General features: G+C 41.7%; 4 protein-coding genes, 3 long non-coding RNA genes, 1 other non-coding gene and 2 pseudogenes across 13 annotated transcripts; 4 read left to right on the forward strand and 6 right to left on the reverse strand.

The window, feature by feature from the left end:
• Positions 1-25,574: 25,574 nt before the first annotated feature.
• On the reverse strand, positions 25,575-33,354 carry LOC137205651 (uncharacterized). Its single transcript, XR_010934235.1, has 3 exons — positions 32,705-33,354; positions 31,004-31,075; positions 25,575-28,936 (listed from the first exon to the last, which is right to left on the reverse strand). It is a non-coding gene; the product is annotated as an uncharacterized lncRNA (long non-coding RNA).
• Positions 33,355-187,597: 154,243 nt separating this feature from the next.
• Positions 187,598-218,351, reverse strand: B3GNT2 (UDP-GlcNAc:betaGal beta-1,3-N-acetylglucosaminyltransferase 2). Of its 2 annotated transcripts, none has more exons than XM_067704937.1 (2): positions 218,087-218,351; positions 187,598-190,104 (listed from the first exon to the last, which is right to left on the reverse strand). In XM_067704937.1, exon 2 carries the CDS (start codon positions 190,093-190,095, stop codon positions 188,902-188,904), a length of 1,194 nt encoding a protein of 397 aa, XP_067561038.1. In that variant the 5' UTR covers positions 190,096-190,104; positions 218,087-218,351; the 3' UTR covers positions 187,598-188,901. The 2 variants fall into 2 exon arrangements, with proteins under 2 accessions (XP_067561038.1, XP_067561039.1); XM_067704938.1 differs by lacking the exon at positions 218,087-218,351 and adding an exon at positions 196,566-196,717.
• Positions 217,816-293,264, forward strand: LOC137206201 (uncharacterized). Its single transcript, XR_010934523.1, has 3 exons — positions 217,816-217,844; positions 218,705-219,309; positions 293,154-293,264. It is a non-coding gene; the product is annotated as an uncharacterized lncRNA (long non-coding RNA).
• Positions 239,856-240,248, reverse strand: LOC137205652 (phosphatidylinositol N-acetylglucosaminyltransferase subunit P pseudogene; annotated as a pseudogene).
• Positions 279,759-440,617, reverse strand: COMMD1 (copper metabolism domain containing 1). 4 transcript variants are annotated; one of them, XM_067704942.1, is made up of 5 exons: positions 440,389-440,527; positions 365,482-365,624; positions 364,313-364,594; positions 293,986-294,131; positions 279,759-279,981 (listed from the first exon to the last, which is right to left on the reverse strand). In XM_067704942.1, exons 3-5 carry the CDS (start codon positions 364,574-364,576, stop codon positions 279,927-279,929), a joined length of 465 nt encoding a protein of 154 aa, XP_067561043.1. In that variant the 5' UTR covers positions 364,577-364,594; positions 365,482-365,624; positions 440,389-440,527; the 3' UTR covers positions 279,759-279,926. The 4 variants fall into 4 exon arrangements, with proteins under 4 accessions (XP_067561043.1, XP_067561042.1, XP_067561040.1 ...); XM_067704941.1 differs by lacking the exons at positions 365,482-365,624; positions 440,389-440,527 and adding an exon at positions 440,537-440,617; XM_067704939.1 differs by lacking the exons at positions 365,482-365,624; positions 440,389-440,527 and adding an exon at positions 428,474-428,667.
• CCT4 (chaperonin containing TCP1 subunit 4) lies at positions 440,609-454,530 on the forward strand. The gene is made up of 14 exons (XM_067704934.1): positions 440,609-440,865; positions 444,481-444,533; positions 445,010-445,099; positions 446,033-446,141; positions 446,803-446,945; positions 448,238-448,359; positions 448,709-448,841; positions 449,847-449,986; positions 451,010-451,106; positions 451,189-451,299; positions 451,392-451,522; positions 451,664-451,898; positions 453,972-454,085; positions 454,319-454,530. The coding sequence occupies exons 1-14, from the start codon at positions 440,739-440,741 to the stop codon at positions 454,331-454,333; spliced, it is 1,620 nt and encodes a 539-aa protein (XP_067561035.1). The 5' UTR covers positions 440,609-440,738; the 3' UTR covers positions 454,334-454,530.
• An 11,172-nt stretch (positions 454,531-465,702) lies between these two features.
• LOC137205534 (serine/arginine repetitive matrix protein 1-like) lies at positions 465,703-466,196 on the reverse strand (annotated as a pseudogene).
• A 2,248-nt stretch (positions 466,197-468,444) lies between these two features.
• Positions 468,445-472,737, reverse strand: LOC137206203 (uncharacterized). Its single transcript, XR_010934524.1, has 4 exons — positions 472,641-472,737; positions 471,933-472,170; positions 471,359-471,450; positions 468,445-470,802 (listed from the first exon to the last, which is right to left on the reverse strand). It is a non-coding gene; the product is annotated as an uncharacterized lncRNA (long non-coding RNA).
• Positions 472,262-502,321, forward strand: FAM161A (FAM161 centrosomal protein A). Of its 2 annotated transcripts, XM_067704943.1 has the most exons (7): positions 472,262-472,735; positions 489,166-489,404; positions 491,659-492,825; positions 493,167-493,334; positions 494,972-495,071; positions 500,974-501,128; positions 501,591-502,321. In XM_067704943.1, exons 1-7 carry the CDS (start codon positions 472,547-472,549, stop codon positions 501,724-501,726), a joined length of 2,154 nt encoding a protein of 717 aa, XP_067561044.1. In that variant the 5' UTR covers positions 472,262-472,546; the 3' UTR covers positions 501,727-502,321. The 2 variants fall into 2 exon arrangements, with proteins under 2 accessions (XP_067561044.1, XP_067561045.1); XM_067704944.1 differs by lacking the exon at positions 493,167-493,334 and having other exon boundaries at positions 472,266-472,735.
• Positions 476,659-476,765, forward strand: LOC137206253 (U6 spliceosomal RNA). The gene has a single exon (XR_010934569.1). It is a non-coding gene; the product is annotated as a U6 spliceosomal RNA (small nuclear RNA).
• Positions 502,322-524,108: the final 21,787 nt, after the last annotated feature.

The following is a 524,108-nucleotide window of genomic DNA, read 5'->3' on the forward strand; positions in this document are numbered from 1 at the left end:
ATTTGTAGTAATTTGTTATGTAGCCATAGGAAATTAATGCAATTATTAAAATATTTGAACTTCCAAGGACTGAAATAAATAATCAATGGATTATAAGAGCTGAGTGAAATACAGTGAGTTGTTCCCCAGTGTCTGCCTGGTAGGTCACCAAACACTAGTAAGATCTCAGGGCTGGCAGGAACACACAGCCAACCAGGAGTGGTTAAGCCCTGACTGGAGCTGTCCCCAGGATACCCTGAGTAGGGGCATGTGCTAAAAATGACAAGAGTTTGATATCCTTCCCCACTGTTAGGTGGGAACACCCTTTCCCATCTGCACCCCCCGCCTACCAACCCTGCTGTCACCAAGGTGTGGGCAGGTGATCCCCCTCTTGCTTGTTGTCCCTCCACTGGAGCTGCAACCACTTTGTCTCTCTCTTTCGGTCCCCCCACTATGCTTTTCAGTCCCTTCCAGACTGCTCTCATTTCCCAGGCAGCAGGAGTCGGAGCTCTGTGATCCTCCCTGGGGCCAAATCCCCAGGGACACCTCTGCCATCAGGTTCCAGATTCAGGAAGGGGGCAGAGTAACTGAGCAACTTCATCCTTACTCTATTCTTTTTTTTTTCTTACATCTTTATTGGAGTATAATTGCTTTACAATGTTACGTTAGTTTCTGCTGTATAACGAAGTGAATCAGCCATACGTATACATATATCCCCATATCTCCTCCCTCCCACCCTCCCTATCCCACCCCTCTAGGCGGTCACAAAGCACCAAGCTGATCTCCCTGTGCTATGCGGCTGCTTCTCACTAGCTATTTTACATTTGGTAGTATATATATGTCAATGCTGCTCTCTCACATCATCCCAGCTTCCCTGTCCCCCCGCCCCACCGTGTCCTCAAGTCCATTCTCTACGTCTGCATCTTTATTCCTGGCCTGCCCCAGGTTCATCAAAACCATTTTTTTTTTTTTTTAGATTCCCTACGTATGTGTTAGCATACGGTATTTGTTTTTCTCTTTCTGACTTACTTCACTCTGTATGACAGACTCTAGGTCCATCCACCTCTACCTCAAGAAACAAGAAAAATCTCAAACAACCTAACCTTACATCTAAAGCAACCAGAGAAAGAAGAACAAAAAAACCCCCAAAGTTAGCAGAAGGAAAGAAATCATAAAGATCAGAGCAGAAATAAATGAACAAGAAATGAAGGAAACAATAGCAAAGATCAATAAAACTAAAAGCTGGTTCTTTGAGAAGATAAACAAAATTGATAAACCATTAGCCAGACTCATCAAGAAAAAAAGGGAGACGACTCAAATCAGCAGAATTAGAAATGAAAAAGGAGAAGTAACAAGTGACACTGCAGAAATACAAAGGATCATGAGAGATTACTATAAGCAACTCTATGCCAATAAAATGGACAACCTGGAAGAAATGAACAAATTCTTAGAAAAGTACAATCTTCCAAGACTGAACTAGGAAGAAATAGAAAATATGAACAGACCAATCTCAAGCACTGAAATTGAAACTGTGATTAAAAATCTTGCAACAGGCGACATGGTTTCGTGCCCCGGTGTGGGAAGATCCCACATGCTGTGGAGCGGCTAGGCCCATGAGCCATGGCCGCTGAGCCTGCGCGTCCGGAGCCTGTGCTCCACAACGGGAGAGGCCACAACAGTGAGAGGCCTGCGTACCGCAAAAAAAAAAAAAAAAAAAAAAAAAAAAAAAATCTTGCAACAAACAAAAGCCCAGGACCAGATGGCTTCACAGGCGAATTCTACCAAACATTCAGAGAAGAGCTAACACCTATTCTTCTCAAACTCTTCCAAAATATAGCAGAGGGAGGAACACACCCAAACTCATTCTACGAGGCCACCATCATCCTGATACCAAAACCAGACAAAGATGTCATAAAAAAAGAAAACTACAGGCCAATATCACTGATGAACACAGTGATGCAAAAATCCTCAACAAAATACTAGCTTACTCTATTCTTGTTGGAAGATCACACCTGCTTCACATACATCTCATCAGAGGGCCTCCAGGGACAGAGGCAGAGCAAATGTCAGATTTGAAAATTATTTTCCTCCAGCTTTGCATTAATATTTTATTCCAATCTTGCCCCAAAGTCCGCTCAAGATGAAAAGCTTGAGGGGGTTCCAAAGGCGGATCAGAGCCAAACTGATTTCTGTCCATGTCTCCAGCCGCACCCGACCCCACCACCAGTAGCCTTATCATTAAAATGACAATCCTGCCCCGAAGAGTCCTCTATTCCTGCAGATTTACACACACCCGGCACCCCAGCCAGGCTTCTGAGGCTCTTTCCTGGTCAGTCCAGCTTCCACAGGAGCGTCCACTCTGACCCACATTCCTGGAACCGTTTCTTTTGCAAATCAGCAGGTTTTAAGCAAACAAGGGCACATTTCAGGACATGGAACTGCGCAATTAGCTGAGAGTAAATCTGGCAAAGCATCTGGTCTGCTCACCAAAATAGAAATACAAAAAAAAAGCAGCTTTTAAAATTAAACATTAACTGTGTAAGGTTAATTCTGTGCAAGTCTACTTGAAATGGAACAGAGTGGCACTGGCTCTGTACAGGGGGTGGAGGGCCTGGGGTTCCTGGGCCTGCTCAGGAGAATCATCGTTTGATTGGGGCAGATGCTGAACACAGAGACAAATATAATTCAGCAGTGCAAGAAAATGACAGTACATAGCTGGTCATCTGTTGCCATCTCCTAAAATCAGCTTTCAGTAGGTTTTAGCACTTTACTAACTGTAAAATTAGAATTGTGCATTAGAATTGCTAAAAGGACACACTGGATTAATCAAATTAAAGAAACACTCCCTGATCTCTTGGATCTTAGAACACATATCCTATGTAAAATCCTTGTAGCACTCTTCTCTTGCATAATGCAAGGTCAAAAGCGCAGGTCAGTGGAACAATAATAGGGCAATGAAGAGAAGAAAGTGGTGGCAAACATATTCACCATAAGACCCTTGGAGCTGAGAGACCCTTCCATTTCATGAATATTTTTCTTGAAGTTTTGTAACCTCCCCCCTCTGAGAATCAGAAAGACCAGTTTCACATACTATTTGCAAACATTAGAGTAAAATAACACAGGTAAAAAGCAAAAAGATCAGGCAAGGTTTTCAGGGGAAGAAGCAGGGAAGCATGGAAGTCAATATTGTCTTTTCCCCACTTCTGCAGCAATAGGAAGCCCCTATAATAGAAATTATGAAACAGGAAAGTCATGACTGCTCTTCTCCTATCCCTCATTCTGCTCATCTGAGGAATTCTTATATAATTATCCACCAGCTGACTTTACAGTATGACCATCCTTTTGGGTCAAGGCCAAACTATTCCAAACAATATGAGAAACAGGTAGAAACAGATTTCAGTAGAGATAAATACAGACTTGGTGACATGAAAAAATATCAAAGCACTCAAATGGAAGCTGGAAACTAAAAGGTCACACAGAGTAGAGGGTCCTAATGGACCACAAGCTGAACAAAAGTCAGCAGGTCTTTAAAGAACAAGGATAATACTCGGGAGGCCAGAAACAAGATCAGAACATGTATGTGCTATATACAATGGGGCGAGTTAGCTACATGTGGCTTTTTAAATTCAAATAAATTAAAACTAAATAAAATTTGAAATTCAGTTCTCCAGTCAGCCTAGCCACATTTCAAGTGCTCAATAGCCTCACATGACCAGAGGCTACTTATTGGACAACACAGATCTAGAACATTCCCATTAATGCAGAAAGTCCTATTGGATGCTGCTACCCTAGAGACAGAGGAGCCTAGAAATAGTCTGGACAAGTACCACCAAGGTCATTGAAAAATAGAACCTTTGAAAGAGGCATTAAGACTAAATTAAGTTTCTTAAACTTTGAAAGGAAAAAGGTGAGGATTGACTGTGGGCTTTAAAACTATGTTAACTGCTGAGCAAAGCCCAGACATTTTCCACTTGTTTGAAGAGCTCCAACAGGAAGCTTGCAAATTAGTCATAAAGAACCTCTAATTGTGAGGTGACTGGACACTGGAAGTGAATAGGAAGGAACACAGTCAAATTTGTATCCAGGGAAAGATTTAAAAATAGAGTAGCAACACGACATCTGGATTGACTAGAATGAACTTTGTCTTAATCACCAATTTGATCAGTTCAAGTCCAGGACACAGAACACTCAAGTGACAGGCATAGAGGTGGGTGGCTGCATGAATCCAGGAAGCTTTGGTTTTGTTTTGATCCCTTGTACATATGGGGACTGCAATCCCAAATCATGGCCTTAGATCTTGACCTCAAAGTCTGGCTACCTTTGTTTCACCCTACAGACTCCCTTTGTCTCCAAAGGGAATTAGAAAAGCTCAACTCGTGGTTCAAGGGTACAGCAAACTTTAGACAGTTGAATGTAGAGACTCAAATGATATTTCTCTCCATCCTCAGATAAGCTTGTTCTATATGGTAAGATGACTACCAGAAGCCAAGCCCCACACTTAATCTAACAAACCCCCAAGAGAAAAAGATCACATCTTCCCTAATAGAAAATTCCAAAGAAAGGTTCTGATTGGTCCATTCTGGGCCAATGCCCATTTATGGGTCAGTCACTGCCCAAGAGGATGGGGCTCTCTGATTGATCAGTTCTGGGTCACATGCTCGTCCCTTTGCCTAAGGGTGGATTGTAAACCCAAACCCAAACTGCACAGGATGAGTTCCTCACAGGAAAGAAGAGTCTTGTGCACTGTATGGTCCATAAAAATGTGCTCACTGCAACTTCTCAGACGTGGTTTCCTCGTCTGTGAAAAGGGGATAGAAAATCTGTCAGCTTGGCCAGTCTGAACTACATCTTCCAGAATTCCCTTTCCTGGGTGTCTCTGGTTAGACTGAGCTGCAAGAGAGATTCACAAGGTAGAAATGAGGTAGCAGCCATTTTGTAGCTCACACACATTGTCACTTAATCTGCTGGCTCACTTTGTCAGGCCTACAACAGTTCCACCTTCCCCTGGAACCTTCGTCAGCTTCTCTGACTCTTGGGCCAGGTGTGTGTTTGGTTCTGAGACAAAGGGCACCATCCTCTCCTGCAGGATACTCATACCGCCAAGTCAGAGGCAGTGAGGACTGACATGGGTTTCAATCCTTCTTGGGCTCCACCTCATGCTTGTGGGTTTCAGCTTGTCCTTGTTTTCTACTTCACACCCACCTTCCCTTCCCAACTATCTTCTCTGAAGACCAAACTCAAGCATTAGACATGAAAAAAAATAGCCTTACAGAAACTCTTTAACCAGCCGCATACTGTATAAGGTCAAATTCTCACTCTCTCTCTCTCTCTCTCTCTCTCTCTCTCACACACACACACACACACACACACACACACACACACACACACACACACATCTCTAAGTGGTTCTGCCCCTCTTATTGGACCCTGATCGATGATAGCAGAACCTATTTTTTTATAAACTCCCCATAATGTCCATTTGGGGCTTAAAGGAAAGAAGAATCTTTAGAAATTGTTTCAAAAGAAGCACAAATTAGGATAAAACTAGAGCTAACCGTTAAGGTAAACTTCAAAATACTAGTTAAAAAAAGAGAGAGAGCTAGGAAAAAAAAACTACCATAGCACCAACCACATTCTGACCCCCCCCCCACCCCTCCAGATGTACAGTAAATGAAATAAATGGGACCAGCACCCTTTGTTATTGATCCTGCATTGGCTCGTACTTGCTCGAGGTCAGTCGCAAAGCCCATGCAAGAGGCAATGGAGTGTAGGGCCAAGGGGATGAGTTCGATTACTTAAATCAAGCGGGAATTCTCTTCAGTCTACAGTTACATATAAGCTTAAGACCAATGAATGCGGGTATCCATGACACCCGTGTATATGCACCATGGGAATTTCTTGCCATGTACCTTTCTGTACTTGGAGACTTGGCTGGGTCCCCAGTGGCAGCTGCCAGGACAGTGTTCTCTGGACTTCCTCATCCCTGCTCTCTCTATACAGGAAGCAACAAAGTAGTACATGCTGCTCCCTTCTCTGCTCTGCAGGGAACTCATAACAGGCAACACAGGCTAAGAAAGGAAGTATTCCCATCCCGTCACATGAACCCCTGAGGTGGATTTAGGAAAAAATGATGTCACTTTGGATCTCCATCAAGGCATCTCTCAGGATAGGGAAGCTCATTGGCTTCTCAACGTTCCTCCCAACTCTGTCTTCAAATCTCTTTTGTTTAGATGCACCCACCTGAAATTTACCACTAGTGTCATTTAGCGTGGACCCAAGTCACACCATATGAGAGAGCTTAATCATCTTTTTGCCTTGTAACAGTAAGTAGAGATGTTTCCAGCCAGGAGTGGGGAGGTTTAATGGCAGCTGATGGGCCTTTGCAGGGTGAGGATATAGGGTCCAGGCAGTAGGGCACGGGAGCTCTGAGACAGGGGGCGATGAGAGGGAGTTCCAGGAGCTGCCACAGCACAAATGCCTTGCACTGCTCCGGTGGTGTGCGGGGCTGTCAGTCAGGGGGCCCATCAAGGTGGGAGAGGGCACATTAAGGAATGTAGAAGGGCCCTGAGCTTCCCTCTGCCACAGCATGGCTTAAAGCCACATATCCTTCCTGCTTTGCATCTCAGTCATTTCATGGGTTATGTCAGGGGCGTGGCCCATGTCTCCTGTGATGGTAGGTCAGATGCCTCTGGCTTCCTGACCCCAGTCCTTGACCTCATCTCTGATTCTAACCACAGTCTGTGCTGGCCTCACCCTGATAGCATCTTGTCTCAAGAGCAGGCCCGTGTCTCTTGCTTCCTCTATTTGAGGATTTCTGTGACGCTGCGGACACTAGTGGGAGCCCCCTTGAACCGTATACGCACAGCCTTGACACGCAGGGGAGCTAATGCCTCCAAAAGAACCCTCAAACAACGGGCAACGGGAGCTGATGATGAATGCCTCTCTGGCTGATCATCAGGTGGACCATCCTGAGAGACAATCCCAGGTGGGATTAAGCTCCACTTACAGAGCAATGACCTTGATAACACACCTATATTGGCTTTTTTCCCCCTTCCCTCCCTTTCCCCAGTGCCTCGCTTCTGCTCCCTGGGATCACGTCCCATATAAACTACCTGCACACACAATCTCTTATCTTGGGCTCAGCCTTCTAGAGGGAGGGACCCAGGAGAGGAAACATAACATTTCTGTGTAATCTCAACAAACCCCAGGGCCACAAGAGGCTCAGTCTTGGCAGGAAGTCCAGCAAACAATAATGGCATCATGCAATAAAAGGGATTTGAACCTTCAGTATTTATAAAGATACATCAAAGAGGAGTCAGCACTTTCTAAATTCCCCCTGTCCGGGCCCCAAATCATCTCACAGCTACTCCAGACCCCTTTGCATGCCATTCTTGCTCTTCTTTTCCATCTCTTTTACTGCATGAATGCATTTAGCTTCTCTGGCTTAAATCTCTCTCTCTCTCTCTCTCTCTCTCTCTCTGTCTCTCTCTCACTCACTCACACTCACACACACACACACACACACACACACACACTGTAGTCCGATCTGCTGTCCTCCTGACTCAGTTTCCCTGAAGAGCCAGCAGCAATCTTTTTCACTGGTGGTGGCAGCATGGGGGACTCTTGCTCCCTCCCAATGTCCTCCTCCTTTGGTTCTGGGATAAAAGTTAGACTGCAAACTTCTAGGGCACAAACACAGAGCCTGGCTTGCATAATCGCTACAGCAAACCTGCAAGGAGACCTTTTTCCTGTCACGACACACATAGAAACAGGCATTTTTGTACCACAGACTCACGTAAATAGCTAAAACTGCCATCCCAAGGGCCAAGGGGCTCCCTATCCTGCTTAGCAGAGTGTCCCTGTTTGCTGCACCCCGGCGTGTCAGACCACCCCAGTTGGGAAGGCGGGGGGACGTGCAGGCAGGGACTAGGGCTCCCACGCTGTGGTAGGTCCTGAGAACACGTGGACAGCTGGCTCTCTCTCGGCTCCTAATGAACACGAGCCCCGCTTGACATTTTCCTGCACGTTTTTATATTTCCCAGCTGCCTCCCTGCCCCCATCCACACGTTCCCCGACACGGCAATTAATTGTTCTCTGCTGTTCGGCGGTGCTGGTGTACACAGCCAGGCCTGCAGTCTTGCTTTGTTCCCAGTTTAATCAGTGGCGGTCCCTGGCTGTCCCTCAAAAAGCAGACAAAACCAGCCAGCTGCAGACCCAGCTGTCAGCGAACCCCGACACTGGCATTCAAGTGGCCACAAGAGAGCCTACAGAGCGCCCGGACAGGGCCCGTTCTTCACCTTTCTCTTCCTCACAACCGACAGGCCCTGAGGACGGGAATGTGCGCGCTGGGGCTTGGCAGTGGGCAGGAGGCTCTTGTTCACAGCTTGCCTTCCTGTTTACACGGGGTCTGGCAAAACTGTTAATTTCTTTCACGGAGGTGACAAATGGGAAAACCAGAAAGCCAGGGAGTAGCGGCCTGGAAAACAGCCTCAGAACGACTTCTTGAATCAAAGCAGGAGGCGGTGGGTCAGGGGGAGGACCACCTTGGGTTCCCAGGCCTGCCAAAGAGGACCTGGTGTGCTTAGCTGTCTCTCCAAGAAGACGCAGTGAGCCCCACCGTGCGGGCATGCCTCTCCTGCTGTTCTACTTCCCACCAAAGTGGCCCACGACAGAAACTGTAAAGTCCCTGTGGAGTGAGCATCTGCATTAGGACCTGCGGAGTCTGTCCCCATCGTCCACGAGTAACCCCTGATCTGGGTCTGAAGCTGAAACCACTCCAGGAAATATATCAGGGTTTGGTGGCCCCTGCCCACTGCTTGCCTCTGGCATCCTAAATCCTGGACAGCGTTCCTCACCCTAGCTATACATTGAAAGCACCTGGGGAGAGTCTGATTTATTATTCTGGGGAGAGACCTGGGTGCTGATCTGTTTTAAAAGCTCCTCAAGGGATTCTAATGAGCAGCCAAGGTTGAGAATGTCAGGGAGGAAAAACGTCTCCTCTACCCTCTTAGGTTCTGTATTGAGGGGCTGCAAATTTAACTGACAAATACTGATTAGCGGGAGAAAAGGCATACAAACTTAATATTTTGCATGCACGGGAGCTCACATAAAAGAAGTGACACTTAAAGCAGTAGTTAGATTTGGGAGTTTATATGCCCTTCCTAACAAAGGAAAGAGGGTTTGGGCTTCAAGGGACAATAAATTATGGGGAAGTGACAAGGAAATATATGTGGAAAACCAGTGGAAGATAAGGGTAATTTTAGTAAGGTCTGCTTATGCAGACTCATCTCACTGAGGACTCTTGGCGATAAGAGTTGCTCTTCTCTTCCTGGTATGGGAACGGGTATCTCTTCAAAAGAGAAATTTATGCCCCACTTTTAGGTAGATATGGAGAGGGCAGAGAACTCTTCTTGCAACTATTGCTTCTCAATTGCCTTCAACTTAAAATAATCCTTATTCCAAAATGGCATCTTTGGGGGTGGCATATCCTGATCGCCTTCAGGAACTACTAGTAAAGGATAAATTATTGTTGTTTTCATTATCAATTATTATTATTATGTTAAGTGCAATGGTAGCTTCTCTCAAAAGGCTGTTTGTAGAGGTGAGGATGGAGGCAAGGAATGAGTTGAGGAGGAAGTGAATTCCAATAGTCACAGCCCCCCGCTAGGGTGAACCACAGCCCTATTCGAGTGGGGTTGGGGCGTGGGGTTTCCTGGTATATGGGACTTTGGGTGCTAAAACTGGAAAAGTCAGTCCGCACCCCACTAACTCTGAGGGTGCCATGGGCTGTCTTTTACCATGTGGGTTCCCTGGGCCCCTGAGCCTCTTGAAGAAAGGAGTGGAGTTATTCATGCCTGTATTTCCCAGCATCTGCCATGCAGTAGGCGCTCAGTATCCAGTTCCCAAATTTGCTGCCTCCTGTTTAATTCAACTAAGGTCCCTAATATTTTATGTAGAAATGTTACCATGCTTTCATGGCCTGGAGAGAGACACAGTGTTGTTTGTTCTAGAGAGGGAAGCAGCTTCAGAGTGGGTGGGCAAGCAGGCTGTAGGCTGAGCTTTGGGAGAGCATTTGCAAGCCTGTGGATACAGAACACCATGGCTGCAAGCATCACAGAGGAATGGAGCTATTCTCACCACAGATATAGAGCTCATTTAAATATCCCTGTGCACACAATTCCTATCAAAGGAGCTGGGTTGCAAAAAGTAGCTATTTTGGAAGTTTTGTCTCTTATGGAAGGAAAATCAAAATTTTTTCTCTCTCTCTCTCTCTGCTTCAGTTTTACATGGAGAGAGTGAATGAGGATTTGTGGAGAGCACTGCAGCTCTCTACTTGGGCTCTTGGAGGACTCTCAAAGCCTGACAGGGAGGCCCTCCCAAAGCTGACAATGAAGGTCTCCCCATACCCCCACACTGCCCCCTCCTATCCCCAGTGTGGCCACCCCAGGTCCCTGCACAGCCCTGGGCACCTGCCAGGATCCTGCCCATCACTTGTCTGGGAGGCTCCTACCCTGCCTCCTTACTTCTACTCCTTCTGCAATGGTCAACTCAAGCCTATGCTCCTCCAGCAAGTCCTACCTGCCTCTCTCTCTTCTGGAAGTTTCCAAGGGAAGCAGAGTCCATATCACACCGCCCAGCATCCCTTTGTAATCCCTCCTGGAAGTAACCAGGTAATTCGTTCTGCCAACATTTTCTTTGCTGACATATTCTCTGCCCTGCCTCCACTACTCCCCATCCCCGACCATGAGTCCCGGTATTCCTGGAACTCTGTGAAAACCTGGGTGGCAATGGTGTGCCAACCTGTTCACCATGATGTATAATCAGTAAGAAAGAAGTTGGGGGTGAGGGCGGGGGAGCATCGTGCTGGCTCTGCTGCTGTGAGGCCCTGGGTGTGAGGTCTCTGTGTTGGGCATCCCTCCAGAATGTCCAGGGCCACAGGCTATCTACCACCTCTGCTGCCATCCCACTATGTTCTCAACTCCCAAATCTTGGCCAGATCCTCAGCTCAGCCCCACAGGAAGCAGCAGAGCACATGATCAAGAGCCAGACTCTGGAGTCAGCTACCCAAGTTCTGGCCATGTGGCTAGCTCCTCCCAACGCCTTAAGTTTCCTCATCTATAAAATAGGGATAATAACAGTACCCACTTCACTCCATTATTGGGAGGATCAAGTGACCTACTTTTGTTAAAGCAGAATGGTGTCTGAGACATAAGAAATGCTGGTTATTATTATTTAACATTCTTTGAATAGTAGGGAGAGAGGCCACCTGATTTGTATGAGTCCTGTTCCCTGAACTTTTCCCATCTCTGGGTTTGGTTCTTCTTCTTTTTTTTTTTTTTTGCAGTATGTGGGCCTTTCACTGTTGTGGCCTCTCCCGTTGCGGAGCACAGGCTCCGGACACGCAGGCTCAGCAGCCATGGCTCACGGCCCAGCCACTCCGCGGCACGTGGGATCCTCCCGGACCGGGGCACGAACCCACGTCCCCCGCATCGGCAGGCGCACTCCCAACCACTGCGCCTCCAGGGAAGCCCTGGGTTTGGCTCTTATTGTTAAGGCAGTTCTGACCTCCCTAGGAACTTTTTACCCTAGCTGCTCCCGGGTTTCCTTCTGTATCGTACTTTGCCTCCCCAAGAGGCCAGCCAGGGCCAAGTTCTAAAAGGTTGTCTTTAACTGCCACCCTGATATAGTCTATTTGTAATTGCTTTGAATGTGTTAGTCTTGATCTCCTAAACCTCTGTGTGCTTTCTTGAGGGAAGCAATTCCGTCGTGTGCATTTTCTTTATCTCCCAACTATGCCTAACATAGTTCTAGGCACTGGCTGAGGGACACGTTAGCACCTGGGAGAACCCAAAAGCAATCTTCCACCCCACACTGCCTAACGTCCATAATACCAGAAGTAACACTGGAGGGACCCCCTTGACTTTGGCCATCTGGGTCTGGAACAGGCGGATTGGCAAATACACCTGCCTTGGATTTGGTAAGTTGGGGTTACCAAATAACCCATAGGACATACAGCCATAGCCTCTGTCCACTTCCTGAGGTTTGGAGTCAGCTCGAATACCTTTATTGGGAGGCAGACAGGGGAGACGCCAGCCAGAGGCAATAGATATCCTCTCTCCCTCGGCTTGATTTCCTCAGCAGTGTACCGAAATAATGCTGAGCCTAAAGCCTGCAGTAACAAAATAGACACAGGCAATGAAGGAGCTATAATTCCAGGCTATAGGGAAAGCTCCCTGGCTCTGCTGTGGTTCTCCATGGCCACCCTTATTTTACTGGAAAGGAAGCTGTTTGTGGCATCTCTAGGGTCCTTCTGGCATTTTAGAGCCTTTGCTGGAAAATGCTTTTAGATCAGCATTAAGTCTGTGTTGCAAGACTGGCTGAGTAATAAGTGAGCTAACCTATCCTATTTTCCATAAAGAACTCCAAATTCCTCCTACTTCTCTGAACAAAATATCTGTATTCCCACCCACACTCTCAGCTACCTGCTGCGGAGGATGAAACCCCACCAAGTTCTATTTTAGCATTGCCGCTCCTGGGGCTGCGGGCCGGTCCTCCCTTCCAGCCAGGGTCCTCCACTCTGTGTCTGAGTTCTTGCTCTGCTCCAGTAGGGATAAAGGCATGTTAATGGGGCCAAGAGTCCCTCTGCCAGATGGGCTGAAACACCACAGCCTTACTGCAGTCAGCAGCCCTTGGAGAAGAGTCCAGACGTGAAATGCTTTGCTGTGCAGAAATTGTCAGCAAACAGCAAGATGGGCCCCCACCTGCCATGCACACCATATTCCTGCCTGGGCAGCCGGGCTCAGCCTGTCCCTTGCCTAAAAGGCCCTCTATTCTCCTAGGCACCTGTCAATCCTACTATCTTTCAACACTCAGCCCTAGCTCCTTCCTCTCTTGTACCTATTCTTTCAGAATGCATTTATTGAGAACCTGCTGAACTCCAGGGAGTGGACTAGGGATGAGGATACAAAGATGAAACTCACAGGCCCTACCTGCAAGGAGCTTCCAATCTAGGAAGGCTTCTCTGACCACTGAAGCCCACTGCCTTTTTTGAACTCCTTTGAACATCACCTGGTTGGTCCAGCCTTGGCTTTCGTTAATATTATCCCCAACTTACAGATGAGGTAACTGAGCCCCTGAGAGGTTAAGAGCATTGTCCATGGTCACTCAGTCAGTTGGTAGCCCTTAAGTGCTCAATAAGTTGGTCTTATTTCCCCAACTCATCTCTAAGCTTCCTGGGAGGGGACCAGACACTTCAGCTCCTCTACCCACAGCTTTCCAGCCACTCCTTTGCAGACATTAAGTCCCCAGTAAACGCTGATAACTTGCTGATTGCTCTTGGGCTGGCCCAAGGTCAGGGGGTTGCTCCCCTTGGGACCCCAGGCCATCCCTGCATCTTGAGAGGCTGAGTTTCTTCCCCAGTGCTCTGGCCTCACACTCACCTCAGTGTGGCCTCCTCTTGAGAAGCAGCAGCTTTCAGCCTCCAGAAGGAGACATACCCCTCCCTGTGGCAACTAGACTTTGCTTGCTCCAAAGGCCCTATTCTCAGGACAGGCCCAGGTGAGAAGCCCTTAGGGTGGGAGACCCTTACTTAAATAGGGGTCTTGGTTGCAGTCTTCTTCCTCAAAGAAAATCAGGTTGCCCTGATTTCTTTTTTTTCCCCATGAACCATTTGTGGGGAACAGGAGATAATAAAGAAAGCCGACTTTTCCTCCAGAAGAAATTTCTCAGGCTGCTTCTTACGAATGACTGTGGTCTTGTCAGGAGGATGCAGTGTGAGGGGGGAGCCGGTAGAACTGTGCTGGGAGCTCAAGCGGACCCAGCCCCCAACGGTGATCTGGCCACAGGGAAGTCACCAAGGACCCTGGGTGCCTAGGCCTCTGGCCAAGAAGGTCAGGCCTGGTTGTCAGCCAGCCAAAAGCTTCTGTGCCCGTGAAAGAGTTCATCCATAGACACAGCCTCACCTGAAATGCCACAGTCCGAAGTCTACCTGTGGGTGTTTGTTCTGTAAGGACAGATGTACCAGGCAGGGGAATTTAGGAAGCAGGAAGTGAGGACTCTGCATGGGAACGTTTAGATCTCAGGATTCAAGTCAGAACCTCATTGAGGATTTGTTTGCTGTCTCTGCGGCAATTTAAATGTCCATTTAAATCTCTCTCCAGAGCTGGCTGCAGTATCTGGTGAGTTGGGAGAGAAGCCTCAGGGCCTTGGAATTCAATCCTGGGGGTGGAGGAGCAGGGAGGGAAGGGCTCAGAATAGAGAGAGAAAAGGTGCCCCCCAACACACACAGAGACACACAGACAGGCAGAGGTGGTCAGCACCCTGGGGGAAGCTGACTAATGAGGCCTAATCATGCCAAAGGGAAACCAGCCAACTGTCGGGCTATCTTCCCAGAGCTTGAAGACCTGAAGGAAGGAGCAGCTCGCTGGCCTCAGAGGTGACCTTGCTTTCAGGGGCCAGGGAAAGGAGAGGACACCCTCTGGAGGAGTATTCAAGGCCAGGAGGACGTCAGGATACGAAGGTGGAGGTCCTATGACTAGGGTGGGGATGGGCTTCCTCAAGGGCAGGGGAAGGGAGAGAGACAGGACAACTTAAGACAAACTGGCAGCCAGTCCGCAGGACCCAGGCTGGCCGGGCGGTGACGGCCAGGAGACGGCCTGCTTCTGGGGCACCAGACACAGCCTCTTCCCGAACACCACAAAGCTCCAGCCAACAGAAGAGCCACCTGGGCCTCCTTGCACACTTTCCTGCTCAGGAGCCAGGAATGTGCTGCCTCCTTCCCTGACCTCACAGACTGTACTCGGCAAAACAGCCGGATGTTCTCCAGATGCTATTTGCCTGCCATCACCTGGCAGCAGGCAACAGGCAGAAGGAGTAACTCTCACTCTTATTTTCATTTCTGTTTTCTTGAAATAAAATTCCTTAGAAAGAACTCTGAAAGCGAGGAGAAGAAATCCTAACTTGGTAACACCATCGAATGTTTCCATTTTTCAGGGCAAACCAATGGATTTTTGATTTTTAATTTTAATTTTTTTAATTAAAAAAATAAAAATTTTATTTTTAATTTATTTATTTTTGGCTTCGTGGCATGCAAAATCTTAGTTCCCCGACCAGAGATTGAACCCGCACCCCCTGCAGTCAAAGCAGGGAGTCTTAGCCACTGGACCGCCAGGGAAGTCCCCCTCTGGATTTTTAATTTAAAAAACAAAAAAAAGCGGGGGGGGGGGGATAAAAAGAATTAACTAAGGAAACTATAAACAAAATGAAAAGATAACCTACAGAATGGGAGAAAATATTTGCAAACGATGTGATCAACAAGGGCTTAATTTCCAAAAAGCTCATACAATTCAACAACAAAAAAAACAAACAGCTCAATCGAAAAATGGGCAGAACAGACATTTCTCCAAATAAGAAATACAAATGGCCAACAGGCACACGAAAAGATGCTCAGTATTGTTAATTATTAGAGAAATGCAAATCAAAACTACAATGAGGTACCACCTCACACCAGTCAGAATGGCCATCATTAAAAAGTCTACAAATAACAAATGCTGGAGAGGGTGTGGAGAAAAGGGAACCCTCTTGCACTGCTGGTGGGAATGTAAATTGATACAGCCACTATGGAGAACAGTATGGAGGTTCCTCAGAAAACTAAAAATAGAATTACCATATGATCCAGCAATGCCACTCCTGGGCATATATCCAGAAAAAATTCTAATTCAAAACAATACATACACCCCTATGTTCATAGCAGCACTCTTCACAATAGCCAAGCCATGGAAACAACCTAAGTGTCCATTGACAGATGAATGGATAAATAAGACGTGATACATATATACAATGGAATACTACTCAGCCATAAAAAAGAATGAAATAATGCCATTTGCAGCAACATGGATGCAACTAGAGATTATCATATTAAGTGAAGTAAGCCAGAAAGATGTACCATATGATATCACTTATACGTGGAATCTAAAATATGACACAAATGAACTTATCTATGAAACAAAAACAGACTCACAGACATAAAGAACAGACTTGTGGTTGCCAAGGGGGAGGGGGTTGGGGGAGGGAGAGAGTGGGAGGTTGGGGTTAGTGGATGTAAGCTATTGTATATAGAATGGACAAACAACAAGGTCCTACCATACAGCACAAACAACTATATTCAATATCCAAGCATAAGCCATAATGGAAAAGAATATTTTAAAAAAAGAATGTATATACGTGTTATGACTCAATCACTTTGCTATACAGCAGAAATTAACATAACACTGTAAATCAATTGTACTTCAATTTAAAAAAAAAAAAAAGAATTAACTGAAAACGACAGTGGCAAGAAGCTAAATTAGCCCATACAGTTTGAAAATGAAGATAAAGGTCTTAGTGAAGTTTGTACTTCCCCCAGACGACACATGGGACAGGGCCAGGTGACCTCCCAGCCTTGCTCACCACATCACACCACCCTGGGCCCGTTTTGAGGGAAGAGCTTAGCCCAACCACTCCTACCAGGTCTAACCTGAGGCTGGAATATGCCACTAGCCATTTTAGGGAAGTACATTCATGTATACTAAGAGTTGCATAGATAGCATATAAATTTATACAAAATAAAAATTACATGTGTGCCTGAAATAACATAAAGTGCATTTGCACATTTTCTGGAAAAATAAAGGTGGTGTTCAGCTTGGCCCTCTGGGGACGCCCTGACAGAAGGTAAAAGAGGTGGCTGCCTGCCATGGCTGGGCCTGACGTGACGTAGAACTGAGCTGACCCCATCGTGCTCATTCGGTGATGGGGTGTGGGGCTCATAGGTTACCCTCCCCGTTCCAAAGACAACACTCAGCTCTGTCAAGCTCTCCTCACTGCCTCTAGCGAGTCTCCCCACAACCCCTGAAGGCTCCTTTACTCACTTCTGCAGCAGAGATACTCCGTGAACACCCGTCTTTGAGGTCAGACCTGCTGCCACACAGAATCCAAGCATCTTCGGGGCTCTCCCATGTGCCTGCTCTGCTCTATTAGCTGGACCATATGGTCCTGGCAGTGAGGGGTCTTACTCTCCCTCTCGCCCGTGTTTCAGAGGTGTGTCTGTGATGAAGACCCAGTTTCCACTCTGACAGCCCCACTCCCCGCCAACACCCGCTAGTTCTCTCCAGCGGTCTGGAGATTCCAGGCGCAGGTGATGAACACAGGAACAGCTCGAGTCAGGGCCCCAGTTGTAACTCGCCTGGCAGCTACTGCTTTTTTAAGGTGAGGAATATGACTGTCCCTAGGACTTCAGGCTAAACATCAGATGAAGATGGGGAGTCCCTGATCCTTTCATTCTGGGGTGTGGGCCAGTGAAGCAGTGTGCTGACATACCCCTCACCTCCTCGCCCCACGCACAGCCCTGGTCCCACAGTAGACTCTCTGGTAGAGCAGGAAGGAGGTAGTGCTGGCTGCTTCCACAGAGTGGTGTGGAAGACCGCCAGGATTAGGGCCCACCCCAGCCGGGGATGAAACGGAAGGGAACTGTAAAAGCAGGAGAGGAAACAACTCCAGCCTCTGCACATTGACCACAGCCGCTCCAAGCCCGGGCTCCCCCCAGCTCCGGGGCTGCCATACCACTGGGGACCCCCAGCCTTAGGATCCAGACCCACGTGACCATCACACTGAGGGTGTCGAGGATTCAACAGCACCTGTTGCATGGTGAGGACCCGCACTCTGACTAGAAAAGAAAGCAGACAGACATGGTGTGTGAGAGGCCAGCAGGCAAGCCCCTGGGGAAGCTCACCCACCGATGGGACCTGCCACCTGGCCCTCAGAGAGCGGGAACCTCTGTAAGCATTTGCCTCCATGCCTCTGGAGCTTGGAGGAGCCCCACAGACCACAGACTCCTGGCTGTCCCAGCCCTGAGTCATCACAGCCCCAGCTGGTCCTGCAGCCAGAAAACCAAACCACTGAATTTCAACCAAAGGGCCTGAGAGCTTGAGAGGATTCAAACAGGGCCACTAGTGGGCGGTCCTGCAACGAGCCTAAGCAGAACAAAGCAGGATAGAGCTTTGCCAGGAACCAGAAGAAAAGAAACCCTCCACTGGCACCTGGGCTGAGGCCCACTCTGCCTCCAGAGACCTTGGCTTGGCACCAGGGTGAGGCTTCCCAGAAGTGCTTGACAAAGGTACTCCGGAAGTCTCTATGGTGCTTCCAAGTTCATAGAATGTTAAAATAAGAAGGGACATTTTGTGGGATTTTCACAACTCCTTTCTCTTCTCTGAGCCACAGTTTGCATATCTGTGTGAAGAAGAGATTGCACCAGATCTGCAGACCTCAACCGTGTCTGTACATGGGAACTGCCTGTGGATGCCCCAGTCCACAGGTGAGCATCACGAGCTCCTGATCTTCAAAGTAATCCAGGGGGCAGGTGTGGGGAGCTGTGGAGGAAGTGCTGCCACCAGACTGGCCAAGAGTTGAAAATTGTTTAAGTAGGATGATGGGCAAATGGACCGGGGGAGGAAGTATTGTTCTGTTCACTCTTGTTTTTTAGAATAAAAAGTTAAGAAACCAAAACTACTGATACTCTAAAACTAGCTGTGCCTGGGTGTCACCTGGAACCTATTAAACTGGAACGTCTAGGGGCAGGGGCCCTGGCACTGAGGTTTTCACAGAGGAGTCCCCAGGTGATCCTGCTGTGCAGCCAGGATTGAGAACCCTGGGCTAGACACTCTCCCTGGTCCCCACACGCACCTGAGCGGCTGGGCCGCCTGCACCTTCCACCAGACACAGCAAGTCACACTCTGGTCCCATTTGCTCTAACTTCCTGCTGCAGGAGCCCTTCCTCTCAGAGGGGAATGATGGGAGCTGCACTTGGAGCAGGGGGTCCCTGCCAGGCCTTCACCCGGGTCCTCTAGTCAGTCCAGTCTGCCCCACCCCCTGGTTATGGTGGCCCCTCAAATTGGCTGCTCCCCAAGGCCTCCAGGGGAGGGAGCTCAGCACAAGCTCAGGGAGGGTGCAGGCTGCTCCTCCAGGTGCATCAGGAAGCTCAGGGCAGGACCATTCCCTCTCACCCACACAGTGAACCTGAACTTGTGCCTCAATTTCAGTCTCCTCACGTGGCCAGGTGCTGTCAGGCCTCCCACCTCTCAGAACACAGTGAGTCACATTCCTATTGCATTTGGGTTGACCTCCCAGCAGACACTGAACGTTCCTGGACTGCTTCCCAGCATCCTTTTCCCAGTTGCATTTCAGCGTCTGGGACCAGGAAGGAGCAAACAGGCTCAGTTTGGATTTCCACACAGGATGCTCAGCTTGCTGGGCCCCCTGAGAGTTTCCACCTGCTTTCCCTGCCCCCTCAGCCCAGAACACCAACTGCTGCAGCACGTCCCCAACTGCAACATCACCCTCCGCGATCCTCGATATTGATACATGCCGGATTTCCCTGCTGTCTCCCCGACACTGGTGCAGCCGTTTGCATTCCACGCTCCTGGCAAACTTCTCAGAACGTTCCCTCCCCATCCAACCCTTTGTCCTTTGTCAGTAACTAACCAGCTCTGCAAGGCAGTGTGGACCTTTCGGAAATTAAGGAACTACTTAGGTGATGTTGCCACTTTCTCACATAGGTACTTCCTACTGCCTTTCTGGAGCTGAAGTTGGTTCTCCAGTTTGGCATTGGAGGCCTTTCCTGTCTCATTTCCCATTACTTCCCTATTAAAAACAAAAACAGGGACTTCCCTGGTGGCGCAGTGGTTAAAAATCCACCTGCCAATGCAGGGGACACGGGTTTGTGCCCCAGTCCAGGAGGATCCCACATGCCGCAGAGCAGTTGGGCCCGTGAGCCATGGCCACCGGGCCTGCGCGTCCGGAGCCTGTGCTCCGCAATGGGAGAGGCCACAACAGTGAGAGGCCCTCATACCGCAAAAAACAGAAACAAAAACAAGCCTTCTGCTTTAGTCAGTCTGGTCTGCTTATATCCCCACAATGTACCTTGAGGTCTCTGCTCAGGCTAATTCTCCTGCTTCGAAGAATGGATTGCCCTTCTCTCTACCTGCCATCCTCAGGATCTGTCAGACCACTTTAACAACACTAGTAGAGGGTAAACCTTCTTGAGCACTTACTGTGCCAGCAGTGCTAAGCGCCTCATTTGCATCATCTCATTTACTCCCCACAAAACCCTAAGTCACTTAAAAAAAAAAAAAAAAGGACAACACTTTAGGTTTAGGTTACAGAGAAGTTGCAAAAACAGTACAGAGAGGTCTGTGTACCTCTCACCCTGCTTCCCCTAATGTTAACATCTTATACAACCACAGGACAATTATCTTTTTCTCTCAAATGTCCTTTTTCTGGTCAAGGATCCCACATTTGAGTTGTTGTGTCTCCTTATTCTCCTCCAGTCTGTGAACAGTTCTTTTGTCTTTCATGATTTTGACTCTTTTGATGAGTGCTGACGAGTTGCTTTGTAGAAAGTCTCTCAATCTGCGTTTGTCTGACGTTTTTCTCATGATTAGATTGAGATTATGTACTTTTGGCAAGAAGACCACCGAAGAGATGTGATGCCCTTCTCAGTGCATCGTACCAGGAGCACATGATGTTAATTTGTCCTATTTTTGTAAATTTGTCATGTTAACCTTGATCACTTAAGATAGAGTCTGCCAGGTTTCCCCACAGTAAAGTTACTTTTTCTCTTCATAATTTGTAAGTACCTTGGGGGAGACACTTTGAGATTCTACAATATCCTGTTTCCCTTCCAACTTCGGCCCACTGAGTTTGGAACCATCCATGGATCTTGCCTGCAGTAGTTATTACTGCGATACAGGCCTAAAGGTGATTTTGTATTTCACGAGGGTCCCTGTTTTCCCCACTTTATAGACGAGGACACTGTGTCTCAAATCTGTGATGTAGCCCAAGGTCCTAATGCTAGTAAGTTAGAACTCGGGCACCAAAGCACTGCCTCTGATGCTAAGCTCTTTATTCTCCTCCTCAGGGAGTGAACCACATGCTGGTGGGTGGCACCTCTTGTAGTCACCTGATCTTCCACATGGTCTCCTCCCCCAGACACACAGTTGGTTTCTGGAGGGCAGGAACTGGATCTCCTATCTAATTGCCCCAGATGCTCAGGGCAGGGCCTGGTGTCCAGCATTTGTGGACTGAGTGGTCCTGGAGGATTGAAGAGGCCACGCATGACAAGGGGAGAGGGTGGAACCAAAAGAAAGTCCAGCTTCTTTCCTTTCCGCCAGCCCACAAGGTATTATGGCCACAGATACACCCAAGTCTGTGAACCAGGGGAGAATGGTGGGAAGGGGACTCAGAAGAGCAGACACCAGCAGGGGTGTGTGAGCCAGAGGCTGACCAGTGGGTGGAGGTGGGAGAAAGTTCGAAAGAAAAGGCAGAGGCAGGAAAAGGGACCATCTTACCCAGCCCATCATTTTGCAGATGACATGGCCAAAGCCATTGTTTCAGGGCATTATTGATTATAATCAGATCCTCAAGAGCAAAGCGGGGCTTATTGAAAGGATTCAGAGGAGGAGTTTACTGAACTCATTGGCAGGAAGTACAGCCTGGAGGAGGCTTTTCTACTGAAGTTCTCCCACTGATTACTAGCATCTCTGCGCCTCTACATTCACATGTACCTGTAGTTCCACCAATACTTATTGAGCACCTTTATGTGGCAGTAGCGTGCTGACTATGGGGAAGAAAACTGTGAGCAAAACCAGGGGTCCCCTTGGCACATTGGAGAGAGGTTGGTTTTGTCTGACTTGTCTTCTCAGGTCGTGGGTGGGGTGATCTAAGCCAGAAGGAAAAGCCAAAGTGACAAACATACTGAGTGACATCCTGCATGGGCCAGCAAGGGCTGGTGATGTGCTCAAGGTGGCACGGGGCTGCAACTTGGGTCCTTCAATGCTGATTTCAGGGCACATTCCTATTTGCTCACTTTCTGATGCAGGGGGCACACAGTGGAGGGGCTTGAGTGTGATGTGGGGGTTTATGAAGATGTGCATGCATGTAGGACCAGGGCTGAGGGCAGGTAGCTGGGCGTGTGGGAGGACTGGGGGCTGGACAGAGGAGGGGACTGTTCATAAGGAAACCACAGGCTGAAAACACCGAGAATCAGCCTTCGGGGGCCAGTTTCAGGCTTCAGTTTCCGGCTCCTGGCTTCTCTGCTCCTACGGCAACCATCAGCCCTCTGATCTGGCAGCCAAGGCTGAACGCTCAGGACCTGAACTCCAGGTTTGCCCAGCGAGAGGAAGGTGGAAGTGAAGAACAGGCGTGCTGAGTGTGGTGACCAGCACTGGACTAGACGCGGCCTTGGGCTCTCGTCCTAGTACTCAGGACAAATCCCTTCGCCCATCAGACCCCAGTCCACTCACTGGATGCAAAATGAGGGCTGGCTCAGAGGTTTACAGTCTGAATCACCCGGAGACCTTGTGACCTGGTAGATCCCAGACCCACCCCAGAGATGGGGTGCTGGGGGCCTGGAAGGAGATTCAGGGACATGCCTGGCTAACCGGTGCTCTCAGGTGGCCCTGGGCCATCCTCAATCCTGGACCACACTTTGACCAACAGTGGACTTGGTCATCTCTGGGGTCCTTCACAGCATTTCCCTGAAAAAGCCAAGTTTCTTTGGGCTACATAGAGGGAAGGCCACTATCTTCCAGATGCCCCTGCCTATTGGTGTGGGGTGGCCCAGCAGAAGTGGCCAAGCAAGATGCCTGCCTACAGGGAGCCAGCAGTCACGCTTGGGGGAGCTGAAGTGGAGCCACGGAACCTCCATGCTGTCTGCTCAGGACCCTGAGGTCACGCTGGCCTCCATCCCCCATTCCCGGGGCTGGCCTAGCCACTTCAGATCCTTATCAGGCCAAAGCTCATTTGAACATATTTGTATGCCAGAGAGCAGAGTTCAGGGCCCAGTCCTGGAAGCACTTTGTGTTTTCCCAAATTCCGGGAGATCAACATGTTGATGAGACCTAACAGGAGCCCAAGGGGCTGGCCGGAGACCCCAGGATCCAGTTCCTCAGTGGAAAATCCACACTCACCAGTTTATACCTTTGAATCTCAATTTGCCCACTCTGTATGCATCATCAAAAGCTCCATCTTCAAAGCTTCCTTATGCCATAAAGCTGTCCCCAGCCCCCCAGCCAAAATTACCTGCTTTTTCTTCTACAACTTTGTTAACCATTTTAATGCTCATCTCCTACCCCAGTTGAAAGTAGGCATTGTCCCATTTTTGTTTTCCTGGGAGTCTGGCACATAGCAGGGGTTCATCAAAGTGAAAATAGAATTGAATGAGACAAGGGGGTTAGTCTTCCAGTTCAAAAAATGAAGAAATTACTGTGGTTTGTTATTATATTAGATCAATCATTGATCTAACGTTATAGGTGACAGAGTTTATTAAAATAACCATTTTGCAAAGAATATGCTACATTTCCTGGCAATAATAACAATTCATAATTTATATTAGGGGTATCTACAGGAGCCCCAAAGATGAACTGCACAAAGTAGGAATGGCAAGTGACAATACTTAGCATCTATTTTTTTTTCTGAGCTTCACATTGAGTGAATGGTATTCTACCTTATAAAACCAAAAAGGACGATAAACGGGGAAGGAATTTTTCCCAGGAAGACACACAAGCCCACAAGAACTGCACGCACAGCTAGCAATTATGTTGGAAGCATGGTCTAAGAATGAGAGAGTTCCTCTTGACTCATATGTATCCCACAAAAGACACGGAGACAGGATCCTTGGTGCAGGAATACTGGTGGAAGGGCAAAACCTATTTCACATCTGGGTCTGAGGTGGCCCCGGTAAGGGAGGTTTGGGACACCAAGTTCTCCAGGTTAATGGTAGTGCCTGGAGTCAACAGGGCTGTGGAGAAGGCATCTGCAGCTCATACTGAAAGAACTATTTCTCCTCAGAGAAAGCACTATTCACGGAAATAACTGAAAAAAAAAAAATGCAACCTTTGAGGGCTTCCCTGGTGGCGCAGTGGTTGAGAGTCCGCCTGCCGATGCAGGGGACACAGGTTCATGCCCTGGTTTGGGAAGATCCCACGTGCCACGGAGCGGCTGGGCCCGTGAGCCATGGCCGCTGAGCCTGCGCGTCCGGAGCCTGTGCTCCGCAACGGGAGAGGCCACAACAGTGAGAGGCCCGCGTACAGCAAAAAAAAAAAAAAAAAAAAAAAAATGCAACCTTTGGGACAATAGTTGCTTTGGGGTCTGTCTGATAGGCTCTGAGCAACTACTTCTGTGGAAAGTGGATGAAAATGAAAGAAGATGCTGATGTGGTCTAGGACTCAGGTGGGATACCCAGGCCTGATAACCAACTTCCAGAAGAGGGGATGTGAAGGTGAAATCTCTTATTTTTTTAAAAAAAAGTAGGGTAAGGGGTTTGTAAGAGTAACCAATGGCCCAGAGACATTTATGACAAAAATGTGGGAACAGTGTGGCAGAAAGAAACGCTGAAGCTCAATGACTGAGTCACACTCCGGGGGCATCCTGCCCGATGGTTCCCCATGATCAGCTCAACCACTAAATTGCAGCAAAGGGAGGAAGGACAGCTAGTCTACTTCATGGAGCCTCAATTTTGTCACATGTGTACAACAATCATTTCTACCCACAGGTTTGTTTACAAGGATTAAATAAGATCACAATAGGACTAGCAGATGCTTTTCCTGAGACCAGAGCCAATAGTACCTTGGCCTGGCTAAATAACGTGTAATGGTTTGCATTCTAGTATAGAAAACACATGTGCTCTGCAGCTATTCCTGTAACTGAATGGGACGTGAGCTCCATGCCCCCGCCTATTTTTAGCATTTTTTTGGTTTTATGATTTGTCCTCATTGCTTGCTTACTTAAGGAAACCCATTTCATCACGGCCTGAGAAAAATGTAGTACTCAAAAATGTTTATGGCAATACAATACTTTTTATAATGCTACGATGACATTTGGGCTGATTGTGAATGTCCTCTTTTCCCCTCTGGTTAGGAACACATGAAAAGTCAATTAAGCAGCACAGTTTGTTCTGTAAGTTAAGTTAGTGTGTAAGGCAGTTTGGGCACTGTTTATGGAAATGAAAAGTCTTCGCCCGGTTTTGACTCCTTTACAGAAGTCTCTTGCTGTGACAGGCTGGAAAATGAACTAGAGGAGAATGTGGGGGCTCCACGTAGGGACTTGGTCAAGAAACTTGGCCAGGAAGCAGAAACATGGCACTCCATAAGCGCCATGTGCCTGGGGCCGGGGGCCAGCCTTCAGTAGAAGGTCTCTTAATTCTGAGTGACTTTGCCTTGAACCAAGCTGACAATAAAGAAATTCCAAAGAAACAGCCCCTTAACCCCAAATGAATGCAGATTTCAGTGACATACAAGAATGGACCACTGAGGGACCAGGCCAAGGCCCTTCCTCTCTGCAGCTTCAGTAGAAGCCCTAAAAGCAGGTATGCCCTGGCTTCCCTGAGACAGCGCAGAAGGCAACATCCCGGCTGCCCCTGGCAAGCGCATGCGCACACACACGCACAGTGCACGCACGCACATGCACGTGCGCACACACATGCTGCTTGTTATTCACAAAAACAACCCACTGACTCCCGATAATATCTGTGGTATTCTCGCTGTCACATCTGATTGAAATCTCTCCCACGAGGGCAGCAATTCTCCAACTATCTCACAATTTTCAATCAGAAGTTCTACAAGCACAGAAACCACATGACCCCCAAATCGTACTTCTAAATATTCGCCCAAGAGAAGTGAAGTTGTACATGAACGTTCATAGCAGCTTTATTCATAACAGATTGTAAATCCTCTTTAAAAACTGAAGTTAATTTACTTCAAAACCAGAATTAAGTTTTTCTTTGAACTGTCTATGGGAATACATATTGGCAGAGTGTCTGAAGGTGCTTCTGGGGTCAGCTGTCATGCTCACAAATGTCCAGGAACCCTAAAGCACTGCCCTGGCCTGGGTTTGCTGTAGAAACAAGCAAGTGGACGAGCAGTTGCAAGAGCCTCTCCAGAAGGCCCAACTTCTCTTTGGTTTTCTACTCAAAATATTCTTCTGTCTTTAGTATCAAAATCCATGTGTTCACCATCTGGGTCCTCAGTGCCAGGTTGCTGAGGGGCAGGTGCCCAGCTCAGCAGCATCACGTGCATTACCTCTTGATCTTTGTGATGTAACGAGACAGTGGGTTATGTTATACGGATTTTGCGGATGAGAAAACCAATCCCCACAAAGGAGAAGTAACTAGCACAAGCCCACACAGCTGGTGAGTCTTGGGCTGGGATTGAACCCACGTGGTCCAATTTCCGTAGTTGCTACAGTTGCCGCCTCACAGGCGGAATGAACCACTGAGGATGATCTCCGAGCTGCACCGAAGGGGAGCATGAAGGCCTCCTCCCAAGAGGGTATACACTGCAGAGTACTGCTCTGCCAGCTTGGCCAGGCTGTATTTCCTGCCCTGCAGTGTGTGTGTCACCCGGCCTCCACACACAGGAACGGCCTCACCCATCAGCTGGCCTTAGTGCCCTCCTGGGATGCCCACACCAAGAGACGGGGTTTTAAAAGCCTGGAGCTCTAACCTTTACAAGTACTGGGTAATTCCTCATAATAGCCCTATGTAGTAGGTTCTGTTAGCAGCCCTCACGTAACAGGCAAGAAGATGGAGACATAAAGGGGTAAAGAAACTTCCCCATCATCTCCAGCTAGTAAGGGGCAAAATCAGATCTAACATCCAGACCTTTTTCTGACACCAGAGCTAAGCTCTAATCTCTTTCTTCTCAGAAGTTAGAGAAATAGCCATGGGGGAAATGCTGGTGCAAGAAAATAAGGTCTTAGCTCCTTTGCAGTAGAATAGCCACTTCCGGGTTCAGTGGCGAAGCAGTGGTGGGACCAGAGGCTGCTGGCAGCAACCCCTCAGGTCAGGCCACAAACAAGAGGGGGAGCAGCCAATTGGAGGAAGGCTTTAATCACAGTCCTGGCTCCGAGCCTATAGCAAAGCCAGCAGCAGGTCCCTACTCTGCCCCAGGGCTAAGGAATTCCCACTGGGCTAGCCCAGCCCTCTGCATCCCGGCAGCACATCTCCACCCCCATCTTCTGGAGATGGGCACTCTCCCACTGGGAAGCATGGGGACTTCCTAATCAGATTAATTTTGGTCAATAATCTGGTTGGGAAGCTCTGATGAGCTTAGAGAGAAACTCATTCCAAATCTAATACAGATCTTCCTCCACTTACGATGGGGTTAGGTCCTGATAAACCCGTCCTAAGCTGAAAATATCTTAAGTGGAAAATGCATTTAATACACCTAACCTACCCAACATCACAGCTTAGCCTAGACTACCTTGCCTTACACTTACATTAGCCTGCAGTTGGCCAAAATCATCTACTATGAAGCCTATTTTATAACAAAATGTTAATTATCTCATGTAATTTACTGAATATTGTATTAAAGGTGAAAAGCAAATGGTTATCCGGGTCCAGAATGATTTGTAAAACTGATGGGTTGTTCACCCTCCATGATGGGGCAGCTGACAGCGAGCTGGGGCTGCACTGCCCGTGCCCAGCATCACAAAGGAATACCGGCACATCCCTAGTCCGGGGAAAAGGCCCAAAGTCAAAATGCAAGGTCCAGTTTCTACTGAATGAATATCACTTCTGCACCATCATAAGGTCAAAACATCCTAAGTTGCACCACCCTACATCAGTTAGAACCATCTGCGGTTCATTGCTGAAAGAAGTCCTCCCCTGCGCTTTCAGCGCACAGAGAAACTGCTGCCTCCCATCCTTGCGCGCATTATTCCTCACAGCACGACCACACCCAGCACACACTCCTTCCTCTTGCCTTTGGGGACAAGGCCGCTTTTCCTCCAGGCCCAGGGGAGGAGGAAGCCCCCTCCCCCCAGCCCTCCACCAGCTCACTCACTGGCTGCTGTCTGATGAGACAACCAGGTGGTTGTCTGCCTGGTCTAGCGTGAGAGGCCGAGCGGACCGGGAGAGGCCCGTTAGGGTAATAAATTAAAAAGACGCAAAAAAAAAAAAAAAAAAAAAAAAAAGACGCAAAAAGCCTTCTGGCTAAGACGGTGACGCAGCAACAGAAACAAAACTGACGGCGGCTAGAAGAAAGGCGGCGAAGAGTCCCACCCCTCGGAGGCAGCCTTTTGCGCGGAGGATGCTGACCCCTGCTGGCCGCGAGCGGGGACGCAGCGTGGCTGCCGCCGAGACTATAACAGTGAGTCACCTCGGGAGGTGCTGAGCGGGGGAGAACCCTGCCTGGGGGCAGGGGGCCTGGAGGGGAGGGGAGGGGAGGGAAAGGCAGGGACGCGGGCAGAGGCCCTGAGTTCTAGTCCTGCCCCCCACACCATCGTCCAGTAACAGGGCTGGCAGCCCCTCCCAGCTCTCAGATGCCATCAACTCCTCGTGTTTCAGGATATAAGCAAGGAGGAAAAGGTAAGAGATATGCAGTATAAATGACGCTAGTAACCCTCCGGGGCCTACCTGTGCCTCCAAAAGGCGTCCCGCGTTAGGGTCTTCCCCGGACCAGCCAATTCCAAGTCCAGAGCGAGTGAAGCCGCGTTGGCTTAACGGATGGTTACTGACTGGTGGGCTGCATAATGGCTGCCAAAGCTAATCAGGTCCTAATCCCTGGAACCTGTGAATGTTACCTTATAAAGCAAAAGGGACTTGACAGGTGTGATTACGTTAAGGTTGTTGAGATGGGGAGAGTACCCTGGATTCCTCAGGTGGGTCTTAAATGTTATCACAAGCATCCTTTAAGGAGGGAGAAGGAGATTTTACGACAGCAGAGAAAGAAAACCATATTACAAAGGAAGCAGAGAGAGAGATTTAAGATGGTACTCAGCTCATTTTGAAGATGGAGTCATGGACCACAGAATGCAAAAAAGGCAGCTCTAAAAACTGGAAAAGACAAGGAAATGGATTCTCCCCCGGAGGCTCTGCTGACACTTCGATTTTGGCTCCATGAAACTGATGGCAGATTTCTGGTCTCCAGAACTGTAAGAGAATAAATGTGTGTTGTTCTTAAGCCACGGAGTTTGTGGTAATTGGTTACAGCAGCCATCAGAAACGAACACATGACCTTCTCCTCTCAAACTCTTGTGCTGGGTGCTTGGGATAAAGCAGTTAATGAGCAGGACAGAGAATCCACTTCCACCCCTAGAAATGTTTATAATCTCCCTCTCTTGGGATTTGAAAAAGCAACAGCCAAAAAGTCATTAATCTTCTGTGGTGCAATATATAACCAATAAGCACATGGAAGATGCTCAAGATCATTAGCATTAGGGAGGGCAGGGATCATTAAAACCATGGTGAGATACCACTGCTATGATGGTAGGAGAGCTATGATGGGAGACACAGATAATAATAAGCTTTGGCAAGGATGTGGAAAAACTGGAATCCTCATGTGTTACTGATGGGATTGTAAAATGGTGTAACCACTTTGGAAGATAGCTTGCCAGTTTCTTAAAAAGTTAGACATAAATTACCAGTTGACCCAGCAATTCCACTCCCAGAAATCTGCCCAGGAAAAATGAACATTCATATCCAAAGACATGGGCATGAATGTTCACAGCTGCATTACTGATAATAGCCAAAACCTGGAAATAACTGAGAAGTTCAACAGTGAATGAAAATGTGGTATACACGATGAACTATTATTCTGTAAGTGCCAACCAACTCTGTTGACACATCTGCTCCGTCACCACAGAGCTCCAGGCCAGTTTTACACTTGTTCACATCAAAAACCAGGAGAAATAGACTGTTCTGGTTAGCCTCACTATCTAGTCCCTTTTGCCACACTATCTTCCAGACTATTCCAATGACTCTTCCTCTGTCCTTCCCTCTCTTGCTGGTCTCCATGCTGCTCTCTGAACGCATCAAGCACAACCCTGCCTCAGGACCTCAATGCCATCTGGAATCCTCTTACCCCGATGGCTAGCTTCATGGCTCACTCCTCTCAATGAGGCTTTCCCTTACCACCTTTTAAAGACCATAATAACACCACCCCTTTTCTATCCTCCTTTCCCTGATTTTTCTCCACGGAACTTATCAATTTATAAACTCCATAGTTTTGTCTGTCTCCTGGCTAGACCGTAAAGTCCGTAAGGAAAGGGATTAGTCTTTTAGGTTCACTACTGAATCCCCAGGACCCAGGACAATGCCTGATCCACAGAGGGAATGCGATAAAATATATGACATAAATGGATGAATTCATAGCCAACTCTTCCTTGGGCTTGGGTACAAGCATAACTTTTCCATGATGAAGACTGAGAGGGGGTCTGCTCTCCACAGTAAATGACATAGACTAGCACTAGGGACTTGCAGTTCACTTGATTCTGGCTGAAGCACGCCTAATCCTCCAAGCACAGTAAGTACCGACGGCCACCAATAGCCAAAAGACCCATCCACACCTTTGAGGAAGGGCCATCTTTTCTCTGCCTCGTGGGTTCCTAGAGCATCCTGGATGAGGGTCCTTAGCTGGTAAGACAGGAAATTAGTCACACCTACCGTCTGAGACTGTAAGTGTCGCCAGAAAACCTATGTGACATTCACAGCATCTCTTCTAGGAATATTTTAGAAGGGAGAAAAAGAAAACACAACCTAAATACCTCTTGGTAGAGAAATGTTAGCTTTTAAAGAGTCTAAGGCTAAACAATTTAGTTATGAAACTATATTATAGACTGTTGAATTCATTTAGTTTCTTATTTAAACTCACATCTTTTCCATCAAGTAAGAAGTCTTGGTTCATGTCTGTATGAAAATCCCTCTCTCTCATGAAAATTTAGCACAAGGAGGTGGTTTTTAACCACACTCTTCCTGGGACATTAGTGATATCAGTGGTTCTGGCCATAGTTCATTGTGTTTTACCAGGTTGTTCTCCCGTTTACGACAAGGGAAGGGAAAGCTTCGTGAAGATCTCGGTTGACACTCTGGTTTTAACCCTTGATGGGGTTTTTCCCTTTAATTTGGGCACTTGGACATAATAGAAATGAATTAGGCTTTTTCCCTTGCAAATAGAGTAACCACACATTAACATATCTTGAATAAAACAACTACACTTACAGAACATGTACTGTTCCATTCCAGTCAGCCTGCCTTCATTTGGGGCTGAATAGAGTCTTTTCTTCCTAAGAGCTGTAAACAAAAGTAGAGATTGTGTGAGACCACCTTTGCTCTTTATTACAGCTGGTCAAGACTCAACACATTCCTATGATTATGGAGGCTGCCTTCAGCCCCGGAACATAAGGGAATGATGCCCCCAAAAATGACCCGGTGCACCGCAGCATTAGATAGATAGCTGTTGCTTATCTCTAACAGGATTGTCCTTTTCTGAACAAATTTTCTTCAAAAATAAAAATGAAAGGCAACTAGTTTCAGGAAGAACTGCTAAGTGACAATTATCATTGAAGTCAAGTCTTCCTGAAAAAAAGTAAAAAAAACTCATTGTCTTCTGTTCCCACTTTTGGTTTGATTTGACTATCTTTAGCATGTGCTGCAGATCTCCTCTTTAGTTATGAAAGAAAAAAGGAAAACTCACAAGGCCACGGCCCACACCCTCCTGTGTGCGCACCCATTTTTCACATGGAGTGTTCATCACTATACTTATGTGCACACAGGTTTGTAGATTGTTTTTAACTTGTATTGCTATAGTCTTTTAGCAGCTATAAAGGAGTCCATCATGTACAGGGTACCATGATTTATTTGACCCATATGATTTCAACATTCATATTTCTAACTTTTATTATAATAATCCTGTGAGAAATATATTGGTATATGAGTTTAACAAGTAATATCTTTCTGAGATTTCTAGAAGTTGGATATGTGGGTTTGAGAGCCATTTGTTTTGGGTTCTTGATATGTCTGTTACCCTGTTTTCCAGAAGGTACATGGCAATTTATAGCCCTATAAGTAATGTCTTATAACCACTAACACTCTGTAACATGTATTACATGCCATGCCCTGTTCTAAGCTCTTCATAGAAACTCATTTAATCTTTATAACAATCTTATGAGGTAGGTGCTATTATTGTTCCCATTTTATAGAAGAGGAAACTGAGGCACAGCAGTTATGCCAGATCTTTTAACAAGAGGAAAATTCGTTTGAGGAAGCATAAGTTTTGTCAACTGAAGGTGAACAATGAGGGGCACCAGAGTTGCCACAATCACTGATGTCTGTTACAGCAAAAGACTGTATCACCTGAACTGTGAGGAGATAAGGAGTGTGGGATGGTTGGCGGGGGGGTGGTCCTTTGTACCGTTTAAGTAGCTATGGTCCTTCCCCAAACCAGCTCAGAGATTTGGCAATAATGCAGGTAGTAGTAGTATTCCTAGTCAATTAGGTCTCAGCAAGTGAGTAACATTTAGAACTAGAACCTTTGTTAAACTCACATGTGGATTTTACAGAGCTAAGAAAGCAGATTTGGAATGGACACTTTGTCCAAAAACCTAGGAGGGACTCATCTGGGACTAGAGCCTAATCACCTAAATGGTCTGACTCCTCCCCGTCATGCCTGGTGCCCCTCAGTTGTGTTCCCTGATCCCAGCCAGAAGGTGGGCCAGCAAGTCAGGATGTAGGAGAAGGTTTCCCACCTGGGTAACAGCCAAAAGCCAGGAGTAGGGGAGAAGGAGGGGAGTAAAGGCGGGGGGAGGGGGAGAAAATGAGAATGTGCAGGGGGTGGAGATTCCTACCAGGGACTGTTGACCTTGTCACCAGAACAAGAAGGGTCGACGGGCACACAGCCACTTAGTTCAATCCTCAGCTTACCTCCGGCTTAATTTCTCTCCCCACAGATTTTAATACGTTGGAAGAGTCCCCACTCAAAGGCTCTTTCAGGTGCTCTGACTTAACCATCACCTTAACCAAGACATCTGCCTGAGTGGGGAGGGAGGGAACATATCAACAAAACACACCGACAATGCTTCAACCTCACAAGCCCCTTTGGGACTTTTACCCCCCGAACTGACATAAAGCACATTCTCATTGCTTGCATTGATGTTTGAGTTTACACTAGACTTGGGAATGGATTCTGAGACAATGGCCCTGGGTGATGTTGCTATTCAGGTTAAGCCTGTTAAACAAAACCTTAGACATTATGCTAAATATACTAAATATATTTAAAATATATATATTATAAATACTAAAATATACTTTAAAAAAATGTATTGTTTAGGGGCTTCCCTGGTGGCGCAGTGGTTGAGAGTCTGCCTGCCAATGCAGGGGATGCGGGTTCGTGCCCCGGTCCGGGAAGATCCCACATGCCGCGGAGTGGCTAGGCCCGTGAGCCATGGCCGCTGAGCCTGTGCGTCCAGAGCTTGTGCTCCGCAGCAGGAGAGGCCCCAATAGTGAGAGGCCCGCGTACCGCAAACAAAAAAAATAGCCACACCTGTGATACCAGATCTCATCTTCTAATCCCAATTACCTTCCATCCTCCAAAGCTGCCTCTTCATACTGACTACAAAGCGGCATGAAAATAAACACCGTGATAGCTCTCAAGGCCAGAGCAGGAGAACAAGGCCCTGAGACCAAGTTTTTGTGGCCCTCAAGCCCACTAAATGGTTAAAACAATCTGGATTCAAAGTCTTGGAGCTCCGCAGTGTGAACCATTCCGAAGCCTGAAAGGCCAACTCAGTCAACTCCCGTTACTGACTTTGGGGCGGCTCCCTGTTTCCAGCTCTTCCCCCTCCAGACACTGTAGGATTATCCTTCCTGACCCTCTTGTTTTGGGGCATGCTTGTGTGACTACTCCCAGCCTATGAGTTCACTGCTGGGCCACAGCATTCAACTGCCAGTGCAAAGACAGACCCTGCGGAGCTCTTCCCCTCTGGCGAGGCAACCAAAGACCACCAGCTGGGTACCCCAGGGCCTCCTGTGAGCAGAGCCCACCTGCCAAATGGGATGGACTGTAGCCTGAGAGAGAAAAAAAAAGTCTTCCTTTGTTTCTAAGCCACTGGGATGGTGGTGGCGTTTGTTACCGCAGTGTAACATCGTGTACTCTGATACAACTCCATTATTAAATTCCTGAAAAGAATGGAGTTTCCCCCTCAACATTTCCTAGATCCTTCTCACACCACCTGGCATTGCCTAAGAGCTGACACCATCCCAACCCTTTTTCTTCCCTCTTTTTTTCTGATTGGGCTTAACAGCTTTATTTGAAATGAAAATGCCATAGAAGCCCAGCAGTTACTGAGAAACCAGCAAGAAGACCTCCTCCCGAGGTCTTAGACAACAGCTATTCCAGCAGCTGTAGCAAGAATCCAGTCTATGACTACCCTCAGTGAGCCACTGCCCTCTACCTTCAGAGGTGCAGGGGGCCACCCGCCCCGTGAGCCCAGAGCGGGAAAGAGCAGTTGAAGGGAGGGAGAAAGATATCATCAAGAACAAACTGAGATTTTTGTGCAGCCCTGTAGTTCAGTTCAATGTCTCCCTAGGAACGGCCCTCTGCTTGGTGAAACTGGTTCATTCCAGGCAGAGCAGACGCGGGGAATGAAATTCCGTAAACAGCCTCCTGGAACAAGCACCTCTAGCTACAGATGTGCAGTCACTGTTCCCGACAGGTCCCGACGGGAAATGAACGGTGCTGTCTTACCTTAAAGGTTAACAAGTTGCTGCAATTTTGTTTTTTGCTCTGTGAGTCATGGGGAAGTGACACTCTGCAGAGCACCCAGCAGATCCTGAATGTCTAAGTCATAGGGCTGTCGGGCAGTTGCCAGGCTTCCTTTCCATATGCTACACAATCACTTCACTGGAGGGAACCCGCCTATGCCCCTGTACTCGGGGGGCCCCAGGGTACCCAGCACTTGCTCTTTTAGAGTAGAATCAGCTTCCCGGGCTCAGCACCAGGAACCCACCAACTTCAGACCGTGGGCTTTGGGGGAAGTAACTTAAATCTGATAGGATTCTAAAACCTAACGATTTGGAAGAGTTGGGTAGAGGGGATTCAAAAGATGGAATAAATACCATCTATTTTCCTGTAAGGTATTTGAGAAGGAATAACTGGTACTCATTCAACTCACTGGATCCCCACTGATGTAAATAAACAAGGCCCCCCAGAACTGAGAAAATGCCTCTAGAGCATTCATTAAGACCCTTCCCCTCACTCAAAGCCCTCCCTCATTAGGATTCCATAAAGTCTAAAAGCATTGAGTTTATCATTGTATTTCCTGAGGTTCCTAAACAGATACTGAAAGGAGAGGTAGCATTCATCCACCAGTTACAAGCTATGTGCCAAGAGCTTGCTGGGCCCTGGGGATACACGAGTGAACAAGTCAGGGGACGTGCCTTCGTGACACTGGCATTCCAGTGAGAGAGGCAGACGGTGCACAAGAAAACTGCCGACAGCAATAAGTGCTCTGAAAGAACTGAATGGGGTGACGTGACAGTAACTGTTGATGGCATCTGAGCTGAGACCTAGAGGATGAAAAGGAGTTGGACAAGTAAGGAGCTATAGCCAGTGACAGAAGGCAGGTGATCTGGGAAGCTGGACTTGGTGAGGGACAGAGGACAGGTAAGTTTTGACCAACAGGACGAACCTCAGGCCCAGTTCTCTTAGGCCTGCCTCGCTGCAGGACGGCGCTTAAAACCACCCCACAGCTCGAGGTGTTGGTCCCCGGGTCACCCTCCCACGTGTATGTGCACAGGATGCCAGCCCCTTGTGGCCCGTCCTCCCCACCGGCCTCTGTCCACACCCAAGGTTGAGATGGACAAGCCATCGATGGTCGAGTTCTTCACCCTGGCAGGGGAGGAAGCCTGTGGGTTTGTGCCTTGTGTCCTGGCTTTTGTGGAGCTCTGGGTGGGACAAGGGTATGGTCTCCAGCAGTACCTGCTGAGCGATTAGCCGTGAACCTACTGAGCAGGCCGCGGCCAGGTGACAACCTTGTGTTCTGCACTCTTGCCCTTCAAACCCGAAGGCTTGGACAGCAGGGGCTATTGAGAACATGAAATGTGGCTCGTGTGACTGAGGAACTAAATTTCTAACTTCACATTTTAATTAACTTTAATTTAGGTAGCCACACATGGCTAGCAGTTACCATATTAGATAATGCAACATAGATTAAGATCAAGTACTTTTAGCAAAAGACAACAAAAGCCAATTGACACCCAAAGAATTACTGGAATTGTCAGATAAGCATAGTTGTGTGGGAAAATGGTAAAAGAAATAACATAATCAAAGCAAAAAGACACTATTAGGAATAAATGGGCAGATTAGAAAATAAGCGAACTTCTAGAAATGAAGAATTGAAATAAAACTCCATGGCTACTGATACATTTCAAGTAAATTGCAGATATCAAAAAATAAGATGGGACTTCCCTGGTGGCGCAGTGGTTGTGAGTCCGCCTGCCGATGCAGGGGACACGGGTTCGTGCCCCGGTCCGGGAAGATCCCACATGCCGTGGAGCGGCTGGGCCCGTGAGCCATGGCCGCTGAGCCTGTGCGTTCGGAGCCTGTGCTCTGCAACAGGAGAGGCCACAACAGTGAGAAGCCCGAGTACTGCAAAAAAAATAAAATAAAAATAAGATGGATAGACAAACAGATATGATAAACTGAATAAAATGTCACGAGTAGAATATTAAAAAAAGAGTAGAATATAGGTAGTAGGTATATGGACATTTATTGTAAAGGTCTTTTAACTTGGTCATGTTTGAATATTTATAATAAATGTCAGAAGAAAAAAAAACCTTCATGAACCAAATAAATGCCCCATGAATGCAGCACAGAGACAAGGAGATGAAACTATGAGAGAAGAGATTTGGAGGATTGAATAAGAAAGTCTTAGCTTTATAATTGGAGTCCCAGAAGAAATGAGTGGAAAATTGAGTTAAAGAAATACCTGAGGAAGAAATGCCTGCAAGTTTTCTCAAACGGATAAAAAACATGCATCCACAAGTCCAAGATGCACAAAGTAGTAATTAAAGGTGGCCATAAAAACTCTGCTACTCCACCCACTGAAAGGGAAAGTCTTGCTCGTCTCCCTTGAGTCTGCACTGGCTTGATCCATAGGCCACAGCAGAAGTCACACTGCATGACACCCGAGGCACCGTCAAGACCATTCAGCTTCTATCTTGGTTTCTTGGAAAGTTGTTCCGGGGAAATCCAGCCACCTTGTAGAAATGTGACTAAAGAGTTCTCAAAACTATATAAAGAGGGACACACAGTGCCCAGCCTTCCAGCTGTCCCCAACAACATTCGTATTATGAACGCCTATGAGCAAAGCCATCCTGGACCCTCCAGACCAGCCCAAGTTTCAGCTAAATACCGGCAAGAAACTCCAGTCAATCCCACGTGGAATGGGAGAATCACTCTGCTGAGACCTGCCTAAATTTCTGACCCACAAAAGAGAGATGAAAAAATGGCTGTTTCTTTAAGCCACTAAGTTTTGGAGCAGTTTGCCATGCAACAAAACCAGGAAATTAACTCAGAAGCAAAAGGACACACAGCACCATCTAGTGTTCTTCCTTTAAGCAGTCCTGCTACTTCTGTGCTCTCTCTTCGAGGGTGTAGTTGGAAGCAAGTTCCCACTCCTCAAATAGTGAGGATAAGCCATTGCCCCACTAGGAGCTGCTTCCTTGGGCTCAGGCCATGGAAGCACTCACTAAAGTTCTAGATGCCATCTCTGCTCAGGCCAGACTTGCAGAGGGAACTGGAAAAACCAGTGAGCTCTGCAGAAGGAAAGCGTTAATCACAGAAAGCTTGAATTGCAGCTCCCAGGGAGCACAGCAGAGAGGCCAGCAGCCACTGTGTTCTTTCCTTGACTGGACAAGCCCTGGGGCATGGCTGGCCTTAGGGAGCTGAGGGGGAGGTATCACTGTCTGAGACCTGCCCTCCAGTCTCAGACAGGGCATCCGAAGGCAACTGTAAACCTGACACCAGCCGTGAAGGGGGTGTAGACGTCCCTGTGGCCCCCTCTGGTATCCCAGGACCTCTGTGGTAGGCGAGGGCGGGAATACCAGTGAGGGTTGGGGAGCATACTCAGGGGCAGCGGTGGCTGAGGAACTCAGTGGGAGGCCACTGTCAGCGTCACTCTGGCCAGGCTCCCCCGTGGCTCTGTGGCCAGCCCCTCTGGACTCCAGGAAGTGTATATATTGGGTCTCTTTCTGGAAGATGCCCATGATACCATGAGGAGACGCACTCAGAGGTCACACTCCGGGGCAGGCTCTCTGTCCTGGCTCTGGAAGTGCTGAGGACAAGCCCATCCAAGGGACAAGCTATGCCTCTGCCTTGGAGGGAGCCACTTGAAGGCCACGGAGAGAGTAGGTGGTGACAACACTTCACCACCCAGAGGTGCAGCCACCACGGTGACCCCTGCCTCACTGGAGATGAGCCCAGTGCTTAGCCAAGCAAACCCTCGATGCAGAAGTTAGGGTGTCCGCAGGAGCAGCAAGAATTCCCCAAAGAGAGCTCTCAGCCTGGGACACAAGGAAAAAGGACTTGGAGATGTGAGAAAGCTGTGTGATGACAGGGAAAGGATACAGCCTGCCCTCCAGGGACAGCTGGGCCTCAGTGGCCAAGCCTGCCCTTCATCCCATAGCAGCATGGTGTTTCACCAGGCAAGACTCTTGTCTGGACAGGCGTTTGCTGGCCTCCTCCAGGAATGCTCTCCACCACCTGAGAAGGAATGAGAGAAAGCAGCTCGCCTTCCTGGGGTGCAGTCCTTTCCCATAATCCCAAATCTGAGCGGTTGGCTGACCTCAGCGAGTCCACAGGGGTGGGCCTCGTGGCTGGCACATCCTCTAAAGTGCCCTCCAGCCTTCCCCATTCTACAGGCGGGGACCAAGCTGCCGGTGAATGGCTGCCGCAGAGCTTGTTACAGGAATCACAGCGCTGGAAGGGGCTTCTCCACTGGCTGAGGGCACGGCAAAGATACTTTTTTCTGGGATCTCTGGCCACCTGGGATCAGAGACTGCTGTTCCCCTGGGGCTGGAGAAGAGGCTATTTTTCAAAGATCCTTCCCACTTATTTCTGGATTTAGTGGCCAGGCTGCCGTCTGCTGCAGGCTTGGTGAGGAACGTGAGGAAGCCTGGCTGAACCAGTTGGGGTATAGAAGTTCCAGAGACCCCAAGTTTCTTCTCTGCTTGAGTCTTTGGCCCAGTGGTGCTAGCAGTGCGTTTGGAGAAAGGTCTTTGAAATTAGATGGGAGCCTGTGTAACCTGGGGCTTCATGATCTTTTCTCCTGAATCTGCTCTGGGATCTCAGAAGACATAACACTTCCCCCTGAAAGGCCTGTATCTCCCACCTTGAGCATAGTTCTGAGATAGCAGGACCACTTGCACAGCCAGAGCTTGGGTGGCATAAACATGCACCCTTTCCTTTCAATAGGCATGGACCATACTGCTTTCTGCCAGAGGGGAGACCCCCTGGAACACAGTCTTGTCAGGGTTTGGCCCACAGTCATCATTTCCTATGACCTTAAACACACTGACATAGACAACAGCATGGTTTTGGGGGCCAGCCCAGATGGTCCAGCTGCACCAGAAGTTCTGAGGAAACTGACTTTGCATCATCGGGATGGAGAATTCACCCATCTTGCCTTTCAGGATGACACGGCGTTTCATGAGGATGTAGATTTCTGTCCAAGAAGGTCTGAGTCCTGCAGGAGAAGAAGAACCGGGTAGAGGCTTTGGGAAGAAACCCTGTTCAGATGAGGGCTCTAAAGAGCAAAGCTCATATTTTTTTTTTCACGCCTTTCCTGTGCCTGGCCCAGGAGACTAGCGCCTTCAAGCTGTTGAGGGGAAGGTGTGGGGAGAGCTTGTTTAAGAAATAAGAGCAAAAAAACATCACATCCAACTTGTAGGAGATGGTGTTCCCCTCAGCTGGCATTTAAGACTGATTTCCTCAAAGGGGAGGGACGTGGGGAGACGAGGGATGAAGTCACTCACAGAGGAAAAGCATCTTCATAGAAGACATTGCAAAGGCAGCTCTGGCACCTGCTGAGACTAGATGGGTGGGGACAGGGGACAGTGATGCTCAACATGAAGACGACCTGAGAAGTTGTAAGGCCTACACCTAGCTCAGCCATTTGCCACCTGTGATACTGTGATTTATAATTGTATATTTGGTTTTTGCCGCTCCTGGCAGAGCTCCTAAAACCCTGGAATTTCCTAAGTGAGGAGACTGATACATGCTGATACATGTGTCTTTTATGTTAATGAGGTGGCTTTTGGAAAGCACCTAGTTCACCTAAGGATGTTTCTAGGGGAAACAACCAGGTGATTAGAAGGTTGGAAATTTCAGTCCCTCCACAGGACCTCTGGGGAGGAAAAAGGGGGCTGGAAATTGAGTTCAGTCACCAATGGCCAGTGACTGAATCATTCATGCCTATGTAAAGAAGCACTCAGAAGGACGGGATGCAGAGAGCTTCCAGGTGGGGAACACATGGAGGTGCTGGGAGAGTGGTACCCTCAGAGCTGCAAGCTCTGTGCCCCTTCCCCATACCTTGCCCTGTGCATGTCTCCCTTCTGGCTGTTCCTGAGTTACCTATAACCAGCAATCTAATAAGTAAACTGTTCTTCTGAGTTCTGAAAGTCACTCCAGCAAATTAATCAAACCTGAGGAGGGGGTCATGGGAACCTCCGGTTTACAGCCGGTGAGTCAGAGGCACAAGTAACAACCTGGACTTGTGACCGGCATCTGAAGTGAGGGCAGACCTGTGGGACTGAGCCCTTAACCAGTGGAATCTGATGCTATCTCTAGGTAGTTTCAGAACTGAGTTGAATTGTAGGACACCTAGCTGGTGTTGGATAATTGCTTGGTGGTGGTGAGAAAACACACACACACATACACACACACACGACCATCCAAACCTCCCTAGCAGGAAGGAAGCTCTCTTAATGGGTAGCTGTTATCAGCCTAGTAGCTTTACTCCCTGAAGCTCAGTTTTCTTGTCTTTAAGACTGCCATTTCTACTTCAAAGGGTTCTAGCCAACGTTTAATCCATAGCGTGCTTTTCTATGTTCTCACAACTGGTTTTATTCTACTGGGAATGGATGGGGTGGGGAGATTCAGGGAAGCTTAGCTATAGCCCTTGAGAACACAGTTCAGTTATGGGAAAAGAATGACATTTATAAGGAGAAAAAAGCTTACGAGGCAGCCTCCGATGGCCAGTGCAGAGTTTAGAGGAAGGGAGAGATCCTCTGAATGCCTCCAGGTTGCCCCCATCCCTCCTGCGGGTGTAGGACTGTGGGAAGACAGAGGCCTTTATTTTGTTAATAGGATTTTATTTTATTTAGTTACTTTTTGGGGCCACACCACGTGTCTTGTGGGATCTTAGTTTCCTGACCAGGAAACAAATCTGGGCCCATCGCAGTGAAAGCGCAGAGTCCTAACCACTGGACCGCCAGGGAAATCCTCAGGGGCCTTTAGACCAGAGAAAAAGGCAGGTCCAGTCGCCTAAACCCAGAAGCCACTGTCCAGTCTTCTCTGCCCCAAAGGAATGCATCCGCATGGACTTAGGGCTCCTCCTTCAAAACACCTAGACTCCAACGACTTTTCATTCCCATCTCTATACCACATCTCTCACTTGGATTATTCTAGCCTTCCTAACTCACCTCCCTGCTTCTACTCTTATGGAATGGTCCATTCTTCAGCGTGAGTTTTGTTCAGAGAGATACCACATCATTCACACCCTCAACACCCTCCAGTAGCCTGCCCTCGCTTACAGGGAAGTCACCTGAACAGGATCACTAAGTTTCTTTCGTGATCTAGCCATTGCCTCCCAGGCCTGTCTCTCTCCACCTTGTACTGACTTCCTCTCTCATCTTAGAACATTCTGTTCCTACCTCAGGGACTCGACACTTCTGTTCCCCGTGCCTGGGCACTCTCCCTCAAATTCATGTGGTTTCTCCCTCATTTCAACCAGGTTTCTGCTCAAATATCACCTCAGATAAATATTCTCTAACCACAGTTGAGAAAACACCCCTCCCCGTCACTTATATTTTTCTTCTCCAAATCTAGAACTTATAGATATTTTTATGTTTAATTGATGGATCATCCCCTGACTAGAACATAAGCTGCATGGAAGAACACACTTTGATTTGTGCACTGTTGCATTCCCAGGGCTTAGCATAGAATAGCACCTAGCAAATGGCATCTGTTCCATAAAGGCTGGCTGAGTTATGTGAATAAGAGTCTGTCGACTATTTGACTCTGTGTCACTCGGACAGGACAAAAGGTCAGTAATAATATGACCATCGACCAGTGGGAGGGCAGTGACATATCCCAGAATAAACAGGTCCCTTTTCTCTGACAATAATAACCAGAGTCCACTTAGCAGATAAGGGTGCAGAGTAGGACAGGGGCCTTCAAACAAATGAGCTTCAGGAGGGCTTGGAAAGGGAGAGATTATTGGACCCCACCTCCAGAGTCTGATTCAGTAGGTTGGGGCCTGAGAGTTTACAGATCTAATAAGCTCTCAGGTGATGCTAATGATTCTGGTCTGGGGATCTCATTTTGAGAACTATAAAAAAAAAAGAAAATCTTTTTCATTTCTGACCAAAGAATCCCAGGGTGAGACTTATTTGAAGAAAGCCAACCTGCTTGCCCCTCCTTATACCACATGGATCCTAATAGCTGATCTTTGTTTATAATTTTGTCATCTCCTCTTTCAACATCTTCACTCACCTTTGCTAAAAGTTCCCCTCCCCTGATCCTCATAACTAAGTTCTTCCAGACTCCAGTCTCACCTCCTCTGCGGAGCCTTCCGTGACTGCACGGGTCCCCGATGCCCTCCCCCTTCTTCATACCTGTGGAACTGCTCCCACAGTTTAGACTCTAGATCATCCTTCTAATCACTAGTTTTCCTAGTCACTCCACAGGCTTGTTTCACCTCATCTCAGACCAGAAGAAGAAGAGCAAGTCCAAGTTGTGAGTATCCACTTTAAGGGCTCAAAACTATGGCAGGAACAAGAGTCCACAGAGCCCGCCATGTGCCCCTACCACCTGGAGATGACCCCCAGCCTCGGGAACTCACCACCCACTGGGCGATCTTTAGGGGTATCTAGTGACCACCAGGACATGACCTCATCCTGGGTCATTAAGACCCCCCGATACAGCTGGAGACAGAAGAAGGCAGCAGAAAATTCATTCTTCACCCAAAGCTTCTAAATTCTGGCCTGCCAGAAATACACCACCCAGAAACATACCAAGAGCAGCATTCTCCTTTGTCCTTTCTCCTCGGACCAACACAACAAACGTCAAAGACAGAGCCTGCACCAGAAGCCGTGCGGATGGGCTTCAGCCCCGACAGAGACGCCGGTTGGCCAGCCAGGTGTTAACGTGGCTCTCAGTGCTGATGGCGGCATATTAGAGTCACCTGGCCCAACTCAAAACCAACTTAGAATCTCTGGGGGTGGGACCTGGGTCTTGATATTTTTTAAGCTGCCCAGGTAATTCCCATATTTCAGCCAAAACTGAGAAAAGCTGCTGTACTCTCTCCTAAGTCAGGAATGTCAGTGCCGACGTGGCGAGTTCTCTGTTTTACTTGGATCGTTCACTTGGGCCCTCTCATGGCCCTGGTGCTTGGCAGTCCCGTGTTGCTCAGCTCTGAGAAATGACTCCATACAGGGACAAGGAACACTTAAGCAGGGGTCAAATACCAGAGGCCAATGGGCTTCTCCCAGGCCTGACCTCAGGATTTTACTGCTATACCAAATGGTGTCAGCTTTGAGTTCCTAAGGTCACGAGCCATCCCGCGGCCCTAACTCTAAAGCCAGTGTTTGGTTACAGGCAACACTGTGTAGAGGCTGGTGGGAGCTCCTTCAGGGAAGGATCAACCAGCATCAGCTGCTTGCGGGCAGACTTGGCCCCAGGGCTGACTCTGATCTTATTTCCTCTTGATTTTCTGGAGTTTGGGAGTAAAGATAGAGGCAGATACCAGAAAAAAAGAATTCATCCTGGTCTTAAGGGTCACGATTTGATGGCCACCTCGCTCATTTCCTCGAAGACCAAAGTTCCCAAATGTTGATGATGAAGGAGACTTTATACCCATTCTGGGAACCTACCTGACTTGTGTCATCCACCTCTTCTATGAGAGTTTTTCCACCTGGCTCACTATTGTTTCTCTGCCTGAGGTGATGGCCTAGCCTCCCTCACAGATGACAGGTGTCCTGAGGTCAGCAGCTAAGCCTTACCGTGCAGGGTCGTAACCATGCAGGGTCTCTGAGGCATTGATGTTTTGGCAGAAATGTTGGAAGAGGAAGGGTGTTCTTCCCCCCTGCAGGGCTCTTTCAAGACTTCAACATGATTAAAGGCACAGGGGCAGCCTGCAGCAACAGCAGGCAGTAGATGTCACAAGTGTCACTCTCTACCATCCAGGGGCCTGAATCCAGCAGGAGATGTGCTTCCTGGTAGGAACAGGAAGCACCTGTTTTCCAGAGGCCTTTCTCACCCCCTTACTTCCTCCTCACCTTCCCCGCTTATTCATCTAGCAAATGGCCCCAGGAACCTAACCCCCTGCTTCATTTCCTTGTCCGGGGGCCCCCGAAGGGCTCTGAAAAAGATGCTGGTGTGCAATGTGTGGGGATGAGGCCGGCCCCATCCCCACAGGGGTACAGCCATGTGCCACCCACTCCTGGGTGGACCCCTCAACCTGGGGCTCCCTGACAGCAAGAGGGTGGCAGGCCCGGTTCTCCCTGCACGAGGAGCTGGACAGTCCCTCCACACTCACCACCTCGTCCCAGGGCCTGGGAGCCAGGCCAGACGTGGAGTTGGACCTGAGACCTGATTGTGGACAAGGGCTGGGGCCTGGCCTCTGAGGAGCTTCTATTCCAGCCATCAAGCAAGAGAGGGAGGCCAAGAGGAAGAAAGGCCGTGTGGAGGCCCATTCCGACCGGGGCTGCCTTCCCTTTCCAAGTAGCAGAGGTCTGAGGCCAGACAAAGCCTCCACTGATGCCTCCTTTAGGGCAGCCCTGGCCTGAGGGCTGATTCACCAATAAGGCACCTGTTCTGCAGCATCCAATGAAGGGCAGGATGCCTCAGCACAGCTGGGATGTGATCAATACTGGGAGAATGGAAATCAAGAACTCCTGAGGAGAACAGGCATTCTTTCCAAAGAAGACATACAGATGGCTAACAGGCACATGAAGAGATGCTCATCAGGAAAGTGCAAACCCAAACCACAATGAGCCATGACCTCACACCTGTCAGAATGGCTAGCATCAAAAATATAACCAAGTGTTGTCAAGGTCATGGAGAAACGAGAACTCTCACGCACTGTTGGTGGGAAGACAGCATGGAGGTTTCGCAAAAAACTAAAAATAGAACTACCATATGACCTGGCAATGCCACTCTTTGGGTTTTTTTTTTTTTGCGGTACGTGGGCCTCTCACCGTTGTGGCCTCTCCCGTTGCGGAGCACAGGCTCTGGTCGCACAGGCTCAGTGACCATGACTCACGGGCCCAGCCGCTCCACGGCATGTGGGATCTTCCCGGACCGGGGCATGAACTCATGTCCCCTGCATCGGCAGGCGGACTCTCAACCACTGCGCCACCAGGGAAGCCCTACTCCTTGGTTTTTATCTGAAGAAAACGAAAACACTGATTTGAAAATATCTGTGCACTCCTATGTTCATTGCATTGTTTATCCATTCATCTGTTAAAAATCTTCCTTTAGCTTTTAAGTTCTTAAAATATTTTTCCCTATTTATAAATTTAGTAAACAAAACTATAACAAACATCTTTAAGGATTTCTTTGGCTAGTAGTTACTTGGTTAATATTTGGTCCACTTTATAAGCATCATTAATTTAACACATTCAAACATTTATAAATTTAACATATGCAATTTTTTCTTAAGTTCCTCAATTGTCTGCGCAAACAAAATCTTACCAAGACCTTTTGAAAAACATATAAATCTAGTAAGTTAAATGGATAAATATGGTAACAATTTAGGTTTTCCTAACTTTCAACACCACACATAAATTTATTAAACTTTCAACTCAAAATCGTAAGTCTAACTCATTTACTCAATTACACTTTAAAATCTGAATTATAAGTCTCACCCTTCCCCTAACAGAGCAAATTCTCTTCGACATTACAAGTACTTAAAATGCCAAATATGCATAGGGTATTCTTAGAACAAAAGAATCAATACTATAGGTTTACCTTTAAATCATTTCTATTCTTGGTTATAAATCTTCCTGGGCCGAAAGAAGTTTTCCCAGACGGTGGGATTTTCCAGACTTCCCAGAAAATGAGAACCATGTGGGGCATTTCTTAAATATACAGATTCCTAGGCTCCAACCCAGATCCAATGAATCTGCATTTCCATGGAGAAGACTAGGTAATCTGCATGATCATAAAAGCCCCAGGTTTGTCTTAGAAGTTTGGAAACAACTTTACTTAGGGAAAAATTGCTTCTCAGACATCTATAGACCAGATTTCGGCCAGGCTCTGACTAGAGTCTTGTGAGTAACTGAAAGGACACCTCAACCCTATGTATCTTCCTCTGCAGGGTCACTGTAAGCTAGGAGAGGTGGCCTTCCTGCCTTAGAGGTGTGTCACCGCTGCTTAGGATTTCAAGTTAGATTACAGCCAGTGGGCTTTGTCACTGGATTGGACTTTGCATTTCCCTGGCTCTCTAGATAGTATAAATGTCTTCTCCTATCTCTAGAACTTTGAGTGTCATTCTTAACATATTTCTCCAGGTTCTCAGGACCATACATCCTTATAGACACTAAAATGCTGCCCCATTGAACCCTGGTGTCTCCCTCAGCTTTGTCTGACTTGTCAGTCATGACTTCAAGGTCATTTTCCGGACAGGTTCCTAACTGGTGCCCTGATTCCAGCCCTAACCCCTCCACACAGCAACTAGATGATCTTCCCAAGATGCAGGACCAGGGCACACGCTGCTAAACCCTCCCTTGGCGTGGCGTGAAAGGCCTGGCTCACGAACACCTGCCTGCCTCTCCGTGGGTCCATCTCAGGCTGCTCCCAGCAGGCCCCAGGCCCACAGAACGCCCCCCGCAGGGCTAGTCAAGCTCCCCTGATTCTGGCTGGCACAGGGGCCAGTGTTTGCCAAAGGAGTGGCCAAAGATAGTCTGCATCAGAATTGCTGGGCAGAGAGAGGCATGTTTACTAACATGCAGATTCCTGGGCCCCACCCCAGACAATCGGGCTCTGAACCTCTAGGGAACGGGGTCCAGAAATACTCCTCGTTAACAAGCTCCCATCCCCACCCCCAGGTAATTCTTGTGCTCGCTAACATTTGCAAAGCATGGCCTGCCTAGTCCAAGAGCAGTAAAAGCAAGCTTCACTTTCCTAAAATAGGAAGGAAAACATATTTCTGTTGCCAGAGTCCAGACTTCAGCAAAGTAAAAGAGCCACAGTCATTAAACCCCCTCCACGTGAGCGTCATGGCTGTGTATTTGTCACAAAGGCACAAAAACCCTGTGCGTGGGTGCACATGCCTGGGTGTGTGGTGGGGATAGTCTTTGCACTTGAAGGAGGTTACGGTGGAAGGTGGCAAGGAGGAAGCAAGAGGAGCATAATTAGAAAGAAAGGGGGGTCTCCAACGGGACTACCGGGCAAAGACAAACCCAAAGCCCACGGCCCTTCAGGCTGCAGGGTCACGGGAAAGATGAAGGCTAAGGAGGGACTGCCTGAGAGGTAAGACGACACACCACAGCAGGGCTGCATACCAAAAACACAATACTGAGGGAAAAGAAAGCATCACAGAAGGAGAATACAGTGCATTCCATTTACATGAATTTTTTACAACTAGCAAAAGCAAATAGCATGTTGTATAGGCACGCATACTAAGGTGGTAACACTGTAAAGAAAACCGAAGAATGACGCACTGAAATTCAAGACTGTGATCCCCGGGGCTACCTCTGGGAGAGAGGGGACCACAGGGGACTTCAAAGGTACCAGTAAGTTTCCTAAGAGGTCGGGGGGTGGGGCTGGGCATGGGTATTCAAGCGTGGTTATATATACGTAACACGTATCATTTTGCATGTATGATATATTAAGGTTTTTAAACATATATATGAAATAGTGAACAGCATGAATAAAATAAACCACTTGCTCATCAAATTCTGAAATACTAGGAAAAGGCGTCACCTTCTGGAATTTGTGGCAGGTATGGCTTGAGCAAATAAAATGAAGCCCCACTGACCAAGTGGATCATGAATGTTCAGCACTTGTGCTGGCTGACCGAGCCTCCGGGACAGCGAAGGGCAGGTGAAGAAGGCCTGGGGGCCCGACTCGGAGAGGAAGTACCGCGTCCCATGTCCAGGGCTGAGGCAGTGTCCTGTGGAGCGTGTGAGCCCAGCTTGGCACCCACCTGCACGGAGTCCTATCTGTTCCAGAAAGGGAGGTGGTTTTGGACCCACTAACAAAGAAAAACAAAATGCTGTTTCCATTTACAGATGCCTTCTTCACTGCAGCCTTTACTAAGGGTCTGGCGTTTCCTTAAAAGTTCCTTTAAAGCAAACAGGGAAGGACTTTATCTAAGAGAGAATCCTCTGCAACTCCCCACCGTGAGCGTGCTTCAGTGAACAGTCCAGAATGGGCAAGACTGCAAACACGCGCCCCTGGGTGGGGCTGGAAAACCTCCCCATGAGCCGTGCCCATCACGTCTCTTCTGTCCCTTGGTGCCAGAATGGGATTTGCCAGCACACACCAGCAGAACCACCTGGCAGTTTCCACTCACTTGAAAAGGGTTTCCTTTCAAGTCTGGTTTCCTTGCTTAGTCCCAGAGTTCTCCCTCTCTGGACCCCTAGTACTTGTTGCTCTTGCCTGATTTTGTGCAATTCACTGTGCCCTGCTGTAGGACAATTCCCAGGCTGCTGGCCCTTTGGGTTATCTAGTTATATCCCTTGCATTATTATTTTCTACTAATAACAAAACAACAGCCAGCTGTGCCTATGGGCACCTCCTGCAGATTTTTTGTAGGAAGAAGACTGTGCCAGGCCTCCTCCTAGCTCCTCCTTGGATGGCTGTTGGGTTAAATTACAAGGAGAGATTTCTAATCCTTTCTTCTAAAATGACTTTTATTATCATCATCTCTTTTTTTCTGACTAAAAGAGAAATTTGTTTTATTAAAATCCTATTGCTGCTGTAACCAACTTCCACAAACCTAGCAGATTAAAACAACACAAGTTTATCACCTTAAAGTTTTGGGTGTCAGAAGTCCAAAATGAGACTCACTGGGCTCAAAGCGAGGTGTTAGCAGGGCCAAGTTCCTTTTCTGGAGGCTCTAGGAGAGAACCGGTTCTCTTGCCTTTTCCAGCTTCTAGGGGTCACCGGCTTTTCTGGGCTTCTGGCTCCCTCCCGTCTTCAATAGCTGGTGGAGACTTTCTCCCAGGGCATCAATGTTCTGCCTCCCTCTTCCACATGTAAAGACCCCTGTGATGACATTGGGCCCACCTGGGTTATCCCAGCTGCTCTCACCTTCTCCAGGTCAGCTGATTAGCAGTGACAGTTCCATATGCAAACTTAATTCCCTTTTGTCATGTAACCTAACATAGTCACAGGCTCCGAGCATTAGGATGTAGACATCTCTGGTCATTATTCTGCTACAACATATATGCTCATTGTAGAAAATTTAGAAGCACAGGAAAAGCATAAGGGAGAATATAGAAGCCACTTCTAACCCCACTTCCCAGACATAACCACCACCAATTTATTGTGTATTCATCCAGTCCTTATTTTATTTTTTAACATCATTATTGGAGTATAATTGCTTTACAGTGTTGTGTATCCAGTCCTTTTAAGTGCATATGTTTCCTTTTCTTTGTAAACTAGGTTTGAATAATACCATATATGTTTATATAGACATATATATAGTGTTTAGTAATTTTCCTTAATAGTACGCATGTATTTCTATGATATTTACTATTTTGTTACATTTCATTTTTTAATGGCTACCTAGCATTCCACTATGTGGATGTACTATAATTTATTTAACTAATTTAGTTAATCCTTTATTGTAGGATTATTGTAGATACACAATGTATCTCTAACTTTTCTTCGTGCCTAGTAGCCCTGTGATAAACATCTCTGGAAGCTACATCTTTGTACACATTCTTAGGATACATTCCCCAAAGGTACCCCAAATATTGGGTGGCCACATCATTTATCCCCCAAAGCAGGACATTTTTAAGAATGAAAAAGGGTAATCTTAAAATTTAACAGTAACTGATAACTAACAATAAGCCAGGACGGACCTGGGCACGATACGTTCGGCAAACTGGCCTCGTGAAATGTTGCTGTGGTTTAGTCCTGTGGGCAGCACCCAAGAATCCTGCTGCAAGTCCTTGTCAAAATTGTCAGGCCTCCCCGTGCCCCCAGCTCCCAAACTCCATCTTCCTAAAACTGAAAACCACACAGAGGCAAATGTCACCCTCACTCTCACTGGAGAGGTAGCAACGGCAGGCCTGTTTCTTGTGGCAGGGAGAAGACAGCTAAGTCCTGCTTTGCCCTGGTAGCCAGTGATTTTACTCTAAGTGAGTCTATTATAGCTTCTGATCCAGGTAAGGCTGGGTTAGCTTCGAGGCAGCAGTGACCAACCTGCCTTCCCTACACACAGGCCGAGGTACAGGCTCAGAGAGGAAGCATCTCCCGGGGCCTTTCCCCAGACCCAGTCAGGTGCCCCCTGGGTAGCCCTGTAACAAGACAGTATTACCTGAACAAACTTACCTGCCAAACTTACCTGAGCAGAAGACACTGACCCTGAAGAGCCCAGAGCAAGAGCTTGGAGCTGCAGTCAGCCCAAGTTCCCTAACATGGGGAATGTTACAAGGAACAACTTACACTTTCTCGTCAGAGGACTTCCACTTGGATAGAACCCTCTGAAACCATCAACCATCAAGAACATACCCAAATAAAGCAGTCGCCAAAACCACAAAAATGAAAAGACTAGATTCACTGTTTTGTAACATTCCCGTGGGTCTTGTTTTGTTTTGTTTTTTTATTTTGGTAGCAGTCATTTGACCTGGCCACCCAGGCTACTGAATGCTCTCAGGGAAAAGACTGGGGCCCCTGCACAGGATTGTGAATGCAAACACTGAAAAAAAGCTATCAAGTCCTAGGGTTTCTTGTTGCGGGCATTTCTGACCTTCTGAGTCAAGTAACCTGACGAAACAGTCACCTCATCTACCCAGAGGCCACTCAGGAAGCATCTGACTCATTCTTGTTGACTCATATGCTGGAAAAGCAAAACCAAATGGGCTCTGATAGCAATCTAGTTTGGAGCAGTTTTACTTGTAAGCAACTGGCTCCCTGCCTACAGAGAATATAAACCTACAGAAATAAAGAAAAAAGCTTAGCAACCCACACCCTACCCCCAAATAATATTCCAGGTGATATTTTGTAAGCACAGCTGCAAACTTGCTCTATTAACCTGGAAATGGAGCAAAACACACCTGGACACTGTGCACCATTTGTGAAATGAGCAAGGGGCAGAGCAGGCCAGCCCGGAACACGAACTGGCCAGTAGGCAAGTCTCGAACACTTGGGCCTTCTCTCTCTCAGAAAGAGCTGCTCTTCTTTTATTTCACCTTTGCGTTCTTAGTGGACATGTCATTCAGCTGGAGATCTGGGCTGTTTGATATAAGCAAAGGCAGAGTCGTGGGATCACCATTGGCCACATAAGGGAGTCCAACAATTTGGGGAAAGAAAACACTGGCCCAGACAGTGAAGCGTGTTGGATTTCTCACATCAAAAGTCAGCTTCTCAAATAGGGGAAGACTAGACGTGCTTGCTCTGGAGAAAGGGGCTGGGAGGTAGAAAGGATGCTCTTTTTTATTATGAACATCGTAATACTATTGACTTTTAAACTATGAATATATATTACTTTGTTTTTAAAAACTTAAATGTTTCTTAAAAAAAAGGAAGCAGAACTGAAGCCCTAAGAAATGGGGTCAGTTCCATTTTTATGGAGTTTTAGGGGCATCTTTTATTTGAGGCTCTAGAAATTGTAATTTTCTTGTTGTATGTTAATTAAGCTTCTCCATCTGGCGGGAGAAAGTCAGCTTCTGGATTTGGAAGGATGGGAGCCAGAAAAGATCCTGACTGTGGACCTAGAGCATGGCCACCCCACGTGCTCTGTGGGCCCTGGGCAGGTGGATTTCTCTAAAGGTATCTTTGGATGCTGACAACAGGGCTGGCCAGAGAAGGGATACATGTCAGATCTATTCTTAGTCCCTAGACTCTAGACCCCTACATCATTTCGTGCGTCATCTCCTAGAGCTGCTTCTGCTAGAACCACAGCCCTGAGGAGATCCACACATAAGCTTCAGGCCTTTGCATCCTTTACACTTGGCGATTCCTTCTTCCCTCGGATATGCACTCGGCCTGCTCCGTCGCCCCCTTCAGGCCTCTGAGCAAATGTCAGCCGCTTAATAACAGTTGTGCCTGGTCAATTACTACCTGAAATGGCCTTACAATTCTCCTGCTAGATTTCTCTTCCTTACACGTATTAGTACTTCCCATTATGTGATCTATTTATGTACCCAGTAGAGAGAGACAGAGGTGGGGGGGGGATAAAGGGATGGAGGGAAGGAGGGAGGGAGGGATGCGGGGGGAGGGAGAGAGAGACTGGTTGTAATTCCTCCTCATGACCACAAGATGGCACCATTGCTCAGAGTCTTTACTCTGAAAAGCAAATCAGGTAAGCAAAATCTACCTGGCATTTTGCTTTGGAATTTGGGATTCCCGGCTTTGGGATTCCGGGCTTCCCTCCCTCCCTGTCTGTCCGTCTATCTGTTTCAGTCTTTCTTCTTCCTCCACTCCCCCTCCCTCTGCCCCACCCCCCTTCTTCAATACCAGCTTACAGACCTTCTGGTGGGGTTGGGCAATATGATAGCAGAGGCCCTTTTGTGACGCTCAGAGCAACACAGATTCCTGAGACTGATGTTTGTCTACACAAAGTGCAGTGGTTGGCTCATGGGGTACGACTGGAAAGGCTCAGTCCACCTGCTTTTTCTTCTCTTTGGACCCTGCTGGTACTGCCCTGGCCCTTGGCAGCTTCAGGGACAATCTGTTCTCTCACCCTTCCTCTTACCACGTTCGCCCCACCTCCCAGCATGCACATCTTGGAAGCTTTTGCCCCGAGATCCGGTTCTAGGGGGTCATCGGAATGACTCTAGAGAAACTATAAACACGTACAAAATGTCTCCTGGTGGCGGTTCTGAGGTCTCCTTTGTATTTTAGCCTGAGGAAAAAGCAGCCAGTGGCTTGGGGATGCTGGGTGGAGCTTGCAGTATTTTTCTAAGATTTTTGTAGCTGGGGAATAAATCTCCAGGGATGGGCAGGGCTGCAGGCTAATTCCAGTACAGCAGGATCAGGGCTATGAAAACATGCACACAAAGGAAACTTCAAAGCTCTTCCTTGAATCTGAATGGGCAGGGGCCTGCGGAAGGTCGTGTTAACTTTGCACCAAACGACCTCTTGCTTTCAGATGGCCCTGGAGCTCTGCACACACTTCTGGTCCAACCCTCTCAGTGGGGTCAGGGTTCAACAGGGCCCTGAAGGCACAGAAGAAGGCAGAGCCCAGAAGCTGGGGTCTGGGTCGAACTGTTCTCTGGCCTGAAGAGCTGAGGCTGATTTCCTCTTTGCAAACTGAGCCCAGTCACCACAGGAACTCTCCCCACTTCGGTCCGGCCTCTTCCCCAACCCTGGTCAAACCCCGACACAGCTACTTTGCAGGGAGTGGTGAGAATTACTACTGCTGGAAGGTCACTTAAGGTAATAATTAGAACGATCATTAATTTCTGAGGCCTAAGTGACTCATTTATCTCTGATAGGCACAGGGATCAAAGGATGGCATTTACGGCTTAGAAAGAAGCTTCCCATTCTTTCCCCTGCTACAGTAACTAATAAAGAGCTCCCAAGCCTGGCTTCTTCGCCCATCTCTTCCCGGTGGGTTTTCTGTCTTTATCGTCCCTGTACAAAACAAACCCGCCTCTGCCTTCTCTCCACTCCTCCCTCTTTAAGAACCATGGCAGGTCAAGCTGCTCTCTGCCCAGCTCGGAGAGTCTTGGTTGCAGCTGTGCAGTGGAGTGGTGCTGGATCCCTCCGTCCCAGGGGAGGGCACCAAACCCCTGACCTCCGGCAGGCCCAGGGTGGGCATCAGGCAGGCTCTCCCTGGAAACTTGCTATCTTTACTTTGCCTGGGTATGTACATCGTGCCATCGGTCTGCATGGGTCAGCTGGAAACCTGGCCCTGTCACCTATTAGCTGTGTGACCTTGGGTGAGTTCCTTAACCTTTTTCAGCCTCAGTTTCCCAATCTTTGAAATAGGGATAATAATAGCATCTAAGACTGGTTTATGAAGATTTCCTAAATTCAAATATGTGAAATGCTTACTTAGCACAGAGCCTGATACAAAAGAACATCAGCTACATTTGCCTCAAAATTCTTATCTCCAAAAACTTGTAGCTGCAGCGCAAACTGAGTCTTTCATGTTCTGAGGTGGCCTCTAAGAGATGCTGAGGTGAGGATGCATGTTGCCCCCACCCCCAGGACCCTGGACCACCACTGTAACAGAAATCAGATCGTGTGTGTGTATGTGTGTGTGGTGGAGGGTCCTCAGCCTCAAGGAGGCTGTGAGATGGGCCCCGGTCAGTTTCTCAACCTCGGCATTGCTGACCTTTTGGACCAGGTAATCCCTTTGTTGTGAGGCCTCATCCTGTGCATTTCAGAACGTTTAGCACCATTTTTGGCCTCTACTTACTAGGTGCCAGTAGCAGCCTTCTGGTCACAACAATCAAAAATGTCTCTAGACATCACCACATGTCCTTCGGGGGGCAAAATTGCTCTTGGTTGAGAACCACTGGTGTAGGCAGACGGGAAGTGTGAGGGTCTCTCCGCAGGTGCCTGGCTGAGCTAAGGGGAGAAGACAAGAATGAGCGTGGTCAGAGAGGATATCCTCCTGCCCCAGGCACGCCTCAGGCAGACCCTCAGGACTGAGTACAGAGGTTGACCTCAGAAGGTACACCCCTGTGGTTTTCCCTAGTAAGGATGTAGCCTGGCTTCCTCAGGAGGCCATGCCCAGCTGGGATGTGGACCTCTGGATTCCCTATAGCCAGAACTCAAACACATAACCCTGTCCAGCCCCAGGAGCCCTGGCCGAGAAACAGTGCCCCAGTGGCACAGAATGATCACCAAATGGACAATTCTTACCTCAGGACAGAGTGCACAGCCAGGCTGCCCATGTGCGAATTCCTATGCTGCTACTACTCGCTGTGTGACCTTGAGCAAATTGCTTAACCTCTCTGTGCCTTAGGATTCTTATCTGTAAAATGAAGGCAATAGCATTGACCTCATAGGGTTGTTATGAGGATTAAATGACTTAATGTATTTAAAACAGAGCCTAGCACAGAACAAGCACTAAGTGTTTGCTAAATAAGCCAAAATCTGAAAAGAAGCTGCTACAGACCAGGAGATGCAGCTTCTGTAAGTCAGAGTTTGCCCTTGCCGTGACCTCAGGTCCAGCAGTTGTGTTTCTGGGGGCCCCTGGCCACCTCTGCTGGGGTGTGGGGTTGAGACTCCCTGGGGCAGCTGCCCTGCAGAGGTGGCTGTTCTTAAGGAAAGTTCACATGACCAGAGAGCAAACTCAGTGCAAAGGGCTCCAGAACTTCCCAGCTGATAGCCCCTGGGGATTCCTTTGATTAGAGAGTATCCGGAGGAAAAACTTTTTTCTCTACCAATTTAGGTTCGAGGGTTGGGGGTAGGGGCTAGATTAACAGGAGAAAAGACAAAGTTTATGCACACACTGAGTGCAGGAGCACTGTGTAATGAGTAACTCACTGAGGAACCAGAGGCAAAGGTTCATATACCAACTTAACAAAAGCGGGCGGGGGAGGGGGAGGGCTTCAAAGGATGGAAGGCTCTGATGAGGCTTGTTTACACAATTTCTTTGGGAATGTCCTGGTGCCCAAGGTCGGTGCCTCCCTGACTGGAGACCAGCTGGAGGGTGGAGGTGGGGGGGTGGCTGCTGATTCTCCATGCTCTGTGCCAGGCAGATAAGGAAAGTTCAGAGGAGAGTTCTTCTGCATCTGCTGCTGGGCTATTGGTCCCATCAAGGGAAGCACCTGTGGAAGGAAGGAACGGGGTGAGTGGCTGTGACCTTTGGGAGCCCTCATATTTCTGCTGTCAGAGGAGGCAAAACCCCAGCCAGGAAACCCCCAAACCCATAGCAGGAAAAGCCACACAGTATTGCCGAGTGCTTTGTGTTAGTTATCTACCACTATGTAACAAATTACCCCAAACTTCATGACTTAAATGATAAACACTTACCATCTCTAACAGTCTAAGAGTCAGGAATTTGGAAGCACCTGAGCTGGGTTGTTCTGGCTCAAGGTCTCAAGATGTTGAACGGGGCTGCTGTCATCTGAAGGCTTGATTGGAGCTGGGGGTCCACATGCAAGATGGCTCCTCTCATGGCTGTTGGCAGGAGGCCTCGGTTCTATACCACATGGACCTTTGATAGGGCTGCTTGTGTGTCCTGACAACATGGCAGCTGGCTTCTTCCAGAGTGAGCAGTCCAAGACAGAAACTAATGCAGAAGTCATAGTGTCTTTTATTGAGCTAGCCTCAAAGGCATATGCCATCAATCTGCTGTATTTTGTTGGTCATACCCATCAATCCTGACACAATGTGGGAGGAGACTGCACAAGACCATGAAAACCGGGAGGTGGGGCTCACTGGGCACCATCTGAGAGGCTGAATACCAGGGCTTTCAGGTCTCCCTCTGAGAAGAACATTCACCTGGGCATTGGCCCAGATGACAGCCCGGTCAGACATATCCCTACAGAAGCCTCTCAGGTTGAAAACCCAACGCACTATGTGGGATTTGGTGCTGCTACCCACCGCCTCAGTCTGCTTCCCCACTGAACAGTACACCCACTCGGAACTGGGTGAGCCACCCTCTCGGTGGGGTAAAGGCTGGATGCAAGGCACTGGGTGGGAGAAACCCTGGGCTTGTGGGCCCCTCTCCAAGTTGAGACTGGGAAACAAAACCTTCACACTCACTCACACACACACACACACACACACACACACACACACACACACACCATAACAGTAGGGGAATATGCAATTATAAAAGGTTGATCCAAGATTTCAGAAGAGGGGGATCTGGCAGGACTGGGGCAGTTCTGCAGGCTTCAGGGAGGAGATAGAACATGAGCGAAGTCCTAGCACCCAAGGCTCTTCCGGAGCCCCAAATCCAGACATGATGAACTGCTGACAGCTCCCTCTGTGTCCTGCTGTTTCATGCCTCCCAGCCATTGCAATAGAATACCTTTCCCCCATTATTCCCCTTCTTGTTACCTCTATTTACCCTTTCAGACTCAGCTCAAGGAGGACCACCTCCAAGAAGCCTCCCATGTGATATAGCTGCCCGCCTCTGTGGTCTCATAGCTCCCTTGCCCCTCACAAATCCCTACCATGCTTGACCACACTCACCGCTTGCTCCCCCCCGGACTTGACTTTCCTTGAGGGCAGGGGGCAATGCCAGATTCACTGGGGGCTGCCACGTGCCTTGTGCACACTCAGCACTGAATATGTTTCTAAGGAAAGGAGGGAGGGGAAGAGGAAGAGAGAGAAGGATGGATTAGGGAGACAGCAAATAGCTCCTCGTCTCTCTTTCTCCCCCTCGCTCCCCAAGAGTGGGGCTTCAAGGGGAAACAGAGCTGCTGGCCAGAACCGCTCACCTCTGTCCTCCACGCCCCAAGCAAAAAAAGCCGGACCTCATATAACACTCCGAGAAAGTTTTGGGTACTGAAGGCGCATTAAAAAGGAGGCTTCAGGGGCTGGAGGGTACTTGTTCCCAGGATATCCTGACTTTGCTGGAGGAACTCGAGGCTAATACAGGTTGAAAATACCCCATGGTGACGATCTCTGTGGGAAAATCTCGTGATCCAACAGTTTTCCTGAGAGCAGTCAGCGGTGCTGGGAGGCTGAAAGTCTGTGGATAAAAGCAACTCAAGGCCAAGCTATGGAGTGACCCCAGCAGGAGATCAGTTGGAGTGAATCACAGGGACTGCAGGACTGCTCGGTCACCTCTGGGCACTCATCAGACCTCTGGTTATTCACAGAGTTCTCTTTCCACAGGCATCAGGTTAATATTTTAAACATTAACTGATGTTTTGTTTTGCTGTAGTTTTCTGTTTGCCGAGACCTCCTTTGCTCAGGATCAATTAGCCACATGCATACCATCTTTATTAGCATACGCAGGGCTCACTTTTATTTTACTTTATTTTCTTGACCCCTTCACCTCATCCCCAATCTCATTTTTCTCCTCTTACGTCCTTGTGATTCTTTGTGTCTGGCCAATCTATATTTCTATGTGTATCTAGGCCCAATATTGGTATCATTTTGTGCATATTTTTAAAAATATGCTTAAGTAGTCTTTGGTAAACATGTCATTCTTTTCTCACTTTTTTCCAGTCAAGACTATGAGATTTTGAGATGGCTCCAAGTTAATATAAGTAAATATGGACCAGAGCATTCCTTTTACCTGCTGAATGGTACTCAGCATTTTCATATAACCTTTTATGTAACTACTTTCCTATGAATAAACTTCTAGGTGTTTCCAAATCTTCATTATTACAAACAATTCTACAAGAACAAATCCACACATGTTTCTTTGGGGGCCTGGGCAAGAATGTCTCTGGGCTCAGCGTCCCCAAGTACTGGGTTGTAGGAGTGGCCCATATTCCACATCACTTAACACTTTCAATCTGCTTCCCAGAAAGATTAGTTAACATTCCTATGAGATATTCTGCTTTCCTTCACCTTTTGTGGCACTTGATATCATCCAACGTTTTAATAGTTGCAAATCTGATATGTCTAAGACCCATATCTCCTTCTTAACCAAATTTCCCCCCTGGTTTCCTTCCCATCCTGGTCTGCTGTTTCCCCTTTTAAAGCCTCAGGCTGTTCTTTCGCACTCCCTCAGGGAAGGGATGTGATATGAAGCACTGCCCCGGAGGGGATGGAGGAGGGAGAAGTGTCTCCTTCTGGCTTTTGAGTTTCAAAATCCTCCACTCTTGGGGGACCACAAAGGTTTCAGAGCACAGAAAAACGATTTGGTAGAAAAACATCATGAAAAGGAAGGGAAAGTCAAGCACCCACTTTGGCCCAGCCCGACCTGACCCGTGATGGCTGGGCCCAGTGAAGGAGAGTGAAGGCCCAGAAGGAAGGAAAGGAAAGTTCTTATGGATTGCAAACCAGAGGCTGATGTTGAGGCTGAAGCACCGATACAGGAAGTGGGCTTTAAGGGCACCAGGGAGTGGTGGGGTCTGTGGTTCCCTGGACGGCATGTTCCTGTAACACTTCTCAATTCCGCTGGTTGTTACACGATGGAGGTCTGGGCTAGTGTTAACAGGTATTTCCATTTTTCCAAAAGAATCCAAAATCAGAATTTTTATGTGGAAGGTCTCCTTCAAAAAAAAGAAAAAGAAAAAAGAAAGTCACTACGGCAAATTTCAAAACATATGCAAAATTAGGCAAACTAGTATAATGAACTTCCTTGTACCCATGACTGAGTTTCAACAATTGTCAACTCATGGCTAATTTCGTTTCTTCTATAACCCCACCCTTTCCCAGTCCTGAATGATTTTGAAGTAAATCCCAGACTCATCATTTTCTCTGTAAAGATAAGAACTCATGTTTTTTTAAACCATAACACAATATCATCACTAAATAAACGCCAATAACTTCCGATCAAATAGCCTGTCAGTGTTAAAATTTACAGTTTTCTCGTGGTGGTCATAAGTGTTTACTTTATATTATTTTATTTTTATAGTTTGTTTGAAATAGGACCCAAAGTCCACACAGTGCAAGTGATTGATGTTTTTAAGTTTCCTTTCATCTCTAGGTTTGCTCCCCACCCTTGGGACTCTTGCGATGTATCTGTTAATGAAGCCAGGTCCTTTATCATGTAGAGTGTTCCACAGTCTGGATTTTGTTGGTGTCATTTAACATACTTCCTCTGTCTTCTGCATTTCCTGTAATTGGTAGCTGGATCTAAAAGCCAAAACTCTCATTTTAAAAGATGTTCATAATCTTTTCAAAAGAATCTTTAAATACTGTCTGAGCCAGATAAAAACCTCCTGAACTGGATCTAGACTGTTTGCTACCCCCATCTTAGATGTTAGTGGATCATGGACAAGAGGGTTCGGGGACCTGTGTCCTGAGCAGAGCCCCAGGGAGAGAGCAAAATCCTGAATGAACATGTAGGATCTGAGACCAGGGGGCCTGTGCCTCATTTTCCACATAGAATCCCATTCAGAGAGGTGCCAAGACCCCATAGAAGGGAGGGGGTGTGCAGTGTGTCAAGGCAGACAGAGCCTGGCATGCACTCAAGAGCAGCACAGCAGTGGAGGGGTGCCCAGTCCCCAGGGACCCTGCATCCCCATAGCAACCAAGGAGCACCTGCTGTGCCATCCTCATGCCACAGGAAGTCCTCCAGAACTAGACACCCGGAGGAAAAGGGGGTGGACCGTATATGGCTGGGATGAATCGGGACACCTTGATGGCCTGGCAGACTATACTAGAAGTTCAGCTGCATCAAGGAAAACAGAGAAGCTTCTGTTTCTTCTTCACTTGAGTTGGTGGACTGAGGTTTGTACCCACTACAAGGGGAGCCTCCAGGGACCCCTGACAGCACACCTTAGAGCCGAGGCATTTGGGGGCAGTGGCCCCCTCTCCGTGGGAGAACCGGATTGAGGAGATGAGGGGCCCTCAGAGGCCACTCATGATTCTAGAAACCCTCCTTTCCCTTCTTTCTGTTTGATTTTGATAGAAATAGTCATCTAACTTTCCAGGTTTTTTCTTTTAAAAAAACCTTTGAGTGTACCTCATAATTTACTAACGGATTTTGTTTTTCGATCTGAACTGGGGTGCTTTGTATGCAGTAGAAGAATTTTGACTGTATTCACTTACTCTCATGTTTAGTCATTTCCTGGGTTCATATTTTATTTTAATTTTTATATTTCCTTATCTCTTTTCCATTATGTCTTTTGCTTATTTGTATCTTGCAAGTAAGTACGTGTGGTAAGTCATTTTTTTTTTTTAGCAGTAATGGGCAATTAACTTAAAACAAACAATAAACATTTCCTTTTCTACATTTGGTCCTAACTAACGACAATCAGAACTTTTAACTCTCTTCTATGAGAAAAATTTTTTTTGCTTTTCACTGCCTACCAAATAAAAGGAAAAAGTATTCAAAAGAATGAAAAGATCATCATATAATAGAAAAGACATATTTAATAATAAAATATTAAGAACATTGAATATATATGAACCTAAAATATAGTTATAAAATGCAGAAAGCAAAAATGGGCATAAATACAAGAAAATTTCATTTTAGAAAAACAATTATAGTAAGAAATTTTACTGTCCTATCCTCAGTGAGGCTTGAATTCAACTGCATAATAATAGAAATGCAAATATGGCAGATTAATCAAATGGAGTATTTTTCCTAAGTAAGGTAAAGTCTGGCAGGCCTCCAGGGCCAGTGCAGAGGTTGTGGAAGTTAACAAGTGTTCCGGCTCCTCCTAACTTCAGGCTCTCCTACAGTGTGCTGTTCTTGACCTTGAAGGGTAGCAGAAAATGCCACCCCAAAATATGCCAGAGAGATCCACCGCTCACTCTTTATCTCCTCTTTGACATCTTTGCTTGTCTACTGTTGGACCTGCCTCACTGTGCATGTGACACCTTATTATTTCTCCACCTCTCTGGCCTGTCGTACCAGCTATTCTCTTAACTATTCCCCCTCTATTTCAGCAACACACTCCTAGGCTACTTGAGTGGTGCCCTTCCCAGCTCAGCCTGGAACCAGAGTCCCCCTGCTAATACAGTTTTAGATATTCCTCAACTCTCACTTTAGTTCCTGAGACTGTCCCAGCCCTTGAGAAAAAAACCTCTTAGAGATAGAATTAATGGATATCTTGTACTATGTATAATTTCCAACTGTCCATGGCAATTGCCCATATGGTGTCATACACCACATGCTAGACCACAGACATAATCTCTACTAGTTCAAAAAGAACAGAAATGAAATGTGCTATGTTCTCTGGCCAAAATAGAATGAAATATAAAGTAACAACCAAAACAAATAAAAATAAACCAACTACTTGGAAATGTAAAAATACTTACTGAGTCAACAGTTGAATTGGAAAGGAAATAAAGAACACAAAAGGAGTTTATTCAGAAAACAATGCTGGTTAAAACATGCCACAGTAATCTCTGTGGAATGTAGTCAAAGCAGTACTTTTAGGAAATTTTATGATTTAAAATTTTCTCTTTTTTGATGGTTGATAAAAGGGAATATTTTAGAAAGAATTCAATTGACAATATGAGAAAAGGAAGGAAAAGACAAGCCAGACTAAAGAGGAAGAAGAAAATACAACCATAAAAGCAGAAGGAAATCATTTTGAAAGTAAAAAATAATTTCTCTGGACGCAGTAAATAAAACCCAAAGCTAAGTATTTGAAAAGTAAAGGCATTTCAATAAAATCTGAATTGAGAAAGGAGATACCAACCAATATATAAAATTTAAAAATAAGAATAGAACACAAAAGCATTTGCTAATAAGATTTGAACATATGAGTGAAAAGAACAATTTTTTTCTTTTTTTTTTTTTACAATATGGAAGTCCATACTTAACCTAGTAAATATTAAACCAATAACTTGGAGGGAGAAAGAAATTTAGAAAGCTACTCAACAAGAAGTGTCCAGGTATATAGATATAGATCGATCGTATATATATATATATATATATATACACACACACACACACACATATATACACACACACACACACATATATGGCAACAGTGTTCTGTTGCTGCATAACAAATTACCACAAATCCAGCAGCTTAAAATAATACGTATTTATTATCTTACAGTTTCGCTGGCTTAGAAGTCCAGGTACAGCTTAGCTGGGTTCCTGGCTCAGAGTTTCACAGGTGGTAATCAAGGTGTTAACTGTACAGTGTTCTTATCTGGTACCTTGATGGGAAAAATCTGCTTCCAAGCTTATTGGCTGTTGGCAGAATCCATTTCCTTATGGCTGTTTGCCTAAGGCCCCAGCTTCTTACTAACTGTTGGCTATCCTCAGGTCCTAAGGCTACCTGCTGCTCCTTGCCACGTGACCCTCCCCATAGGCAGTTCACAACATGGCATTTTGCTTCTTCAAGGTCAACAGGAGAATCTCTCCAGTCTGTCTGTCTGTCTAGCTAGCTAGCTAGCTATATCTGTATCTATCATATGTAATTAAGGAGTGACACCCCATCACCTTTGCCATGATACACTAGTTAGAAGCAAGTCACAAGGTTCCACTTACATCTAACGGGAGGGGATTATTATACAGGAGTGTTATTTATTGGAGGTCACCTTAGGGTGTGTCCACCACAATATGGGTGAATACTAAATCCTCCCAAACTTTCCCAGACTAATCACCTCCCTTGAAAAATGGAAATCAAGGAGTTCTAGCCCTTTAAGACAGGACTGAAGCTATAAAAGAGGCATGTGCTACAGGCAATATAAGCCTTTGAGAACAGAGCCTGGGGCTCTCACCCTTGTGTACTTTAATACCTATTGCAACATCCCAATCTACAGCTCAGCTGGTGACTCCAACCTCTGCCCTCCACTTCTTCTCTCTGGGTTCAAACCCAGCTACTGTACTGTCAATCCTTGGCTTCACTTCTTGGCTTTACAAGCAGCTGCCCCAATGGAGTCTTGTTCTCCATGGCTGCCATGTTCTCCTGCTAAGCAATGCATACAGCTTTAGGGGTCTAATGACATTCTAGGCCCTCACCCCCTGGTTTCCTCTCCTGTCCTATAACCTGTCTTATCCACTAAGTATTGCAAATACTCTGATCCACATGCTGAAGGGCCTGAGATTGATGCTGTGAAGAAAAGAGCTTGTGGGCTACAATTTACAAAGTCTTGCTTGGCAAAGTCTCTCTAGGAACGGACTGAACTGGAATTGGAAGGCCCTGGGGCTGACTTTGTTAGTGATGACAAAGATCAAGTGTATTTCTTGGTCTGTTTTTATTAGGATGGTCAGAGAGGAGCTGATGAATAAGACTTGGTCTTTACTTAAAGCAGCTCTTACTATTCCATACATTGTTTCTGAACCTTGAAAAATGTGACCTATTGCATAGTTCATTCCAAGATGGGAAGATACACAGCGCTTGATCCTGAAATCTAATAAAGGTAATGTACAAACAAAGAATACTATAGGCCATGTATTCACAATGGGGTGACAGCTCCATGCATTCCAATGGAGCAATTTGGTTCTTGAAGGGGCTAAAGAATCTTACTCTCTATTATGTAGGAAGTGCAGATATACAAACAGTACAAATACAGATAGATAGTGTATCTGTGGAATTAAAATTACATGGGGGACAATTAAGGAAAAAAATTCTTATTAGGGGGATAATAGTGATAAAAAGAGTAAGAAGCACGGTCTAGGGAATCTTCACCTATAGATCAAAGCCACCCACAAATCTCACATTAAAATATACATAAATTTCATTAATATTTATTTATGGCCAAAGAGGCTCCCAAGAATGACTGAAGGATTTGACACAAAGGCAACTATTATTAATGATAACAATAAAATATCATCCAATTCACTGGATTAAATAATGAAAATGTGATGATTTCAACAGATGCTGAAACAGCACTTGATAAAATTCAATAGTCACTTTTCATTTTAAAAAAGAGGAATAGAAATATATTACAATAACATAATACAGAGCTATTTAAAGCAGAGCTTGTTTTATCTTTAATGCAAAGCAGACATTGTTATTAAAAATAGTAGCAAAACAGGAAGCCCTATGAGTCCCACCTTCACCCCAGCCACCTAAAATGATCGTCTGGCCACTGTAGCCATGCGGAGGCTTTATATGAATTAATAAAACAGTTGAGTAAAGTGGATGAATATAAGATTCAGTGTATATTCAAAACACAGCTTAATTCCTTTGAACTGATTAGAAATATTAATTAAAAATGAGATCCTATTCACAATAATAACAAAGAAGAAAATACCGAATTTAGAATTTCAGTCGTATTCAGTATAATCTAATTCATGTTTTCAAAAATCATGTATGTTCCATGTGTTTATAAATGTACGTAAGTGAATAACAGAGAGAGGCCTGAAGTCTAAGACAAGTGCTTTTCCCAAGAGAGGGGAAGAGGATGGAGAGAGTAAGGAGGGGCTCTCTGCTTCCTTTGAATTTCTTCCATTGATAATGTATTAACACAGAACTTTTAAAATCTTAAAACTTTACAAAACAGCATTTATGACCTCATTTTGTCAAATTACAGAAACATTTATGTACACTTAGAAAATGTCTCAAAAGATGACTACACAAATTTTATAGTAGTTATGTACAGATGGTGGGATTTTAGGTGATTTTCACTGTGATTTTTCTTTTTACACTTGATCTTAGCCAAAAGGCCGAGAAGCGATGATTTTTCTTTTTAGTATTGTTTAATATTTTTACAATGAGCATGTGCTATTTTTTAAATAAAAAGTCATACAGATATCTTCATTTTGAAAACAAACAAAGAGAATCTAAGGAGTGCTATTCATGATATAAACAAGGACACTTTTAAAACTAAGATAGCAGACGAATATAAACAAATGGAAAAATAGATCATGTTCCTATTTATAATATATTCACATATAGATATAATACAGATAAATCTTCCCAAGCTATAGATTCTATTATCAATTAGCATTTCAAGACCAGAAGTTTCCTGTAAAATATTTATTCCACTCTCCTCTTATGAAACCAAATGAACAAAGCAAAAGAAATGAAAAATAAAGGGAGGAGACCTCTGTTTTCAATGAGACAAGGAAGGACCAAAACTGTCAATGAAAAACCATGAGTAAACCTGCTGATTACTGTGGGATCAGAATTGGAATAGGGAAGAGAGATGCCAGGTGCCTCCTTGGACCCATGGTAGGACCCATATCTTTCCAAAGGTCCGTGGTGGAAGGTTGGCTGATGACATCTTTATTCCATCTTTGAGATGTGGTAGCACAGGCTGCCTCCAGAGACTGGGGAATGTCCTGTAGAGAGTGGGATTCATCCTGCAGAGTGGCAGGGGAGGTAGGCTGCAGGAATCACCTTGCTGACCTCGCCTCCAGAGAGAGAGACGTGTGACAACAGTGCGTGGGGTGATGCAAGGGGATGGCGCAAGTGAGGCAGGGACCACTGGATTGCACCACAGGAAGCTTATGAGACTAAGTCACATCGCTTTCCAGAACACTAAAAGCTAAGAGGAGATGGTCCCCAAGGAAAAGGAAATAACTGAAAGGGTGTGTGAGACAATAAGACCTGTTAAAGTTGAAGGACTTTAATTCCTCCACCAACTTCTCTACTTGTCATACTATTATTCAGCCAGTAGTAGACCTCATTCAATGACAAGTAATAATCAAAAAGAAACCATAATGGGATTTACACACAGAAATTGTAGAGAAAGGGAATATACACAAAAGCTGCTTTAAAAATAAATATCACAAGGAGAATTACCCAAGGAAACAGAAAAGATGTTCAGATAAATTTTCTATATTCTCAAAGAAATTTCAGATAACACTATCTTTCTAGAAAAAGACCCTAAAGAAAAGACATAAGAATTCAAAGAAGTGATTTTAAAAATGAAAGAAAAAGATAAAAAGCAAGCTAGTATATTCAGGATAAAAATGGAAGAGTAAACCTTAATAAAGATGGAATCTACATTAGATGCAACAGAAAATAGGATACAAATAACTGACTGTAGTTTGAACCATAGTGGAAAGAATCTGGGAAATCACACAAAATGAACAGCAACAACAAAACCAAGATTTGTTAATGTTTCTAGAGAAAACTGCCATTGTTATTATAGAAGACCAATGGGATCCTTGGCATATGCCAAGGATCATATGCATTTCTGAAGAAGAAGAATACAAGGAATTAAGTATAAATTATTTTCAAAAATAAAATTGAAGAGAACTTTCTTAAAACAAAGATGACTTGAACCTACAAATCACAAAGGACATATACATTCCAAGAAAAACTGATATAGACTCTTCAATGTCAGAATATATCCTACTGAAGTTATAAAACATCAAGGATAAAGAAAATCGCACATGGATAGTCAGATAGTTAATAAACCATATAAAGAGAGAAAAATCAAGTTTCTTCAGGCTTCTTCTCAATGCCAAAAGACAGAGGACCAACATCTAAAAAGGTCTGAAGGAAAGTAAATTCAAGGGTTGTGTACATGCCAAGTTATCCTTCAAGTATAAAGACAAACATTCTCAGGCATGCACAACCTTAGGGAATAAAGCATCCAGGAGGCTTATCAAAAAGCAACTTTTGAATGAAATCTATCCAACCAAGGAAGGAGTCAAAATAAATTCTAGAATAGAGAACCTAGGTGCATTAGTTTCCTAGGGCTGCCATAACAAAGCACCACAAATTGGATGGCTTAGAAAAATATTGTATCACAGTTCTGGAGTCTAGAATTCTGAAATCAAGGTGAGGGCAAGCCCATGCTCCCTCTGAAGGAGCTAAGGAAGGATCCTTCCTTGCCTCTTCCAGCTTTTGTAGCCCCAGACGTTCTTTGGTTTGTGGCAGCATAACTCCAATCTTCACCTGGTGGTCTCCCTATGTCTCTATATATGGTCTTCCCTCTGTGCATATCTGTGTCCAAATTTCCCCTTTTATAAGAACACCAGTCATACTGGATTAGGGCCCACTCTAATGATGTCATTTTAACTTGATCACCCTTGTAAACACTCTATTTTCAAATAAGGCCATGCTGAGGTACCTGGGAATTAGAACTCCAGCATACCTTTTTTGGGGAGAATACAATTGAACCTGTAACACTGAGGTAACTTGAAGGGGTGAGCATTGATTTCATTAAATACAGAGCTAAAACTAAACAACAGGAAGAAGTACAGTCAGAGAACAAAATGAAGTGAGAGAAACAGTAACAGTGGAATATAATAAAAGTCAAGAGACAGAGTTGGGCATGGGATAAAATGTAAGAGTGGCTAATTCCTCATCATTTACAGCAGAAGATCAATAAATATTACTTAAAATTGAAAATTGTCTTTTTTTTAAAGCATAGAAAATTCAATCTTCTAATGTTTTTCGTTTTTTTTTAATTCTAAAAGACTCTTTTAAGAACTTGTGGTGAAGAAACAACCAATTTAGGGCTTTCCTGGTGGCGCAGCGGTTGGGGGTCCGCTTGCTGATGCAGCGGACACGGGTTCGTGCCCCGGTCCGGGAAGATCCCACATGCCGCAGAGCGGCTGGGCCCGTGAGCCATGGCCGCTGAGCCTGCGCGTCCGGAGCATGTGCTCCGCAACGGGAGAGGCCACAACAGTGAGAGGCCCGCGTACCGCAAAAAAAAAAAAAAAAAAAAAAAAAGAAAGAAACAACCAATTTAGTCATTTCTAAGTTTTGCTTCAATTCTTCTGACATTAAATTCAAGTAAAACAATATTAAATTTTTTTTCATCTAAAATGGTGTGCAGAGTATAATCCTATTTTTATAAAATTTTTTCATTATATTTATTCACATACCAACAGAGTCTCTAATGATGCTTTATAAATGTTGGGAATGTTTGTCTCTGGGCAGTAGGATTCATAGTGAGTTGTTTTTTTTACTCTTTTTACTGTACTTTTCTATATTACTTGAACTTTTATAATAAATATGTTATTTTAACAAAAACAATAAAATCATTGTTTCACATTATTTTCCCAAAAACTTTCTTGGTAGGCATTAGGGGTGGGGCTCCACTTCAGGTCCCAGGAGGTGGTGGGTCTAGAAGGCAGGAGATAGGATCTCAGGGTCCTGTGACAGCCGACACAAGGTGACCGGGTTGTTAGGAGGCCCCTTCCCAACTGGGGGTCTGGTTTCACAGCCACTGTGGCAGAAAACTCCTCAACGGCAAATGCCACTACAGGCATTAAGGACTTTCCACAGTCAGACCCAGTCCCCAAAGAAGCCACATGGCTTTAAGTTCAGCAAAGTGAGTCAGGCCTGCCTTCTAATTTTTGACAAAGTCCAACATTTGCTTTATTGTGACATCAAAGAAGCCAACGCTCCCAGAAGTCAACCCGGAGGCTGGCTCTGTTCTTCTGGACCCCCAAGCAAGAGAGCTGCCCCTGGGACTGTCCTGCGCTCACAGCTGTGTGACCAAGTTCCCCACTCCACCCTCCAAGCTGGACTTTTTCGACAGGAAGGGCATCTGGGAGCATAACGGTCGTCATCATTTTCATATTTTATTGTTCCTCTCCTTATACCTGGTTGTCACCAAATGTTCGACAGGAAAATTTTCTTTGATTACTTCCCTTCTTGTATTTTAATGGAGGTGGTGGAGCTTTCTGTGGATACAGCAGGCAGTCAGCTGAGGTTTTGTGAGGCTGAGCACATCACAAAAAAGTTGCGGGCTTCCAGCCTTACTTCCTGCAAGTTGGTGTTGGCCCTCACATTCGATCTTTCTAGCCTGCATAACACAGCTGGTGTCCCAACAGGAGACACCAGCTCAGGAGCAGCAGTGGGTGCAGGAACAAGCTTGGGAGCAGCGGCAGGGGGGTCTGCAGTAAGAACAGGGTCCTGACGTAGGCCAGCGAGTCCTGTGGGGCCTGAGGCCCCAGGAATGTTACCTAAACCTGAACGCAGGCCGAGAGTGTGGCCCGGAGGACCTGCAGACTGGGCTCTGCCAAAGGGCTGGGGATCACATGCAACCGGTGTCTCCAAGGGACAGAACCACTGGACACGTTGTCATAGTAACACAGTCACAGAGGGAGGGATAGGCCTTCAGGGAACACAGAGAAACACAGCAAGAGTTTCTGCTGTGTAGGGTAGCAGCCCCTACCAGCGGTCTGGGAAAACTTCTTAGAAAATGTTGTCTGTACTCAATTTTTAAAACAGAAAGATTATAAAATTATTGATATTTGTTAAAGCACACAGAAAATCAATGTATTTGAAATAAAATAATACTACAAGTCTCATGTTCTCTGTGTTCTGAATCTAAGTCCTAGGATTGTCTGTTGCAATTTGTTCATCTCCTCTTTGCTCTCTAGATCATCTAAGACCAGGGCTGATTATTCAGAGGCCAAGTGTCTCAGAGGTTATTGCATTTAGACAAGGCAGCAGAGACCATCTTATCTCCCTCCCTGACCTATGGATTACTTGCACCTCCCTCACCACATTTTACCCTTTAGTTCTTTGATTCCTGATCAGCTTCTTGTGTGTCACCGTGCCTGGCAAGACTTTTTTCTTCTGATAGTTCTAATTTGGGCGGATGGCTTTTGCTCACTTAGCTGCATCTTCTCCATACCAAAGTTTATATCTGTAGAGAGTTCCCTCAGTTTATTAAAGATATGATTTTATTCATTCAGCGAAAGTAGGTTATGAACAAACAGCAAAGTGAGTATGGTCGTTTCGCCACAGCCTTCCAGCTGCCTCTTACACTCCTGCCCACGATATGGTTGAGAGAAGTCTCTACCTCATCTGGTTTCAAATCTTGGGTGACTCTGTTTAGCCATATACCCGTGAGCCACTTCCTCAGCTCATTCACTCCTCAGCCTGCTCGAATTGGCTTCTGTCTCCTCTATGCCACTGATATATGCTCTTTCCAAGACCATCAGTGAACCTTACTCATGCTAAATACAATTGACATGCTTCAACTGTCACTTCCCTAATCCATCTGCTCACATTTGAAACTACTTTCTCTCCATCTTTAAACTCCCTTGGCCATTGATTTCTCTCACATCCTTCTCTCTCTTAGTTCTTCTCACCAGCTTCCTGACCATTCCTCCCACACTTCAATGGGCTTCTCTTCCTCCTCTACCCACAAGCTTTCAGGGTTCCATTCTCTGCAAGCAAGCTCTTTTATCCTCATGTTTTAACTACCCAAAATCTCCCAACCCAGACCTCTCCAGAATTCCAGTCACATATATCCAACCCCTATAGGATGTCTTAATTTGCCCCAAATTAACACACCATAGTGCCCCCAAAGCTCTCTCTCTCTCTCTTCCCGGGTTACATTTCCTGCATTGCATTACATACATTTCTGCAGCCCAGAGAAACCGGGGAGTGCCCATGAATAGAACTGAAAACCATGCTGGGTCCCTAAAGCAGAAGTAACTCAGAGCCGCAATTACTGTTTGATCAGAAATCATGGCCTCCAGGGATTCAGGAGATACTGACCTCAGAGAGGAAGTTTCATTGCTTTTCCTCCTGTGTCTGTGTCCCTTTTGACATCTTTATCTTCCCAAGTAGAAAATGGAGAGGAATAACTATGCTTCTCCTTTGCACCAGTGATGTCAGCCTGGAGATGGGTATATGTGAAAACATAGTCTGGGGGGCTCAAGTGGATGAAAAGAGAGCTCAGTAGGATTTCCCCCAAAGCGCCAATGTTTCCCGAGAATACAAACCAGGCCAACTCATTTAGCTCTGAACTCTGGAGCTTTAATCTTTCAAGAACATACTTCCTTCCTGTATTTCTAGTAATTACTGTTTGACTTTTCTGGAAGTCCCACGAGTTACCCTCTCTCTTCCAAAAGAATGAAGTCACAAAAATAGAACCATGAGAAAAGTGAGTTTGACCCCTTTGCTCTTTGAAATGTGCTGGGTGGAAAGAGCCTGGGGGAACTGGGTGGGGGCGAGGGGTAGAGGTGTGGGGCAGGGAGAGTTCTTCTTTAACAGATTCTTCTATCTCAAAGAAAAATAAACTGAGGGAAAGAATTTTTTAAAAATGCTTTAAATTAGTCATCCACAGGAAAAGGATTCTGTGGGAAACAATTTATACTTGGACTATTCTAGTTTTAGAGAAGGCATTTTAAACCTGAGATCCATGAATGGGCTTTATCAGAATACATGATCCTCGAGAAACTGTAAGCTACATGTTTTTGTGTCTGTGCATTTTTCTAAGAGGGTTCATAGCTCTTATGGGATTCTTAAAGGGGTTCCTGATACTTCACCACATGTTAAGAACTGCTTAGAGGTTAACTTAGTTGCATTGGTTATCTATTGGTGTATAACAAATTACCCCAAACTTAGCAGTGTAATACAGCTGACATTTATTATCTCACAGGTTGAATGGGTAAGGAATTGAGCAGTGGTTTAGCCAAGTGACTTGGCTCAGGGTCTCTTGTGACATTGCAGTCAAGAAGTCAGCTGGGCAGAGGGAGGAAACTCATTCTATGAGGCCACCATCACCCTGATACCAAAACCAGACAAGGATGTCACAAAAAAAAGAAAACTACAGGCCAATATCACTGATGAACATAGATGCAAAAATCCTCAACAAAATACTAGCAAACAGAATCCAACAGCACATTAAAAGGATCATACACCACGATCAAGTGGGGTTTATTTCGGGAATGCAAGGATTCTTCAATATATGCAAATCAATCAATGTGATAGAGCATATTAACAGACTGAAGGAAAAAAACCATATGGTCATCTCAATAGATGCAGAGAAAGCTTTCAACAAAATTCAACACCCATTTATGATAAAAATCCTCCAGAAAGTAGGCATAGAGGGAACTTTCCTCAACATAATAAAGCCCATATATGACAAACCCACAGCCAACATCGTCCTCAATGGTGAAAAACTGAAACTATTTCCACTAAGATCAGGAACAAGACAAGGTTGCCTACTCTCACCACTCTTATTCAACATAGTTTTGGAAGTTTTAGCCACAGCAATCAGAGAAGAAAAGGAAATAAAAGGAATCCAAATTGGAAAAGAAGAAGTAAAGCTCTCACTGTTTGCAGATGACATGATACTATACATAGAGAATCCTAAAGGTGCTACCAGAAAATTGCTAGAGCTAATCAATGAATTTGGTAAAGTAGCAGGATACAAAATTAATGCACAATCTCTGGCATTCCTATACACTAATGATGAAAAATCTGAAAGTGAAATCAAGAAAACACTCCCATTTACCACTGCAACAAAAAGAATAAAATATCTAGGAATAAACCTACCTAAGGAGACAAAAGACCTATATGCAGAAAATTATAAGACACTGATGAAAGAAATTAAAGATGATACAAATAGATGGAGAGATATACCATGTTCTTGGATTGGAAGAATCAACATTGTGAGAATGACTCTACTACCCAAAGCAATCTACAGATTCAATGCAATCCCTATCAAACTACCACTGGGATTTTTCACGGAACTAGAACAAAAAATTTCACAATTTGTATGGAAACACAAAAGACCCCGAATAGCCAAAGCAATCTTGAGAATGAAAAATGGAGCTAGAGGAATCAGGCTCCCTGACTTCAGACTATACTACAAAGCTACAGTAATCAAGACAGTATGGTAGTGGCACAAAAACAGAAAGATAGATCAATGGAACAGGATAGAAAGCCCAGAGTTAAACCCATGCACATATGGTCACCTTATCTTTGATAAAGGAGGCAGGAATGTACAGTGGAGAAAGGACAGACTCTTCAATAAGTGGTGCTGGGAAAACTGGAAGGTACATGTAAAAGTATGACATTAGATCACTCCCTAACACCATACACAAGAATAAGCTCAAAATGGATTAAAGACCTAAATGTAAGGCCAGAAACTATCAAACTCTTAGAGGAAAACATAGGCAGAACACTCTATGACATAAATCACAGCAAGTTCCTTTTTGACCCACCTCCTAGAGAAATGGAAATAAAAACAAAAATAAACAAATGGGACCTAATGAAACTTCAAAGCTTTTGCACAGCAAAGGAAACCATAAACAAGACTAAAAGACAACCCTCAGAATGGGAGAAAATATTTGCAAATGAAGCAACTGACAGAGGATTAATCTCCAAAATTCATAAGCAGCTCATGCAGCTCAATAACAAAAAAACAAACAACCCAATCCAAAAATGGGCAGAAGACCTAAATAGACATGTCTCCAAAGAAGATATACAGACTGCCAACAAACACATGAAAGAATGCTCAACATCATTAATCATTAGAGAAATACAAATCAAAACTACAATGAGATCTCATCTCACACCAGTCAGAATAGCCATCATCAAAAAATTTAGAAACAATAAATGCTGGAGCGGGTGTGGAGAAAAGGGAACCCTCTTGCACTGCTGGTGGGAATGTGAATTGGTACAGCCACTATGGAGAACAGTATGGAGGATCCTTAAGAAACTACAAATAGGGCTTCCCTGGTGGCATAGTGGTTGAGAGTCCGCCTGCTGATGCAGGGGACACGGGTTTGTGCCCCGGTCCGGGAAGATCCCACATGCCGCGGAGCGGCTAGGCCCGTGAGCCATGGCTGCTGAGCCTGCGTGTCTGGAGCCTGTGCTCCGCAACGGGAGAGGCCACAACAGTGAGAGGCCTGCATACCACCAAAAAAACAAAACAAAAAACAAAAAAACTATAAATAGAACTATCATATGACCCAGCAATCTCACTACTGGGCATATACCCTGAGAAAACCATAATTCAAAAAGAGTCATGTACCAAAATGTTCATTGCAGCTCTATTTACAATAGCCAGGAGATGGAAACAACCTAAGTGTCCATCATCGGATGAATGGATAAAGAAGATGTGGCACATACATACAATGGAATATTACTCAGCCATAAAAAGGAACGAAATTGAGCTATTTGTAATGAGGTGGATGGACCTAGAGTCTGTCATACAGAGTGAAGTAAGTCAGAAAGAGAAAGACAAATACTGTACGCTAACACATATATATGGAACTTAAGAAGGAAAAAAAAAATGTCATGAAGAACCTAGGGGTAAGACAGGAATAAAGACTCAGACCTACTAGAGAATGGACTTGAGGATATGGGGAGGGGGAAGGGTAAGCTGTGACAAAGTGAGAGAGTGGCATGGACATATATACACTACCAAATGTAAAACAGATAGCTAGTGGGAAGCAGCCACATAGCAGAGGGAGATCAGCTGGGTGCTTTGTGACCACCTAGAGGGGTGGGATAGGGAGGGTGGGAGGGAGGGAGACGCAAGAGGGAAGAGATATGGGAACATATGTATATGTATAACTGATTGACTTTGTTACAAAGCAGAAACTAACACACCATTGTAAAGCAATTATACTCCAATAAAGATGTAAAAAAAAAAAAAAGAGAGAGAGAAAAGCCTGTAAATAAATTTTAAACTCCAGCTAAAAAAAAAAGAGAAGTCAGCTGGGGTTGCTATCATCTGAAGGGTCGACTAGGGCTGGAGAATCTGCTTCCAAGATGGTTTGCTCACATGGCTGTTGGCAGAAGGCCTCAGCTCCTTCTTGGCTGTTGGCAGGAGGCCTCCATTCCTTGCTACATGGACCTCTCCACTGGGCTGCTTGAGTGAGTATCCTCACAACATGGCAGTTGGCTTCGCCCCGAGTGAGTGACCAGGATAGAAAGCAAGGAGGAAGCCACAGTGCCTTTTATAACCTAGTCTCAGGAGTCAAACATTGTTACTCCTGCCACATGCTATCCTATAACAAGCCAGCCCACACTCAAGGGGAGGTAATTCGGCTCCAATTCTTGAAGGGAGAATTATCAAAGAATTTGTGAATATATGTTTGAACTACCAAAATAGCTAAGAGGCCTTACTTGATAGTCTTGCTGAAAAGCAAATCCGCGCCCCCATACAACTCTTCCCCTTCATCTACCAGATCATTCTGCAGTGTTTGGGACTCCCCTCAGTTAGGGCTCCCCCATGACCTTGGACAAATTACTGAACTTTATGGTGTTGCAATTTTTTCATTGGTTACTGGGGATAATAATAGTACCTACTTCATAGGATTGTTCCATGATGATGAAGTGAAATGCTAGATTAATAGATGTTAAAAAATGTTAGTTATAATAATGGTGCCTACCACTCAAATCTAGAGCTTTCCATTTCCATTACTTAGAACTGTACACTTATGGATTATCAGTCTTCCAGATGGGGTAAGAAGTGATTGTTTTCTGAGGATTTATCTGTAGAGTAGGTGCTATAAGGCAGGGAGATACAAAAGAAGCTAAAAATAGACGCTGTCCTTGAGAGGTCTAAAATGAAGTTGGGGAGAAAAGATATCTATACATGAAGCAGAGGAATGCTTTGGAAATCCATTGACACTCATCTCTGTTGAGAACAGGGGAGAGTCCCTGCTTTGAGTGTAATTTTGAAGGTTAATATTCAGGCCAGAGGGACTTCCCTGGTGGTCCAGTGGATAAGACTCTGCAGTCCCAGTGCCGGGGGCCTGGGTTCTAGATGCTGCATGCCACAACTAAGAGTTCGCATGTCACAAATAAGAAGCTTGCATGCCACAATTGAGACCCAGCACAGCCAAAATCAATCAATAAGTATTTTTTTTAATGATTAAAAAAAAAAAGATTCATGCCAGGGAATGTGAGTAAAACTTTAAGGAACAATGGATGCTGAAGTTTGAAGGGGGACCACAGAAAGCTTTTTAGGGACCATAGCAGGCAAAAATAAAGGGGACAAGAGAAAGGTTTGTGAAGTCAAGATTCCACAAAGAAAGGAATGGACTTAAAGAAAAGGGAAACCCACAGGGGTTTCTTCGAGGGAAGAACTAGTTTGTGCTGTGGTAATCCCTGAAGGAGAGCTTTATTATATTTATCAATTTATTTATTGAAACAGAAAGATATCCTGTTAATCTTTTAAGGGCAAGGAACATGTCTGTAGGTTTCTGTAATCTAGCACAATGTGGAGGATACTTTCCAAAAATACACACACTGAAAAACTACTTCTTTGACTAATTCCGAATTTAGATTAAAATGTTTGCTGGCGAGCATTCCACTGGGCTGGTTCTCTGCAGCCCAGCTTTTCTGTGTGTTTCCTATTGTGGGAGGGACCAGACTTACAGGAGCTGCCTGATTCTGCTGGGCACGTGCACATTTTCAGACCTCACAAGCAACCTCCAAGGCTGGAGGAGGGAAGAGAAGAGAGGAGTCTCGAGTCTGGTCTCAAAGGCGCATCTGCAGCGTGGAGGGCACGGGAAGCGAGGATGATGGCGTGCAGACTCCTGAGGCCTGCAGTTACCACCTCTCATTTTCTTGTGGTTGGGAACTGGCCTAAGATCATTTTCGTCTATAAGTAGCCCAAACATTTTGAAGTGGGTGAGAGTCAGCTGCTCACTCACCACCTGGCTATTAAGTTATAATGAAAGTAAATCTCAGACCAAAATGTTCCCCCTATATAGACATTTTTTTTTTTTTGGCCACACCATGTAGCATGCAGGATCTTAATTCCCTGACCAGGGATCGAACCCACGCACCCTGCAATGGAAGCATGGAGTCTTAACCACTGGACCGCCGGGGAAGTCCCCCCTATATAGACATTTTTTTAAAATTAGTTATCTATTTTATACATATTAGTGCATATATGTCAATCCCAATCTCCCAATTCATCCCACTACCACCACCCACCCCCACTTTCCCCCCTTGGTGTCCATATGTTTGTTCTCCACATCTGTCTCTTTTTCTGCCCTGCAAACCGGTTCAGCTGTAACATTTTTCTAGATTCCACATATATGCATTAATAGATGATATTTGTTTTTCTCTTTGTGACTTACTTCACTCTGTATGACAGTCTCTAGGTCCATCCACATATATAGACATTTTTTAAACAAATATTAACGAGCAATTAGGCACAGAACATTTCATGCAACTGGCTCCATAGGTTCCATGAAGTCCCAGCTCTTGTCCTTTTAAGGGATCCAACCACTACCTGGCATGAACAGTCCACTGGAGGCATAACCAACAGCATTTCAGAGGCAGGATTTCATTATCCTTGTGGTAGCAACATCAGACAACCAGAACCCTCCTAAAGCTACGTCTGGAGACAGGAGTGGCTCAGGATCAAGTGTCTGGCACCGTCCTCACAGGTTCATGCTAAAGGTCTTGCTAGGCTCTGATACTCTGTCCAAACAAACAGGAGGAGTGCCTCTACAATATTTTAGCCTATTCACATACTTGACTACCTTTAACTTTGTCAGTGAGAACCCTTTTCTATCATTCCTCATGCTAATTACCAAGCCACTAATTCCATCACATACAGTCCGTTTAGGATATTCATTGTGCTGATTGGCAGTGTCTGCTGTGGATCAAAATATAAATTAATTTATATGACTTTCTTTCTGATACAATGCTAGCTGATGCCCTGGGGTGTAGACTGCTCCTAGAATTGAAGCTTAATCTAACTAGCAAGCACGCAGCATTACACCATCTATGCTGCAGTATTTTCAAGTAAATTACTGACATCAAGACACTTGCTTTGACCTGGGAGGAAAAAAACAATCATTTTCGTAAGTTTCAGTAAAAAGCTAGTCAATACCAGGACCACCAGTCCCAGGTTCTATGACTATTTCATCAGTTGTAATTTCTGTCTGGTTAGAAGATGATGAATACAAGATATGACTGAAGTCTGTGAGACTGTATTGGGGACTCCAAATTCCTAAGCATTATAATACAGGAAGATACTTGTTATTTCAAAGAGGTTATTTTAGTGCAAGTAGAAGGAAATATTATTTCATATGATTCTTATGAAACTGGTTACTCCCAAAGGTAGTTCAGACTGTAAACAAATAATTTATTCTGGGCTAAATCAAAGGTCTTAGAGTGGCAGCCCACAAAAATGTTTTATTTGTTCCGAGCAATATTGTAAAAGTATTGAATTTGATAGCCAGTACTTAAAAATTAGTTGCCATTCCCATAAAAATCTAGATTTCCAGGGCTTCCCTGGTGGCGCAGTGGTTGAGAGTCTGCCTGTCAATGCAGGGGACGCGGGTTCGCGCCCTGGTCTGGGAAGATCCCACATGCCGCAGAGCAACTGGGCCCGTGAGCCACAATTACTGAGCCTGCGCGTCTGGAGCCTATGCTCCGCAACAAGAGAGGTCGCGATAGTGAGAGGCCCATGCACCGCGATGAAGAGTGGCCCCCGCTTGCCACAACTAGAGAAAGCCCTCGCACAGAAACAAAGACCCAACACAGCCATAAATTAATTAATTAAAAAAATCTAGATTTCCAGGTTTTCTTGGGGAAAAAAAAATCTGGCAACACTTGATCTGCATTCCCTGCTGACATCAGGAAGCTGGAATTGATGACCCATGTAACAGGCATTTTCTCTCCAGCTTGCTACAGTCCTCACTGTGCCCTAATATTTCACAACACCATTTGCCACTTATACTCTCACCTGCACTGCCGTGTTTCTTATCATAGAGTTAAGAGAAACATGAACTATTTCTTATACCCTGAGCAGCATTTAGCACCATAGTTAAGAATATGGGCCCTAAAGGCAGACAGCCCTAAGGTTCTTTTGAATCTTGGTTCTTTTACTTTCTAGTTATGTGACTTTGGGCAAGCTGCTTAACTTCTCCAAGACTAAAATTTCCTTATCTGTAAGATGAGCTTAATTCTGGAATCTACTTCATAGATTAAACCGCTTAGGGCAGCCTCAAATAAGTGCCTCTGAGAGGGCTACACATCCTACCCAGCCTACTTTAATCTTTTATGTCACCCACCTGGCCCCCTGCAGGCGTTGAGTTCGTAACCTCTGGTTTGAATAAATATGTGTGTATCATTTCATAATGAATTATGTTAATAATTCAGAGCATGTCCGGAAGATTCTCTTCACCTTTGAAAATTATTTTATGGAGCACCCCTTAATGATCTGCACCAGCTGAGCCTTGAAACTAAGTAATAGACCGGGATCCTAAGGGGATTGTGGAACTTAATTTCTGCTCAAATGCTGCCTTGGAGTAAGATGATATCCCTGCCTCAATAGACAGAATGTCTTCATGAAAAGCAAACCACAAAGTGTGAGAAGATATTTACAACATATGTTGCTGCAGAGGATTTAGTATCCAAAATAATAATAAGGAATTTCTATGTACTAATACTAAAAAGCTCTATAGAAACATGGGCGAAAAGATGAACAGGCAATTCACAGAGGAAGAAACAGGGCCGATCTATAAACATAGGAAAAGATACTCAATTCCATAAGAATCCAGAAAATAAATGTTAAAACCAGAAATAAAATAACATTTTATACTCATCATATCAGCAAAAATTTTACAGTCTACCAATACTACCATCACTACCAAGTCTATGCATTGCCAGTTGAGTATAGATTGGCCTGGCCTCTTTGAAGAGCATTTGGAACTCTCTGGAAAATCCATTTATCTAAGATCCCAGGGGTTTCACTCCTAGGAATCAACCCTAGAGAAATCCTTGCAGAGGCGCACCAAAAGGCAGGCACAAAAATGTTTACAGCTCCATTGTTTGCAATAGCCAAAATTGATAACAACTTAAATGTTTATCAGCAGAATAAATTATGACATATTTATACAACAGGGTAATATGCAGTCACTACATCCATCAACAAAAATGATTCTCAAACCATGTTAGATACAAAAAGTTGCATAAGAATACATACATTATGATGTCATGTATATGAAACAGCATGCAAACCAGTACTACATAGTGGTTGGGGACACAGGTATAAAAATGTATGGGAATAGGGACTTCCCTGGTGGCGCAGTGGTTAAGAATCTGCCTGCCAATGCAGGGGACATGGGTTCAAGCCCTGGTCCAGGAAGATCCCACATGCCATGGAGCCACTAAGCCTGTGCGCCACAACTACTGAGCCTGTGCTCTAGAGCCTGCGATCCACAACTACTGAAGCCCTTGCGCCTATAGCCCATGCTCCGCAACAAGAGAAGCCACCGCAATGAGAAGCCCGTGCACCGCAACGAAGAGTAGCTCCCACTCGCCACAACTAGAGAAAGCCCGTGCATGGCAACGAAGACCCAACACAGCCAAAAGTAAATAAATAAATAAATTTTTTAAAAAAATGTACGGGAATAATAAATACCAAATTTAGGATATTGATTACCTCTGGAAAGAAGAGAGGGAAATGAGATCCGGGGTGGGTCTGCAAGGGGCTTCAGCTGTATGAGAACTGCTTGATTTCTTGAGTCAGGTGAGTACATCTGGCTGTGTGTTGAATTCATCTTTGTACCTTTTTGTATATGTTAAATATTATAAAACAAATTTTTAAATAAATGACATTTCTTAATTTCTATAGTGCAGTTTTCCTTTTTTATTTCAGAATTAATTAAAACTTTTTCCAGGCTGTATTAGTTTCCTGTTGCTGTTCTAACAAATCACTAGAAATTTAGTGGCGCATGCATTCATTATTTTAGAGCAATGGCCCCTTCCTCCATCTTCAAGGCCAGCAGCATAGCCCCTTCAGATCTCTTTCTGGCCTCTGTCTCTGTTACCACATGTCTGAATCTGACTCTCTTGCTCCCTTTTTAAGGACCCTTAAATTACACTGGTCCACTCAGATAATCCAGGATAATCCTCCCATTACAAGTGCCTTACCTTGATCACATCTGCAAAACCCCTTTTGCCATGTACAGTGACATATTCACAGGTTTGGGAGTTAGAACACAAACACCTCTGGGGACATTTTCTGTCCGCCACACGGGCCTTAAACATTTTATAAGCTCTAGTGCAGGGCCTATTGTGCCCAGTGGAAAGCACCTGGCCTGCTCAGCATCTAAATATCTGAATTGGTTTCCTTGCCCTGGTAGAGACCCTGATAGCCACAAAGCAATTAAAGGTAAGCCCCCAAGGCAAGGAATCACAGAGGCTGGAAATTCCCAAGCTGGAGAATGAATGGGTCCAGAACTACCTTCCTAGGAGCAGCCCAAGCGATCACTTTAAAACATAAACTTGATCATGTCCTTCTCCCACGCGAAACCCCATCATGGCTTCCCCTCGGCTTTAGAATAAGGAACAAAGCCCTTAAAGTGGGGTCCCACACAAAGGTTTCTCAACCTCAGCACGACTGACATTTGGGGCTGGGTCATTCTTTGTTGCTGGGGCCGGGCGTCCTGGGCACTGTGGTTTGTTTAGCAGCATCCGGGCCTCCACCCCCTAGATGCTAGAGGCTCCCCCACCCTGGGCCCCTGCCACACACACTTGTGATAAGCAAGTTGTGACAACCGTGTTAAATGTCCCTGGGGCACAAAGTCGCCCTGTCCCCCACTCCTGTCCAAAGAGATCCTATAGGATCTGGGCCCTGCCCCTCTCCCCACCCTGGTCTCTCTTCTTTAGCCACCTAAAGGGCATCTCCCAGCTGAACACAGCAGGGTCCAGCTTTCTGCATACACTGTTCCCTCTTCCTGGATCGCCCCTTCCCACATCTCCTCACCTGGCAAGCTCTGTCTATATGTCTCAGTCTAACCGTCTCCTGCTCAGACACCCCTGCATCCCCTTCTCAAATGACTGCTGAGTTCCACGGCAGCCCACCGCCTCTCCTGCAAACCCTCTTCACACCTGCCATCATTCGCCTGCCTTCTCCAACAGACTGCCACCTTCAGGAGGGCAGGGCCTGTGACTGTCTGGTCCCACTGACTACAGTGCTTATTGATTAGTGGCCACATGGTCTGTCCCATAATCAGAGGCCCAGGAATCAGACCCTGAAGCCAGATAAATCCTCAAGGAAGATCTGGGATTAATTACCTGCTCTGGGTTGTGTCTGGACTCTGCTGACCCCATTAAAGATTAAACAGTAACTCGGGGTGTGATCTGGAAAAGAGCCTTTTCCTAAGGGCAGTGAACTGAGGATTCAGAGGGCTACACATCAGGAATCCTTTGCCCCAGGGGCTCCTGTTAAATTATGCCCCCACCCACCACCGGGGAAGGGCCAGCACCGTGAACTGGCACCAGCTGCCAGGACTCTTTGGGAAGAGAGCCAGACAGCGGTCACCTGCAGACGGGGAACAGCCCAGCAGGGAGAAAGCTGTCACTTGTCAGCTCTGGCACAACAGACCTCTGAAAGAACAGCACTCTCAAATAAGAGATACCTAGACCCCAGCCAGGTTCCCTTTGTGCGCCCCAACCTGGGGCATGTAAATCAGGCAAGGCAAAGATCTAACACACCACAGAAACTTGGCCACATCTCGCCAAAGGATCCATGTTTTACCTGATTCAAAACGTGTAACTGAGACTCTAAAACAGAATCGGCTGAACAATGCTGAAGGGACAAAGCCCAGTCTCTGGGCAGTAGGTGCCTGAATTTCCCACGACGGGAAAGCTGTCCTTGCCCTTTGCCTGGGTTCAGCCTGCTCTTCCCCCTTCCTCAGTCTCCCAGAGGCAGCCCTACCCCTGGCTGTCAACTATGTCACCAAAGCCATAGTCCTTGTGTTATTCTATACTTAATATGTTCCTTTAAACATACTTCATGTAAACATACATCCTCTCTCCTTAACAAAAATAGTTATTTTCTGATTATGTAAATAACGTATGCTCATTGTAAAAAAAAAAAAGCAAACAACACAACAAAATATAAGGAAGACAAAAAACCATGAGATCACCACCATCAACATACCTCTCTTTATCCAAATGCACACATAAATGTGATTTTACATACATAAAGTGAACTTCTTTGCTCAAATATCAAAAAGGGAACTTCCTATTAGCATCACTAACAGCAAACTGCCATCACTTGCCAGAATAGAAGGCAACTCCCCCAAAATAAATACAGCGAAAGCAAAACAATGTGATTGACTATCTAGTCAGATACCATAGCTCCCAAGGGCGCAAAGCCTGAGGTCCAATCTCTAGGAGTTAAAAGAGGGGATTAGCAAGTGTTAGACAAGTCAGACCAAAGGGAGACTCTCTCCCAGATACAATTAGAAGGATTGAAAGAGAATTAAAAGAAAAAAAACCTTACCCTACTCTGTTATCTGTTCCAAGTCTATGCAGTAGCTTAAACTTCTGGGGTGCCCTCAAGACCTCCCACATTCTGTGGAGAAGGCAGGGGCAGAACCCACCAGTACCAGACCCTGCAGGGTTTGCGCAAGGCCTCATGGAGGGGAAAGGCCCCCTAGGCACCAGCCACTTGCCCCCAGAAGCCTCAGAAAATAGCACTTCAGGGGCACCAGTCCCAGTGCCCTTCTCCCCCGACCCAGTCCCAGGCACCCCTCCTTCCCTAGCCCAAGCCGGGGCTGACAGGAGATTCCAGGCTTCCTTTTCCTTCTTCTTCACAAAGATTCTTCTGTCTCGGGAACCAACATTGCTGGGCAGGAGACCCAAAGTCCATGTGTGTCGTTTATCAGGACAAGCCTTCCTGCCACAGTCTGGGTCCCCTGAAGGGAAGGAGACAGTGAGCTCAGGGCCCAAATAGGATGAGGCAAGCAAGGCACCCAGGGCGCAAAATTAAAGAAAGCGCTCACTCTCTGCTGCAGACCCTCATGCCCCGGAGAGTGGGCACCTCGCTTATCTCACCCTCTCCTGGGCCCTGGGCACCAGAGCCGAGCCTTGAACCACTCAATATGTGGTGCTGGGACAATTGGGTATCCGTGTGAAAAAGATAAAATCAGAGCCAATCTGATCCTTCCTTATCCTACACCATACCCAAAAATAAATTCAGTGTGCAAAGGCCTAAAGATGAAAAAGAAAACATGAAAACTTTTAGACAATATAGGAGAAATCAAACATACCTTGATGATTTGAGAGCAAGAAGAATTTCTTAAAGAGATATCAAAGAACAAACCATAAGTTAAAATGTTGATAAATTCAACTATGTTAACGATTATCTGATTGCTTTTCTAAAGCCACCATTAACAAAGTTAAAAGACCAACTACAAGCTGGGAAAATACATGTGTACTGCATGTAACTGACAAAAGATTAGTAACCAGAATCTATGGGTTATTTAATTTTTTTAACAACATAAGAAAAAATAGACGAAAGACTGAACAGCAAACTCACAGAAGAGGGAACATCCAATAAATATACAAAGAGATGTTCAACCACACTACTAACCAGGGAAATGCAAGTTAAAATTGCAGTGAGGGCTTCCCTGGTGGTGCAGTGGTTGAGAGTCTGCCTGCTGATGCAGGGGACACGGGTTCGTGCCCCGGTCCAGGATGGTCCCACATGCCGCAGAGCGGCTAGGCCCGTGAGCCATGGCCGCTGAGCCTGCGCGTCCGGAGCCTGTGCTCCGCAACGGGAGAGGCCACAACAGTGAGAGGCCCGCGTACTGCAAAAAAAAAAAAAAAAAAAAAAAATTGCAGTGAAATGCCAATTCACACCCATTTGGTTGGCAAAAATGCAGACATCTGATAATGCCAAGTAATAGTGAGATAATGAGGAAACAAGAACTCAGCCTGCTGGTGGGCATGTGAATTAGAACCATCCTTAGGAAGGCAGTGGTGCTGTCCTGTAAGGGCAAAGATGTGTGTGCGTAGCCCCTTAACTGGCTTCTTTTGTCCTCAGTTCTTCTGAAACTTGGCATCCTACTTCACCTTTCTAGGGTCCAGCTCTGAACATAACCCTTTCCTCTTGAGATGCCTTCGGTGGTCCCCCATGGCCTACAAACAAGCATCAAATTCTTTTTTTTTTAAATAAATTTATTTATTTTATTTATTTATTATTTTTGGCTGTGTTGGGTCTTCGTTGCAGCACGTGAGCTTTCTCTAGTTGCAGCGAGCAGGGGCTACTCTTTGTTGCAGTGCGCGGGCTTCTCGTTGCGGTGGCCTCTCCCATTGCAGAGCACAGGCTCTAGGCACGCGAGCTTTAGTAGTTGTGGTGCGCAGGCTCTAGAGCGCAGGCTCAGTAGTTGTGGCACACAGGCTTAGTTGCTCCGTGGCATGTGGGATCTTCCTGGACCAGGGCTCGAACCCGTGTCCTCTGCATTGGCAGACGGATTCTTAACCACTGCGCCACCAGGGAAGCCCAAATTCTTTAATGACATTTTTGTGATGTAACCAACTCACCATCCGGTTTATATCCCACTCTGCCCTACGTTCTTAATGCTCCTCCTGTAAAACTAACTGCACAGGCTGAAATATCTCTTAATCCTTAATCATATGAATCATATGAAATGTATAAATATGGGAGAGGTGGAGCTGGGAGATAATCTCATTGAATACCTTTACGTTACAGATGGGAACACTGAGGCCAGGCAGGCTGAATGTCTACCCAAGGCCACCCCGTGAGACAGAGAATCAGAAGAGACCCCAGCTTTTCCGAGTCCCTGATCAGGCGTCTTATCACTGTACATCTCCTCCCGGGCTGACACATCGCAGGCCTGGCTATGGGGGTACGAGGATCCCAATCCCCTTGGCTCCCTCCACATCACCCTACTTGACACAGCCGAGCAGTGACAGCCACCATTTGTCACGAAGTAAAAATATGCCAGAGAGCTGGACAGGCAAGTACTTTCTGTGCTGGCAGCTTGCCGGTCCTGAAGCATTATATCTCTGAACTGAGATGCCCTTGTGTTCCCTTTGTCAGCAGGGAGCAGCCAGATTTCTCTTTTGCTGTAACTGGGTTAGTCTTGTGGGTTTGCCCTCCTCTCAGCTGTCAAAAGAGATTATACAGAAAGGTACTGCTGCATCGACCACAGTTCAGGTGCTGGCTGAGGCTGAAGCAGGAGGAAATTTCCAAACGCATTCATTAATCACCCTAAGTACCCGGTGGCTGCTGGCTGCACTGCTTTCTTCCAGCTGCAATCACTTTTGCTCCAGCCAGAGCTCAGAGGTCTCCCTGTCAGCTGCAGCGCCCTCAGCAGGGGCCTGGGCACAACCTCAGGAAGGTGGGGATTGGGGCAGAACCCCAGAAGCCTGTGAGGGTCTGTACTCACCCCGCAAGTATCCCCTGCCTGAGAGAGCGTAACATTCAATAGCAAATTTTAAAGCAACAAGACATGAGGGAGGCCACAGAGAAAAGAAAAAGGCTCTCCTCCTGCTTTTTGAACAAGGCGCCCTGCATTTTCATTTGGCACTGGGTGGCCCTGCTCCTAGCCCAGCAGTATCTTAGTCCATTCAGGCTGCTATAACAAAATAGCACACAGTGGGCTGCTTAAGAACAATAGAAATTTATATCTCACAGTTCTGGAAGCTGGAAGCCAGAGATCAGGGTACCGGCATGGGCGGGTGAGGGTCACAGACTTCTCATTGTAGCTTCTCCAGGTGAAGAGGGCAGGGACCTCTCCGGAGCCTCTTGTAACCACTAATCTAACTCACGAGGGCTCCACCCTCAAGATTTAAGCAGTTCCCCAAAGCCCCACCTCCTAATACCATCACGTTGGAGGGGTTAGGATTTCAACATACAGATTTGGGGAGACACAAACATTCAGACCATAACAAGCAGTTTCTAAACTCTAACAGGTAGAATCGGAACATCTGATTCCTCCAAACCCCATCAGTGCCTACACAAGTGGAGCTGCTCTGGTGAGGCCCAGCCCTTAGGCCTCCTGCATCAGTACCTGGGAGGGGGTCTGTGGAGCCAGGTCTGTGAAGACCTCTGGCAGTCCACACCGGTGATCCTCAAACTTCAGTGGGCAAAAAATCACCTAGAGGATGTGTTAGAAAGGCAAATTCTCAGGCCCCAGACCCAGAGATTCTGACTCAGTAGGTCTGGGGCGGGGCCTGAGATTTTGCCCTTCAAACAGGCTCCAGGTGATGCCGAGGCTGCAGCCCCCGTGGTCCACACTTGGAGGGACACCGGTAACCGCTCCACTTCACAGAGGAAGCAGCAGGGACTGGGTGTCTTGCCCGACAGCACACTCGTTAAGGGCAGGCACCTCGGAACCCAGATATCCACACTCCCGACACCTCTTCGTGGCTCTCGCAGTTTGAGGAAGGAGGGCATAACTTAGGACCAGACTGAAAGTTTCCCTCAATGCTTGTTAAGCAAATGAGTATTTTAGCAATTGTATGAACAGCTCCTCACTTCTCCCTCGATCTATCTATGAGACAAGGCAAGTAGCACTGGGGAGCAGAGAGATCACCCTTCATCTGCTCTAAGCCTCAGTTTCCTTAGTGATAGCCAGTATTCATGAAGCACTTCCCAGGCATTTTACATACGTTGATCCTCTCCAAGAACCTAGGGAGTAGGTGCCATTATTGCCTCCATTTTACAGGTGACGGAACTGGTACTCAGGAATGTGGTAATTTGATTAAAGTCACACAACCAGGGTGCACAGGCAGGATTTTAACAGATGCACTCTGACTCCATAGCCCAAACTTCTCACCACCCTGCCCTAAAGAAACTACCTTGTTGGGAACCCACAACTCAGTGCTGGCTGCCTTGCTGGAGGCCTTCCCATTTCCCTGCTCTCTAAGCCCTCCCACCTTTAGGGTCCAGCTCAACCCACAGCTTGCTTTGAAGACTGTGCTCAGATGTGGGGCAGCTCTGCTCATTTACGCTCCTCGGGCAGCTCTCTGGGTCTGATCCAATCCACCTGGCCCTCAACCAGCACTTCTCATGAGGGCAGTGCTGGCCTTAGAGTGGGTGAGAGGAGTCCCTGGCCTTGGCCCTCTGCTTTGGAGGGCCTTGCTCTGCCCCTTCTCTAGCCATGTCCTTTCCAGTGGGGTGGGAGTCGAGAGGGAGGGGGCAAGGACTTGAATCCCCTCTTCTAAAATGTTCTGAGTACCCGGGACCCTGGAATTCCCTGCATGAATGGCCGTGAAATCATCCCCTAGCCCACTCTTCCAAGGGCAGCATTGTTCTTAAGCTGGTTACACCAGCTTAAGATGTGCCCCCTCTAGGCCTGAAGGGCATCTAGGAGTAGGGAGTGGGGGACGCAGAACTGACATGGAAGCTGGGGTGTCTATAAAGATGAGCATGAAGCCCCTCAAGATTCCAGATGAAGAGGGGTTCAGAACAGAAAGTGAGTAGCTAACTGGGGGCCGTGACTGAAGTACAACTCTTCCAGCAGTGCCATTATATTAGTTTCCTATTGTTGTGTAACGAATTACTGCAAACTTAACGACTTAAAACAACACATATTTATTGTCTCACAGTTTCTGTGAGTTAGGAATCTAGGCAGGGAATAGCTGGGTCCTCTGTTTCGTGGCCTCTCACAAGGTGTTGTCCAGGGCTGAGGTCTCACCTGAAGGCTTGTTTGGGGAAGCATCTGCTTCTAAACTCATGTAGCTATTGGCAGAATTTCAGTTCCTCAAGGGTCATTGGACTGCAGGGCTCAGTTCCTTGCTGGGTGTTGGACAGAGACCACCCTCATGTACTTGCCACAGAGGCCTCTCCAACGTGGCAACTTGCTTCATCAAAACCAGGCAGGGAAGGAGTTGGCTAGCGAGAGAGAAATCACTATCCTGTATAACCTAGACATAGATGTGACATCCCAACCCATTTAACACATTCTACTGGTTAGAAGCAAGTCATGGAAAACAACTATACTTAAATTTAAAAAGAAAGAAAGAAAGACGCAAGTTGTGGGTCACGTCCACACTCAAGAGGAGAGGATTCCACAAGAGTATAAGAGGTGGAGATCAGTGGACACCATCTTAGAAGCTGCCTGACACAGCCTTACCCAAGCAGAGAACTCCAAAGAATCACAGAGGGAATTCTACATTCAAACCTGGCCTTCTCTGGTGCTTTAAAGTTATATTTATTAAGGGAGGAAAATAAATATTTTAGTCAACAGTATGTTAGCTTGAGTTACAGCTTTTAAGTATTTGACATATGGGATGTAGGCCGCTTTTGATACTCTCATCCTGGTCCCATAAATATTAGGACAGTCCTGCTTCTGTGCATTTGTCCTGGCTGCCACTTCAGACAGGCAAGGCCTTGTTGGAAGGGTCCTGTCTCCTGATTGTTTGCCCTACACACAGCCTAGCATGCCGTCATGTGAGAAGCAATCAGTAAAGTCTGCCTGGCCATATGCTGGCAGCTGCCCGGCTCCAGTGGTGGCCCTCTTCCAGCCGCTGCCATGAGGCAGCTGTGCTGATTTGAAACCTCAGTAGTTTGGTTTCCTCATGAGCAAGAAAAGAGGATCCCACATGGTACAGAAAGAAAATGAGAGGAGCAAAATCTACCACATCAGCAAGGCAAAGATGACTCCTGGGCTTCCCTGGTGGCACAGTGGTTGAGAGTCCGCCTGACGATGCAGGGGATGTGGGTTCGTGCCCTGGTCCGGGAGGATCCCACATGCCATGGAGCGGCTGGGCCTGTGAGCCATGGCCGCTGGGCATGTGCGTCCGGAGCCCATGCTCTGCAACAGGAGAGGCCACAACAGTGAGAGGCACGTGTACCGCTAAAAAAAAAAAAAAAAAAAAAAAGACTCCTTCCAGGGGAGCAAAACTCTGCCTCTAGATAGGGTTTCCCTGGTGACTCAGTAGTTAAGAATCCGCCTACCAAAAAAAAAAAAGAATCCGCCTACCAATGCAGGGGACACGGGTTCAAGCCCTGGTCCGGGAAGATCCCACATGCCACAGAGCAACTAAGCCCATGAACCACAACTACTGAGCCTGCGCTCTAGAGCCCGTGAGCCACAACTACTGAGCCTGTGCCACAACTACTGAAGCCCGTGCGCCTAGAGCCCATGCTCCACAATAAGAGAAGACACCACAATGAGAAGCCCGCAACAAAGAGTAGCCCCCACTTGCCACAACTAGAGAAAGCCCGCATGAAGCAACGAAGACCCAACATAGCCAAAAAAAACTCTGCCTTTAGATGAAAACATAATTATTAGGTTTCTTTCTATTTTTTATTTTATATTTATTATAAAAATAATGAATATGGTTTATTTTTTTCATCTATAGGAAACAAAAGAGCTACAGTTTCACCATTGAACTCCCTTTGTCATGTGTGTGTGTACACAGCATATACATATATGTACATGTATACTCATATATACTTATATATGTATTTTAATTTTGTAATGTAATATGTTACATTAACTTAATTTTGTATGTAGTATACTTTAAATTTCCTTCCCCAGAAAATGTTTTTTATGCATAGTTGCTGCTGGTGGTATTGTTGTTAAATTTGTGTGATTTGGGGGCTTTAAAAAAAATAAAAGATCATACTGTCTATTCAGTTATATATCTACTTTTTCAGGACAGTGAATATTTTTTCTAGATTAAAGAGGTAGAATTTAAAAATAACTTAAAAATAGATGATAGATTCACAAAGTCAAAAAAGTACTCAGTGAAAAGTCTCCCTCCCTATCCCCAGTTCACATCCCCGGCAGTAACCAATGTTAACAGATCCTTCTATGTTCTTCCAAAAATAATTTTATATACATAAGCAAATATATAAATAACTTCTCTTCTTTTCCACCTTCTACATAGTGGTAGTATCTTATGCACACCATTCTGCACTCAATATATCTTGGAGATAGTTCCATATCTTTATATACCAATGGTTCTCCATCTTGGCTGAATATTAGAATTATCTGAGTAGCTTTAAAAAATTCTGGATGCCCAAGCCACACCCCAAACCAATTAAATTAGAATCTACGGGGGTGGGAGGCACACACATCAGGATTTTTTAACCTCCTTTAGGTACAGCCAAGGTTGTGTACTACTTATATAAAGAGCTTCCTGAGAAAGGAAATGAAAGGAAGAGGAAATATGATACTTCCATTATTGCTTATAAAAGAAAATTAGGGTGACCAACTGTCCTGGTTTTCCAGGCACTGAGGGGTTTCCAAGGAAAGGTGAGCTGCTTACCTTACAGAGAAAATTTGTAAAACTTCAATTTAATGTAGTACTAGATGTCTTTAACCAGAGCAATTAGTCAAGAAAAAGAAATAAAATGAATTCAAACCAAATTGGAAAAAAGGAAGTAAAGTTATCTCTGATTACAGATGACATGATCTTATATATAGAAAAGGCTGGTGAGGGGTATGGTAAATAAGACTCTTTTGTACCCTGGTGGTGCAGTGGTTGAGAGTCCGCCTGCCGACGCAGGGGACGCCGGTTCGTGCCCCGGTCCGGGAAGATCCCACATGCCGTGGAGCGGCTGGGCCCGTGAGCCATGGCCGCTGAGCCTGCGCGTCCGGAGCCTGTGCTCTGCCACGGAAGAGGCCACAACGGTGAGAAAAAAAAAGACTCTTTTGTTATGTGGTCAAGCGTCTCTCAGGTGATAAGCATTGTCTCCAAAGTAGCTCTCTTCTTGGTATGGAGACATCTTTGCAAATGGAAATTTCCTTCATAAATGTAAATTTCCTTTACAAAAGGGGAAATCCTTTATTTTTAGACAAGTGGAGAAGGTAAAGAGCTTTTCCTGAGTCTTCTGGTCCTCAATTGCCTTTAAATTAGCTCAAAATAATCCGTATGTGCCAAAGTGGCATATTTTGGGGTGATATTCTGGTACCCTCCATAATTCTTCAATAAGAATTTATTTATAAATTCCAAAAAGACTATAGATACCATTCTCTAATCATAATGTAACAAAACTAGAAATTGATTATAGAACCAGAAAATAAAAAGACCTTACTGCTTGGATAGCTATAACCATCCCTCAACCCAAAAGCCCAAAACCCTCTTTCCTTTGTGTATATATTTGTGTACATCTGTGTAAATTCCTAAAATGGAATATGAGCCTCATCATCTGGCCTCCTTCTTGAGTCTCATATCTTTGTGAAACGCCTCCTGCATATAGAACCTAGGAGGGTAAAAGAAAAAGGTTTGTTTTTCTACTACAATTACCCTACTTTTGAGTTCACTGAAGTTTTTTTGGTGAACTAATTACTGTAAAGTCAATTTAATTTCATGTAACCAGAGATACATGAAAATAAAATAAATATTTAGTTTTCAGATTATGTTTAATATATATCAAGCAGCTCTATTTAAAAAATTATATTATTTAGGTCTTACCTTAGCATGGCCTAAAAGAGAGGTAAATGATCTCCCTTACTGATGTTTCTATTTTTCCTTGTATTTCCTCTAGCTTTTGCTTTATTAATGTGTATTATTTGTTACATAGATGTTAAATGTTATATATCACGTAGATTAAAAAGAGTTATATCACGAATTTCACAACTTTATTATCCTAGAACTCATCCAAGTCTAGTATTAAGATAATGATCTCTGCTAAACTTTTACACTTACTTGGTAAAAACACATTTTCTCATCCTTTCATTTTCAATCTTTCTTAATCATTTTATCATTAGGTTTTACTTTGTGATCTAATATTGAGAGTCTCTTTTAACAGGTCAATTGGGCCTAATTACACTTATTGCTATGACAATTACGTTTGGTTCTATAGGTTTTGTTTCATTATTGTGTTTGCATTTTCAGTGATAATTTGGAAAGTTGGTGTTTCTTATGTAGTAATTACCTTTAGGGGCTTGTTAAAAAATAACTATCCCAGAGAGAGGGGGAAGATGGCGGAAGAGTAAGACGCGGAGATCACCTTCCTCACCACAGATATATCAGAAATACATCTACACATGGAACAACTACAGAACACCGACTGAACGCTGGCAGAAGACCTCAGACCTCCCAAAACGCAAGAAACTCCCCACGTACCTGGGTAGGGCAAAAGAAAAAAGAATAAACAGAGACAATAGAATAGGGACGGGACCCGCACCAGTGGGAGGGAGCCGTGAAGGAGGAAAGGTTTCCACACACTAGAAGCCCCTTCACGGGCGGAGACTGTGGGTGGCGGAGAGGGGGGAGCTTTGGAGTGGCAGGGGGGAGCTTTGGAGTGGCAGAGGAGAGCGCAGCAACAGGGGTGCAGAGGGCAAAGCGGAGAGATTCCAGCACAGAGGATCGGTGCCGACCAGCACTCACCAGCCCGAGAGGCTTGTCTGCTTACCCGCCGGGGCAGAGGGGCTGGGAGCTGAGGCTCGGGTTTCGGTCGGAGCGCAGGGAGAGGACTGGCAGTGTGAACACAGCCTAAAGGGGTTTGTGCACCACGGCTAGCCGGGAGGGAGTCCGGGGAAAAGTCTGGACCTGCCGAAGAGGCAAGAGACTTTTTCTTCCCTCTTTGTTTCCTGGTGCACAAGGAGAGGGGATTAAGAGCGCTGCTTAAAGGAGCTCCAGAGACGGGCGCGAGCCACGGCTATGAGCACGGACCCCAGAGATGGGCATGAGACGCTAAGGCTGCTGCTGCCGCCACCAATAAGCCTGTGTGCAAGCACAGGTCACTCCCTACACCTCCCTTCCGGGTAGCCTGTGCAGCCCACCACTGCCAGGGTCCCAGGATCCAGGGACAACTTCCCTGGGAGAACGCATGGTGCGCCTCAGGCTGGTGCAACGTCACGCCGGCCTCTGCCGCCGCAGGCTTGCCCCGCACTCCGTACCCCTCCCTCACCCCGAACCTGCAGCCTGCAAAAAGGAGACCCCAAACAGAGTAAGATAAGCAAAATGAGAAGACAGAAAAACACACAGCAGATGAAGGATAAGATAAAAACCCACCAGACCTAACAAATGAAGAGGAAATAGGCAGTCTACCTGAAAAAGAATTCAGAATAATGATAGTAAAGATGATCCAAACTCTTGGAAATATAATAGAGAAAATGCAAGAAACATTTAACAAGGACCTAGAAGAACTAAAGATGAAACAAGCAACAATGAACAACATAATAAATGAAATTTAAAATACTCTAGAAAGGGGCTTCCCTGGTGGCACGGTGGTTGAGAGTCCACCTGCCGATGCAGGGGACACGGCTTCGTGTCCCGGTCTGGGAGAATCCCACATGCCACGGAGCGGCTGGGCCCGTGGGCCATGGCTGCTGAGCCTGCGCGTCCGGAGCCTGTGCTCCGCAACGGGAGAGGCCACAACAGTGAGAGGCCCCCATACCGCAAAAAACAAAAAACAAAAAACAAAATACTATATATCAAAACCCATAAGGTATAGCTAAAACAGTTCTCAGAGGAAAAATATATACTAAAAAATACTTTAGTTATATAAATAAATAAATTAAGCATAAAACTCAAGAAAGTCGTGGGGAAAAAGAAAATTATCCCTAAGGAAAGTAAAAGGAAGAAATTAATAAAGGAGAAGTGAATTAGAAAATATAAAAATTATAGCACTAATAGATAAATTTATTAGCTGGTTCTTTGAAAAATCCAAGAAAGAAAGAAAACAAAAGAAAGAAAAACAACATCCCCAAAGAAAAGCAAACAAAGGACATAAACAATTCATAGAAAAGAACATACGAAGGGTTCTTAAACATATATAAAGATGCCTAACCTTACTCATAAAAAAGTGATATGTAATTTAAAACTATACTAAGATAAATAGGCACATGAAAAGATGCTCAACATCATTAGTCATCAGAGAAATGCCAATCAAAACCACAATGAGATCCAGCTTCATGTCCACTAGGATAGCTGTAAAAAAAAAAACAAGTGTTGGCAAGGCTGTGGAGAAATTGGAACCCTCCTACATTGTTGGTAGGGATGTAAAAATGGTGCAACCACTGTGGAAAACATTTTGGCAGTTCTGCAAAAGATTAAACATAGAGTTACCAGCAGACCCAGCAATTCCACTCTTAGGTATAGAGCTGAAAGAATTGAAAACATATGCTCACACAAATACTTGTACCCAAATGTTCATAGCAGCATTATTCATAATAGCCAAAAAATGGAAACAACCTAAATGATTAATGGGTAAATAAAATGTGTTATACAATTGAATATTATCAGGCAATAAAAAGAAATGAAGTACTAATGCATGCTACAACATGAACCTGAAAACATTATGCTAAATGAAAGAATCCAGTCACAAATGACCACATATTGTATGATTCCATTTATATGAAATTTCCAGAATAGGCAAATCTATAGAGGCAGGAAGTAAATTAATGGTTGCCTAGGACTGGGCAGTGGGAAATGGGGTGTGACTGCTAATGGGTACAGGGTTTCTTTTTGGAGTGATGAAAATGTTCTAAAATTGATTGTGATGATGGCTGCACAACTTTGCTAATATACCAAAAACCAGTGAACTGTACACTGGAAGTGACGGTACAGTTCCAAGATAAGAGCTGCCTCTGCTCTTCCTCAATGACTCCTTTGTTTTAGAAAACTGAAAGTTTTCTTCCCCCTCTTTGAGACCTCTCTCATTCATGAATGTTTCCCCTATTGGCCTAGCCTGAAAAAAATGATCTCCTTGGGGCTTCCCTGGTGGCGCAGTGGTTGAGAGTCCGCCTGCCGATGCAGGGGACACGGGTTCGTGCCCCGGTCCGGGAAGATCCCACATGCCGCGGAGCGGCTGGGCCCGTGAGCCATGGCCGCTGAGCCTGCGCGTCCGGAGCCTGTGCTCCGCAACGGGAGAGGCCACAACAGTGAGAGGCCCACGTACCGCAAAACAAAAGATCTCCCTAATTGCCAGGTGCACTTTGCCCTAGATGGTATTTAGTCATAGGGTGCTCTTTGCAAGGATCGGTTAGATTTTGTAAACTAGAGAATTAATGGAAGTGCCAGTGGTTTTATCTTGGAATTCTAGGTCTGAACAAACTGGTGTTGCAGATTTGAGTTTCGATAGTATGTGAAGCATATCATGGCTCGGTCTGGCACAGTATATCTGTTCTGTGAGTCAGGATATGTTTGACAAGTTGGGGTTTCTGTTTCAATTCTCAGTCCTTTACATTTACTTGGTCCCTGGTAGGTGCTCAATAAATATTTGTTGAATGACTAAAAAAATCAATATGTTGTTGGCAGTGGGACAAAAATAGTACAACTTCTTTGTTGGTTACAGTTTGGCAAAGTCTATAAAAAATACAAATACACACCCCCTTGACCTAGTAGTTCCACTTCTAGGAATTAATCCTGCAGATAACTTCAACATGTGCAAAGGGCCACCTGATAAGGTTATTCATTGCAATCACAAGAGACCAAAGTCTCCGAAATTTCCATAATAGGAGACTGCTTAATTAAACTATGATACACACACACAATGGAATAAAATGCAGATATAAAAAATAATGAGAAAGTTCTCATGATACAGAATATCTGAGATGTATTCACTCAGTTCCAACTACAATGGCTGTCTTGTTGATCCTCACAGCAAGTCTTTTCCTCCCTCAGGGCCTCAGCATGGGAAGTTCCCTCTCCTTTGACTGTTCAACTCCAGATACATGCATGGCTCACTCCCTCATTTTCTTCAGGCCTTGGCTCAAATACCGCTTAACCTGCAAGGCTTCTGCTGACCACACCATGTAAAATAGCAACAATTCCTCTACACACACACACACACACACACACACACACACACTACCTATCCCCTTATCCTGCTTTTTTCCACAGCACTTACCACATATCACTATATATTTACTTGTTTATTTATGTCCCACAAAAATGCAAGCTTCATGAAGGGAAGAAATGTTTTGGTCACTACCAAATTCCAAATGACTAAAAGAGTGCTTGGCACATAGCAGGTACTCAGTAAATATTTATTGAATAAATGAATGTATTATGTGAAAAGAAAAGATGCTGGGTAGTGTTTTTCAATATGCTTCTATTTGTGTTTTTTAAAAGACTATCCATGTAAATGCTTCTATGTGCATGAAATATCTTTTAAAGTGTTACAGAAGAAGTAGGACATGCTGGTCGCCTGCAGGAAAGAGAACTTGATGGCTGGGAGACAGAGTGGGAAGCCGGCTTTTCACCATACTCTATTTGCAGATTATTAATTAGCCAAAGACTTTCGAAGTAAAAAGGAAAGCTCTCGTGTCATTTCTTTCTCTTTATGCCTCCACAGTAGGCTGCTGTGTGTTTGTAGGATAAGCCATTTCATCAGTCCTCTTCTGATGGACAATTATTTCCAAACTTCTGCTATCAAAAATCAGGGAGTCTAGATATTTACTTTTCACATGTCATAACAAAAAGGATGCTGAGGTCTTTTTATGACTCCCTAACTTTGGTTCTAAATCCATGCAGTTGAAAGTATAACCCACACCCCAGACTAAACAAAAGTCTCCTACAGGATTTGATGGCTGGAAGCGGGGCTGCCTCAGCAAGCAGCGGGTCCTAGAAAAGGGAGAATGTCATTATCTTTATTTAAGATTTTTATAATCTCATTCGTAAATTCACCCAATCCCTGAGCCTGTGGACATTTACTAATTACCAGGATAGTAGGGCTGTCTTACAAAAGGGGGAAAAACCAAAACAACAAGCTTCTATCAAGATGTGAAGACAGCTCAGTAGTCCTAATTCTCACAACGAAAGAGTCTGAACTGGACATTGAGAGTCTTGGTTCTGCTACTGAGGAGCTGTGTGATATTGAAGAAATCACTTCCCCTCTCTGGGCCTCCACTGCCTCAATCCAGGGATGAGGAACCTGTTCTACTTCCTTCCATTCTACACTGAGTGACTTGTGGCAGCTACTAGATGTACAGATCTGACGGGGCTGTCACTTTGCAGTGGTTCCTGTAGGTAAAGAGGGCTCTGGGCTGTGTTGGGAGGGAAGTGGAAACAGAAAAGCAGCTGCCTTCATTTCCAGAAGTGACACCTGTACCTACTCAGGGGGATGGGCGAGCAAAGGCCCAGGTGACTCCAGGGGTGCAGAGTAGTGGGCAAGAGCATCAGCCACAGGGGCATCAGGGCCCAGGCCCCATGGAGTCGCTCTGGCAGGAGTCTGTGTGGCTCTTTCTCCAGCCCCATCAGGGGCCCAGAGTGTCCCAGGGGTCTCACCCCCGTGAAGAGTCTGACAAGCACAGACTTCTGGAAATGACTCTGCACTGTTCTGCTGCCTAATCTGAAAACAGACGCTGGAGAGAGGCTGACAGGCACATTTTCACCACCCCTAAGTCTCTCAAGTGCAAATGAAGGCCACGTACATTCTTATTCTTTGGATCTGTAATTAAATCTTGATTTAGTAAAAAAATATAAAGTTGCAGGGATTTCATTGAACCTGTTCAAGTCATGAATTTGATGAGAATACTTTTCTTGCTCATTTTCAGTTTTTAATCAGCAATTAAATGTTCATTAGATAATTTCTGAAGTTCTCTGCTCACATATTCTATGAGAAACCTACTCAACAGAAGATTGCACTTTCAGTGTTTCTGGTTTTTAAAAATTTAAGCAGATCATCTTTTTGAATACCTTTCCTCTTCTGGCTTTTTTCTTTTCTGGGCTACACAGTCATATTTTCTAAACCAATCCCAATGCAACTTGTACTCATTCCCAATGATCTAAGAGTTTACAAAATAAAGTCGTTCTTCTAAAACATTCAAACTTATTGATATTACAAAGCAAAACACAAGAACTTTAATTAATAAATATAAAATTTAAAAATCAAAAGTATTTAAATAAAGCTGAATTTTTTATTTATATGTTTTACTTTTCTTTCTTTTTTTTTTTTTTAAATGTGGGGCAATGCCTCTTCCCCTGCTTTTTTTTTTTTTATATTTATTGATTGATTGATTGATTGATTGATTGCTGTGTTGGGTCTTCTTTTCTGTACGAGGGCTTTCTCTAGTTGCGGCAAGTGGGGGCCACTCTTCATCGCGTTGCACGGGCCTCTCACTATCGCGGCCTCTCTTGTTGTGGAGCACAGGCTCCAGACGCGCAGGCTCAGTAATTGTGGCTCACAGGCCCAGTTGCTCTGCAGCATGTGGGATCTTCCCAGACCAGGGCTCGAACCCATGTCCCCTGCACTGGCAGGCAGGCTCTCAACCACTGCGCCACCAGGGAAGCCCTGTTTTACTTTTCAATATTGCTTCTGTTTTATGTTTTGGTTTTTTGACCCAGAGGCATGGGGGAATCTTAGCTCCCTGACCAGGGATCAAACCCACACCCTCTGTATTGGAAGGCGAAGCCTTAACCACTGGACTGCCAGGGAAGTCCCTTACTTTTCAATTAAATCTTATTAAATATTATTATAAAAATAAAACTTCGGGGCTTCCCTGGTGGCGCAGTGGTTGAGAGTCCGCTTGCGGATGCAGGGGACACGGGTTCGTGCCCCGGTCCGGGAGGATCCCACGTGCCGTGGAGCGGCTGGGCCCGTGAGCCATGGCCGCTGAGCCTGCGCGTCCGGAGCCTGTGCTCCGCAACGGGAGAGGCCGCAACAGTGAGAGGCCTGTGTACTGCAAAATAAATAAATAAATAAATAAAACTTCGGAATTCTCCGGCGGCGGCTGATTGAGCAGGATGAGATAGGCCTGATGGGGCTCATCGGGAAACTCGGTCATCAGCTGGCCGAGATCAGGGAGCGCACTCTCAAGAATATTCTCTGCAAGACTGAGCACAACTTAAACTTAATCTGCTGTGCTGATCTGTTTCAGGAGAGGCTACTTTTTCTCCATTTGCTGGAATGGTTCAATTTTCTGTCTGTGCCAATGAAAGAAGAGGCTCTGAGTCTGTCGAACAGATTGGTTAAGTATCCCCAGCAGTCCAGCATTTGGTTGGTCTTGGTGCAGCCCAATTCTTATCTAAACTTCATTCTAATGTGGAGCCAAACCTACAGGCCGAAATTGATGGCATTTTGGATGGACTTTTTATTCGTCCTTCAGAAGTTCCTGAACTATATTCTGCATCTTACCAAACCAGTCAGACTGGTAACTCTTTGAAATCAATCAATCAATCTGTTAAAATATAAATATATGGGTTCTACTGGTTAATTCTAAGGAAAGGGACCTTAGATTTAAAAAAAAACACACACAAAAAAACCTCCCCCCTGCCCCCCACAACTTGTGTTAATTTACATGGATTTGACCTTAATTTCCCCTCCTCTAATGTTATACAGAGGAGGATACTTGTGTATTTTTGATTTTTTAGTCAAGGAGCATAAAAGATGCAAGTGACTTTCTTTTTTGTGAGATTAGTCTGACAGATTTTTTTTTTAACAATAACAGCAAATTTTTATCGAGCACTCATTACTCTGTGCGGGATGTTGTTTTAAATGTTTTATACTTGCATTTTGGAGCTGTGTTCTTCATATAGTGACCATGTTGGCCCTGCTCATGCTTTTGTTATGGGGTCCAATCAAAATGTGCTACACAAGGTATACTGGCTAAAATCAGAGTCAAAGAGACATGGATTTAAGTCCCAGTTCTACCACTAGTTGTGTGACCTTGGCTAAGGCACTTAATCCCTCCAGGCTTTAGTTTTCTCATCCAAAAACTGGTACAATAAGCGAGAATGTCTTATAGGATTTTTGTGAGGATTAAGTGAGACAGCGTCTGGACAGTGCTCAGCATAGGGCCCAGCGTATATTAAGCACAGAAGTCTTGTCTGCTATGGTTACTTGTTGCTCTTGTTATTTGATGTCCAGTATAGTGCTTTGCTCATAGAAAGCATTTAAATTGATTTGAAGAAGAGAAAATGCTCTTGAAATGTATGTGATTGAGTAGTAAAAGTATTAAAAAATATGTTTTTGCTCATTTAATCTGTTAGACCCTGTTTTTTTCCATGCCAGTGCTGTACTGCTACTGCTGTGACCTTCGGTCCTCCTGCTGTTAACAAGAACAATAGCAGCTGCCACTTAATGAATTCTGTGATTGTGATTTTTCACAATGTATTTTACAATTTCTGTCTAAGCCATAACAAATAAAGTAGAATCTCAAATCATGAAAAAAACACTTCACAATTCTGGGGTTTTAATGTGCACTTAATAAACAAAGCAAGGAATCTGTATTACACTTCAAATACCTTACCACTACAACTACATGTATACAAATATAAGAAAAATATAATTCTCTAATATGGCAAAATGTTCCTCAGACACCATGGTATATTTTTACGTAATGGTACCCAACACATCACACCTCCCTGCGTCCAGCTCCTTTGCAATAAGATCAGGAGATAGAGTTTATTACCGCTGCTACCTCCTACCTTGGATCTGGGTGTTCCTTAAGGCTTCATTTGGTCAACAGAATGAGACAGAAGTAACACTGTACAACTCCCAAGGCCAGGCCTTAAGAAGCTTTTGCTTTTGCTCTCTTGGAACATTTCTACCATTATGTGAAAAAGCCCATTCTAGCCCAGAGGATGAAAGGCCATTTGGAGAACTGAGGTATCCCAGTCAACAACCAGCATAACTGCCAAACATGTGAACAAAGCCATCCTGGACCATCCAGTTCCAGTTGAGCTGAGCAGCTGCCTAAGTGACCTCAATGGAGATCAGAAGAAAAATTGCCCAGCTGCTCCCAGCCCAGAATTGCGAGCAAATAAATTGCTGTTGCTTTAATCCACCAAGTTTCAGTGTGGTTTGTTACACAGCAATAGATAACTGACATAGACACCATGTACAACAGTTGTGAATATTCAGCTTACTTGTGACTGCCTCCAGAATCACAACTTAGACCAAAAAAAGAAGAAAATAGACCCTTGGCACTATTGAAAAATAATATTTCGTTATGCCAGGACCTGCTGAACTCATGCTCTCTGAGAGGAGGGATGCAACAAAGGAGTATTTTATCTACAAATATCAGCCCAATAAATTCTTTCTCCCTCCAAAGCAGTGACTGTCTCCTAGGTCAGCAGGGGGTCAGCCCACAAGGCTTCACAGCATTTGGACTCAGCTGTTTTCTGTTTCAAGAAAATAGGAGGGGGCTTCCCTGGTGGCGCAGTGGTTGAGAGTCTGCCTGCTGATGCAGGGGACACAGGTTCGCGCCCTGGTCTGGGAAGATCCCACATGCCGCGTGGTGCAGCTGGGCCCGTGAGCCATGGCCGCTGAGCCTGCGCGTCCGGAGCCTGTGCTCCGCAACAGGAGAGGCCACAACAGTGGGAGGCCCGTGTACCTCAAAAAAAAAAAAAAGAAAATAGGAGGAAAGGTGGAGACAGTGTTAATCACGAGCTTCCACGTTCAGGGTTGCAGGTCACACTGTGCCAGCCCAGTGCTGAATGCAAGATCCCAAGCGAGAAAAAGTCCCATGTGGCCTTTAATAAATTTAAAGTATAAGGGCCCAGGACAGAGGCTTCCTTGTCTGACCTAAGGGTAATCTTACCCTGCCCTCAGTTTGGGGAAATGATTGAGACCTTGTTTCAGGATTTGCCTGTGAACTGTGACTAGGAAAATTTGGTAATGGCCATTAAATGTAAAATATGCCTATCTCTTGATACATCAACCCAGCTTTAGGGAAAACATCCTATAGAAATAAAAGAACCAACATATTAAAGTAGCTATGCAAAAATGTTTATCACAAATATTGTTTAAAGTAAGAAAAAGTAGAAACAACATCTTTAATAGGGGCTGGTTAAGTCAATCATGGTCCATCCATATTAGCAAATGTTAGGCAACCTGTTAAAAGGTTGTTACATCTATTGACTTGGAGAGATTTATTTATGTTTTCATTTACTAAACATTTGCCAAGCATCAGTTATGAACCTGGCAGTCTTCTAAGTACTAGGGATACAGCAGGGAAGAGGACAAGGTTTGTTGCTTATGAAATTCACATCTTAATGGGGAAAGACAGACCATAAATAAACAAATAAATAGGTAGTATGTCAGATGGTGTTAAGTGCTATGAAGAATAATGAAAGTGGGTGGGGAGATAGAGTCTGGAAGGAAGTGAGGGAAGGAGCTCTGTGGCTACCAGGAGGAAGGGCAGTTGAGGCTAAAGGAGACAGCAAGCGCAAAGGCCCTGATTTGGGAGTGTGCTTGGTAGGATTAGAAACCTGAAGGAGGCCAGGGTGGTGGAGGGCAGGGCTCAGAGGTGAGATGAGAGAGGAGAGTGGTAGACTGGGTGCGTGTGTGTGTGTGTGTGTGTGTATGTGTGTACATGTGCACGTCCACGCGCAGATCATGTAGGGTCTTGTAGCCCCTGGTGAGGACTTTGGTTTTACTCTGCATAGGGTGAGAAGCCACTGGGGGAGTTTTGAGCTGAGGAACAACACGACCTGACTTAGGTTTTTAAAGGATTCCAGCAGCTGCTGTGAGGAGAGTAGACCGAAGCGGGCAAGAGTGGAAGCAGAGGGCTTCCCTGGTGGTGCAGTGTTTAAGAATCCGCCTGCCAATGCAGGGGACACGGGTTCAAGCCCTGGTCCGGGAAGATCCCACATGCCGCGGAGCAACTAAGCCGGTGCTCCACAACTACTGAGCCTGCGCTCTAAGCCCACGAGCCACAACTACTGAAGCCTGCGAGCCACAACTACTGAAGCCCGTGCGCCTAGAGCCTGTGCTCTGCAACAAGAGAAGCCACTGCCATGAGAAGCCTGCACACTGCAATGAAGACTCAACGCAGCCAAAAATAAATAAATTTATTTTAAAAAAAAAGTGGAAGCAGAGAAGAATGAAGAGGTTGCTGCCATGAGAGAGAGAGGGGATGGCGCCTACACAAAGGTGGAAGCAGCAAGGTGGGGAGAAGCGATGGGATTCTGGATAGGTTTTGAAGGGTTCGGGGGCTGTGGGATGCCCTAATGGAATTGGAGGTGGGTGTGAGCAAGGAGCCAGATGGCCTTTATTTTATTTATTTTTGGCCACGCCGCGTGACATGAGGGAGCTACTAGCTACGTGGGCTACTCTTCGTTGCAGTGTGCGGGCTTCTCATTGCAGTGGCTTCTCTTGTTTCAGAGCATGGGCTCTAGGCGCAAGGGCTTCAGTAGTTGTGGATTGCAGGTTCAGTAGTTGTGGCTTGTGGGTTCAGTAGTTGTGGCTCACAGGCTTAGTTGCTCCGTGGCATGTGGGATCTTCCCAGACCAGGGCTCAAACCCATGTCCCCTGCATTGGCAGACGGATTCTTAACCACTGCGCCACCAGGGAAGTCCCAAGATTCCTTTTTTACAAAACTTCTATACCTTTTTAAAATGTTTTAATTTTATATTGGGGTATAGTTGATTTAAAATGCTGTGTTAGTTTCAGGTGTACAGCAAAGTGATTCAGTTTTACATATATATAGTTTACATATATATATATATATATATATGTATATATATATTCTTTTTCAGATTCTTTTCCCATATAGGTTATCACAGAATATTGAGTAGAGTTCCCTGTGTTTTACAGTAGGTCCTTGTTGATTACCTATTTTATATATAGTAGTGTGTATGTTATTCCCAACCTCCTAATTTATCCCCCCCCCCGTGGCCACATTTCCCCTTTTGTAACCATAAATTTGCTTTCTAAGTCTGTGAGTCTGTTTCTGTTTTGTAAATAAGTTCATTTGTATCATTTTTTTAGATTCCACATATAATGATATCATATGGTATTTGTGTTTCTCTATCTGATTTACTTCACTTAGTATGATAATCTCTAGGTCCATCCATGTTGCTGCAAATGGCATATTTCATTCTTTTTTATGGCTGAGTAATATTCCATTGTATATATGTACCACATCTTCTTTATCCATTCCTCTGTCAATGGACATTTAGGTTGCTTCCCTGTTGTGGCTATTACATAGTACTGCAATGAACATTGGGGTGCATGTTTCTTTTTGAAGTATGGTTTTCTCTGGATATTTGCCCAGGAGTGGAATTGCTGAATCATATGGTAGCTTTATTTTTAGCTTTTTTTTTTTTTTTTTTTTTGTGGTACGCAGGCCCTTCACTGTCGTGGCCTCTCCCGTTGCAGAGCACAGGCTCCTGACGTGCAGGCTCAGTGGCCATGGCTCACGGGCCCAGCCGCTCCGTGGCATGTGGGATCTTGCCGGACCGGGGCACGAACCCGTGTCCCCTGCATCGGCAGGTGGACTCTCAACCACTGCGCCACTACGGAAGCCCTATTTTTAGCTTTTTAAGGAAGCTCTATACTGTTCTCCATAGGGGCTGTACCAATTTACATTCCCACCAACACTGTAGGAGGGTTCCCTTTTCTCCACACTCTGGCCATTCTAACGGTGTGAGGTGATACCTCCTTGTAGTTTTGATTTGCATTTCTCTAATAATTAGCGATGTTGAGCATCTTTTCATGTGCTTTTTAGCCATCTGTATGTCTTCTTTGGATAAATGTCTATTTAGATCTTCTGCCCATTTTTTTGATTGGGTTGTTTTTGCTTTGTTTGTTTTTTTTGATATTGGCTGCATGAGCTGTTTGTATATTTTGGAGATTAGTCCGTTGTTGGTCTCATCATTTGCAAATATTTTCTCCCATTCTGTGAGTTGTCTTTTCGTTTTGTTTATGGTTTCCTTTGCTGTGCAAAAGCTTTTAAGTTTAATTAGGTCCCATTTGTTTATTTTTGTTTTTATTTTCATTACTCTAGGAGGTGGATTCAAAAAGATATTGTTGCAGTTTATGTCAAAGAGTGTTCTGCCTATGTTTTCCTCTAAGAATTTTATAGTATCCGGTCTTACATTTAGGTCTTTAACCCATTTTCAGTTTATTTTTTGTGTATAATGTTAGAGTATGTTCCAATTGCATTCTTCTACATGTGGCTGTCCAGTTTCTCCAGAACCACTTACTGAGGAGACTGTCTTTTCTCCATTGTATATTCTTGCCTCCTTTGTCATAGATTAACTGACCACAGATGTGTGGCTTTATTTCTGGGCTTTCTATCCTGTTCCACTGATCTATAAGTCTGTCTTTGTGCCAGTACCATACTGTTTTGATTACTGTTGTAGCTTTATAGTATAATCTGAAGTCAGGGAGCCTGATTCCTCTAGCTCTGTTTTTCTTTCTGAAGATTGCTTTGGCTATTCAGGGTCTTTTGTGTTTCCATACACATTTAAAAAATTTTTTGTTCTAGATCTGCAAAAAATGCCATTGGTGATTTGATAGGGATTGCATTGAATCTGTAGATTGCCTTGGGTAATATAGTCATTTTGACAATACTGATTCTTCCTAAAACTTCTATAACTTTTAATGCCTATTTTAGTTTGTCAGTTGTTCTCTTTCCCATTCAGAAATAATCAACTTTACTTTAGGACAAAATTACTTCCTTTTCCTTCAACAAAAATGTATCTCCATCCCTCATACCTTTTTTTTTTAACCAAAAACACATATCCTACTTTCCTTCCATATAGAGTTGTTTCCCTTATTATTTTTAGAAGCTTTAATTACATATACAGGCCTACCTCATTTTATTGTACTTCACAGATATTGCATTTTTTTATAAATTGAAGGTTTGTGGCAACTCCACATCAAGCCAATCTATCAGTGCCATTTTTCCAACAGAAATTGCTCACTTCATGACTTCATGTCTCTGTGTCACATTTTGGTGATTCTCACATTTCAAACTTTTTTATTTAATAAATATTTCTTATGATGATCTGTGATCAGCAATCTTTGATGTTACTATTGTAATTGTTTTGGGGCACCACAAACCATGCCCATATAAGACATGAACTTAGTTGATAAATATGGCATGTGCTCTGACTGCTCCACTAACCAGCTGTTCCCCTATCTCTCTCCTTCTCCTCAGGCCTCCCTATTCTCCAAGACACAACAATATTGAAATTAAGCCAATTAATAACCCTACAATGGCCTCTAAGTGTTCAAGGGAAAAGAAGAATCACAAGTCTCTCACTTTAAATCAAAAGCTAGAAATGATTAAACTTAGTGAGGAAGGCATATTGAAAGCCAAGATAAGCTGAAAGTGAGACCTCTTGTGCCAGTTAGCCAAGTTGTGAATGCAAAAGAAAAGTTTTTGAAGGAAATTAACAGTACGACTCCAGTGAACACATGAATGATAAGAAAGATAATCAGCCTCATTGCTGCTATGGAGAAAGTTTTAGTGGTCTGGATAAAAGATCATACCAGCCACAATGTTCCCTTAAGCCAGAGCCTAATACAGAGAAAAACCCCAATTCTCTTCAATTCTGTGAAGGCTGAAAGGAGCGAGAAAGATGCAGAAGAAAAGTTTGAAGTTAGCAGAGGTTGTTCATGAGGTTTAATGAAAGAAGCCATCTCCATAACATAAAAGTGCAGGGTGAAAGAGCAAGTGATGATGTGGAAGCTGCAGCAAGTTATCCAGAAGATCTAGCAAAGATAATTAATGAAGGTGGCTATGTAAACCACAGATTTTCAATGTAGATGAAACACCTCTCTATTGGAAGAAGGTGCCATCTAGGACTTTCATAGCTAGAGAGAAGCCAGCGCCTGCTTCAAAGCTTCAAAGGATAGGCTGACCCTCTCGTTAGGAGCTAATGCAGCTGGTGACTTTAAATTTGAAGTCAATTCTCATTTACCATTCAAAAAATCCTAGGGCCCTTAAAGATTCTGCTAAATCTACTTTGCCTATGGTCTATAAATGGAACAACAAAGCCTGGATAACAGCACATCTGTTTACCACATAGTTCACTGAATATTTTAAGACTACTGTTGAGACCTACTGCTCAGAAAAAGAAATTCCTTTTTAAATGCTACCCTGGCAATGTACCTGGTCACCCAAGAGCTCTGAAGGAGATGTACAATGAGGTTAATGTTGTTTTCATGCCTGCTAACACAACATCCATTCTGCAGCCCATGGATCAAGGAGTCATTTCAACTTTCACGTCTTATTACTTAAGTAATACACTTCATAAAATGATAGCTGCCATAGATAGTAATTCCTCTGATGGATCTGGGCAAAGTAAACTGAAAAACTTCTGAAAAGGATTCACCACTCTTGATGTCATTAAAAACACTCATGATTCATGGGAAGAGCCAAAGTATCAACATTAACAGGAGTTTGGAAGAAGTTTGTTCCAACTCTTGAGGGGGTTCAAGACTTCAGTGGAGGAAGGAAGGACAGATGTGGTAGAAACAGCAGGAGAACTAGAATTAGAAGTGGAGCCTAAAGACACGACTGAATTGCTGTAAGCTCATGATAGAACTTTAAAAGTTGAAGGGTTGCTTCTTATGGATAGCAAAGAAAGTGGTTTCTTGAGATGGAATCTACTCCTGGTGAAGATGCTGTGAAAATTGCTGAAATCATTTGAAGGCAAATGTTGCAAACATTTGAAGGCAACAAAGGATTGAGAAAATTACATACACAGTGACAGGGTTTGAGAGGTTCGACTCCAATTTTGAAAGAAGTTCTACTCTGGGTAAAATGCTATCAAACAGCATTGTGTGCTACAGAGAAATGGTTTGTGAAAAGAAGAGTCCATCAATGTGGCAAGCTTTATTGCTGTCTTATTTTAAGAAACTGCCACAGGCACCCCAGCCTTCAGCAGCCACCTCCCTGATCAGTCAGCAGCATCAACACTGAGGCAAGACCCTCCACCAGTAAAAAGATTATAACTTGCTAAAGGCTCAGATGATAGTTAGCATTTTTTAGCAATAAAGTATTTTTAACTAAGGTATATACATTTTTTCTTTAGACATAATGCTATTGCATACCTAATAGACTACAGTATAGTGTAACTATAACTTTTATATGCCCTGAGAAACCAAAAAATTCTTGTGACTCACTTTATTGCAATATTTGCTCTATTGCAGTGGTCTGGAACCAAACTCCGAGGTACGCCTGTACTAATTAGAATTCTCAATCCTTAAAAACCTTAATTTCTAGTGAAAAATAAGAAGTAAGCAATTGTGAATTGTCTGTTATACCAAGATACTTTAGTTAGGCAAATTTATGAATACATTTCATAATTTCTTAAAATATGCATTTCCTCATAGCTCAGTTTTTCAATGTGGCACAAAACATGTTTACTAAGAGACTCAAGTATCTTTAGCCTCCAAAATAAAAGGTCAAAAGTAGGTAAACTTTGGGCTTTCCTGGTGGCACAGTGGTTAAGAATCCACCTGCCAATGCAGCGGACACGGGTTCGAGCCCTGCTCTGGGAAGATCCCACATGCTGCAGAGCAGCTAAGCCCGTGCGTCACAACTACTGAGCCTGTGCTCTAGAGCCTGCAAGCCACAACTACTGAGCCCATGTGCCACAACTATTGAAGCCCACGTGCCTAGAGCCTGTGCTTCACAACAAGAGAAGCCACAGCAATGAGAAGCCTGTGCACCACAAGGAAGAGTAGCCCCCGCTCACTGCAATTAGAGAAAAGCCTGCACACAGCAATGAAGACCCAATGCAGCCAAAAATAAAAATAAATAAAAAATAAAGTAGGTAAACTTAGATTGGTTTTGCAGTTAATGTTTCAGTATTTTATCTTATTTGGAAATGATATAGACATTCAATGAATTCCCATCATTTAATTTAACTTAGCAAAATTCTAAGGGTAGAAGTTACCAAAGAGACTTGGGAAACTAAGTAGTCTTATCATAAAACAGCCATGGCTAAAAAGTTTACCTGAAACATCTCATTTACATCTATTTAATTCATTTGTTCTTAACAATCATACTCATGAAAATCTCATGATACATTAAAACAGGTAATCATTACGTTGTTATTTTTCTTGCTGAAAAATTTTGTAACAGAGATAACATGGTTTTATTTGACCTAGGTAAATTAAAAGTATTATACTTAATGCTGATTACTCTAACAACATGCCTGTATTAATTAAACCAACAAACTTAAACTACCTTTTACTTACTGAAAATTATCCTAGATCATGTAGATTTGAAAAATATTTGAGTTAGTTTCTATTATATTTCTGAGACTTAGAAATAATTACTAAGCACATATTTTAAGCCAATTAAATAGAGCTCTTTTACAAATTAAGTTTGGCAATGCCATCCAAAAGTAGAAAAATACTATACCTATAACGCACATACATAGACATACATAAAAACAAACGGAGAGAGCTTTCCTGGTGGCGCAGTGGTTGAGAGTCCGCCTGCCGATGCAGGGGACACGAGTTCGTGCCCCGGTGTGGGAAGATCCCACATGCCGCAGCGGTTAGGCCCATGAGCCATGGCCGCTGAGCCTGCGCATCCGGAGCCTGTGCTCCGCAACGGGAGAGGCCACAACAGTGAGAGGCCCTCGTACCGCAAAAACAAACAAACAAACAGAGATCTTCATTTTAAAATTTTAGTCATGAATCAAGTATACTGATTCAGATAACAACAGTATATTCTAGTGAGTTTATAAATAATAGTTGGAAAAAGTTGAGTTTATCCGTCAGATGGCTAAAGCTTTTTACTATTTGTGGAGATAACTTTTAATATTTGTATTTGTCTTTGACAAGTAATCTTAAAGAGGCTGTGGTCTAGAGTTTGGGCAAGAGAGCTCTTTTATCAGTTTGTATTTTTAAAAGACCTCTTTCCTCCTTTTATTTTTTCCTTCAGTCTCGGGCAATTGAGGGCTGTATTTACTTTTCAAAGACGTGATAAGATTTACAACTTTAAGAGCCAGAGAAAGAATGTAAATTTTCTCCTAGGAATTTTGGGTTTATTTTTCTATTACCAGAAGTTTAGAGCATTTACTATTTAAAAATTTCCTTCCTTTTCTTAAGTGCAAAACAATTGTACTTCCAATGTCATGGAATATCTGCTATATATATATATATATATATATAGCATATATATATAGTAGATATATATGTATATTTTTAATATATATAAAATAAAAATAAATAAATATATATTTTACAATATCTGCAAATATTTGAAGGCAATTAGGACGAGGTATGAGTGGATTTTGAGTTGCTTTTTGAGTTATGCTTTTGTTTTTGTAAAGAGTCAAGTTGTAAATTAAGAATTGTTGATTTTAACTCTTTTTTTCATCTCTGTTCCGGCAAGGTACCTTCAAAGAATTGGGTAGACTTTTCCATTATAATGTTTAGAGGTTGGTTTGCCCACTCAATCACACTATTTTGAGTTTGCCTTTTTTATACCATGGAGAAATTTTCTGACTAAATGGAAATCAAAAGATCTCTATGTTTTGTGGCCCAGGAGAAATAAATTCTCTGGGTGGAGATCTAGGATATATCTGCAAAGGACGTTGCATAGGAAGGCCTGAAGCTGGCAAAGCCTGATTATAGAGCCCAGCAAAACTTACTGTCCATTCCAGACGCTTCTGCTAAATTTATTTCCTGGCTTTTAGCATTTATATGAATTACTTGTAAACCCTGGGCCTAGAGATTAGGCTGGAGTGCTCTCTGTAAATCTTGTAAATCTTGTAAGGAAAGGGAAGTTAAAACAAGCAGCTGAGTGTTTAAGGGATTTTCTGAGGAAGGTGGTGGAGTTTTGGGATTTAAGGGAATTTGCTGAGGAGATGGGGTCAGATTTTTAAGAAGGGGAATTTACGTTGAATGGGACAATTTTTTTCTACATTTAATTTCTATTCTTTCATCTTGTTATGGAAGTCCCTAAACTAGGTGTTATATTTCTTTGCATCCACTTTTTAATTTGGTCTTTTTTAAAATAGGTACAAAGAAGACAATTGTTTAAGATAGGAGTTCTCCCCACCACCAAATTTTTTTCAAATATAGAAGCTTTTCCACTTTAAAAAGGTTCATCATCCTGGTCATTGATGAGTAGGATCTATTAATCTCAATAGCGACTCAGTCTGACAAGCCTTTTTATAGCTTAACCAAGAACGCAAGAGACCTCCACAAAAGACTGCAAGAGATGCAACCCTCACAAGATCCAGAAAGTTCACTCCCAGATAGCCTAAGAAAGCAAAGGCCTTTTTTGCACAGGGTAAGGATGGTGTAGTGAAAATGGTGTCTCTGGTCTCTCACAGGAATGTGAGACACCTCCAGTGACAGACCCACTAGTCTGTGACACCAGGCAGGCACTACTGGAATGGGACTTTTCCAGCACTAACAAAGCAAGGAAGGTTGAGAAGACAAAGGCCCCTTATGGATCGGGACCCTTTATACAAAGTTCCCTGAATGCTAGCACGGCTGCTTGTGAGTTCGTGTTTTGGAACCCCAGTCTATTCAAATGGCCACCAAGGGGCACCCCAGACCGAATGGCAAAGACCAGACAGAATATTCTCACTGGTTACAAAGCCAAGCTCTCAGAACATAGAACAAAACAAAAGGAAAAACCTCATCTGGTTTTTACATAAGGGACCCGCAGCATGGTTGGTCTAAACAGACACCAGTCTGGTGAGAACCATGAACTTAGCAGTCTTTGAGGTCCGCTCAAACAGCAGGCTTATAAGGCCTCTGCCTGTGTTCTGCCCTAAGGCTTTTTTTTTCTCCTTATAACACACAACACAGCAGAGACAAAGAAAAACAGTGACCATCTCCGGGAGGAAAAGGATCAGTTAAACCAAGAGTACCCATGTACCAAATCTTTACCAGGGTCACTGTACACAAGGAACTAATTCCACAAATATTTTCTCCTGCTAATTTAAGTTTAGAAAAGGAGAGAAAAGGACTCTTACTACTTTCACTTCCATCAGACCCCCAGAGTCAGAGATCCAGGAGGCTGACGTGGTAAGAATTCTTACCTTCTGCCAGGTTTTCTTCAGAAGTTCCAGGATCTCTTTATCTGCAACAGTCCCAGGAGCAAGCAGTAGCCAAGCAGTATCCAGCCAACGACACCAAAACTGTCGGAGAGGGGAGAATTTCCCCCTAGCCCTCCTGGTTCTTTTGGCTGATCTAAAAATTAAATTGACACAAAACAGATTAACAGGAGGGGAAAAAAATTCAATTTTGAACATGCAGAGGTCTCATAGCTATCGGACCCAAGAAGTAGCCAAAGCAGGCTGTTTATATACCTTTTAGATAAAGAAACAATAAATCTGTGAAGAAGTGACAAGACAAACAAACTTAGGTTTATGTACTAATTAGTGAAGAAACTAAGCAAAGTTTGTTTATAAGCCATCTTGGCCCTGAATTCCCTGTCTCTTGTAATAAGGATGTCTCTCTACCTCCTGGTGCAAGGAGGATACCTTTCACATGAGAGATTTATTTTCTGCTTTCAAGGGGATAGAGGAAGGTCAGAGTGTGCTCTTTGCACAGGCTGTTTCTCAAGTAACTTTAATTCTAAATAACCAATATGCCAAAGTGGAATATTTTGAGGTGGCCTGCCCTGAGCCCTATTACCTACAAACACAGAGCCCATGTGTTTGAAATGCTGGTAAACCCCTCCCAACTGCTGCCCTAAGAAAACCCAAGGAAGCAGAATTGTCAAAGAGAGAAAGACAGAGAGGCAGTATTTAAACTTGGCAACCAGTATCCACGTCTTCTACCCACAGATTTTCTTTCATTTACCCAGGCCTGCTCAGCATTTCCTGGATATGTGATGTCTGGTTTCTTTTATTTGTCTGTTGAGTCGACATTTCCTGAGGTGCCCTTCCACCCAAAGCACCTTGTCCTCAGGGTCAGCTCACCCCTCCTCTGGGGTTGTCTTTCCTGGTATCATTTCCCAGCTTCCTGGGCTAAGCCACTTCCACCCCAGCCCAGGGCAAGGACTGCCCTCCTGCTCTGCTAGGAGGCCACGTGAAGGTCTGAGGCAGGTGCTGGGGCCTCGTGCCCTGGGGGCAGGTGAACCTGCACCCTGCAAAGGCCTTGCTAGCTCTGCCTAGCCACCTGGAAAGGTATGGACCGCTACGCCAACTCCAGGCTGACAAAGGAGAAGAAGTGTGAGATTTTTGTGAGCACTAAGAATCCAGCATATGCAAAAAGGCTTACATTGTCTAGCTTAACCTAAACCATACCGTAAGAGTTGAGAGTGTTGTACATAGTGGGAGTAATGTTAGGGAACCATTGACTGAAACTGCCCACCCTGGCCAGGCACGGTAAGAACCACTCGCATGAGTTGTCTCACTACAGGAGGTCCCTCCAGTAAGGAACACGGTGCTGCCACCAAAAACTAACCAGGAGAATTCAGGAGGGACCAAAAGAGGGAGGAGACACCGGCGCGTAATATGTCCTGCCAACCTCCCAGAAACCCTCACACTAGAATCCATCTTGGCTGAGAGTGTGCCTGCCACCAGGAAGGACCCTGAGTCAGACCAAATTTGGGCACAAGCAAGATGACTGGCCAGAGATGACCCGGAAACTAACTCCATTACCATAAAACCTGAGACAGAGAGCCACGTGGCAGAGCAGTTCTCCTGGGTTCCCTTACCCTACTGCTCTCCCCTTGGGAGCCCCTTCCCAATAAAGCCTCTTGCTTTGTCAGTACGTGTGTCTCCTTGGACAATTCATTTCTGAGGGTTAGACAGCAGCCGACTCACAAGCCCTGGAAGGGGTCCCCCTTCTGGTAACACTAGGAGTCTGGTGTGGGTGAAAAGAACACTAGGTTTAGATTCAGGGCTTTGCATCCAAAATCTTCCCTTTCTGGTCGCGTGACTTTGGGCAAAGCTGCTTCAACAATATAGACCTCGGTTCCCCCATTTGTGAAAAGGGAGTTATTATTTCCATTTTGGGGTCGTGTGAGGATTAAATGGGATAACCTATGCTTTAAAACCTGCTTTGTAGGCATTAAAGCATTACACAAATACTTATGCCTGGGAGGGAAAAGAAGGGGCTATTCTGTTAGTACAGTGTTTTTCAAAGAGCAGGTTGTGAGTCATCAGCAGGTCACAGAAAAAAATTCGGTGGGTCCTGATCACCATTCGAAAATGTTAATAGAGTAGAAAATATCAACGTGTGTCCCAAGTAAGAAGAGTTGGTATTGTTTCTTTTATTTAAGTTGTGTGCGGGTGTGTATTAATTAGTATGTGTCGTGATGTAAAGTCTATGTCTTTTACAAAACAACACACATACTAGCACTTTCCTTCAGTGGTAAATAATGGAAGTAGAAATAAAGGGAGCTGTTTGTGCTTTGTTGTATTTTTTTAACTGCAGCGTTTCCACATTCCAAGAGTGGGAGAAGAATTCCTCTTGGCAAAGAATCTTATCTTTTGTTTGGGAAACACTTTAATGGGCCCTTCGGTTATGCAAAGGTAGGGCCCTGAGGCCAGGTTGAAGTGAACCGTGGCTAAACTGCTCTCCACAATAAAAGTCAATATTCGACAGCTTCTTTTTTCTTCGGTGCTCCTAGAAGCAGCAGTTTGGAGCCTCGGGTCTCAGAGAAAAGGGGGGTTTAGCTGGGCCCGAGAGAAGCCCTGACCAGAGGATGTGGGGACTCTCCGCCCGGATTACTAGATGGAGTTCTCCTGGCCTGTGTCATTAAGCCCTAACAAGGGTGATTAAGCATCCTAACCTGGTTCTCTCCAGACAGCCCTGCCTCCGGAATGATGGGGAGAGGGCAGTGTGTAGAGCCTGTGACGGGGGAGTCAGGAGGATTCAGGAGCAGCATGGAGTGAGAAAAGACAGGCCATGAGTGTGGATGCGCATCCGAGGATACTTAGCAATATTTGGGAGGGGACTGGAATTCCTCTGGCCTCAGAGCATGAGTTATTTTCTTTGAATATTTAAGTGAAAGGTAATTCTGAAAGGCTGGAAAATGTGGGAACACCAACCACATTAAGGGCTGATGAGGCTCAAACACAGCTGAAAATTAGGAAGGTACTGACCTTTAGCTTCAAGCAAGAGGCAGCCGGACTGTGATCTTCACCACCGCTATTAGTATGATTATTACCACCCTCTCTTACCGCAGGGCATAGGCTCATGACCCTGGTAGGCAGAATAATGGCCCTCCCAAAGATGTCTGCATCCTATCCCCAGAACCTGTGCATATGTTAGCATACGCAACAAGGTTGCAGGTGAAATTAAGGTTGGTGATCAGCTGACCTCAAAATGGGGGAGAGAATCCTGGATTATCCAGGTGGGCCCAATGCAATCACTAGAGTCCTTAAAGGTGGATGAGAGAGGCAGAAGCGATGTGACTTGAAAAAACTCAACCAGCCATTGCCGGTTTTGAGGATGGCCTTGACTCCAGGAATTTGGGCAGCGTCTAGAAGCTGCAAAAGTCAGGAAAACGTATTCTGTTCTGGAGCCCCCAGAAAAGAACGCAGCCCTGCTGACATCTTGATTTTAGACCACTGAGGTTCTGATCTCCAGAAATGTTAGATTTAAAAAAAAAAAAAAAAGTATTGACTTCATTTTTTAAAGAACAGTTTTAGGTTCACAGCAAAATTGTCAGGAAGGTACAAGGAGTTCCCATATACCCCCTGCCCTCAGACAGGAATATCCTCCCCCATTTCCACTTCTTCCGGCAGAGTAGCGAGTTTGTTACAGTTGATGAACCTACACTGACACATCATCATCACCCCAAGTCCGTAGTTTACATTAGGCTTCACTCTTGGTGTTGTACATTCTTTGGGTTTTGACAAACGTATAATGACATGATCCATCGTTATAGTCCCACACAGGGTATTTTCACTACCCTAAAAATCCTCTGTGCTCTGCCTATTCATGTCCCTGCCCAACCCCCTGGGAACCAATTTATCTTTTTAGTGTCTCCATAATTTTTCCTTTTCCTTTTCCAGAACGTCATATCGTTGGAATTTCACAGTATGTGGCTGTATCTGATTGGCTTCTTTCACTTAGTAATACGCATTTAAGGTCCCTCCCTTGCTTTTTATGGCTTGATAGCTCATTTCTTTTTAGTGCTTAAAAATATTCCATTGTCTAGCTGTATCACATTTTATTCATCCATTCATATACTGAGGACATCTTGGTTGCTTCCAAGTTTGGGCAATTATGAATAAAGCTGCTATAAACATCTGTGTGCAGGTTTTTGTGTAGACATAAGTTTTCAAGTCCTTTGGGTGAATACCAAGGAGTATGATTGCTGGATCGTATGGTAAGTGTATGTTTAGCTTTATAAGAAACTGCCGAACTATCTTCAAAAGTGGCTGTACCATTTTGCATTCCTGCCAGCAATGAATGAGTTCCTGTTGCTCCCTATCCTCACCTGCATTTGGTGCTGTCAGTGTTTTCAGATTTTGGTAGTGGTATCTCATTATCTCATGGCTGTTTTAATTAATTTGTGTTGTTTTGAGCTACTAAATTTGTGGTAATGTGTTACAACAGCAATAGAAAACTAATACATTGACACTGTGCAAGGAGGTGACAAGGGACCAGGAGATAGGAGGCCCGACTCAGTGCTGCCACAAGCTCATTGTGTTTCCTTGTGTAGGTCACCTTACTCTTCTGGACTTCAGGTACCTCTAGACTCAACTAGGAGCAGCAATTCCTGCCCTAGCTACAGCAGGAAGTGGTGAGTCAATCTGGGGTATGATGCCTGGAGTAGCAGTAACATGGGAAGCTGCCAGTGAAGAAAGCTGGAAAGGCCAAGGGGATGGTTTTGTGGCTCCATCAGTAATTGGTGCTTTTGGTGGGTTCCGCCTCCTGCGGAGGCCATCAGCCCATGTCATGACTTAGCCCATGATGACTCAGTGCCTGCCAAGAGGAGCGAGCAGGGGCAGGAGCTGGCCCTGCTGGGGAGCCCAGGCCAGGCATGAGTCAGGCATGGATGAGGTTGGGCAAGGCTTGCACCCAGACTTCCTTTCTATAGTAGGAACTGCTCTGGATTTGGTACAACTAGAATTCCTGGCAGACCATGCTTATTCACTGAAAACATGCAGTGCTCAGCAGGACTTGAGCCAGACGCAGACTCATAGGAAGCATCATTTAATAATAATGGCCAGGTGTTCTCCACTCACGGTCCCTAATCCCCCAAGAAGCCTGCACAGGTTTTCACCTTTGACGGATGCGTGAACAGGTTCTAGAACTGGCACAAGGGCATGCAATCCTTAAGAGGTAGAGCCAGATGTAAATTCAGATCTGCTTGGCCACAAAGTATCCTGCATCTTGTGTTCCTAGCTGAAAGAGAGTGTGATATCAGTGAGTCCTGGCCCTCATTTTACAAATGAAGAAGAGAAAAGACTTGTCCAAGCTTCCTCAGCTAGTTAGAGCCAGCCAGGGTTAGGACTCAGTTCTTGACTCCTGTGCCATTGTTCTTTCCATTAACCTTTGGGGGTCACGGACTTCTCTGAGAAGCTAGTACAAACTGGACACATCCTCTCCCAAAATGAACATCTACACAGATTATTTAGGCTACAATTTTGGGATGAGTTTGAGACTCCTCTCCCTCTATCTATGGACCCCAAGTTAAGAGCCCCTGCATTGTCCCCTCTGTGTCTCTTGAGTACAGGGCTGTGAATGGGGTGGGAACTCTAGGGTGCCTGTATATTAACCAACCTCGTAAAAGAGAGGCTTTATTTTCCCTGTAAGTTGTATACCACCACCTCCCTTCTTTCATCAACCTTTAATTTTTTTATAACAGCTTCGTGAGATGTTATTCACATACTATATTGTAACCAAGCAGGACCCTACGGGGCCTTCCCAGGACAGGCCTTCCCCCCATCCTCTGCTTTAGCTTCTCTCTGAAGTACCTAGATAACTGTTTTGATGCACATTTCCTGAGTTGTTTTACAGATGTGAAAACCCCCCACCAAATGGAAGATGTTAACTACTTGATGACCATGAGCACATAGCCCCAGGCCTCCTGGAGCCTAAGGACTGATAATGTTAACCCCTGTGACACCACCCTGTTACCTCACCATCAGCCAATCAGAGAATTGAGCGCAAGTTGATCATATACCCTGTGACTCCCTCCCTCACCTGACCTTTGAAAATGCTTTGCCAAAGCTCGAAACTTAGGGATTTTGGGGGCCTGAGCCACCCGTCTTCTTGCATGGCCCTGCAATAAACCTTTCTCTACTCCAAACTCTGACATTTCGGTTTGTTTGGCCTCACTGTGCGTCGGGCACACAGACTTGTGCTAACAATATAACAAGCTCTTCTGCCATTGCTGCCTCCTCAATGCATCTGGAAAATGAGGATAATTCCACAACTCCTTGCATCATTGAATAGCTAAGAAAACCTTTAAGGTCATATTTATCTGTAGTAATCATTAGTGCTTTTTCCAAATAGTCATTTCAGTTTTTTTCCCTTCTGGGCACATTTTAGGATTATACTTCTTGATGCCCTTGTGGCCAGTTCCAGCCAATGATTTCCTTTGGCTAATGAATTTTGAGCAGAAGGGACACATGTCATGTGGGGGCCAAAGGTTTAACTTCTGAGTGAGACCTCCTGTGACATTACCGTGACCACCAGCAATGTTCTGGATAGTGGCTGCCCCATTGCCCTGGGTCTTAGAGTGAGAAGGCAAAAGGTGAGGGAACAAAGTACCTAATGCGTCTGTAGTAAACATGTGCTGTGAGTGAGAAATGAACCTTTGTTGTTTGAATGTACGGGGATTTTTTTTTTCTTTTTTTGAAGTATAACCCAGTCTATCCTGACTGATAAAATACATAACTGTGCTTTAAAAGCTACAGGACACTTACAAATATAAGGGATGCTTATTACCTCTAATTGTACTCTCACTGCAGCTTTTCCTGACATTGCCAAAGTCCTCACATTGGGACAACGTACATTCTGTCTAAATGGATGACTGCTCAGCAGCGTCCTAAGGATCAAGGGGCTGTTTGCCACAGTCCCCAGAGTCCAGCTAAAAGGGAGACATTTTAGACTCCTTTGGGGAGGGCAGCAGTACTGACCAGTCACTAAACAAACATCCTCTGATTTAAAGAACGCTTGGGTGATTTCATCCTACAAAGACAGCCCAAAAAGGAGTTTGGGGTAGCTGTGCTACTCATTTGACCTGGTTTCTTCCCTGTAAACTCAGCCAAGACACTGTTGATGCTGTCAGCAGCCTGGCAAAAATTAAAACAGGTCATCCTAGGGATAATATTTGAGATGCTATACTAAAGAACCAAAATAACCAATCATGAGAAATAGAATGAGAAGGTGGGGAGGGGAATTAAAAAGAAAAAGGAATAGAATGATACAGAAAAATAAGTTTTGGGGTCAGATGGACCCCTTCCATTCAGATCTCAATTCTGTCACTTACTGGCAGTATAATCTTGGACACATTACATAACCCATCAAAGCCTTGATTTCCTAGTCTGCACAGACGTCCCCCACCTCACAGTGAACCCTGCCTCCTCACAGTATCACATTCTTCTGTGGTTCTCATCTTGGAGAGGCAGCAGTGAGTGGTGGCGTGAAGTGAGACCTTAGTTCCCTGCCCAGGAATTGAACCTGGGTAGCCTGGATGAAAACCAGGAATCCTGGGCACCATACCCCCTGGCTCTTGCCCCCAGTGAAAAATGCATTTCTCACGGAGGCAAAAACTGTAAAAAGAGGTACAAAGTTTATTATTAGAGACCTAGCACAACAACAACTGGGAGAGCACCCAGAGCAACAGTTTGTATAGTTAAGACAGAAGCAAGGCAGAGATGCACACCTGGAGAGAAAGTGTGTGTGCGTCCCCCCAGTGAGGAGGAGCGCGGTAAAGAGGCGGTGGGCTTCCCTGGTGGCGCAGTGGTTGAGAGTCCGCCTGCTGATGCAGGGGACGCGGGTTCGTGCCCTGGTCCGGGAAGATCCCACATGCCGCGGAGCGGCTGGGCCTGTGAGCCATGGCCGCTGAGCCTGCGTGTCCGGAGCCTGTGCTCCGCAACGGGAGAGGCCACAACAGTGAGAGGCTCGCGTACCGCAAAAAAAAAAAAAAAAAAAAAAATCATTTATCTAGGGCAGGTCTTCTGGGTCTTTGTTTACCTCTGGCCAATTATCTGGCTTCTTTTTCCACACCTGCCCTGCCCTAGGACCCGCCCCAACTTGTGTGGGCAACTTTTTTCCAAGATGGATTTCAGCCCAGAGGCCTATGGGATGGCCTTAGCATCACATATTATGGGGTAGTGCCCCCTCCTTTTTGACCCCCAAGGAGCCTTTCTGCGCATGTTCAATGTCTCCCTTGTCCCAAGAATGGGAAATATGTGACCTGTTGATCCTTTACTCAAACAAGGGTTAGCCCCTCTCTGTTCCTGCCATGACTGTTATCTTAAGGTGTCCACAGGAGACAAAGCCTGGCTATCTGCCCTGTTTCTGTTGTTACTTCCATTTCGGAGAGCAAACAGGAGGCTGATTTTTAAATGTCTAACCTGAAGCCCATCTATCTCCTGTCTCAGGAAATGTAAACAGGAGGCTAGTTGTAAGTGTCCAGCCTGAAGCCCACTTTTTCCTGCTCCGTGAAATGTAAACGGGAGGGCAGTTGTAAATGCCTAACTTGAGGCCCATCTACCTCCTGCCTCAGTTCCCTCCCACATTGAACTGGACTGCATATAATGAGCAATGGGATGCAGCAGAAGTGATGCTGGGTCATAAGAAGCCTGGGTCTCTTGGAACACTAGCTCTGGGGAAGCCAGTGGTCATGTAAGTCCGACTACCTGGACACTAAGATACTGGGAGAAAGCCCAACAAGGAGAGACTGTGTAGAGACAGAGATGCTCAGCCAGCCTCCCGCTCTGCTCCCGTCATCCCAGCTGAGGCATCAGACAGGTGAGTGAAAAAGCCACATTAGATGTCCAGCCTCATTGACTCCAGGTCGGGACACACAGTCTTGAGGGCATTAGGTCCTCTGTGACCCCCTTCACCTGGCAAAGCAGTAAAGCTGTTCTTTTCTCCTTCACCCAAAACTCTGTCTCCAAGATTCAATTTAGTACCTATGTACAGAGGCTGAATTTCGGGTACAGTCGCAACCATGTGTGAGAGTCCAAGAGAGAACCACCCAGCTGAACCCAGCTGACCGACACAAGTGTAAGCATATGATTATAAATAGTTTTAATCCATCAGATTTTGGGATGACTGTTATAGATAACCAGAATGTCATCTGAGAAATGGGAATAATAATCCCAAACTTATTGGGTGAGAATAGAGAAAATATGTCTAAAATGCCTAACATAATGCTTTTGCACTTTATAGTAGCTATTTGTAATAAAAATGGTATGTCTGCGTAAACACAACCAAATGGAGCAATTTTTATAACTGAAAACCACTGACACCCACAGTGAGCCCATTCTTGTAATACATACACATGTGGCAGGGGAAGAAGCTAGAAATGGGTAAGCTGGGTAAAGACTGAGGCTGTTTGCTGTCACGGCAGAGCAGAGGAGCTATGGGACAAGATATATTTGGAGATGGAGAGTCAGGCACCTGAGGGAACTCTGAGTCTCAGGCTTATATTCCCTTCATATCAATAATAACAAGAGGAAACTAACATAAGAAAAAAATGCAATATTTATTTTACTATATTCTGTGTAGAACATGGCCATTTAAACTTAAAGTTGGGGCTCCCCTGTTGGCTCAGTGTTTAAGAATCCACCTGCCAATGCAGGGGACACAGGTTTGATCCCTGGTCCGGGAAGATCCCACATGCCACGGAGCAACTAAGCCTGTGAGCCACAACTACTGAGCCTGCGCTCTAGAGCCATGAGCCACAACTACTGAGCCCACGTGCCACAACTACTGAAGCCTGCATGCTTGGAGCCTGTGCTCCACAATAAGAGAAGCCACCACAATGAGAAGCAGGCACCACAATGAAGAGTAGCCCCTGCTCACCACAGCTAAAGAAAGCCCGTGCACAGCAATGAACACCCGACACAGCCAAAAATAAATAAATAAATTTTAAAAAATAAAATAAAATAAATAAACTTAAAGTAGGCTCTCTGGATTAATTAAAAAAGCTTTTATATTCTAAGTGAACCTTCTGCTGCTGTGTAATTGAAGAATAGAAATGAGAACTAACCCTACAATGGGTTCTAAATGGCTCGAGTTCAACAAGGTCCCTCAGCCTCCAAGAGCTGCTCCAGATAAGGTTCACGCTTTCAAATGTCAAGGACACTGCTCACCCAGGAGCTCCCCAGTTAAAATTCAGATTGTTTTTCGGGGCTAAAAGTCACATTTCACTGCGCTCTGAGCTTGAGAAATGTCATCAGAGGCAGCTGCTTGTCTCAGGAGTTAGGCTGAAAGAAAAAGGAATGCTTTGTCCCATCACCCATGATACCACAACTTAAATGTAGGTGTGGAGACAGGATGGGAGAGGATGGGCGGAAAGGAGGGGAAGAGATGCTGGGGGTGAGGCCGACAAGTGGGCTTGAGGAGTAGCAGAACTACCCCGCTGAATACCTTCCAAGTCCTTCCTCCACCTCTCTTACTCCCTCCTGCACCCTTCCTTTGAATTCATGCTCTGCCCTGTGCTTTCCCTATTAAAGCTCTTCTCAGGATGGAATTTAACAAGCAAACTTGTACTCAGGGGAAATGATCGCCATAGTTTAAAATAAAGATTTTTTCAAGACCTAGGAGACCTTTGAGCAGAGAACAAAGCCTCAAAGCAAAGCACTCATTTCTCATCTTGATTTAAAGGTCAGTGAGCAGACAGAAGAAGAATGTTTTCAGAGGGGCCTTCGGTGTCCCTGAAAGGGTGGCTTCCATTCTACCCACTAAGAGCTGGTCTTATTCTCACTCGCTCTCTCTATTCATAGGTTGCCTAGTTACATTGCTGTAATTGGGTTTGTTAATAAAATCATCCATTCCTCTAGGATTTTACTTTTTTTTTTTTTTTTTGGCCTGCTAGATCTTAGTATTAAGGAGTGTTTTTAAATCTCCCACCAAAATTGTAAATCCAAACTTAGAGGATAAATTCCTGGTCACTCTATCATTATTCATTTAGATTTAGGTATACAAAGGCATAGTAGGCTTATTTCTCACTATTACTATTTCCTCTCTTCTTCATCTTCCCCTATCCTGAGAGTTTTGCTTGATTCATTTGTTGCTTGGAAAGGGGTTCTTCGTTTGAATAAATTCCTCAAATGGTGTGTGTGGATGATATACTCTCTGCAGCCCATCATATCCATCCTGACAGGTGAGATCCTCAGGTGAGGTTATAAAATTCTTAGGTCAAGGTCCTCTTCTTTCATTAGATGTTATTCATAGCCTTCTGACATCCAGTGTTGCAGATGAAAAGCCTGATGACAGTCTGATTCTCCTTTATAAGTTATTTGTTCTTTCTGTCTAGAAGCTTATAGAAATTTCTTTTTATCCTGGGAGTTGAGGAATTTCACAGGATATTACTAGATGTGTGCCTTTTTCCTCAATCCCAGCCTGGAATCCACTGAGCTCTTTTAAATTGCAAGTCTTTCTTAAACTCAGAGGTGTTTTCTTGCATCACTTATTTAATTCCTACAGCTCCTCCAACAATTACTTTCCTCCTTCTTGAATTTCTGTTCCTCACATTAGGTGTCCTGGCTCTGTCTCCCTACTTGTTTATCACGGCAGAATAGCATGGGCATTAAGAAGCAGAAAATGTGATTAAGAACAGTACTGAATACCTGGGACTGAATACCAGCCCTGCCACAGCTGAGTGACCTTGGGATAGCTCCTTAACCTTTCTGGGCCTCTGTGTCTTCAGCTGTACAATGGGTTGAAGAACAACAGTAGCCAACGCACTCTTTTTTCACTTTGCCCATGCACTCTTTGAATTAATCCACTGAGTTTTTAATGAGAGAATCATGGTTTTAGTTCCAGAAAAAAAATATTAATGCCTCTTAAGTCTTAAATGCTCTGAGGTAGATCTTATCACTGTTCCCAATTATTCTGCTTCCTCTGCGAGATGCTTGTTATTTTCTACCCCGTTGACAGGGCGTTTGGAAGACGACTTGCTTTAACTTCTGAAAAGAAGTTTTAAGAGACTTCATATGGTTCTGTCATCTCTCTTTCTCTCCTCCACAAGCTGGCACATTCTAGATAGGGGCTGTTCCTTTACCTTGAGTCCAAAATGAAAAAGGCATGGGGCCTAGCCAAAGCCAACTCACGGAGGAGAGGTATTATGACTGAGAAGTAAACCTTTGTTTTTGTATGCCGTGGAGCTTCTGGAGTTGGTTGTTATCACAGCATCACCCAGCAAAAGCCTACAAATACAGTGAAGGTTAATTTTTTCTTCAAATCGTTCCATGTTTCCTACAGCAGTTATGCTTTGCTCAGAGCCACTTATTCTGAGTCATCTCCTAGTTTTCCTTTGCCTGATTGCTGGGTCTCCCTGCATGCATTACTTTCATTTGCTTACATGGCTCTAGTCACCTTTAGGGCTCAGGTCCAGTTGGCTAGGATTCCTTAGGTGTAGCAGACCCGCAGTCTCCACCCATAAACTAGTAATATAACCACCAGCAAGTGGTAGTCCCCTGTCCAGGTAACAGGTTCAGACATTAGGAGGTAGATTTTCTCCCCCTTTTCTTTTTATATACTTATTTTATTTATTTATTTTTGGCTGCGTTGGGTCTTCGTTGCTGTGCACGGGCTTTCTCTAGTTGAGGCGAGCGGGGGCCACTCTTCATCGTGGTGCTCAGGATTCCCATTGTGGTGGCTTCTCCTATTGCAGAGCATGGGCTCTAGGCTGGCGGGCTTCAGTAGCTGTGGCGCACGGGCTTAGCTGCTCCGCGGCATGTGGGATCTTCCCAGACCAGGGCTCGAATCCGTGTCCTCTGCATTGGCAGGTGGATTCTTAACCACTGTGCCACCAGAGATGCCCCCCTTTTTCTTTTCTACTACAAAGCCCAGCCTCACAGGCAAGGAGGATTCAGCCTATTTAGCTTCACTCATACAGTCTGGTACCACAATCTCTTTTCCTCTGGATTCCAGTCATTTGCATATTAGACCATTTGATATTGTCCTACAACTCTTTATTCACTCTTTATTCTGTGTTTCATTTTGGATAATTTCTACTGACCTATATTCAAGTTCACTGTTTTCTATCCTCAGCTATGTCCAGTTTACTTCTCAGAGGGGTTTGTCACTCTTTGGAATTTAGTTCATTTTGGTTGCCTTGTGACCTTCGTTTTCTCATGGATTCAGGAAAAGTTATGACTTACAGACTTTTTTCTCACTGTTTGGGTGGGAGCTATGTTCTTAATTCTCTCACAGCTTTCTACATCCTAAGTAGAAACATAACTTTTTCTGTTAGAATTTATTTGGGGCCTCGAAGGGAGGTAAGAATGCTGTTGGGCTACAGATTCCCTGCCATTGGGTAAGCTGGTGGTGGACAAGTGATTATCTCTGGATGGTGTGACTCTTTTGTCCTCCTTTTAATTTGACTATAATTTCCCAAATTATTTTTACAATGAGCCTATTTGATAAAAACCACCAGAACACCAAATTTTGCACCATTTCTTTCAAACAATTGTTTTAAATGACAGTGAAACAATTCCTGAGAGCTCCTTCTCTGGACTCACCAGAGAAAACAGCATATTTAGAGGCACCAAGGGATGCTGTGCAGGAGGTACAGGCACCAAATGAACAGAGGTCTGCTGGTCTAGGACGAGGCTCTCTCAGTCCCCGCCTTGGCTCAGGTGGCAGGAAAGCCACTGTCTGCATATTTGCTTTCAGAGCCACCACTTCCCCACAGCTGGGGAGGGCCAGGATGCCGCCCCTGTTCCTTTGCTCCCATTCTGCCCTGGTGGGAAAGGGCCGGTGCTAGCCCAGGGGGTAGGTGGTCGTTCCATGCTTTCGTAGCACCCCTCTGGGAACTGCCAAGATCTTAGTGAAAAATAAACAGCATGGTGTAAGAACACTGGTCAGGGAGTCGGAAGTCTTACTGCCAGCTCTGCTACTGAGTCTATGACCTTAGACACGACACAGCCAATATAAGCATCAGTTTCCTCACTTGTAAAATAAAGGTCATAATCACAACTACCTCAAAGAACATTTTTAGGAGGACAAAATGATTATGTTATACAGAACATTTTATAAACTGTAATGAAACATCATCATTCATCTTGTTAAGTAAATTAGGCCTGGGAGCGGAATAGGATGAGGGAAAATAGGCCCCAGAGTCACTTGCAAACCTCATAGTTTGGGGCAAAGTTTGGAGATGAAAACAATATCTCTCTGTTCTCTTGTCTCTTAACCATCCTGCTCCCCACCCTCCTGTGGAATCTCAGCGTGTGTGTGTGGTTGCAGGTGCAGGTGCCCCTGTAATCACAATACTCAGGGGGCCTCCTTCCTTCCTGTCACCTTCTACCCTGCCTTAGTGGGCATGTGTGTTGCAGGGCATGTATGTAAGATCAAGAGGAAATGATTAAGTTCCTGGCAAGTGCTTCTCTGCTGGCCCATCACTAATCCTTTCATTGAAAAGGAGGGCCCCCTTAGTAACAATGGCCGTGACATCTCCTCTGTCCCTGCCATTGTGTTCAATGAAGATGCAGTGAAGATGCTGCCTAGATGATCTCTCTGGAAGGGAGGGAGCTCCTCCCTCGAACAGGAGGTATGCTCCAGTCTCCGGGCCACAGAAACACACCTCCCTCAGCAGCTGGACTCCCAGATGCCGTATGGACTCCCAGATGGCACTACCCAAGACTGGGAGGAAGCATAGCCAGGTTTCCCATGATGGGAGCTGTCTAGGGGAGGATTGGGCCAGAGATGGATTTGGCACTACCAGCTGGTGGGTGATAGAGCACATTTTAAAAGGTGCTTCCCTTTGATTAATTGTTCTTGGTGTCATAGAGCCTGACCACCTGACCATTGACAGCTATTTCCTTTTTTTTTTTTTTTAGCATGAGAAAAGGCTTTCTTTTATCTTAATTTATTAATTCATTTCAAAACTACATGTATTTGAACATCTCTGAACATGTCTCAACCCAAGACCTAAAATATTAACAGGGACTTCCCTGGTGGCGCAGTGGTTAAGAATCCGCCTGCCAATGCAGGGGATGTGGGTTCGAGCCCTGGTCTGGGAAGATCCCACATGCTGCAGAGCAACTAAGCCTGTGCGCCAAACTACTGAGTTTGTGCTCTAGAGCCCGTGAGCCACAACTAGTGAGCCCACGTGCTGCAACTACTGAAGCCTGCGCACCTAGAGCCCGTGCTCTGAGACAAGAGAAGCCATCGTAGTGAGAAGCCTGTGCACCACAACGAAGACCCAATACAGCCAAAAATATATATATATATTAATAAGTTATTTTACCTATGTTTCTCTCCACTCCTTTGCCTTCATTTTGTATTTAGAATTTCCTTCCTTTTCAAAATAGTTTAATGCTATGCTTAATTAATTTTTCATTAACATTAACTTATATTTAATTAGTGTAAGGCTGATTTAATGTTTAGTTTTCACTGTTTTTAAACTTTATAGAAAAGTTATGTTATATGTAGTCTTCTGGGTTTGCTTTTGTCACTCAGCATATATAATAAATTATACTGTAAGAACTATGTTGCATGCAGTTGTATATAGTTCATTGTTTTCATTGTTGTATAATATCCCACTGTGTGAATATATCAGTTTATTTATCCATTTACCTGTCAGTGGGCATTTTAGATATTTCTGGGGTTTTTATTTTTATTATTATGTAAGGAGCTGCTGAGAATATTCTCATATGTGTATCCTGATGTAAATGTTGAATCATGGAGAATGTGAATATTCAATTTTACAATATATTTAACATGATCAAATTTATCAATCTTTTCTCTTTTTGGCTGGTGCTTCTTTGCACTTTATTAAGGAAATTCCTCGCTTCTCTAGTGCAAGAAAGATAGTCATTTATCTTTTCTACTAAGATTAACTGATGAAGGCATGCTTTGAAACTGTCCGTAATCCATTTAGGGTTGATTTCATGTGTGGTGTTAGATGGGTTTCCTGTTTCATTTTTATCCATGTGGATGTTTTTCTAGCTTCAGTTATTGAATAGTTACTCTTTTTCCCACTGATATGACATAACTATTAATATTGTATTTCACCCTGATTCTTCATAGGAGAAACATTTTTTACTCATAGTCTTAGGAAAACATTATATTGACATATAACCTTTAAAACATTATGTCAACATATTACCATTTTAAAAAACTGTTGAAAAGTTATCACTTCCGGAAAATGTATTCGCACTGGCTATGCTTCCAGTCCTTCCCTCACAGCATCAGGCGAGTACCTGCTTGGTCCATTGCTCTTCACTGAGGCTCTGAAGGCATGAAGCCAGAGGGAGTTTCTGCTATCTGTTGGCAGGGGACTCACAGGTTCTTCTGTACTAAAGTCAGAGACAACTTTACAGGCCTGAGGGAACCAGGTCTGGGGATAGGAATGGGCTAGCTCAGAATAAGGCACTCTTATGGGCTGGACACATCCCAGAAAGATATGTCCTAGCCTCTGAACCTGAGAATATGAACCTATTTAGAAATAGGGTCTTTGCAGATGTAATCAAATTAAGACGAGGTCATACTGGATCAGGGTGGACCCTAATCCAGTGACTGGTGTCCTTATAAGAAGGAAGTCTGAGCACAGACACACATGGGAGAAGGCCATGTGAAGACAGAGTTTGACATTGGAGTGCTGCATCTACTAGCCAAGAAATGCCAAAGGTCGCCAGCCACCATAAGAAGTTGGGAAGAGGCAGGGAAGGATACTCCCCTACAGCCTTCAGACAGAACATGGCCCTGCCAACACCTTGATTTCTGACTTCTAGCCTCCAGAGCTGTGAGAGAATACATTTCCGCTGTTTTAAGCCACCCAGTTTGTGGTATTTTGTTAGAGCAGCCCTAGGAAACGAACACAGGCACCTTGTCGCTTACCAAACAATGGCCAGGATTGGTGTGAGGGGATAAAAATGGCTGGCGACTGGCGAGTTCCCAGCCTTTCCCATCCCCAGAGTGTCCTGGCTCCGTACTCCTCCATCTCTCCTGGACCTCAACCTCCAAGGGAAGGAGACCTGCTTTGCCAGCCATTCTTAAGATAAAAAATCAGGGGAAGGAAGGAAATAGCCAGGGGAGGAAGGATCTGAGAGCCGGGAAGAGGGCAGGGGCACCTGCAGTGAGATCAATGGGGGAGAGGCCAGGAGGGAAATGGGAGAAGCACTGAGGGTCTCCCAACCGCGGGGAGAAATCAGAAGTACTGCTAAAGGCCATGTGTTCACTTGGCGGTATGGGAGAAATGCACGTAAGGGAAAAACAAGTTATTTTTAAATGACTTTTGGTTTCACGGTCTCCTGGCCGCGCTGGGGCTCCTAGCATAGAGCTAAGCCCTGTGGCAGAGGCCCCGAGAGCTTTGGGGCTGAGAGCTCGACAGATGCATCTCCTCTCTTGCTCCAGCAGCCCTCTGAGGAGAGCACTGAACTCAGAGATAAAACTGAGGCTGGGGCTTCCCTGGTGGCGCAGTGGTTGAGACTCCGCCTGCTGATGCAGGGGACACAGGTTCGTGCCCCGGTCCGGGAAGATCCCACATGCCGTGGAGCGGCTGGGCCCGTGAGCCATGGCCGCTGAGCCGGCGCGTCCGGAGCCTGTGCTCCACAACGGGAGAGGCTACAACAGTGAGAGGCCCGCGTACCGCAAAAACAACAACAACAACAACAAAAAAACTGAGTCTGGTGAGCATCTGTTCAATGGCCAAGTTCAAACAGCTCAGATTGCCTTGTGCCTAGCTCAGACCTAGAAGTGGTCTGGAGTCTCAGGGCAGCTCCTGGAAGCTGGCGGCCAGTCCTACAACTGGTTTGCACCCTCAGGACCGCCTTGTCTCCTAGGATGATGGCAGTTTTGTTTCCCTCGAGGAGATTGAACGAGGGTGTTTCTGGCACTGAGGCCTGACCAGGCAAGGCAGGCAGAGGTGGAGGCCACAGGCTCTGGAGCCAAATTGCCAGGGTTCCGCCCAGCTCTGCCTCTTTCTAGCTGTTTGAGCATGGTATCCAACTGCCTGGGCCTCTGTTTCCTTATCTATAAAATGGACGTGATAATAGTTCTCACTTCAGGAAATACTTGTGATGATTGAGTTAATACAGCAAATGATGCACTGGAACTAGCACTGGCACAGAGTAAACATTCAATAAAAATTAGCTCTCATAATTGTTAAAAACATGATGCTCTCATCAGATCTGACCACACCTTAGCTACAAATAATATATATCATCAAGGAGACTCTGATAGGCAGATTACATTCAATGTAAGAATAAATTTCACTCTAATTATATATTGTACCTTAAAATATTAGTTAATTATAACGTTACATGTATATTTTAACATACAAGTATTGACAAATCTCTCCATGCAGGAGAATTCCAAATAATTTATGTAGATACATCACCCTGGAGGGGAGTATAACTCCTTAGTCTTTAAAGCGTGGGCTGCGCATAGCGACTTCCTTCCAAAGAATACAGTATGGAAGGGGGTGGGGGTAATTTCACAGTGGAAAAACCTGCCTAGCACTACCTCAACCAGAGGTCAACCCAAGGTCAACATCAACAGCAATAAGTCACATTGACGGAATGTACCCTTGATGTATGCGATGAGGTAACACTTTACCTCTGTGTTTTTCCTCCCCAGAACCCAAAACGTCAGTTTACAATAAGGAAAACCTCAGGCAAATCCCAGTTGAGGAAAGGGATCGTTCTACAAAATACCTGACCAGTATTCCTCAAAACTGCCAAGGTCATCAAAATCAAAGTCTGAGAAACTGGCACAGCCAAGAGAAGCCTAAGGAGACACAACTAAATGTAATATGGTGTCCAGATGGGATCCCAGAACAGAGAAAGGACATTTGGTAAAAATCAAGGAACTATGAATAAAGTATGGACTGTAGTTAATAGTAATGTATCAATATTGGCTCGTTAATTGGGACAAATGTATCATACTAATGTAAGATGCTAGTAAAAAGGGAAACTGTGTATGGGCTATATGGGAACGGTGCTGTGTTCACAAGAATTCTGTAAATCTAAAACTGCTCTAAAAGCCAAAGTTTATTTAATAAAAATATTGAGAACACATGCTTTTGATGATTGATAGGATGTTCAAAAGTCTACACCACTCATTTGTAACCCATACTGCCGCACGGTCTTTCTTATGGTTTCATCATGCGACCATTTAAGATGGGAAAGCAGGCACGGAATTGGCTATTTGGCGCTGACAGTGCCACTCTCTAGCTGTGTGACCTTGGCCATGTTTCTAATCCTGAGCCTCCCCTTCCACCAGTGTGAAATAAAGGAGGTATGCAAGACAACAATGGTAATATTAACAACAGCTAATAACATTTACTCGGCACTTCTTATGTGCCAGGCACTGTTGAAAATGCTTCAGCTTAATTAACTCATGGAAGCCTCACAATGACCCTATGACGAAGGTACTAGCATGATTCCCATTTTTCAGAGGAGGAAATAGTTCATATCTAAGTCCTTCCAGCTCCTAAGTGTATGAACCACAAGGCTTCTGTCCCTTTCTCTGAAGGCATCGCTCAAGGTGAATCACATGAGTTCTGGAGTCCGGCCAGCACCAGCTGTGGGACAATCAGCACAATCTCGACCCCTCCAATCTCAGTTCCTGCTTCCATTTCCACATAAAATCTACAGAGATTTTGTGAGCATGAGACTACAACATAGGACTCACAGCAGGTGATGAATAAGTTTACCTCCTTGGTTTAAAATGGCCAAGCTCATATACCCTCAAAATAGGTTCAGGGGTGAGGAGACTACTAGTAAATATGGTGGCCTGGGTCAGGGGCCAGTCAGGAGAGGGTTACGGCCCTCCAACAGCATGATGGTCTGGGATGGTCATGGGGACCTTGTGGCTGATTCCTAACCAGCTTTCTAACCAGTCAAAGAGCTGGAGCAACCCTAGCTCTACTGCAGCAGCAGAATGGTACAGTGGGGTCAGACAGACAGATGCACTCACATCCTGGGCTCGTTCCTTTCTGGGGAACTAAATGATTCTGGTCACCAATTCCTACGTGTGTGTGTTGGCGTGGGGGGTTTTCTCCACATTAACAAGCAATTTTCTGACATCAGCTGGTTTGTCCTACAATTCAACTCCGTTCTGGCACTATCTACCTGAAGATGGCGTCAGATCCCACAGGTTAAGGGCTCAGTCTCACGAGACTACCCGCACCACAACCCCCTAAATTCAGAGCCAAATGCAAGTCCAGGTTGTCACCTGTGCTTCTGACCAACAGGCCATGGATTAGAGGTTCAATGACAGTCCCTTGGGTTTGATTAATTTGATAGAGTGATTCACAGAACTCGGGAAATCCATTTACTCACTAGATTACAGGTTTATTTTAAGAGGACATAACTCAGGAACAGCCAGATGGAAGAGATGCATAGGCCCACTCTCCTCAAATCTCCACACGTTCACCAGAAGCTCTCAGGTCATTTTTGTTGTATAAGTTTCACAGCTAATAAATACAGGAAACATGAGATGGTAAAAATAGCAAACCTGGGGAAGTTACAAAGTCCTCCCAGGCTAGACCTTGACTTTCTGGGAATAGGAATTGTCACTTCTGCAGACCATGGAAACTCTCAGGAACTTTGCATTGAACACGGGACCCAGACACAGAGGAGCAGGTCACCAACAGAAACTTCATCCAGTGCCATCTGCCTGCAAGGAAAGGCAGAGGGGAGGCAAGTGGCCTCCACTCTTCACGAAGGACACAGAATGAATTCCACTAGTATAGAAATGCCCAAACCCTCTCAGGTCCTGGCTGAAGACAGCCCAGGCAACTGGTGATCTCAGGCACCCCAGCCTGTTCCCTGGGGATGTTGGGCTGGACAAAGAAGGAAGACTCGTCAGTCTGGTGCAGAGAAAATGGGGGAGCAGAAAACTAAGCCAAGAAGTATCTTCCCCAAAAGTTTTTACTTGAAATATTCACAAAAATGAGTCACAAAAAGAAACAGAGAAAGCAGCGAGATGTGTGACCAGGTTCTCTTTTCTGTTCCACAGAGCAGGGCAAAGTGATGGCAAGCAGTACCAGCGAAGAGAGCATGCTCTGCAGAGGGCCCCTGCTTGAGAAGTCCACGCGCCGCCTCACTTCCGGCCTTGGACTGAGATTAAGAGAGGAAACCGAAACTGCACAAGCAGAAAAGCCCCTGCAGGAAGCCAGCCATTGTTCCAGGTTACCACAGCCACCAGCCGGCAGATGCTCTGGTCCCTTGAGAGAGGATGGGCCTGTGGAGGCTAGGATGTGTCCTGCCCCCAAATAAGTGGCCTTTACCCTTTGACAGCATCAAATAACAGCACTTCCTGTGCATTCCCATCTCATTTAATCCACCTCTTGAGGGAGTTAGGTCCAGGGTGTTTATACCTATTTGACAGGTGAGGAAACTGAGGCCTTGAGACATTAAGTACCTTGCCTAAAGTTACATGACCAAGAAGTAGCTCAGATCCAACCTGAGTCTTTAAACACCGAGTCCAGGGTGTATTCCCCTAGGCAGCCTGCCTGTCAAATCAATAGCCAGTGGTTTTTTCAAGTGCTCTTACATCCATGAGCGCACGCATTCTAGGTGAGAAATACCAGGCATGGATCACTTCCATCTCCCACATCACAGCTGAGAAACAGCTGTGCAGGGAGGCGGGGCTGCCAGCAGCTGCAGTCTGTGTGGTTAGCCAGCCTCTGACCAAGACTCGAATCCAGGTTTTTTCCATGATACCAGCGGGCTGCCTCCCTCCAGCCCCCAACACCACATCTGGAAAAAATGACTCAGGTGACAGTGGGCTGCTCATGTCATCCCCGTGTACAGAAGATGCCATGTCATTTATGAGGCATTTCAAAGTGGGAACACTTGCCCCGGCCTTCCCCCAGGCCTGTATTAAGTAGAGGTCATGTTGTTTGTTAAAATGTGAGTACACGGGTGCCTGGCTCACAGGAAAGGGTTTCAGAGGCTGTGCCCGAGATAAGGCTGACTTCTGGAAGCCTCTCCGCAGACAGGCACGACTCCCCTGGGCTCCCACCCCTCGCTGGATAGTAAGCCTCAGAAGCTCCAGCTCGGCCCTTCCTGCCCGGCTGTGGCGAGCCCTGTGTCTGACGGGACTGCCCCTTTTCTCACCTGCCTGAGGTCTGTGCTGCAGAACATTCCAACCACTCAAGAAAGGCAGGACCGAAGAGGGGTTCAGGCCCAAAGACAATCTCCAGTCTCCTCTGGAATAGCAATTTTTCTGGCTGTGAAGAAAAGTTTTCAGTCTTTCTCCACAGAGGGCCCCTGTTCCTCATTCTCTGCGGCTCTTGATTCCAGATTCAGGACCCCAAGGAGGCCTGAAGCCCTCACGTGGTCATTGCACTAAGATGGGGCTCGTGTATTTGGCCTCCTTCTCTGCCCAGCACAGAGGTCAGGACAGCTGCAGCAGCCTCTCCAAGGCAGTAACAGGAAATAATCCTTCTAGCAACTCCCTTCCTCCGCCCCGGTCCCGTCAGGTGAAAATTGTAGAGGTGGTTAACAGGTAAGGCGGTGGGGAGCTGGGCTGAAACTTCAATTGGCCTTGAATCACCCATTGGTCCTGCCTTTCTTTTTTTCTTTTTTTTTTTTTTCGGTACGCGGGCCTCTCACTGTTGTGGCCTCTCCCGTTGTGGAGCACAGGCTCCGGACGCGCAGGCTCAGCGGCCATGGCTCACGGGCCCAGCCGCTCCGCGGCATGTGGGATCTTCCCGGACCAGGGCAGGAACCCGCGTCCCCTGCATCGGCAGGCGGACTCTCAACCACTGTGCCACCAGGGAGGCCCGGTCCTTTCTTGAGTGGTTGGAATGTTCTGCAGCACAGACCTCAGGCAGGTGAGAAAAGGGGCAGTCCCGTCAGACACAGGGCTCGCCAAAGCCGGGCAGGAAGGGCCAAGCTGGAGCTTCTGAGGCTTACTATCCAGCAAGGGGTGGGAGCCCAGGGGAGTCGTGCCTGTCTGCGGAGAGGCTTCCAGAAGTCAGCCTTATCTCGGGCACAGCCTCTGAACCTCTTTCCTGTGAGCCAGACACCAGTATGCTCAAAAATAAATGTTTTAAATTAAGACAATTTTTAAGAGTAGTTTTAGGTTCAGAGTAAAATTGAGGGGCAGATATAGAGATGTGCCATATACCTCCTGCCTCCACACATGCATGACCTCCCCGATTATCAACATCTGCCACCAGAGGGGTATGTTTGTTACAAGTAATGAAACTACTCTGATCTATCATAATTACCCAAAGTCCATAGTTTACTTTAGGGCTCATTCTTGGTGTTGTCAAGTTTTAATCATGTCAAACAGCACTTGCAATCAATCAGATGTGAGGCAAGCAGCCAGCATTGTTCTGGAGGAAGCCCAGATAGGGTGCTTCTGATCTAAGAAGTGATACGTCCTGTCTGGGAACACAAATTGAGTATAGGAGCAGAACTGGCCCCCCCAAAATTAGACACATGTTTTAGGTGTTCTCTTTCCTTACATCTGGGTGTAGGATGCTCTATGGCTAAAAATAATTGTTGGTTCCTGGGAGATGTAGGTATTGAATTGTTCAAGATTCGTTCATGGGAGATGAGGTGATCAGATGATGGCAGACTGACCCTCTCTTCATTCCCGGTTAGAGGAAAGGCTGTGACAATGCACTGGGCACAGAATATTGCTACTTGGACTGGCCCCTGGCTGAGACCGAAACCTTCAGACTGGAGACCATGATGGTTCCCTTCTCTGAGCCAAGGGGATGAGGCCACACCTTTGGGTATGTGGTGGGAGGGGTGTTGGGGGGCATGGGGAGACACTCCTTAACATAAAGGGTGTTCTCACTGTCAGTCATCCTGTGGCAGGCAAGGGAGAATGCCTTGGGCTGGGGGAGGAAAGGATCTCTCCTCTCCGTGCAGTAAGTGGGCCTGGAGACTGCTCTTGGTAGGGGTTGAAGTGGCCCTTGCCGGATGGAGGCCTGTGGGTACCAGACACGTCTCTTCTAAGGCAGGTGGAAATTACTCTCAGGAGCCTGTTGTCATAGGGGCGATGGGGCTGGGAGCAGGGCAGTGTCCTCTCCCCCAGGCCTGGCAGAGTCACCATGGGACCAGTCTCATGAGCTACAGAGGCATAATCATGGCAGCAAGGTGAGAAGGCTGGATGGAAGAGGCTCTCTGGAGCTCACATCAGGCTGTGCCTCAGGAAACGCTCAGAAATCATCGAGAAGGAAACTCTACACTTTGGGTGTAGGAAAGAAGTATAATTTCATTTTAGACACAGTGAAGTTTCAACATAAGTTACTTGCATATACAACACACTCATTTCACAGATGAGGAAACCAGGGGTCGGAGGGCCTGAGAAAGAGACTGAGAGGGTCTGCTGTCTGAGGATCATGAACCAGCCCCTGGAGGTAGCGATAACCCAGGAGTCCCTGGGATCCTATGAGGCGTTCTCGACGGCTACATCTGCTTAGACTTTGGGTAAAGGTGGTACAGTGATGCCAGATCACACAACCGTCTTCTATTGGGTTGGCCAAAAAGTTCGTTCGGTTTTTTCCGTAAGATGGCTCTAGTAGCACTTAGTTGTCTTTAACTTCATTCAAAACAACTTTGTTAGATTGTATGTGACAGCTGTCATAGCAGCATGCATTTAAAAAAAAAGACATCAAATTTGGTGACTTTTTGTGTAGTCATTTTAATATTGAAGGTGGAAGAAAAAAGCAACATTTTCGGCATATTATGCTTTATAATTTCAAGAAAGGTAAAAACGCAACTGAAATTAAAAAAAAAAGTTGTGCAGTGTATGGAGAAGGTGCTGTGACTGACAAATGCGTCAAAAGTGGTTTGCAAAGTTTCGTGCTGGAGATTTCTCGCTGGACAGTGCTCCACGGTTGGGTAGACCAGTTGAAGTTGATAGCGATCAAATCAAGACATTAATTGAGGGCTTCCCTGGTGGTGCAGTGGTTAAGAAACCGCCTGCCAACGCAGGGGACACGGGTTCAATCCCTGGTCCAGGAAGATCCCACATGCCGTGGAGAAACTAAACCCATGAGCCACAACTACTGAGCCTGTGCTCTAGGGCCCATGTGCCACAACTACTGAGCCCGTGTGCTGCAACTACTGAAGCTTGTGTGCCTAGAACCCATGCTCCGCAGCAAGAGAAGCCACCACAATGAGAAGCATGCGCACCACAACGAAGAGTAGCTCCCGCTCGCCACAACTAGAGAAAGCCCGCGTGCAGCAACGGACTAAACTAATTAATTAATTAATGCAGTCTAAATTAATTAATTAAAAATTTTAAAAAAAGACATTAATTGAGACCAATCAACGTTATACCACGTGGGAGATAGCCAACATACTCAAAATATCCAAATCAAGAGTTGAAAATCATTAGCACCAGCTTGGTTATGTTAATCACTGATGTTTGGGTGCCACATAACTTAAGGGAACAAAATCTTCTTGACCATATTTCCGCATACGATTCTTTACTTATACGTTTTTAAAACGTTCCATTTTTAAAACTGATTGTGACGGGCAATGAAAAGTAGATTCTGTACAATAATGTGGAACAGAAGAGATTATGGGGCAACTGAAATGAATCACCACCAACCACACCAAAGGCCGGTCTTCATCCAAAAAAGGTGATGTTGTGCATATGGTGGGATTGGAAGGGAGTCCTCTATTATGAGCTCCTTCTGGAAAACCAAACGATTAATTCCAACAAGTACGGCTCCCAATTAGACAAACTGAAAGCAGCACTCAACAAAAAGCGTCCAGAATTAGTCAACAGAAAAGGCATAATATTCCATCTGGATGACGCAAGACTGCATGTTTCTTTGATGACCAGGCATAAACTGTTACAGCTTGGCTGGGAAGTTCTGATTCATCTGCTGTATTCACCAGACACTGCACCTTTGGATTTCCATTTATTTTGGTCTTTACAAAATTCTATTAATGGAAAACATTTCAATTCCTGAAAGACTGTAAAAGGCACCTGGAACAGTTCTTTGCTCAAAAAGATAAAAAGTTTTGGGAAGGTGGAATTATGAAGTTGCCTGAAAAAATGGCAGAAGGTAGTGGAACAAAAGGGTGAATACATTGTTCAATGAAGTTCTTGATGAAAATGAAAAATGTGTCTTTTATTTTTACTTAAAAACCAAAGGCACTTTTTGGCCAACCCAATATTTTACTCATCTTTGAGTGATTGAAAAGTAACTTTTTTAGAAAAAAGCCAAACGTTAACCAGAGTCAACCAAATATGGAAAATAGATCAACCTCATAAGACTGAAAATGTGTCAAGAGAAAAGAAACAAAGAATTCCAGAATGGAATGTTAGTTGTCTCTCCCCCTCCACACACCTGGAGCTGAATGAGAAGAGAAGGTTAGAGAATAAGACCCCAAGGAGTATCATCAGTTCCTCACAATTTGGCAGAGAGAGGGCTGAGGGGTTGAATAGGCAGCCTGGGGAAAGTCGAGGAGAAATCCCAGGGAGAAACCCATCAGGGAGGCCAACAGGGGCTGGAGGAGAAGCTGCACTTGTTTTTTCAGGGCTCTAAAGTGCCTTCCAGGAACAAGCCAAAGCTCCAGGAGGAGGTCACATCCCTGTTAGGTAAAGAGGATCCTGGTGTGGGGCACTGAATGGATTTCAGGAGAGACAGCAGAGCCCAGATCTGTCCTTCATCTGTCCCTGTAACCCTCAGACCTCAGTGAAGCAGGAAGTACTCCCATCCCCCAAACTCTAGTGTCAAGGGAATGACAGGTAGGTAGAAAGAGTGTCAAGGGGAACTCGCTCTCACACTTTCAGAGCATTGGATCATCTGGCCAGACTTACCCATGCAAAATTAAAAGAAATGTTAGGGAAGCTAAGCCAACATGCTAGATTTTTAAAAAGAAGAACAAGGAGAAAGCAGAGGAGGGGAAGAGAAGGAAAATAAACAAGAAACAGAATATGAAAAAGATAAACAAATCCAGTCTAGAAGTAATCACTGTCCCGGTTACAGAAGAAAACTCCTGAGTGCTTCACACTATAGAACCAATATGAATATTTAATAAATTATATTAATTTAATAGTTAATTATATTAATTTAACATTTAGTAAATTATATCCATTTAGTGTATAATTAATTTAAACATATTTAGTATGCTTATGAAACAATAAAAAAGAGCCCAAGGATGAGTTGATAAATCAACTAAATAAAATAAAAAGGAACTCTAGAGTGAAGGCAAAAAATTAAGAACAAAAACAAGAGATTTATAGATCTATTAGATAAGTTAGAAACATCAAGGAAGCTAACAAATTTTCTGGCTCAGAGGAAAAGCTTGAGATAATTATAGTGAACATGGAGGAAAACGACAAAACAATTAAAGCAATTAAGCACAGGCTGCTCTACGGAAGACAAGCACAAATCGCCTAACATAGGGATAACTGGTATTGAACTTCAGGTCGAGATGATGAGCGCTAGGTGAACCTCCCCTACTGCCCTAACTTCCTATTGCAAATACACAGAAAAGCTTGCTAAAATATGAAAACACATTTTAAAATGTCATCTCCAAGCTCCAAACAAAAAAGGCAGATCTCTAGGGACAGAGTAGGAATATTACCAAACGGAACTTGGGTCTGCTTGCCTGACACACAGCAAAGCCAATCCACTGACACCGGGTTGTGGTGAAAGAAAGTATAGCTTTTATTATAGGGCACCAAACAAAGAGAAGTGGCAGCTCATGCTCAAAAGACCCCAACGCCTCGATGGCTTTCCAGGGAAAGGTTTTTAAAAACAGTATGAAGGAGAGGGTTGTGGGGCGTATGATCACCCTGCGCACAATTCTCTGACTGGCTGATGGTGAGGTCAACGGGTGAATGTTTGGGGAATCTCAATGATCAGTTTTCTGGCTCCAACCAGTCCGGGGGTCCTTGGCTGGTGGTCAGCATACAGTTAACTTCTTCCACCTGGTGGGGGTTTTAGTACCTACAGAAACACTCAAAGATATGGCTTAAGATATTATCTATAGCTCTTGAGGAGGAACTGAAGGTCCTTGACTTTGTTTTATGGCTAAACTATTATTATTTCGTCTTGCTTGACTGTTTTTATTTCTTTCTGCATTTTCTCACTTCTCTAGTTAAATTTGCTCTTTGGAACTCAGGGGAGGCCTAGGAGGCTAACACCTTTCTACAAACAACAGGCAGGGGACACAGCGGAAGGGGGTGTCCTGTCCCTGGGAAGGCCCCACAAGGTCCTGCTCAGTTTCAGGAATAAAGATTTAAATGAGAACTGAAGCTGCGAGACCCACAGGGGACTCAGACTGGGTGACTGGGGTTGGGGTTTCAGTGAGCCATGAGCCCCCCATGCAGCAGAGAGTCATGAAGTCAGGAGACAAGGATCATGCTGCCCCTCACTGGAGAGGACCAGGCAAAGATTATACTGAGCACAGCCATCTGTCCAGCTACGGATGAAAACAGTCAACAGTCCTGGTCCACTAGCCTACGGTTTGGTCTGGCCGTGCTATATCCTAAAGGACAACACTGAAACCTCCCTTGTGGGACTCCTCCTTCCATAACCCAGAGAACACAGGGGAGACATCCTTGGAAAGATGGCTTCTGTGGAAGATGAGCTCATAGACAAGAATTACAAAATCTATAAGGAAGACCAACAACACTAAAGTCTCTAGACCCCCAAAACAAGAAAATTTACATGTAAGGACCTGGAGATGATACGCAATCTTGAAGAGATTTTAACTCAAAATGTATATAAAACTTCAGAGAACTAAATGAATAAATAGCCACCACCATAAATAAGAACAGGTGGTTATGAAATAAAAGAGGCAAATATTTTACAAAGTTGAAGTATTAGAAACAAATAATGTAGTTATTGAGATAACTGGACATAGCCTTCTTTGCATCCTATAGGCATGTGAGTGCTTTTTATACACAAGCATTCATGTATCCTTTCATAGAAGATTTGGAAGAATATACATCAAGTTGTGAATAGTGGTTAAGTCTGAGAATGGAACTGGGGTGTTTTTTATTTTCTTCTTTTGCCCAACTGTATCTTTTAACTTTTTTTACAGTGAATGTGTAATGTTTTATCAAAAGAAAAATCAATAAGGGACATATTTTAATCTTAAAAGGATGGGGTGGGAGGGTTGGCAGGGCTTCTGGCTCAGCCCACGTAGAATAATCATGAATTAAACTGTGAGAAGTTAATGAAATTGTATTATCACATGAAAATAGTTGAATAATTTTTGAGCAAATGTTTAGAGTATATTCAGTATTGCCTAACTTTATATAGACTAAGTGTCATGCCCAAAATAATTCACTTCAAAGAGAGATAGGCAGGCATCCTCTAGAGTGGCTACAACTGAGGTCCAGGGAGAGGCTGGTGTGACTGCAGAGAAGGGAGACACGCCCTGTATAATCAGGCCCTGTGGACAAAGAAAGCAAGTAGTAGTTCTGAGTATGAGCCACACATCTAAAGTCACAAGGGCAGGTGCTCGAAATTCCAAGTGCTGATTGGGGCTCAGCTTGCTTCTCACATGGGAAACTGTGGTATCTTCTGGGTGAGGAAAAGCAAAGGTTATTTATTTAATGATAGCTGATGATTCTGCCTGCAACACCAGGTAAGGCCACTTACAAACTTTAATGATTTAAAGAACATGGCCTTTAAAACAGTTTTTCCAACCCCAGTGTAATAAGTTCTCCCCCAGACAGAGTGTCCTAAGGGAATGGGTCACAACTGCAGTGTGGCAGAAATATCTTCAACTCCAGTCCACTGCCCTGTCCTTTCCCAGGTAGGACTTCGGTATCTTATCAACACCACTTCAGCTGATAAAGTCTTCCTGTACTTCTCTTTGGTGCCATTCTCCTCTTTGCTTCAACGGGATTGCTGTGGGTTTTGACATGAAATGCAACCTAGCCGTCACCAAGGTCAATGTTGTTGACTCCATACATCACGGCTGGTGTTGGCCATTAACAACACAGCTCCCAGGTTTTTGTTGTCAGTGTCGCTGCCCAGTGGGGACATCGCCCTGTTCTCTGACCTTGGCCACCCCTACTCTTATTGTGCCCCTGTGCCACTTAGACCAAAGGGTGCCCTTCCTCAAGACACTGGACTCCCTCTAACAGAAGCCATCATGATAGCCTGACTTTGTTGGGATGCAACACTTGGCTGCCATTTGCTGGAAAGATCTGTCTCTAGTGTCTGTTGTGTGAGTGCGCTTCCTTCCATGTGGCAGAACACAGTCTGCACGGCCTTCTGACCATGCTTGGGAGAGGTGTCTCTCCTCACCAGTATTCACAACTTCTTTATAAGGCTCCAAAAGGAATACACCAGCTATTTCCATTTTCTTTTTAAAATTAATTAATTAATTAATATTTGGCTGTGTTGGGGCCTCGTTGCTGCATGCGGGCTTTCTCCAGCTGCGGCGAGCGGGGGACACTCCTCACTGCGGCACGCAGGCTTCTTATTGCGGTGGCCTCTCCGGATGCGGAGCACAGACTCTAGGCACACGGGCTCTGGAGCGCAGGCTCAGCAGTTGTGGCACACGGGCCCAGTTGCTCTGCAGCATGTGGGATCCTCCCGGACCAGGGCTCAAACCCGTGTCCGCTGCATTGGCAGGTGGATTCCCAACCACTGAGCCACCAGGGAAGTCCTATTTCCATTTACTTGTGGCCTCCTGGCTTCTTCCACACACAGCTGGGTCAGAACTCATCTACCATCAACCACCATCAACCAGCCAGGGGTACATTCAAGAGACTCCTCCCCATCAATTTCAAGCCACAGCCTTCTACGTTGGAGTGAACTCTTTGCCCGCCTAGGCTTACTCTTCAGAGGTCAAGGTCACCTTTTATGTTTTTTTCCTAGAGATGTCAACCTGCTTTCCTAGGATCCAGCAGTTAATTCTTTTTGGTTTTGTTTTTTTGTTGTTGTTTGTTTGTTTGTTTTGTGGTATGCGGGCCTCTCACTGTTGCAGCCTCTCCCGTTGCGGAGCACAGGCTCCAGACCTGCAGGCTCAGGGGCCATGGCTCACGGGCCCAGCCACTCCGCGGCATGTGGGATCCTCCCGGACCGGGGCATGAACCATGTCCCCTGCATCGGCAGGCGGACTCTCAACCACTGTGCCACCAGGGAAGCCCCCAGCAGTTAATTCTTAAAGTTCTTTTCATTTCTTCCAGCAGTCCTAGCAGGTTCTCATGCAAAGCAGAGACTTGAAATCCCACCTGGGTATGCCAACACATACTCCTTCCCTTACAAACAACTGTGGTCCCAGGAGATTCTGCCACATCGATTGTGATGTGTCAGACAAACACTATGCTCGGCAGCCCAATGCTAGGCTGCTCTGAAAGGGTCCACTTCCCAACATGGGTCACGTGCTGTCTCTTAGTGTTTATTCTCAACTCGTTAACAACCAAAGCCAACCCAGCCTACATTAAGGTGTTTGAACTAAACTGAGAAGCCTCTCCCCTTAAATTTGCCCTGGGCTAGATTTCTTGGGAAAAGAGTATCTTAAGGAGGCAGACATCAGCCAGTGTTCACTGAGCATCTCTGTGAACAAAGCTCCAGGATGGATACAAAGGGGCCTCTAAGATGGATAGACAAGGCCTCTTCGTGGAGGAAGCTCCCAGTTAGTTGCCACAGTCCCAGTTTACACATATTGTCCCAGTGTAATCAGTATTTGCACCCCCTTTCACTCTTAAAAATGTCACAGTTTGGGGCTTCCCTGTTGGCGTAGTGGTTGAGAATCTGCCTGCCAATGCAGGGGACATGGGTTCGAGCCCTGGTCTGGGAGGATCCCACATGCCGCGGAGCAACTAGGCCCGTGAGCCGCAATTACTGAGCCTGCGCGTCTGGAGCCGTGCTCCGCAACAATAGAGGACACGACAGTGAGAGGCCCGCGCACCGTGATGAAGAGTGGCTCCCGCTTGCCACAACTAGAGAAAGCCCTCGCACAGAAACGAAGACCCAACACAGCAATAATTAATTAATTAATTAATTAATTAACTCCTACCCCCAACATCTTCTTAAAAAAAAAAAAGTCACAGTTTACTTTGTGACGACCTAGAGGGGTGGGAAAGGGAGGGTGGGAGGGAGGCTCAAGAGGGAGGGGATATGGGGATATATGTATACATATAGCTGATTCACTTTGTTGTACAGCAGAAACTAACACACCATTGTAAAGCAATTATACTCCAATAAAGATATAAAAAAAAGAAAAAAGAAAAAGCTTCCAAAACAAATGTCACAGTTTAGAGGCTAAAGTTATAGTCACCTTAGAGATAAGGCATATTCATATGAAGAGGACTTAAGAAATCCAGGGTGGAACGCACTATCAAGTGTTAGGTAAAGTGCTGTCATAGTTTCTCAGAGGGGAAACTGAGGCTCCAGGTGTTTAAATGGCTTCACAGGATGATGAGGCCTTTGGGCATTGCTGGAACCAGTATCTAAGGCTCCTTTCTTTACCAGCCCTATCACACACCTCTCCCAGGAGGGGAAAATGAGGCTTTCAGAGAGGGAAACAGATGCCTGGGGGTAGACACAGCACACCCCAAGAAAGTCTGCTTTCATTGCTCATAAAGGCAAAGAAAAGGTTCAAAAAATTTTTAAGGGGGCACTAGAGAGAGTTATGAATTTTAGACCTGTGAAAACTACTTGGCACTTAACACACACCACAGATTCTGAATGCTGAGTGGAAGAGTTTAGGGTCTGTGTGTGTGCATTGCGTGAGGGGAGGGGGCAGGAATGTGTCTAGCTGACTGCATTTTAGAGGCCCAAGTAAATCATTTAGGGGTTTTGTCTGGGCCCCTGGCCCTGCGCTGGTCCTAAGTCTCCTGCCGCTCACTCCCCAGGTTTGCCGAGCTCCTCCTACAGGCCACGCTCCTGATTCTCCTTGTTGCGGAGGAAAAGGTGAAGGCTCTCATCACCAACGTCTTCTGCCTTTGTCTGAAGTAAGGAGCTAATCGGGGGACATCTGGCTTGGGTGTCCACGTTCAGTTTAATTATTTACCCTTCATGTGGTTAACCCCGCCACTCGCACCCCAAGATGTCCTGAAGCACCCTGCTGATTGAGGGGTTTTCTTCTGTTGAGTTCATTGCATCCTGGGAGCCTTGCAAGGGAGGGCAAGCAGTGGGGCAAGCAGGACAGAGGCACACTCTGAAACCCCAAGGCTTTCCCCGGGCTTGACAGAGGGGGCAGATAGGGAGTTCCCTCAGGCTGGGGGGACTGATAAAGACAGGCCAGCAACACCCCAGTCACGGACATCTTTCTGCATTCTGTCAAAGAATGATTTTCAAAACGTCGAAAACATGGTGCAACATGGATGACCCCTGAGGACATTATGCTAAGTGAAATAAGCCAGTCATAAAAGGACAAACACTGTATGATTCCATTTAGGTGATGTATCTTAACTAGTCAAATTCACAGATCTAGAAAATAGAATGGTGGTTGCCAGGGGCTGCAGAGAGGGAACACAGAGGAGTCACAGTTTAATGGGTACAAAGTTTCAGTTCTGCAAGATGATAAGGTTCTGGAAATCTGTCTTACGACAATGTAGGTTTATTTTTCTTTCTTTTTTTACTTTTTGGTCACACCACGTGGCACATGGGATCTTAATTCCCCAAGCAGGTATCGAACCTGTGCCCCCTGCAGTGAAAGTGCAGAGTCTTAACCACTGGACCACCAGGGAAGTCCCACAGTGTAGATATTCTTAATGCTATTGAACTGTATACTTAAAAATGCTTAAATTTTATGATGTGTGGGTTTTTTTTTTTTTTTTTTTTTTTACTATACACACAAACACACACAACATCAAAAACATGATTCTGCAGGGATGGCACAGGGAGTGTTTTGTGGGGGATGAAACTGTTCTGTATCCTGATTGTGGCAGTGGCTGCACTCTTTAAATGGGTTAAAATTCATAGGACTATGTATGAAAAAAGTCCATTTTGCTATACGGTGATTTTTTAATTAAAATTTGTAAAACATGGCTTTTGTACAAATGTAGAATGAACATGTAACAAAAATGTATTTCAGGGCTTCCCTGGTGGCGCAGTGGTTGAGAGTCCACCTGCCGATGCAGGGGACACGGGTTCGTGCCCCGGTGCGGGAAGATCCCACATGCCGCGGAGCAGCTGGGGCCGTGAGCCATGGCCGCTGAGCCTGTGCGTCCGGAGCCTGTGCTCCGCAACGGGAGAGGCCACAACAGTGAGAGGCCCGCATACTGAAGGAAAAAACAAAAAACAAACAAACAAAACAAAACAACAACAACAAAAAAATGTATTTCATTAATTAATGAGAGAACCAACAGGATGGTTCAAAAAAGTACAGGAGATACTGAAATATTTATAATAACTGAAAGGAAGAATATTGAAAGGATTGCTAAATTACATTATATAAAATAAAACCTTAGCCGTTTGACTAAAATATTTTTATTTGCATCACTATATAACAGTCCTGTATTGCTATTAGTTTTCTACGCCTTCCTTATAAAGTTGTAAAATACCCTAATCAATAGTAAACAGCAAGTTAGACAAAGGTCTGCTTGCCTAGAAAACCAGATAATCTGCCCAGGGCAGGCCTGTCAGGGGTCCCCAGCTCTGGGGGCCTCAGACCGCATATCAGTCTGTGGCCTGTTAGGAACCGGGCCGCGCAGCAGGAGGTGAGCGGCGGGCCAGTGAGTGAAGCTTCATCTGCCGCTCCCCATCACTCCCCATCGCCCCCATTACCGCCTGAACCATTCCCCCACCCCACCCCCGGTCCATGGAAAAATTGTTTTCCACGAAACCGGCCCTTGGTGCCAAAAAGATTGGGGACTACTGTGCTGGATGACTCCCAAGCCCGGAATGACTCCAGGGCTTTTTGGAACTCCTTTGGTCCCATCTGCTACTCTTGGACAATTTTTCCTAACTGTCGAGATGAAGGGAAGCAGGGGGATATCAGGCCCAAAGCTGGGCCAGGGAGGAAAGAATAAGTGGTGCTATCAAAGAAGTGAGGGCCCAGAGATGCCCTGCCGCCCCAGCTGGTCCTCATCTTAGTAGAATATCAGTTTTCAGGAATATGGGCATTTAGAGAAAGGACGGTAGGAAAGAAAACCAGGAAGGGATTGCTGGTTCCAAGAACCACCAGATCATCCTTGGGCCCGCCAGGCTCATTCTGGCCCGGGACTCTAGACCCGTGACAGAGCGGCACCGGCACGGGCCTGGCCTCTCTCTTTCCAGGCTTCACAGGCACCATCTTATCTCCTTGACTTCAGGTGGATCCCTCTGCCTTTCTTCCCCAGGCACTGGAAGTGGGGCTGTTATGGGGGTTCCTTAACCCTAGCTGCTCAGAGGGGAACCCCAAAGCCCAGAACAGATCTGGGACGAGGTCCGGCCTCCTCGGTACACCTCCAGCTGAATGGGGGTTGGGGGGCTTTTGCCAGCCAGCCCCAGGCTGACATCTGAGTGCAGGTGGACCCCTGGGCTCTGGAGACCATGGCTCCTGGGCGGCTGCAGGGCCTTCCTTTGCGGGGAAGGGAAGAAGCCAAGCTGCTTTGCGGGAAGGGGAATGTGGAAAATGTGTGTGGCAGAGGTGAGCTGGAACCGGTAAACAAAAGGCCCTGAGAAACCTGGGGCGTGGGGACAGGAACAGCCTAGGCCAGGGTCCCTCCAAGACCAGCCAGATGTACTTTTACAGCTCTGGTCACACTGGGGCAGCCAGCACTGGAAGTAGCTGAATTCTTCACCTCCTGGGCAACTGTGAAGAGAGGGTGATCAGTTCCCCTTGACGCTGGTGCCAGCCAGCCTCTCTCCCAGGGCTTAATAATTCAGGCCTCTCAACCCAGTGGGCCCCAGGCCCGCACCCAGGCTGCGAGCTGAGTACGTGGTGTCTGTTTCCCTGGCTGCCTCTTGCACAAGATCCCGAAGGCTGCTTCCCCCAACTCTGAGCTTATGGGGGGCGGGTAGGTCTCAGGCCAACACTGTCACTGATAAGACCCTCCTGATAAGACCCACCCACCAGCCCGAGTTGTCCTGACTGACCTTCAGCCTTTGTCTCAGCTGCTGCCCTGCTGGCCCCTGGGGGCTGTCCCAGAGCTCTGGTTACCGGTCTCAGGCAGCCACTCAACCCCTCCCCTGGGAGGCTGGAATCACACCCCACTGGACACAGTTCAGAGAAGTGATGTTCTCATTACCCTCCCTCCTCCCTGCCCATCTCCTCAGCTTCCCCACCCCCCTTACTCCCCTGCGTCAGCCTCAATCCCAGCCCCTCCATTACCAGACCCGAACTCACTGCTGTGCGGGGGGACCTGCATGGCAGACGGCAGGATTCTGGCACTCCCCTCACTTGAGACCCCAGACTCTGTTCTGCAACTGTCGAGAAAGACCACAGACCACTGATGTGAGGGTGAGGGGTGATGGTTCTGTGGCCTGAGCCTGTGGGCCAGTAGGGAGGGACCCTGCGGACATCAATCCCTCCACAGAGGGGTGAGGAAAGGGTGGGTTCCTGGCATTCCTGTCAGATGCCTGAGGCAGGAAAAGTGGCCACTGAAAGAGCTTCCACCCCAGACACAGGCTGGGGCAGAGGGTCCATTACCGACCCGGGTTCTGGACCTCCCACCATGCACTAAGGACAAGCAGGGGTCTGAACAGAACAGAGGGGGAGGATTCCTGGGGGTGGAACTTTTCACAGGGAGCTGAAATGGGGCTGTTGCTATAGCAGCAACAAAAACAACCAGCTCACGTGGACCGGGTAAGAAGCCTTCTGCCTCGGGCGGTGTAGTCACCAGCAGAGGTCCTGGCAGGGGCAGTTCAGGGCTTGCAGAGAAACCAGGAAAGGCCTAGAAGACAGCCAGGAGAAATGTGGGAATGCAGAGGAGACGGGGGTCCAGAGCGGACCCCAGAGAGCCTTGTCTCTCTCTCAGACAGCAGGAGCCATCTCAGTGGGGCTGAAAGTAGAAACTCTTTGGTGAGGGACAGCAGAGCACTGCTTTGCTGACTTCGGCATCCAGACAGAACCTGCTGGCTGAGAGGCAGGGAAAACACCTCTTGCACAACCTTAGTTCGTGGCTGAAGTTTTGGAACGCCACAGCAGGCCACTGATTCTTAATAAGATCACTTTGATCTGAGGCTGCTCCACAGTTGATCTTATCACTAAGCCTTCTTTGCACTGAGCAGCGGGGTGCCAGGCCTGGGCTGGTCCTTCACATCCTCACCATAACCTTGTGACCTGGGAATTAGCACCCTGAGACAACGGAGACTCCAAGGTCAAGTTACAATTCCCAAAATATCTGTGCCCATCTTGTGTTTCTGCCAAGCATGTTTTGGACCCAAATGTAGGTTGTCACATTTCCATTCCATTCATATGAAAGGTCCAGAAAAGGCAAATCTATAGAGACAGAAAGTAGATTGGTGTTTGCGTAGGGCTGGGGGAGGACTGAAAGGATGGGGACCTAAAAGGTTCAGGATTTCTTTTTTGGATGAAAATGGTCTAAAATTGACTGTGAAGATGGTTGCACAACTCTGTGAATATAATAAAAGCCATGAATTGTATAGTTTAGATGGGTGAGTTGTATGGTATGTGAATGATACCTCCATAAGCTGTCAGAAAAATATAATTTTGGCATATTTTGACTCACAAGATGATCTGTCATTTGGCAAATGGGGTCTGCATCCAGCCTCAGGTCAGCTCTCCCTCTGACCAGCACCCCTCCTCAAATGCATTTCAAAAGCTCCTGGTACAAAGGGCTGTTGTCACTCACCCTCTCCCTTCCTCCCTGTATTCATGGCTGTCACACGAGCCTCAGCTGTAGCAGGGCCCCACTGAGCTCCATCTGACGCTGCCGCTGTGTTTACTCAGGTGGAGGTTACAAAGGCCCGACTGGCATCCGACCTGCCTGCGCTGCCTGTGAGCCTGGAAGGGGAGTGAGCTGTTTGGGCCGTCAAGAACATGACAGGAAGAGAGGAGCAGAGGCTCCAGATGGAGGGAGGACAAAACTGTGGAAGACTCCCTTGCACCCCACCCCAGACTCGACACCCAGAGCTGTGGGCTTGCGCTAGGCTGGTGGTAAAATAAGGCCTTCGTTTCCAAAGAAAAGTCAACAGAGGATCTCTCAACGCTGCACATGCTGCCATCTCAGGGTTGGTGCCAAGGCCTTTGCATGGTCTCCCTAGAGGATAGTGTGCCTTAAGATATTGATTCCCTTCACTGGCGGGGGCCTGGGATGGCCGCAGCTCCTGGGCAGGTGACTTCAGGTTGTCAACAATCTGGGCCAGGGCTCCAAATTTCCTCCAGTTCACGAGAGCGAGCCGGGTTGTACCAAGAGGTAAAGATGGTTGGGTGAAATGGTTGCCTAGATGGGGGATTCTCAAAGGCTGGTCCCAGGACCAGGCAGCATCAGCATCACCTGGGAACTTGTTAGGAATGCAAATTCTCAGGCCATCCCAGCCCTATCGAATTGGAAACTCCAGGAATGGGGCCTGGCAATCTGTGTTTTAACATGCCATCCAGGGGAGTCTGATGTGCATTAAAGTTTGAGAACCATGGTATAGATTCCAAGGTCCATGAGGCAGAGGCTGTGCCTTATTCTGGTGTGTATCTTCAGCTCCTAGCCAAGTCTGCTGGTATATAGTAAACAATCATGGACAGTTTATTGAATGAATGGTTTAGCTCCACTTGTCACTAACTGCTTCTCTCCAACCAGGTGCCAACCAGGACATTTGCATGCTGATAAAAAGAGAAGGGTGTGGGTATATCTGATAATTTGCTCCAGCTTCTTGTTGGCTCAGTTTGGTCTCTGAATTATTAAGCAGGATTCTCAGCCCATTTCACGTTTTCTTTTTACAGATAAGGCCTTGGCTCTTTGACAATTTTTTTTTCTAATCTCAAGAAACAAAAACACTTTCCATTTGATTTCAGAACCAAGCTCTCCCGCTACATTATCCTGACTCTGAAAGAAAAGGAGGATGCAGCTGGAAGGATGTTTTTACCTTTTCAAGTTAAAATGTACCCATATTATTATACATCTGGTCCCAGGAGAACCAAGAAATAGAGGCCAAGCATTTCTTAGAAATCCTGGAGTGGGCAGGTTACATACAAGGAACAGATCTGCTTCCCCTTAGTGCTCAGTTGGTGGCCAGAGGCCGGGTGGGGTTCCATGCCTTCCCTCATCTGATTCTGAATCACCAGCCGACTTTCCAATTCTCTGGTCCTGCTACCTCCCTCTAATGCTCCAAAGCCCAGATTTCTCTGGGTGCAGACCTCCTGAAACCACCCATTTTGTTACCCAACCCAGTTCCCTTTCTCCTAAACCACATGTATTTCAGCTGGAAAGATGCTGGCCTCAGACAGGTTGGGCGCAGTGCCAGGACGCTGAGATGCTGTCTATTTCCAGAGCTGTGGCTACCTGCCATTGGCCCTACCCTTACGAGGTTGCCACACTCAACTGACATACACTGACCACTGTCTGGGGCCATCTAACCTCCACCAGACATCCAGCACCTTCCCTTCTGTGTAGACAGGACCCCTGCAGCAGTGTGTAACAGAGCAACCAAGTTGAGAAACTAACTTGCCCTTGTTTTCTGTCGGCCAAAGGCTCATAATGAAAAAATAAAGCATCCCCCTTCCTCCTAATGGATAACCAGGGCTGAAGTCCTGGGCCTTGAGTTCCCCTTGCCCAGGGAGGTGAGCCTTTGTTCTTATCAAGTAGTTAAAGAGCTGGTGGGAGGACTTGGCAGGTAGCTGGGGAGGGGAACAGCCCAGAGTGCAGGAAAGGAAGAGGGGCCTGAGTCATCCACCCTCAAAGGTCTCCTGACTCATAGAGATCAGCACCCCAGGAGTGGTGGTGCCTTGAAGATGAGAGAGAGTGGCACTGGGGGTGGTGGCCTGAGACTAAGAGGAGGAGCCATAAGCCTAGAAGAGATGGTGACAGCTGTGGTAAGAGGGCACTAGGAGAAGCCACCAATGCTGGACTGAAGACAGGGACTCTTCCCAAGCCTGTGCAAGCCTACAGTTCCTCTGCATGCCCACAGGCTGTGGGGACTTGAGGGCAGTGGGATGCAGTAGGAGAAGAAGGAGGGAACCCCAACAAAGAAGAGAGTCTGTCTTGCCTACCAAGCCTAGTGGGCAGGGGCCGGGTGAGATATATTTGTCTTTCCTCACACTTTGGGGATCTTGAAGAGTATTTCATCTCTCCAACAGATAGTAAGCTCCTCGAGACAGGGGGCTGGTCTTGCAATTTTATATTCCCACCCCAGCACTTAACAGTGACAGGCACACATATGATCCAGCAATCCCACTCCTGGGCATATACCCAGACAAAACTATAATTCAAATAGTTACATGCACCCCTATGTTCACAACAGCACTATTTACAATTGCCAAGACATGGAAACAACATAAATGTCCATCGACTGATGAATAGATAAAGATATGGTGTGTGTATGTATATATATATATACATATACATATATATATATATATATACACACACAGACACACACACAGACACACACACACACAGTGGAATATTACTCAGCCACCAAAACGAATGAAATAATGCCATTTGCAGCAACATGGATGGACCTAGAGATTATCATACTAAGTGAAGTAAGACAGAAAGAGAAAGACAAATACCATATGATATCACTTATATGTGGAATGTAAAATACTACATTATTTAGATTCCTTTAATCTAAAAATAAAGAGTGGATATATGTATATGAATAACTGATACTTTGCTGTACACCTGAAGCTAACACAACATTGGAAATCAGCTATACTCTAATAAAAATTAAAAGAAAACTATGACACAAATGAACAAATCTACAAAACAGAAACAGACTCACAGACATAGAGAACAGACTTGTGGTTGCCAAGGGGGAGGGGTATAGGAGAGGGGAGGATTGGGAGTCTGGGATTAGCAGAGGCAAAGTATTATATGTAGAATGGATAAGCAACAAGGTCCTACTGTATAGCACAGGGAACAATATTCAATATCCTGTGACAAACCATAATGGAAAAAAATATGAAAAAGAATATATATGTATAACTGAGTCACTTTGCTGTACAGAAGAAACTAATACAACATTGTAAATCAACTATACTTCCGTAAAATTAAAGAAACAAAACAAAACAGTGACAGGCACAAGGTAGGTGATGAGTGAGCTGGGAGTATGATCATTTCTATGTGCTAATTTTCTTCCTCCACCTCCTCCCTCTCCTCTCCATCTTCCTCATCCCCCTTCCCTCTTCCTTTTTTCCTTTTCCTTCTTCTTTTTCCTATTCCTCTTCTTCCTCCTCTTCTTCTACTTCTCTTTAAAGCAACTTGTTCAGGTGTAATTTATACACATTGGAATGCACCCTTTTTAGTGTACCATTCTATTCCTTTTTATAGACCCATCACGATCAAGTTATAGAACATTTCCATCATCCCTAAACGTTCCCTTGTGCCCCTTCACAGTCAGTGCCTTCCCAAACATGCAGTATCGCTGTTTCTGTGACTGTTTGCTGGAAAACATTCGTGTATTTGGTGTACTTTGGTTTCAGACCTGTTTCTAGCAGAGCCAACAGCCTGGTAGGAGGTTGGTGTGAACTTTGAAGGATCCCAAACGAACCACAAGAACCTGAGGATTGCTGAATGGTCAAATCAGCTTCTCTGGGTTCCCACTGGAAGGAAAAGAAAGGAACCATTCCAGGCAAACTCTACAGAATTATTGTGTGGATGTCTTCAAAATGAGAATTCTAACTGAAGGAAGGATGCCTTCTCTGTTTTGGAGAGTGTGACCCACATCAGGCCCCCAGGTTAGGCAGGAGCTCCGCATAGTTGGGACGGGGACCCTGAGCCTCAGAACAACTTCTCCTCCGTGGCCGTGCCCAGCCCACCTGCTGAGACGCTCTCAGACCTGACTCTACTCCACCTGCCACCAAGAGCCCTGTCTCAGATTCAAATTTTCTCTCTATGTTCAGGACCCACCTCTGATTATTGTCTTTTCCTCGTGATAATGTGCCCCTCAGCCAGGGCCAGAAGGGTCTCTGCCACTCCAGGAGAATCATACCTGGCCAAGTGGGTGAATCCTGCCGGGAAGCCAGTGCCCAAGATAGTGGCTCTGCCTTCAAGGGGCTCTGAAGTGGCTGCTGTGCAGCCACATCCAGCCTTTATCTTGATTCTTTCATTCATTATTACACGAGCAGCCCTTGTCATTGCAGACAAATCAGAAATGTGGAAAAACAAAAAGAAAACAACCAAACTCCCACCAACTGGCAAAGGATGTGAACAGACATTTCTCCAAAGAAGATGCATAAATGACCAATAAGTATGTGAAAAGATGTTCAACATCATTAGTCATTCAGGAAATGCAATACAAAGCCACAGTGAGACACCACTTCACACCCATCAGGATGGTTATTAACAAAAAAAACCCCAGAAATTAATGTGTTGGTGAGGATGTGGAGAAACTGGGAAATCTCATATATTGCTGGTAGAAATGTAAAATAGTACAGCCGCTATGGAAAATAGTTTTGGCAGTTACTCAAAAAATTAAATATAGGAGCTTCCCTGGTGGCGCAGTGGTTGAGAGTCTGCCTGCCGATGCAGGGGACACGGGTTCGTGCCCTGGTCCGGGAGGATCCCACATGCCGCGGAGCGGCTGGGCCCGTGAGCCATGGCCGCTGAGCCTGCGCGTCCAGAGCCTGTGCTCCGCAACGGGAGAGGCCACAACAGTGAGAGGCCCATGTACCGCAAAAAAAAAAAAAAAAAAATTGAATATAGAATTACCATATGACCCAGCAATTCCACTCCTAAGTACATAACCAAAAGAATTGAAAATATATGTTCACAGAAGAATTGTACTCAAGTATTCATAGCATCAATATTCATGATAGCCAAAATGTGGAAACAACCCAAATTTCCATCAAGTGTCCAATAAACAAAATGTGGCATATCCACACAGCATAATCTTATTTGGCAATAAAAGGGAATGAAGTATTGACACATGCTACAATGTGGCTGAAACTTGAAGACATTACGCTAAGAAGCCAGACATAAAAGGTCACCTATTGTATGATTATATTTATAGAAAATGTCCAGAATAGGCAAATCCATAGAGACAGAAGAGATGAGTTGTTGCCAAGGACTGGGGAGAGGAGTGACTGCTAGTAGATATAGGGTTTCTTTTTCAGGTAATGAAAATGTTCTGGAATTAGATAGTGGTGATGGTTGCACAACTCTGTGAATATACTAAAACCCACTGAATTTTACACTTTAAAATGGTGAAGTTTTAGGGCTTCCCTGGTGGCGCAGTGGTTTAGAGTCCGCCTGCCGATGCAGGGGACACAGGTTCGTGCCCCGGTCCGGGAAGATTCCACATGCCGCGGAGCAGCTGGGCCCGTGAGCCATGGCCGCTGAGCCTGCGCGTCCGGAGCCTGTGCTCCGCAACGGGAGAGGCCCGTGTACCGCAAAAAATAAAAAATAAAAATAATTTAAAAATTAAAAAAAAATAAAATGGTGAAGTTTTAAAGTGAATACTGAAGTTGATGGTATGTGAATTATATCTCAAACGAAAGCAATCATAAGCTTTCGTTTGAGATATAATAAGCAATCATAAGCACTGAATATTTAGATAGATATTTTTCCAGGTCTATATCACATATATATGTACTTTTTGCAGAGAGACTATATAATATTTACATTATTTGTTAACCTGCTTTTGTCACATAACATTTTTGGAATATCTGTATGTCAATAAATTGTCTACTTTTATGACAACATATATGTTGTCATATGGTTACAACAATCTCTTATTGTTAGATATTTAGGCTGTTTCCAGTTTTTTACAATTTATTGACAGCATCCTTGAATACACATCGTGATTTATATTTTTAGTTATTCTCTTAAGATAAATTTCTAGAGGGAGGACCACTGGATATTTAAGATGTTGAGAAAATAACCTGCCACCCAGAATTTTGTGCGATTTACATGCCCACCCAGAAAGCTCCCAAATCTTCAACACTAGGCACTTATATTCATTTTCATCTTTGCTTATCTGTACGTGGGAAAGTGGTACCACATTCCTATTGGATTTCTAACCAGTTTTGCTGCCTGCTCTTTCCTTTTGCACCAAGACAATTTGCTGCTAAGTTGTCACATTTCATTTTCTAGAGCCCTAACCCTCCTAAGCCATCTTCTCTGTGGTGGGATATCTGTATTTATCAAATATCTATTTATTGATTGAATACCTTTTTATTGGATATGTATTTGCTTTATTTTCTTATTTATTGAATATTCTGATATTCACTTTAATATTAAATGTGTCTTTTGTTGTGTCCTAGTTTACTCTTCACAACACCCTGGGTGGTAAGTGTACACCTCCTTCACAGATGACTGAATCTCAGAGATCACTGACCCTACAAGTGGCAGAGCCAAGATTCAAACCCACCACTGTCTCATTCATCCACAAGTGTCCACGACTCAGGACATGCGATCATGCCCATCCTTCCCTGAACTTCTTTGAAATCTCTCTTCCTCAGGTCTAGGGTGCACTGACTATGTACATGTCACATGCTCTTCCCGAGATTTCATGCATAAGCTTGCTGCTCCTTTTTGGCCAGAATTCAATTCCCAGCAACAATTCGCTTGATGTCCCTACATCTGAGAGAGCAGGAGACTCACCCTCAGATGCCCAGGCTCTGAAGCGAGGCCTTATACCCCAAGTCCCTCTGGATGATCATCATTGGAAATCAGCTTCAGCAAAGTACGAAGCTCAGAGCTAAAGGCCCCACAGAAACCGAGCCCCAGGATACCCAGAAAAACAAGAAAGTTTTTGTAAGAGTGAGGTTTCATCTAAATTGTGCCAAAAATGTTGACTCTTCTGGTGCAGTGGGCAGTTTTCCAGAGCAACTCAATTCAAGACCAATGTGTATCTAATAAGAACTTGGCTCCTGAAACACAGAGTTCCTGTAAGTGAAACGAGAGCCGCTGTAGTCTGCAAAGCTCTGCAGAGCAGAGGACTGAGCAGGTAGATGAGGAATCCAGCTCAGCGTGAGGAGCGAACCATGTGCCTGATCCATTTGATCCTCCGACAACATGCTAAACCAACCACAGTAGGTCATTTTAGTCCCACTTTACAGATTAAGAAATCGAGGCTCCCAAGTTAAAAGTGACTTGGGATGTCAGGTAGAGCCTGGACAATGCACATCTTCAGTCCCTAGGCCTCATGCCTTTCTGGGACACCAGGAACTGAAGGACACTATTTAACTACAGATTGCTAATCCCTTGCCCTGTTCCTGGGCCTTGGCTACAGTCCCTGGGCTGTTCTCTTCACTGACTAACTTCTGGGCACTGGGGCCTTTGGGTTTGGAACCCTACTCTAGCCTCCTCTTAGTATATTTCACTTTCTTCTGATTATCTATTGCTGCATAACAAACCACCCCAACTTCACAACATAAAACAACCTTTTTATTATGCTTCTGGATTCTGTGGGTTAGGATTGTGGATTTGGTTAGAGCACTGTTAGGGTGTCTTTTCTCCGTAATACCTGGGGCCTTAGCTAGGAAGACTCGAACAGTTAGGGGTGACTCCAAGGGCTGAAATCATCTGGAACTGCAGAGTCCAATAGTAGTCCCATCTGACCACTTAAATGTACATTTAAATTAATTAAAGTCCAATAAAATTTAAAATTCAGTTACTCAGTGGCACAAGCCACATTTTAAGGCTCAAAAGCTACATGTGGCTGGTGGCTACCATATTGGACAGCATAGATATAGAACATTTCCATCATCATAGAAAGTTCTATTGGAAAGCCTGCTCTGGAGGCACCTTCCCTCACATGCTTGGCGCCTGGATTGGGATCTTTGAGTAGAGTATCTTCCTACATGAGGCTTAGGCTTCCCAAAGTATGGCTGCTGGTCTCCAAGAAGGTGCACCCTGAGGGACAGCATCTGCAGACCAAGTATTCTAAGAGCCCAAAGCAGAAGCTGCAAAGCTTCCTTCAACCTAGCCTTGGAAGTCACATGCATCCCTGCTGTCACATTCTATTGGTCACATGAGAGTAGGGTTGCCAGATAAAATACAAATATTACATGGGACATACTTATAAAAAAAATTCACTGTTTATCTGAAATTCAAATTTAATGGGCATCCTGCACTTTGATGTGCTAAACCTGGCAACCTTACATGGGAGTCACTAAGGCCAGCCAAGTTCAAAGGGAGGAGAGTTAGACCCACTTTTTGATGAGGGAGTGGCAAGGTCACGTTGCAGAGAGCATGTGGGTAGGGAGATATTGTCATGGCTTTCAGAAAATGCATTCTGCCACATGCTTCCAGGTGGGTCCTCATAGAGTTCAGTTCAGAGACTTTCATGGCTCTCCATCACCTAAAAGATGACATTCAAGTTTTGTCGCCTGGGTGGCTAGAATTGGGAGAAAGGATCCTCTTTTATCTATTTTCCCTTTTACTCTGAGCTTTGAGGCCAGCTATCTTCAGATGGTAGCTCTAAGCCCTATTGACAATAGGCATTCGTCTCTGCTGACACCATGACCAAAGTTATAAATAATAACAGATACTCCATAGCACCACTGTAGATGATGTTTTTGCTAAAGTGAGGCCACCTGAGGTGACAATGTACTGTGGACACACTGAGTAATCAGGGAACTTTGTTAGGGACAAACGGCTTTCCATCTGGAGCTCCCAAAGGTCCAGCTCAGCAGGAGAGAGTCTCCTGTCCTCACTTCCCTAGAGCCAACATAATGACACACTTGGGCACGTTCTGGACATCCTCAGAATAAAGACAAGGCTGGAGCCTAATTTGTGTCCACCAGCTGTGCTTATTCCTTACACAACAGTTGGTGCTATCAGGTCCTATAGAAATACAAGTGTCCTGTGGAGGCCTGCAAGGGTGAGGCTGGGACTTTCCAGGAGAGGAAGGGCACTCCCAGTGTGAAGCCCTAGTCAGTCTGAAGAATGTATTCTCTCTCTCTCTCTCTCTCACCCTAAGTGTCCTGATGTCCTGGGAGTCTGACAGGGAGCCCCATGTGGAGAACAGTTAGGAGCTAGGAAGTCAGGACCTTCCCAAATCAAAAGTGAATTTTATCTCATTAATCAATTCACGGAGACTCATCATGTATTCTGTGCTTCTTTGCCTTTCACTTGGACATGTGTAGGACCAAGAGGGGAACAGCAAGTTCATCATAAAATGGTAAGTGAAGACAGGAGTCTAAACTAAATTATATATAATACAGTCTCAATTCTGTGTAATATCTATATATGTACCCATACATATATATATATATATATACATCTACTGATTTTTATTTTCTTCTATGTATCCTATAGTCTCTCCAGTGAGCAATCAGTGTATATTACTTTTATAATAAGAAACACATAGACATTATTTTTAAACAAGAAAAAAGAGGAACCAACTATAGACAGAATTCCAATTTTAAAAGAACACCAACAAAAGAACTATGAGTGGCAGTCATAGCTGACTGCTTACTCAGCTGCCATTTCCTCTTCTTTTCTATTAACAAAATCCCCTTTTGATTCAGGGTAGGTATGCCCAATTGAAGAAGATTAATTATAATTTGTCCAAAGCTCTTCCTCTTTGTCAGCAATTGGCCTAAGGGTGGGTACAAAACCCAGTTCTGGCCAATAGAACATAAGTGGAAGTCTGCTGGTGGCTGTTAAGGAAGATTTTACTCTTTGTTTAAAAATAAGAGAGAGAGAGAATCACAAGAGGAAAAAAAACCCTATGTCCTCCTCCTTAGCCTTCCTGTTAGGATGCTACCATATGAAGGCAATACTTGGTGCTACAGCAGCTATCTTGTGACCTAGAGGGGAGACACTGATGACATGCTGAGAAGGCAGAAAGAAAAGATGAGAAGACTCCAGGTCTTCAATGACGTCACTGAGCCACCAAATTCACCCTTAAACTACCTACTACCAGACTTGTTATATAAAATAATTTCTGTATTGTCAAAGCTATTTTAGTTGATATTCTGTTATCTGCTGCTAACTAAATCCTAAATAATATTCACTATCAGGAGATAAGGTTAGAAACCAGGAGTTGAGGATATATTCAGATGGTTAAAGCTACTAGAAGAGCTAGGGTAAAGCCATGTTGAGTGGGGCAGGTCAGAGATGATATTCAAAATATTTGATAACTGGTCCATTATGGACACAAAACGAAAGAACACTGGCCCAGTCAGAATGGATGCCAGCCATAAATAATGATATGCCCGTGCCAACGTGTCCCAGCTGAACATCAGCCTCAGCACAGTTACAAAAGGCAAATCAGGAGACTCAATCAAATCTATGTTTAGTGTTGAATTTGCTTAGACCGGACTCTGCCCACAATGTGCCTCTTTTGAAAGTCCTAGCTCTACCTTCTGAAGCTATGCCTTCTATCAGCTTAAACTGAATCAGTGGCTGGTTCAAGTCCAAAGACAGTGCCCGGAGTTGTCAGCTTATACACTGAAGTGCTATTAATGTGGCTGAGCTGGTGGTGGTTTTGAACTGTTCGTTGTTTACTTTTTAATTGAAAAAGTAATACATGATCTTGGTATAAAAATACAAACTCTTAATAATAATAAAAAGTGTGTTTCCCTTCCATCCTGCCACCCCCAGAGATACATTATTAACATTTTTTGCATACATTTGTATAAATTACACAAACACATATCTGTACTTATATATCTATGTCCATATATTTTTATTTTTAATTTTTTAATTTTTATTTTTTTGCGGTACGTGGGCCTCTCACTGTTGTGGCCTCTCCCGTTGTGGAGCACAGGCTCGGGACGCGCAGGCTCAGCGGCCATGGCCCACGGGCCCAGCCGCTCCGCGGCATGTGGGATCTTCCCGGACCGGGGCACAAACCCGCGTCCCCTGCATCGGCAGGTGGACTCCCAACCACTGCGCCACCAGGGAAGCCCTATGTCCATACATTTTTTTAACACAGACATGCATTTGGACTTTGTTATTCCCACTATCTCTTAGAGCTTGTTCCATATCTGCATATAAATCTACTTCCTTTTTACAACTGTGTAGCATTCCATTGTATGGATGCTTTGTAACTTATTTAATGAATGCTCAATTGATTAACATTTAGGGTGTCTGCTATTACAAACAATGCTGCAATCCACACTGTATCAGAGTGTTTTAGGATGCAAGTAACCGAATACAGAACTAAAAGTAGTTTAAACCATAAGGATTTATTATTTTACATAGCAAGAGATCTAGAGCTAGGTGGTCCCAGGGTGGGTTAATTCAGAGGCCCAACAATGCCATTAAGGGACCAGATGCCTTCCGTATTCCTCTTGCCAACCTCAGAGTGTGGCATTTTGTGCCCTGGGTTTGGAAGTAAGAGGCCTGCCACGGGTCCAGACATCATATCATCTTCCAACTCTGTTCAAAGAGAAGAAGTCAATTTCGCCTTATACAACTCATTTTCTCCGGGAGGAAAACTTGTCCCAAAAGCCCTTCTGCAGACTCCTCCTCACCCGTCATTGGCTGGAACATGCCCATCCAGAAACAATCATTGGCAAAGGGGAATAGAATGACTATTACTGGCTCATATCAATCGAGATTCATCCCCCAGTGCTGGGGAAGGACATGCCTTCCCTGAGTACAGTGCATTCTGGTACTTGAACCAACTCAAGGTCCTATTGGGAAACTAAAAGGCTGAAATGTTTACTGGGTAGCAAACCAGAGGGTTCTCCACTAACACTCTGGTATATACATCTATGTGTATATATGCAAGTATAGTCACAGGTCAAAGTCCTTGCAATAGACTTGTTGGGTCAAAAAAGTTTGCTGAAAATGTGGATAGACATCAGTGGATAAGTAGATAAACAAAATGTGGTATATACAGAAAATGGAATATTATTCAGCCTTGAAAGGGAGTGAAATTCCAACACATGATATGACACAGACAGACCTTAAAGACATTATGCTAAGTGAAATAAGCCAGATACAAAAAGACAAATATTGTACAATTCCACTTACATGAGGCACCTAGAGTAGTCAAACTTATAGAGACAGAAATGAGAATGGTGATTACCAGGAGCGGGGGGAGGGGGAACAGGAAGTTATTGTTAAAATTTCAGTTTTGGAAGATTAAAAGAATGCTGGAGTTGGATAGTGGTAATAGTTGCACAGCAATGTGAATGGACTTAATAGCATTGAACTGTACACTTAAAAATGGTTAAAATGGTAAGTTACGTATATTTTATCACAATTAAAAAAAAATGTCGATAGATAGATACTGCCAAATTGTCCTCAAAGAGGCTTTAGCATTTAAATCCCCCACCCCTAGTACGTAGGGCAGTGCTTGGGTTACCCATAACGTGTTGAACCCAGTGCTAGGTCAAGGGTTCCCAAGTGGTGGCACAGAGGGTCTTGGTGGATTATAAAGACCAGCGGTACTTTTATAGGATCAGTAGCAGAAAGGTCCAGTTTTAGAAATAAAAGAAGAATCCCCAGGAGGGGAGGGCTAAATAGTCATTTCCTCATCTTCCTGGAGTTTCAGCCACCTCTGGACTTCCTTTCCTGAATCACTTCAACCCCATCATCATGGCACCAAGACTCTGCGGCTCCTTTTTAGTCATCTAAGTGAGGACAATGGTCTAGGGCCCTGCTTCCCCTAAAGAAAAATTATCCAAAAATTGGAAATTCAGCAGAATGATTACTGTATGACCTTTCAAAACCACATGACTCTTGTGTAACAACCTGCCTGTGAGTCATCTGATTTTCTAAGGGATGTTTGACCCACAACTTACAACTGATTAGGCCAGGCTCTGAAGTTACGCTTAATGTGTAAAAGAGTGATATGTTTTGCAAATGACTTTTTCCCCTGTAAAGATGTAAATGACATCTGTCTGGTAGAAAAGATAGGCCCAAAGGTGACAGTTTGATTGCCCTATAAGGACATTAACCTCTTTCATATCTAACTCAGCCATCTTGCTTTAGCATTCTTCTTTTCACTGGCTGTATATACTTCAGTTTATTCTCCTTTGAACTAGCTTTGTCATCATGCTGGTTCCCTCCTTCGTGAGCTAGATAAATATTTGACAAGGGCTCACTGTATGCTTGTATGAGAGCTATGTTTTTAACTTCTTGAAAATTATACTTTGACATTCTTAGCCCAGCTGTAGCAGGCTTTCATAATGATTTTGCTAAACATGAAAGAAAGAGAATAAACAGAAGAAACTTAAGAAGTATCAAAACAGTCTGGCTTCTGATCTTATCACAGTTAAGATTTTATCTACTTCACGCCTTGCCTTGTCCCCAAAGATAACAAGTAGTTGCTGCAGAAGACCCCAGTGACCCACCTGTGTTTCCTTCCTACCTCCTCACCATCCACACAGACGGGATCATGTGACCAGCTGCCAACTCCAGGCTCTCTGGTACTTCCAATGTTAGACCACGAGAGTGTCAAAGTCTACCACTCAGGTTGGGACTCTGCTTTGAGATTTGGGGCTCGACTCTTCCTCAGACGGTGAGCAGGACTGTAAAAACTGGTCCTGGCTGTGTCCTCCCTCCTCTGGACTCTGGCTGGGATGCTCCCAGGGCCCAACAGTAAAACCACATCCTCACTACGCCTGACTCAGATGTGGGCTGGGAAGTCCTCCACCTCAGGGAGTGGCCCTGTCCTTAACCTTTGCACCTCAATGGTTCAATCTGTGCCTTCCTAGAGTTTTCCTTCTCGTGGCCACCTCATTCTAGTTTCCTATTGCCACTGAATGCCTATGTCATGCACTGCGGCTGTCCCCTTCTCTGGGTCCTACACCTGGAACCCAGCTCCCTGCTGATTTTGCAGAGCCATCACTTGCCCAAGGCAGCTGTGCGTGGCACACCTTTATAAAGGCTGGAGAGGGGGCCACTTTGTAGCACTGCCAGCCACTATGTTCACATCTGCTATTTGAACCGTTGAGTATTCCTACCCTTTCGAGTGTTTCACTGGCTTCCCCTTCTCAGGCCTCACTCTGTGCTATCTGGACATTAAGTCCTCCATTTCCCGTTCTCTAAACCTCTCCGCCTTCCCTCCCTTCTCTTCCCTGCCCCTCAGCCCCTGCTCCAGGTCTGCCTCTAGGAATTCAAAATTCTTCCCGCCTCACTGGGGAAGACATAGCCCCGTGCATTTGGCCTGGATCTGAGTGAGTGCCCACCTTCAACACCGAGACCAGCCAGGGACTCACCCAGACTGAGAACCATTTCCCCTCAGACAAAATAAGACATTTCTCTAGAACGGGAAGGTGGCAGCAGTTGGTTCTTGTTCTAAAAAGCAAAATTTTCATCTCCCACCACACAAATAAATAGTAAAATGGAAGAAGGGAAGGGGAAATTTTTTCTGTCACATGGCTCCCAGGGAAATTACTCTTTAATTTACCATATTTATTATATATTCTCCCTCTCAGAGCCCAAAAAAGAGCTGAGTTAAGAATTGCCTTTAGGGGACTTCCCTAGTGGTCCAGTGGTTAAGACTCCACACTCCCAATGCAGGGGGCCCAGGTTCAATCCCTGGTCAGGGAACTAGATCCCGCATGCTGCAACTAAGACCCGGCACAGCCAAATAAATATTTTTAAAACAATAAATTAAAGGGAAAAAAAAGAATTGCCTTTAGGGAAGAACCTAGTTGTCCTCAAGGCCGAGGAAATCCTCAGGGTATAGGTCATTTGTGTCCTACCCCAGGCACATGGTCTAAGGGCTCTTAGCTGAAACATAAAATGACAGGGCCCTCAGGAGAAGCTCTGAGCAGCTGCTGAAGTGGTCAGTATCCAAACAGCAGCGTGAAACCTGCTGAGACAGCAGTATGTCCTGTGCTGGGTCTGAACTCATCATCTCCATCCTTTAGCCAGCAAAGAAATCAAGGAACATTTGAGCAGCCTATTGCAATTTCTTAAAATAAAACTAATTTTGAGTTTCATCAAGGCTTCATTTGCAATACAGGCACACCTCGTTTTATTGTGTTTTTCTTTATTGCACTTCGCAGATAATGCGTTTTTTACAAATTGAAGGTTTGTGGCAACCCTGCATCAGGCAAGCCTGTCTGTGCCATTTTTCCAACAGCATTGGCTCACTTTGGGTCTCTATGTCACATTTTGGTAATTCTCTCGATCTTTCAAACTTTTTCATTATTATTACGTTTGTTATGGTGATCTGTGATCAGTCATCTCTGATGTTACTACTACGACTCCCTGAAGGCTCAGATGATAGTCAACATTTATTAGTAATAAGAATTTCTAAATTAAGGTATGTACTTTTTAAAGACATAATGCTACTGCATGGTTAACAGACCACAGTATAGCTTAAACATAATTTTTTTATGCACTGGGAAACACAAAAAAATTCATGTGACTCACTTTATTGTGGTGGTTTATAGCCCAACCTGCAATATCTCTGAGATATGCCTGTATTACATATATGTTCTTACATTGTCTCAACTTTCACAAAGAGACTTAATTCCCTTTGCTTGAAGAGACTGGCCTAAGAAAGCTCAGCGTTAACCTTTATGCTGACTTTGACTATGGGAGGATACCAGACTGTATTAGTTTACTTGGGCTGCCATAACAGAATACCATAGGATGGGTGGCTTAAACAAACAGAATTTTTCTCACAGTTCTGGAGGCTGGGAAGCTCAAGATCAAGGTGTTGGCAAGGTAGGGTTCATTCTGAGCTCCTTCTCTTGGCCTGTCGGCAGCCACCACCTCACTATGTGCTCTCCTGTTTTTGTGCACACAGGGAAAGAGAGCTCTCTGGTGTCTCTTACAAGAGCACTAATCCCATGATGAGGGTTCCACCCTCATGACCTCATCTAACCCTAATCACCTCCCAAAGGCCCCATCTCCAAATACCATTACACTGGGGGTTAGGGCTTTAACCTATGAATTTGGTGGGGGGCACAATTCAGTCTGTAGCAGGGTCTCAGCCTTTGAGGCAGTCTCTTCAATTCCCAATCACATGATGTGAAATGACAACCAAGACCACGGGTTGCATTTTAAACTCCATGACTAGAAATAGGAAAACATCTTAAAAATTATTACCCTAGTTTCTAAAGTTTTTTATAGACCTCTTCAGGTACTTCATTAGAACAGTAGGTAGTAGGGACTTCCCTGGTGGAACAGTGGTTAAGACTCCGCGTTCCCAACGCAGGACCTGGGGTTCAATCCCTGGTCAGGGAACTAAATCCCACATGCATGCCACAACTGAGAGTTTGCATGCCACATCTAAGGAGCCTGCCTGCCACAACTAAGAAGCCTGAGAGCCACAAGTAAAGGAGCCCTTGAGCCACAACTAAGACCCAGCACAACCAAATAAATAAATAAGTTTTTAAAAAAGAACAGTAGGTAGTAGTATTCCTTTGAATTTCAAAAGTGTCTGCCAAATGGCCTTCTTCTGAGAAAAAGAAACTCATGCTAGTTACAGGAAGATGACAGTAAGTTCCTCTCTGTGGTGATCTAAAAATATCATAGGATGCTACATGTTAAAATGCATTAAAAATGCAAAATCACTTTCTTTCTACCCTATTATATCTCCATGTATAGACTGTGATCCATAAGAATGCTCTGTCACTAGAAAAGCATAAAAGTCAAATTTCAGCATGGCATTTTTATGATCACTACCAGGAAAATATGTAATGGTAAGATAATGGGTGATTCTTTATCCTTTGGTCTTTTTTTCTTTTGTGTGTGGTTACAATGTTGATTATACAAGCATTTATAGAACAAGAGTAAATAATGATAGCTAACAATGATTGAATTATTAACACGTGCCAGCAACTTGCCAAGTGTTTACATTCTCTACCTCTTCTAATCCTCACAAAGCCTCATGAGGTAGATAGTATTATTATCTATGAAACCACACACCAAAAATTAAATGTTAAGTATTCATAATTGCCTCCTTGCTCTTCGCCTTCCAAGTAGGTAGATTACTTGGAGGACTCTTTCTTTTCCTTGATGAGGTGCTGTTGGGGATAGGAAATGGAGAAGCCAAGAGAGAGGGCTAAACTGGAATAAAGTGATGGAGACTCTGAGGGACTGTAGGGAGCTGGAGATTAAGGGGGGAAGGAGAGGGGAAGGAGAAAGTAAGGACAGGGATGAGGGGCTAGGAGAAGCCTGGGAGGGGCTGGTCGGTGGGAGAGATGGCTATAGCGATAAAAGAGGAAAGTGTCAGGTCACTACAGAGGGGAGGAGAATTTGGGGGAAAGAATAGGATATTTGGAGAGGATTTTTCAAAGTTCTGGTACATGAAATACAACCTATTCCTTTTTCCATAGCTCCAGGAAAACCTCAGTACAAAATCTGCGAGGTTTCTTCTAATCTAAGATACCACTGACTATAAGATGCAATCAATGGCAAGATACATCATTTATGTGCAAGGAATGAAGGAAGGAAAGCTATCAATTACAAGTTCCCATGGGTTGAAAATATGTCCTACTTTCAAAGAAACACAGTAGATGATTCTTTAATCCCTTTGTAGTCAGATTTATGGGGTTTTTTCCCCGTCTTTTTCTAATGTGTCATTATTTGGTGAGGCCAGATCTGAGCTGCCCGGGAAGGCTTGGTTATATTTTAGTTAGACCCATTTCTCAGATGAGAAAACTGAGCCTCAGAGAAGGTAAATTACATAACCCTGGGTTCACAACTAATAAATGGACAGCCAAGATTCCAACCCAAGTCAGCTTGATTCTGAAACCTGTGCTCTCTACTTTTTAAGATACACAGTCAATAGTTGGCCAGTATTTCATTAAATGTGTAGTTGGTAACAAAAATAACTCTTGAATGAAAAAATAATGGCTCTATATAACACCTTTTATATGTTGCTGTGATTCAGAACCTCCTGCCCTATCTGGAGCAAATTGTGAGAAACCATGATTTGGGTTTTGTGGCTCAAGAATTCCTTTCTCTTCTTTTCAAATTATCTTGAAACAAATAAGAGTAGAATGGTCAAATGTCCAAACAGCCATCAGGAGGGTCTAAAATCAAAGCAGATTCTGCACCTCTACTGAGCAAGCATTTTCTTTCCAAGACAATGAAAGGAAAGCCTTTTTGTGATTCACGGAAACAGAAGAACATTAGGCTCCGGGGCTAAGATCTAAGGACAAGTTCTAAATCCAAGACCAAATATATAAAATGTAAACAGATGAGCAGACCATGAACGTGGGAAAATCTGTTCAACCACACCAATAATTACAAAAATCCTGGAATCTCCAGTTCCATAGCAGGTACCTACAACGTGGTTTTCCAACGCTAACTGTTGCTTTTAATAATCTGTGGATCAAAAAAATAATCATCTGGGCTTCCCTGGTGGCGCAGTGGTTGAGAGTCCGCCTGCTGATGCAGGGGACATGGGTTCATACCCTGGGTCTGGGAAGATCCCACATGACGCGGAGCGGCTAGGCCCGTGAGCCATGGCTGCTGGGCCTGTGTGTCCAGAGCCTGTGCTCCGCAGCGGGAGAGGCCACAACAGTGAGAGGCCCGCGTATCGAAAAAAAAAAAAAAAATCATCTGTGGATCATTGCTCCCCCTCATCCTCCATCCAAGCATGCTGTACACCTGGCTTATCGAAATCCTTCAAGGTGGGATCAAAAGCTGCCTTTTTTGTCAATCCCTCCCAAATCCTCTGACAGGACTAATGGCTCTTTTTAGAATCTGCTGTCATAATTCTGATATTCTTCCTCTTTGTTTTATAGGGAGTTGAGGAAAGACCCGTCTCTCAGGTAGATTACTGGCTCTCTCAAGGCAGGTCTGAGGCATCATTTGCTTGTTTGTTGGCTTTTTTTTAACGAAGTCATGTTTGTAAAGCTTGAGCACAGTGACTAGTGTATAATAGGGGAACTGACTGAGGTCCAGAACAAGGGCCACTGTGAGAGAGTAGAATATGCCACCCCAAATATGCCTCTTTGGTTTAAGGATTATTTTGAGCTCATTATTTTGAGAAAAAGCAGACAGAGGAGAAGCACTGAAAACAGAGTAGAAGTTACCCTTTCATAAGGGAAATTTACGTTTATAAAGGAACTCTCCATTTGTACGGGTGTCTCCCTCTCTGTACCAGGAAAGAGGGTGGACTATAGATCACAGGAGACTTATCAGTGAAGAAGGAACAGACTTAAATCTGCATAATAAATCTTACCCTTATTTACTGTACCTTTCCTGGTCACTTCCCCATAACTTGCTTCTCCCACACTTTTCTTCCTTTGTTTTAGCTGAAAATGGTCCTTAAGCTCAAGTTCTAGCCACCTCTTTGAGATACTCTTTCCTGAGTTACTCTTCCTATACATATAAGGTACATGTTAAGAAACTTCTGATATGTTCTATCTTCATGTCCTATCAGTTATTGAAGGAAGAGTATTGAAACCTCCAACCATAATGGTGAATTTGTCTGTTTCTCTTTGCTGTTCTACCTGCTTTTGCTTCATGTGTTTTGAAGATCTGTCAAGTACATAAATATTTAGGATTTTTACATCTTCTTGATGAATTGACCCCTTTGTCATTATGAAGTGACTTTATTTCTATGAAATCAACTTTGTCTAATATTAATTTAGCCACCCCAAGCTTTCTTTTTTTTTTTTTGCAGTATGCAGGCCTCTCACTGTTGTGGCCTCTCCCATTGCGGAGCATAGGCTCGGGACACGCAGGCTCAGCGGCCATGGCTCACGGGCCTAGCTGCTCCGCAGCATGTGGGATCTTCCCGGACCAGGGCACGAACCCGTGTCCCCTGCATCAGCAGGCGGACTCTCAACCACTGCGCCACCAGGGAAGCCCCCCAGCTTTCTTTTGACTAGTGCTTGCATGTACATCTTTTTCCATCCATTTTTACTTTTACCCTATTATCTTGATATTTAAGAATGTTTCATGCAGGCAGCATATAGTTCGGTCTTGTTTTGATAATCAATCTGACATCCTTTATCTTTCAATTGGGGGCGTTTAGGCCATTTTCATTTAATGTGATTACTGATGTAATGAGGCCTTGAGTCTATCATTTTGCTATTTGTTTTCTATTGGTCCTATATGTCCTTTGTTTCCTTTTTCTGCCTACCTGTAGATTAATTGAGCATATTTTATGATTCTATTTTATCTCTTTTATTGGCTTATTAGCTATAACTCTATTTCTTTACTTCAATGGTTGCTAACTTATGACTATCTACCTTCAAGTGATATTATACCATTTCATGTATCATATAAGTACTTTACAGTAGTATACTCCCATTTCCCTGCCCCCGGCCTTTATGTAATTGTTTTCATGCATTTTACTTTTACATATGTTATAAACCCCACAAAACACTGTTATTGTCTTTGTTTAGTCGATTTTCTTTTGAGATGTTAAGAAATACAGTCCTGCTAAGAGAGGCTTTCTCAACCTGTGATCTGCAATCTATGTTGGGCTGAGAGTCAGGAAATGACTGAGGACCCAAGCCTTTCTCAAGAGCTTCCTTTTGATATTTCTCAGCCAGCATGAAAAGCCTGAGAGGCAGCATAGTGACAAGGATCAGATTAAGGACATTGTCTTCCCCTTAAGTCTATTGTTTCTGATGGTCTCAAGTAGCTACCTTTATGTTAAGGAAGAGAGAACTGTAGAGCAGATCAACCAGTAAATGAGATTTCAGAATTTTGAGCAATATTTAAACGACGTATTATGAGATATTTCACTGTGGTTACTCGCTCGTGCAGCTGACAGGAGGCAAAGAGCTGGAAAGACTCCCAAGTGTCAGCAGATACTCCTATTGCCAACAAGACAAGTCAGGCCTGTGAGCTGATCTCGAACCAGGGGGTTCCATCTGATTCCCCCAGAGTCTGGCGTTTGATTTTGCTTCCTTCAGTACTATCCCCTCCCCCGGGCTGGCCTTCTGATTTGCCTGGAGCCCCAGGTCTGTCATAGTGACCTGCTCAGCCCTCCCCACATTCCTATACCAGATTCCTGTTCCAAAGCTCCAAACACCCCTCCACCACTCCTAATAAGGTCTCCTTGACACCATTCATGGGCCCAGAGGTCTACCTGCTGGACTAGACTTACAACAGGGCCTGTGCCCCAGGGTGCACCCTGCCCCAAAGCCAAGTCCAGTCTCCAGATACCAGCTCCCTTCGTCAGGCCTGAACTGCCACCCTCAGCATCCAGGTATTGAATGAGGAGACTTCAGGTGTCATGGAATCCACCTGCCTGTCCAGGTAGGGCCCTCAGTATATGGTCAACTATTAGAAAGGTGTTTCTCACAATTAACTGAAGTGTCCCTGAATATAACTTCCACCTGAGATTCTGATTCTGCCATCTTCTCAGTTTATAGAGAACTTCCCTACTTCCTGTTCCACCCGAGCACCTTTCGGACAGAAGACCCATTTAATCACGTGTTCCTTTTGCCTGCTCTCCTCAAAACAAAAGCATTTTTAGCTGAATTAAATTTAGAAAAAAAATATTGCTCTTCTAAGGATATGTAAGATATAGCTGGTCTCAGAGTGGGGGAAAGTAAGAAGAAGAAATCCCAATCTTTTTTTTTTTTTTTGGCTGCATTGGGTCTTCGGTGCTGCGTGCAAGCTTTCTCTAGTTGTGGTGAGCGGGGGCTACTCTTCATTGCAGTGTGCAGGCTTCTCATTGCGGTGGCTTCCCTTTGTTGCAGAGCACGGGCTCTAGGCACGCGGGCTTCAGTAGTTGTGGCACGTGGGCTCAGTAGTTGTGGCTCGTGGGCTCAGTAGTTGTGGCTCTCAGGCTCTAGAGCACAGGCTCAGTAATTGTGGTGCATGGGCTTAGTTGCTCCATGGCATGTGGGATCTTCCCAGAGCAGGGCTCAAATCCATGTCCCCTGCATTGGCAGGCGGATTCTTAACCACTGCACCGCCACCAGGGAAGTCCCTCACAATCTTTGCATCAAGGAATTTTCTCTCCTACTTGATAGGAACAGGAGTAGTCCCAGGCTTTCTGGACCCTGAAGCTGGTGCAATTTTGTGACCCTCTTAAAAGAAAGAACACAAAACACCAAATACACACAAAAAAATTTGTCTTGAAATAAGGAAGCAAATTGCAACAAATTAAAAATTTGTGTATAGCTTAGAAATAAAAGAATCATAAACCCCCCAAATTAACATATTTTTATAAACTGCCTGAGACACCTCTATTGTACTTTTTCCCTATATTTTTTGGTCTGCACACTCTGATCGTAGTTCACAGAACAATTTTGTAAAATGATTTTTTACAGAGAGAACAGAAGGATCACTCAGGCTTTCTTCTAGCATGTTTGATCAAAACCGGCTTTTCATTGATGGTTTAGAAAAGTCTTTCAGCTTCACAATTCATTATTTGTAATACCATGTATATTGTTAGGATTTTTCCCAAATTTGGGGAAAACTATCAAGTTCCCTTTATATAGGAGCTGTATCTAATTTCAGGGACTTTCAAGTTTTCTTGTTCGGTGACTCATCTTATTCTTGGAATTGACTACACTCAACACCCATTTTGCCACCAATATCCTCACAGTGGCTTAATATGAGTTTTATGTTATGTCAGTATTTCATGTCAAGACAGCAAAAACTTAGGAAGACTCTATATAGGCGTGCTTGCAAGAAGCCATTTCAGACTGAGGGAGAAGTATGAGCACAGGCAGCCCCAGCAAAAAGAGAAGTTCCATGGATCAAGCAAAGGGCACGGGGATGGTGCCAATGGGTGATAAGACTAGGGTGTTAGACCAGGTGAGAAGGTGGAAAAAGTGTCAAATGTAGCACATATCTGAAGGCAGAGTCTCATGCCTTTAAGTTAAGAAATCAAAGCCACTAATGAATCACTGAGAAGATGAAAGTCAACCTAGTCTAGTGCTAAGTCCATGACATGAACCTTGGATTGAATCCTAACTCTGCCAAGTACCAGCATGTGAAACTTTGCTAGCAACATGACTTGACACAGAAGCGACTGCAAGCCACACACATGGACAACCTCAAGTCCCACTAAATGTATCTCAAATCAACTTCCCCTTAGTCAAATCCTCAAAATGTCCTCCCCCATTGCCACACCACCAGACTCAAGAGGAAGGCTGAAGTAGCAAGAAGCACCAACCCTAACTAATTGCAGTTAAAATATTTCCTATAAACTTTACAAAAACATATGACCATGTGAACACATTGCTAAGGGCTCTCCCAGGGCTGCACAAAGGGATGATGCAAGTGAGGGGCCCAGAAATTTAAATTTCACTAGCTTCATAGTAAATTTATTTCTTGGTGGAGAGCATAAAACAAAACAGACACAATGTATTAGTTATCTCCAACTGAGTTACAAATTATACCAAATCTTAGTGCTTTCACATACACTTATTATCTCACAGTTTCTGAGGGTGAGGAGTCCATGCTGCCACCAAGGTGTGTTGGCCTCAGGTCTGCAGTCTCATCTGGAGGCTCAACCGGGGAATGAGCCAGTTCTAAGCCCATTCGTGCGGTTGTTGGCAGGATTCACTTCCTTCAGGGCTGATATACTTAAGGCCTCATTTCCCAGTTGGCAGATGGCCACAGGCCACTCTCAGTTTCTTGCCACATAGGCCTGTCCAACTTGCTCCATTAAAATTACCAAAAGAGAGAGTTTGCTAACAGGAAATCATTTATAACCTAATCATGAAAGTGACACTCAGTATCTTTGCCGTATTCTACTGATTAGAAGCAAGTCACTAAGTTTAGACACTTGGAGTCTCCTCCAAGAAGAAGCTCATCTCCAGATTAATTTTCTATCTTCCTCCACTGGCAGGGACACTGGACAGGATACAACCTGGCTGGTTGGCCTACAGGGTAGGGCAGAAATTAGGAGTGTCTCATCCACTGTGACCATAGGCAGGGCTGGAGATTAAATGCCAGACTCCAGTCAGATGTCTCAAGCTGAGATTCAGGTCTCAAAATGAGTCATTAAATGCAGGACTGGGACAGATATCAAAGCTAAGAGCAGAGGCAAATGGGAGTTGGAGGACTGGACAAGAAGTGATCCAGGTAGTCCTTGAGGTAAGTGACTGCCACCTGTGGCCAGGTATTTACTATCTTCAGGTTATCCTTGTGTAGGCAGTCTGAGTCCACGTAAGGGGCCAGGATAGGACAGAGAGAAAGGACATAATAAAGAGTTAGCCAGAGGGGAGAGGAGTGAAATAGGTGAGGGAGATCAAGAAGTACAAACTTTCAATTACAAAAAAAATGAGTCATGGGGATGAAATGTACGGTGAGGGGAATACAGTCAATAATAATATAATAACTTTATATGGTGAAAGATGGTAACTAGACTTATGTAATGTATAGAAATAGTGAATCACTATGTTGTGCACCAGGAACAAATATGGTGCTGTACGTCAATTACACTTCAAAAAACACACACACAAATAAACTCATAGAAAAAGAGATCAGATTTGTAGTTACCAGAGGCAGAGGATGGGGGAAGATGGAATTGGATAAAGGTGTCAAAAGACATAAACTTCCAGGTATAAGATAAATAAGTACTAGGGATGTCACGTACAACATGATTTTTATAATTAACATTGCTGTATGTTACATATGAAAATTGTTAAGAGAGTAAATCCTAAGAGTTTTCATCACAAGGAACAAATATGTTTTTTCTTTTTCTTTTATTTTGTATACATATGAGGTGATGGATGTTCACTAAACTTATTGTGGTAATCATTTCATGATGTATGTAAATCAAATCATTATGCTGTACACCTTAAACTTATACAGTGCTGTACATCAATTATATTTCAACAAAACTGGGGAAAAAATCAGGTGACACCCCCCATCAAAATAAAATAAAATAAAAAATAGACTTAGCAACTGTGTGGAAAGAGAACAAATACCACCTGGTATCACTTATAATGTGGAATCTAAAATATGATACAAATGAACTTATTTACAAAACAGAAACAGACTCACAGACATAGAAAACAAATTTATGGTTACCAAAGGGGAAAGAGGGTGAGGGAGGGATAAATTAGGAGTTTGGGATTAGCAGATACAAACTACTATATATAAAACAGAGAAACAAAAGGTTTCTTACAGCACAGGGAACTATATTCAGTATCGTGTAATGGAACTCATGGAAAAGAATATGAAAAAGAATATATATATATATATATATAAAAAACTGAATCATTTTGCTGTACACCAGAAACTAACACAACATTGTAAATCAATTACGCTTCAATTAAAAAAATAAAAAAAAAGAGTCAGCAACTGTGTGGAACAAACACTCCCCTGCTCTTTCTCCCTTTCCTCTCTGGGGACATTTTGCTTGTTATACTACCTTTGCTTCCTTCAACAAATATTACCTTGTTCATCTATTCATTCATTCAACAACTGTCTATTAAGCTCCTATTATGGACAAGATACAGAGGTAAACACAACAGATACCTGCCCTCAGAGGACTTTTCACCTACTTTCATGTGAAAACTGAGTGGAAGAGAACAAAGATTAAACTCAAATTAAATCAGTCAATCTGGTTAGTAAAAAAATCTTAGGAAAAACACTTGGGAAACTTATCTATTCACTCACATACATCTTCTATGGACAAATATTACTATGTTTCACATATTCATTCATTCAACACCCACCCCTTGAGCTCCTGTCATGGGCAGGTACAGAGGTGAACAGGACAGACACACCTCTGCCCTGTGGGTGTGGATGGCAGACTACGTGCAAAGAAACCAGTGCTCTGGGCTTCCCTGGTGGTGCAGTGGTTAGGAATCCGCCTGCCAGTGCAGGGGACACGGGTTCGTGCCCCGGTCCGGGAAGATGCCATATGCCGCAGAACGGCTAGGCCCGTGAGCTACAACTACTGAGCCTGCGCGTCTGGAGCTTGTGCTCTCCAACAGGAGAGGCCGCGACAGTGAGAGGCCCGCGCACCGCGATGAAGAGTGGCCCCCGCTCGCCGCAACTGGAGAAAGCCCTCGCACAGAAATGAAGAACCAACACAGCCAAAAATAAATATTTAATTAATTAATTAATTAAAAAATAAAAAGAAACCAGTGCTCTGAAGCCAATAAAGTGGAGGAACAGGACAGCACGCACCAGGGACTCAGGGACGGACAAGACAGAACCGGCCTCATCCAGGGTGCACACCTAGTCTAACAGGGTGACTGATGGGAAAGCAGCAAAGTGACTGAGCCCAGAGACCACCAGCCCTTTGCCCTGACTGCACCCCTGATTCCAAGCAACCAGCTCACGGCCAGGCAGGGGTCTCACAGCATCATGGAATCACAATTACAGAATTTCAACATTGGAAGAGGCCTTAGGCCTCTGTCTCCAGAACTGGGAAGGAGTATATGGACAACTAGGGGGAAACATTAAAAGGACACGTCTAGTGGGCAGTAACCGTCGTAGAGCCCAATGTGTCCGTTACTGGTATTGGGGGAACAATGTGAGTCAACTGATTTGGTCTGTTTTGTGCAAGACTTGGAATTGAGGCCCTGCCTTACCCTTTTTCCCCCTTAAAATTTGGTGAAATTTATTTTTTTTAGTAGCAACTTTATTGAGATATAACTCACATACCACACAATTCACCTTTTTGAAGTGTACAATTCAATGGTTTTCATTATATTCAGAGTTGTACAACCATCACCACAATGAATTTTAGACCATTTTCATCTAAAGAAACCACATACTCCTTAATAGTCACTCCCCATTTCCCTCCTCCATCACCTCCAAGCCCTAGGCAATCACTAACCTGCCTTACCTTTTACTGCCTATTTGAAATGAAAAGGTCACATGCTCTGTGAGCCTCAGTTTTTTTCACCGACTAACACATCTTCTCGGTGGCCACACACCTTCATCAACAAACACTGTGGGTCTGTGAGTAGAACCCCAGGCTCTGCACAGTGGGGCACCAGGGTGGGGCTGGGGTCAGACTCTCGGAAGACAAATCCTGAGTTAGGTGGCCCATGGAGGGAAAAATATCTCTGGACAGTGGAGTCAGAGGCCAAAGGGCAAATACAAGCTCAGGGCCGGGGACCTGGGCAGAGATGCCACAGCGCTAGTGGCATTTCCTGGGACAGTGATGGCCTTGCACGTCCTCCTCTGGCAGGCCCAGGGAGACAGTCCCACAGCGAGGTAAAGCCCTTACACTTTGGAGTCAGACGCCCCAAGTATAAGTTCTGGGTCCTGACTTGCTGGTTGTGTGAATTTGAGTTGACATAACTTCTTAAGCCTCGCCTGCCTCATCTGTGAACTGAAGGAGGAAACCGGGACTGGGCTCAATGGATCACATCTCACAGACGCACTGAACTCCCCCCCCAGCAGCCAGAGCACTTTGCACCCAGCGGCAACGCAGTCACACCCTCCAACAGGCCCAGAGGTCTCGCCTCCCCACGCCTGCCAACACCAAGCACACTTTCAGGAATGGTCACATCGATTATGAAAGCAGGGGATGGTTCCAACCTCCGCAGCTGTATGCTGCCCAGCCCCAGCTTGCTCAGGCCCCGGAGAGCCCTGTGCAGCTTGGAGCACAGAACCTTCTAATGAGCACCCACCCACCTTCCCCTCACAGCTGGTACCAGCTGCTCGTTACCCCACTGCAGCTGCCAGGGTCTCCCTCACCTGACTGTGAGGCCCCTTGGGGGTACCCTCACCCCACACACTGGCTGTAGACGCAGCTAAGCACCTCCCCCTCCCCAATCTTCTCCCAGCCCACCAGCATCTTCTTCTCCCAAGGAACTGGATTTTACACACGCACACACTCACGTGAGCGTACACACGCCTCTTCCTTTTCTTTTTTTTGGCTCTTCACATGTCAACCAGAGCTAACACTTATAAACTGAGCCTATAAACTTGACCCTGAAAGAGAAGCTGTAAACTCTCTCATCCGGGGATCTCCAGACCGGCGCTGAACACACGCTGGGAGAAAGGAGATTACTTCCTACTCCCTGCTGCCTGCTTTCTAGATCTTTCCACCCAGATTCTTTGGCCTAAGACAAGTACATCAACTCCCATCCCCAGCTGCCTCCTGGGAGAAATCGACCTGAAATTGGGTGCCTTGGTGTAGGAATCTGGAGGCATCCACAGCTGGGCTCAACCTAGAACTCAGGGAAGGAACGAGGCTTCTTGGCATCAGCCAGGACCAAGAAACCCAACCCCGGCGAGCTTGAGAGGAAAGGAACGCATTGACTCACATAGCTGGGAAGGGCAGACGGGGGACGTGGACCCAGGGCTCAAACGCTACCATGTGTCACCATCGCCCTCTCCACCCCCGCTTCCTGCTTCCACACGAGTCGCCCCTGTTTGTTTCCTCTGCCGATGGGAAGCTTCATGAAGAGAGTCAGGGAGCTGGCCGGGCAATTCCATCAGCCCCGAAGAAGAGCACCCCTCTCCCAGCGCTGGGAGGACTCCCGCGGGTCCTGATTGGTCACATGCCCAACCCTCCAGTCCCAGGGCTCAGTCTGCTTCCAGAAGGAGGATAGAGAAAAGTGTGCTGCAGGCAAAAACAGTAGCTACAACAGTCCTCTGCATGGCAGCTATTTTCAAACATGCAAAACTTCATCTCTGTGTCAAAATAGAGCCCGAGTGCTCTAAAGTACGGGAAGAGTCTGGGAGGCTGAGAAGGCTGCCAAGAAAAGCCATTCTGCAAACAAAACTGTGTGTGCTAGAAGGACAAGGAACCTCCTGGAAAGCAGTTTGTAGCAGGCTTCCTTGAGAGCACTGGCATCTCCTGACCTTGGCTGAGGAGCCCCTGCTCTCATCTAGCTGGAGCCAGGGTTGCTTCACTTGGGCATTGTGCAGGAAGGGAGGGCTCAGGGCTCCCTCCACCCCGACCCTCCCCCTTAGAATGACCCCTGAAGGTGGCTCAGAGCAGCAACCCACCGCCTCGCTGGAGAAAACTCCACCACCTTCTATAGAAGGAGGTCTGCCTCTGGCTCATTCCTGCTTCAAGGTCTCAGCCAGGTGGGCTCTCCTTCATCCTGTCCCTGCAGGTCCACAAGGAGTGTGACCGTGGGTCCTTGGGTTCTGGTCCAGACTTCCACCGTGAATGATATGGGCCAGCCGGCCTCCCCAGCCAAGGCCCCCTCTAAAGTAAGCACATCCCACAGAGACATGAGCACTCCTCCTGTTAGCAGGCTTCCCCCTCACCCTGGAGTAACAATAGGCTCTTGCCCCGCCCCGCCCCCCATGTGCCAAGACGCCTCCAGCTCTTCTGTGCCCTTCCTGAGGCCACAGACAGGAATGAATGTCTTTTGAATGAGAAAGCCAACCCCAATGTGAGGAAGTGACCAGTGCAGGTTGGATCAGCAGGGTATGCAGAGGATAATGGAGGGAACAGTAAAGGTAGCCAACACCAGAGGAAAACCAGGGACAGAACTGGGATGGAGGCAGCAATAAAAGTGATGACGAAAAAAACAACAGCTATATTCCTTGAGCACTTACTACACACCAGGCCTTAAGTGCTTTAGATGCATTAACTCAGTCATCTGTTAGTTTTAAATGTACAAATGCCCTCCAAGATATTTCTTAACTACAAAGAGAAAGTACCTTATAGAGGAGAAACCAGGTTAAACAAAGGTTAAAATTGCCAGGAATGGGACATATTGACACCAGGAGCCCCCAAGAGAATGCACTGAGGACAAAACACCACCTCTGTGGTATTCTTGCCAAAAATACAAAACCTCCAACAGGCCCAGAGGTCTGCAAATCGTGAGAAAACATCAGACAAGCCCAAGTTGAAGGACATTGTACAAATAACGAGTACACTTCAAAAAGATTAAAGTCAGGAAAGGCAAGGAAAGGTTTAGAAACTAATAGATTGCAGAAGGCCAAGGAAAAATAACTACATGTAATGTGGGACCTTGAACAGGAGCCTAATGGACATTAGTGGAAAAAACTAGTAAAATCCCCGTAAGGTCTATAGTGTAGGTAATAGAATTAGAGCAGTACTGATTTCCTGTTGTTGGTTGGTTGATATTCATTTTGATCGTGATGTGGTTATGTAAGATGTTAACGTTAGGGAAAGTTGGGTGGACATATATGGATACTCTCTGCTCTACAACTTTTCTGGAAACAAAAAATTAATTCAAAATTAAAATTTAAAAATTATTTTTGAATTTCAAGTTTTCTAAGTGCAAGATTCCCCAAACAAATCAATCCCATCTCAGAAGAATAACTTACAGGGTTGGTCTACCAGCAATGAAAAGTGCCCAGACTCTGAGTAAAGCAGAAAATATTTTGTTTGCCATATTATTAAAACTCTGCCACAGCCGAGTTTTTTTAAATTGTTATAATAGCTCCTATTTGTTGAGCAGGTACTCAGTTGCAGGGACCGTGCCAGCTCATTCCAATAAGCACCTCCGCAATTTCTGGAAGTGTGACCAGCAAGACAGGCCATGAAACGCCCCTCCCCCACCTCATGGGCCAGCGGGCTCTCCATGGGGTTGTGCTGCATCTTCTGTTCATCTTGTTCTCCAATCCAGCAGGACGCCATGAGTGAGAAGTTTCTCTAGCTTTTCTGACCATGCATCACAGCCCCTCCCCTCTTCTTCATTCCTTCCACAGTGACTCACTCTGGGAGGCTTTCTGAAATCAAATAAATAAAGGCATTTCCCACCAACTCTAAGCCCGACAACTTTAGCCCTCAATACTCATTTCTTACATCCCACAAGAGGAAAAATACATGTGAGATTACTGCTATTTAAGAGGTTCGGGATTGCCCAGGTCTGATCATTTTCTTGGTTCTTTTCTCCTTGTGCCTCTCTGGGGTTCTCCCATCTCACCAGCCAGGAGGATAAGAGCAGACCAGAGGCCACACAATTTGCAATTCTGGCTCCTGACTGACTGTCGCTCCGGTGTGCTGGGCATCAAGGTTCTGACGGGCAGAACAGACAGGACTTGAGCCTTGTTGCCATTCTGGACCGTGGCACATGTTGCCTGACCCTGGGTCTCTGCACAGTGAGGTTTCCTGCTAGGCCCCTCCAAGCCTGTCCCTTGGCTAACTTTGTGATGTGCCAACAAAATTCTGTTTCCATCCTCTTCTCTACCCACAGACTGGAAATAAATCATCCGATGATTGGTATACATGTCATGACTGTATCCCATTTTGCAATGAGGTGGGGCAAGTGGGAAAAGGCATTCTGAGCCCAGTGCCTTGAACCCTTGAACGAGAGGAGAAGAGTCCAGAGGGCCACTGATTCAAAGGAGGCGAGCGACAGGCCTTTGTCCAGGGAGAGCTTGGGTAGGACCAGACCGAGGCGAGGAAGGCCTGGCCACTCAGGAATTTTGGGCAGCTGAAGGGGTGCTGCCTGGGCAGGACTGGGCGTCTGTGAACAAGCCCCAGAGCCCCCTTCCCTGGGCCAGCCCTCACTCCCACCCCACCCGTCAGTAGCTGCTGCACAGGGGACAGCGTGGAGGACAGGGCAGGGGGAGAGAGCTCTGGCCCAGGCCCTTTCAGGCCAGTTCCCGTTGTCACCACCAGGATAATAAAGACAAACAAGGGAGGGAAGGAGAGGCCTCGTGCCAAGGCAGTCAGAGGAGGGTTGAGGGTGCTTTGAGGGGGAGCTCAGGGCAGATATCAACAAGGACAAGGCAAGGTAGCAAGTGCTCTGCCGCGACAGCAAAGGAACTGACCTTGAATACTAACCTTCTTCCTTGATCAGAGGGGCATTCACACATCCACCACGCTCCTGGGCAACCCAGAGCCACTTGGAGGGGAACTGAAGGTCTGCACCCGACCCCTACCTGCCCCAGAGGTAAAAGCATTCAAAGAGACCAGGAGCCAAGGGACAGTCCTTTTAAGTCAGGGGAAAATTTACCGTAGAAACCATAAAATGGAACCCCTCCCATTTCGTAAGGCCTCCCCCAGACCTGGGGCCTCAGAGACCCATTTCCCCAGGATGGGGGGTGGGGGCAGGGGGGACATCTGAGGGGTCTGACTGTGACCCTAAGTCTGTAAAGTGGACAAGTGTGACCCCGAGTGTGCTCGGCTTCAAGGCAGATCTGTCCCTACAGGGAGAAGCCAGGTAGGCAGGTCCTGCAGAGGAGGAACTGAGTGAAGGGCAGGAGGGTGGCAGAGGAGGAGAGGTGGGCAAGAAATGAACTTGAAAGGTTTCCCACTGGTTTCTTCACTGGAGGTAGACTGAAGAGTGGGGTTCAGTGGTGGGAATACTGGGTGCAGCAGGAGGACCCTAAGGGAGAGGCCCAGCAGGAGGCTGTGGGAGCAGCGTGGGCAGCTCAGAACCAGGGAGCTGACAGAGAGCTGACAGGATGACAGGATGAAGGGAGCTGACAGGATGAAGGAGCTGACAGGATGAAGGAGCAGAGGATTTTGCGGTGGCGCATATGGGTGAGGAGTGCCTGTCGCACAGGGTGGGCAGGAGAGCGTGGGGTGAAATGCCGCAGAGGTCAGGGGCTAGGAGGAACAGCCTGGGGACCCCAGTTCAGAATAGAGCGCAGTCAGAAGCGCTGGCCTCCTCCCACTACTAAAATCACCTTGAAATGACAATAAGGGAGACAAAAATGAAGAAACCCAAGGCAGCGCTGGCAACGAACATGGTACCAGCAACAGAAAGATTTCCTCTCGGAAAGATGGAAAACACACGGAATTGTATTAACGGACAAACAAGAAGGAAAGCACAGTCCAGAACATGAACGAGAAAATGCTGCAGGGGATACGCGGCCGGCCTTCCCATGGGAGCCCCACAGAAGCTCCCAGGTTCGAGGAAGCAATGGGGGTGATTTGACTGAGGGCCTGGCTGCACACCATCTGGACCAGTACTGCCCCCCACCAAACACACACACACACACACACACACGCACGCACGTGCACACACATATATACACAAGTTGGGTGAGCATGAGCTCAGATGCTTACATGCTTACATGGTAGTTTAGTTTCCCTAAACTGAGCAGAGAGATGCAGTATGTGGGTTGGGAGAAGCTAAGAAGAACACCCCAAACAAGCCCAGAGCAAAAAAGGGAAAGGCAGCTCCAGCTTCTGGGGTCAAATCTACCTGTTCCCCACCTGCTCAGCCCCTGAAAGGACATCGGCCTAAACCAAGACACACACGCATACAAACCCTCACTCCAAATGCAGGGAAGTGGCCTTTTGGGTGAATAGCCTTGAAAAAGAAATCTTTCTCAGGAACTTATAAAGTCAGTTCAATCCTTCGTTCACAAAAATGGCAAATAATCACTTAATATTCTCTTCATAACCAAGCCCTTAGAAAATCTGTGGATTATCAAAATAAAAGTCTAATTTATTTTCTTATAGGAAGTCATTGCATCCATAAAGAACAGGCGGCTATGGAAAGAGAAGCATTCAGAGAACAAGATATTGCTTTGGAAATTTTTTTAAAAAGTAAAAGACATAGCCAAAAATAAATAATTTCTGTAAAGGGCTAAGTAATAGAACAGTTATGACTGAAAACTAAATTGTTTCTGTCATGGACTGTAATGATAGTTACAGCACAACCCTAATCTACTCAAAATCGTAGCACACTTGAATGTCTCAATAGAACTGTTACAAAAAATAGCCCAGCCCCTCTACCCCCCCGCCAGGGATGGAGGAGGGGTCCTTCTGATGCAAGTTTTCTGGACTGTTCTTCAGAGATGCCCCAGGGGCTGAGCTCCAGTTCCATGGTGCCCATTGGCTTAACACACACTCCTATTGGCTGTCTGCCTTCCCAACAGCACTTCACCATGGACCATGCACCTGCATTTCCCAAAACACTAACTTGACCTAGAATCCTCCTCTTTACGATCTGTTTCTGGAAGAACCCCAACCAAGGGTAGGATAATATCTTTTTATTTTGATATAATTATTTTAAAAGAAGAGGTGGTTGAAGTTGGTACCAAGATCAGAGTTACTGATGGCCTTTCAATAGAATGGTTAGGAAAGCCAATTTGGGGAAGGGCTTGGATGATGAGCTAGAAGAGAGTGTTAGTTGAAGACAGGCTAGCGATGGGCTGTATACAGGATGGTAGGATTCCAGAGCAATGAGTGAGCCCATGCTGACACTGAGGAGGCAAGTTCTTCATGTGGCCGGCTTACTGCTTGCGTAGGATGAAAGAGCATTTCCCTGATACAGGGCAGCTGTCGGGAAGCTGCAAGCACCATTGTTCAACCGCCTGGCCCCTGACTTCGAAATAAGCCCTTGGATTACAATCAAATTAAAAACTCTACTTCTGCTGCTTCAGCACAATCAATACATTCCCTTTCACAATGCACAACAGACAGGAAGAAAACAACTGCCAAAGCTCAGAAGCCACTACTATGGTTGCTTGGGTGAAAATTCCTAAACACAGATTAAAGTGAGAGAAGCAGGAAATAAACCCAAACAGGGCTCCATCTTTCAAATAAACCTAAATGAGGCTTCATCTTTCAATTTAAGGGCATACACACACACACACACACACATATACACACACTAATGCAGTACTTCAATTATTCTAAGATGTAATATTTCATTTTTTAACACCCCCACAATTGAGGCATATTGTACAATTGATACAAATCATATTGGGCTTTTTAGTGGTATATAAAAAGTACTGAATCTTACAATTAATAAATATGGAATTTCATATGTGATGTGAACAAACAAGATTTCAGGGCCTCCTTAAAGACAAAAGTGCCTCATTCTTGGCCTCTACCTTTCAAGGTATTAAGGGCGGGCTTCCCTGGTGGCGCAGTGGTTAAGAATCCACCTGCCAATGCAGTGGACACGGGTTCGAGCCCTGGTCCGGGAAGATCCCACATGCCATGGAGCAACTAAGCTCGTGCACCACAACTACTGAGCCTGCGCTCTAGATCCTGCGAGCCACAACTACGGAGCCTGCGAGCTACAACTACTGAAGCCCGCGCGCCTAGAGCTTGTGCTCCATAACAAGAGAAGCCACCACAATGAGAAGCCCGTGCAGCGCAGTGAAGAGTAGCCCCCACTCGCCGCAACCAGAGAAAGCCCACGCACAGCAATGAAGACCCAACGCAGCCAAAAATAAATAAATAAATACATTTATAAAAAAAAAAAAGATACTAAGGGCAAAAAAACTTTCAAGTGTATTGAGACCTAAATAAATCATGATAAATATTTTAATTTTTCAGATTGTTAACCCTAATTAGGTAAAGCTCAGTTTCAAAATTACTTGGCAGATGACCCTAGCATTTAAAAAATAAAACTAATATAGAATTAACATAAAGGAAAAATGAATTTATCCTATAATCTAGACAGCCCAGCACATGAAGTATTTACTTTCCTGTTCTAAACAAGAATTTTTACTTCATCTGACATTTTTCTTAAGGCAAATCACAGAAAAGTTAACTTTTGGCCCAAGTAAAGGCTTCTTTCATTTCAGCTTTCCTGGAAGTGAAAATAAGCCATCCTTTACCTTCATAAATGCTTTCTTCCTTCCTGCATCTAAGGGAAACAAGATAACCCAAAACATCAGACTTCCAGACCATACCAATCAGGAGTAGAAAAGTAGTAGGTGGTCACCCTTTGGGTGCCTTTAATTCTGGATTCAACTTCAAGTGAGACTCAAACTTCCTGCCCTTCTTTTCCATTCTCTCTCAACCAACTCAAGAAAGGAAAGCAGGGTCAGGGATGGAAATGAGCCATTCTGGTCTCTTTCATCCTTTTCCTCTTAAGGTGTGGTTGGGTTTATGAAAAGTCCAAACTCTGGCAATGCTCATTTAGCCTTTTTGACCCTCAAACTCAAAAACCCTCAAACTCAAAAACAACATGACTTGGGAGTAACCATGAAAAAAGGTCCAAAAAGCAGTTTCCACTGAGGCCTCAGTTATTGAACAGTTCTCCAAGAATGAATTAGGCTGTGATGCTTACATCCAAGAGATGGAAGCTCAGGTGAGAATCCAGCTCATGGGCACCAAAAGCCCTTGCACGGGATCAGTCAGTACCAACACTGAGCCCAAGCATGTGGAAAGCTGTAACATCTAGTATCCCTTTGCTGAAAAGGGTCATCCCATGAGGTCGATGACCAGTGTTGTGGGCTCAGGTGACAACTGCATGAGAGCTTCTGTCAAATAAAGAAGAGCCAGAGAGCATCTCACCCACCAGACATTGTCAGCACCAAGGACTGATGTTCGAATAATGGCATATGTCAAGAAGAGGCTCACCAAAGGCCCTCAGTGGTCCTTCAAACATGTTTCAAAACCTGCTACATCTCTTCTTTCTCTGTAGACTTGAAATCTCAGTGAAGGAGACTCCCTAAAAGAAAAAAATTAAATCTTCCTCAGAGGAGAAATCTATTACTTAAGAACACATGGTCAAGTTACATGGACACAAGCAATTTGTGAACCAAATGCCTATGAATGCTCTGAGAGCTTCATTACTCGTCTCTAAACCTGAGGTGGTGATGTGGCCACCACCCTCTACTCACAACCACTGGAGCAGAGAGATCAGATGCAGGCACATAAACCCTTTAGAAGGACCAAGCTTACAAATCTTCAAACCCATATCACGTATCTGTGCCCTCATACTCGCTCACATGTATGGCCTCAACATTCCCACTAGGAGAGGACAGTGTGCTACATGTTCTCACAACACTAATCCTTCTGTTTTTGGAGTTTCATCCAATGCCTACTTGTTTTTAATTGAGCTTTAGCAGTTTCTTCTCAACAAAAGTCTAGGAAAGAAACTTGAGTGGTCAAAGCTGCTCCATGTTTCATCACCGTGGATACAAACCCCAAAATGGACATGGCTTAGGATGATAGAATCTTTAAGACGCTGCTCCATTCCACTCACTCCATTTTCAGTGAGTATAAAGAGTTAAATCCTTTATACTCACTGAAAGTGGAAGCGTAAATAAGTATTCATACTCCTCCCTAAAGACTCTACATGGGAAAGCACTTTTAAGAATTTTAAATACAAAGACAGATGAAAAGGTATAGTTCAATATTACTGTAATAGTTTCTGGGGGGAAAAAATGGCCTATTTGGGGAAAATGTAATTAAATGCTGGAAACAGAGATTATAGGTTACACATTACACGTGACAATTAAAAATATGGTGACTTTATTTCCATCTTCTTACAGTCCCCAGTATCACATCTGGTAAGAATCTTCATATCTATAACACAAAAATGTCTCAAGAAAGCATGTTACAAGACAGTATATATAAGCAACAGTTTGGCAGAATTCTAGTTCATATCCCCCCCAAAATTTTTTAATTCAAAAATAACAATTAACTTTATTTAACATATGTTATACTTACTACTTAAAATACCATGCTCTAGTTAAATAATTAATCAACAACACTGTATACAAATAAAATATTACACAAAATATATTTAAGAAAATGTTTTGGTATTTGATCTGAACAATAAATAAAAACACAGGCACTTCTACACTGAAACAGGAAAGCAGTCACTACTCAGGATAATAATTTTGTGTAAGCAACACGTAATCATGTGGCAAGAACAGAATTCTGCAGTTTTAAACTGACAAACCACTGATAAAAAGGTCTGCAACTTCAATCTTTTCACTTAAAGTTCAAAAGTTACATACGCTTTCCTGGTCCACAATGAAAAATCATAAACACAATATGGTTACCAGGGTCAATTCAATCTTCAGTTTGAAGATAATGGAATCATACTCATTATTTTCAAATACTAAAAAAGAGAGAACTATCACGATACCACCCAGCAAATGAAATACAAGATAGTTAAGCTTCCTCCTTATTATGACCAAAAGACCATAACAAGATAAACTGGATGAATGTCACACGGTGATTCCCATTTTGCAAAACTGATTAGATTAACCCAAGGAAATGTTGGGGCAGCAGGAAATTTCAACAGAAGTTAACTTTTCCAGACTATTTAAAAAATTCATCCAAATTTCATGAAAATAAATGTAATTCCATTTCACAAAAAGCATTGAGTCATATATAACAGTGTCTTTGTAGCCAGTAGGTTTATGAATACCTAAATTGCAGATAATTCACTCATTATAATGGGAAATAGGATTACCATCATATGAGGGCAAAACAAAAATAACTTAACACGATCAGATTCCAGAAACATGATTTCAGATGACAAGGGGGACAAGTTAGAAAATAATGACCACTAGCCAGCAGGAAGGGTCAGAACCATTCGTCCTGTCATATCCTACATAAAAATTAGGATCTTCTGCTTTCCCTCTTCAGAAAGTACTACACTGAAAGGTTTAGAGGCCCTCATATGGATACTACTCATAAAGGCAGTTTTGATGGTTTTACATAGAAATTACCTCTAATGTGAGAGAACACAACATGGGAACTATTCGAGATACATCTTTCTATGCAAAATTTAGTTTTGTACATAATTTAGCAACTTAAATGAGCATTTTGCAACCGAGACCAAATATCAATCATCTCTTGAGGTTTTCTACTATGTACCAACATCAAACCTACATAGGAACAAATGTTATTCCTGTTTTTCTCTTCTATATCAAATGTCCTGAAGCCTTTGTGTTTCTCTGGAACGAGGCCAAGTTTCTGAAGGCACATTCCAGTATAAACGTCATCGATGGGGTAGAGAAGGACCTGGTCAGTTACATTGTATAGCCTCAGGGCCAGGTGGCCGGAGTACAGGAATCCACCTCCCCCTGCATAAGGTGGGTAGACGCCAGTGTAAACAACTTCCGGGATGTAGTACTTGAGTTTCTTATCCCGATGAGGTCCAGCATTGTGAATCACATCACCTATAAACAAATCTTTGGCTTTGTTCTTGGATAAGCTATTCAAGTAATTCAGGATGTGATGGGTGTTCACAAAAACATCATCATCACCCTTGAACACGAACTCAGCATTTGGGCAGGAAGTGCTCACCCACCTGAGAAAGAGTACTTCTTTCAGAGATAAGTTGAAGAAGGTGTCTCTGTAGTTCCACATAAGAATGTCTTGGTGTTTCTCACTCTCAAATTTCAGCATATCTGAAAGGTCAGGATGGTTGTCCTCTGGGGAGGTCTGGCCCAGTAAGAAGACTCGCACCACTGTTTGGTTCCCCATATCGGTTTCTTTGCCCCAAGATTCCCGAATTGCTTGCCTTCTGTCGAAATGTGAAGTAAGGGACTTAATCGCCAGCAATAAGAAGGGCTTCTTTGCACACTTATCAGGTTGATCTATAAGCAGTGAATAATTTCGACATCTCAAATACAACAGAAAGTCTTTAAATCTGTCTGGCAAACTGTCGAAACCTGAAACTACTGATGTGACCCTCAGGTCAGGTTCACAATAATTCAGATGGCTTATGTTGGAAAATCCGTATGCTTCCCCTGTCTGGTTGGCTAACATGTTCAAAATGGGATTGTACTTCCTGTTCAGCTTTTCTTGTTCCCTGTTCCAATATGCCTTGGGAGGGTCAGATATCTTCCAGAACTTGTCTTTGGGTATTATTACTTCCCCTTTTCCATTTTTTTCTTGGCTACTGCTTTTGGAGACTTCCACAATCAAATAAATGAAGACATTTACCATCATCAGGATTCCCAACAACTTTATTCTTCGACGTCCAACACTCATTTCTCATATCTGAAATAAAAGAGAGGAGCATTGTATTGATTAGATTATTATTAATTGCATTTGCTCACATGCCACTTGCCTCTTTTATGTCCCCCGGAATAGCGGTTTAGAGCACAGATTCTAGAGTTGCACTGCCTGGGTTCAAATCATGGCCCTATCATCCTAGACTCAAGCTCTGTGACCTTGGGCAAGTTGTATAACCAATGTCTCAGCTTCTCCATCTGTAAAATGGGGATACATAACCCATTTCATAGGACGGTTTTGAGAGCTATATGCCTTTATATGTAAGCTTTTAAAACAGTGGCTGGCCTATAGCTAGCTGTGTATAAATGACCCTTAACGCTGTGGCTGTTTTGGACACTGGAGGGCAAAGATATGCATTAACTAGATAATTCACAGGTGCTTCAACTTCCTTGCTTACACAAGGACATATACAAATCAGTGTGCTGCAAACGGATGTGCTCACAATTCATAATAACAAATACAGTTTATATTTGTTATTATGGACATACCTGCACACACACATAACTGTATTTATGTGAGCTGCAACATGTGCAGTTCCATGTCATTTACTTTGATCCCCTATTTTACTCTATTTTTTTTTAAATGGTGGCCACAACCTTGAATTGTTTCCTGACCTTCCATTTTACAGATGGGGAAACCAAGGCAGAAAGATTAAGACACTTGCCCAGGGCTGCAGGGTTAGGAGGTGGAGGAGACACTAACCACACTGAATGTTCAGAGAGATGAAACCAGCTTCATACCAGCTTCATCCAAATCGCCCACAACTGAGACCAACCAAAATGTCATCAACAGAAGTTTGGATTATGAAACTGTGCTATATTCATACACTGGAACAACCCCTAACAATAAAGAGGAAAACTACTGCTACAAGCAACAACAGTGTAGTGAGGGAGAGAGAGACCTCAAACTCCATTTATGTTAGGTTCAAGAAGGCAAAATTAATCTAGGCCCTAGAAATCTGAAAGTGATAGGGGTAGGGGTTTTGAATGGAGAGAGTCAGGAGGGGCCTTCTTGGGTATAGAAATATACTGTGTATGTCTTGATCTGGATGAGGTTTCATGGGTGTATACATTTGTCAAAAGTCAAACTGTATTCTTAAGATCCCTGCTGTTTATAGCAAAGAAGGAAAAGAGAAATGAAAATGACATTTTAGTGAAATATCAAAGGCCAAGAATAGATTTCAGGCTGTAGGCAACAGAACAAAGAAAGAGTAATGAGATGGTCTGCTGGGGTTGTAACTGCAGAGTTCTAACACTAGTGAGACAGATGGCCCAAGAACAACCAGTTAGATAAGCTTGACATTAAAAGACAACCCCAAAAAGTGGAATGGCAATACTCGGTAAAGAATTTTCTTATCAGGCTGGGATCTCCCTGGTGGCACAGTTGTTAAGAATCCGCCTGCCAATGCAGGGGACACGGGTTTGAGCCCTGGTCCGGGAAGATTCCACATGCCACAGAGCAACTATGCCTGGGCACCACAACTACTGAGCCCACGTGCCACAACTACTGAAGCCCGCGAGCTCTAGGGCCCACATGCCGCGACTACTGAGCCCACGTGCTGCAACTACTGAAGCCCAGGCGCCTAGAGCCCGTGCTCCACAGCAAGAGAAGCCACCGCACTGCAACGAAGAGTAGCCCCCGCTCGCCACAACTAGAGAAAAACCCGTGCACAGCAACGAAGACCCAATGCAGCCAAAAACAAATTAAAAAAAAAAAAAAAGAATTTTCTTATCAGGTTAATTCTACAGCTGAGAATTCATCCTCAGAAAAGAATCCCAAAGAAGTATTGCTTCTCAGGCAGGGTGCATTATCTTGATACAGGGAGCCTCTGAAGAAGGTATTGTTACTTTTATTCCCATTTTATACCTGAGGAAACAGATTTAAAGAAGTAACTGTGATAAGGGCAGAGCTGGAATCCTAGCCAAGGTGATGGGGGTTCTAAGACCACCATGTCAAATGGTAGCCACTCTTCTCTGACCTCTAGAACAAAATGGGTTTCTTTATTGGGGGGGAGGGCTGCAGTTAATAAACATTGATTCTTCTAAAATTTCAATACAAAATGTGAAAGTTCAAAAAGGATGGTGTGAAGGAAACAGTTTGGTATCACTGGAGAAGCATAGGATTTTTTTTTTTAATTTATTTATTTTTGGCTGCGTTGGGTCTTCGTTGCGTTGCTGCGCGTGGGCTTTCTCTAGTTGCAGTGAGCAGGGGCCACTCTTTGTTGTGGTGCGCAGGCTTCTCATTGCAGTGGCTTCTCCTGCCGCGCAGCACGGGCTCCAGGCACGTGGGCCTCAGTAGTTGCGGCACATGGGCTCAGCAGTTGTGGCTCGCAGGCTCTAGAGCGCAGGCTCAGTAGTTGTGGCACACGGGCTTAGCTGCTCTGCAGCATGTGGGATCCTCCCAGATCAGGGCTTGAACCCGCGTCCCCCGCATTGGCAGGCGGACTCCCAACCACTGCGCCACCAGGGAAGCCCTGTTTGTTTTTTTAAAATTGAAGCATAGTTGACTTACAACATTATATTAGTTTCAGGTATACAATATTGTGATTTGCTACTTATATAGATTATACTCCATACAAAGTTATGATAAAATATTGACTATATTCCCTGTGCTGTCCATTACATCCTTGTAACTTATTGATTATGTATTTTAATCAAGGGTAGTGTTTATTTATTTATTTGTTACTATAAGATTTAAAAATTCACTGGGTTCTAACAAATAGTCTCAAGGCAGAAGTATTTGCCACGCTGAGAATGCTGTGAAGTTATCACTATGTTGAACAGCCCAGATTAGATCAATGGGAATTCACAAACTGTTTTGCGTCTCTTAAAATCTGTCCAGTAGATCCAAATCTAGTTGCTTGTATTTATCACTGCTAAATAGTTTCGGTTAAGGACATATAAGTAAAAGATGTTTTTATAAAACCAGTCCCTACACCATACCTTCCACTCCCCAAAGCCTCTACACAGCTAGAGAACATGGCAGATGATAAAGTTATGTGGGTGCTCTCAGCTCACCCAGGTAAGCAGCCTCCCATCACCACTCCATTCTCCCCTCACTTCTCAACCACTACCCACCCTCCAACCCTCAAGAATCCCACTACTGAGGTACCAAGAAAGGGCCTTCTTAAACTTCCTCCAAAGAAGGCGGTAAAAAAAAAAAAAAAAACCCACAAGATATTCCCTACTCCTTAATTATAGGTTTAAAGGGCCCCAAGTCACACACAACCTGAATAATCCATAAGTCTATGGTCCATGCCCTCCTTAGGTCAGCTCCTTTCAAGTGAGCCTCTGAGCACACCTTTTATGCAAACTGAAGGCCAGTACATCTTCGGCACCCTAAACCTCTTTGTTATGGGTCTGACTTGCCAGGACAGGAGAGCTCAAGTGGACACTTGGAATGTATTTGTGTGGGTATCTGATACAATTAAAGAATTAGTCATCTTATTAGCAAATAAATCATGGATAGTTTTAAGTTGGTTTTTTTTTGGCCTCCAGATTCGAGACAAAACACTTTCCAAAAACAAACCATTCTCTCTAAATTAGGATAACTTTCCTAAAGCTGAAGTAGCACTTGACCCAGTATCACTGGTCTTGCCCTTCATGTGAACAGGCTGAAAAGAGGACAAGGAAAAGTATGAGGGTGAACAGAGAAAGACTACAATGAGCAAGAAGATCTGGAAGGAAAAACAGCACACGCTATGAACAGCTAACTACTTGGCAGAAATTTTCAACTCAGAAAAGGAGTCTGGATCAGTAGACTATTCCTGAAATTTCTACAGTAAAACAGGACAGCTTAAGGGAGAAAAAAAGAGAGGCACAGTACTTTTACATAACGGGTCGTGAAACTGTAAGTTAATTTTCCTAGGAAAAGATTCAGGGTGAATAATATAATTCCAGATAAATGAGCCAGTTATGCATCCAGACCTATGGATACCTGCAATCCAGACAGAACCATCTGAAATGACGGTGTGATGTTTCGTATCATGAAAAGCAACAATCCTTCTTTCAGGAATATTTTGAAGAGTGCATTAAGCTTGCTGACCCTGGCCAAGGTTTCCAGCTTTATCACGGCAATTCAGGCTTTTATTTCTGCCATCAAGACCCAGCCAGGACCTCCCATATTCTCGGCCAAGATAGGGCTTTGTGGCTCTCAAAGGGACACCATCCTCACCTTGTTTCAAGGATTCAAGTCCTTGATTCAAGGATTCCAGAACATTTCCTGTCCATTTCTCATTTGTGCCCCCTCAGGGAAGCTGAGAGGATACCACTTTACCAGGGAGAAAAAGAAAGGCTCCAAGAGGGTTATAACTGGGCTGCCTAAATGTCACCACAGAGTTAAGAGGTAAGGGCAAGATGACAGAGTCTTCTGGCTCCTAATCCAGGGCTTTTGGGATCTCCTCCTTTTTCTACAAGCCGTGGCCACATTCTTTTAACCTGGTCCAGGTCAACAGTGAAGTCTCAAGGGCTGGCTCAAGGCTGAAAAGACCCAAAGCACTGGGTCATGGTACATTTGGTTGTTACAAAGACTTTCCAAAGAAAGGGAAATTGGAGCCTAGAAGCTCCCAGCCCCACTTCTGACAAGGGGCCAGCCTTCCTTTTCTAAATTCCCAAACGTGCAGCTTGGGCTAAACTCTTACCACTATTTCTAAAGGGCATTTCTTCCAAACCAACCTGAGAAGGAAGGGTGGGAAAACCACCCAGATTCTCAATTATACATTTCCATCGAGTATAAATGTCAACTTTCATTTGTGACCGAGGCACAGTCCCTCGCATGAGAACTAGACTCTTACAATAAACCAAAGTTCATGGAAAGGAGGATAAAGCAGTGACCTCCATAAAAATATCTGTGGGAAAAAGCTCTCTGAATATTTGACTAAATATTCCCATTACAGACATAAAACCAATTCCGTGTCCTTTTTTGAGCAGGAAGTTACATTGCTCAAAAAGAATTTTGAGTAAGAAAACCTACCCTGAAGCTAGAGAAGATGTTATACAACCCTCACTGTGAAACACAGAATTTTTATTGTAACAGAAATAGAAAATCCCATATGCAGACAAAGAACAACCTTAGCTTTCACTTTGTACTTGGAAGCAGACTCTCCCCAACAGAGACTGAACAGTCTTAAAATTTCTAAAACACTTCAGTTAATTTTGTTTAACAACAACTTCCTTCTTTATTTTGCAATTAAAATATTTAGAAAGGTAGAGACACACACAAAAAAATTTGTGTTAGCTGAAAATGGATTATAAAATAGTACAGATACCATGCTTAAACTATGTGAAAATCCAGATAAGATACCACACAAAAACAAAACCGGGTTAATCAGGGTGGTAGGATTATAGGTTATTTTCATATTCTTTAGTGCTGCCACACCATCTTCCCCCTTCAGCAGCCTCTACCACTCACATCTAGACTGCCTGGGACGGGGGCTGGGGCACGTCACACACAAATCCTAATGCCAGGTTCCCATTTCTAGAACCCACATCACTAGTCTGGGCCATGGCCCCCCAGTCCCAGACACTCCAGCCCTGTACTGGACCCTGCGGTGTTCAGCACAGGCTCTGTCACAACATCCATCCCTAGATCACTGCACACCTTTCCGTGGGCCCGTGCTCTCTGCCTGAAGCCATCTATCAAGAGGACTCCTCAAAATAATAGTAAAATATGAACACTTAGGCTTTATTTTAATAAATACTTAGGTACCACTGGCTATGTGCCAGGCACCAGTGATGCTCTGAGGCAGATACTCAGAGAGGAGATTTAACTTGTCCAAGGTCACACAGCTGGCAGATGGCAGAGCCAGGATTCAAACCTAAGCGGCTCCTCCTAAAACTCCAGCATCTGAGTTTTAAACCATGATACAAGTGAACACTGCAGCACAGGCTTAGGACATAAGGAACTAAAAGGATGATGGTCTGATTTTCAATGGTTAATCTTCTTAAAAGATTATTTTAAAAACTGTTTTTATTTAAAATTTTAAAATATTTATACATCTGAACCCTCAAAACTACCATCAGTCAAAGTCAGATATGAGAGGTAGGGCAGGGTCATAAGTAACATTTACTGAATGGCTCTTCTGTAGTCATTTCGTTTCCCAATACGCAATCTAAACAATCCCAATGTTTCATTCCTGGACACTAGACTGGGAACCACTAAAGAGGATGGTCCTAAAAGGTTCCCTCCAGTTCTGAAAGTGAAGCGCTGGCCAGAAGACATTTGAATGTGGCCACTGACAGCCACAAAGACCCATTCTCACAAAGCTCTGAGTCAGAGCCTGACTCCTCCACCCCAAGGGACTCCGGCATGCTAGGCAGACAGCCACGAGTAGCTGGTCAGGGACAGAACAGCAACCACACCCGGACCCAGTCCAAAACCTGTGCCCAGGACTGCCTTTGCCGCCCACACCCCCAGTACCAAAGTGAAAGATAAAAGAAAGGCAGCACCTTCCTGTAATCAGGAAATGAAATGACCAGCCACCCCATCTAGTCACGCTGAGGCTTGGAGGCAAGAAATCCAAGTTCCTGATTCGGTCACGGGAGTCTGAGCAGGCGGCCTCCGTGTCTAGGGGTGTCCTGCTTCCTGCTCACTCTCCTGCACAAACGGGACCCACAAATCCTCCAGGAGACAAAGAGCCCAAGCCCACTGCCATACCACGGGAGCAGGGGACGTGTACGTCATTCTGCCTGCCCAACCTCCCCCATCCTCCCTCCAGAAGCCTGGTGAGAGTGGCTAAATCCTTACTTCCCAGGCTTTTAACATCTGTTGCCTGGTCCTTGCCAGACTTTTCCAGATTCTGCTCAGATAAAGAGACAGGGAGGGCTTGCAGCTAAGTGGGGCCACCTCCCAGCGCTCAGGGCAGACAGTGGGGTGGTGATAAGGGTGTGAGTGCAGCAGCTCAGTGGGACCAGAAGAGCTGGGCCATACCTAGAGCTCGTTCCTTAATGGGAGCAAGAAGCCTGGCCTCGGTTCTTGCCTGGGCTGGTGCCGGGGAACCCCAGGATTCCCCCCACAAGCTCACCTAGAAGCTGGCATGAAGCGAGAACATGCGTCTGACTGCTTTCTGGTCTGTAAGTCCTAGAACAACTATCAGCTAAATTCAAGGAATTTGTTTCATAGTCATTAGCAGTACCCTTCATGTTCAAAATTTAAAGGGAAAAGTACATATGATGAATCTATTTACCTACATTCCCCCACAGGTGACATTATACATCAAAGTGTCTATAGGACGTGTTTTGGTCCCCATTGATTATAGTTCCCCCAAAACCCAATGTGGCTGATTTTCTCAAATGGTATTTATCATTTAAAATAAAATCAATCACTAAGTTCATCCTTTAAATAAACATGCATAGAATTTTCAGAAAAGGAGAAAGGAAAATTTAGTAAACAATGACAGGGAATTAACCCTCCCAGAGGCCATCCTGCCCCTGCCTTTAGTAAAACTGGTAAGAATTTCAGATCTTCAGTGTATAAGATTATGTCATTATAAAACAAGGCTCGTAGATGCTTTGAGGATGGAAATGTTCCAGATCCATAGTTAGTCTGGTACCCGGAGTCAGAGAGCCCAGAATTAAATTCTGGTTATGCTACCTACTACTAGCTGTGTGACCTTATGCAAGTTGCTTGACTTCTCTGAGCCCCAGTTCCCTCATTTGTAAAATGGGGATGATATAACCTACCACACCAGGTGCTGTCTACTGTGCACTGGGCTTTCAATAGTTTTCCTTCACAGGTTCTGATTCCTCCTCCAAACACTAAGCATACTTCTCAAGTTTTATCATTCATTGCCTCTTTTACAAATATTCTCTCTCTAGAAACCCATCTATCCATTGTCTTAAACATTACCTCCAGAAGAAGTATCACAAGTTGACCCAGCTAACTCCAGATAGTAAATGCCATGTGGAGTTTCTCTTCCTGGGTCCCCCATCTGCAATGGATCAACTTCCCATGTGCACTCCCCAGCAGGACCTTGAATTGCTTCTTCCCCCTGCTTTACACATCCAGCACATCTGTGTTCCCACCTCTGTAACATCACTTGCACCTCCTCCTCACCTGTCCTCTATCCCATTCAGGCTCTGCCACTGGCTACTGCAGGAGCCCAATGCCTTACTTCCCACAGCTCCCAAATATGCCCTGTTCCCCAGCTACTCAGTCTTCAGCCACTGTACATACATTCCCTTCTCATTCTGCTCCCTGGTTTGGTCACCACCACCAACATGGCACCGCTCCCTCATAGCCTACTGTAACTGTGTTGTCTTCTAAAACTCCTCTCTGCTCCATTCTTGGAGCTTAGGGCCTCATGGCCTCTTCCCCTCTTCTGTGAGTTCTCCTGCCCAAGGATAGGCCCCAGCCTAAATACCAGCCTCATTCCTCCAATCTTCTCACTCACATGCCCTTCTGGTCCCTTTATGATGATTTGTGCTTCCTTTCACACCACCTCCTGCCAACATCCTCCATCTCTATACCATATACACTTGAACCTCCACCAGAGCAAACACATTTCTCTTCCAGAAAAATCGCAGCTTCACTCTGCCACCTGAGGAGTGCCCTCTGTCTGCCATGCCTTCCTGAAGAGCTTCTACTCCTAAATTAGGTCAAGTGTCACTCCTGAAGAGCCCACCTCCCAGGAGTTAGGGCATCCTCTGTGATCAAGGTCTTCACCCTGCACCACCATTACCCCAGCACATGGCATCTGAGAGTCATTCAGCATTTGCTGAATAGAAAGGTATTTGGGTCATCTGGTCAAGTTCACTGAATACAGATGTTCAGTAGAAATTAGATTACATATACATGCCCTTTCGCCAAAGAGATGACACAGGAAAAATCACTTATATGTGTGCTAGTCAACGACACATATGTATTTATAGAAATCTGTCTCACCTGGGCGGGTGCAGGCAGGATTTGAAGAGGTAAACTATGGTGAAAAGCCCAGTCCAGCCCCTCATTTCCCACAGGCAGCCCAGGCCCTCCAGTGTGGGAATGCAGGAGCGTGGATTCAGCAGTGCTTCTAGGTGAGGGCTCCATCCCTCCTCTGGCAGCACACCCAAGCCAACTCTCCTTCATCCCATCCCCACAGAGAGGAGCCTCCACATTCCTTCCTGGTGAGGGGAGGACCTCCAGCAAGTGTTACCCCCACCAAGGCCATGATAGCAGAGGGACAGGGTGAACGTGCGTAAAGGGAGGCAGGCCCCAGTACAGACTGGAAGCTTGGAGGCATCTATTTACCTAGGTGGGAAACCATTTTAGAAAAGAAATGCTGCAATGCAGGCAGTCACTTCTTGGGGAGCTTCATGTGCTTTGGAAGCCCTTGTTAAGACCCTGTACATGGCTATGGTTTGGTAAGTGTTTCCCCTCCAAGCTCCAGGACCTATGTACAAACCAGTATAGTCTGGCAGGCTCTCAACAAGCCCTCAGAGAAATCCCTAGAAGATTTCTCTTTGATTCATCCTTCCGTTTGCTTAGTTGGGTTACATGGAATGTATTTCAGTCTGGGTCCAATCAGGAGGCAGAAACCACACAGTAATTCAACCAGGGGAAGTTTAAAAATATAATAATTGAGTAACTATAAAGATGGAATAGAACTCTAATGCCCTGCACCAGACAAAAAGTACCCAAGAAAGGACAAGCGTGGAAGAAAAGTTCAGAGCTTGTTGAAGTAGGTATAGGGGGCAGTTCCTGGGTGCCCAGGCCAGAGATGGTCCAGTCACCAGGAGAGCAGGAACAACCCTCTGGGATGCAGGCACAAAGCCTGGAACACGCAAGAGTCCCCATCAGGAGGGTTTCAGGAAACAAACCTTGCAGACTGCTGGGACGGTGTGCAGAGAGAACGAGGGTGCGGAAGGAGTCATGCACACACAGGGAGTCCAGCTGCCGCTGGAACAGGAACTGGAGAGGCCTCCCTCTGCACGAGCTTAGCACGTCAATGCATGGCTCGGACAGAAACAGCTCAGGGCCACTGCTCAGGACAAAGATCAGGTGGCCAGCTCACTAGACAGCCAGGATCACAGGGCTCCCAGTGTGTATACATGTGGGGGCTGAAGAGAAGCAGCGACCTGGGCTGGGCACAGGCTCCCCCTTCTACCACGGCTGCCAGAGCCAGAGAGAGGGCACAGCAGCCACATGCTAGAGAGCTGTGGCCTGCAGACCCACAGGAAAAACAGCAGGCTCTACAGGAAGCCTGGTTCTAGACTCTGGGAACCAGGAAGGAAAAGCTCTTTCTCCTGCAACATCCTCTTCAGAGCCCTCAACTTAGAGAAGGCAAAGGAAAAATATTTGAAGGCTCTGATCCATTTTCACAGATCAGGCAACAAAGGGTGAATTTGGAGCTGACAAGCAATAGTTAAAAACTGATACAAGTTAGAGATCTCTATATCACCAACCTGAAGTCATATTCCAACCATGAACACCGTTACTCAAGTCTGGAGTTAGGGGAAACGTGTATAAAACATGGGTCCTGTACAGTGAATTGATAGACAAGCAATAAATACGAGACAGTCCATTTGTCAACAGCAGAGGACAAGGCAGGGACCTGAGTGGGGCTTGAAATAGGGTAGATTTCAGATATGTGAGGAGAAGCAAGGCAGGCAAGAGGTGGGGGGCTGGGTGGGTAGAGGGTGTCTGCATGCAGAGACCAACACAACCAGTTTGTGGCAGATGGGTGCTGAGACCACTAGAGAGAATAGATAAGCGCTGTTGAGCCCAAGGGCTCTCCACGGGATGGGAGTGTACCATGCCTACAACTAACGTTAACAAATGCTGCTGCCAGAGGGATTGTAGGAATGTGTTTTCTTTCACAGTCCCTCTATTAAAAACAAACAAACAGAAGACTGACTAAATCACACAAGAATATGAAATAGGGAAAAATGAAGAACTTCCAAATTGGATGTCCATGTTGATTACAAATACAGTTGTATACTGTGTTCAGAGATTTAACTTCTATAAAGCAGATTAGGTTCACAAGCGGAAGACAGCGTGATCTGAGGGGTCCATCTTCTATCATCAGATCTCTAATGCACCTCTGACAGAGTACAGGCATTTGGCCTGGCTTACTAATCACTAACCCACGAGTCGGGGACTTCCCTGGTGGTCCAGTGGGTAAGACTCCACACTCCCAATGCAGCGGGCCTGGGTTGATCCCTGGTTGGGGAACTAGATTCCGCGTGTCACAACTAAGAGTTTGCATGCAACTAAGAGTTCGTGTGCTGCAACTAAGAGCCCACGTGCCTCAACTAAGACCCAGCACAGCCTAATACTAAAAAAAAAAAAAAAAAACCAAACACAAGTTGTTTCTGATTTTCCCTATAATCGAAAAAGAAAAACTGATGAACAACCTCATATGTGCATCTTTGTCCATTGTCTTATTATTTCCTTTGGAAAAATTACAAAGAGAACATACATTTTTAAAGTCATTTAGAATATAATCAAATTATTCCCCGTCCCACCCATCCCCCACCAAAAACAAAAGCCAGATTGATTTATCCTTTCACTGTACACACCCAAGAGCACAGCACTCTCCATGTTGACTGTGGACACTGTCCTTCTTTTTAATCTTCACAAAAAAAGGACTTCTGCTTGTTTTAACTGACCCATCGTCATTTATGTGCTTCCTTCCTGACTTCCCACTCCTCATGCCCTTTGCCCATTTTCCACACCGGGATATTCTCACCTCATTTAATCTTTTTTTTTTTTTTTAATTTATTTCTGGCCGCATTGGGTCTTCGTTGCTGTGCACGGGCTTTCTCTAGTTGTGGTGAGGGGGGGCTACTCTTTGTTGCAGTGCACGGGCTTCTCAATGCAGTGGTTTCTGTTGCAAGGCACAGGCTCTAGGCACGCAGGCTTCAGTAGTTGTGGCACACAGGCTCAGTAACTCCGCAGCATGTGGGATCTTCCCAAACCAGGGCTCGAACCCGTGTCCCCTGCATTGGCAGGCGGATTCTTAACCACTGCGCCACCAGGGAAGTCCTCATTTAATCTTTACAAACTCAAATATGTGAAGCAGTTACTCTGAGGTCACAAAGCTAATCTGGGTGGAGCCAGAACTTGGACCCTGGACCCTGCCCCCAAGTCTAAACTCTTTCTACCACACAACCTCGTTGCTCAAAGAAGATTTCAAGAATCCTCAAATAAAGTTGCACTTTAAAAAAAAATTACTTAGGAAGTGAAATCATTGCATCTGTGGATACCCAGAAGATGTAGGCCGTTTCAAAGAAAGCCAGGCAGTTGCGTTTTGTTTTTAAGCAACATGAGAAAGGAATAATGTAGACAGAATCTCCAGAAGGGAACCAGTCGGTAGTCTTAAGGTGCCCAGAGGTCCTGGTCTGGTAAGGCGGTCCCCGTCCCTGCTTTGGGCGGAGTCCCTGCAGGTCTGTGGTAGGTGTTAATCCACACTGAGGAATGAGAGATCGGCAGCAGTTTCAACCAGCCCAATCTAACAAACCTGTTGGGCAAACCCTTTTGGCAAGAGCTTTTACACAGAAAAAGCCCCGCCTCTCCTCTCCCCCTCCCTTCCCGGGGGCACCACAGCCTGAGGCTGAAGGGATCCCAGGACGATCCTCCCACCTGCTAGAGGTTAGATCCGAGTGGGCCTGCAGCCCAGCTCTCCAGGCTCTGAGAGGAAGGGACACTGGCCGTGTCAGAAAAGGTGATGGAAGAGCAAGTGTTGGCCACAAACTGTACCCTCTCACCCTTTTACTTGTTTTCTCCAGAACATGCACATGCATTCCACACACAGACCATATCCCGAGTTCATTACCAAAAAGAAGCTACAAGAATTTCTTTTCCAGGGCCTTATAGCTCAGCTACTCCAACCACCTCCTGTACGGAGGAAGAAACCAAGATGCAGAGAGGCACAGAGGCTTGCCCAGGGTCAGCATAGGTAGGAGTCACACAGTGAGAATCATCATCACGGACAAAGTCGCATTCTCATAGCTTCTTGTGAGCCATCAACATAAAATACAAGGCCAGCAAGGCGGACTGCAGCAGCACCACCGTGAACCCGCCCCGCCCCCAGACAGTGGTTTTATTACTTCCTTTTTGCTGTCTTTAACACTTCACACACATTTATCTGACTTGCCACACCTCTTCGGTAACAAGTCTTACACAACCCACAGGGCACGTGGCCATCAAGACCAGGGGCTGGGCCATTTCATTTCAGTCTCTCTAGCGCCTGCCACTCTGACAACATATTGACAGTCAATACATTTGAGGACAAGAAGGACATAAATGGGGAGGGGCAGTAAAGGAACGAGGATTAAATAAAGGAAAAATTTCTATTCCTTGACCTTCTTCATCTTTTGCTCCACACAAATCATTGTTGAATAATTACACACACAGGCCCTGCATTTCCAGGCCCCCCAGAGACCCTCCCTGGCCCCTGGCTGTCTATGTGTCAGGCCAGGACACTCCTCTTCACAACTGTCATAAGCCTTTTCCAATTCCTGTCCTTTCCCCTCCATGCCTCACCCTCAACCATCAGGACAGCATCACTGGGTGTCATCTCAATGCAGGACATCACCTAAAAAAATCCCAGGAAACATATGATTAAACAAATCTGTAAACAAACTAAGGCCCAAGGGATGGGAGGAGTGGAGGAAGAAGGCAATTAAAAATTAATAAAACTGCTGAAGCATAAATTACAGTACTGGACTAGAAACTAAGTTATCATTATATAATATAAACTATATTACATAAACTAAGTTATCAAACTGACCTTGTATAAGTGCTTCTGGAAACAAGCAGGCCATCAGCCATGGCTTGGCAATCTTGGTGGACAGAGATGGGGCGGGGAGGAGGTAACTTGGGGCTTGCTATGTGGGCTACTTCTGCCTACAGTCACACATAGAGAAAAGCTGGTGAAACCAATTAAGAAAGAATATTTTCACATAGGTACTGGAAAAGAGATTATTGTCATTTTACACAGTAAATGCATGAAATACTCAATTAAAGACTAATTTAACGGGACTTCTCTGGTGGCACAGTGGTTAAGAATCCACCTGCCAATGCAGGGGACATGGGTTCAAGCCCTGATCTGGGAAGATCCCACGTGCCGTGGAGAAACGAAGCCCGTGCACCACAACTACTGAACCTGCGCTCTAGAGCCCGCGTGCTGCAACCACTGAAGCCCACACGGCGCAACAAGAGAAGCCACTGCAATGAGAAGCCCGTGCACGGCAACAAAGACTAGCCCCCACTCACCGCAACTAGAGAAAGTCCGTGAGCAGCAATGAAGACCCAATGCAGCCAAAAATAAATAAATAAATCTATTTAAGAAAAAGACTAATTTAACAAAATCAAAAGTTGACTCTCCTCAAAGTTTTAGGATTGACTTTCAGAATCACATCACTCCTCACCACTTAATTCCATGGGCTATAATAAATGACCATAAAGAGAAGTAAAATTTTTTAGATTTTAAAACAATCACTTTAATGTTAAGCACTTGGGCAGCCAAATTCAATCTGCCATTTTCCCCGACAGAGATTCACCTATGTCACTTCCGAAAGGTACTCTACAAACTCTTTCAAATCACCAATGCCCTTCCCAATTCTATTAAATTTGGTAATCCTTGTCCCCATGAAATGTAGGGTTTGAGAGCACCTCCATCAACTCTTGCAAAATAAAAGTTTACGTTTGTTTACATTTATTTCCAAAATAAAAATATATCTCCCCAAATAAACATTGTTTGAACATGCTACAAGCTGGGATTGCATTAATACCCGTGACATTCACTGTGTTTTTCTTAAATAATTTAATAAATTGCCTTGGAAAGTCTCAATTTCTTGGCTATTTGGATGAAGGTTTCCAGTGACAAATTTCCTTAAAGAGCATTTGCCCTTGGGTACAACAAAGGGTACAACAAAGGGGACACAAGGGGACACCAAGGAGCATAAAGTGCCATGCCTCGGGCTCCAGGACTCCCTGCTTAGCCATTTGGAGTCTCTTAGAGAAGCAGCTCTGAGATAACTGCCTGACTCACTCTTTCAAAAACATGCATGAAAATCACAGAGTTGTACAGAATTGGCATGTGCAGAAATGTAAATAATGCTGTATTAAAATAAAAGGAATCAACAGGTGTGACATCTTGAGAGAGGAGGAAAAAAGAAATGAAATGAAGAAATGGGGTGGAGGTACCAAGGACACTCCTTACAACAAGAAAAATTAACAACTGCACACCAGCCTCTACCCACTCACCAGCGGCTTTTGTAATAGGGAAGAAGAAACATGACTCCATATTGAATCTGTTTCTTTTACTTTAAACTTTGCGTTCTATTGCTTTTGCTACAAGTTAAGAACGTTGCCTATAAGCCTCCAATATACAGGACAGTCCATTCTCAAGGCTCTGACCTTTAAAGGTACAACACTTTCCCATTCATATAAAAAGCTGCAGAACAGAGAATAACGTTTGTCTTGTTGGAGGTTTACAGGAGCATCATGACCTTTAGACACCTACATGGACAGCTGCAAGAACAAAGGATTCTGACACCAAGAAGTCTGCAACAACCAGCCACATCCCCTCCCCTTCTAGCATAAAAGCAGCCTGAATCCTAACCCAGGTAAGGTGGTTCTTTTGGACTCCAGTCCACCATCTTCTCAGTCTGCTGGCTTTCCGAATATAGCCCCTACTCCTTGCCAACAATTCATCTCTCGATTTACTGGCCTGTAATGCAGTGAACTGTCCAAGCTTGAACTCGGTAACATTTGTCCATGTGCCAGGAATTGTGCCAAAGGTCCAAGGGAATACACAGTGGTTACTGAGGTATCCTCATTTTTACAGATAAGTGAACTGCTTCCAGAAACTTGTCTGAGGTTCCCAAGGTGGAGAGTGGAGGGAGGGGGAAGGAACTGGGAACCCAAATGGGCAGCTCCCGGCCTGCAAGTCCATCTCAGCTGCTGCCAAACTTGAAGACAGGCAGAGGGCTGCATGGATGGCACAGCTGGGATGGAGGAGCACTTGGCACCCTGTCCTCATTAAGTGCTCTCACAAAGACCCCATCCTAGATCCAAGTATGCCACCCTCAAAACCCCCTCCTGGGACCCAACAGCCCTTAAGAACAACTGCTGTCCTCACTCACACCATCGCTCATGCTGGCTCTCCCAGCCTGAGACATCCATTCTCTTGCTTCTCAATCCTGCCCCCACGCTTTAAGGTACAGGTTCAAATCCCACTGCCTTCTCCATAAGGACACCCTTGGTTCCCCTAGTGCACTGTATCTAATCCTCTCCTCCTAGCAGCTGGGACTCCCCAAACTGAAGCCCCTCAAAAGGACTGCCAAGAGCTAGTTACCCAGAACCTCCCTACCCCCAGCAATGCTTCCCAGCCTGAACAGTTCCAGGTGAGCTAAGATCCACTCTCCTCACCCTGGAGGGAGGCAGGACCAAGAGGCTCCCCAGCCCACAGGCTGTAGCTGTGAGGTGAAAGCACCCCAACTGCTGAGCGCCAGGCTCTGCTCTTCACACACAGAGTATCCAATGAAAATACGTGCCCCTGGGAGACCACCTCTTCTTCAGAGTCAGAGGCCATCCTCCTCCCAGAAGACAACCTCTCTAGTGACAAGTGACCCTGGGGTGGCAACTTCAGGACAGGGTACCAAACAAGCAGAGTGGCTCCCCTCTCTCCCAGCCTCCATCTCCCAGATTCCTTTCCTGCCCCTTCTCCCTTTCTCAAATGTTGTTAAATTTCACCAAGTTACCGATGGGTGCTTGAGGACTATTCTTAGATTTTTTTTAATATCAAAATTAATCACATGGATTTAAAATATACATCCTCAAAACAGTGACCTTTTGGCTTTTTGTCCAAATGTTCTATTAAAGGGGAAGCTGTTCAACCAAGACTTATGTCTACATATTTAAAGAAGGGATGAAATAGTAACATCGCTTTCTCTGGCCACCTGCCAAGAAAAATTTATGTTGTCAAAATAAAAGAGAACATGTTGTTTGCTCAATATATGAGCACACTGCTGAGTAGCTTAGAAATTGGGCCTCTTTTACCAAGCAGTTTAAATCACCTAATTTTATTTACTTTTAAAATTTTTTATCGGAGTATAGTTGATTTACAATGTTGTGTTACGTTTCAGGTGTACAGCAAAGAGAATCAATTATACGTATACATATATCCGCTCTTTTTTTAGATTCTTTTCCCATATAGGCCATTACAGAGTACTGAGTAGAGTTCCCTGTGCTATATGGTAGGTCCTTATTTGTTATCTATTTTATATATAGTAGTGTGCATATGTCAATCCCAATCTCCCAATTTATCCCTCCTCCCCCTTACCCCCTGGTAACCCTAAATTTGTTTTCTTAAATCACCTAATTTTAAGTGTCTCTGTGAATGTCACATTCATATATCATAGATTATCACCTCCTTGGAAATATCGGGGACCACAGCAATCTGTGTCTCTGTCATTTGCAGGCTGTGCCCACTCCTTCCTCCCTCGGGGGGTCCAATCACTCCCAGAACTTCTGTCACCTCTACACTGATGACTCCCACACCCACACCTGGAGGTCCAGCATGAGCTTGCCCTCCCACTCTGGGTGGTGCTCACATAGCATCTTAGTCACGTGTGGGGCAGGGACAAAAAAAAAAAAAAAAAAAAAAGAGAGGCCATCATGCTGAAACCAGAGATGGCTGCCTGAGGCTTCATTATATCACTCTCTGTTATCTGCACTTGTTTAAAAATTTCCATTATAAAGAGGCTTTTTTTTCTAACAAGGATCCATCAGAACCTTGAGGAAAAAAAATTCAAAAGAGAGAAACAGTCAGTTAAAAATAGGAGTATTCATGAGAGATATTTTAAGTTCATCTGAAGGAAATAATTCCTTTTGTGGTGAAGGGAGAAGAAAAATAAAAGGGTTGCATCTCATTTACTTAAAGAATAAAAGCTACATAAGTTCCTTATAAACAAGCATTAAATTTAGCCATAAAATAATAAATGTAAAATACATGTCATGAGTCCCAAAGGTTAAATGTTTATAGAGGATGGTATTTGTAACAAACCCACTTTGACCCTTTCACTGTTAAGACAAATAGATTTGATTCTGAAAACATCACCAGGCTTTTCACTGAACAATCTATACCCAGACTTGAAGTTGGTTTTTGTTTTTTTTAAACAACTGTGTTACTCCCTGATCAGGACTCAAAAAAACAAGAAACACTTCAAGAAGCACTTGGATGTTAAGTGCTTTTCAAAGAAAATAAACAACAACAGAATTCTAAAGCACAAATTATAAGCCTTAGCAAGTTAATGGTCCATGGACCATAAATATGGTCCATATTCATGACTGCAGTGGATTCAAACAATCAACATATGAGCCTGGCTGTGCAGGTTTTTTCCTATTATGCAGGAGGTGGGGATGAGGAGGGAACAAGCTAAGTGGGTTGCCATGGTTACAAAGATATTTAATGTCAGCTCAGGGACCAAAATCTACTTCAAGTTCTCCACATGGACCAGGCTCCCTTTTCAGTAAGTCAATCCCCAGCCCCCACAAGATTACTGTCCCCTGGGACAGTCCTTGCTGCTGCTCCCCTGGGGTCCTGTATCAATGTCATCGTCCACCTCAAAGCTCTCCCTCTCCAGTAGCTCCAGGCACAGGCTGCTCTTTCCCTATCCGACAACTTCCTGAAAAGGTTCCATGTCTTGTTACGGCCCTTTGTTGTGCCTTGACCTTCCCAATCCCCTTCACCCCTCTAGAATCTTCACAGTCCGCTGCCTCTGCTGACTTCCCAGAGCACCTAACACTGCTGGCCACCATCCCTACCCCCACCCCAAGTTCAAGACCATCCATCCCCTAACCCCAATTCTCTACTGGTTCTCTTGCATCTTGGCAGCCTTTGCTCCTGGCCCCATCCCCCAAAATGGGCACTCTCCACAGTTCTGGGTTCAAGCCTATGGTGGGTCTTCCTTCACCCTACACTCCTGTCCTCTGGACCCTCCTTCCACACCACTACAGCCTTCGAGTCCCAAGGTTATGAAATGTCCCAACGTACCCCTATCTGTAGCTCATTTACTTCACACCTCCCTGGATTGGTTTCCAAATCTCATCCCATCCACTATCTTTTTCTCTCTCACTCCCTTTCAAATAAATAACACACACAGGCACACATACACTTTATTTTTTTATGTACCACATCCTCTTTATTTTTTTTAACATCTTTATTGGAGTATAATTGCTTTACAATGGTGTGTTAGTTTCTGCTGTATAACAAAGTGAATCAGCTATACATATACATATATCCCCAATCTCCTCCCTCTTGCATCTCCCTCCCTCCCACCCTCCCTATCCCACGCCTCTAGGTGGTCACAAAGCACCCAGCTAATCTCCCTCTGCTATGCGGCTGCTTCCCACTACCTATCTATTTTACGTTTGGTAGTGTATATATATCCATGCCACTCTCTTTGTCCCAGCTTACCCTTCCCACTCCCCGTGTCCTCAAGTCCATTCTCTACGTCTGCATTTTTATTCCTGTACTGCCCCTAGGTTCTTCAGAACCATTTTTTTTTTTTTTAAGATTCCATTTTAATCCTGTACCGTCCTTGACCTGGTTTGGGCCCTCAGTTTTCCCCCAGCAAGACTGATGAAGTGACCTAATTCAACAAATATCAAGCACCTACTTAAACCAAGCAATGTTTCAAACAGACCACAAATAAAGAAGTTATATGGTCAATTATCATAAGGTTGATAAGGGCTTAGACGAAATATAAAGCACAGTACAGGGGATAAGGATGGGGACAGTCAGAGAAAGCCTCTCTTCTCAGAAGGAAGGTGGAGGGAAAGGGGCAAGACAATTCCAGGAAGAGGGAACAGCCAGTGTAAAGGCCAAAGGCTGGATAAGGTCAAAGGCCATGTGGCTGCAGAGACTTGAGCTAGGGGCGAGGCAGGAGAGCCAGTGAACTGAGCCAAGGGCCTGACAGGTGACAGAGAACTTTGGCTTTACCATGAGGGAGACTAGGGGCCAGTGGAGGATTCTAAGTAGAAAAGTATGTAAAGCAATTTCAGTTTTTAAATATCCCCCCAGCTTCCTTCTGAGAATAGACTGCTGTGGGGCAAATAGGAAGCAGAGAGCCCCGTTAGGAGGCCGTAAAATGACCTGGAGCCATGATTACACCTACCTCACGTCCACCTCTCTGGCTCAAGTCATCCTCCTCAACACAAGCCTGACCATGATATGTCACCACATCCTCTCCACAAGAACTTTCCATGGCTCCCCATCACCTCCGTAACTATCAAGTGTCACTTCTTCACATGGTCATCAAGGCTGCTCTGTGCCCTATTACCCTTCCCTAAGCAGCATGCCCTCCAAACCCACAGGATCACCTGCTGTTCCCCTGACACATCGCTACAAGCCTGCAATCCGCAATTGCCTCTGCCCTCCTTTCTCTACCCCTAAGTTATTTATTCATCCATCAGGGCTAAGCCCAAACACAACTTCCTCAGGAGCCTTTCCTAGCTGACCCCAACACTGCACTCTTCTTGGACCTCTACCAGACCGCTGTTTCATCAGTTCCTGGTTAGAGTTCCCACCAGATTGCTAACTCCTTGACAGCAAGAACTGTGCCTGACTCATCTAGGAATACACAAGGGGCCAAGCACAGTGCAAGGCTTCCACTAAGCGCTCAATCAATGCATGCTGGCTAAATGAACAAATTGGCCGTTTTGTTACATATCTTTTTGAGGTCTTGGGGGGTGGAGGGGTGGGCGGAGTTGTCCAAGGACAGGTTTTCCTGCTTGGCTACTGTAATCTGGAGGACAGGGGTCCCTCTGATGGAGCCCCTGGGGACTCCATGGTACAGTCACAAGTAGGGATGTGGGGATGGATCTGAACCCAGACCTTCAAAGTCTTCTGTCCTCTCAGCCAGGTATCTCTAGGAAGGCCCGTACAATTTGCTTTACATTTGCCCAAAGCGTTAGCAACATGTTTTTCCTAGTCTCATTCTAGAAGTATACAGATGTGCACAAAAGCACCTAGAAGGATCTCAACCCAGTTAACAGTAATTACAGTATTAAGAGATGGAATTAACTTTATTTTCTTTTACTTTATCTTGATTTTTCCCTAAATAAACATAAGAAAAAAATCTCTTAGAAAGAATGCCATAGTAACATCAAGTTACATTTAAAAAATGGTTCCAAAGGGCTTCCCTGGTGGTGCAGTGGTTGAGAGTCCTCCTGCCAATGCAGGGGACACGGGTTCGTGCCCCGGTCCAGGAAGACCTCACATGCCGCGGAGCGGCTGGGCCTGTGAGCCATGGCCGCTGAGCCTGCGCGTCCGGAGCCTGTGCTCTGCAACGGGAGAGGCCACAACAGTGAGAGGTCCACATACCGTAAAAAAAAAAAAAAAAAAATGCTTCCAAAAATAAAAAGTATTAAAAAAAATGAAAACAAAAACCACATACACTGGAGACATGAGACCACTGAATATACAATACCAGTTACAGAGGAAGACTGTAAAAACTGAAAACATTTTAAATGGGTTGTATGAAGCATGCAATTAACAACTGACCCTGTGTTTTCACTTCTGAAATAATTATTTTACAAAACATAAAGTAGTAAAACATTGTTCTGGGCATCCTGGGCACTTACTGATGCCGCTTATCTAAATTAAACTCTTCCATGGGTTTCATAAACACGTGTAAACTAGCTGTCATCACTGCACCTTAGCTCACATCACACAGGTGACCAATCAGCTCTAAATGGAACATTTCAATGACTGTCATTTTATGACTTACAGAGGAAATGTCAATTAAAAATAATAGGGGATCGGGCTTCCCTGGTGGCACAGTGGTTGAGAGTCCGCCTGCCGATGTAGGGGACACGGGTTCGTGCCCTGGTCCGGGAAGATTCCACATGCCGCGGAGCGGCTGAGCCCGTGAGCCATGGCTGCTGAGCCTTCGCATCTGGAGCCTGTGCTCCACAACGGAAGAGGCCACAACAGTAAGAGGCCCGTGTACCGAAAAAAAAAACAAAAACAGGGGATCAACTATCAACAAATAATATGTCTTATTTAAGCTGATGCTACATCAACAAAGCGTTGACTCAACAAAGATTTGGCTTCTAACTTTCAATAAAAGACCTACACAACTTTTATAGTGAAATAGCATATTAAAACACAGAAGATACATTTGCTTTAGTTACCATCTTTTTAAAGAAATAAAAGGGGGACAAAGGCACTGTGTGTATGTCAGGCACAGTGCTAGGTATTTTAGGTGCATGATCAAATTAATTTTCTTAGCAAATCTGAGCTAGATTATCTCCCCTATTTCACTAATGAGGAAACGGGCTTAGAGTAATTTATCACACAGTAGCCACCGTCACACAGTAAGTGGCCAAAATGGAACTCAAATCCAGGTCTGTTTCACAAAAGATTACACATTCTATGATTCTGGAAATGCCACTTACATGAAGTTCAAGAACAGGCAAAACCAATCTATGACGATATGCAGCACATCTAAGATGATATACCAAGTCAGAATAATGGTTCCCTTCAGGGGCTGGAGACTGACTGGAAAGGGGCACAGGGACCTTCTGAGGTACTGAAAACGTTTTCTTCTTGATCTGGTGCTGGACACATATTCATGAGCTGCACGCTTAATATTAGTGCACTTTACACACTTTACTGTATGCTATGCCTCAAGTTTTTAAAAAAAATCCTCATTTGATTGACTCCAAGTTCATGTTCTTTAACCACTAAACCATCATACCACTATTTGACAGAACCTGACCACACTCTAGAATTGATTCTCTTAGATAATCAGTTTTTTTAAAACATTCTGATTAAGTGAAGTACACCCTAATCACATCAGAGTGAAGGCATCTGAACAATAAGCTTATTTTTAAATGCCACAGAATGAAAAGTAGAAAGTATCAATTTCCTTGCTACTGGGAATTTCCTGTCTGTAGCCACATCAGAATAAAAATAATTTTAAACCTTGCTCTAAAGGAATGTTCATAGATGTACAGAAAATAATTTGTAACAAAATTCTTAATGGGCTTCCCTGGTGGCGCAGTGGTTGAGAGTCCGCCTGCCGATGCAGGGGACACGGGTTCGTGCCCTGGTCCGGGAAGATCCCACATGCCGCGGAGCGGCTGGGCCCGTGAGCCATGGCCGCTGAGCCTGCATGTCCAGAGCCTGTGCTCCACAACGGGAGAGACCACAACAGTGAGAGGCCCGCGTACCGGGGAAAAAAAAAAAAATTCTTAAGAGTTATCTATGGAAGTACCTAAATAAAACTACACAAAATATTTCAAGACATACATTATAATTTTATCAACAATGTTGACCCTCAAAGGAAGTTTGAATTTTGTTACAAAAACTAAGAAAAGGCAAGACAAAACTGGTGGGCAAAGTGCATAAATCTCACAGTAGAGGCAACACAGTGAGTGTAAAAATCTCAAAGCAGAGTTATAACAAACCGAAAACTCAAATAACTTTTCCCAGCAGTAAGGTGATTGTGCCACATATGTCCTAATAACAAATTCTCCATCGAGTAGAAAGTTCTTCCCATCAAAGCTTTGTTCAGACTAGCAAAGCCTCATCATCAGCTGGTGATGATGAAATCATTACATCAATTCGCTCAAAGCCTCACCCCACACATACATATACCTCTTAGTCAAGCGGTAATTGCCTCTCCTGAGAGAGGAATTTATTCATCCACAATTTGGAGACATATTTGGCAAGCACCTAGTTACAGTTTTACCACCTTTGGAGAAGTGGGGAGGGACAGCTGGATCCACACCTGTTGGGTGTATGGTCTTTACTGGGTGCTTTTGAGTATGCAAGCCAAGAAATCCAACCTTCAAACTCAGAGCCCAGTTTAATTCATGTTTTAACATTCTGTACACACCAAAAGTGCCAGGCAGGGCTTCCCTGGTGGCGCAGTGGTTGAGAGTCTGCCTGCTAATGCAGGGGACACGGGTTCGAGCCCTGGTCTGGGAGGATCCCACATGCCGCGGAGCAACTAGGCCCGTGAGCCACAACTACTGAGCCTGCGCATCTGGAGCCTGTGCTCCGCAACGAGAGGCGATAGTGAAAGGCCCGCACACCGCGATGAAGAGTGGCCCCCGCTTGCCACAACTGGAGATAGCCCTCGCACAGAAACGAACACCCAACACAGCAAAAATAAATAAATTAATTAATAAACTCCTACTCCCAACAACAACAACAAAAAAGTGCCAGGCAATTGACCGAAATGATTTTAGTTTCTCCTGAGCATTTGCATATAAGACCAAAAGGCCTTTATGAGAATTTTTCAGTATCGATAACTTATGCACCACTATGGGGCATGCGCAAGATTACATAACCAAATATTATCTCAGATGCAAGAATTTCAATGTTTATAAAAGTAACCATTTATATTTATTAATTTTTAAAGTCCTTAACAAACTGCTCAATAAAACTGTCAAAAAAAAAAAAACCTGAGTCAAATATTGTAGCTATTAAGCAAGCTAGAATGAATGAAAAGCACTGACCCGGTATGTTAAGAACAGAGTGTGTTTTAAGTACATTCACAGTCCTGGTTCAGCATTCCTAAATTATGGTTGGAGGGGAAAACAAAACAAAACAAAAACAAAAAAAAACAGCATTGTCAGAACACATTAAAAGGGGAGCAGAATATGCCACCCCAAGATATGTCACTTTGACACAATGATTATTTTGAATTAAAGTTACTTGAGAAAACAGCCAGTGTAAGGACATTCTGATTCCCCTTTGTCCCCCTGAAAACAGGAGATAAATCTTCCGTAGGAAGGTACCCTCCCCTGCACCAGGAGGGTAGAAGGCATTCTTATCACCAGAGATAGGGAATTCAGGGCTGAGAAGCCTGCACAAACCTTGTTACTTCTTCACTCATCAGTCACCCTAAACCCAAACCCCTTTGTTTTGTCAATTCTTCACAAATGTATTTGTTTCCTTGTCTCTTTAAAAGGTACGAAAGCTGCCTGCTTTGGTCACTTCTTTGAGTCACATATTTTTATCCTTGTACATATGAAATTTGTTTTTCTCCAATTAATCTGTCTTATGTCAACTTAATTATTAGATCAGCCAAAGAACTTGGAGGGGAAAAAGAGAAAAGTTTTCCTCTCCTACAGTTTCAAAGTTTGAGAAACAAAGGATTCACTTATCCCTGCATCAGCTGAAAAAGCCCCACACATTTGTATCCAGAACATCTTAGCTTTATACCAACAATGCACTGGGTAAAGCAAAACGATTTTAACTTTTTTGGGTTCTCATTCATTTCCTAATGTAACTTTTTTTTTTTTTAAGCCATGCATCTGGGCAAACTGTACAGTGAAAAATCCACCACGAATTATCAGTTCCACTTTCCTATTTTTAGCAAACCTTTAGTATCTTAGAATTAGAGAAATCTAAATTGTGGGTTTTTTTTAAAACAAGGAAATTTTCAAAATTATAAGCCACCTATATATACTCAACTCTCCATCCAGGAAACCCAGGAAAAAAAAACAATTCATAATTTTTACAGGCATATTATGTTTATTTTCCTCAAAAGATTACCTCATTCCCTGGATTTTAAAAACTATCTGCCATCTGCCAAATTTGGCTGATTTCAGTCTCCAACAAATCTAAATGGTTACTGTTGTTGGTAAGGGGAAGTTGGTGCCTGGAGGAACTTCTATATTGATTACACAATGACCATCACTTATTAAGCACTTCTTAAACCCCACCCCCCATGATGCACAGCTAGGAGTTTGGCAAACATTATCCTATTTGTCCTCAAAAACAATCCTGTAGACCAGACACTACCATCCCAAAACCAGACATGGAAAATGAGGCAGGGATGATAAACAACTTGTCCAAGGTCACGGAACAGTATGTGGCGGAATCAAGACCAGTGAACAGTGAAGGTGGGAACTCAGAACTCTTACGGAGAATTAGGCCTGCATCATACACATGCCACCTGCACAAAAACTAAACGAAGAGCAGTGAGCCCCTATTGCAGGAAGATTCCCAAGGGAAAAAGCAGTATCCCAAACTGAAAAAGTACTTCCTAATGGCAGATCTAAAGATAAAGACATTTGTAAAGGCTTGGCAGTAGGAAAAGGTTTACTCAAGTATAGGGCTCCCTAACTTCCCTGGTCTTAAAATCCAATCTGGTTTAAGAGCACAGGGACTCTGTGTAACATTCTCCCAAATTCCACCAGTCTTAATAACCTCTATTTAAAAGAAACAGAAAGGACTTCCCTGGTGGCGCAGTGGTTGGGAATCCACCTGCCAGTGAGGGGAACCTGGGTTCGAACCCTGGTCCGGAAGGATCCCACATGCCGCGGAGCAACTAAGCCCCTGCGCCACAACTACTGAGCCTGCGCTCTAGAGCCCGCAAGCCACAGCTACGGAGCGCACGTGCCACAACTACTGAGCCTGCGAGCCTAGAGCTCGTGCTCCGAAAGAAGAGAAGTCACCTCAATGTGAAGCCGGCGCACCCCAACAAAAACCCAACGCAGCCAAAAAATTTTAAATAAAGAAACAGAAGAGGGAACTAGGGCAGTGGGAAGAAGGGACCGCCCAGCCCTATCCTCCTTCTGGGGCAGCTATCAGATAACACCTGGGGGAGACCACGCAATGGCTTGGGTTGAGAGCCCTAGGATTGGGCTGGGTCCCCGCCTTCCTAGTCCCATTCTTGGCCCTGTCGGCCACCTCTTTAACCAACCCATTACCTCCCCGGAGCAAAATTACACTGGAAGGATCTGTTTTAACAAGTAGAAGCCCATATTCACCAACTGGCTTTGCAATCTGAAATCTACAGCAAGGCTCCAACAGGGGAGCGGCAAGAGAATATGGTATAATTGTTCCAAACTACCGTTCTACGAAGTTGGGGAAGTTCAGGAGGCCATGGGGGCCAGGAGAGAAAAGACAAACATACCACCCCTACGTTTTAAGAAGGAGAGGGAGCCTCCTCAACAAACCAGGTTTAAAACGTATATATTATTTTCAGAGATGAGCTTTCACGCTCTGACACTTGTGGGGAGTATCTCGGCTGCTCCTCCCCACTTGATGGGGAGCCAGTAGGTTCTGCGGCTCCCCAGCCCTGAGTGGAAAGCACTGTGGCCTAGAAATTAAGGTGACTTAGTTTTATTGCCTCCAGAAGGGTCCGCCTGCCGTCCCGGGGCAGCCGTCAGGACCCGCGCCCGCAGCCCTAGAGGAGTCCGCCCCGAGCAGCCCCCCACGTCCACCCTCCACTCCAGGTGTTTCGCAGAGGCCGGCTAGGCACGCTCCCGCAGCACCCACCCTTCCCCCTCCCCAGGTTTCGGTCAAGTAGCCGGGTTAATCATTCAACGCGGGCGGTGTGGAATATTTTTGTAGAGGTCAAAGCAAAAGGTTCTTTCTAAGTTTCACAGAAACCAGCCTTTAGGGACCCTGAGGTGGCATTGGCAGGCGGATGGGGCTGGGGAGCGACTGCTGGCGGCCCTGTAGCTCACAGAACACCTGATCTCCCCATGCGGCACGGCAGGCAGCGCAGTGCGAGGGTGGGGTGCGGGGGTGTAACGCGAAATCCAGCAGGGCCCCCTCCCCAAAACGTCTGTGCAACCCAGATGAGGACGCCAGGCCTCAGACGCCCCTTCCCAACGCCTGCATCACCCCGACGCGCGCTCCCCCGGAAGTTGGGGTGCAGCGGGGAGGCGGAGATGTTCCCAGTTCCCGGGTCCCGGGGGGGGGAATGTGGAGTGGGGCAGGAAGCTCAAAAGACAGGCTGCCGCGGGTTGCGTTATCCTCTTCCTCTAGGGTAAGGAAGGTGGCGGGGGGGCCGAGGGGGAGGACCGGGACGCCTAAACGCCGCAAGAGCCACCTAGAGACTGTTTCCTGCTCTGGGGCGCCAGTACGAAGCCGGAACCGGCGAGGAACGGGGCTGTGGAGGGAAAGAGGATGGGCCAGTGGAGGGGGAGCCGGGGACCAGAGAGGTAAGAGGGCGCAGAGCCTGCCTGGGGAGGAGGGAGGCGGCGGGAGTGCACACCCGCCCGGCCCTACCTTGTCCGGGAGCAGCTCCTGCTCAGCGGGGCGGGGGCGGGAGATCGCGGCTGCATCCACGTCCCGGCCGCTCCGCGCGGCTCAGCCCGGCGACCGCCGCCGCTCTCGCTCCATGCGTTGCGCCCGCGATGGGCGGCCGGGTGGTGTCCGCGGCAGGACGGCTCCGCCTCGGCTTGGCCCCGGCTCGGCTCAGCTCCGGCACTTGTTGCCGCCTCAGCCGCTGCGCCTCACTCCCGGCTCCGGCTCCGGCTCCCGGCGCCGCCGTCGCCGCCTCAGGGCTCCCCGGCCCGGGCCCGGTCCCGCCCCCGCCCCACGGGCCAATCAGGCCCGGCACCGCCCCTTACGTCACCGCCCCGCCCGGCCCGCCGCCTCGCGCCCCAAGTTCGGGGCAAGCACAGCTCCAGTTTGTCGGGCGGTGGACGCGCGGAACCGGCGCAGGCTGGTGCTCCTCTTGGCATCCGGGGACCCTCCGGGCCCTCACCTGGAAAGCAAAGGCTTAAACTGGGGGAAGGGAACCCCGAGAACTAGACCGTTGGGGGAAAAGGGCGGCTTGAAGTTCAAAAGAACTATTTTCCAACTCCAGTCTAACCTTAATCCCTCTTGTCGCCCCTCCTGCAGTACATCTGATGTTGGGAAACTAAGCACATGGCCTGGTGAGGACTCCAGTGGCGTCTTCTGGCCGGAGTCAGTTTGTGACGGGTCCTAGACCGAACCCCGGCCGCCAAGTGCTTGGGCAGATGTGTCTCCGCAAAACCCAGGGTTTCACCATGGAAGATGGGGGTAGCTAGGGGGAACCGGAGCCAAAATGGGACTTGACCATTGCTCTCTGCCCATCCAGTAGCTGCCGCCACCTCTTAGGTGCCCAAATGACACCTACTTGACACTGCCACGCCATCTTCGGTTTTATGAAGCCTCCCAGAACATGGGGAGAGAGGTTTTAGTTCTCATTGTGGTGTCCTGTAGAGGGTTTCCTCGAGGTTCCAGGCGAGTCTCGGGAAGCCAGAAACGCAAGATGCCCAGACGCTCGGCCTCGAACCCGCGCCGCGGCCCAAGGGACAGGGCGGATACCTAGGTGCAGCCTTAATGGCTGAACTGTGACATACATTCCCACCGCAGGATGGGGGCTTGGCGCTAACCACACCCAGCCGCGGGAATTCCGGGGACCACGACGCACCCTCCTATCCCAGCGCCCCCGCCGGCTCGCCAGAGCACTGCATTCTTAGGTGAGTCCAAGTTGCTGTTGACACAGCTTTGAGGGCCCCAGGTAAGCCTCGCACGACCGGATGGAGAGGTTGCCCTGGCCTGAAAGGCCCAGTGCAGTGCAGTCAGCTCGTTTCCCTTGCGCTCCGCCAGGAGGTAAGCCTGGCCAGAGGCGCACTTGAAAGCTCCCCCGTCTCTTGGTATTTATCTCTACACGAAGAAAGCAAGCCCCTTTAGATAATCAGACTAAGGAATTAAGAACACCACACCCTCAATTATTTGCATTTTTCAGAAGGCTTTCTGAGGCGGAATTAGTTGAAAGAGAAGGAATTGCTAAAGTAGTCATTTCAGGCACCTTTGAGCTCAGCCTACTCAACTATGGGCACTTAATCCAAACTCAGAGCGAAAAGGAAGAGCAGGTGGATGCACTGCTGGATGCACTGAGCCACGTGGGTGCGGTCCTCTAGAAACGAATTCTGAGTCAGATCTGGGAAAGTTTTGATTTGCAGCCTTCAGTCCTTTTTGCTTTTATGTTGATCACATGATTCTCCTAAGACTGGGATGTAAAGTCCAAACAGTCAGATTTTTGTGTACTCATAGAAAAACATCTGGAAGATACAGACAGGCTGTTAACCACCATTACCCCAGATGTGGGATTGGGGTTTCAGAAGGAGGGCAGATGAGTTTTATACCCTTATTGACTTTGAGGTTTTTTTCCAGTTATATTAACTCTCATAATTTAGAAAACTAATGAAACAGATTTAAAGAAATAAAGATATTAGAAATTCTTTTAAGAACTCTTCAGAGTGTATAAATTAATAAACAAATGAAGCCTGAGTCTTTCATTCTGTGTCAAAATAATTAATCCTGAGTCCGTGTTCCTTGGTTTAAATAAAAATATCTCTGGCAGCTCTTCTGATCTTTAAACGCTGTGAGGGGACAAGACTGACATCTGAAGATTTTTTTCTGCCATCAGATCAGTATATTGTTTCTTCACATATGCCTTCCCTTTAAATGCACTTGCACTAGCCACAGACATACTTTCAGGGACTGCCAGCCAAGGGGTTTTAGTAAAGGAACTGCTACAATGTCAGCTGGCAACCAACAAGGAAATTAAGCTGTATCCTCTGCAGCTGCCAAAAGCTGCCCAGGCCCTGAAATTAAAAAATAAGGGCATTCTCTTCATAGTGCCATTAATTAATGCAGCTGGGAGTGTATCTGTAAATGTTACACTGTGTCTTTGGGGGAATTACTCAATGCTGAATTCCGCTATTCCGCTAAATTACTCCATGCTAAATGCACATTTGGCTGCAGTCTCTGCTCTTGGTCCATCATGAGTAGGTAAAGATGTACTGTTCATTTATTTAACAAATATGTGTTGACCACCTACTACGTGCATGGCACAGGGCTAGGCACTGAAGTGGTGAAGAGTGTGTAGCAGACACACTCTTCCCTCTTGGAGCTCACAGTTTAGCTGGAGAGAAAGGAACTTAGCAATTAAATGCACTATCAATTGTATAATTACAGTTGTGATATTGGCCAAAGGGAGTGCAAGGTAGAGGGACCATTTGTCTGGGGAGTCCAAGGGGAGGTGACATTGAGCTCTGAAGGGTGAGCAGGATTTACTCAGGCAAAGAGGAGAGGCGAGTGGAAAAGAGTTCCTGGCAGGTTCACACTACGAAGGGGGGTGTGGTTGAGGAGGATGTTGGAGAGGTAGGCAGAGACTAGATCATCCAGGGTGTACTGTACCATTTTCAGTAAGATCACCCTGATTGCAATGTGAAGAATGAATAGGGAAGGGGGAGGAGGGGGTGGAGGGACAGTTAGGAAGCTGCTGCTGTAATATAAGGGAAAGGGCTGTTTGTCTAAGCAGTTGAGCGAATGGAGAGAAGTAGATACCAACAAGACCTGGTGATTGTTTGGCTAGGGAGGAATCAAGGAGAAGTCCCAGGTCTCTGCTTCTTCAACCAGATGGATGGTGGTGCCGTTTTCTGAGTTGGGGGACCCTCAGGGAAAGAGGATTGAGAAAACCTTGCCAAGGTTCACATTTGGTCAAGGTGGGTTTGAGATGCCTGTAAGATGTCCAAGTGGAGATGCTGAGTAGATGTTTGGCTGTAGGGTCTGGTTCTCTGTGGAGAGGCTGGGGATGAAGTAGCTGGTGTAAAGGCAGCAATAAAGTCCCGAGAGTGAGATGGTGTCCTAGGAGAGTATAGAGTTCTATCAGAAGAGGGCCTAGGACTGAGCCTGATGAGCCCTTATCTAAAGGCTGGCCAGAGGCAAACTATCTGGCAGAGGTGAAGGAGCAGCCAGAAAGGCAGGAAAAAAACAAAACCTAGGAGTTTGGGAAGTGGGGTCATGGAGCCAGGGAAAGGATATGTTGTAAAGAGGCAGTAGCCAACAACACTCAAAATGGCGGAGAGACCCAAGGGTGGAGTGAAGGGATGAAAGATAAACTGGAGTGGATTGAAAAGTGCGTGAGAAGTGGAGAAATGGAGAAAGGTACTGACTACAGGCAAATCTTGAAAGGGTTGACTGTGAAGGGTCAGAGATAGAAATAGCTGGAAAAGAATGTTTTGTCACCAGTGGGTTTATCTTAGTTTATATTTATTAATTTTAGGGTGGAATAAATTGAATGTGTTTAAATGCCGATGGGGAAGACCTTATAGAGAAGAGGAAGAGAAAGGTACAGCAGGGGAAGGATAATGGACAATAAACGTGGTTCCTGTGACCATGGGAGAGGATGGAACCAGAATCTGGGTGGAAAGGCTGACCTCATGCAGGAGGCCACCTCCTCTATTATAACAGCCAGGGCGCAGTTGGAGGTCAACTGAACCAGGCAGGTTTGGTATGGGACGTTGAATCCCTCCACCTGATGCCTTCCTCTTACTCTGGGGAGGAGCCTGGGAGTAGGGCAAGAGAGATGAGGGATTTGAAGAGAATGGAGAACGTTTGACACAGTCATTGCAGAAGGTGAGAAGGTTGAGATGACCAGAGGTACGGCAGGATGGCAAGGCAGCATGGCAACCCTCCTAAGGTTGGTGGCTTGCACTTGTAAGGTGCCCTTTGGTCCTCCTCTGTGATTTCCTCCAGCAGAGCTCAGCTGTCTCTGCTCTGGTCCAGGCTCAGATGAAGGAATTGCTGGGCAGAGGAGCAAATTCCTTTTGCCAAGGAATTGAGAACCTCGGCAAAAGTGGGGTTGATATGATGCATGATCAGAGAGAAAGGACAGAAGTCGGTGGGCTGGAAGGGTCAAAGGGGTCAAAGCTCAGTCATGCTGGAAGGAGAGGGGGTTGAGTCAGAGATTTTGGATGCTTAAGTTTGTGGTTCAGGAGGTGGAGAAATTTAGGACAATGACAAAGCCAGGTTGTGATGGGGGAGAGTAGAGGAGAAAGTCACTGGAGAATATAAGGTCAAGAGACTGAGAGGCAGGGTACTGGGTGGGTCATCTGTGTGGTTAGTGAAGCCATCCAGGAGCATGTGGGCAAGAATTGGGGTCAGGGTCATGGTGTGAAGGCCACGGCGCCAGGAGCTAAAGTCTTAAGAGAGTGAGGAAGAGGGAGTGACCAGGAGTTCAGAAGATAGGAACTCCCAGTAAGGGGTGGGCACTGTGGGCTGATGGCAGGATAGAGGATGCGTGAGGGAATGACACTGAAAGCAGAAACAAGTGGCCCAGTCGGTTTTGCCCCAGTTGTCTCTATGAAGCCTGACCCAGGAGCTCTGCAAGCCAGGGCCACATCCCCCTGACTAACTTCTCCTCCCCAAGATTCCCATCGGGGAGAAAGGCATGTGGAGGCCTCCCTTCCTCCTCTCCCTCTTTTCCACCGGGGGCTTTTTTGTCCACCAAATGAACCCCTACGGGGCACTGGCTGATTGGCAGTCAATCAGGAATCTCAGGCTTGTCTCACCTCTGCTACATACCTTCTGTCTTCCTCAGGTGGGTTCTTGACCCCTTCTGTCTCGGCTTCATTGTCTGTAAAATGAGGACGCTAAAATACACACCCCTCTCAGGGCAATTGTAAGGAATAGAGGAGATAACTTAAGTAAAAACACTTTCTAATCTGCAAAGCACTGTAGGAATGTGAGTGATTTACCTGTTCAGAAGCCCCTCATATACACCCACATCTCTCCCAGGAGCCCTTCCCAAAAGATTGTGAGTCCCTGCTCCAGAGGAAGCTGTAATCTTGCCCCGGAGACAGGACAAACACACACAAAACAATTAGAGAGGAATGCACAGCTGTGTCTGATTAAGTGCTAAATTGTAAGGTGCAGACAATAAGAGCTCTGAGCTCAGACAAGGGAACAATTAGCCAGAGTTGGAAAAGGCTGGGAGGCTTCCTGGAGAAGGTGGGGTGGAAGGGGCCCAGACTGATCACTTATCCTGAGGAGAATATTTGCAAATATGCCCATTCCTTTGTGGCTGCAAAGATGTCAGTCTGACATGGGTCTACGAAAAGTTTCCAGGTCAAGCGTTTTGTCTTGGTTTCCCTGCTTCTGTTGTCACTCCTATAGCCTTGCTCCCCTCTCAGTCACAGACCTGTGCTCCACCTAGCTGGTTGGGCAGCCTGGGCTACACAAATGGATCCTATGTGCTTTGCCCTGGCCTTTCATGTTTGGGTCTCTCATGTCACCACCCATTTCCTGGTGAAACAGAGGTTGATCTTCAGCAAGTTTCCTGTGCCCTGTTTGGTGCCAGCACACACCTGGTATTTTTGCCCAGCCAGACTGTGGGCTTTTGAGCAAGGAGTCCTGGATGCCCCTCCTTCTGCCATCTGCCTCATAGCACCTGGTCAGCCTAGGGCACCTGCATGTCCATAGAACAAAAGCCCTGAGCCAGTTCCCACACCTGCCTCCTTTGCTTTTTACTGCCTTTGCCTCATTGTCCAGAAGCACCCAGCAACCTGCCATTCAGATACAGGCCCCACAGAGCTGCCCCCCGAGAGCCCAAGACCTGCAATGCCAGAGCTGACTTCCACCTCCTTTGTTATATTGAAGCCAACTCCTGCAGCCCTCTGGACACTGTTCAGAATGAGGGCCTTCCTCCTCAGTGGCTAGCCCCCATGGCCTGGTTGGTGCCTCTGCCCTGGACTTCCCTCCTCCCTTTACCACAGGCCTGGAAAAGATCCCAGCATGCCACAGAGCCAAGTGCACATGGGTAGCATCAGAAGCAAAAATCCCCAAATCTTATATATGCTGTGGAGGAAGGTTTCTTCAAAAGGATAGCAGTGATTGGCTAGTCTGTTAATCAGTTCCAGTTGGGGCCATGAAAACAATAACCACCTTCTTTCAATAGCTAAAATATTAATTTCTGATGGAAAGGGTGAAATTCTTAGAATTCTAGTCCAAATCCCTTGGAACTTACAACTGAGAAAAAGAAGGCCCCAAAAGTAGTTTTCTGGAGGCCAAACACCTGAAACTAGAGATAATATCTTAAATGTTGACAATTAAGTCACATGTTAAAAATCACCTGACTCCTAAAGCAGACCCTTTCTCCCAAGGTTACTTTGACTTTGCAACAGCAGAAAAACATAAAACCTCATTATCAGATGCAGATGCTAGAAACCAATGTCATGATTCCCAGGGGATTTGTTCCATAGCCCACAGAGTCCTGATGCAGGAAAAACTCAGAATTCCCAGGTGAGTAAAGTCTAGCTTGTTCATGCCATTGTAGTGATGTATAAGGTCAGCAATTTGAAGGGGCACAAGAGTCATCTCTATTAAGGGCATCATGTTGTTTAGGGAATGGAACTCTTGTTAAAGAGAAATGCAAAATCATATTCTCAATTATTATCAAACTCCAAAATTACATTCAAGAGGAGAGGCCCATAATTGCAGCATCAAGCATGAGACAGTGCCATTAATACGATTATCAGGGCATAAGCCTATTAGAGAACTTAATGCCTCTTTGCTGGCATCATCCCTTGTAAAGCTTCCCCGGGTCTGGAAGCTCTCTCAGTTGTAAACACAATTGTTACACAACAGTAATTTCCAAGGGTCATAACAAAGATCTGCTGGCCTTTACCAAAAGTCAAAGTTGCCTGGCTAAGAAGAATAGAGAACATTTCTGAAAATGAAAACTCACCTGCCAACTCTAGTGGGAGTTATTGAGAAAGGAAATACATCTAGCCCTGAGTCCTCTCCAGCCCTGCAGCAATTCAGTCATGGGTGTACCTGTCACCTGGAGATACGCATGTGCCACCTTAAATGGACATAGGAGCTTAAATTTGGGCTGCTGCTGGTAAAAAATCATGGTATGGAAGCCAACAAACCCAGGTTCAAATCCTACTTTCAGATCAAGCCCTGTGTGTCCTCATGGGTATAGTAACACCTCTCTCAAAGCGTTTCCAGGAAGGGAAATTAAGTCACTTATGACCAAGTGCCTGCAGACACTTTGTACTTAATAACTGTTTGTTTCTCCCTTGGCCTTGGCAGTGAGACCAAGTCCTCACCAGGACGAAGTTCAGGTAGTATCTTGGCATAGAATCCTGGGGATTATCAATCTTTGTCCTGGGAGCCCATAGGAGAAATTACTGTCTGTCTTCACTCCAAAAAGTTCAGACATCATCAATCATTATCACCATGTAGAATGGAGAGATCAATTGGCTGTCCCTGAAAGGAGCCACCTGATTTGTCTTTAGGAATCAGTGACTTATGAAGCTCATGTGGCAAATTGTCTCACAGTAAAACCACCACCAGGAGGGGCAGGGCCTCCTCCTTAAACATGACAGAGAAATCTGAGAGCAATGGACCCCATGGATAGTCTTAAAAGGGAAGCAGGCTACATGTAACAATGTGGGTGAATCTCAAAACCACATCTTTCATGTTGAATGAAAGAATTCATACACCAAAGAATATATATGACGTTCAAGAAGACATGAAAACTAATCTATGGTGGTAGAAATCAGAACACTAGTTGCCTTGGAGATGAGGAGAGAATTAACTGGAAAGAGGCTTGAAGGAACTTTCTGAGATGAGAGAAATGTTCCATCTGTTGACTGGAATGATGATTTCATGGGAGCATACCACTGTCAAAACTCATCACACTGAACACTTTGCATTTGTGAATTTTATTGGTTATAAATTAGACCTCAACTAGCAAAACAAAACAAAAAGGGCAGCAGCAGTGTTTAGGCAGAGGGGAGTACAGGCAAGTGAGAGAAAGAAGAGGGCTCCCCACCATCAGTCCCACTACGGTGCTGGGCAATTTCTCCAGCACCAAACTCTGGGGAAGCTATGAACTGACTTGTCAAAATAAACTACGGAGAGGATGCACTTTTCTAAAAATGAATACCCTATTCTGGGCCAAACATTAGGTTCAAGCCCTTATTCCTCTACAATTTGAAAACCTTTCCGTCACCATTTCCTTCTTTTCTCATCTAAAGCCATCCCAGAACGTGGTTTTCTAGAATCAGCCTCCTTTAGAAGTCACCCTCCCTCCACCCCCAGCTGCACATGCACATTATTGCATAACATTAACTCTATAAACTCCATGCCCATAATGCCATAGAAGAAGGAAACAGAGTTTAATTGATCAACAAAAGTCAAATTAATGATCATCAGAAGTCAGAAAAAAGAGAGTTTGGGTCATCAAGAAACTTCCAAGAGAAAGAATCCTGACAAACAAACATTTCAAAAAGCAGAGGCCCCCAAAAGGTGGGAAAATGGAATGGGCAGTTGAAACCCGAACAAAACTCACAGATTGTAGAGCCAACTCCATCATCAAGTCCTTGTGTGACAAATCCCTAGTGTGATGTCAAAGGGGATTTATCGCAGATGACAAAAAGATCATAAGCAGGGTGGCTTCTGCTTCGGTTTGATTTCTCTGCTGTTCTCTTGGCTCTACCTTCTTCCCAGCTCTGTTCCTTTCTAAAAGCATCTCATTCAGATAGAAAAGGGTCTCTTCTTCCCCTTGTCTCTTTTTATGATTCAGGAAAATTTTCCTAGGAGATTCCCCTTTGCAACACATTTGCTGGGATGGAGTCACATGACCCTTCCTAAGCCAATCACTGGCTAAGTCAATGGAACCACCTTGACTAGTTTAGACTAATTAAGGTTTACTCCTGAATCTTCACATGAAGAAGGTATGGACCCCAAAACACAGTGCTACCAGCCAGGACAAAGGGGGTGTTACAGGTAGGGTTTCCCTGGCCCTGCGTGTAGGAAGTTTATTGGGGAGTACTCTCAGCATCAACACCTGAAAGAAGTGAAGTAAGCAGGAGTGGACAAAGGGAGAAGTTGAGCTGCAATGAAATCACAGTAAAAACCTTAGCTGATCTTTCAGGGAGCTCTGGTGCTGGGCTGGCTCAGAGTTGTCCCAAATTGAGGTGAGAGAGCTAGGTCTTTTTACTCCTGTATCAATCAGACATTAGATGTGGGCTGCCCCTGGGAAGGGAGCATTACCTGGGGCAAGGCGGCTCTTTTCGGCTGAGGAAAAATCTCAGAGAGGGACTCAGCTGATGACTGCGGCTGTCAACCTTCCCAGGAGATGGGGAAATGAGTGCTTCAGTCTTGGAGGGGGGATCTGGGTGGCTCAACATGTCATCCACTGTAGGAGTGATGGATGTTGCATGGGCAATCCCTCAGATCTCCTAGAAACCAACTAGGAGTCCACGCTCATGTCTAGAGAAAGCATTATATGTCAGCCTTTACCGGAACCATCTCTGGAACCCAATTACCTCATTACCCTTCCACTTCCTTAGGAAGAGATGACAGGAGAGCCTCCAAGTGTCAGCTACCATCCTGGCTTTTAAAAGTGGGACAGCTGGGAGATGGCTATGTGGACTGAGTTTGGGTGGGACCCAAACCCTCAGACTTAAGAAACGTGATGCCCACAAGAATGAAAATCCACAGGAACAGTCTTGAACAAGCCAGGAGCCTGCTAAGCTCTGGCATCTGCTGAACTTCCCAAATTACACACATTAAGCTGTTCAGTTCCACATTTCTATAGTGTGCTTCCTGCCAAGCTTCCTAGCACAGTCTACACAATGGGAAAATCAAAACGAGCAGTTAGACCAATTACGGATACGACAGGTCAAACAAATAAGCCTTTATCTAGGACTTAAGCAGACACAGTCAACAAGGGTCTAATCCAAAAATTGAGATTTGGACAAAGAAAGGCTTTATAAAACAAAAAGCGGGGGTGGGGTGGGAGTAGAGATATTTGCATGAATTTTTTCTCTGTCTCACTGAAAATACTAAAATAACATTTTATCCAGCCTCTCCATGCTGCCCTGTCCCCCCACCCCTAGCCTCTTGAACATTCTCTAGGTCTGTTACTAATCAGGCTGTAGAGCCAACTCACAGAGAAGTGTTAAGCTAGGGTATGAAAACAGTTGTCATTGAAAGAGCTGGATAGTTTACTTTGTTAATTGTTATGTATCTAGTTGAATGCCCAAGAATTAAAGCTATACACAGGAGTGTTTGTGTGTATATTCAGGAAGTACAGAGACTATGTGTTACAGAAATCCCAAGCATTTCAGCTAAGTGAGAAATTCTAGGTAGAGTAAGGGACTTGAATCTAATAATGCCATTGTTGTAGTCAGAAGCCAGATACGATAGGACTTTATTATCTTATTATTACTTTTAACAAGAAAAACTGTTTACAAGTTTCTGGTCACTCTCATTCCAGCAGGAGAGACCTCAAGTCTTGTGGATACTCATTGGTCTGTGGAAAGGGAAATGCAGAGAAGTTTTTGTTATCCTTTTTCCCCCTCTGGACTAACAAAGGCCACGCCTCTTCATACAGGTCCATAATCTCTGCAATTCTGAAGTCCATAAGTCTCTGGAAAATGAAAACTTTTTTTCATAGTGGCACTATAACTAACTTGGTTATTTTGGCAGTAAAACCTGATTGGAATTTATGGGGGGGTAGTTATAGTTTTCATTTATCCCATATTTCACTATAAATATGTTAATGTGTTTGATCACAGGTGCTGCTCCAGGCATATTAATATATCTGAATGAAGATATATATTTCAGGGAATTATCAGCATATAGATGGTATCTGAAGTCATGGGAATGGTTGACATGGTCCAGGGAATGAAAAGAGACTGAGAAGAGAAGAGGGCCGAGGACCAAATTTAGTGAATGGGCCTGAGGGAGGATCAGAAAGCCAGGAAGAAGTGAGAGAGGAAATGGAATCAGCTCTTTTGCCCTTTTTTTAATCCATTTCTGTTTCCCTCAAACTTTAAAAACTTAATTACAGATGTGAGATTACTAGGTAATAGTTAACCTAACCCCTGTAGCTTGTGCCCCATGCTTCACTAATTGGATAGCTTTTGCAAGTCCCTGATCACACAATGCCTGGCTTAACATGTAGATTCTTTTCTTAAATTAAAGAAGTAGAAATGAACAATAAGTAATTAATGGATGACTAGATCTTTTCCCCAGCTTCCCCTTCGGTAATCCTGCGAGCCAAGTGTGTGAACAAGATAGCATCTAAAGAAAGATCACAAGGAGTCAGCAAGTCTGCACCCGGTGAAAGATGACGAAGACAGTGACCCCCTCCCCAAATGATTAAGTGAGACTAGCTTCCCTTTTTTCCCTTTAAAAACTTTCATGGCCAAGCAGAATCTTGAGAGTTGGTTCTGGGTCAGGAGTCCGCCTTCTCCGTAGGTTGCCAGCCTCCTGAATAAACCATCTTTCCTTTTCCAACCAACACTCTTCTCTTGAGTATTGGCTTTTGAGCAGCCAGCAGCCGCACCTGCGTTCAGTAACAGAAGGTGGAAAACAGGGTGTGGAGATGCAGCAGCCCAGGGAAGAGAAGGTTTCAGCGTGACAGATGGTTATCAGTGTTGGCTGCATGGAAGTCAGTGGAGGACCAGAAGGTAGCAAGGGGGTTTGCAGCCTTAGAGGTCTTGTCTCCTAGGAGGCTAAGAACACATCCTAAACGTATTTTATGTTTTTAAGAGTGCTGAACTCTGCTTTGTTTATTGTAGGTGCACATTAAAGACTTGTTAATTAATTGAATGTGTCAATTAAAGCCCTTGATCAGAGGGGCAAACCTGCTTTTGTGAGGTCTCATTTGGGTTAAAAGGCTGGGAACACAACAGAAAGAGCATAGAGAAAGAGAATGGAAATGACTAAGAAGTGAGATGAGTTTGCTCACTGACATGAAGAGCTGGAAAGGAGAACATTTCGCTCCTTACTACATGGAAGAGCGGTGGGGCTGGGTAGCAGGAAACAGTAAAATTGGTAGGTCTTTGAAATGAAAGGAGTGAGAACCATGGTGGAAAGAGAAAGTAGATTAACCAAATAAACGTTTATTCTTAAACTATGGGTCAGGGCAATTTATAGAACCTTAGCGATAACCAAATCAACTATTATTTTACAAATGATAAACACTCAGAGAGGCTGAGAGACTCTCTTAAGGAAATAGCTAGTTACCCGCAAAGCCTGGATTCAAACTGAGGGCTCAGCCCCAGTCCAGTGCTAATTCCACTATAAACATAAAATCTCACCTCTGGGCCCCTCTTTCCATTTCCTGCCTGTCTTCCCACACTTTTACTAGTAAAAATCTGGGTAAAATGAACATCTGGGCAGCTACGATCATCTGCATAAAATCACAGGCACTGGGGCTAAAGCACTCTCAATGGGCAACAGGTACCATGATGGATTCAAAGGCCAGAGATGGAGGGATTTACTCATCTGCCTCTTCCAGAAAACTCTGGGAGGGAAGAGCCAAGCATGGCTTCAGAAATTCACCCTGGAAAATCATTTTTTAAATGTATTGGGTGTGTAGAAGAGTTTATTCTCTTTTCCAAATGGTATTTATTACTTTCATAATCAGAAAACATTCATTAAAAAAAAAACAACTTTTTTTTAAATGAGAGAGTAGGCAGTGGGGAGAAAGAGTTAGGGTGAAACAGGCTTTTTGCCAGTGTGACCAGCAACCTCTTAGAATCAGGTTGTGCCAGATGAAAACCAGGCAAGGCTCAAGGGAAACCAATTTTACTTTCCTTTCCCTCTTTTTCTCTTCTGGTTTGGTTTGTAAGGTGAACTGTTGTGCAAGTCAGCAACTTGCATAGGGAAGACTATGAATGTATTTTCTTGACTTGGTGAGATAGGAGATCAGTTAAAGGGGGGAAAGGGAAAGAAAATGGACACTGGTGAATGGGAGAAGCTGTGACTTTGGGGGAACCATTTCAGTGAAATACTATGTGAATGTCCGTTATAAGCAAGACCGGGGAGGATGAAACATGGTCCTTGCCCTTAAAACGTGTGACTGTTTACTGCTCTGTCCTTCAACCACCAGCACTGACAGTACCTGATGGGCAAAAGGGGTTCAATCAACACCCCCTGAATGAAAGAATCAGATGTCCACTCATGAAAAGATGCAGCACATCCTTTTAGGTAGAAAAAAACAAATCCCATACCATTTTCCTTGACTTTTTTGGATCCACCAGTCCCAACAGGTACCCTCTCTTTCAAGATGTCAGGAAAACCAGGCCTCAGGGTACTGATGGGCCAACATTTCTCTTCTCTTGGAATTCAACACTGCCTGGCTGGCCATTAATTTTGCCAGCTGCCCCTCAGAGTCACAGATATTGGGAGAAGACCCAGACCTTAGCAGAGTCTGCTCCAAGACTGCCAAGTCCTCATGTCTAAGGTCAAACATGCCATTCTGTCCCTAAGGAAACCCCAGAGACAGTTTCTCACCATTTAGTGGCAAGATCCAGGCTTGGCTGATGTACTATGATATTGGGGTCTAAAAGCTATTCTTATTTTGCTTCCAAAAGTCACTTTTGGATGCCAGAAAGGGAAGTTTTAACCTCTAAAGCCTGGAACACAACATTCCAAAACAGCTGGAAAGGCCTTGGAAACTTCTCAGATGAAGTTAATTAAAACCCTCCTCTGCCCCAAGGGTCAAATCCTGTGTTCACGGATAACTCTCAAGTTGTTGTCTAGCTTAATCTCCGGATAAGCAGGTCTCCCAAGGACTTGAGAGTTTGGTCTGGAAAGCTGTGTCCTGCAGAACAGGCCAGCTGTTCCTGCAAGGAGAACAGTTGTTTTCTGCCTCAGAGATTCTAGGCCAGAAATGTAAGGAGAGCTCACAGACGTTTCTGCTAGCAGCTTTTACTATGGTTCATACCCCCATTTTTCAGCCAAAGGAATTCTACTCCTCGAATCCACCCAGGAAGAAAACACCTCCATGATACATAGCTTTGAGTCCTATGCTTATCATCAGAAAGGCCAACTTCGCTCTGGGAAGAATCGATGGTGTCAGTCTCTCTGCACAATGTCAATAACTTGTATCACTGAAACGAAATAAGAGGGTTACCATAGCAGGAAGGCAGTGCCTCACTTGCTCTCCTGCTAATGTGAGACACTCCTTAGTGCAAGGATCTGAGCCTAGCCCTGGCTTGGCCACACACAGCTGGGAGGCATTTCAGGAGAAAGGGAGCCATTGTTCCCAACAGGATGCATGCTTTGCCAGCATGTCTCTTCATCAGCCTAACACAGGTCATCTTCTCTGCCTGTGGATCAGCAAAGTCCTTCTCAACAAATGTCAAATGTCTTTGTGTGTTAAAAGATCCCCAAGAACGGATGTGGTTGAGGTATCCAATTGTAACTTAAGGGTTATTTGCCCAGTCTGATTCAGTAAATATTGACTAAGTGGCTGACTTAAAAGAAACAATGCCTTTGCTACTGGAAAACCAATGTAAGACCAGGTCCCTGACCTCTGACCTCCAGGAGCTTATCGTGTGGTAGTAAGGGGCCCTGAGCATGTCAGCTGTGGGCTCTGCCACACCCAATGTCTCCTACAAAGGGGGATCCTCCCTTATCCAGAGCCCCCTTCTCAGAGAAATAGCACCAAGCTGTTCTATGTCCAGGAATGGCCACTAATTGTCCAGGACCAGGGGCCTACCCCACATGCCACCCCCAATAGGAAATGTAGTGGCCTTGAGTGGACTGGCATGGAAAAATGGCAAAACCTATGGGAGCTGGGTATATGTGGAGGAAGCAGAGCGCATATGCTTAGGTAGAAGCTGGGTCCTTAAAGGCCACGCCCTGGAGTGAAGAGCCTTTGACTTGGCTTTACCACTGTTCCTGCCTTTCCTAATGTCCAACTGTTTTCTTTTTTCTGGGCTCCTCTGTGTATGTAGCTTTCATGCCTTAGCACACACACCTACACATACACACCCCCATTGCCACCACTACTTATAGTAACAAGAGAAATTCTATTCCTGACCAAGAGGGAAGAGGAGTAAGAGAAGTCATGCGATCACCATGCTAGGAGGTGGAGGGCTTGTGTGATCTTAAACCTTCAGTCGAGCTGTAGTTTGAGCCTCACCCAGCTGACACAGCCACAGGGATTGTAAGCTCCAGGAGGGCTGCCTTGTTTGCTGCTGTATCTCCTGGCACAGTGCCTGCACAGTTGGTGATCAGTAATGCTGGCTGAATGAATGACTGAATAGACTGGGAACCAGAGAGATTAACGGAGGTTTAGCATTGGCTGTCTTTCGTGTGTCACAATCTCTCTCCCCGATGCTCCATGCCTGGGAGGCTCACCTACACTGACTACGTTCAAAGGCTTCCTTATCCCCTGACTTCCAGTGGGGTTCAGCCAAATGGGGAACCCTAGCCAGAGATCAGAGACAAGGAGGCAAGTGATACCAGGGTATACATGCCCCCATGAAGGCTACATTCTTACAAGGAGGCCCCCTCCGTACTACCCCTCTGCCTCCCAATTCTCTCACTTCTTCAGGCCTTAGACATATAATGACTCCCAATCCAATGTTACCTGCCCAAGAAAACATCAATCCTTTATGGTTCCCCCACCAACCCTTGTAAATAATGCCTTTATTAAATGCTCCTCAAAGCACACAGTTTGAATGTAGCATCTGTTTCCTGCTGAGACCGCAAATGACAGAGGTTCCAAAAATCAAGTGTATATGCTTTTTGCTATCTGGTTTTCTCCATGTTCTAGTATATTCTGCTCAGCTCTATCAGCAAGCACTCATTGCTTCACAGAGGCAAGCTGGTTGGGAGGGTATTTGCCCAAACTGGACCAGTTTGAGGTGAGGGGGTGGGTGGCAGAAGGGAAGCAACAGAGTGTCCTGCCTCAATGCTAATAATAAATATACTGCATAAACAGTGAGGAAGACACCTAATTTGGTTCCTACCTTCCCAGCATGAAGTTAGGGTCAGACCTCCCATTCAGGAAGAAAGTTTTCCTTCTCTGATAAAATTAGTTTCTTTAGCTAAAAATTCTTTTTTTGAGTTATGTTTTATTGTACAACCACAAAATAATAATCAAAAAGGTTCTTTTGGTAAGAAGGCCATTGCTCTGCTCTAACCACACATTTAATTTACCCAAATTAATGCAGCAGAAGTTGAGTGGGGGTGGAATCTTCTTTTCTATGTCATTTATGTCTTTTTAATATTGATAAGCTCTCAAAAAGCAAGAGTTACTAAGCATATCAAGCTGTGCTCTTCCTTCAGCCTTTAGTGTGGAGTTAGGGAGAGTGGGTGGAAGCAGTAGGGATATTTTATTTTTATGGTAATTTATCCTCTCTGAACATACTAATAGGGAAAAGTACATTTTAAATTTTCTGAAAAGGAGATTAAAATGGTCTCAAGTGATCTGAAGCTTTCTCTCGCCTCTAAAAAAAATCTTTCCACAGCTCTCTGGTGCATATTATCTTGTCAACTTGGGATCTACTATTAATGCAGGTTTCCCACCAGGCAGATTCAACAGCAGTCTAAGATAGAAATGCCTGATTTCCTACCTAAGACTCAAATGGAAAAACACAGCATCTGAATTTACTTGTTCTGTTTTTTTTCCCCTCCCCCTCACTCCTTTTAAAAAAGGACTGGTTTCTTCAGTTCTCAGCCTTTTGGCAGCAGCCATTTAAAAGAAAGAATCACACGGTAATTATTAATTTTGCATGGGATCAACTCTGGCCTCAGCTTTCATCTGAGATGCAGTTACATGAAAAACAGACTGCGTTAATTTCATCCCCTCTGGGGTTGCTTGGCAACAAGGCCTTGTTCCATATCATCTTTTATTCTTGGCCCAGAGTGATCTCTTTGGGGCGTTGCTCATGCTAAGGCAATCATCATCCTGTTGCTGTCCCTTCTGAATGTGTCCCTATGGTCCTGATGGCACAGGGGGTTGGTGGCTTTGCTCCAGTCATACTAGCTGGGGTCTGTAAAAGCTCTGAGCTTGTCAGCACAGAGAATGAACTATGCTTGGGGAATTGGGGATTTAAACAATAGAGGTTAGACAGGAAAGAGAGTGAGGAAGCATGAGCTATGTCTAAAGCGATGCTGGAGGACGGTGGGGCAGAGATGGGGTAAATACTAATGGGATAAATACCGAAGTCTTTTTTTAAAAAATATTTATTTATTTACTTTTGGCTGCGTTGGGTCTTTGTTGCTGCGCGCGGGCTTTCTCTAGTTGTGGCGAGTGGGGGCTACTCTTCGCTGCGGTGAGAGGGCTTCTCATTATGGTGGCTTCTCTTGTTGCAGAGCACCGGCTCTAGATGAGCGGGCTTCAGTAGTTGTGGCACGTGGACTCAGTAGTTGTGGCACATGGGCTTGGTTGCTCCACGGCATGTGGGATCTTCCTGGACCAGGGCTCGAACCCATGTCCCCTGCATTGGCAGGCGGATTCTTAACCACTGCGCCACGAGGGAAGTCCCTCAAGTCTTTTTTAAATTTAAAAAAAAAAAAAAAAAAGCATTACTATGTTCTGGTTGGGAAATCTTTCTAAGCTCTATTGTCAAATGATGAATGTGAGGTCCAGAACAGTTTTTTGGGTGGGAAAGAGAAGAAGGGGAGGTATAAAAATATTTTGTTTATTTTTGCATAAAGAAAAATATATGGATGGGCATTCCCTGGTGGCCGAGTGGTTGGAACTCCACGCTTTCACTGCTGAGGGCCTGGGTTCAATCCCTGATAGGGGAACTAAGACCCAACAAGCTGCATGGTGCAGCCAAAAAAACCCGGATGATTACGAGTGTTTGTGAGGGGAGAGAATGATGAGGTAGAAGGGCGGAGGCGAAAACAAGAGTTTTCACCTGTGTACCTCTTTATATTGTTTTGCTTTATAAACTAAAATAATGTTACTTAGTCCAAAAAAATTTTTTTTAATAAATATTAAAAAGTGTTAGCAATTCAGTGCAAGCTGTTAATGTTTGGAAGAGTTGGGAAAGTTGGGTGAAGAGTATTCGGAGTTCTTTGTACTATTTTTGCAACTTTCTGGTAAGTCTGGAATTATTTCAAAATTAAACTTAAAAGAAATTTTAAACAATATTAGCAACTCCAACGAATTTTCTAGCCTTTCCTTCCTGTTCAAACATCATTCTTGCTATCCTTCAGAGGCAGTCAATCTGCAATATATTGAACATTCTGAGTGACTTGGTAGGAGATGGAGATATCTTTGAGCATTTGAGCTGCAGAGAAGAGACCTCAGCTAGGAACATTAGCCTTAATCAGAGTGTGGTTCCATCCCTGTCCCAAATGGCTTTAGCTGTGGTCCCTAAAAATCTCAGAAATCTTAACCTCCTTAGGGACTGGTCTCTCTGAGTATGGAACTCCCATGATGAAAGCATCACTCTTCAATTCATGTAAGCCCTCAATTGTGCCTTCATGGCTTCACTGGACATCCTTCAGTATTTTTTCCTCTCTGCAGCCATCTCCTCATCTTTCAAATCACTCTGTATCTATCTTTCTCCACTAGACTAAGCTCCTTGAGGGTATGTGCAATGACTGAGCCATCACTACACACAGCTCCCCTGGCATAGCATAAGTACATACTTTTTTTAATGTTTTTATTTAAAATAAAAACTTGAAATAATTATAGATTCACATGAAGTTGCAAAAGAATATAAAGAGAAGCTATAAATGCCTATGTTTAAAAAGAAAGAAAAATCTTAAATCAATAACCTAACTTTTCACCTGAAGTAACTAGAAAAAGAAGAGCAAACTAGAACCAAAGCAAGTAAAGGAAGGGAGGAAAAAAAGATTAGAAAGGAAATAAATGAAACAGAGACTAGAAAAACAATAGAGAAAATCAATAAAACCAAAAGTTGGTTCTTTGTAAAGATCAACAAAATTGACAAACTTTTAGCTAGATTGAAAAAGATAAAAGGAGAAAAGACTCAAATGAGTAAAATCAGCAACGAAAGACAGAACATGACTATCAACCTTACAAAAATAAAAAGGGCTATGGGGAAAACTATGAATAATTATATGCCAACAAATTAGAAAACAGAGATGAAACAGACAAATTCCTGGAAAGACAAAAGCTACTAAAACTGAGTCCATAAGAAATAGAAAATCGAAACCACGATAAGATATCACTTTACACCCACTTCTATGGCAATAATCAAAAAGACAGACAGGGCTTCCCTGGTGGCGCAGTGGTTGAGAATCCACCTGCCAGTGCAGGTGACACGGGTTCGGGCCCTAGTCTGGGAAGATCCCACGTGCCACAGAGTGCTGTGCCCGTGTGCCACAGCTACTGGGGCTGTGCTCAGGAGCCCACGAGCCATGACTGCCGAGCCCGTGTGCCACAACTGCTGAGGCCCATGTGCCTGGAGCCTGTGCTCCACAACAGGAGAGGACACCGCAGTGAGAGGCCTGCGCACTGCGGCGAGGGGTGGCCCCTACTGGCCACAACCAGATAAGAGCCCGTGCGCAGAAGCAAAGACCCAACGCAGCCAAAAATAAAATAAAATAAATAAATTAAAAAAAAAAGACAGGGACTTCCCTGGCAGTCCAGTGGTTGAGGCTTCGACTTCCAATGCAGGGGTTGTGGGTTCGATCCCTTGGTCAGGGGGCTGGGATCCCACATGCCTCCCGGCTAAAACCCAAAAAACCAGAAGGTAGGACAGAAGCAATATTGTAACATTCAATGAAGACTTTAAAAATGATGCACATCAAAAAAATTTCAAAAAAAAAAAAAAGACAGACAATAACGTGTTAGTGAGGATGTGGAGAAATTGGAACTTTCATACACTGATGGCGGGAATGTAAAATGGCACAGCATCTTGGAAAACTGTTTCAGTCCCTCAAAAAATTAAACATAGAGTTACCACATGGCCCCAAAATTCCGCTTGTAGGTATGTCCCCAAGAAAATTGAAAACCTACTTTCAAACCCTTGCACATAAATATTCTTAGCAGCATTATTCATAACAGTCAAAAAGTAGAAACAATCTAGATGTCTATCAATTACGAATGAATAAACAAAATGTGGCATATCTATATCATGGAATATTATTCAACCACAGAAAGGCATAAAGTACTGATACATGCTACAAGTTGCATGAATCTTGAAAACATGCTAGATGAAAGAAGCCAGACACAAAAGAACACATATTGTATGATTCCACTTATATGAAATATCAAGAATAGGCAAATCCACAGATACAGAAAGTAGGTTAACAGTTTCTAGAGGAAGGGGGAGGGGAGAATGGGGAGTGACTACTAATGCATACAGGGTTTCTTCTGGAGGGATGAAAATGTTCTGGAATTAATGGTGATAGCTGCATAACTGTGAATATACTAAAAATGACAGAATTACAAGCTTTAAAGCGTGAATTTTATGGCATAAAAATTATATGTCAATTTTTTAAAAAGAATGAGTAAAAGCAATAGCTAATGCCTTTAAAAATGTAATGAGAGATTCCATTTACCCTTTACTCATTTACTCTTTACTCATTTACCCCAATGGTAACATCTTGCATAACCATAGTACCATATTACAACCAGGCAGATGACTTTAGTACAATCCACAAAGCTTATTCCAATTTCACCAGCTTTACATGCCCTTGTGTGTATGTGTGTGCATGTGTGTGCATGTAGTTCTATGCAATTTTATCACGTGTATGTTCATGTAACCACCACCACAGTCAAGACACAGAATTGTTTCATCATCACAAGGATCCTTCCTGCTTTGTTTGTACTCATGCCCTCCTTCTCTATCTCTAACCCCTAGCAAACACTAATCTATTCTTATCTCTGTAATTTTGTTATTTAAAATTTTTAATATAAATTGCTATACGTCAAAGTGTTATACAAATGTAATATTTTGTGTTTGACTTTTTTCACTCAACATAATTTGAGATCCATCCAAGTTGTTGTGTGTATCAATAGTTCACTCCTTTTATTTATTTATTTATTTATTTATTTTTTTTTTGCGGTACGCGGGCCTCTCACTGTTGTGGCCTCTCCCGTTGCGGAGCACAGGCTCCGGACGCGCAGGCTCAGCGGCCATGGCTCACGGGCCCAGCCGCTCGGCGGCATGTGGGATCTTCCCGGACCGGGGCACGAACCCGTGTCCCCTGCATCGGCAGGCGGACTCTCAACCACTGCACCACCAGGGAAGCCCCTTTTATTTATTTTTAAATTTTTTGGTAATGCAGGATTTTACTTATTCTATTCATAATAACTAATATGTAAGAACATTTACATTATTAATAGAACTTAATCTAAAAGAAGTTCAACTTACTTTTTTTTAACATCTGAATACTGGGTATTAATAAGAGAAGAGGTAATATAATTGTGGTCAAAATTACTATTTCAAAAACATAAATGCTTTGTGTTACTAAGTCTACATATAACTCAGTTTGGAGTATAAAGTTCTTTGGCTGCAAGAAAGAACACTTGATTTACTTCACCAAGAGGAATATCTGGGATGACTTCTCTCGGTATTTCTTCTGTTGATTTTTAGCATAGTTATCTGTGACTGTATGAACTCCAAATAAGAGTACATAGCTGGTTATTGTAGCCACTTACTATAGAAATAGGAGATGGACAGAAAAAAAAAGAAATAGGAGGTGGACAGATAATGTAACTGTCCAATATTTTTGAGGCCAAAAGCTTAAGCCTGAGGAGTTAAGCCAAGATTCAGGAATAAAGACACACAGGAGATGGAGTGTGAAGCCAAACTGGGAGCTTAAGAACAAAGGCATAAATCGCTTTTTCTGGCAATGATGATGGTGAATTTTCCACCATTTTCCCAATGGCTTTAGACAGTCTCAGAACTGAGCCCTCTGCACAAACAAGCACAGCAGAGGGAGATGGGTAGAGAGGAAAAATGGAAGGAAAGACCAAGGGGCGATGGTGCCCCCAGCCTGGGCACAGGTGCAGTAGGACCCCCTTCAGGTGGCACAGGGACCATGCCCATTCCTTTTATTTCAAAATAATTTTTTTTAGAACAGTTTTATTTTTCTTTTTTATCTTATTTTTTTTAAACATCTTTATTGGAGTATAATTGCTTTACAATGTTGTGTTAGTTTCTGCTGTATAACAAAGTGAATCAGCTATATGTATACATATATCCCCATATCCCCTCCCTCTTGTGTCTCCCTCCCACCCTCCCTATCCCACCCCTCTAGGTGGTCACAAAGCACCGAACTGATCTCCCTGTGCTATGTGGCTGCTTCCCACTAGCTATTTTACATTTGGTAGTATATATAAGTCCATGCCACTCTCTCACTTTGTCCCAGCTTACCCTTCCCCCTCCCCATGTCCTCAAGTCCATTCTCTATGTCTGCATCTTTATTCCTGTCCTGCCCCTAGGTTCTTAGAACAGTTTTAGATTTACAGAATTATTGTAAAGATAGTACAGAGAGTTCTCATATACTCCACATCCTGTTTCCCCTATCATTCGCATTTCACAATTAATGGGTCAATCTTGATACATTCTTGTTAACTAAAGCTAATACTTGAGATTTCCTCAGTTTTCCCTTAATGTCTTTTTTCTGCAACAAGATCCCATCCAGGATACAATACTACATTCGCAGTTATATCTCCTTAGCTCCTCTTGGCTGTGACTGTTTCTTGGACTTTTCTTGGTGGTTTTTTTTGGTGTTTTTTTTTTATGACCCTTAAGAGTTTTGAGGGGTCCTGGTCTAATGTTTTGTAGAATATCTGTCAGTTGTGATTTGTCTGACGTTTTTCTCACGGTTAGACTGGGGTAATGTGTTTTGGGGAGGACGACCACAGAGGTAAAGTGCCATCCTCATCACATCATATCAAGGGAACATATTAACAATATGACATCACTGCTGATGTTACCCTTGATCACCTGGCTGATAGTGTTTGTCAGGCTTCTTTACTGTAAACTTACTCTTTTTTTCCTCTCTCTTTCCATACTGTACTCTTTGGAAGAAAGTCACCACATACAACCCACATTTAAGGAGTGGAAAATAATGTTCCATCCTCTTAAGGGCAGAATATCTACATCAATTACTTGTATGAGAGATATATCTAGTCTCCCCAATTTACTTATTTATTCAGTCATTTATTTATACCAGTATGGAATCATGAATTTTATACTTAGAGTTATAATACAATACTACTTTATTAATTTTGTTGCTCAAATTGTTCCAGCTTTGGCCATTAAGAGCTCTATTCCATTGGCTCTGATATCCCTTTGACACATGACCATCACTGTAGGGGTTTTTGATTTTTGTTTTTGTGAACATTTTTTTTTTAACTTCCTGGCACTACAAAATGTTCTAGGCTCAAATTGTAGCTAGCCTGCCCCATTCCTAGAATCAGCTTTTTCTCCAAGGAGCCTTGGTTCCTTTTGTTGGAGAATGGTATTAGAAACCAAGATCTGGGCTCTAGGTGTGTTCATTGTTACTGGGGTGTCATATCTTTTAGGTGCTCTCAGTTGACAGAACAAATAAACATAGATGTGTATACTAACCCATATATATATACACGTCTTAAATATTTCTATTTGTAACCACTTGTACCTATATTAAGCTAAACATGCGTTCATACTGATATTTCCAACTCTAATCCATTAGGACATGTATTATTCTAGCTTCTTCCGCTTGCTTATCTATAACCTCCCACTCTAACAACCTTGCTCCCATCACCCATCATTCATTTATTTAATTCTTCAATTCCAATATACATGTATAGTAGTTTCAGAATTCCTAACCCACACCCCCATGGAAAATGGTACTTATATACAATTCTTTTTGCTTTTAGTCATATAGACTCCTCTCATTTCCAAAGTACTTAGGTCAGCATGTTATTTCCCTTCCTATTTCAGTGAGGTTGTTTCACACATTTGGAATATATTTATATTCTTTAGTCACATCTTGTATTCCATCATGGGATCTCTGACCCTTTAAATTACTTCTTTTAATTTGCGTACATCAAGATTTTTTCTTTGTAATGCAAAGCTCAATGGCTTTGAAAAATGCTTAATGCTGTATTCACCATTACAGTATCATACAGAATAGTTTCATTGCCCTAAAAAAATCCCCTGGGTTTCACCTTTTCAAGTCTCTCCAACCCTGAACCCCTGGCAGCCACTTATCTGCTCACCATCTCTATAGTTTGCTCACCATCTCTATAGAATGTCTTGTAATTGGACTCATACATCTGTTGTTTTTTTTCAGACTGGCTTCCTTCACTTAGTGGTATGCATTTAAGATTCATCCATGTCTTGAACAGCTTCTTTTTACTGCTGTATAACATTCTACTGTATGGATGTATACTTTGTTTAGTCGTTCACCTATTGATGAAGATTATGAATCAAGTTGTTATACACATTCACATGCAGGTTTTTGTGTTGCCAGTTGGGACATCAGTTTTCAAATCAGGAGCATGATTGCTGGATTATATGGTAAGATTACGTTTAGTTTTGTAAGAAACTACTAAACTGTTTCCAAAGTGGCTCTACCACTTTGGATTTCCAACAGCAATGAATGAGAGTTCTTGTTGCTCCTTGTCCTCTCCAGCGGTTTTTTTTTTTGAGCCATTCTCATAGGTATATAGTGGTATCACATTGTTGTAATCTGCGATTCCCTAATGACAAATGATACTGAGCATCTCTTCATATGCTTGTTAACCATTTATAGATCTTCTTTGGTGAGGTATCTGTTCAGCTCTAACATCATACTTAGTTGTGAGAAACTGGATGCTTTCCCCTATTATAAGGAGCAAGGCAACGATGTCCTCTCACACCACTCTTATTCAACATTGTACTGGAATTCCTAGCTAGTGCTTTAAGGCAAAAAAAGGAAATAAACGCTATATAGATTAGAAAGGAAGAAACACAACTCTATTCACAGATGACATGAAAATCCCAAAGAATTGACAAGAAACCCTCCTGGAACTAAAAAGTGAGTATAGCAAAGTCTCAGGATACAATGTTAATACACAAAAGTCAATTACTTTCCTATATAATAACAATGAACTATTAGAATCTAAAATTTCAAAAAGCAATTCCACTTAAAATAGTATTCAATAGGGACTTCCCTGGTGGCACGGTGGTTAAGAATCCACCTGCCAATGCAGGGGACACAGGTTTGATCCCTGGTCCGGGAAGATCCCATATGCTGTGGAGCAACTAAGCCTGTGCGCCACAGCTACTGAGCCCACATGCCACAACTACTGAAGCCCGTGTGCCTAGAGCCCATGCTCCGCAACAAGAGGAACCACCGCAGTGAGAAGCCCCCGCTCGCCGCAACTGGAGAAAGTCCTCGTGCAGCAACGAGGACCCACCACAGCCAAAAATAAAAAAAATTAATTTAATTTAATTTAATTTAAAAAATAGCACTCAATAAATGAAAATTTTAGGAATAAGCCTAATAAAATATGTGCAGGACTCTATGGGGAAAATTAGAAAACACTGATGCAAAGAAGGTTTAAATAAATAAAACTATTTCATCTTCATGGATTGGAAGACTCAATATTGTTAAGATGTCAATTCTTCCCAACTTAATCTGTAGATTCAATATAATCAAAATCAAAATCTCAGCAAGCTATTTTGTAGATAATAACAAGCTGATTCTAAAGTTTATATGTAAAGGCAAAGGACCTAGAATAGCCAACACAATACTGAAGAAAAAGAACAAAGTTTCCAGACTCACACTACCTAATTTCAAGACTTACTACAGTATGTTTTCAATAATCAAGACAACATGGTACTTGTGAAGAAACAGACATGTAGATCAATGAAACAGAAGAGAGAGTCCAAAAATAGACCCACACAAGTATAACCAACTGATCTTTGGCAAAGGGGCAGAAGTGACTCAATGGAGAAAGGGTAGTCTTGTCAATAAATGGTGATTGAACAAATGGTGATGGATGTCCACATGCAAAAAAATGAACCTAGACACAGACCTTACACCTTATATATTGATAAAAAGTAACTCAAAATGGACCATAGACCTAAATGTAAAACGCAAAACTACAAAACTTCTTGAAGAAAACAATGGAGAAAATCTGCAAGACCTTGGGTCTGGTAACGAGTTTTTAAATATAACACCAATAGCATGATCCAGGAAAGAAACATTAATAAGTTTGACCTTATTAAAATTAAATTTCTTTGCAAGAGACGCCATTAAAATAATGAAAAGACAAGTGAAAGACTTGGAGAAAATATTTGCAAAACATATATCTGATACAGGACTTGTATATAAATTATACAAACTCTTAGAACTCAATGATAAGATAATAAACAACCCAATTAAAAAATGAACAAAAGATCTGAACAGATACCTCATCAAAGAAGATCCACAAATGATTATTAAGCATATGAAAAGATGCTCTGTATTATTTGTCCTTAGGGAATTGCAAATTACAACAACATGATACCACTATATACCTATGAGAATGGCTTAAAAAAAAAAAGCCTGCTGCTGGGGAGGACAAGGATTTTTGTGGGTGCTCTTTGTCATACTGAGGAAGTTCCCCTCTATTTCCAGTTTGCTGAGTTTTTTTTTTTTAATCATGAACGGCTGTTGAAATTTTATTAAGTGTGGATTCACATGCAGTTGTAAGAAAGAATACAGAGAGATCTGTACACTGTTTACCCAGTTTACCCCCAATGCTAATAGCTCGCAAAACACTATTACAACCAGAATACTGGCATTAGTACAATCACCAATTTTATTTAGATTTCTTTAATTTAACTTGTACTCATGCATGTGTTCATACAATTTAATCACATGAATAGGTTTGTATATCCACTACCCCAGTCAAAATACAGGACAATTACATAACCACAGGAGCTCTCTTGTTGCCTTTCATAACCACACCCACCTTCATCCTGCTCCTTCTCCTTACAACCCTAATCCCAGGCAACCACTAATCCGTCCTCCATTTCTAAAATTTTATTATTTTATGAATGTTCTATAAATGGAATCATATAGTATCTTTTTCGATGGGCTTTTTAATCAATAGTTCATTCCTTTTTATTGCTGTACAGTATTCTATGGTATAAAAGTACCAAAGTTTGGGGGATTCCCTAGTGGTCCAGTGGTAGGACTCTGGGCTTCCCCTGCAGGGGGCATGGGTTCGATCCCTGGTCGAGGAACTGAGATCCCGCATGCCGTGAGGCGTGGGCAATAAATAAATAAATAAATAAATAGAAGTACCAAAGTTTGTTTAACCATTCACCTGCTGTTGAAGGACATCTGGTTATTTCTGCTTTTTGGCTATTAAGAATAAAACTGCTATAAACATTCGTGAATAGGTTTTTGTGTGAGCACAGGATTTTATTACTCTAGGATAAATATGCAAGGAATGAAATTGCTGGGTCATATGGTAAGTGTGTGTTAGGTTTGTAAGAAACTGCCAAACTGTTTTCCAGACTGGCCGTACCATTTTACATTATTATCAGCAATGTATGAGTGATTCAGTTTTTCTGCATCCTTGCTAACATTTGGTGTTACTTCTAATTTTGCTTCAGCCATTCTAATAGATGTGTACATACTTTCTTTTAGAGAGCCATAAACGTCTTGAAACAATTAAGCCAATACTAACTAGCCATGTCTGTATGCCTGGCTCCAAGTTAGGCTCTTTGAGGGTGGAGGAGACTCAGCTCCTGCATATGAGGGACTGTAGAGGCAAGATCAGAGCACGAGAGGAAGCCAGTTCCTCCGAAGTCATCCCTATGAGCCATCAGTAATGGGCTCACTAGTAATTACGTGTGAACACAGGAAACTGTGTCAGGGAAATCTCTGTGGTGCTCAGAGGCAAAAAAACCCCCCAAAACTCCACAACTCTGTGGAAGAGTTAAAGAAGGAAATCACTGCCTGGATCCAGCAGAGCCTCAAAGTTGGCTGTTTGAAACTCCAGGTAAAAGAAATGGCATTTACTCTCTGGATCTCCAAAAAGGGGTTCAGATTCTGCCTGTGCTTTGCAAAGATATAGGACAAAGCTAACAAAGTTCACCTGTGACAAAATGGGACTGATTTTCAACCTGAGAGAGCACCCTATCCTTTTCTAGTGGATTCTGTTAAGGAAGATTCCCAGATTATCATCCAAGTTCAAGTCTCTCATTTTCTTCAACTTCTGTTCATTGTATCAAGCTTGCAAACATGGATAAAACCATGTTACTGTACAGTTACTGGATCTCAGTTATCTAAGGAGTAGAGGACCTTGGTGTACCAAAAATATTTGGCTTTAAAAAAATAACTCTTTAGACAAAGGTCAGTTTTGTCTGGAATGACACAGAACTGTGCTCAGGACCTCATAGAGGCATAATGCTATCAGGGGACTTTCCATCCTTCCTAGTATACCTGTTTCCACCCCTGCCTTTCCTGACCTTCAACTCAGGGGACATCTATTGTCCACATTCCGGTCTGATTTTTCAAAAAAGTATTTATTTATACTCCACCCCATGACAAAAAAGCTTTGAAGAAATTTTAAAATTAAAATATTTTATGTAAAACAGAATAACAAAAAGGAAAACAGAACTAAGATCAGTTAAAAGGAAAAATAGATGTGGCCAAATTAGTATTTATCATCCACAATGATTATATTTCGCTTTAAAGAATGCTCTTAACTTTTAATACTCAAATGCAGTAACATTTTTTTTTCTTTTTTTTTGCGGTACGCGGGCCTCTCACTGTTGTGGCCTCTCCCGTGGCAGAGCACAGGCTCCGGACGCGCAGGCTCAGCAGCCATGGCTCACGGGCCTAGCCGCCCCGCGGCATGTGGGATCCTCCCGGACCGGGGCACGAACCCATGTCCCCTGCATCGAGAGGTGGACTCTCAACCACTGCGCCACCAGGGAAGCCCCAGTAATATTGTTTTAAAAAGCCATCATTCAGCTTTTCCCATATGATGTCTTCAAAGTTTTAGGTTCACTTTATACGCCTGTATTTTCCATTTCACTATAAATATCTTAAGAAGGATTTTCAAGTAGTCTCATACTCCAGCTGATGATTATTAACCCTTCTAGAAAAATCAACAGATGGCCCCTATGTCGCTCTCATGGGCAAGGATTATTCATCTTGAAAACTTTCTGATGATAACTAGCAAAGATGTGATAAAGCCAGTTTCTCAACAGAGAAAAATCAACTGATGAATAAATATATATTACTTTTAATATATGCTGTCTGAGGTTAGGGGTCTAGTCTCTCTTGTCCACTAGTGTGCCTCATACAGTGCCTGAGACACAGGAGAGACTCAAATATTTACTGAAAATTTTTGAGTGCCCTCTCTGAGCAGGATACTCTCTTCAGACATTCTGGGAATATGCAGAAATAAAGGATTCAGGGGTTCATGACCAGCACCCTCCCACATACCCACCCTAGGCCCATCATGGCGTATATATGAAATGGTGGATAAAACTTCAACTTCCTACGCAATGGCCTTTCAAAAGACCCAAGATTCCCTTTGTGGTTCCCATCTTCTCTAGAGGCCATGAAAAACCCCACAGAGGCCCATCATATGGCACTGGGAGGGGCATATCCACTGAAAGACTTGGGTAGCTGAATGTAGAGATATCCTAGCATATAGTCACCCCCACGGCAATCAACCTCTGGGAATGGCCACAGTGACACCATTTCATGAGGGAAACACAGTAGCACAAAGTCATGTATGAAATACCCTCTTGGATCCTTGAAGTTCTATAGCTGTGGTTTATCCCAGTGCCATGACAAGGCTGCCTCAAACTAGGACCAGACCTCCCAATCCACAGGATTTACTGTCCCCCTGGGCCCTGTTAATGCTGCCACCTGACTTCCCAGTTGCTGCCCTATCATCTTTTCCAAATACTTAAGTGGCTATTAGTTTATAGTGTTGCTCAGATGCTGCAGCACTTTCTGTCTGGCTCCTACCCTCCTAGGCAACAGGCAAATGTTTAGGGTGAGAGAACCAACTGAAAGACCAACTGATAAATCATATGAGATACACACATTCCACACTCCAAAGCTCTCATCTGAGAATAAAATCCCCACTCTGTTTAACCAGACCATAATATTTCTCTTTTTGATAAATACACTGAGTACAACAGGTTTCTCAATCTTGGCACTATTAGCATTTTGGTCCAGATAGGTTTTTGTTGGGAGAGCTGCCCTGTGCTGTCAGATGTTTAACAGCCTCCCTGGCCTCTGTGCACTAGATGCCGGTAGCAGCTGCCTCCAAAATGTCTCCAAACATCGCCAAATGGCCCTACTGAAAACCACTGGAGTAGAGTAAGCAACACAATCTGAAGCCCAGGCCTACAGAAAAAACTAATGAATAGATCAGCCTGAAGCCAATGAAATTTGACCTTAAAAATAGGCAAAATGTCAGTGATTGGTAAATCTTGCAACTTTTTGTGACTTTAAATTTTTTCCAAATAAAAATTTTTAAAAAGAGTGTGAAAGAGACAGCTTGAGGGACTTCCCTGGTGGCGCAGTGGTTAAGAATTCGCCTGCCAATGCAGGGGACACGGGTTTGATCCCTGGTCCGGGATGATCCCACATGACATGGAGCAACTAAGCCCGTGTGCCACAACTACTGAGCCTGTGCTCTACAACCCTCGAGCCACAACTACGGAGCCCAAGCGCCACAGCTACTGAAGCCCACGCGCCTAGAGCCCGTGCTCCACAACAAGAGAAACCACCGCAATGAGAAGCCCGCACACCGCAACGAAGAGTAGCCCCCGCTCGCCGCAACTAGAGAAAGCCCACGCGTAGCACCGAAGACCCAACACAGCCAAAATAAATAAAGAAATTATTTATTTATTGGGAAAAAAAAGATAGCTTGAATTCAAGCTTTTTTTTTTTTTTTTTAGCTTTATTGAGATATAATTCACATACCATACTACTGGGTTGGCCAAAAATTTCATTCCAGTTTTTCTGTAAGCACCTATGGAAAACCCGAATGAACTTTTTGGCCAACCCAGTATTTGCCCATTTAGAGGGTAAAAGGCAATGTTCTTACCTGTAAGTTCACAGGTTTGAGCAACCATCACCACAATCTAATTTTAGACATTTTCATTCTCCCCCAAGGAAATCCTATACCCATTAGCAGTCACACAGGTTGCCCCCAGGCAACCATTAACCTACTTTGTCTCTATAGATTTGCCTATTCTGGACATTTGATATAAATATAATTGTAAATATAATAAGTGTAAATGTAAATGTAATATGTGGTCTTTGTGATTGACTTCTTTCACTTAAAATGTTTTCAAGGATCATCCATGTGGTACAAAAGCGTTTTCAAAAGCGACTGCACCATTTTACATTCCCACTAGCAATGTATAAGGGTTTTAATTTCTTCCCCAACACTTGTTATTGTCTGGCTTTTGGTTATAGCTATACTATCTCATTGTGATTTCGATTTGCATTTCTCTAATGACTCATAATGTTGAGCATCTTTGCATGTACTTATTAGCCATCTGTACATCTTTGGACAAATGTCTATTCAAATCCTTTCCAATTTTTTAAAAAATTAAGCTTTTTATTTTGATTTAATTGTAGATTTACATATACCTGTAAGAAATAATATAGAGATATACAAAAATCCTTTACTCGGTTTTTCCCATGTAACATCTTGCGAAACTATAGTACAACATCACAGTCAGGATATTGACACTGATACCGTCAAGATACAGAACATTTCTATCACCACTAAGATCCCTTATGTTATCCTTTTATAGCCACACCCAATTTCCTCCTGCCCCCACCCCTCCTTATCCCTGGCAACCACTAATCTCTTCCTCATTTCTATAATTTTTCCATTTAGAGAATGTTATGTAAATAAAATAATATGGTATATAACCCTTTGGGATTTTTTTTCCACTCAGCATAATTCTCTGGAGATTCATGCAGGTTATTTCATGATCAATAGTTTCTTTTTATTGCTGAGGAGTATTCCATTGTATGGATGCATCAGTTTGTTTAACCATTCACCTGTTGAAGGACATTTGGGTTGTTTCCAGTTCTGAGCTATTATAAATAAAGCTGCTATAAACATATGTGTACAGGTTTTGGTTTGAACATATGTCTTCGTTTCTCTGGGATAAATGCCCAGGATTGCAATTGCTATGTTGTATGGTAGTTGTATGTTTAGGTTTTTAAGAAACTGCCAAACTGATTTCCAGAGTGGCTGTACCATTTGACATTCCTTCCAGCAATGTATGAGTGATCCAGTTTCTATGAGTGAAGCCTGGATGGGGGAAAGGAGACCTGGTCCTCTCTGCTGTGCTTGCCTGCTATAGAGCTTTTGCAACAAGGGGCTATGGTAGAGGTGTGAGAAAACTAGCAGCCTGTCCCTCCTGGGGTTAAACTGTAATCCCAGATGGGGGGATTCTGGGGAGGAGCCCCTGTCTTCTTGGCTGTACTTGTATAATATGTAGAACTTCTGGGGTAGAACTTCCAGAACATGAAGCAGGGAGCAGGGGTAAAGGAGCTTGTCCGTGTCCCAAATGCCAGAGCCCCTCCCTGTTCTTACTGAAAGAATGTTTCTTCATTTGCAGTATGCCCTTAGGACAATTCTCAGAGACTAATTTTTCACCAAATTGTTGTTTGCCAGAGAGAAGGTCTGCCAAGCTCTAAGAATCTGACAGAGGGAAAAATCCCCCATCCTGTCCTCAAATTCTGAATTACCAGAACAGTGGATCATCCCAGATCCTCCCCTGGCTGATGACACTGGAAGTGCTGTTACCTCCCTGCAGTCTCAGACACTTACTAGGCTGGCTGAGATGCAATGCCCAGAAAACAGGTCAGGCCTGCCTTGACAAGGAAAATAGAGCTTTCTTTTTTTCCCTAAATGAGATTGGGTATGTCTCCACACATTAAATTAACGTAATGTAAAATGGATTCATGCTGGAAAACTGAAGCTATACACGAATTTTACACCAAAAATACTGCCAGTTCCAGGAGCATGATGCCTTAATGCATTCAGCTGAGTGGTTTTTAAGCTGGTCACCGATAGAGGAATCAGCAGATCAGGCCAAAGAAGTAAGGCAGGGACAAGCTTTTTTTTTTTTTTAAATGGATAATACGGTAACATGGTTCACAGAATGGTACATATAGTGGGAAACCTTTCTGCCATTCCTGTCCCTCTGCCACCCAGTTCTCTTTTTCCAATAGGTCATCCATGAAAATAGTTTCTTATATATATTTCCAAGGATATTTTATAAAAGCAACTACAGACATATATTTTATTTTTCTCAGAAGACCTGGGTTTGAATCCCAGTTTTGTCCCTCTCAAAACAAGCTGTGTAACCATGGATAAGTGACTTTATCTCTTTGAGCCTCAGATTCCTCACCTGAAAAATGGGAGTAAGAGTAGCTACTTCACAAGGTTGGGGTAAGCATGAAGTAAGACTGTGTTTAACTGTGCTTTCTAAATAGAAAAGTGCTATAGTAACATCAGCTGTTGTTCTATTGGGAGCAGCAACCATGTACTAATAGTGCCGTGGAGATTGGCTGTACTTAGCAGGTGCTCTAGGATAAGGAGTTGGTGGTGCTGGGGAAGCACCTGAAGCTGATTGGGGGAGTGAGAACCTGGCCACAGGGAAACTCCAATATGGCTGAATCAAGCATGAAATAGGGTCTGGCTGGTTTGCAAGGTATGAACTTCGAGAAGTCAGTGACACACAAAAGCCACCATATCACCCATGTACTGAAGGCAGCCAGCAGGGTTCAAAGTTAGCTGTGGCCCTAATAAAGAGAGGTGCCTTCTCCTGGGGAGAAGCCTATTTTTGAAAAAGTGACAATGCTGGGTTTAACTCAAAACAGACTCGGGCAGGTTAGGGTATTCCAAAGACCATCCAGAAGGACCTGTTCCAAAGATCATCCAGAATATAATTTATGACAGAGCTAACTCAGGTCATCTGACACAGGCTCAGGCCAGGAATCAGAAAATTAGGACCCAAATTGAGTCAAGCTTCCATCTGTTTTCAACTTTTTCCTTTTTGGCAGAATGAGTGCAACAGCAGGGAAAGCAAGGGAAACCAGAGGGTCATGACAAGGAGTTCAAAAAATGTCTTAGGTCTTCCTCTATCTGGGTTACCACCTTGAAAGATCCTACAGGGAGTCTGTCCTAGGTTCTTATTGTCCCTTCAAACCAACTTCAAAGCATCATAGAGGGGGTGGTGTGAGGGAGATACCAACAGTCTCTGAATAGGATGGGATGGACAAACCTCTGCCCAGGAGAGATGACAGAGGTGTGTACAGCAGGAAGACAGCTGGGAAGCAGGAGGAGAGGAAGCCAGTTCAGAGGCTGGAATTCCCTTTGCTCATCTTCTGGTTTTGGAGGACTTCTACATGCAACAAGATGTTACCTGCCATACTGAGGACTACCTCAGACTGCAGGTCCAGACTGCAGCTTCAGCAAGCCTCTTCACCAGGTCTGGCTGAGGCATGGAGGCCTGCCAACTGCCTGAGGTTCGTCAGTAACTGAGGCAGCACCAAGTCAGACCCCAGAGACCAGCAGAACTGTCTATCCCTCTGCAGTCTCAGAGTCTGCTTTTAGTAAGAGCTGGGTGTTCATTTCACAGCCAAAATCAACTCCAGTTGCTGAGGCTGAGGAGTCTGGATCACTACCACTCTAGTCCAAAACTCCCCATCATGAACTCTGGAATGTTCCAGAATCACATTTCCCTCTGTGTCTCTCACTCCTGCTCTCTCTTGTTCTCTGAGATTGATTAAACAAGGAACTGAAGAAGAAACAGAAGGTTTGAAGGGGACTGCATCTGCAGAAGACTAAAGGGTGAAAAGGAGCCAGAATGGAGTTTTTAAAAAACTCCATTTGTTTGCCTTTTAATAATTGCTTGCTTTTTTAAAAAATAGCTGTCTCTGCCTTCTTTTTCCTCCCAACTTTTTACTATGAAACGTTTCATTTCTTCAGCAGCACGCCCCCCCCCCACAAAAAAGCAGAAAAAAATAAAAGAAAATCTCAAACTCACAGAAGGGCTGAAAAACATGTACAATGACATCAAAAGAGCAACCCATAAAAATAAACTGGACTTCATCAAAATTAAAAGCTTTGCTCTTTGAAAGACACTATTAAAAAGAAAAGACAAGCCACAGATTGGGAGAAAATATTTAAAAAACACATACCTGATAAAGGACTTGTATTCAGAATACACAGAGAGCTCACACAACAAATAACCTACTAAAAATGGGCAAAATATTTGAACAGATACTTCACCAAAGAAGGTATACAAATGGCAAATAAGCATGTGAAAAGATGCTTAATATCATAAGTCATTAGGGAATTGCAAACTAAAACCACAATGAAATACCACTACATATGCATTAAAATGGCTGTAATCGGCCATTTGACTAACAATGTCAAGTGCTGATGAAAATGTGGAGGACTATATTGTTGATGGGAATGGAAAATGGTACCACCACTTTGGAAAAGTTTGGCAGTTTCTCATAGAATTAAACATCCCACTCCTCAATATTTACCCAAGAGAAGTGAAAATTTCTGTTCACCCAAAAATCCATATGCAAATGTCTATAGTAGCAGTATTTATTCATAATTATAGTGTTATATTTAGTGTTATGTTCGTAATTTTTTTTTTTTTTTGTAGTACGCGGGCCTCTCACTGTTGTGGCCTCTCCCGTTGTGGGGCTCCAGACGTGCAGGCTCAGCGGCCATGGCTCACGGGCCCAGCCGCTCCATGGCATGTGGGATCCTCCTGGACCGGGGCACGAACTCGTGTCCCCTGCATCAGCAGGCAGACTCTCAACCACTGCGCCACCAGGGAAGCCCTATGTTCATAATTATAGTGTTGTATAAATATAAATTATATTCATAGTGTTTCTTCATAATTGCCTAACAATGTAAACAATCCAAATGTCCTTCAGCTGATAAATGCACAAACAATATGTGGTATACCCTTTTTTTACTCAGGTTGTTTGTTTTTCTGATATTGAGTTGTATGAGCTGTCTATATATTTTGAATATTAATCCCTTATCAGTCATGTCATTTGCAAATATTTTCTCCCATTCAGCACATTGTCTTTTCGTTTTGTCAATGGTTTCCTTTGCTGTCAAAAGCTTTTAAGTTTAATTAGGTTCCATTTGTTTATTTTTGCTTTTATTTCCTTTGCCTTAGAAGACAGATCCAAAATAATATTGCCATGATTTATGTCAAAGAGTGTTCTGCCTATGCTCTCTTCTAGGAGTTTTATGGTTTCAGGTCTTACATTTAGGTCTTTAACCCATTTGAATTTATTTTTGCACATGGTGAGGAAATGTTCTAATCTAATTCTTTAACATGTAGCTGTCCAGTTTTCCTAGCACCACTTGTTGAAGAGACTGTCTTTTCTCCATTGTATATTCTTGCCTCCTTCGTCATAGATTAATTGGCCATAGGTACATGGGTTTATTTCTGGGCTTTCTATTCTGTTCCGTTGATCAGTGTGTCTGTTTTGGGACAAGTACCATGCTGTTTTGATTACTGTAGCTTTGTAATATAGTCTGAAGTCAGGGAGCATGATATCTCCAGCTTTGTTCTTTTTTTCTCAAGATTGCTTTGGCAATTTGTGATCTTTTATGGTCCCACATAAATTTTAACATTATTTCTTCTAGTTCTGTGAAAAAATGTCATGGGCATTTTGATAGGGATTGCACTAAATCTGTAGATTGCTTTGGGTAGTATGGACGTTTTAACAATATTAATTCTTCCAATCCAAGAGCATGGGATATCTTTCCATTTCTTTGTATCATCTTCAATTTCTTTCAAAATGTTTTATAGTTTTCAGAGTATATGTCATTCACCAAATATACAAACAGCTCATACAACTCAATATCAAAAAAAAAAAAAAAACCAACCTGATCAAAAAATGGGCAAAAAAAAAAAAAAAAAAGTGGGCAGAAGAACTGAATAGGTCTTCTTTTCCAAAGAAGACATACAGATGGCTAACAGGCACATGAAAAGATGTTCAACATTGCTAATCATTAGAGAAATGCAAATCAAAACTATAATGAGCTATCACTTCACACCTGTCTGAATGGCTATCATCAAAAAGCCTACAAATAACAAATGTTGGTGAGGATGTGGATAAAGGGGAACTCTTGTGCACTGTTGGTGGGACTGTAAATTGGTGCAGCCACTATGGTAAACAGTATGAAGGTTCCTCAAAAAACTAAAACTAGAACTACCATACGATACAGCAATTCCATTCTTGGGTATATATTTTTAAAACATTAATTCAAAAAGATATATGCACCCCAATGTTCATAGCAGCATTATTTACAGTAGCCAAGATACAGAGGCAACCCAAGTGTCCATCAAGAGATGAATGGACAAAGAATATGTGGTATATATATACAATGAAATATTAGAGCTGTAAAAAATGAAATTCTGCTATTTGCAACAACATGGATGGACATAGAGAGTATTATGCTTAGTGAAATAAGTCAGAGGAAGACAAATATGTGGAATGTGGAATCTAAAAAAATGAAACAAATGTGGAATCTAAAAAAATTTGAAGACAAATATGTGGAATGTGGAATCTAAAAAAATGAAACAAATGAATGTACATAACAAAACAGAAACAAACTCACAGATATAGAAAACTAACTAGTGGTTACCAGTTGGCAGAGAGAAGGGAGGAGGGGCAAGAGAAGGGTAGGGGATTAAGAGATACAAACTACTTACTATGTATAAAACAGATACGGAACAAGGATATATTGTACAGCACAGGGAAATATAGCAATTATTCTGTAATAACTTTAAAGGGAGTATACTCTATAAAAACATTGAATCACTATGCTGTATACCTGAAACTAATATAATATTGTAAATCAACTGTACTTCAATAAAAAGAAGTGTGGTACATTCGTACAATGGGATAACTCCTGAAACATGTGAAAACATGGATGAATCTCAAATGCATTATACTAAGTGTCATGGGTTCAATTGTATCTCCCCTCCAAAAAATATGAACTCCTAACCCCCAAAATCTCAAAACGTGACTTTATTTAGAAATAGGGTCTTTGCAGATGTAATCAGTTAAGATGAGGTCATGCTTGAATAGGGTGGGCCCTTATTCAAATATGACTGGTGTCCTTATAAAAGACAGACAGGGAGAACTAATGCAATGACAGGCAACACACAGGGAGAACACCATGCAATGTCATAGGCAGAGATTGGAGTTACACAGTTGCAAGATATAGAATGCCAAGGATTGCTGGTGACACCAGAAACTAAGAGAAAGTCATGAAAAGATTCTCTCCAAGAGTGATGCAGAGAGCATGGACCTTCTGACAAACTGATTTTGGAATTCTAGCATCCAGAACTGTGAGATTATTTCTGTTGTTTTAAGCCACCTAGTTTGTGGTACTCCGTTACAGCAACCCTAGGAAACTATTACACTAAGTTACAGAAGCAAGACTTAAAAGGCATTTATATCATATTCTGGAAAAGACAAAACTACAGGGATGGAGGACAGATCAGTGTTGTCAAGTGTTGGGGGTAGGATGAGGGGATGACTATGAAGAGTCAAGGGAGAGTTTTGAAGGCAGTAGAAATATTCTAGATCTTGATCATGATAGTAGTTACACAAGTACACGTGTTTGTCAAAAGTAATAAAACTTTACATGATGTAAATTTAAAATTTTTGAATTTTACTCTATACCAATGTAAATTAAACCTGACTCCCTCAATCCAAAAACCATAAACAAACAAAAAACCTTCTACAGTGACCATCTGTATACCTTTCACCCAAATTCAAGTGACTGTGAATATTTGCTCAAATTTGCTTTATCTATACACGTATTTTATTCTTGCTGAATCATTTGTCTAAGTTGTAGACATCATGACACTTCACCCTAAATATTTTATCATATATCTTTTAAGAATAAGGACATTTTTCTACATAAGATACTTAAGAAAAGTAACAACAATTCCGAAGTATCATCTAATATAGAGTCCATATTCCAACTTCTCAAATTGTAGTTAAAATATCTTTTGTAATTGCCTTTTACCAATGAGGAGCCAATCAAGGATCATATAATGCATTTGTATATTATGCCTGTTTAATCTTTCAATTTAGAATCATCCCATCTTTTTCTTTTCATGACCTTTTTTGTCCAGGCCAGTTGTCTTGCAGAACTAAAATTTCTGGATTTGATTGCTTCCTCATGGTGTTATCAAATATTCTATCTCTTTATTTCCTGTGAAATAGGAGTTAGACCTAAAGGCTTGATTAGGTTCAGGTTTAACTTTTGATAAGAATAGTTCACAGGTGATAGAGACCTATTTTTCCACCTTGTTTGCCTCAATGCAGACCTATTTTCCTGCCTTTCTCTCTCATACCATAAAGAGCTTGTATACCCGTGGCCTGTGGAGGCCACAAATACCAATAAGACAGTTTGTTCTAAAGGAGATGAATGAATGAAATAGCATCCTGTATTAGCCAATAAATATTTAGTAACTGCTACAGGGAGCAAGGTACCATGCTAGGTGATGGGGACACAGCAGTAAGCAAATGCAAACATGGTCCCGCCTCCAAGGAGTTTATAGTCTAAGTGAGACAGACATTCATGAAAAAAAAATTTTTTTAAATGACTTGTGATAAATGCTATTAAAGAAAAAGCACAGGAGAATATGGCTCTGTATAATGGGGAACGCTTCCACAGGGGGTATACCATTTGATCTGAGGACTGAAGGATGGGCAGGTACCAAGGAGGTGAAAGTCAGGGGGAGACAGGGCAGTGGGAGGTAGGCTATAAGAAGTTCACCAACTGGTGGGGCAGCCAGGTACAATCCTCTCCGGTGAAGCCAGAAAAGGGGTCCATGTGCTTGACTTGCAGGCTCAGAGGCAACTTTCCTGAGAGAGTGTTGTCTGAGCTTAGGCCTGAAGGGTGAACAAGTCAGTGGAGATAAACAGAAGGAAGATGGAGAAGCAAACATCTAATTAGTTGCTAGAATTAAATCTCTGTAGGAAGTTAGGCTCAAGAAAATGGTAGATAAAATAGGTAACTAATGAGAACCTACTGTATAGCACAGGGAATTCTGCTCAGTGCTCTGTGCTGACCTAAATGGGAAGGAAATCCAAAAAAAGAGGGGATATATGTATACGTATGGCTGATTCACTTTGCTGTACAGCAGAAACTGACACAGGAGTGTTAAAGCAACAATATTCCAATTTAAAAAAAAAAGAAAGAAAATGGAAGTATTCTTGATACAATTTTTAATCTGAGCTAATCAAGATTCTAGACTTCTGGTTTACAGGAAGTAACTTTTAAATCACAGAGGAATTATTTATTTATTTATTTATTTATTTTTCAGTACGCAGGCCTCTCACTGTTGTGGCCTCTCCCGTTGCGGAGCACAGGCTCCGGACATGCAGGCTCAGCGGCCATGGCTCACGGGCCCAGCCGTTCCGCGGCACGTGAGATCTTCCTGGACCGGGGCACGAACCCGTGTCCCCTGCATCGGCAGGTGGACTCTCAACCACTGCACCACCAGGGAAGCCCCAGAGGAATTTTTTTTAAAACTAATTTCACCTGTTTCTTTTCACATTTATTTATTTATTTTATTATGATGATTATTTTTTGGGCTGCGTGGCACGTGGGATCTTAGTTCCCCAACCAGGGAGCGAACATGCGGCCCCTGCAGTGGAAGCGTGGAGTCTTAACCATTGGACCACGAGGGAAGTCCCAATCACAGAGGAATTTTAAATCACATTACTTAAATTTAAAAACCCTAACCAGAGAAGTTCAGAATTAGTCAGACCAAACCAGTGATCTGTGCTGTCATCCAAAAGAATTGTGGAATCCCGAAGAAAAGATGGCCTGTTAAAGCCTTTTACTACATTTCACCTTCTTGAATATTCAAGTTAGGCTAGGGCTCAAACTCATTCTCCACTAGAATAAATAGCCCTGATATTATTGCTTCTAATATTAATTACGATAATTTTTAAAAATTATGTTTTCCCTAAGCAACACAGCTAACAAGGAGCAGAGTCAGAATTCAGTCCAAAGTTCCTGGCTTCAAAGTACCTATATTTAACCATCATGCAACACTGCCCCCAATAATAATGATACTGATATCTACCAAGATGAAGGTAAGAGAAAGGGGCTTTTTGTAATAAGTCAAAAGAAGGAACAGATACTCTTTTAGCACAATAAGGACATAGCACCAATGCCAGCAGGAGGTTAATTGGCCCAGTATGAACAGTCTGGTTATTTTTATACACTTGAACAGGAGGCCAGACCACAGTGGCCAGAAATTTCTACCCCCCATGCTCCTTCAGGAACAGAAAATGACTGTGCTTTTTAAGAAATAAAAGCAGTTGGGATCTTTGGGGGAAGAAACAGAGAAAAGTACTATGGGGAAGGGGAATATGAGAGGAGACAGGAAGGAGACTGGGGGAAGATCTGCTAGCCAGGGGTTGGCCTGTAAGTGCCATGGCCACTGAGCCCCCTTACTCATGGTTGAATGGTTTATAAAGGCACTCAAATCTCTGCCATGCCATGTACTCTAGGTTGGTTAGAATATGATGCATGAGCCTGAATAAAAAGATTCACTCACAACACTCGATGATTCTGGGTTCTTCAACAGCCAACTGGAAGATAGTTTTGTTAGGAACTGTTCCGTGAAGGAATCCCATTAACTTCTATTAATGTCGGGCACTGTGCTAAGTGCTTTAGGTACATTCATCACTGCTAATCCTCTCAACGACCTACCAGAGGGGTCATTGAGACTTACTCACCTAAGATCAGAAAACTGCCAAACCAGAAAATTTATAAAATTTCCAATCTATCACAGCCTGATAATTTTGTAAGATACATAATTTTGTAAAACACAAAATGAAATTAAAGATATGCACGATACAGGCATACCTTGTTTTATTGCACTTCACAGATACTGCTACTTTTACAAATTGAAGGTTTGTGGAAACCTTGTGCTGTCAGACAATGGTTAGCATTTTTTTTTATCAATAAAGTATCTTTTTTAATATCTTTATTGGAGTATAATTGCTTTACAATGGTGTGTTAGTTTCTGCTTTATAACAAAGTGAATCAGCTATACAAATACATATATCCCCATATCTCCTCCCTCTTGCGTCTGCCTCCCGCCCTCCCTATCCCACCCCACTAGGTGGTCACAAAGCACCAAGATGATCTCCCTGTGCTGTGCAGCTGCTTCCCATTAGCTATCTAGTTCACATTTGGTAGTATATATAAGTCCACGCCACTCTCTCACTTCGTCCCAGCTTACCCTTCCCCCTCCCCGTGTCCTATTTTTATATACTTTTTTTTTAGACATAATGCTATTGCACACTTAGACTACAGTATAATGCAAACATAACCTTTATATGCACTGGGAAACAAAAAATTTGTGTGATTCACTTTAATGTGGTATTTGTTTTATTGTGGTATTTGTTTTATTGTGGTATTCACTTTATTGTGGTGGTCTGGAACAAAACCTGTAGAATCTACCAGGTATGCCTGTATAAGCTCAACCTTCTTATTACATTCAACAGACATTGCTATAAATGTTTCTAACACTTACTCTGAATGTCTGTACCAATCTTGCCACAGAAAGGCACTAGTATAGAATAGTTGTTCCTAGTCATGAGGGCACATCAGAGTTATTCCAAGGGATTAATTTCCAAAATATACAAACAGCTCATACAGCTCAATATCAAAAAGACAAACGACCCAATCAGAAAATGGGTAGAAGATCTAAATAGACATTTCTCCAGGGAAAACATACAAATGGCCAAAAAACACATAAAAAGATGCTCAACATTGCTAATTATTAGAGAAATGCAAATCAAAACTATAATGAGGTATCACATCACTCTGGTCAGAATGGCCATCATCAATAAGTCTACAAATAATAAATGCTGGAGAGGGTGTGGAGAAAAAGGAACCCTCCTATATTGTTGGTGGGAATGTAAATTGGTACGGTCACTGTGGAGAACACGATGGAGGTTCCTTAAAAACTAGAGTTACCATATGATCCTGCAATCCCACTCCTGGGCATATATCCGGAGAAAACTATAATTCAAAATGCTACATGGACCCCAATGTTCATAGCAGCACTATTTACAATAGCCAAGACATGGAAGAAAACTAAATGTCCATCAACAGATGAATGGATAAAGATGTGGCATATATACACGATGGAATACTGCTCAGCCATAAAAAAGAATGAAATAATGCCATTTGTGGCAACAAGGATGGAACTAGAGATTATTTTACTAAGTGAAGTAAGCCAGACAGAGAAAGACAAATATCATATGATATCACTTACATGTGGAATCTGGAAAAAAAAAAAAAGATACAAACGAACTCATTTACAAAACAGAAATAGACTCACAGACATAGAACACAAACTTATGGTTACCAAAGGAGAAGAGCGGGTGGATAAATTAGGAGGATGGGATTAACATATACACATTACTTTATATAAAATAGGTAACTAACAAGGATCTACTGTATAGCATGGTGAACTATACTCAATATTTTGTAATAAGCTGTAAGGGAAAAGAATCTGAAAATTCATATATATATGTATGTGTGTATGTGTATATGTGTGTGTGTGTGTATATATATACACACACACATACATACATAAAGCTGAATCACTGTGCTGTGCACCTGATATTTACAACTGTGTATGATACTGTAAATCAACTATACTTCAATTAAAAAAAATTATTCAAGAACTTTCACCAAATACACATGCCTGCCCTCCACCCAGACTCTGATTCAGCAGACTTGGCATGTTAATAGATATTCCCCAGGGGATTCTGATGTCCATCCCTGGTTAAGAACTACTTGCTGCTCTAACATATTACCAAAGCTACCATTTCCAGTTAAGTGCGAATTCAGAGAATCAAGATCCTCGTTCAGAATTCACTAAAACCAGTACTGGGCATGGTACTGGGGGAAGGAGGAAGGGCAAGAATGTCAGGAAACCTGGGGATTCAAGAGTTTCCCTCCCTAACATCTGCGCTACCACCTGGTACCATTTCAATATGTTTTCAACTTAAAACTTTTGATATATGGTTCAAGTATGAAATCTCTCTGAGCAGCAAATTATAAGCAGTCATAACTGCATTTGGCATATAACCACTCCCATCTCAGATGACACCTCTATTGTTTTCTTCTCCACAGCCCTGCCTTTGTAAAAACAGGCCATCTCCTGCATCCTGCATTTGAGGGATTATGGGAACAGTCCATCCCAGAGAAAAACTGTAGTTCCTTTTTTTTTTTTTTTTGGTTGGGGTGATTGAATTCTTTATTTTTTTTGAGATAAAACTGAAAAAATGTTTCAATGCATAAAATAAAGCATAAAATAGTGTACAAAAGTCACCCTTATAAGTTTATATAAGATGTATATTGTTCAGAAAGCTTTACTATTTGTGCACACAGTTAATTTGAAGAGCTTATGTTACCCTACAAGGTAAATTATTTATTTTCTTTAATTTTTGAATTTTATTTTATTTATTTTTTTATACAGCAGGTTCTTATTGGTCATCAATTTTATACACATCAGTGTATACATGTCAATTCCAAATGCCCAATTCATCACACCACCATCCCCACCCCCCCACGGCTTTCCCCCTTGCTGTGCATAAGTTTGTTCTCTACATCTGTGTCTCAACTTCTGCCCTGCAAATTGGTTCATCTGTACCATTTTTCTAGGTTCCACATACATGCGTTAATATACGATATTTGTTTTTCTCTGACTTACTTCACTCTGTATGACAGTCTCTAGATCCACCAACGTCTCAACAAATGACCCAATTTCGTTCCTTTTTATGGCTGAGTAATATTCCATTGTATATATGTACCACATCTTCTTTATCCATTCATCTGTCAATGGGCATTTAGGTTGCTTCCATGACCTGGCTATTGTAAATAGTGCTGCAATGAACACTGGGGTGCGTGTGTCTTTTTGAATTATGGTTTTCTCTGGGTATATGCCCAGTAGTGGGATTGCTGGATAATATGGTAATTCCATTTTTAGTTTTTTAAGGAATCTCCATACTGTTCTCCATAGTGGCTGTATCAATTTACATTCCCACGAACACTGCAAGAGGGTTCCATTTTCTCCACTCCCTCTCCGGCATTTGTTGTTTGTAGATTTTCTAATGATGCCCATTCTAAATGGTGTGAGGTGATACCTCACTGTGCCTTTGATTTGCATTTCTCTAATAATTAGTGATGTTGAGCAGCTTCTCATGTGCTTCTTCGCCATCTGTATGTCTTATTTGCAGAGATATCTATTTAGGTCTTCTGCCCATTTTTGGATTGGATTGTTTCTTTAACATTGAGCTGCATGAGCTGTAATATATTTTGGAGATTAATCCTTTGTCCGTTGATTCGTTTGCAAATATTTTCTCCCATTCTTAGGGCTGTCTTTTCCTCTTGTTGGTAGTTTCCTTTGCTCTGCAAAAGCTTTTAAGTTTCATTAGGTCCCATTTGTTTATTTTTGTTTTTATTTCCATTACTCTAGGAGGTGGATCAAAAAAGATCTTGTGTGATTTATGTCAAAGAGTGTTCTTCCTATGTTTTCCTCTAAGAGTTTTATAGTGTCAGGTCTTACATTTAGGTCTCGAATCCATTTTGAGTTTATTTTTGTGTATGGTGTTAGGGAGTGTTCTAATTTCATTCTTTTACATGTAGCTGTCCAGTTTTCCCAGCACCACTTATTGAAGAGACTGTCTTTTCTCCATTGTACATCCTTACCTCCTTTGTCATAGATTAGTTGACCACAGGTGCGTGGGTTTATCTCTGGACTTTCTATCTTGTTCCATTGATCTATGTTTCTGTTTTTGTGCCAGTACCATATTGTCTTGATTACTGTAGCTTTGTAGTATAGTCTGAAGTCAGGGAGTCTGATTCCTCCAGCTCCATTTTTTTCCCTCAACACTGCTTTGGCTATTCGGGGTCTTTTGTGTTTCCATACAAATTGTGAAATTTTTTGTTCTAGTTCTGTGAAAAATGCCATTGGTAGTTTGATACAGATTGCATTGAATCTGTAGATTGCTTTGGGTAGTAGAGTCATTCTCACAATGTTGATTCTTCCAATCTAAGAACATGGTATATCTCTCCATCTATTTGTATCATCTTTAATTTCTTTCATCAGTGTCTTATAGTTTTCTGCATACATGTCTTTTGTCTCCCTAGGTAGGTTTATTCCTAGGTATTTTATTCTTTTTGTTGCAGTGGTAAATGGGAGAGTGTCCTTAATTTCTCTTTCAGATTTTTCATCATTAGTGTATAGGAATGCCAGAGATATCCATGCATTAATTTTGTATCCTGCAACTTTACCAAATTCACTGATTAGCTCTAGTAGTTTTCTGGTGGCATCTTTAGGATTCTCTATGTATAGTATCATGTCATCTGCAAACACTGACAGTTTTACTTCTTCTCTTCCAATTTGTATTCCTTTTCTTTCTCTTTCTTCTCTGATTGCTGTGGCTACGACTTCCAAAACTATATTGAATAATAGTGATGAGAGTGGACATCCTTGTCTTGTTCCTGATCTTAGAGGAAATGCTTTCAGTTTTTCACCATTGAGAATGACGTTTGCTGTGGGTTTGTCGTATATGGCCTTTATTATGTTGAGGTAGGTTCCCTCTATGCCCACTTTCTGGAGAGCTTTTATCATAAAAGCGTGTTGAATTTTGTCAAAAGCTTTATCTGCATCTATTGAGATGATCATATGGTTTTTATTCTTCAATGTTAATATGGTGTATCACTTTGATTGATTTGCATATATAGAAGAATCCTTGCATCCCTGGGATAAATCACACTTGATCATGGTGTATGATCCTTTTACTGTGTTGTTGGATTCTGTTTGCTAGTATTTTGTTGAGGATTTTTGCATCTATATTCATCAGTGATATTGGTCTGTAATTTTCTTTTTTTGTAGTATCTTTGTCTGGTTTTGGTATCAGGGTGATGGTGGCCTCATAGAATGAGTTTGGGAGTGTTTGTTCCTCTGCAATTTTTTGGAAGAGTTTGAGAAGGATGGGTGTTAGCTCATCTCTAAATGTTTGATAGAATTCACCTGTGAAGCCATCTGGTCCTGGACTTTTGTTGGAAGATTTTTAATCACATTTTAAATTTCATTACTTGTGATTGGTCTGTTCATATTTTCTATTTCTTCCTGGTTCAGTCCTGGAAGGTTATACCTAAGAATTTGTCCATTTCTTCCAGGTTGTCCATTTCATTGGCATAGAGTTACTTGTAGTAGTCTCTTAGGATGCTTTGTATTTCTGTGGTGTCTGTCGTAACTTCTCCTTTTTCATTTCTAATTTTATTGATTTGAGTCCTTTCCCTCTTTTTCTTGATGAGTCTGGCTAATGATTTATCAATTTTGTTTATCTTCTCAAAGAACCAGCATTTAGTTTTATTGATCTTTGCTACTGTTTTCTTTGTTTTTATTTCATTTATTTCTGCTCTGATCTTTATGATTTCTTTCCTTCTGCTAACTTTGGGTTTTGTTTGTTCTTCTTTCTCTAGTTCCTTTAGGTGTAAGATTAGATTGTTTATTTGAGATTTTTCTTGTTTCTTGAGGTAGGCTTGTATAGCTATAAACTTCCCTCTTAGAATTGCTTTTGCTGCATCCCATAGGTTTTGGATCATCGTGTTTTCATTGTCATTTGTCTCTAGGTATTTTTTGATTTCCTCTTTGATTTCTTCAGTGATCTCTTGGTTATTTAGTAATGGATTGTTTAGCCTCCATGTGTTTGTGTTTTTTATGTTTTTTTCCCTGTAATTGATTTCTAATCTCATAGCGTTGTGGTCAGAAAAGATGCTTGATATGATTTCAATTTTCTTAAATTTACTGACGTTTGATTTGTGACCCAAGATGTGATCTATCCTGGAGAATGTTCCGTGTGCACTTGAGAAGAAAGTGTAATCTGCTGTTTTTGGATGGAATGTCCTTTAAATATCAATTAAATCTATCTGGTCTATTGTGTTATTTAAAGCTTCTGTTTCCTTATTTATTTTCATTTTGGATGATCTGTCCATTGGTGTAAGTGAGGTGTTAAAGTCCCCCACTATTATTGTGTTACTGTCAATTTCCTCTTTTATAGCAGTTGCCTTATGTATTGAGGTGCTCCTACGTTGGGTGCATATATATTTATAATTGTTATATCTTCTTCTTGGGTTGATCCCTTTATCATTATGTAGTGTCCTTCCTTGTCTCTTGTAACATTCTTTACTTTAAAGTCTATTTTATCTGATATGAGTGTTGCTATTCCAGCTTTCTTTTGACTTCCATTTGCATGGAATATCTTTTTCCATACCCTCACTTTCAGCCTGAATGTGTCCCTAGGTCTGAAGTGGGTCTCTTGCAGACAGTATATATATGGGTCTTGTTTTTGTATCCACTCCGCAAGCCTGTGTCTTTTGGTTGGAGCATTTAATCCATTCACATTTAAGGTAATTATTGGTATGTATGTTAATGTGACCATTTTCTTAATTGTTTTGGGTTTGTTTTTGTAGGTCCTTTTCTTCTCTTGTGTTTCCCACTTACAGAAGTTCCTGTAGCATTTATCGTAGAGGTGGTTTGGTGGTGCTGAATTCTCTTAGCTTTTGATTGTCTGTAAAGCTTTTGATTTCTCCATCGAATCTGAATGAGATCCTTGTCGGGTAGAGGAATCTTAGTTGTAGGTTCTTCCCTTTCCACACTTTAAGTATATCATGCCACTCCCTTCTGGCTTGTAGAGTTTCTGCTGAGAAATCAGCTGTTAACCTTATGGGAGTTCCCTTGTATGTTGTCATTTTTCCCTTGCTGCCTTCAATAATTTTTCTTTGTCTTTAATTTTTGCCAATTTGATTACTATGTGTCTCGGCCTGTTTCTCCTTGGGTTTATCCTGTATGGGACTTGCTGTGCTTCCTGGACTTGGGTGGCTATTTCCTTTCCCATGTTAGGGAAGTTTTCAACTATAATCTCTTCAAATATTTTCTCGGGTCCTTTCTCTCTCTCTTCTCCTTCTGGGACCCCTACAATGTGAATGTTGTTGCGTTTAATGTTGTCTCAGAGGTTTCTTAGGCTGTCTTCATTTCTTTTCATTCATTTTTCTTTATTGTGTTCTGCAGCAGTGAATTCCACACCATTCTGTCTTCCAGGTCACTTATCCATTCTTCTACCTCAGTTATTCTGCTATTGATTCCTTCTAGTGTAGTTTTCATTTCAGTTATTGTATTGTTCATCTCTGTTTGTTCTTTAAGTCTTCTAGGTTGTTGTTAAACATTTCTTGCACCTTCTCGATCTTTGCCTCCATTCTTTTTCTGAGGTCCTGGATCATCTTCACTATCACTATTCTGAATTCTTTTTCTGGAAGGTTGCCTATCTCCACTTCATTTAGTTGTTTTTCTGGGGTTTTATTTTGTTCCTTCATCTGGTACATAGCCCTCTGCCTTTTCATCTTGTCTATCTTTCTGTGAATGTGGTTTTTGATCCACTGGCTGCAGGATTGTAGTTCTTTTTGCTTCTGCTGTCTGCCCTCTGGTGGATGAGGCTATCTAAGAGGCTTGTGTAAATTTCCTGATGGGAGGGACTGGTGGTGGGTACAGCTGACTGTTGCCCTGCTGGGCAGAGCTCAGTAAAACTTTAATCTCCTTGACCACTGATGGGTGGGGCTGGGTTCCCTCCCTGTTGGTTGTTTGGTCTGAGGCACCCCAACACTGGAGCCTACCTGGGCTCTTTGGTGAGGCTAATGACAGACTCTGGGAGGGCTCATGCCAAGGAGTACGTCCCAGAACTTCTGCTGCCAGTTTCCTTGTCCCCATGGTGAGCCACAGACACCCCCTGCCTCTGCAGGAGACCCTCCAACACTAGCAGGTAGGTCTGGTTCAGTCTCCCCTGGGGTCACTGCTCCTTCCCCTGGGTCCCAATGCACACACTTTGTGTGTGCCCTCCAAGAGTGGAGTCTCTGTTTCCCCCAGTCCTGTCTAAGTTCTGCAATCAAATCCCACTAGGCTTCAAAGTCTGATTCTCTAGGAATTTCTCCTCCCGTTGCTGGACTCCCAGGTTGGGAAGCCTGATGTGGGGCTCAGAACCTTCACTCCAGTGGGTGGACTTCTCTGGTATAAGTGTTCTCCAGTCTGTGAGTCACCCACCCAGCAGTGATGGGATATGATTTTACTGTGATTGGTCCCCTCCTACCATCTCATTGTGGCTTCCCTTTTGTCTTTGGATGTGGGGTATCCTTTTTGGTGATTTCCAGTGTCTTCCTGTCGATGATTGTCCAGCAGCTAGTTGTGATTCTGGTGTTCTCACAAGAGGGAGTGAGAGCACGTCCTTCTACTCCGCCATCTTGGTTCCTCCTGGGCAAAACTGTAGTTCTTAATTCATCCCAGAAGACAGCAAGCTGCTGGGGCAGCCAGTCATTTTCAGGGAAGAATAGCCTGGAGAGAAAAGCACTCCACCTTTTCAGATCAGGGCCAACAGTGAAAAGATGAGGATAAGACCTCACAGGAAGACTCACAAGAGACTTCAGTGTGAATAAGAAGTGCTGGTATATATATTCCTTCAGGAAAAAAGTCCAGTGACCTAAGTGACCCCAAGAGAAATGATCGATAATATGCTTATGAAAAATACAACAAATAGCCTGACTGAGCCAAAATACAATTTATGTATTTTTCACAGTAATTACTTGTTATTAGTACTAGTGGTATGCACATGTGTGTTCAACTGACCCTACCACAATGGTACACAAGTACACACAGAATTTGATGTACATCATGTGTACTTTTCTCAGTCCCAGTCCTTGATGGGTATGTTCATATAGTAGGTACTCAATAGAATTTGGGAATATTCCTCCAATTTTATTCTCTAAAATAGATTGAAAACTACTTGAAGGACAATATATTTTCAGACTACATCAAGGGCTCCAAAAAATCAGTAAGAAAAAGATGATTAAGTAAAACAACAACAAGAAAAAACAAACAGGCAAAGGATATGGACCATTTCACAGAGCAGGAAATACTGATAAAATGTGAAAAGATGCTCAACCTCATTGATGACTGGGAATATGCAAGGCAAAATGAGGTATCGTTTTTTGACTCATATTTGCAAAAAACTGTAATATTATCAAGACAGGTTCATACACTGCTTGCGAAAGTACAAGTTGGTTGGGCTACTTCGGAGGGCTGTTTGCCGGTATCTATCTGCATCCTGAGTTTGAGGAATTCTCGAACTGTGCTGGAGCCAGTTCGTACCAGCTTGCAAGAGCTAACGGTGTATAACTCGTCCCAAGTCCAAGTTCAGTAATGAATATTAGTAGTTTGAAATTGGCCATGGTGGGAGAACTCACACAATGGAAATAGGACAAATGCTACAAATTAGCCCCTACCTCCTTTTATGGGAGACTGGCTATTAAACATTTATCGTACTCCAGTCTATTTGCCAGTGTCTAGAATCTAAAAAGCGTATAACCCATAATATAGCAATTCCTGTTTTCTAAGATATATTTGCACATGTATATAGGGAGGCAGGTGCAAGTATATTCACTGCAGTATTGTTTGCCATGGGGAAAAACTGGAAACAACCTAAAAATCCATTGATAGGGAATTAAAGAAAAACAAAACCCAAACCTATTGTCTCTCTGTAATACTATGCAGCAGTTGAAATTAGTGAGGTAAATTTATATAAACTTTTGGGAGGAAAAACTTCTCTACCAACTTAGGTCTGACTGAGGGGAGTGCGATGCACATGAACTGACAACACACAAATTAACAGGAGAAAAATGTATTAATATTATGAATGCAGGACCACCCCATAGTACTCCCTGTACTAATCTAGAGTAGCTCCCAGAATAGCTAGGAGTAAAGGTTTATATACCAGGTTAATAGGAGGGGAGGGGCTTTGGGCTTCAAAGGATGGAAGGCTCTGGTGAGATGTGTTTACACAATTTTGGGGGGATGTCTCGGTGCCCAAGGTCAGCCTCCCTAATTTGAGCCGTAAGGGTGATGAGGGGAGAGTGCTGGCAGCTGGCTCTAGTAGAGCTCTGTTCTGATCAGATAAGGGAAGTTCTAATGAGATTTCTTTCAGCATCTTCTGTAGTTCAGATGCTTCCACTTTGAAATATTCTCTATATCAGTTTGGTGGGTTGTTGGTCTCTGTAGTACTAATTTAGAAAAGTTCCAAAACATGCTGTTGAGGGAAAAAAGCAATTTGCAGGATAATACATACAGTGATTGCACTTGTGTTACAGGAATACATAAAACAGTACTGTAAATATGGCCATATATGCAGGTAGGTAAAAATCATAAAAAAACCATGGAAGGAGATACACTCAAAGTGATCACAGGGATTATTGCTGAGGAAGAGGAGGAAGAAACCAGGATGGACGGTATTGGTCATAGAGGACTTTAGCCTTAATTATAAGGTTTAAATGCTTCTCAAGGACAATGTATCCATGTATTATTTGCATAAAGTTAAAACCAAACCAAAACAGCTCCTTGAAGACAGAAATGTCCATACACTTCCACCCAAAAGGCCAAGGTCCATGTTCTGAGCTCCCGGAACGGGAGGTACCCTCTTAACCCTGAAATATAATCAATCCCTCTTCCAGTGGCCTCGGCCTCTTGGGCAGCCCTATACTCCTCCCACAGGGCACCCTGGAAACTTTGTGGGATATCAGGCCTGATTAAGACCCTTAACAGTCCCTGTAAAAAGATTATGAGTCTCCTCCCTTCTTTGTACTTATAATTTAAAAAAACTGAAAAAAACAAAAAAACTATGAAAGCACAGAAATCCTACAAAAGTCCTGATTTTTCCTAAGACTATGGTGATACTTTTGACAGTTGAAACATTTTTAATCTCTCAAAAAACTTAGCTGGAAGCATGTGCTTAATGCTGACTGACTGGGTGATTTAGCACCTGGCAAAATAAGGGTAAGAAATGGAACAAGTCACCAGCAATCTTCAGTCCTTTTCCAGGACAAGGATAAGATAAAATGGAAGGAAAGGATAAGAGTTTAAACCCTCGTCTCTCCCCAAACCAGCTTCTTAACAAACCACAGTTAAGTGGCTTATTAATTGGTTAAGCTTCCAGGTACAAAACTAGGTGTAGTGTTCCATCTACAAAGAATGGCCCTGCTGTTATGCAGCAACCACTTCTCTCCGGGGGCTCATGCAGGTCAATAGGGACTAGCTGGGTCTCACCTCTCCAGCAGTGATTCTCCGGCTGCTTTCCCACAGGGCCTGCAAGTTGATTCTCCCAGGGTCAGGTCCCCCGTGAGGAGATTTCTCCAGCTCTTCAGGGAACTTCAGAATCAAATTCCCTTGGCTTTTTATTCAACAGCTCCCTATGTGTACAGGGAGAGGAAAGGGGACTGTTTGTTAAACTTTTGCCTTACTCTTCCCCATTTACTAAAGTTACATACATAAGCATAGATGCAAAGAAGGATCAGCTTTTTTCCATCTGTCTCAGCAAGGGAATTGGGTGGGTCTGATAACTTGCCCACTGGATACTCCTCTACTCAAATTATCTGGTTAGTTATTATTTACTTACTTATTTATTAAACTTACTTCCTGATACTGGGGGAAAAGATTTTTCTCTAAATTCCCTATAGACCATATTTAAAGTGGTGGTACACTAACCAGCAAATGGTTACATCTATGGTTTAATGGACCATACAGTAAGTAATTTATGAAGTGATTTGCTTTCTTCCACCTCAGAGGGGATCTGGGGAAAGGCACCTCCTTGGTCTATGAGGTCCAAAGCCAGGTGGACCTTCAGTGCCCAGAGGATTTGGCACCTCACCTCTAGCCCCTACCTGGGCCGGCCACTCCAGGTTAGGGTGGGGCTCCAGGGGACAGTGAATGTTACCTGGCCCATCTGCCTTCCTGGGCCATTCTTTGGCTGTTGGTTGACAGCAAATACAAACTCTCTGGGCAAAGTTCAGTTTTACAGAGTAACAACCTTCACCCCCGTTAAGTCGCCACAAATGAACTCTGCTTTGTGGGAAAGAGCAGGTAGGAATGAATTTTTTTTAAAGAACACTCATTCTGGGCTTCCTTGGTGGCACAATGGTTAAGAATCTGCCTGCCAATGCAGGGGACATGGGTTCGAGCCCTGGTCTGGGAAGATCCCACATGCCGCAGAGCAACTAAGCCCATGCGCCACAACTACCAAGCCTGCGCTCTAGAGCCCGTGAGCCACAACTTCTGAGCCCACATACCACAACTACTGAAGCCCACATGCCTAGAGCCCATGCTCCACAACAAGAGAAGCCACTGCAATGAGAAGCCTGCGCACCGCCACGAAGAGTAGCTCCTGCTCACCACAACTAGAGAAAGCCCGCGCGCAGCAACAAAGACCCAACGCAGCCAAAAAAACCCACTCATTCCTTCCTGCAAAGTGCTTGCGGGGCATGAACGTGAATCTCATGGGCTAACAAGACAAAGGTTGTTTTTTATTTCTCGTTGCTTTCCCTTCCCTTTCCAGAATCTAGGCCCTGGGGATTCTCTTCAGGAGGCAGGTAAGCAACCCTTGAAAGAACAACAGACTTCACCTTCCTTCTCAATCGAGCCAGAATGGGCCCAGAGTTCCACCAGGCATGCTACAGTAACTGCTTGTGGCCTCACCTCCTCAGGGAGGGAGTAAGCCTTGGGGTTTGTTAGTTGCACAGTCCTGCGTCTGTTAGTAGTCACAGATTCTCTGACTCCAGCTACGTTTAGCTTTGTTTGATTGTCTTCCACAGGAACACAACTGCATTAGTCTCCCTTTTCTCAGCTCTCCATTTATGACAACTCATCACCTAGAACCTGAGCCCCAGATTGTGAGCCAGATAAGATTCGGAATTGTAAACATCCACCAAGAGAAAAGGCAGGCCCCTTCCATGAAAAGGAGTGACTCTACCCATTCCTGGAAACGTGTTCCCTTTCCACCTCCAGATCCAAAAACATACCCCTCTATCTTCACGAGTTCACCTGATTTTAAAAAGCTTTGGCTTATAAACCTTTCCAGATGACTCCAGCCCCCTCTGACCTTTTTCTTTGCTGAAACTCTCATAGCAATTGTGTTTGTACCATTCAATTTAGCACTTAATTGACCACTGACCTGAAATGCTTGTAAACTGCTTCATGGTTACTGGTTTTAGCTTCCTAAGAAGACAGTTCCTAACAGTAGTAATAATGATAATAAAAATAGCAACAGCAAACATTTATATGTGCCAACTCTGTGCAGATATTATCCCAGGTGCTTTCTACATATTAACTCATTTTATTCTCCTAGTATGCCAACTGAGGTAGGTATTATTGTATTATCATCTCATTTTTACAAATGAAGAAACTGAGGCAAAGAGATGTTAAATAAGTTGCCCTAGTTTGCACAACTTGTAAATAAAAGAGCCAGGATTTGACCCGGGCAAAGAGCCCTTTGGTCTCTAAAAGATGTCTTTTAGACTATCTCCTAAATCCTATTTATCCTATAGTATCTAATCCTGTGAATTCGATTTATCATCCCTTAAAAAAAAAAATCAGCCCTATTTTTCAGATGAGAAAACTAAACTCGCCTGAGGTCCCACAGTCAGGCCTGTGCAGAGCTGTGATTGAAACCTACATCTCTCTGACTCCAATGCTTTCTTTTTCCCTAGTAAATGGAACCACTGGATTTGATTAATACTCAACTCAATCATCACACCTCTGATGCTCATTCATCTCATGCACAATTGTGGAGACTTTTGTAGGCAGGGGGAGGGGGAAGCATACAAAGATGATGAGATAAGGTCCCTCTCCTTAAGGAGTTCACAGCCATGGGGTGGGGGGAGGGGTGGGGGGAGACAGATGTGCAGACAAAGAGGTGTACTAAAATGCTTAGGCGCTGTGATGGCAGTTGTGAAAGTTCAGCAGGCACAAAGGGATGAGAATGGAGTACTGAGGGATCCTTGTCTGTCACAGAGGGGAGTGAACTGAGACTTTTTATAATGTTTTTAATTCAAAGTTTTGTAACTAAAAAAGATTTTGTGATAAACTCTGTTGACCAGAAAATTCAACTAAGAGCACCCTGAGTATACGGATTCATTAGGTTTCTGCTGTAAATAATAATCCTCTCCAAATCCACTACAAATTGTTGTTATTTTCTTGGTTGCCCCTGGCTCCATAAACCTTAGGGGATTGGTAGAGGTGGTGGCAGATTGCTTTCTGGGAATTCATGAAACTCCTGACACTGAATGAAAAATTCAGTGAATATGTGCATGTCTTTTTTCTGGGAAAGAGAAACCATAGCTTTCATTGGATTCTTTAAGACATAAAGTATCATCCAAAAGTTAAGGACCACTAAAATGATGCTTTGAAGGTATACTTGAACATATAACTATATCAACATATATATGGATATAGATATAGTATATGTGTGTGTATGTATGTATGTATATACCCCCTTACTTTGATGTGCCTAGAAAGTGTCTGGAAGGAAACACACCTTCCAGACTGTTAACAGCAACTACTTCAGGGGAGAGAGACTTTTTTTGAAAGCAAAAGGCAAGGAAGACTGATTCTATACAATTCTATACTGATTTAAAAATTAAATAATCTTTAATAATTTTTAATGAGCACATGTTACTTTTTTTTTTTTTTTTTGGCTGCACCATGTGGCTTATGGGATCTTAGTTTCCTGACCAGGGATTGAACCTGTGCCCCTTGCAGTGAAAGCATGGAGTCCTAACCACTGGACAGCCAGGGAATTCCCAACATGTGTTACTTTTATAATTAAAATGTAAAAAAAAAAAATCTGACTTCTCTTCTACTGCACTGTGGGTAGACCATGTTGAGAAAACCGTAACAGTGAGGAAGTGGCTGCTACAGAATTCACTATAGACATTATTATAATGAATTAATGAACAAGAGTTATGTTGTATTTAGTAAGCTTGGGTCATGGTTGTCCAGCAAGGATAAGGATAATCTGCTGCCTGTCTGGGTACTGTGGACAGCCAGGAAGCCCCATGTGGCAGCAGACTCATCTTGCACATTGTCCTAGAGATGGGTGGCATTGAGTGAAGCCAAGGTAATAAGAAATAGCATCAGGCTCTACAAAGGACATTAGCAGCCTCAGCACAGAGACAGGTCTAATGTGGATGCAGGTTGCAAGTGACACTGGACCTCACAGCCCTCAAGGTCATATCTCCAAAGAAAAATCATCACTGGAAAAATTATCATCATCTAAACACAATGAGCTAAGACATAGGTTATTTTCTACAAGCACATTTTATTCTTTTGGTGAGTCTGGCAGGTAGAACATAGAGATGGAAGACAGTACCTTAAGGTCTCTTCCTGACGACGGCCTTGTACAAGTCCTCTGCCCTGTCTCTCCAGATGTTTCCCCATTTTGACAAGATGATAAAATAGCTTCTACAAAAGCCTCCAAATCGGTCATTTGGAGATCAGTGCCAAATTTTAGCCATGGTTCTAAAAATAGCCAGAATATGAATCATATAAAATTCCCCAATTTATTTTTATTTCTTTAATGTAAAAACAGTATAATAGCAGCATTAAGGATTTTAACTATTTTCATTATTCAGCCTAAATTCCTTTAAACTAGTAGTTTAATCTCTTATTCCACTGTGCAATCAAACCTATATTTCCCCCCTTCCCATTTCTCCCCCACCTCCATCCTGTAAATCAACAGAACTTGAAACCCTAACACTAGTAAGAAACAGAAAACTAGCCAAGAGCAGGTAAGAGAGAAACAAAAGGCCTACTTACAGTGCTTGGTGAGTAAAAGATGTAAATACCCGTATTTTACTATCTTCTCATGTACAGGCTTAGTATTTTATTCTGATAATATATGTACTAAACTTGTGAATTATGTTGGTTGGCACCATTTATCTGACAGGAAACAGGCCAAGGCAGGTTCCTTTTGCAACATAAGCTAGTGAGCACGGCATGTAGTTGTGACGTGGTAAGAGACGTTTATGGCCGTCCCCAGATAAGGGAGAACTGACTGCACTTAGATAAAAATTGCTATTTCTCAAATTTTGAGGTAAAAAACTGTACACTTTGCAACTAGAGTTAAATGCAAACTAATTATGTTCTATTTACGTTTTCCCTTCTGCTGGCTAAATCACCATCTAAAATATTTGAAAACCTTGGCTGGGAAGTTGGACAGTTAAGAATTATAAGGTGGCGACTGTCTCACAAAGGCCCATCTTTTCCAGCATCCTGTTCTTTTAGAAAAGTATCAAACCATTTCTGATCTGACTCCAGAAGGCCTTCTTCTATATCCTTGTCCCTTCACTGGTCTAGATATTTATTGTGTACTTCAGAAAACAATATTTTCTAACATCTGTTTAACATTTATTTTCCTTTAATTTCTATTATATTCTGTTTTCCAAATTTTCACTCAGGTCTAAAAAAAGAACTTCAATAATTACTAGCTTGACACAATGTCAGCTATTTAAGATTTCAGATACTCAATGTGATCGTTTGCTTTTCACCACCTGCTTGCACTTGGGAAAGACTAAGTTAAACTAAACTTTAAAATGCTGCAATTCCTTTTGAATCATCGTTAAAGCAAGACTGGGGGAAGAGAGGTTATATAAAGGAAAGAGGAGGCTATAATAGTCGAATTTAAGCCTCCACTGATGAAGCTGATAGGAACCAGAGCTTCCAAGAAAAGGCAGTCCTGAGAATAAGGCCAAATCCTTTGCTCCCTATCAACATGAAACTGCTGAAGTCTGGAGATTCTTTCTGACTTTATTTTGAAAGCAACGTTTGGCTTGTCTGTACTGTTTCTAAACAGACTAACGTTACAGTGCTTATGGTTTAAGCAGGGACAATTTCTACAAGGCCCAATTCAGGCTGAGGATTATTTTTATTTTGCTCCACATTTCCTGAACTCAAAATAAAGTGGTTTTAACCTAGGGTTATAGAGGTAGGAACCATAGTGGGGTCTGCTGGGACCCTTATGCCAGTTTTCTCCTTTCCTGGTCCTTTCTCCATGCTTGCCCCATCCCCAGGAAGGTGTCCTAGTATAAGTAAGTGCCCTTTGCAAAAATTTACAAAAACAGGTCAGTACCAGAAAATACAAAAAGCAGATAATATCCAATAGGCAAGAAAGGGAATGATTTAGTCGCATACTTTCTTAGAGGTAATACAAACTGATATTAACCTTTTTGGAGAGCAATTTGTAATGTTTATCAAAGTCTTAAAAACTGTGTGCTCTGTACATCAACTATACCTCAATAATAATAATAATAAAAAAACCCAAAAAACCCATGTGCTCCACTTCCAGGAATTTATTCAGGGAAAGTCAACTCTTCTTCTAGTCCTAGCCTTCTTTTTGTTATCTCTGTATATTAGGTTGATGGGTCATTTAACTCTTCTTAGTGAGTACTATATTTTCACAATAGACTATAATAAACATAATACTCCCTTGGCAATCAGAAAGTAAAAAATCACCAGTAAACATAAAACACATACAAACACACCCTGTCTGAAACCACCTGCATTCAAAAGTGTTTAGTGTTAAATATGGGGCCCACCTTCAGCAACCAGTTTCTTTTATTATTATTATCATTATTCTGAAAAATTCAGTATGCATTCACAGTTTTACCAATGACCTAGGGTTTGGGGATATAATAAAAAAGCCCATGTCCACTTTTGTGGCTATTACTTTCACAGAATGACCTAAATAGAGCTTCAAACCACAACAATGATGCCCTCTCCCTGTGGGCCCATGGACTGTTCCTTCAGGCCTCCATAGACTTTCATTGGAAATGTGACTCAATACTAACATGGTAGCTACAGTTCTTCCTTTCAGTGACATCTGGAATCCCATTATCTGATGAGATATTCTTTTCCTCCATTTTACAGCAGGAGACATTATCTAAATTCTCCTGGATCACGTGACAGTAGCCCTGAGAACAGAAAGCAAGTTTTAATAGTTCTTTCGCCAAACCACGCGCCTTTTCTGAATCTATTTACCATACTGTTTCAAGATGTTTTCTGAAGGGTCCACAGGGGCTACATTTAAAACTTTCTGGTTATTGTCTGCTAACTGCTGGGATGGTTTTAATCAGAGAGGAAGCCAAATTTTCTGCTTGGGTTTTGGAAAAGCTCCTAAAATGTCTTTAAACTGATTTAGGAGAAAATGCTTAACAGAAGAGGAATTATTACTGCCCTGGAATAAACTCATTAGAACTGACATATGCTGTAACCACAGACCAAGAGCACTACATTTTTGGGACACATTACATCCCAAAGGCAACTGAAGTTTCTAAATGTTATCAGTGTCAGATGACAAAACCTGTTCAACAAGGACCATAGCCTCAATGTACTAGTTGACAGTTCCTCCTCTTAGAATATTCTTGGTGTTTGGTATAACTTCTCTACCAGGACCTAGTTTGTTTGTTTATTTATTTATTGGGTACGTTGGGTGTTCGTTGCTGCACGCGGGCTTTCTCTAGTTGCGGCAAGCGGGGACTATTCTTTGTTGCGGTGCACAGGCTTCTCATTGCAGTGGCTTCTCTTTGTTGCAGAGCAAGGGCACTAGGGGCGCGGGCTTCAGTAGCTGTGGCTCACAGGCTCAGTAGTTGTGGCTCGCGGGCTCCAGAGCGCAGGCTCAGTAGTTGTGGCACACGGGCTTAGTTGCTCCACGGCATGTGGGATCTTCCCGGACCAGGGCTTGAACCCGTGTCCCCCGCGTTGGCAGGCAGATCCTTAACCACCACGCCACCAGGGAATTCCCAGGACCTAGTTTTTATGCTAGTTTTCTTGAAGAAATTGTCTTGAAAAAGTTTTATTTGATGACTTAGGTAAAATTTTCTGAGGTAAAGACCTCACATCACTTCAAGAGACATTTTCCCTTCCCACAATCCTGACTTGAGATAAGTGAAGGGAGACCCTTTATGATAAGGCCAATTTAGTTCTAGGTTCCAGAAAAGCCCAAGTTTCTCAGTAGCTCAGATCAAACCAGACCCCCCAAGATTTAAGCAGAACTAATACAAATGCCTCAATCAGTTCCAGAAGCATCTCATGTCTTACTAAGGTCAGTAAACCTCTTCTAGGTTAGGCAGGCTCCTCTAGGCCTCAGCTCAGGCCATATTTGGTCAGCCTTGACCAAATTTATACATGATTTATCATGTATAAATTCCTATAAGCCTACCCAGGAATAAGCCACCATAGCAAGGGTTTCTAAAGCTGATCCCACCCCAGTCCTACTGAATCCAAGTCTCTGTGGATAAGGTCCTTAAGGCCTTTTTTTAAAAAAAATGCTTTTCTGAGTGCCTCTGTATGCTGAAGTATAAGAACGTCTGCAGTAGATCAACTATAAGAGTAAATGAAAGGAAGAGAGAAAGAAATCGCAGCAAGCTGAGGCAGGCAAGATTTGAACTTGAGGATTTAATACTATTGGGGGAATAAGATTTTTTTTTTAAAAAAAAGCAGGTCCCTGGGGAGGGATCATGAACACCTTTGCTTCAACAGCTCCATCTTCAGCTAGGCTGGCTGCATCAGTGTGCTGATACTTTCTTCTACCTCCGAGAGCTTCTTCAGGACTTCGGTGACCTTGACCTCATCAAACTCCAAACACAGAAATTCAGATTCCTGGAAGATATAAAAGGATATTTTAGACAAGACCCTCAAGATAGCCAAGGCTCTGGATCTGGTGTGACCTAGCTCCAAAGCCCAGGGCCCCTACCCAGCAAGCCTGACTCAGGCCTCAATACCTAAATGATATTTTATCCACACAACACCCTAAATGAAACTACTTCTATGAGGTATTTCATAAATGCTAAAGAGGTATACAAATGTCTGGTGTTCTCTTTAAGAGGCACATGAGAAGCTCTTCTTGTCTGTCATCACATTTAATCCCATAATAATTTTTAAGGTAAGTACTTAAGTATTGCTGTTTTATAGATGATGACTCTGAGACACAGGGAGGTTAACCTGTATCACAAAATCAGAAAAAGGCAGAGTCAGATTGTGAACTCCCAGCTCTGGCTGACTCCAAAGTCCATGCTGTCTCCATAGCACCCTGTAATAAAAACAATGGAAGGAGGATTTAGATTGGCTCTGTGTTTGCCTCGGAATTGGGCTACCTTGGATTTAGTGGTTATACTAGAAATTGTGACAAGCTGTGAACAAGTTGCTTGGGAAACATCAACCAGATAATTGAAAGATAACCAGATCTTAAAACAGCCTTAAACATTTCTGAGGCCTTTCCACTTGCTACAAGCCAACTCTCCCAAGATTTCCCTCAAAAACATTCCTCTCAATAACTGTTAGGATCAATCAACCCCAAATTAGGTAGAAATCAAAGGAAAAGGCCTTTAAAGTGTGGTGACAGAAATTCCATGTAACACTGGACAAATGCTAGGTCCACACTGTCTTGAGAGACAAGGGAAAAGTATAGGATTTTAAGAGTGACCATATTCAAGATCCCAAAGAACAATAACCATGTAATTTTAGAGCAGTATGAATTCTTAGAGACCATATAACCCAACTAACCTTGTTTTTCAGGTTATGAAATTGAGGCCCCAGGCATGTTAAATGACATGCCTATTATCCCTGTTTGTTGATGGCACAGTCACCAGATCAATGTTCTTTTCTCTATATTTTCCTTTCTAAATACATGGCATTCCCCACCCCCATTCAAAGTGGCAGGCAAAGGAAGACCAATAAGCATCTTCAGAGGGAGGGAGTCACTCTGTCATCAGCTAGAAGAACCTTCAGGATCTGACTTTGTAAAAGTACCTTTGCTGTTGGTGAGCTGCTGTGCTGTGTCTATACTGATGGCACTGAACATCACCCAGGAGAAACAAGTACAGAGGGGGAAGAAGGGGCCTCTCAGATGAGAGTCTTTCAAAGGGAGGAAAAGCAGCTTTCCCTGGCTACAAGGAACTTTTTCCTCAAACATGTATTTAAATAGGAAAGGGGTATAGTCTCATATGTGAGCTTAGAAACTGCCAGGTTTTCATTTAGTCGAAAGCAAAAACCAATTAAAAAAAAGAAAGATGCTCCTGTGTTTGAGCTACAGGCAGGGTTATCTCCTTTTGGAAATAAGAGCAAATGTATGGCAAATTAGGTACTTCACTTGGCTAAATTAAGAACAGGTCTCAGATTTGAAAGCCTCTTATTCTTCATTCAGTTTTATTGAGCTCTTTAGCCCAACTTTAAAACATTTAAAAATATTTGGCCTTTGGAACAATGGTCTAGAAACTAATAATTACCAGAGTCTAACATATATATTTAAGAAACTGGCAGAAAAGATGATGTAATCCATGTTTCACCTCAGTGAGATACAGTCAGTTACAATAATAAATCACCTCGATTTCCATTTATATGGGAAGAGCCTATCAAGGACGATGTACATAGAGATAGGAAAACCTGAGCAAAGTTTATTAATAAATAGCCAGGGTCTTTTTTGACTGAAGGTCATTAATTGGTTATGTTTCAGTATTCAAATTATCTTTGATTGGACCTCTAAGTATTAATGAAGCTTGGTTTACTTTTAAGGGGAATCAAATACTAGAGAGAAAAAGCAGGCTAAACAGAGTCCAAAGTTAAACAAATATTTTCCACACACTCCCAACCTTCAACTCTCTCCCCTGGAAACAATGCACACTAACAGTCTTAGAAAGACACATGTAACCATACATTACTCTTGAAGAAACAGTTTACCTGAAACTATATTATCAAGGCCTAGCTTCATCTAGTTATGTCATCAAAATATTTTATCAGGGGCTTCCCTGGTGGCGCAGTGGTTGAGAGTCCGCCTGCCGACGTAGGGGACACGGGTTCGTGCCCCGGTCCGGGAAGATCCCACATGCCGCGGAGCGGCTGGGCCCGTGAGCCATGGCCGCTGAGCCTGCGCGTCCGGAGCCTGTGCTCCGCAACGGGAGAGGCCACAGCAGTGAGAGGCCCGCGTACCGCCAAAAAAAAAAAAAAAAATATATATATATATATATATATATATATATTTTTTTTTATCAGGAATTCAGGGGCCTTTAAACTGGGGCTTAACAGGTGGAGCTTTGTTCAAATTTTGCATTTGGCTGGGGTGCCCTACAGAAAATACATCTAAAACACTTGAAAACATCTTTAGAAATGCAGGTGATGCTTTTCAAGCCAGACGCAGAAAGTACAAGAGCAATCTGAAACACTTGATTTTTTTCTCAAAGTCACCCATCTTGATCTGGTCATACTGAGCGATGATAAGACTAAATTCCTGTACTTAAATATCTGAGTCAAGAGTTAGAACCTGCTTCTTAGCAGAGTTCAGATACATCATGGGATAGAGCCAGAAAATGGTTATCAGGTGAATAAGCAGGTGCATCATTATTAAGAATATGTACTTTGTGATCACAGTGAGTATGGCAGTGTACTAAATTCAAGGGTTTAAGTAACTATTCCAAATTAGAAAAGAAAGCAAAGGTAAAATATTCAAATATTCTTTCCAAGTACAAAAGCTAAACATTCATAAAATCCTAAGAAGAGACCTTTGAGAGGCCACCCTCTCCAAACTAACAACAAAAAAAAACCTAGCTAGCTTTTTTTTTTTTTTTTTTTCCTAGCTAGCTTTTAATGACTTCTAGGGAAGGACATCTTACATGTTCCTAAGGAACTCCTTTCCCAGGTAACCACTCTGACATTCTTCAGGAAACTCTTACTTGTCAAACCTAAATCTTTAATGGTTTAGCTTAAACTTGTTTCCCAACAGGGTCAGAGAGTATAATTGATTATTATTTTATATAAAATTTGAAGGCTGTTATTAAGCAAATGTTTGGTTTCTCCATCTACATACTATTAAATAACCTCTCTGTGTGTACTGTCCATTTAAATGACCTCCTTATCTAGGTCCAGAAGCATACCCTGACCAATTCTTTGGCAAAACAATACTACAGTGACAAAATGCTAAAGATAGAAAATAAAAAGGACTATGACTTAATAAATACCTAAATAGAACCATTTAGAATAAACTGAACATAAGAAAAAATAGAAATCTTATAGCCTATCTTCTGTATTATTTCCCATGCAGTTTCCATAAAGCCTTATCCCCAAATTATTGGTCATATTTAGCATTAGAATACAACTTTGGCAAATTCTAACATGTTGTGGCCTCTTAAAAATTCTAAAGTTGGGGGATGGAGGATGAGAGTGCGAAAGGATGCCTTAGGATCCTGCTAACCAATACTGATTCAGAAGGCCACATACAGGTGACCAGCTTTCATAAGGCTATTCCAATTCTTCTTTTGGCTTCATTTATTGACACAAAGGGACTCTTGGCTGAGCACAAACTTTTAGCCATGAAGCCTATCCCTCTGTTTGGGCTGTCCTTTCCTAAACTTAAATTAACCCTCTGAGCTGCAGCTCTGCCACTCTGTGTCTTCTGGAGAGAGAAAGAGAATGTATGGCAAAGGTCAAAATTGGCAATAGTGTCCTGAAGATCAATTACATAATAAATAAGATACCCAAAGGCTTTGAACATTGCCCACAAGAAAAGTTTAAAACAGCTTCATGAGTAAATCTGTGTTCGCCACTCAATCCCATACTTTCTGCAGCTTTCTCAGAATTATACCAATACTGCTCCTAACTCTTTCAGGAGACCTCAAAATAGCTTCTCTTGGCAAAGAATCCTCCAAGTTACTTCATAAGGGACCACTTATCCAAAATTAAAATGTTATAGTTCCCTGAAAACTGTGCTGATTATTCTCTACTTGTCTTTTCATAGCCATTCTCCACCTTTCTCTGCCTTATTCCAGGTCCTAAAGATTGTCATTCCTTTGTTCTCTGGCTTACAGTTGGGTTCTGACAAGAGAAGACAGAGGTCAGGACATTTATTCTCTTACCCCCAACTCCCTCTCCTCTGCCATTTCCAGTATTTTCTATGTAAGGGTATCATTTCTTTATTTCCTACTTTACTTCTGGCCTCAATCACTATTTCAGTATAAACAGGAGTTTCTTCAGACTGTGAAAGTACATAATCACCAAATACAAACTCCAAAGATGAGCACAGCAAGAATTTTTATCATGACTAAGTTGGCAGAAAGGCTGCCCTCTAAGTGATAAATATGATAGTATGAACCAGAACCAGTATTTAATTTTTTCTATCACTTGATATTAAAATTATAACAGCATTTTGATATTAAAAAAGAAGAAAAAGAATAATAGTAACAACAACCGTGTGAGATGACATTTCATGAAGAATTTGCATCAAGGGTCTTGATACCAGACACATGGCCTCATCTCTACAACCTGTTCTTATACCCTATATCTAAAGCAATGGATAGCTTATGCTGTAGCTTAAAACAATACTTTCCAAAAGAAAACTTGTGATTTATAATGTTTTTTAATCTTTCAACGAACATTTTTAGCAATACATAATTACAACCAATGGTCCTTACTCAGGCCATTTTTAATCCTGAGGAAATCCTCATTTCAAATATAATAGCTGACAAGTCCTACATCTACTGTGTAAAAAGCATGATAAAGCAATTTTCCAAAAGGGAAAAAAAAATTATACTGTAAATCACGAAGCAAATTATGCTACTGAAGATCAGAAAATACTAAAATCAGACTCTTTTGGAAGCTACGACTGAAACTTAATGACCAAGGAACTAAATTAAAATGATTCACCCCAAAATTCAACAGATGTCCATAATGTGCTAAGACCATATGTGGGACTAAGACATGGTACTTTCAGAGCTGGAGCAGCTTCTAGAGGAAGTATTTATCCATATTCCTGCAATCTCCTAGAAGAAGAGAGAGTATTACCAGTGTAGTATAAAAGCATTAACCATCACTGGATAACAATTACTGAGTTTGCTGGTGATGTCATTCAGGCATTTCAAAACACTTTTGTGAGGACAACCTGACAATAGGAGTTTAAAGTGCTTAAAAAAATTAAAAAGTCCCGACTCTCACCAATTCTTATTACATTAAAAGATAAACTTTATGAGAAAACATGAATTTTTAATCAGCTAACTAGAAACTCAAGGGAGAAAACAGACATTAGGTATCAGGGAGTTTCAGATCTACCACAGATATAAGTTACTGCTAAACAAATCTAAGGCACCTAACTTCAACTTTCCAAGTGGTGCACACAAGTTTTATATAAAGTGGCAAAAATTTTAAATAAAATAACATCAGATCTTCATTATTCAGAAACCTATTATCTGGGTCTCTGCTGCTTGACTTCCTCCTCCTTTTTGGTCCATCTTTTAAGTATTTCTACAAGATGGGAAAAGGAAGTGAAATTTAAACTGGTTAGTATGACTAAATCACAGCAGCTCTGCAAAAAGTTTTATAGAAAAGGAAATTAGAGGAACTTTAACTGTGACTTCACATAACTACTTTTGAAAATCATACCCATATGGTAGCAATTTAAGCCAGAAAGTTCTTCTTATCCCAAATATTTCCCTTCCTTTAGTAACCAGGACTACTGTTCTCAGCCTAGATAATGTCTTTAAAACAGAAATACTCCCAGGAGAGGTAATACAAAAAAGTCATTAACAGCTTTCTACAACTTAAATCAAGAGATTTATTTTCCTCCAGAAAGGATGAACCCAAGTAGCCTGCCCTAAATCATAGGGTACCTACTATTAAGAGGGACTGGGGGAAATGGTATGAATAGGTAGGGCATAAAACATAAAAGTAGGAAAATACCAAAGGCAAATCCTTCTCCTTATCACATAACCCATATCAGATGCACAGATCCATAGATGAAGTATCTTAAGCTAGTCAGATCCCAGATCCATACTCTCCGTGCCTTTCTAATCACCTGATCACCCGGGTCACTAGGCACCAGGAAAACCTAGTGAACCTTATAAAGGGGCATTAGCAAGACAATCTCAATGAAATCCAAAGGCTGAATTTACACACACACATCCTTCTGCTGGGGTGCTTTCATTTTCATCTGCAGGCTCAGGGCCTGTGACCCAACAAGGCAATGAGATCCCAAGAACACTGTCCACTCAAAGTTGTTTGAATTTCTAAGAAGAGAGAAAGTGGGAATAGGCCAAGAACAGGACCCTGAGATTCTTTTGGTTGAATATTTCTTAGCTGGAAAAAATCTAGAGCTATGACCTAGAAGAAAACTGGACATGCCTGTCCTGCCAATGTGTGGTCAAAAGGAAAATGTATTTTGGCCCAGGCAACCTGACTTGTTTCTGAAAGGGAGAAAATAGTTTTGACCTTGCAAGAATGAGTGGTTCTTTCATTGGCCAAATTCTGTACTGCTAAACCAAGACTATCACTATTCTTCTTCCTCCAAAGATTTCAAAGCAGGCTGACACATATCTGCTCCTCTTCAGTGTATAGTGAAAGGTAAAGGTACCACATCAATCTTCATTTTACCACTCAAACCAAAAGAAACCCAGAGACTAGCCCCACTTACATGAAGCCCAGAATTCCCAGCTCTTTGATTCAATCCATTGCCCACTAACACCTACATCTGACCCTCAATATGGACACTTTCAAACCTGATTAGTGTAGATTTAACAGAGTAGAATGGGAACTAATTAGAAATACCCGATTTTGTACTGATTTATATAAGCATCAAGACTTACACATTTAGTATTTTAGAAATACCCAAAAAGGAAAATAAAATGGAGCCAAGTTATGTAAACACTAAAAGCTCAATACAATTAGATCATTGGCTGATTTCTACAAAATATTGTGCTCTACTTCATTTTACAACTTTTCATTTTCAGCTGGATTTAATATTCAGCTGTTAAGATTTTCTGTATTTTAAAAAACTGTGGCTGAAAAATATTTGGGTAAAAAACTAGTTTTAGGTGCTGTGGTTTGATCTTTAGGAAATAATACAGAATTTTGGCTAAGTAGAACTAGTTTCCACGTGACAATGGACAAAGAATCAGAGCAACAACTGCTAGACAGCTGAAAAGGCAAATCACGCTGAAGGAAGGAGAAATTTCACTTAAATTTTAGAGAAACCAAATGACAAAACTCTTTAGCACATGAGAAGGAGTGTTGCTAATTTTAGTTTGAAGTTCACATTGGGGCCCCTCATCATTCCTGATGAGGTACATTCCAGAGCAAACTCATTTGCAAACAACTTTGACAAACAAACTAAAATATATTTACATGAAAGGAACAGAGAAGATTAAAAAACAAAAACAAACAAAAAACCCCACCTTATCCAGAGTAGCTCATTCAGGCAATACCATTAGTTAGGCAGGAACAAAGTATGCAATGGCACTTGCTTTCTAAGGGGTTCTTGATAACCTAGAGATTAAAATGGGGGAAACACCTTAATATGTCCAATAAAAAGACAAGAGTGTGGCAATGAATGACAAAATCCTTGGCAGGGGAAGAAGACAACTAGAGGACAACTAGAGGACGTCTAATTAGAGGCCAATGCCATTGCTCTGCCAATAGCACCATCTATCTATTCCCAGCTTTCTCAATGTGGTTCCTTTTAAGTCATTCATGATAGTACAATTAAGCAGAAATAGGCATAGTTATAAAGCAGCATTTCCCTTGGCCCTTCTTTATGTAAGGAGGGCAAAGGTTGAAATGACTAAGGATAAGAGGACTTTTGAATTCAGAAAACGCTGATTTAGGGAGAAGAAGTTTTGGATGAATTTTTTTTTTTTTTTTTGGCAATGTTGTGGAGAATGGGGATTAATTTTGTCGGATTTCCAACTAACTCCAAATACAGTAACACTCTGAGGCACTGGACGTTGGAACCTTCATTTTAACATTTGAATTCGTGGGGGACACAATTCAGTTCATAATAATCCCCAGTGCTTGGAGTGTACTGTGTTATCAGGCATCCCCTAAGTGCGGTTATGATGATGATGATGATGATCTCACACGAGTCTAGGTTTGCTGTTCATATCGTACAGAAAAGAATTTCTAATAATCCAGAAACAAGAAACACACACACACACACACAAGCTATCTGCTGACTGCTCAGATCTGCCAGCCCAGTTTGGCAGAAGCCATATCTGGCCTCATCGTTACTGAACTCGACTTTGAAATGTCATTTAATCAATAGGGGCTGCCAGGAAGGGGGTTGGAAAATGGCACAAAAGAAATCTTTCCTAATCCTCACTCCTAGATCCTATTAAGTACCTTGCTTGCCACGCTGTATCCCAAAGTCCAGCTCTGAAGACTGACTCAGAATCTGGCGTAACATTCTGTAAGAGAATATGGGGATGAGGGAAGAAGAAAGGATTTGTGGTCACTGCATGAAGTTAGTCACTAGCCTCTCTAGCTCAAATAGCTTACTGAAAACTTCTGGAGGTGGCAGAAAGAGAGGAGATTGCATCTTTATTGTCTAGGGTTGAATTCTGGCATCACATAGGTTGCTGGGGCCTTTGTTCATACACAATAATCATCCGTCATATTAACATGGTGTTTTACAGTTTAGAAAGCCCTTTCACATGCATGACCTACCTCATCTGATCCTTAGAACGACCCTGTAACTAAGTAGAGACCAAGCCAAAGGTAAGGTACTTCGAACAACTGTAGAAGTGACAGACTTTGTCCATCTGACCCAAAATCACATCTTTTTAGCTATATTCAGCAGGAAGACTTCGTCAGATAATGCAATGGATTTTATGGGTTTTGATATACTTCTGATCCAATTTATGGAGGAAAAGAAAGTAAGGCCTCATTTGCTTAATATTGCCCACAGTTCTAGAAACTAGGATTAAAAGTTCAGCCCTTTGCAAAAGACAGAACAGGTAGTCAGGTCCTAACTGGCGAAGAAAGAGAATTTCTTACTTTGTCACCATTCATTCAGCAGGCTTTGGAAGTAGTGGAGGGAATAGAAGAGATTGAGGGGGATACAAGGATCATCTCTGAACCCTGGGGGAAAATGAAACACCTAAAAAATGAAATGTCTCAATTAAAAAGAAGTCAGCCTGGAAGGCAGGAGTAGGAGAGATTATGGGAAAAGTGTGATAAATCTGAAGACATTAGCAAATGTAAGCGGATACTGATATTACACTAATGATAATAATATTAATAGCAATGATAACTAACAATGGCTAACATTTATCAAAGATATAAAAATGCCAGGCATAACACTAAGTGCTTTACATGTATTATTTCACATTGATGAGGAGAATTTTATCCCATTTTACAGATAAGGAAAGATGAGCAACTTGTTTAAGGCCACACAGGTAATAAGTGGCAGAGCCAGTTTTAAACCCAGGTCTGTCTGGCTTCAGAGTCCAAGCACTTAACCATTTCACAATCCTGACTCACATTCATATATAATAACATAAACACCATTATTTATAGTCACTAAGTACCCACATGTGAAAGTTAGTCTATGATCTATGATTAAGTTAACTTTAACAGACTCAAAGGAAAGCTAGTGTTGATAGTACGATAACCCAAAGTTACTATGCAGAGACATATTATAAAGAGACTGAGTTCTTATTCTGAAGCAAGATGGCCTTTTAGTCCTTCTCTCTTTCTGTGTGTGTGTGGCAGCAGGGGGAGGGAGGGAGGATTCAACAGTATATATAGTTACTTGTCCCGATCACCAGAAGTGGGAGGTGACATTTGCTTTTGTTGTTCTATTGACTAATGTGTGGACCTCCTTGACGGAGACTCCTTCTCCCAGATCGCAGCCAGTAGAACCAAAATACCTGCTTAACCCTGGAGTTCCTTCCATCTATAATCAGAAGGAATTCCCAGTTCTGCCTTGTTATCTAACCCAGGAACACCAAATTATTCATCTTGAAAAAAATCACATCAGCATTTAAAAGCCCTTTCGGAAAACAAAAAGATAAATATGATCATTTTGCAATATATAAAAATAACAAATCATTATGTTGTACATCTGAAACTGATATAATGTTATATGTCATATCTCAATTTTTTTAAAAAGGAAAGCGAATGAAAAAGTATTGGGAAAAAGAGAAAAATATATTAAATTATGAGTTTAAACCTTTAACATCCTTCATATTTTGCCCACATCTGTTCTCTGGCCAAGGCAAGGGTAAACAGGACTGGGTGGGCTGAAGGAAAAGCGTGCCCCTGATAATGCCCGAAACAGCATAGTTCACTCATATGTAATCAAGGCTTGACTAAAAACCACCTAAAACTGAGAGAATGTAGACGGCATATACACTGTTAAAGATAAAAATAAACGAACATAAATAATTAGTAAAAATAGTGTTTACTCTACTTTGTAGTTTATTCTTTTGTTAAAAAGAACATATTTAGCACTCTATCCAAGATTATGTAAGTCAGAAATATGAACTATCTAAGAGGGGCCAAAGAAATGGGACAAAAATATCAGCGAAAACAATGAACTATTTTGAAGAAAAGAGAGGTATGTCCCCAAAGGAGATATAAGAAAAACATCTTGACAGTATGACTTATGTTTCCTCTTCAAAATAACAGTCTATGTTTACCTCCTCAACTTGGTTTGGCAAGTTCTTTGCCAATGGAGGAAGCATGAATAGAATATGGTCCTCATCTCCTGGCCCCAGTTGTGTTTTGAAGGTTTCTGAAGAATTTTAGCCACATTTATAGAATATAAGGCATTTAAAAATTTTCATTACATCATTTCAAGTATACAAAAAAATGACAAAAATATGACTCTCCTATACTCTTTCCCCAGATTCACCATTTATTCAATTATTTATACTTTGCCACATTTTCTTTGTCATTCCCTCTCTCTCACAACCACGTGAGAGTAAATAGGGAATGTCATGCCCTTTTATCCTAAAAATTTTAGTGTATATTTCCTAAAGACAAGACATTTTCGTATATAGTCACGGTTATATAATATTGATAAACACTACTATCTAACCCAGTCTACATTCAAATTTTATCAAATACCTCAGTAATGTCCTTTATGAAGTTTTTTTTTCCTGCTTCCAAATCAAACCCACAATCACACATTGATTGCATTTAGATGTCATGCATCTTTAGTCTCCTTTAATCTAGAATAGTTTCTCAGTCAACCTGTCTTGTGTTTCTTGATCTTGACATTTTTGAAGAATATGTTAGTTATTTTACAGAATGGTAACTTGGGTTTGTCTGATGTTTCCTCATAATGAGATTCTATATACGTGCAAATGCCTATCTATTCCCTAGTTCCTACCCCCAGTGATTAGTGAACATGGGTTCTGAAGTCATACAAGCCTAAATCCAAATCTAAATTAAAACTTCACTATTTGTAGCTGTGTGGCTGGCTAAGTTTTAAATTCCTAATCTGTAAAATGATGATTTTTAACAGATTTAAGGGATAGGGTTGCTGTGAAGAATTAATGAGATAATGCATCCAAGGCAACTTAACACAGATGGGGTGGGGTAAACTGTATCTTACATTCTCTGATTTTACCACAGTATCTCATACCCCAGCAACATTAAAATAATATTGGTTGATTAAGCAGCATCTCTATTGAGATGGCAGGTTAGAGCTGCCAAGAATGTGAACTTGTTTAGGGGAGTGCTAATGAATACCGTGACTAAAAGCAGGGTCAGGAGCTCAGGTGCAAAGCCTATCCCTTCCTGTCAACTCATTACTGTCAGTTCTAAGAAAAAAGAGAACAGCCAAATCAAGCAATTTTCTTATAGTCAAATTTTAATCTTCAATAATAACACTGAAAAATCTGGAAGCCCACAGTTAACATACCATTCTTACTTCATTTCCGTAATTCCCTTGCCCATAGCAAGAGGGCAAGGGAGCTTGTGTGCAGAGCATTTCCAATCTATTGTTTTAGTACAATAATCTCATTCTCCCCACCTTCTCTTAGAAGACACCGATAAAATTATTCTATTTATGTTAAATCACTCTATGTCAGAGATTAAAACAAAACAACAAAAAAAGATTATAGTAGCTGAACCAATTCTTCAAAGTACAGAAATACAAATCCACTTTTGAGATTTGGAATCAAATTTAATTGGTATTTTTCTATGTTACTATCTCAAATATTTCACCATTTTTCTGTTTTTCCCCCTATGTCAATTAGAACTTCAAATGAAAGTCAAATGATCCCTAGGGGGAAGAAAAATAAAATGAAACAAACAAGTAAATTTCTGTGCCCCACATTTCAACCTGTGAGGAGGGGCCTCTAGCAAAGCAAACGGAAAATTAGGTTCTTATTATTGTGCCGAAATGAGGGTTTACATCTGTAGTATGAAAAGATAAAATAAAATTTTATTTTATTTATCTATTTTCTTTTGACGGTACCGCATGGCATGTGGGATCTTAGCTCCCCGACCAGGGATCAAATCCACGGCCCCTGCAGTGGAAGCGTGAAGTCTAACCACTGGACCGCCAGGGAAGTCTCAAAAGAAAATTTTAATGCGAAGTCTTTATTTTCATCAATGAAGAGTAAAAATATATAGTATGAACTTTAAGACAGAACTTCCAGTAATTCTGTCATTTATAGGACAGAGGCCCTAAGTCTGAGTCTGCCTTCAAGAAATACTTAGATTAAAATGAACTGTTTTAGAAATGGGAATTCTCAACCGGAGTTAAGTCTAAACATATGACACTGATGATGCTATACCCTGAAGGTCACTATTAACCTCTGTTCTTTAGGACCTAACGGCTCATAATTGGAAATTTCCAGAAAGTAATATATACTTTTGCAAACATCTTTAAATTTAGGGAGAAAAGTACTTCTCAGCCACTCCACTGCATCACCCATTAAGACCTTACTCAGTATTATGTTTAAAAGTTCAGTATGTTTAAAACATTTTGAAAGTTAAGGTTAGAAAGGAATATGTAAATGCATGTAAATTCCACTATTTTATACTGTTTCCCTCTCCCTCTATAGGAAGATCAAGAAATGAGACTTCTCCATCATCATACATGGAATCCAAAGCAATATCATGAAGGGGAAAAAATCATTGGTTTGAGAGTTAAGACAATTCAGATTTAGATATGGCTTCACTATTAAAAGCTGTGTAACATTGGGAAAGTCATCTAATTTTCTTAAGTTTTGGTTTCCAAATCTAGAAAATGGAAAAATAGTATTAATCTTATAGGACTGTTATAAAGATTAAATAAGATAGCACATATGCAAGTACCCAGCACTGTCTTGTGTGAAACAGACTCTCAATAAATGTTAGCCTCTCTTCCTACCCTGTTACACACATCCTGTCCCCTGACACTTCAAAAGGAGTTCTCCTGAACACTTTAACTACAGCTCTGTTTTCTTCAGAACAAGCACTTGGCTCTTAATAGTGACAAACAGTCACGTGAAAGACTCCTGGGACCTAACATTGTCCTGGTGAAACAAAAAAGAGCTCACATTGGGAAACAGCACCAACTGCTTCAGGCTACGACAAGCCCCAAGTACAGTGTTACTTAACATACTTTTTTTCTCCCTGCAAGGATCAGGCACACTATTTGCCCTCTCTTCCCTTCTTAATAGTAGTCTTTATTAAACAAGACCACCCAATGGATTCAAATATTAGGAATTAGAAAAGGCTAGGCTCAACCATGAAGAAACTGGCAAAGTCTCAGGACTAAACAGTAAGCCCTTCTTTAACCTTTCAGAATCTGGATTTTTGTGCTTTCTGTTCTTGGAAATAGCAGACTTGCTGATGCTCTGTTACAAACATGTCTGTGTATTTCCCTCGCCTGCATTATCACAAAACTCTTACCATGTAGAAGACCTCTTGCTGAAGTCCAGAATCTTAGACTCTGCTTGTAATCCAATAAAGCAATGCTTCCCAACCTCTCCCACTTCATGGTATAGACAGACAACACAGGACACTTCTGAACTGAAGGGGCTTGAAAGTATTGATGGCTACAAAGGATCAAATACAAGCAGCATTGAGAGAAAAGGTATACAAAGATAAACCTATTTGCCATGTGACTCAGAGACTTTTATCACATAAACATAATTGTTTCAACTCCAAGCTGCTCTAGGTCAATGTCCACACTCCTTCACAGGGCTGACCACCCATGTCAGACCTAAAGGAAAAAGTGGATTTCAGAAAAACAACCAACATTTGACTGGGGGCAGCAGGTTCTCAATGTAAAGACATTAAAACACTAAGTCAGTGAATTAGGCATGAGATACTTATTGACGGTCTTATATCTGCTAGGTATAGTTCTAAACACTGAGGATTCAGTGGTAAGCAAGGTGGAGTCTCTGCCCTTGAGAAGCTAACATTCTAACAGGAAAAAAAGGCCATAAATTAAAACAATTTAAAAGGCAATTTCACTAGATCATGTAGATCAATATTTTTGATCTACAGTAGACATGTAGATCAAGACTTCTGACATTCAGGAATTCCCTGGGGGTCTAGTGGTTAGGACTCTGTGCTTTCACTAACAAGGGCCTGGGTTCAATGCCTGGTCAGGGAATTAAGATCCTACGAGCCGTGTGGTATGGTCAAAAAAAAGAAAAAAGCAAAAGACTTTTGATGTTCTTAGAAAACCGTTAGCCACTTTCCAGGTAGTTTACTCAAGGAGGTAAAGAAGACTGAATAAATTATAAGAGGCTGTCTCAGTAAAATTCATTTCTCACATCACTGTCTCCTTGCTACGGACTTAGCGTCATTGCCCCGTCCTTTGGTAACACATACAAAAGCAGGATGAGATCATTCATAGGAAGATAATGAAGACCCAGACAGTATAAAATTACAGAGCACAAGACCAGAAATCTCAAGATCTAGGATCTACTTCCAATTCTATCACTTAATATTCATGTGAACTTAGGTAATTCAGTTAAACTCCCGGAGCCTGACGTTCTTCATCCATTGTATCCCACTTTGTAGGGGTTTTAGGAAATTTAAATGAGGCAACATAATAAAAGAACTTATTTAAAACATTGGACAAATACCAACTATTATTGCCTAATCAAAATGTTTATAGGAAGGCAGATGAGAAAAGGGACAGTAACTACATTTAAGGCCAAAATGAATCCCTACCTCCGGTATATTAGCTGTTTTGAAAGCTTTGCTTCCATTCTATTGTCCCAAAGGGCTCACCCTTTGGAGCAAATGGATCCTAAAAGTGATGTCAAGTCTCAGACAGCCTTCTTCTTTTTTTTTTAATAAAAAGTTTATTTATTTTTGCTGTGTTGGGTCTTCGTTTCTGTGCGAGGGCTTTCTCTAGTTGTGGCAAGCGGGGGCCGCTCTTCATCGCGGTGCACGGGCCTCTCACTATCGCGGCCTCTCTTTTTGCGGAGCACACGCTCCAGACACGCAGGCTCAGTAGTTGTGGCTCATGGGCCTAGTTGCTCCGTGGCATATGGGATCCTCCCAGACCAGGGCTCGAACCCGTGTCCCCTGCATTAGCAGGCAGATTCTCAACCACTGCGCCACCAGGGAAGCCCCCTCAGACAGCCTTCTTAGTGATTACTCCCTATTCTGAGCTAAGGTCAGAACATTACTTTCTGAAAGGTATTTCATTTCTTGGTAACTTTCCCATGATTAAATATCCTTACTTTCTGAGTTATTTTCGCTGATTATTGTCAATTAGGAGGTAGGAGGTAAATATGAAGTGACCTTCCTAGCTGTTAAGACAGAGACTATCAAAGACCTTGATAATCTCTCCTTTCTTCTTAGAAGACTATCCTTTCATTTTCCTTGGGTATCTCCATAGCCATCATCTTAAATTCAATTGCCTATGGGGCAGAGGGCCAAGTAGAGACCCAAAGCAGGCTGGGGCAATATGGGGAGAGAGTAAGGAGTGGTGGGATTAAAGTGGTGAATACAAGTATCATTTAAAGGGATAATAATTTCTCAGCTCCAACCTCTTATTTGTAGAAAAGTGGGCCCGGTGTTGACCAATCTTTGTTATTTCAAAAAATTCTAGAAACTTCATTTTTGTGTGACACCCCTGAAATTTTTATTTGCAAAATGCTCAGTCACCTAGGATAACTATAAATTCACAGTGCATATACCTTCTGTCAGTGAAAAGAGGAGTCATTTATTTTTAAAGTATTTATTGATGCTGATATATAATTTATATTATTTTGATTTGAGGAAGTAAATATTATGCTGGGCCTTGCAAGCTAAAGATAGGAGAGAGGATATTTAAGGCTAGGCAAACGTTATGTGCAAAGACACTGAGGGAGAAATATGTCTGGCATGTTGTGGGGAGGAAGGAGAATGGATAGACTTGCTTAGCTAAAAAAGAATTCCTTTAGAGAAGGAATGGAATGCAGATGGGAAAAAATTGTGAGAGACCTTGAATTCTAGAGTAAAGAGTTAAGATTTTAATAGATAACCTTTAAAAGATAAAGGCCATGATAAGGAGGGGAAATCATTGCATTTTGTATCTTGCCAAGAGTTATATGTTGCTATTCTTCACATCTTTTTCAAATTAGAGGATAAGGCTGAATGCTGACCCATAAAACTTGGGAGTTCTGAAAAATTCCCAAATGAATGCCAGTTTAACCAACCACACTATAAGTCAATTCTGTTGGCACTGTGGTGGTCAGGGCTTTCAAAGCAAAACTTAAATGATCTCTAAAGGGCTATTTCTTTCTGATCAATAAAAACATTTAGAATTTAAAACTCAAAGAAAGGGTTACTGGACAGTTTGGCAACATTGTCAGGTTAAGCATCAGACAGACTGCCTGTCAACTGGCAAGAAGCTGGATAGGGAAGGCTGGACTCATAAAATTCTTCCACCAGGGGCAGCAGCCCCTGAATGCACCACTATTCACCTACATTCAAAATGTAGAGACATGCCTCTGGCAGCTCATGTTTCAACCAGAGAGCCATTTCTCTTTTCTTCTGCAACAAATGACTATGGGGCTCTCAGTCTAACTGATATTCTCAGTAAAGTTCCTAGAGACAAATGACCAAAAGAATAGAGCTATGGACTTTCACCATGACCTGTTATACTAAAATACCAAACTAAATGGGCTTTGTTCTTTTAGACAAAACATCTTAGAAAGCAGAGTTAAAAAGATCGTATATACATAACTAAGGAACTTAAACTTTATCACAAAGGTAATACAGAAACCATTAATGATTTTTGGCCCGATAAATATCATTATCAGGAGATTTTAAGGAACACTAACCTGGTGGTACTATTCAAGAAAGACCAAAAATAGGGAGACTAACTTAGGCAAATGCAGAGTTGGGAATGAGCATGGTAGGTCTGTAGGACAGTGAGGAGGCCAGGTTGGGCCTTTCAGGGCTTATGAAACCATCAGGAACCGTTATTATTCTCGCTCACATACATGCAAACTCGCACACAGACACATGTGCACCCCCCAACCACCCCCCCAACACCTTAGTTCTAGTCTCTTCTTCCCAGAAAACCAATTCTGCAATATACACATGATCCACATAATTACTACTCTAATGCAAGCTCTATGTGACCTCTCAGCTACAATGCTCATCACCATCTGGCAGCTTCCCTACATCAATAAGTTGAAAATCCTGAAAAGAATCTATCTCAACCCAAAACCATAGGCTCTGCCTGAGCAGAGCCGGTTACACCAAACCATGTCACAAATACCTGTTTAGACTATGGATGGGCAATCATTGTTCAGGGTTCCCTCTGATCTAATTAACTGGGGATCAGTGGGTAGGGATAAAAAGCTGGCATGGTTTACTACTCACATAGCAAGGACTATAGGGAAAGGAGTTTCTCTTAGGTCAGTTGGCAGGGTAGCATAGGCAATGATAGACATTTTTTGCTATAGCTTGGGAAGAGCAGAAAATAAGCTACCCTAGGGAGAGCACAAAGAACTTTTAAAGCCAAGTGATGTGATAGTCATTTAAGATTAGCAAACATGTAAGATTAACTGGTACCCGATGGAAATAAATTGTTCATTTGACTAAATATGATGCCTGTGTATACCCTGATTTAAGCAAACTACCATATATGTAAAAAAAACTTAGTTTCACACAAGTGAAAAATGATGGTTCATTTTCTAAAGTTTTTTAAATTAGTATTTAAATATAATCCCCTAATGCTGAAAAATTATTAAAATTTAAAAAATTTGATTTTTATGATTTTCTAAGAACTTATATATTATTTAGCATGAATAACATTTACTTCAAAATTATATCTAAGTTTAATAAGTTCTATTTAGGTTTAATATTTATATATTGCTATGTAATTTGGAACCTAAAATATTCAATACAAACCCTAAACAAAATTAGCATAGGCAAGGAATGTGATAGACAAGCAAGGATTTAAACAGATATTTAAACTCAAAGCAAGCAATTTAGCCCAGACTCTGACAATCATATAGAAATAGATTTTCTGTATTTCTTAGTATTTTGTACAATTCTTAATCTGCTATACTGTATATATTTGCTTTCTTTACATGACTGTTTCCGGAAACTAGAAAACAAACTATGTTTGTTTACAGCTGTATCTCTAGCACCTAGAATTGCGCCTGACACAGAGCAGGCACTTCTAAATTATAAAGAGCAGCTGGTGGGAAGGCTAGAAGAATGGAACAAACTAAGGGAAGTTTTGAATTCTGTCAGCCTTTATTAATGTCCTACAACAGTTTCATAGGAAAGAATACAGGTAGAACACATACTTTAAAATTTTTAAATGTTTAGAATAGTTTACTACAGACAATAGAAGAATCCATTTCTATCTACATTGCTGATTTCAGGAAACACATCCGAAGATAGCAACTTTTTCCTGAGTTTTTACCACCTATGAAACAAAATTATTCTTTCTAGTCATTTTTTTAGTTGTAGTAGGAAGATGAATCAATTTATGAAACTGACTTGCTCAATCAATTATAAAATTCCAGTAAAAGCTGAAAGCTAAGACTACTACTACATGCAAAGTTATTAAGGTGTGACTGTGTTCTATATAGTCTCCACTGACAAGAAGTCATGATCGTACGAAAGAAATGTATATACACAATGAACTACAATTCAAAATAAAATGTCAAGGATGTAAAAGAAAAAGGTTTAGCCCAGGTATTACGAATGTATATACAAGAGGGATATTAAATCTGACTGGAAGAATTAAAGAGATTCATGAAGAAAATGGCATGTGTTTAGGATTTCTACAGGAAGAAACAGGGATATTTCGAAGTAGAAGGAACAGCAAAAGTACAAAAATAGTGCAGAGTTTCTGTATAAAGTTTTAAAGTCAAGTCTGATGGAAGAAGAGTCAGGATGGGATACAGCCATGATGAGATTTCATAGTAAGGCATTAGGACTTAATGCCTAATTCCATTAGGAATGAAAGCCATTCAAGAGGAGTGAAATGGTCAGGCGTATATTTCAGGAAGCAGTGTGAAATACTAGAGATGCAAAAGATTAGAGATCAGGTGAAGAGGGCATCATCTCAGGCAGTGCCCATGGGAATAAATGGATAGATGGGTACACAAAAAACTGTAGACATACAGGACTAGGTAACCAAATGGATTGGAGGTAAGGGAGAGAAAAGTAATGAAGATCACTAATACTTCCAGCCTGGTATGTAAGTAGGATGGTGATGCCATTAACTGAAACAGGAAATGAGTGACAGAAATATGTTTAAAGTAAGAATAACACACATTCACATGTAGAAATTTCTTTATTCAAAAGTTAATAATACTAATAATCACCCCAAATAGGTTTTCGATGCTAGATATACTATCTAGCCCTGGAGAACGTTTAAGAACAAAATGTTATTCACACTGAAAACATTTAGGTGATAAATAATAAATGACGGTGTGTCCATTGTTCTTTGTAATGTCTTAAATATTTTTGATAAGAGGGACCATCCTTAACTATTTATTAAGCATCCCAGAAATGTTTGGTTGAGTATGAAATGCACTAACCAGACCAGATTAAAATTTTCATTTCAGCCTTTTATTTTTTGACTAGAAAAAATTTCAAACTACATTATAATAATCTTTATACCTCTGAAAAGAACAACTGTGGACTCAGAGTGGTCTAGAAAGACTAAGAAAGTTTTTACAATTCATCCCTACTTTTGCCTTTAGCTCCACGTGGAACAGCTCTCTAACCTTTTAAAGACATCTGTAAATTAGGGTAATAGTAATTGCCTTCCTACTTCAGAGAACATTTGAGAGTTATGAGATAATGTTCTTGTAGTTTTCTGAACTGCACAGACCAAAGGCCTTAATTATCAATGATCAGTGGGATTATTCTGATGTCATTTTTCCTACTTCAGGTTTGCCTAAAGTCTGTGCTTGGATAAGGCTATAAAAATTTTAAAAATACTTTAGATATAAGTTTTTGCTTATCTGATCTATTACAGATTTAGGCCAGTTACAACAATTATAGAGCCTATGCAGAACACTTAAAAGAATACTAGTCAGACAAGACATGCATATAAAAATAATGGCTGCCATCTAAAGAAAAGAAAACCATTTAGAAAACAACTGATAGTGGTATATTTTCAACTAGTTACAAAAAAGATAAAATGAGCCTTTCTGAGGTGTCATAAAACTGAATATTTTAATAATGAATTAGGAGGTCACTGCATAAGCTACCTGCTCTCCTGACTTATGACAATGGAAGCTGTGTTTAGAGCTGATCCTATAAAGAAAAACAAAACAAATCCAGAAATCATTCAAGTTTTAAATTTTGCTTTATTTAGGAGAGAATAAAGAGATATTTAATTAAATTTTAAAAGTCAGAATTTCAGTAGCCAATCAAACTGAATACTTTGAGGGCAATGTGTCCACTAATGAATGAACAACAGATAGGAATGGCTTCATGAAAACTAAAAACCTCTTTGTCTCCAGTACCTGGGACTATTCTGTCACTCCCTCCTTTCTGGCTGCACCTTTCCCTCCACAACACTCTACACCCTAAAAATCGTCCCTCATTCCTCCCTTTGAGAAAAATTTCTGTTTAAAAACTCACCTATGAACTTGACAAAAATATCCAGTCTAAATCTAATCAAATCTCTAGACTTAATTATCATTTTACAGGAACACAGGAACAAAAAGAACAAGGTAAATGACACATAAGGAAGTATCAACAGTAAGATATCTAGAAGGTGAGACATTCTACAAGAGCACTGGCTTAGGAAGGAAAAGGAAAGGAAAGGGAAGGGAAGGGAAGGGAAGGGAAGGGAAAGGGAGAGGAGAGGAAATACAGCTTGCAAAGAGACAATTATTCCAACTACTAAAAAGAAATGATAATTATGTGATGTGATAGAGGTGCTAATTAGCACTACAATGGTAATCATATTACAATATATAAACATAACAAATCAACATGTTATACCTGTAAATTTACATGTTATATGTCAATTATATGTCAATTTTAAAAATTCACTATTTTATAATATTAACTCTAACAAGTATACCTAACAAAGTTAAAAATTTTTGTTATTTTATTTATTTTTTTGCGGTACACAGGCCTCTCACTGTTGTGGCCTCTCCCGTTGTGGAGCACAGGCTCTGGACGCGCAGGCCCAGTGGCCATGGCTCACGGGCCCAGCCGCTCCGCCGCATGTGGAATCTTCCCGGACCGGGGCACGAACCCGTGTCCCCTGCATCGGCAGGCGGACTCTCAACCACTGAGCCACCAGGGAAGCCCCAAAATTTTGTAAGTTTATTACAAAATTGGAACAATGGATATTTTTCCCATCTTAAACCAAATTAAATATGTATGGCTAGCTAGTGTTTAAACAACATGAAACTGAACTTGCCTCATACGAATTATTCTTAGCAAACAGTACACGCAAAATTATTTTTATTCTCCAAAGGTAAAAAAGATCTTAATTCTTCTTCTCACCCAGTAAACAGATGTTCCTCTATTTTCTGGCTTTTGATTTCTTATCTCCTTACTCCCTCTCTGGGTAAATGTGAACCAACTCATCGCCACGACAATCACCTCTGCAGATTACTTTCAGATTAATAATTCTGCCCTGAAACATCTCCTGAGCACAGTTCCTATATTTCCAGCTATATGCTAGGCATTGCCACAAAGCCTTCGGGCTAGTGCCTTAAATCTAATATGTGCCCCCAAATGAATTCTGATGTCACAGAATCCTGGTTTGAAATCCTAATTCTACCACTTACTAGCTATGAGATCATGGTTAAATTACTTAAATTCTCCAAGCCTGTTTTCTCTCCTGTAATATGCAGATATGAGTAGTTCCTTCAGCAAAGGCTTGTTACTATGTCTAAATAAGATAATGCATGTAAAGACATAAGCACAATGCCTGACACACAGAAATTACTCAAAATACACTAGTCATTTTCTCTCTCAAATTTTCTCTTCACCCTGTTTTCTTTTATTTCTCCAAATAGCATCAATACCCTTCCAGTCCCAACCTCAAATTCCCATGGTCTCCTTTGACAACTTCCTTTTTCTTGTGGCTAACATCAAATTAGTTGTCAAATATTTCAATTCTGACCAAAAAAATCCAATTGAAATCAACAAACATTTATGGAATGCCCACTACGCTTACAGGCAAATGTGTATGGGGTAAGAGTAAGACATAGAACCTGGGCTTCCCTGGTGGCGCAGTGGTTAAGAATCCACCTGCCAATGCAGGAGACATGGGTTCGAGTACTGGTCTGGAAAGATCCCACATGCCGCAGAGCAACTAAGCCCGTGTGCCACAACTACTGAGCCTGCACTCTGGAGCCCGTGAGCCACAACTACTGAGCCCGCGTGCCACAACTACTGAAGCCCGTGCATCTAGAGCCCATGATCCGCAACAAGAGAAGCCACCACAATGAGAAGCCTGCGCACCACAAGGAAGAGTAGCCCCCGCTCGCCGCAACTAGAGAAAAGTCCGCATGCAGCAACAAAAATCCAATGCAGCCATAAATAAATAAACAAATAAATTTATTTAAAAAGAAGACATAGAACCTGCCTTTAAGAATGGGCTAGGAGTCACAAGTATGAGGCCAGGTGAGCAGAACTATAACCAATAAAGAACAGGATATGAATTCTAGCTCTTCCATGTATTATGAAGCCTTGGGAAATTTATGTGGAAAATTCATTTAGCCAGTTTCATTTTGTTCAACTACAAAATGGGAGTTACAATGCTTACCTCACCTGATTATATCCAGAATTAACTGAGATGGCATAAACAAAGGGCTCTGGACTTTTTTTTCTTTTTAACTCAGAGATTCCTTAAAGATCAAGTTGCACAATGGAGGTAGGGGGATTGGGGAAGGGGGTAAGGATTGTGTTAAATTGTTGAGATTTCTAAACTGCTTTTTAAAGGGGACTGCAGCCAAATATTGCTATGTAGGAACACAGGCCAGTGATATGTATTTCTTATTTTTTTTTTTTTTTTGCGGTACGCGGGCCTCTCACTGTTGTGGCCTCTCCCGTTGCGGAGCACAGGCTCCGGACGCGCAGGCTCAGCAGCCATGGCTCACGGGCCCAGCCGCTCTGTAGCATGTGGGATCTTCCCGGACCGGGGCACGAACCCATGTCCCCGTGTCCCCTGCATCGGCAGGTGGACTCTCAACCACTGCACCACCAGGGAAGCCCTGTATTTCTTAATTTTAAGATGAGTCAGAAAGTTCACATTAATGTGAACTCTCCAGTGTTTTTTTTTTAAAACATTGGCATGTAATTTAAAAAAATTTTGAAGGACGCACCAATATAATATCTGCTAAAAACTGTAAGTCACCAATTTGCAATATATGCCTTAATGGCTCAGAGGGAAGGGAGAAGCTGCATATTAGTTCCCTTGCTAGAAGATTCAAAGACTTGGTGAAAGTGGGGTGTAATGCTTTTGGTTTCATTACTTGGTTCTTAGTTTTCCTGTGCTGAGAAAATGATAAGAGACAAAATAGAGAAGACAAATTAGATACTATTGTTGATAGAAAATACCAGAAATAGACAGCAAAGGCCTTGAATATCATTTAACTCTCTGGATCAAGAGTGTTGTATAATACAGATTTTACAGGTCTTTGTGCCTGGTTCCTGAGAGAGCATCTAGACCCTTGGGATTTCCCCACTGATAGGAATGTCTTGTTATTCAGCGTGGGCTCTGATAGTTTACACTGAAGAGGTGACTCACTGTGGGCCTCTAGATAGCTTATACTAAAAAGATGACTCAGGATGGGCTCAGACCAAGCAGGAAAGACCAACCATGTGATCAGAGGGTTGACTCTGAGCCACTTAATATCAACCCAACATCTGGTGAGGGCAGGAGGGCTGGAGATTGAGTTCAATTATGTGACCAATGATACAATCAATCATGGCTCAGTAATGTGACCCCAACAAAAACTCTGGACACAGAAGCTCAGTTGAGATTCCTGGCTGATGAATGCATCAGTGTGCTAGGAGGGAGACGAATTCAGATTCCAAGGGGAGAGGGCATGAAAGTTCTGTGTTTGGAACCCTCTTAGACTTTACCCTATGTATCTCTTCATTTGGCTGGTCCTGATTTGTATCCTTTATAATTAAATTGAAATTATAACTTTCCTGAGTTCTGTGAGTTGTTCTAGCTAATTATCAAACCTGAGGGGGGGCTGCAAGAAGCTTCTATATTTGCATCCAGTTGGTCAAAAGTGTGGATGTTCTGGGACACCCAAACTTGCAACCAGAGTCTGAAGTGAGGGCAGTCTGTTGGAGGACCATGCCTTTAACTGGGGGATCTGCACTAACTTTGGGTGGTTAACATCAGAATTGAATACTGCAGTATTATAAGAGTATATCCTTTAACTGTAAGATTTAACACTATTAACACATTTTGATAGATCTAAATTGCTGGTGCCAGAGAGAATTCTAGTCTCAGGAATAATCAGGAGCCTAAACTCAATTATAGCCTAAACTCAAGACCTTGTATTTCAGCCACAAGTGATAATATTAGCAAAGCAAGTACCAAATGTTACGTTAAGAAGACAAAGTCAAATTGGAAATTATCCCTTTCTTAAAACAAAATAGAAAACTCACATTTATTCCCCCTTGAAAACTTGTCATAAGTCTGCCAGAAAGAAATACAACCAGTGAGAATTTGTCTTTCAGGCCCCAGCAATATGTATGATTATTTATTTTCATTCAACTTTAAATCTTTGCCTTTCCCACCACTCTCACCTGCCCCCTTCCCCTTCACAGGCAGGCCTCCCACCTGAGTTTCTACTCCTAACAAACACAACCTGAGCTCTAATTATTTTCTAAAGCCAAATAAGCTCCTTAGCCTTAATTGATGAAGGCTCACCTTCTATCGTATATCATTTACTATCAGATTGTTAAATTATTTTGCCTGTCTTGCTGAAAACCTTCCAATCTCCCATATCTGCCTCTGTTCTTGTTCTGCCTCTGTTCTTGTTCTGCACAGTCCAAAAATACACAGAGTTAATATCATGTTAATACCAGAAAAAGTAAAAATAAAGCCAGAATATAAAATATCTGTCCTGTATTATGCAAAGCCATTTTTTTCCTAAATCCCAAGTATTACAGCTCTAAACAAAAACTTTAATAAAGTGGGACTGACTGATTTTGACAGTGGTTGTCCTATTTTCCAAAAATGTCTTTAGTATCCTTTCAAAGTTAATTAAATTTCATTTCTTAATGATTTAGTCATGTACTAAAGAATTAATACAACATGTATGTAGGGCTCTAAGAATAATAAATACACATGGTACCCAATGATGCAGCTGAAAAATTAACACAATGTCAACATATTTGAAACCGCTGTATCCCCCCTTCCCTATTGCATTCTCTAATCTTCCCCTTGGAGCTAACCACTATACTTGCACTAACTTCTGGGAGTCACTTTTAATTCCAAATGTTTCTTTGCTCCTATTTCTTAAAAAGACTACCCTTTCCCCATTAAATACCTTTGCATTTTTGCTGAAATCAATTGACCATGTATATGGGAGTCTACTTCTGGTCTTTCTAATCTAGGACCACAAACTAAATGACTTCAATTTGATGTCTACATTATGATCAGTGTGTTTCATCATTAACTAGGATTTGAGACAGTAAGCAGCAAACTATAAATAGAATATGGGACTAAGAATCAATAGAAATTAATTCTAGTACAAGTCCTATCAACAATGAACTGAAGACTCCATGTGGCTTGGGGATAATGGTACCTATTACATGGGATTAGTGACGGTCAAGTGAGAAAACAAACAAAAATGCCTTAAGTGGGCCACACAACTAAAATATTTTTTTCTAATTTTTCATTTAGGAGTCTAATTTTAAGTACTCATGAATTTCCATCCTTTTCTCCACAACTGAATATTAAAACTTGAACCTAGGACTTTAGCAGTAACAAACAGCCTATCAAAACTGTATAAATTTAGTCTTGATTTGCATCCCTGATCAGTCACTATAGGAATGAAGCAGCTGTAGTCAAAATTTCCCCTCACTGTCCTCTGAGAATTTAGGCATTTTCATAATCACTTTCATACAGATATTTTGCCCTCTTCTCCTCCTTCAAACTATAGTATAAGTATTGAAACGCTAAACAAAGATCACCTTAAGAGTTAGAGCACAACAACAGTAAAGAAAAAAGAGAGGGTGGGGTGGTGAGTTTTTTTCTACTCGTAGTTTCAGGAAGTAATTGTGAGATTAGAAATGATAATTCAGTGAATCCAGTTGTCCTCCCTCCAACTTTATCTTTCAAAAAAAAATGGGGACAAGCCTTAGTAAATTCAAATTAAGTCTGAATAATGTCAGTTTCACTGCCTATAACCAGATAAAATTGAGTGGGAAATATCCTTGCTAATTCTGCTGCACTTCTAGAGTGGTAATTGGGAAGACCCAACCACCACACCAACCCACAGGGTTTGTCACATACTCCCTCCATGGTGACTAGCTATTTCCCATTCTTATTTCTCTTATTTTCTTTCACAGCTTTTCTAATTCTAATTTAATAATCAAACTGCATTACAGAATTTAAATCATCACAAAGAATTTTCCAGTTAAATAGTTTCTCCTCAATTATACAGAAACATCCAGGTTAATTTTTCCCTTGAGCTATAATCTATCAAAAGTTTTCAGGGGACTTTTATTAAAAACAAATTAACAGTTACAATAAACATATCTTCATTACCTGAAAAATACTACTCTTGAAAGAGTATTTGAAATAAAAATAACAATTAAATTCCAGGTTCCTCTTAAAGTAAGTGCATACAAAATGTCACTATTGTAAATTTCTGGGTCATGGTAGCCTGGAGTGACATAATCAGTTTTGACTCATATATATATATATATATTTTTTTTTTTTTTAATTTTTAAAAAATTTATTTATTTTATTTTTGGCTGCACTGGGTCTTTGGTGCTGCGCGGGGGCTTTCTCTAGTTGCAGTGAGTAGGGGTTACTCTTCATTGCAGTGTGCGGACTTCTAATCGTGGTGGTTTCTCTTGTTGCGGAGCATGGGTTCTAGGCCCACGGGCTTCAGTAGTTGTGGCTCGAGGGCTCTAGAGCACAGACTCAGTAGTTGTGGCACACGGGTTTAGTTGTTCCACAGCATGAACCAGGGCTTGAACCTATGTCCCCTGCATTGGCAGATGGATTCTCAACCACTGTGCCACCAGGGAAGCCCCCTTGATTCATATATTTAAAAAAATTTTTTTTAATTTTTATACAATTTTAAAGGTTACTTTCCATTTACAGTTATTACAAAATATTGGCTATATTCCCTGTGTTGTAAATACATCCTTGAGCCTATCTTACACCCAATAGTTTGTACCTCCTATTCCTTCACCCCTATATTGCCCCTTTCCCACCATCTCCCCACAGGTAACCACTAGTTTGTTCTCTATATCTGTGAGTCTGCTTTTGTTATATTCACTAGTTCATTGTGTTTTTTAGATTCCACATATAAGTGATATCATACAGTATTTGTTTTTCTCTGTCTGACTTATTTCTCTTAGCATAATGCCCTCCAGGTCCATCCATGTTACTGCAAATGGCAAAATTTTGTTCTTTTATGGCTGAGTAGTATTCCATTATATATATATATATATATATATATATATATATATATATATATATATATATATACCGCATCTTCTTTATCCATTTATCTGTTGATGGAGACTTAGATTGCTTCCATAGCTTGAGTAATGTAAATAATGCTGCTATTAACATTGGGATACATGTATCTTAAAAAAAATTTTTTCCCATTTTATTTTTTTATTTTTTAAATTAATATTGGTGTATAGTTGCTTTACAATGTTGTGTTAGTTTCTGCTGTACAGCAAAGTGAATCAGTTATACATAGACATATATCCTCTCTTTTTTAGATTTTCTTCCCATCTAGGTTATCACAGAGCACTGAGCAGAGCTCCCTGTGCTATACAGTAGGTTCTCATTAGTTATCTATTTTATATATAGTAGTGTATATATGTAAAATCCAAATCTCCCAATTCACCCCATATATATGTGCCACATCTTCTTTATCCATTCCTCTGTTGATGGACATTTAGGTTGCTTCCATGTCCTGGCTATTGTAAATAGTGCTGCAATGAACACTATTGGTGCATGCATCCTTTTGAATTATGGTTTTCTCCAGATATATGCCCAGGAGCGGGACTGCTGGATCCTGGTAGCTTTACTTTTTGTTTCTTAAGTAACCTCCATACTGTTCTCCATAGTGGCTATACCAATTTACATTCCCACCAACAATGTAGGAGGGTTCCCTTTTCTCCACACCCTCTCCATCATTTATTGTTTGTAGATTTTTTGATGATGGCCATTTGGACTGATGTGAGGTAGTATCTCACCGTGGTTCTGATTTGCATTTCCCTGATGATTAGCAACGTTGAGCATATTTTCATGTGCCTGTTAGCCATCTGCATTTCCTCTTTGGAAAAATGTCTATCAGTTCTGACCATTTTTAAATCAGGTTTTTTTTTTTGATGTTGAGTTGTATGAGCTATTTATATATGTTGGATATTAATCCCTTATCAGTCATATCATTTGCAAATATTTTCTCCCATTCGGTAGCTTGTCTTTTTGTTTTATTGATGGGTTTTTGCTGTGCAAAAGATTTTAAGTTTAATTAGGTCCCATTTGTTTATTTTTGCTTTTACTTCCTTTACTTTAGGAGATGGATCCAAAAAAAAACTTACTACAATTCATGTCAAACAGTGTTCTGCCTATGTTTTCATCTAGCAGTTTTATAGTATCCAGTCTTACATTTAGGTATTTAATCCATTTTGAGTTTATTTTTGTATATGGTGTTACAGAAAGTTCTAATTTCAGTCTTTTACATGCAGCTGTCCAGTTTTCCCAGTACCACTTATTGAAGACATTGTCTCTTCTCCATTGTATATTCTTACCTCCTTTGTCACAGATTAACTGACCATAAGTGTGTGGGTTTATTTCTGGGCTCTCTATCCTGTTCCATTGATCCATGTGTCTGTTTTTGTGCTAGTACCATACTGGTTTTTTTTTGGCTGCACTGGGTCTTTGTTGCTGCACATGGGCTTTTCTCTAGTTGCAGCAAGCGGGGGTTACTCTTCATTGCAATGTGCAGGCTTCTCATTGCGGTGGCTTCTCTTGTTGCAGAGCACAGGCTCTAGGTGCGCGGGCTTCAGTAGTTGCGGCATGCAGGCTCAGTAGTTGCGGCACATGGGCCCTAGAGCACACGGTCTTCAGTAGTTGTGGCGCACAGGCTCAGTAGTTGTGGCTCGCGGGCACAGTTGCTCCACGGCATGTGGGATCTTCCCAGACCAGGGATAGAACCCACACTGTTCGATCCCTGCATTGGCAGGCAGATTCTTAACCACTGCACCACCAGGGAAGTCCAGTACCACACTGTTTTGATTACTGTAGCTTTGTAGTATAGTCTGAAGTCAGAGAGGTGATTACTTCATTTCTGTTCTTCCTTCTCAAGACTGCTTTGGCTATTTGGGGTCTTTTATGGTTCCACATAAATTTTAAAATTATTTGTTCTAGTTCTGTGAAAAATGTCATTGGTATTTTGATAGGGACTGCACTGAATATGTAGATTGCCTGGGGTAGTAAGTTCATTTTAACAATACTGATTCTTCAAATCCAAGAACACGGTACATCTTTCCATCTGTTTGTGTCATCTTCAACGTTTTTCATCAGTGTCTTATAGTTTTAGGAGTACAGTTCTTTTGCCTCCTTAGGCAGGTTTATTCCTAGGTATTTTATTGATTCATATATTTTGAATCTCTGCATCCTACTGATAGTATTTCAAGCTTCATCACCTACTTGCCTTGTAAAAATAGCATATATTTTTACAATGACAAATATTGATATAATAAGGCTGATTGTGCCCCTCTGAATTATATATTTGCATCCATCCAGTGTAGAGTAACTTCAATAATACTATATGGGTTAAAGTAACTAGCAAGTTGAGTTTCTGAGAACATAGTGGACAATCTCACTTAAAAGACATAAAATCTCCCTTAAAAGATAGGTAAAAATGTTAGGTAAATATAATACATATCCTTTTAAATAAATAGCTAAGCTCACAAAAAAGCAAGAGGGCGAAATACAAAGAGGGAGCTGAAAATCAGTGATTTTTATGATCAGCCAATACAGAAGATAAAGCCTTAGGTCCATAGGAAGCAAAGAGGGAACTGAGACTCCTGGATAAAGTTGCAACCTTCAGAGCTCTTCCTCCTCAGCAAAGGGTGAATAAGGCAAAAAATCTTTCCGTTAAGAGAAGGAAAGAAAGAGATTACATGAGATCTCAACCCTAGATTATAAAACACAAGAAGAGAAAAGTCACTGCAATGGTTAATTTTATGTGTCAGCTTGCCTGGGCTAAGGGATGCCCAGATAGCTGGAAGACATTATTTCTGGTTGTGTTTGTGAGGGTGTTTCCAGAATATATTAGCATTTGAATGGGTAGAACGAGTAAAGATCTGCCCTCAACATGGTGGCGGGTATCATCTAATCCACTGAGGGCCCAACAGTACAAAAAGGAGGAGGAAGGGATAATTCTCTTTCTTCTTGAGCTGGGACATCCTTCTTCTGCCCTTGGACATGGCAGCTCCTAGTTCTTAAGCCTTTAGCCTCAGACTGGGAATAATACCACTGGCTCCCCTGGTTCTCGGGTCTTTGGACTTGGACTAAATTTTTATACCACAGGCTTTCCTGGTTCTGCAGCTTGCAGATGGCAGATCATGGGGCTTCTAGGCCTCCATAATTGTGTAAGCCAATGCCTATAATGAATTTCCCCTTATCTATATATCTATATATTATCCTATTGGTTCTGTTGCTCTGGAGAACACTGACTAATACATTCACCATGAGTGACAGTAAGCAGAAAAACTGCAGAGTTCAGACCTTCAAGAATGTCACAAAATGGAATCATAAGATACAGAATGAAGAACAACATATCATTTTAAATGACCAGACAGACTTGAAAGAGACAAAAAGAATTTCTAGGAATGAAAATATAATCACTAAATTAAAGTGATTCCTCTAATTTCAAAGGAAAATACTAAAAATGCCTATAGCGATGTCAGAATTTATACCAAAGAGATTCTTAACATGTGTGTGTATAGAAAATTCTAGCAAGCATGTAGGCCAAATCCTGTACCCAAAAATATTTAGAGTAGTTAATGTAGTAACATTGCTTTAAGGAATATAGTCCTGTGCTCTGGAACCTGATATTTTGGTCTTACTATAAGAAAAGCTGTCTTGTTCATTCATTCAATCATTTAAGAAATATTTTTTTGAGCACCTCCTATGTGTTAGGCACATATAAATAAAATTAAGAAAGATTTAACATCGCTCAGTAAGAAAATGAGGTGATACTTGGTTTACGGTTGTTAAAAATTTTTTGATTTTTATGTCGGGCTTCCCTGGTGGCACAGTGGTTGAGAGTCCGCCTGCCGATGCAGGGGACACGGGTTCGTGCCCCAGTCCGGCAAGATCCCACATGCCGCGGAGTGGCTGGGCCCGTGAGCCATGGCCGCTGAGCCTGCGCGTCCGGAGCCTGTGCTCCGCAACGGGAGAGGCCACAACAGTGAGAGGCCCGCATACCGCAAAAAAAAAAAAAATTTTTTTTGATTTTTATGTCAAGCTTCAAATCAGACTAAATGACCAAGAAATATGTGAAGATTGTAGAGACTTTCATTAGTAGGTTACTTAGTAAATAATGTGTAATTGGCAATCAGAATACTTTTGCAGCTAATATACTGGTGTCAATTTCTCATCTCTTAAATGTTGACTTCCTTTGCTCTACTAACTTCATAGAGAGATTGTAAGAATAAGACAATAATAGATGTGAACAGGCTTTAAATGTGCTGTATTGATAGAAGGTATTGATCAAATAATACTTTAAAAGGAAGAAAACTTATTCATGTGGTTTTTTATTGGTTCACCCACATAATATTATGTTTTAAAAGAAAATCTTAGAGGACACCATTGGGCAACAATTTTCCATAGGTCTCTCACATTTCTGGATGTTTTGTGAGCTGAAGCACTGACTGTTATTTGTTCCAGACTATCTTTTCAAAAACGTTAGTATAACAAGCAGCTTTGGAAGATAGACAGTCACCCTGTGGATCAGAGGGTAGGTTTGTTTATTGTCTAGTATGATAATGTCTCCACCCAGGCAGGGTTCACCGACCCTCTTTGCGTCACTCTAGTAAAACTGGGGCTTGGGCAAATAGTGCAAATGCTGGTGCTCTGACTACTACTACTACTACCACTACTACCACCACTACTACCACCACTACCACCACCACCAGGAGTAATAAAGTCCTTTGTCTTTGACCCAGGAATCTGCCAGCATTCACAACACGGTGGCAGATTACTCTGTTAGCTTACAAGTAGGGTAAAATCTCAGACTCTTCACAGTTCTTGAGAGGCAAGAAACACAGCAATTCATCTTTATTCTTTAGTCAGCACAGCACACTGAGTAAATGGAGACACATTGTTTAGAGTTCACTAACTCTGTAACAACCCGATGTTGTTGTCACAGCAAACAATTTATTCAAATATGTGTATTCTTCTGCTCCAAAATGGTCTTCAGTGGCCTTCCAACTCAGTATTATGGGCCTATCAGAGCTCTTCAGCAGGACCGACCCCATATTCATTATTTCGTTATGAATAGAAAATATTTAAGATTTAAATTCCTCATCGCTAGATTTCCTTTACTCTTTTGAAGGAAAAACTTTGTATAATGTTAGATGCAACTCATGTTAGTATTTGAAACAAACTTTTGAGTCTAGAGAATTTGAGTTGTAAGAATAGGAAAAAACTCCACAATGAAAAGCGAAGAATCATATAAATGTGAAAACTGACAGATTCTAAAACATTTTAGTAGCTAGAGATTTTTCCTCATAAACATGTGCCACCAGACACAAGAGGATATAGAGGAAATTTATACAAGTGTATGCTTGCTACTAGAAAAACAACTTGAAGTGCAGATCTCAATTAGAATAGTTTATTATTCAGGGATGGTCCAGGGGTGATGTGTTTAATAGTTTCATCTTTACTCAACAACAGCTGGTTAAACAAGTGTGCCTTTGTTACTTGTTGCTCTGTCTTGTAAACTGAGTACAGCTGGTAGGCAATGTATTCTTTTACTACTAGGTGATGATGACACAATAATACAAGTAGCAGATGTGTTTTTAATAGCACTCCACCAGGATAACGTTTGAAGACCTTAACAAGTTTCATAAATTCATAGACTCTATAGGACCAGAAAAATCTAAAAATAAACTGCAATATTTTTTCTGTTGACCTTTAATGAGACTCAAGTAATTTAAGTTTAAGAATTAATTATACAGAGATGACTTTTACTGATATTAATAGAGTGTCTAAATGTGTGTTTAGAAAGGTGAGACTATAAGCAACTAGCATGCTGTTCTACTTTTCTCCTTGTTCAAGGAGTAGTCTCTATTTTCCATTAAGTACCATTTTTTATTTTTCACTAAGCTATGTTACTTTTCTATTCTCACAACTCAAATTCTATGGACTCAAAAAGATGTTCCAAATACTAACATTAGTTGCATACAACATTTAAAAAACACATCCCACAACACTAGAAGATATAGGCAAGGCCAAATTAGGATACTGATAAAACTTGAAATACTGTATAGATGAATAGAGACATTTGTTTCTCAGTTTTTTGAAGTAAATAAAAAATTAATTTTGGAATAATAGAAAACCAATGCAAGAGCTAGACTACAGGTTAGGTCTCTTGACACCCCACCCACACTAAGGGTTTCCCCCTATATGATGTTGCTTTCTTATTTCAAATTTTTGATAATGGATATAAAATATCAATAAAACTATGTCCCCAATGTCTAGAATGGCCCTGATGTCTAGAATGGCCAAAGAGAAGAACCTTAAGTCACTGTTTGAAGGCCTGTTTCCCCATGCTCTTTTCTAAAAACAGCTTGAGGTGACTCTTTCTTTTTCTTCTTCTTCTTTAAACCAAACAAAAATGTTCTACTTCCACTAATGGTGGAGTAACTTGTATTTAACCTACCATCCACAGACGAGAATTATAAATACTGGACAAAACAAAGTAACAAAAACAAAAAATATCTGAAGGCAAAGAAAAACGAGAGCAGACAGAAATTGCTGGAGAGTCAACATCTAGGAATGGCACTGGCTGAGAGAGTTTGCTGCCCCTCTGCCATCGTTTTAAATTTAAACAACTTTTTACTGAGGACAAGCCCCACTGAGTGTTGGGTTGACAGCTAAAATTCTGAAATCTGCACTATTTCTGGCTTGAGGAACCAAGAAGACAGAGTTTGAGGCTATCACAACATCCAGAAATTAACAAAAAATCCTTTAAAAAAAAAAGAGAAAGAGAGAGAGAGACACATAGTGAAGAAACTCCGTATTCTGTATATGAACTTTACTGAAATATCTGACTTTGGACAAGTAAACTCTGCATGCTTGGGACAGATTCTAAGCAGCCCAGATAAAGTTAAAAGATCTGAACAGAAGTTTCAGCAGCTACCCACTGCAGTTCAGTGTTGGATTCAGCCAAGTTAATTGCTGGAGAACACAAACAAAAAAAATCAACATTGCTCAGAGGATCATAGCAGAACCCACAGTATCTACAATGCATTATTCATAATGTCTATTATACAACATGAGATTATTAAACATATGAAAAAACAGGAAAATGTGACATATACTTAAATGGATAGAGACTAAACCTGAAATGACCCAGTTGTAGGAATTAGCAAATATAGCTATGATACCCATATTTAAAGATGTAAAGACAAAGATGTTTGAACTAAATGCACAGATAGGAAATACTGGCAAAGAAACAGAAACTATAAAATAACCAAATGAAAATTTTAAAACTAAAAAATATAATACCTGAAGTAAAAAATTCAATAAATAGGAAAAACAAGACTGGAGATAACAGAAGAGTCACTGAAATTGAAGACAGACAGAAATTATGCAGTTTGAAGAATAAAGAAAAAAGACTGAAGGGGGGCGTTGGGGAGAACAGAGCCTGAGGAACAGGTGGGACAATATTAAAACATTCAAGATATGTGGGACTTCCCTGGTGGCGCAGTGGTTAAGAATTCTCCTGCCAATGCACAGGACACGGGTTCATGCCTGGTCCAGGAAGATCCCACATGCCGTGGAGCAACTAAGCCTGTGTGCGATAACTACTGAGCCTGAGCTCTAGGGCCCATGTGCTGCAACTACTGAGCCCGCATGCTGCAACTGCTGAAGCCCGAGTGCCTAGAGTCCATGCTCCACAACAAGAGAAGCCACCGCAATGAGAAGCCCAGGTGCCGTAATGAAGAGTAGCCCCTGCTTGCCGCAACTAGTGAAAGCCCGTGTGCAATGAAGACCCAACGCAGCCAAAAATAAAAAATAAAATTAAAAAAAATTTTTTTTAATTAAAAAATAAAAGATTCATGATATGTGTAATTGGACTTCCATAAGAAAAAGTGGGGAGTGAGAGGGAGTGAGGCAAAAAAGGGACTTGAAATACATAATAGCCAAAAGTTTCCCAAATTTGATAGAAGACATAAATGTACAAATTTGAGAAGAACAATAAATACCAAGGAAGATAAATACAAAGAAACCCATACCGAGGCACGTCATATTCAAACTGCTGAAAGGCAAACTTTAATAAACAGAAAATCTTGAAAGCAGCCAATTAAAAATGGCACATTACATACAGAATAATACACATGATAACTAATGTTAGACTGGAAACAATGGAAACCTGAAAACAGTGGAACAATATATGTAAAGTCCTGAAAGAAAAACACAGAATTTCAAATTCAGCAAAAATATCCATCAAGACAAAAGATGAAATAAAGATATTTTCAAATAAATGAAAACTAAGCAAACTCATTCCCAACATACCTGCACAGTAAGAAATGCTATAGGAAATTCTTCAAACTGATGAGAAACAAAACCAGATGGAGAAACAGATATTTAAAAAGAATGAATAGTTCAATAAAATAAATAAATTTAAAAAATAAAAATAAGATGTTAGGGCTTCCCTGGTGGCGCACTGGTTGAGAGTCCACCTGCCGATGCGGGGGACGTGGGTTCGTGCCCCGGTCCGGGAGGATCCCACATGTTGCAGAGCGGCTGGGCCCGTAAGCCATGGCCGCTGGGCCTGCACGTCTGGAGCCTATGCTCCACAACGGGAGGGGACGCAGCGGTGAGGGGCCCATGTACCACACACACACACAAAAAAAAGATGTTAAACACTGCATTATTTGCACAGACATAAGAAAATAAATCAGTGGAACTTAAAAATAAATTTTAAAAGAACCAAAAAGCAGTGGAAGTGGTAAAAATATGGCTAAGTATATAAGGCCATGTTTTATTCTCTCTTAATTTCTTAAAAATGGATATGATTACTTAAAGTTACTTAAGTACCACGCGTACCACAAAAAAAAAAAAAAAGCCCATTGAGAAATTAAAATAGAATTCTCAAAAAAATGTGTCAAGTCAAAAAGGTCAGAAAGGATAAATAGGAATTAAAACAAACGAACAAAAAAACACAAACCTATGATGGAACAAACTGGGAAAGAAAGCAAAACAGCAGACTAAATCTAACAATATTAAGATTTACACTAAACATAATTGGGCAAAGTACTTCAAAAGCAAGACTAAACTAAACTAAACGTTACCTACAATAGATGCATTTCACATATGAACTCAGGTTGAAAGCAATGCTTAGAAAAAGATATTAAATAGGCTACAGTGGCTATATTATTATCAGATAAAATAGACTTCAATACAGAGTATTACCAAAGATAAAGAGTAGTATTTCATAATGATAAAATGGATAATTCATCACAAAGATATAATCTTAAATGTGTATAGACCTGGTACAGAGCTGCAACTTACAAGAAGAAAATTTTAGAAAATTAAAGGGAGAAACAGATCTTTTAAAAATCTCCAACTATGACTACAAATTTAACACCTTTCTCATGGTAACTGAAACAATAACTAGACAAAAAAATCAGTAGGAACATAGATAATGTGAACAGGCCTATTAACCAACATAATCTAATTGATGTTTGTAAAGTACTACACCCAACAATTCAATACTACGTACTCTTTTCAAGTGTGCATGGTCTATTAAACAATATAGATCAAATGGTAAGTCAGAAGATAAATCTCAATAAATCTCAAAAGAATTTATTGAAAACTTATACAGAATATTTTCTCTCAACACAATCAAATTAAACAGTAACTATTAACATGATGCCTAGAACAACCCAAGTTATTTGGAAATTAAACATAATATTTTAAAATAAACCATGGGTCAAAAAAACGCATAAAACCCCACCAGGTTAATTAGAAAGCATTTTGAACTGAATAATAATGAAAATACAAATTATGAAAATTTTTGTTGGGGGCAGAGTCAAGACGGCAGTGTGGGAAGAAACCGAGTTAGCATCTCTCCACAACTAGGGCACCTGCTGGCCGCTGGTGGGGGACCCTGACACCCAAGAAGATGGGAGGAACCCCCAAGTGAACTGGTAGGATGTGGGGGAACTGAGGTGGGAGAAGAAGTGGAGGCCAGACAGGATCAGCACCCCTTGAGGCTGGGGAGATCAGGAGAGGCAGGCGGGAGGGGCCCTCCAGAGGGAGAGGGAGAGGAGTGGAGGGCGTTTGCCCTGCCCACTTGGGCTGGGGAGCCTGCTGAGCTCCCAGGCCAGTCCACTGCGCTCCAAGGCCCTCCATCCTCCCTGGCCGCATTGGTCCCGGGGGCATAGGAAGGAGGCTGAGGGGAGAACAGGAGAGGCAGGTGGGGAGGGGCCCTCTGGGAGGAGCAGGAGAGGAGCGGAGGGCATTTGCCCTGCCCACTCGAGCCTAGGGAGCCTGCTGGGTTCCCAGGTGAGGTCCCCCACCCTCTGAGACCAGTGGTGGGGGGCATGCCTGGACCCCTTCTGTTCTGTTGAGCCTAAGCCACACACCCCCAACAGCCCCCAGGGCCTTTTCCAGCCCTGTGGGTCCTAAGCATAGGCCCCGCCCACCAGCCAAACCTCACCCTTCCTTAAGTCCCACCCTCCACAGCCAAGACCTCCCACCCGCCCAGTTGTTGATTCATCTATATTTTTATTTTTATATTCTTTCTAACATATCTGTTAGTTTCCTAATTTTATTTTTTACTTTGTTATTGTTCTCTCTCAATTTTTTTTTCTTTTTTTTTTGCTGCCCCACACAGCTTGTGGAATCTTGGTTCCTGAGCCAGGGGTTGGGCTGAAGCTCCTGCTAGACTAGACTAACATTAGACTAACAGAGAACCTCAGACCTCAGGGAATAATCATCGGAGTGAGGTCTCACGGAGGTCCTCATCTCAGCACCAAGACCCAGCTCTACCCAACAGACGACAAACTCGTGTTGGAAGCCTCAGGCCAAACAACCAGTAAGACAGGAACACAATCCCACTCATAAAAAAAAAAAAAATGAGATGGCAAAAAAATATGTCACAGATGAAGGAGCAAGGTAAAAACATACAAGACTAATTAAATGAAGAGGAAATAGGCAACCTACCTGAAAAAGAATTCAGAGTAACAACAGTAAAGATGACACAGAATCTCGGAAATAGAATGGAGGCACGGACTAAGAAGATACAAGAAATGTTTAACAAAGATCTAGAAGAACTAAAGAACAAACAAACAGAGATGAACAACACAATAACTGAAATGAAAAATACACTAGAAGGAATCAATAACAAAATAACTGAGGCAGAAGAACGAATAAGTGAGCTGGAAGACAAAATGGTGGAAATAATTGCCGAGGAGCAGAGTAAAGAAAAAAGAATGAAAGGAATTGAAGACAATCCCAGAGACCTCTGGGACAACACTAAACACACCAACATTTGAATTATAGGAGTCCCAGAAGAAGAAGAGAAAAAGAAAGGGTCTGAGAAAATATTTGAAGAGATTAGAGTCAAAAACTTCCCTAACATAGGAAAGGAAATAGTCACCCAAGTCCAGGAAGCACAGAGAATCCCATACAGGATAAACCCGAGGAAAATCACACCAAGACACATATTAATCAAACTAATAAAAATTAAATTCAAAGAAAAATATTAAAAGCAGCAAGGGAAAAACAAAAAATAACATACAAAGGAATCCCCATAAGGTTATCAGCTGATTTTTCAGCAGAAACTCTGCAGGCCAGAAGGGAGTGGCAAGATATACTTAAAGTGATGAAAGAGAAAAACTTACAACCAAGATTACTCTATCCAGCAAGGACCTCATTCAGATTTGACTGAGAAATCAAAAACTTTTCACACAAGCAAAAGCGAAGAGAATTTAGCACCACCAAACCAGCTTTACAACGAATGCTAAAGAAACTTCTCTAGGCAGGAAACACAAGAGAAGGAAAAGACCCACAAAAACAAACCCAAAACAATTAAGAAAATGGTAATACGAACATACATATCAATAATAACCTTGAAGGTAAAATGGATTAAATGCCCCAACCAAAAGACACAGACTGACTCAATGGATATAAAAACAAGACCCATATATAAGCTGTCTACAAGAGACCCAACCCACTTCAGACCTAGTGACAAATACAGACTGAAAGTGAAGGGATGGAAAAAGATATTCCATGCAAATAGAAATGAAAAGAAAGTTGGAGTAGCAATACTCATATCAGATAAAATAGACTTTAAAATAAAGACTGTTACAAGACATAGGGAAGGACACTACATAATGATCAAAGGATCAAACCAAGAAGAAGATATAACAATTATAAATATTTATGAACCCAACATAGGAGCACCTCAATACATAAGGCAAATGGTAACAACCATGAAAGGAGAAATTGAGAGTAACACAATATTAGTAGAGGACTTTAACACCCCACTTACACCAATGGACAGATCACCCAAACAGAAAATAAATAAGGAAACACAAGCTTTAAATGACACAACAGATCAGATAGATTTAATTGATACTTATAGAACATTCCACCCAAAAGGGGCAGAATACACTTTCTTCTCAAGTGCACATGGAACATTCTCCAGGATAGATCACATCTTGGGTCACAAATCAAGCCTCAGAAAATTTAAGAAAACTGAAGTCATATCAAGCACCTTTTCTGACCATAACGCTATGAGATTGGACATCAATTACAGGAAAAAAACTGTAAAAATACATGGAGGCTAAACAGTGTGCTACTAAATAACCAAGATATCACTGAAGAAATCAAAGAAGAAATTTAAAAATACATAGAGGGCTTCCCTGGTGGCACAGTGGTTAAGAATCCACCTGCCAATGCAGGGGACATGGGTTCAAGCCCTGGTCCGGGAAGATCCCACATGGCACAGGGCAACTAAGCCCACGCACCACAACTACTGAGCCTGTGCTCTGAGCCCGCAAGCCACAACTACTGAGCCCGCATGCCACAACTACCAAAGCCCACACGCCTAGAGCCTGTGCTCCACAACAAGAGAAGCCACTGCAATGAGAAGCCCGCACACCGCAAAGAAGAGTACCCCTGGCTCCCCCCAACGAAAGAAAATCCCGTGCGCAGCAGCAAAGACCCAATGCAGCCAAAAATAAATAAATAAATTTATTTTTAAAAAAATACATAGAAACAAATGACAATGAAAACATGACGACCCAAAACCTACGGGATGCAGCAAAAGCAGTTCTGAGAGGGGAGTTTATAGCAATTCAATCTCACCTTAAGAAACAAGAAAAATCTCAAACAATCTAATCCTGTACTTAAAACAACTAGAGAAAGAAGAACAAAGAAAACCCGAAGTCAGTAGAAGGAAAGAAATCATAAAGATCAGAGCAGAAATAAATGAAATAGAAACGAAGAAAATAGCAAAGATCAATAAAACTAAAAGCTGGTTCTTTGAGAAGATAAACGAAACGGATAAACCCTTAGCCAGACTCATCAAGAAAAAAAGGGAGAGGTCTCAAATCAGTAAAATTAGAAATGAAAAAGGAGAAATCACAACTGACACTGCAGAAATATAAAGAATTATAAGAGACTACTACAAACAACTACATGTATGGACAAACACGAAGAAATGGACAAATTCTTGGAAAGGTACGATTTTCTAAGACTGAGCCAGGAAGAATTAGAAAATATAAACAGACCTATCACAAGTAATGAAATAGAAACCATAATTAAAAATCTTCCAACAAACAAAAGTCTAGGACGAAATGGCTTCACAGGTGAATTCTATCAAACATTTAGAGAAGAGCTAACACCCATCCTTCTCAAACTCTTCCAAAACATTGCAGAGGGAGAAACACTCCCAAATTCATTCTATGAAGCCACTATCACCCTGATACCAAAACCAGAATAAGATGTCACAAAAAAAGAAAATTATAGACCAATATCACTGATGAATATAGATGCAAAAATCCTGAACAAAATACTAGCAAACAGAATCCAACAACATATTAAAAGGATCATACACCATGATCAAGTGGGATTTATCCCAGGGATGCAAGAATTCTTCAATATATGCATATCAATCAATGTGATACACCACATTAACAACTTAAGGAATAAAAACCATATGATCATCTCAAGAGATGCAGAAAAAGCTTTTGACAAATTCAACACCCATTTATGATAAAAACTCTCCAGAAAATGGGCATAGAGGGAAACTACCTCAACATAATAAAGGCCATATATGACAAATCCACAGCAAGCATCATACTCAATGATGAAAAACTGAAAGCATTTCCTCTAAGATCAGGAACAAGACAAGGATGTCCACTCTCGCCACTCTTATTCAACATAGCTTTGGAAGTCCTAGCCATGGCAATCAGAGAAGAAAAAGAAATAAAAAGAAAACAAATTGGAAAAGAAGAAGTAAAACTGTCACTGTTTGCAGATGACATGATACTATACAAAGAAAATCCTAAAGATGCTACCAGAAAACTACTAGAAGTTATCAATGAATTTGGTAAGGTTGCAGGATACAAAATTAATGCACAGAAATCTCTGGCATTCCCATACACCAGCAATGAAAAATCAGAAAGAGAAATTAAACACTCCCATTTACCATTGCAACAAAAAGAATAAAATACCTAGGAATAAACCTACCTAGGGAGACAAAAGACCCATATGCAGAAAACTATAAGACACTGATGAAAGATATTAAAGATGATACAAACAGATGGACAGATATACCATGTTCCTGGATTGGAAGAATCAATATTGTGAAAATGCCTATAGTACCCAAAGCAATCTACAGATTCAGTGCCATCCCCATAAAATTACCAGTGGCATTTTTTACAGAACTGGAACAAAAAATCTTAAAATTTGTATGGAGACACAAAAGACCCCAAATAGCCAAAGCAGTCTTGAGGGAAAAAAACAGAGCTGGAAGAATCAGACTCCCTGACTTCATACTATACTACAAAGCTACAGTAATCAAGACAATATGGTACTGGAACAAAAACAGGAATATAGATCAATGGAACAAGATAGAAAGCCCAGAGATAAACCCACACACCTATGGTCAACTAATCTATGACAAAGGAGGTAAGGATATACAATGGAGAAAAGACAGTCTCTTCAATAAATGGTGCTGGAAAAACTGGACAGCTACATGTAAAAGAATGAAATTAGAATACTCCCTAACACCATACACAAAAATAAACTCAAAATGGATTTGAGACCTAAATGTAAGACTGGACACTATAAAACTCTTAGAGGAAAACATAGGAAGAATACTCTGACATAAATCACAGCAAGATCTTTTTTGATCCACCTCCTAGAGTTATGGAAATAAAAACAAAAATAAACAAGTGGGACCTAATGAAACTTAAAAGCTTTTGCACAGCAAAGGAAACTACCAACAAGATGAAAAGACAACCCTCAGAATGGGAGAAAATATTTGCAAACGAATCAACGGACAAAGGATTAATCTCCAAAATATATAAACAGCTCATGCAGCTCAATATTAAAAAAACAAACAACCCAATCCAGAAATGGGCAGAAGACTTAAATAGACATCTCTCCAAAGGAGACATAAAGATGGCCAAGAAGCACATGAAAAACTGCTCAACATCACTGATTATTAGAGAAATGCAAACCAAAACTACAATGAGGTATCACCTCACACCAGTTAGAATGGGCATCATCAGAAAACCTACAAACAACAAATGCTGGAGAGGGTGTGGAGAAAAGGGAACCCTCTTGTACTGTTGGTGGGAATGTAAACTGATACAGCCACCATGGAGAACAGTATGGAGGTTCCTTAAAAAACTAAAAATTGAATTACCATATGATCCAGCAATCCCACTACTGGGCATATACCCAGAGGAAACTATAATTCAAAAAGATACATGCACCCCAATGTTCACTGCAGCACTATTTACAATAGCCAGGTCATGGAAGCAACCCAAATGCCCATCAACAGATGAATGGATACAGAAGATGTGCTACATATATACAATGGAATATTACTCAGCCATAAAAAGGAACGAAATTGGGTCATTTGTAGAGACGGGGATGGATGCAGAAACTGTCATACAGAGTGAAGTAAGTCAGAAAGAGAAAAACAAATATCATATATTAACACACATATGTGGAATCTAGAAAAATGGTACAGATGAACCGGTTTGCAGGGCAGAAATAGAGAAACAAGTGTAGAGAACAAACATATGGACACCAAGGGGGAAAAGTGGTGGTGGGGGGTGGTGGTGGGGGGATGAATTGGGAGATTGGGATTATACTAATATGTATATATATACTAATATGTATATATACTAATATGTATAAAATGGATAACTAATAAGAACCTGCTGTATAAAAAAGTAAATAAAATTAAATTTTTAAAAAAATGGCCTCTTCAGACACAAGGACAAGGATTACACCCAAGGAACAATAGAGCCATCTGATGGAAAAGTCTGGAACTCTGAAGGCTGTGTGGAACAGAAACAACTCTGGGCTTTCACGTAAAAGAGAAATAAACTCCTATCTTTTTAAAGTCTTTGTTAATTTGGATCTTTGTGACTGACAGCTGAACTTAATCCTAACAAATTCAGTAAGTAAAGCAAAATAGGATGGTGAAGAGATTCCTTTTGATTCAGTCGGAGGGTCATCCCTCTAAAGCAGACTGGAAGAGGATGATACATTCTTTGAGAAAGGAGATGAGGAACTTTTAATTACTATTCCTCCAATATAGTGAGGCAGGTCTGAAGGGTTGTTTGTATGGCATAAATAAGAGTCTTTTAAAAAGTGAACTCAGCTGAGTGGATCAGCTAAGTCTTTGGCATATTCACAGCATGCTGATAGTTGCTATGAAGCCTACTCATGTTGATGACTTGACAGAGTACATGAGCTTACTGAACCATTAACATGCTTTACTGAACGTATGGCTTTAAAAACCTTTGGACTATTTACAGCGTTGCTTTCAACCAATTCTGGGAGGCCCAAGTGGAAACAATTATGATATAACTATAGAAGACTTAAAAATCCATTCCTAAAAGAGTCACACCTGAGAAGATCTGTAAACGTGTCATTCTCAACAGCATTAACAGGGCCAAATAACCAATGGGATACGTTATATAATCACTCTCAGAAATCTGTTAACTTAAATTATCAGGAATTCCCAGGCAGTCCAATGGTTGGGACTCATTGCTTTCACTGCTGGGAGCCCAGGTTCAAGCCCTGGTTGGGGAACTAAGATCCCACATGCCAAATGGCCACAACAAAACAAAACAAAACAAAAAAGTATCAAGAGGCTTGAAAGATCAAAGAGAGCAGAAGAAAGTTTGTTATAAATCACTTAGATTGACAATTATGATGCAATATGAAAAAATGGTAAACTTTTCAGCACAGCAATAAAAGTTCTGAATCAACTATAAAATGACTACTTTTTTTTTAAATTGATGCTTTCTACAAATTATGGGTTGAGCTGGAGAAGTGCACATGGTTCACTAAAACTTCAGAGACCTCAGGTGGCTTAAAAGTTAAACGGACTTTTAAGATAACCAAAAAGTCCAGAGTATATGCCTAACTAAGGTGAGTAGGTGATAAGACAAATAAGCTGCATCAAAAGCATAGAGCAAAGGGTAATTTTCTCTAACAACCTGTAAATTTATTTACAATCTTCTCATTAGAGGGCACTCATATAAGTAAAGACGGTCCCAGACTTAACAATGGTTTGACTCACGATTTTTCAGCCTTAAAATGCTGCAAAGAGATCTGCATTTAAGAGCAACTGTACTTCGAATTTTGAATTTTCATCTTTTCTTGGACCAGGCAGAGCCACAGCTTCCAGTCAGCCACACAATCACAAGGGTAAGCAATCAATACATTCACAACCATTCTGTACCCAGACAACCATTCTGTTTTTCACTTTCAGTACAGTATTCAATAAATTACTGAGATATTCAACACTTACTATAAAACAGGTTTTGTATTAGATGATTTTGCCCAACCGTAGGCTAATGTAAGTGTTCTGAAGCACTTCTAAGGTAGGCTAGGCTAAGCTATGATGTTAGGTAGGTTAGGTGCATTAAATGATTTTTGATTTATGATATTTTCAACTTAACGATGGATGGGTTGTAAGTTACTGGGACATAACTCCATTGTAAGTCGAGGAAGATCTGTAAGTAGAAAATAAGATTCACAATCACAAATATTCAACTCACTCACAGACTTTCAGTACCTGCATATATCAATGTATGCCTGTACTTTAATCTCACATTTATCACTGAGCTTCCAATTATGAGGAATAAATGTTAGTTTCGTAAGAAAAAAACTGTTCAATTTCAAATAGCAATGACATGTTCCTTGCCTAGGTCAAGTTCCAGAATATCAGTTATGCATTCTCCAAGGAGAAAGAAAATCAAATTTAAAGGAACAGAATTTTCTCAGGTTTGTTTTTCCCAATGATGAGAAATATATTTTTAACTGCAACATGACATAAGTCAGCTTACAAAATGAAGTCTTTACAGCAAGGCATGTGACCCTTTATCCCTCTCAGCAGGCCTCTTCCTAAGTGATAAATTCTTTCCTAAACTAAATTATTCAAAGCTGAACAATAAAATGCAGTAGTAGAGAGGACAAAGAAAATGAGAAAAAAATAAGGGGAATTTTTTTCTTCTTTTTTTCAACAAAAGTAGATACAGAATTGTATAATGCATATATTGTATTTAAGGATATATATTTTAAACCCCTTAAGACAAAATAACAGAAAGAAAATGCACAAAATATAGTAACTTTACTGGGGTGGTAGAGATTAGTACTAGAGATTTCCCTTTTTTTTTCTGTTTTTCAAATGTTCTCCGACATTAATTTTATCACTATTAAAACAAGAAAGTGAAAATTAAAAATAAGTTAAAAGCAGAAAAAGCCTTTTACTCTTCTCTTTGGTTGGAGAATAGAGATACTTCAAGCATACTTATTTTGTGCTATGATCTAATGCTTCACCTAGCCTTCCCACCTAGAAGCTTGACAGAAATGCAGTATCTCAGGCCTCACCTCAGATGTACTGAGGCTACATCTTAGTAAGATTTCTAGGGGCACGTTAAGCTAGTGAAGCACTGTTCTAGAGTATTCACCTAGAAATAAACACCTATGTTGATTCCTTTCTAAGTCGTTCCTATCTGTTCATCTATAATGATCATGTTCTGGGATTTACCTATTAGATATAGTCATGTAATTCAGTAAATACTGACAATAAGAGATAATAATAGGAATATATTAATCATACCACTACAGTTTGGGTAATTTTTTAAAAGAAAGCATAGTTCCAAACTTCAAACCCAAGCCACCATCCCCTACTACTTTAACCATACCCACTGAAATGAACCAAAAGCAGAATATGAGTACATCAAGGAGTCTTTAAATAAAGCCTGAAACTCATTAATGAGGAAACACTAGAACCTTAGGGTGGCATGACATTACAGTATTGAAATGCCTGAGTAAGTCCTGACTCTGCCTTATGAAGGCAATTTCATTCAGTTACTTTGAAACGTCCATCTAGGGCAGGGTTTCTCAATCTTGGCACTGTTGACAGTTTGGGCTGAATAATTCTTTGTTGTGGAGACTGTCCTGTGCATTGTAGGAGATTTAACAGCAACCCTGGCTTCTATGTACTAAATATCAGTAGTATCTCCCCAGCTGGAACAACCAAAAATGTTTCCTGACATTGCCAAATGTACTCTGGGGGCAACCCTTTCCCTGCAAGCCCTGATGAAAACCACTGATCTAGGAAGAGAACAACCATCAGAAAGGGGTCCTCTCAATATCAATGATCTTATTTGGGATTTTCCCATAAAGACAAATCTAAGAGTATAATTGAGTTCATAAGTTATAGACACATTTGCGAAATCTGGTTTTAAAGCTCTATAAGAACAAGGGCTAGGTCTGTTTTTTTCTGGCTATTGTATTCACAGCAGTTTCTGGCCCATGTCGTGTGTAACAATGTTTGTTAAATGAGCTAAAATATATAGATATTCTACCCTTCGTATTGGGCAGTCAATTATTATTCAATTTTCAGAATAAACTATCATGATTTCTACTACATGTACTATCATTGCTTAGATGTATTTCTCTCACCCATTTTACCTAAAAAAAAACTTCTACTAGTTAAATCATATCTAAAATTAATTATTAAGACCTATGATGTAACCACTATATCCAAACCAATTACCTGTACACTCTTGGAACATGGGGGATAGCAAAGGGAAGTAGGAAAATTAGCACAAGAAAGTAAACCTCATCAGGAATCTGTGCTGAAGATCTAGCAGCTCAGGGCACTATTTGGAGAAAATAGAAGAAATTTTAGGTGCTGTCACTTTTCTGTTCAGATTGCTCTCTCTTCGCTTGGTGTATTGTTCAAAACTCATCTAAGGCCTCACTCTCTAAGTGTTTGCCAAATACTCTAGACAAGTAGTTTTTAAACTTTTTTTTGGAGCCACAGACTCGCTTTCAAAACCTGATGAAATAAATGGCAATTATACATCAATTGAAAAAAAAGGGGGGAAAATCTGATGAAAACTATGAACCCTCTTCCTAGAAAAATGCACTTGCATACAAACTTTACCATAAAATGTGAGGGAGTTTGTGAACTGCCTAAAATCTACTGATGGACAATGGTTTCTCTCATTCCTCCATGACCTTTAGTATTTATTGTCCATACCATACGTCTTAGCAATTCAAGTAAGTGGTGAAATTTAGTTTCTCATCCAAGTAACTTAAATCATATAGCTTCTAGTCTGTCAACTGGGCAGCTTGTAGGGTGATTCTGAGAATCTCTTAAAACAGAATATGTGAGAAAAGTGCTTATGAACTGTAAAGTACTAACAATACATAGTCTTAGGTTATGTTCTTCATTTTTGTCTCTCCAACCAGATTATAAAGAACCTGAGAGTAGGGACTGTATATTTTAACCCTCTTGAATACTTTTTGGTGTCCAGTAAAACTGAATGAATGTTTCTTAATGTCTATCTCAAGCAAGAAACTCTGGCTTATTTCCAGAGTTGAGGGTGGTGGTGGCAGTAACTACCTCTAACCTGCATCCAAAGATAATACAGAGAGACCAAACACTTTATTTGCTTCACAAGAATGTCACTTGCCTAGTCCTATCTTTGTAAGTCATGTATTAGTTCACCTACTCACCTACTCTAGTGCTATAGTTATGGTAGAGAGGTAAACATTTGAAAAAATGAAGGCTTTGTAAATCATGAATTGGAGAGAAAGAGAAAAAAGAAATCAATCAAGTTTCTTTCCTTAAAACTGTCATCTGCTAAATTCTTTGAATCATGTTGTCAAGATTCATTGCAAAGAAAATGAACTGTTTTGAGGATCAAGCCAAGAGGTAGTACGTCTAAGCTCTTCTCTTTGCTTAACTTCTTCAAGGAATGTTTCATGGTGAGTTCTACACTAATTTTAATTTTCAGGCAAAAAGTTATGGCACGTAATGAATACCATAATGGACAACAAACCCCAGCTCTGTTAAAAGCCAAGGGACTCTGGATAAATCCTACCTTTTTTTGGAATCCAACTCATATCACCTTTTCATGAACTCTTTTCCCTTGACTTTGAGTTGCCTAGCATTTTTGTCCACAGTCCTTCAGATCACATTATCATAAACTTTATTGGTCAGAATTGCATACATAAGTGCCTGCCTTATCTCCTTATCCAGATCAAATTCTGTGTAACATATTTGTGCAGCACAGATTTAGCTATACATTTAGCACTTGCTAAAGGATAGCTGAAATAGAATGAAGTTATATGATTTATCCAGGACTCATTTTCTTCTTCTATAAAAACAACACTAATAATCCCAGTTCCCCAAATGTCTGTATTACCGATCAAATTAACGTGAATGTGATGACAGAAGGCCCCTAATAGTTTATACAGGGAGAAAATAGGCCATTCTTCTCATGGTTAGAAGCCTGTTCCTTGGAGATCCTACATATAAATGAGCAGAAGCCAATTCTCACCAGACTATTTCTTTGATAGCTGATAGGAGAAGGAATAGAACCCTGGTCCCTAAAGTCCTGTTCTGTTACTTCTTTTCGCTTTTCCTTGACACTGGCTGCTAGTCCACAGTACTTGGTTCACCCTTTGAGAAAAAGATGCCAAGAAGACAAATAAGACACTTATAGAACCAGGGAAGGCACTATGCAAACAAACTACATTAAAGAGCGACTTTCACATTTCTAAATCCTGTGCCTAATTTCCAATTTAAATTGGTAGTTTTAAAAAGAGGCCAACATAGAAATCAGTTAAAAGGATCAAAGTAGGATGAAATCAACAAATAACAAAAGTAAGAGATGAACCAAGAGGTAGATTAGAAGGCTATCAGATATAAGATAAATACCTCTCCCTTCAAAATGACATCTTACAAAGATTAACTGGAGAGAGTGAAAGTTTGTTACGTAAGCCACAAATTCAAGTAAATCCCACAAGTTCAAGTAAATCTACAAATTAAAATCTAGTCTTGATTAATCACAATGCAGGAAAAGAATAAACAAATGGATTACAAATTTGCTGCCAAAATTTGCAATAATTTTGGAATTTAATTATTGGTATATTTAATACAAACAAGGGGGAAGCCGAAAAGCAAAAAGAACACCTGCAAGTTAGCAGCAGGAAGGCCATAAAACAGCAAAGAACAAAACTGTACTCCTTAAGGATCATGGTTTTTTTGTGGAAAACATTTTGATGACCCCTTCCCCCTAGAGATACAAAAACATTCTACAAATGATAAAACAAATATTCCTAAATGATACAGTGAGTGATACAGAGCTATTATGAACAATAATGCTTATTATTTAAGGCACGGTTTAAAGGGTCATTCAAATAATTATTTTATTCCCCATCTTTCAGGCTCTACCCCCAAACAAATGTACCCTCCAGTAGTTACTATGGTAAAAACCTATGTATCTATAATCCCTTTTATAAATCAAACCAATGAACGCTCAGACAAAAATCATAAGCTGACATGAATATCCAAGAGAAATTTTATATAGAGCCTAATCAGGAAGAAGTAGAAAAATAAAATACACATGCCCCAAAAGGCCAGAACAATAAATTTAGAAACAAATGCACCTGTGGTTATTAAAAAATAAGTTACTGCCCACCTGGTAAAATTATATAGGACCTCCCTTAAAACAACTAACTTACTCCATATTCATCCTTAATGTTCTTCTCTCTACCTCTACTTAGACAAGGTAGTTCAAAGATTTTAGAGGGGAGTTCTTACTTTAGAGAACTAAAACTCTGGGGAGAATGAGTTAGGCAAGTCCTCACCCAGAATTATTAGTCTCTCATAACATTTGACCATTCATTTGCTCATTAATGCAACAAGTTTATATTTGGCATCACTATGCCTGGTATTATCATAAGCACCTGTGACTCAACAAGCAATAAGAATAGCTAATTCCTACTTTCATGGCCCTTACAATCTCGTGAGATGGATAGTTAAACAAGCAACTACAACTGGGATAAGGTATTTTAACAAGGGAAAAGGAAAAGCTATGGAAGGTATGTAATAGGGGGACTAAGACAGGGAAGTCAAGGAAAAATCTCCACAATCAAGGAACATTTGAGACATGAAGGATGAAAAGGAATTGGTTAGGTTAAGTTTCCCAGGGTATGCACCTAAGCTTCCTCCTTGCTATTCATATGAAGAATAGTACTCCTTCACCTTCTCTCTTATACCAGTTTGCCGTCTTTGTTTCAGGTTCATCCTGAATAGCTTTGTATACAAGCAGGAAGTAGAACACTACAGAAAAGTCTATTCTGCCACTGTTCCCAATCATTTGGCGGGCAGACTTAGTTGGACCTAACTTCCAGAAGTAAAGTTCAAGTTAACTCAAATTTACACTAAGGACAGAGCAAATATGGACGTACTTTCTGCATATGAGATACCACTAAATGACAACAACAACAAAAATTTTAAACCTTTCCTTGTGGGATTGAAAACCGATTTTAAAGATATTTGGTTCTTAAAAAATAAATATATATATTTTTCTGTGTATAGATATATACATATATATGTATAGATATATATATGTAGAGAGAGAGAGAGAGAGAGAGAGAGAGAACTGAAGAGAAGGCATCTAATAAAGAAATATGAAATAAGGCAGTGAACTCAAGTCTGAGAATTTAAAGAGACACCTTAGACCACCTAGCCATTATTAAGTAGAGACATCCTTAGTGAACATGACTGCTATTCTTATTTAATCTCCAACCAGCCAAGGGCCAAGGTATAAGTTATTTCCTTTGCCTAAAGCCATACCCAGAATCACCGCCTTAGCTGGTTATTTCCAAAGGCTCTGACTCACTGACAAATCTCAAGATGATGATAGGGCTTAGCCTCTTTGAATAAAACAATGTGTGTTTAGTGGGTGAAAGACTGTACACTCAGTGTTCCTTACTCCAAAGTTAGAAGATACTTGACAATCTTCTCAAGTGTCTAAATCTGCACAGAAAAATAGGTTTGAAGTATTGTTTGGCCTTAAAAATAAAACGAGGTATTTCAATTTCTCGTAAACACCTTTGGAAGGTAAAAGCATGAACTAGCCTGATATCTTCATCAAAGGGTTGTTTTTACCAGTAGCACCATTACCTCAGTGTCAGCATATAATATACGTAAAAACAGCGCAGTTATTACTCAATTTCTTTTATTAATAAAACAGACAGCAGAAAATACATCAACTTTACAAATGTAATTTATCAAGCAAAGAAAACTAGAAGTATTTTTCATTATAAACAAAACAAAGATCCAAAATTGTTGATCCAGAAAGTAGAAATGGATTCATTTAAAATAAACTAAAGCCATGAATGAAAGAAGTTTCAGGCTGAAGCACATGATGTTAGATGATGGCACCTGCTGACTAAATGTAATATTGCATCCCTATATTAGTCATGAATACCTGAAGGAAGAACAAAGTTTCTGGTAGTGTGGACCTAAAAGATCCCCACAATCTCTTAGGAGTAGGGAGTACAGCAGTGTGAAGAGGAAAATGGTGATCAATGGTCAAGGAAAAATTCTGTACTAAAGAACATAACACAAACAAAAAGCAAGCTGATAGAGGTGTACTAATCAATGTTGGTAATATATAATTCCAAGGAGTCCAAACTTAACTTTCATTTAGTCTTTTGGATTTTAATTTTTAGGTATATTGTATCTAATTTCACCATGAAAAATAAAACTAAAGTAGGATTCACTTGACATAAATTGTCATAAAGGAAAAGTATACTCTGAAAACTAACAGAGAGATTTCATGAATGTTTCTTCACTGAGAAACAGCATGGTTAGGAAAAGAGAATGAGTTTTACAGCCAGGGAAAATTGTGCTCAACCCTCTAACCCTCCTACTTGAGTTGTATGACCTTGAGTACATTGTTCAACACCGCTAAACCTTTTTCCTCATTTATGTACCTTAAAATAATATTTTAAGAGCTGGCATATAAGAGGCACTCAACAAGTGACTATTATTAGAATTATTATGGAATTGCTATATTTTTCCCAGGAAGACTTTTGATCAATAAAACTGCATGTTACTATGCCAGAAAATACCCGACCAGTTAAAAATTCCTTAATTCCTTTGGAATTGCTGGTTCTAAGGACTTCTTTTTTGTTCAGCAGAAAGAGTTTTAAATAAGGAAAAAGAACATATTTTTTCAGATATTTTATTTTGTTAACTTCCAGAAGATAGGACATACTACCATTCTGGCATATCTCACATTTAATACCCCATAGGCAGATACATTCCTTTGTCAGATAGGACTGTGCTTTCCCATATATCCGTAACAACCAGCAGAAACTGGCCAGCTTTGCTCAAAATTGTAAGCTGGGCTATCCCATTCTGTTGGTATGATGCAAGGAACAGGTTAATCCCTCCGACATTTAAAATGCATATGCTGTGCAAGAGCTAGAAAATCAGCCAGCACCATCTAACCCTACAATGTTATTCTCACTTCTTTCTGAATCAAATTAGCTAATCAACTCCTTTAACAAGAGGCCATTCTAATACTCCATCAGGTAAAAGAGAAGAGCACAGACTTGTTCTCTTTAAGGCTGGAACACAACTACTGAGCCTTTTCTGAATAAGATCTATTCTTTACGCATGTCCCCGTGATTTCACAAGCTGTGGCATTTAAATAAATTTACAGGCTTGGGATGGTTTCCTAAAGAAAACATGAAGCTTGTATTCGCTGCTTCAAGGAAAGAAGAAAGGAATGGCACCCAACCCAACTAAGCAGAGTAACTGTAACAGCAGTTTCAGAAATGTGCTAACCCAATTTCAGGCGCAGTTTTCTGGCCCTTCAAAGACTGGAAATTAATGCAAGCATCCCAGACTTGATTTCTCTTGGGAATGCAGAGACAGTTAAAATTTTCCCCAAGCTAAGCTTCATATATCTACTTATGTTATTAGAAACAGTGGAATAAAATTAATATAAAAATTTAAAAATAAATATACATACCTTTTGTTTATAAAGTCATTGGCTTCCATTAGAAATCAAGTTTTAAGGAAGGCTACCAACAAAACTTATTTTTAAAAAAAGAAGAAGAAATAACAATGCCCTAGATCACAGAAAATTAGGGGAAAAAACCATAGCTATTATTATGATAAATTCTACAGCAAAATTCAAAACCATTTTGGATTTCTCAGTTATTGGGAATTACACCTATTAATAACAATATCTTTATTATACTTTTTGATTCATCAGTTTTAAAAACCACTATCTGAAAACAACTCTATCAGTTAGACAGAATTAGTTCTATTTTACATATGAAAAACTGAGAAAGATATGTTAAGTGACTTTCCTAACACTACAAAACTAGTTAATGGATAGCCAGAACTGGTACCTAGGTTTCCTAACTCCTAGGTCTTTCTACTAATCTGGAACCCCACTAATTCAATAGGTAAAATTGCACCTGCTCTGACTGAAGTGGATACTGGGGCCAGAGCCCGGTACACCTATGCTCCACCTTTCCTCCCCCATGATGGACTTTGAGGCACTTCTGGGGATCATCATGACTCAAAAAAAAACCAACAACAACAAAACACAGCACAAAACACCACCATCAAAGTTCATATTTCTGACTCATTCCCTATGGGAAATCCATAAAGTTAATCTAATCTAAATATGAACAAGACTAATAAAATAACACTTTTCACAGTTACCACAAACATATATTGATGGGAGTAAAAGTAAAAGTTACATCTGATATGTACCGTTCCAAAGATAATGAATACATAGAGTTTACTAATTACTGAACTACTCCCATGATATTGTGTGATATAACAGGAAGAAAGGAAGAGCATTTCATTCTTTGGCAATACTGTCACCTCATTTACAATGCTGACATAAAGACACTAGTTAAGTCATTTGTTTCCAACGTTAAATATAGCCACCTTTCTTCAAATAAAATTTAACTAAAATCTTAAATGGAAATTATAAGCTATTCTAGTTAAATGGGGTGGAACGGGGTAGGGCAGTGCCAAAAAGTCAGCCAAGCCTCTCCAAAACTGCTGCAGACTCTAGGAACACTAAAATGGAAGAACAGCTGGCCAGAGTAAAGGATTATTTCAAGATTTACCAGCAGTTTCTGAAATATAAATGGTGAACAGCATACACTGTTGATGGACTGACACCTGAAGTAGAAACAGAGGCAACAGCGCTTGATTTTTAGGCATAAATAAATGGACTTGAGTGCAAAGTACAGCATAAACTTCTAGTCCACACCCACGTGAGTAACCATTATATAATAACTCAGTATGCTCTGCAAAAGGACTATTGTCAGAGGCACACACAAGGCTCATAAATCAAAGAAGTATTATTTCTTAAAATACCAGCACAAACTTTCCAGGGTTAGAGCAGTTATCAACTAGCAGGCCAAGTTTATTAATCCCAAGTGCCAAATAGAGAGCAAACCTCAAACTTAACTTACCTTTCAAAATAAACCTTAAATTCGGAAGAGAACCAGGATGAAGATGATTGATAGAGCAAATATAAAACCACCAAACAATGAGAGACTGCAACTACAAAAAGCATCAGGAAAGTCAGAGCTGATCTCAAAGTTTAAATCATACAAGGTCAGAAAAAAAAAAAAACACAACAAAGCAATAACCCTTGTATCAGCTCCAGAGAAGCCAATATCAGCTCCACTACTTTCTCACCACCAAACACATTATATCAAATAAACTAGCTGTTGTACCTAAACATATATCCTGAAATTGTAACGCATGATAATTTAAAGACTATGTGGTCTTCTGAAAAGGACAGCATACTGGGAGATGACTTTGTTTTCTTCTTGCCTGTGCTACAGATTACCCATGTGAGCTAAAGCAAGAGGAGAAAGGTGAGTAGAAGTGTAATTAAAGCAAATCCTATCAGCAGAAATCATCTAAGAACTATAGTTTCTTCACTCATCTCTGGTAAATTACTCCTTATACCAGACATTCTTGCTTTCAAAGAATCAGGGAAGTAAATCAGGTCCTGTAATATTCATGTAATTTACTAACTTAAAGTTAGTAAAAAATAGTAACTAAATACAGAGTAGTCATAAATGGCCCAGGAATCCAAAAATGAAATTTAAGGTAATATACTTTTATTTCTGCCCTGTTTTAAAGAGGTTAAACCAGTAGAAAAAGAGCAGCAAGGGGAAGTCTATATGAATGGATTAGGTTCCACTAAAGTAAACAATTCTCAATTTCAAAGAACATAGTTTGGGCTTCGAAAAACAGATATATGGCTTTTAACTCCTATGAGTCAGTGGTTTCTAGCACAATCAAATTTGAAGTAATTCTTCCTAAGAACAATTCACAAAATCGGGCAGTTTATAATCATTTGACAATCAATCACAGGCATATTCTGAGTATTTTCTGTATGTTCAGTGTAAAATATATATCAGACAGTTCCTGTACTCAAAAAGAAATTAAATTCAACTATAAAAATAAGAAACCATATGGTAGAAGAACTTGCAAAGTATAAAGGGACATGTATTGATAATTGTTAGACTGTGTTACACAAACTAAAGTGCCAGAAGACTATAAAGGAAAGGTTGACCATGTAGTAGAAAAGGCCGTTTCACAGAAACAATAATCAACTAAGTGTTGCTGTCAGTGTGATAGCAGATGTTCTCAAAAGCAAATTAAAAAAAAATATATATATATATATATATTTATTTATTTATTTGGCTGCACTGGGTCTTAGTTGCGGCATGCGGGATCTACTTCCCTGACCAGGATCAAACCCGGGCCCGTGCATTGGGAGCGTGGAGTCTTAACCGCTGGACCACCAGGGAAGTCCCTCAAATGCAAATATAAAGGAAGCTAAAACAACTCAGTTTCTATCTATTTCAAACACAGAAAATCTAAGTAAAGGTCACCAGAATCCCACCATACAAGCCTTTTCTTCATGATTCAATTAGAGATCAAATTCTAACTCTTTCTCAGAACGCAAAACCATTTTTAAGTCACCAAAAATCACAGAGTGAAGGTCTTTGAAAATAAAATTCAATGCAAGTGTGGCATCACTAAAGTAAGTAACCAAACAAAATTTAGTTTAACATAAATGGCAATAGGTTCCCAGAGAAAAGATGAACCCAGTGAAAGATGATACCCTGGCTCTTCAGTTTGAAGTAAAATGGAAAAACAGATATGTTAATAAATTTCAATTACCAACAACTTTCACTGGTGAAGCACATTTAGGGACAAGTAGTGTGCTTTGGTTTGTAACCTACCAATGAGAATTATGCTTATTACCAAGATTTTTTTCAATTAATTAATTTTATTTTTGGCTGTGTTCGGTCTTTGTTGCTGTGCGCCGGCTTTCTCTAGTTGCGGCAGTGCAAGGGCTTCTCATTGTGGTGCTCCTCTTGTTGCGGAGCACGGGCTCTAGGCGTGCGGGCTTCAGTAGTTGTGGCACGCGGGCTCAGTAGTTGTGGCTCACAGGCTCTAGAGCGCAGGCTCAGTAGTTGTGGTGCACGGGCGTAGCTGCTCCGCGGCATGTGGGATGTTCCCAGACCAGGGCTCGAACCTGTGTCCCCTGCACTGGCAGGTGGATTCTAAACCACTGCACCACCAGGGAAGTCCCAAGGATTATGCTTCTTAACAAGCTATAAGTCAAGCCAATATTGGGATGGAAAAAATATCTATGACCTTCAGTAACAGAGTTGAGTGCTTAAAGGATCAAATATGAAACAGTATCTACTGAATGCATTTGAGTTTCCAGGTAAACTTGATTGAAAAAGAAAAAGTATTCATTAAACACAGTAGCATTTATTTAGGACTTAATTATATTTTGTTTTATATCATATAGAGGCCTGGTTCACTAGAATCAGGGATATTATGTCTAACTACTGTGATGATTTACAGAGTGGGGTAAAGAAAGAAGCCTAAAAGTGAAGGCAACCTAATCTGAGCTGGGGCTGGCAGGTATAATGTCAGACTAAGTGGAGCTCCTGAGAGGAAAATAAAGGCAAAAAGAAGGCGGATAAATTAGTAAGGGGATGTGATGCTTTTATACTGGAGCAAGCAAGTTCTCATACTATAAAAGATGAAAAGAAGTCAATTAAGAGGTCAAGAGACCAAGGTCAATTGCCAAAAAAGTGAAAAGAGTAGTGAGGCACTGACCAATGTGGCCAGGAGCTGAAGAATTGAGAAAATGTTTCACAAAACCTCAAAGGTATACTTAGCCTGTGTACATGCTTTTATTAATCATTTGGAAATCTACCTAATGATAGTAAGTATTATCCCTTTTTAAATAACTGGTACTTTAAGATAAGGAGATTAAAATAAGGAGAATCATCTGACCATAAAAGAAAATAATTTAAGAGGATACATAGTCACCTTGTATATTGTAACTGTGTATTTTTATCAAATTGTAGAATATATTGGTTCTTTCTAAAGCTCAAAATAAATGGCAAAATAATATATTTTGGATGTCAGCATATAATATGCTCAAATAAATGTTAAAGGTCAAAACTAAGGCTACTATAGTATCAGGAAATATTTTAAGTATATAGTATGTTAAGAGAATATGTATGTGACAAAGGAGATTAAAAGTGGTGCTCAGAAAAGGGAGAAAACACCACCATCACATATAAAGGATTTTTGCCAACAATATCATAGATAGTGGTTCTCCCCAAGGGGCGATTTTTGCCCCTGGGGCATTTGTTAATGTGCAGAGCCATTTTGGTTGTCACACTGGGGAAGCAAGGGAGGCATAATTGGGATCTAGTGGCTAGAGACCAACAAGGTGGCTAAACAACATGCAATGCACAGGACAACTTCCCACAACAAAAAATTATCCAGCACAAAACAGCAGTAGTGGGAGACTGAGAAACCCTTCTCTAGGTCTAATGGGAAATATAGGGGTCAGAGAAACAGGCTAAATTAAGAACTTCATGGTAATACAATCAGCAAAATCCAGAACTTGGGAAACTCTACAGGACAAATGACCTAATTTCATAAACTAGTAAAACTGCAAGGGAGAAAACCATGATGGGGATATACAGAGTAAATGAGACTTAAGAATCGTATGAATCATAGACAGTGTGTGGACTAGAACAAAAAACTTTTAAAAAGTTATACAGTTGGGGAAGTTTTAACATTAGACCATTGATGATGTTAAGATACAATTGTTAATTTTTTTCAGATGTGATAATAGTATTGTGGTTATACATGTAAAGAGACATATGGTTTTTACAGATGATTTTTGGAATTTGCTTCAACAATAATCCAATTGAAGATTTTGATGAAAACTAAATAGCTTTATCGGTCAACTGAAAAAAAAATCAATCAAAATAATGGGGCTAATAAAACTACTGGATTCTTGAATTATAAAAGATACACATTTACAGTTTACATAAAGCTTTGAAAGATAATTTTTTAAAGTAAATATCTGCTAAATTATTACCAAACATTAAAGTGTGTCGAAATTGGAGATTAAGCCCCTGTAAATTTCAGAGAAAGCTATCGTCTCTCTTCTTTCTGAAAACGACTTCCCTTCGCTTTCCACTGGAAAAATAAGACCTTAGAGCAGACCGATGTAGGAGTGATCATACCGGAAAGATTGTCTCTGCAAAGATTCTTATATAAAACCATAACTGGAGTCATCTGGGCAGCAGAACTCTCCCTGGTGACTCTTAGTTCCTACTCCATTCTTTCTGAATACGCTGGCATTGTCACTAGGTCTCTAAAGTATTCTAAAGTGAAGATTTTCCAAACTGCTGTTTGCTTTCATGTCCAAAACAGGCTAACATGAACTATCAAAATTAGGGACCCAAATTAGTTGCTACTACTACTCATTTTTAAATTAAGACACAGGACTTGAAGACATTACTGTTCTTTTCTGTCACAAAATTATGCTAAAAATTTACATGTCTCCAAAATATGCACAGCAATGCCCATATTCCAACATGATTCTATAGGTGTTTCCATGTTGCCAGTAACTTTTACCTGACATGACACACATGACAAAAAAAAAAAAGTAAAAACAATCCTATACAGGGTATATTACTAAGAATAAAACAACCATTCTTAGTAGAATTCTTACCTATGCTCTTCTAAAGAATTAGCAATAACATAGTCAATTCACTAGATCAAATTACTATAGAGATGGCAAATATTAGAACCATGGCTTTATAAAACCTTATAGCTCTTCATTTTGTACCAGCCAGAAGAGAAACATGAGCTGGAAATGTAGGATGCTGCTCCTATAGCCCACATAATTCAGAATTTATCCATGATATAATTAGACATATTAAGAATGAAACCACCAGGGCTTCCCTGGTGGTGCGGTGATTGAGAGTCCGCCTGCCGATGCAGGGGACATAGGTTCATGCCCCGGTCCAGGAAGATCCCACATGCCGCGGAGCGGCTGGGCCCGTGAGCCACGGTCGCTGAGCCTGCACGACCGGAGCCTGTGCTCCGCAACGGAAGAGGCCACAGCAGTGAGAGGCCCGCGTATCCCCCCCCAAAAAAAAGAATGAAACCACCAGACTACACTCTATCAATGATGGGGATTTAAGGTATTAGGCTAGTGACTTTTGAGAAAACTACAAATTAATGGCACATGATATCATAATAGTACTAAGATAGTGGTTTATCATTAAAGAAATAAAAAAGGATTAGAGTATACACAAAACCAGGTGGTACCAAAATAAGTAGCAAAAGAGATCATTAGAATCCTCAAAAAAGAATTTTGACTAAAATTAAAGGAATTATAGGTGACAATGATAGTAGATAAGTTGTAGAAAGAATGAATCTTTTTCTTTAACCATTTAGTTTTTTTTTTTTAATTTATTTAATTTATTTATTTTTGGCTGTGTTGGATCTTCATTGCTGCGCGTGGCTTTCTCTAGCTGTGGCGAGTGAGGGCTACTCTTCGTTGCGGTATGCGGGCTTCTCATTGCGGTGGCTTCTCTTGTTGCGGAGAACAGGTTCTAGGTGCACAGGCTTCAGTAGTTGCGGCACACGGGCTCAGTAGTTGTGGCTCGCGGGTTCTAGAACACAGGCTCAGTAGTTGTGGCGCACGGGCCTAAGCTCCACGGCATGTGGGATCTTCCCGGACCAGGGCTCGAACCTGTGTCTCCAGCATTGGCAGGCGGATTCTTAACCACTGTGCCACCAGGGAAGCCCCATTTAGTTATTTTTTAAGTGTGACAGGCATCACGAAATATATACATATTATATACCTTATATATTCATACACATAATATACATTATCTTTAACCTTCAAAATAACATTTAAAAGAATATGTTACTGTGCCCATTTTATGAATGAGAAAGCTGAGGACCATAATGGTTAAGTGACTTGGCCATAAGTATCAGAGGTGGAATTTAAGTCCAGGAATGGTAGGACCCAGAATCTACCATCTTTCCCCTATACCTTTCATGACAACATCATCTCCTTAGGAAAAAGAGGGGCCTTGGCATCAAAGGGTGAGGTATACCCCCAAGAGAAACTAGCCCTAAGTGGCTAACAGTGAGGGAGAGCACCAATCACACAGCAACAGGTAACTAACTAGATGGGTTGCTGAGTTATAACATAAGGTCTGATTGAACTCAAACAGGCCTGTGTCTGAATTCTAGTTCTATCTTCTACTAGTTAGTTCTGTGATCCTGGGCAAGTTACATCACCTCTCCATGCCCAAGTTTTCCTATGTGCAAAGTAGGGATAAGAACAGTACATCGCCACTGGGCTTTTGCTTACCTGTCAGAAAGCAAATGATATCTTTTTTTATTATTATTGGCCTAGCACCCTCTTCTACCATCAACTAAAAAATGTCACTTGCCATCTGGTTTTTCAAGAATTAAGTCACTAGCCACTGCGGACGCCAACCTTTTACACACCCTGAAAGGAGCTCAAGGTGGAGATGAGGAATGAGGCACTCTGTGCTGTGGGAAAAACTGGCAGAACAGGTCTTCAGATAGATATTTTCAGGAGAAAATTTTATGAATCCAATTTTTTGCATCGTATACCTAGAAGAGCACTAAAATCATTAACAGAGACACCTGTTCCTTGTAACTAGCAGCAAACTTCTAACGAGATGTGTGCTTGATTGCTTGCACTCCCTTCACCAAAATCATATATCTACTGACCTCCCCTGCTACCTCTTCAGAGCAGTTCCTCAGAGCTATCTGAGAGGCTGTCTCCCAGGCTACAGTCCTCAGTAAGTCCCCAAATAAAACTGAACTCACAGCTCTCATGCTGTGTGTTTTTTTTCAGTCTACACTTGGTTGAGAGGAAAAGAAATTACAGGTCAGAATGGTATTAGATAAGTTTGGGTAGAAAATAATATTATGGTAAATATTCTGAATTTTCAAAATACCATGCTGATAAGGTAACTCACATTAGTTAGATAAGGTAACATCACATTACATACTTACAGGAGCCTATAAACAAAGAACACTCTTAAGAGACTAGACAGGTAGGGAAAGGTCTTGTTTAAATTTGAATTTATACAGGTCCTGAAAAAGCACGATTCTCTGAGATATTCATAGATAACTTTAAAAGTTCTTCCCGACAGGTTCAATACAAAATTCCTATTTAACCTCCCTGGAATGTAACCATCAACAGAAAAGATACAGGTATAATTTACTTATCTATAGAGCACAATCACATATACTATAAAGAAATTCACTAGGCTTATAATTAACACTAAAAATCTTGTACATATTTCCTTTAGTTGAAAAAGATCCTACCTAGGTCTAGCTTTTTCTTGTGCAGATTGCAAGTAAAATAAAATATTGTCTCTAGCAGATTTAAATCCAAACACAGTGCAAAGATTTCTTCTACAACTTCATTACCCAAATACTGCTAATTATGGTTTAAAATATATATGGAGAGCATTTTTGACCAGAAAATATTAACACAAATATTTATTAATAAATTTTAAATCCTAAATGAAATAATGATCTTAACATTCTAGAATGGTGTCCAATAATGAGAAAGAACCTAAAACATTATCAAAGAGTTTAATTTTAAACCTCATTCAATTTCTTAATTAACCTTTTTCCTTATTATTAACCTGATGCAGTATAGCATTTTCTTGGACATATGCCAAAAATGAATCATTCAAGCCCTTCAGCCGTTTGTATGACATTTCAAAGTAAACAAAGAGAAAATAAACATTTCATTTTAATGAGTAAAAATAAAAGAAATAAACATTACTACTTTCAAGCTTAGAATGACTCTTTAGGAATAGGAAAACAAACAAACAAAGCACGTGAAAATGTGGAAAATACTAAAATCGATGAAGAATAAGAAATACAGATATCTCCAACACATAAAAATAATCTCTGAGAACACTTCTTGTATATTTTGGTGGGGGGGTATTTTTTCCTATGCAAGTAAATATATATTTCTAAAATTTGGATTATGATGGTTGCACACTGTGAATGTACTAGATGTCATTAAAAGTGGATTTTATGGACTTCCCTGGTGGCACCGTGGTTAAGAATCCACCTGCCAATGCAGGGGACACGGGTTTAAGCCCTGGTCTGGGAAGATCCCACATGCCACGGAGCAACTAAGCCTGTGTGCCACAACTACTGAGCCCACATGCTGCAACTACTGAAGCCCTCACACCTAGAGCCCGTGCTCCGCAACAAGAGAAGCCACCGCAATGAGAAGCGCGTGCACCACAATGAAGAGTAGCCCCCACTCGCCACAACTAGAGAAAGCCCACTCGCAGCAATGAAGACCCAACATAGCCAAAAAAATTTTTTTTAATAAAATAAATAAATTTTTAAAAATGTGGATTTTGTTATATATATTTTACAAGAATAAAAAAAATTTTTTTAATTTGGATTTTACTACATATACTATATATACAGTTCTGTATTTTGCTTTTTTCTCCCCACACTGAACATTATCTCATTTTCTAATATCATTAAATAATCTGTAAAAACATTGATTTTTTTAAAAATAGTGATTGTAGAGTATTTCATAGAGTGGATCTAAACATTTGTATGGTTATTCACTTATTCTCCCTCACTGGTCCCCATTCATTCACCTATTATTAGACATTCAGTTGTTTCTAATTTTCCATCACATAAATACCATAATATTTACATAAATAAATATTTGTAGAATCTCAGGTTGCTTCCTTAGGCTAAATTCCTATGAGTACCCCTTCTTCCCCACAACACACACACACTCAAATTTTCTTTTTGTTTTTGGATATCTTTTAAGTAATAAAAGTTTACGCTGTGCCAGTGTTTTTTTCCCTTATCTCATTTTCCTCTCTTCACTCCTCAGAGGTACCTACTATTTACCACCCCATGCATATCTTTTAAGTGATCTGGATATTTTTTTAAACTTTTTATAAATGGTATATGTGAAATGCATTTCCTTCCTTTGACTGCACAGGAATCAAACTCAGCTACCAACACTTACTGTGGAGACTGAAGACCCACAGTTTTAAACTCATTCATCACTTTGCTCTTTGATTCCATTTCAGGTTCACAGACAAGTTTATCATTTATTAATGTGGCTAAGCCTTTTGAGTTTCTATTTTTTTATTACTATTATCATTTCCACTAGAGCAGCAAGAGTGTAAAGTATGAATTTACAAGAATCATGTTATTCAGAAGTACTCACATACTCAATTGTTAAAAGCAAATAAAAATGTGAAACTAGAATTAAAACACATTCTAAAAAAATATTTAAACAGACTGCTAAAAATACTTTACCCTCATAATTTGTTCACCAAGTAACTCAGCTTACACTGGTCCCCACTTCATGTAAAGGAAAAGGAAGCACTTGGTATAAATAACATTAGAAGACTGATCTTAGAATATCTAACTTACAGTTTCTACAGCTATCCTCCTTTGTTATCAATATTCAAAAGGTTAAAAAAAAAGCAAAAAAAATTTCAAAAATTATGAGTTAGCAACTTGCTTAGAGTTTCATAGAAGAATTAAAAACTACATTATAGGATGGGGTTCTTTCACTCTAAAATATAATGTCTAAAGAAAATATAACGTCAAAAACAAAAATTCATTCAACCCCTACCTCACTCCATATATAAAAATTAACTCAAGATGGATCAATGACCTAAATACTTACACTGACCTATTTCTCTTAACCTAAATAGGGGTAAATCTTTATGACTCAGATTTGGCAATGGATTCTTAGACTTCACATTAAAAGCATGAACAACAAAAGAAAAAACAGATAAACTGGACTTCATAAAAATTTAAAACTTCTGTGTATCAAAGGGCATTACCAAGTACATGAAAAGACATCATATAGAATAGGAGAAAATATTTGAATCATATATTTGATAAGAGTTTAATATCAAGAATTTATAGGGACTTCCCTGGTGGCACAGTGGTTAAGAATCCGCCTGCCAATGCAGGGGACACGGGTTTCAGCCCTGGTCTGGGAAGATCCCACATGCCACAGAGAAACTAAGCCCGTGTGCCACAACTACTGAGCCTGTGCTCTAGAGCCTGCAAGCCACAACTACTAAGGCTGCGTGCTGCAACTACTGAAGCCCACGCACCTAGAGCCCAGGCTCCGTGACAAGAGAAGCCACCGCAATAAGAAGCCTGCGCACCGCAACAAAGAGTAGCCCCTGCTCACCGCAACTAGAGAAAGCCTGTGCGCAGTAACGAAGACCCAACGCAGCCAAAAATAAATTAATCAAACAAATTTTTTTAAAAAAGAATATATAAAGAACTCTTAAAACTCAACAACAAAAAAGACAACCTATAGGGTTGTTTTGTGTTCTTTTTGTTTTTTTTTTGTTTTTTTGCTGTATGCGGACCTCTCACTGTTGTGGCCTCTCCCGTTGCGGAGCACGGGCTCCAGCCACGCAGGCTCAGCAGCCACGCAGGCTCAGTGGCCATGGCTCACCGGCCTAGCCGCTCCGCAGCATGTGGGATCCTCCCGGTCCGGGGCACGAACCCATGTCCCCTGCATCGGCAGGCAGACTTCCAACCACTGTGCCACCAGGGAAGCCCCAACCTATAGTTTTTTAAAGTATGAATGCCTTTAAGCATATAGCAGTCTTTTCTTTTCTTTTTTTCTTTTTTTGCTGCGCTGGGTCTTCGGTGTGGCACACGAGCTCTTTATTGCAGGCTTCTCTCTAGTTGCAGAGCATGGGCTTCTCTAGTTGTGGCATGCGTGCTCCAGAGCACACAGGCTCTGTAGTTGCAGCGTGCGGGCTTAGTTGCCCCACAGCATGTGGAATCTTAGTTCCCCGACCAGGTATTAAACCTGCATCCCCTGCGTTGGAAGGCAGATTCTTAACAACTGGACCACCAGGGAAGTCCCTAGCACTCTTTTCTACAGGAGTTATTTCTACACTCACACTTTATGGCCACAGAGGGCAAGCTATAAGATATGTTCTTCAACTTTGCTTCCATGGTGGTGTTTTCATCCTTCAGCTTAATAGAAAGGCTAATGTCATAAACTTTATGATATAAAGGTACTGATCTCCTTGACTCAAAGAGTTTATATGAAGAGGAAAATGGAAACTTTCCACTGAATTCAGCATGTAAAGTAAGTGAGGCAGTGCTATCGTCAATACTTCTCCAATCTTGTACTCTTCATTTCTCCAATCCATCACTGACTCCCTCCCAGCCTGCCTCCCTCACACTCTTTATTCACTTGCCCACTACAGGTCCACAATTCTCAAAGTTCTGCTCTTGGCCTTCATTCTGCTCCTCAATAACTTCTTAAATTCCATGGCCACTGAATAAATGCTCATGACTCCTAGACCTTTCTTTTTGCCAAGTCTACACCACTGAAACCCAGACCCAAATTTCCAAATTCCTAATAAACATCTCAAGAATGGTTTAACAAAAGGAGCCAGAACTTGTTGGTTTTGAAGATTCTCAGTCTTTCCAGATGCAAACAATATTAAAGTAAGAAATGGCTTCCAAGAAAAGTTCAAATCCAAGGCATTGCCAAGAATACATGGTCCAAAAGACAAGGCTGAGAGTATAGCTATAAAATTCTTTGTTACAGCCTCAGAAAGCTCTAAGATGGTGACTCTGAGTACTATTCAGTTAGACAAAAGATCTTCTAAAGATTTAAAATGTATGACTCACAGAGTCTTTTAATCAAACACTAGAGTTTCTAACATGCTAAAAGCCATTGTCCCTTAGCAGAATCCTAAAACAGAAAATGGCTTATCTCACATAGAGAGTTTTAGGTGTGGCTTTTACCTAATGGAGTGAGCTCAAATGAGATTTACAGGAGTGCCATAAAGTTGTTAAGAGAATTATACAGGCAGAAAAATCACCCATCTGGACTGAAAGGAGCAGAAAGAGTACAAAATGAAGAGTCCTTTAGGTGTCCAAACATCTACAAGCAGGAAATAGGTAGAAGAAACTACACAGCTGCAAATGCAGGCTACCTTTCATAGAAAAGGGAAGAGAATGCAGAGTGTAGAAGTAAAAGCCCAAGAGATGGCGCTAAGAGCCATGGAGAGTTACTCCCAGACTTTAAATTCTAATCAAGGAATTACCAGCCTATGCCCTACGAATTTTAGAAGTGGTATGAAGTAATGACACCTTTGTGCCAACATCTTCCCTCTCCTTGAACAAGAGTACCTATAGTGGTTAACTTCTTCTTACTCAACCATTGCATTTTGGGTGTTTGCAGAGCAGATAATTTGCCTCCTTAGTTTCACAGGTCTTCAGACAGAGAGGCAATGGACCCAAAGGGCTAAAATTAAGGAACTACATCTAAGAAGCCTCATCCAAACCTAGACTTGATTTAGATGACAATATCCTGGACTATAAGCTGATGCTATAAAGGAGAGACTTTTGCAGGATATTGGGAGAGGGTGAGTGTATTTTACAGGTGAGAGGAGTGTCAATAATTTTGGCTAGAAAGTGAACTGTGGTGGTTTGAAATATGTTCACAAATTCTTTGACACCTCCCTCAAAAGGTAGAGCCTAATTCCCCTCCCCTGGAGTGTAACTCACTTCTAACAATAAGAAAAAAAAAAGTGACTTGCAAAGAATAGAGTAGGGAAAGGGAAAAATATTAACTTTACAATGGAAAAACCTGGTAAATGCTACTACCTTAACATGTGATAAAGATTAACATCAACAGTGATGCCATGTGTACTGCATTTATCCCCTAATATGGTGTGACAAGAAAGGCACTTCACCTCTGTTGAATTCTTTTCCAAAACCCACAACCCCAGTCTAAAAATGAGAGAAAAACAACAAACAAGCCCAGATTGAGGGAAATTATACAGGATATCTAGTCAGTACTCTTCAAGACTGTTATGGTCATGAAAAAGAAGGAAAGATGAGAGACTGTCACAGATTAGAGGAAACTGGGGAGAAATGCAATTTAGTTTATTTAGCAATTCAGTGGTACTCTGGATTGGATCCTAGAATAGAGAGGAAAAATAAACGGAAAAACTAGTGAAATACAAATAAAATCTGTAGTTTAGTTAGTAACAATATATCAGTGTTAGTTTCTTATTTTTACACATATACCATGATAATGTAAAATGTTAACAGGGAAAACTGGATGAGTATAAGGGAACTCGTAGTATCTTTGCAACATCTGTATAAATCTAAAATTATTCAAAAATAAAGTTAACCTAAAGCCAGAAAAAAAAAATCATACCTATTTCAGAGAGTTGGTAAGAGAACTGAGTCAATGCATAAAATATGTTTAGAACAGTACCTGGAACACGGTGAGGATATAATAAATAATAGCTATAGTTATTCTGATATTTAACACTCAGCATGTATTTGCTAAACAGATGAAAACTAAAACATACAATAACAAGACAACAAGAGCTAACTTCATTAATTTCATACTTGATATACTGCTCTATCCCTCATTATTTCCCAGCAAAAATAAACTGTGACATATATTTACTTTTTTTTTTTTTTTTTTAAAGCATAAGTAATGGTGTTTAAGTCAGAGACTAGGTCATACAAGGCACTGTGGCTTCCTGCTTACTTTTTCTCTCTTGGATCATCCACTGTGGAAAAAACCAGTTGCTATGTTACTTAGTGGCCAACAAAAAGAAAGGAATTCAGGCCTCTTCCGACAGCCATGAGTGAGCCTGGAGGCAGATCCTCCAGTCCCAGTCAAGCCGTGGGATGGCTACACCTTGGCCGACACCTAGTGCAACTCATGGGGGACCCTAAGCTAGAATCACTTACCTAAGCTGCTCCCAAATTCCTATCGCAATTCCTATGTGAGATAATAAATGTTTGTTGTTTTTTAAGCCCCTAATATCCGGGGTAATTTGTTATGCAGTAGCAGATAACTAACACATGGATTCTCTCCCTCATCAATTCATCCAAAAATTTATCAAACACCTACTTTAATATTTTGAGGCTATAAGGGATACATATATTAATGATAAATTGTAGGCTTCTTGGGAATCCCCTGGTGGTCCAGTGGTTAGGACTCCCACGCATGCGTTTGATCCCTGGTCGGGGAACTAACATGCTGCACAGTGCAGCCAAAAAAATACATACATACATATATATATATATATATATATATATACACACACACACACACACACACACACACACATATATATATATCGGCTTCTTGAAGGCATAAACTAACAAGGCACTGTAGTGGACATACACTGGTTTTGTTTGTCCAATATACCTAATTCCTTTGGGAAACTACTCCTCACCTATTCCCTGTAGTATCAGCTGTCAATCTGTACCTTACCTTACCCCTGGTTAAAGAGCTGGGCAAATACTGCAAGTTTCAATTACCCTAATTCCTGTAAACAGTGACTTCTCCATGGGTAGCTATGTGACCTAAGCAGGGTAAATAAGAATTTCAGCCTTTAGTCAATATATATACGTTGGGAAGAGAGAAGTACCTCTTTCCACTGGTATTGCAAAGCTGAAAAGGTAAGTCTGGGCTTGACAGCCATCATTTTACCTCCACAGGGAGTAAGTTTGTTTACAGAATGACATGAACAGAGTCAGAGAGAGCCAAGAGGTATCTGAAGCCAAGAACCACTTTTGGGCTTCCTAAGTACATAACCTGCTAATCTCCTTTTTTTTTTGCTTAAGTTAGACACTAATGTAGGTGCTTTGTTTTTCATTTTAAATCTAAGTTGTATGAAATGCCAAAGAAAGGTTCAAATATCCTGAGAATTCAGATTATCTGATCCAGCTGAGATAACTAGGGAGGAATTCATGGCAAAGATAATCAGTAATATGAACTCTAAAGAAGAGAGAGAATTTAACCAAGTGAAAATGGGGATGGATAAAGAACATTCCAAGTAGCAACAGAAAAGGATATGCATGTATGGAAAATACAGTCCCTCTTGGTAGGACTGTACAATATAAATAGGTGATAGAGTATGGAAACCTTAAATTCTATTCCTAGAGGGCTAAGCTGTTTTTTCTAGACTAAGGGAATGTGTGAGGGGGAGTTATCTATCATAGGATAACTGGTCAAACTCACTTTGTTTTTTTGTTTAATTTTTTTATTTTTATTTATTTTTGGCTGTGTTGGGTCTTTGTTGCTGCGCACGGGCTTTCTCTAGTTGCGGGAGCAGGGGCTACTCTTCGTTGCAGTGTGTGGGCTGCTCATTGCGGTGGCTTCTCTTGTCATGGAGCATGGGCTCTAGGCACGCAGGCTTCAGTAGTTGTGGCATGTGGGCTCAGTACTTGTGGCTCGCGGGCTCTAGAGTGCAGGCTCAGTAGTTCTGGTGCACGGGCTTAGTTGCTCCGCAGCCTGTGGGATCTTCCTGGACCAGGGCTCAAACCCATGTCCCCTGCATTGGCAGGTGGATTCTTAACCACTGCACCACCAGGGAAGTCCCAAACTCACTTTGTGATCAATGTTGTTTGGATGTCACCACTCAATTAGCTATGCACTCATGAGCTTTATCATCATAATTCAGTTCTTGTTTCTCTACTATAACCACAGACTATTAAATGACTTATTAAAATTCAGATATACTTCCACTATTATTGACTTCCTCTAATCTACTTAAGTTAATAACCCTGACAATGAAAAGGATGTTGAACTTATTTGGCAGTTAATCTGAGCTCATTCCTAGTGACTACCACTCATTATTAAGTGCCACCTGTAACTTGGGTGATAATACTGAGCTCTCTTTAATTACAGACAGAGCTATCTAGAAAGTTCAGAAACATGATAAAACTGAAACTTAGCTTCTAAATTCAAATGTCCCACCTTCTGTTCCCTCAACTGAGAAATCATTTTTAAAAAATCCATTCAGGGGGCTTCCCTGGTGGCGCAGTGGTTGAGAGTCTGCCTGCCGATGCAGGGGACGCAGGTTCGTGCCCCGGTCCGGGAGGATCCCACGTGCCGCAGAGCGGCTGGGCCCGTGAGCCATGGCCGCTGAGCCTGCGCGTCCAGAGCCTGTGCTCCGCAACGGGAAAGGCCACAGCAGTGAGAGGCCCGCGTACCACAAAAAAAAAAAAAAAAAAAGCATTGAAATTCTGAGACAATGCTACAAAATGGATGAATCTTAAGACATTATGCAAAGCAAAATAAGCCAGACACAAAAGGGCAATTATTGTGTGATTCCACTTACATGAGGTACCTTAGTAGAACAGGCAAATTCAAAGACACAGAAGGTAGACAGAGATTACCAGGGGCCAGAGAGAGGTGACAATGGGGAGTTATTGTTTAATGCGTGCAGAGTTCCTGTTTGGGATAATAAAAAAGTTCTAGACATAGAGAGTGGTGATGGTTACACAACGCTGTGAATATACTTAATACCACTGAACTATACACTTAAAAATGGTTAAATGGTAAATTTTATGTATGTATAGTTTACATAATAAAAAAAAGTGCTAAGAATGGGCTTGGGTCAGAGGCCTTCATCTTGGCAGTAGAGCAGCAGCATACATGGAATGAAGCCCACAGCCCACCAGCCAGTACACAAATACTACACAAACACAAGCCGTTTCAACATTTCTGGGCAGGATACACTGTCACCCTGAGTTTAGCACAAAAATTGTTTCCAAATCCTCTTAAGGCTTGGTTTCCTGGCTTCCTCTCAAGCACCCCAACTGTCCACAAGAATAGAACCAAAGAGCCTGAATGGTAATAATCTGAAAGAAGTCCAACACCAGGGGCTGCCTATTGGCAGGATATTAGTCAGAAGCCAAGGACTTCAGCTGTGCTAAAGCCCTGTTCTCACAGGTGCAACGAGTTTGCAAAGACAAACACTCATATCTCTACCTCTTTAAATCTTTATATTGAAGCATAATATACATACAGAAAAGGGTACATCATAAGAAACAATGACTTTTTTTAAAGCCTGTTAGGTAAAATTTAAGCTCAATAATCTCAAACGCATCTTTCATAAACTGGGGGTTTTTAAATAAAATTACTTCAGCACAAAAGCATTTTCTTAACTGCCAAATGTTAATTTCTTTTGATTTACTTTTTTCCCCAGTGGGAAGGGCTGGGGAAAAACTTAAGTTGTGTATTAGATGGCCAATTTACCAATAAGACTGTTAAACAAAGACTAGAGTTACCAATTTACACTAACATATTCATGCAAAAAAGTTATCCCCACTTCCTCACTTTCTTTCACTTTCTACATCCCTTCCAACCCATCCCAAAGCAACTCATCTACAATACATTAAAATGTTTCTTCTATCTGCTCACTTCTCTCCACATTGACTGTTAAAATTATCTCCATCTTCCTGGCTAATATTATATTACCTGGACCAGTACCATAGTGCCCTCTAAGAGTTCTCTTGGCTTCACTTTTTTCCCTTTTGGCACAATAATGGTTTGTATTATCTCTGGGCGTGCCATTTTTTTTTTAATTTATTGTATTTATTTATTTTTGGCTGCATTGCTGTGTGTGGGCTTTCTCTAGTTGCGGCGAGCGGGGGCTACTCTTCCTTGCGGTGCATGGGTTTCTCTCATTGCAGTGGTTTCTCTTGCTGCGGAGCACGGGCTCTAGGTGTGCGGGCTTCAGTAGTTGTGGCACACGAGCTCCAGAGTGCAGGCTCAGTAGTTGTGGCGCACGGGCTTAGTTGCTCCGTGGCATGTGGGATCTTCCCAGACCAGGGATTGAACACGTGTCCCCTGCATTGGCAGGCAGATTCTTAACCACTGCGTCACCAGGGAAGGCCCTGGGCTTGCCAAATTTTGAAACATGTTACAATAAAATTTAAAAAGGAAGGAGATTGTCATAATTGTGGAAAAGAGGTAAAAATGTGGAATGAAGATTGTCAGAAGTCCACGTAACCCCATTTTGAAGTGGAGTATTAATTTTGGCTCTGTTCATTCTGTATACCTAACCTGCTAACAGAATGAAGGATTAAGTTTTGGGGTTTTTCTGTTTTTACCTTGAGATCCCGTTTTACCTAACTACTACCACACAGAGATTTGTAAGCAAAAGAGAATAGCTTTTAATGTGCAAAAAAACAGTTCCAACCATAGTGATTTTTTTTAATGAGTTCTCAGTATCATGGCTTCACTCTTGATTATATTATTCATCCTTCACACATGAATCAGGGATCCTATGAGGACATAAATCACATTGCATCAGTCCCTTGTACGAAGCCCTCCAATGGTTTCCTATTATACTTAGAATAAAAATTCAGATTTCCTACCAAGGCCAACTTCTTGCCTTTGCTGTTCCCTCTGCATGTATTTTGTGCTCTCAGATCAGCTTGCCTCCTTAGAGAAGACTTCCCTCTCTCAAACGAAAGCAAAAGCCCTTTTTTAAAGGCTTTTAAATAATTTTTTAGATCTCCAGTGAGTCTGATGCCCAGTGATGCTGAGAACCACTGTAGTAAATGAGTCTTGCTTTTGCTTACAATGATTTTTCTGCCAATTTACTTCTTGGTACCTGTTACCACCTGTGGTTTAAGAAACTGGAAAACCAACAAGTAGGAAGAAGAGGAAGGAAAGAAGGAAGGGAGGGAGGGAGGGAGGAGAAAGAAAGAGAGACGAAGAGAGGAAGGGAGGGAGGGAGAGGGAGGGAAGGAGAGAGGGGGAGAGGGAGGGAAGGAGGGAGGGAGGGAGGAAGAAAGAGAGAGAAGGAGAGAAAGAAAGAGAGAGGGACAGAGGGAGGAGGAAGGGAGGAAAGAAGGGAAGAAAGGAAGGAAGGAAAGAAGGAAGGAAGGAAGGAAGGAAGGAAAGGAAGGGAGGAAGGGAGAAAGGGAAGGACAACCTGTACTAATCCAGTGCCAAAGGTCACACCTATGTGCTAAACACAAGGGTTATGTTCATAAACTCTAGAGAAGTCATACTACCTGTACCAACTTTTTTGTTTTTCTTAGTTCATGACATTTAACTCTGAATCAGAGTTGAAATCAGAGAAACCAAATGCAAATGTACCTCCTTAGAGCTGCCTTCCTCAGCTTACTGGGTAAAGAGAGCCATTTCGTCTTCTGAGCTTTGATAAGGCTCTTCAGTCTCTGATACACTTTCTTACACTAATTACTACTGTTTTTTGTTTACTGTCAGCTCCTTAGGATAAGAGACTTGGCCATATTGTTCACTGATACATCCTCAACACCTACACAGTGCATGATACATGGTAGATGCTTAGTAAAATAGTGAATTATATGATTCATTTATTCATTCAACAACTATTTCCTGAATATCATGTGCCAAGCAGCATCCTAGACTTTGAGAATACAGCTGTGAACAAAACAGCAATAATCCTCACCCCATTACATGCTAATGTGGAGCACAGACAAGATTAATAATTACAATAAAATATACAGCATGGTAGATAGTAATTAGTGCCAAGAAGAAAAAACAAAGCAGAAAAAACTAATCTATGATGATAAAAGGTAGATCAGTGGTTGTCTAGGAACTGTGCTGGAGAGAGATGGATTGTACAGGGGAAGAAGGAGACTTTTAAGGGATGATGAACACATTCTGTCACTTGACTGCCATGGTGGTTTCACAAGTGTATATACCAGCCAAAATTAATCAAATTGGACACTTCAAATGGATACAGTTTATTGTATGGAAATTATAGCTCAATAAAGTTTTCAAAAATTAAAGCAGAAAGTGGAGGACTGAACTTTTAGAGAGGTGGTCAGTGAAAGCATTATTGAGAAGATGAATTTTTTTTTTTTTTTTTTTCCGGTACGCGGGCCTCTCACTGTTGTGGCCTCTCCCGTTGCAGAACACAGGCTCCGGACGCACAGGCCCAGCGGCCATGGCTCACGGGCCCAGCCGCTCCACGGCATGTGGGATCTTCCCGGACCGGGGCACGAACCCATGTCCCCGGCATCGGCAGGCGGACTCTCCACCACTGCGCCACCAGGGAAGCCCCCGAGAAGATGAATTTTTTTAAAAAGACCTCAGGAAAGTGAAAAGGCTAACTCTACAAATATCTGAGTGAAGACCAATCCAGAGAGAGGGAACAGCAAATGCACAGACCCTAAAGAGGGAGCACGCTTAGCATGATCCATGAATCAGCAATCAGCATGGGTCTAGCTATAGCAGACTGAGCAAGGGAGAAAGCTATTAATCTGACTGTGAAACGAAGCCTCTAGAGTGAGATGAGAGCCATGAATACATTAACTGACTTAGGCTTTAACACAGTCACTCTGTTGACACACTGCTGTGTGTTGAGAATAGGCTAAAGAGCAGATGCAGAGAGGTCAGTTAGGAGGATGTTATTATAATCTAGGAGAGAAGTAATGGTAATCTGAACAGAGTAGAGGGGATTAGTGAAAAGTAATCAAATTAAACCCAACAAGATTTGATGATGGACTAGATGTGGGCATGAGAAAAAGAGGATATGAACCGGAAGAATGGAGGTACCACTGACTGAGATGATAAAAAATATAGGAGGAACAAATATGGGAGGCAAAGAAGGAACTTAGTCTGGGGCATATTCAATTTTTTGATACCTTTTTCACATTTAAATAGAGTTCTCAAGTATGTCATAAGTATATACCTGGAATTTAAGGGAGAAATTCAGTTTAGAGATATAAATTTGGGAGTTGTTAGGCTATAGAAGTATTTAAATCCATAGAACTGGGACTTCCCTGGTGGCGCAGTGGTTAAGAATCCGCCTCCCGATGCAGGGGGCACAGGTTCAAGCCCTGGACATGCCGCAGAGCAATAAAGCCCGTGTGCCACAACTACTGAGCCTGCGCTCTAGAACCCAAGAGCCACAACTACTGAAGCCCACGCACCTAGAGCCTGTGCTCCACTACAAGAGAAGCCACCGCAATGAGAAGCCCACGCACCGCAACAAAGAGTAGCCCCCACCTGCCGTAACTAGAGAAAGCCCGCACGCAGCAATGAAGACCCAATGTAGCCAAAAATAAATTAATTAAAACAAACAAAAAACTAAATGAGATCACCTAGGAAGTGTGTTGGAGATAGGGAAGAAAACAGGACCAAAGACTTAAGCCCAGGGACACTCCAACACTGAGAAGTGGGGTGAATGAGAAAGAACCAGCAAAAAAAAGAGATATGAAAAGGGAAAAAAAAGGAACGGACTAGAAAATTAGGGGGAAAATTAGGCAAATGTGTCATGGAAGACAAGTATTTCAAAAAAAAGAGAAGTCAAGTATGTCAAATGTTGACTCATGGATCAAGTCTCAAAAGGCTGTAATTTAAGACCAAAATAAATGCAAAATCGTTATATAAATTTTTGAACAGAGGCTTGGTTAAGAAAACCAAGCACATTAATAGTAGAGCATTCTAATCTTAATACATCAAAAATATTAAGTACCACTTATTATTACACAATTCTTACATAAAACATACCCCCAAATGTCTACTTTTTAATGGGTAAATTATCAACTACTGAAAAGTTCTGATTTTAATTGTTTCAAAACTAGATGACCACTTACATTTTTTTCCCCACTGGCTATTACCTATTCTCTGTTATGAAATATTCATTCTAATTAGTAACGTTGAAAGTTTTTTAGCATCTTTTTCTCTTTTGTAAAACATTTCCTTCCGTACAAGGTATTTTTTGTAAATAGCTAATTCAGAGTTAGTCAGAATTTAAATATTAAGTTGTGGATCTCCATGTTTGTTTTTTAGCAAAAATGAACACAATGAAAATCACAATGGCTTTCGAGGAGGACCAAATTTTTTATTCTATTTATTTTCTGTGTTGTTATAGACTTTAGGCACTGTCCTTCTACAAATTGTATCTTGGAACTCTAAGTTTAGGACCACGACTTTAGAAAACAAACTATTATGAAACACAACTTTGAGCTACAAAAATGGGTTGACCCATTCAGAATTAAAGTTTAAATAAACTCAATGTTCAAAACCTGATATAAAATGGAAAATTCCTTTATTTAAAAAATAAGTGGGACTTCCCTGGTGGCGCAGTGGCTAGGACTCCGCACTCCCAATGCAGGGGGCCTGGGTTCGATCCCTAGTCAGGGAACTAGATCCCACATTCATGCCGCAACTAAGAGTTTGCATGCCGCAGCTTAGGAGTCCGCCTGCAGCAACTAAGAACCAGTGCAACCAAATAAATAAATAAATATTTTTAAAAAAGTATTCTAAACTGATTTAAGCATCCTCAAGCTGTTAAATTTCATCAATCCGTACTGACAAAGGGTGGTTTGTTTATTAGATTAGCTTGACTGATTTCTCTGGAGGCTTTCCTTTATTACATTGTTAAAAGTGAAAATCCAACCTTAAAAACAAGAATTATCAGAAATAGACCAAGCATTACAGCGTGTATAACCAAATAAGATTATCTAAACTTTCCTCCATAGCTATTGAGAATAAAGCAACATGATCTCAAAATGGTAAGTGTTAATAAAATAAAATGGCATTTTATTTACTCTCTATATCCCATCTTTACAAACTTTCCCATATATTGGTACACATATAAATGTATGTATGTATGTAAGAGAGAAAGGGCATGAGAAAGAGAATGTGCTTTAAATTTTCCTTCTTCTATGACACAAAGCAGGGAGTTGTGGTGGCTCTGCTCCGGCTTATGAAGCTACAATGCTATACGTAAGAGAGCTCAGCATAAACTGATTATTAATCATAGGTTTTAGCAGGTTCTTATTCCTTACCACCAGAATTATACGAGATCAGTGTACCTTGTTGTAGAAGGAATTGTGGAAATTAAAAATAAGTGATTACTTTCTTTTGAGATTAGATGTTTACCTATGTTTTGGACAAAATGCTAGCCTTTTACTCCAGAGCCTAACCTGTCTTGATCCTAGAAATCAGAGTGTGTCTACCATTGTATATACTCTTTTTTTTTTTAACCATTGCATATAGTCTCTTGATATGTGATATTCTCTTATCTAACTGCTTGAAAATGACAGAATTGAGCATATGATGAGTTGGCCAGAAAAAAATTATATCAGTAAAGGTAGATTCTATCTTCTTCCCTGTGTCTGCTGAAAACACAACCCCAAACTAGAAGAGTTCTGGTACACTAAAACGTAAGACTAGAAAAGGCAATAACATTATTCATTGTTTTAAAAAGACAATATGGACTTCCCTGGTGGTCCAGTGGGTAAGACTCTGCACTCCCAATGCAGGGGGCCTGGGTTCGATCCCTGGTTGGGGAACTAGATCCCATATGCATGCCGCAACTAAGAGTTTGCATGCCACAATTAAAGATCCTGTGTGCCGCAACTAAGACCAGTGCAGCCAAAATAAATAAATACTAAAAAAAATAAAAATAAAAAAGACAATAAAGAAAAAGAGATTTATATTTCAGGATCTCTACAGGCAGGGAATCTCTAAATGCTTATGAAAGAACAATTCAGCAGAAGAAAGAAGAAGTAATTTACTACTAAATGGTTTAGCACAGAAGCTGTGGCTAAATGTTTCCTCACAAAACATCTTACTGGTTTTGAAAAACAGGAAGTCATAAAAGAAAAACCAACACGTCTTTATAAAATGCCAAAATTCAGTCTCAAAAAAAGAGAAATAACCATGTATGAGACTCTACTAAGCATATAAATTATCTCCCCAAAAGTTACTGTTTAAAAAAAGAACACACTCTATGAAAATTTCTATTTAAGTTCCAGGAAAGGAAAACAGTGGTATTAATGAAGTAAGCAGAACAATAAAACTTTCCTAAAGATACATGCCAGATTCCAACAGTCCTCAAGGATTAGGTCCCTCAGTGATTTATGATCAAATATGAAAGGATCTCAATTATACGAGTAAAACACTGATGTTCTTCCCTTTGGACATGAAATGTTCACCGCAGAGTTTTCTGTGTACTTTTATAACAGAATTCATGTTTTATTCTTGCAAAAATTGTATTTCTGTTGAAGAAAAACATTCACTACAAGAAAGGTATTTAGGTCACTAGTGCATAGTCATTTTCTCTAGCTTTACATATTTCCATAAATATATACTGCCTTAGTTACTTCTCTATTACTTTGGCTTCCTCATATCCCAAAGGCATTATATATTGTGGTTAATAAGAAAAAAAAGTTAATGCATGCACTTGGCTGCCAATTGTCAAATGCACTTTTTGGACCAAAGAAAGAAGTAATGCAGACAAACTGAGCAGGAGAGAGAAATTTAAATAGAGAGGGAAAGACAGAAAAAACGTACCACATCTAGTGTCTGAATAAATAGTCCCCAAGCACTTCACAAATTATGGCAAGTAGAAGTAATATGCCAACATATACTGAATTCTCACTGTAAAAATTTAATACCAAGCTATATTAACATTTCAAATCAGAGTAGTTGGCACCTTTAACATAGTGGTTCTCAACCTTGGATGAATACTGAAATCACCAGTTTTTAGCTGTTGTGTTCTTTTTTTTTTTGGCCACGCTGCGTGGCATGTAGGATCTTAGTTCCCCGACCAGGGATCGAACCCATGTCCCCTGCAGTAGAAGCATGGAGTCTTAACCACTGGAACACCAGGTAAGTCCCCCCACCCTTGTTTTTTTTTTTAAATCACCAGTTTTAAAGAATACTGATGCCCAGGTCCCATCCCCACAGATTCTTACTTAATTGGTCTGAAGTATGTCCAGAGCATGAAAATTTTTAAAGCTCCAAAAGTGATTCTTATGTGTAGCCATGATTGAGAACCACTGATTTAAAATGACATAAATTGAAGACAGTAATTTAGTTGTTGGGGTACATGGACACACACACCCCAGAGTTCAAAAACCTTGGTCATTCTTCTTAGAAGCAACCTCTTAATATCCTAGAATCATTAATTCTCTCACAAGCTCATCCAATGACAGCAGTGTAAAAATAACTTTGCCTTTGTTGCCTATACGTGTTCTAAAAACTGGTAAGTTGATTTAGTAGAGTATTTCATAAATAACATTCACCTAGAAGCTGACAGCAGTACTAACCAAGGATCCAGGCCTCACAAAAACATTTCCGGTAGGATCTGGGTTGTTTATTTATTTTACTGCCAGCCTAGGTTCTATTACAGTTTACTTTCTTTACAACTTTTCTTGATTTAAGAATATATTTGCGTTCAAAGGATTTTGTGGGTTAAAGTGCATTTTCAATCATTTTCACAGTGACCATTTTCTTCACAACTTTGAAGTATAAGTAATGTACAATAAACTGCATATCTAAAGCATGCAATTTCATACGTTTTGACATACATATATTTACATCCATAAAACAGCTACCACAATGAACATAAACATTTTTTTCACACTTAAAAATTTTCACACACCCCTCTGTAATCTAATCTATCCCTCCTTCTACTCTTATGCCCAGGCATCTGTTTTCTGTCACTATAGATTACGTTGCATTTTCTAGGATTTTATATGAGTAGAATCATACATTATGTTAAAAAAAGTTTTTATCTGGCTTACTTCACTCAGCAAATGATTTTGAGATTCAACCATTTTGTTGCGTATATCAAAAGTTCTTTCCTTCTTATTGCTGAGTGATATTCCTATCAACACTCATGATTACCACACTGTATAACCAACATGTTTTATAACCAACATGTTTTCTTGGCATAGACTATTGTGAGAAGCTAACAAAAGCTCCTAGATGTTGGTATCAATGGTTTTTGGAAAAACTAAGTCTGGTGATCCCCATTTTATTTTTTTTAATTTAATTTAATTTTATTATTTATTTGTTTGTTTGTTTGTTTGTTTATTTATTTATGGTTGCATTGGGTCTTTGTTGCTGCACTCGGGCTTTCTCTAGTTGCAGAGAGCGGGGGCTACTCTTCGTTGCGGTTGATGGGCCTCTCACTGTGGTGGCTTCTCTTGTTGCAGAGCACAGACTCTAGGCATGCGGGCTTCAGTAGTTGTGGCTCGCGGGCTCTAGAGCACAGACTCAGTAGCTGTGGTGCATGGGCTTAGTTACTCCGCGGCATGTGGTATCTTCCTGGTCCAGGGCTCAAACCCGTGTCCCCTGCATTGGCAGGCAGATTCCCAACCACTGCGCCACCAGGGAAGCCCCGATCCCCATTTTAGTTCTCACTTTACCACTTATCAGCTATGTCTGAAGCAAGTCACTTCTCTGTCACATACACCTTCTCTGGTAAATGAGGATATACTACCTCACCTATGTAATTCACCTTAGATGAGTACTTAAGGACTCTCTGACTTCTAAGACCTATTGATTCTATTGAAATAGGTAAACCTTCTAGAAAGATAGGAGTGCCCATCTGTTTATATACTGTCTGTGGCTGCTTTTGAGCTGCACCAAGAATGATGAGTACTTGTGACAGAAACTGTAGAGCTGTCAAGCATAAAATATCTGTCCTCTCAAAAAAAAGTTTACCAACTTGTTCTAAGTAATCATGAAATGTTCCTGAAGCTAGCTAAAAAATCATGTGTAGTGATGTTTAGATTTACTGATTGACAAAAACACATTCTACTGTTCTAAAAAAAAATGTTTTTCCTTGTTACTTTAGCTAAAAAAATGAAAGAAAAACCATAGGAACTTAAAAATAGATATTTAAGGGCTTTTCTGGTGGCGCAGTGGTTGGGGGTCCGCCTGCCGATGCGGGGGATGCGGGTTCGTGCCCTGGTCCAGGAGGGTCCCGCGTGCCACGGGGCGGCTGGGCCTGTGGGCCGTGGCCGCTGGGCCTGCGCGTCCGGGGCCTGTGCTCCACCACGGGAGAGGCCACGGCAGTGAGAGGCCCGCATACCGTAAAAAAATAGATTTTTAAAATTCCTGTGTCAGTACCCAATATATTCAGATGGTATATAAGTTACTAAAATCAAAAGGCACATTATAAACCCCAGTTCAAGAAATATTAGGAAAATATTGAGTTAAAGAAATACTATAATAGTTTTCTAGGAAAGTCAAAGTAGATATGTATGTTTTCATATTCCTGCCCAAATGATAAATACTTGACAAAATCACTACTGCCAGAATAAAAAATGAACAGCCTATAAAAATGGCTGGTGAAACTTAGATATCCAAGAATACTTTCTGCACCTTCTGTCAGATTTTTGGTCTAGGAATAATAGGAGGAAGGCTGTATAACACAGTGGTTAAGAAAATGGACTTTAGGATCAGAGAAACCAAAGTCAGTAAAGGCTATTAGCACTACTGTAAAATAACTGAATAAAAGGTCCTCAAAATATATTTTGAAAAAGAACAATTTTTTAAAAGGAATTATCTTTTAAATTAAAATTAAAGTCATTAGGGAACTACAAATACTGGAAAAACCCTAAGCAACTCAAGAAGAGATTATGTGAGGAAACCTGCCAGCTAAAAAAATGCACTCATTATTAGAAGAAAAGATATAAATTTCTATTATAGGATGTAATAGAACCACTTATTTGATTATTTATCTGAAAATAAATCTGGTTAGCTAATTCAGTGATCTGGGTTTTCTCTTCCTAATTACAAGTTGCTGCTTTTTTTTCCCCAAAAGACATATACCAGGTCATTAAAAGTCTGATCTGGCAGTCATCTGGAGTACAAACTGAAGACTTCAAAGAAAAACCATGTAGATGTCCACTATAATGACATTGGAAACTGCAAGGAAAGCAGTACTGTTTTGTAAATAATCAAGATCAATTAAAAACAATTTGTAGGCTCAAGGACAGAAATAGTATACTTTAGGGTCTTTAGGAACAACACAATGTTGTAATTAAAATACAATGCTGGGACTTCCCTGGTGGTGCAGTGGTTAAGAGTCCACCTGCCAGTGCATGGGACACAGGTTCGAGCCCTGGCCCAGGAAGATCCCACATGCCGCAGAGCCACTGAGCCTGCGAGCCACAACTACTGAAGCCCGCATGCCTAGAGCCCGTGCTCCGCAACAAGAGAAGCCACTGCAATGAGAAGCCCGCACACCGCAACGAAGAGTAGCCCCCGCTCACCACAATTAGAAAAAGCCCGCACGCAGCAGTGAAGAGCCAATGCAGCCAAAAATAAATAAATAAAAATAAATAAATTTATATTAAAAAAATACATTGCCTCCTATACCTGAATGCCTATAAAGATGAGTTTTGTGAGATAGGTTTGTTCTATGTTGTTTAATCTCAATTCCTTGTCTTTACTTAGCGTCTTTATCATTGCCTTGGAGATTCTGACCAAACGCCACGAACTCAGATCTAACCAAAAGGGAACAGTGGCCAACTTCTGTGCAATCACCTTATTGACCCACTTTGTTCTTTTGAGATAGCTGCCGGAGGCTGGTTTTCAGACTCTATCCACAGTTGGGAATATCCAAACTTTCAGATGATTCTATCTTTGAAAAGGGATTCTGAAAACCAGAATCTTTTCGTGTTATCATTATCTCTGCAAACAAAGACTGTTACATAAAATCATTCTGAATGTATGGCTAATACGTAATGGAAAAATACAGTTTACAAAGGGAAATTGAAATTGAACTCACCTGTCCACTTTTCCCTATTTCCAGCTCCATTATGGCAACAGGAGTGTGCATTTGAGCTGAGTGTCTTGACTGCGATTTGCCATCAACTCTCCAGCTCAAGCCCCGAAGCCCACTGTCCCAGCGGCTCTGGTTCATGAGGCTCTCTCGGATTTTTGTCTTATGGCTCTTCCAGAATTTGGAAATGACAGCAGCTTGGTCAGATGTGATCCCGCCTTGCTTTTTGGTTTGAGCAGTCAAGAATGCTTCCAGCTGGTTGAAATCCATGTCTGCAGATGCAATAGACTATAATGACAGAAAAAATAACAGATATGAATTTGGTAGATAACTAGAAAAAGATGCATCTTAACTACAGATCACATTTTGAGTGATTCTTAATCACTGAATAAGCTTTCAAAAAGGGTCATCAAAAGACAGTAATGAGAATAAGCGCTTCATAAATACAAAAATATTCCCTTTGAAAATACTGAATATCAGAAAAGCTATTGTGAAAAATTCCACGTTGGAAATTCCCTGGCGATCCAGTGGACAGGACTCCATGCTCTCACTGCCTAGGGCCCAGGTTCAATCCACAGTAGGGGAACTAAGATCCCACAAGCCCCGTGACATGGCCAAAAAAAAAAAAAAAATCCGTGTCACTCAAATTCTCTATCAATAACTAGAATCTATAAATATCCAGTTCCATGATAAGGAAATAATAAAATATAAATAAAGTTAAAATGTAAAAATAATAAAACAAGAGAATAAAATGAATTAGTGCTCTGATGAAATCTTACATAATTTCACAGTGCCTTATAGCCAGGCTTGGTTTGATATACTATAACTGGGTAATGCCTTGTCCATACGAAGTACTAAGTAAATTTTGTTAAGTGAATGAATTAGTTTAGTTTTATAGCCCATCTTCAACCAAACAGCCAATAATACTACAATATCCAATAATACTACTCTGTAACTGTATACTACTTTATTCTTTTCCATAAATTTTCAAACCTTAATTGCCATTGCTGTTCTGAGAACAGTAAGCAGCTAAACTGAAGCGGGAAATCATCAAAGGGCTGGGGCAATGGAGCCCTGAATAGGTCAGTGATGGTTAATGATTTGGTCTCCGAACAAGCTTTCCCCTGCCTGGACATGAGGATTGATATGAGCTCCAAACCAAACTATCATAGTACCTCCTTTCTCTGGGCACAATGATTGATCCAAATTAATCTCCCAATTTAGGAGGAGAAGTGGTCTTGTCTCCTGAGGTCATGGTACCAGAAGAACATGAGACTGGAGGGCTGCAGACAGACATCTTTGATCTTTTGGCAAAAGCCTGATTGCAATAAAATAGAATGAAGCCAAGCAGAGATGAGAGTGGGTTCTAATGGAGTGATACCCTGTTCTGTAATCCCCAAGGCCTTGGTTCCTGCAGACCTTTCTTCAACTCTGTATGTTATCTCGACATCTTTTCCACCTGTAGGCACCAAAAACTCCCGTTTACTATTCAGGATAATTTAAGCTGTATTCCTATCATTTGGAACCAAGAGTCCTGCCTACACTTGAGCAGTAGCAATGAGAACAGAGGAATGTGAAGGTAGACAGTGTACAGGTGGAGTATAGGTAGAATAGGTGGAAGGGAGGCTGAAAGACAAACATACTGTCTTTCATTCCTCCATTAATATGAAAAAGTTGTACGATAAATATTACAACATAGATTAAACAACATAAATTAAAGATATTTCACATTACATCACATTACAATTCAACAAATGTTTACTGAATATCTGCCTATTTACCAGGTTTTGGGTAGGAGGACCCAAAATCTCTGGCTATGCCACTCAATAGAAACATTAATTTGTATAATATATTATAATTAAATAAAATTATTTCTACCGGCACTTTGCTTCACACTATCACATCACAACACAGGTGATGTGTATCATTCTTTTCCTCAAAGCATATTAAGAAATCTATTCTGGGGCTTCCCTGGTGGCACAGTGGTTGAGAGTCCACCTGCCAATGCAGGGGACACGGGTTCATGCCCTGGTCCGGGAAGAACCCACATGCCGTGGAGCAGCTAGGCCCGTGAGCCATGGCCGCTCCTGCGCGTCCGGAGCCTGTGCTCCGCAACAGGAGAGGCCATAACAGTGAGGGGCCCACGTACCGCAAAAAAAAAAAAAAAAGAAATCTATTCTGATTTAACTTCACTTGTGACAGAAGTTATTTTGGTTGGGTTCCAGTCAATAATATCTTGAACTGGGGTCAATTCATCCAAAAAAGGTGTTACCGTCTCTGTAACATATTCTTCTTTTTACTTGCTCAACTCTTTAAAAATGTAAAAACCATTCTTAGCTAATGGGCTATACAAAAATAGTGTGTCCTGCAGGATGTAGTTTGCCAACCCCTGCTTAAGAACATCCTACAAAACAAACTGACACATGTCCTACATGACTTGGCAATGTCCCATCTAACATTATGTGGAACCTGTTTATAATTACCTGGGCCTAGAAATTAATCTTTTTCTTTTTACATAAAAAAATATTTTTTGGCACAGTTTTAATAAGCTCTAAATTTTCCAGGAATGCAACTAATACAGCTTGTATCAATATTTTAGTTTGGTCAGAACTTTACAAATAAGTTGTTGAGCATTTTGGAAAATCTCATTACCAGTGGCAATACCATTCACATTTTGATTTCTGAACTACCAAAACAACACATCTATATATGTCTGCGAATCACTACAAGAAAAACTCCTGCTGAAAGATTTGGTCTCTTTTTCAGATGAGGATATACAAGAAACTCATTGACTTGAACAGTCTTTCTGAGATTGTTAAGCAGATTACTTCCATCAGTATTTAGCCGGGAGTCGAGGCTGAATCACTACTGCAGATGCTTAAATCAACTATTTTAATAAATTGATTATCAGTTGTTTAAAGGGGAAAAAAAAAGGAAGGAGCAAGGGTGGGTGGGAGGAAAGTAGATGTGGCTATAAAACTGCAACATGAGGGATCTTAGTGGTGATGGAAAGCTCTGTATCTTGACTGTACCGATGTTAATATAGTGGTTGTGATATTATACTACAGTTTTGCAGTACGTTATCGTTAGGGGGAATCAATAAAAAATACAATGGTATCTCTTTGTATTATTTCTTATAGCTGCATGTGAATCTACAATTATCTCTAAATAAAAATCTTAATTAAAAAAAGAAACCTACATCAGGCCTATTTCTTGCTCTAAATATAAGTTCTTTAAGAGGGCAGAGACCTTGCCTCTCTTGTTTAATATTTAACCCCTGGAGCCTCGCACAGTGACTGGCATATAGTAGGTGATCAGCAAATATATAATGAATGAGTGAATAGTTGGATGAGCATGAAATCTGGAATCCCCCCCCAAAAAAACTGTACTGTACTCACTTGATCTTGGGAACGTCATTTAGTCTTGTTGTACCTCAATTTCCCCATTTATAATATGTAGATATAATATAGAATATGGTTATTTTAAAACTTGGCTCCAAAATTCTTTGACCCTTCTCCCACAAAGAGTTAAGGGTCTATGTCCTATTCCCTAGAATATGGGCTGTGTGAGTGTTGGATCATGGCAATTCCAACTATATGACATTCTGGAAAAGTCAAAACTATGGAGACAGTAAAAAGATCAGTGGTTGCCAGGAGTTCAGAGGGAGGAAGGGAGAGATGAATAGGTGGAACACAAGGGATATTTTAGGCAGTGAAACAATTCTGTATAGTGTACAAAATCTGATACTAAATGGTGGACACACATAACTAAACATTTGTGTAGAAAGAATATACAAACAGAATGTACAAGACAAAGAGTGAATTCTAACGTAAACCGTGGATTTTAGTTAATAATGTGATCAACACAGGCTCCTCAACTGTAACAAATGTACCACACTAATGCAAGATGTTCATAATAGGGGAAATTGCTTGGGAGCAGAGAGCAAGGGAGTATATGTTAACTCTCTGCACTTTCCATTCAATTCTTCTGTAAACCAAAAACCGTTCTTAAAATAAAGTATATTAAAAAAAAAACCCAAAAACTAGTGATAGATACAAAAACATGCATAAATTTTAGATATTATGCTGAATTTTAAAAGTTAGATACATCGAGTATATACTGTGTGATTCAATTTATGTTATGTTCTAGAACAAGCAAAACTAATCTATGATAACAGAAACCAGAAAAGTGGTACCTAAGGCAGAGGTGGGGCTGACTGGGAAGAGGAATGAGGGAACTTTCTGTGGTGATGATAGGATGATAAGATGATGATAGAAGTGTGGATTACACAGGTATATACATTTCTCAAAAACTCAAACTGAATACTTAAGTACTATCATATAAATTATACTCAATTTTTTTAAAAAGCAAAAAATAACTTCTTACAAAAAAGATACCATTTTTTAAAGTTACAAATTCAAATGAAATACTGAGATTTTGTAAACTATATAACTGACAGAAGAGTAGTATGCAGAATATATAAAGAACTCCTTGAAATCAAAAAAACCTAACAGCTAAAAATTTGACCAAAAATATGAGCAGACTATTCATAGAAAGGGAAATTTAATAATAAATCAATCAATAAAAATATGCTCAACATAACTAATAATAAAGAAAATGTAAACTAATACCATTTCCCTTCCATTAAACTGGCAAAAAGTAAAATGCCCCACAATATTAAAAACTGTTTCTTTACTTCCTCACCAACAATTCTCATATACTGTTGTGGGAACAGAACATTTTTGAAGAGCAATTTTGCATTATCTGTCAAAATTTAAGATGTACATATTCTAGAACTCAGCAACTCTTCTGCAATGGAAAAAACTTAGAGGAACTCTTATACCTATGCACTAGGAGTCCTATGCAGGAATGGTTATTGCAACAATGTTGGTAATAGTAACAAATTAGAATCAACTCCAATGTCTGGAACAACAAAAACAAAAATGGTTAGTGACATTCAAACCATGGACTAACACACAGTAAATGAATTAGAATTATATCTATCAACATGGAAAAGCACAAACACATAATGCCGAACAACAATAACAAAAAAGACAACTGCACACAAATATATAAAGTATGATACTATTTATATGAAATATTATAAGATAAAAAATACTATAAATTTAAAATACGTATGTAGTAAAAATGTAAAATTATGCATGAGATTGATAAACATCTAATGCAGGCCAGAGGTTACTTCAAAGGACAAGGAGAATGAAATCTGAGAGGCATATAGAGGGCTCTAGTAGTATCTACAATTTTTTTAATGTTTTTAATAAAACTAACTTTAGAACAGATGTACAGAAAACTTATGAAGATAGTACAGATTCAATATACCACACACTCAATTTCCTAGGTTATTAACATCTTACATTAGTAAAGTCACACTTGTGACAATTAGTGAATCAATATGGATAACACTATTATTAACCATAGTCTATATGTTATTCATATTTCCTTAGTTTTTACCTAATGTGCTTTTTATGTTCCAGGATCCCATCCAAGTTACACTACATTTAGTCATCATGTCTCCTTAAGTTTCCCTCGGCTATGACAGTTTCTCAAACTTTTCTTGTTTTTGATAACCTTGACAGTTTTGAGGAGTACTGGTCAGGTACTTTGTAGAATGTCCCTCAGTTTGGATATGCCTCATGTTTTTCTCACGGTTAGACTGGGGTTATAGGTTTTGGGAGAAAGACCAGAGGTGAACTGCCATTCTCATCATACCACATCAAGGGTACATGCTATCAACATGGCTTACTACTGCTAATGGAAACTAGCTGAGATAGTGTTTTTCAGGTTTCTCCACTGTAAAATAACTCTTTTCTCCCCCTTTTCTATAATCTACTCTTTGTTGGGAAGTCACCATGAGCAGCCCACACTTAAAAGAATAGGAAGTTACGCTCCACCTCCTTAGAGGCAAAGTATCTATATAAATTATTTGGAATTCTTCTGTGTAGGTCAATAATGTTTTAAAATATCCAAAAAAGAAAGAAATAATAAAGATCAGAGCAGAAATAAATGAAATAGAGACTAAAACAAAACAAAACAAAAACAAAAAGATCAGTGAAACTAGGAGCTGGTTCTTTGAAAAGATATACAAAATTGATAAACCTTTAGCCAGACTCATCAGGAAAAAAAAAGAGAGAGGGCCTAAATAAATAAAATCAGAAATGAACAAGGAGAAGTTACAAAGGATCATAAGAGATTACAACAAGCAAGTATATACCAATAAAATGAACAACTTAGAAAAAATGGATAAAGTCCTAGAAATGTATAATCTCCCAAGACTGAATTAGGAAAAAACATAAAATATGTACAGACCAATTACCAGTAATGAAATTGAATCAGTAATTAAAAAACAAAACAAGCAAAAAAACTTCCAATAAACAAAAGTCTAGGACCAGAAGCCTTCATAAGTGAAATCTACTAAACGTTTAAAGAGTTAATGCCTATCTTCAAACTATTCCAAAATAGATTGAAGAGGAAGGAATGATTCTGAACTCATTCTCTGAGGCCAGCATCATCCTGATACAAAACCAGACAAAGACACTGCAAAAAAAGAGAAAATTACAGGCCAGTATCACTGATAAACATAGATGCAAAAATTCTCAACAAATATTAGCAAACCAAATTCAACAATATGTTTAAAGGATCATACATCATGATCAAGTGGGATTTAACCCAGGGATTCAAGTATGGTTCAAATCTGAAAATCAATTAATGTGATACACCACATTAACAAATTGGAGAATAAAAATCCTATGATCATCTCAATAGATGCATAAAAAGCTTTTGACAAAATTCAACATCGATTTATGATAAAAACTCTCAACAAAGTGGGTACAGAGGGAACATACCTCACCATAATAAAAGTCACATGTGACAAACCTGCAGCCAACATTATACTCAACGGTGAAAAGCTGAAAGCATTTCCTCTAAGATCAGGAACAAGACAAGGATGCCCACTCTCGTCACTGTTATTCAACATTGTACTGGAAGTCCCAGCCACAGAAATCAAACGAGAAAAAAAAATAAAAGGAATCCGAATTAGAAGGGAAGAAGTAAAACTGTCACCATTTGCAGATGATATACTATATATAGAAAATCCTAAAGATACCACCAAAAAACTATTAGAACTAATAACTTAATTCAGTAAGTTGCAGGATACAAAATTAGCATACAGAAATCTGTTGCATTTCTATACACTAACAGAGAACTATCAGAAGAGAAATTTTAAAAATAATAATATCATTTACAGAAGAATAAGACACCTAGGAACAAATCTAACTAAGGAAGTAAATGACCTGTACTCAGAAAACTATGACACTAATGAAAGAAACCAAAGACAACACAGACAAGTGGAAAGATATACTGTGCTCACAAGTTAGAAGAATTAACATTGCTAAAATGACCATATTACCCAAGGCAATTTAAGATGCAATGCAATACCTACCAAAATACCAACAGCAGGGACTTCCCTGGTGGCGCAGTGGTTAAGAATCCGCCTGCCAATGCAAGGGACACGGGTTCGAGCCCTGGTCTGGGAAGATCCCACATGCCGTGGCGCAACTAAGCCCATGCGCAACAACTACTGAGCCTGCGCTCTAGAGCCCGTGTGCCACAACTACTGAGCCCACACACCACAACTACTGAAGTCCGCCCGTGCTCCACAACAAGAGAAGCCACTGCAATAAGCCCGTGCACCACAATGAAGAGTAGCCCCCGCTCGCCGCAACTAGAGAAAGCCTGTGAGCAGCAACAAAGACCCAACACAGCCAAAAAAACAACAACAACAACAACAGTATTTTTCACAGAACTAGAATAATTCTAAAATTTGTTCTAAAAGGCCACCTACTGAATGGGAGAAGGTGTTTTCAAATATATATCTGGTAAGCAGTTAATATCCAAAATATACAAAGAATTCATACAACTCAATATCAAAAAAATTTTTTTTTAATGGGCAAAAGACCTAAACATACTTTTTTTTTTTTTTTTTTAACGCGGGCCTCTCACTGTCGTGGCCTCTCCCGTTGCGGAGTACAGGCTCCGGACGCGCAGCCTCAGCGGCCATGGCTCACGGGCCCAGCCGCTCCGCGGCATGTGGGATCTTCCCGGACCGGGGCACGAACACGTGTCCCCTGCATCGGCTGGCAGACTCTCAACCACTGCGCCACCAGGGAAGCCCCCTAAACAGACATTTTGCCAAAGACATACAGATGGCCAACAGACACATGAAAAGATGCTCAACATCACTAATCATCAGGGAAATGCAAATCAAAGCCACAATAAGATATCACCTCACAGCTGTCAGAATGGCTATTATCAAAAGTCAACGAATAATAAACGTTGGCAAGGACATGGAGAAAAGGGAACCCTCATGCACTGTTAGTGGGAATATAAATGGGTGCAGTCGCTATGAAAAACAGTATGGAGATTCCTCAAAAAATTAAAAATAGAACTACCATACAAGAATCATTAATCTCTCTAATTTTACTCCATATCAAAAGAGGAAAGCAAACTTGCTAGTTTAATATAATAAATATAAATTAATGTGAAAAATCTTGGTTCTTATGACCAAGAATAAATACTGGGGACATAATTTCAACAACCCAAAAGTACTATTTCTTAAGAGTGTATCAAATATAAGTGATAAATCAATGCAATCTAATAATTTGTAGCTCTTTTTAATCAACTCAATAAAATACTGTCAAAGATAAATAATAAACTTCTAGGATAAGTATCTTATTGACTCAAATATAAGACGACCTTGAATTTAGGTAATTCTATTTTTCCAAGAAAGAAACAAAGTTTAATTGTAAGAAATATTCTTTATCATGGTCAGTATTGCTAGTAACTCATATATATAATTAAAAAAAAAACAAGCAGAAAATTCTCATCCACAAATAATATACTTACCATCAATCTCATCCTGCTTGGAAATAACTGTCTTTTTCTAGTTATATTATATGTGGGGTTTTTAATGTTGTAAGAAAAAAAATATTGCTGGAATATGCCAAGGCAGTTGTTTGAATAGATAGCTATTTCTTTAGTGAGTAAGTTATATCCAAGGAGAAAGAATGATTAGGAATTAAGCAAGATAATGCATGAGATATAAATATTTGCTTCTCCAACCCCTTAATGGGAACAGTAATTAAGAATTTCAGAAAGTTATTCACTTCCCTAATTTCCATTAGTAAGTGAACTGGAACACATCATGCAGATTTAAATTCATCATTTCTGAAGAAAACAGACTGACAAGCATAGAGGCAAACCAAGAACTAACAATAGTTCAACCCCCATAGAAACTACTCATGGTAACCAAAAACAAATCTTTACTTGTCAACAGTTCTGTGAAGGTTCCAAGAATATGCTATGCCATAATGTGCACACATTCCCTTAGTTAAGCCTATAAACTACAGAATGCTACCAGCTGTCAATACAATGAAATTAAGACCTTGAGAAAGCAAAAGCAATTTGCCTCTATTGACTATTAATATTAGCTTGTTAGTGAAGGGTAATAATGTTTTTTCTTCTGATTTATTTCACCAGAATATTTTCTGACAAAAATATATATTTACACAATTAAAGATCAAATACCAGGTCAAAAGATCTTAGTTGCACTTCTATAGCCTCTTGGAATAAAAAATCATATGATGAGCTAAAGCAAGTGAAACTGTCCAAAAAATGGTTTAGGTAAACTAGTGTTTTCTAATGCTCTTAAAGGTTTTCTTGTTTTTTTTTTTAATTTGTATTTATTTATTTATTTTATTTATTTGGTTGCACCAGGTCTTAGTTGTGGCAGGCGGGCTCCTTAGTTGTGGCATGAGAACCCTCAGTTGCAGCATGCATGTGGGATCTAGTTCCCTGGCCAGGGATAAAACCCGGGCCCCCTGCACTGGGAGCGTGGAGTCTTATCCACTGCCCCACCAAGGAAGTCCTCAGTTTTCTTGTTTTAAAAAACTAAATATTTCCCTTGAAATTGCTTATGATATTATTTTAAGTAGAACATAGTCCAAAACATAAGCAGAAATAGTCCAAAAGAAAAGCAACTCAGTTTTTGTGTGGTTTTTTTTGTTGTTGTCGTTTTAATTTATTTGGCTGTGCTGGGTCTTAGTTGCCGCACACGGGATCTTCATTGCGGCTTGTGTGCAGGATCTTCGTTGCGGCATGCATGTGGGATCCAGTTCCCTAACCAGGGATCGAACCCAGTCCCCCTGCATTGGAAGCACAGAGTCTTAACCACTGGACCACCTGGGAAGTCCCGCAACTCAGTTTTGCCTTTTATCTACCTTCAGTAAATTCGTAATATCTGGTTTACTGTACTTACAGTTAGAAAATGGTTTTTCTGTTTGAAACATTTCTCTGGGCTTTAGTTTCCCTAAAATTAAATGAAGGGGATTTGCTAAATGATGTCTATGTACTCCGCCCCCAGTATTAACATTCCATGTTGCTGTATCTATACACTGAGCTACACAAAATTGCCAGTGTGCAACTGTTTTTGACTTACAAAAATGGTAATTTGAAGTGGTTCAACCTTGCTAAATTTCCAAAGCTTTATTCCCTCCTATAAACTATCTTTGGCATAACTCAGCTTTTGTATTCTTTTTTATTTTTTTGAAGTATAGTTGATTTACAATATTGCGTTAGTTTCAGGTTACAGCAAAGCAATTTGGTTTTATATATATATGTATACATCTGCATTTTTTTCACTTCTCATTATAGGTTATTACAAGATATTGAATATAGCTCCCTGTGCTATAGAGTAAATCCTTGTTGTTTATCTATTTTATATAATAGGTAGTGTGAGCTTTTGTATTTTTTTTTTTTTTTTAGCTTTTGTATTCTTAAAGTAGACCAAAATGATGAAAGCTGGCTCTCAATTCCATTCAGGATTGAATGTACTTTATTAGAAAATTTTTGTAAGGCCTATTTTATCCCTGAAGAAAAAGTAGATAATCTGATATGGAAACCCTCCTATGTTACTACTTCACAATTCAGTTTTGAGTATTTGCAGAATTTGTTCTAGCCCACTCAGTTTTGACTCCACTTGTTATCACCATATAATCTTCTTCATCACCGAGTTTCAACCACCTTCCTATCAGGCCCTGTCCTAAGCTCTCAAAAAAGATGAATAACATGAACATGACTTTGAAGAGCATACAATCTGGTGTGTAACCAAAAGCACAATGCAGCGTCCTTGGCTTTCCTCATTTGCCAGGAAATCTAGAGCAGTACTACCCAAAGTACAGTCTGCAGATCAATGCCAGTCCACAAACTTCATTACAAGTCCACTATGAGGTGGCTGTAGAGACTGAGAGTAAACATTCAGAAACTTTTGTGGCAATGTCACGGTATTTTTATGTTGATTATTCTAACAAAATAATTGAACCTTATATTTTTATGTATTTTTGGTGAGAGACTGAAAATTCTAAAAACACAACACACACACACACACACACACACACACACACACACACACACACACTACAAATCTGGTCCTCAACAGACATCATTTAAGAAGCACTGGTGTTGAGGATTCTATTGTTTTTGCAATTTAGGTCAGCTGCATTTTAAAGTAAAAACACTCATCTCATATCAGACTTCAACAACTAATAGCTAATTGGTCCCATTTCCACTATAATAAAAATCCTGGCTACATTTAAACAGGGGAAAAAAAGGTTACCAAGAAGAAAATAAGGTGCTGGCTATGGACAACTTGGAAAGATTAAGTCAAAGCTAAAATTAAGAAAAGAGAAAAATGCTATTACTTTTCACTGAGGAGAAAGGAAAATATTTCAAGTTGACAGCAAATTTTATAAATCACTGTTGTCTATGCCTGGTCCTTCTTACAGGAAAAAAAAAGCTATAATCATTTGAATTTCTCAACTTACACAATTCAGAATTGAAAATTACCAATAGAAGGAAACTTCAGCAAAAAGAAGAGCTATGGAGTGGATAGGAGAATTTATTCCTCTCACATCTGTGTAATTAGTCCTGTTTATTGCCACCTGTGGTAAAATAATAAAGTCTCTGTTTATCTGATGTCTCCATGCCTGGGAAGTTGCTGGAGTCTTTGTAAACAAAATACAACCATGTTTCATTTGGCACAGGTAAACACAGAAGTGCAATCAAATCATGTTTCAAACGCAAATTCATATTTCCCATTACTAGATTTAATATGCAATGACTAGAGTATCTGTTGAGTACTACTGCCATATTCTGCATTCTAATTTAACAAATTTACACATTAATAAAGAAATTAATTTGGTTTCATAAGACAAAAATTTAGCCAATGACAGACTCACCTAGAGTACCTCTGGACACATTCCAAAGTTCAGTGACTTACACAACTACTATGTAACAGTCACTATGCCAGGAACTTTCCAGTTTCCTGGCTGCTTTAACATCCAATTAAGGGCAGACAGGTGAAAAGTTAACCAAGCCCAAAATCTGGTGATAGAAAGCTAGGTGAGAGTGAGAAAAAATAGAAGTATACACTCTAACAGAGTGATGAATCTGGTTAAATATATTAATATCAGGTAGCAGCACACCAGTGAAAACTGAAGCTTGAACATCAACAATTTAAAAACAGCCTCTAAACAATAAATAAATAAATAAATAGAAACAGCTTCAAACAATTGGGAAGTCTTTGGTATACAGCAATTAGTCATTGTGCTCTAACAAATTTTTTTTTAAGTGTAAAGGGTTTTTTTTTTAATTATGTGTTAACACAAAGTTATTTAAGTCAATAAATTTTTAAGGAATTTCACATGTTCTGATTCTTTCCACTGCCAATCACCTTAGTTCCTCCAAACGCATAATCTTCAAGATAAAATAGCCCTTTCAAAAAGAAGCTATCATATAAGTCAGCCCACAATTCTTTTAGTTAGGCTTCTTTGATCTCCAATGAAATATGGAAACACTTCAAAATTCCCCACCTCTAATCTTTGGGATCCAATTTCCTCAAGCGATTTACTTTAGGACCATGTTTAGGGTCAGGAGATGGATCTGCCTGGTTCTGAATTTGATACCCTCTAAAAATGTATTAGGTTCAAATCATATTCACTCCTAAGCCATCACACCCTAGAACAGTACAGATCATTGGGATATGCCAATACCTAAGATAAAGTTTGTTAGGTTTTTCATAGTTTACTTGGCATGTGCTCTAACAAATTTTAATCGTGTTCTCGGAGGTATGCTTAGCTAGTAAGCATACCTACCCAACTTCTCAGAATTTTCAGGGCAGCTTCATGGAACTTGTTTCCTTAAGGATATCAAACCTTGATATTTCAATAAGGTAAATACTTATTTACCCTTTTGTATGTTTGAAAATTCTTAGAAAAGTTTTTTTTAAAGCAAAAAAAATAAAATACTGAGGGAAAAAAAGGCAAAGGAGTCTCATGTGAGAAGGGTAGCTGAACTTTGAAGCTCCTACTCCTGTTCACAAAACTCGACACCATGTTGAAATACATGCTCACACTATGTTTACAGTTTAGTAGGGAGACTACTGATCACATCTACAATTTTCTCTATTGAAGTAGTTTCGGCTCTGGTTTTTGAAATAGTCCACTTGGTAGCTAGGCCTAGAAGATAAATCACACTGCTAATCTAGATAGTCTTCTCCATTAAATAAGATATGTAATTTATCAGAAATTGTCAGCTTGAAATTACAGAAATTAAAAATAATTCAGCACATTTTACATGAAATTTTATTTCCATGTTTATGCTTCCATATTAATAAAAACCTGACCACATTAATTTTAGAATTTTTAATTATATTCATCTATAGCAAAATAAATACACCTGCTATTCTAAATATTCACAAAACAGTTATTTATATATGAAACACTCTAAAGTCAACTAGCTAAAAAAATAAAATTCAGGTAATAATAGGTATAGAAAAACTACTCAATCTCTCAATTGTTTATCACAAACACAAAACTGAAAAATATAACAAAGAAGATGGCAGAAATAATAGAAAATAGTAAGAAACGAGTGTTAGGACTTCTGGGTATATAGATTTCTCTGGTACAGCTAAGAAGCAATTCCCACTGTAGAACTCCAGAAAGACAAAGAAATGGAAAGCACTAGGTACTTCTGAGTGAAAGAGAAGTTGGAAACCAAAGAACTGGTTGAAAATCTGCTTACTTAACCCAACTACTACCCCATCACTTCCCCTGGTGAAAGACTGTGGGTTTCCATTCTACAGAGTTAAACTAGAGGGCTCTGGACTCAAGGACTCGAGGCACAGCTCAAGGTAAGGGATTCATTCTGAAAACTGGGAGATAAAGTGTAGGTCTACTTACTGAATGATGGGCTACCTAGTCCCCTTCCACCATCGACCCTGCAATGCAATTGGGACATGAATGACCCAGAGTTGAGCCAGTCTTCATAAGTTAGGGCAAAATCCTTCACAAAGAGGATACCACCTCAGAAAGCAGCCATGGAGCTGAGGGATTCCAAGCCACCCATACTTATGACCAAGTGGCTATAAATTTGGGGTTCCAACTACCCCGTTAAGCTCAATAATTTAGCAGAACAAGCCGCAAAACTCAGAAAAACACTACACTTACAATTACAGTATTATTATAGCAAAAAAGTACATAAATCAGGATCAGCCAAAATAAGATATGCATAGGGCAAAGTCTGAGAGGGTCCTGAATGCAAAGTTTCCATGTCCTCTCCCCAGAGGGTCAGGATGCATCACCCTCCTGGCACATTAATGTATAACAATACACAGAGTATTGTTTGCCAGAAAAACACACCCAGGGTAAAAATTCCAGTTTTTATTGGGGTTTCATTACATAGGCATGACTTTGTTGTTTTGCTACTGAGTTGTATAAATGCTTTGCATATTTTGGATATTAGTCCCTTATCAGAAATATGATTTGCAATTATTTCCTCCCATTCAGTAGGTGGCATTTTCATTTTGTTGATGGTTTCCTTTGCCGTGAAGAAGCATTTTACTTTAATGTAGTCCCACTTACTTATTTTTGCTTTTGTTGCTTTTGCTTCTGGTGTCAGATTCAAAATATTATGGCCAAGACCTATGTCAAGGAGCTTACCGCTTATGTTTTCTTCTAGGATTTTTATGGTTTCAGGTCTTATGTTCAAGTCTTTAATCCATTTTGAGTTAATTTTTGTGTGTGGTGTAAGATAGTGATCCAGTTTCCTTCTTTTGCATCTGGCTGTCCAATTTTCCCAATACCATTTATGGAAGAAACTGCACTTTCCTCATTGTATATTCTAGCCTCCTTTGTGGTAAATTAATTGATCATATATGTTTGGGTTTATTTCTGGACTCTCTATTCTGTTCCATTGATCTATGTGTCTGTTTTTATGCCAAAACCATACTGTTTTAATTACTATAGCTTTGTAATATAGTTTAAATTAATCAGGGAGTGTGATGCCTCCACCTTTGTTGTTCTTTCTCAAGACTGCTTTGGCTACTCAGGGTCTTTTGTGGTTCCATACAAATTTTAGGATTGTTAACTCTATTTCTGTGAAAAATACCATTGGAATATTGATAGGGATTGCATTGAATTTGTAGATGTAGGTAGTATGGACATTTTAACAATATTAATTCTTCCAGTCAATAGTAAGGTTATCTTTCCATTTAATTGTTTTCTTCTATTGCTTTCATTAATGTCTTGTAGTTTTTCAATACACAAGTCTTTCATCTCTGCCAGATGGATGATAAGCCTTTTAGATTATATGTGTGCGGACATATGTTACTAATACAGGTATTCCAAAAACTGTTTGAAGATCATAGAATTTGTCAATATCCTTGTTGTCCAATTATTATCTTAAAAAATAATTTTTTTTTTTTTTTGGCTGCATTGGGTCTTAGTTGTGACATTCAGGGTCTTTGTTGAGGCATGCAGGATCTTTTGCTGCAGGATGAGCTCTTTGTTGTGGCATGCGGGCTTCCCTCTAGCTGTGGCATGTGGGTTTTCTCTCTCTAGTTGTGGCATATGGGCACCAGGGCACATGGGCTCTGTAGTTGTGGTGGGCAAGGTCCAGAGCGCAGGGGCCCTGGAGTTTGCGGCATGCAGGCTATCTCGTTGAGACGCGAGAGCTCAGTAGTTGTGGCACACAGGCTTAACTGCCCCGCGGCATGCGGGATCTTAGTTCCTTGATCAGGGATCGAACCCACATCCCCTGCATTGGAAGGCAGATTCTTTACCACTGGACCACCAGGGAAGTCCCTATCTTAAATTGCTGTGTCACAGAAATAACTAAGTTTTCTTATTAAAAGTCCATCAGATCTTTAACCATGGCCATTTTTTAAAGTCTTTTGTCATTTTTAGACACTTACTATTTAACTCTGATACATTTGCAAAAGTACTTCATCTTCAGAAAGATTCATGGAAAGGACTGACAAGTACTCTAGAATACAGGTTTTGATAACTTTAAAATCACACCACTGAAATGGATAAGAATTTCCAGAACTCTAATGGAAAAACAGGACTCATGCAGAATAAGAATTAGTAACATGGGATTTAGTGAACTGATGAGAATGATTATATTTTATGACTTTTTGTTTGAAACATTGCTTGTTCTTTAATGTTTTGTGTTTGGAATAAATCTAAATAATTTCATTCTTAAAGAAAAATCAAATAGCTCCCTGACCTTGCAAAATATATTTGAACTAAAATTTTTGAAAGCCATCTTTTCCCATCCACTTCACAATGAAATAAAAATTTTAGATCCAAATTTTTACTTGGGGAAAAATATAAACATGCATTTTCCTTCAATGAAAAATTATGCATTTCTTTCACATAAAAATTATAAGGAAATAATCTTGAGGTTGTAATTTTTAAAGCACCTGAAAAATTATTCTACCTATTATATGTGATCTTAAAACCAAGTTATCTGACACAGATCTGTGGAACAAAATTGAGAGTTCAAAAATAAACCGTTATATTCATGGTCAATTGATTTTCAACAAAGGTGAAAAGGCAATTCAATGCAAAAAGGATAGTCTTTTCAACAAATGGGGCTGGGATAACTGTGCACCCACATGCATAAAGTTTAATTTAGACTACGTTCCTTAAGTTTTCATTATCACATTCCTAAGAAGTGCCTCTAGACATTTTAAACTTAATTGTGCCCTACCCTCAAAAAATTTTAATGCCACAAATATCCTGTTTATCTGTTTATGTACTATAGATCTCTGCTTTATACATAAAAAATTGGTTCATTCTTAAAGAACCAATTCTCTCCTCCACTGAGAATGTATGAGAACATTAACTCACAAATACACAAAAATTAACTCAAAACGGATCATATACAAAAATGTAAAACTTAAAATTGTAAAACTTCTTGGAAAAAAACAGAAGAGAACATCTTTGAGAACTTTTGATTATGCAAACAGCTCTTTAATACAACAGCTAAAGTATAACCCATAAAGAAACAAATTCATAAGCTGGTCTTTATCCAAATCAAATACTTTTGTAGTTCAAAAGACACCTAAATGACAAGCCACAGACTGGGAGAAAATACTTGCCAATCATATTTCTGATAACAAACTTGTATCCAGAATATATTTTTAAAAAGTTCTTATAACTCACTAATAACACAAAATGACTGAATTTTAAAATGGGTAAAAGATTTAAATAGACATGTCACTTCTGTAGCTTTTGGGACAGATATCTCTTGGATCCATGCCTAAGCCATAAAAAGGCATATGGTTTGAGTCACATTTTGAATTAGCATATTCTCTGAAGCTGGGTTAGGGTCCCAGGCTTCTTTTTTTAAGGTACACCTTGGGCTGGAAGTTATTCCTGGCTTTGGTTTCAAGGCCTCTCTGTTCTTTGCTTCGAAGCCTCTGTTTTCTCAGGCTGCAAGTTCTTGGATTTTTGTTTCAAGGCCTCTCTGTTCTCCCTACTTGATCCTGCTCCTGTCATGGGAACTTAGTCAACTGAAATCCTCCTTCTCAAACCCTTGCTGACTATACGCTCTGCCACTATGGCACTAACTCTACTTTGTCCCTTGTTGACATGATTTTACTAAGAACAATTTAGAACTTTCAAGGCTCCTTTGGAAAAACTTAAGATTTCCCAAGCTGGCTCCTCTAAGGCTTCCCCATTGCACTCCAGCCCCTCAACTTCCTACAGTCATTGGAATTCCAGACCCCTGCCGACTCCCTCTAAGGACTCAAGGAACACACAAAAGCAACCACTTAGATAAAAAGGTCCAATCACATAAGTTAGTTCGCATGTCTGGAGTACACTGTCACGTGTGTGCATCCTCTACAAGTGGTTGTGCTTTTGTGTACTTTGCTGTACAGTACTGTATAGAGTACAGTAGTACAGTAAAGATAGTAGTACCTTTATTTCAAGCCCAGGATGTCCGGAAGCAAGTGTAAAAGCAGCAGTGATGTAGCTGGTACTTCTAAGAAGCGCTAAGCAATAATGAGGGAAACAAAAGTGAAAATAATTGAGAGTGGAGCGACAATAGGAAGAAGAAGTAACTAAAGAACTGAAGAGATTCACGACGCAGGATATGGCAAGGGGATTTTCTTTATTTGAGGAGGCACCATTAGTTTTTGAGGCACAGGACCCGAATGAAGAATAATTCACGAAGGTTGCAGGAGCAATTCAGAATGCAATCCGTTGCTACCATGTCATCTATGATCACTGGATGATTTTTTCAAGAGGGTAGATAGAATTGAATCCAGCAAGGAACCAGAACCTGTGTCATCAACGTCAGGCATGAGTGAAACTGCAGCTTGCCCTCCGTCTCCTATTGCTGACGATCCTTCAGCTCTACCATCTCCCAACTCCTCTCCCTGCTCCAGTCAGTAACTCTTCGTCCCTGTTCACTCAATGCCAGCCCCTGTATGCCAGCTGTTATACTGTACTACTGTACTTTTCAAGGTACTGAACTGTAAGATTAAAATGTTTATTTTTTGTTTGTTCTTTACGTATTATTTGTGCAAAAAGTATTATACACCTTTTACATTACAGTACTATATAGCCAATTGTGTCAGTGAGGTACCTAGGCTTATGAACAAATTGGACTTACGAACAAATTGGACTTATGATGAACGCGCTCTCGGAACGGAACTTATTCGTATGTAGGGGACTTACTGTAAATATTCCTAAAACTCTCAGAAATATAGGAACTAACCAAAATATTTTTCAAGTTCACGTGATTTGAAAATAATGTGATTTGGTAAATAACAAAACTTTAGTATTGTTGGTTTAATAAAACAGGAAGGTCCTCAAACTTGTCAGCATTAAGTTTAATGCAGACGTACATTTTATTCTACTTGGACTTACTAGTCAAATAAGCCAATATTGTATTTACTAGATGCTTAAGATTATAAAACTTACAGGTTTGATTTTAATCAAATCGAATCATTATTCTGACAAACTTTATTTCAACAATAACTGTATTTTAAAATGTGACTGCTTTGAGGTACTTTCCCAAATCTTTTTGGTAACTTGAAACTTCAAGTTATACTATGTTAAATAATAGATATTTATTGAATATGTGGGTCATTCCTAAATAAGATAAAACATTGAAACATTATTACTGAATATAAGTTTAAGTGCATATAGTTTTGTTTTCTTATTCTTACAAAGAGACTAAAGATATTTATGTCTAAATAAACATGCTCTTGTCACACTGAGAAGGTACACTATGAAGAAACATACATGTCTAGAAGTTATGAGATAATATATTCATCAAATGTGCTAATCTGCTACAAAATGCTAGTATATGACAGGCAATTCTGTTGTCTACTAACTAGTTTTCTCTATAAAGGTTACTAATGGTTAAAAATTATCATCATTTTGGAGAATAAAAACCATATGATCATCTCAATAGATGCAGAAAACGCTTTTGACAAATTCAACACCCACTTATGATTAAAACTCTCCAGAAAGTGGGCATAGAGGAAACCTACCTCAACATAATAAAGGCCATATATGACAAACACACAGCAAACATCATTCTCAATGGTGAAAAACTGAACGCATTTCCTCTAAGATCAGGAACAAGACAAGGATGTCCACTCTCACCACTCCTATTCAACATAGCTTTAGAAGTCCCAGCCACAGCAATCAGAGAAGAAAAAGAAATAAAAGGAATACAAATTGGAAAAGAAGTAAAACTGTCACTGTTTGCAGATGACATGATACTATACATAGATTATCCTAACGATGCCACCAGAAAACTACTAGAGCTAATCAACGAATTTGGTAAAGTTGCAGGATACAAAATTAATGCACAGAAATCTCTTGCATTCCTACACACTAATGATGAAAAATCTGAAAGAGAAATTAAGGACACACTCCCATTTACCACTGCAACAAAAAGAATAAAATACCTAGGAATAAACCTACCAAGGGAGACAAAAGACCTGTATGCAGAAAACTATAAGACACTGATGAAAGAAATTAAAGATGATACAAACACATGGAGAGATATACCATGTTCTTGGATTGGAAAAATCAATATTGTGAAAATGACTATACTACCCAAAGCAATCTACAGATTCAATACAATCCCTATCCAATTACCAACGGCATTTTTTACGGAACTAGAACAAAAAATCTTAAAATCTGTATGGAGACACAAAAGACCCCAAATAGCCAAAGCAGTCTTGAGGGAAAAAAATGGACCTGGAGGAATCAGACTCCCTGACTTCAGACTATAATACAAAGCTACAGTAATCAAGACAATATGGTACTGGAACAAAAGCAGAAATACAGATCAATGCAACAGGATACAAAGCCCAGAGATAAACCCACGTACCTGTGGTCAACTAATCTATGATGAAGGAGGCAAGGATACACAATGGAGAAAAGACAGTCTCTTCAATAAGTGGTGCTGGGAAAACTGGACAGCTACATGTAAAAGAATGAAATTAGAACACACCCTAACACCATACACAAAAATAAATTCAAAATGGCTTAGAGACCTAAATGTAAGACCTGACACTATAAAACTCTTAGAGGAAAACATAGGAAGAACACTTTTTGACATAAATCACAGCAAGATCTTTTTTGATCCACCTCCTAGAGTAATGGAAATAAAAACAAAAATAAACAGATGGGACCTAATGAAACTTAAAAGCTTTTGCAAAGCAAACTACAAACAAGATGAAAAGACAACCCTTAGAATGGGAGAAAATATTTGCAAACGAATCAACGGACAAAGGATTAATCTCCAAAATATATAAACAGCTCATGCAGCTCAATATTAAAAAAACAAACAACCCAATCCAGAAATGGGCAGAAGACCTAAATAGACATTTCTCCAAAGGAGACATACAGATGGCCAAGAAGCACATGAAAAGCTGCTCAACATCACTGATTATTAGAGAAATGCAAATCAAAACTACAAATAGGTATCACCTCACACCAGTTAGAATGGGTATCATCAGAAAATCTATAAACAACAAATGCTGGAGAGGGTATGGAGAAAAGAGAACCCTCTTGCACTGTTGGTGGGAATGTAAATTGATACAGCCACTATGGAGAACAGTATGGAGGTTCCTTAAAAAACTAAAAATAGAACTACCATATGACCCATTAATCCCACTACTGGGCATATACCCAGAGAAAACCATAATTCAAAAAGACACATGCACCCCAATGTTCATTGCAGTAGTATTTACAATAGCCAGATCATGGAAGAAACCTAAATGCCCACAGACAGATGAATGGATAAAGAAAATGTGGTACCTATATACAATGGAATATTACTCAGCCATAAAAAGGAACAAAATTGGGTCATTTGTAGAGACGTGGATGAATCTAGAGACTGTCATACAGAGTGAAGTAAGTCAGAAAGAGAAAAACAGGTATCATATATTAACGCATATATGTGGAACCTAGAAAAATGGTACAGATGAACCTGTTTGCAGGGCAGAAATTGAGACACAGATGTAGAGAACAAACGTATGGACACCAAGGGGGGAAAGCGGTGGGGGGGGTGGGGGGGGGCTGTGATGAACTGGGAGATTGGGATCGATATATATACACTAATGTGCATAAAATGGATAACTAATGGGGCTTCCCTGGTGGCGCAGTGGTTTAGAGTCCGCCTGCCAATGCAGGGGGCGTGGGTTCGTGCCCCGGTCCGGGAAGATCCCACATGCCGCGGAGCGGCTGGGCCCGTGAGCCATGGCCACTGAGCCTGCGCGTACGGAGCCTGTGCTCTGCAACGGGAGAGGCCACAGCAGTGAGAGGGCCACGTACCGCAAAGGAAAAAAAAAAAGGATAACTATTAAGAATGTGCTGTGTAAAAAAATAAATAAAATAAAATTCAAAAAAAAAAAACTATCATCATTTTCGGACTTCCCTGGTGGTTCAGGTCAAGGATCTGCCTTCCAACGCAGGGGACATGGGTTCAATCCCTTGTTGGGGAACTAAGATCCCACATGCCACAGATCAACTAAGACTGCATGCTCTAGAGCCTGCATGACACAACTAGAGAGCCCACGTGCTGCAACTATGAGCCCATGCACACTGAAGCCTGCGCGCCACAACTAGAAAGAAGCCTGCGCCACAATGCAGAGCCTGTGCACCACAACTAGAGAGCACACACACTGCAACTACTGAGCCCACGTGGTCTAGAGCCCACACGCCACATCTAGAGAGAAGCCCACATGCCACAACGAAAGACCCTGCATGCCACAAAGAAGATCCTGCGTGCTGCAACTAAGACCCAACGCAGCCAAATAAATAAATAAGTAAAATTTTTTTTAATTATCATTTTATATGTAACCAAAACTACTAGAAGCAAATAAGCGTTAAGGGAAACATCTCTGTATGAAAAGTATTCAAGGAATGTAGGATATGTTTTTATTGAGGGGGAAAAGGAATGAGTAATTTTGTCCTAAAGTAGTTGTTTGGAGGTCGCTTAAAGATTGTTCCAGAGAAAGAGGAAAGTGAAAGGACAAAAAGGTGAACTGATATAGAAAAGTTGTAAAGGGTCTGTGGGGAAAACAAAGAGTGAGAGAAATTTATCTCATGTGGTGAAGGTAGTTAAGATTGAATGGATTTATTATAAGGTTTTAAAATGAGCTTTATTTATTTAAATTAATTTATTTTTGGCTGCGTTGGGTCTTCATTGCAGTGTGCAGGCTTCTCATTGCGGTGGCTTCTCTTGTTGCAGCATGCAGGCTCTAGGTGCACAGGCTTCAGTAGTTGCAGCTTGCGGGCTCAGTAGTTGTGGCTCACAGGCTCTAGAGTGCAGGCTCAGTAGTTGTGGCACATGGGCTTGGTTGCTCCGCAGCATGTGGGATCTTCCTGGACCAGGGATTGAACCTATGTCCCCTGCATTGGCAGGCGGATTCTTAACCACTGTGCCACCAAGGAAGTCCTAAAATGAGCTTTAATATCAATAGTGTACACATGCAACTAGAACTAGGTTCTTTTCTCTCTTAAAGGAACAAAGATTATTGGACTATTGGTCTGCTCTTAAGAAGCTGTAACAGATTTTTCTTTACCTTTTAAGTAACCCACCTAAGAAAACAAAAATTCTGTGTCCACTGGAATAATTTATGGTGCTTTACCATGTCTTTATTTAAGAGAACTGAGTCTTCCTTTTTTAAAAAGTGACCTGTGATCTATTTAATCAAGTGTTCAAACCTTTTGACATTTTGACAACTTTTGATATTCTGCCTTCCCCAAATGAAATACTAAATAAAATCTTGATCTTGAAAATCTCAAAGGATCTGTTCTTTCATCTTTTAAAAAGAGAGATGTTTGAGATAATTAAGTTTATTTGACACGTTAAACTGCATAGGAAACACTGTCAAATAAGAAGTGATGCTTAACCTTTCCTAGATTATATTTGTATGAGTAAATGTTATTAATATAAGTACTTCAGAAATTATTGGGTTGGCCAGAAGGTTTGTTTGGGTTTTTCCATATGAATGAACTTTTTGGCAACCCAATATACACAGTTCCTAGAAATTTGTCAGTGCCCCTGAAGTCTTTGATATGTCCTGATACAATGTTATGAATCATAATTCCAGTTATTATCTTAAAATGTGCTATGTCACAGAAACCAAATTTCTCATCAATTGTATTATTTTTATAATGAACTCTCATCAGATCTTTAACCACGGCCATTTTAAGTATTTTGTCATTCACAAATAGTTATTGTCTTACTCTCATGCTTTCTTGAAAGCTCTTACAATCAGCTACAAACCAGAATGCTTCATCTTCAACAAAGGGACTGTTTTAGAGACCCATAGAGAGGACTATGACAAGTAATCTGAGATACAAGCTTCTGATGGCATTGCTTAAATAACTTCATGGTCATACCACTGGACTGAGCAAGGAGTCCAGAACTCTAGGGAAGAGGCTGATGGATTCATAAAATTGATAACCCAAGATCAAGCAGAAAGAGAATTAATTACATGTGACCGAATCAACTGATGAAGAATAATTATGATTTTAATAGTTTTTTTCTTTGTTTGTTTGGAACATTGCTGGTTCTTTAACGTTCTATTTTCTGGAGATAATGTACCCCCTTTCTCTCTTCTCTTAAGCTATCTATAACTCAAACAACTTCATAGATTATACCTTTGTAAACAAAAATAAAACATATATCTTTTTCTCCCTGCCTGAACCCTCTAGATTTTGGAAACTCTTATTTCATATTCTTATTTTCATGGCAATACAGTATTCTCATAAGTTCTCTTTGTATCAGGACACAATTGGAAACATTGGTTATATTATCACGGCTTGGACTGAAATGCCACATTTGAGAATGATGTGCATAGAATTAGATATGACCAGACAGTTTTAAGGAACTATATGGTTGATATAAAGAGCCAATGTTTACAAATCCCTCTTGGAAGTTAGCCTGGAACTTAACTTACAGGTTACCAGCCTTGCAGGTGACTAAGGAAGGTCACTGGTGGCAAGCTCAGGAACTTTAAGACATTTAGGGGACCTCAAGAAGAGAGGAATTCACCCAAACTGATAAATTACTGCAGGTGAAGTCTGGTGGTGAGTTCTTGGCTTGGCTTTCTGGCCTCAAGAGAGTTTTAAGTCCAGCAAAGAAAAATTGAAAAGGTCTATGTGGTCAGTTATCATTCTTGCTGCCTTTATGTAAATAATTAGGCCAAATTTAATTATATTAGACTTATTTTATAAATAATGATAATCTTACTTTGCTATAATTGATCAAAATGGGGGTGACTGTAGAAAGAAATTTTATGATTGCAGAGAGAAATATTTTTCAATAGAAAACTACAACCCAGGACTTCCCTGGTGGCACAGTGGTTAAGAATCTGCCTGCCAATGCAGGGGACGCAGGTTCGATCCCTGGTCCGGGAAGATCCCACATGCTGGGGAGCAACTAAGCCCGTGTGCCACAACTACTGAGCCTGCGCTCTAGAGCCCACAAGCCACAACTACTGAGCTCATGAGCCACAACTACTGAAGCCTGCATGACTAGAGCCCGTGCTCCACCACAAGAGAAGCCACTGCAATGAGAAGCCCACGCACCACAACGAAGAGGAGCCCCTGCTCGCCACAGCTAGAGAAAGCCCACGTGCAGCAACGAAGACCCAACACAGCCAAAAATAAATAAATAAACATATAAAATTTATTTTAAAAGCCCAATAGAACATTCCATACCTTCCCACTGAAGCCCTGAACTGACCACCACCACCCTTGTTAAATGTGATATATGAACCTTTTATCACTGGCTATTGAGCACTCTCCCTCATGTATACCATGCAAGCTTAAAGAAACTTTGTCTTTTCTCCTCTTAATCTGTCTACTGTCACAATCTGTAGGCAGCAACCACTGGACCCAAGTTGGAAAAGTTTTCTTTCAGCAACATCAAGCAATGAAACAGGAATAAAATTAAAAAATAAAAGCAATGAAACAGAAAAGATATTCTTAATATCTAGTTAATAAACATAACCTCAACACTCTGAAGACAACGAACACCCTGGAGAGTAATATTCGGTTCTAGTGGGCACTTCACTAATTTATAAAGCCTCACTGACAAACCAGTGAATGCTTCACTACCCTAGCCATTTGTCATCCATTTTGTCTAGTTCTCAATTTCATATCTTTAGCCTTCTCCTTTAACTGAAAATTTCAATCCACAACACGAACTTGTAAAGCCTTTTAAAAGAGAAAAACAGATTTTATTTACAATCTTATTCCTTCATGCTGATAGCCCAGAAGGGCACAAGCCTGAGGCAAAACTCATTTAGGGTGTGTGGTATGGGCATCCCCCGATTCTCTCTTCATAAAGCATCACTCCCATGGTCCCTCCAGGGCAGCTTTCCCAACTGTCCCACCTAGGGGATAAGCCTACTAATAAATAAAACTTATTTTTCATTCTCTGCTTCCTTCCACGTGCCACACGCATGCACACACACACACACACACACACAAACACATCTCAAATTCATTTTGTTTTTACATGTAGTTGATGTTTAAACAGGACTTAGGTATTTTAGTATTATACCAAAAAAGAAAAATGAACGTTTGTTCCCTTGTTTTTCTTTGCTCCTTAGACGTAGTGCCAACCTCTGCAAAGTTTATGGTGAACTAAGGACTGAAAAGGGAGCAGAGAACAGAAAGCCAATAGGTCTTTTATTTGTCTGTCTCACTTGTGCTCCATGCATGGAATATAGCTGCCTATTTTACTATTGAAGGGTCTGTAAAACATGGGTGGTATCTGAATCTCCTGGTCATTCAGACAACCGAAATAACAGGAAGGAAATGCCAGGAATAAGAGTACTGTTTTATAGAAATCCACTTGTGGCCTTCATATACATTTTATCCAAAGACCTTTCAAGATGTAGACATTACTGTCAGAGAAGAATTAAAGATGTCATTAGAGAAAGAAAGAGAGATTTGTAGCCAATTTGAAAAAGAGGACAAGGCCTCCAAAGTTGGCAGGGTTTGCTGAAAGGGTGGTTTTAATTCCCATCAATGTCAAATTCCCAAAGTTAAATAGTAAGAGAAACACACAGGTTACCTGGAGTTTCTATATATAATGGATAAAAGAAAATTTTAAATCATCAACAAATGGAGAAAGGTGCTGTTAAAGGGATGATTTGTTTTATTTATAATCTACTAAACTTGAACTTGAAAATAACAACATAATCAAATGTGATTATTCACACTGAAATCTAGGGCTTTATTCCAGGAAAACGAAGAGGCTAATTTTGGGGATCCAGACATGTAGTCTGCCTCTGGAACTCTACCAGCAGACCCCAAGATATTGACATAGAACAGAACGACAAAAAGAGGGGTATCTGACAAAACAAAGACCCCAAAGCTATGAGTATTTCACTTATCTACATTACAAATTTAAACGTTTAGTTATTCATTTATCAAGTGCTTGAGTACCCCTGTTGTTCAAGCCAGAGAGCTTGACGATAAAGACCATGGGGTCTTTCAAGGGTCTTAGACACAACTGGGATAGAAATCCTGCAGTGTTCAGCTACATCCCCATATGCCAAGTTCCTTTGGCACATATCTTCCCAAAATTTTAATTCCCCAGGTTGCCTTTCCTAACTTAACAATGCTTTTCACCGAGACTTCTGGAAATTTATCCAGTTGTTGATCAAGTCTCCTACACCCTTAGCATACTTGAAACTTCGTTCTTCTCCAAAGAACCCTAAAGACACACACCCCCTCAACTCCCTCTGCCCTAATTAAAGCAACGAACCAATTATTAACTCTGTAGATAACTTAAGTCTCCAGGTAACACCTCTTAGACAGAAGTGTCTTGAATGATGGATACGAATATTTTGGTCAATGAAGAGGTGAGCTAAACCATAAGATGACAAAAAAAAAAAAAAAAAGCTTTCTGGATTATATAGCAGTCTCTTAGAAGTTTACTTAGATTGTCCTCTGAGAGACTGACCAGTTCCGAATGCCAGGACAAAAGAGAAAGCGTCTGTATAGCATCAATGCTGAATCCTAGTCACTCTCCAAATTCTGCCATGTAAAGAGGACTGTCCTGGGAGTTGGCTGGTTTCCTCTATAACTCCTGTTTTTCTTGAACTCCAATAGCAGCCATCTGGAATTTTAATAACATGTAGTCACGCTTATATAGATAAGGTGGTATCCGTGAAAAAGCCAATACATGACAAATTCCTTTTCCAAAACTGAAAATTTTAGTTAGCACTTTAGGATATTGAAAAAATATTAAAAAGCCCCCAGCTGCATATGACTTAGCTTCTTACAAGACTGTTATCACTGTGTCTAAAAGCTTATTCCACTGCAGATGGACATGACTCTCAAAGACAAATAACTAAAACCTAACTTTATAAAGAGGAAAGTCTTACTTGTACATTACTTATGCAAATGTTTATGTTTAATTTAAAAAACACTAACTCTGTAACTGGTCTCTTCTTTTAGCTGTGGAGGACCCTTGTAATATATTCTGTATCCACTGGATCTAAATACAGATCCCTGAAGTAAATGACTTTTCTGAAGGAGTAAAGAGAATTAACACTTTACCACATAGCAGGATTTTAATATAATAATAGCTATGATTATTAAATACAAACCATATGCCAAGCACCATTTAGGAGTTTTACATATAGTATCACATATATTATATTACTAATTCTAGCTGAATTATAAATATTTTTCTTATTCTGTATATGAAGAAACTGAGGCTCAGAAAGATTAAGCAACTCACCCAACTTAACTAGCAAACTGCAATACTGGGAATTTTAACTAAAGTCTTTCTGCCTCCTAAATCCTATTATTTCCAGAGTAATAAACTGTCTCCTAAAATGCACAAACTCACTAAAATGGTCCAAACCTCATTTTCAGTAACCAACAGAATGATTTCTTCTTTTAAGCAGGAAGATGGGAATTGCTGACATTTCTTTGTACTTATTGTTCCCCAAATATCCCAGGATCTTTTACATCTCAATGCTCTGGCTCAAGGTGCTTCTGGTTGTGAGATCCTCTACAACCCCATCTTTTCTCCAACTCCTTTAGAACACAGCGCAGGAAACTAGTGGTTTCCTTCTGTTTATCTACATAGTTCCATTTTTATATCTGTTATGTGTGATTAAAACTACAGATTAAGGAGTCAAAATAACCTGTGTTCAGTACTAACTCTTTCCACTTCCCTAAGTAAGATCTTGGGCAAGTCAGTCACCCACTCTAAGCCTCAATTTTGTCATTTCTGGTATAGAGATAAGATTATCTCCCCTGCTGGATTGTAGTGAGGATTAAATGAGGAACTCGGAACAAAATATCCTATGTATCCTCTATAGCACACTTTTCCAGGCTATCAGATTCTAGTCCAGTTAAATGACTTGGAGCTACTTAGCAACTCTTCATAAGTGGTATACTACTGATAGATATGTAAATTATGTCCTGTCAAATAGTAATTTAATTGACATCCCCCCTCCTTCCTAGGGGAGTGGGGAAAAAATCTAGTTTTGCCTAGTCTCAATTTACAATTCATACCATGCCTTTACATCACATTAATTTGTGCTGCTTTGATTCTTCCTTTGAATGGGTTGTATCTGTCTGGTTGTCTCACATAATATGAGTAAAATTAATTCTTTAACGTGTGTTCATTTTTGTTTTTGTAGGAGGGTAACAATTTGACTTTTTTGGAAAATTACATTTTAACAGTACTATCATCATCATTATCACGACAACTCCCAATCTTGATCTTTTCTAAACTCCATATTCCTTATATTCAAGCCCACTAGAATATTCACTTGAATGTCCCAATAAATGGTTTTCTTTACTTAGAAAACTTGTTCCTCCTTATAGTAAGTAGCCAGTCTCCAAGATGACCCACAATGATTCTGTCTCTCCAGACTTTTTGAAGAGTCTAGGGTGGTTGTTTTGCAAAATTACTCATTAGAGTAGGTTTATGATTTTGGGGCAGAAATATCATATATGAGGCAGAGCTGTCAATTTGTCTATTGACGATGCTGAGTTTGATCATTTGATTAAGGTGGTATCCATTATTGACTCTCAATGCTTCTGTTGCTAGGCATTCTCATCCACTAAAGCTACCTAGCATCTATTTCTCCACCTCTGACTATATTTATCCCAAGTCTTTTCTAGCCTCTCCAGACTCCAAATCCTCCTTCCTACCCCTCAGTCTCTGCAGGGAATCTATGTCCTACTTCATTACTAAAATCCAAAAATGACTCCCTCAACCTCATCTCTACTTCTGATTTTCCTTACAGATATAACAACCAAATGCAATGTTGTGGTCTATGATCAGATCCTGGTTTGAATAAACCAGCAATAAAAGACATTTCTGGGAGCAATTAGGGGACCAGTGAATATTAAGGAATTATTGTTACTTGTGTTGGTCATATAATCATATTGTGTTATGTAGTTTAGAGACACACACTAAAGTTAAAGTGAAATATCATGGCATATACTTTAAAGTACTCCAGAAAAAAAAAAAGGAAAGAAAATATTTAAAAATATTAACAATTGATAAATTAGGTGAAGGGTTGCTATTCTCTACTTTTCTTACGTTTGAACATTTTCATAATAACTCAAAGTTTTGTTTCTATCTTTAAAAAAAACTGAAGCACAGATTAAGTGGCTGGCTCAAGATCACAAGCCGTAAATGGGATTTAATCAACTAGGATTCTAACCCAGTCAAGGCTCCAAGTCCGGGCCCTCAGCTTCTTGTGCTACACTGTCTCTTGTTCCATGGATCACAGTTTGTGAGCCACTAGTACTTGGGGTGGAGGAAAAAAGAAGATAGAGGCACAGCAGAGATTAACAAATTTATATATGTAAAGCACTTAAAACAGTGCCTGGCATATAGTAAGAACTATGTAAGTGTTAACTATTATAGACCACCTGTTCCACAGAAAACTATTACGGTTGCTATGGTGTGGGGGGTCGGGGAGAAGAGCTTCCATGGACTGAATACGTTTGAGAGACCCTAAGTCAAAGAAAGTCAAACATGTTTCTCTGTGCAGAATGTCTTTCTGTCTTTAATATGTTAACACCCATTTCCAAGAAAGAAATCTAGTATGTGGCATTTTCCACTTCTAATTGATCGCTAAATGCTTTTTTTCTTCCAAAAAAATAACCTGAGGTACTGATATTCTGTGGGACAAGCTTTAGGATTCCCTGATTTACATGAAGAAATCAGGTTCTCCACAATAAGGCAACATTTTATTTCAATGGTTAGAGAAAAAGAATCAAATGATAAATCCAAACATTTTCCTGGACAAACACAATGTTCACTTTCAAATGTTTGTTATCAGTATGCCTAACGAACAGTCTTTCTGAAGTTTGCTAACATTTATGACTACTGGCTCCATCTATATCCCTCTCCAAGGTTGAGTATCATGAGATCTCATGTCGTCTACCTGAGATTCAAGTCTTCTCTTTCCTACCTGTGCACCATGAGAACTCTCCTCCCTGCTGATAAGTCAGTCCAACTCTCCTCTCCTCTCCCCACACAAAACAGGTCTCTTATAAAAAAGAAAAATATAATTTTGATGCACTAAGAAAATGAGACGGCAATCCTCACCATCTAACTGGTGAGCACTCCCCTCCTTACTTCCTGCAATGCAGTTCTTATAAAAGCAAAATCTTTATTTTAAATTTTGAATCTTTTTCTCTTGCAACATGACTTAGCACATAAGTGATATATAATTTGTTATATATTTTGTTTGCTGCTGATATAATTTGTTTTCAAGTCTTATTTTTGCTTTGTTTGAAGAAAAACATAATCAAGGAGAACATTTGTCAAGTTTCAAAGGAACCTAACAGAATACATGTAAGAGTGGAATTTAAGAATTTTAAGGTGAGAAGTCATTTAGCAATCTGAATTACCGACCCATGGGTATGGTATTTTAGGTATTTTAAGAATCATTAATGTTTTAAATATACAAAGTCATTAAAATTCATGGTAGTCCACATTCTACTTCTTATCAAATTGCCATATTTATGGAATATAATCAAACATAAAGAAAAAAATGACCAAGTTTAAGAAAAGATTTTATAAATGTGTACCTAACAAAAACAAATGTCACAAAGACGCAACAAAAGGCCTGGATTATAACTAAAATCAACTCAAATATTAAAAATTTAACACACATCCTGGAGCTGTCGGCATGAGGGTGGCCTGGCCGGGGCTCCGACTGTAGCTGTGTCAGCATGTTATGATGCCGTCTCATACCAACCTGGATACTGGAATCCCCAGTAGTAAAGTGAAATACTCAAGGCTCTCCAATACAGACGATGGCTGCATTGACCTTCAGTTTAAGAAAAGCCCTCCTGGGCTTCCCTGGTGGCGCAGTGGTTAAGAATCCATCTGCCAATGCAGGGGACATGGGTTTGAGCCCTGGTCCGTGAAGATCCCACATGCCTTGGAGCAACTAAGCCCGTGTGCCACAACTACTGAGCCTGCACTCTAGAGCCTGCGAGCCACAACTACTGAGCCTGAGTGCCACAACTACTGAAACCCACGTGCCTAGAGCCCATGCTCCACAACAAGAAAAGGCCGGCAACGAAGAGTAGCCCCCACTCGCCGCAACTACAGAAAGTCCACGTGCAGCAACAGAGACCCAACGCAGCCAAAAATAAAAATAAATAAAATAAATAAATTTATAAAGTTTCCTTCTAGCTCTTCTTTATATGCATATATGATCTGTGATTCTAGTTATAGTCAGAGTATAAATATATACTAAAGCAAAGTAAACATTTAGACACTTAAGACTCTTTGGCAATCGCAATTAGATTCTATTCTGATATATTGTCTGTCATGAAAGATATTTAATAACACTTTCACACAATCAAGCAGTCCCTAGAATTTTCAGAAACAAACCACCAAATCAAAAAGTAACAGCAATGCACCCATTACAATAGATAAAATCCAGAACACTGACACACCAAATGCTGGCAAAGATGTGAAGTGATGTAAAATTTCAGTCATTGCTGCTGGGAATGCAAAATACTACAGCCTCTCTGAAAGACAGTTTGGCGTTTCTTATAATACCAAACATACTCCAAAACAAACAAACAAACAAACAAAAAACATACTTTTAACCATACGATCCAGCAACTGCACTCCTTGGTATTTACCCAAATGAGCTGAAAACTTATGTCCACACAGAAAACTGCACAAGGATATTTATAGTAGCTTTATTCATAATTGCCAAAACTTGGAAGCAACAAATATGTCCTTCAGCAGCTGAATGGATAAACTGTGGCATATCCACACAATGCAATATTATTCAATACAGAAAAGAAATGAGCTTTCAAGCCGTGAAAAGACATGGAGGAAACTTAAATGAATATTACTAAGTGAAAGAAGCCAATCTGAAAAGGCTATACACTCTATGATTCCAATTATAAGACATTCTAGAAAAGGCAAAACCATGGAGACAAAAATAAATAAATAAATAAAATTTTAAAACAGTGGTTGCCAAGGAGAAGAGGGAGGGAGAGATGAACAAGTGAGCCCTAATGTAAACTATGGTCTCTGGGTGATAATGATGTGCCAGTGTAGGTTCATCTATTGTAACAAATGTACCATTCTGGAGGGGATATGGAGAATAGAGGAGGCTGTGCCTATGTGGGAGCAGGAAGTATATGAGAACTCTCTGTACTTTCTGCTGTAAACTTAAAACTGCTCTAAAAAATTAAATCTATTTACATTTTTAAAAAAGTAACAGTACTGTGTTTCAGTGATCTTAGCTACTATAAAGAAAATTAAATGCATGTTTTCATATTAGGAGACATATGTGGTCAAAAGAAAAATTTTAGTCTCTGTTTTTTTTTGGCTGCATTGGGTCTTTGTTGCTGCACATGGGTTTTTTCTTCCTCTAGCTGCAGCAAGCGGGGTCTACTCTTCGTTGTGGTACGCGGGCTTCTCACTGCAGTGGCTTCTCTTGTTGCAGAGCGTGGGCCCTAGGTGCATGGGCTTCAGTAGTTGTGGCTCTTGGGTTCTAGAGCGCAGGCTCAGTAGCTGTGGCACATGGGCTTAGCTGCCCTGCGGGATGTGGGATCTCCCCAGACCAGGGCTCGAACCCATGACCCCTGCATTGGCAGGCGGATTCTTAACCACTGAGCCACCAGGGAAGTCCCTTAGTCTTGTTTTTTAAGGGGAGCAGGAGACAGAGTTGTTTCGCCAGAGCGGACGCTGTTACCTACTTCTTTAGTCAAAAGATAAGAACAAGCCAGTATCGCCACTCAAACACATGTCCAACTCCCGTTCTGTTTACTGCTTGCTCTCCCTGTGCAAAAAACAACTTGGATTTGGTAGACTTCAGAATGAGGACATTCCACAGGTTTTGATTATGTGAATCTGAAAATGTCAAATTCATTAGCTAAAAGATTCTGATGGCTATTAATTTCTCAAGAAGCAGTTTATACATAAACTAAACGGTAAGCATGAAGATTAATTTCCTCTTCAAACATGAATAACAATTTATGGCTCCCCTAAATTCATATGTTGAAGCCCTAACCTCCAATGCAATAATCTGCAGATGGGGCCTTTGGGAGGTAATTAAGGTTAGATGATGTGATGAGGGTAGGGCCCTCATAATGGAATTAGTGCCTTTATAAGACAAGACACCAGAGAGTTTATCCTCTCTCTCCCTGCATGCATGCACAAAGAACAGTTTATGTGAGCACACAGTGAAATGGCAGTGTCTATAAGCCAAAAAAGGACTCAGAATGAAACCTACCTTGCTGGCACCTTGATCTTAGACTTCCCAGGCTCCAGAACTGTGAGAAATAAATTTCTATTGTTTAAGCCTCCCAGTTTATGGTATTTTGTTATGGCAGCCAAAGCAGGCTAAGACATAGTGGACACTAAAAGCAATTCTAATGGCTTGCCCCAATTAGAGCCTGATCCAAACCAATGACTCAGGCCCAATACTTCCAGATTTATATCCATTAATTTTTTTTTAATTTTTTAATTTATTTTTGGCTGCGTTGGGTCTTCATTGCTGCACGTGGACTTTTTTCTCTAGTTGCAGCAAGTGGGGGTTACTCTTCGTTGTGGTGCGTGGGCTTCTCATTGTGGTGGCATCTCTTGTTGTGGAGCACTGGCTCTAGGCATGTGGGCTTCAGTAGTTGTGGCTCTCGGGCTCTAGGGCGCAGGCTCAGTAGTTGTGATGCACAGGCTTAGTTGCTACACGGCATGTGGGTTCTTCCCAGATCAGGGCTCAAACCCGTGTCCCCTGCATTGGCAGGCAGATTCTTAACCGCTGAGCCACCAGGAAGTCCCCCCATTAATTTTTTTTTTTTTGGCGGTACGCGGGTCTCTCACTGTTGTGGCCTCTCCAGTTGCGGAGCACAGGCTCCAGACACGCAGGCTCAGCAGCCATGGCTCACGGACCTAGCCGCTCCGCAGCATGTGGGATCTTCCTGGTCTGGGGCACAAACCCGTGTCCCCTGCATCAGGGGATTAAAATAAAATAAATAAACACTTCAATTCTGATTAAAATAAATACTTCAATTCTGCATTACCTGTCATCCACTCTGCCTACCTAGTCAGAGAAAATTAATGACTATGACTAACCTGATGGAGTGTTAAAGGGTTTACAATTTAATAATGAAAAAATCTTGACAGATATTCTATGAAAAGTGGTGTTTTCTGTTTCAAATCCATTAATCAAGCCAGCTTTCAAATCTTAATATTCTAAATGCCTGAAAGAACAGCCTAGTATCTGCTTCTGCAAAGATCTCTTGAGGCTAGATATCTTGGAAGCAATTTGCTGCTTTCTATATTACCCTAGTCTAATTTCAGAACATTATATTAGGATTATATTAAATTACACTGTTACTCAACAAAAAGATCTACAATTTTAGTGATTCTGGAACAAATTAAGATGGTTAATTCAGAAATCATGCAAAGTCAATAGTGATTCTATGAATTTGATTCTAATCATTTTCCTCCAAACAGAGGTTTACCCCCACCTTAACCTTCTCCTACATAGGTAATATACAATCTTTGACCAGATGTCTATACGGGATCTTTACAAGTAATTATAGTTAATAGTATCTCTGGAATTGCTCCACATTTGTTTATTTTAATCAAATTCAAGTTGCATAAAACTGCAAAAGGGGAAAAAATTAAACTTCACAAACTTTTGAAAGATAATAAAATAGCCACAAAGCTACAAAAAATAGGAGGGAAACAGAACCAAAAAAACAGACTAAGAATTTAAGATTCTGTCTTCAGGGCAAATCTTCAGAATACTTCCTGCATTGGCCCAGATTCCTCCAAAAAAAATAATCCCATGTCATTGTTAAACACCAAAAATTACCAAGTTTTCTAATGTCATAATATGAAACATTATAAGCCAAGACCTGGTCATTTTCTGTATTAAAAAGGCTATAGGGACTTCTCTGGTGGCGCAGTGGATAAGATTCCACACTCCCAATGCAGGAGGCCCAGGTTCAATCCCTGGTCAGGGAACTAGTTACCACATGCATGCCGAAACTAAGAGTTCGCATGCCACAACTAAGGAGCCCATGAGCTGCAACTAAGGAGCCCACCTGCCACAACAAAGACCCGGCAAAACCAAATAAATAAATAATATATTTTTTAAAGGCTATAAACCTAATTATTATCTCCTACATTTCTTCTTGTGCAGTCTGTTATTAAAGTGGTAACAAATATAATTTTCAAGTCCAAACACTCTACAGAACACATTATAAGAAAAAAATTGTAAAGTTAAATAAGGGTTCAAAAAAACCTAATTTTCCAGTTTGTACCTACATAATGAAGAAAACATAGTAAGTTAATAAAAGAAACAAAGGAAGCAGTAGCACTGCCAATTTTGGACAGCTTCTTAGATACCAAGATGAAAAAAATTCATGCAAAACAGGTAAGTAAACCAATGTTCACAGCAGCATTATTTATAATTGGCAAGGTATGGAACCTAAGTGCCCACCAACAGACGAATGGATAAAGAAGATGTGGTATATACATATGTGTGTGTGTATACACACACACACACACACACACACACACACACACTGCAATACCACTCAGCCATAAAAAAGAATGAAATTTTGCCATTTACAGCAACACAGATGGACTTGGAGGGCATCATGCTAAGTGAAATAAGTCAGACAGAGAAAGACAAATACTGTATGATATCACTATATGTGGAATCTAAAAAATAGAACAAACTAGTGAATAAAACAAAAAAGAAGCAGATTCACAAATACAGAGAATAAACTAGTTGTTACCAGTGATGTGGGGGAGAAGGAGCAAAATTAGGGTAGTGGGGAAAAAAAGGGGGTATTATGGGATTATATGAAATCGTGTGTGAAACTTTTGAAAACTGTAAAGAACTATAGAATTACAGGGCTTCCCTGGTGGCACAGTGGTTGAGAATCTGCCTGCCAATGCAGGGACACGGGTTCGAGCCCTGGTCTGGGAAGATCCCACGTGCCGCAGAGCAACTGGGCCCGTGAGCCACAACTACTGAGCCTGCGCGTCTAGAGCCTGTGCTCCGCAACAAGAGAGGCCGCGACAGTGAGAGGCCCGTGCACCGTGATGAAGAGTGGCCCCCGCTCGCTGCAACTAGAGAAAGCCCTCACACAGAAACGAAGACCCAACACAGCCAAAAATAAATAAATTAATTAATTTTAAAAAAAGAACTATAGAATTGAATCTTTCATTCAATAAAAGAAAAACAATGTGTGTGCGTGCGTACACACACACACACACACACACACACACACACACAAATCAGGTAGGTAAAGAAAGGTAAAGCAAACTCATCAATCACCCCTCCCCTCAAAATAAGGCTAGGTTGATTTAATACTAAGAAACAATGACCAACTAGATATATTTACGTAACACTTTAATGCTTCTATAAATGACTAAACTCAAGAATTTAACACATTTTAAACGATTACAAATGTTTATCTCGAGTATTATAATTAAAGATAGAAAATATATTTCTGAGTAAACCCAGGATTTTCTCTACTAAAAATCTTTTAGGCTGAGGACTTCCTCTATTCAATGGAGAAGCAAAGAGTGATTTGGACCTGTTGTTAAGTGGCTATTTATGCCACAAGGAGAGCATCTAATGTTCAGGGTGCTTCCAAATTACACTCTTTACTACTAGAAGTTCATGGTTACTAACTGGCTTTCATTCTGCCAAGTTACTTTTACCCAATAACTTACTCATCTTCTATGTTTTTCCCGTTTGGGGTAAGACTTCTGTCTCTGTCAGCAAGTGGAAAAAAAAAAATCCATGATGAGGTACAATGGAAGTTTCCTCCTATTAAACACTCCAAGCAAGACATTAGCCTCTAAGTTCATGGAGAAAGAATTTTGCCTTTTCAAAAAGAACATTTTGTGGCCAGCTCAGGGATGTAAGTGTGGGAAAGTCTCCAGAAGCAATTACAAAATTTAAAAAATACCCCTTCTTCCCTTTCTCTTGACAGACCATAAAGCCTTCTCTTGGGAAAGAGCACATGATTAGTGTAGTATCCAAACCAAGTGCTTAAATTAATATTTTTGTAAAAAAATACTGTACAAATTAATATTTATGTAAAAAAAAATACTGTGGGACTTCCCTGGTGGTGCAGTGATTAAGAATCCACCTGCCAATGCATCAAACACAGGTTCGATCCCTGGTCCAGGAAGATCCCACGTGCCACAGAGTAACTAAGCCTGTGCGCAACAACTACTGAACCTGCGCTCCAGAGCCCGTGAGACACAACTACTGAGCCCGCGTGCCACATCTACTGAAGCCCGCACGCTCTAGGGCCCGCGTGCCGCAACTGCTGAGCTCACGTGCTGCAACTACTGAAGCCTGCATGCCTAAGCCTGTGCTTGCAACAAGAGAAGCCACCACAATGAGAAGCCTGTGCACCACAACAAACAGTAGCCCTTGCTCACTGCAACTAGAAAAAGCCCGTGCGCAGCAACAAAGACCCAATGCAGCCAAAAAAAAAAAAAGAAAGAAAGAAAGAAAGAAAGAGAATTGCTTAGAGGTCAACTTTTATTATAACCAGAGCCCCACTACCAGATGAAGTTCATAGGTCTGCAATAGGAGACACAGTCCTGACCCTGTGGAAATATAAATGACTTAATAATAAAGGAAAAATAAGAACAAGAGAAAAGAGATAGGTTCAAGATGGTGGAGTAGAAGGACATGCACTTACTCCCTCTTGCGAGAGCACTGGAGTCACAGCTAACTGCTGAACAATCATCAACAGGAAGACACTGGAACTCACCAAAAAAGATCCCCACATCCAAAGACAGAGGAGAAGCCGCAATGAAAAGATAGGAGGGGTGCAATCACAGTAAAATCAAATCCTATAGCTGCTGGGTGGGTGACTCACAAACTGGAGAACACTTATACCACAGAAGTCCACCCACTGGAGTGAAGGTCCTGAGCCCCACGTCAGGCTTCTCAACCTGGGGGTCCGGCAACGGGAGAAGGAATTCCTAGAGAGCCAGACTTTGAAGGCTAGAGGGATTTGATTGCTGGACTTCAACAGGACTGGGGGAAACAGAGACTCCACTCCTGGAGGACACACACAAAATAGTATGTACATTGGGACCCAGGGGAAGGAGCAGTGACCCCATAGGAGACTGAACCATACCTACCTGCTAGTGTTGGAAGGCCACCTGCAGAGGCAGGGGGTGGCTGTGGCTCACTGTGGGGACAAGGACACTGGCAGCAGAAGTTCTGGGACGTACTCCTTGGTGTGAGCCCTCCCAGAGTCCGCCATTAGCCCACCAAAGAGAAGCAAAGGCTCCAGTGCTGGGTCGCCTCAGGTCAAACAACCAACAAGGAGGGAGCCCAGCCCCACCCATCAGCAGACAAGTGGATAACAGTTTTACTGAGCTCTGCCCACCAGAGCAACACCCAGCTCTACCCACCATGAGTCCCTTCCATCAGAAGCTTGCACAAGCCTCTTAGATAGCCTCATCCACTAGAGGACAGACAGCAGAAGCAAGAAAAACTACAATTCTGCAGTCTGTGGAAGGAAAACCACATTCACAGAAATATAGACAAAATGAAAAGGCAGAGGACTTTGTACCAGATGAAGGAACAAGATAAAACCCCAGAAAAACAACTAAATGAAGTGGACATAGGTAACTTCCCAGAAAAAGAATTCAGAAATAATTATAGTGAAGATGATCCAGGACCTCGGAGAAAGAATGGAGACAAAGATCAGGATGCAAGAAATGTTAAACAAAGACCTAGAAGAATTAAAGAACAAACACCTAGAAGGATTAAAGAGCAGAGATAAACAATACAATAACTGAAATGAAAAATACACTAGAAGGAATCAATAGCAGAATGACTGAGGCAGAAGAACAGATAAGTGACCTGGAAGACAGAATAGTGGAATTCACTGCTGTGGAACAGAATAAAGAAAAAAGAATGAAAAGAAATGAAAACAGCCTAAGAGACCTCTGGGACAACATTAAACACAACAACATTTGCCTTATAGGGGTCCCAGAAGGAGAAGAGAGAGAGAAAGGACCTGAGAAAATATCTGAAGAGATTATAGTCGAAAACTTCCCTAACATGGGAAAGGAAATAGCCACCCAAGTCCAGGAAGCACAGAGAGTCCCATACAGGATAAACCCAAGGAGAAACATGCCAAGACACACAGTAATCAAATTGGAAAAAATTAAAGACAAAGAAAAATTACTGAAAGCAGCAAGGGAAAAATGACAAATAACATACAAGGGAACTCCCATAAAGTTAACAGCTGATTTCTCAGCAGAAACTCTACAAGCCAGAAGGGAGTGGCAGGACATATTTAAAGTGATGAAAGAGAAGGACCTACAACCAAGATTCCTCTACCCAGCAAGGATCTCATTCAGATTCAACAGAGAAATCAAAAGCTTTACAGACAAGCAAAAGCTAAGAGAATTGAGCACCACCAAACCAGTTCTACAACAAATGCTAAAGGAATATCTCTAAGTGGGAAACACAAGAGAAGAAAAGGACCTCCAAAAACAAACCCATAACAATTGAGAAAATGGTAATAGGAACATACATATCGATAATTACCTTACATGTGAATGGATTAATTGCTCCAACCAAAAGACACAGGCTCGCTGAATGGATACAAAAACAAGACCCATATATATGCTGTCTACAAGAGACCCACTTCAGACCTAGGGACACATACAGACGGAAACTGAGGGGATGGAAAAAGATATTCCATGCAAATGGAAATCAAAAGATAGCTGGAGTGGCAACACTCATATCAGATAAAATAGACTTTAAAATAAAGAATGTTACAAGAGACAAGGAAGGACACTACATAATGATCAAGGGATCAACCCAAGAAGAAGATATAACAATTATAAATATATATGCACCCAACACAGGAGCACCTCTATACAAAAGGCAACTGCTAACAGCTATAAAAGAGGAAATCAACAGTAACACAATAATAGTGGGGGACTTTAACACCTCACTTACACAAGTGGACAGATCATCCAAACAGAAAATTAATAAGGAAACACAAGCTTTAAATGACACAATAGACCAGATAGATTTAATTGATATTTATAGGACATTCCATCCAAAAGCAGAAGATTACACTTCCTTCTCAAATGCACACAGAACATTCTCCAGGATAGATCACATCTTGGGTCACAAATCAAGACTCAGTAACTTTAAGAAAAGTGAAATCATATCAAGCATCTTTTCCGACCATAACACTATGAGATTAGAAATCAATTACAGGGGAAAAAATGTAGAAAACACAAACACAAGGAGGCTAAACAATTCATTACTAAAAAGCCAAGAGATCACTGAAGAAATCAAAGAGGAAATTAAAAAATACCTAGACAAAAATTAAAACGAAAACACGATGATCCAAAACCTATGAGATGCAGCAAAAGCAGTTCTAAGAGGGAAGTTTATAGCAACATAAGCCTACCTCAAGAAACAAGAAAAATCTCAAATAAACAACCTAACTTTACACCTAAGCAACTAGAGAAAGAAGAACAAACAAAACCCAAAGTTAGTAGAAGGAAAGAAATCATAAAGATCAGAGCAGAAATAAAGGAAATATAAATGAAGAAAACAATAGCATAAATCAATGAAATAAAAGCTGGTTCTTTGAGAAGATAAAATTGATAAACCTTTAACCAGACTCATCAAGAAAAAAAGGGAGAGGACTCAAATCAATGAAGTTAGAAATGAAAAAGGAGAAATTACAACTGACACTGCAGAAATACGAAGGATCATAAGAGACTACTACAAGCAACTCTATGCTAATAAAATGGACAACCTGGAAGAAATGGACAAATTCTTAGAAAGGAATAACCTTCTAAGACTGAACCAGGAAGAAACAGAAAATATGAACAGACCAATCACAAGTAATGAAATCGAAACTGTGATTAAAAATCATCCAACACGGCTTCCCTGGTGGCGCAGTGGTTGAGAGTCCGCCTGCCGATGCAGGGGACACAGGTTCGTGCCCTAGTCGGGGGGGGGATCCCACATGCTGCAGAGCGGCTGGGCCTGTGTGCCATGGCCGCTGGGCCTGCGCGTCTGGAGTCTGTGCTCCGCAGCGGCAGAGGCCACAGCAGTGAGAGGCCCGCATACAGCAAAAAAACAAAAAAAAAAAAAGAAAAAATCGTCCAACAAACAAAAGTCCAGGACCAGATGGCTTCACAGGTGAATTCTATCAAACATTTAGAGAAGAGCTAACACCCATCCTTCTCAAACTCTTCCAAAAAACTGCAGAGGAAGGAACACTCCCAAACTCATTCTATGAGGCCACCATCACCCTGATACCAAAACCAGACAGAGATACTACAAAAAAAGAAAATTACAGACCAATATCACTGATGAATGTGGATGCAAAAATCCTCAACAAAATACTAGCAAACAGAATCCAACAACACATTAAAAGGATCATACACCATGATCAAATGGGATTTACCCCAGGGATGCAAGGATTCTTCAATGTATGCAAATCAATCAAAGTGATACATCGTATTAACAAATTGAAGAATAAAAACCATATGATCATCTCAATAGATACAGAAACAGCTTTTGACAAAATTCAACACCCATTTATGATAAAAACTCTCCAGAAAGTGGGCATAGAGTGAACCTACCTCAACATAATAAAGGCCATATATGACAAACCCATGGGAAACATCATTCTCAATGGTGAAAAACTGAACGCATTTCCTCTAAGATTAGGAACAAGACAAGGATGTCCACTCTCACCACTATTATTCAACATAGTTTTGGAAGTCCTAGCCACAGCAATCAGAGAAGAAAAAGAAATAAAAGGAATACAAATTGGAAAAGAGGAAGTAAAACTGTCACTGCAGATGACATGATACTACACATAAAGAATCCTAAAGATGCCACCAGAAAACTACTAGAGCTAATCATTGAATTTGGTAAAGTTGCAGGATACAAAATAAAGGCACAGAAATCTCTTGCATTTGTATACACTAACAACGAAAGATCAGAAAGAGAAGTTAAGGAAACAATCCCATTCAGCATTGCAACAAAAAGAATACAATACGTAGGAATAAACCTACCTAAGGAGGTAAAAGACCTGTACTCCGAAAACTGTAAGACACTGATGAAAGAAATCAAAGGTGACACAAACAGATGGAGAGATATACCACATTCTTGGATTGGAAGAATCAATATGGTGAAAATGACTATACTACCCAAAGCAATCTACAGATTCAATGCTATCCCTATCAAATTACCAGTGGCATTTTTTACAGAATTAGAATTAAAAAATCTTAAAATTTGTATGGAGACACAAAAGACCCCAAATAGGGGCTTCCCTGGTGGCACAGTGGTTGGGAGTCCGCCTGCCAATGCAGGCGACATGGGCTCGTGCCCCGATCCAGGAAGATCCCACATGCCACGGAGCAGCTGGGCCCGTGAGCCATGGCCGCTGAGCCTGCGTGTCTGGAGCCTGTGCTCCGCAATGGGAGAGGCCACAGCAGTAAGAGGCCCGCATACCACAAAAAAAAAAAAAAAAAGACCCCAAATAGGCAAAGCATTCTCTCTCTTTTTTTTTTTTTTTTTTTTTTTTGCCAAAGCATTCTTGAGGGAAAAAAGTGGAGCTGCAGGAATCAGATTCCCTGACCTAATACTATACTACAAAGCTACAGTAATCAAGACAATATGGTACTGGCACAAAAAAAAGAAATATAGATCAATGGAACAGGATAGAAAGCCCAGAGATAAAGCCACACACCTATGGTCAACTAATCTATGACAAAGGAGGCAAGGATATACAATGGAGAAAAGACAGTCTCTTCAATAAGTGGTGCTGGGAAAACTGGACAGCTACATGTAAAAGAATGAAATTAGAACACACCCTAACACCATACACAAAAATAAACTCAAAATGGCTTCGAGACCTAAATGTAAGACCAGACACTATAAAACTCTTAGAGGAAAGCATAGGTAGAACACTCTTTGACATAAACCACAGCAAGATCTTTTTTGATCCACCTCCTAGAGTAATGGAAATAAAAACAAAAATAAACAGATGGGACCTAATGAAACTTAAAAGCTTTTGCAAAGCAAAGGAAACTACAAACAAGACGAAAAGACAGCCCTCGGAATGGGAGAAAATATTTGCAATGAATCAACGGACAAAGGATTAATCTGCAAAATATATAAACAACTCATGCAGCTCAATACTAAAAAAACAAACAACCCAATCCAAAAATGGGCAGAAGATCTAAATAGACATTTCTCCAAAGAAGACATACAGATGGCCAAGAGGCACATGAAAAGCTGCTCAACATCACTAATTATTAGAGAAATGCAAACCAAAACTACAGTGAGGTATCACCTCACACCAGTTAGAATGGACATCATCAGAAAATCTACAAACAACAAATGCTGGAGAGGGTGTGGAGAAAGGAGACCCCTCTTGCACTGCTGGTGGGAATGTAAATTGATATAGCCACTTTGGAGAACAGTATGGAGGTTCCTTAAAAAACTAAAAATAGAATTACCGTACGATCATGGAATCCCACTACTGGGCATATACCCAGAGAAAACCATAATTCAAAAAGACACATGTACCCCAATGTTCATTGCAGCACTATTTACAATAACCAGGTCATGGAAGCAACCTAAAATGCCCATTGACAGACGAATGGATAAAGAAGATGTGGTACGTATATACAATGGAATATTACTCAGCCATAAAAAGGAACAAAATTGAGTCATTTGTTGAGACGTGGATGGACCTAGAGACTGTCATACAGAGTAAAGTAAGTCAGAAAGAGAAAAACAAATATCATAAATTAATGCATATATGTGGAACCTAGAAAAATGGTACAGATGAACCTGTTTGCAGGGCAGAAATAGAGATACAGATGTAGAGAACAAACATATGGACACTAAGTGGGGGAGAATGGCGGGAGTGGTGGTGGTGGTGGGATGAATTGGGAAATTGGGATTGCCATATATACACTAATATGTATAAAATAGATAATTAATAAGAACCTGCTATATAAAAAAATAAATTAAATAAAATTCAAAAAGAACAAGAGAAAAGATAAATACTGCACTAGCTATACTAGGTCATAAGACCACTAAAGAACTATTGGAAAGGCTGTAAAATGCACGATGAGAGATAACAGAGTTATAAAAGTTGAGGAAAAGAATATACAAACATATTTAATTATTTGCAGCTTCAAAGCAGAGCATATCTCAGTTATATAGGTGTTCAAAAGAAATACAACTCAGGGACTTCCCTGGTGGTGCAGTGGTTAAGAATCCGCTTGCCAATGCATCGAACACGGGTTCGAACCCTGGTCTGGGAAGATCCCACATGCCGCAGAGCAACTAAGCCCGTGCGCCACAACTCCTGAGCCTGGGCTCTAGAGCCAGCAGCCACAACTGCTGAGGCCCATGAGCCCAGAGCCTGTGCTCCGCAACAAGAGAAGCCACCGCAATGAGAAGCCTGCCCACCGCAAAGGAGAATGGCCCCCGCTCGCCGCAGCTAGAGAAAGCCCGCATGCAGAAACAAAGACCCAACACAGCCAAAAATAAAAATAAAATAAATAATTAAACTTATAAAAAGAAAAGTAGTATCTTCTATCCATAATAAGGCAAAAACTAGAAACTTCTCAAATCCCTAACAACAGTAGAATGGATAAGCATATTGTGATATATTCAAACACTGGTGTATTCAGCAGGAGTTGGCAAATTTTTCCTATAAAGGGCAGACAGTAAGTATTTTAGCCTTTGCCAATCATCCCGTCTCTATTGCAATTACTTAATGCTGCCCTTGTAGAGCAAAAGCAACCATACACTTTATTATGGACACTGAAACTTGAATTTCATATAATTTTCGTGTGCCACAAAAAAATTCTTTTTCTTAAACCATTAAAAAAAGTAGAAACTATTCTTAGCTCACTGGCTATACAAAAAGAGGCAGGAGACCAGATTTAGCCTATGGGGCATAGTTTACTGACCCCTCCTCTACAGCAATAAGAATGAATGACTCTACAACTATATGCAATAATGCTGAATCTCATAAACATGTTGAGTGAAAGAAACCAGACACAAGAGTATGTACTATAAGATTCCATTTATGTAAAGTTCACAAACAGGCAAAACTAAACTATGGTATTACAAGTTAGGAAAGTGCTTCCCTTGGAGGTGGGTGCCTAGTGACAGGAAGAGGGCATAAGGAGGGCTCCAGAGTGCTAGTAGTATTTGGTTTCTTGATCAGGGTCTGGTTATATGGGTATGTTCAGTTTGTGAAAATTCATTAAGCTGCACACATGTGATTTGTATACCTTTCTTTATGTATGCTATATTCAATTAACAAGTGTCTGAAAATAAAATTTAAGTGTTCTTTCTAGGGAACTAGCTGAAAAGCCAGAAAAGATACAAAGGTCCACTGACTTTAGGGACAGATAATTAAAGAGATCTAAAGAAGAGTACATCTCATGTATGATATATGTATAGGAGTGGAATCCTCAATAGAAAAATTAAGTCACTTTATATCTCTATACCAAGAAATTTATTATATACCAAGCAAATCTGGATGGTAAAAAAATAACATACTAGGAGATTTCGTTCTAAACATGAAATTTATATAAGATTAATATGTTAACATCTATCACCTTGATTTTAAGTAAAATCTAGTGGTTTTCTTAAAAGAAAATCAAAGATACTAATGATATAAGATTCATTATCCCAGGGAAGTGTCTGTCATTGACTTTAATGGATCAAAAAAGATTATTAGAGGTGAAGGGGAGGAAGTACATAAAAAATGAATACATTTTCTGCCACCATTCCTTTATGCACATATTCTTGTTTACTGTCAGGAAATCACAGCCCCTCTTCAGTGTAAGGTTCAGGAAGCAGGAAAATTGTCAGTTTGGTTCATTCATATTTCCAGTGCCAGGCACAGGACCTGGGACATAGCAGGTACTCAATAAATGTTTGTCTGAATAAACAAACATATTTTAAATAAATGATAAATGATTTGTAAATGTTTGATTATTTCTTAATAATCAAATATAATATATGCTATGTAATATATGCTCAGGAAAAACATATCGGAAATTTAAGGATTTCATAAATGGTAGCTTCTTTGTATAGAAATAGGTCTATAGGGACTTCCCCGGTGGTCCAGTGGTAAAGAATTCGCCTTCCAATGCAGGGTAGGCAGGTTCGATCCCTGGTCAGGGAACTAAGATCCCACATGCCCGGGGAAACTAAGCCCGTGAGCCACAACTACTGAACTCGTGTACCTCAACTACAGAGCCCACATGCCCTGGATCCCACATGCCACAATTAGAGAGAATCCCGCGCGCTGCAATGAAGAGTCCGTGCGTGGCAACGAAGATCCCAACTAAGTCCCAACTAAGACCCGTCACAGCTGAAAGGAAGGAAGGAAGGAAGGAAGGAAGGAAGAAAGGGAGGGAGGGAGGAAGGGAGGGAGGGAGGAAGGGGGGGAGGGGGGAGGGAGGGGGAGGGGGAGGGGGAGGGAGGGAGGGAGGGAGGGAGGAAGGAAGGGAGGGAGGGAGGAAGGAAGGAAGGGAGGAAGGAAGGAAGGGAGGAAGGAAGAACTCTATAGAAAATTGTGGAAGAAATCAGATGTCATGACAGAACAGTATCTTTCAGAGATAATCCCATATTGGCATATAAAAACATTAAATTTAATCATACATACAGCACACATAACACAACCCATACCAAAATTTCTACAATTTAGTATCATATGGCTTTCTTTTTTAAAAAAGGAACTAGTTGAAACATAAATTTTTATTAAAGATGAACCTTAAAGGAAGTTAAAATTTATAAAAATTACATTCTAAGTTAAAACAAAGCCAAAAGAAGTAGGTGTTTTATTATGACCAAAACCCCCTGACTTTTTATATTTCTGTAGTTTATAAGGATTATAAACTAGGATCCATTCTAGCAGAACACATTATTTATGCCTTTCTTAAGGCATTTACCATATAATACAGGATTCTTTAAGACATGGACTACCACATTCACCTTTGTGTACAGAGCAGGGTATAGCACATTAGGGACTCAATAAATACAGTTGTCCCTTGGTGTCCACAGATCACAGATGCTCAAGTCTCTTATATGAAATGGCATAATACAGTTGTCCTGTATCCTCTGATGCAGAAGCCATGAATAAGCAGGACTGACTGTATTTGATTGGTAAATCAAAGATAGAAATTTTCTTTAAAAATATTCCTACCCAGGAACTCCTTCAACCCAAGTCAAGTTTTCAGACCTAGAATAGTTGCTTTGAGATAGGAGAACCAAAAAAAGGTCTTCAATTAATACGCATTTTACTCTAAACGAAGAAAGAAAGGAAAAAAACTTACAGAACACCTCATTACAGGACATTTGAGCCTATTCACATAATCTGCAAATTCTAGCTGGTAATGTGCAGTTGCTGCTTTATCATGTGATGTCCCGTGACACAAAAAATATAACATCAAATAGTTGTTTGCCAATCCTTCAGAGAAGTAGGAGTACATCTCATGAGTTATTATCTTAATTCCCAAAAGTGAGGGAGGGGCAAGATAGGGGTTGGGGATTAATAGGTACAAACTATTATGTATAAAATAAATAAGTTACAGGATATATTGTACAACACAGGGAATATAGCCAATATTTTATAATAACTATAAATAGACTATAACCTTTAAAAATTGTGAATCACTATGTTGTACACCTGTAACTTATATAATACTGTACATCAACTATATCTCAGTTAAAAATATATTATAAAAATAAAATTAAATTTTTAAAAATCATCAATGAAATTAGTAAAATTTACTTACACAAAACCTAAAGAACTATAGCAATAGGAATCTGTTTACAAAGCTTTAAGTTTTCCAGAAAATGATATTACTAAATTCAGTATATCAAACAAAATATTTAGACTTCTTTTGGATAAGAAATTCTTATTGTTGAGTGGCCAACTTTGTTTTCTGAACTAGAACAATTCAAGAGAAAGAACATTTTAAACATTACATTGTTTCCAACATATCTTATCAGTGTTACTAGCAAGCCAATATTCTACTGCCATCTAAAGTAGAAAAAGAGAATTACTGCTTATAGTTAAGACAGAAGACAAATGAATCCTGAAAATATGATAGAATAAGTCAAATGTTTTCAGTCTATCCTATTCATGTCTCCTGATCTAAACATTTTAAGACCAGATATTTTGCATCCATTTTTTATACTCAAGTTAATTTCTTATTACTTAATATTTACTGTCCAAAACGTATACAGGTGAAGTTTGTTCTTAAACTGACTCAAGTATCAAAAGATACTACTTTACATACTTTTCTTCATTTGTAAAGAAAGGCCAATACCAGATTTTAAAATATCTTACACAGTAAAATTTTTAATCATTATATAATAAATCCAAAAACTCTACTTCAGAGACAAGAAAGCTCAATATTTAAAAGCATTATGGCTTTTTCACAACTGGCTTTTCCACTGCATATATGCCACAAGAGAAATTTCAAAAGAAAAGCTGGTAAAACCATTCTTTGACAACAATAACAAAATCACTAATGGGCAGTGACCTCGAGTCATTTTGTAAACTTGATACCAAATTCACTTTAAGCCTCTGCTTTTACCATATGTACTTTTCACAAAAGTTTGCAGGTTATTGGGGCTTCCCTGGTGGCACACTGGTTAAGAATCCGCCTGCCAATGCAGGGGACACGGGTTCGAGCCCTGGTCCGGGAAAATCCCAGATGCTGTGGTGCAAATAAACCCATGCACCACAACTACTGAGCCTGCGCTCTAGAGCCTACGAGCCACAATTACTGAAGCCTGCACCACAACTACTGAAGCCCACACGGCCTAGAGCCCTCACACTGCAACTACTGAGCCCATGCGCCACAACTACTGAAGCCCACACACTCTAGGGCCCGTGTGTCGCAACTACTGAGCCAGTGTGCTGCAACTACTGCATGCCTAGATCCTGTGCTCCACAATAAGAGAAGCCACCGCAATGAGATGCCCGCTCACCGCAACGAAGAGTAGCCCACGCGCACTGCCACTAGAGAAAGTCTGTGCACAGCAGCGAAGACCTAACACAGCCAGAAGAAAAAAATACATATTCAGAAATATAGAGTCAAATTTTTTAAAAGCCAAATGCAGAAAATTATGTATTGTATGCTCCCCCTTGTTTTTGTTTTTGGTTTTTGGTTTTTGCGGTACGTGGGCCTCTCACTGTTGTGGCCTCTCCCGTCGCGGAGCACAGGCTCCGGATGCGCAGGCTCAGTGGCCATGGCTCACGGGCCCAGCCACTCCGCAGCATGTGGGATCCTCCCGGACCGGAGCACGAACCCGTGTCCCCTGCATCGGCAGGCGGACTCTCAACCACTGCCTCACCAGGGAAGCCCCTCCTCCTTGTATTTTAAAAAAGAGAGGAGAGGCTGGTGGTGATGAGGTTGTGGACATTCTACCCCAAATTATGGCACCTTGGCATATTGAATATCTTAAGGTGAAGTAATTTAAGAAAAGGAAGAGGAGGAAAGTCACCCTGACCTCCTCACCAACCTTCTCCCCAAAATAGGTCATAAAACCCTCATGTGAGAGGTGCCCTCACTATACACAGAGGAATGGAACGTCCATTCTTATCTCGCAAAACAAAGGAATGCCAAGCAGCAGCCTACAAACAGGCCTTGCTAAATTCCCTCAGTTTACTACAATTACTTCATATTCCTTAACCTATCCTATTTCTCCATGAACTGTCCACTCTTCACCAAACATATCATAAAATACTCAGGTCTGTTTCTTTGGGTTTTCATTTCCTTCTGAAGGCTCCCTTGTCACATAAAACTTATATTAAACAAATTTGGACACTTCTCGGGGCTTCCCTGGTGGTGCAGTGGTTAAGAATCTGCCTGCCAATGCAGGGGATACGGGTTCTAGCCCTGGTCCGGGAAGATTCCACATGCCACAGAGCAATTAAGCCCGTGCGCCACAACTACTCAGCCTGTGCTCTAGAGCCCACAGGCCACAGCTACGGAAGCCCACGCACCTAGAGCCCATGCTCTGCAACAAGAGAAGCCACTGCAATGAAAAGCCCGTGCACCGCAATGAAGAGTAGCCCCCGCTCACTGCAACTAGAGAAAGCCCACACGCAGCAACGAAGGCAGCCAAAAATAATAAATTAATTAAATAAATTTATTTTTAAAAAAATTTGTACACTTCTCTCCTGTCAATCTGTCTTTGTCAGTTTAAATTTCAGACCTGGCCAGGAATCCCCAGAGAGTCAAGGAAAAACTTCTTCCTTTCCTACATTGGCTAAATATAGGATATTGTCCATACCAAAACAAAACTCTTGGAAATTAAAAACATGATCTAATGAAAAGTTCAATTAAAAGGCTAGAAAGGGGACTTCCCTGGCGGTCCAGTGGTTAAGACTCCACGCTTCCACTGCGGGGGGTGTGGGTTCAATCCCTGGCAGGGGAACTAAGATCCTATATGATGTGTGGTGCAGCCGAAAAAGAAAAGGCTAGAAGGCAAAGTTGAGAAGTCTACCAAACAGTAGAAGAAAAAACAAATAAATGGAAAATAGAGAAAATAAAAGAAAATTTGAGGATTCAGTCTAGAAGGTCTAACATTTGAAAAATCAGAGTGCTAGAAAGAGAATAGAGAAAAAAAGAGATAAGAAAATAACCAACCTAAATGTCCACTGACAGATGAATAGATAAAGAAAATATGGTACATGAAGAAGATATGATACAACGGAATACTACTCAGCCATAAAAAAAGAACGAAATAATGCCATTTGCATCAACATGGATGCAACTAGAGATTATCATACTAAGTGAAGTAAGTCAGAAAGAGAAACACAAATACCATATGATATCACTTATATGTAGCATCTAACATGACACAAATGAACCTATCTATGAAGCAGAAACACACTCATAGAGAACAGACTTGTGGTTGGCAAGGGGGAGGGGAGGTGGGGGAGGGATGGACTGGGAGTTTGGGGTTAGTAGATGCAAACTATTACATATAGAATGGGTGGATACCAAGGTCCTACTGTATAGCACAGGGAACTATATTCAATGTCCTGGGATAAACCATAATGGAAAAGAATATAAAAGAGAATGTAGGGCTTCCCTGGTGGCGCAGTGGTTAAGAATCCACCTGCCAATGCACAGGACACGGGTTCGAGCCCTCATCCAGGAAGATCCCACATGCTGCAGAGCAACTAAGCCCGTGCGCCACAACTATGAGCCTGCACTCTAGAGCCCATGAGTCGCAACTACTGGGCCCATGTGCCACAACTACTGAAGCCTGCGCACCTAGAGCCCATGCTCTGCAACAAGAGAAGCCACCACAATGAGAAGCACGCACACCGCAATGAAGAGTAGCCCCAGCTCACCACAGCTAGAGAAAGCCCGCACGCAGCAACGAAGACCCAAAGCAGCTAAAAATAAAATAAATAAATTTATTTAAAAAAAGAATGTATATATATATATATATATACACACACACACATATATGTATGTATAACTGAGTCACTTTGCTGTACAGCAGAAATTAACACAACATTGTAAAACAACTATACTTCAATTAAAGAAAAAAGAAAATAAAGTAGAAATACAACTTTTCCCAGAACTAAAGGGTCATGAGTCTCCAGATTGAAAGGGCACACAGTAGCCCAAAGAATGAAATGAAAATCATACATCAGTGACATTCGAGGAAATAAAGGACAAAGAGAAAATCCTAAAAGCTTCCAGAGAGAGAAAAAGACAAGTCACATTCAGTGAAACAATGCCTTCAAAACTGTGACTCAATTATTCACAACCTAGAAATATCTTCTCAGCCAAATTAGCAATTAAGTGTGAGACTAGAATAAATATATCTTTTATGACTTAAAAAGAAAGAAATTACCTCTCATATATCCTTTCTTAAGGAGCTACTTGAGAACATGCTTCAGGATCTGAGAAGAGGCACAGTAAGTAAGCTGAGCCCCAGTGAGAAGATGGAGCTACTACAGCACACATCTTGGTCTGGTCAAGAGACACTCTGACAGCCAATACGGTCCCAAAGATCAAGGCAAGAAACTGAAAATTAGATCCCAGAGCAGCCATATACTCATCCAGGAAAGACATTATCATGACTTTCATCAGCCATATTCATGAGAAACCTCAACCTTGGGACCAGGGCTACACAACTAGGGGAAGTTAGTTCTGTGCTGTTTCTATCTTTTCTTTTTAGTCCACTATATCTAAAAAGTAAGACTGGGACTTCCCTGGTTTTCCAATGGTTAAGAATCCATCTTGCAATGAAGGGGATGCCAGTTCAATCCCTGGTCGGGGAACTAAGATCCCACATACCGCGGGGCAACTAAGCCCACGTGCCACAACTAAAGAGCCAGAGAGCCGCAACTACAGAGCCCACACACTCTGGACCCCATGTGCCACAACTAGAAAGGAGCCTGCACACCACAACGAAGAGCCCACATGCCGCAACTAAGACCCAATGCAGCCAAAAAATTTTAAAAAGTAGGACTTTTCCCCCCTTTTCTCTTTCTTTGTTCACGCTGTCAAGTGGGCTAGGAGCTACTCTAAACTGCCTATAATTTACTTAAGTTGACACAGAGTACGCTGTGACTGCCTTTTCCAAATACCCCTAACCATTAGCTTAATGCCTATATTCTCCTGGAGCTATCTGATCCACTGGGGCAGGGACTACAGCTGTGATGTTTATTGCACTATCCCAAGCATAGTGCATGGTATATAATTAAGATGCTTAGGGAAGCCAGGTGGTGCCCGGGTTGGGCACCCCCCCCCCCATCTCCCAGAGGCCACTGAATCCCATCAAGTCTAAATTTGTTGAAATTTCTTGTTGGCCAATGACCAACTCTTTCCAAGCTGAGTTTTCTTCACTGTTACACAGGCCTAAGTATCTGTACGCTGTCTTTTATTTTACGTTTTAGGAGTCAGGTGAAGTAAATATAGAATATCTTCAATTAGTACCTCTAACAGAATTTCAATTATTTTTTAATAGTTGCTGCTTAATGAAGATGGATTTACTACTGCCCACCACGGGCCAAGCACTTCGTGAGGTTCTGGAGGATTTGTAAAAAGGACAACCAAGATGTATTGAAAATTTTACTACACTGGAGGAGTAACGTAAACCATTTAGTTGGTGACGTTCCTTTCGTGGACTTGCTTACCGGCTCTAAATTAAATGAACACATTAAACACAATGGTGAAAATACCAATTAAAAAAGTCTACTCTCGGGCTTCCCTGGTGGCGCAGTGGTTGAGAGTCTGCCTGCCGATGCAGGGGACACGGGTTCGTGCCCTGGTCCGGGAAGATCCCACATGCCGCTGAGTGGCTGGGCCTGTGAGCCATGGCCGCTCAGCCTGCGCGTCCGGAGCCTATGCTCCGCAGCGGGAGAGGCCACAACAGTGAGAGGCCCGCGTACCGGAAAAAAAAAAAAAAAAAGTCTACTCTCCATTAAAAAAATATGTATGCTTAATAAATATGTGTTGGATGAATAAATGTACAAAAATATTAATAATGGTCATGTCAGCAGATGATAGTGTGTGTTTTTACACATTTCAAATTTCTATACTTTCTTTAATAAAGTTAAATAATATTTACAATACAAATTATTAAGAGAAAGCATATAGGTAGCTGAATGTTTGCAAAATTAAAAATTAAATTAAATCCAGCATACGTCACATGACCTATCCCCATTATAAGATATACAAAAACTGTATTACCACAGGTCTTTCCTTTCCAGTCAATCTAATTCTCAAAAAAATTATAAATTTTCATAGCTTCAAGAGAAGAGACAAAACCAGGTATTTAAAATACAAATATTTCAGGCCTTCCGTGGTGACGCAGTGGTTAAGAATCCTCCTGCCAATGCAGGGGACATGGGTTCGATCCTTGGTCCGGGAAGATCCCACATGCCGCGAAGCAACTAAGTCCGTGCACCACAACTACTGAGCCTGCGTTCTAGAGCCCATGAGCCACAACTATTGAGACCGCATGCCACAACCACTGAAGCCCACGTGCCTAGAGCCCGTGCTCCACAACAAGAGAAGCCACTGCAATGAGAAGCCCACGCACCACAATGAAGAGTAGCCCCCACTCGCCACAACTAGAGAAAGCCCGAGCGGAGCAATGAAGACCCAATGCAGCCAAATATAAATAAATAAAATAAATTTTTTTGTGTGTGTGGTATGCGGGCCTCTCACTGTCGTGGCCTCTCCTGTTGCAGAGCACAGGCTCCGGACGTGCAGCCTCAGCGGCCATGGCTCACGGGCCCAGCCGCTCCGCGCCATGTGGGATCCTCCCGGACTGGGGCACGAACCCGTGTCCCCTGCATCGGCAGGCGGACTCTCAACCACTGCGCCACCAGGGAAGCCCTAAAATAAATATTTAAAATAAATAAAATAAATAAAATACAAATATTTCTTAGTCTTTTACTACTTTAAATCTTAATATATGTTACTGATATTATTTTCTCAAATAAATTTAAACCAGTTTTCATATGTTGACAGTAAAAACTCGATTCTCAAGTTTACATTAAATTTTATATTATTTTAAATTATATTAATAAACACAAATTTTACATCCTCTGAATATGAAGAAAAATTCCAAGTTCAAATTATAACCATGTTTTACCAAGAACACACACTGAGTACTACAGAATTATTAAAGCTTTTTTTTTTTTTTTTGCGGTACGCAGGCCTCTCACTGCTGTGGCCTCTCCCGTTGCGGAGCACAGGCTCCGGACGCGCAGGCTCAGCGGCCACGGCTCACGGGCCCAGCCGCTCCGCGGCATGTGGGATCTTCCCGGACCGGGGCACGAACCCGCGTCCCCTGCATCGGCAGGCGGACTCTCAACCACTGTGCCACAAGGGAAGCCCAAAGCTTATTTTTTATTTACCACAAACCTCATGAGCATAAAGAACAAACTAGTGAAATTCCTCAAGAGGACATAAGAGCAAATCCCTATTTCCTAAATATTCCTATTTTAGATTTGAGTCAAGTGACCAACTTATAATTTACATACAATGTTTTTTTGCAAATACCAAACATTATGAATTTAAGAACATTCTGAAACAGGGGTCGGCAAACTTTTTGTGTAAAGGTTCAGACAGTAAATATCTTAGGCTTTGAAGGCCACAAGATCTTTGTCACAACCACTCAACTCTGTTATTATAGTGGTGAAAGCTGTCATAGGCAAGATGAAAATAAATGAGCATGTGGCCATGTTCCAATAAAAATGTATTTATAAAAAACGGATTGCAGGCCAGATTCTCCCAGGGGCCATAGTTCGCTGACCCCTGATTATACCTTCCAGAGTATTATACCTTCCAGCTCTCCCCATACAGAAGTAGTGTCGGTTTTCTCTCTGTGCTTACCTTTTCAATGGCAATCTCCACATTTAAGCACTATCCATTCATTCACATTTTCTACAGATTTTTACTAAGTGCATATCACATGCCAGAAACAGTTTTAGGTGTTAGTGATAAAAAAGGAAAAAATAATAATAAAGTCTTGCCTTCTTAATGCTTACATTATAATAGGGGAGTCAACAAATAAACAAGCTAATAAGTACATAACTTCAGTTAGTGCTAAGTATGAAGATAAGCAAAGCAGGGCAAAAAGAGTGGGGAGGAAGGGTGAGGCTCTTTGTATAGATCAGGGAAGACCTCATAGGAAATCACTTTTAAGTAGAAAATGAATGAAGTAAATGAACAATCCATGTGAATATCTGGGGGAAGAGCACTGCAGGCATATGGACAACTACCTGCAAAGGTCCTAAAGAAATTCAGAAAGCACCTACCAGGTTTAAATAAATACAAGATTAGTATGGCTGGAATAAGACAATGAGATCAGAGAAACAGGTAAGGGGGAGATCACAAGGACTTGAAGGCTATGGTAAAAGGACTGGATCTTATTTGAAGTTTGAGGTGAAGCCATGAATATAGAATGGTTGAAAGCACGAGAGTTAGTAGGTATGATGTATGTTTTAAAAAGATCACTGGTTTATTTGTCAATTACATCTCAATAAAGTTGGGGGAAAAAAGAGGTTCACTGGTAGCTGTGCTGAGAATAGACTAGGAGGCCGAAGTGGAATAGGAAGGCCAATCCATAGGCTGTCACATGTATTTGTAGACTTCTAAAACAGGATCTAGGGACTTCCCTGGTGGTCCAGTGGGTAAGACTCCACGCTCCCAACGCAGGGGCCCGGGTTCAATCCCTGGTCAGGGAACTAGATCCCACATGCATGCTGCAACTAAGAGTTCACATGTTGCAACTAAAGATCCCGCACACTGCAATGAAGATCCCGCGTGCTGCAACTAAGACCCGGCACAGCCTAAATAAATAAATAATAAATAAATATAAATAAATAAATAAAATAAGATCTAAACATTTTAAAATTTTAAATTATAGAGAAAATAGTATAAAATAAATAAGCAACAAGGATAGATTATACAGCACAGGGAAATACAGCCATTATTTTGTACTAACTTTAAATGGAGTATAATCTATAAAAATATTGAATTGCTATGCTGTATACCTGAAACATATATTGTAAATCAACTATACTTCAATTAAAGAAAAAAAAGGAGGGCTTCCCTGGTGGCGCACTGGTTAAGAATCCATGGGTTCGATCCCTGGTCTGGGAAGATCCCACATGCTGCGGAGCAACTAAGCCCGTGTGCCACAACTACTGAGCCTGTGCTCTAGAGCCCGCAAGCCACAACCACTGAAGCCTGTGCATCTAGAGCCTGTGTTCCACAACAAGAGAAGCCACCGCAATAAGAAGCCCGCACACTGCAACGAAGAGTAGCCCCTGCTCACTGCAACTAGAAAAAGCCTGAGTGCCAGCAACAAGGACCCAATGCAGCCAAAAGTAAGATAAATAAAATAAATTTTTTAAAAAAAGAAAAAAAATTATAGAGGGAAAGAGAAATGGAAAAATTAACATTTGATTGACAGAACTGAATAAAGAATTATATCAACAATAGACCCAAAAAATTCAATAGAATTTTCATCAAAAATTTTTGTTTAGGGACTTCCCTAGTGGTCCAGTAGGTAAGACTCTGCGCTCCCAATACAGGGGCCCGAGTTCGAACCCTGGTCGGGGAACTAGATCCCACATGCATGTTGCAACTAAAGAGCCTGCATGCCACAACTAAGACCCGGCGGAGCCTAAATAAATAAATAAATATTTTTTTAAAATTTTTTTGTTTAACATGAGATTTCAGTGATGAAATATAATATCATCACCAACAGAGGGCAGTAGTGAATACAGAACATAAGTGTACAAACTGTGATCCAGCTTCATAGTTAAAGATCCTTCTCTAGAATTCTAGTAAACTAGAATTAAGGAGCATACCCACGAGGTTAACAGCAGGAGCAAGAAATAGAGAGTATGCAAACACATATCTATGAGAAGTTGAAATTACAAATGTGAGCAAAAAAATAATTAGCTAAAAACGGCAGAGTAGGACTTCCCTGGTGGACCAGTGGGTAAGACTCCCAGCTCCCAATGCAGGGGGCCTGGGTTCGATCCCTGGTTGGGGAATTAGATTCCACATGCATGCCACAACTAAAAAGAGCCCACATGCCACAACTAAAGATCCTTCATGCCGCAGCTAAAGATCCCACATGCCGTGATCCCGCAACTAAAGGTCACGCGTGCCCCAACTAAAACCTGGCACAGACTAAATAAATAAATAAATTTTTTTTTAAAAGGCAGAGTATTTATATAGGATGTCATTTCCCTAACTAAACACACCACTCTCAATTCACTGATTTCACTGCTTCACAGGAGATACCAAAAAATAAAACTAAAGCAAGTGAACAGTTAGCTTCACGTATCTACGAGCAGATGAAGGGTTTGTCCTTTTGTGATCAACAGGCAAAGCTACAGAGGGTCAATATCCCAGCCAAGTAAGGTAGAAAAGCTCCAGTTCAAGTGGAAAACAGGGACCAGTACAAATGTGAGCAATCAGTACACTACACCCAGGCAAGGAACGTGAAGATTAGAGGGAAAGGCTACAGCTCAGGAAACACCTGAACTTGAAACACGGGCTATGAATAAATGAATGCAGGCAGCTGGCAATAAGGAGATTATTAATGTGTACCCACTGCCCATTCCCTGCCAGGAGTTACACATCCCTCCTTCCCTTTCCTCCTATCCCTGTTGTCCCTTTTCATTTTCACTCTCTTTATAGAACTTGATGTTCTATAGATGATTGAAAGGTATGGCCACCAAATGACAATTGAGGTACTACTCCATTTTTATGCTCAGTTTTTTTCCCTCTGCTTAGACTCCTACATTTTTTTCTTTAGTATTTTTCTCACTGCTTTTATTCTAGCCTGCATGTTGAATTCAAGATTGTTGAGACTCCACAGACAAAAGAAAAAACTGTTTTGACCTGTGCTCTCATCAACATGTAAAAACACATACCCTGCTCACTTCATACTCATTAGTATGACTACTATCAAAACACACACACATACACACACACACACACACACACAGAAAATAACTGGGGATGTGAAGAAATTGGAATTCTTGTACACTGTTGGTGGGAATGTAAAATGACACAGCTGCTGTTGAAAACAGAATGGCAGTTCCTCAAAAAATTAAAAACAGAATTACCATATGATCCAGCATTCCCACTTCTGGGTATATACCCAAAAGAATTGAAAGCAGGGTTTCAAAGCAGTATTTGTACACCCATGTTCATAGCAACATTATTCACAATAGCTAAAACAAGGAAGCAACCCAAGTGTCCACTGACAGGTGAATGGATAAGCAAAATGTGGTATATACATACAATGGACTATTATTCAGCCTTAAAAAGTAAGGAATTTCTGACATATACCACAACATGGATGAACCTTAAAGACATTATGCTGAATGAAATAAGACAGTCACCATAAAGACAAATACTGTATGATTCCACCTATATGAGATACTTAGAGTAGTCAAAATCATAGAGACAGAAAGTAGAAGGGTGGGGGAGTGGTTTATAGGGAGTCACTGTTTAATGGTACAGAGTTTCAGTTTTACAAGATGAAAAGTTATAGATACAGATGGTTGTGATGGATGCACAATATTATGAATGTATTTAATACCAATGAACTGCATACTTTAAAATGGTTAAGGTGATAAATTTTATGTTTTATGTACTTTACCAAAATTTTTTTAATTGAAGGGAAAAAAAATACCCTGCTAAAAATGCAGGAGTAAAGGTTAGTAGGAATAAAAAAGTTGGTTCACTTTTTCTTGCCTCCTACACCAATACTCTACATTGGGTATGGCCATGCATTGGTCAAGTTGAGCTATTCACCATTTCTTGAAGCTGCTCCACATTTTCCTGCCCCACCTCAGCTATATTCTTAGCCTAAATGCCCTATGTGGCTGCCCTTCATTTCAGTCTAAAATACTCTACACGTTCTTCAAGCACAACAAAAACGGGGCTTCCCTGGTGGCGCAGTGGTTAAGAATCTGCCTGCCAATGCAGGGAACACGGGTTCGAGCCCTGGTCCGGGAAGATCCCACATATCACGGAGCAACTAAGCCCGTGCTCCACAACTACTAAGCCTGTGCTCTAGAGCCCGCGAGCCACAACTACTGAGCCTGCGCACCACAAATACTGAAGCCGACGCGCCTAGAGCCCGTGCTCCGCAACAAGAGAAGCCACCGCAGCGAGAAGCCCGCGCACCACAACGAAGCGTAGCCCCCGCTCGCCGCAACTAGAGAAAGCCTGCATGCAGCAACAAAGACCCAATGCAGCTTTAAATAAATAATTAATTATTTGGGGGAAAAAACCCAACAAAAATGGCATCTCCATCTGCCAGAAGGAACTAATATCTCTTTTCTGTCCACAGTAGTCCACTCAGACCTCTATTTCCAAATGCTACAGCATCCTTGCATCATGTTTATTTGTGTATGTTCTCTTTTATTGCAGCTAGACATTCCATCTCTGCTTTTTGTTTAAAAATCATGTTTGCTTTTTATGTTTCCATAAGAATTAGAGAGATGTTTTATCCCTCAGTGTTGCTTATAAGGTAAACGAAGATTGGAACTAGATGTTATCTTGAGCCCAAAGTTTCAGCCTTAAGTCAAACAATCAAAGGCTATTTCCCTTGGTACCTCAGACCAGCAGCTGTGCAGAAGCTGTGCTGCCAGGCACAGGCAAATCTTCTATTCTACTCCCAATACCAAAAGAACCATGCTACTCAAAAACCACTCAGAAAACTTAAGTATTCTAGCCTCGGGCAGAGGACTGAGAATAGTGAGAGCAAGACCTATATATTATTTAGTAATGTATTTTAAAGAAAATAAGAGAGAGTTTCTAGACAATCTTTTCTTGCAGTATACTGCAATTTTTATCTCATAACAAAACAAAAGAATCAAAATACAGGCCACCTAGAGAGAAGTAGCCCCCAATATTTAGAAATCCTAAGACATTGCCTACACAAGTGCTGTTCTTACTTTTTGGCCTGCAGTCCCTTATCCTCATCCCCTGTAGACCTAGCAAACACTTCAGAAACTCAGGTAAGATGTCAAATTCTCTAGGAAACCTTTTCTGACCACTCAAAGGGTAATATTAGATAGATAGAAATACAAGGTATTCACTAGTGATTTATGATATCAACTAAAATTACTTAGAATGTCTAGAATCACATATGAGATATTACTCCTTACATTTCTATGAGACAATCCATTTACCTTCTGTGAAATAATTGCTTTGTTTCTTTTGTCCAGATTCAAATCCTCTAAGCAAAAGCAGTTTTGAAAAGAGAAACATAGGGGACTTCCCTGGTGGTCCAGTGGTTAAGACTTCACCTTCTAATGCAGGGGGTGAGGGTTCAATCCCTGGTTAGGAGCTAAGATCCCACATGCCTCGTGGACAAAAAACCAAAACATAAAACAGAAGCAATATTGTAACAAATTCATAACCATAATTCAAAAAGAGACATGTATTACAATGTTCACTGCAGCACTATTTACCATAGCCAGGACATGGAAGCAACCTAAGTGTCCACTGACGGATGAATGGATAAAGTAGATGTGGCACATGAGTTATTTGTAGTGAGGTGGATGGACCTAGAATCTGTCATACAGAGTGAAGTAAGTCAGAAAGAGAAAAACAAATACTGTATGCTAACACATATATATGGAATCTAAAAAAAAAATGGTTCTGATGAACCTAGGGGCAGAACAGGAATAAAGACGCAGACATAGAGAATGGACTTGAGTACTAGGGGGTGGGGGGCTGGGGGGAAGGGGAAGCTGGGACAAAGTGAGAGAGTGACATGGACATATATACACTACCAAATGTAAAATAGCCAGTGGGAAGTAGCCGCATAGCACAGGGAGATCAGCTCGGTGCTTTGTGACCAACTAGAGGGGTGGAATAGGGAGGATGAGGGGGAGGTTCAAGACGGAGGGGATATGGGGATATATGTATACATATAGCTGATTCACTTTGTTATATAGCAGGAACTAACACAGCATTGTAAAGCAATTATACTCCAATAAAGATGTAAAAATATACATATATTGTAACAAATTCAATAAAGACTTTAAAAATGGTCCATAACAACAAAATCTTTAAAAAAAATAAATAACTGCCTTTTTAAGGTATCATAAGCAATTCTGAAACACAGTAACTGCAAAAGGATAACAGATGAAATATCAACACTGACTTTAATCAAAGTGTAATGCTTAGGCTAAATGCTTAGACTCCTTGAGCCTGTTTCCTAATCTTTAAAATGGGTGTACACCACATAAGGTTTTTGCAAGAAACAAATTAAATAAAATATAACATGTCTAACAGAGTTCCTAACACATAGGAGGCCCACAAAAATAATTTTTACAGGTTATCTCTAGAGTACACTTAATTACTAGATTCAGTCCTATCACCAGTGTTGTCCAATATGGTAGCCATTAGCCACAAGTGACTGTTGAGCACTTGGAATGTGACTAGTCCAAACTGACATGTGCTTTAAGTGTAAAATACTCACCAGATTTCAAAGACTTAGTGAAAAAAATAATCTAAAAATCTCATTAATATTTTGTATATTGATTACACGTGAAGAGATAATACTTTGGATATACTAGGTTAAACAAAATGTTAAAATTAATTTCACTTTTTTCTTTTTACTTTTTTAATGTGGCTACTAGAAATTGTAAAAATTGCATGTCTGGCTCTCATTACATTTCTATTGGACAGGCTGAGCTACTCTTTGACTTCAAGCTGGTGAACGTGCTCTCTTAACCATACAGTGGACTGCTTTGGCTGGGGTTCACTCCGGCTAACCCACCCCTTATCCCGGCATACACATGACCACTTTAACATTCTTGAACACTTCCACGGCCTGGGAAAGCTGATAGCTTGATCGCTCTTAATTTTAAAAAGTATGGAGCGCACAGATCCGCCGAGGCAACTCGAAATCGTAACCTACACAAGAGAGAAGTGTCTGGAGACAAAACCCAAGTTTTCTCCGGTGGGTGTCGGTCAGCACTGCTGCGGGGAGCCCTAAGAAAGTGAGAAAAGGGACAGAGCGAGTGCAGGGGATCTGAAGGAGCGTAATGTGGAGCCCCTGGAGCGGAGGTCTGAGGAGGGAAGCCTTTCAGCTTCTGGGGTGACGAGTCGGAGGGCGGCGGGGAAGAGATTCGACTCCGCGGCGGAGGCTGCAGGGAGTAGCGGTACCTTAAGAATCCCCTTCATCTTCGCCATAAAGGGGCGGAACTCCTCAGGTGGCACCTCCGGATAGAGCTGACTCCGCAGCAGCTCCTCCGTGATGCCCGGGTGCCCATGGAAAGCGTCCTGAGCCAGGCCGCTCAACAACCCGCTCAGCGGCTTAGCGCCCTCAAGCTCGCCCGCCATAGTTGGCGGATGCCCCGCCCCCCAACAGCTGCGCGTGGCCCCGCCACGGCAGCCGATATGGGCCTAAACAGCTGGACAAAGGCGCGAGAGGAAAGTGGCGGCAGAGTTCCAGCAGGGGTCGGTGTTGGCCCCTCCCAGCTCTGCAAAACCCAACCCTTAGGTTTGCCACCGCGGAGCTATCAATCCATTAAGTTCCATACCGCTCACTTTGCTTCCGCTTATTTCCTTCATCACTCCAGGGGCTTGTCGAAGAAAAAAATTGCTCAATGGAGATTACTTTAGACGGAGTAGCATCCTATGCGGGTGGCAGTTTAACTTTCGGATGGCTGTATCTCACTGCAAGCTTTGCCAATCCATTAACTGAATAGCATCTATCACTCAAATCTGACCTCTGCCTAATCCTTACCTGTGCACCTTTGTCCACGAAAAATTTAACTATACCCTGGTAATATGTTTTTCTGGGTTGTTAATTGCCTTTTTACATACATGTGTGTTGTCTTTCCAGCTAGATTAGTGGCTCTGATCCAATGTTCCTCTCTATAACATATATTTTGTTAACACTTTCTTTACTATCCTAAAATAAAGTGCATAGATAATATAACTTCTTACCCATATAATTTCCAAAAATCAATATATTATTCACCAATAAAAAGGAATGAGTTACTGATACATGCTGCAACATGGATGAGCCTTAAAAACATGCTAAGTGAAAGAAGACAAACAGAAAGGGCCAGATATTGTATGATCCCATTGATATGAAATGTGCAGAACAGTCAAATCTATATACACAGAAAGTAGATTAATGGTTGCCAGCAACTGGAGGAGTGGGGAATGGAGAGTGACTGTTAATGGGTTTCTTTTGGGGATGATGAAAGTGTTCTAGAAGTAGATAGTGGCTATGATTGTACAACTTTGTGAATATACTAAATCCACTGAATTGTACACTTTAAAAGAAAATGAACTTCACAGTATGTGAATTATATCACAATTTAAAAATCAATATAATGACCTAACTGTAATTTAGGATAAAAATAAAAGGAAAGGAAGTTATAATATATGCATTTCAATGTATAAATGTTACGTTTCAGGCTCAGACGATAATAAACAGGTAGGTTTTTCACCTATACGAATGTCCCCTGCATGGCAAGATGTCTTGTATCCTTGGTGCCTGTCCAGCCCCGGCCATTCCTCCCCCTCCATTATTGTGACAACTGAAATACCCCTTTCGAAGTAGTGCCACGCTGCTGAGAATCACTGATCTAGACTACTTTAACTAATATTTATCCAGCATTTGCCTGAAGTCAGGAGGTATTCTTTATACTAGAAAAGATATAAGATAGTTCTTTCCCTAAAGGAATTAATTTTCTAAAAAGCAAATTCAGAGATGATTTCAGAACTCCAAGAAAAACAAACCTAGAGATAAACTATACATCCTGTTAATTGTGCCTGCAGGAGTTGCAGAGAATGGTCCATGTAAGGGAAAAAGTAAAATAAGGGTGGTGAGTGGATAGAAAGCACTATTAAGTACATGACTTCCAAATTACCCACCAGAAAGGCTGTACTCATTTATTTCCATGAAACCTTACCAGAAGGGAGTGAGAATAAGGAAGTTGTACCTCAAAACAAAAAAGCAGGTTGGTTATTACAAGGTCACCTTCCTTTAGGGGACGTCAGGGATCTATCAGGCAGATTACCTAACTAGTGCTGATTAGGCGGTTCCTGATTGGCTGGTTTAAGATTCCATTTCTGGGAAAGGTGAAACTGTAATTCTCGGTTTGGTGATGTGGGACTGGTTTAGCATAAGTGACTCCATTTGGGGCCTGCTGTCTTGTTTTAAACAACCACCTTTACGTGAGGACTTTTTTTTTTTTTTTTTTTTTTTGCGGTACGCGGGCCTCTCACTGTTGTGGCCTCTCCCGTTGCGGAGCACAGGCTCCGGACGCGCAGGCTCAGCGGCCATGGCTCACGGGCCCAGCCGCTCCGCGGCATGTGGGATCTTCCCGGACCGGGGCACAAACCCATGTCCCCTGCATCGGCAGACGGACTCTCAACCACTGCACCGCCAGGGAAGACCGACGTGAGGACTTTTTTATATATAGTTATTGACTGCTTGTATTTCTTCCCATTTCCTTGTCCACCTTCTACAGAGGTTTGTCACTTCAGTGATTTCTAACATCTCTTTACACATTAGTAATACTAATGTTTGTCACTTACATTGCAATGTGTTCCTTAGGTTTATATAGTTGAATCTATCAACCCGCCTAAAAAAAGTCTGGAAAGTTATTTACCAACATGGTTATGAAGTATATCTCTGAGCAGATGGCTTTTATTTGCTTCTTTCTGCTTACCTGATTTTTCTAAATGTCTACAGTGTACATATAATATTGTTGTAATAAAAAGTTATTTAATGAAAAGATAAAGTTCCCATCAAGAGTTGCCTGGTGGCCTAGTGGTTAGGATTCTGGGCTTTCACTGACATGGCCTGGGTTCAATCCCTGGTGGGGGAACTGAGTGAGATCCCATAAGCCGCACTGCACAGCCAATAAAAATAAATAAAGAAAGTGCCCATCAACAGACAATTGGTTTAAGGAGATGTGGTATATATACATACATATATACATATATATATGTATACAGACACACATATTGGAATATTATTGGAATAATGGAATATTACTCAGCCATAAAAAATGAAATATTGCCATTTACAGCAACACGGATGGACCTAGAGAATATCATACTAAGTAAAGTAAGCCAGACAGAGAAAGACAAATATCATATGGTATTGCTTATATGTGAATCTAAAAAAAAAAAATGATACAAATGAACTTATATACAAAACAGAAACAGACCCACAGACATAGAAAGCAAACTTATCGTTACCAAAGAGGAAAGAAAGGGAGAGATAAATTAGGAATATGCGATTAACAGGTACAAACTACTATACATAAAATAGATAAGCAACAAAGATTTACTGTATAGCACAGGGAACCATATTCAATATCTCATAATAACCTATAATAGAAAATAATCTGGAAAAATATATATATATATCTGAATCACTTTGTTATATACCTGAAACTAACACAATACTGTAAATCAACTGTATTTCAGTTTTAAAAAAAGATGTGTGTCCTAAAATCAGAATTCTTTTAATGAAAAGCTTTAAAGAACATGTGTTCTGCATTACTGAGAAAAGCCACACACCTTACATAGTGTTTCATAACCATTTTGATAAAATTAGATGCTTTCAGAATCTTATAGAGGCCTCAGATATTTTCTCCCCAAAATGCAAGTACACACCAAATGTAGTCTACAATATCTAGGGGTTAATTTACCCCTCTGAAGTTTCTGTAAGCCTGCCAGTTTTCCACTGGTTCTAAGAACTCTCTCTTAGTACTCCCAGTTCTAATTAATCCTTACAATAAATAGATTGCTCTTTTATTAGAAGCAGGGGGAAATTCTGCATATCACTATCATTATTCAACTTTTATTCCAATGTATGTTATACCTGGACATATCACTTGTTAAAAATAAGGAAGGAGGCCCAAAATGGAGTCACTTACGCTAGGCTCCACATCACCAAACTGAGACTTAATTACCAACTGGGAATCTCGTAATCAACACCAGTTAGGTAAACTGATAGATCCCTGCCATCCGCTAAACGAAGGTGACCTTGTAATAACCAACCTTCTTTTTTGTCTAGTGTAACTTCCATGTTCCCACTCCCTTCTGTCTATAAAAGTCTTTCATTTTGTACAGCTCCTTGGAGCTACTTTCTACTTGCTAGATTGGATGTTGCCTGATTCATGAATCACTGAATAAAGCCAGTAAAATCTTTAAAATTTACTCAGTTGAATTTTGTTTTTTAACACCGGGCCTGCTTGAGCCTACAAGTTCCAAAACACCAAGATGACCAATAAAAAAAATCATCCCTGTGCCACCAGGGGCTGCTATTGCCAATATAACTGTTCAAGGCTGGTAACAGCCGCATTTTTAGAATGCGTTTCAAACAAAAGGATCAAAGCACAAGCTTTATTTTATTAAATTTCAAAACACAACCTGTTTCGCAGATGATAAACCTGGACGCAGGCCTATTAAAAGAATTGCCTAATTGCTGTGAGACAACAGCAAGGAAAATACCCTGAGCCTTGGCTCAAAGGAAATTATAAGCATCTAACTAGTGGCCCTTCTGCTAAACAGGTTTCCTTTTCATTGTGGTCAGATAAGTTCCCATTCTAAGTCTCATTAAGCAGCTAGTCGCTTCCCCTATTAAACTGCTCCTATTATGGCTTACAGGCTGTTTGGTCTCAGGCCAGCAATACATGTTTTTATAAGATTTTCCAGCTCTGCAAAATGTTAAAATTTAAAATGTGAACTGAAATAATGTGGAAATACAGGGGCCCCTAAGTTTTGCAATAAACTCTCCTTGCTCCCTGTCTCTCCTCTGCCTTTTCCAGTTCTATTTTAATCTCCATTCACTCTCCACTCAACAGATATTGGTTGAGAGCTTTGTGCCAATCATTCTGCTAGGCTCCAGGGGATACAGAATGAATAAGACACTCTGCTCTAAAATCTTACATTCTGGTAAAGGAAAATAATATGTAAATGAAGGGTAGCAGAATATGCCACCCCAAAATATACCACGTTGGCATAAGGATTCTTTTGAGCTGAAGGCAACTGAGAATAAGCAGATACAAGGAAAGCTCACAGCCCTTCTCCTATTCACCTAAAAACAGGACATACATTTTCAAAGGTGTCCCTCCTTCCCTGTCTACCAGAAAGTACAAAAACCAATCCCAGAAGACAACTTTAGACCCTTATCAATGGAGAATGCACCGACTTAAATCTGCGATAACTTACACTTGTTTACCATGCTTTTCCCTGTCATCTCTCCATAAATGAGTTCCTGGACATGGTCCTTTCCTTTGTCTTTGGCTGAAGATGGTATATAAACAGGAGTTCTAAGCCACTGCTTTGAGTTACTCATTTTTCCCTGGGTATGTCACATGTATACATGAGGTATACACGTTAATAAACCTCTGTTTTTCTCATTAATCTGTCTTTTGATACAGGGGTCCCAGCCAGAACAGAAAAGTGGGAGGGAAAATTATTTTTTCCTCCTCTGTATCAATAAATTATTTAAATGCAATGAACTAAGGGTTGTTACTACTTAGTGCCTAGAAGTAGCTATCAGAATTGGTGGACAAAGAAAGAAAATAATTATTAACTCAGTTTGAATCAGTCAAAGAAAGGCTTAATGTGAATAGCCAGGTATGTTGCGGGTGAAATAGTACATCCCTATACATGCAAGCACAAAACATAGTGGTGTGTTGAGGTACACTAGGAACCCCATAGTGTAATGGTAGGATTCAGGACACACTACCCCAAAATATGGCATCTTGGCACACTGAATATTTGAAGGAACCTGAGAAACGACAGGTGCAAGGATTCTCTGACTTCCCCCTTCTCCCTGAAGCAGGTCATAAGACCCTCATGTGAGAGGTACCCTCCCTATACCCAGAGCATTCTTACCTCCAAAGACAGAGAGAAGAACAGGCTTTACTAAGTTTTCCCAGTTGACTACCCTTAGCTCATATCCTTTTGTCCCATCACATTTTCCCACAACTTTCCACTCTTCATCAAATCACAGCAACACTCAGTTTTAACCACTTCTTCAAAGTCTTAATTTCCTTATCAAGGCTCTCCTGCCATATAAAACTTACATTAAATAAAGCTGTATGCTTTTCTCTTGTTATCTATCTTTTGTTACAGAGCCCCAGCCAAGCACCTAGAAGGGTAGAAAGAAAAAGATATAGCTTCCGCCCCTACAGTAGCAAAGTGGAACCAGGATCCTAGGATAATAAACCTGGAAAGATAGACAGGGCCTCAGTCATAGAGATGGAAAGTTTCCATGTAATGCTGATTTTTATATCTGGTCCTTGAAGAGTCACTGAAAGGTTTTAAGCAGAAGAGTAATAACAAGATCAGATTTGAGCTTTGTGGTAGTGGTGTGGCAACGAACTGAAGGAGCAAGGGAGGCCAAAAGCTAGACTATCACAGTAATCAAATTGATGATGATGTGGGTCTGATCTAAGGGAGCTGCACTTAGGATGGAGAATATGAGATGGATTTTTGACATAAAGGAGGTAAAATTAGCAGAGTTTGGATGAGGGGAGAGGGAAAGGAATGACTCCCAGGTTTCTGGTTTAGGTGACAGAGTAGATAATGGTTCAGAGCATACGGGTGCTCATTTATTTGTGGGCTACCTCTCTATGTATCTTGTGTGTTATTTTATCCTTTAATGAGCTGTGTTAATCAAGATAACTATCACAGCAAGCATTTGGAATGAAACTGCCACAGAACAAAACTCTCATTCTGCATTTTAAAGTATTTTTAATTCAAATTCAGACTCAAAGATTTAAATGGGATTGAATTTAGAAAGATGGAAAATACATGGAGAAATCTAGTCTTGTTTTCTTTTTGAACAGCCAAACATTTTTAAAAAACATTTCCTCATGGAAAATTTCAAACACATAAAAAGTAAAAACAATAGTATAATGAGCTCCCATGTCCCCATCACCAACTTCAAAGAATACCAACACACTGCCTATCTTGTTTCCTTTCTACTCCCATCCACTTCACCCTTCTCTTTTATTTGGAAAATCCCAGATATCATAGCAGTTTATCTGTAACTATTTCAGTATGCTTCTCTTAAAAGCTCTTAAAAACACCATAATACATTTTTCCATATTCTAATTAAAAAATACTTTCTTAATAATCAATCATTGAATATCAATCAGTATTCAAATTTCTGATAGTCTTACAAACTTCATATTTTTTACCTGTTTGTCTGAATATTTAAGTAGTTGATTAGCCAGCCAAATGCAATTACCTATAGGTTCCCCTTCCAACTTCATTGTTTTTTGTTTTCATTTTCTTGCAATTCATTTGTAGGTCATTTGTCCTACTGAGTTTCCCACAATTTAGATTTTATTGATTATACCCTCATGATATCATTTTTTAAAAATATATTCTTCTATCCTTATATGTCCTACAAATCTGTAAATTAGTAGTTAGATCTAGGAACTTGATTAGACTCAGGTTCAGCTTGTTTCGTGTTCCATCAGGAGGTATCTAGTGTCTGCTGCCTCTCTTTTTGTGTTGTGTCCCTCCACACCCTAGACCTCCAAAATAACAGTCATCAATTTTGTCCACAAATTTGCAACTTCTATGGCTCTGGATAGTACTACAATAATTAAATATTAGTTCATTTCTGTTTTTAGATAGGACATCTGGTTACTTGTTTACTTATAATAGATCACAAAACTTCTAAGTTTTCCAGCACCCCCCTTTGGTTTTTCCTTCTCCCATTTTCAGATAGAAATCTTATAACTGGGAGGGTTAGAAAGTGATAAAAATGTGAACTAGAAACCTTTCAGAGAAAATTAGAAAAATCAAAATGTATTTAAGGAAAACAGGCCCCTGCTTCATGTTAACATATTGCAAGCCAAACTTTTAAAAAGAATGATGCAAACAATACGGTTTAGGAAAACAGAGCTTAATGGTGGTCTCAACAACATAAACTGATTCGGAAGAGAAGAAATATGGATAAAAAATAACAATTAAAAATTGTCTTTGAGGGGCTTCCCTGGTGGCGCAGTGGTTGAGAGTCCGCCTGCCTATGCAGGGGACGCAGGTTCGTGCCCTGGTCCGGGAGGATCCCACATGCCGCGGAGCAGCTGGGCCCGTGAGCCATGGCCACTGAGCCTGCGTGTCCAGAGCCTGTGCTCCGCAACGGGAGAGGCCACAACAGTGAGAGGCCCGCATACCGCAAAAAAAAAAAAAAAAAATGTCTTTGAGATGGAGTGAAAACCTAAGAGAGAAAAGTTAAACACATTCCTGCCTCCTTTTCCAATCCAAAATGGTGCCTGGCTTGGTCTTATTATTGAGGGCTTAGCACATGGTTCAGCATCCATCCTAGAGAGGAGAACCCTCAATTGGATGGTTGGCCAAATATTATTGTTTTATAAAAACTATTTTACAAATCATTAGAGAACTTCTATAAGGCTACTGTTATTGCCAACATTCCCACATATGTCTTAACTATGCTTGGATCTGATACAATAGGAATTTTTCCAACATGTCTATCCTTCACTAGCAACAGTGCTTTGTATCTATAAAGTATCCTACAAAAGTTGTATGTTTTAATACTTATTGAAATTCCATTCTAATAGAGAATTAGTGTACACCAATACTTTTAAGCAATCAAATGTTCAGCATTTATTATTGCTTAATCCTAGGAAGAAAAATAATTCCAATATCAGTTGTCACAGAAAAAGAAAAATATGTATTTATAACTTGAAACCTCTCAGCTAATTAAAGCAATTGTCATACCTATGGAGACTGTCCCCAAAAGCCAATAATGGCATCTTCCAAATTCTGCTTTGTCCTTTCTGGCTGACAGGTCTATTCCTCACACTAATAAAACTAGTAGTTTAATAAGCCTTTAGAAGCCATCTAATTCAACCCTCCTACTTTATAGATGAGGAAAATGAGACCCAAAGAACTTAAATGACTCACCCAAGATTACATAGCTAATACATAGCAGAAGTGGAACTCAAGCCAGAACTTTGAGCCCCCAAATTAATGCTATTTCCATCATCATCACACTTGTTTCCATCATACTACACCAGTTGTTTTAACAAATAATCATAGCATGTTTGTGGGCTGCATAGAAGTAATCTGCTCCTTTAAAGAGAAATCAGCCCTAGACTTACGGATCTCAGAGCACCTAAGCAGCTTCATCTTCTACGGCCAGTAACCTGAGTGAGTGTAAAAGCTCCTAAAGATCACAGGATTAAGTACTATGAACAATTGTCCTTGAACTTATCCCAGGCATCCATCATTTTATGGATGCTAAGTAACTATTTGTGAACAAATATCGAAAGAACTTCACCTGCGTTATTTTCATATTAAAATATAGAAGTAAAAAAAGCCCAGCAGTTTAGCTCATGACCTCTGAAGTCGTTGCTCTATTGGAATACTTCTTCCATCTATTTACAGGTTTACCTTGGGCTTCAGTTCTCTCTGTGCTTTGTTCCCTTATCTCCTACCAAAAAAGATAGACACCTACTTCATAGGATTGTTGAGAGTATTAAATGAGATGAAACGTGTAAAGGGTTTAGCACTGCAACTAGCACATAACTGAACTAAATGATTGTTATGAAAATGTTCAGGCTCCCTAAGAGTCAGTGGCTATGTTATGCAGGAGAAAATACTGTAAAACTAAGGCACTGTACTAACTAGACAGGCAGTCCTGATTTGGTAGGCAATCACAGGTCCAAAACTTTTAAGATTCTCTGGTATTTAACCAGTGTATATTTAAATTTCTAACTACCACCTAGTATCAATCAATATTCAACAACCAACTCCAACATCTAAATCAAAGAAAAGCAGTCACAAGGAAACAAAAGCAAAAATAAACAAATGGGACCTAATTAAACTTAAAAGCTTTTTTGCACAGCAAAGGAAACCATTGACAAAATGAAAAGACGATCTATTGAACGGAAGAAAATATTTGCAAATGATATGATATGACCAATATGGGGTTAATATCAAAAATTATAATATAAACGGCTCATACAATTCAGTACCAAAAAAAAGGAACCCAATCAAAAAATGGGCGGAAGACCTGAATAGAGGACATTCTTCTTGTGAAAAGATGCTCAACATCGCAAATCATCAGAGAAATGCAAATCAAAACCACAGTGAGGGCTTCCCTGGTGGCGCAGTGGTTGAGAGTCCGCCTGCCAATGCAGGAGATACGGGTTCGTGCCCCGGTCCGGGAAGATCCCACATGCCGCGGAGTGGCTGGACCCATGAACCCTGGCCGCTGAGCCTAGGCGTCCGGAGCTTGTGCTCCGCAACGGGAGAGGCCACAACAGTAAGAGGCCCGCGTACCGCAAAAAAAAACCCCAAAAAACCCACAATGAGGTATCACCTCACACCTGTCAGAACGGCTAGCATCAAAAAGAATACAAATATTGGCAGGCATGTTGGTGGGAATGTAAATTGGTGCAGCCACTGTGGAAGACTGCATTGAGGTTTCTCAAAAGAATAGAACTACCACATGACTCAGCAATTCCATTTCTCCGCATGTATCTGAAGAAAATGGAAACACTAATTCCAAAAGATACATGCACCCCAATGTTCATAGCAGCATTATTTACATTAGTCAAGATATCGGGCTTCCCTGGTGTCACAGTGCTTAAGAATCCGCCTGCCAATGCAGGGGACACAGGTTCGAGCCCTGGTCCGGGAAGATCCCACATGCCGCGGAGCAAACAAGGTGCGCCACAACTACTGAGTCCGCGCTCTAGAGCCCATGAGCCACAACTACGGACGCCCAGAAGCCCGCGCACCTAGAGCCCGTGCTCCGCAACAAGAGAAGCCACCGCAATGGAAGCCGGCGCACCGCAATGAAGAGTAGCCCCAGCTCCCGCAACTAGAGAAAGCCCGCGTGCAGCAACGAAGACCCAACATAGCCAAAATAAAATAAATGTTCTTTAAATATATATATATATATATGGAAGCAACGTAAGTGTCCATCAACAGATGAATGGATTAAGAAGATGTGGTATATACACACAATGGAATACTACCCAGTCATAGAAAGAATGAAATTCTGCCATCTGCAACAACATGCATTGGACCTAGAGGATATTATGCTAAGTGAAATGAGTCAGAGAAAGACAAATACTATATGTTATCATTTATATGTGGAATCTAAAAACTGAAACAAATGAATGAATATAACAAGAAAAACAGACTCACAGATACATAATTTAAAAAAACTAGTGGGCATCCCTGGTGGCGCAGTGGTTGAGAATCTCCCTGCCAATGCAGGGGACACGGGTTTGAGCCCTGGTCAGGGAAGATCCCACATGCCGCGGAGCAACTAGGCCCGTGAGCCACAACTACTGAGCCTGAGCGTCTGGAGCCTGTGCTCCTCAACAAGAGAGGCCGCGATAGTGAGAGGCCCGCGCACCGCGAAGAGTGGCCCCCGCTTGCTGCAACTAGAGAAAGCCCTCGCACAGAAACGAAGACCCAACACAGCCAAAAATAAATAAATAAATATTTAAAAAAACAAACAAAAAAAAAACTAGTGTTTACCAGTGGAGACAGGGAAGGGTGGGAGAGGCAAAACAGGGATAGGGGATTAAGAGGCAGAAGCTAGGACATATAAGATAAATAAGCTACAGGGATATATGTATTGTACAGCCCAGGAAATATAGTCAATATTTTATAATTAGTTTTTTTGTTTTTTTGGTCTGCGCCACACGGCTTGCAGGTTCTCAGTTCCCAGAATAGGGATGTAACCCGTGCCCCCTCAAGTGGAAGCACTGCGTCCTAACCACTGGAACACCAGGGAATTCCCTATAATAACTTCAAACGGAGTGTAATCCATGAACATTTTTAATCACTGAGTTGTACACCTGAGACTAATACAATGTTGTAAATCAACTATACCTCAATTAAAACAAGAAAGGGGGGAAAAGAAGTCACCCCTTCCAACCTCTCTTCCAACTCGCTTTCAAAATATATAAAACTGAATAAAATACACGTCTACCGCCAGTAAAAACCGACTCAGCCCTGCCCCACCCACCCACCCAGGAGTAACTCCCGGCTGCTACAACTCCTAGCGGACAGGTCCAGCTTGAGTTAACAGAAGGGACCTCAGGGCCAAGGAGATGAGATGTCCCAACTCTAGCCTTATTCAATCGCAGGTGGTCCTTTTTGCCTCCCAGGAGCCCGCCCACCGCCCACTGGGCCGCAGGCCAACAGCTCCCAACAGCCCCAAGATCCGCGGCGCGACCCCCGCACCCGGCATGCAGCGGGCAGCCTTCTACGTCACGGCGGCGCCGGGCCTCCAGGGAGGCCCCTTTCCCCGCCTCCTCCTCCCGGCGCCGGCGTAGTTTTCCGGAAGCTTCGAGAAGGCGGTGGGCGCTTATCGTTAGTCCCGGGCCAGGGGGAATCCGCGTCCATCCGTCCTTCCAGAGCTCACGCAGACCCGTCCAAGCTTGCCATGCCGGAAAACATAGTCACTCGGAGCGGGCCGCCCGCCGGGGCTGCTGGCGGCCGCGGGAAGAGCGCCTATCAGGACCGCGATAAGCCGGCCCAGATCCGCTTCAGCAACATCTCCGCGGCCAAAGGTATCGCTGCCCGGCCTAAGCCGTGGCCCTCCGGGCTTAGCTGTGCATTCTCACTCCCAGTCTTGGATGGGCATGATTCGTTTTCTGTTCCTTCGGATGATCCCCTGTGGGCCTCCCATAGAATAAGCTCAGTGCAGGGATCCTCCTGTCTGTTCTCTGCCCATGATTTCCGACCCCGAGTATGGAGGCCTTTGGACTTGCCTTATTCTGCGTCTTAGACGCCCATAATTTTTCTTGCCGGGCCGTGCTGCATTCATTCATCCTATTTAAGAAAGAGGCCGCGGCCCGCATGCAGCGGTCCACTGGTAGAATGTTTGAACAATACTTTTCAGTTTTCTTGTTCTTACTAAAAAGCTTCTTTCGGTACAGCTATTGAAACGAATTCGGGTACACTCTCTGCGCCTTAGATTGGGGCGGGGCCCATTGTACTGGGATGTGGGGAACCAACCGACCCATCTTGTTTGAGAATAATTATGAGGCCGCATTGTGCTTTGATGTCCTCTCTGCACGTGCAACGAGCAAGTAGAGAACAGTTTGGCCTTTGGTGGAATTTAAGAAGTCCTGGGTTTCATTCAGTTACGTTACTTCGTGGCTTTGTGACCTTTAACCAAGGTTTCCTTACTTATAAAATCGGGGAGGGAAAGTTGCCCTTTTTTTCAGAAAGGGAGTTGTGAGGATTAAGATAAGTCGGGTTGAGGTGGAAGAGTCTGGAAGGAAAAGTGAGAACAAATGCTTAGAGATCTTGCCGTTATGTGTATTTGCTACAGTATTTCATTCGGGTTAGAGCATAAGGTGCATGAAGAAATGAGAGGTGAGATCGGAAAGGTAAAGTCGGTCCGAATCTGGAAGGGCCTGGTGTCTTGGAAAGGGTTTTAAAACAACTCGCGCAGCTACAGATTGTTCTTCAGTGTAGTGAGATAGTACCTAACTTGGAGGGTTGCTGTGAGGATTAAATGAGAAAGCATATGAAGAGCCAGATGTATACAAAGTACAGCCTTACAAATATTTGAGGTTATTTGTCTAGGTGACTGAGGGTGTGATGCTGCTGCTGAAAGAAGCAGGTGCGCTGAAGGGAGGATGGTGGAAGAAGAAAGAATAGGTTCTCGTTTGAGCCTAAATGAGTTGAGGAGGTCAGAATGACCAGATGGGTAAATTTAGGAGTCATTTGGAAGTTCAAGAGAGAATATTTACCTGGAAATAAAAGTTGGTGGATAGTTATCTAGGGAGCATAGTTGAAACTTAGATTTATTACATTAGAAACAAGATGTTAGATAAATTCTGGGGCTGTTGGAGGGGGGTGGGCAAGAATGCTATATAATATGGTAGATTTTCAACAAACAAGGAGGATACAAGATGGGACGTTTACTTTGGTAGCTTTTGAAACATCAGTGCACAGAGAATTAAAACTGAACGAGGGAGGTATGCATATAGGAAGAAAAGGCCATCTATTTACCTATAAACATGACCCTTACATCTTAAGTGAGGAGAGCTTGTGGAACTAAGGGCCACTCGTAGTCTGTCCAAGTCAGGCAAAACCCTACAAACTGGTTGAGAAAACGTTTTGCCAGATGCATCTTTAGCGTAATTCATGGAGCCAGTTTTTTATTTTGCTAATAACCAAAAAGTATATTAAGTACCATTGGTTGATGATATCAAAACCACACACACAAAAGTAGTAGTGGTCGTTTAGTACTATTCAGCACAAGTCATTTAACATATAATTGTGTACTACTACACAGTGTGTTAAACTTCAAACACTTTCAGAGGGGTAATCAGTCTAGAATTTTTTTTATTTTTTGCACAATGTGTCTTTCTAGAGTCTTCACATAGATGAATATAAGGGCGCATTCTTAAAATGAATTGGTCTGCTTGTAGAATTGTGGCCATGTGGGTCCGCTAAAATCACCTGAAAGGGTAAGGATGGCTGAATAATTAGGAAATGCAGCCCCAAATTATGAAATAATTAAGTAGAATATAATTCTTAAACTATACCAAATATTTTCTCTTACTCTCTTTAAGATTATGTTTTTTTTAAATTATTACTATTATTTTTTGTTTTGGATGCATTAGGTCTTCGTTGCTGTGCGCAGGCTTTTCTGGCTTTTCTCTAGTTGCAGCGAGCCGGGGCTACTCGTCATTGCATTGAGCAGGCTTCTCATTGCGGTGGCTTGTCTTTGTTGCAGAGCACGAGCTCTAGGCGCGCGGGCTTCAGTAGTTGCAGTGAGAAGGCTCTAGGGTGTGCGGGCTTCTTTACCACTGCACCACCAGGGAAGTCCAGATTATGCGTTGTTTATACAATGAAGGGGAAGCATTATGCTAGTTGTGGAGTATACAACAATAGGGCACTATCTTAGCCCTTTGTATATGGGGTGAAATGGTATATGAGAAAGGGGAAGGCAGACTTTCCTGGTGGTGCAGTGGTTAAGAATCCACCTGCCAGTGCAGGGGACATGGGTTGAATCCCTGGTCTGGGAAGATCCCACATGCTGCGGAGCAACTAAGCCTGCGTGCCACAGCTACTGAGCCCACGTACCTAGAGCCCATGCGCCGCAACAAAGAGAAGCCACCACAACAAGAAGCCCGCGCACCACAACAAAGTGTGGTGCCCGCTCGCCACAACTAGAGAACCCCACGCGCAGCGATGAAAACCCAAAGTAGCCAAAAATAAATAAAATTAAATCTTTTTTAAAAAAAGGGTGGGGAGATTTAATCGTTTGTCCTGGACCTGTCGCAGTAAAGGGGATCAAGTACATCAATTACAATTTCTCTTAGAAAATAATAAGTGGATCAATAAAATAGAAACATGCTCGTGGACAAGTAATAAGAAGAATGGAGTGGTAGACTGTATGTCCAGAGATGGTTCATAACATAGTAATGATGTCTAAAGACTATGATTTTAGGGGCTTCCCTGATGGTCCAGTGGTTAAGATTCTGTGCTCCCACTGCAGGGAGCGCAGGTTCAATCCCTGCTCAGACAACTAAGATCCTGCATGCCACACGGTGTGGCCAAAATTTTTTAAATAAATAAAAATTTTTAAAAATACTATGATTTTAGATTTAGTTAAGGTTTTGAGGTTTTGTTTTTTTGTGGGGTTTTTGTTTGATTTGGTTTTGGGTTCAAAGAGGTTTTTGTTACTGTTTTTTAAACTGTGGTCCATCCATATACCAGCTTCACATTAGTAAACAAAAGTCTTTGCCCTCAGAAATTATACTATAGTTGGGAGAGACAGAGTAAACAAATAAGCAAATTATATAGTTGTCCTATTATCGCGGCTTGTTTTAAGGAATGGAGAAAATAATACAGTCCTCATTCAGAGCGCATAAGTAGGTTATACCATTTTGATACTTAAAGGAAGATTAGGTGAACCCTCAAAATTTATTTTACCACATGCAGAGTACAAGTGCTATGTATAGTGATTTTATCAACAAAAAGTGAAGCGTCGTACAATTAAAGGAGTAAAATAATTACTGTTTCCAGTAGATTATTATTAGACATTGAATTTTCTTTAGTGAACATGATGAATTGTCCACCATATTCTAATAAGTCCAAAATGATTATTTGAGGGTAAAAATGCTCTTTAAAGGGTCTTGATTTATTTTTTTTTCTGTTTACAGCCGTTGCTGATGCTATTAGAACAAGCCTTGGACCGAAAGGAATGGATAAAATGGTGAAAGGCTCAATCATTCATTACTTACTGAGTGCTGCTGTTCATACTGCAAGCGCTCTATAGAGGGTTAAGATGTGCTGTTTAAAAAGTAAAGTGTTAGAAAGGCTTTGAGAGTTCAGAAAGGGATAGATTACTTTGGGATGAATGGGACCTAACTATAATTCATATTTTATTTATGATAATGATTCTTTATAATACCGTTTCTATCCCTTTTTTGGTGTCTCAGTTCCTTCACTTTTAAGTAGGAAAAAACCCAGCTATTTCATTTGCAAAGCTGGAATATTACTGTGTATTCTTAAATCATTATACCAATGTAAGGGAAAACAATTTGAAGTTAAGCACTATGCAAACATAAGTTAACTTCTGTACAAGAAGTGTTCAAATTAGTAGAGCTTTTAGGATTTCACATCAATACTGGATGAAGAAAACAAAATTTTTGAAATATAACTTTCTTTTAAAAAAACCAAACTTTGTAGATTCAAGATGGAAAAGGTGATGTGACCATTACAAATGATGGTGCCACCATTCTGAAACAAATGCAGGTGTTACATCCAGCAGCCAGAATGGTAAGTATAATTTTTAGGTGGGGGTTTTTTAAGTGTATTGTTTGATATTTGGTAAACAGTTAAATTTTTCTTATTTGATCACATGATATTGCTTAAAACATGGTGAAAATTTTTCCTTTTATATGCTAAACAGGCATATTTTTAGGATACATTGTATGTCTAGCATTATATTCTCCATTGCAAGTTGTAATAAAACATGACTCCTTGTCTTTGTTCACAGCAGTGTGCCACACATATGAGGAAGGGAGAAAAACATGAAATTGTACAAATTATTAGTTCAATGGGTGTTAACTGAAAGAGAGCAAAATCATTTTAATTGTTTGCAAAATAAATCTTGTGTTTAAACTTGCACTGACATTTATTTTTAAAAACAGTTTCTAATTCAACTACAGATCATAATAGTGATTGCAGTGTCAAGTGAGAAGTCACCATTTCAGCAAAAACAAATTCCTTAGAAGTTCCTATCTGTTAAAAAGTCTCTTTTAATTAGTTAAAGATGACTGAAAATGAATCAGACTATGCTTCATGCAGGGTCAGTTTAGATAAACTTGGCCAGGGATTTCAAACTGACAATATTCTCTCATCTGAATGCTGCATTTCATAGCTTCTGAGTCTACAGGGTACCCATAGTTCTCTTAAGTACTGGGAAGAAAAAATTTACAACCCTCAGTCTGAACTGGAAATCATAATATAGCTTGTTAGAAAGTATGTAAGTAGAATTTTGCATGCCACAACTATATAGGTTGTCATTTTTAAATGAGACCAAGGTGGACAGCGAATCAGAAGTCAAGTATATTGAATCTTACAGTTTTGATAATAATCAAATTCTATATGTGAACCTCATGGTGAAGGTCATTGATGTTATATTTGAATTAGATGTTACTGGGTTCTCATAGTTCTCATTGAGCAATTTGACATGTTCTGTTCACTTAGCTGGTGGAGCTATCTAAGGCTCAGGATATAGAAGCAGGAGATGGCACGACATCAGTGGTCATTATTGCTGGCTCTCTCTTAGATTCCTGTACCAAGCTTCTTCAGAAAGGTGGGTAGAACATAGGACATGCTTTATTACTGAATAAAGGCAAAAAAATATTAAGTAATATGAGATTTACAATTTAATTTGGAGCAGAATTTTTTAAGCAGGAATTTTTAGATTAAATTTTGGTATATTTACCATATTAATTAGAAATTTTTTTCTTTTTGCTTCTGGGTTTGGTTTTGGGGGGTGTTGTTTGTTCTTATTTGTTTTTGTTTTGGCTAGGTTTCCTTTTGAATGGAACTTGATAAAATTTTCCTTTTCAAAAATGACTGGTTGGTGGTGTACTAAACTTGAGATATAAATGAGAACTGTGATTTAGGAGAAAAAGTATGGGTTCCTGCTTTGGTAAATGGTGTCTAAATGTCATAGTGACTCGCCAGTCACTTATTCTAATTATTATGTAGATTTGTAGAGTTTTGAAAAGTGAAAAATCGGTTTTAGTCTTAAATATCATAGGAGTATGTAATTGATCTATTCCAAATTAAATGGAAATTTAAAAAATATTAGACATATTAGTGGTTAAGGTTATTCAAACCATTATTATTTAAGATTAATTTAAAATTTATGACTACTTTGAAATTTTAATGAACAGAGAAATTTTAAGTCATATCAAATATGAAGTTTATTTGTTACAATTAAATAACTCACCTTTCACAAATGGCAGGGATTCATCCCACCATCATTTCTGAGTCATTCCAGAAGGCTTTGGAAAAGGGTATTGAAATCTTGACTGACATGTCTCGACCTGTGGAACTGAGTGACAGAGAAACTTTGTTAAATAGTGCAGCCACTTCATTGAACTCAAAGGTGAGACAAGCACTATGGGATCATTGTAAAATTACAGTTTAAGGTTCATTAAGAAGCACAACTGTGATTTTTATTTTTATTTATTTATTTTGCGTTGGGTTGTCATTGCTGCCTGCTGGCTTTCTCTAGTTGCGGCGAGCAGGGGCTACTCTTCATTGCAGTGCGCGGGCTTCTTATTACGGTGGCTTCTCTTGTTGAGGAGCGCGGGCTCTAGGCGCGTAGGCTTCAATAGTTGCAGCACGTGGGCTCAGTTAACCACTGCGCCACCAGGGAAGTCCCTACACTGTGATTTTTGATGCTGTACAGTTCATAAATGTTAACTCTCAAGAGTGACTAGGTAGCTAATTTGTATAACTGAATTAGTTCAAGTAAAATTTACTCCTTCAAGGCTTTCAGGTAAGTTGTAGTATCTTCATTTTACAGATGGGAAAAGAGGTCTAGTGAAGTTATATAACTTACCCAAGACCCACTAATAAGAGGTAGAGCTGTGATTTGAACCCAAGATAGGGCTGCCCATCATGGTCCATCTCTTACTAATATCTATGCTGCTTTTCTTACCAAACTTAAAGAAGTGATGTAAGTTTAAATTTCTTGGGAACTCATGTCACCTGTTTTCTGTTATGTTGTGTGTCACACCCCCATCCCATTCTTTTTCCTTTTCATCAGCATTATTTATATATTAAGTGGAAAGCTAGATAGTATTAGTGATATTAAGTAATATTATTGATAAATGTCCCCAGAACTAATATAGACAGAATATCATAGTGGTTACAAGCATTGGTCATAGAACCTAGACTGCTTGGGTTTAATGCTGGCTCCACTTAATTAAGCTGTTGCAGGTTTTTCGTGTGAAGGTTGAATGAATATATGAATGTACAGTGCTAAAACCACTGCCTGACATATAATACGTGCTCAATAAATGTTAACCATTAGCTATTTTTGTCAGCCCCTCAGTAATAGGGGTGCACATACATAACATCTGATCATAAATTCATTTTAGATAGGAAACCTCAGCAGAAAATTAACTTGTTCTTTTGGATTTCCTGTAGAATTACTAGTAATCTAGTCAGTCCTGACTACTATATTAATAAAAGAGGAACACAGGCATATGTTTTTATATGGTGACTGACAAACCTGAGTGGAAAAGACAGTTTATATGGAATGTTTTCTCATATGCTCTCCACCCCAGCCAAAAAAATGATTGAGATTACTTCTTGAATACCTTTATCATTAAAAAACTAGGACTTTTTGTGTTACGACACTGACTTTATTTTCTTTTTTAATAATTCTAGGTTGTCTCTCAATATTCAAGTCTCCTTTCTCCAATGACTGTAAATGCAGTGATGAAAGTGATTGACCCAGCCACAGCTACTAGTGTAGATCTTAGAGATGTTAAAATAGTTAAGAAACTTGGGTAAGCATCTCTAATTATAACTTTAATAAAAATTAATTTTGAAAGTAAACATAAGCTCTTGCCAAAAATAAATAAGTTAAATGAAAAGTACATAGGTGAAAGTCACATACACTTGGTTGTTTTGTTTTCATGACAACTTGTGTTAATGTGGGAATTTCAAGAATTTATTTATATTCCCTAATGATGGCAGGGCAGTGGTGTGATTGGAGAGGTTCAGGAATGGGGCACTAATAAATGTGAGTGAGGCTGAAGCACATTTTATCAGACTGATGATTTTTAATCTGTTAGCAATCTATTAAACTTGAAGACTTCCGCCCCTTCATAACTATTTCGTTTTCTTTTTTCTTAGTGGGACAATTGATGACTGTGAGTTGGTGGAAGGTCTGGTTCTTACTCAAAAGGTGGCAAATTCTGGTATAACCAGGGTTGAAAAGGCTAAGATTGGGCTTATTCAGTTCTGCTTATCTGCTCCCAAAACAGATGTAAGTAAAACCAAATGAAATGATTCCTTAGGTGTTTGACTTTTTAATAATGAAATTTTTCTTTTTATAAAAATAGAAAATGCTGATACCAGTGATAAAAAGCAAGGATCTAAAAATAATTAGTAAAATTTAGATAAAAGTAGAAAATGTTGGATGCCACACATGATAAATCTATAATCTCAGTTGGCTATTTACTGAAATTGAGCATTCACTTCACAAATGAAGACAAATAATGATAGGGATGTCTATGAAACAATAAAAATAGGTTATGTGAAAGTGATAGTATAAATGGACTTTCCAGATTCTTTCTAGCTTTCTGAGAACAGAAACCTTTACCCATCCTTCCCTAGCAGGCAGATCTTTTGTCTTTATGTTTGCACAATGGAATTTTAAAACCAGTTTATTACCCACACTCCGAAAACCACCATTTTTTATTATTCCCATATCTATCAGTCATAAGTACCATCCCCTGAAGGAGTGGTTGATCTTTGTCATCTCATTCAGGTTTGCTCTCATTTTACATTGTGTTGGCATACAAGTTTCCTGTTGAGTCGTTTGTTTCCCAGATTTTAACCCACATAAAAACGTTGTTTTGTAGGTCTTTGTATAACAGTATTTGTCCTTCGTAGTTCCTTTCAGCATACCAGTTTTTTTAACAATTCATAGAGTAAAAAGGTTGCAACTGAAATTATTGATATTTCAGTAATGCGTAAATTCATATGAAAAGAACTGACATTCACGAAATAGGATAATCATTCTTATGTTTTATGATCATCAAAAATGTACTTGTAAAAAATAAGACAGCAATTTGTATAGATGAAAGTAAAAAACCTGAGTTAAGTTTTGTGTATACTCCTTTTTCTGAATTTTTTCTGTGCGTGTCTATAATTTCTTGTATGATTTTGGTTGAATTTATACTATACATAATATTTTCATTAAAAGTCTCACTTTTTTGCTTAAGGACTCTTAAAATGCAAATTATTAATACGTTCTTTTTCTGAACAGATGGACAATCAAATAGTAGTTTCTGACTACGTCCAGATGGACCGAGTACTTCGAGAGGAGAGAGCCTATATTCTAAATTTAGTGAAGCAAATTAAGAAAACAGGATGTAACGTTCTTCTCATACAGAAGTCTATTCTAAGGTGTGGGGCTATTTATTTTGTTCACCTCTTAATGATAATTGATTTTGGATCCCTTCTAGCAATTTTTTAAGAAACATTCGAGGTGGGTAAACCACTAGAAATCTGGAATGAATCTGCATTTTAGGATATTGTTGTATTCTGGTAAATGATCTAAAGTGAGTTCTCTTCGTGTTATGATCATTTAAATGTGGGATATATTATCCTTCTAGACCAAGATCCTCACTCTCAAGTAAAAACCTAACTTTAGTCTAAAATTAATTAGCTAGCTAAAATTTTAGAGGCATTTATTTAAAGGTCCATGCAATAGCTTGCCTTGAAATTGTAGAAGTTCTTTTGGGGGGAATGCTGGATAGTCCATGGATTGGAAGAATTCTCCAAAGTTTGAACTGATCCCTTTTTTGTGTGTTTTCAGTGTTTTCTTGTAATAGGTAGACATATTCTCATGTACTATATTAATATGTTATGCCAGAAAGTATTATGGATGCTCTTGATATAGAAACCTTGATGAAGAGTTGGAATACCTGGTTCTAAATACAAGTTATGTAATAGCTAGTAACCTTGAATAAACTGTTCTCAAAGCTCAGTGTGCTTATTTGTAAAACAAGGATAGTAATATCTGCCCTTCAGTATCAAGGGTTGTCAGGAGGATCATTGCAGGTAATTTGTGTAAAAGTGTATAAATTTGTGGAGTCTTGAATTACATCATACTTAATTTCTAAATTCATAAAGCATCAATTGTTAATTATCAGTTATACTTATTTAGTATTAAGAAAAATAATTTTTATTGTGTGTTTTACAAATGGTGTCGTTGGGATATGTTTTAAATATTCATTAGAAATCTTATTTAAGAATTTTGAGGTCATAAACTTGGTAAGCTGTTTAAAGCATCTTCCTTCACAAATAATTTTTTAAATCATTGGCTATTTAAACAACAGTAAAATTACTAAAACCGTAAAAAAGGAGTTGAACAGCAAAGTTTTTTTCTAACCTAGTATTGACATAATCACTGATTTTGTATTTTAGAGATGCTCTTAGTGATCTTGCATTACATTTCCTGAACAAAATGAAGATTATGGTGGTTAAGGATATTGAAAGAGAAGATATTGAATTCATTTGTAAGGTAAAATATTCTTAGTATCTGTATGTGTGAAAATGTTCACTATTCAGACTTCTCAATTTGTGTATACCACTATTTTTCTCAGACTATTGGAACCAAACCAGTTGCTCATATTGACCAGTTCACTGCTGACATGCTGGGATCGGCTGAGTTAGCTGAGGAGGTCAGCTTAAATGGTTCTGGCAAACTGATCAAGGTAGCAATATTAAAATTAAGCTTCTATTTGCCTGGTTTTTTTTTATTTGTTTTAATCCTTCAAATACCTAATTAGGAGTTTGTTTACTAAAGATTACAGGCTGTGCAAGCCCTGGAAAAACAGTTACAATCGTTGTTCGTGGTTCTAACAAATTGGTGATTGAAGAAGCTGAGCGTTCCATTCATGATGCCCTATGTGTTATTCGCTGTTTAGTGAAGAAGAGGTAATATTAAATTACTGTGTAACATTTTGAACATAAAAACTTGGGTATTTTTATTATTAAGGTATAAATACTAAGTTATTACTTTTAAAAAATAGCTTTCTGTTGGATAAAATAAGCTAAAAATATATTTGTGAATTTCAGGGCTCTTATTGCAGGAGGTGGTGCTCCAGAAATAGAATTGGCCCTGCGGTTAACTGAATACTCACGAACATTGAGTGGTATGGAATCCTACTGCGTTCGTGCTTTTGCAGATGCTATGGAGGTCATTCCGTCTACACTAGCTGAAAATGCTGGCCTGAATCCCATTTCTACAGTAACAGAACTAAGAAACAGGCATGCCCAAGGAGAAAAAACTACAGGCATTAATGTCCGAAAGGTAATAATTTAATCTTTAGTTACTGCAGAAAATGTTGATTATTATAAAATACTAAAAGCTTCATAATTGTCAAATGAAAGGCTTTGTAATCAAAAATAGAGTTAACCTTGGATTTAAGTATAAGACCTGCAGGTTAATTAATGTATGCCATCTAGTGAGAATGAAGATTATGCCTTAAGTCAGAAGTATTGTTCATTAAGTCTGCCATCTAATGGTTGTACAATTTTTAACAAGTTACGTAGTCTGTGCTTCAGTTTTCTTGGTTGTAAAAACAGGGACTATTAATAGTTCCCTCATAGGCCTGTGAGGATTAAATGCATTACTAATTAGAAAGTTCTTACAAAGATGCCTGGTGTGTAGTCAACCATTGCTGCTGTTGTGAGCACCAGCCTAGTGTAGTTGTATAGGTTAAACACATAGAACAATAATAATTTCCCCTTTTGTATTAATGTTTTATGTCTCCTTTTATTGAGATGACAAATAATATGTAATGGAAAAAAATTGACAATCCAAGATGATATTTTTGGAATGGTTACAGAACTCAAAGGAGGGCACTACCTGGTTAGGGAAAGTTTCATGAAGCTGCAGCCTTGGTTGGTAGGGAATGAAAAAGTTTCAGATGGGGAAGCAGTGGTTTACAGGTAAGAGGGACCAAGAAGTTACTCATTTTGTCTAGAGCAGAGGCTATATGATGGTCATACAGTGGACTTTAAGATTGGAAAGATCAGATAAAAGCTAGAATGAGGAGTCCTTTAAGTTGTTGAGACAGGCATGGGTGTTTGTGTTTTTTTGTGTTTTAATTCCAGTAGTTGGGAGCCACTAAAGTTTTTTTAACCAAGAGGCTAAGGTGCTGAAAAGAGTATTTTAAGGAGGGAAGAATGGAGATAGGTTCACCTGTTATGACCATCACCAGTAATCCTAGGTTAAAGGTGACTAGGATAGTGGCAGTAGGAATCTAAAAGTGGGAAGTGAGAATGACGTAAAAGCAGGGTGTAGAGCAGACATGTCCAAATTCAGAATTGGGAATCAGATAATTTAAAATCTTATAACTTTTTTCTTTAACTGAAATATAGTTGATTTATAATATTGTGATTCAGGTGTACAGCAAACAAATCTCATAATTTTTAATAACTATGATCATCTACGTAATTTTTGCCAGGATACTCTTTATTTTTTTATATTTTAATAAATTTTTTTTTTAAGATGTTGGGGGTAGGAGTTTATTTATTTATTTTTGCTGTGTTGGGTCTTCGTTTCTGTGCGAGGGCTTTCTCTAGTTGTGGCAAGTGGTGACCACTCTTCATCGCGGTGCGCGGGCCTCTCACTATCGCGACCTCTCCTGTTGCGGAGCACAGGCTCCAGACACGCGTGCTCAGTAGTTGTGGTTCACGGGCCCAGTTGCTCCGCGGCATGTGGGATCCTCCCAGACCAGGGCTTGAACCCGTGTCCCCTGCATTAGCAGGCAGATTCTCAACCACTGCGCCACCAGGGAAGCCCCTATTTTTTATTTACTTATTTTTGGCTGTGTTGGGTCTTCATTGCTGCACGTGGGCTTTCTCTAGTTGTGGCGAGTGAAGGCTATTCTTTGTTGCAGTGCGCGGGCTCATTGTGGTGGCTTTTCATTGCAGAGCATGGGTTCTAGGCGCGCGGGCCTGAGCAGTTGCAGCACGTGGGCTCAGTAGTTGTGGTTCACAGGCTCTAGAGCGCAGGCTCAGTAGTTGTAGTGCACGGGCCGGCATGTGGGATCTTTCTGGACCAGGGATTGAACCCATGTTCCCTGCAATGGCAGGCAGATTCTTAACCACTGCGCCACCAGGGAAGGCCCTTTGCCAGGGTATTTTTAACTAAAAGATGCTTATAAGGAGTTGTTTTGGAGTTAGGCTTGGAATTCAATTTTTCCAAATTTTAGTTGAAATACAAGCTACAGTGTAGAGAAGAGCTTAGTAGAGAGTATCTGACTCTTGACTAGACTAAGGGAAAACTAAGTTTGAGAGGCCTTGAGGTTTACTGGTAACTGTAGTTGGTGATACGGATCAGTTACAAACACTAAAAGCAACTTGTACTGGTTTGCAGGGTGGTATTTCCAACATACTGGAGGAACTGGTTGTCCAGCCTCTGCTGGTTTCAGTCAGTGCACTGACTCTAGCAACTGAAACTGTCCGGAGCATTCTGAAAATTGATGATGTGGTAAGTATATACAGGTCGTGAATTTCCCTACAAGGTCAGAAAGGCATATTTTTGAAGAGTTGGGGTTGGGGGCAGTAAACGTTGTTAGTTTGCTAGTCTGGGTGAAAACAGTTCATACTTCTAGTCTTTTTTCACCTATAAAAATAGGGAGATTTGGATAACCACCTTAAACATCTTCCATCCTTAAAATTCTGTCCTTACAGGTTTTGAAATCTAAGTTTTTCTCTTTTCAGGTAAACAGTCGGTAACATGGATAACACTGGCTGACTGGTACCATCATGGCCACTAATAGCGCAGCTGGAGTGGAAGAGCACCTTGGCATTCCTTGTTGTTTGGAAGATTGTTTCCTTTATGAATTTCTGGGCCTGGTTTTCCAGCTGGCATTTGCTTCAAATTGTATTGACACAGTTTGATGAAAACATTAAAAATATGGTTTCAAAGGGCAGATTAATTGATTGCGCTCCTGCATTACCCCCACTGCCCTGCCCTCACAACCTCTGTTACCTCTGATCCTCTTGAGAAATCTGTATAGGAAGGGAAAGAAGACTTCGCACTTACCTGTTAACTTCCTTACGGGCTTAATCCTGGGTACTTTTAAGTTTTCGGTTAGTTTTTTAACAGAAGTATTGAGAAGGAAAAATGGCCCAGTATGCTCATCACCCTGATAAATCCCTGCTTACAGTAATATATATGCTGTTTGAAAAGTTAACAATACAGAAGAAAAGTGAAAAATGAAAGTCTTTCTCGTGCCAATCCCTTTCTCCAAGAATAACCACTGTTGTGTTGATTGGGATTCCTTCTAAAAATAAAAATGTAGCAGATCTTACTTGTACAAGAAGGATTCGTAACTAGTAAGTCTTCCAGTGGTTTAAAACATCTTTATTGCCTCTACCCTGATCAACAAGCATTGTCTTGCACCGTGAGTGGTGTAAAATCTAACTAGTGTCCATCCTTGCTTTAGCCACCTTCCAGTCAATTCTGCATACACTATATATATAGCTAGTGATCTTTTTAAGCTTGTCAGGCACTCCTTTATAAAAGCTTTCATGACTTCTGATTGCCTTTGGAGGAAGGCCAAACCCTTAAGGTGGACCACAAATTGGGCCTCTGTAATCTGGTATCACACTCAACCATCTTTCTTTTGTGTATTTCACAAAAGTGTTATGAAAGCAGCTGGGGGGAGCTCCTTCACATCTGGAGAAAGAACCTCAGCAGACCAGCCTGAAGCTTGGTTGTGTCTGACAACTCCGGTAGTTAATTAAAATGACTAATTTGGTAAATGGTAAATTCAGATAACTCTGGATAGTCTGGAATTTAATAATTCAATGATTATCATTTTAGTGGGTATTAGGAGCTTGCTGTTAAAAAAATCATTTTATAGCTACCATAAAACAACTGAATTATGTATATACTAAATACTTTTATTTTTGGCTGTGTTGGGTCTTTGTTGCTGCACGCAGGCTTCCTCTAGTTGCAGCGAGTGGGGGCTACTCTTCGTCGTGGTGCACGGGCTTCTAATTGTGGTGGCTTCTGGTTGCGGAGCACGGGCTCTGAGAATGCGGGCTTCAGTAGTTGTGGCTCACAGGCTGTAGAATGCAAGCTCATTAGTTGTGGCGCGTGGGGTTAGTTGCTCCGCAGCATGTGGGATCTTCCCAGACCAGGGATCGAACCTGTGTCCCCTGCATTGGCAGGTGGATTCTTAACCACTGTGCCACCAGGGAAGCCCTATCCTAAATACTCTTAAGTGAAAATATTTTAACCAAAATTATTTACGTTGGAACTTTTAATTGAGTTATTCAGTATCCTTACGTGTGTCTGTGTCTTAGGGTATACCTATATATCTAAATATATGAGTAGTTTATATTTAAAGCCTTGTAAAGGGAACTCTAACGAGACAAACGTTTCCTAGTCATTTATTCTGTTAAGTTTGATATAAATTAAGCTACTAACTATTTAGGGTTTGACTCGGGTTTTACAACAGTTTATAAAATAAGTTATGTTTTAGGAAAGGGAAGCCCAAATGACAAAATTCAAAATAGTTGTTTGATACAGTTAAATAATTCTAAAGTAATGAAGGGGAAATGTATCCTGTTAAATATTTAAAAGGTATGCTTTTAACAATGAGGAAGGATGACTATCCTAATGAGGCAAAGGTTTTGCATACTTTTTTCCTCTTGAGTGCTATTTATTCCTCACCCTCAGTTTTTCTTTTCTTTTCTTTTCTTTTTTGGCCACACACAGCAAGGCTTGCAGGATGTTAGTTCCCTGACCAGGGATTGAACCCCGGACCTAGGCAGTGAAAGCACCCAAGTTCTAACCACTGGACCACTAGGGAATTCCCACCCTCAGCTTTTCATTAAAATGAAAAAATTTTAGTACAGTGAAGTTCAAAGAATAGTATGAACACCGTATACCCTCCACCTAAATTTAACTACTTTGGCATACCATAAAGTCAGTTCTGTAACATGTATAACTAAAAATCATGGTGTGCAAAATGGTGCAATAGAAATCACAGGGCTTACAGAAATGCGGTTGAGGCGCAACCCCAAAACTTAATCAGCAACGCAAAAGGAACCTGATAAAACAGTTTTACAGATGCTAAAATGGTTAACAACTGCCTAGTATATTAAATATGCCACTTGGAAACACCTCAAGTTGTGGAAGTAGCTGTCGGAAGTAGGAGCTACTGTCATTGCAAAGTAGTAGAAGGAGGGTTATCTGAAACGTGACAAAGTTGTAATAACTGATGTGATGAATGTGGCTCATAAAAGTTAATTGATGTCTCAGTATTTTGAGGTATAAGTGTGTGGTTTTGTGTGTTATTGGGCAGTTTGATTCAGATGGATTCATTTTTCTGTCTTTGCTTTTTTAAAATTGTCATTTAATTTTTTTAAGAAGTGTTTATTTATTTAGGTTGTGCCAGTTCTTAGTCGTGGCACGTGGGATCTTTAGTTGCAGGATTGCGGCATGCATGTGGGATCTAGTTCCCCAACCAGGAATCAAACCCGAGCCCTGTGCATTGGGAGCACAGAGTTTTACCCACTGGACCACCAGGGAAGTAAGTCCCTGTGTTTGCTTTCTTATTTTGAGGAAATGACACAAATGTGAAACTGGGATTTTGCTCAGATTGTTCACTTGCTACTTAAAGATTCTTCGTATTTTGACAGTTTGACTATCGTGTCTTAAGTTTGGTCCCCTTCAGTTTTCTTGAGGTTTTTAGTGGTACAGATTAATATTTCTTCCATCGGTTTTGTTGAATTGAGTTAGGGATCAAAGTTCCAAAAGACTGAGTTGACTAGAAGTTGTGGGATGAAGTACTAGAAAACAGGAAGCTTTACAGAAATAGTTCCCAGACATGTAGAGGTGTCGCCTTGAGTATTTGGCTGAGTACTTATTTCTGTGTTGGGGGTAAAACTAGAGTTCAAGGAACAACCAATGAAAAGTAGCAGACTGAAGTTTACAACAGGCTAGGAATAGTTTAAATTCTCATTAGCCAAATTGGAGAAACCTTGCAATATACAAGGACTGAATAGAGCCTTCAGAAGTGTTCTGCCTTAGTAGCGAGGCTAAATTTGCCATAGAGTAAAGATTGCTGTGGACTCTTCATAGCAAAGGATTTCTTTAAAAGATCAAACCAATCCCAAGCAACATACCTGTGCATCTGAACAAAGCTTAAAACTCTTAAAGGATACAATAATATAAAATTCACAATGTCTGGTATTAAATCAAAAATCATCAGTAATGTGAATGGATGAAGAAGATGTATATGTATACAATGGAATACTACTCAGCCATTTAAAAAGGATGAAATTTTGCCATTTGCAGCAACATGGATAGACTTGGCATTATACTAAGTGAAATAAGTCCGAAAGACAAATACTGTCTGATGTCACTTATATGTGGAATCGACAAAATACAACAAACTAGTGAGTATAACAAAAAAGAAACAGTCACAGAACAAACCAGTGGTTACCGGTGGGGAGAGAGAAGAAGGGGGGACAATAGAGAGGTAGGGGAGTAAGAGGTACAAACTATTAGGTATAAAATAAGCTACAAAGGTATATTGTATAACACGGGGAATACAGCCAATATTTTATAATAACTATAAATGGAGTATAGCCTTTATAAAGATTTGTGAATCACTATATTGTACACATGTAACATAATATGGTATAGCAACTACATCTCAATTTTAAAAAGGGCATCAAAACGAAAAAAAATCAGTCATGCAAGTGAAAGCACAATAGAGAGTAACTCAAAGCCATATGGAGAAATACAAAGATCTCAAAGGTAATTACATGGGCAATATAAAAGCTAGTGTTTTTGTAACAGTTTCTACTTTTTGTCTTCTATATGATTTAAGAGAGTGATATATTTAAAGAAAATAATTAGTCTAGGGGCTTCCCTGGTGGCGCAGTGGTTGAGAGCCCGCCTGCTGATGCAGGGGACACGGGTTCGTGCCCCGGTCCGGGAAGATCCCACATGCTGCGGAGCGGCTAAGCCCGTGAGCCATGGCTGCTGAGCCTGTGCGTCCGGAGCCTGTGCTCCGCAACGGGAGAGGCCACAACAGTGAGAGGCCCGCGGATCGCAAAAAAAAAAAAAAATTAGTCTAAGTTTTATAAACTTTGGTTTGTAACTTCGAATCTTGTTTTCTACATAGTTTAAGAGAGTAATGCACTTAAGAGAATTATTAGTTTATGTTTTGGGGCACATAGTCTATAAAGATGAAATTTTGTGACCTCAAATGAAAGCGGTATGAACAAAGCTATAAAGTAGCAGTTTTTGTATGCTGTTGAAGTTAGTTAAGCTGCTATAAATTCAAATTAGAGGGTTATAACTTTAGGATATTAAATGTTATCCCCGTGGTAACCACACGCACATACAAACTATAGAATATATACAAAAGGGAGTGAGAAAAGAATTTAAACAATTCGCTACAAAAAATTAAACACAAAAGACAGTAAATCACAAAATGAGGGATGAAAAAACCTATAAGTCATATAGAAAAGAAATAGGAAAAAGACAGTTGTAAGTTCCTCCTAACCAGTAATTAAATGTAAATAGATTAAACTCATCAAAACAGATTGGCAGAATGGATATAAACACATGATCCAACTATATGCTGTCTATAAAGACTAGATCCAAAGACAAATATATTGAAAGTGGAATGATGGAAAAAATATATTCCACGCACATAGTAACCAAAAGTAAGGAGTGGCTCTACTGATAACAGACAAAATAGAACCTAAAAAAAGTCAAAAGAAACAAAAGACATTGTGGAGATATAACAATTAGAAATGTTCATGCACCCAATGACAGGACATCAAAATACTGTGAAGCAAAAATCATCAGTCATGCAAGTGAAAGGACAGTAGACAGTAACTTGAGGCTGTATGGAGAAATAAAGATCTCAATAAAGGTAAATACATAAGCAGCATTACTGGCAATTGAAGGGAGATATAAAATTATAGTTGGAGACTTAAGTACCTCACTCACAATAATGGACAAAACAATCAAGAAAGTAAGGAAATAGAAGACAGCACAATAAACCAACTAGATATAACACATACAGAACACTGCTCCACAATAAGAGCATACATATTCTTCTCAAGTACACATGGGACATTTTTCAGGATATGCCATATGTTAAGCCACAAATCGTTTCAATAGATTTTAAAAGGTAGATAGCACACAAAGTATCTTCTCTGACCACAACATGAAGTTAGAAATCAATAACGGAGGGAAGAGTGGAAAATTCAAAAAATTGTGGAAACTAAACACACTTTTCAATAACCAATGGGTCAAAGAAGAAATCATAAATTAGAAAATACCTAGAGTTGAATGCAAATGAAAACACAACATACCAAAACTTATGGGACACAGCAAAAGCGGTGCTAAGAAGGAAATTTATAACTATAAAACGCTTACTTTAAAAAATAAAAAAACAACCTAACTGTACAACTTTAACTAGAAATAGAAAAAGAACAAATTAAATCCAAAGCTAGCAGAAGGAAGGAAATAAAGATTAGAACAGAGAGAAATGAAATAGAGGATAGAAAACAATAAAGAAAATTGATGAAACTAAAAGGTGTGTTGGAAAAGATGAATAAAATTAACAACTTTTTAGCTAGATGGATTAAGAAAAAAAGAAAAATTACTAAAATCTACAAGAAATTAGAAAATACTTAGAGATGAATGCGTATGAAAACACAACATACCAAAACTATGGGACACAGCAAAAGCAGTGCTAAGAAAGTGAGGACATTACTACCGATTTTCCAGATTTGAAAAGCATTATAAGAAAATACAATGAACAATTTGTATGCTCACAAGTTAGATAACCTGGATCGAATGGACAAATCCTAGAAACACAGAACCTACCAAGTCTAAATCATGAAGAAACAGAAAATCTGAATATACCTATAGCCAGTAAGGACACTGAATCAATAATCAAAATCTCCCAACAAAGAAAAGCCCTGGACTCGACCCAGTGGCTTTACTGGTGAATTAAACCAAACATTTAAAGAACTAATACCAGGCCTCCTCAAACTTTTCAAAAAATTGGAGAGGAAGGAACACTTTCTAATTCATTCTATAAGGCCAGCATTACCCTGATACCAAAGCCAGACAAAGACACTACAAGAAAACTACAGACCAATATTCCTTATGAACAATGATACAAAAATTCTCACTAGTAGCAAACCAAATTTAGCAGCATAGTAAAAGTATTATGCACCATGACCAAGTGAAATTTTATTCCTAGACTGCAAGGATGTTTCAACATGTGAAAATTAATCAATGCAATATATCATTAAATTAATCAATGCAAAAAAAATTAAGTGAAAAACACCTACATGGAACTTCCCTGGTGGTGCAGTGGTTAAGAATCTGCCTGCCAATGCAGGGAACATGGGTTCGAGCCCTGGTCTGGGAAGATCCCACACGCCATGGAGCAGCTAAGCCCATGTGTCACAACTACTGAGCCTGCACTCTAGAGCCCATGAGCCACAACTACTGAGCCCTCGTGCCACAACTACTGAAACCTGCGTGCCTAGAGCCCGTGCCCTGCAACAAGAGAAGCCACCACAATGAGAAGTCCGCGCACAGCAACGAAGGTGCAATGCAGCCAAAAATAAATAAATAAATTTATTTTTAAAAAAAACAAAAGAGGGGCCTTCCCTGGTGGGCCAGTGGTTAAGAATCCGCCTTCCAATGCAGGGGACGTGGGTTCAAGCCCTGGTCAGGGAACTTAGGATCCCACATGCCGCAGAGCAACTAAGCCTGCACGACGCAACTAAGACCCGACGCAGCCAAATAAACAAACAAACAAAAAAAAACCTACATGATCATCTCAATTTATGCAGAAAAAGCATTTGACAAATTGCAACAATTTCATGATAAAAAAAAAAAGGAATAGGAGGAAACTACCTCAACATAATGAAAAGCCATATATGAAAAACCCAAAACAAACATCAGACTCAATGGTGAAAGACTGAAAACTTTTTCTTTAAAAAAGCCAAGGATGCCCACTTTTACCACTTCTATTCAACATAGTATGGACGTTCTAGCCAGAGCAATTAGGCAAGATAAAGAAATGAGAGGCATACAAATTGGAAAGGAAGACGTAAAATTACATTTGCAGATGATATGATCTTACATGTAAAAAGCCCCAAAGATTACACACACACACACACACACACACACACACACACACAAAAGCTGTTAGAACTAATGATTTCAGCAAAGTAACAGGATACAAAGTCAACACACAAAAATCATTTGCATTTTTATACACTAACAAGAATCTGAAAAGGAAATTACAAGAACAATTCAATTCATAATAGCATCAAAAATAAATAAAATATTTAAAAATTAACTTAACCAAGGAAATGAAAGATTTGCTCAGTGAAAATTACAAAACATTGTTGAAAGAAATTAAAGAAGACAAATAAATGGAAAAAGATCCCATGTTCATGGATTCAAAGGCTGAATATTGTTAAAATGTCAATATATCCAAAGTGATCTACAGATTCCATGTAATCCCTATCAAAATACCAATGGCATTATTCACAGAACTGGAACGAATATCCTAAAATTTGTATGGAACTACAAAAGACCTTGAATGTCCAAAGCAATGTTAAGAAGAACAAAGCTGGAGGTATTATGCACCCTGATTTCAAGCTATACAGCAAGCTACAGTAATCAAAACAGTGTGGCACTGGCATAAAGACCCACATTTAGACCAGTAAAATAGAATAAATAAACACAAATATGTTCAAATGAGTTTTGACAAGCAAGCCAAGACCACTCAATGTGGAAAGGTCGGTCTTTTCAACAAATACTGCTGGGAAAAGTGGATGTCCACATGCAAAAGAATGAGGTTAGACCCTTACCTAACACCATATACGAAAATTAACTGAAAGTGGATCAAAGACCTAAGACAATAACACTCTTAGAAGAAAACATAGAACAAAATCTTCACAATATTGGATTTGGCAATGTCACTTCTTAGATATGACATAAAAGACACAGAAAACAAAAGAAAAAATAGACAAATTGGACTTCATGAATATTTTAAAGTTTTGTACATCAAAAGACACTATCAACAGAGGAAAAAGCAACCCACAGAAAGGGAAAAAAATATCTGCAAATCCCATATCTAATAGGGATTAGTACCTAGAATATATAGAGAGAACTACTAAAACTCAACAACAAAATAACAAACAACCCAATTTAAAAATGGGCAAAGAAAAAAAAAGGGCAAAGAACTTGAATAGATATTTCTTCAAAGAAGATATACAAATGGCCAATAAGCACATGAAAAGATGCTCAACATCACTAATAATTAGGGAAATGCAAATCAAAACTACAGGATATCACCTCATACCCTTTAGGATGGCTACTATCGGAAAAACAAAACAACGGGAATGCCCTGGTGGCCCAGCAGTTAGGACTCTGCACTTCCACTGCAGGGGGCATGGGTTCGATCCCTGATTGGGGAACTAAGATCTCGCAAGCCATGTGGCGCAGCAAAACAAAAAAAAAGAAAAGAGGGACTTCCCTGGTGGTGCAGTGGTTAAGAATCCGCCTGCCAATGCAGGGGACACAGATTCGATCCCTGGTCCGGGAAGATCCCACATGCCGCAGAGCAACTAAGCCCATGCACCACAACTACTGACCCTGTGCTCTAGGCCCCGTGTGCCGCAACTACTGAGCCCACGTGCTGCAACTACTGAAACCCGTGTGCCTAGAGCCCGTGCTCTGCAACAAGAGAAGTCACTGCAAATGAGAAGCCCGTGCACCACAATGAAGAGTAGCCCCCACTAGCAGCAATTAGAGAAAGCCTGAGTGCAGCAACAAAGACCCAACGCAGCCAACAAAAAAAAAAAAAAAGAAAGAAAAGATAAACAAAACAAGATACTGGAACCCGTGGGTATTGTTGGTAGGAATGTAAAATGCTACAGCTGCTGTTGAAAACAGGATGACAGTTCCTCAAAAATTAAATTACCAGTTGATCCAGCAATTCCACTTCTGGGTATATACCCAAAAGAATTGAAAGCAGGGTCTCAAATAGGTATTTGTACACCCATGTTCATAGCAACATTATTCACAATAGCTGAAACGTGGAGGCAACCCAAGTGTCCACTGATGGATGAATGGATCAGCAAAATGTGATACACACACTCACACACACACACACACACACACACACACACAATGGACTATTATTCAGCCTTTAAAAGAAAGGAATTTCTGGCATATGCCACAACATAAACAAACCTTGAGGACATTATGCTAAGTGAAATAAGTCAGTCACAAAAAAAAGACAAATACTATATGATTCTACTTATATGAGGCACTTAGAGTAGTCAAAATCATAGAGACAGAAAGTAGAATGGTGGCTAATTAAACTTAAAAGCTTTTGCACAGCAAAGGAAATCACCACCAAAACGAAAAGACAACCTACAGAATCGGAGAAAATATCTGCAAATGATATGGTCGTTAAGGGGTTAATGATGGTGGTGTCAAGGGCTACGTGAGCTGAGGAGAAGTGAGGTGTAAGAGAAGGAAAACCATGCCTTCTGGTGGGTGGTGGGGAGGGACTTATCTAAAAGGGAAAATCTCTTTCTGGCACTTCTGTGGTGATAGAGAGGCATTCTGAATTGCTACCTGCCTACCTCACCATTTCTCATGTAGGACTTCTGGGTCTATCATCACCATCATCATCCGAGGAGGAGCTGGTTTTGTCGTCTGATTTGGTGTCTCTGCTGCACAGAAAATGCAGCAGCCATTTTGCCACCTTTGTCCTCTGATTCAGAGAACTCTACTTTTCTAGATGAGGGAGCCTCTTTTCTCAGTACTTTCTTTTTCTGTTTTATTTTCTACAATTTTTAAAAAAATATTTATTTATTTATTTGGCTGTGCCGGGTCTTAGTTGTGGCATGCGGGATCTTTTAGTTGTGGCATGTGAATTCTTATTATGAACTCTTATTTGCGGCTTGTGGGATCTAGTTCCCTGACCAGGGATCGAACCTGGGCCCCCTGCACTGGGAGCATGGAGTCTTAGCCACTGGCCCACCCGGGAAGTCCCTATTTTATACAATTTTTAAAGGTTACTTTCCATTTACAGTTATTACAAAATATTGGCTATATTCGCCATGTTGTGCAACATATCCTTGAGCCTATCTTACACCCAATAGCTTGTATCTTCTACTCCCCTACCCCTACATTGCCCCTCCTCCTGCCACTGGTAACCACTAGTTTGTTCTCTCTATCTGTGTCTACTTCTTTTTTGTTATATTCATTACTTTGTTGGTTTTTTTAGATTCTTTTTTATGGCTGAGTAGTATTCTATTTTATTCTCAGTACTCTTATCACTTTTTGTCACTTCTATCACTTTTTGTCACTTTACCTGAAGTTCTCCCTGGAGAAACAGAAATACAACTTTTTCTTGTAGGGCTTTGCTGCTGGGTGCTGGGGAATGATGAATTTCTGGTGGTAGAGTTGCTATAGGTGATGTTTGGTGCTTTTGCCTTGGAGGACTTGAAGGAGATAACCTGCTGAAACCATGCAACTCAGATTGGGACTTGAACCCACGGTCTTTTAACTGAGATCACATACCTGGTCTCAGGACTTAACGAAGCTCAGGTTCTTGATGTCTTGCTGCAGAAAGAATTCTGTGAGAGACAAAGTGATAGGTAAGAAGTGGGTTTATTTAGGGAGAAACACATTCCACAGATGGAGTGTAGGCCATCTCAGAAGGCAAGAGTGGCATCAGGGTATGGGGTTGTCAGTTTTTATAGGGGTGGGTAATTTCATAGGCTAATGAGTGGGAGGAGTGGTCCAGCTATTTTGGGGAAGGGGTGGGGATTTCCAGGAATTGGGCCACCTCCCATTCTTTGACCATTATGGTTGGCCTTGGAACTGTCATGGCACCTGTGGGTGTGTCATTTAGCTTGCTTATGTGTTACAATGAGCGTATACTGAGGCTCAAGGTCTAGTGGAAGGCGACTCATCCACCATCTTGGACCTATTTGGTTCTAATCAGTTTATGTCACGTCCTTGGGCTATGCCGTTCTTTTAAAGGTTGTACCCTGCCTCCTTCCCTCCTGTTTCACTACCAGTTTTTCAAGGGGGCTGAAGGTCCTCTTGGGAGACTTCTTTGTCAGTGACCCGACACAAGACAAAGTGGACAATGAACTACTCCTAGACAAGAATGCTGATGAGTGCCTTTTTCATCTCACTGGAGATCTGCTCCGTCTATGCTTTGGTGGAGTTCTTCCTCCAGGTGATGGCTGCCTCCTTGGGCTTAGCTGTCTTCTAGGTGAATATGATCTTGATGGGATCTGTAGCGCCAGCAAGATCAAGTATGAGAAGAAGCGTGAGATTTTGGTTGATTCTTCTCCTATTCCTTTTGTTTTTTGGAATTTTTTTTTTTTCCAGAGAATGTCCTTTAGCTTTGGTACAGTTTCAGGCTGGGGAAATTTCAGGATATCACTAAGTGTCAGAAGTGGTCACTTGTACTGAAGGTTCCGGGAGTGCTGGAGTGTTCTCTTCTGGAGCAGAGGAAGGACTCTGGCTCTTGGTTCTTTGATGAGAAAGGCTGAACATGATTGTGCTTTCTCTCTGTCCTGACTGGGCAGGATTGTCTTTTAGGGTAGGAGATCTGGACTGGAGTCTTCTTAGACTTCAAGATCTCTACCTTTTCTCTCTACTGCTTTCTTTTTCTTCTTTATCTCTCTTTTCTTTGTCTTGCTTTTTTCATAGGTGGCAATTTTTCTTCAATCTGTCTGTTTCCTTTCTTCTTTCTTCAGGTCTAGGAAAGTGAAAGGGATTCCAGCGATATTTTCTTGTGGAGGGGCCACAGTTCTCCCATAAATTCTGTAGAATTTTTTTTTCATTCAAAACGCCAGTTTGGTTGATTCGCATCATTTTAGAGCCTGGATTCTCCAAAAACAGCCAAGATAATTGGGCCAGAGCCACACTGGGTCACTCTGTTGTGACCTAATAAGGTGATGGTACTACACTTCAGATGCAAAGAATAATTTCCATCTTGGTTCAGCCCTTCACTTCCAGTTGGTTGACTAAACTCAGTCATAACATTCTCTTTATTTTTTAAAAAATAAATTTATTTTTGGCTGCGTTGGGTTTTCATTGTTGCGGCTAGCGGGGGCTACTGTTTGTTGCAGTGCATGGGCTTCTCATTGCGGTGGCTTCTCTTGTTGCGAAGCACGGGCTCTAGGCGTGTGGGCTTCAGTAGTTGCAGCGCATGTACTCAGTAGTGGTGCGTGGGCTTTAGAGCGCAGGCTCAGTAGTTGTGGTGCGTGGGCTTAGTTGCTGCAGCATGTGGGATCTTCCTGGACCAGGGCTCGAACCCATGTCCCCTGCATTGGCAGGTGGATTCTTAACCACTGCACCACCAAGGAAGTCCCATAACATTCTCTTTAAACCCAAGGATTTCTGTAACTCATTTTGTTATCCAAGGCTTTTGAACCTCAAAATTTATTTTTCCCATGTCTGCCTTATTTTTCTAAGCATTCTGCACATTTCAGCTACTTCAGTAGTTTGTTGTTGAACCAATGATCTTATCCTGCACTTGTTCTGTGGAAGAATCCAGGAGTCATATTGCTCTGAGAACACTCCCTATCCCAAGGTGCATGGGAGATTATGTATATATATATGTATATATATATATATACACACTCACACACACACACATACATATATATATTTAATACATTTTAAGTGGTTTGAAGCCACCTGTATTATAATTATATTATAAAATTATATGTTAATTTATACATTATATAAATATATGTTACATATATATTTTATGTAATATTATTTTTATTTTATTATTTTTAAAAATCTACTAATATTTTATTGGGTCATTCAATCTCAGGACATCAAGAATGTAGAAGAAAGGGAAATGAGACAGCAAAAGATGGAAAACAAATACAAAGGTATGAATTACTAAGCTGGCCATTTCTTTAAAAAAAAAAAGATCGGTTTCTTGTCATCAGTGACTTGCCCAGACGTCTCCATAGAATCATCCTGCCTTAGAAGAGTCTATCAGGTAAAGGAAGGGAAAGAAATATATTTGCCAGTTTCATATCTCTCATTGGTCAAAGCTTATCCTAGCACGTTGATCCTTGCCCAGTGCCTCCAGTCAGCTGCTGGGGAAGTGCAAAAGCTCAGTGCTTCACCTGAGTCTGGAAGTGGTGTAAGTGGCGAGAGCCTCTGTGGGTGTAGGCAGTATTGCTTTAGCACAAGAGATGCTACTTTGCTACTACAGCAGCGAGCCAGAGGACCAGAGAGCAAATGGAACTGAGCAAATAGTTAGGTATCCTAGAGAAGAATTAGAGCCTTGGTTCTCCAACCTGTAAAAGATTAGAGTCATCTGAAGAATTTTGGAAGCTATCTGATAATCCAGTGTTCAAATTATCTATTTCTGCATTAAAAAAATTACTCCAGGGCATTCCCTGGACGTCTGGTGGTTAGGACTCTGTGCTCTCACTGCGGAGGGCTCCAGTTTGATCCCTGGCTGGGAAACGAAGATCCCACAGCCCATGCAGAGCAGCCCTCCCTCCCAAAAAATTACTCTAACACATGGCTTAAAAACCACTTAAAATATTTTATTAAATACATTAATATACTATCACAAATGAATATAATTATATAATATTACATTTTGTATATTAATATGTAAATTTAAATATAATTAATATATGGTTTCTATTTATTTAATATACATTTAAGTGGTTTCTAAGGAACATAATATTAATATATTAATAAATATATTTCATATATAATTTACGTATATATACTTACTATATATTTTATAATTTCTGTCATTAATCCTTCTGTAACCCATAAATTGTTTTTTAGAAGTATTTTAGAGTTTCCAAACTGAAAGCCTTTTCTAGTTTTTAAAAAAAATTAATGTCTAACTTAATTGCATTAAGTGATCAGAGAATGTTAACTGTATAATATTAATGCTTTGAAGTCTGTTGAGGCTAGCTTTATGGCTGAGTGCTGTGGTTTCTTTTTATAATGTTCCTAAGATAATATATATTCTCCAATTGTTATATATATATTTATATAAATTTATTTCTATAATATAATATATAAAATATATTTATATACATATTAGAAAAAATATATTTTCTAATAGACATATGTTACCTAATTATAATTGTGCTGTTCAAATCTTCTATCCCTCCATGTATACACAAATGTATCAAAGACACTTACAGGACTTTTCATAGCTGCTTTATTCACAATAGCAAATGTGGCAGTCAACTAGCTGACCTGCTTAGATCTCCTTTAAAGACAGGCTCTGCTGTGAGGAGTGCAGTCAATTGACACAGCAGTGTGCAGGGGCCTGTTAGTACTGGCTTTAAAGACCTGACTGTAAAAATTTCAAGGTATTTGCAAACTGTTTGTTAAACACAGCCATTATTAAAAATTAAGTTTTGCTAAATTGTAATTAAATAAATTATATTCAAAACAAAGATAATTTCTCAAAACTCTTCACTTCCTCTTCTGTTACTACATTTTACTTATACTTAGGCTCTCAAGATTATTTGCATCTACTCTATCTGTATGGTGGAAAAACTATATAATGGTGTCCTATTGGGCATCATTCCCCAAGTTCATGTTCAGTGATGTCACACTGGTTACTTGAAATTGGCCTTGGCGAGGGTACTGACATCATGGAAATCAGCGAGTGCTACAGGTTGGCTTTTAAACTTAGAACAATGAGGAAAATGCTAATAATACAGAAAAAACTTAGTGTGTGGTGTCTGTAGCTGTCACATTGTGAACAGCACAAAAATTTAAGGAAAATTCTTTTAGTATTAGAAAAGTATTTATCTATTCTAGCAAAAAAGTTACTCACACATTGGCAGACAAGTGAAATTCTGACATACATGTTGGTTGTTTCACTTTCATCTTAGTCATTAATATAAACAAAAATATCAACCAGCATTCATGCTGGAACTACATTCACCAGTTGCAACCATAGGTTGGCTATAGATATGAGTTCAGCAAAAACCAATGAAAGTACTCTGGGAGAATCAATTGTGAGGGATTTACAGTAAAGAGTATGTTTTATTTATAAGTTGTGTGCTACAATTCTTTATATTACTAAAATTTATAAGTACAATCACATACACACACACTTTCTCCCAGAGAACCAGTCATCAAACATTTACCAGCATAACACTGGCCAACAGCCAGCAACCACAGCACTTCAGGGTTTTCTCACAGTGTTCCATTTGAGAACTTGCTCTTCAGAGGGAGTGCTAGCCAATGATTCAGATGGCAGGGCTGGTAGGGTCTGGCCATGTCTCCTCTATGAGCAATCTTTGTGCTGGAGTTCTCTTTTTACCTGGCTGAGACTTTCTCAGACCTTCACTGTAGTTTCAACCTTCACCTACACAATTATTCTCCTTTCCCTCTCTTTTCTAAGGTGTCAGAATATATCTTGTCCTGAAAACATTCCTACTCCCGTCCCTTTATCTTTCACAGGAACTTCCCCCAATAACTCTTTCACTTCTAACTCCTTCCTGGTATCATCTTCCTGAAGGACCCAAACTGACAGCTGAAAAAATGGAAACAATAGGTGAGTGAATAAACTTAAGAAAGTGATAAAGACAATGTTAATGGCACGGATTAAATTTAAGAGTATGCCTTGACTGTAACTGTTACATTATGAATAGCACAAAATAATGAGGAAAATTCTTCCAGTATTGGAAAACTATTATCTCAGCAAAGAATACTATTCAGCAATTAAAAAGGAACAGACTACTCATATATACAACATGGATGAATCCCCAAAAGACAGTATGCTGATCAAAAGAAGTTAAGAGCAAAAGGAGTACATACAGTATGATTCCATTTATATGAAGTTCTATAACAGCCAAGGGAATGTGGAATGGGGAACAGACTGGGAAGGGGCACAAGGGATTTTGCCGGGATGACTGAAATGTTCTATCTCTTAATATGATTTCATGAGTGTACGCATTTGTCAAAACGCATCCAGCAATATATTTTTTTGTACACTTAAAAAAAATATCTGTTTATTTATTTGGCTGTGCTGGGTGCGGCACACGGGCTCTTCCTTGTGGCATGTGGGATCTTCAGTTGTGGCATGTGAATTCTTAGTTGCAGCATGTGGGATCTAGTTCCTTGACTAGGGATCAAACCGGGCCCCCTGCAATAGAAGCACAGAGTCTTAGCCACCGAACGTCCAGGGAGGTTTCCCAACTGTACATTTAAGATCTATTCATTGCACTGTGTATGTTACATCTCAATACAAAAATAATTCTTCCTATGATGATGTAAGATTTGTCATTTTCTTCTTGTAGATCTGTCCATTTCTGCTGTATATATTTTGAGGCTATATTATTAGATATCTGCAAATTTATGTATATATAACTGAATGCTGTACATCTGAAACTAACACAACATTGTGAATCAACTATATTTCAATTAAAACAATTTTTAAAATACATCTGCAAATTTAGAATACTGCTGATGAGTGGAAGCTTTTCTGCTCTTCTATAAACACATACAATGTGTCCTCCACACTCATTCCTTCTATCGTATTCTAGCCTAATCTTCCATTTGCAGTGCTTCAGCACGTAGACCTGTCTTGCTGGTTTTGGGTCGGACTTAAAACGAATCCCAAGAGGGGGACGTGCAGCCACAGAACTAGCTGCATGCAAATGACTGGAAGTCCCTTCTCCGGTCACTTGGGGCATCCATACCTCATGGGCTTCCAACTCTGGCTTCTGCTCAGAATCCAGCCAGCATCTGTTCCAGTGGTCGAAGCAAATGCTCAGTCAAAACAAAGAGCAGCCTGAAGAAAGTGAGGGAATAGGGGATTTTGCAAGTTCTCACACTCCAGACCAGCGAACAAGAAAGACTTGGTATAAAGGGCTCAGATCTCAGAGAAGGGTTCTAGACATCGCACGCTGCATACTCTACTTTTGTGGTGGCGGTGGCAGGTTGTAGGGCAGGGAGCGGGAGGAAGCTGAAGAATAGGGAGGGGAAGGTTGCTGCAGCCTCAGCCTCAGGAGATAGGGGCTTTAGGTATCAGGTGCCTGGACTGCACCACGCCTGCTATTTTAAAGCTAGGCCTCTCTTCCAGGCGCGTGGTGTAGGGGGAAGGCGTCATTTGAAGCACCCACATCCCAGGTGGGAGATGTTGATGGGGGTGAGATGGAGATGACACTTGTCTGTGGCTACTGCTGGGCGCTCTCGCCCTCCGACCCCCACCACTATAAAGCTGAGCAACCCAAGGAGCAAACACGCGGTCCATACACTTGCACTTTCACTCACTGGTGGGTGGACCAGGCTCCACCCAACTCTGGGCTTTTATTGGTCAGCCGAGAAGCTAGCAGCCTCCTCCGGATTGGTCGATTTCTGCTAGCTCTCAAGTCAATCAGAGTAGAAGGTACTGGACTCCCATTCTCTGGCTTCCGGGGGAGCCATGTTGGGTAGCGGCATGCAAACCTTCCAGTCCTGAGGCCGCAACGTGATAACATCCCCAGCTTTCCTCTGCCGCCGCCGTCTCCTCCTAACAGGTTATTTCAATGAATAAAAATGCGCTTTTTCACTCACAAAACGTGTCGTTTCATTAGTATAATGTGAGAAGCCTGCGTTTAGGCAGTGAAGCGCGAAGGAGGGGAAGAGGTGCCCTATTCTGCCCACCAGCCCTCTAAACCAGCAAAGATTCAATACTGATTCCCGCTATCCAGGAGGCCCCCACTTCGGGCCTCCCGCAGCGGGCGCCGGTTTTGAGTGACTTTTGGCCCCTTGCGGCACCTGTAGCGTCCCTAGTTACCGGACCCCTAGTAACCACCTCCCCAAGCAAGGAGCCATCGGGCGCCTACGGCCGCGCCGGCTTCCACGCCCCGGGCCAGCGCGGGCGCTCAGGCCTCGGTGGCGTGGTGATGGCCGCCTCGCACCGAGCAGCGAAGCTGGCGGCCAGCAGTCTCCAAACCCCGGTCAATCCCAGCACCGGAGCGCGGGTCACCCATTACGAACGCAAAGACCCCGTAGAGTCCCTGTCGGCGGCGGCAGCGGCCTTGGAGGAGACGGAAGAGGAGGAGGAAGAGGCAGCGGGGCTGGCGCGGGCGCCGGTAATGCAGGGGCGGGAAGTGGGCTGGGGCTAGGCCCCGGGGGGTGCAGCTGGAGGCTGGTCGGCGACCTCGCTGGTGAGGCGAGGGCTGGGAAACGCGCGCCCTGTCCAGATCCCTCCCTACCGGTGAGCCTGGCCCACCACGTTCTCTGTGCTCCCACGGAAAATACTCAAAACCAAGGCGTTGAAAAGTCTTTTAACTTTAAAGAGATTGTTGTAAAAATTTCTTGGAGAGCATTTACGTTAGTCTGTTTCCAGAGAGTGAAAAGTACAGAACTTTACTCCTTATGCCCCAGCATCTGTTGGGAGTAGATATTTGCTTTTCTTTTTCTTTTCAACTTGAGGAAAACTGTTCTATCCATAGAGGATAACCCATAAAACGCAAGTGAATCAGCTGTGCTGTCAGGTGTGTTTTGTTGTCATCTTGATGTCTTGGTTATTAGTGCATTTTAATACAGAACATGAGAGATGATGTTTAAAACCAGCAAGAGTTCGCTGGGTAAATCAGACAAATATAGTTAAGCCTCCAGAGAAACAAATTACCGAGGTTCCAATGTTTCCACTCGGCTCTTAAGGGTGGGGTGAGACAGCTTTTTCACTGATCAATTTTCAGTCAGTGTCAAATGTGTTGTGACCACCTGTCTACCAGGTAGAGAGTCAAGTCTGCCATCGGCTCTATTCACTTAAAAGATGGGAACCTTGAATTTTAACTAGCAATCTGCAGACATAAACCTCCTTAACCCCAGTTAAAGATTCTTAATACCATTTGTCCAAAGCTTCTCAGATTCAAATCATTGTGGTCTAGGGCTAATAGAAATTACTGGATATTTTGGAATTCTAATCTCTTTAATCTACACTAAAACTGTTAATGAGAAAATCTGTAGCAACACCTTTTATGGGCAGTATTTTACCAACAGATAAACTACTTGAGGTTATCCAGAGTAAGGCAGATTGAGACCCTGAACATGAACCAGGGTCAGTGACCTAGGACCAGATTCATTCATGGTAAAGCTTCCCCTCAACACAAATTTCAGGAGCCAACGAAGGAGGCAAACTGATGCTGGAAAAAGATTTGAATGGAGAAAAAGGATTTGGAGTCCTGGGCTAGGATCTGTTCATTTGCTAGTTGATATTCAGAAGTAACTTCCTTCAATCTCAGTTTCCTTATCTGTAAAAGAACTATAATAACTGTCTCTCTTTCTTGTCTCACTGGGCTATTATGATAACCAAATGAGAGAGTATGTTATAGCTAAAGGACAGCTTGTATAAATTAGTAATAATAATAACAACTGCCAGTGGGACTGTTATTTGAACAACTCTCGCAAAGATTAAGTTCTACTTTGGCTTGCTGTGGTGGAGGAAGCAGTCAGTTCTGTAGTCACAGGTATACTTCCAGAGTGTCCTGGTAAACTGCAGATCTGTATGAGAAACGTCACCTTAGGAGAGGTTAGTTTAATGAGCTAATTTCCAAGGGGCATGGTCCTACTGAAAAAAAAAAAAAAGGAAGCTAAGTTTGGAGTTTGACACTGTTTTGAGACCACTGTACTTGAAGGATCCAAAAGCAAATCTGGATAAGCTGCCACTGTAGAAGGCCTGATGGTCAGAGGACATGGGGTTGGCAGACAAAGCACTGAAAAGCCAAGGAGAGTGCAGGAGCCAAGCTTTGCCTTCTTCACAGTTTGGCTTGGTCTCCACCTTGGGTTTTTTATTTTTCTATTTATTTGTTTTATTTATTTATTTATTTTGGCTGCATTGGGTCTTTGTTGCAGTGTGCGGGCTTCTCGTGGTGTCTTCTCTTGTTGCAGAGCACAGGCTCTAGGTGCGCGGGTTTCAGTAGTTGCAGCACATGGGCTCAGTAGTTGTGGCGCACGGGCTTAGTTGCTCTGCAGCATGTGGGATCTTCCCGGACCAGGGCTCGAACCCGTGTCCCCTGCATTGGGAGCACAGAGTCTTAACCACTGCACCACCAGGGAAGTCCCTCCACCTTGGTTTTTTAAAGGTTAGTTTGTCTCAACTTCATCATCTATAAGATGGAGTAAACTCAGCTTACCGGAATCACCACACAAAATTGATTAGAGAACCAACTGTCACAGTAGGCCCCTTTAAGTCCTTTGGTTTGCCAAAGCAACCCCCGCCCCACCGCCGGCTCCATGCATACCCCTTGCAGGACTCTGTGCCCATATAGGGCACTAAGCCATATTTCTTGAATCTAGCCTCAGTTGGAGATAACAGTTCATAGACCTTTATGGGGTTGATGATGACATGGGTAAAGCACTATTCTATAATTCACAGTTAAAATTTCACTGACTTTCCTAATGGGATGGCCTTCTATTTTTCAACAAATATTGAGCATTTATTAAGTGCGAGTCACAGACTATTCAGTAGTAAATGAAGCAGACATAGCTCATGTCCTTAGAGTGCTTCCATTCTGATGGGGAAGTTAGACAATAAAAAATGAACAGTCAAATGATTATAAGACAGGAAATGTTGGGAAAGAAATGAACAGGTTACTATAATTAAAAAAAGAAATAGGAAGGAACCTATTTCAGTGAGTTAACATTTAAGCCAATGCCTGATTGATGAGAAAGAGCAGCCATTTGAAGAGTGGGGGAGGGAAAAGCATTCCAGGCAAAGGGAGTGGCATATGCAGAGGCCCAAAGATAGGAAGAGAGAGAGTTTTGTGTGATTAAGGATCTGAAAGAAAGCCAATGGGACTGGAGAAGAGAGAGGGGGAGAGGGGAGGGGATGAGGTTGGAGAGGTAAGGAGGGTCTTGTAGACCAAGGTAAGGAGTTTAGTGTTTATTGCAGGTGCAGTGAGAGGTCCTTGAAGACTTTTAAGAGATCTGACATGTTCCTATTTACATTTTAAAACGCTGACTCTGATGGCTTTGTGGAGAATGATTGGAGGGTTTGACAAAGAAAGGAGACTGGGTAGGAGGCTTTTGCAGTAATTCAGGTGCCAGAAGTGGTGGCTTGGACCTAGAGCCCAGGGGAGATGGCAAGAAATGGACAGATTGCATAGGACTTAGATTAGATTGGATGTGAAGGCCAAGGAAGAAGTCAAGAATGCTCATTCCCACGTTTCTGGTTTGACCAGCTGCACAGAAGATAACGTCATTTACTGAATTGTGGGTAACTTGGGGAGGAATAGATTCAGGGGCTGGGTGGGAATCAAGGTTTCAGTTTTGAACATGGTAAATTTGAGATACCTGTGAAACTACCAAGTGGAAAGATGTAGGAAGCAGTTGGGCCTATGAAACTGTAGTCCTGTTGGGTGTGGGATGGAGAATCTCCATCTGGGAGTTTTCAGCGTTTTTGAAGCACTGGATTAAGTCACTTAAGGGGAGACTTCAGAGAAGGAAGAGAAGGGGCCTAGTATAGAACTCTTAAAACCCTTGACATTTAACAGATAGAGAAAAAGGGGGCAAAAGAGATTAAGACCAGCTACAGTGGTAGAAGAATTATTGCAGGGGTGTGGAAGTTTCCAATTCATTGGTTTCAATGCTAAGGGAAAGGGGCAAATGCTGCTAAGAGAAGGACACTTCATCCCCGAAGCAGGAGGGAAGGAGCAAAGGGGCACAAAGGCAGGCAGTTTTGTAGATGGGAAGATGAGGGAACTTCCCTCTGACGGTTTTTTTTTTTTTACTGAAGAAATAAAGGAATTATCATGGGCAGTTGGGAGTCGGGGTGGGAGCAGGTAGAAGAGCAAGGGACAGGTAGGCAGGATCTCTGGGACAGTGTGAGAGCCACTTCCAGAAGGAGCACGGGAGGTACCAGGCAGACCAAGTAGCCATGAGAAATTGTTCATTTTTAAATTTAGTATTAATATTCACAAAACATTCTTTTTCTTTTTTTTAAGTTACATTTTAATTATAGAAGTAATACATGAACACATTCTCCTTTTAAAATTTCAAATGTTATATCGTGCTTGCTTCGGCAGCACATATACTAAAATTGGAACGATACAGAGAAGATTAGCACGGCTCCTGCGCAAGGATGACACGCAAATTAGTGAAGTGTTCCATATTTTTATAAAGATGTTAAAAAAAATGTTATAAATAAGGCTTAGGCCCTTTTAACACTTCTCCCCTCAAAAAGAAAATCTGGTTCCCCCCTCCCTCCTCATCAGTAGCCACTGTTTTGAAACTGATATATATTCTGGGCTTTTTCCTGTCTCCTGTGTACATAATATTTTAATATATGGTAGCATTTTATAGATACATATTGTTCTGCCACTTGCTTTTTTTCTCTTATGTACATTTAGATCTGCCTCATTCCTTACAAATCCCTTTAATGCAAAAAACTTTTTAAATAAAAATTCCATAATTGTAGATGATAGTAGATCGACTATAACACAAATAATTATGAGTGCTGATTACTAATGAAGCAACATGTGTTGGAAGGAGACATCATCTAACTGGGTCAAGCCAATCTAGGGAAGATTATCCTGTAATCTAGTGGCTGCATGTACAACAACATTCCACAGAAAGCTCAACAATTAAAGGGAAAGGGTGCTATTTTAGGCTCTTGGAAAATAATGTCCTTGGCCTAGATTATTTGAACTACTAAATGTTTCCTTCTGTGTGGAGACAATTTAAGATGAAATTAGAGTTGGAAGTTGCTTACTAACCATTTATCTGTTTTGGGTAAAACACTGTGATATCAGTTTATCCGAAAAGTTCAGGCTAGTGTTACCAGTATTAAGCTGAAATGGAATGGATACTGTGCAAAATCAGTGCGTAAGTATAATTATCATTTGCCACATCTCTTCAGAAGCTACTCATCCTTCTATATCTTTTTTTTTTTTTTTTTTTTTTTTTTTGCGGTACGCGGGCCTCTCACTGTTGTGGCCTTTCCCATTGCGGAGCACAGGCTCCGGATGCGCAGGCTCAGCGGCCATGGCTCACGGGCCCAGCCGCTCCGCGGCATGTGGGATTTTCCAGACTGGGGCACGAACCCGTGTCCCCTGCATAGGCAGGCGGACTCTCAACCACTGCGCCACCAGGGAAGCCCAAAGCTCCCTTTTTTTTAAATACCCTTATCACTTTGTTGCTGAACTCAAGTTTGTGTGCCCAATGCACAGTGAAGCCAAACAAACCAAAATAGTGGAGTTTGGAGCAGAGAAAAGTTTATTGCAGCCCCAAGCAAGGAGAATAGGCGGCTTGTGCTCAAAAAGCCCAAACTCCCCTGATGGGGAAGAGTTTTTATAGGCAGAATTAGGGGGGAGGGCTGCAGGGTGTGTAACCTTTCTCTGATTGGTTGATGGGGAGGTAACAGGGTGGTGTTCCAGGAATCTCAGTCGTCAGCCTTCTGGTTCCAGCCAGTCTGGGGCCATGTGCTTAGGCTTAGCCTAAAGTTACCATCCTCCACCTGGGTGGGGGTCTTAGTTCCTGTAGAAGAACTCAGAGATTCGTATCAGATTGTTATGTATATCCCTTGAGAAGGAACCAGGACCCTCCGCTTTCCTCCACTACTGTTTCTTGACTGTTTTTCCTTTGTTTCTGCATTCCCTCACTCCTCGAATTAGTTACTGTTTGAATCTGCCCTTTGAAATGGGGACACAGAAAGACTTCTGTGCCGAGGAGGACCCCACAGGGTTCTGCTCAGTTTCAACTAGACCTTTGTATCTCTCATGACCACTGTCCATTTCATGTTAGTCCTCCTGTCACTGCTTATTTAGATGCTGGTGTTTGCCAACATTTCCATCCTCAGGTTCTTGCCTCTCATTGCCCACAGGCAGCCTTATCCACACCCAAGGATGCACCTGCACTTCTGTGTGCATTGCTGGCTCCCATATCTCCATCTCCAGCCCAGCCTTCTTACCAGGTCTCCAGACCTATTTTCCCCCCTGTTTCCTATACATTTGGCTGCCCTACTATCCTCTCACACTTAGTGTGTCTAAAACAGAGATTAGTTTCCTTTCCCTAAAATACTCTTCCTCCCTGTATTCCCTATATTAATGAATGGAAGCCCCATCATCTACCTAGACATACAGCACTCCAAACAGAAACCTTTTCAATTTCTTGCCCACAGTCCAGGCTATTATCAAGTTGATGATTCAGCTTCTTAAATCTCCCAAGGTAGCCTCCTTTCTTGTGTTCCTGGTGCTGTTCCCTAATTCTGCCCTTAATACCTCTAACTCGGACCCTTGCAGTAGCCCATGAACTGCCGCCAACCTTGCTTCCCCTCACTACACCTCACTTGCTACCAGAGAGTCCTTCTGAGTGTTACTGACCATGTCTCTCCTCTGCTCACATCCTTTAAGGCTCCTGTTGCCTGTGGCTTGGCCCCCTGGACTCTTGGTTGGGCTTTTTTTTTTTTTTTTAAATATTTATTTATTTTGGGCTGTGTCAGGTCTTTGTTGCAGCACTCAGGATCTTTCGTTGCAGTGCACAGGCTCTTCGTTGTGGCACGTGGGCTTCTCTCTAGTTGTAGTGCAGCACAGGCTCAGTAGTTGTGGCACGTGGGCTCACTAGTTGTGGTGCCCAGGCTTAGTTGCCCCATGGCATGTGGGATCTTAGTTTGACCAGGATCGAACCCACATCCTCTGCATTGGAAGGCAGATTCTCAACCACTGGACCACCAAGGAGGTCCCTTGGTTGGGGCTCTTGACATGCCTTTTTCACCTTGCTTCCCATCCTCCTGTGCTCCATATGCCCTATTCCCCACCCCCACTCAGACTATATACCTCTCTCCGAGCACAGCATGCCTGTTCCTTCCTCTTGTGGCTAAAAACCCTCCTGCCCTTGGGAGGAGTGTGGTGTGTCTTTGGAGCCTAATAGACTTGGGATTGGATCCCAGCTCTACTTACTAGCTGTGTGACTGTAGGCAGGTCACCTAACTCCTCTGAGCCTCAGTTTCCTCACCGAGGACAGAGTACCTGCCAGTTGCATCATCATGAAGTAACATGATGAATGTTCTAGCACTGTGCCTCAGTTTCTCTGTTTTTCACTGTTTCCCTGCTCTGGCAAACTTTGTCCTTATCCAGCCTTATGTCTCCCGTCTGGCTCACGTCTGCAAATTTTGTCTCTTCTTTCCCCCAGTCAGAATTAGGTATTCCTTCTGTGAGCTCTCATGGTCTCTGATATTGTAACATACATGGTCACTCATCTGTCTACCTGCTCAGCTGGGAGCAACTCGTGGGCAGGAATCAGGAGTTCTGTCTCATCCAGAGTCTGCTATCAATTATTTATCTACATGTCCTGTCCTAAACTAGCTGGAAGCTTCTCGAAGGTGGAGTTTTCATCTGATTTGTATCTTTCAGCAGCTAGCTGAGTGCTGGGTGTCTCTAAATATTGAATGAATGACAAAATTAACAAAGTACTTGTTCCCACAGCTAAGAAGGTAATGGTGAAGAACACATACAGGAACAGCAAAAGATATCAGAAAATTCTCTTAATTGAGTTGTATGACTCATAAAGCAATTCTCCAATTTATTTGGCAATAAATTTCTGCACACTGTTTCTACTGAAGGAAACTTGTTTTCCTTCGTTTTCTCTAAGTTATCCCAAGTGGTAAAACACTGGCCTCCTGTACACTGTTTTTAGCCCATTAAAATATTATATCTATAAATATTATTTACAACTGACTCTTCTGAATTTTCCTGGGAGACACTACTCAGATTTATTTTCTAGAGTCTTATCAGATTGGATCTCTAATTTTCCATTGGCAAATATGCTTTTTCCATTTTGAGTCTGTTTCAGGCACTAAGCTAAATTTAACGCCATGGTCAGCAGCCTTTTATGCATAGTATCATAAATAATTTCAGTTGTTTCTCACCTGAGAAAATATAATTTTTTTTTATTTGTGGAGAATATGGGGTTTTACCTCTTTAGCTGCCTCAGTTAAAAGAACTTTGAAAGGTATGCGAAAGGAATGAGGGGAAAAGATCAGTCATGCCCTTCTAGGCATGTATATAGAATACCCACCCTATGTGTTCTTGTTTTGTTGTCACCCCACAGTCCCCGTCACCGTGGGAGCTACTGCTCTTGGTGCCCACGGGAGCGGCTATTCCGGAAGTCCCTCCCACCTCCTCCCAGGCCTTCCTACTCCCTCCTGAGGTACCCGCCCTCCCCACCCCGCCTCCCGTACCGTACCCCTGCGGACATCCTGGAGGGCTTTTCCCTGGCTCCTTGATGAGCCCCTGAGAACCTTGTTCCCTCCATTCTTGCATTCCCCTGACTTTTCTGTTCCCCGCTCTTCTCTCCATTGGAACACCCACCCTGGGGGCCCACAGTGCAGAGCCCAGCTGTGGGCTACGGTTGCTTGGTTTGCAGCCCGAGGAACTATGTTCTTCGTCTCAGGTAAACCTACACTCAGAAGGAGTTTTTTTTGTTTTTTTTTTTAACACCTTTATTGGAGTATAATTGCTTTACAATGGTGTGTCAGTTTCTGCTTTATAACAAACTGAATCAGTTATACATATACATATGTTCCCATATCTCTTCCCTCTTGCGTCTCCCTCCCTCCCACCCTCCCTATCCCACGACTCTAGGTGGTCACATAGCGCCAAGCTGATCTCCCTGTGCTATGCGGCTGCTTCCCACTAGCTATCTATTTTATGTTTGGTAGTGTATATATGTCCATGCCACACTCTCACTTTGTCACAGCTTACCCTTCCCCCTCCCCATATCCTCAAGTCCATTCTCTAGTAGGTCTGTGTCTTTATTGCTGTCTTGCCCCTAGGTTCTTCATGACCTTTTTTTTTTCTTAGATTCCAGATATATGTGTTAGCATACGGTATTTGTTTTTCTCCTTCTGACTTACTTCACTCTGTATGACAGTCTCTAGGTCCATCCACCTCACTACAAATAACTGAATTTCGTTTCCTTTTATGGCTGAGTAATATTCCATTGTATATATGTGCCACATCTTCTTTATCCATTCATCTGTTGATGGACACTTAGGTTGCTTCCATGTCCTGGCTATTGTAAATAGAGCTGCAATGAACATTTTGGTACATGACTCTTTTTGAATTATGGTTTTCTCAGGGTATATGCCCAGTAGTGGGATTGCTGGGTTGTATGGTAGCTCTATTTTTAGTTTTTGTTTTGTTTTGTTTTGTTTTGTTTTGTGGTACGTGGGCCTCTCACTGTTATGGCCTCTCCCATTGCGGAGCACAGGCTCTGGACGCGCAGGCTCAGCAGCCATGGCTCATGGGCCTAGCCGCTCCGCGGCATGTGGGATCTTGCCGGACCGGGGCACGAACCCGTGTCCCCTGCATCGGCAAGCAGACTCTCAACCACTGCGCCACCAGGGAAGCCCTCTATTTTTAGTTTTTTAAGGAAACTCCATACTGTTCTCCATAGTGGCTGTATCAATTTACATTCCCACCAACAGTGCAAGAGGGTTCCCTTTTCTCCACACCTTCTCCAGCATTTATTATTTGTAGATTTTTTGATGATGGCCATTCTGACCGGTGTGAGATGATATCTCATTGTAGTTTTGATTTGCATTTCTCTAATGATTACTGATGTTGAGCATTCTTTCATGTGTTTGTTGGCAATCTGTATATCTTCTTTGGAGAAATGTCTATTTAGGTCTTCTGCCCATTTTCGGATTGGGTTGTTTGTTTTTTTGATATTTAGCTGCATGAGCTGCTTGTAAATTTTGGAGATTCTTTGTCAGTTGCTTCATTTGCAAATGTTTTCTCCCATTCTGAGGGTTGTCTTTGTTTTTTGTTTTTTTTTTTTTGCGGTACGTGGGCGTCTCACTGTTGTGGCCTCTCCCATTGTGGAGCACAGGCTCTGGACGCGCAGGCTCAGCAGCCATGGCTCACGGGCCCACTCCTACGCGGCATGTGGGATCCTCCCGGACCTGGGCACGAACCCGCGTCCCCTGCATCGGCAGGCGGGCTCTCAACCACTGCGCCACCAGGGAAGCCCCTGAGGGTTGTCTTTTTGTCTTGTTTATGGTTTCCTTTGCTGTGCAAAAGCTTTTAAGTTTCATTAGGTCCCATCTGTTTATTTTTGTTTTTATTTCCATTTCTCTAGGAGGTGGATCAAAAATGATCTTGCTGTGATTTATGTCATAGAGTGTTCTGCCTACGTTTTCCTCTGAGAGTTTGATAGTGTCTGGCCTTACATTTAGGTCTTTAATCCATTTTGAGTTTATTTTTGTGTATGGTGTTAGGGAGTGTTCTAATTTCATACTTTTATATGTACCTGTCCAGTTTTCCCAGCACCACTTATTGAAGAGGCTGTCTTTTCTCCACTGTATATTCTTGCCTCCTTTATCAAAGATAAGGTGAACATATGTGCATGGGTTTATCTCTGGGCTTTGTATCCTGTTGCATTGACCTGTATTTCTGTTTTTGTGCCAGTACCATACTGTCTTGATTACTGTAGGTTTGTAGTATAGTCTGAAGACAGGGAGTCTGATTCCTCCAGCTCCATTTTTCTTTCTCAAGATTGCTTTGGCTATTCGGGGTCTTCTGTGTTTCCACACAAATTGTGTAATTTTTTCTTCTAGTTCTGTGAAAAATGCCAGTGGTAGTTTGATAGGGATTGCATTGAATCTGTAGATTGCTTTGGGTAGTAGAGTCATTTTCACAATGTTGATTCTTCCAATCCAAGAACGTGGTATATCTCTCCATCTGTTTGTATCATCTTTAATTTCTTTCATCAGTGTCTTATAATTTTCTGCATACAGGTCTTTTGTCTCCTTAGGTAGGTTTATTCCTAGATATTTTATTCTTTTTGTTGCAGTGGTAAATGGGAGTGTTTCCTTAATTTCACTTTCAGATATTTCATCATTAGTGTATAGGAATGCTAGAGATTTCTGTGCATTAATTTTGTATTCTGCTACTTTACCAAATTCATTGATTAGCTCTAGTAGTTTTCTGGTAGCTTTTCTAGGATTCTCTATGTATAGTATCATGTCATCTGCAAACAGTGACAGCTTTACTTCTTCTTTTCTGATTTGGATTCCTTTTATTTCTTTTTCTTCTCTGATTGCTGTGGCTAAAACTTCCAAAACTATGTTGAATAATAGTGGTGAGAGTGGGCAACCGTGTCTTGTTTGTTCCTGATCTTAGTGGATATGGTTTCAGTTTTTCACCACTGAGGATGATGTTGGCTGTGGGTTTGTCATATATGGCCTTTATTATGTTGAGGAAAGTTCCCTCTATGCCTACTTTCTGCAGGGTTTTTATCATAAATGGGTGTTGAATTTTGTCAAAGCTTTTTCTGCGTCTATTGAGATGATTATATGGTTTTCCTCCTTCAGTTTGTTAAAATGGTATATCACATTGACTGATTTACGTATATTGAAGAATCCTTGCATTCCTGGAATAAACCCCACTTGATCATGGTATATGATCCTTTTAACGTGCTGTTGGATTCTGTTTGCTAGTATTTTGTTGAGGATTTTTGCATCTATGTTCATAAGCGATATTGGCCTGTAGTTTTCTTTCTTTGTGACATCTTTGTCTGGTTTTGGTATCAGGGTGATGGTGGCCTCGTAGAATGAATTTGGGAGTGTTCCTCCCTCTGCTATATTTTGGAAGAGTTTGAGAAGGATAGGTGTTAGCTCTTCTCTAAATGTTTGATTGAATTCGCCTGTGAATCCATCTGGTCCTAGGCTTTTGTTTGTTGGAAGATTTTTAATCACAGTTTCAATTTCAGTGCTTGTGATTGGACTGTTCATATTTTCTATTTCTTCCTGATTCAGTCTTGGAAGTTTATACGTTTCTAAGAATTTGTCCATTTCTTCCAGGTTGTCCATTTTATTGGCATAGAGTTGCTTGTAGTAATCTCTCATGATCCTTTGTATTTCTGCAGTGTCAGTTGTTATTTCTCCTTTTTCATTTCTAATTCTATTGATTTGAGTCTTCTCCCTGTTTTTCTTGATGAGTCTGGCTAATGGTTTATCAATTTTGTTTATCTTCTCAAAGAACCAGCTTTTAGTTTTATTGATCTTTGCTATCATTTCCTTCATTTCTTTTTATTTCTGCTCTGATCTTTATGATATCTTTTCTTCTGCTAACTTTGGAGTTTTTTTGTTCTTCTTTCTCTAATTGCTTTAGGTGTAAGGTTAGGTTGTTTATTTGAGTTGTTTCTTGTTTCTTAAGGTAGGATTGTATTGTTATAAACTTCCCTCTTAGAACTGCTTTTGCTGCATCCCAAAGGTTTTGGGTCGTCGTGTTTTCATTGCCATTTGCTTCTAGGTATTTTTTGATTTCCTCTTTGATTTCTTCAGTGATCTCTTGGTTATTAAGTAGTGTATTGTTTAGCCTCCATGTGTTTGTATTTTTTGCAGATTTCTTCCTGTAATTGATATCTAGCCTCATAGCGTTGTGGTCAGAAAAGATACTTGATATGATTTCAATTTTCTTAAATTTACCAAGGCTTGATTTGTGACCCAAGATATGACCTATCTTGGAGAATGTTCCATGAGCACTTGAGAAGAATGTGTATTCTGTTGTTTTTGGATGGAATATCCTATAAATATCAATTAAGTTCATCTTGTTTAATGTATCATTTAAAGCTTGTGTTTCCTTATTTATTTTCATTTTGGATGATCTGTCCGTTGGTGAAAGTGGGGTGTTAAAGTCCCCTACTATGATAGTGTTACTGTTGATTTCCCCTTTTATGGCCGTTAGTATTTGCCTTATGTATTGAGGTGCTCCTATGTTGGGTGCATAAATATTTACAATTGTTATATCTTCTTCTTGGATCAATCCCTTCATCATTATGTAGTGTCCTTCTTTGTCTCTTGTAATAGTCTTTGTTTTAAAGTCTATTTTGTCAGATATGAGAATTGCCACTCCAGGTTTCTTTTGATTTCAATTTGCATGGAATATCTTTTTCCATCCCCTGACTTTCAGTTTGTATGTGTCCCTAGGACTGAAGTGGGTCTCTTGTAGACAGCATATATACGGGTCTTGTTTTTGTATCCATTCAGCCAGTCTATGTCTTTTGGTTGGAAAATTTAATCCATTTACATTTAAGGTAATTATCAATATGCATGTTCCTATTACCATTTTCTTAATTGTTTTGGGTTTGTTATTGTAGGTGTTTTCCTTCTCTTGTGTTTCCTTCCTAGAGAAGTTCCTTTAGCATTTGTTGTAAAGCTGGTTTGGTGGTGCTGAATTCTCTTAGTTTTGCTTGTCTGTAAAGGTTTTAATTTCTCCATCAAATCTAAATGAGGGGGCTTCCCTGGTGGCACAGTGGTTGGGAGTCCACCTGCCGATGCAGGGGACATGGGTTCATGCCCCAGTCCGGGAGGATCCCACATGCCACGGAGCGGCTGGGCCTGTGAGTCATGGCCACTGAGCCTGCGCGTCCAGAGCCTGTGCTCCGCAACGGGAGAGGCCATAGTAGTGAGAGGCCTGTGTACCGCAAAAAAAAAAAAAAAAAAAGTTTGAAATCTGAATGAGATCCTTGCTGGGTAGAATAATCTTGGTTGTAGGTTTTTCTCCTTATCACTTTATATATGTCCTGCCACTCCCTTCTGGCTTGCAGAGTTTCTGCTGAAAGATCAGCTGTTAACCTTATAGGGATTCCCTTGTGTGTTATTTGTTGTTTTTCCTTGCTGCTTTTAATATTTTTTCTTTGTATTTAATTTTTGATAGTTTGATTAATATGTGTCTTGGCGTGTTTATCCTGTATGGGACTCTCTGTGCCTCCTGGACTTGATTAACTATTTCATTTCCCATATTAGGGAAATTTTCAACTATAATCTCTTCAAATATTTTCTCAGTCCCTTTCTTTTTCTCTTTTTCTTCTGAGACCCCTATGATTCGAATATTGGTCCATTAAATGTTGTCCCAGAGGTCTCTAAGACTGTCTTCAATTATTTTCATTCTTTTTCCTTCATTCTGCTCTGCAGTAGTTATTTCCACTATTTTATCTTCCAGGTCACTTATCCGTTCTTCTGCCTCAGTTATTCTGCTATCGATCCCATCTAGAGAATTTTTAATTTCATTTATTGTGTTGTTCATCACTGTTTGTTTGCTCTTTAGTTCTTCTAGGTCCTTGTTAAACATATCTTGTAATTTCTCTATTCTATTTCCAAGATTTTGGATCATCTTTACTATCATTATTCTGAATTCTTTTTTAGGTAGACTGCCTATTTCCTCTTCATTTGTTAGGTCTGGTGGGTTTTTGCCTTGCTCCTTCATCTGCTGTGTATTTTTCTGTCTTCTCATTTTGCTTACCTTACTGTGTTTGGGGTCTCCTTCTCGCAGGCTGCAGGTTCGTAGTTCCTGTTGTTTTTGGTGTCTGTCCCCAGTGGCTAAGGTTGGTTCAGTGGGTTGTGTAGGCTTTCTGGTGGAGGGGACTAGTGCCTGTGTTCTGGTGGATGAGGCTGGATCTTGTCTTTCTGGTGGGCAGGTCCACGTCTGGTGGTGTGTTTTGGGGTGTCTGTAGCCTTATTTTGATTTTAGGCAGCCTCTCTGCTAATGGATGGGGTTGTGTTCCTGTCTTGCTAGTTGTTTAGCATCGGGTGTCCAGCATTGTAGCTTGCTGGTCATTGAGTGAAGCTGGGTCTTGGTGTTGAGATGGAGATCTCTGGGAGATTTTTGCCATTTGATATTACGTGGAACTGGGAGGTGTCTTGTGGACCAGTGTCCTGAACTTGGCTCTCCCACCTCAGAGGCACAGCCCTGATGCCTGGCTGGAGCACCAAGAGCCTTCCATCCATACGGCTCAGAATAAAAGGGAGAAAAAGTAGAAAGAAAGAGAGAAAGAAGATAAAATAAAATAAAGTTATTAAAATAATTATTAAGAAAAATTTTTTTAAAAATAATTTTAGAAAAACACAAAAAATAGACAGACGGAACCCTAGGACAAATGGTAAAAGTAAAGCTATAAAGACAAAATCACACACAGACGCATACACATACACACTCACAAAAAGAGAAAAAGGTTAAAAAATATATATATCTTTGCTCCCAAAGGCCACCTCCTCAATTTGGGATGATTCGTTGTCTATTCAGGTATTCCACAGATGCAGGGTACATCAAGTTGATTGTGGAGATTTAATCCGCTGCTCCTGAGGCTGCTGAGAGAAATTTCCCTTTCTCTTCTTTGTTCTCACAGCTCCCGGGGTTCAGCTTTGGATTTGGCCCCGCCTCTGCGTGTAGGTCGCCTGAAGGCGTCTGTTCTTCGCTCAGACAGGACAGGGTTAAAGAAGCAGCTGCTTTGGGGGCTCTGGCTCACTCAGGCCGGGGGGAGGGAGGGGTACGGAGTGCGGGGCGAGCCTGCGGCGGCAGAGGCCAGCGTGACGTTGCACCAGCACGAGGCGTGCCGTGCGTTCTCCCGGGGAAGTTGTCCCTGGATCATGGGACCCTGGCAGTGGCGGGCTGCACAGGTTCCCGGGAGGGGAGGCGTGGAGTAACCTGTGCTTGCACACAGGCTTCTTGGTGGCTGCAGGAGCAGCCTCAGCGTCTCATGCTTGTCTCTGGGGTCTGCGCTCAGAGCGTGGCTCGCGCCCGTCTCTGGAGCTCCTTTAAGCGGCGCTCTTAATCCCCTCTCCTCATGCACCAGGAAACAAAGAGGCAAGAAAAAGTCTCTTGCCTCTTCGGCGGGTCCGGACTTTTTCCCCGGACTCCCTTGCGGCTAGCTGTGGCACACTAACCCCTTCAGGCTGTGTTCACGCCGCCAACCCCAGTCCTCTCCCTGGGATCCGACCTCCGAAGCCCGAGCCTCAGTTCCCAGCCCCGCCCGCCCCGGCGGGTGAGCGGACAAGCCTCTCGGGCTGGTCAATGCTGGTCGCCACCGGTTCTCTGTGCTGGAATCTCTCCGCTTTGCCCTCCGCACCCCTGTTGCTGCGCTCTCCGCCGTGGCTCCGAGGCTTCCCCCTCCACCACCCGCAGTCTCCGCCCGAGAAGGGCCTTACTAGTGTGTGGATACCTTTCCTCCTTCACAGCTCCCTCCCACTGGTGCAGGTCCCATCCCTATTTTTTTGTCTCTGTTTTTTCTTTTGCCCTACCCAGGTACATGGGGAGTTTCTTGCCTTTTGGGCGGTCTGAGGTCTTCTGCCAGCGTTCAGTAGGTGTTCTGTAGGAGCTGTTCCACATGTAGATGTATTTCTGATGTATTTGTGGAGAGGAAGGTGATCTCCGCGTCTTACTCTTCCGCCATCTTGAAGCTCCTCCAGAAGGAGGCTCTTTACAAAGAGTGGTTTGGCTTGATCCTACTGTAGTGTATGGGTTAGTACATGATCTGGGAATCTAACCATCCTTTATAAAATGGATTAAACATTTATTTTCTGGCAACTCGGTCTCTCTCTCTTGTTCTTAATAAAATGTCATTAGGAGAAAATGTGCATAGGCCACAAGTAACTTATAATCTGTTATATGTACATAGTCCACAAATAACATATAACCTATTTAAGTGGACTTTTTAAAAAGCAGCATTGGGAACCAGTGTCAACTTAATTTGTCTTTCAATTCTAGACATCATATAACAGGTTTTTTCCTCCTACCAGGCTGATTTTAACACCAACATTTCTGGGGTAAATGAACAAAAACATATAAGCTGTGAAGATTTTGTGGACCTTTCTGATATTTACCACTCTAATGAAGAGTACTTCAGGAAACTAGAAGAGCTGAAGGCAGCCCACATGGAAACTATGGCAAAGTTAGAGAAAATGTACCAGAATAAATTAAATTTAAAGGAAGTTCAGCTAGCAATCACCATGGAAGAAGCTGCTAGTGTCTCTTCCAGGTAAGTTTGTACATAATGTTATTTGTGGACTGTAAAGTAAAATGTATACTTAAAAGTGCAGAACAAAATTATTTCAGAATATTTTCTTTCAAATATCCCTTTGTGCTTTTAATGATATACAGAGGTGAGATTTTATTCAGATTGTTTGATGGCTTATCAACCTGTTAGGTGGCTTCTTGCCTTGTGGGTCATTTGGTGGCCCTTTGTTCTTTTCTCTCTGACCCACCATTCTTAGACATGTATCAGAATATTTAGTCTGGGCCATTTTCAAATGATGAATATTAAAATTTAACTTTAAAAGCCCTTTTTTAATAATATGTGGATTAATATGAGCTCAGTAAAGATATAGTACAGAAGGTTCAGAGCTAAGACATAGATCCGATTTAAGTTTTCAAAATGGTCATTTTTGCCATAAACTTGCTTCTTTTGAAACTTGAGTTGGTCAGCTCTGATTGTGCATCTCCTGTGTGCCAGACCTTGTCTGGGCACCGGGGAGTCAAAATCAAGATGCCCTCAAGGAGGTCAAAGACTAGCTGAGATCCAAACACACAACATGGTGTAACAGAGTGTCATAGAGACAGAGGAAGAGCAGTTGATCATGTCAAGGTGTCAGTGGAGGGATACAGGCATATCGAGTGTCGTATCTGAGTTCAGTCTTGAAGGAGAAATAGCTGAAGCAGATGTAGGAGGCAAGGAGTGGCCTTCTAGGCAGCAGGAACCATGTGTGCCAAGGCATGGCACCGTGCGAAATCACCGTGTGTGTGTGAGGAACTTCCCGTGATTGGATCTTTTTTTTTTCCTTGTGCTGGGTCTCCGTTGTGGCACACAGGTTCTTCTTCGTGGCAGGTGTGCGGGCTTCTCTAGGTATGGCGCGAGGGCTCCAGAGCCCGCAAGCTCAGTAGTTGTGGTGCACGGGTTCCCTAGTTGCAGTGCGTAGGCTTAGTTGCCACGAGGCATGTGGGGTCTTAGTTCCCCCACCAGGGATCAAACTCGCATCCTCCTGTATTGGAAGGCAGATTCTTAACCACTGGACCACCAGGGAAGTCCCCTGTGGTTGGATTTTTTTTTTTTTTTTTTTTTTGGCTGCATTGGGTCTTTGTTGCTGCGCACGGGCTTTCTCTAGTTGCGGCGAGTGGGGGCTACTCTTCGTTGTGGTGTGCAGGCTTCTCATTGCAGTGGCTTCTCTTGTTTTGGAGCACAGTCTCTAGGTGTGCAGGCTTCAGTAGTTGTGGCTCACGGGCTCTAGAGCGCAAGCTCAGTAACTGTGGCGCACAGGCTTAGTTGCTCCGTGGCATGTGGGGTCTTCCCAGACCAGGGCTCAAACCCGTGTCCCCTGCATTGGCAGGTGGATTCTTAACCACTCTGCGCCACCAGGGAAGCCCCCTGTGATTGGATCTCACTTAAGAATGGTGACGGGGTAGGGAGAGGCAAGAGGTGAAACTGGAAAGGAAGGCAGGGGCTAGTCTTGAAGGGCTTTAAAATCTAGACTTTTCTTTTTTCAATTAAAAAAAATTTGGTGGGGCTGCATTGGGTCTTCGTTGCTACGCACAGGCTTTCTCTAGTTGCAGCGAGCGGCGGCTATTCTTCGTTGCGGTGCACGGGCTTCTCATTGCAGTGGCTTCTCTTGTTGTGGAGCACGGGCTCTAGGGCGTGTGGGCTTCAGTAGTTGTGGCACGTGGGCTCAGTAGTTGTGACTCGTGGGCTCTAGAGCGCAGGCTCAGTAGTTGCGGCACACAGGCTTCAGTAGTTGTGGCACACGGGCTTCAGTAGTTGTCGCGTATGGGCTTAGTTGCTCCGTGGCATATGGGATCTTCCCGGACCAGGGCTCGAACCCGTGTCCCTTGCATTGGCAGGCGGATTCTTAACCACTGCGCCACCAGGGAAGTCCCTATAATTTAGACTTTGTAACAATGACAAATCATGGGAAAGTTTCAGGAAGGAGAGTGATTTGATCAGATGTATGTTTTAAGATGGTGACTCTGGAAAATGTGTGGAGAATTCAATAGTGATTAGACCCAAGGAGCCTCTGCTGTCTTAGGTTCCTGCCCTGTAAAATGAGGGAGTAAAACTAGATCATTTATCGGCATCTCCCAGGCTCTGTTCTAAAAAAAAATTGATAATTTTCACAAGCCCTATCTAGCTCCTATTTTCTAACTGATTTTGCCTTGATCTTAGAAATTATGTAGTTCTTAATCTTTATATTTGGTCACATGCAGCTGAAAGAGTAACCTGATTATTCTTCTCATTTACTTAGGTCTGTATCAGAAAAGAGCTCCCATTATCCTGTTTCATTAATGACATCAATTTCAGAGCCTGATTTAGGTCAGTCTTCCTCTTTGATTGTGTCTTCCTCTGAAGATGAGTTGCCCAACGTAGAAAAAGAGTATTCTGAGAAAAGCAGAATGATGACCTATGCTAAGGAGCTCATCAACAACATGTGGACAAACTTCTCTGTTGAAGATTATATTCAGTTTGAAGATGCTGACTTGCCAGCACTCGAAAAAAAAAAAAAGAAGCCAAAAGAATGGGTGCCAAAGATTACAGTACCTGAGCCTTTTCAAATGATGGTTAGAGAGCAGAAGAAAAAAGAAGAGAACATGAAATCTAAATCAGATATTGAAATGGCACGCAAACAGCTCAAGAAACAAGAAGAAGAATCAGAGTGTAAGAAAAAATTCCGAGCCAACCCAGTTCCAGCGTTCGTCTTTCTCCCCCTTTATCATGATATAGTCAAGCAAAATGAAGAACGGAGGAGGTCTATGAAGGAGAAAAACAAAGAAGCTCTTTTGGCCTCGCAAAAGCCGTTTAAGTTTATTGCAAGGGAGGAACAGAAGCAAATTCGGGAAAAGCAGCTGAAAGACTTTTTTAAGTCTAAGAAGAAAACAAACCAATTTAAAGCCAGACCGATACCTCGATCTACTTATGGTTCAACTGTCAATGACACATTAACAGAAGAAGAGCTCTATAGAAACATTAGGACGCAGCAGAGAACCCAAGACTTTTTACAGAATTCATCCCCTCTGCCTTGTAGTCCAGCTCGCAGAAGTTATGCTACAAGGAAGCCCAAGTGTCCTGAACAGGCTGAAAAGTCCAAGTGTAAACACAAGTTTAGGTGCCAGACTGCTGATACTGAAGACCTTCCTGAGAGATATAAGAAACATCACTCAGAACAGAAGTGTCCAAAACCCCTGACAGTCTGTGAACCATCTGACCTTCATGCAGCCTCACATGCATCCACTGAAAGAGAGAAAATCTTGGCAGATATTGAAGCAGATGAAGAAAATTTAAAAGAAACACGTTGGCCTTATCTGTCTCCAAGGCGCAGGTCACCAGTAAGAAGTAGAAATGCAAAACCTGTGCCTTGTAGCTGCAACCCTCCCATGCCCACGGTGTCCTCCAGAGGAAGAGAACAAGCCACAAGGTAAATAACTGATGCAGCACTGATTGACTCGTGGTTGCTCCATTGATTTTGTATTGGGGAATTTGAAACTATGACGTTATTTTATCTGGTAACATATTTTACTATATAATATAGAACATTTTGCCAGAGGGTGTTCTTCTAAGAAATGAATGTATTTTCCATTTTATGAATCTTTGGGGATAGAAAAGGTTACAGTCACCCTATTGATTTTCTAATTACAACTCAGATCCTTCTCAGAAGGTTGCCCCTTGTTTTCAACCGTTGAATTATCCCGTGTTGTCTTTGCTAAACAACATTCTCATTGGCTTAAAGTGAATTAAGCCTTAGTTTGTTGCCCTCAGGAGATCACTTGAGGAAAAGAAAATGTTGGAAGAAGAGAGAAATCGGATCCTAACTAAGCAGAAGCAAAGAATGAAAGAATTGCAGAAACTCTTGACAACCCGGGCTAAGGCTTATGACTCACATCAGAGTTTAGCTCAAATGTCTAGACCCAGAGTAAAATCTCTCAGGTATCATGAGAGAATCCTGACCCTCTAGATCATTGGTTTTCAAACTTTTTTTGAATCAGTGGACCCCTCAATATATGAAAAAATTAAGAATAGTATTAGTATTTCAGTTTCTGGATTCAAGTTACTATCAGTTACTTATAGTTAACTTACACACACACACACACACACACACGCAATCAAACACACACACACACACACACACACACACTCATACTCACTCACTCACTTCGTGGTGAGAACCAACATGTATACTGACTCCAGGACCATGATGCCATGTTGATGAACAGAAAAACATGTGGCCATGGTTCACAGTTGTAATCTTACATCAGCATCTAAACTTTTTCTTTATATTATTTTTTATTGCACAGTGCAATATTGAGAAAAATCTTGATTCACACAGATAAAGCTCTTTTTAACAGCTTGCCGTGTAATCTCAGAATATTCTTCAACAAACAGATATGTCAGAGAGCTTTGTTCTAAGGTCTGCATGATATCTGATAGCACAAATTAACACATTGATGTTAACATCAGTTATGTGGTGTGTCAGTTAACACCTGTGTTAAGGTTTAGTAGTATGTATTACATGCTGCAATTCTGCAGTACAAAGTTTGAAAATCAGTGTTCCAGAGGAACATTTTTATGTTGCAACATAAAAATGTTCATGTTTAAGTAGTAAAATATCTCCCTCAAAGCTGGGTAAGTAATATGATTTATTAATTTTTAATCTGATTTATAAGTATCCCCAAATCTATATTTGCTTTTAATTATGAGTGTTCCTTTTTAAACGTATATTATGTATAATAATTATTATATTCCTTTGTAACAGATGTTATGTATACATTCCTTATAATGTGTATCAATGTAATTCATTGATAAAAGGAGCTTGATTTGATGAACTTGAGCAAAATATTTGTTAGAAATATACTAGTCATCCTTAGAAAGTAAACGGGATTTTCCATAATGCTAAATTGTGTATAGTTAAGCATAATTATCATTTTATGGTATAATTATTTTTTCTAATCCATGAAGTCTTATGATCTTGGTAGAATTAGTGTATTTTACATAGAGAAAGTCACATAATTTAATTTATTATAGGATCTGGTTCAAATAGTAAGTATACTTACAGTGAATTTGTGTATTTTGGTTCCTGTTCCTCTCTATGTGGTATTCCCATAATCCCCATTTCTCCCCTGCCCTGCTCCCATTTAATTCACTGTGCCATCAACCTATAGGAGATATCATTTAGGGGAAAAAAGAAGAGCAAGGTCTTGTTTTCAGAAGAAATTCCTTAAAGAGAAGATACCAAATTTGGACCAAACTTTTTTGGTTTATAAATACTTATAAATGAGATAAGAGGGCATTCATTTATCTCCTCAGGCCAGTTTGAAGCCACTGAATCCATTATGCTTTGAAGATTTCAGGAACCTCAAAGTACCCAGACTGTTCCCGGCATGTAAAATGTGTGCTCTCAGAACCTAGAACTTTTATCCTGCATTCCATAAGAATTTACCAGTCTGGGAAAGAAATTGTGATAAACTGTGCTCATGACTTAATTTCTGATTTGTCATCTACGCTAAATGTTATATGTGCAAATTCTTATTTCTTTTAAAAATTCCATTCCTTTTATTTGATTTTAGAAAGAGTGAAAAAGAAAGGATGAGAGAATACCGACGAGAACTAGAAGAAAGAGAAGAAAAATTAAAAAACAGGCCGCTGCTATTTGAAAGAGTTGCTCAGGTTGTGTTTGTTGGAATTTGAGAGCTATTGTCAGCTTTGTTTCTTTTTTTTTTAACATCTCTATCTCCTAATTTTTATGGTCCATTTTTCTTATGTGTTATATAATTTACTGAGATAGTATTATTTCTGTGACAGCTTCATCACATCAGTCAAGTAAGTAGTTTTGCTTAAATCTGAGCATTGAATCTTGATGAGGCTCGTAAGCTTGATAAAGAACATGCTGCTAATCCAATCATTTTCAAAATAATAGTTTCACAACCTGTTTTTAATGGCTAGTACCAACTTGGCCAAATACTAAGGTGAGTTTTGGAAGTCTTTGAAAAATTAAAAAATGAAACAAAATGGCTAATTGAATCAGATTTATTCCTGCCAGTTTTTTTTTTGTTTGTTTTCTTGGGATAAAATTGACATATAGCAGGTATAAGTTTAAGGTATACAGCATAATGACATACGTATATTAGGAAATGATTACTACAATACGTTTAGTTAACATCTATCACCTCGTATTGTTACCAAAAAAATTATTTTTCCTTGTGATGAGAACTTTTAGGACCTACTCTCTTAGCAGCTTTCAAATATGCCACACAGCAGTGTTAGCTGTAGTCACCATGCTGAACGTCACACCCTCAGTACTTATTTATCTTATAACTGGAAGTTTGTACCTTTTGACACCTTCATCCAATTCCTCCAGTAACCACAAATCTGATCTCCTTTTCTATGAGTTGTGTGTGTGTGTATTTAGATTCCACGCATAAATCAGATCATATAGTATTTGTCCTTCTCTGTCTGACTTACTTCCCTTAGCATAATGCCCTCAAGGTCCATCTGTATTGTCACAAATGGCAGGATTTCCTTTTTTATGGCCGAATAATATTCCATTGTGTGTGTGTGTGTGTGTGTGTGTGTGTGTGTGTGTGTGTGTGTATATCACATTTTCTTTATCCATTCGTCTTTTGGTGGCCATTTGGGTTGTTGCCACGTCTTAACTATTGTCTATAATGCTTCAGTGAATCGACATAGTGATTTCATTTTCTTTAGATAAATACCTGGGAGTGGAATTGCTGGATTGTGCAGTAGTTCTATTTTTAAGTTTTTGAGGAACCTCTATACTTTTTTCCATAATGGCTGCACCAATTTACTTTCCCACGAACAGCACACAAGGGTTCCCTTTTCTCTACATCCTGACCAGCATTTGTTATGTCTTGTCTTTTTGAGACTAGCCATTGTAACAGGTATGAGGTGATATCTCAGTGTGGTTTTGATTTCATTTCCCTAATGATTAGTGATGTTGAGCACCTTTTTACGTGCCTGTTGGTCATTTGAATATCCTCTTTGGAAAAATGTCTATTCAGATCTCTTGCCCATTTTTAAATTTGATTATTTGGTTTTTGCTAATCACTTGTATGAGTTCTTTATGTATTTTGGATAGTAACCCCTTATCAGGTAGATGATTTGCAAATATTTTTTCCCATTCAGTAGGTTGCCTTTTCATTTAAAAATTTTTGCCTTTTCATTTTGTTGATCAGTTTTTTTAAGTGAGTCTATAATTTTTAGTCTTATCTACAATTACCGAAAGGACTTCCTTTTTTTAAAAATTGAAGTATAGTTGATTTACAATGTGGTATTAGTTTCTGGTATATAGCAAAATGATTCAGTTATATATGTATATGTGTGTGTATATGTATACTCTTTTTCAGATTCTTTTCCATTATAGGTTATTACAAGATATTGAATATAGTTCCCTGTGCTATACAGTAGGACCTTGTTGTTTATCTGTTTTATATAAAGTAGTGTGTATCTGTTAATCCCATCTCCTAATTTATCACTCCTCACCCAATTTGGTAACCATAAGTTTGTTTTCTATGTCTGTGAGAAGCACTTCCTTTTTATCAGAAAAAATACTTTGATCCTATGGACGATGAATTCTAATTTTACTAGATTTATACTCAGTTTTACAGTCTTTCCCTTAAGAGAAATTTGTCAATTTCAGATGATCTTCCCCTTTGTGTCCATGAGGGAGGGGCTCCTATGGGCGACATGGTTTAACAATGGACAAAATCACTGGAGGTTACAGGTGCTGTGTTGTGAATTTCAAGCTGTTACATTTGGAGCTTCCTGCCAGCAAGTGTCTGGGACAGATGAGTGTCCTTATAGGACTGCCCATGTCAGTGACTCACTGAGGACAAAGGACGTGTGTTATGGGTAAATCTACATATTACAGCCTCTCAAAGTTATGGGAACCCTTTACTGACTGATTTGGATATAATGTTATGTAATGCTTTTCATTTTAAGGGATGGTGTTTTTTTTCATATCTCAGTTTCAACTTTAGGGGAAAAAAATTATCTTAAGCTGTTCTGTGTTACTCAGCATAAAGTGATTGACTTTCGCCTCAAAGTAGTTATCTCCAGCTCCCAACTGCAGGCTTTTTTTTTTTTTTTTTGCGGTACGCGGGTCTCTCACTGTTGTGGCCTCTCCCGTTGCGGAGCACAGGCTCCAGACGCGCAGGCTCAGCGGCCATGGCTCACGGGCCCAGCCGCTCCGCGGCATGTGGGATCTTCCCAGACCAGGGCACGAACCTGTGTCCCCTGCATCGGCAGGCGGACTCTCAACCACTGTGCCACCAGGGAAGCCCCCTTTTTTTTTTTTTAAAGTAAGTATTTTAGTCTTTTTATTTATTTATTTTTGGCTGCGTTGAGTCTTTGTTGCTGTGCGCGGGCTTTCGCTACTTGTGGTGAGCAGGGGCTGCTCTTTGTTGTGGTGCGCAGGCTTCTCATTGCGGTGGCTTCTCGTTGCAGAGCACGGGCTCTAGGTGCACGGGCTTCAGTAGTTGTGACTCGTGGGCTCAGTAGTTGTGGTACACAGACTTAGTGGATCCGCGGCATGTGGGATCTTCCTGGACCAGGGATTGAACCTGTGTCCCCTGCATTGGCAGGCAGATTCTTAACCACTGCGCCACCAGGGAAGTCCTCTTCTGTGTTCTCTTATTACTCTTTTGTGCATCTCTGTCTTTGCTCCTGCATGTTGTGTGGAAATTATCTGTTCAATGCTCTCTTCTCTTTCAGCTAGTTACTTTTAAAGGTGTTGGTCAAATCTTTGTATTCCTAGCACTTAGCACCTAAGACAATGTATGGCACAAAGGGGATGTTAAGAAACATTTGTTGAACCCAAACTGAACTGTTTCTTCCTGGGATTAGTCCAGGCTGAGAGCACTACCCTGACAATACTAGTGATGAGCCTCAGTATTAACAAGCAGTTTTACCATGCTGTGAATTCCCACTCTTTCTAAGCACCAGAGAAAATGTGGTAAAATAAGTGGTGTGTGTGAAATTAAACCCATAAAGAAATGTTAAATATTGAAAACATAGGTTAGTTTCATAGCTGATATTTCTTCCACCACCCTTGGCCCACACATATGCTGTTCTCTTTCCCCATATAGCCTCTACCTCCCGTGAGGGCTTGTCACAAAATAAGTATTCAGTTATTATTAAATAAAGGAAAGAATTACTATAAACTAAACTTAGGCTCATAAAAATTAAGTATTTTTCCCCTTCAAACTAGGGCAGTGATTGTAGACAGACTTTCATCATTCCTCATTATTTTGGTTTCCTCAAGAAACAAAGTTAATTTGTTTTTTTTGCAGTCTTAGATAGAAAAACAAAATAACCATACAGTTATTTTAACTACTTTTTATTTCATGGTCTTTACAATTCTTTTGCATTGTGAAATTCAAGGGGGAAATGTTTGTTTCAATTAGGAACAATTATACACTATTCACCTTGATATAAAATATTAAAAGGTAATAAATTCTATATACAGGGTGACTGAGGGTGACTCACCATTGTTTTGGTTTTGTTAACATAAATTAGAACTTCTTTTTTTCTTGCAGTGACTATTGCTGCTAATTAACAGCTGTTATTTAATAAATTCACTCACAACTTTATGCATTACCCGTTTATAAGTGTTAATTGTGGTCTTGCTGCTGTTGAGTTATCCCCTAGCAGAGTAAGCCTGTGATCCAGGACAGAGCAAACCATGTTTTCCTGTTTCTTGAAAATCACAGGATTTATTAACTGAATAGATGTTAAATTGGATTTTAAGCCAAATTCAGATGAAGGCTTACAAGCACTAACATTGATTAGTATCATTTAAATCTTTTATATTTCATTTGCTTAAAATTAGAATATATTTTTCTTAATACATTGGGTTACGTTTGGGGTTTCTTTATTCTGCTTTACAGTCTTTGGGGCATAGTTCTCATCTCACTTTGCTGTGCCTGTCAGTTCCCCAAGTCTTGTCTGTTTGTGTTCATAGCCTCTGGTTGCATTTTTACTTACTTTTCTGAAATTTATTATTATTCACAGTGGGTGCATTTTAGCAGCAGTTTGAGTGCTTCTTTTTTCAGTTTTCTAGCATGTCAGGAAATGCACTGGTGATAGTTTTATCCATTGTAATCAGTCTTTGCCATTTTGGTTTCTCCAATGGGACACTAGACTCCATGGTCCTTCCTTATGCTGGAATCCCTGGGTTAGGAAAATATCTGACACTGATTTGCTGAAGTCAGGCTTTAGGCTACCTTCAAACTCCAGGATAACCACTTCCACTTAGAAAGCAGCATGGTGGAGTGGAGAAGACTCAGGAAAGGATTAAGAGACTTGGTTTTCCCTCTCACTATATCCTGTGACCTTAAGCAAACAGCTTAACCTCAGCAAGAGTGGAGGGAGTATCTTACTTATTTGTTAAATTTGGGGTGAGACTGGGTGCTCTTCCACACCCTTTCCAGGATGGGATGCCATTGGTGCATTGGGGCTGGGCCATTCCTCGGGCCTTTCCTTTAGTTTGAGGTCCAGATGACGATTTTTGGCCCTATACTAGTTCATGCCCACTCATAGGAGATAAAATTGGAGTAAAGCCAAGGCACTAATGAGAACCCCAGTCATCTTATGTCTCTGTAAATCCTGTGGCCTCAGGAACTGTGACAACTGACTTGCTTTAGGTATGAGAGTGTCATCACAACTCCCACAAAGCCAGGAAGTAACATTCCGGAGAGTTGAACCCAGTTCTAAATTCATGTTTTTCTTGCTGTATCTCTTGCTTCCTCTACAGAATTAAGGTAACAACATAGATGATTTTATCATCTTTGGTGGATTAGAGATATGGCGTGTAAATAGGCACATAAAGAACTCTCTGACAACTATCACAGGAACTTATTTTCTTACTGATTTTTTTCAGATATCCTTGAACAGTCATGAAACAGTATAAAGAATAATTATAGATCAAAACTCATGTGGCCACTACCCAGGTTAAAAGCATTAGAGCACTGCCAGTACCCCAGAAACCCTGTGTGCCCCTCCCAGATCAAAACCCTCTCACCTAGAGGTAGCCACCCTTCTAACTTTTGACATAAGCATTTCCTTGTTTTTCTTTACAGTTTTACCACTGCTGTACCTATCCCTAAACAACATAGTTTAGTTTTGCCTGTTTTTGGACTTTATGTAAATGAATCATACTACGTGTACTCTTTTGCGGTATGCTGCTTGTGAGATCCGTCCATGTTGTGGCATATAGCTAGAGTTCATTTTCGTTGCTTTATTTTAGTCTGTTACATGAATACGTCACAATTTATTTATCCATCCTACTGCTGATAGATATTTAGGTTGTTTCCAGTTTGGGGTTGTTACAAACAGTACTGTTCTGAACATTTTGGTATGTCTCCTTGGGCAGATATGTAGGAGTTTCTCTGGGCATATACCTAGGAGTGGAATTGCTGGTCAGAGGGTATGCATATTTTTCAACCAACTGTGATTATTGAATTTAATTTTCACAGGAGCTTTTAACCCGTACATTTGTAATGGAAACTTAAAGTCTTTTGTTCTTATCTAAAAAGGTTTGTCTTTCCTATAGAAAAATGCAAGAATGGCAGCAGAAAAGCATTATTCTAACACCTTAAAAGCACTAGGAATATCTGATGAGTTTGTTTCAAAGAAAGGCCAAAGTGGAAAAATTTTTGAGTACTTCAGCAATCAAGAGATGAAAAGTTTCACTGAAGATAAAGAAAGGTAACATATATAAGATGTCTGAATGGTTTACCTTTGAAAAAATTCTTACTTGCAGGAAAGCTAAAATTCTGTTCTATGATATTTTAAAAGGCCTTTTACCTAATGGAATACATGTGAACTACTGTAAAATATACTGACATTTTAACATGTTTGACACTTCAAAATATTACAAGGTGATGAAGTATCTTGTTTTTAAAGTAAAATAATTTAAATTTCTGACATAAATAATGAAAATAATAACATGCTTTCAAATGAAGTTTGAGTCAATCAAGTTTTGAAATAAATTACTTCTCAGAAGAATATCTACTTTCCCAATTGGTACTTTTATAGACTTCTCTTGATAAATCGGAGCTTATACACTTGAGGAAGACTAACTGCAGGATGGCATACATTACAGAGGGTTTGTTTACCTTTAAACCAAATTATTTTTCCTTTGAAAGATTGATAAATTTCTTCCTCTAGCTTTAATGAAGAGAAAATAGAAGAAAGAGAGAATGGGGAAGAAAATTATCTTACTGATACCAACAGCCAAGATTCTTGCAAGGAAACAGGTAAAGCTGATGAAGAGAGTGGAGAAGAGAATTGTGTTGAAGAATAAAACTGAATCAGTCGACAGGGTCTCCTCTCTGTTCCGCTGATGTTGTTGGCAGCATTGGGTGTCAGAAGCCGCGCCTGTGGTGTTAAGGACATCCATGGGAACCCGTCTGATAACGTGCAGGTCTCTTTTTGCTCCGGATGCGCAGGCTCAGCGGCCATGGCTCACGGGCCCAGCCGCTCCGCGGCATGTGGGATCTTCCCGCACCGGGGCACGAACCCTTGTCCCCTGCATCGGCAGGCGGACTCTCAACCACTGCGCCACCAGGGAAGCCCCGTGCAGGTCTCTTGAGCAAAGTCCTCGTGTAGCCTGAAAAGGCCGAATCCAGCTGATGGGTCATTTGCTCAGAGTCAGGCTTTGCCTATACAGTTTTTAAAAGTACTACATATGGTCTGTTTGCAACTTTGATCTTACTTCTATTTTTAAAAAGTGTTTGAGAATCACAGCTGTCACAAACTGATTAGGTATAAAAATATACATAATTTTATCATTTTGGGTGGAAAAAAATGCTTAGCATTGAGAGCAGAGGGGAGTATTGGCCTTTGGTTTGAAAAAAAAGTTCTGGGAAGCATGAATCAATAAATATTTTTAAATTATACTACTTGCTCCTTTTTCTCTGCAGTACATCTCACAAAATGAATCCTCAAACTTATTTTACTAGGTATTTTAAATTTCTTATCTGAGCCATTTTTAAAAAGTAATAAAACAGGAAAAAATCCAAGTCTATTGTTTCGTATGCCCTTAGGGAGCTGCCATTAAACTAAATAACGGAGGATGTCAGAATATAGAGGCCAACGAATAAAACTCAAGAGTTTTCACATGTAAAAATAAAAAAGAAAAGGAAGAAAAGTTGTTATTTGGGTAAGTTTAACATCAAATTGAGTGTGGATAAATATACACCTGAAGGCTTCTAAAAGTTTGATGGGACTGGACTGCTAAAGAAACTCTAAGCCTGGTCTGCAACCGTTAAGGCAACACCAGACCTGCTGCACCAGTCAGAAGCCAGCTGTGAAAGGTATGCAGAACCCAGGGAGGGCACATGCTTCAAAGTCCGTTTTATTATTTATTTATTTAGGCCACACTGTGCAGCATGCAGGATCTTAGTTCCCCGACCAGGGATTGAACTCATGCCCCCTGCATTGGGAGGGTAGAGTCCTAACCATTGGACCGCCAGGGAAGTCCCAAAGCCCATTTTAAAATGGAGAAAAATTAATCTCCAAGTGGCAATTCCAAGGCCAAAGAGAGAGTTACTGTTAAATTAGCCACACCATCATCACTTTTTCTCTTTTATCCCTACTTTTATTCCAATTTATTTTTGATACATAAATTATTAGAAAAGCTTTTATACTAGTTTTTTTAACCCTGTGTATTAAGACAGGTGGAAATAATTATAGCATCTGAGTTTTAACCTTAATTGGAATTAAATATCACCCCTGTTTTATATATGATGAAATTGTGTATAATAACTTTTTCAAGGCAAGTCTCCAGAATAATTCAAATTTGACCCTTTAATACGGGACCCAGTTGTGCTCAACTCTTTACACATTATTGCAGACACACTTGTCTTTCTGTGCATGACGTTAATTTGATTATATGAATCCATCATTTTGCTCTTTGAGCAAATTTTTGTTTTAAAAACTCAAACCAGTCATAAAGATGTGATTGGGTAAGAGTTCTCTTTTCCTAGAAACAATAAACCTTTAAAAACGAAGAACTAATAAAGGTGTATATAATAGCAGTGTCTTCCAACTGGCAATTTACGCCTTAAATTAAAACATGAGGTGATTTTTCTCAATTAAGAGCAAATGTCCACTCATAAACTCCTTTCCTAAGTTTGTGTTAAACTGTTTGTCACTATCATTAGATTGTAAACTCCTTGTGAGTTGGCACAACTTAAAATTTCATCTTTCTATTCCTTAATATTTTGCACAGGATTGTACATACAGTAGGTATTTAATAAAGACTTAGATGAGTAAGTAGATGAATATGGTTTTTAATTTTACTTATAATTACTTCAAAATGAGTACACATGGATTAAAAACATTTCTCTTCCAATTTATTGAGAACCTGTGAAACACAATCCACAAATTGTAACGTTCAAAACGTAACTTGCTTCCTAAGGATTTACTCCCCATTCTGTTTCTTCTCAGTTTCATGGGCAGTGTGTGGGACTTGCTTTCAGGACCAATCTCCAGTTTTCTTTAAAAATGGGAATAGTACCCATCTTGGGTGGCTGTAGGAAGAACTGGTGTAATCGTATATGGAAAGGCTCTTTGTAAACTAGGGTATTCAAGTGATAGTGTCAGAGGACAGGATATTACTCAAGAAACTTTTAACTTTAAACATTCTTTTATTTAAGTGAGATATGAAATGGTTTAAGTATTATTTTGTTAGAAATAATATTTGAACTACTTATTTACTACTTATATTACTACTAATTTATTATTTTTAAAATTATAGTCGATTTACAATATTATATTCATTTCAGGTATACAATGTAATGATTCAATATTTTTATAGATTCTACTCCATTTAAAGTTATTACAATATAATGGCTATATTTCCCTGTGCTATACAGTATATCCTTGTTGCTTATTTATTTAATAAATTTATTTATTTTTGGCTGCGTTGGGTCTTCATTGCTGCACGCGGGCTTTCTCTAGTTGCAGCGAGCCGGGGTCACTCTTCGTTGCAGTGTGCAAGCTTTTTATTGTGGTGGCTTCTCTTGTTGCGGAGCACGGGCTCTAGGCACGTGGGCTTCAGTAGTTGTGACGTGCGGGCTCAGTAGTTGTGGCTCGTGGGCTCTAGAGCGCAGGCTCAGTAGTTGTGGTGCACGGGCTTAGTTGCTTTGCGGCATGTGGGATCTTCCGGGACCAGGACTCTAACCCGTGTCCCCTGCATTGGCAGGTGGATTCTTAACCACTGCACCACCAGGGAGGTCCCTCCAATTCTTTTCTATTTCTCACATTTTCCTCATTTTAAGACATTATTTGTTGTATTTATTCACTCTAGTCTTCATTTTTGAGATGACTTTTTCTTTCTGATGTTTCCTGGGTTTTTTACTCCTCTTTTAAAATCTTTTTTCAGTCACTTTATTTCAGAGTTTTTCAGTCACTTTATTTCAGTCACTTTTTTCAGTCACTTTATTTCAGAGTTTTTCACATTGTAATTTACATTTCCCTTTACAGTTTTTATCATTTTCTTTTAGCTAATTCTGAAGTATTATGATAGCTATAGTTTTCTTTCCTTTTGTGGGTATGTTTTTCTGATATGGTTTCATTGTCCAAACAGATATTATTCTTCTCTGGTTCTCCTGTTTAAAAAACAAAACGAAACAAACAAGAAAAACACTTTGAATGAGATTCAATTGTGATCCTTTTTCTTTGCTCATATTTTAAGTGGAATGAGTTGTACTGTACTCCTACAAGGGAGAAGCAGCCCAGGACAGATTTTCTAGATTCTGTCAAGAACTGTGCAGGGTCTAGGATTTTACCATATTTATAAGTTAACAAGTTAGCATGCCACAGTTTCATGGATGTTGACAGAAGACATGAGACTCCTATATCAAAGACAAAGGACTTTGTTACTAATGGTAAAAGCAGTAGTTGAAGTGTCAGCATGCTCTTCATTTGTGCTGGCTCCAAGTTCCTTGGGGGAGATGCAGAGGGACCCCCATGGATGCCTTCACACCCAGTGGGCTATGTTATAGGAGGGAAACACTGAGCTTGGGGGAGTCCCCACTTTCATAGTATTTGGGAACAAGACTGTAATTTGGGGTGGAGGTGGGGAAGACATTACTTCACCCTGCAAGGTGAAGCAAGCAAGGTTGCTTGCTGCAGACAAAACCCTGAGAAAATGGCCCAGCTAAAGAGTGGTCAGTACATTGCCTTCTGGCCTACCTAGCAAGAATGTGCATGGACTCTCAGGGCCTGGGTCAGATGGCCTCCCCCAACAGCTTTCAACTCTGTTGTTTGTATGATGTGATTTTTTAAAAATATGGGCTTGAACTTTCTGAGATTTTCTACGTTGCTCACCCACCACCTTTTTTCTGGATCTCCTATTTTCTTTGCCTCTGCTATCCCTACTCATAGAAGTTTCTCCTCAATGTGGGACTTTTTTTTTTTTATATTTATTTTATTTATTTATTTTTATTTTTTGGCTGTGTCGGGTGTTCGTTCTGGTACGTGGGATCTTCATTGCAGCACGCAGGATCTTTCATTGCGGCGCGCAGCCTTCTCTCTAGTTGTGGTGTGTGGGTTTTCTCTCTCTAGTTGTGGTGTGCAGGCTCTGGAGTGTGTTGCACACAGACTCTCTAGTTGAGGCGTATGGCTCAGTAGTCGTGGTGCGTGGGCTTAGTTGCCCCGTAGCAATGTGGGATCTTAGTTCCTGGACCAGGTATCGAACCTGCATTCCCCTGCATTGGAAGGTGGATTCTTTACCACTGGACCACCAGGGAAGGTGGGACTTTTTTGGGAGGAGGGTGCTTTGGTCATTTCAGGGCCCCCAGACCACTTCAGCATTATCAGACCTTTCTGTAGTCTCATCATACTCAACTGCATATTGGAGCCTGCAGAGTCTGTCTTGATTTCTGCTGCTGTTCTCAGAACAGCCTGCTCAATTGTCAATTCTCAGAACATCTGATGGTAGTTTTAGGGTTCTGGGATTCCCAGGGCCTTCAAAATTGCCTTTGGCTTCTGTACTTCCTTTCATATTTTTCCTGACACCACGATGGTCTTGTTTTCTCATTTTGGAATCTGTGGCTCTTTATATCGCCTGATTTTATTATAGGTGTTAGCTGAGGGTTTTGAGTTTTGTTCTTGTCATTAAATGGGAGGATACAGGATGATTCAAACACTAGACTGCTACCATTACCATCTTCCCAGAAAATTCTCAAGACTTAGTTTTCCTGTGTACTTTTTGAACTGTTTGAATTTTTTTTTTACCGTATTACTTAGAAAAATAATTTAAAAGAAAATATTGGACTAGGAGTAAAGATTTTACCCCCCTTCTACCACCGAAATGAAATGAAATAAAAAGATGGTGGTGATAAATGCAGCTGATACAGAAAATTAAGGGAGATGAGGGAAAGCTTGTGCTGCTAATTTAAAGGACCTTGTTAGAAAAGGTGACCTTCAAAAAAGCCCTGAAAGGGTGAGGGGTGGGCCCTGTGGATATCAGGGGGGAAGGGCTACAGGCAGAGAAGAGCCAGTGCTGAGTTCTCGGCCGCGGCGGTGGGGCGGGGGAGGGGGGCGAAGTGTGCTCAGATGTTTGAGGAACAGCAAGGAGGCCAGGGTGGCTGGAAGAGAGAGAAGAGGAGGAAAAGACACAGGAATGAGGTCAGAAAGACATGGCGGGGGGAGGTGGGTACAGAGAAGGAGAGGATCTTGGAGGCCATTGTAAGGATTTTGGCTTCTTTGACTAAGATGGGGAGCCACTGGGGGTTTTGAGAAGGGTGACGTGATCTGACATCACTTAGTGTCTTTCTGCAGCTGGGTGAGAATGGTCAGTAAATGGCAAGGGCAGAAACAGGCAGGTCACTTCAGAGACTTTTTTTTTTTTTTTTTTTTTGCGGTACGCTGGCCTCACACTGTTGTGGCCTCTCCCGTTGCGGGGCACAGGCTCCGGACGCGCAGGCTCAGCAGCCATGGCTCACGGGCCCAGCCGCTCCGCAGCATGTGGGATCCTCCCGGACCCGGGCACGAACCCATGTCCCCTGCATTGGCAGGTGGACTCTCAACCACTGCGCCACCAGGGAAGCCCCTCAGAGACTTTTTTAATTACCCATATTGCAAATACAGGTGTGTCTAATTTCAAAGCCAGTTCTCCTACCACTATACCTTATGCACTGAAGTGGTCATAAGGGTGATTTACTTCTAATGTATGGGTAGTTATTTTTTCCCCAAAACTGCTGTATTACAAATGAGCCGTGAAAATATACTTTAAAAAAATCATCTTAAGACCCACTCACTACAGTTTTGCATATGTAGTGTCTTAAGTTCTTTTATTTTTCCATTAGAAGCTATTCCCCCAAGAGAAGAAAAACTGACTAGCTTTAGTAATATAATAGCATTGAGAAATTCAAACCAGCACTTATGACTCAGTCCATTAGGGACTGAAAGCAGCAGTGGGGCAATTTTGTAAAGGTTCTTCTTTATTGATCTTATAATTAAGAAATAACCATTGGGTTGCAGACATGATCTTGAAATAAAGTAATATTTTTCCAGGAAAAGGATGTGGTAGAGACTGCCAGTTGTTTGACCAGTAACTATTTTTCCTTTCTTCCTTCCTGCTTTTGCTGGAGGTGGCAATATACCCAGCTGGAAACAAAAACAAAAACCTGTATTTCCCAATTTCCTTGCAGCTAGGAGGTCACGTGATACCATCCTGGCCAGAGAGAAGTAAATGGGGTTTTCAGGAAAGGTCTTTAGAAGGGAAAGATTTGGCTGGCTTGGCCTTTTGGTCTTTGCCTTTTCTCTTTTCCTCCTTCATCCTTCCTGGAACTTGAATGTGATGGTTAGAGTCACAGCATTCATCTTATAATCATGAGAGAAAGGCCAAGGAAAATCTGAGAAACTTTGGCCCTCACACCTTTGAGCCACAGAAATAATACTAGAAACTGCCAACCTCCAGACTCAGTGTTATCTTGTTTAAGCCTCAGCCATTTGAGTTGTTATTAAATGTAGGAAAACACAGTTTCTAATTCAAGAGATCTATGCAACCCATCATTAAACATAGTTTGGAAAGAAGTAACATTTCTGAATTTTTACAGACTACATGTGCCTGTTATGCTAAACATGTACACTGAGGTCTATCTTTTACTTGTCTTTGAAGAATGCTCACTTTTTCCAAGAAGAAAAATATTCCTTGTATTTATCTGTGAGGAAGGAAATGCAAGATAGGAAATTAACATTCTAAAGAAAAACAACAGTGGCGCTCTACTCAAACAAATAACAATATTTCTGTTCATCTTGAATTATTAATAAAAAGAAGCATGGTACATTTTATTATGGAAATAAGTGATATTGTGGCATCATAATCATGTTCAGATGGATAGGGTGTGGTACAGTATCCTTTTGCCAACCTTAAAAGTTATGTTCCTGAAAACCATGCCAAGAGAACATGTGGCTGACAAACTGAAACACTTCATGAGGAATGTGGAGGCAGGAACAAAAATATGGCAGGATGAAGCCGAAAAAAGTACATTTTAAAAAAAATTATTTATTTTATTTTTGGCTGCGTTGGGTCTTCGTTGCAGTGTGCAGGCTTCTCCTTGTGGTGGCTTATCTTGTTGCCGAGCATGGGCTCTAGAGCACAGGCTCAGTAGTTGTGGCGCATGGGCTTACTTGCTCTGTGGCATGTGGGATCTTCCCGGACCAGGGATCGAACCCGTGTCCCCTGCATTGGCAGGCAGATTCTTAACCACTGTGCCACCAGGGAAGCTCAAAAAAGTACATTTTAAAAAATGTTCACTAATATAAAACAGCCTGTAACAGAGAAGAACAAACCTGACTTCGTATTGGACCTATTCCTTTAGTTCTAACCCTGGTGCTCTGTTGCCTGTGCTTAGTCATGCTGGCTCTGCACCTTTGTAAAAGAATGTTGCCTATAGCTGGAAATGGTAGCCCATTCTCAAGGCTCTGACCTTTAAAGGTATAACACTTTTTCCATCATTTCAAGATAAGAAGTTGCAGAAGAGAGAATAACATTTGTCTTGTTAGAAGTTTATAGGAACATTGTGACCAGGCCTACATGGACAGCTGCAAGAACAAAGGATTCCAGCTCCAAGAAGTTTACAACAAACAGCCACACCCCCTCCCCTTCTAGTATAAAAGGTGCATGAATTCTAAGTCAGGTAAGATGGTTCTTTGGGACACTAGTCCACCATCTTCTTGGTCTGCTGTCTTTCCGAATAAGGGCACTACTCCTTGCCCCAGCACCTCATCTCTTGGTTTACTGGCCTGTTGTGGGGTGAGCAGTATGAGCTTGGACTCTGTAACAAGCTCACTAAATAAAGGTCATATCAATGACATTATGGACATACATATACATAATTAATAATGAGTGCCATACAATTCATTTTCTTTGTTATTCCTTACTCACCAAGAAATTTTCAGAACTTGTTTATCTCTCATTGTTTTAATGAGATCTTGTAAATTTGTTTTACTCTTATGGGAGTGAAGAGAAATTGCATTTTGCCTCAGTTTTTCTTTCTCTCACAAGGAGACTCTGAACCAATATTTCCTTGTTAGTTCTTCTGTGCTCCGCTGTTAGTTCTACCTCTCTCTAACTTCCCCAGTTTCTTATCTCAGACCAACTGGGTAGCTGGACTAGCTCAGAAGGCTCTCTGACCTGCCATCACTTCTGGAACCATTAGGAAAGTATGAATTTTAAGAAAAGGGGAAAGGAGGAGAGTTTAAAAGCAGCAAATAAAAATAAGATCCTTGAAGGCAGAACTTTCTTTTTTTAAGCTATTGCATTATTTATTTATTTATTTATGGCAGTGTTGGGTCTTCGTTGCTGCACGCAGATGTTCTCTAGTTGCAGTGAGCAGGGGCTACTCTTCATTGCGGTGTGCGGGCTTCTCATTGCGGTGGCTTCTCTTGTTGTGGAGCACATGCTCTAGGCACGTGGGCTCAGTAGTTGTGGCTCACGGGTTCTGGAGTGCGGGCTCAGTAGTTGTGGCGCATGGGCTTAGTTGCTCCGTGGCATGTGGGATCTTCCCGGACCAGGCATCAAACCCCTGTTTTCTGCATCGGCAGGCAGATTCTTAACCACTGGGCCACGAGGGAAGTCCCTTCTTTCAACTGTCGATCCCCAGGGCTGACCCAGCAGCCAACATACAGGAAAGGCTCAGTCTGTGTTTTTGAATGACTGATTAATGAATAGATCTATAATCATAGAGCACAATATGTTTCAATAAACAATCTCTACTGTATGACTCTAAGAATAACATTTTTCTAATATTGTTACACTAATCTTTATATGAGCATAGCTCAAGAGTTTTCACTACCATCTTCTTAAAGTATGGGATTTAAGCATTCTTCTTTAAATATGCGATGTTTTACTGGAAGCTTTTGATTCTTTTATTTTAACCAGAGATCTAACCTATAAATAATCCATACAAAATAATCAGAATGCCCCATAATACATAGTAATTTATTCAGTCAGCAAGAGCTTAATCTAGGTACTGAGAACATATCAGCAAACAAAAAAGAGTCCCTGCTCTCCTGGAACTTACATTTTAGTGGGAGGTGATAAAAACTTACATTCTAGTGGGAGGTGATAAAAATTATATGTCAGCTGATGAATAAAGAAAAATAAAGCAAGGTAAGGCAGTAAAGAGTGACTGGGGAGAATTTGCATAATTAGAGTCAAGGAAGGCTTTTCCAATAAGAGGACACTTGAGCAAAGACATGAAGAAAGTAAGGGCTATAGGTGTGTGGATAACTGGGAAGGGCATCTCAGATATAGGAACAGCAAGTACAGTGGCCCTGATGTGGGAGTGAGCCTGGGGTTTTGAAGAACTACAAGGAAACCAGTGAGGCCAGAATGAGAGACAGGGAGAGTTGTAAGATGTGAGGTTAGGAAAATAGCAGGGGCCAGATTCCATGGAACTTTCTGGGACATAGTAAGGACTTTGGTACTTTATTCTAAATGAGATGGGGAGCTCTGGGAATGCTGAGAGCTGAAGAGGGACTTGAGCTTGAAATGGTCACTCTGGCTGCTGCATAGGAGACCAGTGAAGGTGGTTTCAATGACCCAGTAATCCAAGAGAGAGATGATGGTGGCTTGGACCAGTGTTATAGTAGACGGGATAATGAGAAATACTCAGATTCTGCATATATTTTAAAGGTGACATTAAAAGGATTTTAAGGTGGAGTGTGAAAGAAATTGATGAGTCCAAGGATGAAGTTTCTAACTTGAGCCACTAGAAGATGGAGTTGCCACTTGCTGAACTGGGGAAGATTTGGGAAGAAATGGGTTTAGGGAGTTAGCAGAAGCTATTGATGCGCTGTCCCACCTCCCCTGGGCATACTTCTGAGCTTACTTACAAGCCTGGCCTCCTTGTAAGTAGCAGTGGACAGTTCCCATGCACTCTGACACCTTCCACCCCGTGCTTATCCTCATCCCTCTACTTCCCTGCCTCAGGAACCTCTCCATTGCTGGGGAACTTGTTCAGCTTGGCTGCAGAGCAGCCCCAAGTGCTGGGGACCTAAATACTCCAGGAATCCCTCTACCAGTGAGAAATGGGGGAGGGAGTTATTGGATAAATAACCCAGCTTCTCTCCCTGGGTGGGACAGTCCTGAGATGCCTTCTACAAGATTCCTCAGAGGGTATCCAGTACGAAGGAACTTCAATTCCCACAGTAGTGACCCGCTCCTTAAAACACCCTTTGTTAACTTTTCTCCCTTCTCTTTCTTTCTCCCCGTTTCCTCACTTGTACTTCCTGGGGTAACCTCCTGCATAAATTAGCTTTTGCTGCATAACAAACCGCTCCAAAATTTAGTGGCTTAAAACAACTATTATTTTTGCTCATGATTCTGTGGGTTAGCAATTTGGGCTGGATTCAGCTGGGTGACTCTTCTGCTGGTCTTGCCTGGGGTCACTTAGCGGCTACAACCATCTGGCAGCTTGACTGGTGGTGGATGGTTTATGAGAACCTCTGCTGATAGATGGTAGAGGCTAGCTGTCAGCTGGCTGATTTAAGAGACTTCAGATGGGAGGGCTCATCTGCTTCCCATGCTCTCTCATCCTCCACTAGGCTAGACTGGGACTCATCACATGGCAGTCCTCAGGGTAGTGTTCTCAGGGCACAAAGGGAAACACAAAGCCACCAAAGCATCATGAGGCCTGGAGTCAGAAGTCTCACAGTGTCACTTCTATGCACTCTTTTGGTCAAAGCAAGTCATAACCCCAGGCCAGATTCAAAGGGTGAAAGAAATTCCACTTCTTCATGGGAGTGATGTCCAAGTCACACTGCAGGCACACAGGAAGGGAAGAATGTTGAGGACATCTTTGCAAACAATCTCCCCATCTCCCTGGCTCCCCAAGGTAGCTACTGGTCTAAGTCCTTGTTTTAGAGTCTGCTTTGGGGGAATCCAGACTAAGATGGGGGTGGCTGGGAATCAAGGCTCTGGTTTGGACATGCAAAGTCTGAGTTGCTTATTGGAGAAACCCAAGGAGGGATTTTGAATTAGCAGTGGGATAGGAGATTGCAATTCAGAACCGAGGTCTGGGCTAGAGATACTCCATTTGGGAGTCGAGGAGATATACCTAGGTATGTAAAGTAGTAAGCGTGGATCCGAGCACATAGGGAATGGATGTGGAGAGAGAAAAGGTCAGAAGCCTGAGCTCTGGCCCACTCTAGTGCTGAGAGGTCAAGGAGAGGAAGAGGAGCCAGCAAAGGACACTGATAAGGAGCAGCCAGTGCAGTCCTGGGGTGACTGTGGTGTCCTGGAGACCAAGAGTGATAAACTGACAGGAAAGAGCATTCCCTATACTCTCCAGGTAAAGTGATGTGGAGATCATTGCTTCATATGTGCCAGCATTTTGTAATCATCTTCATTGTTTTCTCATTAATTCACTTGTAAGAATTATTTTACAACTCAAGGGCAGAGGTAAGTAAAACATTTACTGTTGGGTGGGTCTTTTAACATGGAAGATGCTGAGAAGGAAGCCAAGGAGAGGCAACGGCCCTCAGGTTCAGCACACTAACAAGGTTAACCAGTCTCTGCAGCCCTGGGGAGTTTTCACGATTTTTATACAGTTTAGACCTGGATATGGGAGTTACCATGGTTCTTACAAAGGAACTAGAGGATCAGCCATTTATAAATTCATATTTAATGGGACTTCTCTTGTGGTCCAGTGGTTAAGACTCCACGCTCCCACTGAAGGGGGCGCAGGTTCAATCCCTGGTTGGGGAGCTAAGATCCCACATGCTGCACAGCATGGCCAAAAAAAAAAACTTATTTTAAAGGAAGTCAACATGATATCGCTTATTTACAATTAGCTTGTGATCAGGTATTATCCAGCCTCCCGCCCACCCCATCTATTCTGTTGTGCTCTTCACGCCTTTTTTTTTTTTTTTTTGGCAGCACCTCGGGGCTTGCAGGATCTTAGAACCCAGACTGGCAGTGAAAGTGCCGATCCTAACCACTGGACTACCAGGATATTCCCTTTCATGCCTCATTTTAATGGTTTGGTCCCCTCCCCTCCCCCAGGAGTAACAACTAACCTTTCCCCTCCAAGCCTTCCTGAACTTTTACTTGTCATGCATCCCAAGTATAGTAATGCTATAATTTACTGGATAGTACATCCTATGCCTAAAAGAAAGAAAAAGAGCCTACCTTAAAAGCTGGGTTCCACTCATAACTAGAAAATTTTTTCTATTCCCTGTAAATAATTACTAAGAAGATTTAAATATGTTTACTGTTAATAACTAAAATCTCAAAATACTTCTTTTGAAAAGATAAGGCAATTTTCCTTTTCTCTCCATGCAGTGGTTGCCAGATGGCAACTGCCCCCCCCTTCAGTGAGCATCCTGAGAAGGGTTACCGGGTCTGTTACAGGAAAGGCAAGTGTTCAACGGCACTTCTTCTCTTCTCCAGCAGGTGGCAATGAGTAAGTGACAAAACCCCAAGGAGAACCATTCAGAGCCAAAGCCAGAAGGGCACTGAATATTTAAAATTCTTAATTAAATGCCAACTTTTAAAATATTTAAATTTCGTTTAAATTGGCATAAAACGAAAGGCCTACAAAAGGTTCTCAGGATTACAAACAATTGTGGGGAATTCCCTGGCGGTCCAGTGGTTAGAACTCTGAGTTCTCACTACGGAGGGCCTGGGTTCAATCCCTGGTCGGGGAATTAAGATTCCACCGTGCGGCCAAAAAAAATAAAAATAAAAACAAACAATTGTGGCAGAAACAGACATTTTTAATGAAAACAGAGCCCTAAATTCTGTGTCTTTTTATGTAAAAAGATGATGTCAGACCAGTACCAGGGGTGAAATAGAATAGTCTGCAGATGACCCCAGGACATCACTCTGGGTTACCTGGACAATGGACCAGCTGTGACCAACAGCCTCCCTATTTCTTCCAAATTCCCCTTTCTTTGGCACAGGTGGCTTCCTGCCTCCCATCAGGAGGGGTTGCAACTTCCCAATGGACACCCAAGGAGTCCTGATACAGGCAGCTGACTCTCTCAGATAATTCTTTTTTAAAAAATAAATAAATAAATTTATTTATTTATTTAGGCTGCTTTGGGTCTTTGTTGCTGTGCACGGGCTTTCTCTAGTTGCAGTGAGCGAGGGCTACTCTTCGTTGTGGCGCAGGCTTCTCATTGTGGTGGCTTCCCTTGTTGTGGAGCATGGGCTCTAGGCTCGCAGGCTTCAGTGGTTGCAGCACGTGGGCTCAGTAGTTGTGGCTTGCGGGCTCTAGAGCTCAGGTTCAGTAGTTGTGGCGGTACACGGGCTTAGTTGCTGTGTGGCATGTGGGATCTTCCTGGACCAGGGCTCGAACCCGTGTCCCCTGTGTTGGCAGGCGGATTCTTAACCACTGTGCCACCAGGAAGCCCCCCCTCAGATAATTCTTGACAGTTGACATCTAAACAGTCTGATACCAAGTAATCTGTGTGAACCCCACTGACAAGGATGTTTACAACTTTGGTCTTGAATAAGAGAGAGCACGAGAAGAAGAGAGAGAATGCCCCTTCACTGGAATGCTCACTTATGACATGTCCAACAGAGAACCCTGCCCCTTGTGCGACCCCTGTTCCGTCTCTTGCAGACTCTTGGCTCGTAAAGTTCCTAGCTAAGCCCATTCCTTTGTCTATGACGTTGTGAATTTGCCCGAGCTCTGTTGCATGAAAACCTATGCTTTAAGTTGCTTTCCAGATGATGAGCACTCCTTATGCCTTCCATGGTCTCACCATTGTGATCTCTCTGGGGATCAACAAAGTATAGAGTGAGACAGCAATTTTCCTACTTAGAAGAAGGCAAGTAAAACCATGATCTGTTTTCTAGGGGACTGTCTCTAAAGGGCTTACAAAGCACTGTTAGGATTTGGAATGAGACTTAAGAAATTTATAATTCTCATTTCTCTGTTTTTATTTTTGGCACTGTCGGTTTCATTGATTTGTAAAATTTACCCTGACATTTTCTGCCCCACATGTCTATGGAAACATCCAGTGTACTGAACATCCTTTCTTCTGTGGATTGCTCTGATGGAGGTATTGAGGCTGAGGTCAACTGGAGGAAAGGAAGCTCTCCACTGTTAAATCCACTTTTTACTTTTCCATGCTTCAAAATTAATGCATAAAAGACTTGATCACACATACAACAACAAACTAAGTCTCATGATTTCACAATTCCTTGTGATATGTTTGTATGAGCAAAATCTGTTATCTTTGGCCTACCCAACTCATGACTGAAAAATGAAGAGAGAACAGCTCTCTAAAGCTGAATTATGGAAATCCCTATTGCACCAACATGCAAAAATCATTACTCTCTTGAATGTGATCAAAATATTGTGTTTGTGAGGGCTTGAGGGTTCAACTCTTTTTTTGTCACATCATGCAACAAAATTCCATAAGTAGATGCTGAGAATCTTAACATGTAAAATTACACAAAATCTTTACAAGTTATTTTTTTCACTCTCTAAAACCCATCATACTATAAGTTTAATTAATCACTTTTTCAGAACAAGAAATTAGAATTTCAAACCAGAGTAATCATGGAAAACAGTTCCAAAGTTGAATAAAGATAACCTTGTACTTAAATAAGAAAAGATCATGCCAATGATACAGAAACTAAAACAATTCAACCTATGAATTTCAGTAATAATTTTAAGAAGTAAAGTAATAGCCATCTATTTGCATATGTCAAGGTAATGGTTTTCTTTTCTTTATTGACATTATTTGACTTACAAATGGAACCATACTGTTTTATAACTTGCCTTTTCTGCTTAATATATCTTGGACATCTTTCTATCTCATTCTTTCAAAAGATTGTGTAATATCCCAATACACGAATATCATTATGCTAACCAATTCCGTATGTATAAATATCTGCATTGTTTTCAATCTTTTGCTATTATGAACAACGCTGCAGTAAATATCCTGTACATATATCCTTTTAACCTTGAGTGATTACTTGTATAGGATCAATTGCTAGAGGAAAATTGCTGAGTCACACAGTATGAATGCTTAAATTTTAACAGATAGTGCCAAGTAGTCCCTCCAAAATGTCGAACCACTATATGTTCTTGTATAAACACTGTATCAGGATAGGGCAGTGATTTTCAGACTTTTGTTGCATGGGAACTCTTTCTTCGAAAGAAATCTTTTTCAGAATTCAGAATGTAAATCAGAAAATGAGCTTCATTTTGGCAGAAGCTGATACAGAGGTAGGAAGCCTGCAGCTCTGCTTACCTTAGCCTCTGTGGCACCTCCATGTGGCCTCCTGGAACACAAAACAATACAATACAGACAGTTTTTTCTTTGTCCTCAAATATTATTTGGCTGAAAGTAGGACTAACATGATATAAGACCTAAAAATAATTATAAAATCCCTAATTATACCTCAATTTCAGACACAATTTTCAGTAATTTAGTCCCAGCACTCTGTAAGGGTTCTTTCATTGGTTTCTTTTCCTTTATAATGCACATCTGATTGTGGCTAAGTTCTGGTCCTTTTAGATAGTCAAATGATTTCCATCTTTGTCTAAATTGTGCTAAGTGTATGAAACCTAAATTTGCTCTCACTGGAATCAGCGCATTCATTTTTGGATTCTCCTCATTTTAATAAAAATAAATAAATATTCAAATATTTGACTTTCAATATTTGAATAAAACATTCAAATAATTACATAAACAAACTCATCAACGAAGGTAGTGGCTTCCAAAACTGAACTGAAACTCTTGGCTCTATTACCATATATTTCAAAGTGTTAATTCATTAACTGATATAGAAAAACCTGAACTGAGGGAAAGGTGGGTTGAGGTGTGAGTAGAAGGGCAGGTGGTAAAGATATGAAGAACCACCTAGAATCACTGCAATCAGTGACCCTGTTCAGTGGTTTAGAAGCCTATTTGCAATTTTTTCTTAGTAGTTTTATCAGACTTTAACAAGCCTACTCTTTCCAGGAAAACAATTGAAAGAAGAGTGCACCAGGTAAAGAATACATAAATGTCCACTACGGCTGGGAAGCCACTTCAGATCTAAGCTTCTGTGAGATTCTTCTTCACGGAGGCCTCTTCTTCCCCTGATTTTCCAGGAGAATGCTAATCTCTCTTTTTTTACCCCGAAACCTTTTCACTTTTATTCTGATTTTTGTCAGATTGAAGAGAAATCATCCAAGGTTTATTTCAAGTTGCTTCACATAGGCATAATTAGGCTTATTATTTTTAGCCAACCAGCTATTGTCCCCCTTCTTATCACTATATAATGCTTCTTAAAAGCATCCAGAAATCCTGGCCCTTAGAGACAAGGCTGGAACACATTCAACTCTCTAAAAGGAGCAGATCTTCAGCCTCAGTCAGATGCTTATTGTGAAGGAAGAAGAAACTCAGTAGAGAATACACAGAATACTAGAATGATTTTATTCATTGACTCCACAAATGTATGAGTCCCTAAGAAGCAATGTGCTAGTTGCTAAGGGGGTACAAAATGCATAAACCGTGACCACTACTCGGAGTTTATGATATCACCGGGACTCACACACCAAAAAAGTTACATGATAATTTAAGTAGTTTACAAATAAAATATGAAATGTGTGGTACAGGTTATAGTTGCTATAGAAGACCCACTCTTTCATATTCTCTGTTCATTAACCCCCTTATAGCTTCATGTGCCCTTGTACCCACTCTAGACTTTATGCCCAGCCATTGTAATTACATCATTACCTTAGAATCCTTTGCCCACTTGATTTTTCATATATGCCTTATCAATCTTCAATCCTAGGTAAACTCTGCTCTCTGCTTTCTCAATTTACTCTCCCAGAGTGCTACACACAGCTGGAGAGAATTATATTCTTTGCTCTACCTGATTCTGTTTGTGGTATCTCACAGTAGCTCTTCCCATTTTTCCTACTCTCCTGGAGCTCCTGGTCCCAGAGGGTCCTTCATCTCAGAGGGTGACCTGACCCCCTTTGCTGCAGGAATCAAGGACATCTGGCTTGATTTCACCTTCCATCCTTCCAATCTGAATTTTTTTCTGATCCTCATTCTTCCTTTCCAAAAATAACTTCTCCACCCTTTCCTAAGGATCCTCTCCCCTACGTACATCTTCCAGAATTTGACCTAGCCATGATTTCTCCTCTCCTGTGGAATCTGCAGTCGCTCAGTCTCCATTGGCTACTTCTTCTCAACCTGCAAACATGTTTAAGACTCTCCTGTTTCGACACCTTCTGCATCAGTTATCTATTACTGCATAACAAATTACCTCAAAATTTAGCAGATTAAAACAACAAACACTTATTATCTCACAGTTTCTGTAGGTCAGGAATATAAGATCAGCCACTTAGCTGGTGGTCATTCTGGCCCTGGGCGTCTCAGGAGACTGCAATCAAGATGTCAACCAGAACTTGGCTGGGGCTGCAGAATCCATTTCCAAGGTTGAGTTCCCTCACAGCACACCAGGGGGCTTCCCCCAGAGCAAGTGCTCCCAGAAGGTAAGAGATCTGAAAAGGAAGCCAATGCCTTTTATGACCTAATCTCAGAAGTGGCAGACTATCACTTCTGCCTAGTTCTGTTTGCTAGAATCAAGTCACTAAATCTAGCCCACACTCAAAGGAGCAGATTTAGTCTCCACCTCTTTTTTATTTTATTTTTTTGAAGTATAGTTGATTTACAATATTATGTTAGTTTCAGGTGTTCAGCAAAGTGATTTGTTTATACATATATGTATATATCTATATGCTTTTTTCTTTTCCATTATTGTTTATTACAAGATATTGAATATAGTTCCCTGTGCTATACAGTAAATCCTTATTGTTTATCTATTTTATATATGGTAGTATACATCTGCTAATCCCAAAGTCCTAATTTATCCCTTCCCCTGCCCCTTTCCCCTTTGGTAACCGTTAGTTTGTTTTCTATGTCTGTGAGTCTGTTTCAGTTTTGTAAATAAGTTCATTTTTTTAGATTCCACATATAAGTGATATCATATATTTGTCTTTGTCTGACTTACTTTACTTAGTATGATAATCTCTATGTCCATCCATGTTGCTGCAAATGGCATTATTTCATTCTCTTTTATGGTTGAGCAATATTCCATTGTGTATCTACACCACATCTACTTTATCCATTCATCTGTCGATAGGCATTTAGGTTGCTTCCATGTCTTGGCTATTGTAAACAGTGTTGCTATGAACATTTTGGTGCACATATCTTTCCAAATTAGTATTCTTCTTTTCTGGATATATGCCCAGGAATGGGATTGGTAGATCACGTGGTAACTCTATTTTTAGTTTTTTAAGGAAACTCCATACTGTTTTCCACAGTGGCTGCACCAATTTACATTCCCACCAACAGTGTAGGAGGGTTCCCTTTTCTCCACACTCTCTCCAGCATTTATTATTTGTAGACTATTTGATGATGGCCATTCTGACTGGTGTGAGTTGATATCTCCTTGTAGTTTTGATTTTCATTTCTCTAATAATTAGTGATGTTGGGCATCTTTTCATGTACCTGTTAGCCACCTGTATGTCTTCTTTGGAGAAGTGTATATTTAGGTCTTCTACCCATTTTTTTACTGTGTTTTTTTTGTTGTTATTGAGTCATATGAGCTGTTTGTATATTTTGGAAATGAAGCCCTTGTCAATCGCATCGTTTGCAAATATTTTCTCCCATTCCATAGGGTGTCTTTTCATTTTGTTCATGGTTTCCTTTGCTGTGCAAGAGCTTATAAGTTTGATTAGGTCCCATCTGTTTACTTTTGCTTTAATTTCTATTGCCGAGTGTCCACCTCGTAAAGAAAGGAATTTCAAAAAAAATTGTGAACATGTTTTAAAGCTACTGTATCTCTCAAACCATTTTTTAGCCTGCTAGTTCTTCAAACTGTTTTGCTGTTCTTACTCCATTCAGTGCCGCTCTTCTCAAAATAATGATCTATTCCCTTCCTTACTTTCTCATTACCCAATATTCAACTGTTGTTGATAGTACAGATTATTATCACCCAAATGAACACTACTGCTATTGAGCATAAAAATCCAAATTAGCATGGCATTCAAGGCCCTACAAAAGCTACCTTTTCATTTGCAGCCTACCTTTTCATTTTACCTCCCTGTTTCATTTACACTTCAGTCAGTTGGACTTATCATTCCCCAAATATGCCCTCTGCTTTCCCACCTCTGTGCCCTTGCTCAGATGGTTTCCCACATCAGGAAGACCCTCTCCTTACTTTCTCATTGGTCGAGATCCAGTTCAAATGCCATTTCATCCAAGAAGATTTCCTTGATCTTCCTAACTAGAAACATTCCCCTCCTCCTCTGCACACCAAAGCACACTGTCAGCTTTACTGCAGTCACTTAATCTTATACCATAGTGTGTTGTATACATCTTTGTATTTCTTTCAGCACTCCAACAATGCCTTGCTCATAATGTCTGTCATCTTTTTCAAATGAATACATTTACCTAAATCATTAAAATCTAATTTTACTCTCATCAAAAGGCAAATTAAAGTCCTTATAATCTCTAACTCTATTAGACTAATATATTGAGCTAAGGGAAATTGCAGAATGGTCTCTGCTAAAGAAAAAAACAGTCTTCTTTTCTATTATTTGAACAATTTTAATGGAGTGACTCAAATTAACTCACAATTATTCTCCAAAAATGTTTGCTTCCGAGACATGTTTGCATATAGTATTTTTACAATTCCTGGTCAACATGAAATTTCCATGGAAACAGATCACACATACTGGAGAAGAAAGGAATTGAATTGTGTTTGAGCTGCATTTTGTCATCTCCATGGAGCTATTTGTGCTAAACATTTGAGTGCACAGGGAAAGTATAATTTAAAACCACCTAAGTAAAGACGTAATATTTAATGTTCTTCAAAATGACAATATCTGCTATGAGTTTTAAAGATTTTTATTAATATGTGAAGATAATATAAAGTTCAAATATAGCTTGACTCATACATTAGTATCAGCAAGTAAAATACCCCCTTTGCCTCTTTGCTAGTACATAAAAGGGAAAGATATTAAATGCTCAGCATGGAAAGGGTGATGATGTTGTTTTTGTCCTCTGGATAAAATGACTTCTTCTGGATATCATTCAACTGTTTGTACAAAAAAGGTTCTAGTCTAGATTCATTGTCTAGCAATGAGCTATCTAACAATTTTGATATTAAATATGACTAATCAAATAGGGACAGTTTGTTTAACTCAAGGATGAAAATATTTTTTACTCACTAAATAGTGCTGTAAATCTTTCTGATTTACGATTTGAGAAATGTATTCTTTTCCTAAGCACTGTAAAAATTTACCCTTACTTAAACTTACTTAAAATCACTAGAAAGACTGTATCTTAAAGATTATGTATTTCTAATCTGCCTTTGTAATATTAATCTATCTTTGTAAATCAAAATTCTTAGGCATTTTTTCAAACAACTCAAAATGTTCAAGAGGTACCAGCAGCACTTTAGGATTTTCTTTAAATTCTCATGTACTATGCATCAACTGTTGACTTTTATTTTTACATTTCAATAAATGTAATCAGAACAAACATAACATAGAAAAAAGGAAAAGAATGACAAAAGCTGTATACTGTGTTCACTGAAAATGTGCACATAGGCTATTAATATAAAGAAGTTACATCACACTGGTATTATTTGTTCTACAACGATACAATTGTTGGTTTTTAATATTAATGAAAGAAGGCATTGGTAACAGCAATTTAAATGTATTAGTAACATACTTAGCTTATTCTTTATAGACCAACTCTCTATACCAAAATTTATCTTGCAAAAAAGGACATCTTTTACTCTGCCAGGGCAAAAAGTGTTAAAAAACAAGAAGGTAAAAGTAAAAACAAAACCAAAATGAAAAAACAAAAAAACCAGCAGAAAGCTGCCAATGGAGTATCACTTCCATTTGGCCGATTTTAATTTTTTCTGATAGTTACCCTCCAGTGGAAATTTGAATGAAGCTTCTACCTAGTTGGGCAGAATAAGGCTGAGTGATAACAACCCCCTCAGATAGGTTTGCCACATGCTCGCTTTCTCCAGTTGGGGGAGGGCTGCCTCATAGTGCTATGCTTCTGTTTCCTCACAGGTCTTTGCAGGGCTGCCTATACCTTCAACTAAATTACAGGCAACCATGCTTAAAGGAGTTAAGAGTTCCAGTTACAGGCTTTGTCCCACTTATAGGAACAAGCTTTCCTTTTCTGGGGCAGCTGTGGCTATCATCGAAATAAACGGCACCTCAGAGGCTGAGATGATTACACTTTGACCCTTCCACAGGTTATGTGACTTTGATAGACAGAGGGCCATATGCCCTCCAAAAAGGGAAGTCTAAAATCCAAGATGTGACTGATGACAGAGGGAAAATAAAGGTTGAAAAAGCTGAAATACTCAGGTCTGGAAAGTGATACTTTGATTAAATTTAATGAAAATTTACACACCATAGATAATCTATTTTCCCCTTCAGATTCATTCTCCAGCCTACTGTATGCTCAGAGAGGCTGACCTATATGGACTGCATCACTGGACCCCATTGCCCTCCGGCTTCCAGTTGGTTTCAGCCAATGTGGAAGGGGCTGATACTGGTAGGAAATTGGTAAGAGAGAGAAGAAGAGATATTTTTCCTGGCTCCCTCCCTACCACACAGCCATAGGTTGGCTCTTTCCCTCTGCCAAATTTCCACTCCTGTCAGGTGGCCCTCATAACATAGTTCTCCCTCAAGGGTTTAGAAACCATTCCCTCCCCTAACCCCTTCAAGTAATAGCTCTCTGCTATTCCTGGCACGGGGGTCCACACCATCTCTCCTTATTTTTTCTAAACCTTGCCTTTGTTAAACTCTCCTTAATTAGCCAGTCTGTAGTACCATCTGTCTCCTGGATCCTGACAGATACAGATGGTATTGATTTCGAACAAGAAATCTCAGAAACATAATTCTACATTGCAATTCGACTACACAATAACATTCATGTTATGGAGGTATTTCCTTGTTCATGGCATATTTTATAACTAAAACCTTCCCAATCCTCAAGCCTATCCTGGAGGTGCACTGTTTTCTCTCTCTGCACTTCCGTCCTGTGGATAAACTGAGATGCTGGGCTATTATGAAAAATGAGTCTGGGGACTTCACTGGTGGCACAGTGGTTAAGAATCTGCCTGCCAATGCAGGAAACACAGGTTCGAGCCCTGGTCTGGGAAGATCCCACATG

Source organism: Pseudorca crassidens, chromosome 14 (genome assembly GCF_039906515.1).
Source record: "Pseudorca crassidens isolate mPseCra1 chromosome 14, mPseCra1.hap1, whole genome shotgun sequence".
NCBI lineage: Eukaryota > Metazoa > Chordata > Mammalia > Artiodactyla > Delphinidae > Pseudorca > Pseudorca crassidens.

Coding starts and splice junctions, on each gene's coding strand:
- B3GNT2 (XM_067704937.1), bottom strand. CDS start 190,095: ATGAGTGTTGGACGTCGAAGAATAAAGTTGTTGGGAATCCTGATGATG.
- COMMD1 (XM_067704939.1), bottom strand. CDS start 428,650: ATGGCGGGCGAGCTTGAGGGCGCTAAGCCGCTGAGCGGGTTGTTGAGC. Junction 294,132..364,312: donor AAATAGGGAAAAGTGGACAG/GTGAGTTCAATT, acceptor GATCCTTTGTAG/CCATCAATACTTTCAAGCCC. Junction 279,982..293,985: donor AGCAAGAGGTCTTCTACATG/GTAAGAGTTTTG, acceptor TATATCTTCCAG/GAATCTGAATTTCTGTGTTT.
- CCT4 (XM_067704934.1), top strand. CDS start 440,739: ATGCCGGAAAACATAGTCACTCGGAGCGGGCCGCCCGCCGGGGCTGCT. Junction 448,360..448,708: donor AAAATAGTTAAGAAACTTGG/GTAAGCATCTCT, acceptor CTTTTTTCTTAG/TGGGACAATTGATGACTGTG. Junction 451,300..451,391: donor GTTCTGGCAAACTGATCAAG/GTAGCAATATTA, acceptor TGTTTACTAAAG/ATTACAGGCTGTGCAAGCCC.
- FAM161A (XM_067704943.1), top strand. CDS start 472,547: ATGGCCGCCTCGCACCGAGCAGCGAAGCTGGCGGCCAGCAGTCTCCAA. Junction 472,736..489,165: donor CGGGGCTGGCGCGGGCGCCG/GTAATGCAGGGG, acceptor TCCTCCTACCAG/GCTGATTTTAACACCAACAT. Junction 492,826..493,166: donor GGAAGAGAACAAGCCACAAG/GTAAATAACTGA, acceptor TGTTGCCCTCAG/GAGATCACTTGAGGAAAAGA.